This window comes from Melanaphis sacchari, unplaced genomic scaffold (assembly GCF_002803265.2).
Source record: "Melanaphis sacchari strain LSU unplaced genomic scaffold, SCAv2.0 Contig31_pilon_pilon, whole genome shotgun sequence".
Lineage (NCBI taxonomy): Eukaryota > Metazoa > Arthropoda > Insecta > Hemiptera > Aphididae > Melanaphis > Melanaphis sacchari.
This window is the reverse complement of record NW_020271193.1, coordinates 321,312-808,546: the sequence shown is the minus strand read 5'-3', so window position 1 is coordinate 808,546 and position 487,235 is coordinate 321,312. Positions and strand designations below refer to the sequence as shown.

At 25.3% G+C, this 487,235-nt stretch overlaps 14 protein-coding genes and 1 long non-coding RNA gene across 47 annotated transcripts; 9 read left to right on the top strand and 6 right to left on the bottom strand.

Annotated features, from left to right (window-relative positions):
- Positions 1–8,699: 8,699 nt before the first annotated feature.
- Positions 8,700–17,451, top strand: LOC112596355 (syndecan). Its single transcript, XM_025341995.1, has 4 exons — positions 8,700–9,219; positions 13,094–13,537; positions 16,786–16,990; positions 17,076–17,451. The coding sequence occupies exons 1-4, from the start codon at positions 9,166–9,168 to the stop codon at positions 17,243–17,245; spliced, it is 873 nt and encodes a 290-aa protein (XP_025197780.1). The 5' UTR covers positions 8,700–9,165; the 3' UTR covers positions 17,246–17,451.
- A 9,122-nt stretch (positions 17,452–26,573) lies between these two features.
- LOC112596270 (histone-lysine N-methyltransferase set-26) lies at positions 26,574–41,101 on the bottom strand. Of its 3 annotated transcripts, XM_025341799.1 has the most exons (20): positions 40,863–41,101; positions 40,677–40,803; positions 35,811–36,163; positions 35,558–35,745; positions 35,398–35,491; positions 35,116–35,311; positions 34,776–35,010; positions 33,173–33,220; positions 32,902–33,101; positions 30,964–31,268; positions 30,619–30,894; positions 30,310–30,546; positions 29,696–30,235; positions 29,475–29,638; positions 28,820–29,252; positions 28,644–28,764; positions 28,330–28,538; positions 27,861–28,265; positions 27,416–27,788; positions 26,644–26,831 (listed from the first exon to the last, which is right to left on the bottom strand). In XM_025341799.1, the coding sequence occupies exons 3-20, from the start codon at positions 36,138–36,140 to the stop codon at positions 26,644–26,646; spliced, it is 4,542 nt and encodes a 1,513-aa protein (XP_025197584.1). In that variant the 5' UTR covers positions 36,141–36,163; positions 40,677–40,803; positions 40,863–41,101. The 3 variants fall into 3 exon arrangements, with proteins under 3 accessions (XP_025197585.1, XP_025197584.1, XP_025197583.1); XM_025341798.1 differs by lacking the exon at positions 40,677–40,803; XM_025341800.1 differs by lacking the exons at positions 40,677–40,803; positions 40,863–41,101 and having other exon boundaries at positions 26,574–26,831; positions 35,811–36,140.
- An 802-nt stretch (positions 41,102–41,903) lies between these two features.
- Positions 41,904–54,289, top strand: LOC112596343 (probable serine hydrolase). 6 transcript variants are annotated; one of them, XM_025341976.1, is made up of 6 exons: positions 41,904–41,922; positions 47,717–47,793; positions 48,396–48,556; positions 48,887–49,119; positions 49,216–49,402; positions 51,835–52,169. In XM_025341976.1, the coding sequence occupies exons 2-6, from the start codon at positions 47,724–47,726 to the stop codon at positions 52,093–52,095; spliced, it is 912 nt and encodes a 303-aa protein (XP_025197761.1). In that variant the 5' UTR covers positions 41,904–41,922; positions 47,717–47,723; the 3' UTR covers positions 52,096–52,169. The 6 variants fall into 6 exon arrangements, with proteins under 6 accessions (XP_025197761.1, XP_025197758.1, XP_025197757.1 ...); XM_025341973.1 differs by lacking the exons at positions 41,904–41,922; positions 51,835–52,169 and adding exons at positions 45,540–45,720; positions 53,954–54,289; XM_025341972.1 differs by lacking the exon at positions 41,904–41,922 and adding an exon at positions 45,547–45,720.
- Positions 43,483–45,068, bottom strand: LOC112596345 (protein anon-73B1). Of its 4 annotated transcripts, none has more exons than XM_025341978.1 (3): positions 45,044–45,068; positions 44,254–44,393; positions 43,483–43,666 (listed from the first exon to the last, which is right to left on the bottom strand). In XM_025341978.1, the coding sequence occupies exons 1-3, from the start codon at positions 45,051–45,053 to the stop codon at positions 43,556–43,558; spliced, it is 261 nt and encodes an 86-aa protein (XP_025197763.1). In that variant the 5' UTR covers positions 45,054–45,068; the 3' UTR covers positions 43,483–43,555. The 4 variants fall into 4 exon arrangements, with proteins under 4 accessions (XP_025197763.1, XP_025197766.1, XP_025197767.1 ...); XM_025341981.1 differs by lacking the exon at positions 45,044–45,068 and adding an exon at positions 44,800–44,984; XM_025341982.1 differs by lacking the exon at positions 45,044–45,068 and adding an exon at positions 44,929–44,958.
- A 6,422-nt stretch (positions 54,290–60,711) lies between the features above and the next one.
- Positions 60,712–70,428, top strand: LOC112596474 (arylsulfatase B-like). 3 transcript variants are annotated; one of them, XM_025342172.1, is made up of 10 exons: positions 60,855–61,062; positions 61,126–61,274; positions 62,074–62,233; positions 63,030–63,100; positions 63,184–63,336; positions 63,409–63,676; positions 65,159–65,325; positions 66,743–66,878; positions 68,683–68,838; positions 69,844–70,428. In XM_025342172.1, exons 2-10 carry the CDS (start codon positions 61,143–61,145, stop codon positions 70,398–70,400), a joined length of 1,800 nt encoding a protein of 599 aa, XP_025197957.1. In that variant the 5' UTR covers positions 60,855–61,062; positions 61,126–61,142; the 3' UTR covers positions 70,401–70,428. The 3 variants fall into 3 exon arrangements, with proteins under 3 accessions (XP_025197959.1, XP_025197957.1, XP_025197958.1); XM_025342174.1 differs by lacking the exons at positions 60,855–61,062; positions 61,126–61,274 and adding an exon at positions 60,712–60,793; XM_025342173.1 differs by lacking the exons at positions 60,855–61,062; positions 61,126–61,274 and adding an exon at positions 61,720–61,824.
- Positions 70,429–71,522: 1,094 nt separating this feature from the next.
- LOC112596473 (kinesin-like protein KIF3A) lies at positions 71,523–76,026 on the top strand. The gene is made up of 9 exons (XM_025342171.1): positions 71,523–71,746; positions 71,944–72,150; positions 72,215–72,420; positions 72,620–72,810; positions 72,865–73,004; positions 73,072–73,269; positions 73,386–74,105; positions 74,958–75,080; positions 75,894–76,026. The coding sequence occupies exons 1-9, from the start codon at positions 71,744–71,746 to the stop codon at positions 75,981–75,983; spliced, it is 1,878 nt and encodes a 625-aa protein (XP_025197956.1). The 5' UTR covers positions 71,523–71,743; the 3' UTR covers positions 75,984–76,026.
- A 1,556-nt stretch (positions 76,027–77,582) lies between these two features.
- Positions 77,583–83,100, bottom strand: LOC112596369 (dual specificity protein kinase CLK2-like). 2 transcript variants are annotated; one of them, XM_025342013.1, is made up of 10 exons: positions 82,066–83,100; positions 80,178–80,259; positions 79,611–79,677; positions 79,072–79,188; positions 78,911–79,001; positions 78,685–78,855; positions 78,486–78,612; positions 78,281–78,425; positions 78,115–78,220; positions 77,583–78,045 (listed from the first exon to the last, which is right to left on the bottom strand). In XM_025342013.1, exons 1-10 carry the CDS (start codon positions 82,750–82,752, stop codon positions 77,860–77,862), a joined length of 1,779 nt encoding a protein of 592 aa, XP_025197798.1. In that variant the 5' UTR covers positions 82,753–83,100; the 3' UTR covers positions 77,583–77,859. The 2 variants fall into 2 exon arrangements, with proteins under 2 accessions (XP_025197798.1, XP_025197797.1); XM_025342012.1 differs by having other exon boundaries at positions 77,860–78,045; positions 78,486–78,615; positions 82,066–82,752.
- A 7,502-nt stretch (positions 83,101–90,602) lies between these two features.
- On the top strand, positions 90,603–95,638 carry LOC112596370 (protein AATF). The gene is made up of 5 exons (XM_025342014.1): positions 90,603–91,012; positions 92,519–92,583; positions 92,658–92,865; positions 94,940–95,341; positions 95,406–95,638. Exons 1-5 carry the CDS (start codon positions 90,840–90,842, stop codon positions 95,602–95,604), a joined length of 1,047 nt encoding a protein of 348 aa, XP_025197799.1. The 5' UTR covers positions 90,603–90,839; the 3' UTR covers positions 95,605–95,638.
- A 1,084-nt stretch (positions 95,639–96,722) lies between these two features.
- LOC112596371 (cyclin-dependent kinase 1-like) lies at positions 96,723–100,705 on the bottom strand. 2 transcript variants are annotated; one of them, XM_025342015.1, is made up of 7 exons: positions 100,547–100,705; positions 98,976–99,179; positions 98,767–98,902; positions 98,535–98,693; positions 97,827–97,990; positions 96,928–97,069; positions 96,749–96,865 (listed from the first exon to the last, which is right to left on the bottom strand). In XM_025342015.1, the coding sequence occupies exons 2-7, from the start codon at positions 99,167–99,169 to the stop codon at positions 96,749–96,751; spliced, it is 912 nt and encodes a 303-aa protein (XP_025197800.1). In that variant the 5' UTR covers positions 99,170–99,179; positions 100,547–100,705. The 2 variants fall into 2 exon arrangements, with proteins under 2 accessions (XP_025197801.1, XP_025197800.1); XM_025342016.1 differs by lacking the exon at positions 100,547–100,705 and having other exon boundaries at positions 96,723–96,865; positions 98,976–99,169.
- A 21,043-nt stretch (positions 100,706–121,748) lies between these two features.
- On the top strand, positions 121,749–407,122 carry LOC112596436. 14 transcript variants are annotated; one of them, XM_025342111.1, is made up of 23 exons: positions 121,749–122,272; positions 149,067–149,249; positions 159,161–159,319; positions 271,925–272,033; positions 272,412–272,634; positions 273,400–273,567; positions 273,675–273,755; positions 273,875–274,072; positions 274,145–274,311; positions 285,883–285,994; positions 336,335–336,501; positions 340,565–340,609; positions 353,211–353,329; positions 362,784–362,963; positions 376,152–376,598; positions 377,885–378,037; positions 379,395–379,457; positions 384,266–384,469; positions 389,770–389,897; positions 390,067–390,149; positions 390,949–391,141; positions 405,329–405,494; positions 406,442–407,122. In XM_025342111.1, exons 2-22 carry the CDS (start codon positions 149,126–149,128, stop codon positions 405,428–405,430), a joined length of 3,225 nt encoding a protein of 1,074 aa, XP_025197896.1. In that variant the 5' UTR covers positions 121,749–122,272; positions 149,067–149,125; the 3' UTR covers positions 405,431–405,494; positions 406,442–407,122. The 14 variants fall into 14 exon arrangements, with proteins under 14 accessions (XP_025197896.1, XP_025197895.1, XP_025197897.1 ...); XM_025342110.1 differs by having other exon boundaries at positions 389,770–389,912; XM_025342112.1 differs by lacking the exon at positions 340,565–340,609 and having other exon boundaries at positions 389,770–389,912.
- An 11,534-nt stretch (positions 407,123–418,656) lies between these two features.
- LOC112596356 (U6 snRNA phosphodiesterase) lies at positions 418,657–420,230 on the top strand. Of its 4 annotated transcripts, none has more exons than XM_025341996.1 (5): positions 418,657–418,877; positions 419,075–419,238; positions 419,320–419,485; positions 419,547–419,703; positions 420,045–420,230. In XM_025341996.1, the coding sequence occupies exons 1-5, from the start codon at positions 418,828–418,830 to the stop codon at positions 420,216–420,218; spliced, it is 711 nt and encodes a 236-aa protein (XP_025197781.1). In that variant the 5' UTR covers positions 418,657–418,827; the 3' UTR covers positions 420,219–420,230. The 4 variants fall into 4 exon arrangements, with proteins under 4 accessions (XP_025197781.1, XP_025197783.1, XP_025197782.1 ...); XM_025341998.1 differs by having other exon boundaries at positions 418,657–418,882; XM_025341997.1 differs by having other exon boundaries at positions 418,830–418,918.
- A 1,767-nt stretch (positions 420,231–421,997) lies between these two features.
- On the top strand, positions 421,998–422,471 carry LOC112596443. Its single transcript, XM_025342132.1, has 2 exons — positions 421,998–422,139; positions 422,221–422,471. Exons 1-2 carry the CDS (start codon positions 421,998–422,000, stop codon positions 422,469–422,471), a joined length of 393 nt encoding a protein of 130 aa, XP_025197917.1.
- A 1,959-nt stretch (positions 422,472–424,430) lies between these two features.
- On the bottom strand, positions 424,431–425,949 carry LOC112596404 (nuclear envelope phosphatase-regulatory subunit 1 homolog). 2 transcript variants are annotated; one of them, XM_025342065.1, is made up of 4 exons: positions 425,562–425,932; positions 424,854–424,925; positions 424,656–424,790; positions 424,431–424,586 (listed from the first exon to the last, which is right to left on the bottom strand). In XM_025342065.1, the coding sequence occupies exons 1-4, from the start codon at positions 425,587–425,589 to the stop codon at positions 424,438–424,440; spliced, it is 384 nt and encodes a 127-aa protein (XP_025197850.1). In that variant the 5' UTR covers positions 425,590–425,932; the 3' UTR covers positions 424,431–424,437. The 2 variants fall into 2 exon arrangements, with proteins under 2 accessions (XP_025197850.1, XP_025197851.1); XM_025342066.1 differs by lacking the exon at positions 424,854–424,925 and having other exon boundaries at positions 425,562–425,949.
- Positions 425,950–426,080: 131 nt separating this feature from the next.
- LOC112596403 (ruvB-like 2) lies at positions 426,081–430,111 on the top strand. Its single transcript, XM_025342064.1, has 11 exons — positions 426,081–426,278; positions 426,363–426,476; positions 426,539–426,659; positions 427,076–427,226; positions 427,287–427,449; positions 427,510–427,619; positions 427,675–427,793; positions 428,270–428,382; positions 428,449–428,669; positions 428,744–428,997; positions 429,894–430,111. Exons 1-11 carry the CDS (start codon positions 426,273–426,275, stop codon positions 429,962–429,964), a joined length of 1,443 nt encoding a protein of 480 aa, XP_025197849.1. The 5' UTR covers positions 426,081–426,272; the 3' UTR covers positions 429,965–430,111.
- Positions 430,112–480,506: 50,395 nt separating this feature from the next.
- Positions 480,507–482,985, bottom strand: LOC112596411. 2 transcript variants are annotated; one of them, XR_003114775.1, is made up of 3 exons: positions 482,883–482,985; positions 481,787–481,924; positions 480,507–480,715 (listed from the first exon to the last, which is right to left on the bottom strand). It is a non-coding gene; the product is annotated as an uncharacterized LOC112596411 (long non-coding RNA). The 2 variants fall into 2 exon arrangements; XR_003114774.1 differs by lacking the exon at positions 482,883–482,985 and adding an exon at positions 482,067–482,226.
- Between the last annotated feature and the right edge of the window lie 4,250 nt (positions 482,986–487,235).

Genomic DNA, 487,235 nt, shown 5'->3' with positions numbered 1-487,235 from the left:
TCAGAGAATAATAGGTTATAAGCCAATTATAGAATATATGTTTCTAACTGGTTTAGAATTAAAAGCTTTGTGTAAGCAGATGTTAAAATAAAAGTAATACTACAAACAGTATAAATGTTTATAATATAATATAATTATATAATAAAAATAAAAAAACTAAATGGAAAATATTATATTGCATATTTGTGTATACAGTATACTGTGTATTATAATATAGTATAGGTGTTGTCTGTGTATTATTATAGAAAATAGCATACCACATATGAACTAAATAGCAATAATCAAATGGAAAGTTTTAAAAATTATAGAGATAAATATACAGTTACATACTCTATTAGTATTAAAGCTTTAAATAAACTTAACAGTAAATGTTACAACTCATGAACATTCATATTATGTAATAATAAGGATGAAGTAACTAAAAATTAAATTCCTTATGTATTTACTATATGCAAACAATAAGTAGCACTTGTAAAGAAAACATTTATCTACCCTTTTTTTCCTTACTTTTTATTGAATAGGTACTTGAGTCAGGAAGCATTTCGTTTTGTCACGAGTTAATACTATGAAAATTATACTCTACCTATATCTAGTACCTAAAGTACCTTCACAACTAAACATGTCTTTGACACAACAATGAGTCAATAGTTCATTTAAGAATATAGATTCTAGATTAGGACTTTTCCCCTGGAGTATGCCAAATGATAAATTAATAATAAATTAAAATTTTGATTTTTTTCAATCACATTATTTCATTGATAGAAAATAGTTGTTACCTTGTAGGTATGTTTAGTTTCTTAATTTCTGTACAGCAAAAATTAGTACCTAGTTACCTAGATAGTATTTTATTTTAATTTTAGAACTTAATGTTGGTTGCTTATAAATAGGACTCGGAAGTTGATGACCTTAAAAACAATAAAAAATTACCTAAAAAAATTACAAATATTAGTTTTATATTAATAAAAATACATTTTTTTTAAATATTTTACTCTATTTTACTATAAAATTCAAAATATGACATAAAAAAGACAAAAATGTCCTTAACGTAGGAAAATAGAAAAATAAAAAATATTTGTTTTATAAATTTATCAAAGTTTACAAATTATTTAAAAATCAAAATCATTGCATTGATAAATGTAATCGTCGAGATAAAATTGAATAAGTACTAATCTTAGTCTGTGCTAATTTCCAAGTTTTAAGTTATCGGCATAAGGGTCAATAAGAAACGATAAGAAATAAACTGGTGTGAAATCAGTAAAAATGACTAAAAATGTGGGAAAATGACCTAAAAATGTTAAAAAATGACTTAAAAAGTAATAAACACTAAAAAATGCAAAATAAAAATTAGTTATTCAGATTCACATGCTTATGAAACAGATTTGTGGCCAGGAAAGCATCGTCTAAAAATTTCCAAAAAAAAATGCAAAATGCATCAAGTTCCGAGTCCTACTTATAAATATTTGTATATAACACAATAGGTAATAGATACCTAATCAATTTGTAATTCGTAGACTCTTCTTACAAGTTACAGGCTTTCGTACTTGAAGAATACTAGTTGTGACACTGCAACAAATAATTCAAAAATCTTTAGAACAATCATCTACAATTTTATTTAAAAAAATCTATAAAAATATTTATTTTTTTATCTTATTGACATCAATTATCCTATAACTTACTTTAATACCAGTGTTTCTCAACCAGTGAATCGTGATAAACTGTTGGTGTGTTGCTGAATAAGTCTAAATTTGTCACGAAGTATATTAAATGACATAAAATATAGGTACAACTATTTTTAACACGATTTACAATAACTTATAGGTATTTGATATAATTTGTATGATCACCAAAAATAAGTTATCTGTTATCAACATATTTTACATATTTTATGTAACCAATTAAAATAAACATTACCTACCAATTTTATTATTCTTATTATTTTTTTTTTTATTGTGTCGCAAAGTATGAATAATGTTTTAAGTGTGTTCTTGTAATATTTAGGTTTAAAAACACTTCTTTAAACTTTAGTTCCTATTTCTAACATCTTAATTAGAAAACGAAAGGCCCAAAGCCAGACAAAAATGATAAATATAGCCAATATACTCAATAAAGGTACAATTGTATTATGAGGTTTTGACAAAAATAAACCTTATTTGGATACACCAAACTATTGTTATTTGTTATGTATTATGTACTATAATAATAAGACTGTAAACTTCTGGAAGCTGCAGTTGAAATATTAAACAAAACATACACATACATTTGTCATCTACAACAGATAATAGATGAAACACAAAGGAAAAGAATCCATATCCTAGGAACACATCGATTAATTTCAGTCGTCAATAGGTACATATGACTATATAGTCTATATATATATATATATATATATATATATATATATATATATATATATATATAATATACATATAAGATATAGGCAATAATATTATACAAACTACAAAAGGTAGTTTGCAAAATTTAGTATAATATTTTTGACCGAGTGATTTTAAAATATTGGGATATTTTAAGTAACATTTTTTAATATTCCGTGATTTTTCGTATGACGTATTGTACCTATTGAGTAGGTATAAAGAATAGATATGTTGTATACTTATATGCTTGCATAATCGCTTACCCTGCTGGCTGGCAGCAAACACATTTTTAGGTGGCATATAACAAAAGTCCCGAAACAGCACTTTTTAGCAAAAAGAAATTAACAAATATAAATACAATCGATATTTATGGCATAATTATATAAAACACGAAATTTTATATCTTTTTTATTTATCACATCTTAGTAAAAATATGTTTGTTTTACTTTTAAGTAGAAAAAATATGTTGAAACCATGGGCGTCCTCAGACATTTTTCTGGGAGGGGGAGGAAAAATTAATTTAAAAAATAAATTAAGATTTTTTTATACATTTTATTTATAGTATGTTATCATGTTTTGTTATTATTATAATTAGGTATTATTATTGTACATTTTATTTATAGAACATTATTATGAATATTATGTTTCGTTAGTAAAACATTAAATTATTACAACTAGGAAACAGGTTTATAATTCTAGGGGGACAAGTGCCCCGTCTTGTCCTCCCTTATTAGGGACGCCCATGGTTGAAACTCTAATAATAAAATAACTTAATATCCTAAGAACAATAACAATAATAAAAATCATAAATATTTTAAAGACAATTAAAGTTTGCTTATGATTTAGACAAAATTAAATAATTTGTTTACCTTATATAAGGTAATCGGTCAAAACGTTAGAAGACATAAAGTATGATTTAAAGAAAATTTGGATATATTTTTTTACAATACAAAAACAGTCTGAACACATTTTAAATCAGACAAAAAATCCAAAAATCTAAATTATATTTAATTCACAAAATTTAAATTAAATTAAAAAAAAAAAAAATATTGACATTTATAAAACTTTTATATTCACAATAACTAGATTTTATAGTTTATTATAGTTTTATTTTTTATACCTTTAATTTGCATCTACTAATTTTTTCATTTAAAAAATATAGTTAATATATGCAAAAGTATATGTCAAATTCAAAAATACAAGAATAAATATAAATCTAAACAGAACAATTTAAAATATAAGCTAAATAGATACTTTCAAATATTTTAATTAAATGCAACTTTTACTTTATAAGCTCCTCCTAACTAATCGTAATATTTAACTTTTATAACTCCCAAATTATTAGGTTTTTATATCTGATTAAACGTGCAAACCTATTACCTTGCGTTCTAGCGTTCACGAACTTTATTTGTAGGGTACTTTAGTCTTTAGTGTTAGAATACCTATATTGGCTATATACCTACTAGATATAAGTTATATTATGATTTTCTGTTTTTGCTTTTGTGTTTATAATTTGTATTTATACATGTTTTAGCTATCCGATCTGATTTATATAATTATAAATAAAGGGAACACAAAATTAAACTTATAATAATCTGTTTCCTTCCCACTTCTATGCGGGTGAAAGAATAAGCTCATACAGAATCCTATAAGACCAAAGTTTAAAAATTAAAGGAATCTATTATTAAAAAACTATTGTCTATTATTGAAATTGGTTCAATAGTTAATGATATGAGCGTGTTCGAGAGTACAAACCCTTCATTTGTATAGTATAAGTATAAATTAATAAACAATTCAAACTAAATATATTTTTATTAAAAAAATGTATATTCATTAATTTTGATGTCATAGATTATATCGAATCATTAACCGACTATTTTTAGATCCTATATGTATTTTATTTGCAGGCTTGAACGTTAAAAACTAGAAAAACTTAAGTTAAAATCCTTTCATGACTTTATTAAAAGTGACTCTCGGCCCAATCGTTTATCTACAATTGCGGTACTGATTACCTATATGGCTATATTATGTAATTGGTATATTAGGTCGTGTACATTCGATGTTCGTTCGGCATAGATTGTGTTGTATAACTGAGCCAGTATGACAAAATAGATCAAAACATCTATTTTGTCATGTGGTGCAGCAAGCAACGAATAGTAATGTACTAATGTATTCTAATGTAGTCGTTTGTTGCGGACGACAGTCGACGTGGCATGTATAATATGATTATGGTCGACACTCAACACACGTGTACAAGAAATCGGAAACCCGTTTTCCGGGTAGGTACCTATTTTAAGAATACAGGGTCACTGCAGCGTAGTCAATAGTCATATTCATATTCGTGTCAATAATACGAATTCAATGAGACACAAGGTCGCGAGGGCGTAAGTATATTGAATGTGTATAATCATATCCAATTGGCAATTACCAGCACCGTTCGGGTGTAACTTACACCACTGCACACACTTCACAAGTTCACAAGTTCACAACATAATATTATTCTGTGAAAACCTATATTTCGTGGTTTTATTTCATCAATAATTAACTTAACCCGGTCAGTAAAACTTAATAAATATTAAAAAAAAAAATAATAATTTTATAGTTAAATGTACCGTTTTTAAACTATTAATTTTGTAAACTATATAAACCCGAAGAGATTATGATTATTGATAAATGGTAGATTATAGGTGCATTAGTTTGTGAACCCTAATCGTAGGTTACCAAGATATTATTTTAAACGTACAATAAATTCAGCAATTTATTGTCTGTTTTATACACGAGAATTGTGTTTACTCTGTTTAATTATTAAAATTTAATTACAATTTGTTATTATAATAATTAATAGTGAATCGAGTGATCGAAAGTCACGTTCAGCATATTATGGTATGATTTGTGTTCACGTCTTAACATTAAATAATAATAGCTAATATGGAATCTAGGTCAGAATATTCAATGAAAAAATATCCAATGGTTAAAATATACAAATTTAAAAATGTAGAAACACTTTTTAAAGAAAAGAAAGATATTTTCTAATAAAATTAACTGAAATATTAAATCATAAAATTACGCAAGCATAGAAAAAATTGTTTTTTCTAAATAAAAGACATGCACACATTTTGTAAGTTGATTTTTTCATGTATTTGTATATTATGTTTGGTACTTTTGTATTCTTTCGGACTAAAATCTCTAACCAATCCGCCCCTAAATTGAGTTTTTAATTTTTGTTGAAAAGTATAGCAAAAAAATAATAAAATATGCGATATGCGAGATTGCAGTATAGATGAAACTCAAGCTGTATAGCCTAAATTATCGATTAGGTACCATTGGAGTCATTGGACCACTACAGATAAAAAATAAAATAAAAGATAAATTTAAATAAATCTGTGAAAAATACGATAATGGCGATAGGAATATTCCAATTTTTTTAATGCTATTGTTAATTTTATTAGAAAATAATATACACGTCATTAAATTATTTTATAAAAATTAAATTAAATTTTCTATTAAAAAAAAAAACCTTTTTTTTTTTAATTTTTAGAAAATAGTGAACGTAGTCTGCTAATTTACGTCATTGAATTATTTTACATTTTGACTTATATCTTATTTTATATTATTTAACTATAACGACTAATGTTTGTAAAGTATATTTTGTGATATTTTTGGTATTAATAAAATGTATTTTACTATTAATGATAATATAGTTTATCTAGGTTGAATTAATTTTACAAGTTAGGTATCTTTGAAGTTTTATATTTAAACAAATTTTATTAGAAAATAAAATGTTTACAATCTTGGATATTTTGTATACTTTACAGAAGTGAGTGCATGACTCGTCAGTCGTCTTACGACAATTATTAATAACCCCGATTAGAACAAGTAAGAATTGTACGTGTCTAGCTCTGAACAATAAAAACGAATTCAATATAATATAATATTATGTATAGAAGGACTCACAGAGTCACAGACTATATAGGATAGGTATGTGTCTATATTAAATAAGAAGATCGGCAAGTCACATGAAGTTGTGCCTTAATACCTATAACTGAAGCTCCTATTTAATATTTAATACAATCGCTTATGCTTATTAGTTATTATTACTTAGATATTAGTTATTTATATTACATTATTGATATATTTTGGACTTTGGTCGTTGATTATACGTTGTTCAAACTTACAAGTTACAGTTAGACTTTAAATCAAAATCTAGGACATTTTATTCCCGGCGTAAATTGATTATAATATTTTTGGTTTTTCGGGTTTTAAGTTATTATTTTTTTCAGTTACATTTGAATAGAAGAAAAATAATATTAATCATGAAATTAATTCAATATTAATTCATTACCCTTAATAGATCATCCATCAAGTGTCCAATTCCAAGCCAATAGACAAGTAATTGCAAAATAGTTGTGTGGTTATTCCTGCAATACTTAGTCAAATTAGTTTTAGAACCCTTTATTTCTATTCCAGATCTTATCCTCTCTACATTGAGCACTGCACTATAAACCATTCTTGTAGTTGTAATTTATCAATCTAAGAAATGATGCACATTATAGTCAACAAAGACTTGTAATTTCTATATTCTATTTAATTATAATATACTGAATTTTGTATTTTTGTGTAGGTACATCTATTTAAACTTGTGTTTATAAATATTTATATTTAATTTGTAAGTTATCTATTTTGAGATGTAAATAAATACATAATTTCTTAATTATTCTAATTTTTTTATTTTATAATACTTACAAACACATAGAATTACATAATTACAAACAATTATGTAACGAACTATTTGTATACCTCTAAAACAAATAGTTTAGATGGATAAAACTTGACATAGGCTTAAGGGATCTGAGAAATTAAGTACGTCAAGGACGTTTGCATACATGATGTCATGAGACATGTCAGGGGCTTACAGATTACGCTACACGTCGTATGTACTTATTGTATAATATAAATATCTAATAATACGTTTATAAAATTTTGAGAAATCTCATGTTTTAAATAAGCTATATTAAATCATTTGTATTTCGTTTAATAGTTTGAAACGACCTTCTTTAGTTCTTTGATCTTTCTCAACCTTGGGTTTTGTGTCATTCAAATATTCAGTTTATAATAAAATAAATCATTTAATTTATAGTGTATTCTAATCTGGATTAATGAGCTAGGAAATAAAGTGTCAATACGGTCATAATGCTACATATTATCTACAAATCAACAAATCGAAATCTATAATAGTATAGTTTGCAATACAGTTTTTACTATTAAGCTAAATTAAAAACATTGTATTATCGAACCAATAAAAACAATTTCAAAACACAAAGTAACAGAATTAACAAAATATTTGGACATAGGCGTATAGTAAAGTTAGAAAACTGCAGAATAAAATTTTATATTTAGTTTAGATATTATTAAGAATACCTATACTATTTTTTATGTGTTTCTGTATGGCAGTACTGCTGTACAAAATTTATACTACACCTGAAAGTTTGGAATACTATCGTAGTGCAGTTGCATACCTACCTTTACGATTTATGCAGTATTGTGTATTTTTTTGATTCGTGTGGTGTACTTAAACACATACATTTAGACGGAATTATTTCGCCTAAAAAATAAAATATCAATTGATAATATTACAATATTATCGTGAGTCTGAGTAGCATTGTGCAACAAAAATGAATTGTCAACGATGCGGTTTGTGTGTATAGGCATGAAGGGTGGGGGATGAGAAAAAGGTCGCACGTGTTTATGCACACAATGTGTATGACGTTATAAACTTATAATATATTCTAATATTATTGTTATTAATATATTTATATGCGCTGTGTCGTCGTGTTTGATATTCCACTGTTCCATCGAACACCTGCAGGGGTTCGCAATAACAGAAGTGACTCCTTGTACCAAGGGCGTGGTGGTGGTGGCAGCGGCGAGTGACAACGCGCGTTTGCCGACCACTGGAAACGATGGTATGGGCAGTATTCTTTTATCTGCGACCACTGCAGCTGCCGCTCTCCGGTCCTCGGAACGACTTGAACGTGAGTGTTTACAACTGCTTACTAAGCGGTAAGCGGCGGACGGTGCGCTGGAAAAAAATCGTCATTACGGCGTTCCGGTGGTGCCGACTGTCGACCGCGGGCCGCAGCTGCTCCTGGTACCGCCGTAGAGTCCTGGCGTCGGATAGAGTGAGCGACCGTGCCCCCGAGTGGGTGCGTGTGGGTGTGCGACGGAGAGAGAGCGACGTGTGCGCGCGCGTGCAGGCCGTGCAGCGTATGCATTATACGTCGCGTCGCTAGCGGTGGGTGGGGAGTGGGCGGGGAATAGAGGATAAAAAAAAAAGAGAGAGAAAAGAAGAAAAAAACACACTCAACCCACCTCTCCCCGTTCATTGATTAAGATTGACATTCCGATTCCGTTGAACGTCAAAATACTTGTGCGAACCATCACCGCCGCCGTCGAATTCGTCTGTTCGTTTGTGCGTTTGTCGTGTCCGGAAAACCCGCGGTCCTTTGTTTTTTTCGTTCGTCGTTGCATGCACCAGCGTATCTGCACCCCGTACGCGCTTACAGTGCAGTGCACACACGGTGCGGCCAGACATCAGTCGCGTCCATGACAATAACAACGCGATACGCGCGCTTCGACATTGCCGCTGCCTCGTCTCCATCTACGTCGCCGTACCCGTCGTTTCCCGTCGTACCGTAGGGAAACCGTTCTCGGCCACATACGTGTCCGCTGCCGACCAGAACAGAGCCATCGCCACTAAAGTGCGCCGCTGATTACCGTCCACACAGCCGCCGTCATGGGACCGAAAATCGTTTGCCTGGTGGTCGTCTGCGTTTTTCTCGTGCACAACGTAAGTACAAGTACCTCCGGTCTGTCCGTGGATAATGCCAGTAACAGCAGTCATGGACAGGCGGGGTAGATTTGACTTTTGCCATCGGCCGTTATCCTTGTTGTCACTCCTTGAAGAGTGCAGTCATGAATCTTGAAATGTTTTCAATGTACAGTTCACAATTATGTCTACTTAACAGGGGTTTGTTGTTGGATTGTGTTGTCCACTGGTATACGACAATCCTTTCCTGATAAATGTTGTTATTATTTTTTTGTTCTTACTACACATCTGACATCGTTGTTTAATTAAAAAATAAATACTTGAGTTACAGTATGGGTAGGCATAATTTAAAATTATTTTTGGAAATTTTCTTAATGTTGTCGAAGGTCAATGATTGAGTGTTAATCAAATAAGTAATAATTGATGTCTGGTTCATTATAAGTGCCCACGTATAATATATCTACAGCAGACCTTCCCAATATTATTTCATAAATATTTTCAATTAATATTGATATGCTTACTATGCTACTCATTATTTTCATTAGGTATCCAATAACCATCTACATGACCTTTTATTATTATAAAACGTTACATAATTCCTACTTGTAGAATATATTTTTGATGTACCTACTTAATTATCATATTATTTTAATTATATACCTACCTACCTACCTATAATTTTTTATTAGCAAAAATATATTAATTAATCATAGGTAGGTACCACTATCATATAAAAATAACTAAGTTCTATCTTAAATTTATCAATTTAGATACATATTTAAACATACTACTTTTATTAATTTCCTAAACAACATTTGTTATTGATAGTGGAAACTTATTGCATAAGTCTTAAGCATAGAACATGTCCTTTGCATTTAATAGTTAAATCTCTTGTTTTCAAATTTTTGCGCTCATGTATAGAATCTAAATTTATCTAAAATAGGTAATCTGGTAATATTTCTTACACATTTTTCTGAAACTTGATAAAGTAATTAAACATGCTTATATCTGGTGTTGTAAATTGTTATAGTTAAGTAGGTAGGCAGTCACAAAGAGAATAATTGTGTGTCTTAGTTACTTAACTGGTTAAATTATCTAATGTAATGCGTATTCATGATATAAAAGTGGTTTTGAATTCTTGATAAGTATACCAACTTAGTAGCTTTTAGTACATTATTTGTTATCAATGTTATTATTAATTTAAAACAAGAAATTGTTGGCCATTTATTACATAACTGATTGTATCTTAAATTCCTTCCCTTTTTTCCCCAATAATAGTTATTTAGTATTTACGTATCTATTATAATTGTTGAAAAAACTTTAATTAATTTATGTATAATTACACAATTTGTTTAATAACAATTTTAAAATAAATTATACTTGTTAAAAATATTAAACTGAAAATTTCTAGTTTTTACTTTATTATTAACGAAATACTTACCTATTATGTTTATATATATATATTATATCATATAGGTACTATATCAAAATTAATTTATATTTTCATTTATTGGATCTAATATTTTTGATTCTATATAACATAAATGTGTTCACGTGGTGTATAAGTCAAACCGTGAGTACAGTATTTTGTATTCAAAAATCAAATGGCATGTTTGGGTGTGTACAATTTTTAATACTCGTAGCGTTTGTGGAAATGTACAAAAAAAAACTCATGACAATCAATAGGTTAATGGGCAAACTTATTTAATAATATATTTAATGATTTTCAAGTAATTCTTTATTACTTCTATAAAAAAAAAAACAGTTTTTATTAAGTTGAAAATTTTATTATTGAGTAGGTACAATATTCTATTCTATTTTACATTTCAAACTTTCAGAAAAATTATTTTGAAAACATCATCCTTATTTCACGTGTATTAAGTCTTTTAGTTTCTTGTGATATTTAAATGTGTTAATAATTTATAGGTAGATACATCATGTTTTATGGTTTTTTTGAATTGCTATGAATTTAATATAATGGTGAGGATTTAATTCTAGAAGGGGTAATATCTTTTTGGTCCAAATGATAAATACCTTTCAAGATGAATTTTTTTTTATTATTAACCCGCTCATGCCCGTAAAGTATATAACAATGTGTTACGACTAGAGACCCAAGCGTTAAGGAGGGCATGGTCACATTTATTTAGGTAATTAATCCTGTAAAGATTTTAGAATCAATATACATGTTTAAGGGTTTCTTTTAAGCCAATAAATGTGATTAATATTCTGGATGTATTAATATTTTGGTAACTATTATATTTTTTGATTAGCTTATTTTAAAATATATCTTGAATGTTAGGTATATATTTATATTTGAGGTACAAGTAAAATATAAAAATTATCTTTTTACCTTGTGACTTCTATTTATATAGTTTGATATTACTGCATATTACTATGATTATATTTATTGCTTATTGTTAAATTATTAAAAATAAAAATAAAAAAATATATCAATAAAATTTACATAATTCTATGTACCTATTGGCTATTGGTAACTCAAATAAATTTTAAAATGTATATTTTATAATTAAAAAAACATGCAAAATAATTTATGCTGTTGTGACTAATATATGATATATTCAGGGGTGGATTTAACAATTTTCCGTCTCTATGCCAAAACATTTTGCCGCCTTAATTTAAAAAAAATCACCTCTGTACAACAAAATTTCCTTACACGATAACATTTTATATGTATTATGCAATTATTTTTTCATTTAACTATATTCAATAAAAAATGTTTTGATTCAAATATATTATTTTTTCTTTGTTTTTATTATACAAGAAAAAAAAATAATAAATGTGTTAAATAATTATTTGGTTATATAAGTAGTTTTAGTGTTAATTATTTATTTTGAAATTGAAAAATTCAAGAAGAAAATTAAATTTTTTCTAACCAAGAACAAAATAAATATTAAATATAATTTTGCTAAAAATAAAAAGCTGCCCTCCAAAAATTTTCTGGCCTATGCGACTGTATAGTTTGCAGTGCCTTAAATCCATCTCTAGATATATTTGTTTCGGATGCATCAATTCTCCTTTACATCTATTTACGTTTTATAATTAACTCAAATAGTTATTAGCTTTTAAAAACTGAATAGCCCTTATGTTATTGTGAATAGTTTAAAATAAATATAATAAAATTCATGATATATTAAATCAGGTTCTCAGCTTTTTTATATTCGCATATCACTTATTTAGTTATAAAATTTTCACGTACTATTACTGTAACCTAATAACCATTTTATTTTCTTATCCTAACCTATCCAAATAATATTTAATATTAATAATTCATTCCAATATTTTTATGAAGAGAGATTTTCTTTATGTACCACCTATAAATTTTCTGCATACCACAGGTTGAGAAATATTTTATTAAATAATAAGTTATTTACCCATACGCCAAATCATACGCCACCGTGATTACGATAACGTTCATATAATCGCTCGTTAATTTCCGATAACCAGTCACCACCGGTCTACGAACATACACACGCATACACATTACATAAAACTCTCACGACATAATAGTAACATTTTCGAGGTCACACAAATTATCAGAATGACTCCCAGCTAAAAGACATATACATGTCAAAAAATAGTTAGTGACAAAAAACACAACAGACTCATCTGTAAATTTTTTTCATCAAATTATTTAAAATGCCTTAAGGTAACATTCCTAATAAATTTTGATTTTACTTTAATTTCATTAATTTATATTTACCTCTGGTGATAATAAATAATATCAAACAATAAAAGTTCCTCAGTAGGGAGATAAATTGTGAGTTATTGATTTCCTCTGGCGGTAGAATCTTAATGCTTAAACTTGTACCATATTTATTTTTAAAACGTATGGTGTATAATTAAGTAATAACAAAAACATATATTTTTTTTGTAGGTGCTTGCCGAATCTGATAAAAATATTTCATCTACTAAACCGTTAAAACCATCAAAGGAAGAATTATTTATTGATGATGAATCTGAAAATTCAGATGATAGTGATACCGATAAATTAGATGCTGATGATATGATGCTAGGTGAAGAAGGTAGTGGTATGAGTCCATCATCAAAAGGAACAGGAGCTGAAGACATGGAATCTAGTGGATCTGGCTATGGACCTGATGATGAAGATGCACAAGTTAGTGGTAAGAACAAAGGTAAATCAGGAGTTGATTCTGAAGAAGATGAAGAAGATATGGATGATGGTGATGATGAAGATGATGATGATAACGAAGATTTTGATACTGAAAATCCACATAAGATGTTTAGTCCTGTAACTACTGCATCAACTACAACTACAACAGTTAAAAGTCATGGTGAAGAATCTATTTTCCCTGAACAGGTAAATTTGTATAAATTTATATTTTATTTATCTTTAGCCTCCATAAACAATACTCTCATTGTTTCTATACAACTCTCCATAAAAATCCTGAGATTACTATCTATTGCATTTGTATCATTCAAATAACATACAAGAAGTGTATGTAGTGTATATTTTTTTAAAAGTTGGTTTTAGCTCTCAAAATTTGTAGAAATTGTATTTTTTTGTTGGTAGAAAAAATTTCTATTTTTTTGTACCTATGTTATTTTTTTCATTTGTCACTAAATCACGCCATACTAATTTTATATTATTGTTTATGCATTTATTAAAACAGTATATTAGTGTATATACAAATGATTTAAGTTGATGTTTATCTTTATACATTTATTATTTCATGGTAGATTGAAATTTATATCAATTAAATTGAATCATTATTAACATCAATGTAAATTATAGATGTTAGTTTCAATTGTATTTTAATTATTTATAAATTAAAAAATATTTAAGTATCTAAAATAACTGATAAATGATAAACTAAATTACTACCTATATGTAGTATTTAATATGTATTTGATTTGAATCTATTTTTAAATGATACCTTTGCTGTCTAATATCTTTCCGTTTTAAATTATTTATGAACCATTTTAAGAACCTTTTTATACTTGTGATAAGTCAATTTTCTTGTTTGTTTACTTAAATGAGTCGTGATATAATAACATCTCTTTCCTATTGATTTCTATAGTTTTCCGAAGTTGTTTCTAAAGTTATAGTAAAAACATAAAAGTAATTGTATTAATGTATATTTAAATTATAATATGCACTAACTAGTAATTAATAAATAAAGACAGATTATTCTTCAGTTTATTCCAGTAATTTAATTTATATATACATAAACGTATCATAGTTTATTACAGCTACTATGCGTGTACATAATTTATCAATCTAAAAAATATACTATTAAAATGATAACATTATCTATTATATTTATGTATAACACAAGGTGCTGCATTAAAATAATGTAACACTTAAAATTCATAAACTCACATTTATAAGTTTAGTAATATGTTTATTTAGTTAGGATATAATGTGCAAACTTGTCATTTAGAATATTTGAATAACATTTCTTTGATGGGTACTTGAAATGTATAAATTATTAAACAATTTTCCATTAACACATTATAATGTAGTAGATAAAAAAATGTACTAAACATCTATGTTCATTCGTATTATAGTCAATTTTTAAATAATTTCATAATCTTTGAAACAGGTATGAGTTACACAATTTTAAATAGTTTGGAAGCAGTTGCATTTTGTTTAAAAATGGTTTGTAAAATATTTTGAAAGGCATTAATGATATAGTTGTTTAATTTAATAGTGAATATTATGTTCTATCAATGTGAATCGTTTGTATTTGTTATTATTATAACTTATTGTTGTATGTAGCATTTTTGTTGATATGAATTTCCTGGAAGTTTTATTACCACATTAGGTATATTTTTTTTACCTTCACAATTCTGCCTCTATAAAACCATTGGGAACTTTTAGTATTAATATGTTGCATGTTAAATTCACCTGATGAATTGCATATTTCTTCTAATTTTGCATCGCTAATCTGAAATTTTTGTTTTTGAGGGCAGCAAAATACTATTACTATGTTAGCAAGTTTTCTTTATTTTAACTGACACTGCAATTTGTTGTTCTTTATATCTTGGTGACTGTACTCCTTATAAATGGTATATTATAACAATATTACAAATTCGTATTTATAATACCTTTGAAACTTCCTTATACCTTTGAAACCTAATAAGAATCTATTCAATGTCGTAGCCAGAATTTATTTTCAAGTGTGGGAGCCTTAATTTTTGATGACCAATAAGGACAACAAACTAAGTTTGCGCTATATTGCTGACAATATAATTCATATAATTATATATTTATACATATTATCAAATCAAGATCATGTAATTAATAAAATTGTATTTTCAATTAAATTAATAAAATTATTGTTGTCTGACATTTCAGGGCGGGGGGGGGGGGGTTGAGTCCAGAGACCCCCTTTACTATGGTACTGAATCTATTTATGTATTAATTATTATTTATTACTAGGGCCCAGATTTATATGCTTTAAAAATCTCAAAAATATGCGCTATAAAATATGTATTTATGCTCTTATTTTATAGAAATATACCATATAAAATAAAAAATATGCAAAAAAATTGATTGAAAATAAGTTTTTTATTTTCATTAAATATATATAAATAAAGTCAAATGAAAGTTACGTGCACTCAGATCACGACAAACGTGACTAATGTATGACTCATTAAAACCTACTCAATAACAGATTACTACTTGTCCTGATAATTCTTAGATAAGATGGGAAAACAACTTTGTTAAATTACATAGACTATAAATATAACTATAAATACGTTATTTTAATTAAAATAAGCAAAATATTACATTTTATGCATTTGAAAACTATATATGCAATCAAAAAACTAAAATACAGAAATATGTAATACATGTCAAAAAAATGACAAAATACGGAAAAATATGCAAAATAAAACTTTATATTTCTGATCTTTTGACTTCAAGTCAAAATTGAAGCTTACCTAGTTATTTTTTGGACTGTTCAGAAAAAACATGCAAATGTTTGTAAATCCGACCCTATTTATTACGTATATGTGTACATGGTAAAAATCATTAATAATACAGGCAACATTTTTTGATTGAGTCAATTTTTCTTTCTTGATAAAAAAAATGGAAGTAGTTATACATTTTGATGAATTATTTTAAACTTTTTATATTAATATGTTTTGTATTTGTACAGTCAGTCATTACAAATAACTGTATTCACTGTGCATAAACATAATTTATTTTCATATATTTTTTTTAATAGACATTGAAGGTTGATGACTCATTTAATTTTAAATGTAATTTACAAATAATTTTTGCTTTTGATAATGATAGACATTTTATTAATGCTATTTAATATAGCATATCAAAATGGTCTACTAGTACTTTTAATTAGGTAAAGAAGTGTGTTTATTACCATACAAATTATTTAATCTAAATATTATGTTTGTATGATTCACTATTCCTTTATTCCTTTATTGCATTATCTATTTCAATTTTTTTTTAAATTTAAATTACACATACAATTTACAATATATTTTTCATTTTTATTTAAAATATGTATTGAGGAAGGCTTACTGAAATATAAAAATTAAGAAAACTTTAATATGTGATTTATATTTATATATTTATTTTAGCCTAAACAGAACATTAATGATGTCAATCTGGCACCAAGTGTACCTAGTGTGCCTGAAGTACCTCAAACTACATCTACGTCTACTCTTCCACCACCTCCTTCCAATGCTATCGATGAACATTCTAGCAGTAATGGAGTCTATATAAGTCCAAACAGCCACCCTGAGCGAACATCTTCATTTTTTGCACAACCTGGCATACTTGCAGGTAATAAAAACAAATAACACTTGTGATAAATAATCATAAAATACCTCTTAATTGTAATCATCTCACAATATAATGTATGTTTCAGCTGTTATTGGAGGTGCCGTTGTGGGATTGTTGTGTGCAATTCTAGTGGTTATGTTCATTGTATACAGGATGCGTAAAAAGGATGAAGGTTCTTATCCTTTAGAAGAAACCAAACGTTCTCCAGCCACAAACCCATACCTAAAATCTTCACATCGCGAATTTTATGCATGAGTACACTTTTAAATTGGTTTTTATTTGAGCCTATGAACATAGTATACGTTATAATAATAATAATATTGTTTTATCACCTTTTTCCCCATAAGACAATTCGACTATTCCAAAGGCAGTTATGACTTCTAGTCAAACATACATTTATATATGTATATATATATATATATATATATATAAATGATAAATAGAGTTTCATCATAAATTAATTGATCTTTTAAAACACAAAAATGTTATTTTAATCTACCATTACTTTCCTTAAAAAATTGTACAAATTTTTTTTTATTTTCTTATATTTTGAATTAGTCAGATTATTATTGTCACCTATAGTGCAACTAAATTAAAATGGCCAACTTGGCATAAAAGAGGAGCTTATTTTACAATCGCCGACCCAACAGTCAAAATAATATGGTCAACATGTCAGATAACTCAAGTCGATGAGTAACCAAAATTAACACAATTAGACCGGGGTCACCTGGTCATTTTAACTTAGTTGCACTATACCTATTTGTCTTCCGTAATCCCCTTTTAATGTTAAATATATATAAAATGTTAATATTAATTGGCTGGATCTATGCCAAACTGGTAACTTTGAAGTTCTTTTGAATCATATCATGTTCATATTGGTTTTATGAACAACCTTATAGGGTGGCTTTCGTTATTAATTTTTATAGATTCTCGAGTATACTGAGTATAGAGAATGAAATTAAGATCATAAAATGCCAATTGATTTAAAAAAATAATAACCAGTTTGGTCTGGCCTGCTTTATATTATTAATTAAAATGTACTGATAATTGAAAATCAATTTAAATTAAATTAAACTATTATTTGTTGAAATTAATTTTTGTTAAGTATAAATATTAGGCAGTATTAAGTGGAATTATATGGTTCATTAAACTAAAAGACCAATATAAAAAAGAAGAAATTGAAGATAATAAAGATTGTATAGTTTTTAATTTAAAGACTAAAACAATATAGAACCTTAACCAACTTAATTATGTGCCATTTTTTTGTTGGGCCTCCCCCTTCTATTCATATATTTTAAAGTGTTTTCCAATTTGAACACTTTGTATATAATATTTAGGCATAACAAATTATTATTATTTTTATTATTATTAGTTATTATTTATAGTTTTCCAATATTTTTATTTCTAATAATTATATTTAGTGTAGCATGGAACTAATTGATAATGAATATACTTTTCCCTATTATGTTTTTGTACATATATAATTGTACTAGTAAAACAATATAAATTTAATGCTGTCCAGAGATAATACAAAAAAAAAGATAGCAGAACATCTTCTTTTAACTCGGTAAATTAATATTTATAACTATCATTTATCATTGAAAGAAACTAAGTATGATATTACTGTGAATTTTTTATTTATTTAACCTACTCGTAACAATTTTATTATTTATGTATTTGATTAAGTTTTATAACATCATTTGTTTTAAGTATTGAGCGTTTTGCAATAATGTTCATCATCGTCAAGCTCTGTACAAGAGTATTATTTTTACTTGTTTATACCATTTTATGTAAACATAATATACACAATATATTATTATACTCAATGATTATTTGTAAGAAGTTTTTATTTGATTTGTTTTATGTTTATATTTTTACTCACAAAACTTGGTCTTTGTAAACCAATTTTTTTTTAATGTTCGTACCTCGTTCCTTCCAACAAGAAAAAACTTGTTTTTCCTTATTCACATCTATTAATAATGTAATATTATTTTTTTATCTTGGCTCTTTTGAAAATAATTCCAATAGTATAATGTATGTAGTATGTACCTTTAATTATGTCAAATACTCAAAATTAGGATGATCTGCTCTCAGTAACTAAAATCTAAATAAATTAAAATATCTATTGTCATAAAAAAAAAATTATATTATTTTTAAGATTTTTACTATTTGACGTATTTAACTGTTTTTAATGCTTTTTATTATTTTGAGATCTTTCATAATTTAAACTTGAAGTTTTTAAGGGTCTATTGTACACATAAAATCTTTAAAATGGCAATAAACAAAACTATTTTATTTGTAAACTCAATAGAATTCATAAATGCACCAGTACTTTATTTTTTTTCAATTATAATAATAATAGATAAACCCTTACATTTTATCTTGTTAAATTGTATACATTTTTTTGTTTGCCATTTATTTTATTAAAGACATACCACTTATTGTCCACTTGAAATTTTCAGTATTAATTAGTTATAAATAATATTTTTTAATCATTTCTTTATTATATTATTTTTCTTGAACTTTCCTTTCATCATATGAAAGCTTAAACTTAAAACAAAATAAACAGTTAATTTTTGTATTTTATTGTTAAACATGTAAAATTATTTTAAATAGGTGTTGATCGTATATTCGTATGTTTTGCATCATATGTATGCCATATTGCTAAACCATGATCATAATATGATTTTTCAATATGCTAAAAAATCAGCCAAGTTATCACTACAAAAATTTATATATTTCGCTTCAAAATCTAACCATTTTCCCTTAAATTCTTATTGAAGTAAGTTTTAGAATTCCAGAATATTTATACCAATTTTCTATCTTTTTTGTGTTTTGAAATACTAACACATTGCTGACAAAAATTGCTGTTGTGACCTTTTACATTTTCAAGAGCCTTTTTTTAAATATTACAAACAATATTCAACTATTTTTAGTATGATGGCAGGTTCACTCTAATTCCAAAAATTATTTATCATTTAAAATTATATTCTCTATCACAATTATCAGTTTAAAAATATTTTTTTTATCCTGAAACTTGTATAATGTAGATTTTACTTTTTTTTGATTCTATTGTCGCGGTCACAAAAAATGATAGTTGCTCATTATGGTCCAAGCGGCAGTTCTTCTAAAGTGGTTATAAATCATTAAACAAAAGCCCGCTTTTTTTTTTTTATAGTACACAAACAAATAAATTATGTTTATAATGTAAAGAAAAAAAATGTATAAACATTATTAACAGTTAAAAATAAATAAAATACTAGTATAATAATTTTTAATTAAGTCTTTATGTCATTTTCACTGTCTTCGTCAATATTAAAATCACTGTCATCAGAAGAAAATTTAAAAATTGGTTCCATCAAACTATCTCAAAATTTCCTTCTCATTATCCTCATCTTGGATCTTCTCAGCATGTTCAACACATTTCTTCTAATCACTTTTCGATACCGAATCCAATGCTTCGTTTATTAGTCTTTCGACGTCGAGCGTTTTAAAAGTATTATTATTTTTTGTCATTTCACCTTGACTCGTACCCAAATGAGTTCGATAGGGTTATACTGCGGACAGTGGTACAGTGGAAGTCGAATTATTTCATGGCCCATCGAACTCGTGATTTCGTCTAATTCATTCCTTTTAAATGACGGTATTTTCGGTATATTAACAATTTAAGTCGTTCACACAGTTCGGCTAATGTTTCTAACGATGAAAAATTAACGTTTTGTTTTCCAGCCAATTCTGCACATCAGCTTTTCGAATATTATTTTAATAGTTTTTGGATAATTGTTTATATACATGGAATGATATGGTGTGTTATCCATAACAATAACGCATGGTTCGGGAAATAGTTTCAACATATCTACAAACCATGTTTTAAAAACATTTGAGTTCATTGATGAATGACAGTCAATAAAATTCCGTGCTTGACATTTGAAAATTAGTTTCGACCCTTCTACGAATCCGTATTGAAATGAGTGATGACCCAGCATGTGTGATAATCAGACGACCTTTTTTGTTGATTGGTACTTTTAACCTTTCTGTTTCTTCGACATTTACCGAGGTTTCATCTAGGTAAATCACTGGTCCAGGCGCGTCTCCAAGGGGGAGGGGCGAAGAAGGGGTGTTCCTCCTTAACAATTTTAAATGTATAAAATTACTATTATATGTCAGCAAAATTTTAATTTATTGTGATACCTAAGTAGATAAAACTAAATCTCCACAAAGATAATAAATTATTATATAGATAAAGATAATAACTAGGTACTACCTAATTATGTGGTATCGGCATAGTTTATTTGGGTATCGTATCACAGAAGAACGCAGCACATATCTTTATAATCGTGGCTTCAGTCTGTGATCGGTTATCGATGTATACCATAGTTATATCATTAATAGTCGGGCAATTTGTGCGTTACGTTCTTGCGTTTTCACTTTTCTTATAAATATATTTTTTTATTTTTGTTTAAAAATATGAGTGGCTCAATTGAAGAAATTCGAAATTCTAACAAACGTCAAAAATTACAGAATAGTGAACTAATAACTTCTGCTACAACTATTACAACTATTACTCATACTGCCGTAAATTCGATTTCAAATGATAGGAACCTGTGAAAACGTCTATTATTTCAATCTCAACTAGTGATTCAAGTCAGTTAGTTTCAAATTGTTATGATTTTAGTACAGATATTGAAAATTATATAATATATATAGATCAAATACATCTGATTATATTAAAGTTGGATTACTTGAAATGAATAATAATCCCTTCCAATGAATTTATATATTCATTTAGTGTCCATTTAAAAAAGGGAAAACATGAGAAACGTTACTTAAAAAAATCTTATTTTGAAAATTGTTCTTGGTTGCTATATTCTCCATCTAAAGGTGGATTATTTTGCAAATATTGTGTATTGTTCGCTGTTAGAGGCGGAAAAGATAAAAATGTTATACTAAATAAATTTTTCAACATTCCTCTGACTAAGTTTGCTAAAATTATGGATGTAGATGGAGATTTTAGTGTACACAGTAATAATTTGTATCATAAAAATGCTGTACAAGTTGCACTTGGTTTTTTGAATACATTTAAAAACCAAAAAAAATGGAATAGTTAATATTGTGACTGGTCTAGTATCCTTCATTTGGCGAAGTGTACATATGTTAGGTACGTAAAAATTTACAATGCAAAGCAACAATATCGTTCCGCTCCAAAAGTATTTTCGACCATAATCATATTTTTTAAAAATCTGCCAGACTAGTGGATCCTTCATAATTTGGCATTTTTTTTAATTCACGTGCAATTTAAATTATGGTTCTTCCCTAACATCAATTAGAGATTTTTTGTTATTACACATATACGCCTCAGTGTTGTACAAGAAACACCACAAGCTTCAGAAGCGATTTTTTGAATACTTTTAAAAAAGTTTGGTGTCAAATATTTTTTTCCGAAAGCATTTAAAAAAAAATTATACACATTAAGAATAATTTTTTTGCTTTGGCTGAGTGTCACGAACTTTAAAAAATCATTATATCAATGATATAACAAAAAGCTAATAGGTATATTAACAGACACATGGACGCACAAGATATGCTTAATATAGCGTACAAACGACAGAACAAACAAAAAAAAGAAAAGATGTAGAACGGCGTTACCGAGCTCTATTCCCTTCCAATATATATTTAAGAAATATAAAGAGCATAAAAGGCTGTAACATTAATGTAACGGGTGGTCTCCTATTCGGCCGAAATGTACCCTTCCCTTTTTGGCTACTGTTGCTTTTCAACTAGCACGGTTTTCTTTAAAAAATTATTACCTAATTTTTTGTGAAAAAAAAAATAATAAAATATGCATTCGGATTAAGTTTTATTTTTTATAATTATATGATATTTGTTTGACAAATTTGTAACGACATATCTTATTATTTTTATAGTCTTCAATGTAAGCTTCATTTTGTCGTTGCCGTTCCACATTTTTTGTATCATGAAGTGTTTTTAAAATGTTGATACTTTTAATTTTTATATATGCATCTGTTTGGACTTAATTTATAAGTATAGCTAACCAGTAACCAGCTCATTATGGGTGGAGTATGTTTATAAAAGCATTGATTAAAAAGTGGAACGACTCGCAAGCATTAGTAGTTCTAACTAAACTTGCCGACGCAGCAGCCCAAGAGGTGGAAATAAGTTTTTTTCATTTATGATATTGTCAGTTAAGTAATTACAGTATTTTTTTAATCTATCATCATCAGGAGAGTCTGACATAAAATCATTTACAAAACACTGATACTCCATGTGGGTCTAAAAATAATAATCCAAAAGTACGTCTAATCCATTGTCCTATTTCAGATGACATATTTTTATAATCTACGGATAATCCAAATTTTTGTACATTTCGCCACCAAGCTTTAGTCAAATGAAATCTACAACCCACTATTTTAACGTTAGGCCAAACAACTTCTACAGCTTTGTGAATTGCCATTTCAAAGTCTATTGTGACCAGTTTTGGAGAAAGTTGAATATTAAATTGATTTAACAGGCTATTAATTTTATTAAAAGTGTATACATAAGTTTCATAACTTTTGTTTAAGAATAAACAAAAAATTATAGGAATATAATGACCATTTTAAAGTAAATTAATGGTAAATAATTGTGTAAAAAGCCGAGGACAAAATTTAAATGTACCTACCATCGATATAAATTGTATCTATTTCAGCTAGTAACTTTAAATTTATGTTACATGAAAAAATTACATTTTTTTTTTTTTATATCATTTAATAATAAAAAAGACTTACTTTTTTTGTCACCGATTTTATATCGTCTAAAGCTTTATGTACTCCCGCAAGGTCATTAGGATTAACAGGAAAATTTTCTTACGTTTTTCATATTTCTTCCGTGATAATTTTTTTTGGTCTCTCTTCAGCTTTTCTTTTACAAGCTGTATTAAGTATTTGACGTTTGACGATCAATTAAATTCTTTGTATACGGATTATGGTTTACGTATATTATATTATCGCTTTCGGAACAAATTGTATTTGTTTAATTTGTATATAATATATCAGCACACTTACAATTAATGCATTTCTAACGAGTTGTAGTAGTTGTACCATCCACTTTTGTATTAGCTTTTGAAAACTTATAATTTTCAAAAATTAATAAACATTTTCCCCGGTTACTTTCAATGAATTCAACCATTGTAAATTATTTTTATGTTTTAAACAATGTCTATCATGACTCGGTAGGTACTAAAAAGAATAGGTACGTATGCTGGAAATATTTTATACTGAGTGTTTATAAATTTATAATTGTTTCTTACAATGTGTGTGTGACTGTGTGTCATGTCAAATTGATGACCACGATAACATATGATGGGTTTTCCATGATATAATATAATATTTTATATATTAGATAAGATGAAAACAAGGAACAAATTTTTAGCATTACTACTATAATCTATAGCCTTTAGACCATAGAGTATATTATAGGTATACTTTAGAGTTTTAGACACATCATTATAATTGATTGAATGGCGTTTTACACTGTATTATGTCAAACAAGAAATAACGCTGATTTATCTTCACTTCCAAAAAATTAACTACGAACGAAATAAAACTTACATTGAAGAATGAAGACTACAAAAATAGTAAAATTTGTCAAATAAAAATTAATTTTTAATTTAACAAATGTAATAATATGTTCAGTTATTAAAATTGTAAATTTAAAAAAAAACTATATTGGCCGAAAAGTAAACGATAAGTTTTGGCCGTAAACGGTGACGCCCAATGTAACATATTGAACCCTTTACGACTGTAGGTATCATCCGGGTGCCAAGGCCACTTGGCTAAAATCCGGCCAGTGCTCATTTGTGCCGATGAATACAATACGTAACGGTAACGCGACAGTCAATGTTTAGAACCAATGGCTACAATGGGTCGTGGAGGCCAACGCAATTTTTTCGTGATCGCGACTATAGACATAAAAATTCATAATGAAAATAATTTTTTAAAATAAATATTTATCAACTTTTAAATCAACAGTAGATTACTGTTCTCATTTTTTTTTCACCTCTACATGTTTTTAAATTTTTAAGCTCATATATCAAATTTTAATTATGTATATCACTTAATTTTCATATTGATACGTTTTAAAAATCTGATACTGTCGACCATTGACCCCCACACCTCGACCACCCCTAAATTGTTCTTGGTAGAAGTAAACAATAAAGTAGTCAGACATACTTTTTATCGTACAATATTTCGAACAAATAAGCATATTAGGTACATACTGTGCGCCTATGCAATATAGAGGTGTTGCAGTAAATAATTATTTAAGGTATGGATGTGTTGTCTCGTCTTAATGTTTAAATTTTTACTTTACGTTCACAATAATCCATTTGGTCCTGTAACCCAAACACACTTTTTGAACGGCCATAATACAGAGATTTTTTCAGAATTCAAAAGGATGGCAATATGGCATAGAATAAAAAAGGTTGGAAATTACTTCAACTACTATATTAGTGTATAATAGTAATAATTGTTTTATTTAAGTCCTAATAATATAGAATATATTGTCTGTAAATAGTGTAAATCGGCAATTAACACTTAAAATGCATATATTATATATTTTCAAATAAAAAATATTTAACTTATTACTTAGTAATATAGATGATATATATATTTAGTGATTGATATAAACATTTTTAATTTATAATAGCTTATGCATGATTATAAAATATTGAAGGAAATAAATTAGATAAAATCATATTTTTCATACCTGAAGGCAAGCATAATTTATATGTTGATGTAAAATGTAAATATTGTAACTGCACTGATGGTAAATTGATCCTAAAATATAAATGTTCTAAGTGCAACTAATTCATACAATATAATATTAAATAAACACAAAAAAAACCTAATCAATACATTACTTTGCTTAAAATCTGAAAGTAGATAAACCATGATTAAATTTTTCAAAACGCTTTTTTTATTAATATTAAAATTTGCACAAAAATATTAAACTTTACAATCTAAACAATTTATTTTACAGTAATAATATATATCTATCATCATATTTATAATTTTTACTTATATATTTTTATTCAAAAAATATCTGTATTTTTACATAATAATTATAATAAATTTTTTGAAATAACATTTGTCATTAAATAACTAAATATACAAACATAAAAAAGAAATAAATATATATATTATAAATTTCTTTAGACTTATCAATAATTTGAATTAATAGTATTCAAAATGTAAAAACAGCGTTCTAATAATTAAAATATATTACATTTTTTAAAGCATCTGATCATTTAAATATTAATATGTAACAAATTTTTTATAATTTTTATTTTTTTTTTTATAAAATTATAAATAATTATTATAAAAGTAATTAACTTAATTATACTGTATCATTTCATTCAATTGAAAGCAATGAAATTTCAACAAAAAGACAATGGAAGGAAAAATAAATCTATTTACACAAAAACACTACTTTGGTGTTTCTTTTTTTTACATTTATTTTAAAGAAAAAATATACTATATAAATTTTAGTTGTTGATTTAAAAAATAATCTATGAATTATTTTTTTAATCAATTAATATAATAATTATTTATTGGTGTGTAATATATATTGCATTTGTTATGAAACACAACAATAAATCATATAGGGGGCGGCGGTGGAGGTGGCGGGGGTGGTGGCTGTCTAAAAAACATAGTTGAAAAATACGCTTGTGATGGAGGACTAAAAAGCTTTGGAGGACCATTGTCATGGACAGCAGTCGATGGTAACAATAAATCTTCTTTCGCGCAAGAATAAAGTTGCTCATCAGAGCGATGGTAATATGAATCTGAAACAAGCAATTATATTAAATATAACATTTATCTGTGTATTTTTTTAGTCACAAAATTTGTATTACCTACAAGATAAAAATAAAATTTACATAAATAAAGTTGGATGAATAATTAATGGAGATTGTATTGAATAAATATAAATGGCCAGAAAATGCTTAAAATTTAAATAAAAAAATAATAAACTGGCTATTGGTTATTTACTATATTTTTTCTTTTGTTTTCAAAAAACAAAATTTTAAAACTTTGAATCTCTGTAATGTTATATTCAATTATTTCTTATAATATAGCAACATTATCATACATTTTTTAACTTAATATTGAAATACAGATTTATAAGAGTGTGACAATATTCTTAAATAAATAGCTCATAAATAAACTCATTCCGTTTAAAATTTCTATGATTGTTTTTATAATTTGATATTAAGTGAATAAATTAAAAATAAATGTATTATTTTATAAAAATCATTCTGTTAAGTTTAATTGAATTATCTTTGTTTTCATTCAAGTTTTAAGTACATTGCTCTATTTTTTACTTTAAAATTTTATAATTTAAGGGTATAGCTAATTTCAAAATTCTTACATCGTGAAGACTCAATAGGTGTGGGTATGAATTCAGGTGGAGGTGACAATCTCGGATGTCTTTTAGGTAAGTCTTCAGTGATATTGACTCCAAATTGTCTCCTTAACCTATCATTTAGGTTTTCCCATTGTTTTGGTTCTTCTTTGGATATAGTTGTTTCAAATAGAGATGGATTGGATTGCAATGCCAATTTTGACTCCAATTCAAGTGATTTGGCAATGACTTGTTGAGTAATCTCTTCATAAGCTGCAAGAGTTGTAGTAGGGGACACAGACGGTGATGGTCGAGTATCACTGGTTCCAGTTTCAACATCTTTTTCTTTGGTGACAGTTGCTTGTGATTCTTTACGCCTTCTATACTCAGATAATGAAAGCTGGAATACATAATTTTAAATGTTTAATTAAAAAGATTAATAATTAAAATAATAATTACAAGATAACCTTACCTTTCGCTTGACTGGAGGTGGCGGCGGTGGAGGAGGAGGTGGAGGAGAAGAAGGCGGTTGTATTACAACAGGCATCACACATTCTTCAACAGTTTCTTTTATAATATCATTAGGCTTATTAACTGGTGAACAGACATTAGTAGTATCTGGTTGATCAGTGACTTCATTTGAAACTTTGTTTTCATGTTTTATAGATGCTTTTTTATTGATTAAAGTTTCTTGGGTTGATTGAGGATCATCAACTGCTTCATTTTTTATGTCAACTGTTGTTTTAACATTAGATTTGTCTTGTGTAACAAGTTCTGATGCACCATCATCATCAGGTTTAAATTCACCCAAAAATGATTCAACTAAGGCTACGGTGTTAGATGATTTTTGCAAATCCATTAATGGTATACTCTTATTCTGAATATAAAAAACATTAAAATGATAAGTAAATGTTTAATTTTAAAATTAATGTTTTATTTACCTCAAATATGGCTAATTTGGAGTCAATAGAAGCAATATTTCGAGATGCTTGCTCTACTTCTTCGTCTTCAATAACATCATCATCAGCAAAATTCATATGTCCTGAACCAGGAACTGTTGGTGATGGACAATCAGACATAGATTCTCGTGCCATTCGTCGTTTTTTTAATGGACCTACCTGTTGATCTCCATTACTAATTCCGACCGAATCTAAATAGAATATTAATGATTAATATTGATAATATAATGTTTTTACTATTTAAAGAATATAATTTCTCTTTAACACAAATTAAAAGTTATTAATATTATCAATACCTTGTTCACTAATAGCTTGCTGTAGCCATCTTTTTTTTGCACAACCTGATTCGCCTAATTTTAAATCCTCACTTCCAGTTGGAGAGTTTCCTTCAGATTTTACCCATGAGTTAACGAAGTCCTAAACAAAATATTATCAATAAATAAATAAAGTATTTTTGTTAATGGAAAATTACTTTTTTTGTATTGGGAAATTTGAAGCCCGGTGCAAGAGGTCCAACTGCAGCAGCTACTAACATACATGTATTAGATAACGGGGCTGGAGGAGTTCCTTCACTACCACTAGCTTCTTCACTGTCTATCTTACTGGGAGTATTGAGTAGACTACTGTGTGGTGATCGCCTTAACATAGATCGAGGAATAGAGGAAAGAGCAGATGGCCTGTGTTGGAAGCGTACTGAAAATTTACATCGGTTCTGAACACGTTTTTTGGACAATAAACGACCTTTTCTATCCTCTTCCTCATCATCATCATCATCATTATTATTGTCATCTTCATCTGATGAACTGTTATAGGTACGAGATGAAATTGTAGCTGCTCTACGTTGTGGTCTATTTGTTCTTGTTGACTTAGAACGATTGTTTTTGTTAGATGGCCGTTGTTTCCTTCTATAAAAAATAAATAAAAACAAGATTCATTTATAAAAATTGATTTCATTGATTCAATAATGGTGTTTAAACTTGAAAGTTTTATGATAATATCATTAGCTATAAACACTATAATGTTAACAGCTCACAATATGATAAAAATAAAATTAATGTAATTTACCAACAATTTTACTTAATATTATGGTAATATACATTCATCCAGTCAGTCTTAAATAAACTTACTTCACAACACTTTTTCGAACTCTGTTTCTATTTAAATTATGAGGTGAAGAATTATTGAAGGAATCTGTATCTTTATGTGACCTTGATTCTTGTTTTCGTGCCTCTTTTTTTTCCATTCTTTCAAAAGCCTTCATAATAGCCACCATTTTTCTCTCTTCTCTTGACTATAAAATTAAATTAAGGTTAAAAAATATTTGTTTAGGTATTACAAAAGTTCTTACCATCTCATTTGTTCTTTTCACCAGTTTATTATCATTGTTATTGGATTTAAGGTCAGGCTCAGGGCTTGTTTCTACCTTTTTGACAGGACTTTTTGGCCTACCAGGCCCATTGGGTTCTTTATTTTTAACTGGTGTAAGAGGATGTGGTAGTAGTGATGGTAGTGGTTGTGGTAGAGGTGGAGGGGGTGTTTCAATCTTAGGTAATGTTCTTTTAACTATTTTCTTATTAGGTTTTTTCATATTTCTTTGTTGTCTAGTTCTTTTATTTCTTTGAGGTTTATTTTCATCATCTGAAGAATTACTAACAGTTGGATCAATTAATGGCGATGAAGAAGAACTTTTAGGTACAACAGGAATAGGTGGTGTTGTTATATGAGGTATAGGGCTTATAGAAGCTGTACATGTTGATGGATCACCACAGTTACATCGTTTAATTGGAACTGCAGCCTGATGATTTATGGTAATTTCTGTATTTTTTTCAATATATCGATTTGCGACTATGTACAAATGAATAGAACCTTTTTCAATATAATGTTTTAGCTAAAAAAAAAAACAAAACAAACATTTTTTTTTTGAAAATATTTTAAAAAGTAAACTAATAAGCAAATTTTTACCTCTGCATTTGGTTTACATGAGCGTCGGACAAAACGTGCATCATTACCATATGTACGACAATCAACACAAACTTCTATATCACAATCTGTAGAAAATCGAACCACATAAAAAAATACATATGGGTCTGTTCGATTAGGTATGGGATCCTTGTATGCCAATGATCCAGTCCAAGTAAATTTTCCTCGAACTTCAACAATAGGTTGATTACAAGTCAATACTGAACTACTGACTAACATCTAAAAAAATAATTTATAAATTAACATAAATATACAAAACATTAAAAAATAGAATTAATATAATATACACACTTTTATCCCACTAGGAAGTAAGGAAATTTTTGTTCTACTAATGGGAATTTTGACTGGAGTACGAAGTTCTCCGGTTGATACACTACCATTTGGTTTAATTGCAGATAAACGAGCACGTAATTCTTGTGAATAATGATTTGTAACAGCTTCTTCATACTTATCAATCCAATTTCGTAATTGATCAACAGATTGCTCAGTATTAGATTTAGTGTGCTGTTTATTCGGTTTGTCAGCTTTAAATATTTTTGGTTCATCATCAGAAGAGTAATCAATTGTCTATAATCAATTTAAATTTACAAATTATTTTAGTATATTCATTTTTTAAAAATGGTTCAAATAATTTACCTTCTTTTTTTGTATTATTTTCTTTTCTTGATTCACTTTCTTTTTTTTATCCATCGCTGCTAATCTTTTTTTTTCCAACAACATTTCTTTACGTTTAATTAACATTTTTTTACGTTCTTCAGCTAATGCCTTTTTTTCAGGAGTCATTGAACCTTTTTTTCTTGGGCCAGGTGATGGACCACTTTTTCGACGTTGTTTGATTTGAGATGATGGCAAACCATTTGGCTTTCGTTTAGGAGTATTTTTTTGTCTGCTCTTATACTTTTTTCTTTTATTTTGAATATTGCTACGCTCTATGGGAATATCTGTGAAATAATCATGATAATAAATATAAGTAGAAAAATAACAAAATTAAAGAAAAAACATAATAAAACATAAAGAATCATAAGTACTGAAAATGATGCTTTTTGAAATTTTTCTTATTGTTGTAGTTAATTGTTTTTATATTTTTTTGTATAACATTAATTAATTTCATATTCTGAAGCAAAATAGTTTTTTGAAAATTTCTGTACATAAAAAAATTGGATGAGTAGTTTGAGTTAAAGTATTTTAAGTGAAGGTGAGCAGAATAGTAGATCAATGTTTTATGAACTATCCCTGTACTATCATATCGCTCATCTAAATTTCAATTTTTTAAGTAGTTAAATAATAATAATAAAAAAATTCATTATATTACAAAAATATAGATTACCATTTGAATTTCAAAAGTTAACACTCAATTGTCACTTATAATATATAAAATTACTAATAATTTAAGATATTTTCTAAATAAAAAACTTTTGTACTAAACATTTTTTACTGATTTTTTATTTTTATGAATATTTATAAAATAAAAAGGCTTTAACATACATTTTGAATCATTCAATATATTATTTTCAAGTCACACTTTTGTTGCCTCTGAAAATGTCACTATACATAATATGGTAAGTGGTGACCAATAATGAACTTTTCTTACCATTCTCAGTATATGATATATTAGAAAAAATATAATGATATGTTGATACATAAATCAGATTTGGACGGTCGTAGCCCATTTGGCTCCCGTCCAAAAAGGTTTAACGATCAGGTAAATCCCTAAGCGGCTCTGGATTTTTACAACACAATTTTTTTCCCACTTTATACAGACATAGAACTGTCTCTTAAAAGAGGTGTGATTAACAATGTTTTGGTGTACACTAACTAAATTATTAAAATTATAGTATAATATGAAATTTTAAATTGTTAACGTTAAAAAATATAAATAATGAAAAAATGTTTATATAAATAAATATACTAAAAAAAAAAAATCATATATCGAGTAAATTTGTTGGGCACAATTTTTTTATATAGTCTATGCGTATAATTTTATTTGATGAAAACTCGTAAATGATTTTTTCGACGAGTGCTTGTTATTATTGTAGAGTTTACAATCATACAATTGAACCTGTTTGTAGATTTTTTTTCAACGGGAGCTGTTTAGGAATTTACCTGGTTTTAAAACCATTTTTGATGGGAGTCATAAGAAAAGAATAGACAGGAGCCGTTTGGGATCTGACGATTTGGACAAGTTTTAACAAATGTATAGCAAGGCATTTTTACTTTCTACCTACTACAGCCAGCTATACTTACTACATTTAGCTATCAGCTAAATAGTAAAAGGTTAGTTTTTAATGTTTAAACTGGTACTAAAAATTAAATTTTTAGTCCAAGCATGGCTAAAATATATTTTTTTATAGAGTTTATTTTTATAATAATTACTACAAATTCAAATTAAGGAAACAAGAGTAAGATTTCTCAACCTAACTAATGTTTTTAGTCAAGACTAAAGAGACATTTGTTCAGACATAAATGGCTGAATAAACACTTATTATAATATGTTTATAATGTATTTATAAAAATAATGGTATATTAACTTTTATGTAAAATGACATAAATTTAAAATAATTAAAACTAATTTACCTAGTTCTGAAGAGAGATCCGAGTCACTAGAATGTCGTAAGTGTGATGCTGAAGCCATCGCTATTCTTTTAGCTAGTTTCATATGTTGTAGAGCTGCTGCTGCTTCTTTATTAAAAGGTCTCGGTGAACAACGTTCACATAAATATTCTTCAGGCAGATTATTTCTACTCTCCAATACACAATCAACATGTTGCCAAACTCTAAATGATCACATATATTTTAATTTTAATGAGTTAAAATAACAAATATTCACGCAATCTAAAATACTTACAAGCATTTGTCACAGCTTATCATAAATCCATCATCATGTTCCATTTCACTGAAAAATAAATTAAATAAAAATAAGACAAAGTATTGAAAAAATTAAACAGCAATATAAATAAGATTATTTCTACTTTTTATGTATTGCCACCATCTTATTAATCAGTATAAAATTATCTTCAAGTTTATTTCGTTTTATTAGTTTTAATAGGTTATTATTAAACTTTAAGTAGGTAACATTTTCAGTGGTTTATTGAAAGTGCTCTTTTGATATTTTGATGATAAATTTAATTATAAGCATGTTAAATATCAAAATTTAATTAAGTAGGCAAGTGGGTAACACTGCTGTACAGAAGATATTGATTGATTGAGTCGCTGTAATAGATGTGTTAAATTTTAATTCAATAATATACCATTTGATAAAAAAAAAAATCCTGAGCATAGATGGCAGTTATTTAGTTTATTGTCACAAAATATATTTCATGATAAGTTTTCTTTTATATTACTAAAGTTATTTATTTTACTAATAGTGTTAGAGAAAGTTAAATTTTGCTCTTAGTTTTTAAATACGACATTGAAATTTATATGCTTATAAAATTTAATAATTAACATTGTTCATCATTTAAGAATAAAGTTCCATTTAAAGGATAGTATTAAAATGTCAATAAAAAATGTTATGCAATATATTTTTTTTATTTTTATAGTTTAAGTAATATTAATGAAGAACTTTCTATTAATTTTTCTAGTCTTAACAATAAATTTTAAACATTTTATAAATTTCCAAATTTTCAAATTAAACGGGATCTTTTACTATATTTTCCAGGTATTTAACACGGAAAAAATGTTATTAATATTAATCGAAATTAACTAAAAAAAATTTATAAATTTCAAATGTCTGTATTGCCAGAAAAACAAAATCAATTTTTTTTTAAATATTGATTTTGCAATAAAATGATTTTCTGTTTTATTTTTTATTTTTAAAAGTTCTGGTGGTAAGTACCTAATAAAACATACGACACAAAACCTACAGATACTGGTGATATATTTAATGGCTAGTGTACATTGCTAAGTACATAAGGATGTTATCTGCAGATATATTATATATAATGATACAACACAGAGCCTACAATGATAAATTAATAATTAACATATATTTATAATTAGAATAGAAACCTATTTTCATTTTTACTAAGAAATCCAAACCTAATAATAAATATTATTTTTAATAAAATAATAATAATAATATACATGGTATAACTTGTTATTTTAGATAATAAATTAACAGTAATTACGTCATATCATTAAAACAAATGTGAAATACATTAATAATAAATAACGTGCTTCAATTTTTTTACCGTTTTTTTATACAAAACAATTAATATCAAAACTAATATAACTATTAGTAAATAGTAGTGGTTAATTTTGAAAAATTAATGTGAAGATACAAATAAGGTTAAAAAAAAAAATTGTATTTTTCAGTAATTATTGAAGAAACAACTAAGTTAGTCATAGTATTTATAAAATATGGTTTAATTCACTTGATAAAATTTAGAATTATTCTAAGATTATGAAATCCTATTCATTAAAAAATATTCTAGACGTTTAAAACTTACCAGATACATCTTGTTACAGCAGGTTCTTCTGACTTAACATTATCTTTGCCTTCGGCAACAGCCTCTGGTGCAGTATCAGTTTCTTCACCTTGGCCATCGAGATCATGATCACTAGCGCTTAATTCACTTTCTACTTGAACTTGTGGTTCATGTTTTACCAAAGATTGTAATGATTGTAAGGATTCAGATGTTGATATTGGCACATTATTTGGAATACTTACTGACTTTTGGATAACTAAATTAAAATAATAACACAAAATTAAAAATATTAAGTTATAAAATAAGAATTGACTAAATAATTTTTATTATTAATGAAGTTTGTTTAAACATCTGTATTTACCTTTGTTATTATTATTATTATTATTATTATTTACAACATTATATTGAGTTTGAGGTGGTATCTGTGAAACTGTAGGTGATACTATACAAGATTGACCAGAAGAAACATTTATTGTTGATGTTAAACCATTTATTTGGTTTGTTCGTTGAGGTGACACTCTTGGAACAAAACAATAGTTGTGTTCCACTTTAATTAACTGAAAATTATTTTCATATTTTTAGATATTGAATTTAGTATTATATATATATCAATTAAAAGATAAATCAGTAATAAATTACAAACCTCTGCAGGTTTTTTTGCATCATATACAGGTCTATGTTCAGTCACTTCCAATAATTCATCATCACTAGGGCAATGATCTCGTCTTAACATAGGGCTAAAAGAAAAATTAATTTGATAATTATTTATAAAAATGTAAAAAAATTTGTTTATGAAAGCATACTTAGGCCGATTTACTGGAACAACACGGGGTCGTTGGTTATTTGATTGACGATTACGAGGTGGCATATATGTCATTAACATATGAGGTGTTAACCCTACTCGGTTGTAAGGTAGTTGTGGTGAGGCAACTTGAGTTGAAACAAAAACATTTTTTCGAACTGATTCCATTTGAATGGAACTGGCATTTCTCTGTTAATAATAAATAAATAAAAATAATAAAATTGTGTAAAATAGATTTAAGTTTTGATTATTACTTGATAAACTGGTATTTGTTTGAAGTGTTGGTTTGGTGATAGTATATGATTGGCGCTGGCATGATTGAGCTGCAAAGGGAAACGATGCATGGTGACTGGTTGATTTGTGGTGCGCACCACAGTGGCACGTGCATGGTGATCTTGTGTTTGACTGCGGGATGGTGTCATCTGAACGATGAGACTGGGTCCTGATACATCCTGATTGGACATCGGACGTCCAACAGGAATGGTCAACTGGCCAGAGACAGCCTGACCACATGGTACGCGACTCGAACCTACAAGAAAGTAAGCGGCGCTTCCCGGTGTCCTGACGTTACCATCCGATTCCATCACCAACTCACTTTAGCTCTATCCTAAAAATTAAAATTTATATTAAAACATATCTCTTAAAAAATATACAAAATAGCATATGACTTTTAATTTTAAGGTAAATAAATTGTCTTTTGGGAGTTATTATATTAACATAAATTAGAAATTAATTATTAAATATTATCTATAATCATTAATCTCAAAATTATAGTATAACGATAGGTAAAAACATCAATAATAATTTATGATTTATATTTTAATTATATAGTTACAATAGATTATAATAATGAGTGCCTACGAAATAAAAATAATATAATTTTAGAAAAGTAATTTTTACTAAAGTACATTTATTTAAACTTATTATTTTGTCTAAAAAAAATATTATTTTATAAGCTAAAAAAAAGTCATCAAATTCAAATAAACCGTAGTTTATCAATATAATGAAAATCACATTAAATATTTAAATTTATAAAATATGATTGTAAGTGAAAACAGTTATAAATTAAAGATGGCATTAATTGTTGTTTAACATATAGTATAATCTAATTAATTAAAAGTAAAAATAAATAGTTTGAAATTCTTGAATATTTTGAATGTCATAAAAAATAATTTGTATGTAATATATATTAAACAATTATTTAATCAATGGCCTTAGTTTATAGAGTAGACTAAATAATATTTAATATAGACTGTACATTACTTATGTTTCATAAATAATACATATTTTAATAGAGGTTGAATTGTTAACGAAAAATTAAATTTCATAACAAAATAATTTTGGCGGGAAATTAAAAACTGTTAGGAAAAACGTCAATATGTCAATGTTGGATCCAGGGGTACTAGGCCCCTCAGAGTAAAGAAAAAACAAATACATTTTCTATCAGCATAGTCAAGTAATAAGCATAGAAATTTTATTCTAACGACAGGTTTACAACTTGCGGCTAAATATGAAGTGCGATAAAACCAATAGGTATTGGGTATCTTTGTGATAAAGACTTAATCGCACAGAAAAACTGTTATAAACTATCATAATTTATAATAATAAATAATTTATGTGCATACTGTAGACCTCCCCACAAAATATTTTTAAAATACGCCACTGAGTATAATAATAATAGTCACGTTTCGAATAGCAATAATAAATCACAGAAAAGTAGAAACGGATATATTATATTTTTTGTGGTGCATCAATAATTATTTCTATAAAAATATGTTGTTGTGAGGGGAGAGGCATCGGGAAGCGCTCAAAATAATAATATTATTGACTATCATATTGACTTGATGGAAAGGAGTGAGGTGGTATGTGAGAGAGTTAGAACGCTTCTCTGCAGTCTAGAGTTGTACTACTATACTGTGGCAAGGCCACGGCGGCGGTTAACTGGGATGGGGCCCTTGATGGGGTGCTCGAGGGGAATGGAGGCCGGCCGGCTGTGGCACGCGTGCGCATCCGACAACAAAGCAGCGGTACGACAGTAATATTATAATACAATAATATACGATTTATACGGCAATAAGAAAACATAACCAGACCATTCCGTATCTAACCATTGATGGACTAAAATTACTACGATTAAAGATGATAATATTTCATTGAATTAAGCAACACATAAATGAGTCAATGAGTAATATAATAATAATTAAAAAAAAATTTGAAGTTTAAATCTTGGAGTCCTATTGGTTTAATCGACTGTAGCTTTTTTTAATCTAATATTCGAATACAATTGTATTTAAATTTTAAAAGTACCTAATAATAATCATTTAAATACTTTAAGTATAAACAAATTCAATACATAATTATTGTAATTTCATTAATTTTGAATTATAGACGTGATAATTAACTACATCAACTTTGATAATCGGTTAATTATATAAAAGTTTTTACACTGAATTCGTAACGCTTACAACGGATAATTTTGATTTTAGAAACACACATCCGTACTGTAATGCCTACGCCTAACATCATCGTGCGACCATGTTCGTTACTACCCGGGGAACTGCAGACGTTTATCACACTAGTCATTCACATTATTATTATCAGTCATTTGTGTGTGTAAAAAAGCGTGCGCACCCGCACGCACCATGCAGTATTTTTACGCACGCCAGTGGGCAGGACGGCGTTACCGCCTAGCGAGGCCAACCCCCCACCCATAAACGCAACGGAATCCGCCGACTTAAATGCATACCGTGGATTATCGTCCAACTGGGAAACGACAGTGGGACGCGCCGACGAACGACACCACACGCGCCTGTGGTGTGCGCGCACTCCCGATTTCCGCGGGACTCGCGTGATACGGTGGCACCGTCCTACCGCCACCACCACCGCATCCACGATCATGAAACTTATTGCAAGTTATCATGGCCGAATGTTTTTTATTATTTTTGTTTACGGATAAGTTTGCGACGATCAAAAATTCAAAATTCGTTCCTCCGATGCACGAGACATCATAGTTTCTATAACATTATTCATTAGTTACGTGCAATGTTTTTTACACCAACAAAAATTCCGTGTCGACAGAACGGTTGAAAAAAACTCTTCGACCCCAACAGCCGAATTGGTTTACATTGAATCTCTTTGCGCGCCTACACTTCGTCTGTACTTTCCCTCTGTTATAAGATGGCTTGTAACTATTCCCATTACAATTTTTCTACACTAATTTATAAGTTGATCGGCTGCTAGGCGAGAAACATTTGGCAGACATGGTGCACCTAATACTGACTTCCGATATAAATAAATTAAACGTATATTATTGTGAAAGATAAGTTATATGAAAAATATACAGAGACGATTAGGTGTAAAAGGGGTTTAAAAAGAATTATCAAATAACAATTTATTTTTGGCGGGAAAACGAAATGATTAATTAAAATTCGTCATATGATGACGTTTGTATACCTGCGTGATATTTATTATCGAATGTTATCCAGAAATCAATAAAAAATAATAAAAGTAACATTGAAAATATTAATAATTTCTTGAAACAAAATGTATATAATAATTTAGTAACACATGATTTAACACTACATACTTGTCTAGTATTAGACTACTGACTTGACGACTTAACTAATAACTAAACTATATTAAAAAAATATAATATTAATGTGACCCGTGGATAAGGTTTCTTGAACCTAATTAATAATTTATAAATTGCCTTGAACGTTATTAAATTATTTTGAATATAAATATCTTAACATAATTTTATAAATATATATTTAAAATTGTATTAAATTTATTTAATCAGTTAAATACTGGACAAAAATGTGAAAATAATTTAATAAAAAATAAAGTAAGTAATCCTTATGTTATCAATAACAATGACAAACATAGTAATTTGTTTTATCACTTGTCAATTATACTGTTATCTAAATAATACTATTTATACTATAGATTCAATAAATATTACAAAAGTGTAAATTTTATATTAAATATGTTATATTAATAAGTAAGATTAAAAAAAGTCAGTTTTTATACCAAAAAAATCAATAACAGATGTTGTATGTTAACTTACTATTCAATTTAGAGTAGGAGTAAATATACAAATTTTTAAAAAAAGACAGTGCCTACCTACATGCATTTGAATATTAACAATCAATACAGTAAAAATTTATAAAATTACTTTGTAGTTAATAGTTTAAAATTAAGTGAATGAATTATTAATAAAACGTACATGCTAAACTAAGTTTTATGACACTCAAGAACAAAACTTTGATCTTTTCACTAACTTGTATTATAAAGTAATTTTAATAGATAGAAATTTTGTTTTAATATATTGGTTTTTGGTTCTAATATTAGCAATAGTTGACAGTATTTTTTATTTAAAATATTTAAAATAACAAAAATAACTATTGATTACCAAGTTATTTTTAGGTATAGGTACAATAACAAAGCTTATTTAGGTAAGAAAAAATATGGATCACTTATGTTAAACCATTAATTGTTACAAAAATAACTCAATGCAATACACTATTGTAGTTTTAAAATGTAAATAAATATTTATGAAATAAATAAAACAAATCTATACAATGTAATAGCCAAAATCTGCATGTGATAAATAAAAATGTAATAATTTTATCAGAAAACACAATAAAAATAAGTTTTAATTCAGTGATCCAGAAAAAAATTAAAAGTTGTGATATAACCAATATAGTATTTATTTAAGTTATTTATATAAAATCGTAATGAATAGGTAAAAAGTTTTATAGTGTCGAGTTGCAATTTTTTTTTCTTAATGTGATAAATAAAATACAAAATAAAATTTACTTGCAAAAAATACAAGCTGAAACACTATTAAAAAATGAGTTCTAAAATAATTATCATCACACAAAAACCCTATAGTATCGTGTTCACAACAATTACTAAATGATGGTGGTAGGACCAAAACAATGATGCTTGATACTCTATAGGTTGATTATTATTTATAGTCACTGGCCTATTATAATCTGGACGGATTATTAAATGTGAGTGGACAACTTTAAATGGGCAGATAAACAATGTTTGGAAAACGGCGTAAACCGGCAAACAAGTGATAAGCAAATGTGAACTTAGTGTTAAAATGAAAATACCGCCATTTCAGTGTTCGTCAGATGAAAAATTGCATCGTAAACACCGGTGCCGGGGAACCACCGAGTTCCAAGCAAATACTGACGGACGTGTCTTGACGTTGGATAGTTTTTTCAAACCAACTACATACTGGAAACCCACGAACATTCGAGTAAATGTCAAGTAAATAATTCAATTTGTACATGTACCTGGAACGTAAACATTACGAACGTGTCGGTTTATTGAGCACAGGAAAACTGATTGCGGCAGCCTCGGCCTTTGACGAACGTAACACTTGATCGCTGGCGATATACACTCGAATATTTTGTATAACATTTAATTTAAAACGCGCACAGCAACGAATTATCAACATGAAAACATTAAAAATCACTCGTTTAACCTAATCGGCCATCTTGTCCGTGTTCTCGAAGAATAACAAAACATCATCGATTCCGGGGGAATAAGCGTTTGAGTGGGGATGCGCCAGTCCACCGGCGCGGAGCATGGAATGTACGAATGGCGCAGCATTAAATTACTTCTTCCATGATTTTACTGATTAAACTATCCAAGCACGCATTGTTTATCGTCTTTGATATGTGCAATAAACGTGGCAATTTCAAAAACTATTAACTAAACCTAATATAATATTCTTATTTTTCTTTAATAAAATATTTTAAATATTGTAATCACATTAATTAATTAATTAGGTAATTATTTTAACTTCGAAATCAATCTTAAAACGTAATACTCCATAAAAACCAAGTAATAAGTATGAGTTCAGCTATATTCATAGTTCCAATTTTATTTTAGCTATAAATCAAATCAATATTCTTTTTACAATTATATTTTACTTATTTCATGGTTATAATACTTTATTTTCATCTTAGTCAAATGTTTAGTTAAGCATTTAAAAGTTTGAATAACTATGGATATTAAATAATTAGCTTTTGGTTCATTTTTGATTTTGAGCAAAGCAATGAATGTCGGAAGAGGTGGAGGGCAGATTATCCCCCCTGCAACCATTCTGCAAGGAGCTGAAGGACACAGTGGATCATACACTGTTCCATTGTCCATTCTGAACGGAGAGTATGCTAAGATGGAGCAGTGCATCAATCAGCAACTAAGGCCCAAGGTTTTTTCTGATTACTTTGAGGCTAGAGCAGGAGCTCCTCCCAGATGACATGTCAAAGAGAAGGCAGATGAGGCATCGGTAATAAACAGAAGATAGTAATTGGCAGGATGGTGGAGATGATACTTAGACTTAAGGAGGTAAGGCAGCGAGCGCATCCAATAGGTAAGAAGTGGATGGGTAAGGTAAATCCGTTTCTTTTTTTTTTTTTTTGTGGACTGAAGGCCAGTTTTTCAGGATGATTAGAGGCCCCCATGTATATATAACTAATATTGATAATATTGTAATTAATTGTTAATGAATAAACGCTACAGAACCAGGTGGCAATATTGATTGTGCAAAACAGTTCCCACTCGTTTCAGGTTTTTTTTTGTGAACGGAAAAAAAAATAGCAATGAATGTATTGGTTTTGCAATTATTTTTATTTCTGTGATTTAATTTTCAACTTAGAAAGATAATTTTTAGCAGTAACTTGGATGTAATTGGCAATGAGGGAAAGTCTAAAGTAAAAATTTTTAGTATTTTTCAAAATAACCAGGAAAAACAAAACAAAAAAAAAAAGACTAAGGAAAACTTTGAATTTTCATGTCAAATCAGTATTTGACAAAATTGTTTTTTTCCTAACAAATATACCAATTTAAACAATATTATTTATAATATAATTCATTTTTTTTATGTTTAGTATAAAGGTTGTAAAAAGTGAATTTTTAAAATTAGTCTCCAGATCTCATATTAGTCAACTCAGTTATGGTTATAATCAAATCTTGAACTTTATTCAGAATTAATTTTAAACTAAACTAAAAAATTTACTAAACTTGTGCTGTTAGTGAAGTGAGACTTTAGTAGTGTCCACAATAATAAGACTGTGTCTTACTCTGACTTCTGTTATAGCTTATATTTAAACATGTATCTTATATCACAATAATTAAAATAATTAAATATGTAAATAAATATTTACTAAGCAAACCTTATATCAAATTAATAAAAATAAATATTATTATTTATACCATAAAGAGTAAAGATTACCTGTATCTAATCTTCTATAAACATACTATTACCACACAAGTTAATATTTATATTTTTTACCTCTAGTATCATCCTATAACATATGAATTAAAAATATTTCATAATAATCGGTAATAAAAAGGCAAGGTAACAATAACTAATAGTAAGTATACTATGTTCTAGTCGACAATTTGGCAAAATAGTTTATGTAAACTGATAATTCATAATAAAATAATATATTTTTCCTTGAAGTTAAGTCATACCAGTTTAAAAATATCTAATATTTAGAGCTAATTTCTAAAGTAAAACTAAAAGATGACAAATATTACATAAAACTACTAGAATAACCAAAAATAATTTATTATTTGATATTTCTAATCATATTTTTTTTGGTCATATGAGTATGTGACTGATAACCCACCTACATAATGTAGAGAAGATATCATCTGTATATTGTACCTACCAATATAATATATATATATATAATACTTAATATATTATAATATGTACAAGTACAACAGAAAATTTTGATAAAATTATAAAATTAATTTCAAAATTGTATAAAAATTATAATTTTTAAACTAAAGGTAAAAGTTGTATAAATAAATAATATAATAGTTATTATATAATATTAATAAAATATATAAATGAGATTTAGAAGTTTAAAGTTGCTTATATTAAAAAATAAACCTACAAATAGTATATTATTATAATGAATAATTAAACTTTAAAAAAAGGAACAATATTACAGGTGTAATTTATTTTAATTCACCGTCTTTTCTTCTTGTCCTGTTTTCTTGATCTATGATGAGAATATGGGCGTCTAGGTGATGCAAATGTACTACCATCAGAGTCATATTCACTGCCATCACCATTATCCTAAAAATTCAATAAATCGATTTAAGATTTAATACTTTAATTATATGTTTAAGATTAATAAAATAGTATATATATTATTCCAATAGTCATTATAATCTACAATATACTTTGAAATATTATGTGACTCAAGTGTTTATGGTAAATTAAGAATTATAATTAAAATAATAAACTATTGTAAATATAGAAGTTATTGTATAAATAAATAAATAAAGGATAGTAGTAAAACTATAAATAACATTTTTAAAATTCAGATAGTTTATAAAAAATGAATAATACATTTTTTTTTTCAATAAAACAATAAAAAAGTAATTTAATTAAGTTTTGTATATAGGAGCAGTTTATTGGTAAATATCTTTTTATTTATATGCAACTATTTCATTACTTTATTGTTATATTAAGATAAGATTTTTTTTTTTTTAGTATTTATAACTTCATGTACTTTATTTTAAAATGAAACGATTGAAACGGTAGTGGTTTTATTGGCATTTATTTTACACATCACTTATTATTAAATATACATTCGATTTATATATTTTGTCAATTTTAAAATTATTTCAATAAATTATATTTGTCTTTTTAATAATTACTTTTGAGTCATTAGATTGATCAGTTAATAAAAACACAGTTGTTATGCATACTAATTGAAAAATAGCAACTAAGTATAAACCATAACGAATTACAGCATCAAATACTTCATCTGATTCTTCAATCGGAAACATCTTGAAAACTATGAAAAAGAAACAAAACAAAGATTATTATTTTATAACTAATTAGGTAGATGAATTTACACAAATATCATTTATTACACTCTAATTAGATAAAATTGTAAAAAATGTATTTACATTTATGAAATTAAACATACCAAATACTAATATTTAAATTAAATGTCCTTTTGAATATATGGCTGTACAATAAAGTTTTTAAAATAATTTTTTACCAAATACAAAACAATCGTAACTATTCTAAGTTAACAATATAATATTATTTATTCTTTAATCTGATGTTAATGATACATAAAATTTGTTTTTGTACACACGGATATCAAGACTTAAATCTTTATAAATTTCATTTATAACAAATTTGCAATGATATTGACTAGGTAACTATACAAATCATTGGGAAATAAATGTTACCTAAGTATACACAAAATGTAGAATACTATAAAAAATACTTGTTTAAAATATTAAATCTATTCGCCAGTTATAGTTATAGTATAATTGGGTATCAACAATTACACTCCGGAATAATAGTTGTCTACTTACACAATTACAACGAACAAAAAATATAATATTTATTATTTAGTATTTACTATTATAATATTAAAGTAATATTGTTATTTGTTATTGATTTTCGTGAATATGTTATCACTTGTATTACTTGTAATCATGGCTGCACCGACAGATAATGGATAGACAATCTATGCAGATAATAGATATCGTCAAATACATGTTATTGATAAAAAAAAACTTAAAAAACCATTGAAAAACTGTTGCTGTCAATTAAATTGAAACTATATTAGCCATAGAATACATTAATAGAATAATTCTGTATTTCTGTCTCGTATGCTGTATTTATCAATTTGATATTTTAACAACTTTGAACTTTTCATAATTTTGATAAATCTTTTTTAGTTTTACTTTTAACTTTTATTTTGTTTTAATAACATACCTACCTAAGTTATTATTGCCTTAAAATTAATATAAAGTAAAAATTTAATTAATATTTGTTTAAAACTAAACTAGCCATAATAATATAATTTATAACATTATTTTCTGTTTTTCTCTAATATATGATTTTGTTCTAAGTATAAATTATTATTTTTAAAGATTTTGTTAGATGTGTGTTCATTATTTTTCAGATTCTTAATAATTATTTCATGTGCTTGTTAATTTACAATATTTATTTATACTGATGAGTTATCCTTAATTAATACTCATTTATAATAGTTGGCTAAATTATTTTTAATATTATTGTTCATATTAATAGTATAATATAATATTAGTCACATTAAGTAATTGACAGGTATGTATTTCAAAAGTATTTATGATTAAAAAGTAAGTATTTTAATACTTTTAAATTTTTTATAAAAATTGTAATGATTGTGATTTGTATATTTTTATTTCTAAAATATGTTTATATAATATATTTATATACATGTTTCAGTAAAATCATTAATTATGATTTAATCATATAATTGATTACTAATTTATTTATTTATGTAGGTACATAATTTGATTGTTATTTATTGTTGATGATTTGATATTTTAAGAGTTGGGTCATAGAATTTTAAAAATGTATTTACTTTTGATATAAAAGTTTTGACATTTGAATTCAAAGCAATATTATTCAAATTTTTTTTTAATTAAATACGATGACGTATTTATTTACATTTCTTATTATCATAAATTAAATTTATTGACCTTCCTATTTTTTAACACCTGCCTATGCATAATTATTTTGATAAATCTACTATCTAGAATTTTTAAGAAGGCAAAATTTTACATTTTTTTTTTTTCAGAAATATAAGAAAAATTATTTAATTTCCTAAATATTTTTAATTTTTTTGCAATTAATTTTACAGTCTTGAGTTTTATTATTTGTTTTAATAATCTAAATTATTTTATGAAATTATATAAGTATTATGCATAAAATATGAGTTTTAATGTTAAATAAATGAGTGCTCTATTCAAACCTTTTGATTTTAATTAAGCAGCAAATTTAACATTCATTATTGGTTATTAAAAAAAATTATTCTTATAAATCTTAATATATAAACCTAAAATCAAAAATTTTAGCATGAATATTATATTTTTGTTTAATTATTTTTACGTATAAAATAGGTAGGTAAATGTTAACTACTTAATGACTTTATAATTAATTCTTTCATGAATATATTATGTTTTAATAAATTATTTACATTTATTCATCACCAGTGTCTAAATTTTATTTGTTACTACAAATCTATAAGGAACAATAGTTATAAAAATACTTTTAAAATTATACTTGTATTGAATTACTAAATAGTGAATACTATTAGCGAATGTACATTTCTTTAATTTACTATATAAATTATAATTGAAGTATTAAGAAAGAATTATTTTGCAAGTGAATTATTTCATAAAACAATTATGATTGTCAAGTAAAATAACAATAATTTTTTTACCATATAGCATTTTGATACATATTTTATTGATTTACTAATAATTCTGAGTATGTATTTATTGAAAATTCTTTGTTATTACTACGGTATGTAGAATTAGTTTTCATAATGTATATTCATAAATTTATTTTGAACATGAATATCAATAAAAAATATTTAAAATATTATCAAGGAATAATCTATTTAAATTAAAATTAAAATTTTGAAATAATTATTGTTATTAATTAGATGTCTAAGATTCTTTAGATGCTTAATATTTTATTTGATAAAATTATATGATCTGTTTAAACATGTATAAAATTTTATGCCAATCAACAAATTATTTATGTACATACAAATTGAAATAATATCTTTATTATTTTCAGATACTTAAGTTTCTTTTTAAATTTATCAATGCTTATTATTGATTGATATTTGTATCTATGAAATTTGATATTTTTAATAGTTAAAAATATAATATATTGTATGATAATTTGTATAAGAAATCTACTACTATTTTGAACTTATATTAAGAAACTAATTTAACATTTTTTCCTAAGCATAACCTAATTTTCCAAAGAATAGATTATATAAATATTTAATAAATGTTAATTATAATTATGTAAATTTCAGTTGGCATAATAAACTACTTGTATTTATTATTAATTATATAAAAAAAAATATTATATAAAGTACTATTTATTAGATAAGAGTATGAAAAAATATGATTAATCTTTGACATGACAATTTATATATAATTATCTAACTTTAAAGTTAATTTAATATTATAAGTTGGTTTTTTATTTGATTATTATTAAATTGCCATTTACCATTTGTTGTTTTATTGAAACAGCAATTAAGGTTGTTATTATAGTTACCTAGTAAAGTGTTTATATTCAATTTTGTTTTAGATTAACAATGGAGTTATCTGTTAGTGGACCATCATTTGAAGAAATTCAAATTCCTGTACCATTTGGATTTGTTAGTGGTTAGTATTGTAGTTTTATTAATAATTATTATTATGAGACATGAATATTTATATTTATGAATTAGTATCACTGGATACTATTTTTAAGTTATACCAACATATCATATTTTTGTATAGCACATTTTTTTATTTTAAAGATAATATTTAAAACATTGTTAATTTTATATTTTAATAAGTAAAATGTCTACATATTATTAATATTGTAAAGTGTTAGTTAATTTTTTTTTTATTATTTAATGTTATTTACAATCTGTTAAACTAAAATAATGAGCAAATTTGATTGCTAGGAGAAATAAAAAAAAAACACATGCAAAATTTGAGGAGGGAACCGTTCTCTTAACAACCTAAGAATTTTACATTAAATTTTAACTTAAATAGATCTTTTTATCAGTTATGTTTTAGTCATTGTTAAAAACTAATAACCAGGAATGGAAAAGGAAGACATATTATTGATGAGGGGGTTAAGATTGTTCAATAATTTAGCATAAAGATGAATTTTAAATAAATATATATTTATTTTCCATACAATATGTTCAGAATTGGTACTGACTACTGGTATCTTATCAATGAGATAAATAGATGTATATTTTTAATTTGTTTAGGTAAATGGTGGGGATCAAAAGATAAGCAACCTATAATAGCAATTCATGGATGGCAAGATAATGCTGGAACTTTTGATCCTTTAATCGAATTACTACCAAAAGATTTATCTATTTTATGTATAGATCTACCAGGACATGGGCGATCTTCTCATATCCCTTCGGTAAAAATATCTATTTTTTTAATAATATTTAAAATAATTATCTGATTTTTAATTTCTTAAGGATTTATAATAACCTCTTTAATATAATTTTACTTATTCGCAATCCAGTGATAATCAATTTTATTTCTTTATAATTCAGAAAATATATTATTCATAAATTTGACATAAAATATTTGTTATATAAAAAAACTGGTTTATACATTTTCTAGCCAAGGATTTGAATTCTAATCTATATGATATTTATAATTTTTCATGAAACGACTATTATAATTTTGATACATTATTATGTTAAGATTAAATTAAGATAATCAATAATCATATGTTTCATAGGGTTTACCTTATTATATATTTTGGGATGGCCTAGCTATTTTAAGAAGAATAATCAAACATTATAATTGGAGAAAAGTTTCGATTATTGGCCATTCTTTGGGTGCAGCTATTGGATTTTTATATGCAGCATCATTCCCTGATGATACAGAAATGTTGATATCTATTGACACAGTAGCACCAGTCATTTTTGATCCTAGTGAAATCGTTAAAAATACTGGACCAAATATTGATAAGTTAGTTTTCTTTTATACATACTTTGTTTATATCAATTATTAAGTATGACAAATTTTGACTTATAATTAATAAATAAATATCTAAATATTTTATAGACTCATACATTACGATTCATTAGGAGTTGATAAAATGCCTTCTTATAAATATTCAGAAATGATTGATTTAGTTGTTGATGGACATCATGGAACATTGACTCGCAAATCTTGTGAAATACTTATGAGACGTGGCATGTATCGTGTTAAAGATAACAAATATTTGTTTTCAAGAGATATACGTCTTAAGGTAAATACGTGTAATATTTTATAATGGCACAGTGGTTGGCCTTAGTCACTAACGTGTTTTGAGGTTAAACATCTGCGGGTCTCACTAACTCCCGGATGGGTAACCATCTGAGTTTTTAGTGGCAAATCCTCTCCACTTTTACAAGTTTTTCAAAATTAGTACCCTTCCCCATAATAAAAAAAACTGACTACAGGCTAGTAACTACTGCTATTGAAGCCTAAAAAGTCTAAATAATATATTAATAACTAATTTGGACAAATAAACTTCCTATGTTCAGTACTTTAGTACAATTTTAAACAAAAACTATCAATCTAATACAAAAATATTACATTTATCAGGAAATAGTATTAGACATATTATCAACAATACATCATTTTGTACTTCAATTTTAATTGGTAAATGGTCTATTTAAGTTTTTATTCAAATTTAACTTAATGTAGTAATAATAAATAATAATCTAATTATTATTAAAATATACAAATATTTTTAAAAATTTATCTATAAAATATGTATTTTACTGGACCTCATAAATGTTACTTTAAGATGTTATTACTAGCATTATAGTTCATAACTATAATAATTTTAATTTGTAGGTAAATAGATCTATTTAAAAATTGAACAGCATGAATCTATGACATCTCATAGGTTTTGTTTATATTTAATTTAAATTTTAAAGTAAGATTGAAAATTTTTTAATATTATTAACCTTATAAATAGTTATTATTAGAGACTAAATTCATATACATTTAATATTTTAAATTATGCACTTAAAATCATAAAATATTCAAAATAATTTTTGATTATTAAATTTATTTATTTATTGTTAAGTTATAAAATTAAAACATTTATGATAAAAAATAACTTGTAATATTATATTATATAATGATTATAAAAATGAATTAACATTAAAAAATATACAGTTTATTGGTTATTGGAAAAACAATAAATAAAAATAATATGTTCCATATTGATCTCAGTTAAATTATGATTTGTGAAAATATGTTTGTATGCAAAAAAACTTTGTTCCACATCAATACTTGTTATGGGTGCATATTTAAAACTCGACAATATTGTTAAGGTAAAATATTTGATAAAAGAACTATTCAAGTTAATTCTCACCTTGGTGTATTTTAGAAATTTTTTTAAAATTAATTAGCTTTTATTTTTTTTATTATAATTTTAGAATATTTTTTTTAAAATTAATACACTATTTTCATTTTTGGAAATATTAATAATAGAATTTGTAACTTGTACAAATATTTTTAAAGCATCTATAAGTAGCAAACCTGAAGTTTCAAGCTTTTTAATACTTTCAACAATAACCAAAAAATGTATTTTAATATAAGTTAAATCATTAATTATATTTGATTTAGTTAGAATTTGTTTACTGTTTTTAATGCTTTTGATATCATTTTATTGTAAGTTTGCTATAAAATTTTTAAAATATTTAAAATTATCTACATTAAACATTACTGATTCTAACCAAGCACTCCACCGTGTTATTATATGTTGAGGAAGTAGTAGTTTATTAGGTAACATTTTATGATATAATTGAATTCTATAAGGAGCTTTCAAAAATATATTTTTTTCCTTTTTTCCATTGTTAATTAAATTTTTATTCGATTAACGAAAACATAATATTATATTTTTAAAAATATTTTCAATTTTTGTATTGTGGAACATATTTATGTTACATAAATGTTATGGCATTATGCCTTATGGTTATAAGTAGGTAACAGATTTATATGCAATTAAATAACTATTTTTTTAAGAATTTCAAAGTTTGTATTTAAAAAAAAAAAATATGTTCTATAAAATAACAAATATATATGTATTAAATATGCAAAATACAATTATTATAATTTTAATTATAATCTAAATCATGGACTATTTTTATTAGATTTTTCAAATAAGCTTATATCAATAAATATTTGTATTTCCATTTAAATTCATTCTCTAGTTACAAGTTATAACTCATTTTGAAATTAAAATATTTATAAAAGCCCACAAGGTTTCCTGAATAAATTTGATAATAAGACAATTTACTATAGTAGGTTATAATACGAAATGGATATTTCTGGATGAAAATTTGGTATGTTGTACGCCTGAAAGCACGCATAAGAAGGCATTAATACATGTGGATGTAATATTCTTTTAAAAAAATTGAAATTATTTTAAACAGTAAATTTAGCTTAATAAATTTAATTTTACCTATCATTTATAATGTTATAAAATATTTAAAAAAAATATCTTAATATTAGGTTATATTTATTATAATTAAAGTTTAAGTTTTAAGTTTTTTATTTTTATTATTTTTAAAGTTTGTGGATTATTAAATTGTGTAGTTAGATAGGTCATATTAAAAAAAAAAATGTTTAAAATACTAATGGAATTACTATCTAATGCAGTAATATTACATTTTGCATGAACAGGTTGCATGGATGGGTTTACCATCTCTAGATGTAGTTATAGCATTTGCTGGTCAAATAACATGTCGCTATATGAATATCAAAGCTAAACCATACAGATCATTAGATAACTGGCCAGTTTATTCACAAGTCTTGGAAATAATAAAAATGAATGCAAAAGACTTTGTTTTTAAGGAATATGATGGTACTCACCATTTACATCTCAATAATCCAGAGTGTTTAGCTTCAGATGTTGCAACTTTCATTCAAAAGTCTATAAGCTAATCACTATGATTTTATATCATATATCTTACTTGTAATTATGAAATAGTACCTATTAGTTTACCTATATTATACATTGTATGTATATCATATTTAGTAATAATATTATTTATAAATACAAGTACTATATATTATTTTTTATTTTATTTATTATAATATAATTGATATATAACTTATCTATTAATAGATCTATATTATTATATATTATATTTATAATATACCTACCTATAGTTGACATTGCTACCAAATTACATGTTAAAGTTGGTGCTCAATCCTTAGACCCCCCTCATGACCTCATGTACTATCTGAAACTGTGATGATTCTTATATTACTTGTTATTTAATTGTTCAGTATTTTCTTTCAATAGGATCTATTAATAAAAAAATGTATTTTATGCTATTAAATCATGGCACCATTCCTTTTTAAAAAACCCTTTGGAATAAGTGTAGATATTAATTGTTAAGATTTTAGAGACTTCTATGAGTTTTAACTACATCATAAATTATTGTGATCCAAAAAAATTGTTATGAAAAGTATTATTTACACACATAAGAGATACATTTTGTTAAATAAAGAGAATTTTATATAGAAAAAGTTGGATTCAGTTTTTGTGGCAAATTTTTCTGGTTCATGCCTTTAGCAGCTACGACCATGGTGAGTCATAACTCGAAAATAAGTGAAAATTACTATTTAGCTAGAGATTCTTAACCGGGATGCCATGAAATTATTTCAAGTATAAAAAAATCATTCATATTTTTCAAAATATAAAGAAAATAATTTTATGAAAAATGCCACGTAGGCATGTGTGTAATATATTAATCAGTATTTTTATCAAATTTTTATGTGTTTGGTTAGGTTACCTAGATAAAGAAAATTAATGGAGGTGGTTAACATAAATTGATTAATTGATACATAACGTTATTATACAACTAATTATATTCCAAATCAGTATTGAGTATCATTACATTTATTTTTATAATTAAGGGATCCACTGAACACCACTCAGCACTCGCCCCTTTATTTAAAAAAAAAATGTCAGAGGCAATATACTCTGAAATTATCGTTTGCTATGCTACTAATAATTACTAATTTCTAATTGATATGTAATAATAGGGGTGTAGCTCAGGAAAGCATAAATATACACTTTGAGAACGATGCGATTTTTACTAGTTGTTATTAGTTATGTTAATCAGATAATGTCGAGACTCAATACTTGCATTATTGCAAAATCAGTTTCATGGTCTAACTTGCTAGAAAAAAATTGAAATTACATGAAGTAACAAACATGTCGTACATACAAGGTAATATTAATTTAAAAAACTTTATTTAAGTATTTGTAAACTAAATTTACCTTTTTTTTAGACATTTTTTGAAAGATTTAAATAACATATGAAAATTATTGCCTAAAAAAATCAAAAATATAATTAAATTTACTTTGGGTGTGCTGCTTAAAACGCATAATTTTTGTAGCTTTTTTCAAACAATGTTTCAGGAAATAATACAACTGTAACTGATTCTGAGTTATCATTATAAATTATTAATATTTGATCAAAATAATATTATACTTTACGTTATGACTAACATATTACATACATTATAAAATATTTAATCGTCAAAGGCCCTAAGGGACAAGGGCTAGACCTTATCTAAATTTAACCCTTAACCTTCACTATACAGCTGTTTAGTATTCTAAAAAATTGCTTTATCATATTTTATCTTTTCCATTCAGAATTAAACTATTATTTGTTATTTAATCATATTATTTATTGTTTATAAAAATAATGAAAATTACATTGTATGAATTTATACGTATATATTTAAATAATTATTTGCACAAGTTACTAAATTATTTTTATTACAGGTTAACAGGTTTGCTTTACCATCATTTGACGTAACTAATGAATTCGCAAAACAGATTCGCTGTCGTTACTTAATGATCAAAGCAGTTCCGGGTAGGGTGCGTGATAATTGGTCACTTTTTCAAAGTATTTTAGAAACGATAAAACATTCTACAAGTGATTTTAATTATGTAGAAGTTGAAGGGTCTCATCATGTACATTTAAATGACGCTTCGAAAGTTGTTCCACATATCTTAAATTTTATTTTAAAAGTGGCTTGATTGTTCTTTATAATTTTGATTATATATTAAAGGTAAAAGCAGATAAATGCATACTTACCAAAATATATTTACATTATAATTTATAGTATATACATTAAATTTAATAAAGAAATTAATAAAAGTGAAATGATTATTATTTATTCTGTTGTAAATAACCATAGCAATTATTATTCGTTGTTTTCTATGACTCTGCAGTTTTTATTTAATATTAGCTTTAGGTACACATATTACCAATTTGATTTATTTTTTTGTATCGAACCACAAGTATCGACTATATACCTATTTATGGTTAAAAATAACTTAAGTGTCTAATTTATTATTTAAAATTTATATGAAAACTTTTTTTGGTAATATTAAACATATTTTATTAACTCTTAAAGTATCTAAAAACGAAAAAACTAAAAAAAAAATATTATCATATTAAGTTAAAGTGTAAAATATTAGTTTTTCTTAGTGGAAATTATTCTATAGGGTCACATGCATACATACTTCAATATCGTGATTTACAATAATATATCGATAAGAGATTGCAAGACACATCGTACATTTGAAGTAAGTGCATCTACTTTTGAATTTTAATTAGGAAAAATAGTTTATCTCTTATACATTTTTAATGCCAGCATCGCATCAATATCTAATAAATAAAAATGGATGCTAAATTTGGTCTACTAGTAGTAACTTTATTGAATAGGTACCTATAGGTTTCAATTTGGGTCAATATCATCTGAATAATAGATATTTTTTTCTAATGTGCTTGGTGTTTGTACTAAAAATAAAATTTAGAACAAAAGAGCTGTAAGTGTTTAATAACGTTACTCTCTATAGGACAGGTTAAAATGAAAATTGATTGATGATTGTACTTCTATAATATATTATTATCAACATATTAAATAGGTAGCTGACATTCTTTATAGTCATTTTACCACTTTCACCAGCAAAAATATTAAAATTAATTAAATTAATTTTGAATATTAATACGATACTTACTAAAATATTTTTATAATATTTGTATTAAATATTAAATTCAATTTTATATTTTTTTGTTGCTTGAATATTTTAAAATTCATTATTTATGTTAATGGCATTATTATACATATAGTACTTTTGCCTATTGTTATATAGAACCACGATTTTAGATTTATTTATCCGTGTCTAAAGACTAAAACTACTATCTACTGGTATTAAGCATAAAATATTTTTAAAGTTTATATCTATTAGCTATTGGCTACATACTTATTATTTATTAATACATAAATATATACTCTATTTCTGATTAATATAGAATCGCCAAATGTAACTTTTTGAGTATTCTCGCCTAAAAACACACACACATTAAAAAAAAAAAAATAGAATGTAATTTTTTTAAATAGGTACTTATATAACACTGCTCCAACTAGTGCTAAAATCTTATTGCATAATAATTAATATGCGTAGCGGTTTTTACAATAGAAAATAGTTTGTTTACGAATATTGGAAAAGTGTTCCTGTTATTTGAATGATTTCAAAAATATCGCTTGTTTTTTAATCCTTACATATCTATTTAAAATACACAGTATACTAATAATTAATATACTTGTTTCGAGTATAACCATTGGCCGTAAATCGTAATATATTATGCAAGTAAACGTTAGCCATTAGGTTGGCAATGCACCAATTAATTTAACATGGTAATAATATGGTATAATAATGTCATGTTAACATCTTTTAAGGTTTAATTTTCATACTTTTAATGAAAACTTTGTTGTGTAAGAATTTAGAAAAATGATTATTTAAACATATTTGATTTGATTTTCGAGTTCAACTGATTAAATATTGCTTAACTTATAATTTTGTTATTTAATATATATGTTACGGTGAATGATGTAAACGTGGTAAAAGACGTCATTCCCCGGTAAATGACATCATTTACCTAAAAATTGGTAAACGTTGTAAATGCAGACATTCCCCGGTTATTGTCGTCAATCACCAGTTTAATCGGAGAATGATGTTTAATACTTTTATTTCGGTGTGAACGATCAGTGATAAACGTGTAGGTACCGAATATTAAGCTTCGTTAGTTAAAAATATCACGACGGAAGTAGATAGATAAACGAAAATCCCAACTAACAATAACGTCAATTCTTTTAGTTTATTAGTTAGTATCGTCGGGCATATTATAACAAGTTGTATTTGCTACAAATATGTGTTAATATTATTTGTAAAAATGTGTGTACTAGTTGTGGTACTAAAAATGTGTTTGAAATGCAGCGGAAATGTTGTGTAGTTTAAAATATGGTAATTAAATTTTACAAATAAATAATTTGTAATATGCATGTATTTTAAAATTTTTAATTAACCTATTATCTCTTTCAAATAAATGCCTAAAATAAAAAATGAAACATCCACCAACACTAAGTCATTATTATAAATAGTACCTATAGTAAAAAAATCAGTGTATTATTTGAGATTTATCATCATTTACCACTAGTTTTGGTAAATGACAACAATGACCGGTGAAAGATGTACATTTGAATTTAAAATCTGGTTTTTTACATCATTTACCTACAAAATCAAATCATTTTGGTAAAAAACGTCATTCACCGGAGAATGACGACATTCACCAATATTCATCTTTCACCGTAACATATATATACCTATATTGGCTATATTATGTTAGGTGTGTGATGACAAAATAAAATTACCTATTAACTAAGTAAGTAGATATTGTTATAGACATTATATTAATCATAATTATTATTGTATCGTTGATATTATTACAAATTACATTAAATTGTAGCGGCGTTGCGGAAATCATAATAGTTAAACAATTTCCGTGACATCATCGGTTCCACACACAAAAAAAAGGTTAATAAAGGTAGATATGTTTGATATTTTAGATTGCGGTTAAATTTATATATTGGCACCACATCAATACATCATCCCTTGAAAAAAGACAAAACCTAAAATTTAAAAATACGTATATATTCACTAAATGTGCTAATCCTTGTTTTTATACCTATACAAAGTATTTCACGGTGAACTGACAATTGCAATAACCTTTGTTTTATTGAACATTTTCAACTTTTTTTTTAAATTATCAAATGTCATCTGCGCAGCATTTAAATTAGTTTTTCAATTTTTTTTTTTTCAAAATTTTGTATGTAAAATTAAGAAATTAAAAATGTTCTATTTAGCCATTGTGTGTGCCAATAGTTGGCGCCTACAAAACCAAAATAACAAAAGAAAATTATGACGTAGTAGATATACAATCTAACGTGCCTATGATCGCTATGCACCGCCGTCTGACTCTCTTCGACACAACAAGGACAACAAGAAAAAATAATGGAAAAGGACATAAGTTATAAATCACAGGACATAAGAAGTAGAAGTTAATTAATGGGGGGACGCCTTGTGATCGGTTTGGTCTGCTGATGCAATGAGTTCACAGCGCTCACATGAATCGGACAATTATTTTAATTTGAAACATTTAAGACATTTACAACTAACTTAAAACTATATATATATATTATGTAGCTGGATGATCAGTAGTGATTGATTAGGCGGTCTCTCACACAACACAATAATATGTTGACATGTTGTTGGTGGTCTTACGCAGATGCGAGTGTTGCGATGAGGCCTCGAACGAAAACCCTTACCTTGTATTATATGGGGATACTATGTAGACTACTGACGTGGTTATAATAGCGCACGACAATCGGAATAACTTAAGACCAATTTAGTGCCATAATGGCGAAAAGTTTATATATACCTATAGTTATTAACACCGCAATAATGGCAACAGAAAAAACCAAAATGGATTGCATATATAATAAATAATAATATTAATGACGACAATGCGCAATGCAAGCGATGAAGAACAAAAAAACAGTAGTAAAACGAAAACTACAGAATAAAAAAAATGACGAGACAAATAATTCATAATAAGGGCGTTGGCCGAATACAGGTATCCTCAAATAATGGTAATAAAATAATAATAACGATTTGCACGACCAAAGAAAATAACTTATAATAATAATATGCAAAAGGCAAAACACTGTGCAAAAACAATATCAATTAATAGTGATGATAGCCCTAATAATAATCAAAGGTGGGCATTAACTAGTTAGTTTATTTTCCAATCAACTTATAAACTTAAGGAGTTTAATTGACAGTTGACATAACTTAGCTTTTTGCAGTTGATTTTTTAAATAAAATTATGAATTATAAATTGTTTTGTTTTAATGTTTTATGACCTTCAATTTCTATATTCTATAAAAAAATAGTATTTGTTAAATTATTAATTTGAGATATGTATAGTTTAAATTAATAAATAATATATCATGTAACGTAAAAGTAAAAAGGGTATTTAAACTGTACAGTGTGTATTATGATAAAAATTAAATAAAATTGTTTTTTATAGGTAATTTAGTAAATTAGAAAGACATAGGTAATCGTTTTTTATGTGACTTACATACTAATTAAAAATAAATAAATAAACTTTTTTTAAACTGAGTTAAATTAGTATTTTTTTCTATATTAAATGTTAACTTATCGAGTTAAATTTATAATTTGTTAACAGTTATCTTCTAACTTATCGATCTTGTGCTCTTTTAACTTAGTCAAGCTTAAGTTAAATATTTTCATTAACTTTCCCACCTTTGATTATAATAATAATAATAGTAGACAACATCGGATAAGAAACGGAGAACGAAGGGAAAGGTCGAGTCGTTCCGCGATCAGAAAACCGCGATAATATATTATTATCGCGGTGCTAACAGCCATTTTATTGATATGATTTTTAAAACATATTCGCAAAAAAAAAAAAATAAAAAATGAAAAATGTTCAGTCGTTTATTTTCTACGATTTTTTGAAGTTTGCAGAATTTTATATTATTTGAAATAGATTTAATGGAAAATGGATATTCGATAGTCGCTGTTACACTAATAAACAAAAAATAAATTTAAATTTAAGCAAACTTTAAAAATTGTTTAAAAATTATTGACTCAACAGTCAATCTTAGTACGTAAAAGTTTTTGACATCAAATTTTTTCTAAAAATCGGTTTTATAAAATGGCTATCTTGTTTTTTTTTTAATATCAAGTAGAATTTTTTTAATTTTGCATACAAAATGTTACAAAAATAAAATTGAAAATGTTCAATAGAAATAAAGTTATTGCAATTGTCATTTCATCGTGAAATACTCTGTATAGGTAATATAAATAGGCATATTCAAAATGTATTCAAATTATTTTGATTTTTAGAATTTTTTAGTATAAGTACTTAAGGTATTTTGGACAATATTTTCAAATACTCGAATTTTTCATGTAATTTAATAAATTTCCTGACGGTTGTAATACAAATATGTTTTTTCTAAATTTTAACCTCTTTTTTATTATAAATTATTAAGGAGAAGATTCTTTTAGAAAATATTGATGTTGATGTTAATCGAATTTTAAACAATTTTTCCTAAATTGTAAAGTTAACTTGAAATACTGTAGAAAGTATATTAAAGACTTAAAGTTATAACACTTATAACCAGGGCTTCTAAACGGTTAAAACCGTTTTTGTTATTTTAACCGGTTTTATTGAAAAATTGATACAAACGAAAATAAAAGTGGGACTACTATTAATTATTTTATAGAATAAAAACCAAATAGTTAATCAGAAATATTTTTAGTTATCGAATGAAAATAAATAAATTTTTAATTATAAATTAATACTTAATTTTAAACATTTTGTTTGTAAGGTATGAAAAAAATGATAGTTGTATGCAATCGCGGTCAAAGGCCATGGTCACAATCATGATAACGATCGTTGATTTTTTTAATTAATTATTTTATAATTATGACAACACATTGTCAGAGTTATAAAGTTGATATTAAATATTAATTTATATATTTTTAAAGGAAAAAAATTAACCGGTTTTATTAATATTTGAAAACCAATTTTAAAAAACTATAAAATATGAGATCAATATTAACCAGTTTTTAAAACCAAAAAAAAATAGTAGAATCTTGGTAATCCGGCTGTATTATAACCTATGTCCTATATGTATCAATATGTATTTATAAATTTACTATCGTAAACGATAAACCTTTAGATAAAACTAAGTAATAACAGATTAAATCCTAATAAACAAAAAACAAAACTGCTCTCAACCTAAAAGATTTTTAAATCATTTTTTAATACGAGTAAAAATGTAAAATTCAATAAGTAAAAATGCGTTTTTTTGTGAACTCCCCACTAATCTGGCGTTTTTGTTAATCCGGCAGTAGCGTGGTCTGATATATGTCGAATTACCGAGATTCTACTGTATAAGTACCTACATATTTAATAACATCATGTTTACGAGTATATATTGTTAGAAGTAATATATTTGTACTTCGCGGATTCAGAAATTGATAAAAACAATTTTCCCCTTCTCCGTATAAATTTATAAATTATAATATTTAAAGCGCATACACGTATACCTGTATTAAATAATTAGCACCTTCAGACTTCATTTATTACTGTATTTAGTATATTGTGTTCAAAATGTAAAGTATAGTATATTATTTTAAATCGTATTATTTGTTACCACAACTTCTTTGGTTTTACGCATGGTATGCCAGATCACTTGATGTTGATATAAACAATTAAATCTTATGGTTTATTTTGATTCTTAAAGATAATATTGTCAGTACAATATATTAGATATATAGGCGTCATTGTTATAATAAATTATATTGTGACATTGATAGTTCAATATCTGACCTCATTCAATTTATAAATTATACCTAGTTAACATTTACCGCAACACGTAGTGTATTTTCAAGTTATATCTATAGTGCCTACCTACAAAATCTATTGTATAAATTACAAAGAGTACAAAGTAATTTCGTTTTTATTTTTTATAACATATTGCCACATCATTTATACATAATATACACTTCAGATCACTTCGCAGTTACCATGAGTGTGTTCATTAGTTATTCTACTTATATCTTAATCATACTTGTATTTTCATTATTATCTGACTGCAGTATTTTACAAGAACCTAATAAAAAACAACCACATATCATTATTATCGTTGCTGACGATTTGGTGAGTTCTCCTTTCAATACTGGAATAATATTATTATTTATAATGTATAATATTATCGCAGATATTACTTATAAAGACTAATGTTAGTAGTACATCCAAATAACAAAAAGTTCATTTTTTTGAATAATACAAAATCAATTCGAAGTACCTATTTTTTTTTCCGTATCTTTAAATTTAATATTTTGTTAGATTGTACGCCTCATTATAATTTTTAAACATTTTCACATAACTAATTTTAAAATATTTAAAAAAAAAAAAAAAACGAAAAATTGTATGTTACATTCTATACTTCATATCTATTAGATAAGTTGACGGTTAAGTTTTTATTTGTGACACAAATTTTCATTTTTAATAACATGTAATAAATATTTTTGAAACGAACCAAATAAATAAATTCAACATTTCCCGCCATTAGTTAATTTTTTTCACGTATACCCCTTGAGATTATCTCGCGTACCCCTGCCGGTTGAGAATCACTGCTATAGACTATAGCTGCTGCCTGCCAGCTGGTAGTAATTAGGTAATGGAGTATTCAGGATTACATTTGAGGGTAAGGGGTATAAAATCAGATTATTTAATGAAAATATAAAATCTAATAATAATTTTTTTTATAATGACTTTATTGTAAATACTAATATATTGCATAGTTTACTGTACACAATGTAAACATAAAATGTAGGTACAAAACTTGAGAAATAATAGTACTTACTTAGGTGATTATATGGCTACATTAGTACAGTAGTGAACCGTAAATGTGTATATCTGTATATGTAAATATTATGTTTTTATATATTAATAGGGATGGAACGATGTTGGTTTTCATGGATCAATTCAAATACCCACACCAAATATTGATGCTTTGGCGTATAATGGTGTAATATTAAATCGCCATTATGTTCAACCTACTTGTACTCCATCGAGAGCTGCTTTGCTTACCGGAAAATATCCGATTCGATATGGTAATATGAAATTATTGCATACTCATCCATATTATTTCGTACTCCATTACTATATATAAATAGTTTATTTTATTATTTAGGTAATTTATTAATACAATGTCATTTTAATATGACGTGAAATGTATTTCTTAATTCTTAATTTATTGTAATTTTTTAACCTATTTTAAATTATGTTACACTTATAATTTTTACTTTCGTGAATTAGTGAAATGTAAATTGACTATTTCAACTAAAGATGGGTGAAAATTAAGTTTTTATGAATTCGAGTTCAATACTGCATGATTTTTATCTCAAAATGAAAATAGAATCTTTTTAAATTTTTTTTTTCAAATTCATGTATTTTAAAAGAAGATATAATAGTAGTAGAAATATTTTTACACTTAATAAAAAATAAATAATAAATCAATCAGTTGTCGTAGGTAATCAAACATTTTGTACTCAATTATGCTCAAATTATTCGAAATGTTCAAATTTATACCTTAGACCAGCGGCTCCCAAACTTTTTTTCCGCGGTGCCATTTTAGGGGCATCAAGTTAGCCACGGTGCCCTGCTGTATATAACATGAAAGAAAGAACAAAAAAAGTACTCATTGAGAACTAATGAAACGTAGACCGCGATGCCCCCAGAAAATGCTCACGGTGCCCCTAGGGCACCGCGGTGCACAGTTTGGGAACCGCTGCCTTAGACTATTCTCAAATTTTTGTGAGTTTGAGATTTTGAAAAGATTGGAACCTCATCACTATTTAGTAGTTTTAACACAAAGTGTATTGTCTTATTTTGTGTTTTACATTTAAGGCCTTCAAGGATTACCTATTATTGCTGGTGTACCCTTAGCACTCCCGTTAACAGAAAAAATTTTACCAGAAGTAAATATAATATGATGGAAAATATTATGACTACATTAGTAGTTTTTTATGTAATTACAGCTGACTAATTGTAGAAAATTTAGTATTTAAAAGATTTAGGTTATTCAACTCATTTGGTTGGTAAATGGCATTTGGGTGCTAACAAAATAAATCAGACCCCTTTGAAAAGGGGATTCGACAGTCATTTCGGCTATTGGAACGGATTCATTAGTTATAGGAACAGTACGCATTCTACGGTGAATAAAAGTTTAAAAATTATAATTATTCATAAATAGTAATTTGTTTTTTGAACAAATATTATTAAACAGGGATTAATGAGTGGCAAAGATGCTAGACGCGGATTCAAAAGAGCAGGAGATGAGATGGTTGATCAATATGCAACAGACATTTTCACCAACGAAGCTAATAAAGTTATAAAGTTGTGTAAAAATCAGGGAAAACCAATGTTTTTAATGGTTAGTCATTTAGCAGTTCATACTGGAGTACCTGGACCAAATATCTTGGAAGTTCTAAATAAAACACATAACGATATAAAATTTAATTATATTGAAAATAAAAAAAGAAGACTTTTTGCAGGTAAAAAGTAATAGTTAAAATTTTTGAAAATTTAATGTAACAAAATCATATAATAGTCATGGATACTAATAAAAATTTACAATTTCTACTATATATAATTGTTAGGTTAGGTTAGGTTAGGTTAGTGTTATATAAATTTGACTTTCTAAAACGTTTAAGAGAACGCTACATAGTAATGTGTTGTATCCGTCTTATAAACGAACAACACAGCAAATTTGCATTAGTATAGAACCAATTTTGTGTGTTTAGCTTAAAATATATTAGAGTAAAATTACGTGCTATCAAACTTAAAGGTAAGAATATTATCTATGTTTGTACGTAGGGTTTTTACGATATTTTAAATTTTAACTAAGTTAAGAACATTTTAAAATTGTTATATTTTACGTACTCATAACTCGCTTAAAATTTAAAATAGATGTCGTAAAAACTACGTAAAATTGTATAAACATAGATTATGTTCTTACCTTTAAGTTTGAAAACAGGTCATTTCACTCCAATATTTAAGCTAAATACAAAACTTGTTCTATTGACTGAAATTTTACTATGTTGTACGTTTATAAGATGTAGACAACATGCACATATGAATGTGGTGTTCTTTTGGCTTTTAATAAAGACGAAATTCAAATCGTAATACAAAAGTACACAATCAATGAACAAAACTGGTTAAGTGACGTTTAAAATATTTAAAAATAGGTGTAAAATTACAAGATACATATTTTATATTTTGATAGTTTTCAAAGTTAATGTTTGAAATTAAAAATATGTTTTATATACAAATTTCTAACATTCAAAAATTATTATTTATTTTATTAAATATGGACCTATATCCGTGTACAGATAGACACTAACTGCAAACTACTTATATGCTATTCTATACAATAGTTCTGGAGTGTTAGTAATTTGTTTGATTTAGATTTTTTATTTGACCTAAGAATTATAATAAATTTCAAATAATGATTATTTAGATTATAAGTATGACGTATGTTTATTGACGTTTTCAATTACATAAATGAAATATACTTAAAATTTTATGAAAAAGTTCCAAAAAGCTGAAAATGTTTACTAATTAGATTACTTGATCAAACAGCACTTAAAATAATTATTTTTACCGTTAAATTGTATCGTTTGATACTTTATGCGTATCAAAGTCAAGAACTATATTTCTACAAAAATTGTTCTACTAACACTATTTATTAGTGGTTTATTTTGGAAGAATATCCTTTATGTTTGGACATGGACTTAAAAAAGTAACTTCGTGTATAAGTATTTTACTTATGTCTATTAAAATATTTATATTCAAACTGCAAAAATGAAATCAATTTTATTAGATTCAACATGTTTCGAGTTAAATTTTGGACACCCCTCGAAAAATCACCCAAAATACACCACTAATAACTAGATTTGACACATTACGCTTATCTATATTTTATTAATTATATTTTATACAGAAATAAATATTTATTTAATAATAAATAATTCTAGGAATGTTGACTTCATTAGACGAATCTGTTGGTAGTATCATTGAGTCATTGGATAATAATAGAATGTTAGAAGATTCAATCGTGTTGTTTATATCTGATAACGGTGCACCGGCTGATGATCCAATATGGGGTTATGAAAATTCAGGATCTAATTGGCCATTACGAGGAGTATATTTAATTATGTTCTATTATAAACTTAAGTCATTTTTTTATTTGAGTGGCAATAATATCATAATTTAAAACAAAATTTAGTATTTTACCATACAAACTTGGTTAAAATCTTTTTTGGGTATTCACAATACATCTGGTTTATAGAATAAAAATAGTATATTGTATTTAGCTATATAATTGATAAAGTATGTTTTTTTTGCAATCGTCATTTCTAAAATCGAAATCATAAATGTGTAGTCTTTGTTTTTTGATGTAACCAAAAAATTGATAAGGCTAAAAAATTAATGATCACAAAATTAATGTGCACACATTATTTTATTATCGAGTACCTACTATCCATATCAAAAAATTACAATTACGTAGTCTAAATGCACGAAAATTTACGATTTATCTATAAAATAAACTATGTGGCTTATCTGTACTATTTAAAAATAAATTATTTTATAATTCCATAACTATAGGTAGTATTGGTACTTCAAGTACCTACTTAAAAATTTACATAAGTTACTTAATAAAATACAAATAAAAAAAATAAATATTTAGTTTTGAAAAATAAAATATACTTAATCTGTTTGTAATAATTACATTTTTATTATCATTTTTTTTTTATAAAAACCAAATGATTCAAAAAATATATAAATAATTTTGACACAGTTTCTTCATTTGACATGTATACAAAATACACGTATAATAAGTATAATTTTAATAAATTGAAGCCTAGACCTAACATAATTCAAATTGTTATAATGAATTGACTTATATTTCATCTTTTCATTGAATTATTTTTGATTACTGCATTTAATCCTGTTAAATGTATAAAATATATGAGAATAATTTATACTGTTGATAATAGTATAATATCTAGGAACAGTGGCGTATCCAGGATTTTTTTTAGGGAACACTGTCTAAAATTTTACCATATGTACTACCTACTACCAAAAACAAAAAAATAAAATAAACCAAATATTTAATGTTTATAGTGCAAATAATTTGTTTATATTTTCAGTCAGTCATTAAGTTATAATGATAAATAGTAATAGTTATTTAATAATAAAAACGGGTTAATCCCAACAAAATTATAAGTGTATGTAATGCTGGTATAAGAGTATTATTGTAGTATGCGTTCATGCATACAAATAAATTTAAATCTTTAAAACAAAATCTAGTAAATAAGGTCAACGAGGGGGGCATGGCCCCCGTGCCCCCCCTGGATACGCCACTGTCTAGGAATAATATAGGGTATAAACTTATACTTACCTATTATTAATATCTTCTTCCATACCATCGTGGCTTATTTTTTGGTGGTGGTATGTTACTACTTTATTTTATAGTGATCATTGATCATAATCTAAAACTAGTATTTGGTGTGAAAAAAATCTTTTATAATAATATAAATAAAATTTAATGTATTTAGGAAAAAGGAGCAGTACTTGACGGCGGAGTACGTGGAGTAGCTGCTATATGGAGTCCGTGGTTGAAAAAGAAACATAGAATTTCTGAAAATTTGTTTCATATAACCGATTGGTTGCCTACCTTATATACAGCTGCAGGTAAATATAATATTATAGTATGCTGCTTTAATATTATGAAACATTTGAATCGAGAAATCAGTAAATTATTCGATATTTTCGATCCTTATAAATTATAATATAATTATACATCTATACGACTATACGTCAACATAATATAACATTATTTTTTTTCATTATAATAATCTACAATCTTTACAATTTTTGTACACAAGTAGGTTTGATAAGTGACCAATAATTATAGTTAACAGTGGTTCTTAAGAATAGGGAAGATATCAATTGGCCATTGATGACATCCTTCGAAGTGAAAAATAACAAAAAAAAAAAAAAAATAAATAATAATAATAAAAGTGAAAGAAGAAAAAATAACAACAATGAATCTTATAGTTAAGGCGATGTTACTCAATATAGTAACCTAGAACTTATGTTGCTTGGATACGAATTAAAGAAGGAGATCCCTACACCATTTTCTTTTAAATCTATGGAACGGGTTATCTGGAAGTGAGTTCGTTGATTATTTAAAGATTAATGGATTGGTGTTGTTATTGTGAAATCAGGTGAAATATAATTTGAACATTTGGTTAAGATTTTGGATTTTAAGATGTTTCTGGAGATTGTTATTGGTTATGTACCAGGGTACAGAATAAACTAGGCGAAGGTATATTAACTGAAAAGTTTTAATTTTTCGGGTGTTAGGAGATTTAGCTGCACCCCATAATTGAACGCCATAGGTCAACAGTAGCCTGAGTAAGGACTTCCAAATTAGTAGTTTGGTATTATTATTCATTTAACATTTCAGTAGAGGTATAAGGAGGTGAAGACGGGTTTTAAGAGCTTTTCGTTTAGCTTTTAGATGAGGATTCCAGGTTAGTTTACTATCGAGGTTAAGACCAATATATTTAACTTTTAAATAAATGGATATTGACATGTTGTTCATTGTGACTTTAGGAAAAGTTTCTTTTTTCAGGGATAATGTGATAAAAGAGGACTTAGATTCGTTAATTTTGATTTTCTATCTTTTTTTACCAAAATTCAATTATATTAAGATGTCTTTGTAAAATACTAGATATTATAAGATTGGATTTTTATTGGAAGCCAAAATTACCGTGTCATCCGTGTAGGAAGTAGGAACCAAGTTCAGTAAAGGAAGTCTTAGGAATGTAGTGTATAAATTAACTTAAAAAATTTCTAAGTTAAAGGGTAATAAGATAAACGTAACATTGCGTTGTAGATATAGGAAAGTAATATACAGTAGAATCTCGGTAATCCGGCGTTTTCGTTAATCCGACAGTAGCGTGGTCTGATATGTGTCGGATTACCGAGATTCTACTGTAATCACTTTTTTGAGTAGATTTTGGCAGTACGATTTGTGATGCGATCGAACCCGGAAGTTTTTCTGCTATGGAGTTTTTTAATAATAAATTCAATTTCTCCGGTACTAGTGTGTTTAGCTGGAATATAACATTAATCATAAAAGTATATAATATTATTATTAATAATAATTACAATTTAGCACTCTACATAAGTTTATCATTTTCTTATAATATAATTGTGCGTTAAAGTGGAAAAAGCATATTCAGTCATTATTAATAAGGTACTAATAAGTTAATTTTTAGTTTTGACCTCTTTAAAGTACAAAATAGATCCAATGTTGCTATCTATAAATCACCCTTAAAGTTGAAAATCATTTTATCAACTATATATATCGTGTATTCGTGTATATAGGCAAAAGAAGCACATATATTATTGTAAATTTAATTTAATACATTTATCACTTCGCTCAAAAAGTTACAAAATATATTATTTAAATTTTTTAATATTTAAGGTGGTAATTTTGATAATTTGGGTCAAATTGATGGTGTTGATCAGTGGGAGAGTTTGACCGAAACTTCAAAACGTATAAGATCAATGGCTTTAATTAATATAGATGAAACAAGTGGAGAAGAAGCATTGATTTTCAACAATTGGAAAGTCGTAAAAAGTAAGCGTTTTTAATTTTATAAGTACCTAAAACTAATCTAAATGGGTTAAATATGCTGATTATAAATAGGGCCTCACAAAGGGAGGGGATGATTGGACCTGAAGTTCAGAAATCATCTATATTTTAAAGGCACGTTGAAATTAATTCGTAATTTTTGAATGTTTTTATATACATATTATTTTATAATTCATGTTTATATATTTTTAATATTTTGTCATTTTAATATTTTAATTTATGGGTTAACTATTAATTTCTAAAAAATTATATAGGGGTAAATATATCGCTTGTAATGGGATGTAAGTTGTAACTATTTTCAATTAAAAAGATTAGATTTGTTTATCTGTTATCTCAATCCAAGCTAGATTTGATTATTATTGTTCTATACGCTGGATCAATCAAATACCGAATCTAAATCATTTAAAAAGTATTGTAAATAAAAGAAGACATTATTCTCAAAATTCTTACAATTCTTGAATTACTTATAAATAATTCATGGAAAATTGTATTATTAAATATTTTGTTAAGGGACCCGCAAAAATATTTAATATTAAGATCTAAAATGTGGTAGCTGGTTATAGGTAATAGGTATATTTCCTTAACGCTCTATGTATGTTTTAAGTTATAAAGGTAACAGTGAGTTAACATAATGGGAACATTGGCTATTTTTATGACATAAAGGCAGAAAGAAAATATGATAAAAAACTCCAACTAGTATACGAAAGATATTGTAATAATTATTAAACTAACTACTATCTATGAGTATTTTTGTCAATTTGTTTCTTTTAATGCTTTTAGAAACATTATAAATTTATTTAAAAAATATAATACTTTATTATACCTATTACCAATCATTACTATCAAAATTAAAATTTACAATGATTTACTATATTTATGAATTTATTATTATTAAATGGTAATGCGGGGAAGGGACAAATACCCAAAACCCTCCTAACTACTCCACTAGATTCACTACACGTAATTTCATAATTCAATTAAATTTTTAAGGTAATCGCACAAGTGACATTGTCTATTTCCTGAAATACAGCGGTGAACCCGGAAACATAGGACCGGACTATAATATGAATGCCGTCGCAGATAGTCTGACTGGTTCGCTTTTATCGAAAATTAACTGTTTAGCGTCTAAAGCAGACTGCATGGACACGTTGACTACATACGATTTGTTTTATAACATTCGTTCCCAGGCCAAAATTGATGGCAAATGTACCCAACGAATCTCTGACTCAGATCCTAACGGGCGTTATGAATGTTTTGATAGCCCTTGCTTGTTCGATATACAGAAAGACCCTTGCGAATATCAAAACATAGCCAGTGGACATCCGGAAGTTCTTAACATGACGGTAGATATGTTGGTACAATTCAGAAAAGAACTTACGATGCAAAACAATCAGAAAATCGATCTCGAGGCAGACCCTAAATTTTTTGACGGTTATTGGGATACGTGGATGGAAAAATCTGACGGTTCGATTTTATTCGGTGGAAGATTACAGTCGCGCGTTATTTTAATTTCAATGATGTGTTTTTATTATTATTTTATAATTTGATGACATTTTGTCATATATATACATATATTTATACATATTGCTTCAAAGTTCAAAACAAAATGCATAAGCATAAAATAATATATACTTCGTATATAGCGGTATACTATAAATTCAATCATTAAAATATATATGTTTATACTTGAATATTTATAATATGGTGATATTAATATTATTTTTATTATGTAGATACACCGATATAGCTTTACATATTTCAATGAATTTTTTTTCTTCGAGAAGGTCATCTTTTTTAAAATATATTTACCTATTATAGACTGTGTATATTTTATTAAATTTCATCTTGTGTATCCTTGGCATTGGTTTAGAAATTAGCACGAAAATAAAATTAGAATGGCTACTCGAACATACCATGATAAATCTTACGCTATAAATTATAAATATGAATAATATGATTTTAATTGCATATAATGATCTAAATTTGAACTATACGCTAATAATCTATAATTTATAATCTATATTTATATTAATTCATATATGAATACAAGTATATAGACTTTATAACTTTATAAGAATAAATGAACATAAATAGGTAATTATGTTTTGTCTTTATGATCTACCAACTTAACTAACACATTTATTTTGATAACTTTCATACAATTTTTTTCTCAACTAGGTGTCTAGGTTTTTAAATTATAAATATTTTATTAGATAGGAACCTACTTAAATAATTAAAATGACATTTAAGATAAATGTCTTAAATAATATTATTTGAATGATCAATAATTTTTTACGTGACAAAAACATTTATCTATTGCCTCAGGGAATTGAAAAAAAATGATTCTTAAAAATAAAAAGAATATGGATCCAAATACCCAATTCATAATATGTGTATAGATTTAATCTTGATTCGTGATCTGTAGTCTGTACTCTGTACTCGAGTCTCGAAGGTACTAACTTGATTATTATTAAATTGTGCTAGGTCAGTAACAATTACATCTTATCATCCGATAGTTATTACTTATTATTGTGATACCAAGGGTTATGACATGATTCATACACAGATGTCTATAATTTATGTGATACCTATATCAACATTATCAACTAAAAAATCTTAGAATTAATAGAATTTGGAATGTTTAAATTATAAAAGAATATAATAATTAATGATTTACTAATCTTAAATTTTTATACGATTTATAATATTTATATAATAGCGAGTATAATAGTGAATACTGAATTTATTCAACAATATTAATAGGTTGAGTTTATTTTACCTACTCATTGTAAATTATAATAATGTAGTGTTTAATTTATAGTCAGTTACAGACTACAGTAAAAATGTTTTAATGTTCTAAATATAATCACATTTACAAAAGCTGAACACTATGGTAAGTTAAATAGCATTATTTATTAATGGAAATACTGTAAGGTTTAAGTACAGTATAATAATTAAGTTAGATATAGGTTCAATTTAAAGTAACAATTTAAGGTATACAGAATTAAGAGTACTAAATAACACCTGTTAATATTATTAGCCTTATTAATCTTAATTTTAATATACTCATTGTATTTTGTTATTTAACAGGTGTACAGTGCAGGGGAAATAGAAAATGTCCGGGTCGCGGTACGTTTGCGACCTTTAAGCAAAAAAGAGAAATCTGCAGATGCACAACCTGTGGTTGTGGCCGATTCTGAGAATGCAGCTGTTTTTGTTAAAAATCCAAACCCATCACATGTTGGTCCTCCAAAGACTTTCATGTTCGATTTAGTATTTGATTCTGATTCTAAACAAGTGAGTTTGAGATGTTTGGTTAGACATTTTATATGAATATCATTTAACAAGTGAAATTCAATAGTTGGATGTGTATAATGAAGTGGCGCGACCAATTGTTGACAAAGTTTTTGATGGCTTCAATGGAACAATATTTGCTTATGGACAGACTGGTACTGGCAAGACATTTACAATGGAAGGATCTCTTTTATCTCCAGAGCTTAACGGAATAATTCCTAACTCATTTGCTCATATTTTTGGCCATATTGCTAAAGCAAAGGAAGATATAAAGTAAGTAGGTTTTATTCATTATATACACTTTTCACAAGTAGATGGAGTACTTACTATAAATCTAAAAAAATAAAATAAAAATACAATAATTAAAATAACTGTTAAATGATTTATTTATAGTTAATTTAGAAATTTACCTGCAAATTATATTTTTAATTAAACTTTATATCTATGTGTTATTTATTTTTGTTTTTGATAGGTTTTTGGTTAGCGTTTCTTACTTTGAAATCTACAATGAAGGTGTTTATGATTTGTTGAGTAAACATGTATCTACTGAATTGGAAGTAAAAGAAAGACCAGATGTTGGTGTGTACGTGAAAGATTTATCAACATATGTAGTAAATAATGCAGATGACATGCACCAATTGTTGATGACTGGAAACAAAAATCGTAAGTACTTAAAACAATGAATAAAAGACAACTTATTTGGTGTTTATTTTTTAGGTGCCACTGCCGCGACAGCTATGAATTCTGAAAGTTCTCGATCACATGCGATATTTTCAATTACCATTGAAACTAGCCGACCTGATGTTACTGGCGAGTACCATGTCAAAGTTGGCCGACTTCGATTAGTTGACTTGGCAGTAAGTATCAATTTTAATTGCTGCTGTCATTAAAATATTATTAAATTACATACATTTATTTAACAAGGGTTCAGAGCGACAATCAAAAACAGGTGCTCTTGGTATAAGATTTAAAGAGGCAACTAAAATTAATTTATCTTTATCAACTCTTGGAAATGTAATTTCTGCGTTGGTTGATGGAAAGTCTACTCACATTCCCTATCGAAATTCAAAACTCACACGAATATTACAAGATTCTTTGGGAGGAAACTCAAAAACAGTTATGGTAAATTAAAAATTAATTTTATAGTTATAATTAAATATATTTAAATTATTATTTCTATATATGCACGTTTTATTCATTTATGAATTTATATTATATTATTTATTAAATTTATTCAGTGTGCCACTGTGGGACCAGCCAGTTTCAACTATGATGAAACTATTAGCACTTTACGATATGCTAACCGAGCCAAGAATATTCAAAATACATCCAAGGCTAACGAAGATCCAAAGGAAGCATTGCTCAGACAATTTCAAATGGAAATTGAAGCTTTGAAAAAGCAAATAGATGATAGCAGTAAGGGTCTTAGTGAAGCAGATGATGATGGCGAGGAGGAAGGAGAAGAAGGACTGGTTGTTGGAGCTTCTGAAGAAGTAGCTAATGCAGTCCAGAGTAAACGTGAAGAATTGGATGCAGCGCGCCAAGAAATGATTAGGTTAAAGGAGAAATTGGAAAACATGGAGAAAAAAATAATTGTTGGTGGTGAGAATCTATTAGAAAAGTCTGTGGCACAAGAGAAGTTGTTAGAAGATTCAGCAAAAGAACTATTAGATAGAAAATCTAGACAGATGAACTTAAATATGCGTTTACAAGAAGTGCAAGCTGAAAAAATGGACACTGAAGATAAATACAGTGGCTTGCAAGAGAGATCAGGAGCATTAACTAAGAAATTAAAGAAATTATCTGCAGCTATTTTAGCTGTTAAAGAAGATCTTAAAGATACTGAAGATGAAGGCAAAAGAGAAATAGTGGAATTAAAACAGATTTTAAAGCAGACTTCTAAGGAATTAAAAATGCAAGAAGTCATTATTGAGCATTTTGTCCCTGATGATTATTTAGTAAGCTATTTAGATCTTATTAAATATATTAATTTTTGTTAAACACATTGAGCTGATACTGTTGTTTTTTGTTGTAATTAACAATGGTGATTGATTAATTAAATTACTTCAAGAACTTCTGTTTACCTAAAACTAAATTTTGTTTTTGAGAGGATGTCATACGTACAAGTCTGGTTCCCATCTTATTTATAACACAGTAATATTTACTTTAAGCAGATCTAATTTTGTGTAGTTAACTTAAATATTAAAGTGAATATCATACTCAAAGGTAAAGTATTAGCAGTGTTCTATTGAAGGATTTATTATATTTTAATTTGTAAGCACATGTCATAAGAAAATTACTAATATTTAAAAATACTCAAAATTCACTTAATAATAATTAAAATTTTGTAAATAACCAACTAGAGAATTTAGATATTTGTTAATAGATTAATTCATTCTTAATATTAAAGCTAATAAAGATTAGAACTATACATTTTGGTATGTTATGTGTAAGTAAATAAAAAATAAAATAAAATACAATACAGATGGTATAACATCTTTTTAAATTAGAGTATTCAATTGAATTTTTTTCTATAATTAACCAGACATTTCATCGAATATTAAGAACTTCAGACTTCGTTTCTTTTATATAGTTATAAATTATAATTATATATAAACTGGGCTGCCATAAATATTCTGAATATCTAAAAGTATTTAATAAAAAATATTAATTTAAAAGTTGAAATTATACTTGATGACATTTCCTTTAAATCTTATTTGCAATTAATAGGTTTTTTCATCTAATCTAGATAAGATTTTTGATGCCATTAAAAAGTATCACATGTATTTATAACATTGTTTTTATTAAAGGAACTTATTAAAAAGAATTCATTTTGGAATGAAGAAATTGGAGAATGGGAATTAAGATGTGTAGCATATACTGGCAACAATATGGCAAAAGAGTTGCCTAATGACGAAGAAATTACTTTTGAGGTATGCTGTGATTATAATTATTTATTATTTTATTTAGTTTATACTATTATTATTAGGGCCCAGATTTAATTATCTTAAAATAATAAAAATGCCTTTTCAATGCAATTATGTTTAAAAATGAAGACATTTCTTTTCATGTAATCTAACGAATTACAATAAAAATCAAGTAAAAAAATTTAGGATCTAATTAATATACTAAAAACACTTAAAATGTATTTATTATTGGGAAATAAAAATGAATTCAATTTCCTGAAAATGCAAAGTAGTTTTACCTTTGAAGACGTATTTATTATATGAAACAAATTATGTACCTACTACATAAAAACACATTATCCTAGAGTATCCATAACATAATGCAATGCACATTGCATTGAAATCTGGGCTCTAATTAATATTATTTGAATCATATGTAAAATATTAAATTCAATTTCCAACAACAGTCTGACAGGTAATTTTTACTGGATACTTTTATTGAATGACACTCATTTTAAAATATCTTTCATCATTCATTTTTATTTGAAGCAGAATATTTCAATACATTAAAACACAAGTTCAGATAAATAAATGGTTTGAGTTATTATTATTTAAAGTTTAGATGATTGGAGTTGTGATCCACATATTGTGGGGCTTTTGTTCACTCTCCAAATTTTAATTTTCATACATTAAAGTACTCAAATAAATATTCTGTTTCTGAATATGAAATTGATGTTTCATTTGACTAAATAATTTTCATAAATGTTAATAGATTTTGAAATACAAGTATGTGATAAAAAATTAAAAATTATTCTTATAAGAAATAATAATTGTTTTTAGACTCGCAGACCAGATTTTTCACATGTTTATCTGACTTATAAAGACAAAGTACAGACAAGATCAAAATCAAGAACTGGAAAACGAACTTAATTTTTTTTTCTTGAAAATATATTAATTTTTTATGTTAAGGAAACCCTAGTCATATTTTTTCTTTTTATGAGAATACATCACCACATGTGTATTTATCCATTTTTGTTAATTTTGTTTTTTAAGTTAATAATTTATAAAGCACTCTTTAGTATGTATTCTTATAACACAAGTATCTAAAGCAGAACTTAGATTATTTAAGGTTCTGCACCTAGTCTGGATAGGTCAAAATTTAGATACAAGATTTTTTTTTAAATTTTTATATTTTATATGTAATATTATTGATTATAAATACAAGTGTATATAATTAATAGTAATAAATATGAATTTATTATCACATGTTACATTACATTATAAAGATGTGTATAGTAATACGCTTTCATAAAATAGAATGACATATTATGTTTGGCTATAATACATCTTATGTATTGATATGAAGGTTGCACGTGGATATCATTTAGGACCTCAAATTTATAAGTACAGCATAAAAATTATCACATTATATGCATTTATCAATAATGGATGGTGATACAAATGAAAAACTTAGTGTATCAGCCATTATGTTCAGATAAATTAATTGGCATTTGGAAAATAGAATACATGGTATATATTTAATGAATAGTAAATTATTTTAATAAAATAGTATAGATAAAAGGTTAACTTAATTTTTTATAGATTCTAAGTGGGCGCATTAGTTTTTGAATTTATTTTTAGTGGATATATGTAAAAAATGGTTCTTGTCTTAAGTAGTTCATACTGAAACCAAAAAATATACTTGTATATATTTTTTTTAAAAACATTTAAATTTCAAAAATAGCTTAAATTTTATATTCAAATAAAACATAACAATTTTAGTTATGTTGTAATTTAAAAATATATTTATTTATTGCAGGGATTTGAAACGTTAGATATAAATATTTTATTGAAGATATAAAATATAATTATAAAAATTAAGATTAATTCTCTAGCACACAAATTATTTATAATGATGTTAATTACTAATTCATACCAAAATAGTCGTATAATTATAGGTTGACAGATCATCTCCACTCAGAATTCTTTACTGTTTTGTATGTAATGATTTATTATTGAATTTCAGAATTTAACATGTCCGTTATAGTAACCTCCTCCATAAGAAGGGGGATATGCTCTATTTCTATTGCACAGCAAAGTGGATGGTTAAGTACTCCATGTTTCAATAAATATTTCAAAAAGTTTATTGGGCATAATATTTACAGATTAGTAAAAATACAAATTATTATTTTAGCTAACCTTTATTGTTTAGAGGTCAGATCTTCTATAAATAGAAATAAAAAGTAAATAAGTTAACTAAACAAATTAATTGTGATAATAAATAAAAAAAAACTCACTGTTTATTTTATTTTATTATTTCTTAGTCGGGATAAAATTTGTGAAATTCTCATGAATAAAAATTTATTAGAAACGACTAACAATATTTTCAATTATTAGGATACAATAAGCTTATTCAAATTATTGACAGTATTCATAAAATTATAATGTTTTATACTTTTTTATACATAAAACTTTTATAATTATTCTAGATTACCTGTATACACATATACATAATAATTATGAATATAGAATTTTGAATACAATGAGAACACATAAAAAATATTTATATTCGTGGGAGAGAAAAAATATCTTAAGTTAAACTTCATAAATCTACTAACACTTAATGCGAATGATTACAAAAGTAATTATATACAAATTATGTATATATCGTTTTCATTATCTTATCCTAGTTAAGGCAATCTTTAACTAGGGCAGTTAAAAATAAAAAACAACAATTGGCATCTCAATAAAAAGAGACACTTAAGCCAGAGGCGCATGATTAGCGACCATGGCTATTACGAATTTTTCATCTGGACAGTGAATGTGATCTTTCTTCTTTGTCATGAAGTCTTTGGTGAGCTGGTAGTTTATAAAAAAATTGGTGGTCTAAAGCTTCTTCCATGGTCATGCGTTGAGTTGGCTCATATTTGAGCAATTGGGAGATCAAGTCGAACAATAGCTTGTGGTCTTCCTCTTCAGAGCTCATGTATCTCTAAAAACAAATTTAAAACATTTTAATTATTAATCTATCTATATGTAATCACTCATCAATTATACTAACCTTTAAGGGTTTGCAATTTTCTCTAACATACCGTCCAGCAGAGCTGGATTGGTCCCAATCTAATTTGCTGTGATAGAAATATTTTGTTTTACTTCTTCTGGCCATCCTGTTCAAAATTTATAAATCATAATAAATATTTTTAAATAATCAATGAATAAATGTTTACTTGTAAGGAATTGAGCCAAGAATTCGTTCCATCATTGCAAGGTGTTCACGATTGTCATGTGTTTGGAATAATGTAATACCCAAATAAAGTTCAAAAATAATGCATCCAATAGACCATACATCACATGGTTGAGCCCACCCAAGTTCTAAAAAAAATTGTAACATGAAAATATATTTTAAAGTGAGGTGAGAGAGAAATATTTTACCTAAAATAACTTCAGGTGCCCTGTAATGTCTTGTCGATACAACTGTACTATGGTGTTCATCATCAAAAGTTGCACTACCAAAATCAATTAATCGTACTTCGGTATCTTTAATCATTTTATACGCACGCTTCTGTGCAACACCAATTTAAATTAATATATTTATAACTAATGAGAAAAAGCTGACGATATTACAGATTACCTTTTTTTGATTATATTGTGTATCATATTCGGACTTGACAAAAAGTATATTTTCTGGTTTCAGATCAGTATGTGTTAATTTATTGCGATGTAAAAATCTAACAGCGTAACATAGCTGGTAAGATATATGCCGCACTTGATCAATTGTGTATGGCTGATAATTATTTTCTTTCTATAAAAAATATTTAAATTTATAATTTAGTTTATCAACAATTTAAAAAGCTTACCAAAAAGTCAAATACACTTAGTCCCAACAATTCAAATCCAATACATACATGTCCTCCAAATTCAAAGTTATCAATCATTCGAACACAAAGGCTAAAATCAAAATATTAAACAATATTTAAACAACGAGGTTTTAATAATAAAATTGTAGTCTAAATCATACTTTTTACTTTCTGGATCTTTAGTGTTCAGTTTTTCTAAAGCATTAATTTCTAAACGAGCTGCTTCTCGATATTTTTCAACATTTTTTATTATTTTAACTGCAGCAATATTATCACGGCTGTAAAATTTTTAATTTAAATATATTGATATTATCAAATGTTTTAATTTTTTTTTATTTGGCCTATATTAAGATCAACATTTAAAGGTAATTAAACATTTGACAAAATGCCAAATGGGCTACTACACAGCAGTCCTCATTCTCACTAATACATAGTTATATAATTGTAAAGCTGTAATATTAGAATAATATTATAGCTGAAGATAATAACAAAAAATCAGGTTAATGTTCCATCTATTAAAAATCATTTATAGAAAATTTAATATTTGAAATATAGGTTGATAGCATTTTAACATATTGATTTACATGATAACATTGATTATAGTCATCAATTATCAATGATGAAGATTAATTAAAATTTTTACTTTTATTAGTATTGTACAAAATATTTATATGCAAACAAAAAATGATTTATTACTTACTTTTTCAAACATTTGGCACTCACTACTTTTCCAAAAGTACCTTCACCAAGGGTTTGGATGATTTGATCTGAAATTTGTCAAAGTATAATAGATTAATACAAATATAAAGAAAGATTGCATCCTCTGCTGGGACAGACCATGGATCTTGAAAATATTATAACAATTAAATAATAATTCAAAAGATAGTCAAATTTCTTATTTGCAAATACCAGGTGAAAATTTTAATGAAAATTAAACATGGGAATTCGGAGAAAAATGTTCTCTTATTAATAAAAGAAATCCAAAAAAGAAAATCAAACGAAATTATAGAATATTTTTTCATTAATTAAAACAGTAATAGTATTGATAACGCGGTATATATATATATATAAAAAAAAAAAATGACAACCAAATATTAAGTTGATGAGAAAAAGGTATTTAGTTGTCCCCATTCAGCCAAAAACAACAAATGCACGCGCTTATGTTTCATCCACATATCATTTTTGTACATTACTGTTTTTTTGTATTTTTTTTTTTTTTTTTAGAAAGAGTAAGTAATCATTTGTAAAATGTAACTGGTTCACGAACATCTATCGGCCAGATTGTCTCCATTTTTGTATATCAGATGTCCCTCTTCGTCATCCACAATGACTGGACTTCTTGCTCGCTGCTGTTGAGGGTGATCAAACAGTTGTTGTAATTGTTGTCCCAATATTCATCATGTATGTAGGAATTGATTAATAGACGCCCGGCACACACACACACGCGAATTGTTGACGGCCGATTGGTATTCGTACGGGATTTGTACATTCAGGTGGCACACCCATTTTCAGCAGTTGCGTGTTTTATCGCCGCAATCATAAAGACAGAAGGACACAAGGCAAAGGAAAGCCTCGTTAACAACTTTTTTCATATACATATACATATTCTTACAAATATAAGTGTTATTTTATACATATTTTTGTTTAAATATATATAAATTAACTATAATATAGTGTGTGAATGTGTATGTTTGGGTTTAAAAAGAAAAAAAATCAATAATAATAAAAAAAATCTACCTTTTATATATTATTATATATAATACAACCAAACAAACGTCACATTAATATAAATCATGAAATTATATGGTTATCAATTGTCATCATAATTCAATTAGTAACAAATAAAGTGATTTATTTAAGAATAAGTTTATAAATATTACCTTTTTTATTTTAGAAAACTGCCAAAGTCCCATTATGCTTTTAATTGTAAATTAACAGAGAAATTATATTATTTTAAGAACTAAATGTAGTCAATAGTAAAATGTAAGTCATTATAAAATGTATAGTCTTGTCTTATCATGTTATATATTATAAATAATAGTTACTATTTACTACTTATTATTTATGAATTATAACTTATAACATGAAGCAATAATTATTATTTGTCAACATGAAATATTGTTAAATTAAATTTAAATTGTTTTTAACCTTTATACATATGAATATTTTACAATCTGCATAGTGCATACACAGAATAATATAAGAAAACAGATTGTATCATCTAGTAGTACTAGATGTGGCAACGTAATGGATGGAAGGGAGCATTTATCGACATTACTTCCAATTTAGAATTTAAGGGAATAAGTTACTAAAATAATACACCAAGATATTATATACATAGTATTAATTAATAGATCATATAAAAATATTATTTATTATTGATACAATTATTTTTTTTTTGATTGAGTATTTATAGACTTCTTATTATAAAAGTGGCCACTAAAAATGTTCAAATACAAAAAATAGGTATAATATAGTTAAATCAACAACAAAGAAATTCCCGCATTTTCCAATTTATCTATTAGTTTTTAATTAATTAAATATTTTTAAAAGTATAAAAATACATACGGTATATAAGTGTAAATAGTATTATAATATTATAATTGGGGGAGAAGAGAAATAACAACTTAATGTTGAACAAACACGAAAATAGATATTTCAACGCGGCCTATATAATTTGAGAACTCTTCGAACCATGGTTAAAGATAACCTTTACTAAAACGATATCTATATAATGCAATGAAGTACACAATTTTAAAGATTTTGATAATCAAAATTCAAAATAAATTTGATGATTACACGATATAAAAACGGTAATATTGTAGATTTTAAATTTTATTCACGAGGTTTACATTAAAAATTACAATAAGTTGAAAATAATTTTAAAAAAAGTTTCTTCTAGAAAGCAAAACCAGACTTTAATTTTTTTTTTTTTTATTAAAGGGATAGAAAACAATTGATTTAAATTTTGTTTACACTGGGGAGATAACTACTTTTTTTTTTAAATAATTCGAAATGAATGAAGATAATAATTATATCAACTGCATAACTTCGCTACTCGATGTTACACCATTGATAAATTAAAACTGTTGTCTTTAATTAAACTAGATCAATGTATGCAAATCATACACATACAACACACGTGATTAACTTACGCCACTGCTCACAGAAGAGGTAAGAATGGAAGAATACTTTTGTTGGCACTTAGTCAAAACACTAGGAGTATCATCATTTTCGTCGTCATTATCCAAGGCTGAATATTTCATAATCAATGTCTGTATCTCCTTACGCCTGGCTTCACGCTCCGTTATCACAGGATCTACAGTTTGTACTACAGGTTCGGGTGTATGTATTGTAGCGGTAATGGTTGTAGGAGACCGTTTTAATGGTCGTATGGATAAAAGTACGTTGGGTTTATGGCGACGATACGGGGTCTTTTCGCGCGGTGTTTGGTGAACAAAAGGATAAGCTTTTTCTGATAATAAAACTGTGGTAGCACTTTTAGTGAGAGGTCTTTGTTGTCTTCGATAACGATGGGCATCTAAGGCGGTTAAATAACGATCTTCATTACGTACAGAGTATCCAGATGAATGAAATGGACTTGGAAGATAGGAAGACGAAGACGATGATGAAGGAATATTATGATTTCGCGACGTTTCGACAGGTTTGAGTTCAGGTTTACGGATACATTCGGATGGACCACGAGATCGTCCGGTTATGCGGTTAATAAGACTAGAACAAGAATCTGATAACATTTGAGTGACACTGACTGTTGACGATCGAGTGTACCTAGTGCGGCGCTTTTCGGACGGAGCGTGGCCATTCATATCCGGAGGATACATTAACTAAACTTATGAATTTATACAAAAACGTAATAAAATAAACTGAAAAAATATAAATTAAAGTATCTACTGAATGATCTAATGTATCTACATGGCCCTGGTTCGGAAAACTGTTGGTCAACTGTATTGTGGACCTGGCAAACATGAAGCGGCCCTCGCACATTGAGGCAATCTTCCAAAAAATCTATTTCGGTGTCAACCGGACAGTGTAGAAAAAAATCCCGACCTCTTCTGTACAAGTAAAACGTGGGCCACACGTCACAGGCTTTGTTGACAAAATTTTATTTTTTCTTCCCCCACAAATGAAAATATTAAAGTATTAATGACTAGTGGCCTTGAAAAACACTTATTATATACTTTTTTTTGTTATTGAATAAATAACATCTTAGTTTAAGTATACTGTAAATATTTATCAAAAACTCCAATAGGTAAGTTTATATTTTATACAACTTAATAAAATAATAATTGTAATTCAATTGATAATTTATTGTTGAAAATTGTAATTTATGGATTAATATTTTATTATTTACAATAATTATTTTTAGTAGTTAATAAATTATTTTTTACTATACTATACAGATTACAGGGTTGTATTTTTCAATCAAAAAAATGTTTATTTAACATGAAATTAAGTTGACGTTTAAATAATAAGTTCCATACTCTATTTATTAAAAGTAAATTATTATTATATTTATATTAGAAGGATTAATTTAAACATAATTTAATAAGAACATTTTTAAGACATAATTTTATAAATAAAAAACACATTAAAACTATTGACATTCTTAGTACTAATTAGTAACTAATAATAACTAATAATTTTTTTTAAATAATACTGACTGGGTTTACAGGCCACCAATGAGCATCTACCAACACAGAAGCAGGCGGTTGGGGTGGTCTGACCCTTTGTGTAGTTCTGGATGAACGATTACGACTGTGTTGTCTAACCACAGCACCATCGGTATGATGCCATGGTGGTACAGGTCGTCGCCTGAGGGTATGCTCCTCGACAAACATAAGTGCAAATGCGACATCCAACAGCTTACTGGAAGCGTGATGTTATTCTCGAAACTGAGCCAGAAGCTTAGAGAGCGCGTTTCGATAATATAAATTATGGAGAGACGGATACAGTTTATATTTAGATGGCATGTGATTGCAAATGAGGAAAATAAAAGAGAATTCAGCATTAAAATCCCTCTCTCAGTGATTCTACTAGTTTAGATAAATATATATTACTAATTATAGAATCAGTTTTAAACATTGTATACACCAATTTAATTGGACTCTTAACGTCTGGTACACACATGTTTTAGTAGGTATCTCATAGAAGAAAAGTTTCTGTTTAAACTATCTAATTTTTATTTACTATAAATTATATTAATAGAAAGCAAGTTATGGCACAATACCAAATATTTAAAATTTGCAAAAATTGTATTTATGTTTTTAAATTTATAAATTAATGTGACATTTGTTATTGATTTCCAAATACCAGACAAGATATTATATATAAAAACATTTTTAAAGAACTACTGACCTTTGAGTGTGACCGTTCTTTATGTCGATGGTGTCTATGATGCATTTTTTCATCTCCACTTCCTGGTGAAGGATGACGCCTAAGTCTTCGACGTTGATGATTGGTTGAACCCGGAGATCTACGATGACTGCGTTTGTATCTACGTTCTGCACTTGTTCCTTGATCATGTAATCGTGAACGATTAGAACGTTCATTACTGAAACGAAAGATATTTTTTCTATTTTAGTGCATTGATGGATAGCAATTGACAATATAATAAAATAAACAAAATACAAATAATGGTATTTTATGATTACACAGATCTATCAACTAGGATTAAAATTAAATGTCTCTGATATGAACATAGAAACAATGACATAATAAATTGAAAATTCTAACACTGAAAGTATTAAATTTTTAAAGGTAAATTTTATGATTAATAATAATTAATATTTATAAAATGTTGGTTTATTTTATAAACAGTTTTAAAAATAAAATATTAAATTCAGTAGTTATATTTTAGACAATAAAATATCAACTGTTATTTAATACATTATATTCTATTAACTGAGATAAGTTTCAGAATATTGTGTTGTCAGTTTTGATAAAATATGCCCTCTGATCACAATATGAAATTAATGATTAACACATATTATGATGCATAGGTTATCACTTATCAGGAATTTTGTAGTTTTATAAAATATGAAAAAAAAACAATTTAAAATTTATTATTAAAAAAATTGAACTAGGTAATTAAAAATTATTATCTAAGATTAGGTAAATAAAATATTAAAAACTGCCCAATTTAAATCAATTTAATATAAAGTAGATACTTGGAATTAATTAATAATAATTAAAAGTTTAACTTAAAATACCTGTATAATAAAATAAGTTCAGCTACAGTAGGCATAGTTTAAAAGTTTTACCAATTCACAAATATTTATAAAAATTAAACATTTTAATTAAATTTTACTTAAATTTTTATATATGTTAGAGCACAACCAAACAGCCTTGTTGATTGAAATATAGTGATAGAATAATACAAGGTTGTGTGTAGAAGATAACCCATTATACGTTTACAAACTGCAAACTATACATTATTATAATCATTCATACCAAATATGGAAACTTACTTGTCACAGAAAAAAATATCTTACATAATATTTACAAAACACTAGAACATTGATTCATTTATTGAAAATACTATAAATTTATTAACAAAATGTTATTTTATGCTCTAATTTACACACACACAATAATAGTTATCACTTATCAATAAAGAGTTGACAAAAATATAAAGCTACACAAACAAAAATATCTAAGGTTAATTAAAATGTTATTTTGAATTATTGTTTATGATAGGTATGGTAGGTAGTGACATACACATTTTTTTTTTTTATTAAGATTACCTATATTACAGCTATTTAGGCCTTATTAACAGAATGAGTATAAATCGTAATAATATTAAAGATGTTAATTTCTTTTATGTATTAAATAACTTGAAATTAATTCTGTTTAAATAATTTATGTTTTTTTACTGTTGATTATCGTATTGGTAATTAAATTAATTATTTGTCTACTACTTTTAATATTCTGTATTTACTATATTTGTATAAGGAGCATTAAATAATTCTGCAGAAATTAGGTTATGAGTGCAGCATAAACTGCAAATTCTTAATTGGATATAAGATATAACTATAAAATATAAAATTCTTTTAAGATATAATAATTGATTGAAGTAAAAAAGTAAGGAACCTAATAAGTTTATAATACCTAACAAAACATTAAGAAAACATATTTCGAATATTCTTAAGATTCTGTTAAAATAATTTAAGATTCATGGATATTTTTATTAGTAAATCAAACAACAATTCAAACAATGTATAAACAAATATTTGTGAATTCAAATAGCTTTATATTTCTTATATAAACACTAATTATTTGTTAACTGTGTAAGTAAAATAACTATAATTTTTAAAACATTGTTTTATCTGTGACACGTTCTTTATAACAAATACATTTTATTAAAAGAGAATATCAATTATTTATATTATTTAAGACTTAAAATAATACCAACTATATTTTTTCCTACTTCTATATTTTTAGTAAATAATTTAATTATAGATATATAAAAGTGGGATATATCATTTAAATTACAAAAATGATGTGCAATTGGAGATACAATCAATATAAGGTATACAATAATAGATTATTACCATCCTTTTAAATTTGATAATACTATTAAATAATATAAACTAATTCACTTTTACTATAATATTCAACACTCAGTAAGATTTAATCCTTAATTTATTGTCTACCAAATGCAAATAATAATTAAGCAGTCATTCTATTAATGCCTTTTATTAAAATCAAGGAAATGATAACCTAAATTTTGTTTAAGTTTTATTTTTTAAATTAATTTAGGAATATTTTTAATACAACTATTATGTTTATTATATTTTGATTGGTTTATATTTAAGATAATTTCATTATCATAATACTTATTCATGCAGTTACTGAAAAAAATCTAGGCAATATATATTTTAAAATAATTAATGAAATAATAAATGGCAAACACCCTTTTAAAAATTTGGAATTATTGTCTTTAGATGTTATGCGCTTCAAATATGCTCCAATTACTCAGTTAATGTGGAACGATCATTTAGCAGTTTTAAAAATATTTTGAAACCAAATAGGTGACATTTAACATTCAATAATTTAAAAGAAATTGTATTTATTTTTATTTTTATTTTTTAAGCTTCAACTGCTATGATTATTAGCTTTTAACAAAAATCATTACTTAAATAAAATTGTACATATCAATATGTTTTAAAAATTTAATTATTTTGTTGGTGTTGTTGTAAGTTGGGCTGAGGGCTTCAAAGAGGTTGTTGGGCAATCCTAGACTTTAAATTGTAATTATTCAATGCAACACGTCATTTTTATATTTTTATAATTATATTTAATGTATTTTTTTTTTATAAATTCATTGTAGGTACTTAAACAAAAATAAAATTTTAACACATATTTAATAAATTATATTTCCATATTTTTGTATTTATATTACATATAAATATTCAATAGTAATAATCATGTTGAAAGATTTTTAGTTATTCACATTTTTTGCCAGTGTTAATTCATTTCATTTTAAAATTATAAATTAGGGACATAATATACATAAATTATTAAAAGTTAATGCAAAATAAATTGATACGTGAAGACATTATTTTACAAATTTAGATTTATTTTACTTGTAATTTTTTTAATCAATTACTATTAATTATAAACATTACATAAATTTGGTAAAATTCACAGACCAAGAATAGAATGGAAACAAACAGAGGAGCTGGGTCACATGTTTTGGGAGTCTTATATGTGTGATGATATTATAGTTAGTGCTTAAGATAAGCTTGCATTACTTCCTCTCCATACAAGATTTTCCCAAACAATTAATGGCCTAATCATAAGATCATTCTATCTTAGTCAGCGTTGAAAATAAATAAAATATGAACAAATTAATATAATTTAACATTTTAAATCTGAACTATAAGAAGTCAAACAAAAATATAATTTTGATGATATTTGATCAGATTGTTGCATCCAAAGCCACAAAATTTAATCAATGAATAAATTATCATATAAGTAATCTAGATGCATACAATAATTAATAAACTGTCAAAAATAGATTTTTGAATCAATTAAGCTGTTATAACTTTTTTAAAAATCAACTGTATAGAAATTAAAATATATTTCTTAATTAGTGCCCTCAGATCTCATAATCAAGGCACATTAAAATTCCTGTTACTTAATTGAATTTAAAAAAAAGATTAGTATTGAAAAATGAAAAAAAAAGATTAGTATTGAAAATTAAAATTCAATTAAGTAAAGAATAATCTTTAGCATAATAAATTGTCTTCATTGGGCTTGACTTTTATTAGACTATTATAATACTTAATATTAATTACTAGGATAAAAACTCAAGTAGGTAGGTATCTATAGTGTTTTAAAGGTAAACAATATATACATTTTTTAATCATCTCTACAAATATAGTATAAAAAAACCAATATTTTATAACATAAATATACCTGTAAGATGAGTTATAATCGTCCCCTTCATCATGACGACGTTTACGTCTAGTTGATCGACTACGGGATCTAGAAATTGATTTTGGTGGTTCATATGAACTCGAATTAGCTCTTCTAGATATTCTAGGCATCTGAAATATTAAATTGTACAATTAAAACGTTTTATTTGACAAAGGTTTGTTGATTTTATTTAGAAAAAAGTTAATTAACTATTCACAATTTATATTTTTTTTAAGTAAGATAAAGTATGTAAACAAAAACAACCCTCAGATCTCATAATCAACGCACATTAGAAACTACCATAATTTTGTTGAATTTTATATAAATGTAGGTACTTATAAAAATGAATGACTTATTTAATAAAAAAAAAATTTAAAAAAAAAAAAAAAAAAATTATGAAATTCAATAAAATTATGGTTGAGTATCATTAGCTTATATATTTGTCTTCATAGGGTAATATTTTCTAGATAATATATAGATTAATTTGCACATTCAATAAATTTTGTCTGCTAGAATAGCCATTCTTAAATTGAACAGAATATCATTTAAGTTTTTCACTGTCAAATAAATGATGCATATAATAATTATTAATGGTTTAAGATTTAAGGATAAAAAAAATCTAAAAATAAAGAAAATTGGAACGCATATTATTTATTATTTTGATAAAAAATACAGTTAATACCTAACTAAATTATCAAAGACACTACACTCACGTTTATTATTTTTATAAATTAGAATGATTATCTCTTATATTAATTATATTATTCCTTATGGTACCTTAAAGATTTATATTGATAATAATAATAATCATCTTATCTTTAAATTTTATAATTCATTATTTCACATTAAAAAAAAGAAAAGATTATCATGAACATAAAAATTACTGTATATGTTTTAATATTGATACAAAAGATGTGAGCCTAGTGTCTTTTTGATAGATCTTAGTAATGGGAATTTTTATATTAACTTTAAGAACTGTGAACAAATCTAGAAACCACATTATTTAAAAACCTACCTTATTACTTCACATAAATATTATTTATATGTTAATAAATCCAAGAAAATTAGTTGATAACTTGTTATAAATAAAACAGTAAGTTATTAGCAATAAAAATAACCAATAGGTATCTAATAATTTATTGAAAACATTTTTTTAATACATTACTAGCCATTTGCAATACATTAAGTAAAATAACTGTGAACACTACATAGTTTCTACACTTCAAAATGCTGTATTTTGTAATTATCATAAATAAAATACTAAACCTAAAGAAGAATATAATTTTATACCATAACATTAAAACAGTAGCAGAATAAAGTTGTTGATACTAGTGTTAATATTACGAAATGTAATATTGATATACTTTTAGGGATGTTCATGATTTGAAACGAAGGAGCTATTGAAAACCACTGTTCCCTTATCAAAAAAATTTGAGGAAGTATAAATTTGTCGGTTTATAACCCATAACAAAAAAAGGAGGGCAATAGATTATGTTGGATCAATCATGTAGTGAAGACGTGAAGAATGAAAAATGTTATGAATGTTTAAGATACTAATTTAAATGCGCGTTGAAGACAATCGCCATGTTGGAATAATGAAGCAGTGGACAAGTAAGGGGGTAGGGCGAGGGGATTAAAATAAACTGCCAGCATTAATATTAAATTTACGTGCAAATGTACGTCTGCGCAGTGAGTGTTTACTTACGATAAATTGCCACAAGTAACCGGACGTAAATTTGATTAAGTCGAAAATGTCAAAAGTTTGGGATTCGATGGCTGCAGAAAGTAACGGTAGTTTGTCAACGAGCACTGGCGGGAATTACTGATTTCAGATGAAACACTAATGACATCAAACGGAACTTGACTGTGAATTTAATGCAAAAAACACCAACACGTTTTTTGGGCGTATAAAAGACAAAATAGACAAATAGTCAATAGACGACGAGATAACTGGTAACAAGTAACGAATAACGACTATAAGTCTGTAACGAATAACTTAGAATACCATGGACAGCATGAACCGTGGTAAACACGTACAGTTTTTACGAAACTTCGGACAAAACACGGAAACAACGTGAATAATAAAATGGACACCAAACGACCAATGAAAAGAGCGATCAGTAGTCTAGGTCAGCAGTGTGACCAATGTACGAGCGTATAGTAGAAGGCATAACCTCAATATATTAATAATATTATGATTTTAATATCAATGGTTTTAACAATAATAAACTGTTATCTTAAAGTTATTTCATTAGTTTTTATACTTTTATAGTTTTACACTTTTACAGCATTTAACATGAGCCTTAAGATTAGCCCTAACGCCCCTAATTAGTAATTTAAAACTCCTACTAAGACTAACATAGAAAAGAATAATTAAGTATTGAATAATATAATAGGTACTTACTACCTTCTAATTAATAATATAACGTCATTACTCATTTGGTTCACCTGATCTTTTCACAACAAGTTAAATCTTTACTTTTTTGAAATGTCATCTTCCAATGAAGAAATAAGTTCTAACGATGAAATGGGTTCTGATGAAGAAATGGTTTCCAACGATGAAATAGATAGTGAAGAATTTGGTTCAGACATTGAAATTAAAACCAATGAAGAATTTATTGGTTCCGATGATGAAGAAAACTATTCTGAGAATGAATCAAGGTATGAGATTAGCATTGTTTAATCACCATACACTTAACATTTATTTCATTATTTGACTTTATTATCCATAATATTAAAATAATTAAAATTCTAGTTTAATATCTTGACTGGTGTTAATCGAATAATTGTACACATTTGGTTCAAATTGTTTAGAAAATAGAAATGTATCAATGTATGTTTAATAATATTAAAAATAATGTAGTTGATAATTGCTGTGTATTAATTGTAAAGGTTCGTAACGTCTTAAGTCAATTCGTATGAAAAATGAGTATGATGAAAAATATAGGAAATATGAAAGAAAAATATCTAATTAATGATTTCTTGAATTTTACTAATGTTGTTAAAATCGAGTCAAAAATGAAGTTGAAATTTAATAAACTGTCATCCAAAAATAATACATATTTAATATATTGGCCACTATGCAATTAAACTTAGTTCAATAAAACTTTTACATTATTTTTTTTATTAGCTCACGAAAAATAAATGTACTTTTCACAACTAATGCGACTTAATAAGTTTGTTTCTTGTGGTGGTTTTTTTGTCATAATAAATAGTTAACATTTTTATAGAAATAACACTTATAAATATACGGAAAATTTAAATTTTATTTAACAAAAATACGAATAATTTAATTTTCAGGGTATTATAATTAATATTAAAATTAACTACTTTTTAAATAATTAAACAATAAACAAAAATTTCAATTTAATGTAAGAATACATTGAAATAAATTAAAAGTTTAAATCATGTAAATTATCATTTAAACCCTGTTCTTATGTTGTTATTACAATAGTTAAAATTACAAATTATTAACAAAATATATACTTAATGTATAAATAAATTACATACATTTTGTTCTTAGTAATCTTCACTTTCATTGCTATTATTGTGATTAGTTGTCATAATTATTAATTTCAATATTTTATCCCTTAAGCCCTTTTAAATGTAATCTTAATCTTGCAGTATATTATAGAGTGCCACAATTTTTCCATTCGTCAATATTCTTTGAATCCATTGTCTCATAAACTGAATTTTTAGCATCTTCAACTTTTACAATTAATTTATGTTTTACTTGTGTCCATAAAAGCTTGATGTGTTAGATTAGTGCTGTTGGTGGTAACTAAATTGTATTATCATAGAATTTAATAATATATTAAACTGGTCATACACTTAATTTGAAAAATGCATACATTTTATTTTTTAGCTTAAATGAGGTAGTAATTTAAAAAAAAAAGTGTAAGAGTATCTTTTAATGAAAAAATAACCAATGGTTTTAAATAATTGGTATTGACTATGATATAATCTAAAGATAGAATTTCTATATTATAATCTGTGATTATAATAAAATTAAAGTAGTGACTGATAATTCTACCATTGATATTTTATACCGAATAACTGATTATTATATTTAAATTAATAATTTAATATGTATTTATAAGTACCAACACAATTAGTTAAGTATTCTGGTTTTTATTCTATTTTAATGTATATACATTTATGTTTTAGTTCACAGGATATTGCTAAACCTTCAACTGACATAGAAAAGGCAAAGATTGTTATTGCTCATAAGGGTAATGACTCATGGTTATTTATTATTTAACTAATAAAAGGATAGGTTGATTAATGAATATTATTTTTTTTTTAGAATTTTATGACAATTTATTACTCCTTCGCATAAAGCTTCAAAAATGTCTTGCACTCGCTAATACTCTTCCACAAGACTTTGATAAAATTACTGAGAAAGACATGGAAGTGTGTGCCTATGACACTATAAAAGATTTAGAACAGTATTTGACAATGATAGTAAAATATCAAACAGAATTACTTGCAAAGAATCAAAATGTTAAAATGATGTAAGATTTTAATTTTAAAGTACTAACTTAATTAATTGGAATAAATCTAGTTTAGCTTACTCAAATTTTTTCTAACATATATATTGTTCATGATAAAAAAAAACCTCAATTGATATTGTTAAATACATATACCTATTATTATTTATGGTCTTACTAGCATATTACAAATATAGTATTCAGCCATTCTTAAAATTAATAGTCAATTAAAATAACAATGTGTACACATTGTGTACAAAGTATATTTATTTTCCTAGTTAGAAAAGTTAAATATAAAAAAAAAAAAAGTAAATGGGTACTTATTGCTTTGCTGTATATTAGATATCATGTGGCTAATTTTTATTGGTATGTTAAATTTGAATTCAACGATATATTATAGTATGTGAAGAATGATTCTGAGCAAAAATAGCCTATCAGCCTATATCACTAAGTGAGTGATATGTTTTGTTGCACATCTATTAAAAAGTAAATTATTTTACTTTTAATATTGTAGTAGATTGATATAATATTTTTTGAAAATATTTCTTTTATTATATTATATAAGTATTTAATTATTTTAATAATATATTTGTTTATCATATTACATTAACTTATATTATTCAAAATGTAATTATATCTTTCTGTAAAGACCATAAAACAATAAAAATAAATTAATAATATAAATAGATATCTTAAAACAAATTAAAAAATTCATAATGATATAAAGTACATACCAATTTAAGTTTTGACCAATAATGTTAATTAATTATAAAAAAATAATTAACACATTTTTTTATTCTTTAATTAAGTCATTTTGTGTCCAAATAGGAACAACATTTTTATAAAAAAGAATTGTCTTTTTACATTTTTTAGATTACTGTTTACAGTGTAAACTACTTGTAAAGAATCTTGTATAATATTTGAAACATTTTTACAAAAAGAAAAGTTTTTTTTTTTAATTTTTAACCTTAAAATAGTATACATTTTTTGTGATTTTGACAAAATTTTTCAAAATTCTGACTTAATGAATAAAAGATTGTACCTATATATTTTTATATTTTTACTAAGATTTAAGATACAATAATAATTGTTGTGATATCTTGTATTAAATTTTCAATAATTTATACTAAGCAAAATAATTAAAAAAAAAAAATTAAATAAATTTGAAAATTTCTTGTGTCTATAAATATCTTAAAAATAGTTGAAATATTTTGGTAATCTAATAATTAGATTCTTATCATTAATAGAAAATAATGATCATAAACATTTGATGAAAATTCAAGTGTCTACAATTATTTATTTTTGAGCTACATTAAAAAAACAAAATTGATTTTGTCAAAAATTAAATTTGTTGTAAAAATCTATGTTTTCTTTAATTTTTTGTTGGTTTTCTTGATTATAAATATAAGTACTGGGAGTTTTTAAGCTTTTCCTCTGTAAAGCATAAACTAGATCTAATTTAATATTCAATACCATTTCCATCTTCAAAAGTCAAAATTTTATTAATAGCTTATTGTATGCTCAATGTCCCATCCACAAAAACAAAAAAAAAAATAATATGATAAAATCAATATATTTATTGCTTTGCTCAGAATCTAAAATTAAAATTGATTTATAATGTATATGAATTTTCAAAAATTTTCTGATACCATCAAAATAATCATCATATTATTCAAAATTGTGTTAATTAAAATCAGGTTTACTTCTTATTCTCTGGCAAAAATTTTAAATAATTTATAAAGATTTATCACAAAGTAAACTTACAGTAACCCTTATCAGTTAAAATCAATACATTGACATTTAAAAAGTCTGTGAAATTTTCCCTATAAATTATTTACCATAGTTACTTATAGAACGTATTTTACAAGATGGCTATAATTGAAAAATGTTTAAGTTTCATAGTATGTTTTACATTCTTTTTAATCTCATTTTTTTAAAAATGTAAATCTATACAATTGTGATATTACATTTATTTTGTATTGTATTATTTATTGACAATTTAGTTCAGATGAGCTGGGTTGTGTTAAAAATTTTTATTATGTAAATTAGATTTGTACTAAAATATTATTATACAGTATTATGTGATTCATTTTAATAGTGATAAAGACAAAACTAGTATATTGACAAATAAGCTGAAACATAAAGACTTTGAAAATGTCTTGCAAGCACACCATGAAATATTCAAACCTTACAGAGATGAGACCATACAATTTTGGAATGAAAGAACAAAGCTCGCTTCAGGAAAAGCTACAAAATCAGATTTCTCAGCTTTTGACCAACCTACATTATTACAAATAGATCAAATAATGGCTGATAAAACTAGGTTAATTGAACGTACTCAAATCAAACGGTCTAAATATTGCATTGTTGGTAATCCAGAATCAATAAACAATGAGGTTGATCAGGAAATATTCGATGATGATGATTTTTATCATAAATTACTTAGGGACTATATTGAAAATAAAACTGCTGATGTCACAGATTCAACTCAACTTGGAAAGTAAGTCATTAATATATGTTAATTGTGAGTTTCATTTTGTGTAAATATTCAAAATAATTTTTAGACAATGGTTACAATTACAAAAACTGAGGAGTAAAATGAAGCGTAAAGTTGATACCAGATCAACTAAAGGAAGGAAGCTCAGATATACTGTTCATACAAAATTAATGAATTTCATGGCACCCAATGACCAATCTCCGTGGTCAGATGAAGCTAAACAAGATTTATATAATTCTTTATTTGGTAAAAAAAGTACTGGTTGACACTTGATGTTATAAATTAAATATATTATCATTATTTATTTGTTTTTAGTTATTACATATTCATACAATTCTAAAAGACAGGTGTATTGTTGTAAACTTTAAATTTTTACTGTGTTTGGTGTTTGTTCAGTTAGGTTTTAGGTTAGTTTATTTAAGTGAGTTATTAACATTTTAAAAATGTAATATTTTACATAGCTATATTTAGTTTATTTTATCACTATAAAAAATTACAATAGTTCTGATCTCTTTCTCTTTATTAAGGCAACTCAATGGGCAATATTTCCTGGTGGGCCACTTTACTTATGGATTGCATATTTTCTATTAAATGTAAAAAAATGGTTTCAATAAATTTTGCAGATATTTTGAATAAGTATTTTCCATTACATATTTCATTTGTCCAGGTTAGTGGTTCTCAACCTTTAATATTCATGTACCATCTAAACATTTTGAAAATGTTCACTTGTCGTTAAATTTTGCTTATAAAAAATATTGCATTATCAATGTATAAAATGTTTTATTTGGTCTGAAAAGGAACTACATCCAGTTTTTTCATGTATTTTGAGTTTTCTGCATACGACTAGTTCGTGGTATACATACTATATATTAAGAAATGCGGGCCTAAGCCATTTTTGATATGAGTCGTTGAGTACTATGTAATAATATAGAAATATACCTAAGTGACATAAATTAATGTGTTACTGGGATACGATTCGCATTATATTTTAAGACAGGAGATAAGAGTAATGATCTATTACATAATTTGCAATTCAATAAATAATTGAACCAAATTTTGATAATTGTAATTTTAATGTATTAATTTAAATGATTATAGACCTAAAATAATGATAACAAATCCATGTGCTTCAACAGTCCTGTTGATATTAATATTAGTTTACAATGATTTATGTTTTACATGTTTATGGGTTTCTTAGAACATTTTTTAATCAGAGCATTCACTAATAGCCAATTACAAGCATAAGTTGTTTTTATTATAGATGGGAGTATAGTTATCAGTTTTACATGAAGTTTATATAAAAGTGTAACAAATCCTTAGATGTAAAATAATATTTTATATTTAAATTAATATTACAAATTATAATAATTAAATTAAAATTATTATTAATACATGAATATTTATTAATATTTAAAACTTAAGTTCAGGAAGAGCTGGTAAAATACTTTTATTTAAATCTTTGAAGTAACAATGTTGAAGTGAATCTCTTGCATTGATTCGTTTGCTTGGATCATACACCAACATTTGCTGATAAAATAGATATATATGTACTAAGTATGAAATATAATAAGTTAGTTATTTGAAATTACCCGCATTAAGTCCACTCCACTAGAACTGAGGTTTTTAACCGAATCTGCTAACATATTATCACTCCATTTTGGAAATGTCGGCTTATAATCTTTAAGATCTGAAACACCTGGCCAAGTATCTTCAGTTGGAGTAGTTAAGATCCTATAAAATTTACATTAATACAATTTGTAACTTCATAAATTATACAAGTTTTAATGCACTTTAGTGAAAGAGAACCATATATATATATAGTCTGTCTTACAAAAGAATGATATAGCATCTCATTAAAAACTGGATATTCTTGTGCATCTCCACCAATATTTGGCATTGGTTCGAAGCTTAATCTATATGTATAGAATGGTACCTTTCTTTTGTAAGGCAGACTATAGTTGAAAATATCATTGATTGGATTTAAACCAAGGTATCTAATAAAATATTATGTTATAAGTCATTTAAGGAGTAGATCGGTTAAATAATGCTATAACCAATGACTGATGTTTTATTTTTTAAGTGTAAAAAAAGTTGTTAAAATTTAATTTTGAATGCATTATTAAACAGCATGTTGGTATTTTGTATATTTATCTATAAAATAGTAAATATACATTAATTAATTTATATTACTTAATATTATATAATTTTAATAATAAAATTGAATAATATAGAATAAAATAATTATATATATATGTAATATAAATATACATAGGTATCACGCAATATTAAAGAAAACACAACAAAATAAAACTAAAAAGAAACTATGGTTTAACAATAAAAAAAACTGATGGAAAAATTGGAAAGGGGCGGATATGTAAATAGTGCCAATGTTCCAACATTCTTACAGGAACAAAAAATGGTACATTCACTGCATTTATTGATTTGATATTCATTTTTTTCAATAACTTCATAAAAAGATATAAATTACCTGAAAATACGAAATAATTGATCAATTTCTGAATCTCCTTGAAATAATGGTTTTCCTTGTGCCATTTCTGCAAATATACATCCTATGGACCAAACATCAATAGGACAGCCATAACGTTGGGTGTTTAATAATACTTCAGGAGCTCTGTACCACAGTGTTACTACCTAAAATTATTGTTTCTTAATGTTGCTTAAAATATTTAATTATTGATTATCTGGACTTGTAAGTTCAGTTACTAAAAAACAATCGAATATTAATGCTCAAACATAAAAATCAGGGTGGTTTGGCATCCATGAATAAGCAAAAGGTTTTCCGCAAAATTCAATAATTACATAATTGTATTATTAAAAAAATTAAATCATGTAATTTTAAATAGTATTTAAGGAAAATTAAATTTCTTAGTAAAAAATAAAATCTATATATATATCCCTCAATATATCCTACATTAGCAATCAAATGCAATTAACGTACAATCCATGTTATTGAGAAATTGGCTGCCGCAACACAATTAAATCGATAATGATATACACTGTAAAGTTATATTTTTTTTTTGTATTGATTCTGCGGAAGACTACGGATAATTGAGAGTTTACTATAAATATTATAGTGGTTATTTTTGGTAAATAAAATTGACAGATTAAACAAATAAGATAATTAGGATAGTTTCTTAATAAAAAAAATTACCAATATAAGAACATTTATAAATACCTCATGAGTATACACACGAATCGGCAAACCAAAAGTACGGCCTAAACCAAAATCAGCAACTTTCAGTATGTTATGCTTAGTATCGATTAAAATATTTTGTGGTTTCAGATCTCTATGTAAAATCCGTCTTACATGGCAAAAGTATATAGCAACTAATAACTGAACAAAATAAAAATTTAAAAGTATTAATTTTATTAATTATTATCTTAGGATATAAATAATTAATGATTACTTGATAAGTGAATGATTTTGTAGTGATTTCATCTAAATGTTTTTTAGGCCTCGAATCAATGAATTTTTTTAGATCCATAGGAACAAACTCAAATACAAGATATAATCTTGAATCATCCATAAGAATTTCTCGTAAACTAATCATAAAAAAATTTCGATATTATATACATATAATACCTATGACCGAATTTGAAATCTAAAACTAATTACTTCACAATATTTGGATGATTGAGTTCTTTCAAAATACTAATTTCTCGAATGGCTGTAGCAGGTATACCTTCATCTTCCATTTCCATACGAATTTTCTTCACAGCCACAATTTCTTTTGATGACAGTTCCATACATTTGTAAACAACACCATATGTTCCTTCTCCAATTTTTTCCAATTTATCATAATTATCCATTTTATTGATTCTTAAAGATAAAAAAACAAACAAACAATTTTATAAATATGATTCCACATAATTATTCTAGAATAATATATGTCAGAATTAAATTTCTTACAAAATTGTTCTTAAGAATCAGGGTTAGGTTAGGTTTAATAACAAGCCATGTTATTAAACTATCTAAAATAAATATCCTGATATTTAAATTATACATTTTTATTATAATAAACACGAGTAATTAATTTTATCTAGTATTGAATATTAATCAAAAAATAATGATAGTTGTAAGCAAATATTTAAATTATAATTAATAAAATAATGTTTTCATTACACAAAATAGTTTTAATAATATTGAAAAATCAAAAATATAATTAAAGTACATGAAGAATATCTTCAAATTATGTTTGATTGAAAACATATTAGTATAATATATATTTTTATCTTAAAAATATATAATGTATTTAATTTATTATAATTTATAAGTTATAATATCGATATTCAAATTTTGTCCAACCTAAAATCAATAGTTAAACTACTTATTGTATACATAGTGTCCAATAGCATTTGAAAAGAGTGTAGTTAAAAGTGTATTATATAGTTTGAGATACATGTTATATCTTTTTCATACTTGATTGTCGAGGGCATAAAATTTACATAGGTAGATTACCTAGAAACGACTATGGAAAAAATGAATATGTCAATGCCCTAAATGTCACCATCTATCAAAATCTTTTAACTGAGAGAAATCACAATCATTATAAATTAAAGTTGAAAAATTTTAAAATCACTAAAACAAGACATGGAGACATGATATTGAATAATTTTTTTTTTTTAGTCTCAAGTTTAAAATTTCTGAAGCTTTTAAAAAAAAAGAAAGATAAATAAACCTGAAAACATGTCAATAAAATTTATAAACGTAATAAGATAATGTTATAATAACACTATATACAATATTATTTTATATTTTATTAATAAATAATACAATATTATTAGGTATAATCTTCTCTTGGCTTCCATTAACTGGAACAAAATTTATGACTGGCTAGAATACCAGACACGCTGTTAAAACCGAGATGAATGGCAAGCTTAATTTATTATAATGATGTATTCAGTAGCAATAATCAGTGTACAAAACTACAAAATGTAGGCATTTTAAAATTATCGATCAGATGTATCAAGAGAATTTCTAGTAGAACATAAAATTGTGCATTCTACCATGGTTAACGGCAAAAACTGATTAGTATAAAAAAGGAGTTCAACAAAATTAATAATAACTCGACGAGCGACTCGAGTTTTGGATTAAATAAAACTATTTTTGAATAGATGCTGGAAGTTTGTATTACATATTAGTAATTACTAGTTATTGCGGTACGTGTAATAATTAGTTGGACTCACCTAATTGATTGTTTGCCTGTAAATAAAAAATAAAAATGAATTAATAACGGATAAAAAGCTCTACACTAAACACTTCTACAACAATACACTAAAGTCTGAATTCTAATACATCGTATTTATTATTGTCTGATTTTTCAAACATTACTCCCCAACCACCTGTCCTGCCAACCGATAAAAACGGCGGTTAATAAACTACTTTGCCTATAGTTGCCAGCCCACAAGGCCCAGTGGTTACCAAATACCATTGAATATTAATAGTATATAAAATATTTTGATGGGCTATTTTCCATTTATATAAATTCACAGGTCTCATAATTTCGCTAACAGTATTTGCCATTTAGTATAGTTTATTATTTAAATTAATTAATTTGTGTATTTTAAGTTTCCCGAGATCATAAAATTTAACGAAATTAGGATTTTACAATATAAAATTATTGTACTGTAAAACATGGCTACGGTGTTACCAACCTTTTTGAATAATGTTATCGGCGGATGCTATCAGTAATACAAATTTGAAATTTTAAGTGATTTAAGACTTTCACATTTTTGTTATTTTAAACTGTTTAAAGTAATTAATTGGCTTATTGATATTATCTTTAAAACTCAATGCTGTTTAAAATGAAATATATTAAACTACTGTACCACAGTAGGCAGTAGTATAACTTTAATATATGACTTGGGACTTAGATTTTAATGGATAGATAATTAATAAATGATTAGGTTTCTAATAAACATGGACAAGCTGAAGATAATCTGTATGATTAATTTTTATTTTTGACTTATAGTATCTTACAACATCTGCTGAATTATCTTTTTGATCAAACTAAAACGAGACTGGACTGAGAAATCATAATTTTTTTTTTCAAATTACCTATAATAATAATTTTTCAATTGTATCGTTCAAACAAATAAAGCAATAATACTTATGGAAATAGATCTGAATTTCTCACAAAGTTAGGTTAAAAACGACTTCAACTTCATGAATTTTAATTTTAATCTTTTGTTTTAAGATCTTCCATTTTCAGAAATTAAATTTCAAATAATAAGCGATTGTGACTAGAGCTTAGGGTGAAATTAATAATTATTAATGTCAATCCTAGATTGATGGTTTAATTTAAAAAGACCTTATTTGGTATTGTAGTAAATTGTTTCATGAACGGTGGTCGGTGATTGAATGGAATCGTATTTTATATAAAAAAAGAAAAGAAAATTATGTGTCAGTTGACCCAGATTTCGGAAATTATAAAACAGTTATATAACAAGAAATGTATAAAGTATTTCTATCTAGTATCTAGTGATGAAAGCAAGCAATAGTGGATGGTTCTTTGCGCGCACGACAAATAGTTTTTTAAACAATGTTATAGAAGACGCTGCTAATATCGTTCGGATTATAAATTTTAGTTCTACCATAGTTTTATTTTAATTTTAACGGACGTTATAGTGGTTAATAGTTATGATAATTCTGAATATAATATGATTCGGATGTGTTGACGGCAATATTATGATGAACTTACGTAATAATTAATTATATTAACGACAGCTGTCGAGAGCTGATGGCAGTTTCAACTGTTGTCTGTTTCATTTCAAAGGAGTATTGTCACCCCCACACTAAAATTAGACTCGAGATGGTGAAACTGTTTATTGTGTTTATTTCAAGACAGTTTAATACCTATAATTTTTAAGTAGTCTGTGATAATACTGATAATATATCATTATATAAGTATATAACTAAATAAATAAATATGTTTGTTTGGATTAATTTAAATTTGAGTTTATAGATATTATTTAAACTTTATTTTATCAATATTCTTCTTAATCTTAGAAATTTGTGCCAAATAATGTGATTTGTGCTTGAGTCTTGCGAATATAATTTGAAGCGATTGCTATTTATGTATATGAACATAAATATAAACATCGAATAACATATTTGGTGTAAATTTTAAGATTTTTAATTCTTATTTGTATTAAAAATAAAAAAGGTGAAGTTCATTAATAATTCGAAATTACTTTATATGAGTTTAATTTAATATGATTATCGGTAATATTGAATGAAACGTTTTTAGTGAAAATTTGTCTTATTTGTCTTTTGAATTTGAATCAGTCGAATCTCGATATTATATTATTAGCATTTACTCTACTACTATGTAATCCTGATAAACATTTTTTACGAAAGCTAGCCGCTAGGTAAGCGGCGCATGCCCAGGCAAACAAGAAGAAATAAAAAGTTTAACATTTATTGTGTTAAATAATAATGCGACTTTTACATTTAAATTAAAACTATTTATTAATTCTTATTTGAGTACCTATTCAATTTATCAGGTTTCTTCGAAAGAAATTAAATGTATTTTTTTTTCGTATAAACAATGTTTACACGGAAGCGCTTATTTTTAAATTATTATAGAAATGACTTTTTTTTTAAAGTTTTAATTTGAAATTTAATTTGTGTATTTACCCAATATAAAATATCACCGCATGCCACTGGTGCATTATACATATTTGATATAGTACTTAACTTATCTAATCATATTAATCATAATATTTTTGTACACCGACTATCGAGTACCTATAAAAATGTATGCCTTCTGGTATAGTAATATACTAAACTAATCCAGGTTTCTTATTAAAATTGCAGATAAACAAAATTTTAATTTATAATATCTAATTAACTATCAAGTCAGAATCATGTACCAAAATAGAATGTTATTGATGTCAATTTTGTCAACCATTTTAACATAAAAATATTATATTAATAATAACGGAGAACTTGGAACCACGAATATTTGGAAAAACCTAAAAATTCATGAAGTTAAAGGGAAAAATTCAATCACTCATTTTTATTAGAACACCATTAGTCATTAGGTATTTATTACTTGATCAGTACTATCGATGTTTCAATATTTAAAATTAGCGCTAAATTTCCCTTCCAAGATATTATATATTCATGAAACAATAAAGCCTAGGATATTGGTAACTAAAATATATTATTTAGGAGCTTATGATTTGTCTACCTTTAGAAGTTGGTAAGATCTATTTTATTTTTTTCTTCAGTAGTAAGTAGTAACTTGTAATTATAAATTTAGTGCTTCCGTTCTTATACGTGCGAATATTGTGAATGTACGACTTGTGCCGGTTTTTCTGACTTTCTGTAAAAAGTTACGTACCTATGTATTATTATAAACGTTATTGTTGTTTTACCAATGTGTGGTATCGTATGTTTTTGAGTACCTAGTTAATACGGTCTTATGGACACATGTGCACTATTAATTTGTAGTGACTAATGTCTATGAAAAAACACGCCTGTGAAATATTTAAATTTTAATCCAGAAATTGGAACGTTGTATTAAAATGTCTAAAATAAAAGATTAATGAGCAAACGTGAACGTGTGTGTACGTGGACGAATAGCCAAAATAAAATGAATAAGAAAATGGCAAATAATACGACATTCCGGATTGGTAACTTATAATAATATTTACTATTATTTACTTAAATTTGCGCGGTAATTGACGTGACCGTCAAACTAATTGTTATTAGTTATAGTAATAGTTAATAGAATTTAAGCCTAGATTAAAAAAATTTTGGAGACCCTTTAATACCTATAATCAAAGTATTTATGACCCATAATTAACTATATTTTAAAGATAAAAAAATATTATATTTATTTGATAATTTTTTAAATAGAGAGATAAAAATGTTATTTGTAGATATAAATAATTTGGGATGCAAACTTTTTAATTATATTATCTGTATTTAATATTTATTATTCCAAAACATCACTCTGAACACAAAACTAAAATTATTTAAATTTTCTGGAGAACTGCTTGTTGCTTGTTCTACACTTGTTTTTATATGAAGTATGGACTAGGCTGGAGAAAGCTCTTTCAGCCAAACAATTAACAATAGGTATGGTTATATAATATATATTAATTGCAGTATACAAATTAGGAAAAGAGAGTATAAAATAAATATATTTCTTCATTGGTATGCTCCAAATATCTAGCATAATATAATCTTTGAGGTCTTGTTAGATTTTTCTAAAATGTTGTTCCATAAAAATGCCATGTATTCAGTTTTTTTTTTTTAATAATGGTTAAGTATTTTTCTTAGTATTTTTGTTTTTTTACTATTAGGACTTATATTTTCTAATACTTCCATAACCATAGTGAGATTACTTATTAATGCTTTACAAGACTTTGTACAACATGACTATCTAATATAACCTAAAGATTTGAATACTAGAAAATAGTTATTGAATATTGTCAGTTTTTTTTCTATAGATGTACTTAGTTAATATATTCCATCAGGGAATAGCATTGCTGAAAAAAATTAAATAATGACTAAAGAAACCCAAAAAATGTACTGCTTCTAAGCAACAATAAATTCATACTGTGAACTTCTATTAGGTTAAGTGAATAAGTAGAGCAAGGTACATAAATAACTAAATCATACTTTTTTTTTACATGTGCTTTAAGTCCTTCATAAGTTCCATTCATATTAAGAACATTATTATGTGACTAACTGTGATAATTTAAAGCATTAAGTTTACAATATTTTAGAAAATTTCCTAACAGTTTTAAAGATTTACTCAATTCTGTGATTATCAATAAGTTTAAATCTTAAATCTCTCTTACACATTATGTGATGTTGATATACAGTATCTTAATACTATTGTCATTTGATTTATTGATATCTATTAATATCTGCATGAATTTCATGATGTATTGTGCTAATATTTGTAGTATTCTTAATAGCTTAAAAAATAATAAAAATTGAAAATAAAACATGGAACACTGGATATACTGAATAAAAATTAATTTTTATACTTACATGTAAAATTAGTATTTTTAAAACCTAAATTATTTTATTTTTATTTGGTTGGTAATAAACCTAAAATTAAATATATAATTCTAAATTTAAATTATAAGTACCTATAATTAATTTATATTTAATAGGTAGGTACATGCAATAAGTATTGAGTCTTTACAGTTTCTTTTAAGTCAACATGCAAATTAATTTGATCTTTTAAATTACTGGAAATATTTTTGATATATCATTTAAAAAAATGTATTATATTATGGTAATTGTTTAATTATTTATTATTTTATAAACTTATATAACTTACAAGCAATATTAATAGTAATGTCTTCTTTTGGTATAAAAGGATTATTTTAAACAATTGTGTCATTAAGAGATAGGTACCATCCACAATGTCTAACATAATTATTGAAAATGTTTATTATATAGGTATAATTTAAATACATTCTTACTAAATGTAAGTGTTTAAATAATAGACATATACATAATAAGTTTCAAATATTATTGTATAAATGTGTTCATTATTTTAGGTTAGGTAATATTTAAAAGTATTTATAATAGTTACAATTGATATTAGTTTTATTGCTTATATTTTCATTTTAGTTACTATGATTTGTAATTATAACATTTGTAATTGATTAATTGTTACTTTCATCAAGAGAAAAATCCATTCTTTTATTGCACTTAGAAGCAAATGTCATTAAAAGATCATCCTTTTTCTTTTCTGAGCACCGTTTAAATACTTTTTATAACTATTCATAAATCATAATCGGTTTTAAAATTACAAATTTACAAAATTAATAATATTAATATACTTCAAATTTCAATACATATAAGTTATAATCTTTGTAAAACAAAACACTAACACTGTAATATTATAACAACTGTTATTTTGTTTTTATTGAAAAACAATGTTACTAAAATTTGTTTGGTTAACGATTATACCTACATAGTTTCTACTGGTAGGCACGTATCCAGAGAAGGGGGTCCATGGGGTCTAGACCTCCCCCAAATTTTTGTGTACCGGTATATAGGTACAATCATAATTCTTATGATCTAAATCAAAATAAAATACCTTGTTATTAAATAAGTACGTGTTATTCAAAAATATTTTCTTGTATTATGGTTTAAAATTAAACCACTGCAGAATAGTTGAATTTCGAATATTATTTTATCGCGGATAGCCGTCTATCTCTATAGAGTATAAACGAAGTATTGTATAAAATGGCTTAAAAAACAGAACATTTATATTTTAAACATTAGTTAAAAATATTAAATAATTATAGATTGTATTATATTATAAAATATTTGTCAGTTTATAAAATAAAGTAAAAGGTTTATTGTATCAATTATGTATGAAAATTGCATTAAAATTTATTTCGACCCCCCTCCTCCCTCGCAAAAAAAATAATTTTCTGGCTGTGTCTGCCTAGTGGCTTATAATAATGTTTCAACCGTTATAAATTGGTAATCGATAGTATTCTCCATATTCGCTATTTAGGTGTTCCCATTTCTTTACCTAATTATACTACTAAAAATAGACGATATTTTCGATATTACAATAGCTTAATAATAATATTATTGTCTATTATCGATATTATATTATAGCTGAATGTTAATTTATTTTATCCAAATATTTCTGATTTATTAAAAAAAAAACGTATCATCCGCCAAAGGTTCACTATTGTTTGATATCCGTTGTGGGTCCAGGGGCAATGGTTCTCTTTATTCGAGCTTGATATAAGTTATTATAATAGTTATATTTTTTCAAGTTGTATATTACAATTTATATCTCAATTAATAATTATAGGTTCGTTATAAATATATGATTCTATTTTATATTAGAAAATCGGACAAACAAAATAAAATAAAAACAGCGTCTTTGTCGTTTATTATTGTAATATTTCGGGTAATATGGAAAATTTAGCGGATAAGAACTATATTGGACGAGTATCTATCGCGGTTTATTAGAAATCATAACAAAGGGAAGAATTTTATTAAAGTAAAAAATGTATTTATTATTTTAAAATTGTAAATACATAAAACGTATCAATTAACAACTAAAAATTGTAAAATAAATTATTTACAAATTACAGTTTATCTGGTATTTTCAACAAAATAGTTTATTATTATTTCCTAAAGGCGTGTCCACATAGCATATAAGCATGAAATAGAATAGCTATACATCAACAAAATGACATCTGACGTAGGATAAGTATTAAGTATCACCATCGAGCAAACAGTAAATATATGAAAAACCCTGTCCAATAGTCGTTTTAAATACTTTTGATGTACTACTTTTATCGCAATCATGGAATACGCGTGTGTGTACTATTTGTAAACACATCCACATTATCTCTGTTTTTCATACATGTGATGAATTTGCGTGTGCTGTATTTCATATTTGCATACCATGTAAACAGTAGACGCGCCTTTAATTTCCTTACCATACAGACAGCAGAATAGATATTAAATACCTAAATAAATTGTTTTTGTTGAATTTATTACATAATAATCAATTTATCAAATAGTCAATTTATGGGTAGTATTTTCTTATTTCTAAGCAGTATAAGTAGCGTATCCGTAAAACGTTAGTTCACAGTTCACACCTTATAGGTATGTTAAATTTGAATTCAATGATATATGATAATAACTACATAAGAAAAACGATTCTGAGTGGAGACGGTTTGTAGGTGTATATCACAAACTATATATTACACGATATATTTTTTTATAGCTATTTAAGTCATTTATTTAGTTTTAATATTATGGTAGGTTGGTATAATTTTATCTGAAAATATTGTATTTATTAATATGTATTTATAGCATATTATATCAATTTATATAACTCTAAAAATCAATATTATTTTTTTACAAATACTGTAAAACAGTGGTAGATATGTTCATACTCCATAGTATTGTTGATTATAAATTATAATCAATGATAGTATAAATAGATATATTAAAATAAATCAAAAATTCATTGCTTTTAGTAACATTAATGATAATATTATATACTTACGAGAAAATCGTTTTCACGAATGTTTTAAAATTATGAACATTGCTATATATCGTATAACTAAATAATTTCAACTAAATTTTAACTTAAAATGTCTAAAAAATAATTTTATAGATGTTTTGTATATTTTACGGTTTTAGTATTAAATAGTTTTGATGAACTTTGCATTAAATTTTTATAACTTGGTATAAAATGAAAATTTTTTTTATAAATTTCTTACTACTATATAGTTCGAAAATTTTCGCAGTTTTGTTACTCTACACCCTGATGTACAGCGAGGTGGTACCCACTTACATACCTTTTTTTTTTAATTTTGATCTTTTTTAAAATTTTAATATTGGAAGAAAATGATCAAGATTTATTTATTTTTTATTTTTTTATAAAAAATATAATTTAGAAAAAAATTTAGTAAAAATAGTTAATGATGATAATAATTATTTTAGAAAATGTAGGTTTTGATATTGTATTAACTATGAATTATTGTGTATACTCGTATATTGCATATATATTATATAGTTATTTAAGGATATATCATAAAAAGAATCATAAGCTTTGAATTAAATTAACTTTTTTTAAATTATATTTTATTTTATAGTAACGTATAATTAGTATTTTTTAGAAATTTAAGACTAACATTTTTAATTTAACTAAAATAATTTTTGAATTTATGTAATTTACAAATAAAGAATAAAAAATAAAAGCCTTGTATATAAAATTTAGGTAATCTGGTAGTGAGCATTATTATCTTACTTCAGTCATTTCATCATAAGATTTGGTGTATAATATAATTACATAATTTAAAGCAATGATATAAATAGTTGCATTCGAAATAATTCTGCTTCTACTTAAATTTTTAATATGCTTAAGAATTAGTTCTGAAAAAAATAGAACAAATAATTTTTATAAGTACCTATTATATAAAGTCAATGTTTAATGCAAATTGGAAGCTTTCAACTTTTTAAGAACAAATAAGATAAATCATTATTGACTTTTTAGAGTGAAAATAAAACGATATGTTTTAGAGTTAAAATTAAAGAATCGCTAGATAAGGTTAGGTCATAGTTTTTGAAGCTTGTATAGCGGTTTGGGAAATATATGGTAATATTTTTTTTATACATATACATACATTTTTATAAAACTATTGCAATGTCTTATATTTTATTTTATAATGTTCAAATAATGCACTTTATAATAATTTCATTGTTTCTAATAAATTATAATAAATATATTATACATTTTAAAGAAGTTTTTAATTTTTATCACGTATATTTTTTTTCTCATGTACAGCGGTAATAAGATTTGTTATCGAGTGTATCGCTATACAGGGAGTGTCACTTGCAGGCTCTTTTACCACGCTTCTTTTGTGTATAATATAATACATAGGTATACCTATGCATTTTTATTTAGTATTTATTCTTTAGTTTTTTTTGTAAAATGTAATTATATTGTTAGTCATTGATTGTACTATATGTAATATATTATACCTATAAAAATGTAGTATATTATATTAACGTACGCTTTTGGAGTTGTTGTATTGTATATTCTATTATTTTTTTAAGACAAGAGAAATATTCATGAGAGCTGATTCGCTCGTATACAACACAATTTTTAACGTTTTGATTTTTTTGCTCGTCAGATTTATATCATTTTTTTGTCTTTTATGAAATATAAAAAAAGGTCAAATAGGTATTATGTTAGGAATATTTTTTACAATTAATTCAATTTTCACTTTTATACATAATCTTTGTTTATACTTTATATTATATTTGGTAAAACTTATAAATATATAATATTTTTTGTTTATCTATATTATTTATAATTGTTTATTATATTAGTATACATATTGTTCCATAAAAATTATAGATATTTACACTCATTGATTAACAAATTATATTATTTATATTTTTCTCGAAAAAGCTGTAACAAATAATATTATTAAATGTTTGAAATTTGATTAATGAAGATTATTAGCGTTAATGCCTTTTGACTTACTGTACACGGATTAATGTTTGAATAAAATGTTATAGCATTTTTTTTTAAACCATAAATTTTCCAAAATGGTCTTACTTAGAGTTACAAAAAATAGAAATTTATTGACGACAAATAGCACTCACAGTTGTATCTAAAAAAACAGCATGCCACTAGTTTTTTTTTATTGCGCTTCTTAATGTATTTTCTATATTTGACTGATGAATTCGATTGACCAGCACTTATTTTCTTATTTTTAAAGCAAGAAAATTCATAGATGATTAATTGAGCGAGATTTTAAAAATCTAAAATTGTTTCTGCTGTAACTTTATCGTAATGTTTGACTATTTTTTTTTTTTTTATAGCTATAAGGATTTTTGTATATAAATACCAATTATCATCTTCATTTTTCCAATAGATTATATTTTTATTTTTATGATCAGAAATCAAATATTAAAATAAATTTTAGTATTAGCAAGAAGTGAAGATAGTTAAATATATTATAATAAAAAAAAAGTAATATATTTTATAATATTATGCGTTTTATTTATTTCTTTTATAGTTTTATAATGTTCATAATTTTTAAACTTATTTTATTTATTTATTAAAATTAATACCATAAAGGGGTAATAAGTATAGACAAAATTATATAAATAATACAAACTTAAGACTACTACTACAGGGGTGGCCAACTTTCATAGACTTGTGATCGATCTCTAGTTTTACTAGGCAGTCACGATCGTCCAAAAAAAAAGGGTTGTCAATAAACAAAAAAATATATTATATAATATTTATAAATATAAATAAGTATTATTAACGTATAGTTTCATAGTTTCACAAAACACGTATTTTAATATATTTGATTACAAATTATTACTTTTAACTTATTACTACTATAGCTATACTACTACTTTTAATTAGGTGAAGTATATTCATCAGATTACGTGGTAATAGTACTATTTACCTATATTATAGGGATAACTTCGAGTTGGGTCCTAAATTTGAAAGATGGCACGATTTGGGTTTTAACGAATTTTATCCAGTACATGGTTGGGTCCTAGCTTATTTTATCGATTACACGGTTTTAATGCAAACTTAAGTTGAGTTACTGTTAGCCTATTAGTGTTATTCAGGAGACACCTTGTGGAGGTTGGATAGAAAGTATCCCAAAAATTCTGTTTTTTCGTTACTTTATTCTATTGTAAAAAATTATTTTTTTTTATAGTTAATTATTTATTTCTAACCAAGGAAGAAATTTAATATACACATCTTTCACAAAATTTAACCGAGTAAACTTTCCACTTGTATAACAATTTTATCTATGCGGTTTACATGAACGTCGATATCTTTAACAGCTACAAAGCTATATTATGATGGCGGACGGTTATGTTGTCCGGTTATTTTTGCCGTGGACTTAACTCGAGTGTTATCGTTGTTATAAACAACATTAAGATAAAATATTACTGTGGACCCAATTTGAGTAGTATCTTATAACACTGCGTACTCAACTCGTGTTTAATTGAAGCGATTAAATATCCAGGGACCCAACTCACGTTTTCCCTATGATTGTTACTTGATATCAGTGTATAATCTCGTTTTTTATAGTTATTTATTGCTTTTTTTTATAATCAAATTTTTATATTCGTGGGATATACAAAGGTACATTAATTTACTAAAAAAAAATTCAAAAATTCAAGAAAATCTGAAAAGGTGTCGCGATCGATTCGAATTAATCTCGAGATTGACCTATTGGCCACTCCTATAGTACTACATACATATCTAAGACAGAGTGGTTCAAAATTTTGTAGTTTGCGGGCCAATTACACTTTCATAATAACATCGAGGGCCGCAAAAAAAAAAAAAAACGATATTATTTATATTTCATTTTATTACAAATATATTATAATATAATACACAAATTATTACATCACAGATTAATATTAAAATATAATTATAATGATTAGGTTACTTATATTTAGAATTTAGAATTAATATTAAAAAAATTAATGTGATGATTGGTATTGTTTCTCAGAAGCCAATTTTTTAATACAATGAACAGTTTGTGGTGGTTAATTTTATGCACGATTCTTAAGACGAATTTTTAATACGGTTCATGATTAAGATTTTATTAAATTCATTGTAGGAAATGTCGATTTATAATATATTAATATAGACCATTAATTACCTTATAAATATAAATGCTACATAATTAAATAAGCGTTAATAATTTCAATTCAATTTCTCTGGCTATAACTTTCAAATATATAATATATAATAGTCTTACCTAGCTTAAAAGCTATTTCTCTCAAGAAGCGATGCTGAATATTTTCAAGTTTGTCCATTAAATTATAAAATATTATAATATAATAATAATAATAATATAATAATATAATAATATAATATTATAATGTTATTGAATATTCTAAAATCTATTTAACAAGAGAGAAATACATTTTTTTTAACACTTGATATTTATAAAATCAGAAAAATTAATCTTATTGATAAACTTCATAACACGTAAAACCTTACTATATATTAACTAAAATGAGTATTTAATGTTTAGTCAGAAGACAATAACATATATCTAAATCACGAATAGTATAGTTAAATATTATAAAAAAAACCATTAATCTTATAAGGAAAAATATTATTTTCTTTTAATGACTAAATGAAATACATTTACATTTATCATAGTTGATGGTAAGACCATTTTTGTCACATCATTCCGAAAATTTGTTAAGATCACTTTGTAATAGGTTTGAATCCTAGGTATAGATTATGGGCGAACAATAGATATTTAAACGATTTAAATTTAAAATCAACATCATTAATAAATAGAAGAAATAAAAGGGAGGATTGATGACTACCCCGAGGTACATTAGATAAAGCAAATTTACTATTCCATAAAAAAAAAACCACCAATTTTAACATTAAAAGTCCTATTTAATAAATAAGAAGAGAACCAATAATAGATTATTAATATTAATTTTTTTTATTTTACATTAAATACCAGGGTCAATAGAATCAAAGGCCTTCTTAAGGTTCATATAAAAATTATAAGTACCAACCCAATACCCGATTTTACAACATTGATTAAATAGGAATAAAATACTATTAAATTAGTTTTAATTGATTTTGATTTTCGAATGTCATGTTGTTCATCTACTAAAATATTTTTAAACGGTTTAGACATCTTTCTCCTAGCTAGTTTATCAAATAATTTCGGTGAAGCATTTTGTTTAGAAATAGGACGATAATTAATAACGTCAAAAATTTTAAGGACAAAGAAAATAAGTTATGAATTGGAATAGATAATGGATAATAACATTTGAATAAAAGTAAGGCGGGAATTGTATCTGGTACTGGCGAAGGATCAAATCTAATGTTTGAAAGGCCTTTAAGTACTTCAGCAACTAAAGCACAGTAAGATAACTCAACAATATCGCTTAAATCCATGAAAGAAAAACAAGTACTTAAAATTTTGACTTAAGCTCAGCGTTTTTTTTTTTTTTTATTGGAGTGTCTGTTTTGGAATTATGTTCACTTATAATGAAAATTTTACAATAAACGTTTTTACTCCTACAATGTCATATGATTCACTGAATTATGAAACGTAGATAAATATAATCAATAGTTTTTGTTTAATTTTATATCATATAAAGTATATTAAAATAAGCACATTTACTTCGTTTAATAGTCATAAACAAAATGATTAATATCTAATATACATCTGAACAATATTATCAATTGGATTTCCTTTAGTGGGAACGTGATAACCAGAACCACTATCCAGCAACAGAGAACGATAAAAGTTGAAAAGAGAGTAATCAAAGAAAACACTGTACTTTACTTTGTAGTCTGTTCTTAATGTATTATTTGACTATTATTCACAAAAATAATTTTTTCAATGAAATATTTGTTTACTTGGAAATTAGGCTGAAACTTTAAATTGATTAGACATTTACGTTTTGTTTACTGTGTAGTAGGGACGAGTATTATCACAATATATTATTTTTGTGCGAATAATACTATTAGTTTATTTCTTGTGTAGATCATTATGTGGTAATACTTTTATTCAACAATGTCAGAAGGGTATCTGAACCACTAATAGTGTTCTTATTTTGAAAGGGAAAAACGTATTATTTTCTCTCTTTCTTGTATTGATCATAAATCATAGAGTGACTAGAACCCAAACGATATACTTTAATAATTTTTTTTCATATTTTGGTTCTAAGATTTAAGATGACTACTATGTATTAAATTTATTAGGTTAAGTTAGATTAAATGAATATAACCAGCATAATCATACACTTTACCCTCTTCTACCAATAAATGCCATTAATATTTGAACTATGTAGTTTCATTTAATTGTTATTTGAAAATAATTCACATAATTTATGAATCAAGTTTTTTTTTAACTATATCATTTTTATTATTTAAGATTTTGGTACTGATTTGAAATCATAACGTTGTATTAAATAACAAGATGTTTTTATTAAGTAATGTTTATAATATCTTATCAAAGTTTTAAGTTTAATGTTCATTATATTTTATTAATTATACCACGTTTTGAAAAAAAAGGAATTTAACAATTAAAACCTTTAAAAATTTATTTTCGTATTATTTAAAAAATAATTTGTGATTAATAAGTATAAAATATTAATATAATGCTTACATGATGTTAAAAAAAAAAAAAAAATTAAAACTTATAAATAGACAATGGTCAATAAAGTCTTTAATTTTTTCGCAATTATAATAATATGTTAAGGCACGTTGATATTTTAAATAATATTTATCTAGTATAAACATATTTAACGTAAATATTAATTAAAGGTATCTGTATAAATAAATATTGTTAATTAGTTTGGTTTTATAAATTTTATTTATAATTTATATTATTGTAGTGGCCTGGTGTGGCTCGGTGGTTGGCTTTAGTCACTAATGTGTTCTGAGGTCAAGCATTTCGGCCGGCGTCGCTAGCTCTCGGATAGGTGACTACTCGAGTTTTTAGTGACGAATCCATGACACACGCATGTATACATACGTGTTTCAATTCTACTAACCAAACCTTACTCTAAAAACCTACTGTTCCTATGCACAGCTAATGGCCATAGTTGCCGACCTTAAATAAAATCAAGAAAAAAAAAAGATAATATTGTATTTATTATTGTTTGTATCAATTTAAATGGATACTCATAATTAAATACTTTATGACTAGTAATGGATTTATAGGGGTTCATGTCACATAAGGATATTAGTAGTGGTAAAAAAAAAAACTTAATAAGATCTTACATTTCCGCTTTCGTCCTTTTAGCACACTTTTTTTTTTTTAATACAATGCCTTTGAAAAACATTATTTTTCAGGACCTCTCCCTTCCCAAAAATGTTGAAAATCCTTCACTATTTATGACTATAAATATTTTATCGAACGAATACTGGTTCAAATTATATATAATAACTGTATTTAAATATATCATTATATTCTTGGAGACTATACTCGTATTATAACCATTAAAACACGTCTTATATTAAATAAACTTAATAAATGCTAATTCCAAATATTTTGACAGTTTTACTAACATAATATTATCATCTAAACGATTTAAAAACAATTTTATCTGTTTATTGACATATTTTTAGAAAATTTCCTCTAGGTCTTTTTTATTTAATTTTCTTCCTTTAGCACGAGAATAAAAACATAATAGATATAATTTATTAATTCAACATTATTAGTTATTGAAAAATATTTTCAATGCATAGGCAACTTATAAATATACCAATTAGGAATAAATAAAACGAAATAGGTCGTATTATAATTTATGATAAAAAAATTATTAATTAACGAATTAAGTGTGTTAAATAATTGATAATTTTTAATTTTTAGTATAAAATAATTTATATGTAGCTATTTATTAGTTCTGTTTCAATTTCACATTCCTAAAGAATTACCGTTGACATAATTAGTATTGTATATTAAATTACAATGTTTATATTAAAAATAAACTATTACTTACCTATAAAATATTTAAATTTTTCATTTTCGGTAGATATCAGCTAAACATTCTATTTTAAATGTAAATATTATTTTTTTTCTTCACGAGATGAAAAAAGTAGGCCAATAAAAAAAAATGTTCATAACAAGTTATATTATTAATATTTATTACTATAATTATTCTATTTCTATGTTCATAATACTCGAATAAATTTTAAAAGTTGTCTTTGTAGTATGTTTTGATATAATATTATGTGATGGGGTAATGCGTAAATTGTAACCATAAGACATAAACTAAATATTGAATAAAGCCTTTATGATAGAATAGTGCATACAATTACAGTAGGTATTAATGGTATTATATTTTGTTTTGAATATAATAGTATATTAAAATGTATGTTATATAAATGTAGAAACGATAAAAATATTAAAAGGATAATTGGTATGTATAGTAATACGAGTATATAGTTGAGTATCTTAGCATATCGCAATAACGTGTTAATCTAACCTTACGTTTATAGTATTTTCTTAAATTTATAATTTGTGTTGTTTATAAATTCATTACAAAAATCAATACTAATACCTTTATTACTATATTCTATTATCTGTTGTTTTTATTATGGTAATCATTTAATTTCGTAGTAATTACTAATTTCTAATTATAGAGACTTATTATTTATGTACAGATATTTATGTTGTGGGTGGAGGGGGGGGGTAAAATAAAAATGTATATTTATTGATATTTATATATAAACAACTTCAAGGAGTGATGTGAAATTAGTTCTCAAGATGGCTAAAACCCTGTTATACAATCATTGTTTTTATTTTACGCACGTATAATATAGCACGGATTTACCGAATTAGCATAGTACATTTTTGTTGTAATTAATGTTGCGACCCCTAGTAGAAAATATAAGCTTACATAATATTATATGTTAATTGAGTTACTACTTTTCAATACTAAGAGGGTTGGGATATTTCTTAAAAATGACCGATATAGGTTGATGACTCCATCTTACCCTACCTTATAATTTAAAGACTTATAGTAATATTAGTATTAGTTGCAATGCATAGAGTGTATGAGTGAAATAGTCAGTAAATTTCTTGAAATATTAACAGCAGCGAGACCATATAGATTTAGGTTTAAATTTTCTACCTATTGTCTATTAATAATGTAGTACGTACATTTTCCGTAAATGTTTTTCTAAGTGAGTCAATTACATACGATAGATGCACTATTTTTCGACGTATCGTGACAAACAGCAACCCCTCCGGGTACCAAATGCTGTGCTTGGCGTTTAGAAAAACGTATATTTTTTACGTGTCTGTAATCGGACGGATATTTATCGATTGCGGACGGAGGTTATATATTATATATATATATATATATTATTATATATATTATATATTATTTATTTTATATTAGAGAAGGGGTATCAACAACAACAATAATAATAATAAAAAAAAAAAAACCGCGCTTTACAAATATTAATTATTTTGTTTTTTTTCTATCTGTTGTCAATTGTATTAATTATTCATTCAATAAAATTTCTGAAAATATATTTGAGTACGGTCACAGTGATTAGATAAAAGCGAGTTTTTTACAGTTTGAAATTAATTTTAGATTCTGAGCGAGTACACGATAAGTAAGATAAGTTGTTGATAAAACCATTTTAATTTTGAAAATGGGTGCATATTAAATTGGATCTAATTTATATTTTAAAAAGATAAAACTTAAAAACTTCCAGTACTTATTTTTATAATTAGGAAAAATTAATAAAATATTTTTGAAAATATGATAATTTTACGCAAGTTCAATTTTTACAAAATTGATCATGTGTTTTTGATGTAACTTGAAGACAAATTATTGAAGACATTTCAATTTTCTCAAAATGTTTATATCATCATTTTCTATTTACCATTAAATTATCAAAATATTTCAACTATTTTTAAGGTATTTAAAGACAAAATTTTTTTTTTTTTTTAATCGATTGAAAATTATTTGCTGTATAAAAATGTTTGAAAATTTAATACTAAGTTCTTCATAAGTTGTTAATTTAGTTGATTCCTGGGTCATCAAGAGATATGTGTACGAGTTGATTTCCTGGTCATCATATATTTTTTTCAATATTTATTCAAATATTAAATCTATCAGCGTAACCCAAAAAACACCACGAGGAGGTTGGCTGACAAATTTCTCAAAAATGTTGTTCTTTTTAGTTTTTCATATTTTTATTTATTAATTATTTATTGTATTGTATTATATTTATTATTTATTAAAAAAAAATTAGTTATGAGGTAAAAATTATTATTAAAAAAGTTTAGTCATTTGGTAAAAATTTATAATACATTGTTTTTAAAAATTGGTATCTGATGAGATTGTCAGTATACTGCGACATCACTTCTCTTAAAAAAGTACTTTTTCTTGCGTTTTCTTAGATTTTCTAGTCCCATAATTGCTCTTACATTTTATATTGATATACGAAAATAGGGAATCGACTCGTACATACCTCTTCGTGACCCGGGAATCAACTCGTATATAAAATTGGTCTCAGGAATTAACTCACCTACACCGGGAATTTGATAAAGTAATACAATAATTAGTAAAAAAAATCGTTACTTTTTTGTGACACTTTACTACAATAGTCTAGATGACTAGATGGTATCGCATTATATTTATAAACCTTATAGGTAGGTAATTAGTCTAATGGTGATTTGTACTCGCGCCGTAGTTTGTTTTGTTTCACTTTACTGAATTGTATAATGAACGATTTGTTATTGATGCCTAGGGTATAATTCTTTGAAAATGTAGTCTTATATACACAATCTGAAAAAAAAACCAATTTGTTAAAAGCGTTATTTATAATAATTTACTGGCGCTGTATAGCTAGTGTAAATGTTATCTTATTGTAAAATATACAATTTGGTCATTTTCTATAATGTCCGTGCATCTTATACAATGCCCTGGCGTTATATAAAATGGCCTTCGTATATTGGGCAATATAGATAATATAATATTTAATGGTAAATTATTGTCAAAATATCAGAGCCAGATCAAGCACTGGTTATTATTTGTAAATTTGGATTAGCTAGTATATTTTTTTGTTTGTTCTTACCGATTTTCTTACAATTGGAAAGTTCACATATTAAATGTGACATATATTATGATTGAGAAGTTTATTGTATAATACCATAATCGATAAGACTTTTTACCAATACCGATTATTAGTGGCGCAACTAGGTGGGTGCAAAAGGGTTTTAGCACTCCTTATTTTTTTATACTTAACTGTTATTATTTTAGTAAAATACCATGGCTCTGTGAGGCATTACTAGTTTTAACTCGTTTTATAGAGATCTAGTTGCGCCTATTGGGTTAATTTTTGTAAAATTAACTTTTTAGTAACCACGAATCATTTGTATAGTGTAATTCAATTGCGTATTAACTAATAACTAAAATATGGAAAAGTTTAATGCTGATTTAAGTTTGTTAAAAAAAAACTTAAATAATTCATTTTTTACCAGGTAAAAAAAATTTCTCGGAAACAATAGGTACATGCAAAAATAAGTGATATAAAAATAAAAATAAATTATTTTATTTTCTTATAATATAAATATTATAGTATAAGTATATTTTATTCATTATATTTTTATAATACTTTACTGTCAAATATTATATTATCTATATTGCTCATTATAAGAAGGCAATTTTATATAATGCCCGGGCATTGTATAAGATACCCCGGCATTGTAGAAAATGCTCAAATTGTATATTTTGCTCGTAACATATACATATATAATATATACGTATTAATTAAATGCACCAGATACAATATCCAATGAAAATATGATTAGAATTTAGAATACTAGCATATTTAACGTATAATATATAAAATGCAGATTGAAAACTGTTTTAAAAATTAAAATTATATTATAATACTATTTTGATTTTTGAAATATCGAGACAATATATTTGGCAAAGAAATCGTGGGAGAGGTATCAATACAATCTCATCTAGAAATATAAAAAAAAATGATTAAGTAACCTTAATATCCGTTTAGTGAATATGATAGAAATTTCAAGCTATTATAGTATTACAGTATTGCAACTTGCAAGTTTAAAAGAAATAATACAAGCATCTATACATACTTTTACCAAAACTCTGTTGTTCTAAAAATATTTATGTTCGATATAAGAGTTAGTAGAGAAAATTAGATTTTAGAAAACGTTGAATAATATAAAAGCCAACGTTACCAACGCTTCGTAACTTTTTAGTGTATGCAATTATGTGGTTGCTAACGGAGTATACACTCTGTCGTCTAGCTAACTGACGGATAGTCAGAAATTCACTGTTATCAGACATTGATAGTTTGTCACTGGTGAATTTACTTGCTTATTGCAGAGTAATCTTTTTTTTCAATTTACCTAATAACAATGTTGTCATAATAATAGCGCTGCATAATCAGAACGTAAATGGAAAACTCCTCTCAGATATTCCTCGCCTCACAAAGAATTTTTTCGGTGAAATAATACATTTTTTAAATGGGGAATTGTTTTATACTTAACCAGTATCAAGGGGTTGAACATAAGTCTGCAGAAATAAGGTGGTGTATGTAGAGTTTACGAATACGTACATGTTTCTTATAATTTTGGTGGTAAATAACATAAACAAGCGGTTTTAAAACTGTGGCCTGTGACACTATGGTGCAGTTTTCAGTTATGCAGGGCACATAACATACTTGTTCAATAATGTAATTTTTAGGTATACTTAAAAAAGCATATAATTATTTTAGATAGTTGAGTTATTGTATCTTTTTTATTTGAAGTGACTTTTCTAATTTTTATTAACATGACATGTATTGTAAACAAATTTGTATAACAAAAAAAAAGTTATTTGATAAAATATTGATAAACCGATTCATGATTTAAAAAAAATCTTTCATCAGAGATGCTTACGTATTTAAAAAGTTTATGTACCCGCGTTAAAGATCATGCTTGAAACATTGCAGTGTTTAGTGTTCGTTCATCGGTTTGGACCCAAGTCCGATAACTCGATCTACGGGTGGATGCGGTATAATAGGATTTTTCTTGTCTCGTGAGGTGAGTCGAAACTCATAGGTGTCATGGATCATTGCTTTTATATATTTAGTCACGTATAAATCATAACGATAAACGTACCTAGCTCCTATACATTTACGACACGCGCATATTGCATTAACGACAGTCGGACCAGCAGGTGCGTATTACATTCGCGGCAGGCGGCAATGTATACGCACGCCGCCGCCGCGAGACATCAACAAGTCTGGCGGCACAAGCGCACACGCGGTGATGAAAACCTGAGTCTCCATGGTGACCATAGGCACACTAGGCGGACGGTAGCGGGCGGGCGACATCATTCGCGTACGGGCGGCACGTCGCGTCAGTCGTCGTGTACGTGTACGCGCGCGTGTTTGCCGCTCTACAAACTGTACCAGACCGGTGGTGCGCGCGTGTTGTGTGCGCGTCAATTGTATACATAAACACACGCACTATATTCAGAGGTACACCCAACATCCACCACCCTAATCGTCACTACCATCGGCACACTCCTAATTCACACTGCACACTCACACACCGTTATCACTGCCACCGCGTCCAACTCGGCCGACGCCACCACTACCCACGACGATCGTGGTTTTCGCTACCGAATCGCCGTCGCACCACCTGATGGATCCGCGCCGGACCGTGTGACTGCCGCGGTGTGACACACGACGACCGCGACGACACCGACGCTGCATCGCTCGCGCAACGTTTTTTTCACCGACACGAAAGGCACCGACATTATTGTTGTCGTTGTCGTCGTGCAACCGTTGACTCGCTGTTTGCCACATTTTATCTCGGGATCGAATACCGCGTCCGGTTCGAATATCTTTTGGTTTGCGGTTGTCCCACTGCAGGGTGAGTGTTAAAATGTTCACTGTTGTAGTAGATAGTGTTGATTATTGTTTTCGTAGTAGAAGAGACTTTTTTTTTTTTTCAAAAAATTGTTTTCGCGGCCAGATCGAATTAAATACACGCGGTACAGCAAATAAGAAATGTAAAAACCACAGTTTAGTTGTAGATCGATTGCGCGGATATATATTGTTGTCTGCGGCCGCAGCAGAGCAGCGTCGGCGTCGGCGGAACATATTAATGCGATGTATAGTACGACGCAGACGTTGTGGCCGTTGTGCAACTTATAATCATTATTACACTGGTTTTCTTCGCATTAATAATTATAAAAATAATGTTTCGCGGTGGATTTTCTTCATAGTGTGTAATTTTTTGTTTTTTTTTTCCAGAAACTCCGTCCAAAAACTACGTGCGCTTTTGTGTGTGTGTGTGTGTGTGCGTGCGCGCGGGTGTGTGTGTGTGTGGACGCTATTTTCACCGCTACACGCGACGCCGCCGGGCAGCAGGGCCAATGTGCATCACTTCGCGGCATATTATTATAAAAATAAAATCGCGGGACGTCACGCGCGTCATCACCGCCAAAACTCCGTCGTGATAGACGATGAGGCAGATGCTGGGTACACACACACACACACACACACACACACACACACACACACACACACATACACACGCACACACGTACACATACGATATTATATAGGTAGTGATCATTGTCAGTTTTGCGTGAGACCCTCCAAGTTCATGCTAAACACGCCTGATCTACAGAATGATTCGCCATGTACGAGTATACTCACCTACATTTTTTTCTTTGATGAACTTAATACAGTTCTGATTTTAGAGCATTGAAATATAATCAAGGACCAAAGTTTCAAATACTTAAATTTGTTATACCATTTAAGAAGTATCTTTTGGTAGTACCAACTTTTTTTTTTAAAATGAGAATCACTATTTTTTTGTTCTAGAAATTGTTTATTGAATGACTTTTTTTGATGATTTTGATGTGTTGGAGATTTGGGGGCTTTAATGATTTGAACATTTTAGTAATTAAATTAATTATCTGTAAATATTTTTAGATTATAATAAATGCTATTTATAATATTATACTCATTTTATATTTTTAAAACCTTAGTTTTTTAAATTTAATATCTTATGGTATCATTTCGTTCAAATTGTATTGATAATACATTAATATTTTTAAAAATAATTATCGGTTTTAAATTTTACTGAAAAAAGGATAATTCTTGTTTGAAAAAAGAAGTACGTATTATCACAGAACACTTCTTGACTGGTATAATAAAGATAAGTATTTAAAAATAAAAACCTTACCTAATCACACTAAAAAGTTTCAAAAATCAGAATTTAAATAAATTCATTAGTTATTAAAGAACAATACGTAGGTGAGCATGCTTGATAATTCAGTCTGTAAACGAGTTTGTTGAATAATGTATTGTCATCGTTAATATTTTCAAACGTCTTCTCAGCGATTTTCAACCAGTGTGCTGCAAGCACATTGGATTACTTGGAATTATTTTATCTTTTTGCAAGTAGCTGCAAATGTTAATTTATGCGTGTTGATAACTAACTTTGAAGGATATTTTAGCGCGTTATGATTCCAACAATACTTATTTTCTTTTATGACAAGATATTAACGAAATACACAATTGGATTGTCTATTGAATATTCTATTTAAAGTTTTAAAAGTACAATAAAATTATATTGTATTCGTATTCCGCGGAATCCATATGGTTAGGTCATATTATTACAGCGCATACGAATAGTTAAAAATATATTTATTTACTTCTCTGAGTGGTTAGAGGGTTATTATTAATAACTAGTGAAATCATTTTACATAAACAGTATTATTCAATTCAATGTGAATAACAAGAAAATTCTAAACGCTGGTCACATGGTCATACTATTAAAGGTTACTTTATAGTTTTAAAATATTATGTGTAGTATTTACTCGTATTTTAAAACGCGTATCAGCTATTGAAAAACTATAATTTTTAATATAGTATTAATATTAATAGTATTAAGATATATTTATAGTATTGAATATTATATGTCGATGAGACTTAAATATTTAGAAAAAATTTGGTGAAAGGTAAAATGTGTTACTTTTTTTGAAAAGTTTAGTATCACAATTGGCTTAACTTCACGTTGTCATATTTTCATTAGGACAGAAAACACCTAACCTATCACAGTCATTAATAAAAGTTCTCAGCAATATCATGCATTAGTATTTTCGTAGGTGAGTTTTGAGATTTTGGGTATCAAATTAATAAGGTTCTGAAATATTCAATAGGTAGTGCTTTTAGTTTCGTCTGATAATAAAATAATTACATTTTAACCGTACGAGTTAATTATGCGATAGCTTTTGACATACTGAAATAATAAATAAATTGTTAATTTTAAATCGAATTATATATATTAATAATATACATATATACTTGTATATATATAAGTATGTTTAGTTTATTAAATAGTTTGCATTTTTGAGCGAATTAATTGTTAAAAAATAATTCCGAAAAATAATTTTTATTCTATCATAATAGGTATTTGAACTGTTTTATCGCTTTATTAATCTGTAAAATTCACATATGTTTTTTGACCGTTTCATAATTACATGAAGGTGTGTTTATGCATTTTTATTTTTGATGTGCTCTCATAACTCATTACAAATTTATTTTATAATCTATAATATAGAGTATTAAATAAACGAGTTAAGACAAATAATGAACATTTGAAACACTAAATAGCAAAAAAAAAAATTAATGTTTATTATAATATGTTCTTAGATTTTTTTAGATTTAATAATGTTTAAACTAACTCATGATTTAAAATCGTTGCTAATAAGTATTATATTATTATTATGCAATAAATATTATTTTTATTTGTTCAATTTTTTTTTAAAATTATAATTTAGCATTTTTATGGGTTTCTTATTAAAACATGTTTTCGCCGTACTTATGGACTTTAGAGTTTCAGCATTTATTTAAGATAGTAAATTGGATCAAAAGCTTTAACTTTATTAAATTTTTTCATTAAGTAACAGAAAATATAATAGAGTTAACAAGTTCCTTTTAAAATCATGTAAAAATTAATACAATTACTTGAACTATTGATGAATTAAATTAATATTCCAAAGCCTCCGAAATAAATTAATTTAAAATACAGTTTGTCAAAAAAGTAAAAGATAATGTGTATTTTGTATATTTTAAAATTTATTAATATGACTTTATTAGGATTTGCATATATGTAGGTAGTTTTATTAATTTATAAAGTATTGTATAATTTTATAATACGTTCTATTCATTTTAATGAGATTTCGTAATTTTTAAATTGAAAAGAAGTATAGAAAGTTAAAATTTTTATAAATAAAGAGAAATGGCTAATTGGTATTAAATTTTTCTACAAAGGAAAGATTTTTAAGTATCTTTATACTGTACATTACAATTTGTATTTTTTGTATAAAAATAAATGAAAATAAAATTACTATCAAACTACTTATTTTATTAAAGAATTTAATTTTGTTTTTTTAATATTAGTTGACGATTAAATAGTTGTAGTTAAGGGCACATTATGCATAGTGAATACAAAATGTTTTAGAATCCTAGCGTTTTTCTATTTTATTTAGAAATTTTACTTAGAATGTCTGTCTTAGCTCGAGTCAATACTTCAACATTTGTTTGAGTTATTTTTTTGTTACTTTTCCTAGTTTTGTTGTTTTTTAGAATCACAATGCACTTGATTTTCACACTTTTTATCTTTTTCGTTTTCTTTTATTTTTTTCTTTATTTATTGGTTTTAATTGTATCACGCGTTAAGCATGTCCGTCAGTCTGTTACTTAGGTTACTCTGATAAGGGTTATTTTCACCAATTACGTCAAATGTCTACAACGTTCGGCCGTCGTATTGTTGCTGTTTGGTTTCGTATATGTTGTAGGCATTTAGAAATATATTTGTGACAGTATCGCTAGTGATATAAAAAAAGAAAAGAAAAAAATACTCATATGGGGGGGGGGGGGGGGGGGGGGTGTCACAAGAAGGTACACAATCTATCTTTACCATTGTACTGATAATATTAAAATTATTCTTGTTCAGTCAATCGATTATTATTATTAAGAAATTAATAGAAAAAAAGAACTATACCATTTACTAGGTTAATATATTTAATCATCGCGTTAAAAAACAGCCATCATGTTTAATCAAATCTAATAATCCACAACTACAGTTTTTATTGTTATTATTTTATTATTATAATCATATACTTTTTACATACCATATAGGTATTATATGCAAAAATATGTATTTTCAAATCTCAAACGCCAATCTATCATTTAAACAGGTATAAATCATAAGCAATATGTCTGGGTGATCTAACTTAACCTAACCGACGATAATTATTTTCAACTTTACGGTTATTTATATATTTTATGTATTTAATTACCTAAATATGGATATTTTAATATTATTTTGCAACTTATCAGTTACGAGTAGTACACAGTTGTTTAACGCCGGGTAAATATTTCATTACTTTTCCAATGTCAAAATTATTCTTAATATTTGTAATTTATATTTTTTTTTATATGTTACTTGTCTGTAATGATAAATAAATATGTCCGTATATGTATAATTACTATTTTTAATTATTTCGATGATAATTTATAGGTGGTGCAAAATATGCTTTTACATTTTATAGTGCATTCAATTTATTTTTTTACGATAGAAGCAGTAATCGATCTGTTAATTAGTTAATAAAATATAAAAATAATTTTATGATATGATTCAATGCATTAATCTATGTATTCTCTTTTTATACAAAATATAAGTTTGTATTGCGTTTTGTTTTATAATTACTATGTAGTTTTTAATGAATTAAATAATAAAAATTTATTTAAATTTTTGGTACATGGTAAGAGTTTGCATACTACGATTAGTATTCGATTAATATAATGTTTAATTATTAAACAGCTTATTATGTTTTTTCCATTTATAAGACGAATAGTTAACTAAAAATGTATGTGTTATTGTTATAAAGTAGGTATCTAGTCTGTAAAAGATTTCCTATTTTTAAAGTTTAATTTTCTTGTTGAAGGATATATTTTTAAAACTTTTACTTGAGTTCTAAAATAAAGGTTACCAATTTTTAAGTACTTACCAAGTTTAAAAATTGTAGCACAAGTGTATTTTGGAGAGAATAATTTTGGTTATAGATTTAAGATAAAACAATGAAGTTGAATTTATATTTTTGTTGTGTATTTAATGATCTATTTGAGAAGGATTAATACAGTACATTGTTGTTTACCAGAAAACGTTACTTATGAAATTTTTACGTCGAAAGAATAAATAAGATACAAAATATGTATTGTGATTTGTTAAAGGCTGATCTGGGCTTAGTAAACTATAATGTTCTACATTGTTATACGAATGCTGAATTAAAATCGGCAACATTGGTAAAATAAAAATAAAATTATATATTAGTATCTCTGTTCATATAAGTAAACACAAACCTGTAAATTTAAAATTTAAATATAGCTATTTTAGTAAATTAATAGTTTCACGTAAAATATATTTTTAATGGAAATTAGAAGCTTTTAATTATATTAAGTTAAATTTATTTTTCTTTAGCATTAGGTTATTTTTTAAACAAGTTTCTAAACATCTTTGATTATGTTTTTTCTTGTAGAGAACTAGGATTTTGAAATATTATTGATTTATAAACATATATTGCTATATGGCATGATCATTTTTAGGATAATATTGATTTAAATGGTAAATTTAAACTTGAAATGGGTGTTATCAAATTGTATGAACAATTTTATATAAATTAAAATACATTGAAAAAAATTAATAAACCTAAGATTAACTTTATTTTCAAAAAATTAATTGCGTAACTCTAACTGTCATATTTTTTATTTTAAATGTTCTTAAAAGACTACAAGATTTTTTACAATTTATTTATTTAAAAATGTAAAAAGTAATCTGCACAGTTTATTCATTCGAAAGACATAATATATAATGTTTAATTTAAAATTTTTGTTGCAATTTCACAAATATATATATATTTGTTTTGTTTATGTAATCAAATGTGAATTATTTACTTGGATATCAATCTTTTTATAATTTATTTATTTACAAATTACTTAAAATTAAACAAAATATTTGAACTTATAAATAATTTAATACGTTTTAAGTGTAGTCATCGCAATAAGCAATCTTAGATCAAATTTATGTAATTTGATTATTAAGTTGAATGTTAAATCATTTTTATAAATCTACATACATAAGTTAATTAAATAAACATAAATAATATTGTAAGATGTAAAGTTTTAATAAGGTAAATTTTATCGTTTATTTTTTTAATATTTTTAGGTACCGTAAATTTAAAGGTGATTCTTATTTGTAATTAAAAATGAATAAAATTGAACTCTTATGCATTATTATTCTATATAATATACTGGTATCATACAAGAAGAGGGTTATTTAATTTTATGGATTCATAGTATATAAAACTTGGATCATATCCAATATTTGATGAATTTGCCTACGTGTCATTGAGCATCTAATAACAATATACCATATGTAATAATAAAAACATTTTATTTGTGCATATATGAACATGATTAATGGTAAATTTATTAGATTGTTTTTTGATAAGAATTTATTGAAATAAAATTATATACATATTTTTTTACAACTATCACTTTTTTATTCATTTATTTTCCGTAATAAACACATCATCGAGATTTACCTTAAATACTATTCAAACTACAAAGGAAATTCAAATTAATTACTTTAATGTTCTAAATTTGTGGGAAACAATTCATTTAAGTCAATTTATTTTTACAAGCTAGTTTCTTTTGTAAAAATTAACATTACATCAAATGTAGTTGTTATTACATCAAAGAGTTGTTTAAGTTTGTTTTAAACATACCAATCTAGTAAAAGATATTCCTAAAGTTTTAAAGAGTGTTATAATGCATAAGATACCTTTTATATAACTAAGTATATATATATATAGTTAAGTGAAATACATTTATTATATTTTCAGTTTTATTAATTTTACTGTAATATTATCTTTTTAAAAATATTTGTTTATTTCTTCCTCGATGGTTCGTATACATCTTAATTACAAAATTAATAATTTTCACTCTAGAGTGTTATTTATTTCATAATTCTAGTAGTATGGATGTAGCAGTTTGGATATTTTCGTTAATATCCAAACTTTTGCACACAACAAAGCTGCGAGTATATTAAATATTTCGTATTTAGGACGGTAGTCCAAATCGTTGCGGCAGAAAAGGTCGTCAATCTGGCCGACAATCAAATAATGATTGTCTACTACAAGTAGCCTGGCCATTACGCGTAGGCCCGTTATACACTTTACTTTCGCATCTCATGTCGCACACCTCAAACCTCGGCAACGTTATGGACTAGCGCCCAAAAATTTCAAGCAAATTATCATATTTGCACAATTGAATACAATCGTTATACGTTTTGTAATATGGTTTATATATTCTCGTTTTTATTTTTAGAAGAATTCTGCCGCATGCATGATAATAATATGATGTATGCTGATACATTTAAGTACCTACTGTCGGTTAATAAAACAATTATGTTGTTTTAGCCTCCTCGTAATTACAGTTACATAATTTCCGGAGACCTAACCGAGACGTCCGATATAGTGTTGTTAATGTTTTATGAGTGTTATATGGTGACTGACGTGTAAACTGCAGTATATAGATATGTAGTGAAAAATTATTAAGCTTGTGTTTGAATTGCCCGAACGAATGACGAATTAAACGAGGACAATTTAAAAATAAATTTCTATTAATATTCTATTTCAGCTTGCCCCATTAAATTGGAGGTATTCCTATACAAGCTGTTGTATCTAAAACTTATAAAATTTATAAAATATAACGAATCACGCTTTTGAGACTGTATTTGCTTTAGAGAATATGATATAACTTCGAAAATCTCATGATATTATCTGGAACAATATTTAATAATAATAAGTAAACATTTTATTTAAATTTAAATGAATTCGTTTTTTAATTAAAAGGTTATTATAAAACTTTTTTATAACTCAGCTATAGAATTTAATATCAACGGATAAATGAAACCAATGAGAGTAAAAGATACGAAAACTAATAATAAAGTAATTTATTATTTAGATGATTGCGTTTACCAAGTATGATGTAAGCTGCTGCTAGATAACATTTTTTAACAATTAAACTAATTTTTTAGTAGTTTAATGATTGTTTAGAACTGACTTAATAGTTATATTACATTTTTTTTTTCAAAAGAATTTTAGTAAATCAAATAGAAATTAAAAAAAATAAATTTAAATACAAGTAACATAAGATATTTATGATATGTCTGTGTAGTGTTTTCTTACTTTTTTGAGATTACAAACTACTTGGAGAACTTTTATCGACTGTGAACTACCTAGATATTAACTTATTTTAAATGTTTTAATCATAAGTCGTTATGCATTGTTATACACATATGCATAATTTATTGTAGCTATTGATAAGCTAGTATAATTTTTAAATTTAATGTTTTCTGTACAGATTTTGGGTTTCTGAGATAGATTATTCTCAAGTTATAAAACGAATGTTTTTATTCAAATACTAGTATATTTCTATTTTCGAATTTTTTTTAGCAAAAAAAAAAGGATAAAAATGGAGAAGATCCCTCTCACCGTTGATCATATTTTACTGTAGTTAATTAAAAGGATTAAGCACCATACTTTTTATTTGAACATAATTTAGGAAAAAAAGTAACTAATACACGATTTATTTATATATAATATCTTCAAATTTTTAATAATATAAATAATAAGTTTAAATAATATAAGTTATTTTACATGATACAGTATTCTTATTAGTCTCGTGATTACGTAAAAAGTCATTAAAAAAAAAAAAAAATTAATCAAGTTATTCTGGATTCTATATCTGTGTTTAAAGTTTAGATGAGTGAACGAAGTAGCACAGGGGTACCCACAATATTTTGGCCCATTACTCTGGTTATTTAAGCTCTAAATATTTGTAAAATATAATTAATTAACTTTAAATTCGAAATAAAATTTGTATAGGTACACTGAAATACTTTAAAAAATATTTTGCTTAAAAAAACGAAATTTGAATTTATGTTTAAATTTAAAAAAAGTAAAAATCTAAAAAAATTATATTGATGAAAATAGGAAATATATCATTTTTTATTTTATTATAGCTTCTAGCTATGTATTATTTTTTTTTTCAAAAACATTAATAGTTTTTAGTTTCTTACGTTAATAAATCGTCCTTTAGTGAATATAATTCATAAGATTATTTTCAAATACAGTTATATAAGATATAAAATTAAGAATTAAATTAAATAATACATGAGCATATACTTAATGGAGTTAAATAAAAAATGAAGAACAAAAACTAGTGAGTGTAATATAAATTAACTGCGTAAAATATTGTAATATAGAAATTTAAAATCATAATATCCGCAGAGTAATCAATAATTTGTTTTATCTGATATTTGATAGTGAAATCTAACGTTTCCAAAACACCTTTAAAGTAATGAATATATTCGAAGTTTTTAATTTCCTGTTTTGGAAGTATGAATTGCGGATTTTTCATCACTTGTAATCCTCCTTTTATGAACGCCGTCGACTTATTATTTACTTGTATTGATTTATCATTTGCTGTATTTAGAGTTGTTTATTGTTGATTGTTGAGCTTTTTTCAGTTTTGTTAGTTATTAAATTGAAAATTTTTAAATTCAAATTAAACATTTAAATTTAATGAAATAAGATGTTATGATAATATTAAAAAGCTCAAAATGTAAATATTATATTGTTCAAGCGTGCATAATAATTATCAGCGTTCCTATTGTAGTTTATACACGATAATTAGATAAAACAGATAGTTGTATAATATGTACTGATAATTAAAGTATTGTTGAGAAATTGCATTATGCAAAGTTAGTTCGAAAGAAGTAGAATTGATGTTAGGTTATATTCTAAAATGTCAAAAATTGTATAATGCAATAAATTATTTGGAACTACTTTTAACTAAGATGAGTTAACAATCTTTTAAAACAAAAAAAAAAAATATATATTATTTTTGTGAAAAACTCGCATTTTAAATTTTATATATTAATCAAATCCTATTGTCTGATTAACCTTTAAGTTATCAAAATAACAAGTTGATAATTGATATTTAACCTTGTCAAACATTTTATAAATACCTATATAAATAATATGCCTATATAGATTTAAGTATTAAATTACCTAAATGAATATGAATCAAATCTAGTCTTTAATCTTGGTCACTTATACAAACTATTGATCCCTGAAAATGATTTAATGATATTTTCTATATTTTATTTAGACTTTAAATTCCAAGAAAAAATTCACGATTCGGTAATATTACCTTTAAAAATGTATTACTAATATAATTTAATTCTAAAAAAATTATTCTTTTTATTTCAACTCGTTGCTCAGTGTTGAATAAATTTATATCAGACTGACATGCATAATAAGACATTCTCTACATTTACTAAATCAGCAATCTTTTTTCAATTCCTAAGATGAAAAAGGCTTAAGTACTTTTAAGTAAAGTGTAATTATAAGTTATATACATTTTATCTTTGAGTTTCTTTGTATAGAAGTAAACGTTTGATTTTTGAAGTGCATATATGCACTTTAAAAATCAAAGATAGTATACTATATTCCTAGATTAAATAGTCTTATATTTTAAAATGATATTTTCTACTATTTATTCTACTTTTTTATTTATTCTTAACAGAATAAAATATTAATTTTAATTTTTACATTTTTACATATATCACACATGATATTTTTTAACTTTTAATAAGTCAAACAAAAGTGAAAAGTTTGATATCTATTAATCAATTAATTAAAACAATTTTATTACAAGTTTCACGCGTATTGTATATTTAATAATAATATTAATTAAAATTAACACTGTAAAAAAAATATAAAATATATAGTATTTTTTTTTCAATATTTTCTAATTAATAAAAGGTAGCATTTCATGTTTTTTTTTTAGACCTAGGTAAATCTAAAATTATATAAATGCTTGTAGTTTAGTTTAAATACAAATTTAAACGTTAATTAATTATGATAAATAATTGTAGTATGTTTTTACACCATACGACCGATTGTATAAATTGATGAAAGTAATTAATTGAAAATCTAATTATGCTTAATATTCACAATTATTTGTTACCTATTTTATTATTTCCGTTATATGCTTCCATTATAGTTGTAATAATCAATTAATATAATTTAAAGTCATTTACTAATTATTTTACACAAATACTATTACATACAGCACATATACCTATTATATTATACTGACTACAACTTTAACTTTCCTTTTTTTTTTGTTATGCTTAATACATTCATTGGAGTTTTTTACGTGTAGTAAAAATGGTTAACAGTTATTTGTTTGTATTCAAAATTATAATAAATTATCGAATTTAAAGAAAAGTTATAAATACTTAGTCAAATTAATTAAAAATGCATTTTTTTTTGTTTATATACAATTTATAATATTTATTTAATATATTATACATAGAGCAAACTGAATAAGATTCTTAATTTATACAATTCATACAATTTATATGAATAAATAACTGTTATTAATAGGTACATCATATTTTTATGAAAAATAACCTATACTTAGTAAATTTATCAATAATTAAATGAAACAAAAAATAAAATTTGTAAACTAAACTGTTTTATTAGTACTCACTATAAAACTATAATAATACTTTTTAGGAAAGAATATTTTATTTAAAAAAAAAATTGTTTTCACAAGTATTACGTTTGGGAGGGTACCTGGAATATTTGTCATAATTGAACAGTTGAAACTTTTGAAGTACTATACTCGGTATTTGATTCAATAATAGCTGTATTCGTCTTTAATTATTATTAAAATACTTTTTAATGGGAATTAATAATTTTATGTATACAACGATTGATTTTAGAGTCTAAATAATTCTTTCTTAATATGTATTAAATAACAATACTTAATCAATATTTCCATTAGTTTATGGTAATTTAGATATGTTTATTATATTTATGATTTTTTTTAAGCTTTTTTTTAATATTATAAATATGTATGTATTTAAACAATGTAATACATAAATAATATATTTTAAATAATTATCGGCAAAAAAACCCAAATTACTATCTTGAAAAACTATCCATAGACAAACATTTATTATTTTGAGTTAAAACATAACAATAATTAATATAAAATTATTTTTAATATTATTTCCAAACACATTTTTATAATAAACTAATAACTATAGAAAAAATTTATATTTATATCATTAAAGATATTAAGTAATGTGTGTTTAAATTAAGCTACACCCATATTGTATATAAATAAATAAATAGTTATTCGTTTTTCAAATGCTTTTTTAAGAGAAAAATGTCTTACTCTGATCCTTATAAATAATATCGAAGATAAAAATTTACTATGTGTTTATGTTATATAAAATACATATTGCGATTATGACCAAAAAATTACTCTAAAAATCGATTGAAAAGTTTTAATTTATATAAATTTATTAAAAATTATATCGTTATAGTTCTCATACGTCATTTTATTATTTTCCTACATCTTTGTTTTTTTATATTATACAGCACACAAACCGATATAATAATATTTTCCTGAATACAATTTAACATTTTATTTTAACAAAGTTAAAACACAATATTAAGTAATCTACATAAGTAAATTACATTGTTTAATTAAATATGTTGCTTTACACACCATTTAAATAAACTCTGTACTATATAAGTATTATCTAATCCGTATTAGTTTTACAAATTGTAACTAACTATTTTATACAAATACAGTATATTATTTTTAGTGGAGTAAACTGAGCTTAGTTTGATGAAATAATAAAACCATCATAGAATAAGAGATTCTTTTTCTCGTTAAAATAGGCAACTAATAATAAAATAAATTAATAATTCTCATTGTATTTTATGATTTCTTGACTTATTAATAAAATTATAAAAGTACTTACTTATAGAAATAATTCTCTATTCAAATATGATTATTTTTGTATTTTGTACACTTTTTATTCGCACCTAACAGTAGAACAATCAAAATTTCATTAAATGAAAATATATATAGAATTGTTAATTGAAATACGCGTATCTAAAGTGTTAATGTTAATGGTTTGTTCAAAATCTGTTAAAGTGTCATTTGAACTATTTAAAATTAATATTAATAATAATATGTTCAGTATATTTAAACTTTTGTTTGGTTTTTGAATAATCACTAAAGAAAATAGTTTATACAATATGTTAATATACGAAAGAAATATTTTTAATTTTAAAATATGCTAGGTATAGATTAGATATTTATTATTTTTGCTTAAATTATTTGTTTGTATTTAAGTAAATAACTTTTGAACGTTCGACAAATCTAAATTAAACATATTTATATTCTAACTTCAAAAGCTTATAACGAGGCATAAAATATTTCATTTGTTCAATGATACGTTTTTTTCATGATTCTTTATGCAATAGAAGCACTATGATGGTCTTTGAATTATGTTTTTTCTCTAATAACTTTGTATAAGTTAGTAGTGAAGTGAGTAATTGAAAAATCTTAATTATTTATTTTGTCAGTTTTACATGAATTTTTTTGTTTTGAATAGTTAAATATTATTCAACTTTTTGAAATGTGATATTCTTAAGATACAATCATACTTACTTGAAGTTGATATGATGAATTATCTGTCCCCAAAATTTTGGCCCGTAAAACAGTATTAAAAATATCAATACAATTTTATTTGAATGAAATATGTACGTAGTTGGTACAATTTAATTTATTGAAATGAATCAAAAATCGTTTTTATTTGTATGAAAACATAAATTCTTTATATAATATACAACAAATAACAATGTTGTGATCTGAATACGTTTCTAATTTCAAAGTTTTTCATTAATAATATTTGATTTACGTATTTTTGCCTTGACTAATACTAAATAATTACATTAATTTATGTTTGTTTCAAAGAATTGTTGGTAAAATGACAATAGTTTAAAATAAATTGTAAAATAGCAGTCGGTATATAATAAATAATAATATTAGATTACTCTCTTTTATTGTATAATTTAATTTTGAAGGAGGACTACAATGCGTATCTAATCCCGTGTTGTTTTGACAGTTGTTACTTACAAGAGTAAGACCTAGTCCAGTCTGAACAGGTGGACTGTCAAATTAAATTTGTCAGATATTGTTGTATAATATTTCATGTGAACTTTAATTTGATAAAAATGAAATTGGACGAATTTATTAGATTCTCGATTTTAATATCTTTTTTTTAACCAAATCAAATTTTCAATCAATTTTAAAACTACCGTTAATGCATATATTTTCAAAGTACTTTTTACATTATTTTTTTATGTATGAATAATTTAAATATTTTGTTTTTTTCAGAAATTTAAAAAAAAAATGTGTTCTTCGATTCTCAAAGCTATCACTTGATTCATTAGTAGTCTAGTATAATGTTGTTTGCTTTGATCAGCCATTCAATAATGCAAAACAATGTCATTAAATTGAAGTACGTAATACATGAATTCCTGCGAATTTTTAAATTCTGAATGAACTGTAATTTGTTTCGATGAGTTCATTCATTTTTTGATAGTAGTCTCTGTTGGTTCTTATATAACTGCGCGCGACTGGTCTGGTTTTGCACTTCAAACTCGTGTTAATAATAATTGTGGTCTCGTCTTTCATACCGGTAACGCGGTGGCGCTTGGTGGCGCCCGGTAGAGTTCTGGAAAATTCAGCTTTGCATGGTAAGATTCCGGTGATGTAGAGAAAAAGTTTGTGTCACACAGAAAAACCCTGGTGGAGCCAGTTGCTGTTGTTATTGTCATCAATCGTTGTTATGTTTGGAGAATTATAACTTTGCGAGTAGGTGTCTGGCGTTGATCGTTGTCTTTGGCGGTGGTTGTTGTTCCTTACAGTTAATTGTGCTGTTTTAGTTTATGAAATTTGACATTGTTACGCGCACAACAAACATTACGATAAAATAATGATTCTTCATTAATACTGAATGCGTATATGGCCACTAAAGAATAGATCCAATCGGCCAAGTTTACAAATATTTGTTTTATTGCAACTGGTACATGCCATCAGTCAGACCTGTGAATATATAGTTCCAACCGCTCAGTCGCGGGAACTGCGTGCCCATAGGTATGAGCCAAGATATTTAGCAGGTAATGTGAAATCATCAAAGGGGTACTAGTTCACTCTTTAAGGATATTTTTCTTATTATTATTATTATTATGGTTGTTCCCTGTGGGGGAGGGGGGAGTTGTAATTTAAGAAGTTGGCAATTATTCAACAATGAAGACCTTTTTTTTTGTTTGTTTTGAAAGTTTGTAGTAGTAATAACTTTTGTTGACTGTATCAATAGTCAACAAAATTACTACTTTTTCTGTCGGAAAATTACTGAAATATTAAACTTTTATTTTTGCTAATTGATTTTTTATTGAATACACCTCCTTCCAAAATAATATTTCTTTGGAACGGCTCTGATTAATTATTATGTATAGTTCAATATGGGGACACTGTTATTTAAAATAAATTATTATTAAATTAATAAATTCAAGTAGAAGTAATTTTAAAATACTTATTTTATTAATAAAAAGCAAATTAATATCCAAAATGAGTCATAAAAGCAATACTATAAAATAAAAACTATATCTCTAAACGACGCTTTCCTGCAGGATGTTTAAATTCGTCTATTGTACTCGTACTATTTATAATCAATGCTACTAGCCAATTCCTGTTAAATAAATATTAATAAAAGTGAATCAATCCGATCATGATTCATTATACTTCGTATTTTTTTTTTCATTAAATTGACTTTTGAAAATGATAGTTCACAGGAACAAGTTGTAACTGGGATTGTTACAAATAATGGTGATGTTTTAAAAACATTACAATACATTTGTCATTACAATTTTCATTATAAATTACATTTAAAAAATAATTTAATAGGAAAATAAAACATAAATTAGTTATTATAAGGAATTTTTTAAACTCTAATTTTCTGAATACACTGGATAAACCTGGAGTTTGTCTTTCTACATGCATAGAGGCTTCATTAACACTAATTTATGTCAAATCATGGGACATATCTATTAAAATTAAAATATATACTTTCATTATATATTTATTAATGGTTAATTAAATACAACATTTTAACTTACTGGATGATCCTAAAATCAGTTTATCTATATTCATAGAAACTATATCGACATATTTTTTAAAATATTTTATTTTTTGTTTAGAATCTTGAGAAACATTTAAGAACTTTTTTCGTTGTTTTTGTTTTCGTTTTTGGCTATCACTTGACTGATCCAGTATTTTTTTAGACTTATTCGTAGATATAACAATGACACAGTGTTACTCACGTTATTTATAGAAAAAGTACGAATTAAGTTTAATAAATAATCGATTATCATTAACAAATAACAGATAACGGAAAAAGCTGAAAGCTGAAAGCTTATACATAAAAATGATAATTGATAAATAAGAATTGCGCTAAAATCCAATTTATCTACAATAATATAGTTATGATTTTTCTTTTTGAAAATTATGTACACTTTTAAGGAGTAAACACTAAAATTATTATTATTTAATAGAGGCACAACATTAATATTTAAGTCCGCAGGTCGTGCTTATGCACAGGCCTTGCGCATTCCTATGGTAGCGCCACTGTACGCTTTTTGACGTCAAATGTACCAGTATGTAGCGTTTATTCGTGGCAATCAGTATGCTAAGATGCCGACTGACTGTGTCCGACATTAATCTTTAGGACCCACACTGATTTTATATCAAGTGAAGTCTTGCAAATACTCGGTTTTATGAGGTGGGATTTTGTGTCAGTTATGTCTGTTAAATGTCATCTAGTCTTACTACTCATTACTTAAATCTTTAATAAAATATAAATCTGTAGTCTGGTCTCCAATACCACTTTAGGATGAATTAATTACGAATCGAACGTATTCAAAACCTCTTTCTTTAAATTATTGCTCGATACATGCGTATAAAATATGAACCACTACTAATCCATTTTAAACGTAGGTACTTAGAATATAAACAATAACAATTTGTAAAGAGGTTATTCTGGTGTTAAGTTTTTAAGTAATTAGTTTTTGGATCAATAAGGACACTAATATTACTATCTAGAGTTAGATTTTGAAAACCGATATTGAGTGCTAAAGCTCGGGAGTAATATTACTTACTTATGATAAGTTATAAGAATAAATTTCCTAGTTGCTGATTTTCTAAAGAAAGTTATATCTCAGTTTAATCATAATAATAATTTTTTGTAAAACCGTTTTTTTATGTTCTTGATATATGTCATGTATAAATGTTCATGTGCTTTCTACAAACAAATTTATATGGCACCTATAACTTAAATAAATAAATAAATTATCGGATATTTTAAAATACACCCAAATTAATGAACATAGATTTCGTTAAAATAAATAAACTAATAATACAATTTTTTTCAACTTTTTTACTGTTTTGTTAAATACGGTTTGTTCTGATGGTCGAGTAGATGTTGTTTACTTTAGTATAAAAAAAAAATATTTGATCACTCAATTCTTATTAACAAAGTAATTTATTTTGGTTTGGTGTACCTATTTTATTATGGTTATCATATTATTTAACTAATCGCTCACAAATGGTGAAAATAAATGATAAAATATTTGAAAATTTAATGCATCATCGGCTGTACTTCAAGGTGGCTATTTAACACCTATATCGTTTTTAATTTTTATAAACTATATTTTTTCAATATTTACATAGACGACCTAATATTATATGTTACTATTGATTCATTAGACAAAATAATTCATATTTAAAGATATTAATTTTATTCTGTTGACAAAAAAATATGCTTTCTTTATTTTTAAATAGGTGATTATATCCTTAAAAAAATACTCTTGTCTGTGATTTATGTGTTATTATTATACAATTTAATAGCTCCTTTAAAAATATTAATTTAATTTGTAGTAAAGTTATTCATTGTTTTTAAAATAAACTTTTCTGAGTTTAACAACCCTAATTATCTAATTATTTTAAATGTATCCCTAATAAGATCTTAATTTAAATTTGGTTCAATTATTTCAAATTCAATATGATATATTTATCTATATAAGATGAAGGTAAATTTGTTTTATGGGATGGTCTTATGGGCTGGACCCCCCCCCCCCCCCCCCCCCCCCAAAAAAAAAAAAAAACATTAATCTTTATTCTACTAATTTATAACTAACTTTTTAATTTCTATCTCATTCTGTTTATTATTAAATTGAAGACGCATGTAAGCTACTTTTTTAACAATTTTATCTTATATCTGTAGGTATTCAACCAATCTATAACTATATATTAATTACCAGTAGGGCTCGGAAGTTGATGACCTTAAAAACAATAAAAAATGACCATAAAAATGGCAAAAAATGTCCTAAAAAAATTACAAATATTAGTTTTATATTAATAAAAATACATTTTTTAAAAATATTTTACTCTATTTTGCTATAAAATCAAAAATATGACATAAAAATGACAAAAATGTCCTTAAAATAGGAAAATTAAAAAATTAAAAATATTTGTTTTATAAATGTCTGTGGTTTAAGTTATCGGCATAATTGTCAACAAGAAACGATAAGAAATGAACTAGTGTGAAATCAGTAAAAATAACTAAAAATGTGGGAAAATGGCCTAAAAATCTCAAAAAATGACTTGAAAAGTAATAAACACCAAAAAAATGCAAAATAAAAATTAGTTATTTAGATTCACATGTTTATGAATCAGATTTGTGGCTAGGAGAGGATCGTCTAAAAAGTTCCAAAAAAAAATGCAAAATGCATCAACTTCCGAGCCCTAATTATCAACAATGTTTGATAATACTTATTTTTATATATGTTTGCAGTATTATTCATTTTATTCTGTATGAAAGTTGGTATATTGTTCTCTATTATAGTTTATTGTACTATATTTTCTTTTGAGGGTGTTATTTTATAAGAAAAAAAATATTATTAAATAAATAATACGACTATTAAAATAAAAAAAATCTTGGTATACTGAAAAATTTCTGAAATCAGAATTTTTTTTTCATATTAGTTCATTGAAACGACCTTATCGGTTTTTATCAATGTTTTTTTCACTTAGAAAGAGAGAGTACATCTAGCACACTGATATCCCCTTTTCTAAGAAAATAATTTTCACTTATGCGGATGTCACTTCCAGTAGAGTCAATTTGAAGAGCAGGGTGGAGCAATCGAAACGATGGAAGGAGTGAGACTTTGAAGTAGTATTTTTTTCACTTTGTCAGGTTTGATCCATTGACTGTGCGTGTCATGCCACCTGTGTGACCACTGCACCACACTGCCTGAATTTGAATAAATATTTTGCGTAAAAGACTGGAAAATGCTTAAAAATTGTGCTATTTATGTAACGTTAAGCCCTGAACATGATTTCTATGCATATTGACACGCGTGTATTGGCCCGATCGCGACCGTTCTAATCAGCTTAAACGTTCGTTCAAAATATTACGATCAGCCGTATTTCCAACGTATATAATGATGCTATTTATGTAATTAATTATATTGTATTGTGTAATTGTGCAGTGTCCTTAAGACAGTCAGCAGCCGTATGACAGGAATAAATCGGGACACACTTTTCTCGAAATCCTTTTGATTTGCGATAGTTATTGTCGATTGTTCCGGAAGTTGTATGCACACGTTTGAATTGGAGGTAACCGCTGAATAACTAGTTTCCGTTGTGTCTAATTAATACAGTGTAATACCTACATTATATAAATATTATATATATATACTGCAACACTGTTTGTACGATATTATATTATGTTACTGTACGTATTATGATTTAACAGAAATATCGCGTATTATAATATTTCAACTATTATTAATGTCATTATTATCATCGTTATCGTAATATTAACCCAGTAAACAATGAACCTAGAATTGTCGGTGGCTTATATGAGTACAAAAGATTTAGGAATGCGAAGAGGAAAATGATTAATGCAAATTGTCCCATTATAACATTTGTTATAAAATAATACATAGCAATAATAATGAAAATAATTATAAATATATTATCTTTATATATATATATAAATAGATATGTATTCGCAAATGTTTGTATGAAAAGGGGGGGGCAATGAGTTAACTGCAGCAAAAGAGGGTAGGATGATACCATTATTTGTACGTGCGTGTTATTCTGCACACAAAGGCTTCTCTAACGTCATCGCCTCAAGGACATGAAAAGTCCCTTAGTGTGGTGGTTGTCGTATACATTACCGACAGACATTGGACACCGTTTTTTGCATTCCCTTAAATTGTTTTTCGTACCGCATATTATACTTTACGTATATTATGTATATGCATCATACGCATCATGTTTACCATGACCTGAAAAATTGCCCATTGTATGTGTAGTGTAGTAAGCGTTATGTTTTTATTGCTATTTTTCCTTTCTTGTACGTCCCTTGTGGATACAGTTGAAAAAAGATAACGTCAATCTTAAATGAACTACCACATATTGTACGGAAGTTATTTCTTCCTTTTTCTACATCTTCTTCATCTTTTCCTGGTAGTACCTACACTTATTACTTTTCTTCCCATCACCTGTTTTTATATGGCTAAAATACAATTTGGCTATCGTTATGTGTTAGATAATAGCTGCACTACCGAATATTTAAACGCCTTATAGCAGCATAGGTATGGAAAATATTTAAATCGCTTAAATCGCAAAGAATACAACTATGTTATATGACGGGGGGGGGGGATTAAAATATCTTAAAAACGAAGTTTTTTGTTAAAAATAATATTGGAATCTTATAAAAAACACTTTTTACAGATGATTTAATGTGATATAGTACACGGCTACTTTATTGTGTATTAGAATAACGTCCAAGCCGATTATGATATTGTTCAACGATAAGGAAAATAAAGATAATTAATTGTAAATCAATATTTATAAATATATATTAAATATATTTATTTATGCGGATAGTCAAAAAAATTAAGTATCTCGCATCAATGAAAACATGAAAATATTAACAGTATATAGGACAATTTTTTTATCAAATAACATTAATTATTTAAAAATCTATTTATAATTTTAAAATATTTTTAATCGAAATAAAATATTTTTTATATTTGTTAATGTTTTGAAGTTATTTACTTTTTTTGAATGGCAATACGCACTTTTAATTTTATATTTTGAAGCAAAATATTTTTTGGATTATTTCGATAAAAGTCAAAATTTGAACTAGTAATTTATGAGTTATAAATATTTGAAGTATAGGTAAGTGGAGTAGTAAACAGACATTTTATGGGCCTCACCGTACCTCTCCACTTCGCTTACTTACACTTTAAATATTTATAATTTATAAACTACTCTTTTGAATTACGATTTTTATGTATTGAAATACTTCAGAAAATATTTTATTTCAGAATATGAAACTAAAAATGTTTATTTTTATTTAAAAAAGTAAAAACTTAAAATAATATAACGATAGAGAATATAAGTTTTATTTTGATTAGAAATTATGTAAACATTTTTTTTTTTTTGGAAACGTTAATAGATATTGAAATAATATTGAGTATTGTTTGATAAAAGAATCTCTCAGTATATTATTATATTCTTTTATAAAAGCTGTTTTGGGTGCGTTAAGCCAATCGGAATGGTAATTTTGTATAACTTAACTTAATCCCTTTGGTTTTGTGCCGACAGTTGTTGTAATACTTCAACATGCCCCATATAGCTTTCCTCTCTAATTAAGTCCAACTACCGTACTTTTGTACGCATGCATGTGTAAATATGTGCAAATATGAAAACATGTTACCTACACGTGGTTGTATTTATAGCCTTGGATAATAAGAGGATATATTAATTTGCATGAATCATGTTTACGGTGGCTTGTAAATTTCCCGCAGTTTACTCTTTTATAGTCGCAAGTTATGAAAAATAAAAATTTTTAACGACATTTTTTATCGTGAGTAATTTATTCTTAAAAATTATTCTGTGGAAACCATATAATACACTATAATAAAACAATATTATCCTACCAGTTTTGTATCGATGAAATGTATCATTTTATGCTCACGTTTTGCCGTCATTATAAATGCATAAAACGTCGATGAAGTCATATAACCACTATTCTGTTAATATTAATATTTTGTTTAAGTCAGAGTATTATTTATGTTCATTTTACGGTATAAAAAAAAAAAATAAATATATATTCTTACTCGGGCACATGTAAACTCCGCCACAAGTACCTTTTTTACTGTAAACTCTGCTAGAAAAAAAAAAAAAAACAGGTAAAATTGGATTCATGTAAACTCCATCAGTGAAGAAAATCAAGTAATAGTATAAAATTAAAATAATATGTTCTTAAAAAAAAAATTATAGTATAATATTATCATATCATTTCGTTCACATTACATATTTAAATCATAGTAAAAAAAAAATCATAATAAATAATCGTTATACCTAATAATATAAAATATATAGTTATGTCATGTATGTAAACTAAAATGATGTGATACAATTTGTAAATTTTCTAAGTCTTGTATTACTTCATTAGTATATATCATCGCAATAGATGTCAACGTATTTTATGTGAGAAGGCACGAGGCAATATGAGCACTGAGCAACTAAACAAAAAAAAAAAACTGGTGGAGTTTACATTAGACTTCTTATTACCTTTTTATCTTAACCTGTATTCTGGCAGAGTTTACAATCGCCAGATTACCGAAATGTTTAAAAAGTTGATAAATACGGCATTACTGATAACGTAATGGCTGCACATATTCATATCATTTTAGTTATTTGGTTATATATCTTTAATACGAGTAATTAATAAATAAAATTATTATAAAATGTGAAGGTTGCATTGATATTTTTGTTACCAAACAAAATACGATTATATATTTGTTGGTTTGTTGTTAAAATAATTTTTTGGGAGTACTGAAATCAAATGATAAAAGAAATAGGTTTGATGAATTATTAGGTATAGTTATCAGGATAAAACAACTATATAAACATATACAATTAAAAATACACTTCTTTTATAAAGGTATGCACTTTAAAAATAAAAATAATAAATAGATACTGCTTTGTTGTATAGTATGTATCGAGTGAATTACTATAACGGAAGTGTTAAATTTAAATTCAATGATGTATTATAATATATAAAAAACAATTCTGAATGTAGATGGTTTGTCACTTTATAATTAAGCATATATTTTTATGTTATGTTTTTTTAATATAGCTATTAAAGTTATTAATTTTACTATTAGTATCGTGGTTTCTACCTTACGCAACGATGATGGAAGCTGGGCTACATCCGAGTTTGACCAAGCAAACATCTTTGCAAAACATTTAACTAATATGTTCCAGTATATCTTGATATTCTATCTCCAAATAGTATTAAAGACGTTGAAAGTTTTTTAGACTCTCTTCTGCAATTAACGTCCCTTTCTCCTTGAGTATTTTCTCCTGGCAAATTTGAATTTATCATAAAAAAAAATTCTTCTAAAAAATCTCTTGGCTTTGACTTGCTAACTGCTAAAATAATAAGACATTTACCAAAAAAACTATCATATTCCTTCCTCAAATATATAATTCAATGATTAGACAATCGTATTTCCCAATCTTATGGAAATATTCTACTATCATTTTAATCCTAAAACCTAATAAACTGCCAAACTGCAGTCCTTTCTCCTACAGACCAATAAATATTCCAATCCTATAAAAAATTTTCGAAAAACTATTACTAAAACGTATTCTACCTATAGTCACTAATGCGAATATATAATCCAACTCTCAATCCGGTTTTTGCAATAGTCATTCTACTATACATCAAGTACATAGATTAGTCGACAAAATCTCTTTTGCATTAGGGGATAAACTCTACTATACCGGAACTTTCCTTGATGTTTTCCAAGCTTTTGATAGAGTCTGGCACTCGGGCCTATTTTAAAAACTAAAACGTCTACTATCCAGTCATTATTATTTAATCCTAATATCTTACTTTGAAGACCGTTTCTTTTCAGTACGTGTAAGCTCTGCTATCTCCTATCCAGCAAAAATTAATGCCAATTTACCATAAGGCGCAGTAACTGTCCCATTACTTTTTAACTTATTCATATCCGATCAGCCCAACTCAAACCAAACTTTGGTAGGTGATTTTGCAGATGACAAAACTTTAATAGCTAGCAGTGCCGACCCTAACTTAGCTTCTGTTTATATAAAAAACTATCTCCACCTTCTTAAAACATGGTATAAAGAATGGGGAGTAAAAATAAATGATAGCAAGTCCATTCATTGTAATTTCATTCTTCGATATGTTACATGCCCGACACTTTTCCTTAACAATTAAATATTACCTAATACCCAATGTGTGTGATATATTGGAATTCGTATTGACCGTCTTCTTACTTGGGTACCACACATCAAAAGCAAAATTGTCATGCTAAACAATCGTTTTCGTCTCTTACGACCCTTATTAATATCCAAAAAAATAAACTATCCAAAAAACTACTAATCTACAAACTTCTTATAAGACCTATCTGGACATATGGTATCCAGCTCTGGGGTGCAGCAAAAATATTAAATACTAACCGTATTCAAAAATTCCAAACAAAAATTCTTCGTAACGTTTCCAAAGCTCCATTTTATATTTCTAACAAATCTCTTCATTCTGACTTTAAAATACCAATTGTCACTGAACTAGCCAAACTTTATTATAAACGTTTCAATAGCCGATTAATCCAACACCTAAACGCTTTCATAAATCAACTCTCATCCATAACTATTCCAGGTAATCCTCAAAAGAGGTTAAAAAGACAGTGGTGTTGTGACTTGTTAAAATAAATAGGAAAAAAAATGTGTGTATATATATATAAATAAAAAAATGTTACAAAGTCTAACTTATAACTCCCCCCACCTACGACATATCGCCAATGGGTGATCTCTTTAGTCCCTCATTTCAATGAATATTTAATATATATATGTGTTATCAATTTAGCTTATTGTTTATTTGTTTGTAACAGATTGCTGAATAAAGAATTAAATTTAAAAAAAGTATCGTATTAGGTTGATTTAATTTTTTCCAAAAACATTAAATTTATTAATTATTATAAATATAATTAAACTTTATTATTTTGTTGTTATTTATTCTGAGTTAATACACATTATCGTAAAACAGTGTGAATAGGTTCATAGCATAAGAGTATAATATCCAAAACTTATCTATATATTTTGAAAATAGTCATTGCGTATAAATTCATAATGTATTATGTTAAAGTTTTAGTTCCCACGAATAATGTTTTAGAATTATATCAAAATACTTAACGTTAATATTCATCGTTTAAATATTTAATTTTGTCTAAATCTTTGATATACCTTTAAGAATAAATTAGGTGGAATTTTGTATTAAATTATCAATAATTTTTACTTATCAAATTTTTGTTTATTGGCATAAATAGAAATAAAATTAAAAAAAAAAAACTGAATTTGAATTGTCTGTAAACTGCTCAAAAAGAGTCAAAATATTTTAAAATTTTTACCATGTATAGAAAATAAAAATATAAGTACTTGATGAAAATTTCAATTTTTACAGTTATTCAATTTTAAATTATTTATAACTATTTAAAAAAATATATCATAAATATTATTTTTAAAAATTATACCCAAATATTACTATTTTTTTTTATTTTCAATTTTTCCAATTATTAAAAAAATTAAAGGAACATTTTTACTCTTGGCTCCTTTTTCTTAGTATCAACAAGATACAATTATTTGATATTTGTAGCATTTTTACTGCTTTAAAAGGTGATAACAGATAAAAAAAAAAACGCCTATCATTGTAAAATAAATACATTCATCGTTTTATTCAAATTTAAAATAAATAAACAATAGATTTTAAAAGTAATAAAAAAACCTGTTATCCAAAATTAATTTTTGGATTAAAAAAAAAAAAAAAAAATATCATTATAATTTACCTTTTGAGTATCTTGTGTTAAATTAAAATTCAATTTTTCTAAGTGATATAGATGAAAATAAAATAAAACTTTAAAGTTATTAGTTCTGTGATTTTACAAGTTTTGAACAGTTATTTTTTAGTATGATTAATTTCAATAAAATATAAAATAATTAATTAGTCATAAGTAGAGAAAAATTATAGTAGCCTGCTATTAATTATTAATATTTGTTTTAAAGTATTTTTAGTTACAATATTTTAAGTTAATATTATACCCATAAAAATAATTGAATTAAGGTTTTCATTTGAATATATATTATCAGTAAATTTTAAATATTTTGTGCATTTATAAAATCTTGAGTGAAAAACACACTTGAACATGGAATGTTATATTAGTTTTTATTTAAATATTTGTAGTATAATATGGTCTGTATTTTACGGCGATTGGTAACCTTAAAAGATATTAGATTTATGTCATTTCAGTATTGACAGTATTTTAATATGATGTTATATCCTTTAGACTCAGCGTATACATATCTTATCGATTACTTTAAACTTAAGGTCTAATATTTCGTATACATCTTTTTTTACTATGGAGACAGCTAATATTGTAAAGGCACTCATATTATGTACCTATATTATTATTTACTCGTAAAACTACTTAATATATCTTATTTAATAATATTATTGTTTTATTCTTGTATATATATAGATATATCGCTTTAAAACAGTACAGGACTGCGAGTCCATCGCCATGTTGCGTTTCGAAGCATGTATGTCATCTTCCCGGCGGACGAAGTCGTACAGCTGTCATTCGGTCGACCCACAACCCGTCAACGTCAACAGCAACGGTCTGGTCAACGTTGCTATTGTAACCAACACCGTACTATCCCAGGTAAAAACATACTAAATATGTAATTTAATACCTATCCATTAACCTTTTTTTTTTGTTTTTACACATATTGATGATAAAAAAAATATCAAGGTGTCACCTACGAATTACGATTTACAGTTGCTATTTCATCTAATTTAATTATCAATAAAGTTACTTATTATGTATTAAATTTGTTCATAAAAAGTGGGTTGAATAATCGTATAGATCAGCGGTTCTCAAACTTTTTTTTTCGCGTACCACTTAAGTATATTATCAATCAGTTGCGTACCACTGATGATTAAAAATAGAACAATACAAACTTTACATAGTTAAATTTATTAGTGTTTAAGAAAAATTAAGATATGAATTAAATAACACACGACACTGTAAAATCATCGCTACGCTAAGAATTTAATAATTGTTTTTAATTTTCCGTCCTACCACCATGCGGCCTTCCGCGTACCACCATACAGTCTTTCGCGTACCACTAGTGGTACGCGTACCACAGTTTGAGAACCGCTGGTATAGATGACACTAAATACTAATCAAAGTTTATAAATTTATGATTATTATTATAACATATATATATTTTTAATTTTAATTAATATGTGAATACTAGCGAGTATAAGTGTATACAACACTTGACACAATTCTATGCAATCAAATGTATAGTATTGAAACTACTACTAAAAATATACATAAATATATATTATATATATTAATAATTAAAAATAATAAACCTTTAAGAGAATAAATAATACATAGTTGACTACATTTAAATACATTTCGATTACATTTGTAGTTTATTGAATATTTTTTTAAATTTTTTATATTTATATATATATATATTTTATTTTTTATCTTATTACAAAAACATTACTTCTTAATATTTTAATTTCTTTGAAACTTTAACACTAAATTGATTGAAATAACAAATGACAAAATATATGTCATTTTAATGCACTCTTGAAGGGGATTTAAATATATATCAAACTATTTATTTATTAGAAAACCCTAAAGGACACTGTATACCCCTTACATATAAGCCAGATGTTTAGATTCTCATGGTTTTAAGAGAACTGGACGTTTTTATAAACAGAAGTACGATTCTACGAAATACATAAGTTGCATTGTTTTTGTATTTTATATACTTTTTTGGAGCTCATTTATTTATGTATACGTGACATTCAACTGAAATATTTGAGTGTTTGATAATAACGATCCCTTGGGGTCCGATACTTGAACATTTTTTCTACGTTCAGATCTCTTCTTATACCACTCCAATTAGCGTGGAAAAGCAAGTGTTTCTTATAAGTATAAGCTTGAAAAAAAATTAAATTCGCTTTGGTTGACGAGATCAGGTTGAAAACTACTCGTAACCTCGATAAAAAAAGTGGTTTCACTCGTTATTGAATTCGAAGTATTAACTTTTTTGTTTGTGCCAGTCGATTGATTTAGTTATTATATTTCTTTCACAGGCAACGCAAAAAAAAAAAAAAAAAACTATACCTATTAATTTGTATAACAATATCAAAAATAATCTTATTATGAAATATTATACTTACAATCAAGTAAATGTAAATATAATAATATAATAATTGTATAACTGTACAAGTACAATGGTATATCTAAAAAAAAATTATTTTTTCTAATACATATAAAATATTTATCTGTAAAACTTACTTATTTTTTTATTAATTGTTTACTTAATTGAATTTAAATATTCTATTATTTAATTGTACTGCATTTAATGTTAATGCATAATACTTAACGAGAAATATAATAATATTTAGGTACAAGTTTAATTAGTGATAAATATTGATAAGTCAGTTTTTTTATCATGTATTTATCATACAGTATATTTTAAATAAATGATACATCGTTAATATACGAGTACACAATTTTTAATAAAATTTTAATTTAAAAGTTTGCATTATTTGTGGTTTGCATTGAATCAAAATTTATATTCATGGCTTTTATAATAATCACAAATATTTTCCTGGTTATATTTTATTTTTCATAGTTATATAATTCCATTAGAGGTCAAATGACAATATTTAAATGCGTATATAAGTATATTTAATGTAGTTTCATAATACTATTTGTGCTAAATACATATAGGTACGCACAGGGTGAGCTTGTATGGTTTAAAGCTATACAAAAGATAAATATAGTATAAAGTTTATTAATTGTATTTCTAAGGTAAAATTAATATTACTCAGCGAAAGAAAATGTTAAAGTACAAAGTTTAATGAATTATTTACATGTAAAAAATAAATTATTTAAAAATATTTAAATAGTATAATTAATTAATAAAGTCTAAGCACATTAATTAATGTAGAAAGTTTTAGATTATAATACAATTATTCAAAGTTATCAATTCTAGATTATTATATAATTTTAGTCTTATAGTTAGAAATTATTTAAATCATGCACTTCTGTGCAAATTTATTTGACGTCATAGACGATGGGCTTTTTAAATTACTTTGATATTGAATAGATTTTTTTTTTATCATAGTCATTCAAAATAAATTGCCTAAAATACGCAAATCAAGACATAGATATTGCATGACAATTTTATTAAAACAAATAAAAAATTTAATATTTTGAAAAGTCAAGTAATATTCAATTTAAAATGTTTTCTTTTGAACGCAATTATGTATCTATTTTGCCTATATACTTCGCCGTGTTCCACATAGATACTTAATACTATAATAGTAGTAATAAACAATAGACGGACGTGGATCTGCAGTGAATATATCGTATTACTGTTATTACTTTTCTAATCTTAGTTGCAAGATAATAAAGCAGGTACTACACATTGGGGGACAAGGATATTTTATGTTCGCAGTAACTGAATTCAAGGACCTATTAACAAAAAGGCCCTAAAAATTTACTGCTTATTTTATTCGTATATCATTTACAAAGTTTTGCATATTTTTATTGTTATATTAATGAATAAATGAATAAATAATATTATTTATCATTTAATAGGTCGATATATCCATAAAACTATTCTAAGAATTTTAAATATAATAATTTTATTTTTAGTTCTTTAGATAGTAATAATTGTTACTATTATGTATATGGCAAAGTTACTGTCTGCAAATACATAATATTTTTATAAATTTAAAACTTTTTCAGCGAAGTACGCTATATAATATATTTCAAAATATTTAAACAAGTATCTACGCATGTATCAAATTATTTAGTTATTTTGTTATAAATATATCAGAATTCATAATGCCTATCATGTCTAAATTTGGTTAAATTAAACGAAAATTTAATATAATATATAAAATTCTTTAATATTAAATTGTGTGGAGATGAAATAGAATTTTTTTTTAATTTTCTTATTTGGCTATTTGTAAAATAATTTATATTTTTTTCAAAGAACAAATCTTAAATTTTTTTTTGCATACTTAGTAATAGTTGATAATTATAACAAATAACAAAAAAATTAAGACTCAAATAAAATTAATATTATACACAATTTTTAGCATAAGTCATAACACTCATAACCAATAATGGTAGTTAATACATTGTACGTTTTCATACCACTAGTTTATAAAAAACTTAAAATAATTTCCAAAAAAGTAAAATAATAAACAAATTGTGCTCATAAAATTTTTTTTTAATAATGTGCAGTATAGCTAGAGCGCTTTAAACACACTATGAGCAGTAACAATCAAAATGTCTTGTTGTATGTAATAATTTACAGTAAAATTATATTTATTTCAATTTAATAATATGATGGTATTAAGGTCTGAGCATTATAAAACAAACATTAAACTTGGACAAGAGTCTGTCGGGAAAATGCCGAATTTTTGATAGATCTAACCACCACTATAATATCCGTATATACGTATATAATTTCAAGTAATTATACAACTTTGTTAATAAAATATCATTATCTATCTAAATTATAGAAATTATTATTAAAAAATTTAAATTAAATAAACCTGATTTTCAATAGTGATCTAAGCAATAGACTGGATATTAAAACTTTTTCACTAAAATTTATGTCTATAAAATGTTTAAGTATTTATTTTTTTAATAATTTGTTTGCATTTAAATTTAAATACAATTCTATGACAAACAAAAATTAATATCTCACAATTTCCTGACACCAAAAATTTAAAATGTCTTATATGGTGATTCTATATGATTTATTAGATTTGTTATGTAGATTTTAAAAATAGTAAAAAGAGATTATGTTGGAAAAATAAATATAGTCTAGTTCTTCTTTATTCCATAAATTTTTTCCATATGTCTTCTCAATTTACATATTTTCATTGACCATTTCTAAATCCTTTTCTACCATTTGTTTCCATCGTGTTCTGGGCCTTCCTAGAGGTCTTTACGTGAAATTATTTCTTCAATTACTCGTTTTATTATTTTTCCATTTACTTTGTATACACGCCTAAATCATTCTAATATTTTACTTGTACTAAAAGATAACATTTTAGGTATTTATATATTTTTCATATTTGCATTATGTCATTTATCGTGAAATTTTATTTCTGTATATACGCTGAGCTTTATATTATTTTAAGCATTTTTCTTTTTATTGTACTAATTTTAGAATATTCACTTTTCATGGATGCTTAAGTTTAACATCCGTTTATTATAATAGGTCTAAGATAGCTAGTGTATAACATTTTAGTAAATATTAATAGAATTTATTTGCGCTGATAATTTTTTCTTGTGTTTTCTTCTGAATGGTATTTTTATTGTTTATATTTATTTCTAGATATTTGTGTGATGTCACTTTTTAAAAAGAGTATGAGTTTACTTTTTAATTTTAGTTATTCTCATAATTTTTTGATTTACTCATATATTTTATATTCTTGATTAACTTCTAATCCTATGTAGAATCATGTAATTCAGTTATTCTATTAAAACTATTTAGTTTTTAAGTTTATTGGAATTTAAACAGTTATGGTTTGTTACGCTATGAACCAAAAATTTCTGATTTTATATTGTTGTAGAAATATAAACACTCCTGAGGCGCGTTTAAAACATTGAGATTTTAATATAGATCAGTACACACCCGAATTTCCTGAAGTATTTAAAACAATTTGAACTTGACAAATACTTAATAAATAAAAATTTATTGTATCAAAGTGTCCTCATTTTTGTTTCTTCGTTTTCTGTAATAACTCATAATCATTATCCACGTAACCGGAGATTGCAAGATAAAAATATATATCAAAACTCACTCTAATGTTTTAACTCTTAAAGTAATGTTTTAAACATTATTTAATATACATTTTATATACATCTCATGTGTATGTATATAATAAGTATAAAAGCATTATATATCTACAGGTTTAAATGTATACGTACATGAAACATTGTTATACAAAACAGTGTTGTTCGTTCTTTTTTTAAAACTAAAAGTTGATATCGGGAACATTTTATAAATAAAACAGTAAACTACGTATAAGACACATTTGAACTTGGTAGCAATGTACACAATCAGTGGCGAACAAAAAAAAAACTATTATGTATAACAATTCCCGATACTGGAAACAAACTGCCACATAAAAATATCTCTTAGTCCTTAGGGATAAAGTCTACCCATAATAATTTGTCGTAGGGTATACAAAACTATAGATTATTCGTAGCATGAAGCTAATAGAAGTTTTGATCAACATTTTAACGTGAAGAATTAAGTTGTATAAATGAAAATTTTGAATATCAAATGCAGCAGTGTGATAAAAATTATAGAGTTATCGGCTAGTCATATAAATATACATTATATAGCCACTCCAACTTAACGTTTTTGAGTCTCGAGGTAGTCACTGAGGAACAATATTGTATTATATATTTATGGTATATAAAAATCAATCTGGTGCATGTAACGAGATTAAGTTTTGTAAAAGTTAAACATTTTTTTTATTTTAACAAATTTATTCTTGTGGAAAAATAATGATTACACCACTGTAACTCCCTCTTTCTCTTTCAAAAAAAAAAAAAAATCACTAAAATACTTTTTATTATAATAAATAATTCTTTAATAATTGGTTAGATTCAAGTAATCAAATTATGGAAATTTCGATTTGTTAAGTACTATACTATATAATAATAAAAAATGTAGATTATGTAAAATCAGTTTTGCTGTAATTAATGACATAACAAATGAAGTAGTAGCGTATTATGACGATCATTGTCCATAACTAGATAATAGCTGCCTTTAAATCTGTTTATTCAGAGTTTGTTCTCGATAATTAGAATGGTTAGTGTAATATCGCGGTCATATAATTTAAAAAAAAATGCTCGATGTTCATGCATCATAGAAAAATTGTGTGTATTAAACATTTAGTTGGTATATATTATTGTATGTTTGTATTTTTAAATTACATCTTCTTTACACAGATTTAGGTTAATATTCATTTATGTTTAATCATAGTTAAAATATACCACCAGAATATTTTACTAGAATTTTATTTTTAATACTAAGTTAGTGTTAATCCGATTTTTATGTATTCTTAGTGACTTGCCGTTTTCTTTTTCTAAAAAAAAAAAAAAAATCTAGCAACAGAATGGGATAAAATAATTTAATTATATTATTTTTATAGGGGTTCACTCTCAAGAATTTCGATTATTGTCAACTATGTATGGATAACCCTGAATTCCAATACATAAATAATATAAGCTATTTTGTTTGTCACAGGGTTTTTTTCGGATTTTGTTTTACTTCAAAAATATACCATTGTAAAATATAACAAGAAACATAAACATGACGATAAATGGTAAAAATGTGGTTTTATTAATTTCGTTACGATTTAAAAATTATCTTTCAGAGTTTAATTTTTTGTAATTGAATTCCGTTCTAGATGCTTTACCACCGCTATTTGAAGTACATATAAATATTTCATAATTATTCATGAATTATCAATTTTTAATTTTTAACAACAATGCTGCGCGGTGACCTACAATAAACCTTCAAAATAACGCTAAGATATAATACGTTAGGTATACTAATATTGTTAATGGAAAAAATATAAAATTTATGACAATTAAATGTACATTTTTGCAAATGTATGAATAAATAACATATGACATTCATATCAATTAAATTTTATTGTAAAAAATTTATATTTCTACAATCATATACATCTACTTATTTATGATAATATTTATTTTATTTGTACACGTATTATATATTATGCGTTTTAAATATTTAAAACTAAATTCAAATTATGTCTTATTATAAAATGATTGTATATATTATAATATTATTCTTATATTTGAGGTTAGAAACTAATGAAATACGAAATTTTAACCATTAATAATGTTCTCAGACTATTAAAAGCAAAAATAAATACATCAATACAAAACCAATAGCACTGTTATTCAGAATCGAAGGACTTGTACATAAGAAAATGGAATACGGAAATTTATTGTATCTCTCGTTTCTTTCATAAAGTATCATATTTTCATCTTTCCCGATTAGTTGCAATATGAAAAATGTTTTCAAACATCAGCTTTAGAATAACATTTTAAGAAATCGAAATGAATAATAGTAATGCGCCGGTCATTAATCAATTAAATCCGAAAACTTAAAATATATTAAAATAATTTGTTAAATAAACTTTTTCCGTAGTAAAAATTGTTTTTTTTCTATTTAAGCAGTTCTGAGTTAATGTTAATATGAATATTTTTTTTATTTATATTAGTGAACAATTTCACTGAAGTATTATCCTAATCATGAATTATCACATAGCATTTAAAATATATTGAATGAAAAAAATTGGAGCGCTTAAATTAGTGTATAAGAAAAAAATAAATATTTTTGTACCTATGTATTTTTAAGTTGGTGATAAAAGATGATTTGAGACTATCGTTCAAAATAACTAAGAGGGTATACCATTCCGTTTTTGATTAATATTTTTTTTTTTAGATTAAATCATTATTTGCTTATTTAAATTTATTAACTATAGGTTGTTTTGTGTTAAATTTAATGTTTTTGATATATTTTTGGATAAAATAATAAGTTTTTTTAGATTTATACTTAAATAATTATTTTTTAGTTAAGTTTATAATTCTGTAGAACACGGCAATAACATTTTAATAGTTAATATTTTCTTCTTTGATGTGATTGCATTAATAGATTTCAAAATTAATGTTTATTTATAATGAAAATAATTAAAAATAACGATTATTCAGTTCACTGAACGAGAATATTACCTCAGAGAATTAAATAAATTTTAAATTACATAATCAGCAAATGTATATTACAAGTGTGTTTAACGATTTATTTTTATTTTTAATCATTTTACTTGTAGGCTTAATTTAAATTTCAAAAGTTATGACAGCCAAATGACCTACTCTAATGAAAATGAAAAAAATTGCAATACTTCCACTGAGTTTTGTTCTAAGTGCTAAAATATGCAATATAGTTATTAGAAAAATACTCAGAGTGTGTATAATATTGTATACAATAGCACTTAGATAATGTAAAAGTAGAAAGAAAACAAAATTGTAGTTGTATGTTTGATGTTAAAGTTGTGTTTAAAATATTAAACAATTGTTTTAAAGTTTCCCTTTCGTTATTCTCCAATATCTGCATCTATTTCATACGAAAAATGTAACTACCACATAACAAACTTAATATTTTTGAATCACATTTATAGTTTATTTGAATTTTACTGTTGTAGTTCTTAAACAATGCGTACGACAAAACCATTAAGTCGTCATTTCATTTTGACAATATTTTTATGATATTGTCATCGGCTCGACAAATTTCATGGAAGTGACGGTTTTCTTTAGCATTTCTCAAAAATGACTAAAAATGTATGCCGATTTTTATTTAGTTGAATTGAGTCTCAAGTCTAGCCTTATGTATTTATTAATAATAATTATTGTTAATACTTATATTTGTAATAAATCGAAAACTTGAAATTATTTTATTTTATCTTCGCGGATATGGAAAAATAGTTTTAAATATTTAGATTCCTATCTAAACGCATACAAATTTCGTCAGATAAGATACATTAGATGGTGTATGTGTGTAACTTGTAAATATATGTACTAACAAGGTGATTCACCTAGCATACGCTTAACTCTGTTTATCCTTTAATGCCCTAATTGTTAAAATATTATTGTATACCTTAGTATTAAATACATAGATTCCTTGAAAAAATTATTAAGAAATGACTTGTGGTAATATAAATTTTTTTTTACTGTTAATTGTTATATGCAGATAAGTTTTTCGAAAAGTTTATGTATCTAAATCAAAATTCTAATAAGTACCTTTAATGTCTCTCCCGTGTTATTAACTTTATTTAGACTGAATATTTGAGATTATAGTTTGTTATAATATAATTTTATATAAATGCATTATTTAAAAATTATTTGGTGGTGAAAATGCTCGATGAATCATTTCATTTTGTAGCCACTTCTTTTACAATAGTGCTTCGTTTCATAGTTTTGGACGAAAGTTTCACATTATCCGGTTTTTATTATTAAACGCATGACATAAATAATAATATCTGGTGAAAGCCGATTTGTCATTTATTTTTGAGCATATTCATATATATTTTATACTATTCTGGACGTAATTTGTTTTATTCATTTTACCAAATTGTTAAAGGTATATGCGGGAAGGTCTTAGTCATACGCGATTCTGTATACATGTATTGAAAATATATTAAATTATAGTATTGTGTCGTTTTTGTTATCGACTATTGATTAAATTTTTAAAAATTGTAAATGTTATTAGATACCAAGCATATAACTATTTTTACAAATACTTGATTGATCAGCTTTTTTCAAAAATTATTTATTTTGTTTTTGTTTTTTGTTACACTATTGAGTATATTTTGTATTATTGACATTGATGACTTAATTTCATTACTTGAATGAATATCGTACAGAAATTATTGACTTGAGATTAACGATAAAACCTACCTTTATTCTTACAGTCGTGGATGGCGGTCACAGACTCTTAAGAGGAGATCAATCGATGAACTCAATGGCCTCAACGATGGGCGATGACCTATCGCTCAGGGATCTTACGCATCCAGCACTAAACGACTCTTTAAAAACGCACAATGCTGCTACCTTCAAACTCGTCAAAACAGGTACTGAAAAATATATTTTAATTTGATATTTTAACTTTCAAGTAGACGACTAGTATTTTCTATATAAATTATTACTTGAGTGAAAATATTATTTAGTACTTATACCTTATACTTATATTAGTGTTTTTTTTTATTTATCATCATGATATAATATTTAAAACAGTTCAGTGTTTATATAAACAATTTTTTGTTTTGTTTTACAACTTAGGATTCTTCAGACATAGCCTAAAAATAAATCGCTATCGTGACCGTCAACTTTTTTAATAATTAAAAACAACAAAATGAACTTATTTTATATAAAAATAAATAATTTGATTGCAAATATATTGATATTAAAAAGTAAAATAAACCATATAGATAAATCATAGGCATGAGTTGTATAAAAAACATCATTTAATAAAATACATTTATTTCTTAATAACAGCTAATAATATAAAATTAAGCTCTGATTAATTGTCACATAAAAAAACGAAAAAGTTTTAAAATATAATTTTAGTTGTATGATATAAGAATAATCCAATACAACTATAGAAAAAAAAAATATCATATAAATGATTACTTTCTACTTAATTGATACTTTTTAATACATTACAATAAGTCAATCTTCAAAATTTTATTAGTTTATGTTTTATTCTAGTTATTTGTTAGAAAAAAAAAAAAAAATTAAATTATTTGAATTATTCATAAATTATTATAACTAACAGTATTTTAAATATTTAATGACTGAAATAATTGTATTTTATGATCATTTATGCTTGCTTTTAGTTTATAATGCTAAAACAAGGTTACCGTATTTTGTATCATAATACGTATACTATTATAATATGTGTAATGAATATCATGGAAAAGTTGATAGTATCAAACGTTTTCTATTTAGCTCGTCTTCGTATTGTATGTACACTGTGGTTATACATTGCTTAAATTTATTTTGATTTACATTATAATAAACCCCATTGGTTTCTCTGTCATGGTTTTTGTTAAAAAGATATTTTACCTTAAAAAATTATAATAAATGGACGTCCTTCTATTTTAAAATTAAAGTGCTAGTCACTCGAAGTACTTAATATTATATTAGATTTGGTATTAACTTATAATATTACTTGTAAAATATACGTTTTACTAACATAAAGTATTATAATTTTAATTGATATTTTAAGAAAAAAATATATAAATACTATATTATATATTATACATATTATCGCAATAAAATGAATTATTATTATAATTATGTTATTTTATATGATTCACCTCTAAAATAGCGAATAAAAAATAATGGAAAATATAAAAAAAAAATTAAAATTATGACCACAATTCTTATTTTTGTTGTATCTATACATTGTTTATTTTTATTAATATTTTATAGGTAACTATGAAAGAAATAATAAAATATTAATAAACTAATATGTAAAATTATAGGCAATTCCTTTAAAAAATTTAAATTATCATTTTCATCGTACATATTTAGTAATTTTTGAATCCGTTTAGCTGAATCTTTATACTTTTTTTTCCTTTTATTATTCATTCGATTATTTTTAGTTCGCAGTTTTTTTTTTGTGATTTTATTTTCACTATTTTGATGGGATACCATTTAATATTGTACAACTCATATGCCAAAGTATTTTTACAAATTGTATAGTTCTGTTTTTTTAATTATCACCTATTACGTTCATTTACAATTAATATGAATTAAAGAATAATTTTATCTACGTGATAGATTTATGTTAATATTTGTTATTATGTACAGATGTGATAAATATTTTAATGGTGTACCGTATTTTTAAAGTTAAAAAATATTTTATTTAAATTATTTGATGTATTCAAATATTAGCAAAAGACTATTAAATAGATGCTAGAGCGAAAGGACATCGCTATAAATATTGTACTAATTCGCGCTACTTTTAAGTCAAACAATGACAATCATATTTCGTATGAATTTATTTGAGATTCGATTGGTAACATATTGCAATTTTTTTTTATTTTGATATCATATTTATGGCATACTGCAGGGTATTGTGTAGTTATAAATAAATGATAATAAGATAATCATGAAGTATATTTCACAAACAATTTAAAACTTTGGCTTTTAGATTAATTTATTATAAACTTAACTGTAGTTATCATGTAAAATATCTCTTATTATAAAATTACATTACAATATGTGTGTTGTTTAATTTCATTGATATAAAATTATGTATAAAATATTATGTATTGAAAACAATTCTCAGTCCAAAATTATTGATGTATATTTTAATAATCATAATATATTCATCTATTTTATTTATAATATATTAATTCATTGTAAACATGAGTAAAAAATATGTTACTGATATATGTGTCAGTTAGAAGCAATTACTGGTAGGTAGACAATAATGATCCGACCGTGGGTAAAGAGACAAATTGGAAAGTCGATATCATGACGGGTTCGTTGAATGATTAATCACTAGGCTGACATTAATGAATTTATCATTATACCTGTATGCATGAGTGTTTTTCGTATCCTAATATAATAAAATTGTATAGCTTTAATAAAACTGCTTGCATTTTTTTTTTCATTAAAATTAAAAAATAATCGTAATGGGTTTTTTGCTTAATACTTTAAAGTCGAAAGTGTAAAAAAAACATATATTATAGCGTACACACAGGTGTAAAGTCACACTGTTAATACTTTTCATTATGTGTATTTGTTAGTTTTATTAAATATTTACAGTTATTCTAGGTTTTATTAAATTTGAGACAATTTTTAGAATTTTTTAAATCATTTCAATGTAAACATACAATATAAATTAACTAAATATAATGGTCGTAAAAGTGTATTTACAAAATATATGATTTTACTTTTTACATAATATTAATTTATTTAAAATTGTTTTTCTTAATTTTTTTAGTATTTAATCAACCAATTATTAGTAATGCAGTTTTTAGTCTTGAAAACATTTCTATGCTCTTCGTTGATTTTAATAAATGTTTATTATCTTTAAATGATGTATTCGAAGATTTTAGACATATAGGTATTAAAATATGTTATAGTTAAGAATGTTAAGATGCAATAACAAGTATATTTTTAAGTGAATGTAAATTTGTCCTAGCCATTCCCCTGCTGTATTTATTAATATCTCTTTTATCAAATATTTTTTTTTGATAAATGAGAAGTATCCTAGATTTCACCAATCCCTAAATGAGAAGACAATACTTTAGTAACCAATTATCTTCCTATTTCAATAATCTCAATAATTTAAAAACTTTTCGAAAGTATTGTACCAAAAGAACTCAATCTTATGTTTGAGAACATAATTATTGACGATTAACGTAGTTTCATGAACGGTAGGTTAACTATTACAATTTTTTTAGTATTTTAAGGATATTTATTAGATACATTTAAGGCAATGCATCAAGTAAATGTTATCCATACCGACTTTTTGAAAGCTATCGACAAAATTGATCACAATATTCTTGCCATCAAATTATATAACTTAGGCTTACGCAATCCTATTCACTTGTGCTTAGTTTTTTCTTTTAACTGGTAGGAAATAATATGTTAAAATTAAAAGTATTTGCTCAAAATAATGTGATGTGAGTTCTAGAGTCCTCAAAAGTCTCATATTGCACCATTATTAGTTAACGTATTCATCAATGATATTAAATTTACCAATTCTCGTACTTTATTTTTTGCCAATGACTTAAAATTATTTCGTACTATAAAGACCTAAAATTATGCTGAGTTTCTTTAAAATAATATAAACTTCTTTAATTATCGGTGTAACTATAACATCTTACATTAAAATATTTCTAAGCAAAAAGTATTAACCTTTTTGAAAAAGCGGACTCCATATTTTTATGATTACTTTAAGAAATTCTGAATTCATTCGTAACTATAAAAATAACCTAACCTTGGTATAATATTTAAATGCGTCTCTATCATTTAATGAGTATTATTTATATATTTCAAATAAAGCTTTTTCCGTGCTAGGTTGGAAGTTTTTAAAGTTTTAATTATCCACGTGTATCAAAAGCGTTTTATTGCTCATATGTACGATAAATATTGGATTATAGTTGTATAATTTTGCCATCTAGTATCTTTGGTTTGATTTAAATAATTAATTTGATACAAAACGGTTTTTTGATATTTTTATATTTTAACTACAACATTCAACGTCAAACTTACTCTTCTTACCAACTAATACTATTTCTTTTAAATATAGAATATTTTAGGAATACGTAGAAAAAAGTTAGATTTTCGTTTAATTTTCAAATTAATTAATGGAAAATTTTATTGTCTCGAATTTCTTTCTAGTCTAAACTTTTTGGTTTCTAGTCGTAGTACCAGACAACTAAATACTTTTTATGTACCATACTAGTCTACTTATTACGGTCGTAATTCTTCTATGAATATAAGTATAGAATTATTTAATTTATTTCATATTGATTTGTTTTCATGTTTATCTTTTAATATGTTTAGTGTTTATTTAAATAGTATATAAAAAAACCTAGTACTTGTGATTAGTTGTATTGTATATTTGTATATATTTATACTGTAAAATTAATTACCGATCGTATCGTAATAATTTTTTATGTCCATTTTTGCTCGTCTTAATAATAATATATAAATAAATATGACTAATGAGTTACAGTTTTTATTTTTTTTGTATTTCATGTTTAATTTCTAACTTCAAATCAATGAATTAATTTAAGTTTAATGATTATTCATGGTTTATACATTGTGTGTTTCCCTCATTTAAACGCACTTATAATAATTATCATTATCTCGTATCACAATAATACTTAATTATTAAATTTATAAATAAAATAAATACTGTATGAATTATGTACATTGAAATTAAATTTTTTGATCATTGGTCATACATTTTTGATGATAAATAGAAACTGTGAACCACTGTAGTACATGTGTATTATGTGTACTACGTATTTATACTCTCCTGATGTGAACATTATTTTGAATGGTGGGAAAATCATTTTGTACATGAAATGTAAGCATTTACAACACACGCGAACAATTATGATTAGTCGATTAATATAATTTTAGCTAGTAAATTTGGTCGAAGCGTAGTACTTAAAATACTGATAGTTTGATATTTTTAATGGATAAAATTATTACGATTTTTTATTTGTCACACAAAATTTTTTTCCTCACAATAAATTTCTGTTTTTGCTACATTACCGTTCCATCACGATAAATCATAAATGAACCTCGAGCAATATCTGGAGTAAGTTTAGGAAAAAAGTAATTGAAAATAAATCAAACGAAAAAAATGTAAATGAAAAAAAAAAGAAAATTGGTTAAAAAGTAAAGGACAAATGAAGCTAATGGAAAAAGATCGAAAAATGTTTCAGGTTAAAATATGTATAAAATGACAAATAACCAAAATATTATTTGATTTTTTTTGTGGTGGACTAGTAGTTAAAAAATACTTAGTAATTTTTTTTTAGTATATCAAAAACATAATAAAAATGAATTTTCCTGAATTTTTTTGAATTTTTTTTTTTTAGTTGCATTCATTACATAAATAATATTCTGCTAATTTTATTACGTCAGAATCTACTTAAAGTCAAATTTTTTTTTTTAAGATTCCAAATTGATAGGTGATTATAACTCACAAGTTTGGAAAATCGATGGTTTTATCCTTCCATTTGTTTGTTGGTTCGATCTAAATTTTGAATTGTAGTTTCGTGTACGTACTATGTAGCAGGAAGTTAAATTGGATGTATTTTTTGAAAAGTAGTTTATTAACCAGGCAGTTTGATCAAAATAATTAATTAATTCTATCACTTCATCTGACATAATAATTATGATATATTTTATTTAAGTAAGAATATTATTAATGAGTAAAAAAGCTAAAGAATCCAATTTTTCTTTAAAATAAATTAAAGCATTCATTATCTCTAAACAAATTTACTAGACTAAGAGATTGTATTTTTCTATACGTGCTCTGTGTAAGATAAAATTATAGTCTGCCATATTTATATGCCCTTTTAGTATAAAAATGACTGGCTGCCTTTTTAAAATCAATATACAAATTTATAAGGTCTGGATGTAAGATTTTATTATGATATTCATCAATTAATGTTTGTAATATATATCTATTAGTGGTTTGGGTTTTTTCTAGTAAAAACACCTATAAATTATTTATCTTAACTTTAAATATTTACAATTGTTGAAAAATGGAAGCCGGAAATGCAAAGTTACTGTTAAACATCCATATTTCAGCTTCTATAAGATATCTTAATCTATTTTTAGTTGCAAAAATTATAATTGTTTGTTCAAATTGGTCATTTTTGTTATCCTTTAGTAATAGTCATTGTCGATCACTCATAAGTGCCCAATAACCGTTAATGCGATTAAATTAGTAAGTGTAATGGCAAAGTTAATTAATCATAAAAATAATTATGGAAAGAAATGTATTAAAATAATATTATTAATTAAGTATAAGATTTTTTTAAGCTCACTTTAAAGTGTACATTCTTTTAAATTTAGTGATTATTTTTATTATTGTTTTGTTATTAGAACGTTAATTGCGTAAAGTTTTGGTAATAATTGATTTTGATGAAATTTAAGCTTGAAGTTGTTGAGTTAAATTTCCAAAGTTTTTCACAATAGATTAGGTTTAAACTGAATTTTTCAATATAATTGCAATCTTATACATCATATGTGTTAAATATTAATTGACTTCAATTCCATACATGTTAGGTGGATGTGTATGTACTTTACCATTAATAGGCGTTTGAGTAGAACTATTTTTAAATATTTATAATTTTCCTGGACACTTATACTAAGTGGTTGTAAGATCTCTAAACAACGAATTTAAATGTACCATAATGTTTTGTATTTATGTATCTATTATAACAAAATTTATCAATATTTTTATATGATTTAATTAACTCTAAAAGTATATCTTTGGGTATTTTAATTAATAAAAATGTTTTGTAATCGTATATAAAACTATATTGCTTGAAACATTAACACAAACATAGGCATTATGTAACCTGTAGACGTTATTGATGGTTTGTTTTATCTATTCGGATATCGAACTGATTATGATATTTTATTTTGTGTATAGATATTATTATATTTTATATATATAACTTCGTAATATGAACAGTTCAACGTTACACTATTAAACTTGTTAAGTAATTTAAAAAAAAAAATTTTAATTGCCTTTTTGTATTATGCTTTTTTATTTTTTTGCTCTCTATTCTTTTGTTTTTTTTTAATTGTGTTTTTTTCCGAACCCCACATGAAAATATATAGACAAAAACAATATACCATCGGTAAATCGGCTCGAGTTTTTCTCCGTGCGTTGTTGTTAATTACTGACACCTCGTTCGTATCATCGAAATTCAATTGTTTTTCTTTCTTCATTATTATTTCATCATCAATGAAACTCTTTTCTCGACTCTCAAAGCATTGATTTTTTTTTTATTAAATAGCAAATACAAGTGAACTTAGTAGTGCGTTTGTGATATAAAACTCTAGAAAACTGTATATACGTCATCATTATAATATTTCATATTTATTAAAAAATATCTTTTATGTATATGATATGCATCTAGGGTAATATTGATTTAAAGACCTGGATTAAAATAATAAGTGGAATGTAATATCTGCCGAGTATATCGGTGAGCAATAGCTGAAACTGTAACATTCGAATAATATGATAATGTTAAATAGAAATCATGGTTTCATGACTCTTAGTATGCGTGAAAGAAACAATAAAATATAGAAATACTAAATTATTATTTAATCACAAACCATTCATTATTTCAAAAAACGATTAGTTTTCTTATGAAAAAGTCTTTGAAAATATTTATTTTTTTATAATTATAAGTAATAAAACATTTAAAAAAAAAATTATAATTTATAAGTTTCTTTTTTGTACAATAATATGTATTTTTAATTTCATATTTTGAATCCAAATATTATTTATACTATTTTGATATGTAAAAATAAAATTTTGGATGAGTAGTTTAGAAAATTGATGTTTAATGTGTAGATAAGTTGAGTAGTGAACAAACATTTTGTAAGATACTATTGTGACATTTCACTATGTTCATCTTAAATCTGTAGTATTGTTGAGCTATAACACATAAATTAATTTTTAAATATCTAATTTTTACATATTATCAAAATAAATTTTTTTTTGAAATATGAAATTAAAAATTTATCTTATCATACAAAAGAAAGAAAAAGAAACTGAAGTATTAGAATGATAAAAATGGTAAAAAGAATTATTATTTTAGAATTTTTTTTTTTTTTTTATTACTAACAATTATGAAAAAAAAAAAAAAAATAGTTTTTGAAAAATGAGTTATTCATAATAATAAAATTACTTTGTATAATGTATAGTATAAAAATATATAATATGTGAAATAGTCATGAACATTGACGTACATTACACTCGTATCACTATGTACGAATTTATGCGTGTTATTGCTTTCTGAAACATAGTTTTGTAAAATTAAATTTGTTTCTAGTTTTGTAAACTTGCGAGAAAATTGCAAAAATATACATTATGAAATAAAATAAAATTGAACACAAAAATCCGTATAATAACATTATTTGAAAAAGACATCTACGCAGGGAGGTGTGGGTTAGGTTAGGTTTCACACGTGTGACCTGTAGCTGTTTTACCTATTAAAAATCGCCAAGCAATCGGCACAAACGTATTACGGGTGTTTCGTTTCGTTATCGACACAATTTTAATTCTATGTACAAAAAAAAAAAAAAAGAAAAACGATTATGGAAAATCTAGGACACAACGAAAGTATGAAAAAAAAGTGGGAAGGGGTAATTTTGTTAGGAGTTGAACAGTTTGTTTAATTTTACGTGATTTTGGCCAGATTACTCACCCGTCGGTTGTTAGATTCATTTAAATACTATTAAACTTAATTACTGAAAAAACGTTTTTATTATCATCATTTGAATATGTGATAGGAACTTCAACTCTGAGAAAAAATTTAAAGTTTTATTTTTATCGCATGCTTTTTAGCCAAATGATTTATAAAAAAAAAAAACTTAATACGTAATTAAAATATTTAATTGGTAATTGGTAATTTGTTATTTTCTGTTCATTGTCGAACGATTTAGATATTTTTATAAAATATTATTTGATAAATGTATATATAAATAATTTATGTGAAACCTCATAATATTATTTAAGTATATATATATTTTGCTTCACTTTAAACTTATTGAAAAAAAAAAAAAAAGATTGCTGAATTTGATGAGTGTTTTATAAAATATAATTAGTACCTATAGCAAGTATAGTCAGTATAATTATTATATAGCGTTTGTTTCATTTGTGTTTGTTGGTATGATCTTAAAGAACTATCTAAATAACCTTAAAAATTTAAAATATTACTCTATCTCCACAGTTATTTTTTAAACTTATGTATCTATCTATATGTATCGTGAAAATATTTAATATAATATTAATATTAATTATGTCTTAGTTATAAACGATGTAAAACATTTTAAAATAAATTTAATTTTGATAAAAATGTGGTTCCAAAATTGAAATTTGTCTTAAAAAGTGTTTATATAATAATACAACTTAAAATTGTCCTTTTTATAAAAACAATAGATATTGTATAATATTTTTATCTAAGATTGTAAATTAGATATTTGGGTATATTTTTATATTTTTTTGTAATTTTAAATTACTCAAGAGCTTCTGAGAATTTGAAGTATATATACTGTGAAATTGTTGGTGAATTATTATGAATCCTTTTTTTTATAATTCTAATTGAAACGTTGACTTTTATTTACAATAGTTTCTTCCTTATAATAAATTACTGTGATATTTTTACAGCTACTAAAATTAAAATACTGCAAAAAACAAGTTCATTAATTTATTTTTAGTTTGTAATAAAAAAAATGTATCTTATGTAACCATTAAGTATGATAAAATAAAAATTAATAATCCAAACAAATTATTAAATTTTATCTGGTCAATTTATTGCGCAAAGAATATCAATTTTTATATTACGAAGTTGACGTCTAAAGATGATAGACATATTATATTGGTTAAGTTTGTGTAAGTAACTCATGTGATATGCAGTATTTAAAGTTAAGAAAATAGTTATAACTATATAAATTAAATATTCGTCATATAAAAATATGGTGGAATGTAAAAAATAAATAACAACTAATAGTTTTTTAAATATATAAAAATATTTTTAGGAACTTTAGGAACTACATTTTTAGTAACATTAATAGTAATATAGAAAAATTAGACTTTTTATGAACTCTTTTGCTAGAAATTGTGAATTATTTATTCTATAAAATAGTCCTTATTATGTTGCTTATGTTGAAAAGAATATTTTAGCATTGAATTGCATTGCTAGAAATAGCTTATTCAAGCCACAGAAAGAACCAATTCCAGCTATAATTTATGTAAATTAAGACTACATTTTAATGAAGATTTTAAGATTGGCGATTTTAAATTATTTGTTCTGTGATTGATGTGTATAAGATATACAACTGCATTTGAATTAAAAAATCTGGATAAGTGGATATATTTCACTGTACATTAAGTGATATGGAAATCACTATAACAGATGAGATAAATTTGAAGTCAATGGTACGCTATTGTTTCCGAAAAAAACTGTATTTATTATATCATAAGTATTTAATTATTAAAATAATATTTATGTGTACCATAATATATTATTTTTATTCTGTTTTAAGTAAATGACTTTTTACTGTAAAATAGTGTGAATAAGTTCATAGTATAATAAATGAAAAAGTTTTAAATCCCAACAGATTATGTTTTTGAATTATAAAAAATAATTAATATCATTATTAATCATTGAAGTATATTTCATCTAAATTTTAATTTAAAATATCTATAAAAAAGTTTTTGATTGTTAATTTAAACTATTTTACATAATCATTATATTGTTTAAAAATTCGAAGATTTTGTAAATTTTATATTACAAATTACTAATTACTTGTAGCTTGTAAACTCTTGTGCTATTGACGAGTTTTGATAAATTTGAACTTAAAATGCATATAAAAATAGTAAAAAAGTTTGGAAATTTAGTATCACTCTGTTGTACAATAAGAGTTATGCGGATTCTATTATAGCTAGATGTGTTTAATTTGAATTCAGTAATATATCATTATGAACGAAAAACGATTTTGAGCGGAAACGGTCTGTTAATCTATATTACTAAGTATATTTTATGATAGGTTTTTTGATATCATTTTATATATATTTTATTAGTCATTTATTTTACTTTTAATATTACGGAAGGTTAATACAATTTTTTTTAAATATTGCATTTATTATATTATTAGTAAATTATTATAATAATATATATTTATATCATATTATACCAACTTTTATGACTTAAAATTTAATAACAATTCTCTGTAAATAATCAAAAACAATAAAAAATAGTTCAAAAATATCATTGTGTTAGAAAAATTACAGAAATAATATAATTACGTAAAACATTTCAGTTCCCAAAAATAATGTTTGTAAATTATTAAAGGATAATTAACATCTTCGTTTATCTATAGATAAGAATTTTTGTCTAAATTTGAACTTAAAATATCTATAAAAACTAAATGCTTTAGTTTATGTATTGGGTTTTATGGTTCTGTATGAAATTTTTATGAGGAATCTTGCATTCAATATTCAATCATTTTTACTCATTGATAATTTTTTTATCGACATTTATAAAAAGTAAACTAAAATAATTGAGTATTTATCGTTATGTAAAATATTTTGAAACTTAAACCATATATAGCAGGGGTGACCAAACTGCGGCTCTTGTCATAGATTCATATGGCTCGCATCTTATCGTAAGATACAAACATCATTACAAAAAATTTATTTTCAATATGAATTTATGAGTTTATATATTTAAAAAAGTATAATATTTTATTAAATTTTAATTTATAGAAAAAATGTACAAAAAAAAATAGTGTTTCTGATATAATATTTAAATATGTATTTATTTTTATTTTTAATTATTAATTAATATCATATTATATTGTTTCGTATTTTATACATTTTATTACAATTAATATCTAAGTATCTTTTTTACGATATTCATAAACATACATCAATATGAACTTTTATTTTTATTTGGGCTCTTCCATATTTATTAATATGTTCAGCGGCTCGCCAATCTTGCTGGTTGCCCCTGATATATGGAAAACGTTAATATAATAATATTGTATAAGAATTTCGAGTATATAAGGTTATTCGTTTTTAAGTTATATCTAAAAAATCAGATTGATTTAGTAAAATTTAAATTGGATACAATTTTCAATTAGAAATCACCCTTTTAGTTGATAACTGATACATTTTTAGACTCCTTATCGTGTGCACATAATATAAAAATAAATTCACACATCATATCTTTATTTTTGCATACATTTCAAAATATTTTTTGTTTTTTTTTTCATTTCGTTATTTAATTATGATTCTATTGTTTTTACTTATATTGTTTTTGTTAATTTTGTATAATTGTTTATATTTATACGTACAATTTGTATCTTTATTGTATGCTTGACGGGTGTTTATTACTGGTAAATAAAATAAAATTATTGTAAAATCAATACATTCGTTGCTCTGTTCAGAAGTTGAAGTTATTTAACTTTATTTAAATAAAATAATTAAATTTTTATAGAATTAAGTTAAAGTATTTTTATAACAATTAAGAATTTCGTAGTTAGGTATGTTAGTTTCCAGACTGTTAATAGTTTATTTGTTTTTATTTTTAGTTATATTAGAATCTTACGTGATAAAATTCATAGAAAACTATAAAAAATAACAAAGTTTTTTGTTAATTAATCTGTTGTACGACTTTGACTTGTGTATTTTGATGACATATTTCATCCTCCCACCATCGCAGACCGTTAAATTAAACTTTTGAAACAATCGCACCGTATTTGTCTGAGGTTTCAAGTTGTTTTATTTATAGTTTCTATTTATCTCTGTAAATCATCGCCTTTAAAGACGTAGATTTAAAACTAGTATTAAGTCTCTAATGCTTGCAGAGGGAGCTTATTTATAGATAGGGTCCACTTTATAAACCAGGTTTTTAGTCAGTCAGTAGGTTTACTGGAAATTGGTATTTACAATATTATATTATTGAATGAAGTAACTATAGTAAAAAAATCAATTACGTCTAAATGAAATACAAAAATATCATATTGCTATTTTAAATTAGAAGTTTCAAAGTTTTATAAATTTAATCGTACACTTTAAAATTTATTATTGTTGAATGTATGTTGTCATTATAAGAGCATTGTCAGAAAAAAGTTTAGTTTTTCACTTTAAAAGTTTTTTGTTAAAATGTTTTTTTTATCAATTTTTAACTTTTTAATTTTAGAAAATGTATGTAACGTCTGTGATGATGAAGTTAGTTTTCTTCAAAAATAGTCCAAATCGCCACTTAGATTGTTTTTATACCATTCATTAATATGCAACATTAGGTATACCTAATAAGTAAGGTGTATTTTTGATTCACAATCAATATTTATTAAAGTAAAATATATACATATGTTGTAATACGATTTATCTTATAAATATATTTATTACTAATAATATTATATATAATCTTACTAGGCTTGAGTATTAGATAAAAAATTTACTTTGAAAACAATCTACAACAATATTGTCTTATTTCGACTAAACCAATGCCATGACAATAAAATTTAAAGTGCAGTGATGTGTAAAGGCTTAAGGCTATAGTTCCTAATCTACTGTTGTCCACTACACTTCTTTATACCCGTGACCTGAGGACACTGATAGATTGTTTTACACAACTTGTCTTATTCGTGAACTTTCAGTGATTTAGGTCTGGTAAGTATTATTTAAGGTATAATATAAAAAGGTTATTTTTTTTTTTCAAATGAATTTTGGTGAAAATATATTTGAAGGTTACTTTAATATAATCCATACGTATTAGACTTAAAATAACTACAAGTATCAGACACCAATTTTTGTAAAAGCCTTTAACTTATATTCGAAAATTGTGATTTCTTAGTATCCGGTATTTTTTTAATAGAATAATTGTTGGATAAATTAACATAATATTATTATAACAGTATAGAAGTTTAGTGGACATTGTAGAATGGAATTTTAATTGTTTCTTATAAATATTTTGTCATTTATTATTATTTTTATTTTACAGTAATTTATTACATAAAAACTGTTTCAATTAAATTATATTGTATTATTACTTATTATAAATATGAAACTATTTTTTTTTCTTAAAAAATATTGCCGTTTATTATTAGGAATAATAGTTATAAATAATAATATTCTTATTAATAAGTTGCTATAGAGATACTCCTAAATAATTTATTTTTATTAGTTACTTTACTGTTAAAATATAAATTGTAATATTTATAATATAAATATTCTTTATGCTCCGAGATAATAATTTTGTTATTGTGTCATAAACGATTACTGATTATAAGTTACTTAAATGTTTTTCATAAAGCTTTTTGAAATTTTATAATATTTTTTGTATTCAGTTATTTTTATTATTGTGTTATTTAAAAACCTAAAAATCATAGAACTTTGTCTGCTGATTGAAGTGTACCTTGTATACAAATGCGATGGATGTGTTAAATTTTAATTCAATGATTAATCATTGCATTTGTAAAACAATTTTAAGCAAAGATAGTGTGTTAGCTTCTATTTTTGAGTGCATTTTATAATTTATTTATTCTATTATAAGTAATTTATTTTTCTAAGAATACAGTTAATTGAATTAAATTTCACCAAAAATATCGCATAAATTACATAACAATAATAATATTTTAATATTGATAATATATTTCATTATTATTAGTTCAAAAGTAAATACAATATAATGTAGTATGGTGGAAATAAGTTTTTGGTATAAATAGCTTAAAATCAGTCCAAATATTTTTTAAGTTTTATTGCGTGTAGAAAATAATACTATAAGTTATGCTAAAAAGTTTCAACAAAATAACTGAAGAAAAAATCAGTATTATGAAGAATCTTGTATTTAATTTTTTTAATTTTATAATGTTATATAATCGAACGGAATTCATAATAAAAAAATCATTTATTGGAGTAAATTAGAATAAAATATTAATAGCCCATTTAAATAGCTTATGTTATGTAACGAAATATGTAAAATAAGTAGATTTATAATTTCAAAATCATGCATAGTTTATATGCTCGTTATAATTTTATTAAGTTAAGGGTTCAAATAGTGTAAAATATGTTTGTATTAAAACCAAAAAATTTTATAATAGTAATTTTACCATAAAAAAAAGTGAACGTAAAGTGCTACTTGATATTTTTTCTACTACGCAGAAAAACATTGACTAATATATGTTTTTAAAACTATAATTAAAAAAATGTATCAATAAGATTGTTATGGTAACGAATTAATTATATTATTTATTGGTTGCTAAGGGTATTCTAAGTACTTTAATGCTAAATCAGTTGGGTAAAGTAATTATATTTTGCATAGGTTGTTAAGAACAACTTAAGAAATATGACTTGAAATTCTAAAATTATTTTGATCGTGTTATTTACTGGTTGTCATGAAAAATGTAATAAAAAAAAATGTCGAATCCCAGCCTAGGTTAAAATTTTAAAAGTACATATTTTTTCAAAAAACAAAATTGATGGTTATAATTTTATATTTTTATGCGAATTATTGGTTTATTAATCATGCGTTTATAGTTTTTATTAAAGAAAAGAAAATGAAATTATTATATAACACGTTTAATAATTTTACAATGGGATGAAGTATGCTCAATGCACATTGTAATAGTAAATTATGGAATTCAATTTGTATTTTGACGTGTCTTCGTTTTTTTTTTTATATTTTCTTTAATTATATTTAATCGATATTAAAAATAATTATACTTTACAATTTTATCAAAAACGTCTATTTGAATATATTATTAGTTGCATTATAAAATTATCATGTTTAAATAATAATAATAATAAATGTAAATTTTCACTGTATTGTATAATTGTATGGACACAGTTCGTTATGTTTAATATAGTTTATTATTATTTTTTTTTATACTATAAAAAGTAGTGGGCATAAAACATGTATAATATGGTCCCTCTGCAAAATATACATCTCTTAGCCTTACGTTATCATGAGTCATTATAATGTTATAAATATACGCCGTTGACCGTTACATTAGGTATCTGATATTATATATATCAGCGTAAAAAGATTTTCTAAGGGTTTGAGTTATGAACGTAATTTGGAAAAGGAAACAATTCGCTTTAGGCTCGGGGTGTGGTGCGTGCATTTTGTCCAACATCCGTTGATGTTTAATAATTTTCTTCGATATCCATTGCGGATTTACGGCGATTTGATCGAGAAAAAAAGACTGACAACGAAAAACAACCCATGCGCTTTTGTTCAGCGTAAAAATAAAAGAGGAAGAGAAATATGAGATCGATTTCGCCAATAAAAAAAGAAATAAAAAAAAAAACAAGCACACTCTTGCTCGCGCATATAAGTATATGTGATAAAATAAAATACGTTATTTGTTTTCGATTTCACGAAAATGGCCGGTGTATGTTTTGCGATTTTCCAAACGATTTATTCGATGAAAAATTCGATTGATTCTCGACCGGATTCGCGTATCTATGCGTGTTAGCGTCACTGGGTGGATTGTTATGGGTGGGTGGATGGGCGCGTACATATACAATTACTGTGGTAGCAGGAGTGGTGGAGGTTTATGTGATGTGACAGCGGGAGAAAAGATTCGAAATTGCGCACTAGCAAACTGCAAGACTAGACGGCCACTGCCGCTTATATATCGGATGTCTTGAATAGTTAACATGTAATTATTATTATTTTTTTCGGAAAATAGAATAACATAAATCGAGAGCGTCATCGTCAGTCATCATCTGGATCGAGTAAAAATTGAAACTTAGTCGACTCAGTTGTATCACCGGAATTACCAGAATTATCTAATTACAATTTAAACCACGTTAATAATGATATGCACGTTTAGAATGTTCAGTAGTGGACGTAGGTCGTAAATTGAAGTTGATCTGAAGATTACAATTTATCATATCAATCAATTATAGTGTATAGATATTCAGTTACAGTTTTTTTTTTAATTTCATACCATTGTATCTTAACAGTTTTATATTGTAAAAGTGAATTATATTAGAGTCGATATTCTACTATTTTAAAACTCATTCACGTCATTGCCAAACTGATAATTTCTGATAAAAAAAAACACCGATGAAACCCAAATAATATTATTTTTTTTTGGACTAAATTTTTGGTTAAAAAAGAAAAATGATCACCAACTTTCATAGTTTTATGCCTTGGCATAGATACTTGAATATTTATATACATTTTCTATAATATACGGTTTAGTTATAGAAACGGACAATTTTTTTTCAAGATAATGGTATTATTATGTGGGTTTTTATTTTAAAGACTTAAAAATGTATAGCAACTATAATAACCTATAAAACATCTAGAAAATTGTTTGAAAATGGTTTTAAAATTGTACAGTTGATTCCATTAGATCGATTGATATTAATTTAAAATGTATACATTTAATATAATATTAAATTTTACAAGTATAGTCACGTAAAATCTATTTGACAATTTAGAATTTATTTTTGCACTTGAGATCTTCTTCATTGAGGTTTATAGTTCTATGCAGTAAACAATAAATTATAATGTATTGTTGATAACACATGAAATATATTATTATGATGCAGTTTAATTGGTTAGTTCGAGTATTAAATATTATAAAGGTATACATGAACAACGTTTTTATGTTTGATACCGATTTTAAATTTAAATTACGAATCATGCGTGTATTCTTAAAATAATAACGAATCTTTTTGGAATACTTATATTTATAGTTATTTTATTATTCTATTTATAATTCAAATTAGTGTTTTTATATTTGTCTTTGACAAAATTAATATCTATTCAAGATATTCAAGCAGATGTAATAATAAAGGTTAAATAAATTTGGGTATTTATAATAAAACAGAGAATTTATAAAATTATATTTAAAATAAAAATTATTTATCACTCGATCGTAAATGAAAAGTCTGTTTTTGTGTCAAAATTTCGTCTCGACTTTAAGTTGTGGGCTATTGATAAATCTTGATATGATAATAGTCTTTAGAAACTAAGGCTTAGATGACATGATAATTCGTTTATTTTTCATAGTACGTCTGAAATAAAAGATTTGTAACTTAACGTTTTATCGAAAGCCATCTGACTTTTTGTAATAACAAGTAACGAAGAACTGCAGTATTTCATCTCGTGAAAAAATTATGAAATATTAGAATCACCTCACAAATTAGATATGCCACATAACACTTTTTATTATTTTCTACTCAGAGAACACGAATAATTTATTAATATTATGATTTGGATGTAATAAAGTTATTTTTATGTATGTAACTTTTAATGCTTAATTTTTATTATTTAGTTAGGTTTTATATTTATGGCAAAAGTTTTAATCATAAAATTATAAACTATAGTGAATATTCAGTTGAAAAAAACATATGATTTGTTTAAATAAATGTGTCAAAAAGTAAAATCTAAGTTACTTATCCTAAAATATACTATTGTTTAGATAAGTTAGAAATAAAATATTATTTTAGCAAATCGATTACATTATCATAAAATAATATCGTTAAAAATGACTAAACCTGTTAGGGGGAAATTAAATATAATTTTTAATTTTTAAAAACGTGTGTTATATTTTTATTAAATATTAACTGTGTATTGCTTATTAAAATCTTAATACGTTACTTACTAAAGCTATAGAAATAATCATTTAAATATAATAATATAAAATTATTAAAGTTATAATTTCAAATAAAAAATTTAACCAACTAAGCTTACTCTAATAGTTATTTTTTCTTTTTTTTTTTTAAATCGTTTAACGATAATAATTTTTATGAATTAATAAAGTTTTTATAAAATAAACACATGTTATTTTTAAGATAATTTATAAACGTTATATATAACCACAAAATTTTCTTTTAAAATAATACTTTCTTTGAATTGAACTGTCTAGTTTTATTTTATACAAAAAATTGAATTTACAATCTTATAAATTGTACTATACAATATATATGAATGAAAACCATGTCATATCAAAATCAGTTAAGCTATTTAAAAAAGTGGAAAAATCCGATAAATCTTCTTTTTTTTTTTTCATTACCAGCCAAAACAATTATATATTAAATAAAAATATTATTTAAAAATAAAAACGTCTTTAATTTTCATGATATTAAACATATTACTTAACTTTATTAGATATAAATTGTTTAATTTATTTTTAAAATAAATCAAGTTTAAATATAAATATATTGTTTAACTGAATGACTTCACTAGTTTTTTCTTTTAAGAGTGATAATTATCAATTAAAAATAATAACAAAATAAGTATTGACATTTTAATTTGTATAAACAATAGTTCGAGTTGTTTTTTAAATGAAAAGTTGGTAAGTTTTTTTTATTTATTATTAAATCTGTAGTTCATTTTTTCACACATTGATTATAAATATTAAATATTGAAATCGGGAAAGAATGTATTTTATATAAAAAATAATTTCAACCAAATTTTCCAAACTATTTAATTTTTTGAAGAAAATTGTTTTGGTTTTCTTGTAGAAGTTCTTAAGTTTTGAATTATTTAGAAGTATTTATAAAATATACGATTACTTTAAATTCTAAACGGATCGTTGAATTTAGGTATATTTTACAATATGTTCATTTTGTGTCTGTTATCATAATTTTTAGATATTATATATATATTATTAATCAATTCACATTGTTTTATTGTATATACATTAAGATGTTATATTTTAATACATGTCATAAAACAAATACGATGTGATTAAAACCTTTCTTTTATAATAATTTAGAAGTTATCACGGTTTGTCAACTTCCATCCTTAATATAATATTAAGTAAAGCAAAAGTAAGAGTCGATAAAGATTTTCATAGGTTTATTATTATATTGATATAGCTTAATCGCCTAGTTAGTGATTAGTTTATTTATGCTATTGTCAAATAATTGTAATATATTTATTTAATGTAGATAAGATAAACAGATAATTTTGTAGGAAGTTAAATTAATTTATACAACCATATATGCTGCATAAATATATACATGTATATTGTATATATAGAGATAGAGGATAATAAAAGTGATATAAAGGTTAACTAATTAATTGTATCTAACAAATATAATTGGAGAAACATACCCGCGAATTCAGTTGAATGATTTTTAAATGTATAACGGAGAATGAATTGCTTTTGAAACAGTAAAAGTTGTTTTTTAAACAGCTATGAATATAAATGTAATTTATTCCATTTTGGCTAACAAGAAAGTTTTTGCAAATTATAAGTTTTCGTTAAAGAAGTGGTATGTACAACGTACGTTCGACGAAAAATATATATATCAAAATTATCCTACCCATCCGTCGATCGTGTACAGTTTGTAGCAGGGGAAGTCCCATTCATCACAAATACGTTTTAAAGTTGGGTCACGTATGCATTTTTCGTTACGTAACGACGACGGGTTTGCTTAAAAAATGATACTCTACATTATTTTTATTTCCTATTTTTGTCATTAATTTTCTATCGACAAAATTTTTTTTATTAGTTTCTAATTTTTATTAAAATTTTAGTCTGTTGAAAATATAGCAGCTTATGTATATAAAAAGATAAAATAAGTTTGTATTTGAAATGGATACATGGTATTTTTTAAATTAATTATTTATAGTTTAATTGTATAAATGATGAAATAAATTATGCATGAAACTGATAAATTATAATTTGTTAAAAAAATAAAATAAAAATAAATAGGAAGACAATTAAAATAAATATGATATTAACTTTATTAATACATTTGAAAGTTTTCATTTTCAAAAATAAAATACTTTTGAATTTTTTCCTATTTGTACCTAATAAAAATCATTGTGTATACCTACATATGTCCGTTGAGATTTTACGTGACCAGTATCTACTTTATCCTTCATGTTTAAATCGACATTACGTCATTTTCAACTACTATTAAGAATTAATTTACAAAACCTTTTGCGAGTGAAGAAGAAAATAAAACTATTTCTAAAAGATATTGGCGTGTATAGAGGAAGGTGGATATAAAATATACAAATTAATAATGGAATTCATTTAGTAGTGCATAAAATAAATTTATATTATTTGTTCTTTAAGTTTTCGTACATAACTAGTGCTTTTAAACAAATATTAAATTTATGTATTATATAAATATATAAATAGATGTTTTAAGAATATTAGTATGTATAGGTTTGTTTAATATATCATACATTTTGTATTTTTGCAACATATCGTCTACATTTGAATATGACATAAATAATACATGTTGATTTAATTTAAATGATTTCAAATGTTAATTACCGTTTTTAATTATTTTTATATAATAAATAATATACGATATTGTAAATTAATGTTTCAAATTTCAATTTCACAGCAGTTAATTGTAATTATGTTATTTTTAATATTACTCTTGTTTTCCATTGTCATTTCATATGTTATATTAATTTATTATAATGTTAAAGAACTAATATTATTTAATAAAACTAAGAAATAATTCAGCAATATATAATATATATCTTAATATTTTAGTAGCATATTTTAATCTAGTCTTACAATTCTATATTTATTTAAAGTTTAACGTTTTAACATTTAAATTAGTTATCAGTTTAGGACATCAAATATTAAAACAAAAATTAAAATAGTAAAAATATTATCTTTCTAACTTAGAAGCTTAAGCTCTAACGATTATTTACGCTTTGTGTGTTTTAAGATTATTTTATGAAGCTCAACATACAGTCTAACACTGTCGCATTAAGTTAATTTTATTATTATTAGATTTAAAATGATATGTATTATAAATTATATCAATATATTATTTATATTTAACATGTGCTTGAAATTTTACTATAATTTGTTTTTGGTGATATTAATTTTAAATAAATATTTGTATCAAAATTTACTTAATATTTTTAAAGTTCAAAAACCATAATGTTTTAATAACAATAAAACCAACTATTTATATCAAAATAATAAATTATATTAAATTTTTTTATGATTTTTATAAAATTTATATTTATATATATAAAATAATAAGTATTTATTATATAAAAATGGTAATGTACAGAGTATATTACGTTATCAATTTTTGATGCAGAAAACTAAAAATCTTTTATACATTTTAAATGGTTATTGAATAAAATATTTACATAAAAATAAATGGATATTCATCTTATAATTAATAACCTAACCTAACCTTCAAGTATTATGTTTATTTTCTAAATAATTATTTTAAGTATTAATTAATAGTCTATAAATACATATAATATATGTTTATAAACAAATTTAATTTTTACTTTTTTTTACATACATAACACAAGTAACACTTAATTTTAAATCGAATTACATTTAAAATGCGAAAATATTTGATGTAATTATCTACAAAGATATTTATTATATCAGTAAATTGCTACTATTTTATAACTTTTTGAATATAATTTATATTTAATTTGTTAAATCAATATAGTTATAAGTAATATTTAATAAACATTGAACTGGCTTTTAAAATAAATTAGAAATACCATATAGCAATCTCTCGTTATCATTGAAGGTTACGTTTCAGCAAAGTTGTGCGGATATATAAACCGCGGATAACGAGATCATAAATCAATGTAAAAAGGGAAGTTAGGTTTTATTTACATAATTAATTTTAAAAATCACGATAAGGTCAATATTTTTTGCAGTTATTTGATTAATTATTTTTTTTTTCAATCTGAGCAACAAAATATACTTCTATACAAACTATTACTAGCACCCATATGGTCATATAGTATACAACTTTGGGGTTCGGCCAAACCGTCAAATATAAAGAAAATTCAAACATTTCAATCTAAATGCTTTCGACAAATTACTAAAGCCCACTTCTATATCTCAAACGATACACTCCATAATGACCTCTTAACTCCAACAGTACAACATGTAGCCAAAACTCTATATAAACGATTTTACTCAAATCTTTCTAACCATCACAATCCTCTAATCTCAAACTTATCTGCTATCACCATCTCAGATGACCCCAGAAGACGTTTAAAACGCAAATGGTGTCAGGAACTCCTGACTGAATAAAACTTATTCACAACTTCAAAAAGTTCTATCGCTGGATAGATTCTTTGTTAAATTCATCAGTCCCCTGTATTTTATTTTAATTTTTTTTACTATTTCTACTTGTACAGCACTTATACTTATTTTAAAAATATTATATTTACAGATTGTATAAAAAAAGAATAAAATTAAAAAAAAAAAAAATGTTTTTTTTATTATACGTAATTTATTAATTATCTATACGTACATATATTAGGAAGAATGAAAATCTTGGTAATTGATGTTTGTTTTTTACGTATTTACGAACTTCTTCGACTTCTTCGTATGGCGTCAGCAATTTTTTTATTTCTCTTTTGAACTTAATTGCTCTTTTAGTGAGTTGATCTGTCTCAAGCTTGGTTAACTCATTCAGTCAGTTGTTTTACCAAAAAAAAAATTTCATTGATTGATTTAGAGGAAAAATCTGGCTTCACAAGTTCTTCTTCATCTTCATGCTGTTTAGTTCATTCGGGGTTGCGGTATTTTTTTTTCTAGATTCTCCAATATAAGTTCTTAATCATAGTTAAAACTAATTTCTTCTATATCATTTCTATTTATCTCATAAAAATTTTTTATGTTCCATGCAATTGTTACGATTTTATTCACTGTTCGTATTATAATAATAAAAATAAATGTTATCGCATTAGTACAATTTTATCGCCTACTCAACCACGCATAAACAATCCAGAAATAACGAGGGATTATTATTGTATATGGATAATTAAACATCACTCTACGATAAATGTACGAGTACTGTTGTCTTGATATTTTGAATGTTCATTAAATTTAGTAATATTAATCTTTTTATCAATTTAACAACAGACATGTAGCTTTGCTGTTTTTTTTTTTTACTAACCTTCATGATAAAATTAACAATAAAAAAATCATTCATTAAAATGTTGAATGCTTTATTGTAGCTAAAATTAGGTGCAAATTTAATCTGTGAGCCTATTATTTGCTATTAATTTATTTTAATCTTAACATTTTAGAATAAAGTAATGCATACCAGTAAATCATCTTAAAATTTATTGATTGTATTATAAATATTACAAATTAATACATACAAGTTCATAATGACTAATGATAGTAAGGGAATTAAAATATAAATTAATATATTTAATATTAATAACGTAATGGTACTGACTTAATTATTTTATTGAAAACATTTTTTTCTGGCTTTATTATTAGAACAATTATTAAATTATTTTCATTTTTTATTTTCGTGTTCATTCTGACTCTTGATAAATACAAATAAAACAATACTATCCCCATTAAATTTAGAGTCTTCAGATAAATCTGTAATATTACATATAATATTATACTACATAATTAATTTAAACATAAACAAATAAAATATACATATGCTATATCTATTTGAAAGCATAAGACATGATTAATGTTATACATAAAATATAATTGAATAATAAATTAATGTAATTTTACCTATTTTATATTTTGAATTTTGAATTACATTTTTACCTACAGTTACACTAATGCTTATTTTGACTCTTAAACAATGAAAGTGAAATAAAATTTTGCTTATCCAATTCAAAATCTTCAGATACATTTGTTAAATGAGTAATAATATAATTTTAATAACTTGATATATTATGTTATATTATCTAGTTCAGGGGCGGTCAAACGGTTGATCACATACGATTTCAAAGTCGATCGTGTTAGAATATATTTTTAGGTTACGCACACGAAAATTAATCATGGTGGTATAGTAACTTAATAACAAAAAAAAAACTTTTTTATCATAGTCGATCCTCAAAAGTGAAGTATATTTTTAGTATATCGCGGTCAAAAAAAGTTTTTAATTGTAAGTAATTGAAAGTAAATAGTATTTGAAAAAAATTGGTAATAAAATAAAATTATTGACAAATATTTATTTATTTTATATTTTGAATTTCCAATATAAATACATATTTATCAATACTTTTCAGTTAGTTTCAAATAGGCACATTTATTTAATTTAGGAATAGCCTGTTAGTGATAGTAATTCATTTGAATTAACAATATAATGAATATATAAATAATAATAATAAATTATAATAAATGTGGTATTAATAATCATTATATATCAAAACAACCATTATATTAATAATCGCGTCGGGATGTTTCTAATACGTTTATTAAAAAAAAAAAAAAAAAAACTTTGACGAGGCCGTTTCTTTATCCGAGTTATAATTAAATACTAATTTCAATTTTCAATAGTCTAGACCTCAAATTAATGAAAGAAAGCTTATAGAGTCTACTAAAGATTCAAAGTATAGCACCATTTTTTTTTTGTCCCACCTAATTGGATGGCACTAAAATTTAAGTTGAAATTATATTTTGCATGAACTTACCAAAAAGTTAAAATGTATTAAAAATCATATTAATATTATTTTAAATATATTTTTTTTCATTGATATTTTTAAGCACGGCAACTAAGGCTATTAGCTGTAGAAAGATATAGGTTTTCTTTGTGTAAGGTTTGTTTGTTAGGTTAGAGCACGTGTTGTGTATGTGTGTACACCATAGATTCGTCACTAAGAAATCGGGTGGTCATCCATCCGAGAGCTCGCGACGTCGGCCCATGTTTGACTTTAGAACACATTAGTAACTGAGCCAACTACCGCATCAAATCAGATTACTTTAAATAATTTACTTTAGATCGTAATTTAACCTATTCTCAATCCTAATTCAGTAATTATGATTTTGAACTTGTGGTCATGCATTGGATGTGTTTTAATATGTTTCTGTTTTTTTAAACATATATATATAATATATAAGCACCTATATTGCTTCTAACCGATGAATAATATACGTAATCGCATCGCTATATGTATATAAAAAAAAAAAAATCAAAAACAGGATTATAAAATCTAGATACAATTTTTTTTATAGGATTTTTCATAATGTTTCCCTAGCAACTGGTATTAATATAAGTACCTAATTCACCATGGTGAACTATTTGATACATTTTTTTATCATAATTTTAAAATAAAGTACCTATATAATATAATTCGATGGCATTCGAGAAAATATTAAGAAGTTTACTATATTTGTATACATTTTTATTTCATAAAGTGGATTTCCTATGTATGCACCAAACCTATTACTTTTATATATGTATTTAATTACAGTCAAAAACTACAATTTGATTATATATATATATATATATATATATATATATATATATATATAATATAATATATAATATTATAACTACATAGTTTTCGGTCAGAGATTGACATGCCGATATTTTAGATCATGATAGGTTTTTATACCACTAGAAGTGACTCCTAAAATGGTCAGGGGGTCTAAATAAAAATATTTATAATAATATTATATTTTAGTATATTTTTTATAATTATATAGATTATATATTATACGTCATAGTATAGATAATAGGTGCATACCCCTAACTACATGCATGTATTTATAGTAATCAATGGTATATGTTTTTGTTCATAAATTTTTTTATAAAAATATTCATTTTTTTTTAAATACTGCAGTCTTTAAGGGGGCGGTTCTAAGGACTTACTCTAAAGCTGTCTTTTAATACCATCAATATAAGATTTAGATCATGATAAAAATATTATGTGTGTATACAAATTGACAAGGAATGATTTAAGTATATATCTTTATCGAGTAACTGTGAAGGTGTTTAAACGAAAATATATTGTAGAATTTAGCACAATTTTATTTCATGACGTGTGCTCCAGCAACGAAATCATATGTCGTGCAAGGTTTGACCAATGACCGTTTCACGGCGTATACATTTTCAACTGGTCGCTTTCATCACGCACTCCAAAAATATATCACTATTGCTGAGATTTCTGTTTTTCACTTAATCGTCTTATACCACTCTTCTGTTTCGGTTCGTTTACATTATTCAACGAATAAACTAAATGCACGTGTGTGTGGACGGAAACATGTAATAAAATTGGAATGGAAAGATAAAAAAAAAAAAAAAAAAAAAAAAAAAAAATACAATAGACGACGTCTGTGAAAATGAGATGGAAAAATACCTTATAAACATTACTAGAAAATGCTCAGTTTATACGCAGATTACGATTTGCATTTCATAATCTGTTCTGTCCATTTTCTGAATATACGTGTAACCACTATTGTACGATAAACTACATACAATGTATATATAATACATTTTTCTATTGCTGTTTACAACGGTGCATTATACAATGCGTAGGCGTATCTCTATGGCGTGAGCCTTAAACTCTATTAATTTGTTTAAGACTATATATTATTATTAAAATCAAAAACGTCATCCATGGTTTTTTATTTTTTTGAAGCAAACAGCTTGAATCTTAATATTTTTAAACCAGATTTCGGTATCCCATGATGCACGTTTGTAATGTAATTATACAAAAGTGAATATCTACGCCAGCGATGACAATATTACAAGATAATCGAATACGCAAATTGTTATTAAAATAAATTGCATTCACGTAATGTTCTATAGTTTAACAATAGATAATTATGTTAATGAACTTAGTTTATTACTTAATTTGTTAATTTAATCGTCTTAATAAAATTTATGTTTAAAATTCTCGAAAATTCTTGATTATATCAGCTGTACCTAGCTTTTACGAAAATAAATTTGAATTGTCTATTCAAGTAAACCTTTCAAATGATTATGTAACTTCATCAAACTATCGATGTATTTTGAGACAAATATCAACTTTGTGCATTTAAATTTGATTTATAATATTAAGTAATATATATTTTATTTATTGAAACTTAAACATCAACAACTTTTTGTATTATTTAATTCATTTTACTTCGTTTATAACTTATTACGCAGTTGATTTAAATTTACGAATTAATGTATTTAAAAATTAAATTCTTTTTCAATTTAAAGAAGAAGTACAAGCTTGTAATATAATAAAAACCTATGTTTTTAAAATGTAATTATAAACTTTATTATTAATTAACACATTCGATGTAATGGAGTGGAATATATTGATTATTAGTTATTACAAATCATTACACTCAATTTAAATTTGTTTAAGTTTTTAAAATAATTATGTTTTTCATTAATTTGTCAAATTTTCAAAATTATTATATATTTTTTTTTATTATTATTATTATTATAACTATTACGATCGATGTACCTAATAAACAAACTTTCTAAAAAAAAAAAATATATAATTTCAAATTTTGATCAGAATATAAAGCATTTACCTATTTCATTTCATTTTAATATCATTTATAATTTCATTTATAATTTTTATATATTATACCAATTTAAATAATTATATGGGTCTATTGTTGTACAAGTATTGTAATAATTATGTGTAATTTAAAATTTAAAAGTTATTTAATTTTTATAAATATAATATATTAAGCAAGTCATATTAACTATTTAAATTAATACTTATAACTACGAAATAATAATAAATTCTGTTCATCTTTTTTTCTAGATGTTTAAATGAATGTAAAATATACTATACTAATTAATTTATCGTTAAATATATATGTATCAATAATTAATTAGTTAAAAATGACGTATAAGAAAATAAGAATTTTATTTCATAATGTTTTAAAATATAAAAATTAAATTTTAAAACGTTTACATGTAGTGATTTTATTAATTAACCGATGTCGTTTTTCATTTTTTAAATTTCGTATTGTATAATAGCAAATCAAGATTTAAGTGCATTAAAAAATATTTTTTATATTTAACACGTAAAAATTTTATTTTTTAATTAATTTAAATAATTTTTTTTTGAAAAGTAGACTTATCAGTTTTATAATAGTATTACTCACGTTGTCATGATAATTTTACACATTTTTAACACATAATAATTTTCAAATTGTGTTGAATTTCGTAATATTTTAAAATTTAAACTTATTTTACTAACGCTGAGCAATTATTTTTAAACAAAAAAAGTATTATGAACAGGGCTCGTAAGTTAATGTATTCGCATTCTTTTTCTGTTACATTGAAAAACATGCTAAGTGAGTTATAAATTCGTTTCATAACAATAGTAATACAATTATATAGTTTAATAGTGCATGTTTTTGCATATTTGGGTGTTGGGGCATATTGTTGAATTTTTTAGGTTATTAGCGCATAATGTTGAATGTAAATTCATGAAAATTGTTTTTCATGAAAGGTATTAGGTAATAAATATGAAATCGCTAATAATACAACATAATTTATAACGTTTTAAGGTAAAAATAATTCTCATAAATAAAATGAAATAATGAGGTTAAATTTCATAACACATGTTAATTTATTTTAATTTTAATACCATGTATTAAATTGAAAAAATTTTTTTGGTACCTGTAACTTTTAAATATATGAATGTATATTAACCTTACCGATTTTTATTGACGATGTATTATTTTATTTTAATTTTTTTGTGCATATTTTAAAATTTTAAATGCATATTTTTAGATTTTTAGTGCATATAAATGTATATTACAGAACTCTAGTGCATACTTTAATGCATATTTTCCACATTTTAGTGCATTATTGCATGTTTATCTATACATTTTTTAGTGCATGGACTTACGAGCCTTGAATTTATCATATTTTAAAGGTGACTTTTGACGTACCTACAATTATAATTATATTTAATAAGTATAATTTTTTATTTGTTTCAATTTTTAGATAAATTCAAAAATCATTTTAACATAAATTAACAAAAATTAAATTTGAATTTTAACAAATTTAGTACAAGTTTAGGGCTATATATATATAGTTAGGATTGTGATTTAGCTGAAAATCTAATCTTAAAATTAAGTAAAACAATTTTTTTATAAACTTATCTTTATCTTTTTTTATGATGTTATCAAAATATATAAATATTAAGCATATCATTAAAGCACTATAGAAAAAACTAAATAACTATTTATTTTTTTTTTTGATTTCGAAAAGTAAATAGAAAACAAACAAAGTATGTAGGTACATATAAACACATCAAAGTTTGTGAAAAAAGGGGTTAAAACGAGTATTTAATTGTTTTTAAAAATTTGAATAATGAAAAAGTTCCTTGTAATTATATTATTTCAAATGAAATAATAGAAATAATAATAATTATAAAGGGAAAAAGTGTTTCTGGGCAGGTAAAGTTCAATATACTATAATTGCTATGTGCAATTACTGCCTTAAATTTAACGGGGCCTGAATATTGTATTACGAAATCATTTGTATAAGGTAAATCTACATACAAATATGTACATGTATACGTTCGCTTTTTGTATACACTGTGATGTTGCTAATCTGAAAATAACTTTGTTGAAAGCTCAAGAGTTGTCTATTCAGTGCGCTTGTTCGCGTATACTGGCGTAATACAATCGTATATTGGAACAAATGAATACAATTCAAGAAGTGTATTGATACGTAATAATGCGATTTTCAAAATAAGAATGATTCAACTACAGAAACAATTTCACATTATCACACGACCAGAATATTGATCGTTGTTACATCCGTTCACGTCATCTGTTAATGGTAAATTAATGTTTGCAATAAAATATGTCAAATTTGTGCCTTGATTCAAAAAAAAAATATTTTCACACACACACAAGAAAGGATACTCATCAGTAAACTAGGTATATTATGGTACAATCAATTTTGTTTTAACATTAAACTAGATTATAATATATAATTTGTAAATGAAGTAAGTATTAAAATCTACTTTAGATAATATGTTCTTTAGTTTTACAGTAATAAAATACGAAAATGTATGCAATGTGAAACATTAGAAAGAAAACATATTAATTTTTATACATACGTCTTTTGTCATAGATAATATATTAGTAAATTATATAACGAAGTAATTTTTTTACAATGTTCTTCGTCTTATTTTTTTTTTTTTTTGTTTAGCAAAATTATGATTAATTGTGTTGTTACACATGCTTTATACTGGCCTCCTAAGTGTGGCGAGAAACATTTTGGCAAGCTAGATAAAGTAGCAGACTATGACGTTAGCGTTAGCCAATTTATTATCGGTTAAATTAAACTTGATATTAAATAATAATCATCTAATGAAAGTTATATGCTAATAATTAATTTGATAGCTTAAAAAACTTCAATAACAAGATTCTAAAAACAGTATATCAATAATATTTTGTGATTAATTACTTCTTAGAACATATAAATAGCTGATTTTCTGTATTTAGATTGGTAAATTATTTGAAATAATATAAAATGGTTTTATTAATTTGAATCATTATATGCCAATATCATACAAAGTTATAAATAAAAAAAAAAAATTAACAATTAACAGTATAATATTATATTAATGGGTTCAGTTTTTTAGCTTTGTATTTTTAAAACATTATGATGAATAAAATTGGACTAGATATCGTTTATTTGATCTAAGGCATTGCATAAATAAACGATTTAAATATAAAAGTACCTAAGGTTGTTTGTAGAAATTAAACTTAACATAATACTTATATAATATATAATACGTATTTAAAAACCTTGAGACGTTACACTAAGCTTACCATTAACATAAAATATTTGCATTTTCAAAACAAAATAATGAAAAACACTTAATTAAGTTTTTAAACTAGGTAATGAAGGAATTATTGTACATAGGATTTTAAATAATTCTCAGTAAATACCAACAGAAATATCAATAGAAACCGTTATATATTTTTGTATAAACTATGATAATAAAGAGACAAATCATAAGTCTATTGTCTTACATCCAAAATTTTGAGAAAGTAGTATTGAAAACAATTTTTATATCAATTAATAAAAATAGTTTTCATACATTTTTATGGAATAATTAATATAAAATATTTTTAAGTTAAAAATTTAAAAATAGGCTTCAGATTAAAACCTAAATTTGTTAAATTTGTTGTAGAAATTATGATCACATCAAGTAATTCAAAATGTTGTGTATACTTTTAATTTTTTTTTGTATACTAAAAATTAATAAAAATACATAAAAACGTTTATATTGACATAATTAATTAAAAAAATTCTCATTGGATGTAATATTAAATTCGTATTTTTTTATTAATCTAAATTTTTTTTTATATTTATTAAATACAAAATGCACATTTTTCATTTTTATAATAATAATAATTATTATTATTAGGCTGTAATATCAGTTGTGATCACACTTAGATTTTTTAATTAAAAATAAAACATGGACAATTATTTTCATATGCTAATTAAAATCATCTAGAATACATTTTGTCAATATAGTTAAAATAAAAAAAAGACGTTGAATATTAATAAAATATATACACTTAATTAATAGTATTGACATTTTATAATTGTACTTTATTATCGTGAGAAAGCATTTTATATATTTTTAAGTTCTTGTGGCAAAACGAAAAAAAATGTTATGAATAAACTATTTGATGAAAATGTATTCCAAATTGTACATTACCATTATATTTATTTTCTTTACATTTTTATTTGAAATTCAACTCTAGATGCTAACTTTTTGTTTTACATTCTACGTATGTTATTAAAATATTTAATTCAACCAATAGTAATTAATATAAATATGAAAATTGGTTTTATGTTTATAAACATTAATAGTTAATAAGATAAAGGTTATTCCTAAATTATAGATGGTTAATTTTTGTATTTGACTATCAAAACTAATTTTGGATGATGTTTAGGTTCTTTGAGTGCACGTCATAAAATACTTTGGAGAAGGTTCATATATTGTATACTTGAAGTAATATTGTAAGAATATTTAGAATAATATTTGTAATTTACATATTTTAAGTACAGTGTAAAAGCCACGTTATGTTGGTTCAATATTTTAAAGAAAAATAAATTGTAACCATGACACTCAACGATTTTTACATTATGTCAAATATGTCTTTATATTTTATTTATAAATATTATTAAAATAATGATTTATTTATATCTGCTAAATTTATAAGTTTATTAATAAATGTGATATAAGAAAAATCAATATATGCCGTTACTATACTATCACGTTTTTTGCATATTTATCCTTATGTAGTACATAATGCGGCTAAAGTACTTACCTATTTCATTACTAAAAAGGATATTACATATTCACGTGATTTTATTTTCTTATAAACGCATAATATAAAAAATTCAGATTCAGTATTCAAATTTCGTATAATGTTTTTTTGTTGACGAGTATCTTTTGAGAATATTTTAAAGCAAATACTAATTTTTATTGCTTAAAAAATCTATTCTTAATGGTTTTTGAAAGAGTAACTGTTCATTTTGTTTGATTATAAAAAATTTACTTATTAGTAGGTAAGCAACACTTTGTATTACTGTGTTATTGTGAAATATATGTCATAAAATATTTTGTTGTGACTGTGAGAAAAATAATTCAAAAACTTTTAACATATCTACAATAAATAACGATATATTTTTAAATTATGAAAATTAAAACTATTAGTTTATGTAGTTATAATTTAATGGCTTTTTTTTATAGTATTAAAATACACATTGAGATTACTCCATTAATTGAATTTAATGACAGATTGTTTTGAGGACTTCAATTAATTTGTTGTAACACATTTATACTCATTATATTATATCAATTTTGTATTTATTTATAAATTTATAACTATGTATACTACGGTGGAAGACATAAGAGTCAAAATGAGATGAGAAAAAAAAAGTCGTATCGTACAAAAGCGCCCAAGTCTTAGGTACCTGTATGCCACAGTTAATAAATGTTAAATAACAGATAAATAATAGGTATTAAATTTAGAACTATATTGTTAAAAAAATCTGAACGTTTAATCTTAATCAACAAATTCATTAAAATTATATTTATTTTTATGTATATTATATTTTAACGGTTATTGAAAATTAATTTTGGCGCAAATAATATGTCATTTTTTTTATCATTGGTGCTTATGTCATATAGCCATATACTAATATCAGTAACATGAATATTACCAGGTACTTTCAACTGTATAATTTACAAAGTATAAAAAAAAAGTATACTAGTACATATTCCTACCATTTAAGATGTTTATTAAATTTTGCTATAGCTATCTATAGAAAATGTTTATATACATAAATTAAAAAAAAAACTGTTAACTGTAATTTTAGAGAAGTTTTAGAGTTCGTTAACCTCGTAGATATTGTTTTATTAGTAAAAAATAACGAGTGGATACCACTTTTTTAATTATTTTATTTTCCATTCAACTTAACAATGTTTTTAGAATGAACGTAATATATGAGTATTCTTCAATGACTTTCTAAAACTTTTTGATATGAAAACTAAAAGTGACTTTTACTTTTAAAACTTTTCACCGTAGTCTATTCTAAAATAACAGAGTTCTCAAATTCTTACTTTAAAGAATTAATGTCTATCAATATTTATATTATTGCTGACACTTACACTCGTTTGATATGTTAAATATATAATATATTATTTAAGAAAATTCAAAAAGATTTCCCTTTCAACTCGGTTTTATTTTACCTATGTAGAAAAATGAACGAAATTGCCATGGGACAAAAATGGTATATTTTAATACCAGTTATGTTTAAAAGACGTTTACTAAATCATTTTGGTTACCTAAAGGCATATAAAAGTAATTTTTTTATTGAGGCTATAACATTTTTAGTTATATATTTTCATGTCAAAATATTTTATGTTTTCTATTTATTTATTTATTTATTTATTTATTTATTTTTTTTTTTTGAAGGGTAGCGGAACATATCTACATTTAAATATAAATTATAACCTAGCTTATTAATTTGTTAGGAAGTTGTTATTCACAATAATATCATACATTTTTAAATATATTATCGCTTATTCAATCATTGTTTTATTATTTATTTCGTTTAACTAACATAACTATAGAGTGAAAATAAATATCATATATGAAATAGTAATTAATTCACTGTATCATATTATTGTAGATAATAAAGAATACATTAAATTATTAAAATATGTAAAAATCTTAGGTATATAATTATCAAATCGCTTAGATCAATAGTCATATTTATTCAAGGGAATATAAAAAATATATTTTTAGGAAAAAAAATAAATGATATGTAATAGATATCACGCTATGTTTTTAAAATAATAATAACTGTACAATGTATAATCAATCAATTATTTATTATTAGAGTCGTACACGACACGATTGTTCAATTTATTGTAATAATAAATAAATAACCATGCTATTTTATTACTATGTATTGTTTAATTATATATTATCATATATTTCATATAGTATGGTATACATAATAAAATATATTTATTTTTTTTAAATTTAGGATTCATGCCATATTTTTATTAAATTTGATGAATCAAAAGTCAATTATAAGTTTTATTTAGTTGGTATGGTTTATTATGAAAATATGTAACAATTTTTTTCATGAATTATTATAATTTCAGGTTTTCTTTTGGCATACCGTTGTAATAACTGTGTTGAAAAGTAACGCGTTTATTATGCTTCATGTCAGTTGTGGCTTTATATTTTAAATTTATTATTTAACTTCTACAAATAGTTAAAAATTTGAAAAATAAAGGATTTTTAAAAATTTTGTATTTGACTGTATTCAAATTATCTAATTATAAATAATTGAAATTCATTAATTAAAAAAATTTTTAAGTAAGTATCTATTAGTATATCGTACTCAATTACATGACAGGTATTTTTGTGCTGTTAATTGTATTTGTTAATACGAATTTGTTCTAAATAATTTTTTTTTGAACTTAAGCCCGGTGACTAGAGCCATTAACTGTTGTAGGGATTATGAACTGTGGTAGGAGTAAGGTTGGTACGGTAGGTTGTTTTTTTATGATTGTTACGGTTGATAGCACACACGTGTATGTGTGGCAAGGTTTTTTAACCACTATGATCCCGGGTGGTCACCCATCCGGGAGCTTTTAACTGTGGTCGTTTTCTCAGTCGCATTCCGCAACTGATAGCAGCCAACGCGCCACGCCAAGCCACCTAAATAATTTATAATATTGTAAAATAACACTATTATATTATAAATTATTAATAATATGAAACGAAATATTGTGCATTCATATTTTCGTTCACAAACTGAGTATGCAGATAAATTAACGTCGTTGTCGTCGTTGCCATTTTGCGTGATTGTGGTCTATTGTAAAAATTACGAAAACATAATATTATTTTGTGATAGAGGAACAGGAAAAAATAATTTACAATTGTATTATTGATTTAAAAATAAAATAATTTTATAACTTTTTTTTTTTTCGAAATGGTATAAAAAAATATAAAAAATACGTTCATTTATTTATAGGAGTATTTTATACTACCTACTCCAGAGATTTAGGTTGTATCAATCACCACCATACAGCTTTGCGTGCGAAAGTATTTGTTACAATTATATTTATTCAATATTATTCATGCTTTGGACATAAACATTGTAAATGCGATATTGCAGTGTATACGATATAAACACCTAACTTGCAGTGTAATAATATGTTTAAGCTATGCATGAGGTTTTAAAAATAATAAATAATATAATTATGAGTATATACTTGTGTACATAATATATGAAGCTGCCAGAGTAATGCTGCTGCTGCTTTTTGTTCTAAAAATCAGATACGTCACGATTTGGTGATCTGGGTTGACCGTCCGCGCAGATTAGGAGTAGTATATAAACGTTTAGACCTTTTATATAATTTATAATATAACTGTTCAGTTTTCAAGCTGCTCCTTTACATAAGCTTTCTTTCGCGGTCGGTGATTTAATGGCGTACTCCAAGACGGTGGATTTGTTTCAATATAATCGAATCGTAAATTACCACCGTCGTCGTAGCCCATAGATATTATTAATGTGTAAACAAAAACTTGTTTATATATACATATTACATATATATCGTAAGCCGAACACAAACTTTGTAATGGGAATATATCGTCACCGAGTGTACAGAAATATATACAATATACATAGTGTCTTTTAACATTCTTCGTTCTGGATATATTTTTTTAGATTACATAATCGTGGATGGATTATTCCATAAATCAATATTATAATAAAAAAGACGGAAACGAGTTTCGCTATCATAATATTAATTCTGGACATCGAGTCAATTCAAACCATGTAGTGAGTTGTGGACACTAATAATTTAAATTTAATGTTTTTTTTAAAAAAATATTTATTCTCGTCAAGGATTGAGAATATTTTAATTTTTTTATAAGTATTGTAGATTATATAGCAAAATGTTTTTTGAAACAGCTTAAATTAATGATAATCTATTGATTTCATTACTTAAATATTGCAATATTTGGTTCATGATAAAAGTCTCCTATTTTACAGTTTATTTTTGCTTATTTTATATTTCGTACAGCAGTACATTTCATTTTTGTATAGCTTTTAGTCTGTATTTTTTTCAGCTTCGATCAATTGATATATATACTATGATGACAAAACATACCATTAAGCTTAGTATGAAAATCTTTACAAACATTTGTGGTTCGTGAAATCAAAGAAGAAAATTTTTCCCGTATTTTTGGAAAGAATATTGTAGAAGCTGTATTTATATAGTTCATAAACACATAATCTGTAAAATTATGTATAGCTGTAAAGTTAGGCAGCTGCATAGACATATTGCCATCTGTTAAGTAGTCATCCATTCGTTAGATGATGAAAATGGGTAGCCCAAAATGTTTTTAGAAAGTTTCTCTTTTCAACCCCAGTACTATATACTTAAGTTAAGCCGAATGACTACATTTTTTTGTACCAATCTTGTATGAGATGGAACCGTTATTCTTTTATTTTGCTTATTGGTCATACTAAACGAACAACTGAGTGGATACATTTTTAAAGTTAATATCAATAGTTGTTGTTAGTATTGGTAGACGTCGTTTCAAGACTCAAATACTGTATAGTAATTAGTCACTGATTTGTCCACCAACAAACAAAAAAAAAAAAAAAAAAATGTACGTAAATACTATTTTTTACGCTATGAATTACAAATAATTGAGTCAATTGAGATAGACAGCTTGAAAAAGTATCATCCATCAAAACAGCATAACACTTTTGAAAAAAATAAATAATTTTTTTAATGAAAAGAAACACACAATACTTTTATTAGTGTTAATGTCAATAATCCATTTTTCAAAACCCTTGATGTGTAATTTATTTACTTCTTCGGTTACTATCGTATACAATTTTATACAATTTTAAAAGTATTTTAGGTTACCTTGAATACTTTATCATACGAGCAGTGTGAATATTCTTTCGGATTAAATTTATATCCTTTTTGTCTAATTTATTCAAATCTCAGAATTTATAATTTTGCTGAGACATTTATATGACTGTTCTACCGCTTTGCGTTTGATACTACTAATTACCTTTTGCCGTACAAGTGATTGTTTTTCAATGGCTAAGTGATTATGTTAAGGTTATTTTCTATTTGAACATCATGTATATTAAATTTTGAAAATATATCATACGTTTTTTTTTTACATGTGTCCACCGTTGAATTTCACTGCGTATATGCAGTTGAAACGGAACTTAAAACCGCTAATCACGCGTTACTTATTTAATTTTTCACTGTATGTGTTGTTATTTTTAATAAAGGTTATCGTTGTAAGGTTTTCGTTTAATTAATTTAAAACACTTTTTGATGGTTGTCTTATAAGCACCGGTACAATTTTAATGCTGATAAATCATCTGCAAGTCCAATAATACCAATCGTCAATATCGACTAATAATTGTCCAACGTCCGTAATCATTATATAAAAAATAATTATTAAAATGTTGTCTGTGATTAGCATAATATATTTGTATCCAAAATAAGAAAACGCCATTTTTTTTATCATAATAAACAATATTTTGAAACATAGTAATGAGAGAATTATTCCCGTGTTATAAATATAACGTATTATTATTTTGTTTATTTATTTTTTTTATTGAAAAATTAAATAGCTTAAATGTGTGAGATAATATAAATATATATACTTCAAAAATATGGCATTGATATATAAATTACCAGCGGGTTACTCATCGTGGCTTTATCCGCGAAATTTTAATAAGTATATAATAAAAAATAATAACTTATGATAACAATTTTACTATTAAACTTCTCTATAAACTACATTTGATTTATTTTCATTTGGTGCTAACATTACTAACTTTGTAAGCGTACTCTGGAGCATGCCACATAAAATTGTCTATGTGAAAAAGAGCCTAAAAATATGAGCTAAGACTCAAGCGCTTACTCATCAAAGTATTTAGAAAAATCCTTTCTAGTTGCACGGTGAAATTATTATATTAATCTACTCTCAAAATTATTTCAAATCGATAGCTTTTATAGGTTCGGCTCTGCGTTGATTATGAATCAGTCACTTAGGCAATTTCATTTATGTATACCTACAGATTAAGTCTATGAAAGTTAGGCTTGTTGTGGAGACAAGTATCTTCATAATATCTTCTTACTCTAAATAATATATATTTAATCGATTGCATTTAATTCAGTGATTATAAATGTATCATAAATTTAAACATTTTTTAGATATTTTAGAATTAAAGAATGAAAGTTCAATACTATTAGAGAGATTAATTACTGCTATTAGAGCTTTATCGGTGCCTTTATAATTTCTAAAACCAAATTGGTTCTTTGAAAATATTGAGCATTATTCTAAAAATTTATATAATCTGCCTTTTACATAAGTGATATAATTTTATTATAGTGCTTTATAAGTAGTAAGTACACTTATTGAAGTATTCAAAATTATTATTTTAGAGTAACTTAATTAGAATGTCTCTATCCGTTCTTATATTCAACTGACTTGATGCCCGCTAGATGATTATTATGAGCCTCAGCATAATATTATTATAGTATTTTATAGTTACGATTAGAGATATGCGTCTAATGTAATGACTGCTATAAATAATATTAAAATAATAAATTATTTAAATTGGATATTTTTAATATGCAAATGTATTTCAAAAAGTTAGAAAATACATAGTATTATACGAGTAATATTATATTTAAATGTTGTCATTATTGATAATGTAGTGACAATGGTGAATGGATGCAAATTTAAAACGACGACCGGGCGTTGGCATTAATAAAACTAAAATAATGCGAGTGGTTTATAATAATAATAATAGTAATAATAATAATATATGAACTTAAGTATGAACCGACTTATTTGTATATTTTATTTGACGATATATTTTTGGTGACTCAAACGAAAAACACTACACGATACGTGTGCGGAATATATAAATTGTTCGTGTCGTTATTTTTGTAGTATATATTATATTAAATGATGATTTTGTTTGTGCGGACGAAAATATTATTATTACTATCATATTGACGGTATTTTAAAATGTCCATTAATTATTATTCAAGTCTATATTATTATAATATTAAAATTTAATATTGTAGTGCTGACGACCGTAGGAAGATCCTAGCGTATATGAGTTAAACATTTTATGCAGCGGTCGGCGCGTGTCTTGTGCGGGATTAAACAATTGCCGGAACGTATTTATATGTATGTATGAGTGTATATGCAGTGTGTACTTACGTATAGAGTCTATACTATAGATGTATAGTGTCGAAACATATTAATTTAATTAACTTTATCTCATATTATACTCTCCGAGGGTTACGCTGTGTATTTGTATATGTTTTTCTCGGTATTTTTTACACCATGTAATATTATACTATCGTGTAGTTACTGTCATTAAATTAATCGAAAACCATGATATGATATAGATACTCGAAATTATTTTCGTCGTTTATGTGGACCTAACCTAATCTTGTAAACTATTTAAAAAATGATAAAAATTGTATTTTTTGAGTAGAAAATATTGTCTTTAATTGATGACGTATAATTATAATTATTATATTATGATAAATCACAGAAGTATGGAAACGCAATCACTTCTTAAGCTATCATCGTTTAAGTGGAGTATATACGTGACTAGGCGTATTAAATTTTGTATTATTTATCTTAATTTAGTTTTTTTAAGCCAGCAATGTTATCGATCGCATAATAATGTGTGCAGTATACAATATATAAAACATCGCAGTAGTTTTATCATAATGCGCTATAATGCAGTTCAACTTTCTACACATTCAATATAAAAATAATCGCTTGTTTAAATAAACATAACGGTAAATATTTTTTTTAGAAAATACGAATTATTGCGATTGAATTTTTGTCACGAAAATAGTGTTATGTTGATTATGATTTATATACATATATATGTTCATATTTATCCCATATCTGTAACGGAATTATCAAAACTTTTACAACAAGAAATTTACATGATGTCTCGAAGTAAGTTTGTATAGTGTATGTATTATGTATTATAATATACTCATTAAATATTATTATTCAGTAATATTTTACGTGCTCTCGGTGTTTTTGATCAAGAGTGCACGCTCGATGTAAACCCGTCGTGGTATTATATTATTATTATTATGTATTATTTGCGACATGAGAACAGAGTGCTCATGTGGATGTTGTGTACAGGAAGTCTGTAGTATGATCTACCATTTCAATATCCTTTCACAACTTCCGGCTTAAAGGTAATGTATTATCGGCACTTTGTCTGCGAAATTAATTTTAATAATTGTTACTTGGTATTTCAACAATCCACAAACGTCGAACTTATTCCGATTTTGATTATTTTTTTTATAGCTCATTACTGTAAGAAAATTATAGCATGCGGTGTTGATAAGTACCTAATTTGTTTAAAATATTATTAAAAGTTTATAAACCGTTTTAAATATAATAATATTAATTTAAAAGTTGAATATGACTATTTAAGTTCAGCTCACATGATAGGTAGATGTGAATAGAAGATAAACATGTTATTGTATATATGTAAATTGTATAAAAATATAAAAAAGTTGTGTTCTGACAACTATTATATTATACATGCAACAAAAACATATACATGGTAATATATATTACACATATATCATTTTCTTTGGTGTGTATTCAAATATATCATCGTAAAATGATATGTTCGTGCATGACAATATTGAGATAATATTAAATTGATTATATATATATATATATATCGTGTGTTCACCAATTTAGGGAACATAGCATTTCTCGGCCGGATTAAATTGGAATAAATCGAATTTTTTTTTTACTAGCTAGTGGTATATAAAAAATACACATTTGTAGATAAATTTTAAAATTTTTATCATTTCGATATTCGCATGCGCAACACAAATATTTATTTTGATTAACAACACCTATTTTGAACTCCATATTCAGACAGGCCTAATTTTTAAAGTAATTTTGATGTATCATCTATGGTTCTAAATTAAAAATTGTTTGAATAAAAACCATTTCCTTTTAAATAAATAAATAATTTTTATGATACATTTAAGCGCATAAAATCATTTATAATTATTTATAATTGGTTAATTGTTTAATGTTTTTACGTGTCACAAATAAAATCCACTCAATGACCAACAAGATCTTCAAATATTACTACATTTTATTTTTTTTTATGGAGAATTTAAAAACGATAGTTTACAAAGATCCACCAGTCAATCTTGAAGATTTAAAAAACAAAATCGTGGTTGCGTGTATTGTATACCTATAATAATATAACTGAAAGTCAAATAATGTCAGTAACTAATAATATTTGAGCAATTTATTTAATAAATTGTATAATTATAAAATAATTGCTATAAATAATATTTAATGAAAAAATGTACGGTACCTATATATGTAAATCTCATTTATAATACGTTTAGAAAAAAAAAAATACGTAAAAAATTAAAAAAAATTAACCAATAATAAATAATAATAAATGATTTATGCACTTAACTGCGTCGTAAAAATGTATTTATTTATTAAAAATGAAATCGATTTTATTCATTCAATTTTTAATTTAGAACCATAGTTGATACATCAAAATTAATTAAAAAAATAGGTCTATCCAAATATGGAGTTTAAAATAGTTGTTGCTATTCAAAATAAATATTTGTGTTTTTGCATATGCATATCGAAACGATAAAAATGTTGAAATTTCTCTACAAATGTATATTTATATACCACTAGCTTGTAAAAAAAATTCGATTTATTCCAATTTAATCTGGCCGAGAAATTTTATGTTCCCTAAATTGGTGAACATGGTATATACCAGCGCATCCTGATAAAATCTTCTATATGCTGTGTATTAAACCGTATATCAATGTGCATTGCGTCGAATCAGGATGAAACGAAATGGATTTCTACTGGGATGAACTAAAGTTGTAGCTGAATAAGGGAACGGTTCTAATGGAAAATTGATCTCACACGCTTGCATATACGCGGCATAAAGATACCAAAGAACAATAATAGCGGATAAGGATGCTGAAAATATATCTATATTTATATAAACAGCATTATTGTCCAATTTTCATTGGCTACCTATTATAAAGACCTATATTGTTGTACAAACACCTTTTATTACACTGTGGTCACGTAATCTGCTATTCTTTGATGGTTTTATTTGTTTTACGTTTAAAAATTAATTTCAATTTTTCTTTTATTAAACACTTGTACGTGGTGTTTATATAATGTACATAGTATGATTGATTAAAAACTGTCGAATGATTTAAAATATATTTTTTTTTACAAAAAACTATGGATGATAAAATCATGGAACTGAAATGTTATAGGTTCATATAATAATATATTTAATAACCATAATTCATAATTCAAATCAATGGGTTTTTAATTATGTTTTTTTACAAATTGAACAACTGAAGTCTGCGGCTATCAATTAGGTTAATAGAAATTTCGTGTTTTAGATTCGATGAATAATTAATTTATTTAAGAATTAAAAAAAAAAAAATCAGTCAGTCTGTCATTGATGATAGGTTTATTCATTAATTTGTATCGAAAAATATTTTTATTTTATTTGGTAGGTATTATTTTAATCATCGATCTTTTTAATTCTAAAAGGAAAATGGATTAGTTTTACACAGATGTATTCCTATGTATTTTTTTTTTATCTGTCATCATCTTTTGAAGCAATACAAAAATAATACCTCAATATTCAATATTGAAATTAGTTTCTGGGTAAAAATTAGTTCAATTGGTACTTTGGAGGGGTAAAAAGTACAAGCAAATGGATACCGCTTTGCTGTAGAGTAAAAGTCGAGTAAGTTATAAAATGGTTGTGTTCAATTTAAACTCAGTAATTTATTATCGTATATAAAAAGTAATTTTGAGCAAAGACGGCCCCACAACCCTAAGATATTTATATTATATTAGTGTTGCTATTACAGCAGATAATACTAGATAAGTTAAATTTTTTTTTTTTTTAAGAACATTGCATTTGCAGTCCTAAAATTATTAATGATTTTGTACAATTAATAATTATATAAATATGTTATACCATAGTTGTAACATAGTTACTTATCTGCAGGCATGTTTTTGTTGATTAATGCATACATTAAAGATCTGTCATTACTAGAAATCAGTAAGTTTTATTCAACTATAAAATCATATACATATTGTTCAAAAAGTTTGAAAACAGTAGTTTATATTCCTCTATTCAAAATTCCTGAATTTTATTTTTGTATACTAACAAAGATTATAAAGTGTATATTTGCAAATATTTTTAAAAATCTACTTTTTTTTTATTTTATGTGTAATTCATATCAATTTTTAATTTTTAAGCTGCAAACACTATTTTTTTAAATATTTTAATAGACCTATAAAAATAATAATATTCTTTATAATTTTTTTAAAAATCCAACTAGAAAATTAAAAAATATAAAACTATAGAAACTGCTTTTGGTTGGGATACTTAGTTGTTTTTTGTTGTTTTTAACATACTGTTATCAGGTATTATTGTATTATATCGTTAACCTTACCATTTGGTAATTTAAATTAGTGAATGCTAGGTATGAATTTTTAATTTTGATCTCTTTACATTCATATAAGATCTAATATTTTTAAACAACCCTCAAAGTTGAAAATTAAAACATTTTATTGACTACTTACCATATGAATATACAAACAAAAACCATAAACGCACAAATAATATATTTCATCTATAAATATAGGAATCGGAAGTAAATATTTTTATCTATTCTTTGGGTTTGATAAAAAAATATAGTTAATGAAATGTATTCCTATTTCAATAAATTATAGGCTACTTTCAAATCTTTTGCATTGAGAAATAATTTCAAAAAATGTAATGCATTTACTTCTAATATTATACCATAAATTAAATTAAATACATATATAAAATTATGCGTATTGATCAATAATATATAAAATAATAAACCATTTTAGTCCATACTGATAATGTAAGTAATTTAATTATTGATAAGATACAAATGAAAATGCTATGAGCACATTATTCTAGTAAAATTAATAAATTATAATGTAGTTAAAAAAAAAAAAAATCATTAAATATTTATATTGATGATACTAATATTAGCTACTTCTAATTATAATTATAAATTTAAAGAATTTTGCATTAAAAGAATATAAGTTAGAATGTATAAGATTATAAAATAAATAATAAACATAAAATATTTTTATTTACCTCTCCCCTATCACAAAGAACCAATTGAAAAAATTAATGAGTGTTATAAAAACAGAAATAATAGCCAATTAAAAAAAAGTTGTATATTTTTCAATTAGCCAGTAAAATATTCTTTTACCATTTTTGATATCTCAGAAAAATTATTCACAATTTTACTAAATAGTATCAAGTATTTAATAATTTTCTCTCTGTAACTCTATTAATAAAAATAATTAATAGAAGTTATTCAAAATTGCTTTTTACTTAAGTAAATATTAAGTTTAATATTTTAAGTCTACCTCACTTATCGTATAAATTAAAATTATTATGTATTCAGCTTGACACACTAAAACTTACTGCTATAATTTAATGGGACATATTATGATATTTTTTTGGTCTATAAATTATTGATTCATTATTTTTTTAGATCTATTATTAAATATTTAACAACTACAATATTAAATGAATTTCTTCATTTTTAAATTTCTGTATATTTATACATAATATGAGTACATAATTATTTAAATGGAGTGCAATTTAACATGTAGTCAAGCAAAGAAATAATGTTTTTAAATTTTTTTTTAGAAATTCATAAAAAAAAATTTATAAACCTTGTTAATCTATAGAATTATTATAAATTTAATTTTATTTGATGATTGGTAGAATGTAAAATTGTTTAAAAAAATTTAAATATTTTTACATAATATAAAAAGTTGTAGATGCATCAAAATTTAACATGTCAAAATATATTATGTGTTTTAATTGATTTAAAATTTAAATAAATTCATGAAAACTGAACTCAAATATAGCCATCTTATATAAGTTTTTATATTGTCAAGTTTTTTAGAAAAAATAACAATACTTTTACAAAAATTTAAATATTAGTAATAATATATTTAGATAGTTGTAAACAATTTTTCAGTTGTATTCGCTGCATGTTCATTAAATATAAATACACAATATAATATAAATATATATAATAATATATTTCAACAATAAACAAATATATCATTGTGTTTATTTCAGAATAAAATTATCACTCAAATCAAATATTAAAAGTATTTTTATTTATAAAAACCATAAAACAACAGATATTCTTTTTTTGAACTTAGGTCAAATTTTGATCTTCTTACAACATCAGTCGTATACATGAGTATTATAAATGTATAGCTTCTTGTTAACGTTTTGTTTTCTATTACTAAAATTATGTATCATTTTATACAAGAATGTTTTATAAAATAATCACTACAATTAATTTAATCAACAAACAATCGTATCAATTTGTGGCATTTTTTATTGTATAAAGTTGTTAATGATATCATTATGATCATTGAATTATTATGATTATCTAATTTATTCAAATTAATATTGAATCAATTAGAAACTAATAGAACCGCAATATCCCAATATAAGTTTAGCAAAACATAAAATTAAAATTATGAAATAAAAATGAAATTTGATCATTTCAAAACATGTTTGCTGCATTCACATTAAAAAAAAATTATGCCATTAAGAACTTTTTATACGCTTCATTGTAATGAATTATATATTATTATGTTTGTTATAATGCATAATTTAATCATGTAAATAATACTATGTATTTGAATAAATTGATATTTTTATGATATTTTGTGTTTATTAAAAGGAATGCATTGTATAAACAAACTCATAAAACCGTGAAAATGTTTTGGACGTACAGCATTACTGTTTTTATTATGTATGAAAAACTATTATTTAACGTGATATGGTGTTTGTTTAACTTACCTATTAGTATTTTAATTTCCAAAATTACTTTATTACAATTAACAGTATAACGGCTATATCACGAAATAAAGTATAAATTATACTGTATATGCGCATTGAAGTATTTTAATGGATCATTAACAACATCTCTTCTATAATAACTATTATTTGATATTCATGTAAAGTTTATCTTAATTGGACAATACACATAAACTATCACTGTGTAGTGTACTGTTAAAGTCTGTTAAGTGTTGACTATTGTTATTATCATAACTAAAATAATTATCGACCTGACATCAAATATATAATCTGTAATGAACACAGAATTGAATATTATATTACTATATAGCCATTTATATCTTAAAAACAATTATGCACAAATTAATTCACCCAATTTACTATGAATTTTTTCTAAGAATTATTATGTTTTGATATGTTATATATTATATAAACATACATATAATTTGAACTTTAAAGATCATATTTGTTAGATAAATGTTGCTAATTTTGAGATCTTGTAATATATATGAACTCTAAAAACATGAGGTGTTGTTAAAATGATCTATGTCTATTTTATCATGTGTTTAAAGTTTTTTTTTTTATACCACAATTACATTTTTTCTTAGGATTGTTATTTTAATGTATTAACTGTTTTCAAAAGAAAATATTTATTCGTATCAAAATGAAAACATTCACTCCGGTTGCCTGCAGATGAACAATACAAATATTCCTACTATACAGGCCTGTATACGCATCATGGCAATTTTTTTGTTCCCATTCTCTTTTCTTTTTTTATATTTGTATCATAAATCGTGCAAAGTTTTTTCCTCTTAAGTGTTGTGCGCTTTCAGGTGCTCTGAGGATCATCGTCCTAATGAATCTGCCGAACTTTTACCACACACACACACACACACACACACACACACACACACACACACACACATACACACAAGAAGTTTATTACGTAAATACAGTTAAAACAACCACCTCTTTCTTTTACTCTATCCAAACGAACAGGTATGACGACACCTACACTATGGGTTAATCGATAGCAGGCGGACCAACACAACAGACATGAATGGTCTCGCGGGAAATTTATTTCTCCTCCCCTTTACCTATATATCGTTAGTCTGTACCACACCAAAAGTCGACTACGAAGTCTTTGAGTTAAAAATCTCCGTTCCTTGAATAATTAAACTAAACCAGCTGAATGAAAAAAATAGAAAAAATGAAGCTAAAGCAATTTCAGACGTGAAAGTCTTGTAAGTTTAGTATGAATTTTAATTTATTAAATTAGGAATATATTAATAAATTGTAACAAATTAATACTTAATTTTATTATTATAATTTAATCAATTTAATTTTTCCATAATTTTTACTAAATTTATTCTCTTATTTTTTCCTCATCGTTGTTCAAGTGAATTATTATTACATCGTTTTGACGACTGTATCTACAGCAGCGTGCATTATTTATTCTTCTAGTTGTAGAATGGCTCGTTAGCCACGAAAAAAAATCCATCCGATTCGCATACATTTCTGCTGCAGACGTGCGTCGTCAAGTGAGTCGACGACAATATACGAATTTTAACTATTAAATTAAACCATTTCATCATATTATGTAATATTGTTGTTCCGAATGATGCCTAAGTTAAATGTTTAGGTCTCGGATTCTACAGTGATGGTGATTTTTGACATAGCGTATTGCGGTTTAACAATGATTCAAGACGATAAATCTCATTTGAGTGGTCAAATCTAAATCGACAAAAAAGAGCAGCAAAGGATTTTTACTGAGTCTACAAATAAATAAAATAACTTGCTTAACTTCATTTTAATAGAGTTCAAGTTTGCTTTTAATAATGCATATTAAATTAGGTGGTTGCAAGTATGAATAACCGCATGCCTTGGCTAATCTTATTTTAATTAATACGTATGAAATTTAGCTTGTTCATTTTTTAGATAATGAATTAAATTTCTGTGAAAATTGGTATTTTTTTTGAATTTTAAGATGTTTAACAAACTATTTACAAAAAATTTGTCAAAACTAATCATTTATATTAGTTTAGTACTAACACTAATAAGTCCTTCATGTCTTTAAAGAAATTCGGAACGGATAGTTTATGAGATAAATGAGTTAAATTGGAAATTGGCTTCATTACTTCTGCGATAATATCATCAATAGAATAGTTGAAACTAGTAAATTAAAATCTGTTTTTTTATGTGAGCAATTATTTTGATGTTGAAGTTTTTGGAGGTGATGGTTTAGGTACACACAAGCTTGAGTGTATACATTTAATAATAGTTTTTGAGGTATTGGGTGATATAGTTTTTGTCATTGATGTATTTACTTTTAAATTTGCAATACGCCTAGTATTTTTATTTTTTTTTTTTGATTTTTTATATTTAATTGTGCTGTTATTAATCGGTTGATCAATTACACGAGTCAAGTTAATTGGAGTGTTGTATTTTAATCATGTGATAATAGATCACTGTCACGGCAATGCTTTGTAGTGAAATAATAAATAAATAAAAATGCACTGTGATACATGTTTCAAACAAATTGTCTTTCTTAAAAACAGGTTAAAATAGACAGTTGGTAGATTAGTGGCCTAACACTTTAAAAAAAAAAACTACGTTGATTGTTAAATAACATAATATTTCGATAGATTTAAGTGACACTAGTTTAAATTTTAAACATAACACGCAGATGACAAAAACGTGTGCGTATAGTTTAGCTGCCTGTGCGTAAATATAAAAAAAATTCTTGAGAACCACATTTAAATTTAAGATTATTCGGCTAAAATATTTATTGATACCTTTCAGCGTCAATAATGCTGTTTATTTATGAGATACGCACTATGCATAGGTAGATATATTATACTGCACGTGTTCCGTTTGATATTCCAAAATTACAACTTTATTTATTAAATAAGTTACACTATGGTAGAGTAAGATACAATATTCGAGTAGGTAGAGTTATAAATAATATACGAATGTATAAATAATATTTGATATAAAAAGAATAATATAGCACAAGATAATTGATTAAATGCTAAGCTATATTTAGAGTTGATATGGCACAGTTGGCACACTAAATATGTGTGTCGATCGTGAATGAAGTCTGTACACTAGTTATTTATGTTGTAAATATTTGATGCTTTATTTCAATATATATATACACATATATTTACATAGAGAATATGGTTAAATGAGTGCGTATCACTTACGGACCTCATACAGCAATAGGAGTGTCGTTATGTAGTATCGATCCAATATTAAATGGGTGGGATTGAGTCTTATCACGTCGTTCCCGCTCATAAGATTTGACCGGAAAAGTGTAGCTTAGGCCGGTGCGCTGGGTAGTCGTATCGGACATGGTCTCCCTGAAAAGGGCAATTTTGGCGACAACGTTCGGTTGCTGTTCAATACCCAGATCGTAGGTCTATTTTTGTCCGTGAGGGTTTTCTTGGTCCGCGAATTAACGTTCCTCGGTTGATTGCTTAATTTGTTTCTGAATGTTCCTCACAATCAGCACTAGTGTTGATTCAAGTACTTTTAATCGGTCGGTTGATGTTCGGTGATTCCGAGGTTATCGTGGACCAATGAGATCGTACTATCGTATGATTGGTCGTCTGCTACGTTGAGTGTTGATTGCTGGTCAACACGATTCTCGCACAACGTAACGTCCGTCGGTCGATACGAGTCAGGTCCACCGTGAAGCGGCTATTTCGGTGACCAGCAGTGAATAATTACGGGTCGAGTTGCTGTAATATGGCCATTTCGATGGTTGTTGTGAGTCAGCCCATTGTTAAAGCCCCTCATTGTTCACGATGTACTACTTAGTCGTTGTAGAACGGCGATATCTTAGACAAACTGCTTGTTGACACGAATCAAACTGTCGTGGTGTGGCAGCCTCATGGATTGATCATAGTGTAGGACGGTATTGGTCGCCGTGGAGCGGCGATGACGTATTCGAACTGTTTGTCGATGTATCGTCTAGATCACTGTATAATGGTGAGGTCGTAACACGGTCTGAGAATTGTATTATCTGATTCTGGGTTAGTTTTTGACAGATTGAAGAGATGAAGTGGACTTACTATTCTGTAAAAGTACACCAGTATATATACCTTCCAGGCTACCTTATACCGGTTCTAATTGGTTGAAGTTTGTTAGTATAATCGATAAAAATCACATTGTTGCTTAGTTGTTTCTCCTTAGCCAGTGTGTTTTTCATCTGTAATAAAGTTGAGATATCATACTTCTATAGGTGTGTTTCTTCTGTTATGCGTGTTTTACTTGCTTATTATACAGGTCGAATAATGGTATGTTGGTATTTGTTCCGCAACAGAGTACATTGTATTAATTATAAGCATGTGCACGGATATACCTATACGGCCTGCACCGTACCTGTAATCTATCCAATAAAATATAAAATTATTTACTGTAACTAGATATAGTATTGCCACTAAATAACTATTACCTAAACTGAGTACCTATAAAAATAAATTATGCTATATCTATACACAAATTCTACGTATACCTATAGTTTTAATTTTGATATATAATTGGTTAAAAAATAAATATTTTTCAAATCATTACAAGAGTTTATATATACGATAGAAATGGAGATGTTTAGAATAAATTTGTTTATTTGTGGTATTGAAATATATTCCCTTAACCAAGTGTCTGTTTATATTTATATCTAGTTATGTTTAGTTAAGGAGTAGTTGGTTAGCTATTCTCACTACACGAACCGGTCTTTGAAACCAGATTGTTGGATAAATACAATAATAAAATTTTTTAAATATTATCTTACAAGTCCTAGAAAATTATGAATAACTGCTGGCTAATGCTAATAAATAATAATATAATATTACTCCCCTACGCCATGTACTCAACATTACTATGATTTGTTAATCTAAGCAAATTCGCTAAGTGTGATTAATTGTTGAAATGAAAAGTGATATTAATGATGAATTAGTAATCTATAAATCGCTACAGTATAGTAAAGATATTATTGTATCGAATGTCTGAACTAAAAAAAAATAAACAATTTTGTTTCTTAAACGCCCTTAAATCAAAACATTAAAGTTAAAACGTTGTTCAACAATTATCGAATTATAAAATATCTAAGTTTTTGCAGTATAAATTATTATTTTTTAGCTTGTCCTATTAAATAATAGTTTGCACGTATTTCCAACAAAACTTAGTGCATTAAAATTGTATAATATGTCACTATACAACAATGTTTTACATGATTATGTCGTCCTTATGTAGGTTTTACGAATCATCACGACTTTTATCCATTCCATAATGTAACGAAAATTCATAGATTATAATATATATGTTCTAGCCCATTCATGTCATCGTAATAATTTAAAGTATTTTTTTGAAATTATCTAATGTACTTAAGTATAATTTACTTTTATATAATGTACTGGGTTTATATGTTATTTATATTACTGCAAAAACCTTGACTACACTATGATATTGTAGCATCCATTTTTAGATTATGTTATCATACAAATGGAAAATTATTATATTATACGTAATATTAATACTATTGCTTCAATATAATGCGTGGTTTATTATGGCTTAGTATAATTATAGTGTTTTATTTTGTGTTTTTTTTTTTAAGTTTATTATTATTCAAAGGGAAAATATTATATTATTTTATCGTGTAAACAATAATATTATTGTTAATGGAGGTATAAAATATAATTGTATTTCGGTTTTTATTTTTCAGTGGACGGCGTGTCAACAATTAGTAATTGACGAAATATACTATATAAAATCGTGTGAAGTTACATTTCTAAAAACATACTCGTATGTGAATGGGTGTATAACTACGGTCCTTAATAAGGAGGATATAGGGAATGCATGGTCCTGCACTAAATAGAGAATATAAAATCTAATAGTTATGGCAATTCCTGGAGCAAAGCTATCATTATTATTCTTATTATTTTTTTTTTGTATTGTTCGTTCTTTTTTATTTTATCCATTTTCGAATATTAGAACATGAACATTTTTTTTATCACCAAGACTGCTATAATTACTTATTATTTCTCAAAATTTTTTTTTTTTGTTAATTACATTTATGACATACTGTAACATGTGTATATGTTATTGTTCTAAAAATACCTTTTTAATTAAAAATAAATGTTTAACTACATTATGTTTATACTTATATGTATTTGCTATTGTCAAATTTAAAGCTACAAAGCCTATATAGTTTTAGTTATATATAAAAAATTCCATCTGCAACGTGTTGAGTACATTATATTAAGCAAATAGCTATGTGCGTGTGATACACAAGATGATAGACGTGTAAGAAATCGTTTTGAAAATTTGCTTATTATACTTTCACACGTATAACCAGAATACATTCCTATATTTCTTTTATCATCTACACTCACGCATATTATTACGGATATGTGCGAACTTGATTCCAGTTATTGTTATTTTCTTGCATTTTGTTACCTTACGTGATGAATTTTGATGGGTATCCTCTTCAACGCGTCCCTTGTTCAATGATATTGGATTTTTTTTATACTCAATACACATACTTGTGTTAGCATGTTTTTTAACAATGTCTTGGGGGGTGGTGGAATTTATCGAACAGCAAATACTTATCTATGGTATGTACGTTTATACTGTACATTCATAAGTTACATTACAAGAATATTCCAATCTATCGTGGAATATGATACTGTTCGGTTGATTTTTACACCAAAGTTTGTGAATGAAACAACTTTAAAAGATGCTTGTAATGTAAAAATATACTTAAGTCTTGTATAATTTACATACAATGCCATAATTTTAAATTAAATATTAAACCTGATTGATTGTGACTAGAAAACAATTCTATCTAGACATGTACCCTATAGGTATAAACGACGACAAAAAAATCCAAATGCATTTAAGCGATAATTATTATATCCGAAATCTACTGAACTAAACTAATATATTAGCGTTGAGTTTATGATTATTTAATCAGGTTACGATTATAAAACGTGGGTTACATATTGGATAAAAATCCGATCAATTGGTGAAAACTGTATCCATGCGATTCATACAGTCTCTCAGTTGCAAGGACTTACTTTTGCGTGCATGCTTATGATGTGATTGCTGCTGATGCAAGCGATAAATAATATTTTAATGTATTATTCATGTTCGGAAGCTTTGATGAAGTAAATATCTTGTGAATATACTATATATTATATATGATGTGTGATAGTGTTAAACAAATATTCTGTGTGACGGGCAGACGAGCTGTCGAAATTATGCGGGTAAAACTTCCAGAGATAGACGATGCGGCAGTGGTCTTCCGAGAGCTGTCATCAAGGTGAAGTTTGTTCATCGCCGACGAGTGACGTGTAGAAAATAGATAGTTTGCGTTTTTTATTTTTCTCTAGCCCCAATCTATCCCTTACTACATTCGATAACCTGGTAAAAAGTTACGATATATAGTGAAATTCCATGTTACAAGCGCCTAATCTATTCATTACGTGTTGTGCGTATATATATATATTTATAAATATACTACGTAGTATATGTGAGAATATCTAATATTGTGTAGTAGTGGAAAAAGTGGTTGTACATAGTTTCACAGCAAACTGTCAACCAGCTGATTGAAATTTCTATGGAGAATTAGATATAGCTGATGATAACCCTTGTCTTTCTTTTGTTTGACAAATTTCTCTGGCAAAATACCACGACTTATTCCATAATATTAGCTTACCATACTTGCAATTTCCTTTATACGCATTTAATTAAAATATATTTACTATGATACTTTACATAAATCGTACTGTTGTATAAAAATATATTATTATATTATTATCAATATATTCATATATCCTTCGTTTGATATTCACGTGTTTGCGTATCACGATCGATTCAAACAATTGTGAAATGTAAATCAAATAATTCTAAGAATAAAAGTAAAAGTTGTTTTGTTATTAAAAATTTAAATTAATGATAATATTTTACATACAATGAAAACAATATTTATTAACAGTACTGCAACTACATTAGTGGAATATTACCATAGATTTACCTAAAATAGATTTTTTACGTTATAATAAATATGAGTGGCTTGGATCATAGTGGTTAAAAACCTTGCCACACATACACGTGTTTACTATCAACCGTAACAATCATAAAAAAAACAACCTACCGTACCAACCTTACCCCTACCACAGTTCATAATCCCTACAACAGCTAATGACTCTAGTCGCCGAAGCTTAAGTTCAAAAAAAAAAAAAAAATATGATATAAACAAAATAGAAATAAATTTTGATAGCGGTTTGGTTAGGTTAGGTCTATTGAATTATTTTTCAACAGTTATTATCAATTCTTAAAACTAACATTTTATGATTTATATAAATATTTGATCTTCAAATTATTGTGACCAAAAAATCCGATTTGACAAATATTTCCAAATTCGATTTTCAAACAATATTATACGCTTGATGGTTCGGTTTGAATTTTTTATATACTAAGTTCAAATTTTAAACCAAATTAAACATCAAGGATTTGGTTCTGTACGAGATTAGAATAGTTCGACACATCATTAACATACACAACAAGTATAAAATGTGTTCCTTGATGTATCGATTATGCAATATTGACACAATTCGCACGTAGAACGACATTAGTAATGTTTTCCAGATTGATAAAATATACTGATTTTTAGTGACTATAGTGTTAAATCCTGTAGGTTATTTTTCAATATTTTTATATAATGTATTTATATTGCTTATTTATTTATTGTAAACCTTGTCTGATGGTCGAATAAACTTTAGTTCTATACTTGTTCTTATTTTACTCTTTATAGTTACCTTGTTTTCTTTTAATTTAGCTTATATAGGTATATATTTCTACTATTGTATTATATTCCTTTATTACTATAGTTGTATATATATATATATTCACAAAATCTTTACCTATCAAAAACTGCTTCTTTTGTTAGTTGTAACTATAGTTAAACCTACAGAATCGCAATTTTTCTGAAACTTTTTTTTTTGAAAAGAAAGATCAAAAAACATAAAGTACTTTTGTACCATATCGAATTACTGACAAGTGGTATTTTTATAAATTGGATGTTTCAAAATAACTATAATTTATATTGTGAAGAATAACAGTCAAACAAAAATTCTTCATATATAGTTCATATATCTTTTATAATGGCTGGTATTTTGTGAACTTAGTAGGTACCTATGTTCTAGGACAATATAAAATTGGTTTTCAGTAATGCGTAGATATATAATTTTTTTTTATTTTTTAAGAAAAATATATATTTGTATAATAATAACACAATATATGTACTTGTGAATTGAGTAAGAAAAAAAAATACACACGGTTATTTATTTAATAAGTAACTTAGTAATAATACTTAGCTTAGAGGTGAAAAAAAGGGGAAAATCATAAAAAAAAAAAAAAAAAATAGAAAAGAAAAATACATGACTTAAAGAAAATGGCCTTTACGCCATCTTTTTTTCAGTCAATGATAAAGATTTTTAGAAAGCGTTAAAGAATTCGATATTCCGATGATTGGGTTTTTATGGTTATTTAAATGTGAGATGAATTGTTTATGAATTATTCAAGATTTTTCATCAATTGTTTTGATATGTAAGGTTTTATTTAAAACTATTCAGGAGCATTAATTATTATACTTACTTTGATATTTTTTTTTTTTATTTGCAGCCTATAAATACATGTTATTATTGCTCTATTTATCATTAAATATACGTTAATATTTAATTTTTAAAATAATTATAAGTAAATTAACTAAACATTAAATTTTATTAATTTATCTTTATTTTATCATTATATTATTTTAAGTACCTAGATATACAATTTGGTCACTACATTATATTATGTAAGTGTTGATCTAAAATAAAAAACATATTTTTAATGTTAGCTGAATAATAACATTATAGGTTAGTTTTATAGTTTAGGTATGTTTAATTCTTTCTAGTTCATAGGAATATACTGTTTGAAACACGTGGTGTACTTAATTAATGTAACTGATTTAAGCTAAATAATGTTATCGTTAAAACAGTGCTTATATGTCCCTTTTCCCCACTGATTATAATAAGTATATTACAGTATATTATACCATTATTATATTATATTATTCCACTTTCTTTTTAGATACATATAATAAACTGTGTAATATTATGTATGTATCACAATATATTTTCTTAGCTATTGGACCAGCGTGTTTCGTCATAATGAAGGAACTTTATATCATATTACAGTAGGACCTATATTCAATTGTTAATGCGATGATGTTTAATGTATATATTCCATATGGCTATAGTACTTTGTCTCTAGATGACTTTATTTTCACAATTTTATTTTTCGTTCACCCATATGTTATTGTTTATTCGATACATTGTTATTAGTGATATTTCCAAAATCCAATTGAAAGACAATTCATTTTTCTTTTTTTGCATACACCAATAATAATAATAATAATAATAATAATAATAATAATAATATAATAATGTAGTTTAAACAGATTTATATCTAAGACCATTGCCTTACCGTTAATGGTAAGGTCATCATGACTACTATCAGTCTAACAGCCTGAGACAATAGTGCTGCAACAGAGAACAAGCGCCTACAAATAATTAATTTTTTTCATTTTTGTTGCTTTTTTACTTATAGAAGAGTTTTTTTATATTTTTTTCATAGTGTCTAGTAATTCTAAAAACGTGTATTCATTTACTGCACAAAATTATCATATATTTTCACTATACATATACGCATATTATTGAATATTATATATATATATATATATATATATACAGAAATAAACGGTTTTCCTTGTCGATGTGTAGTTGATTATAATATAGTATTTATATTATTATCACTTATTTACTATTGAACTTTATAATAATATAGTGACATACCAATTATTCACACATGAAACTAGATTTAAAATGAACTTACTGATTACATCAATAGTGTATTCATATGATTTGTTTGCTTTTTGTATTTTTTTACGATAAATATTTGTCATTTTTTTTTTTACGTCTTGTCTTATACTTGTAAAACTGTCTAATCAAGATTGACTGAATATAGTGCAAAAGTTATTTTAAAAGTTTTCTTTTCAGATTTTCTCGTTATCAAATATGATGAAATTTGACAGCGGTATACATTGGAAACGTTAGGTTAGGTTAAGTCGGTATATCCGTTTGCTAAATTGTGAAGTCAACGTTTGTAAACGTAGCAAAGCCATAATTCAGCGTTTAATTTGTTTGGTTTCAATAACCAAAACCGTGGCCGAGTTTGTTTATACTTTTACCGTTATCAATGTCACTATTATAGAGGTCTAATAACATCACTATTTTTTACATCATACCTATCAGCTAATAACCTGCACATACAGCTTACGAATTTTAATATTAGAAACATTTCAAACATTGGCATTTGTATTCTTAAATGCTTACCATTATCAAATTTTCTTAATATTATTTATTTATGGTTATAATATGGTTATTAATAACCATCATAGATAGATCCATAGGTTGTTATTTTGTTTTTTTTAATGAGAGACTTTAAAACAAGGATCAGTATAATATAGGTATAAGTAATATTATGATAGCATCATTATTTTTCTTAAAATTGTTTGATAATAATTATTTTTACTCAATAGAAAGTATAATATAATGATATTCACTAAAAATAATTGTATAATTATGTGTGTTGGTACTATTCATCAATATTAACGGGTATATTCACTCCTATACAATCATATATATATAAAATATCGCGAATTTAGATAAGTGGCTTTTGCTAAAATGTCATTCGTATGGTCCTGTGTACGTGTATTAATTAAACCATCGAAAATCCAGTTACATTGATAGCTGGGTAATGCTGTTAAATCAGAATATCAGCAAGGGTACTCATCTATATAATCTATATACATAACATATATATAATATTATACTACTAAGTATATATATTTATGTACTGACGGCAATAGACCAATTACATATTATACACACATATACGTGCGTAATATATAAACGATATTTATAGAAGTTCATGTATATGTTATTTGTATGTCGACTATTTGGGCCGAGTACCAATCGTATTTTGAAATATATTATTATTATTTGACCTTAATTGCGTAGCCTGTAATGTAATACGATAGTACTCTACGTCACAGCATTACGTTTAAACTTGATATTTATTTTAATAATGATATAATGTCGGATTCAAAAACAACGTGTGCAGTACCATAATATAAGCCTAGTCATTATTAATATTATATTGTCATGAATAGAATGTATTATTTGTATTATTTAGTACCAACACAGCACAATGTATACTATATAATAACAATGGACTATTCAATATTGGTAATTTACTTCACCAATCATAATTACCCCAACTTGTACTTTTTTGTATATCAATTTATTTATTCTAAATTTTTGAGATATGTAAGTATACTTAAAGACTATATTTTAAATTACTTAAATTTATTATATTATTTAAGGAGTATTCTGTAAAAAAAAAACTTTCTTTTTTTTCAAATTAAAAGCATAAAATTTATGTGATTTGGATAGTTTTAATATTATTTTTTTATAAAATACATAATATCATATATATAATACTTATTACTTAGTCTAGTAATTATTATACTTGGATAATTTATAAATTTCTTTATTTTATAAAATTCTTATAAATTGACAACAATTTTTTACTATGATCATATTGTCATAGACTTTATATTTCAAAACCTATTTAATGATTAATAACTCAAAAACTGATTTGTTTGATTTAAAATATTTAGATCCATCAACATCACAGCAATAGTCACTTAATGCCAGTACAGTTATTGTAAAATTTTAAATTGAGTTATTCGAAAATATACGTAAATGTGTGTAAAAGTTCGATAATGGTAGAGTAAATCGAAACTTGATTTGAAATTAATAATATTGTTATGTTCTACAATAATATTATTAAAGTTATGTGTACCTATATTGCCTATACAACGTGCCGTGTTACTATGTAATAATTATTATGTCGTAAAAAAAGTTTGGGTGAAACAATGACTAATTGGTTTATTGCATGGAACCTGTCTTGCTATACTCAACACTATTCAAGATATAAATTATCATCGTAATTTGAAGCTATTTAACAAATGCATATCTAAAATAATAAACAGTCTGTCTTACTTAAACATTTATTCACCTCAGCATTTCTGTATGCATCTATTCTATTAGCATGCAATATATTAAAATTATCATAATGTTTTCTGTGTAGTTTCAAAGACTTCTTCGATAATAATTGTTGTACTATTAATATAAAAATATATATGTCATAATATAACTGGTAATTACTATACGTCATATATATAAGAACAATAATAAATAATTGATGATTTCACATGCCAAATTTTATATCTTATGGGTTTAAAATTTGTGTCATTTTCGTTGATTGCGTTTTCATATAACCACCAAAAGAATCATATACGTGTCTGTCCGTTACTTTAATTTCAAGAATTGTTCATACTATGTTTTGTTTTATACTTCTACATTTGTATGTGTTACATTTTTGTACATAACAATATCTAAGTGTATATTATGTGTAGTTATGACCAATACGCACACACACACATATATATATATATATATATATATATGTATATAATTTTACTCGGATTGGCTTGGCTGTTAATTAGAACACGTCTTGAAATAGAGCTGATTTGTTCTAGAAACAATGGGAACATTTTTATTTTTATTTATTATTAATATAGCGAATATTATTTTTATTTTTCGACTTTACTGAAATTATAACATGACAAAATGTTTGTGCTGAAATACACACGTACGTGTGCACACGCATACTCACAACGTTGTAAAACTTTTTGAAATATTGAGACATATATAATTGTAAAAACAATAGTTTGACTCTCTAACTCTTATTTGACTTCAGACTTCAAATATTTCTTTACTTCTATTAATATTTTAAAGTTCTTTTTGATTTAGCCAATGGATGCGTTGCTGGTATTAATTTTAACTATAAACTCATGATAAGTTCTTATAAATCCCTGACGTCGTTTCATTCTCAGAATTATCATACATAATAAATTTTAAGAAGCTACACCTTGACTTTTGCCCTACTTAATCATTTAAATTTAGTTATATATTTTGTGTGTGATGCATTTAGATTTATTTTTTACAAAATATTTTCAATTTATTATGCGAAGCCCATTAATAATACTTGCCTTTTTTTTCTTGTTCGTATAATAAATCGTATGATTAACTTATTATAATTATTCATTGAAATAAGAACTATAAAATATTTTAAATAGTATGTTTTTTATTTTATCAAGATCCAACTAATATTTAATTTGTTATTTTTTCATAACTTTTATAAAGGGATATTTACAATTTTATTTATAATTCAATTACGTTTATTCTTGAAAGTTAAAAAAAAATGAGATTGTATAAACTTTAGATGAGACTTTTCGTGGTTCATGAAAATATATTACTCTATAATTTACACTAAACTTATAATCATTTTATCTTAGTTATATTTTGAAATTTTTTGCATTTCTTTTGAAACGTTTTCGATTTTATAATGATGGTTTTTTTTCTATACACATTTATTAATCAAAGAGTATCTATAAAGAGCTTACACTTTTTTTTTACTTTATATTACTATTTTTTTCCCAGTCAAATGTACTTAATTAAAAAAAAAAAAAAAAAAAAAAATATAATCTTTATAAATAGATATTCAGCAACAATTCTAAACGTGGGTTCGACAATATTAATACATGTATTATACTAAAGAAAGTTAGCTATAAGAACTTATATAATTATGATTAAATTATTTAAATTTAAGCATTGTCACTAGAATCTAACACAAATATATAAAATGGTTATCAAACTATTTAACTTATATGGAATATAAATTATATACATGATATATTATTTGTATATCAGTAAATAGTTCTTACAGGAAATACAATTTTCATCATTAAAGCAAAATATCTATATATATTTAATAAAAAACGGCCATAATTTCGAGCCTAAATGGAATATGTTCATAAAATGTGAATATTTCTATCAATGATGCGAAGAAATGTATTTAAATTAAAACTATACTAAGTATAATGACATTTATTACATTTTTCCTAAATTAGGTATTGATGCTGTTTCTGTCATTTTAATAAAATTAATTAAAAATGTTTGTTATTTATTGTTAAATTTAAAACAATTACTTCTTATTAAACTTAATATATTCATTGTATATGGAATATTTGGCGTTAAAACTAAGACTAATTTCATTAAAACTAAAAAATTAATATTTAAAAGAACGCTAAGGTATCTAATACATAAACAAATAATTTATTAAGTAATTTAATTTGAAAAAATGGAATTAAAATATGTATGTTTTCAATTTATACATTTAAACAAAATACATTTTAGAAATTTTATACTTAATCAAGATTAGCAATTTATATCAAATGAATAACGTGTACAAGAATATCAATCTAATGTAAAAAACACATTATTTCAGAAAAAAAACTAAAGATTTTGAAAATATATCTTTCATAAAATTTTAAGTCATGACTGAATACCGTTCTTGAATAAAATAAAATTTATAATTATTTTTTTTTCTGTAGTTTTTATTACTATTTTAATCAAAACATACATTTTTACATTCATATTCTGAAGCAAATATTATCTCGATTATTTCGATTTATATAAATTACTAAATTAGTATTAGTATTTGAAGTTTAGATAAGCGGAGATAGTGCACCAATACTTTGTGAAGTATACTTACACCACTTAATTTTCCTCATCTAAACTTGAAATATTCATAAACTACGTGCCCAAAATTCGATTTGTATACACCAATGTACTCCAAATTTAAAAAAAATAGTATGTTTAATGACTTAAAATTATGTAAAATCCTTTTTTTTAAATTGTTATTGATTTTGAAATAATGAGTGTTTTCATGTTAAATATATCATCCAGAATAATATTTATATATTTATTTGTATGACTAAATACAACTTATACTATTGTTTATTTTGTAAAAAAAAAGAAAGAAAAGAAAAATAAGAAATTATTAAATTTCAGAATGTAACTTGGAAAATCGTATGAGTTATCTGTAGATTATTTATTCATTAAACAATTTTAAAACAAATAATATATTTTTTTTTACATTACTTATTTCATTATATGTTAAACATAAATCATAATTAATTGTAGGTATTAACTATTAAGTCTTTTCAATAAATAATCTGATAATACATTTTTACGCTTTATAAAAATATTATTCTTATTATATATACCTTATAGTACTAAAAAACATTGGTTTATCATAATAGTATAAAGAATAATGCACAAGAAATTAGTTTTTATTATAGTATAAATAATGTATCTGTTAAACATATTTATATGAATAAATTAAAAAATACTCCTCTAATGTGTTAATATAATAATACTAAATTATTACCTATGCATTAATTTAAAGTTAACTCTAAGTTCAAAAAATGCATATAGTATTTATTTTTTAATGATCGAAACACTTAAATTTTATGCGTATTCAAAAATATCGAAAATAAGTAAAAATAACATGTTGTGTGTAATTAGTAGTACATTTTATATTGTTTTTATAATGGATGGTAAATTTTTAAATGTTTTAAGAATTGTGTATACTGAGTTAATTTTATTTATTTATATAAATAGTAAATACGGATGGGTAAATTTAATAAATTTTAATTTAAAAATAAAATATAATTTCATACTAAATTAAAAATATTTTCATATTCAAAATTTAATGCATAAGTGAATATTATGAAATTTATTTATTTTTTTTACTCTGAGTTGTTTGTTTTTGTGAATACTTTGTTATTTTTCAAATCAATAAATAAGTCAATGTTTATTTTTCTAACATTCATTCATTTAATTATCTGTTTTATGTTTACTATACATTAACGTTGGAGTCAAACAGTGGTAAAGTTGAAATTATTTGATATAGCAGTAGTTAATGTTTGAATACTGCAAATATATCTGATAAGTAAAGCGCGGATTTTTATGCACTTAAAAGTATCGAAATATGCCATATAATATGCAGTAAAAATCATGAAAATATGCAGTCAAAATTATGAAAATATGCAAGAATTTTTTATTTATTTAAAATTTACAATAAAACTTATAATAATTAATTACTTAAATACTTAATAATAAAAAATTTAGGGAATTTTCTAAACTTAATTTATTTTTAAAATTGTATTTATTATTAAAATGAATAATCATATGCATTTCAAGTTTTTCTTCTGTGAAGCTGTATCGTTTATCGGTTTACATATTTTTAAAGACTTAGAACGAACGTTCGACGTCAACCGAAGTTATTGGGGCATATTTGAAGCAACTTAGTATTATCGGATCTTGATAAAGTTCTTTGAGCTGAACGTTTTCGCCTAATAACACTGAATTAATTTTTCGTAGAATTTTCAGACCTTCATTTTTATTGGAAAGCTCGTTTAATTTTGTTGTAAGTGTTACACCTTTCGATCCAGAAATAGAAAACATTTTTTCTTTCGTTTCGTCAATTATTGAAAAGCTTAGATGTAAAGTTATATTTCGAGTTTTCAGTTTTTTTTATGACTATCACTAAAAATGCCAAATGAGTAGATATAAATGTTAAATCATTCTACTTGTCAAAATATTATCTTATACACTTTTTTAAATTTTTTTAAATTTTCGCTTCAATATGCAATAAATTTTGAATTTTGCCAAAATATGCAAAAATATGCAATAACCTTTAAATATGCAGAAATATGCAAAAAAAGATTTCACCATTAGCTTCAAATTATGATGATTCGTGGAGATAACTGACAAAAATCCAAAAATATTAAAAGGAAAAAAATATGCAATTGCATAGAAATCCGCGCTCTACTGATAAGTGTAAATATTATTTAGTTCAATTTGCTTAGAAAAAAAATAGTATTGTGTTTCAAATATACACTTAGCTCTAAATAATTTTAGTGATGTTTTAAACGTAAGAAATTAATTATATCAAAAACTCTTAGCATTTTTGAAAATATGTGATCTTACATAATTTTATGTTATTAAAAACTATTTTTCTAAAAAAATAAACAAAGAGTATCTCACAAAATATTGGCCCATTACTTATACTAATAAGATTGATACTTATTTAAACTTTAAGTACTTATAACTGTAATTATTTACTTATTCAAAATTTGATTTGTTTAGACCAAAATACTTCGAATAATATTTTTATATAAAAATTTAAATGTATGTCATTATAAAAAGAAAAATACTTAAAAAATTAGAATGATAAGAATATGATTTTTTACAAAAATTTTGTTTTGTGCCTACATACAAATACAATATAATAATTGAAATATTTTTTAAAATGTTAGTTTGAAATAATAAGTGATTTTTGTTAAACGAATCATCTCATAATACTATTGTAAATATCGTCATTATATATTTTTTTTTTAAATAAAAATAAATTTTTTCATTTTTAACTTATCAAATATTAATCTTAATAGTTAAATATATTTAATTGTTTTATTGATTAAATGGTGAAGATGAATAAGTTTCCTCGGTGTTGTAAAAATTAAATAAATTATTTTATGTATAAACTAATTGGTATTTAAATGTTATTTCATTATATTGTTATAGTATATTATACGTATGCAATTTTAATTAGGAGAAAAAAATTGTTCAATCGTTACAATACTTAATCTATTTTAAGTTATTATTTCATTTAAATATTATTTGTTACAATTAATTATTACTTTGTTTAAAACTTTTGATTGTATTATTTTATATACTTATAAAGTTTAAACAAGAAGATCATGTAATAAATAAAAATTACAGTTGGTTATAAGAGGGAATTGTATACTTACCGTACGAGAATACAATAGATGGGAAAGTCCAAAAGAGTTATTGTTATACGATATAACGCTTTTGCTGATTAACAGTAGCGGTAATGGTATTGTTGACCATCATAAAGAAGTATCGAAAGTCGTAGAAAGAACATCATATAACTTAATAAATAAAAGTAAATAATTATTATTCCTACATTAAATGTTAAATTTTTTTGATGAATGTTTCTATGTTAATGTATAAAATATCCTGCTTATATATAGTATATTATAATTTACAAACTATTGGAACTCCTTTACATTGAACATTGTTTTTGTGATGGTAATTATTGTAACATGATTATTGACCATAATTTTTATAATACATATAACTATTTCATTTTTTTTTTTTTTGTTTCTTAAAAAATGTATTATTTTATAGACTTAAATATGTTTTTTCTCTACATAATATAAATTTTATACATGTATAAAAAATATTAATATTTCATATTATAATTGTTTATAATAAGTGAATATCTATATATATATAATTTAAAATGCTGTTTACACATGTAAGTAATTAAATAAATAATGTATAACATAATTACTACTCACTTACTCACACAATGATTATTTATAGGCTTAATCGTATAAGTACGTAAAGCATTTAGTGTATGTAAATGGTAAATGCATGTATTTGGATAAACATTACTAACACCTGTTGCCTGAAATTGCGATCACTAAATTAAATACGTTTTATATATTATATATTATATATACTAGGGACACGAGAGTAAGTCATAGGTGTATTATTAAACATTATCTCCTATTAAATATCTCGAGTTTACAAATTAGACTATTTGAAAATTATAAATAGAGTTTTCATAATTTAAAAATTAAAAAAAAAAAATTATTTTTTAAATTAATTATTTAATTAAATACTTAGGTTATTTTCCATTAATATTTAATCGTCTATCCGCGTAATATAATGAACATTAGTTTTTCTCCTTAACAGTTTTACTAAATACATGATTTCGGTATTTTTTCAGTGAATAATAAAGTAATAAATTATAATAATCTTAATGCTTAATTTTACGAATTAATTTTTTTATAATAATGCATACTGTAAGGTAATGTACTAAACACCCTCAATTTCAATTGTTCACCCCTATCCTATATTTTCTAGAATTTATTCGAAATTCTATTTTTAGAAATTTTAAGTATACATAAACAGTAAATACTAAAATTGTTTCATATAATAATTATTATATATATAAATTATTTAAGGAATGTTCTGTGGTATTATCAATAATGTTTTTTTTTTAAATGAGAAATTATATTTTTAAGCAAATGATTAATTAAAAGTATTAGTAGTTTTCTAAACTAAAATTTGAACTTTTAATTTTTGATTTATTAGAATCTATATGGAAACTACTGTATTAGTAATATTTAAAACTATTTTACTAAATTATAAAATTGATGTAAAAATGTGTCTAGTATACTTAGCTTATTTTTATAATTTATATAATGTTGATAGCTACCTAGTGTATTAATTACTATATAATTTTAAAATTATCATAGCCCCCATATTTTCTAAACTAATTGTCTTGTACGTATTACAATAAATTAAGATAACATTTTTAATGGCTTAAGGTAAAAGAATGATTCTCATTTAATAATACAGAAAAAAAATTGTTTCACCATAGGATACTCTTTAAGTCTTATGAATAATCTAAGTGTTTGAAAAATATGATAACGTGATATTGCTTGCGGAAAAAGAGGTGGCACTTACAAAATGGAACAATGGAGATCAAAATATAATTTATTCTAAAAAGGTGAAAAATTTCACTTACTTTTCACTTTCATTTAAAGAATAAAACACTGTGGTAGTGTAACAAATACAACTGTTTTGTTATAAATTTAGAAATAATATAATGGTGGGTGTAGTACTTTGATTGCGTTAAAATTAAAGTGTCCTTAAATATGATTTTTTGGTGACTATGCTTTGGAGTCTACGAAAATGTGACTAACACCGTTGTTTGAAGCGACAATATTAGTACGGAAACCAGACGGTCGGTCTGTCTGTATCGGTAGCGTCTTAGCGAGAGACCAACAAATTGGAATTCGACTAAAATTTCATTAGTAATGGGTGTATGAAATGAAAAAAAAATCAAATTAAATAAATTCGTATAAAGGTTTTTAAAGTACACTTAAGCATTTACAAATTTCAAAGATCAGAATTTGAATAATTTCATTATTAAAGTAAACAAATTAGGTTGCTTGATAAATTACCTTCTGTAAATTATTTATCTGTATTAATTTGTTTCTTTAAATAAAATGTCCATCGTTATTTCATTAAATATTAATATTTTTGATGACTGATAATTTTCCAAATTATTTGATACTAATTATAATGATATTAGATGCAATTTTGAGTTTATAATGCCTTAAAGTCTGTAGTACGATTTTTTACAGTGATTGGTTAACCAGAATATTTATATTTTTATCAATATAAATTTTATTGTGACGAAATATATTAATATATAATAATATAATCCATTATCAGTAAATTATATAATCACCAATCAAAACTAACTGATTAAGATTAAAAATCTTATTTTCCATCGAACTTCCCACTTAAAAAGATTTTATACTATTGTGTAAGTATTCGAATCACTGAAACAGTAGAACTTTTTATTTAATATAAATCGATCTTTTCTGTTTTGATAAATTAAAATCCATCTCATCAACAGTTCAAATTATATGAAAACCCTTAACTTATATTCCGTACAATATATACTATTTTGTGAGTAAACATTAGATTTCTGTTAATACGAATACATTAGTATATTAAATGAATTGCTGATTTTCACTAAAAAACTATTTTATATTAATGATATAGGTAGTACACTATAGATATTAAATAAAAAAATCTAAAAAAAATTATAATTCCGATGATGGGATTTAATTTTCAATGTTCCATATGTATTACATACATTTGGTTATTTGTTATATTATGTAACTAACTACATTAAACTAAACGTGTTATTAATAGTAAGATAATGGTAGTATTTAATTGTCAATGAAATTTGTTTAGTAAGCATGACTTTTTTTTTTATTATGTTCGATATTTTGTATGAATTTATAATGTATTTCGAGTAATTGAGTAATTGGGTTTATCATTGAATTTCATGGCCCGCTTGCCATGTATTGTTCTGTATACATAATATTATACAGTTAGTAGCAAATAAAATACATTAATAATATTATCTTTTAATTAAAGTATTGAATTGTACTGCTTTAACAGTATTTCAATTAAATTATATACATTTGTTGGCGTTGTTTAACCTATTTGACATTTAATTATAATAAAAAATAATTTTATGACATGATTTTTTTTCTCTTATCTAATAAGAGTAATAATATGTATAATGTACTCGTATATTTATTTCATCATTATTGAGATTCCGCCATATTTATATATAAGATAATTGTTTTCATATAGATACCGCTTGTAACTTACATTTGTTTTAATAATAGACAATAATTATATTTATTCATATTTATCATATAATATACCTGTTATTAAACTTGTCAGAGCAATATAACAACTCCTACCTTCAGTATATTGGTGTAGATTATATTGATAAATTTATTGAACTTTAGTACTAGTATATTCTGATATTATGGGTTGGACAAGAGCAAAATGTAAGTTAGGTAAGACAATTAAATACAAATAATTATTTAATTTTTATACGTTAGTAATATATTACTATTATTTTGTGTTAAATGTGTACATATTATATAATTTATAATATTCCACTCTATAAAAGTATTTAAAGTTAGTTATGTCATTGGTTGTTTTTTTTTTTTTTTTGGCTTAAAAACACAAACTGTATTGTTTAATAAATACAAAAATCATTGAGTATATACATTTTAGTTGTTTGATTGATTCACCATAATGCGTAAAACAGAAGGTTGGGTAAATTTAATTTCCATTTTCTATCTTTCGTCATATAATACCCACGTCCTACATAATCAATTCCTCAGGTAAATGCGCGCTTCTTATTAATTATTGTATTAACATAGTGATATCATAAAAAATATATCATTTTTGAAAAATTAAAAAAAAAAACATGATCCTGAACTTAAGTTTTTGTTTTTTGCGTATCTAGTGCATTTTTGGTTAGAAGTGATTTACCCTATTGATCTCTTTAACGTATTGACCTTGACGTATTTTTTAATACTTTAGAGGTATCGTGTATTATCTTGTAAATATGAGAGGTGATTTGTTATTGATAACCTTTATAATAACTGTATTATTATCTAATAACGTAATAATATAGTATCATAATGCCGTGATGAGATTCTTAGCCATATCAGACTTTATTATACCTTTTTGTGTTATATGCAATTTAATATTCAGGATCAGAGAATTATGTAATGTATAAATATACCGTATGAATAGACAGATTATACTTATATATTTTATAAGTATTTTACGTTTAGAGAAGAGATGACATCGGTATAGATAAATTTACCTTAGGTAAATATTTTTTGGGGGCTCTATCTCTTGCTTAAAAGTTATTAACATTTTTAAAGAATACATTTTAGTTAAACGTAAAATAAACCTTGCTTCAGAATAAAAAAATAATGAGATATTATATTATTTTTGTAACAGGTAACTAAAAAAAAAAAAAAAAAAATCAATATCGTAATATCTAGTGTTTTTTATTCATTCGCGAGAATAAAAAGTGTAGTTATATAGATAGATTCTCATACATACGTAGGTATTTAAAATTATGTGTAAAAATACTAAAAAAAACTATTTGGAAATTTTTAAATAACGTCTTATTGTGAAAAAAATTCACCACATATATGTTGAGTTTGAAAATGTGGAATTTAAAAATGGTTATTTATATATATTTTAGAGGTTCACACTATTGTTATGTGAGTATATCACGGTTAATGTAATATAATAGAAAATATATTCCAATAATAATATTATAGTATACATACAATCGTGGTTTTCGTAATATTTTATCGCTCGCGTATTTTATACGTGTATTATATAATATAATTATATTTTATTATCCTATATTTATCGAATCAATCGATTATCTCGAATAACTGTTATTACCTAACGTCAGACGATTTCGATGAGACTTTTGTTGTCAGCCATGCGCACATACATATTTAGACTTTCCAGAACGTACAATGATAGTGAATATAACATATAATTTGGATATAGACACTTCATAATATATAATATTACTAATATTCAAAATACGACTGTGGCGAGATAAGAACTTGAAAATACCGCAGGTATTATTAATCACTATAGATATTATATTATAAAAATCTTGTTTTATTATTATCATAATTGTTATCATTGTTTTAATCATCTGTCATCTAATTCGACAGTTGATAAATGATTTTCGTGATAATTATAACGTTATCACCACAATGCATTTAGTAATAATATACATTGTTTGCTGCAGCCTATTCGCAAATACCGAGTGAACCGATCACCGTGCTGGAAAATCACATAATTATTTATTTCACACAATGTAATATCTGTATCATTATAATATAATATTTATATAATATTAAACTTGACGTAGACATAAACTGCCTGACGCGCGTACGCGTACCTAAATTATACATACTATATTATACCAGTATACCTGCATTTATCATTTCATATATTAAAATAAATTTATTGATGTATGCATAGTTAATATCATACAATTATATTTCTTATAGATAGTATTTACTATTTACTAATAGTTTGTTATAGCAAATGTTATCTATAGTCTAGGTATGATTTTACTTTACAAGGTTATGTAGTACCGATTACTGTTCTATAATATTCAACAGGAAAAGAAAATTACATTTTTAAATTTTCGAATAGGTATCTAAAACGAATATATATATATATATATATATATAGATTATAGGTATTATACGTTTTAATAAAAAAAAGACATTATTATAGTCATGTAGTTAGAAGACGATCTAAATAAACTTATAACTTCATATTTTCCGTAAAGTTTTGCATTTTTGCGAAACTATGTGACGTTGCCAAAACAAATAAAACTAAACACTTATTACAAACGTGAAATAGTTTTTCTATAGTAAAATTCAATATATTATGTATTTATGTACATTCCTGCAATCGTAGTACTGACGAGAACTTATACATTATTATTTCGAAAATGTAATACTATATTATATGATATAGATCCCAAGCAGAGGGTAAGCTTATGATTGTGTAATTAGTGTACTTAAATATTTTTAAAGATTCTCTAAAAATCTCTGGAAATATTTAAAAAACTTTGAAAATATTTGGAAATTTAAAATCTGATAAACGAAATAAATATTATTGATTTACTGTCTAGAACCATATATATAGATATATAATAACCCGCAGACTATTCATAATCCAGTGATATATGATGAATAACCTGCAATTCGACTATACTACTACCAGTGTTGTATCGTATCTACAGAGACCACGACCCACGGGTCCGATATAAAATGTGGCACACGATTAATGATCGACGAGAAACCGTTGAACGGATCGGTCATTATATCCCCCGTATAATACTGCTATTATTATAATATTGTACTGGTTAATATAGCAATATATGGTCATAGTAATGAATATTTAAACATTGTAGGAAGGTCCGAGTCGATATTTATATGTATATATATATACATATACATACATTACGATATTGCATTAGCCATTGGCCGTTGAATATTTAATGAATCGATAGGTTTTTTTAACCCTCCGAGTAGTGCCCCTCTCCATAACCTGCTACAGAAATAGGTTGTTTTATTAACAATTATACTATAAAAGAATAACTCTACACAGATATTATATATTAGTATATATTATCATGTATGTAATATGTATATATTATAATAATATGTATATTAGACGTATGTAAATATATGATATCAATATATCGATTGTTTACCTTCTCCGTTTAATACCTCTATACGTATATTATATTCTATATACTCATAGTCCAAACACATAATTATATGAATTGTAGATACTAGATATTATACATATACAGTAAAAAAAACATATTATAGTTATTATATTTTCAACAGTTTACCTGTATTCACATATATTATTTAACCAAAGCATTCGTTGATGTCAATGATCGGGCGCAGCCTTAAAAACGAAAAAACAAGTATAGGTTTAAAAATAATCTGTACTTATTAGTCCAATAACTATTAAATTATTTACATTTAAAAGGTGATAGAGTTTGAATTGTATAACTGGTTATTGAATTTTTTTTTCTCCTTTCAGTATAAATACAAGTATTAAGATTATTTAAGAACTTTTAAGTCAGTTCCATGGCTGATCGTATAATATTAGATAACTTATAAAAAATTATAATTTACTTATTTTGCTACTTGTATAACATTTATTTTTTTTTCATAAAGTCTAACTTAATTATGCATTGAATATTTATTTTTTTTATTTTTTACTATACATATAATTTTTATTCTATATCTATATTTAATTTTAATTTCTAAAAATAAAATTACAAATATTATTCAAATCGTATAATTCAAAATTATGACTAGATATATAAACATAAACTTTAATAGTCAAAGTTACAAAAATTTAAAATAATAAACGTTCAATAATGGATTTTTAATCTAAACTCTAGTAATAATCACAACTCGCTAGCTCATCAAATTTTTAAGTAACTGTTAGAAACTTAAGTATCCCAATATTTCATAGATAAAAGAACAATGAGAAAAAAAAAAATCTTAGAAATAGTGCCTAATTTAAACCATTTGATCGCCTTAATAGAGGATTTGTGTGCTAATTTTTATTATTCTGATGGTTTTTTCAAATAACAAATATATGTTACTTTTAACCACAAATCATATGTATTTATATAAATTAATTATCATTATTAATCTAATTACTACAGCTGACCGATTATTTCATAATTTGAATAATAATATATATAAGAAAATAGAAAAAAAAATCAGTATCAGTTAATGTGTATAATATAAGTAACACGGACCTGGGTAAACACTATTTGATTTTAAAAGAGTCTTTGTCACAATTATAATATACATATGATTATGCCACCGTAAAAATGTAATAAGTATATAAATCGTTTAGTTTAAGTGATTTTACGAGTTTACCAAACTTGATCAGTTGATATATTATACATCAGTCTTATTTGATTCACGGCTAACAATCGATCATTATTTTAATAACATATTTGCTTAAAAAAAAGCTTGTAAATATATGTACAGATATACTGTATATATTACAATTTCCCGTTTACAACATTAAATTATAATATACTAATGCTACGATAATGTATAATTTGTTTTCTGAACCCTTTTCTCGGAAATATGTTTTAATTAGTATTATTCATATAATTTGCTCCATGAATTATTCTTATTGTTTGTATGTACATTTCAGGTACAAACATTAGTGGTTAAACGACAAAAAAAAAGTTGTAGTTAAGAATTTAAACTAGTACCCTTGTGGTTACCAACCTTTTGTTAGTACTAAGTATGGGATATTATGCGTAACTAACGTATTCATAATTGTGATTCATGATTATAATGTGTATAGAGAGTAAAAGAAATTAGTAAAACTATTAACTACTTATTTTTGAAGATTTAAAATAGTAATAATAATATATTTTTAAAATACTAATATATAGATATGTGTAGATATAGATATTAAAAATTTATAAATAAAAAATTATTGAACTGTTTGTAATAACTAATAACCTTTTTTTTTTTAATGTATTTTGTTCTACGAGTATAATGTTTCAGCATTACGTATGTATATGTAATATAATTAAATACATATGAATATTTATTATTTTTTACTATTATAAAATATGTAGTTAATTTTCTCATTTGGTTTATATAGTCTAGAGAAATTATTTTTCTGTTGTAAATCTTTTAAAAGGAGATACTATTCGCTCAAGCATAATTTTTCTTATTTACTTTTTTACATCGATTGTTGTTTTTATGTCCCTATGGTCTAATCAGAATTTAGTAGAAAATTTAATGACTGCCAATCAGTAGAGGAAAAAAATCTTGGTTAAGTGGTTTCTCGAGTCGAATGTATAAAAAATTTAGTTTCCAACACCATTGGGTTACGCACTCATGCACGCATAATACATACACATACTGTATATTTAATTAAATCTAAATATTATAATATTGGACTACAGTGTCGATAATCTATATATTTTTATTGGTGTAACTTTTATATTTTATAATTTGTATTTACTTTCAAAAATACCTTACATATTTTAAGCGCATATATGTTAATATGTATATGTTAGTTTTTTTTTTTTTTTTAATTATAAACAATTTTGATTTATCAATTTATATTATATAATAATATACCTAGCAAAATAAATAATCTTATTTCAATCAAATGAAAAAATTATTACAATAATTTGATGATTGTAAAGTGATAATTAGTGTCATTCAATATATTTTATACACAATTTGTTTTGTAAAAAATTACATAACAATTCAATGCAGTTAGAACTTAACAGCTATAATCAGAGTTGCTTCTGATAAACTTTTATGAGTTTGTTTTTATATTTAAAGATTTATTTTCTTCTTAATTTAATGCATATAGTTCACATTTATATATGTGCAATATATTCATGGGGTAATAGTTATAAAATTAATGAGCAAATAGAATTGTTGATACAATATATTATGGTAAAACATTAAAATAAATGAAACATGAATAGCGTATACGATTTTTTTAATGTTTTGAATGTTTCATTGAATTTGATTTGCTGGTTAGAATGATAATAAATATTTAATTAAATATTCATAATATTTTATTGCTGATACTTGAATACAGTAAAGTAAGTTATTATCTATTTATGGAATATAAAAATAAGTAAAATTGAATGTTGCTACTTGGACTGAAAAAACTGTCATTAATTATAGTATATCTTTACTCATTAGTGTTACAATAAGGAATAGTCTATTGAATGATGAGAAATACGCGTCTCTAATGCATTGTTTTAGTAATAAATTAAAAATATTTACTCCGATAATTTAAGAAAACCATATTATTAAAGTATAATGTATTTTGTGAACAAACAATTCGATTCATATAGTACCTCATATTTCTTTGAAAATATAGTACGTCTGTTTAAAATAAAATTTATCATATAACACGTTTATTAAAAAAATAAAAATAATCTATTGGTTTCTCTAGAAGTTAATTTAATCATAAATTTATTACTATGCTATGTATAATGAATATTTTAACCGAATTTCCTACTTAGTGTAGGAGTATTTTGTAACTATAGATATCGTATGTTCAGCGAATAAGTTCTACGGGCACGTGAGTTTACTTTTATTGCATATTATAAACTGTATTAAAAGTAAACTTGGCGTGCATGTTTTGTAATTATTATTTCAGTTATAGAGCTTAAATTTATGTACCCGTGTATATTTTTACTTTATTAATCTATATGGATTTAGATTCTGTCAGTTGTTAACTACACTTATTTTATTTTCTCGTAATATGTATATAAATATTCATAAATATATTATATCTTCGCCACAATTAAATATACTTAACCGCGGTTTATTATTGTTTAAGATCGTTTACTTTGTAATTTGTAAACGTATATTATTTAAAACTACGTGCTCACGTGATACCAAAATACGCGTAGTTGATAAAGATAGGTATAGTGTACGAATAATATTGTACATTGAACATAGTAAACGACGTTCGCTCGAAACTTGTTGCTTCACACGTGAGCTGATTATGTTTATATAATACGCAATATAACTTCTCGTATGCATAGATTACAATTATGTACCTATATAGCTACAAATGATATACTATATATTATACCCACTGAGTATATCGCAACGATATATGCATTGATTTGAAATAAAATACGTTCAGCTAATCGCAAGGGTGGTTTAATTAAATAATAATTTAAACATATACGCAATAGATTGCTTACGAGCTCGCACCGCTTTACGGATACAGTTGTCGCCAATGCGGCCATGCAGTGTATCTATACTACTTCATATTGTAAATGTATCGAAATCAAATTAGTTTATTGATCGCCGTTGTAGGTAACTAGCTAATTTAAAGCAATGCGAACCTATAAATATACCAATATTATGTTCGATAGTAATCAGTTTTATCGAACAACATGCGTATAATAGAGATTATTAATACTATATCAAGCTTTCTATAGAAACATAAAATATAATAATATTTCGCTGTATACTTGGTTTTCGCGAGACAATAAAGATGAACACAATGTACTTGCAGTTGTCATCCCTTGCTCATCGAACAATTGCTACTATCTGTTCTATCAACTGTTAAAGCGATATACCCTCTTTCAACATCTTTAGACTGTATTGTATACATATACGTACTTTCTCTTTCAACCAAAAACTTAAGAGAATATTATTTAGCATTATTATATTGCTTAAGCAATATTCTTATTTGGTGTTCCGTCAGTGTGATTTTATAATACCAGGAATTTTTCAAATCATTTAATTATCTGAAAAAAAATGTTGTCTCATAAACATGAGATTAATACAATGTATTTGTCAAAATTGTATTTAAAATAATTAAATAATCGCATGGACCAACGATCACCGAAATATAGTATATATTATGCAAGCATACCTCAGTATCCGATGACGTATCTGAAGTTTAATTTAAAGGAATAATAAGTGATTATAATATGTTTAATGTAACATTTATACATAGAGCTGCCTCACCATGTCATAAAATTCAATTAACTTGTTGAATACATTTTATTGTTTAACAGTAATATTAATTTTTATTAAAACATTATTTAATGCTAATTTAACAATTTTTTTAATAATTTATAAATACATAAAAAAAACCAACAGCTAACTTTCGAGTTGGTGGAAGACTATCCATCTATTTCTCAATCACAAATATGCTACTACGAGTGACGCTCGATAACAGTGGTACTACCTGTAAGCACGAATGATTATGTTTTTGTAACTCGTTTCTTAGTTTTAAAATTTAATTCCAACCAAAATGGTAATATTTTTGTGTAAAATTATTTCAACTATTTATTATATAAGATAATTTTAATTTTAATTTTTAATTCAAGTTTATGAGTTTTGAAAAGTAAGAAAAAAAATATTCTTCGAAACCATTTGCATGAAAATTCTACATACATGCATAAGAGATTATGAAATCGATACATACAATTTATTTAGTTGTGAAAATATACAAACTATATTAGCATTAGTTCCCTTCATATAATAATTACCTACTTAACTTTAAAATTTGTACGCATTTTAGACTTGTAAAATATAACATAGTGTACTCAAAAATGTATTTGCAAAATTATATAATTTTTTTTTTATAATTATATATTAACATATAATTTATAATCAAGGTATGTGTTTTTCGTAAAAAACCTTATTATACAAGTGATATAACTTAACATTTTTGAAATTTTATAAAATTATTCATCCAATCCACATGTAACTTAATAATATGAATGGTACATTTTTGAATTTATAGAAACTCAACTTATGTAGGTATATATGTTATGGGCAAAAGCCGAAATCGGGCAAACCTCAGAAATGCCCGGGCAAAACGCGAATTGTCCACAATCCTTGGGCAAAATGTCATATTTCGGCTTTTGACCGGGCAAACCTAGTTATGACCAACATCATTTGGGCAAAACCGTATACTGACTTTCATCGTAAGGACAAAACCGTAGAGTTTTAAATACGTTCGATAATATTATAAACAAATTTAATAATTATAAAATAAGTATTATTGTACTAATATAATTAAATAAACTTAATTAATATATTTAAACCTCACTTGAGTCAAACTGTAGCGTTTTAAATAACCACTAATATTAAATAAAAAAAAAAAAAAATAATTATAAAATATTGTACAAATATAATTAAATACATTTAAATAAATAATAAAAATATAATGATATTAAGTATTCGTATAAAAATAAACATATAATAATATTAGGTTCTCTATAATGTTAAAATAAATAATTAATAAAAAATATTTTACAGATATAATTGAATATAATAATAAAAAATAATATTTTTGTTTATTTGTTGCTACACATATTAGAACTACACAACATTTAAAACGCTACAGTTTGACTCAAGTGAGGTTTAATTATATTTGTACAATAATACTTATTTTATAATTATTAAATTTGTTTATAATATTATCGAACGTATTTAAAACTCTACGGTTTTGTCCTTACGATGAAAATCAGTATACGGTTTTGGCGGTTTTGCCCAAATGATGTTGGTCATAACTAGGTTTGCTCGGTCAAAAGCCGAAGTATGACATTTTGCCCAAGGATTGTGGACAATTCGCGTTTTGCCCGGGCATTTCTGAGGTTTGCCCGACTTCGGCTTTTGCCCGTATCATATACATATTACATTATTTTAAGAATATAAAAGCTATAAAATATAAGTGTTATAGATATATTTCGCTTGATCAATTTTTGCTTATTTTATTTCTAAAGTCCACTATGTAAATATTTGTAATTAACTATACAAGATAATTTATTGGAAATACTTATATTCTCATCAAATTTTCAAATAGTTATAAATAGTGAAAACATATCTAATATAATTAATTAACATTGGTAATAACAATTAATTATATATATATATTATATATATATATATATATATATATATATATATATAATATATATACATTATATCATAACTTAATTTTCCTCACATTTTGTCAATTAAATTTATAAATATTGACACTTTAAAAATAATAAGAAACAATCTGCATATGTGCTAGCTATCATTTATTTATCTACAATGGAATTTCAGCTATAAGTTTATTGTGTGTGCTTCTATTATTATAAACGGATTAACTGCATTCCAAATGTTTGTTTAGGTACATTCTCTTGTCAATTTTGACGAGAATTGAGAAGTTTATAATAGACAGAGATTTAATTGTGGGTTCATTGAAGTGGTACACGTTAGGTATCTCCTGATAGTGGTTTTGAAAAGACTGACTAACTGTTTGTGCATTACACTTATCTTTCATGGGGGCTAGGGCTACTTAATTTTTTCATTGAAAAAATAATGTATTTTATACATTTGTATAAATTGTATTTTATTTATTATATCGCATTATATTACATCATATAAGTATTATAATATTATGTTTCTATGCGGTTGAGTATTTTATTAAAAGACATTCTAATTTTAATTTCACTTTAACTTATATTGGTGTCAATTGTAAATAAAATAGGAATTTACTGGTCAAGAATTTGTTCAATTCTAAACGCCGTTAAAATTTTTATATCGTTAAAATAATTTTAGAATAAAATAACACTATACTACTATACTAATCATTCTTCGTTTTAATATTGAAATACATCGTATGTTGTTGAATGTGATCAATATTAAATCATTAATTATTTAAAAGTCATTATTTTTGAAATAGTGATAAGCTTAACTGTATATAAATCCCAAATGAAAAAAATATCAAATACATTTTGATTAAAAGTTTAATTGATTTTAGGGTTGACCTGCTTTTTGAGATAAATGCATTTGTTATTACAATTTATAACTGTATATTTTGAGAAACAGAATATAATATATGTGAATACATGCAATATAAAATACGTATTATTTGTCCGGTATTCAAGTCATTACCTAGTGAAGATGTGCTCCGATGTAGACATCGTTAGTTGTAGATATAAATGTCATTTTTTCGTTTTTTTTTTTTTTTATGATCTATATACATATCAAGAGGTACAGTATTGCAGTACTATAAAAGCTAAATTTGAATATGTTGCCATACTCTTATATACTTATATATTATACATATTATTGTGCGTTATATGTTTCTATTATACTTGGTGAATACTTTTTACATTACATCAATAACTTTGTTAAACATACAAAAGCTGTTTTTTTTTTTTTTTGGGAACATTGCCCATAATTTATATGGCATTACATTTACATATTGTATGGTTTAAATTTATAATATATAACTCTTCAGTGTAGTGTATTAATCAAAGTATTAATGTATAAATGTATATTTGATGTATCAAATGCATAAAATACATACATATTATATGTATGTATACAACTATAAATTGATCAAAACGTACAAACTTCGATTAAGTAATTGTGACAATGAAATTAATATAGGTAATATTTGAATTATTCAAGCTTGAAAAAAAATTTCAATTTATTAGTTAAAAAAATAAGAAGATACCTTACATAAATGATTGTTCATATTGATACATTTCTTATTTTTATGATGTATAGCATTATCTATTAAAAATATGCCTAAAATGACGTATAGGTTTTTATATTTCAAATACAAATTTATAATAATGCATCTTTAACAAAAATGTGAACATAATAATACATTTTTTTAAAAGGAAATTAATTTTCAAATCGTTTCAGTAATTTCTTTACGTTGAATATTGATATAGATTCAAAAAATACTTGTTTATAATATTTAATACATTTTAAGTTATGTTTAATAATTTTAATATGTTATAACAACACAATTTTTTTAATAAGATATTTAAACTACCTAATCTACTTATAATTTGTGTGCGCTTGTGTTTAGATTTTACACTTCTGTATAATTTTATTTTAATTTGGAATACTGTCTTTTAGATTTTAGTCAAAATGTTTGTTTGACAAGTTTATGGAAAACTTTAATAATCTTACGTAATAATAATAAACAAAAAAAAAAAAAAAAAAAATAGTCAATCAATTTTTATTTTTAATGAAAACAATAATTTTTGTGATTATTCATTGAGTTTGAAAAGGGGCAATTATTAAACACATATCAACATATTTATGTTAGTAATTATAAAGTAAAAATATATAGTTTGAGATTTTAAAGCGCTTGTAAAAAAATAACATATTTATAATAGTGTATTGCATTGATATGAATAATTAGGAATTTTCAAGTACGTTATGATAAACATATGTTTGAACATACTTTTCGGGTACATGTGTATGTGAATCATCTGCTGTTATTTTGTCAATATCTATGTCTCAAAGTAAATATCATAAAAATTAACACATAATGGCACTATGTAATAATATGCCTGCAGAATTTTTACAAAATTAAATATTTTACCACTAAAAAAACGTACGTCACACTCGAATTTTCTCGTTTTAAAGTTTTAGTGCGCGTATGTAGCTTTACAGTAGATGCATACTCATCTGCGCATACACAATGTTATAACACTTGTACTCGTTTATAATAAAATACATATTATTTTATACGTATACAACAATATAGATACTCTTGTGGTGTACCAGAGAAGTTTATCGCTTTTCATTTATAAGTTGCGATGATAATATTGCTATTATTATTATTGTGTAGGTTCAACGACAGTCGCTTTATATAAGATACTTCAAAGACCCCACCGCTTTCCACCACATACCGCATAGAATTGTATATACAATTCCACCTTTACATATAATATATATGTTTGAGTGTGTGTGTGTATATTCGCAGACAATAATGCATGCCATGTACTGAGGTAGATCTATAAATGTAAAAAACCGATGGTTAAACGCAAAATATGTATTTATATATAAATATAAAAATTAAATAAGAAATTTTAATCTTAAAATAGTGATTAATAGTTTTTAGATATCGTTAAATAAGCTTTCAGTTATTTTTCTATTCTTTCTTTTCCTGTTAAATTAAACTATTTTAAATAAATAACTATAAATTAGTACAAACTTGATGGTTCATAATTTTTAACAGGCTAATAGTCTTATTATGTTAGATAGCATTAATTAAATTATATAATAATATAACATTAACTATACCAAATAATAGATTTTAAAATTATTTTACTGTTTTTTTCAGTGTTTTCACTTATATATTAAGTGCTGTTTTCAAAGTTTTATAAAACTACAACATCTGAGATCTAGTGATAAACATATTTTAAAATATTATATAGATACTGTTATTAAGACTAAAGTATTATACCTTTTTTTATAATTTGACAAAACCCAATCCTTATATTAACTTTTACTTTTGTAATGTTGTTCCATAATGTTAAAAATAAAGAATATGTTATAACATTTTATATTGAAATTTTTACTACATTTAATTAGGCAATAGTTAAATCTTACACATACACTTGTAGAATAGAAGTTGTTTTCTCGATCATCCCTTATAAATTTAGGGTGGTAATGCAGTAGTATACGGAGTATAGAGATGGTATATAAATAGTGTGGTATAGTTGAGAAGTACACGACGAAGTAAACTCTGACCTTTTGCGTGAGCCGCTCGTACTTCACCGGGACCTGAAATTGGGTCAACACTGATGGCGTCATACGATTAATACAAGCGGATGGTGTGTAAAAATGAAAGAGCATATGTATGCTCACTACTTGTCAATCTCCAGAGAACAAGAATACGCGCTTTGAAAAATGATATTGTTTTGTTTATAAATAATACTTAAGTGTATATGTCTCGTGGGAATAGAAAAAAAAATCAACGTTCCAGTAGGTACAACACATAATAATATTACCTATACGATACTATTATATTTTCATTGTGTGTGTGTATTTATTGTTTAGCGTATCACGTGTATATGCGTATTGATTCTAGACCATGCTAAATGATTAGGTTAATAATAATTGTTATCAGCGATAAAATTCTATCAGCTCCGACGTGAATTCGAATTGTGGCTATTGGTTGTAGCAGGTGGAGAAAAAATATTTTTCTATTCGTCTGTGAATAAAAAAAAAAAATCCATAAATTGTTTCGTCCTAATTGTCTTATCGTCGTGATGGTATTGTATTACATGCGTTTTCACCCTTTATGGAATCTAACGACCGAACGACTTAATACCGCATACACTTGCATATTATAACATGTGTAAATGTTTATTATATTATATAATATATGCGATTTGGGATAAATTGACATTCAGTGAACGACACCAAAAAATTTTAAAAATAAAAGGCTATGACATAATATTACATAAAAATAGATTATATTTTTGTATTATAAATATTTTTGTAATAATATATATTAATAAGTATATACTCGTGTACTAATGACATCTCAACGAAAATAAATTTAAATCAAGTATTTCAATATTATTCGTTATGTTAATTATATTTAGTATACGCATACTGTAAAGATGTTTAAACAATAATGTCAAATGGATTGTTAGCATTTTATTTTTCTCAAAACAAACCAAAAATGTTTGGGTTAGATTTGACCCAATAAAAATCCTTGAATAAGGATTGCGATCCTTATAACTTTTACTATACAGTATTGAATACGTAAATGATATAGAAAACTTTTTATTATTTGCTATTTATACTAAAAATTTTAAATTTAAGTTAACATGTAAACTATCACCCTACGACAAATAATATTTTATTTTTAATATATCTGATTAATACATTTAACGATGAATAATTTCAACTTTTAATTTATCATTTAAAACTTGGATATTAAAAATAACTAGATAGAGAATATTTTTTGAGAAAATCGATACTATAATCTGGTACCTGTATAAAAATTGTAATGGAATAAATATTTTTTACATAGAATTTTAGTAATTTAGGTACATTTTTTACGTGTTCGAATACATTTAAAACTTATTATATTACAAAAAATTATTTAATATACCCAATAATATAAATTCCTAATATTTAGTAAATATTATTTTACCAACAATTTTTATTTTCATTCATTTCATAGTATAATAATAATAAATTTCTACAATCAGCGACAGTTATGCGCCTGCATCCCTAGAGACTGATATTATATCCAGAAACCAATAATAAAATTTTCATTTGAATTTATATTTTATCAAAAGAGCAATGTGTTCAGTTATAAACTATTACAATAATTTTAACATATATATATATATAAAAAAAAAAACATTGTGAGTTTTTTTATCCTTTATATTTATAACTAAAATTGAATATAAATACTAGTATTTCGAGTGTAATATGATTTTTATTTTATTGGTGTATTAAATATAGATTATATTTTATTAGTGGTAGTAATAATTAATTGTACCTATCTCGATAGAGAAAAATTAAAGTCTTATATTTTTTTCATTGACCGTGTAGTTTCTAGTTATTACATTATGAAAAATACCAATATTTCTTAAGCATATACTAGTCTAATCAATCGGTTAATAATTTAAAATAATTAAGTTAAAACCTGTCATATAATTTAAAATAGATCAATTAAAAAAAAAAAAAATAAGCTATTAAGTATAGTCTTATAAATAAGAAATATCAACATCAGTTAATAAAGCGCAAATCATGTTAATTTTGTTTTGTACTTATTAATGTTTATTTTCATTCTATTCTACTATATTTTTATCATTCACAATATAGAATAATTTGTTGATTTTGAATAAGTATTCAATATTAAAATATATTATATACGGAGTAGATGTATCTAAAACTGTCAGCAACATTTTTTCTGAATGTATGTATCTATTATTGCTAGAAAAATAATTAATCTATATATATATATATATAATTATATACATCAGGTGCGCATCTAGAAATTTTTTTAGGTGGAGGCTTACAATTTTTTTTTTAACATTAAAAATATTTACATAAAATTACATCTTAATGTATTTTATATTTGTTATTACATTACATGTAACCTCTGCTCAATATATATATATATTTATATTTTTAGAAGATTTGTTAATCTATTTTAATATGATTGTCTCATTATGTTTCCGAGGTTAATTATAGTTAAAAGTTATAATGAATTATAGTATAAAAAAATGATTTTTCAGCTATAGTTACTTTACTTACTGGTAATGTTGCAAATATTTTCAAAAGTATAAATATTGAATAATATATTTTTAAATCAAATGAATTGAAGATATCAATTTCGTTTAAGAACAGTTTTTATATTTTTTAATATACCACAGTTCAAATTTAGCTTTTGCTACAGAAAAATTTTTTTTTTTAATACAATTTGAGAATAACTAGAAGTTATTGTTGTTATTGTCGTTATCGATCAAAGGAAACAAGACGATAAACCGACCTAATTGCTACAGTAACCTAACCATATAGATATATCTAAAAATAATTTTCAATAAAATTACCAATTAAAAGTTACCAGCTTTTAGTCAGTATTTAATATAAATCATAATTAAAATTTAAAAAAAAAATGAATGTTATGTATTTCCAGTAAATCAATACTCTAAATTAATGTATAAACTAAACGAAGTAAAAAATAATATAGATGCTTTAGATGAAGTATCACTGATATGTAGTGTAAAATATATAAGTTAAAATTATTTCATAGGTTAAAGCACTTCTACGTTTCAAAAATTAATATATGTATACATTTATACATTTAAAAAAATAACATTTGGACAATTTTAATTTATGAATTATGCTTAATTGTTTATCATTTATAAATGTATTATTTAAGAGTAGAATATAAGAGGAATGTTAACTTTATTAGCCTACAAAATTTGATTTGAAATTTATTATTGAATTCATACCTTATATAGTTATATTATTTACTCGTTAATATTGTTAAAAAGAATAATATATGATATATATATATATATATATTAAATACAAATATTGAATTAAGGACTTATGATTAATTTTAAATAGTTATTAATTATATTGAATAAAGCCGGTCGTCGTAATCAGGGTAGCTTAAAAATGAAAATACATTGATTACAAGTTTATAACATAGTACACATATAATTAATTGGTACAGTGACCCTTTTAATATAGAGAATTTATTATAAAAGATAAAAGCAAAAAATTGAAATCAAACTTAACATATTAACATTAATTAAATAAAATATTGATTTTTAATTATTGTACAAACTAAAATTTGTTTACTCACAATATAAACATGAATAAAGTATCTTTGATTGAATGAGAGATAATATTTTTTGTTATACAAATTGTTTTAATAGGTAATATTATTTTAATTGTTTTTAATACATATATTTTACATTAAAAATAAAATTATTTTACGTATAAATAAAGAGAAAATTAAGAAAGAGTGAATGTTTTATTTTTATCAAGTATACGCATTTTCTGATATTGATAGTTTTAATCAATATTGGAGCCTAATGTACAATATTTTTTTAACTAATTTATGAAGGCTATTTTCACATTTACTTCTTAAAAATGATTTTACATTATTTCTATCATACTTAATCACTACATATACTATGAATTTATATAGGTAAATAAACTTATAAAACTAAAATAAGTATCAAAATCGTGGGTTTAGAAAATAAGTTTCGACCTACTAAGAAATAAGATACGCCAAGACATATTTACTCGTTTATTTATCACTTACGAAATCCTCAAGGGAACAAACTGTACCGAGGCAGAGATTGCGACTGAAAACCTGCCGCAACTAACAAACGTTAGAAAACGTGAGTTTTCATTTCTGCAAATTTTAGTTTTAATTCGTATCTTGACACGCAAATCCTAAACACCTGTCGAGCAGTGGTATTTTGAAAGTTCTTTGTTTTGTTTTTGGATTCTCCACTTAGCACTCCAAAATGCTGTGTAATAATTAAACGTTAATAGATCTTTGATGATGAAACGTCGTATTGTTATTTGGTATAAGTATTTATAAGGTTTATCTCCATTTTTTTGTTCCTAGCTCATTACGTTAACACTATGCGTAATACATTTTACTTTATACACTTTTTATACTTGCGTAAAGTTATACCACGACAAAGTGTTTGCCGCGCTAATAACCAACTGAGTTTAAAATACGTTTCCAGAGAGTATAGATGCTATCAACTGCAGATAACCGGTTTTACTAGCAATGGTTTAACCGAAATATATATATTCTAATGCTCAGACATTATATTTGTGATAATAGTTTGTTTAGTTTATATTAGCACACAGAAAATATTAGAATTTAAATAAATTAATGGTCCGATTACTTTTTTTAACATAATAATATAGTTTTTAGACCACTTTTTATTTCAATTCGGAACGGTTGCTGAGTACTAAATTAAACTGGACACCCCCTTTATACAATATTAAAATTATACTTAATTGATAATTTCTTAAATAGTGAAATCATAATATGTGAATTATACCTTTATATTTTTCAATACAATTATTATTTCATAAAAATAAAAACAAAATATTAGTTTATACATTTTGTTTAGGCGCTTATCATTTAAAATTCTATTTACATCAATATTTAAATATTTTAAAATTTTGGTTTTTTTTTTATATAACACAGTGTCAACAATGGTTTATGTCCTTCGACAGCATATCATGCTTATAATCGTTGTTTGGTTTTATTGTAAGTGGACAGGCAAACGTTAGCACAGTTGATTTTTGTAAATATTATTAAAATTTGACATTGTATTATGTCGATTTAAATATATATAATTATATTATATTTGCCTATTTAGACTGTACTTTATATCTGAAAACTATTATTTTAAAATGCTATTTTTTTCTCTTTTTATTACCATTTTGTTATCAATATACTCGTATATGGGACGAGTACTTTTTGCGACTCTTTTTAATGGATGATATTATAGCTTCAATTCCTTTCAATGGACAAAAACTTTTAGCGTATACGATTTCAAATAGTGGTATATAATATGTATACATATTTATGTTTATTTATATATTTTATATTATATAGAATGTTTCCAAGATTCCTGAATAAGCTTGAATGATCTCATGTTGTCGAATGAAATTGAAAACCTATTTTGCATTTTGTGAATGAGGGATTTTTAAGGATTCTGCTTTTTTGTTATATACATATATATATATTAAATAAAAATATATTTACAGTACATTCTTATAATATCATGATAGGTAAATTTGATAAATAATTATAAAAAAATATAAATGTATAAAAGAGAGAGAGAATCAATATTAGTAGCATCTAAGGTTCTGCGTATGGTAGCTTTTATTATTTTATTATTAAATCATTAAATTGTTATTTTAGTTCAAAATGTATTTCCCTAAGAAACTTATCAATATAAATTATTATAATTTTTATTTCATACTATTTTTAAGAATTTCTAATGGCGGTCATGATCCATTTTATATTATAGACACATCTTAAAAAAGAGCATACAATGCACGTTGAACGAATAAGGTAGGTTACATTTAGGTTTTTTTTTAGATAAGGTACCTTTTCTGAATATCGCGTTGTATTTTTGAAATTTCAGTGTTGTATGCATAATTTTTTATTCTGTTGAAATTAAATATTCAAGTTATAAATATTAAGTTAGTAATTGTCATATATTGACTTTATTGCATATTATCAATTATAATGCTTTTAGTCTACCTAAATTTGAGAATTTTTGTCGATAGAATAAATTAATTTTCACTGTTTTCTTAATTTAAACTACAAAAACCTTAAAAGGTCTTAATGTTATCTTAGGAACTGTTCTTATCCTAAAATATAAGGTAAATGGCCTCATTGAGTATCAAATTTCTTATACGTTAAATCAAACACAAGTTTATATAATATGTATCACAATAAAGATAACCTGTAACCCGATCCTCATTAAACTATCGCTTTTCTCTTGTCCGCTCACTGTCAAATGTTAGTTACGTTTAATTAGAAACTAATAAGATTTAATGATCTTACAATTTTCTTTAAACGATTTTAGAACGTATTACAGTTAAATCCCATCATAAACAGAATCCGAGAGGCAATTGTACAACATATATTTTACGTATGTTGTAATAGTCTTTTTACCCATTAGATTTATAATTTCAACACATTTTTCTATCCTAATTTAAGAATTTATCCCTAATTGCTTTTATGTGGTCTGTAAATATCCAAGTGTGCATCTAATTCACCTTAAGAAATAATCTAATTATGTCCAAAAAATAATACATAATTAAATACGAAACAAAAAAAATTTTAAAAAAATAATGTTTTTTTTCTTATAGTAATTAAGTCTGTTAGTATAAACATAATATATCTACTAATAATTTGTTAAAGTATCAAAGTTAAAACTAGATATATAATTATGTTAATAACTAATTAAATACACTTGTATTTTATTTATTTTTTATTATTATCAAATGTCGCATATCGCTACTTAGTATTTACTAACGATCTTCAGTACCTCTAACTTATATTTGTACAAAAATAGTAATTTCCTCTACAATAATATACTTATATAACTAAATAAACAACGTATACGGAAAAATCCTATAAAAACCAATTGTTTAATTGGAATTAATTAGGTGTATTATTGAACAGATTTTAGCCATAAATATAATTCCAAATCTGAGACAATTTGTAACTTTGAAATACGTATTCAGTTAAGCTAGTCCAGTTATAATAGTTACTGTAAAAATTTAAAACATCAATCGTATTTAATGTTTTAAATTTTTTCAAAACCTTTCAAACATGAAGCCATTTTTTGTGTATTAAATCACTTATTTCACAATTATTGTCTTGCCATCTCTTTAGATCACAATGTGCACATTAACATAATTTTACAAACGATTCAATTTACATTTAAAAACTGTGGTAATTATCTGATTATTAAACTTTTATTAAAAAGTATACTTGCAAGTTATCCTCAAAAATATTAAAAAGACGGTAATATCGTAAAATAATAGTAACCCTAGTTATAAACAATTGGATAATTGTATAAATAGCAATTCTAATAACTTATTTCAAAATATATGCGCACTAGTTTTTATAATTAACAAACTATTGCTGAACTAATATCAAAGTTCTTTCAATGGGAGTATTCTTTAATCCACAAAACATATTATTTATTAATTTTTCAAAGAAATATCTTTGTGTAAAGAATCAAAATATTCTTGTATATTTTTAAATATTTAGTCGTTCATAATAGATAATATCAAAGATTAAATTTGTAAATTATTTATTTTTCTAGTTTTAAAAATGCCATTTAGATATTCACTACTTTCATTATTTTTTACAATTTATTCATTAAACTAAAAATTATCAACATTAAATATTATATTATAGAATGATAGTTTTGTATAATTGTAATAATTGCTATGTGTATATGGATAAGTTTTATAGGTTTAATATAATCATATTGTTTAGAAATTAAATTAGTTTTTTTGGACTTATTTATTTTACTCCTTTCACTATTGAACTTCCGTTATAATATAATATTACCTTGATGTTACAATAACAAAAAAAAAAAAAAAAACAAACGTTGTGGTCTGTCAATATAATAATATGAGGTTTCCACTGTAAACACATTTTGAATTTTTTTTCTTCAGAAGTTGTCAGAAAAATTACTTTCTTTTTGAGGGGTCTCGACTTGTTGCTTTTCAAAAGAAATAAAATATGCGAGCGTGTACTAATGTAATAATAATATGTATATTGTAAGTATAATTCTCCTAGCGTATAATGAAAATATACTGATCACGCGGAAACGGCTGTAGTTGCACGTGTATTGCAAACCGATTGCGTACATATATGAATTAATTTCCAACCAAAAAGAAACGAAAAGGATCGGTTATATTAGTAATAATAATAAAAAAGAGAGTGCATACGGCTATTGTACGATATCAACGACCCATGCCCGTCTATCGTTCAAAAAGGTGCGCGTATAGTGCTGTGGTGGGTGCGGTGATGTAATTTTGAATGGACATTGTATGTACGACCGCCAGAAAATTGATGCGGAACATCGAAAAGGTCAATAAAGTACAATAATAATAATAATAATAATAAAATAATAATAATATAGGTATGTTCCTTATATTCATAGTGATGTTGGTGGTGGCGGGGAAATAAAAAGACTTCCACGTTCATTTCAAAGACGTTATATCATATGTCATCTTCACTATATCTGTTCTGTATAGGCGATGTTCGATGTGAATGGCTTTTCGTTGTATGTGTATTGTTCAATATTTTTTTTTAGATCAATAAATTCCACTTATTTTGCGCTTTAAAAATACGAATTCCGTTACTATAATGCATCGTGCGAATTTCGACATTGGGTTATTAACGATATTTTTTCGTCCAAAGTTAGTTTTAACTTGTAATCTGTTAGTTTGTTATACTATATTTTAGATGCATTTTTCTTCGTCTATGGTTTTAATGATCAGTTGAAAACCATCGCCGCTTCCAACACATTTCACTTATTTTTATCTAACGCTGATTCTATATTTAGAAACGGGTTGATTTTATTCAAATCTCTCTTACTGTATTGTGCCGTCTCTGCTGAAGCCTGCTTTTTAGTCTTTTTCCCGATGGCTTTCGGTTATTTTCTTTTTAAACAAGCTCTCTGATCGTCATACGTATTTTTCACCTAGTTCAGCCTCTTTTTAACCAATAAATTACTTAAATTTGGCTTATTGTACAGTTTCCGTGGATTTGTATTTGTTTTTCTTTGAAAACTACTTAGGTCATTATTATATTCTGATCCAAATATTTTCCTCAGTATATTTTCTCAAAAAACTGTAGTCAGTTTTCGTTGTTTTAAGTACTAGATCACATCTCGCGTGCATACGTCACTGTGGGCTTAATGCATATACAATTGAAGTTCAAATTTGTGGGTCCTGACAGTAACTCAAAAATTAACATTTTTCTCGTAAAATAACATTTATTGATTATATTTAATCTGATCTTAATTTCATTAGGTATGTATATATTTTTTTTTAATTTATATTAGTTCACAAAAATTAAAGATCCTGCCTGTTAAAAAGTAAGCTCTTAAATGCTAAAATTTCCCTTGATCATTGCATTCATAATTATCAGCATATACTGAGTCTTCTTTTAATTCACTATTACTCATATTATAGATAAATTTTGTTAGTTTTTTTTATATTTTTTTTTTTAAATAATGTTTGAATTATCCTAGTAGAAGGATTTCTCATCTGTATAATTAAATAAATTATTTGTATACATTTATTTCATAAAAAAAAAAAAAAAAAATGTGAAGTTATTAAAGTCATAAATTCACGTCTAATAATTTTTATTTATACAACTAGTATTATTTTATGTTAGAGTAAACAACAAGGAAATGATAAAAAATGTAACTTGTGAGCACTTTGCGAGCTTAAGAGAAAACATCGTATGGAATTTAATTTAAAAATTAAAAATAACGGTGGATGTCGTTAATTAAAATAATTTTTAATTAACTAAGGCATACTACTTAACAACGGTATTCTTGCAAAAATGTTTAGACGTTTTGATTATAAATGGGATACTTTAAAAGTAAATAAGTACCTATATCTTTACAACTAGCGATGTGTAATCTACAACTATGTTGTGTTCAAAAAAACAAACCTACATCTTTCCTAAATATTCACAGATTCACCACAATAGTAAATTTTCATCAGTTATTCAATTGAAATCACATATATATAGATAAATTGTACGATCTTAGCAATAGGTTTTTTATTTAACATAGTTTTTTTACTTAATATACCTCTATGGTTATATATAATAGTTTATTGTTTTTTTTTTTTGTAATATATCACATATGGCTCTCTCAAATTCAACATCTTGTTGGGTTTTAAAATTTAATACTAGAAATAACTTTTTCAATTTAACAGCTATAAATAGAGCGATTCATTAAAACTTTATAAATGTTGACTACAATTCAAACATTATAAAATTATTTTGTTTAAGTACAAAAAAAAAAAAATATATAAATAATTTCTAAAAATAAAACGTCCTTAGAATAATTAATTTAAATTATCATCATAATTATTATTATATTTATGATATCATTATCTTAATGAAATGCAATAGTATACCTAGTAAAATGCAATAGATATACCTAGTTACAAATAACCGTAAAGTTTAAAAAAATTAACTACACACATTGATTACGGTTATTATTATTATTATTATGGTAAAAACTTTGAAAACCCATTAAATCGGATACATATTACCGTTAGTATCGCTGGTGCACTGTAATTTTAGATTCCCAAATGAATAATTAAACTTGTGCATTTTGCCGTTTAAATATCAGTCACTTAATTCTTCCATTTTCTAGTTATAGCTTATAAACAGGTGTTTTACAATATTTAATTTGTTTTTATTATTATCAAATATGTAAATTTAATATTAAGAATTTTAAAACTGTGCTATTCTTGATTTACATTTTACATACTTAAAAGTTAAAAAAAAATAAAAAAAAAACATCTGTATAGTATTAATACTATAAATTAATTAAATTGAATAAAATTTAATTCAATATTTTCATTTTATATTATTTTAAAGTTTTATTTTCATAATATATCTTTTGAGTTCATCCAACAATATTCAAAATACATGATTTGATATTCCTTATCATAATAAACTTATTTTACAATTTGTATTTCTACAGCTCAATTTAAATCATATTTATTTTATATATTTTTAAGTTGTTGATTTTTATACCAAAGAAAATTGTATTTTGTTTATTTTGTAATAACCTAAATATTGTTCTATAATATGTGAACGATTAAAATAATAACAATTAACAAAAATAAAACATTTAGAAAATGTTTTTGTGAAAAAATTGACTATACTTAGTTTTCATCTTAGAATATATACATCATCTTTCTTGAACTAAGTAGTGAATAATAATTGTACCATATTGATAATTAGTCGAAATACATGAAATATATTACTGATTAATGTGAACAGTAAACCTGAAAATACTAGGGCTATACTAATTTCTAAATAAAAATGTACTGGGATTTTCTATTCGAATTATTTTAAACCGGAAAAGTAACATGATATCCAAGTAACTTTACTTTACTTACATTTAATTTTAATTAAATTATTTTGTAAATATTCTGAGATACTGAATTATAAAAATTTAATTTAATTTACAGTAAAAATATTAAGGTTATTTTCATCGTGTGTTAAAATAATTGTCATTTTTTATTTATCATTTACAATTGACTCTACAATAAAAAAAGGATTATGTTCAAACTCTCAGATTTATATCGAAATTTAAACTGAAAGTATTTATGTTGAATAGAAATTAAAGTTTCAATAACTATCTATATTTTCCAATATGATTTGTAAATATACAATACAAATAATCGACACTATCAAAACAAAATGCTGGTACAAATACTATTTATATTCTATTTTAATACCTACATAAATAGTTTAATATTATATATATATATATATATTTAAATTAAAGACGTTAATAGCTTTAAATTAGCACTATAATTGCTATGATTAATTTACGAATTCATTTTTTTTTTTAATCTAAATTTTACACGGGCCAGGCCCAATTACATTAGAAATATAAAAATCGTTCGTTAATTATTAGTTTGCAAATAAAAGGAAAATTAATGAAAAAAAAGTATGTAACAATTATAATACTAAAAGCTTAGTGTTACAAAGTATCGAATTACAATATATTTTAAACAAGTTAAAGTTTGATAATATAAACAGATCTATTTTTAATTAATTTATGGCTTTATAATTCTGTTATGGGAATGTTGCTTGAATAACCATTTACTTCTGTGTTTAAATAAAATGTGTTTTAAGACCGGGTGTTAGGAGTAGGAGTGTGGAAAGAGATACGACTTAAGAAAACAGGAGAATCAAAATTAACTGCGAAGATCTTATACGCAAAATATATACCTAACCTAACGACGTTGCTCAAGAGTTTCGAGGGATAAAAACGTTAAAAGTGGGATATATGCGGAATGAGGTTCTTTGTATATGGAATATTTAAAAGAGAAGAAACGTAAGAATTTTTGTTGGATTTTCTCAATTTTTGAATTTATGAACAGACGTGTAAGAAGATCAAATACTGAGCCGTATTTACAAATAGAACAAACTAGACAGTAATATATGGACTTAAAAGCTAATGTATTATTAAAATCAGTATAATTTCAACAGGTAAAACCTAAGATTTGATTTGTCAACATTTATGTTAATATGTTAGTCAAATTTTAGTGTAGGATCAAGAAATATTAAGGTCTTTTATAGGCTCCATAGAGCGATGGAGTGATTCACCATTTATAATATATTCAAATTCCGAAGATTTTTTAGCTCTAGAGAAAGTCATTATTGATATTTACTATAATATTAAGAGTAAACTTATTCTTTTTGCACCATTTATAGAGAATATTTATATCAAATTGTATTAAATTGGCTTCAACTTGATTATTATAACTATACGTAACATTTTCAGGTCATAGTCAAACATTAATTAAGCACAATTTTGGAGCTGAATGTCATTAATGAAAATAAGAAATAATATTGGTACTAAATGAGAACCTCGAGGAAATCTGATGTGACACCATGATTCATTTTTAATTTATATTATGAATCAGAATGTACATTAACCATATTTCTTAAATAAATATTTTATACGATTTCTAAACAAGCTTTGTCCCACAACAAAAATTAGCCAGTTACTCTATGTATTAAGTATTAATAAATACTCTTGATTGAAACCTTGGAAAATGTTCAAATGTAACTCGTCAAAACAAAAATGTCTAATAAATGATGCATACGATACGATTTATTTAGCTAAACAATTCTAACATTTTTTATAAAACTTTCTTTGAATGTCTCATAATGTAATTATTGTTTAAGATTTTAAATTTTATAATAACTTTTTAACTGATGTTATTATAAATGTATACAAATATTTATTGATTACAGAATTTTTCTTAAGTTGTATTTCCTATACTATATACAGTTATTTTATAATTAGTTATTGCTTATGTAAATGTCTGTTTACGTTATTTTGTATATATTTTTTTAACTTATAGCTTATAAAATAATTTTAGTTCATAAGTCATTCTATAAGATAGTCAAGATGATAATTACATGAATCAATTTTTAAATAATCAAAACTAACATATTGTTACCATGACTGTATAGCAATAACCAGTAACGCCTCTGACTAAGAACCAACCAAATTTGTGCTCTAATCTTCCATTTTTTTACTTTTTACCACCATAAAAAGCTCGTTTTTTTTTTTAAAAAAAAAGAAGTTTTTTTACTGTAATATCTTTATTAAGGTATATCTTTATTTTATTATTAAGTATACAAAAATTAAAATTCTTTTATTATGTCTTATAATTAAATGATAACGACAATTTATAAAAAATAAATGCTCTGAAAATAAAGTTTATCTTTCTATTTTATTAAATATAAAAATGGTCACATCATAATGATCTGTTATTAATTATTAATTAATGATACATTTTTATAAAAGACGAATGCAAATGATAAAACTTTCATTTTGCTAATTCATTACACATATTTTTTTAATAATTTTAATTAGCTTTGTTCATGTATTATCAACATAATGTAATATGTCAATATTATTATGATTAAGTTGAGTACGTCACAAATTGAAATTGCGCTTTTGGTCTAACTTCATCCCTGAAAAATGTCCACTGGCCCTGATTGTTTATAACAAAAAAAAAAAAAAAAATCTAAGTAATAATTCTAGTATTAGTGATTAAGATATACTTTATTTTATAGTACCTATTATATTAAAAACTATTAAACGTTTGAAAGATTTTAATTTTTTAATTTTTTCTTTTAAACAAAAAAATATTATTATTTTATATCATTATAATTAACAACCAAGTATCAATTTTACATACATAAAGAAAAAAATAACTATAATTCTCAATAAATTGCAATCTGAAAACAATAAACAATCACTACCTATGTCTCCAAAATTCTTATCTCTACTGCCACCACTTCCAAAAAATAATATATTTTATCTCCAAATCGATACTCCTGACTCACCTATCTTATCTAAGTACTAACTTTCTACACTAATGCAAATAATGGTAACTAAGCTGATTTAGATACGCAATTTCAGAAGTCTTCTACACTTATACAAAGAAAAAAGATTTACCACCGCCAATGTTCATTAAAGGTATAAATATGTAATTCATTTCACAATTTAATTTTTCGACAGCTTTTTTTTTTAAATACATTTATTTAGACTTCAACTTAATAATTTAGAAAACTACAGAAAAATAATTCATTTTATAAATAAAAACAATGCTGAAGAATTCATACACATCAACTACAATCTGACAAAACATTTCGAGTAGTAAGAAATCTTCATCCGTTGACTTTTGTTTCTGAAATTAGTTTAATAGGTAGTAGAAGAAATTGACCACTTCGCTAAGAAAGTAATTAATATCCTGCACTACACAACTAAGAACTCACTACCTTTATTTTTTGTCGACCTCGAACCCGTTAAAATAATAATGATATTTTTTTATATAACTTCAATACAAAGGTGAGCCACACAATCAATAACAAATTCTCCAGTGCATAAAGTAATAGTCTGATGGCTACATTAAAAGCTATTGCTCTCATTCTTTTCAATGAGTTAAATGCGAGGAAATTTATCTTATAGCTTCATGTACCAAACCACGTGAGTCTTTTGAAATTCAATCGTAATGCAATAGCAATCATCCTGTTAATTATAAGGAATTTATTATTAATGAATAATTACAATAACAATATAGACCTCCTTCCAATTAAAAAAAAAAAAACCTTACAAAAACATCATTAGCAGTCTCAAATTATTTAACTCTGTCTAGTTACCAACATATTTTCATACAAAAACAAATGTAAAAATCTTATTCAGATGTGACATTATTCAAAACAATACCAACTCTCCTTCTTTCAACCTAAAAAGTGTTATTTTTAAGAATAACTAAGTTGAATTTAATTATATGATAAATCCTTTACTCACTTTTTTGACCACAGTCATTTTTAAAATGTCAATAACCAAAAATCATTATTAACTCATATACCTTTAAATCTCTTCTCATAATATTTTGAAACGTAAAAATTTTTACCCAACTCTCATTTGCAACTATTTCAAACAATTTTTAAAAATAATAATAGTGTCGTGACCTTCTTAGTTAAATTGAAAAAAAGTGTGTAAATTAAGTGTAACTCCTATCTCTTAACAAAGTATGTAGACTGGCAGGTCTTCTTAGTTCGTTATTTTTATAATTCTCCATTATTTATTTTAACTGTGGTTCATGTAATGTTACATACATGTTTATCTGGTATATTTACGCGCGCTTGCACTACGCTAATAAAGAGTACACGAATTTAAAAAAAGTATATTTATAAAATACTTATAAAATCATTATAAACAACAAATTTATTTGAAAAATTACTCAGAAAAAGTCTTATGTTAAATGAATACAATAGAATTCTTTTAAAGCATGCAACAGTATTTTATTACTTTTTTTTTTTCTTTATTGGACATAATTTTATCAGTTACCAGGCCATTAGTTATTAGTTGACATTCTATTATTTACATTTAAATTAATCTTAGAATAAATTTACGCTTATTATTTAATTTCTTTTAAGAAGTTGATCATTGTTACAGTTTTTATTTTTGATTATCAAGTCAAAAGTTGTTAAAATAATAAGTCACCTTAACCCAAATTTTGGAAAATACTGGTCTTAATAATTGTCTCATTTGATATAAAATCATACTGGTAGGTTAGTGCTTGGTTTATTATCAAGTATTTTCTGGAATAAAAAATAAATAGTAAATTTATCTTTACTGTTTTATAGTCAAATAAAATGTATTACAAACAACCATAGAAGATGGAAATAATAAGTTGATAAACCAATATTGAGAATTAGTATTTAAATCTTAAGTCATGGTGGTATATAAATATCAAAAATAATCATAACTTTTATTTGTATTTTATGATTATGTATACAAGTTTCAAATTTTTTTTTTAACAAATCGTATTTCATAAGGCAATCATCAATGTATTAAGAACATATAAATAACTCTACATAAGTAATAAATATAATCAAGACGTATTTCATATATATTATGATTCATTTTTATTTCTAAAGTAAAATTCTTGATGTATTTTTATTTTTGTTATTTAACGTTTAATCGTGTTGTGTATTATCTTATATTATTTTTTCGTTTTTTCTATAACACAACAATAATAATTTATTTTGTTTTTTTCCTGTTTGAATATAACCATAATATCGTTGACATTTTTTAACAAGACTTTTTAACAATAATAATTATTAATTATTTTGAAATTAACAGAACGATTATAATAAATTGTTTATTATGAGCTGCGAACATTGTTTAAACACGTACAAGTTCATTGTATATAATTTTATTTACGTTGAATGTCTAAGATGTAACACTACAACAATTTATTAAATTGTTGGCATGTTTATTATTTTTTAGGAAATTATTATCAATTGTTGTAATTTGAATAACTAATCCGTAAAGCTTATCAGAATATGTGGGATTAGCGAGATAATTTTTATATTAATTTAAAAAAAAATACAACTTTTAAAAGAAAAATAGGTTTTTGTAAAATAAAATAAACTTTTATGTCAACCATCGTATACACAATGTATACATATTTATTTTTTGTTTCCATATATGTTTACAGAAAAGTGAACTTAGATATAATCATCTTACGTTTAAAAAAAAAAAACTGACACGTAAAGCTCTCATTGCAAAATGTGTATATGTGTATACCTGTTTTTTTTCTGAAAAGTTTCTAACCAAAAGTTTACCTCAAGGTAAACGAAAACGAATAACCAACTCGGATTTCGTATTCCTTCATCCACTAATAAGAAGTTTGGGCGTTGACACTAAAACAAATATTATGCACAGATTTATATAAATATATATTAACCAAAGTTATCGTTCAACGATAAATAGTTGGGATTGTATAAGATTTTTTTTTTTAAATAAATCAATACACTTACAACCGTTACTGTGAACTTTTTATTTTTTATTTGATAAAACATTATTCACAATGTATACTTTCAAATAACAGCATAATAAGTAAATACAATACAATATAATAATATACAGATGGCTTGATGGGTTTGTATGTGTGTGGGGTAAACCGTGTTCATCAATACATATTTTATTTACTTATATGTCATGTTATTTTTTTAATAAATTGATCTTTCAGCTTATCAGTTTGATATTATAATGTAACTTAGTTTTTTACATTATTTGATAAGAGAGAGTATGGTTCAATAGTTGATATTTTTTACTATTATTTTATAGTTTATTAGAGTTTTAAATTCGTTTAAGAAGAAAGTCTTTTTAAATGCAATGTTTTTATCTTATTTATTAAGAAATTCACTATGATTTGTGTGAATTTAGTCTAGGTATATTGATTTTAAAGCGTAAATGAGTTTGGTTATTATTTAAATTATTTTAATTTGAGGCGTATGGTGAAATAGTGGGTTTGACAATATGTTGGCATTAAAATTTCAATTACCTTTAATTTCGTTTTCATTTGTTATAATTTTTGTTGATGATTTTTTTTTTTCGAAGTTCTTATATGTACGCAGTAGTTTACGGGATGATTCCTATTATATATTTCAAATTTTGCGGTGAGATCGTGAATTTTAGTACGGATATTAGTTCAGTTCACAGTGTTCACATTTTGGGTGGTGTTACAGTATTTTTTTGTGAGGTCATAATTAATTTTATCAAAATGCTTCTATTTTTATTTTAATGTAGTATACAAATTTGAGATCTCATATATTTTCATTCTTTAGCTCAGATTCTAAATTGACAAAACATAGAAGTAGGGTGTTTAGGATGTTTTGCAATGAGCATTCATAATGTTTCTTATTAACAAATATTTTTGTATTAAAAAGTCAAATTTCATAATGAAGAGTACATTTTAAATAATAATCTAATTTGATTTTTTTTTTTTATGAATTACAAATTCTTAGAGAAAAAATAAATATATTATGCATTATAATTTATAGTTAAATCTGAAATTATAAGTTAAAACAGTTAGATTCTATTCACATACTTAAGTACTTAAAAGTTACTGAAATATATCGAAAATTACGAACAAAATGTATGTTTAATATATTTGTATGTTTAGTTAGTCTAAGAGAAAAGCATTCAATTTTGGTACAAATTTATATTATAAATTTAATACTAGTAATTCATAAAATGTTTAAGTTCAAATGCCGTAATTATTGCATTTTATTAAAAACTATATACATAATATTATTAAATTTAATTATTATTATAAGATACTGCATGTTAAATAAAAAACAGCAAAATTATAATGTATAGATATACTATTTGAAATAAATTGAATGTTTTTTTATATTTAATTAAACATTTTGCTGAAAAAATATTTCTTAACTATAATATACAATTTAAATACTATAATTTACTAGAACAATGTAAATATAAATAAAAAATATATGATTAAATGCGTAATAAATTAAAAATGTAATGCACTGTACTGTATTTAGTAGACTTGATAATAATTATTAATCAGTTAAGTATAAAAAAAAAAAAACTACTCACAATTCATTTTTTTATAATTTTGTTTATTATGAGACCTTTTAAAAAGGCCAGGAACAACTTCAAGCATTTTCAATTGGTGTATAAAAACTCATTTAGAAAAGGCTAGAACTTTGGTATGAATTTTAAAAAGCAAAAAGGTCCTTTTACCTAAATTTTATTTTTATATCATTATAATTTAATAAAAAAATTATATACATTAAATAAACATTTATATGAATACAATATTTATGGAAAAAAAAAATACCAAACTATTTTTAATGTACTTAAAAGTATCTTTTTTAAATTATTTATTGTTATTTAAATGTTTATACTCGAAGTTAAAATGTTATAATCATTTATAAATTATAACACATCAATTTATTATAAACAATTTAAGTTTCAAATATAAATTCAAAATTTATGACATTTTTACGATTTAAAAAAATGGTTTAGCTAACATAAATTAAAACGATTATTATTATTATAAATTAAAATAATATAAATGCAAATATTAAAGTAACTGTTTGAGTTATATGGGTTAAATTATGTTAAAAGAAGAACATTTTAATATAAACTATACATACCTAACACATATTATATATATATTTTTTAATTTACCAACCGAGAATTTTATTTAAATTGATACCTATGTTAAGTAAATCATAATCATTTTTGCTTCTTACTAAATATTAGTAGTGTTTCTAGTACTTTTTAATTTTGTATTTTTAAAACATTGTACTTGTAATAAATAATATTATTATATGAAAAATGACTTAATTGCAACTTAAAAAGTATTAACCTTACTATAATATACATTATATTCTTATCATAGTACGTGTATTACTCTTAGTTTTAATATTATTTGATATATTTATTAAAAACCGTACTAATAACGGAACAAATAGAAATATTTGTTAGACTAACAATGAATTTAATCAATATAAAATTAAATTTAAATTATATCATATGTATTTTTTTTAGAATATTTTACTGTAGTATTTTTGATTTATACTTCAGTAATAGACTGTCAATAATGTAAATTAATATTACTAAAATAAAATGTTAACAAAGATAAACCAACAGAAAAATGTTGTTTATTTAAAAATTGTGAAAAAAAAGTTCTAAATCTGAATATACTATATAATTTATACACGCACTTATAACCCAGATTTCATGTTAACTTATAATTTATTCAAATATAAAAGCCTTTAATGATTTAAATAATAGATTTATCTTTTGATTCAGTCCTAGTCCATACATTATTTTGACACAAACGTTATATATTTATTGTACTGTTTAACTCGTTGTAAACAGATGTATTCATATTTGGTCAAATTTTACGAATTTGCTGTATACATATATATATTATTATTTTGATTCAGCCTCTGTGTCTTTAAAAAGAAAATTACTAAAAAAATCATTGTGCTATCATCGTATCACATATATAATCGTAAATTACTTTGCATTTTGTTACATGTATGACGTATAGAGTAATTTTTTTGCTAACATTCAGAAAACTGTCACACAACATGACATGATAATAATATTACAGTCGTCGACGATATACAATTTTGTGTTTTTTTTTTTTAAATTTGTAAATTTTGATCGTTAGACTTAGAATTCATCATTATATTAGATAATATTATTAATTTATATATTTATATTTATATATTATTTTTTTTTTTTAAGTTATAAATCTATCGCATCAAATCGTTTGAAATTTAATGTTCTATGCCTGCAGACACCATTTCATACCGTTCAAAAATCCTGAAACGACATTATTATTATGATTATTACTATTATGTATATGAATAATTCATCAGGTAACGAATTTACCAATGACGCACGTTACTGTGCAGTATGTCACACATAAAAAATACTGTTGGTTCAGTGAAATACGGCGTCAAGTGGAATTATTTCAACTTGATTCGCATAAAAAACAAATGCGAAATATTGCATATTATTATAAATACTTGAATATAATAATAATATGTTTTATTATCCAAAATAAAATAAAACAAACGTTAAATCTTTTTTATGCACGGGTCTATATTTTGCGCTTAAATTATCATACTCAGATTTAGTTTAATATTATAATTTATGGCGATACTGTGTAAACACGCGGCGCTTAAGTTTATGATATTTTATTCCGTTTTCGTTCTCTGTAGTTTCAAATAAAACGAAACCATTCAGATGTTAAATATATATTTTTTTTTTTTTTTACTAAGAAAATACATGTATGTATAATATTGCTATGAAAATATTTTTGACAGATAGTTTTGCAAAACATAAATAATTGTGTGTAAGTCACGTAAGAGATATATTGTGTTTAAAAAGTATACTTAGCGCCTTCTGATTGAAAATCTAAGGTACTATTCGTCTTTGTGTTTTTAGAGTTTTTAGACTTGGCTACTATTTCAATGTTTCCTGGCAATGTTATTTGTATGGATAAAACAATTCACTTGTCAGAATATTTCGCACTAGCATAACGCTTACGAAAAGTTTTCTAAAAGGTTTTTAAATTAAAAAAGGTGGGCAAGTGGATATCGCTCTGGTACATTAGGTGTCAAGTGGGCCACTATGATGGATGTGTTGAATTTGAATCCAATGATATATCATTGTACATGAAAAACAATTCTGAGCAAAGACGGGTTTTTCAGCCTATATCATTAAGTGTATTTCATGATATGGTTTTTTGATATAGCTATTAAAGAAATTTATTTTACTATTACTATTGTGGTAGGTGGATTTAATTTTTTCCGAGAACATTGCATTTATTATAATCATCATAATATTTTTATATTATAAATACAACTAGAACCATATTATATTATTATTTTTAATTGTTGAGTAAATATCATATAGTTGTAAAACAATGTGAATAGGTTCATAGTATAAAAAAAATAATATCTCAGGATCAATCTACATATTATTATAAAATTTCTTCGCGTATAGTAAAATTTATTATGCATTAAAATTTTTTAGTCCCCACAAATAATACTAGTAAATTATAACATTTATAACAAATAATTCTATTCAAATTTGAACATAAAATATACTCGTATATCTACAAACCGTAATAATATTGTAACTCTGTATTTTTTCATATGTTTTAATTCCATTATAAACTACTTATAGAGAATATTTTTTTATATATACATTCGTGTGACCCAATCGACATCTGCTATATAATAGAATAATACCCACTTTCCTACCTTTGTTGTTGTTGTGTTTTTTTGATTTTAATGAAAAATAATTGAAAATGTTTAGCTTTAACTCACTAAGTACTTACTATATCAAATTTGCAACCAGAAACCATCTTTAAGATTAAAAATCAAAATAATTTCATCACTCCAAAAGAAGACGGTTGACAAAAAAAAAAAAAAAAAAACATATCATTGTAAAATCATTTTATTCATTATTTCGACTGATTAACCAGAATAATAATTACTATAACAAAATTTAAATAATTATATAATCGTTGTGAAGCCTTTAGCTATGTAAATCAAACGTATTTATGGCGAAGTCAAGGTTGATTTCACGTGTTTACTCGCGTTTTTGAAAAGCTGATCAATCGGCTGAAGCTTTTGATTGTCGGTTGGGTGGCGGGGTTTACTCGCGTACATAATTTTCTTCGGAATGCCAGTCGCGTAATACATTATTGTCTGTAGTAAAAGTTTACACATGTGTGACCGGACAAATCGACCGAATCTTTGGATTGTATCGCTTGGTTTATTTTTATTATCATCTCCCAACCCTTAATCGCATTGTTTTGGGTGGAAAAATTGACAACGTCGCAGTATATAATATAACTGTAGCACGCAGCTCGTACAACAATTTAGAAATGTTTCATCGTTTATATATAGCGTACAATTTGTTTATGTATTTATATATCTATTTAAAGTTTGTTTTAACGTAAAAAAATATGTATATAGGTGCAATAAAAGTCCACATAAAAAAGATTAAAAAAAAAAAACACCTATAACACTGTTTTTATAACATATTACGCTAGTGACAATAATATTATTATAGATATCGTAAGCAATTTTTAAAAAAAGCATTTATCATAACTTCATAACTTCAATGCAAACTCAATTCGGTGATCTGGGTCATAGCAATTGGTTTGTCTATTAAAATTTAATCTGTATTTAAATTATTTAATCCCCTCCTCTAAAAATTAACTATTTCTCGATCGATGATGTTGATTTTATGAAATTATGTATCTTGAAAGCAAGAACGATATGTTTTGTAATATTACTTTATTACGTATTCATCATAATATTACAATATTACATATATATGCTTTGAAATTTATTTTATTTTACGAACAAAAAACTATACTTGAAAGTCGTAATAATTTTGAGTCGATCAAACATGCACTAATGCGGTGGTATAGAACACAGTTGTTAGATAATTAGCGTTTGTTTACGAAAAACGATGAAAATTTTTTTAAGTGTTAAAATTTTAGCTGACAGTATTCAAATGAAATACCTATGCGTATATATGCTTTAGATTATTTAAAAGTCTCACTGAAATTTAGCAAACAAAATAGTTTTTAATAACATACACATATATTAGGGGTCTCTAACTTACGGCCCGTTCAGCTTTTAAAACCGGCCCGCAAAAGTTAACTGATGTTTTGTAAATATAATTTATTTATTAATAATATTTTCTAGTAAAATAAAAATAATAAAACCTTAAAATATAAAAAAATAAATAGTTTTTCGTTAATCGTTGTAGATTACCTTGTCGATTACGTTATTAGCGTTTTCATGTTTAAGGCGGTGATTGTTAATCGAAAAAATATTCGTTTTTCTAAAATCAAAAAATATTTTTTTATTCTCAATTTTATTACCGTTCTATAACTTGAAAAAAAATTGGCCCGCGATACCGAAGTGTATTTCAGATTAGGCCCTCTATAAAAAAAAAAAAAAAAAAATGAGATCTCTGACATAAATATTAAAGATAAATAAGCAACTATAATGATGTCTATTTTATTTTCAGTTATGGATCGTAAAATTTAACTGCTGTGTTTATATCTAGCAAAACATTTTATGTAGTTTTAATATAATAATACATAATATTTTTTGTTTATAATAGCGATGAAACTTTATTCGTTATGTTAATATTGTTAATATTGTGTGTTTCTAGAGTATTTTCATAAAAATAAAATAGAGATAATTATTTAAAATAAAATATACCATGCAATGTCGTTATTGGATAATTATAATTTCGCTAATCTTGAATAATATACTTTTCTCCAACGTAAATAATGTTCCTCGACAATACTCTCGCTTGATCTATCAAAATAATTGTTATTAAAATACGATTATAATATCATATTGAACGTCTTTGTTTTTATGCTTGAGTTGCTCAGATTTTCGAAAAATTGGTTAAAAAAACAAAAATCACGAGAGCTGATCACCAAAAAATATAGCGTCTGGTTTTTACTTTCGTCGTTATGGCATTTTCCAAAATCTCAGAACTGTGTAAATTATGTCTTACGGTCATGAATCAATTTAATGAATTCATGATTTCCTCTCGATTTGCTTTCATTATCATCTCCTTCCTATATATCACGATAACACAGCTGATGATCTACTTCTTTTACCGTGTTATTTATACACGAACTAACTGATCTCTATGGCAAACTACAATGCATACGAGTAGAATATTTTGGTAGTTAACACACCTTTTCTTCAGGTAAATGTTTCCTCAGACCACAAATATTCGAATATTTATGCACATTTTATAATATTTAAAAGGATAAGTTCTACTTTTCCAATGTATCATCTGTCCACTTTCGTTTGTCCTCTTTACTATTCTTCACTCTTCAATTTACCATACATCAATTGCTTCAGGAATAATATAATTTCTAAAGACAAACTATACATACGGATTTATATAAATTCAGAAAAAAAAGCCGACTATAGGATGAACAAAAAGCATCGATTTCAACACTAACGTCTAATTAACGAAATTGTATTAAAGAGAGATTATATTTCTTTTAACGGAAGAATGAAAATGTGAGTTAAATTTATTATAGTGTACAGTTGTATAACTATTATTATTAATTAATAATGTTTACATCTATGTGATGATGTATAAATGTCTTATTTTCGGGGATAAACGTAGGTTATACAAAATAATACCAATTTCACTATTTGTATTAATTTATTATTAGTTTTAACTGTATTGAAAACTACAGCTTTGTTATTAGTATGCCATCACTTAGTTATTACAAATGATGTATGTCATTATTTTTTATTGTATGATATAAATAATATAATATCATCTTTGTATAAATTCATACTAATATTCTTTATAAACAATCACCACTTTATTGAATATGCTTTTCGGGCAGTTTTTTATATACGTGACAAAAACCACATTTTTTGATTAATTTCGATATTTAAAAGCTATTTATTAAAATAGTCTTGTCAACTTATTGTTGTTGTTTATATGATGTTTTTTTTTTTTTTTTTTTAACTATATATCGCTTAACGATTTTAGCAACATCAGTATTATTTGAACGAGATTTAGGATCCAAAAGCACGTCATATTATTATTATTATGCTTAGCCAAGCACTCTTCTCGTATACACATACGTATCTATACTTATTACTTGTGTGTCTCCGTCACGTGCATGCAAAATTTAAATTGCGATTTAATAACCAACTCATGCACAATAGTTGTTACTGATACTTGTAATTTAATCTCAACCACTCATAACTGAAGTATTCGTGATAATTAATGTAAAGGATTTTATCGGGAATTTTTTTTTACAATGAAACCTCGTTGCTCTAGTTCGATCATAAAGTATTGTTTTACACGATACAATAATACGTTTATATGTGTACTCTACACCCAAAAACAAGGATATAGTATTAGACGATACATTTCATCTTTAATCGTAATAGATATTATGTTATATGATTGACCATCCCATGGAAACTTTAAGATAACGATCGGAGTTACTTTGATATTTTCAGTAATTTGCAGTTATCTTATTGAAACACTATGTTGTCTACGACCCGTAGACATGTATTATAATACCTATTATATTATACTAATCGTCTTTTTTATAATAAGTTTGATTTAAAATTCTTTTTGAATTTTTTTTTATAAATATTATAAGGTAACTATGAAATTTTAAACTTGTCTAAAAAAGTTATGCAAAAAAATAATAATAACTACTTAATTTGTATATATTGCAATGATATATTACCTAGATTCACAGAATGTAATTTAGTACGCTTCTAATTGCTATTATATGCCAATTACACCACTATTGTTTTTCTTCTATATCACGCCACGGGGGTAATCTTTCTTGATAGTATAACATCAACGTTGGAACATAATCTTCAACGGAGTCTTCGTATTTCAAAGTGACGCCATTTTGTGACAAATTCAAATTTTTGTTCAACTCATTGCCTAAATACTTCATTATATAGTCATATATTTTTGGATTATACACTTTATAACGTTCCATTATTCGTTGAACGGTATCCTCTAAACATATCTAAAACGTGTTGATGCAACGGATATTATAGTCAAATGTTATATTATTTTATATGTTATTTAGAAATTGCGACCAGTGCAACACTAATTTATTATAAAATAAATACACGACAGATGTAGCTGTACCGTCGCTGTTTTAATATTGATAGTAAAGTTTAAAAAAATAAATATTAATTGATTAAATTAGCTTAATTGGATCTTTTCAATGAATTGACTGATTTATTTAAATCGTACCTTTATCGTTACACTCCGTTTTATGAGCGGATTAGTAATTTGAATGTTAATAGGTCTGACCGTCTCCATACCAACGTTATATTTGTCGTCCGCCCACCACGGTGTCGTGTTTATGTCCGGTTCCCAGTTCACGTCCGGTTCGAATTTTGGTTCGTAGGGTATCCTAAATGGTAGTAAAGATACGAGGGCGCCGGTTGCGGGGAGAAGTTGCGTTTTTAGCTATATTATGAATAGATACAGAAAGTGAATATCAAGTCGTTAGTTTACGTGTATAAGCGACTGCATAGTTTAAGAATCACAATAATATTAGGATAGTCCTTTATTTTATTGCACTAAAATAAATCAGAATTCGTAAAATTAAGTAAAAATTTAACAATTGTATATTAATGTATAATGTATACGAATATTAATTAATTAAAACAAACATAATAACCTATTAGTTTAAGTGAGTTAATTGCTAATTAACGTCAAAAACATAATATTTGTGGATGAATAGATTTGAAGAATAAACATATATTTTGTATATTTATTAAAATGAAAAAAAAGATAATAGCTTAACTGCACTCGGGTAAAAAATAGATAATTTTTGAATTTCACTCAATAAGAAAAGGTTTAAATAGAAGTATTTGAAAAATAAATTTATTAACGTTAAAAATGTTACATATCTTGATTACAAACATTATTGCATATTTAATAGCATTAAATTGGTTCGTTAATATAATTTAGAATTGTAAATAATGTGGATAATTATTGTTCGATGTGAATTAATACATAACTACGAAAAACCATTTCATTTACCTCGAAAAATAATTTTAATTTCAGCAAAAAGAAAAGTAGCTGATTAAAGTATTTATGGAATATTAAAAATTATTAAGGAAGAATTTATCAGCGCTCCTCTAGAATTAATATAATTAATAAATAATAATAAGATAAATCGAGTAGGAAAACATATTTTCCATAAATATTGAAAAAACTTCAGTTTTACCGAAATCTCTATCTCATATAACACTATTATTCAAATATATTTATATTTATTGATGTTTTAACACAATTAAAAATAAATACTTATACTTAACAATAAATATTAACACAAGACACTAAACTACATGGTGCTAGACAAAAATAAATAAAATTGTTTATTAGGAATACATTAACTTATATGTTCAACAATTAATTACTAGGTAGGTTATAGATATTGAACTATATTTGTTATAATTATTACAGAGAATATAATTGACAAGTTTAAAAAAATGTTTAAAAAAAATAAACATTTCACATTTATAACATTTAAATACAAATATTAACTCAATTATTTGTTTTTAACCACACCGATGAATACAACTATTGTCAGTCCTAAGCCTGTAAATTGGATGGGAAATAAGTATTTTATAAACATCTAACCCCTTCAAATGCATTATATTTCTGTCAAAATTTATTTTTTTATGTTTAAGTACAATTAAACCAATACTTGTTATTTGCCCGAGCGCAGTTTAACCATTACTTGTTTTTTACCTGAGTGCTGTTCCACTTAAATAATTGCAATTCTACCCATACCCCTAAAACAAATTGAATCTTAAATCTAAGCGATAATGTTTATAAAAATATAAACATTTTTAAGATGATTTGTTTTAAAACATTATTGTTTACAATAAATATAATCATGAGCATGTTACTGTGCTCACGATAATTTCGCCGAGGCCATTAAGTTCGAACCAGTAAGATACGTCTTGTCCGGCTTCTCGGAGTATTGGGTTTACAAGATCTGCATCGTGACAAAACTCCTCAATTAATCCGGAGATGTTTTTTATCACCCCATATATTATTATCCAACAGTCACCACGCGTCATGTGGCTTGACACTTCTTCCGGTAGGAAATACGTACTTCTCCACGTCATGATTATAATAGTATAAATATGTACGTAGATGTATAAATTATTGTCATTAACTTTTAATATAAATTATTTATAGTACGATTATTATTTATTTTTTGAGTATTTTCTAGACTACGACGTTCTTAATAAAACGGTATTATTTGATTGCTATAGTTTTTTGTCCTGGCTATAGAAAACGGTTATTTTTCCACAGCTGTTGGACAATTTATCAAATTGTTATATTAAAATAATAATAATAATAATATTATTATTATTATTATTATTATTATATTATTTATATTGTTATTATCATCTTAACAATAATAATTATTATAAAATTTAAGTTAAATATTACCCAACTATATAATAGTTACAGTAATTATTTTATATATTTATTTATTTATATATATATATATTTTTTGTTACAGTGTCAGATTTCACTCAAGAGTTGTCCCAAATGTACGAACAACACGCAGCCGAGCTGCAGTTGCTGGTAACGAATTTCCGAAAGAAAAACACCGATCTCAGGAAGGACAGGTATATCTTCTATATAAACATATACTTACACCAATTATAAAGATCGTAGAATGGAATGGAAAGCATATAGACTTTGAAAGTGAATCGGACGGAAAGGAGACTTTTTTTTGTCTAGAGACAGAAGTACAATAGTCGGGTTACCGTCAGGAAAAAAAAACCATAGTTAAAACGTAGAAAACATGTTTACGGTTTCTTGTTTCACTCTTGAAAAATGCGTAATTTAATATTTTTACACACCCAAAAAAAAACTGCAGATCTCTAGAGAAATACGAAACGCCCTATTTTTATTTTACACTCGGAAAAAAAGAAGAACAAGATCTAATAATTTAATGAAAATTAGTATTAGCTTAAATATCATCGGTTTTTATTTTTTTTCAGGCCTTCATTCCCTAGCCAATTATTTTACACATGGGAGACGTTCCTGCAAGAAGTAGAAACGGACTCAAAGTCAATCAGTAACGTAGCTAGTGTACTTGGTCGGCAAATTTCTAGACCACTTTTAGATAGGTCATTCCATCGAAAAGTACAGTCACGTAAGGTATTCAGTCAAAGAGATTCATTGGAAATGATTTTACAAAAGTCAGAAGATAAACTATCAAAAGTAAATATTCAAACTATAATATTATAAAAAATATCTTTTTAAAATTAATTATATTTTAATCATGTTTTGTAGGAAATATTAAGTTAAATTAAAATTTATTTAGTTAAAAGATCCTCAAAGTACCTCTTCAATTCGTTTTTCCTGTTTTTTTTTTTTGCATTTGATTCACATAAAAATCCAATTATTGGTTAATTTTAAGTTGTGAAATACTTACCAATGATGTTGACTATATAGTTTATTACAAACTTAAATAAATATTTTAAAAACTTAAAAAATACGTATAACATATTAAGTATAGGTACTAACTCGTATTAGTCAAAATATCCCCCCCCCCTCGAAAAGTATCACAATTGTTTATAATAAAATTGTGTATTATGTGCAATATACAATTAGATTCTGAAATTTAAAAATAGAAAAATTAATACCTTTATAATAGAATAAAAAGAAAATGTACGCGAAGTAAAAATGTTTTAGCTCATACTTATTAGGATTTTATTTCATTTATTAAGTTTGGTTCCCAAATTACAAGATTGGGTGCAGCCGGTGCAAGTACTCCAGCTGCATCTCCACTTAAAAAAAGAAATCATTAAAAATTTGGACTTGCTATGCAAATTTTTAAAGTGGTATACAAACCAGAATAACTTTAGCATGAAAAATTAAGACTTTAGTTTAATTAAAAGCCTAAGCATGAGGGGGGGGGGGTTCTATAATATTATTATTATGACATGTACAACACTATATCGTATTGTAATTGTTAACCTGCAGTGTAGAGAAGATTACAAACGTTCTTTTCTCGCTCAGCTGTCTTCTCCAAACAGCTCAGCGTCTTTATCTTCATATCTCGATGCCCACAACGCCTACGTCACTCAACTGCATGCCACTAATGGTATGGTTGACCAGTACAACCAATACGTACTACCGCAACTTTTACAGGTAATGGCCAGTTTCGACCATACTACATTTATGTATAATAAATTGCTACGGCAATAATAATTTAATATTGTCTCACGATTTCTTATTCCGTTTTTACCCATATGTAGGAATTAGAAGACGTTTACTCGGACTTGTGTATGTCCCTGTCGGACGCGGTTCTTCAAGGATCCGACGTCATATACAACAAGGTACTAAATAATATAAGAAATAGATTACTACATGTTTATAGTAATAATCAAACATACACTTAAATCAACATAGCTATTCAGTGAAGATTTGTTAATTCATTTAAATATGTTGTGCGCAGTCCAGTGATCAGTCAAAGAGATATAACGCTCTAGGATCTCAATGCCGACAATTGACACCTGGTTCAGATTTGATCGCGTTCGCCCGGTCTCTAACGCCTCTACCTACTACGCCGCACCCATCACAGCGAACTCGAAGCTATTGTCCACCACAAGCTCCGGCAGACACCGAAGGATTGATCTTAGAACCTGGAGTAACGGTAAGTCGATCGTCAGATATAAATGTCACGTCAAGAACGTGTCAAGGTTTTACTCTTTTAATTTTTTTTCAGGAGGCTATAGCTCAATTGGCGCTAAAAAATGAACTAGTTGTAGACAGACTTGCTAGTTTGGATGTGAGAGCTGGATACGATACTATAAGAGCGGAATTGATGGACCTCGAGTCTCAGATGAAACAAATACAAGATTCGGTGGAAACGTTTAAGCGCTTACAACAAAGGTTTATTTAGTGACATAGAAATATATTATATATATTTTATTTAAATCAAAAATTGGTGAACTAATTAACAGTCACGAGTACTGAACTACTGAGTAAAAATATATTTTATGTTTAAAAAATTGAATCCGTCCATGAATATGCTCAATTATATTATATTTATATGTATGTTTATATACATATATGTTTAATATCAATTCATAAATGCTCCCAGTCAACACAGACTCATAAATTTATTTATGAAATGGTATAAAAATAAAACAATATTTTTATATTTATACATATTATATTATAGATACTTTAAAGTATCCTATTTAATGTAAGATAATACTCAAATCTTGCGTAACTTTAATAGGCAGAACTTTAAGTGACATAATATTATTTTAACTCACTAAATAGTTATGCAATACGAAACTCCAGATGTCACATAATCAATACATTTATGGTGAAAATGTCGTCATCAGTGTTTTAGACACAAGCGTCATCCCTAACTTAGACTAAACCTATTTTAATTAGTAACCTGCTGGTTTTGGAAGTTAAAACTAGAAATCTAATGTTATTCGTATACTTATCGAGTCTTATGTACTATATTTTATTATAATATAAGGCTGTGTTTCAGGATAGATATTAAAATAGTACGGTCTTAAGAACGGACAACTTTTAATCATATTACAATTGTATGATTTCTATAGGTATATAGATCCTATAAACTCATAATCTAGCATTAGTAATATTTATCAACTGTATAAATCTTTGAGCAATTGATTTCAATATTTTAAATTAATATAATCATAGCTATTAATATCAATTAACCACTTTTAGTTTCAATTTTTTTTTCTCGCTGACTGAATTGTCAAATAGATAAAAACAAAAAACTTTTATTTTATCATCTATTGTATGAAAGGTGCTATATGTGACCTATATAAAAAAAAATCATTTAACTCAATAATTTCCTATTTATTTTTATCAAAATTTAAAATGTTTAATTTTTAGAATAGATATATTGTTATATTTACTTAAACCAATAACTTTTCCATCTATACCTTGATTAAAATGTTTTTATCTTATTGAATTCACACTCAATCTGTTAAATATATTCAGTATACGATGGTGATGAATAATGAGAAAATATGACTGTTAAACAAGTTATTATTTTTAAGCTGAACAATTTTTTTTAAAACTTAATTTTTTAATATTTATTTAAAAATTAATTACACTGATACAATTTTACTGAGTTTTAGACATTTCATTTTTTTCCTTTGGCTTTCGTTTTTAAAAGTAATTAAAAAGGTAGATACAAATAGCCATATACAAACGTATATGCTATGCAGTCTCCTAATTTTTGGCGAGGATTCCTTAATTTTTCTAAATTTTATGAGGTATATCGCTATATACTAATTCAATTTGTATTAGAATTTAAACTCAAGGTTTTGACTTTTGAATAAAATTTACTTAAATTCGTATTTAATAATTAATTGAAAAAAAATTAAAGTTTAAGGTGTTTATTAAAATATATACAAGTTATATAAATTTTAATTCGTAATGTTTAAAATTTACATTATTTAATATTATGTGTTTTAGTTTTAATTTTAGATATGCAATTGTGTTTTTATTTATTGTTCGATGAATTTAGTTTTGTTATTCATCTTTTCACGTTTGATAAATTCTTCACATTACGTGGTATAAAATTAAATGTAATTATTTGTAAATTGACTTTGTCTGTGTATAAATTATATTTAAAACATGTACAGCGTTATATAGGTACATTTTACAGTTTTAAATTCCTATTATAGTGTATATTAATGTTCATTCTTCTGTTTTATAATTTTACGAGTATTTACTGAGACAATGATAGATCCTATTAATTTGCACAATCAAATTAGTAAAATAGCTAAAATAAATCGTGTTTTGATAAAAATGTATATTTTGTTATCATACTGATGTTCTCTATTATAGGTGTTTACAGGACTCTGTTATATGGAAAATCACACATATATATATATATATTTATATATCCATAAATTTCAAAGTTTCGAAATGATAAGAGTTTAATGTTCTATAATAACATAAATAGATAAATCACACACCTTAAGTATAAAATCTTATAAAATCTTTTTTAGTTTGATTACTTAGTTAGTTTTAATGCTTAAAACAGACTTATTTAAATGCAGGTGTTAGCTGTTATCAAATCGAATAGCAATAGTATTTAAAATTTAAGCTATTATTTTATTTATTTATCTCGTGATATGACTGAATAAAAAATCTTTTCACTGATATACTAATGACTATTGGTTTTAGATTTAAAAGTAATTTAATTAATAAAATGTCAAAAAAGGCAAAAAAAGCATTTAATTTATAAAAAATAAATTAAAAAAATTGAATAGTTTGTATATTATATATTTTAACTAGTTTGTTTTAAAAATAAAATTGTGAACCGATTATCAATTTTGAATCTAATATCAATACGCATTATGAACATATTTTAATCTATAGATACGTAGCATGGGTCCTTTTATAAACGTTAAATTAACTGGTAATACTAAATATACTCGATAAAGTATATTTTATTGATATTGATAAATATTGCAGAAAATAAAACCTATTAAAAATAATTGACAAACGACAATACACCGTCTTCAGAAGATCTTTTCGATTTGTACCGTGAAGACGCTGCATGTTGTGTTTAAAACTGTCATATCTATTAAAAATTAAATACAAAAAAGGCATTTATTAATCAAAATTGCATTTATAAGTAAAAAAGGCAAAATACACACTTTTATTTAAAAATTATTTTTCTATTATTATTAAAAAAAAAAAAGAAAAAAAAAGTTTTTTTTCCTTAAAAGCCGAACCCTGCTGTTTACATAACATAAGCGTTGTAAAATGTATCGATTGTGTAATTGCATTAATTTTTGTTAAAAGTCATACATATAATAATAATTTAATATGGTCAAAGGTTGTGATGGTATAGTAGTAAAACAAATTAAGTGATGTAAAAAATGTCTGAAATTTGCTTCAATATTGAATGACATTTATTTATAATATTGTCGTGAAAATTGTTGTCGAGATTTTAATTCTGATAATAGTTATTGTTCTACATATTGTTTATTATTATTAATTATTAATTATTATTATTTTCTTTTTCTTTTTATATTAATGTTATATTTGATAACCGGACTGGAGTTCTATCAAAACATACTATTATTATTATTATCGTTATTAGTTTGCATTTGGTTGATGTCAGATTATACAGTGAGAAACGACATATTATCACACTACTACGATCTACCAGATACATCACACCAGTTTAATCATACAGAAACAGCAGCAAACGGATACGAAAAAGCATCGTTTCCCACACCCAGCTCACAACTAACACCGACCCGAATATTAAAAATTTATCTTCGTCGTCTCTGCGCGTGATTTACCGAAAAAAGTCGACTATATAGTATATACTATTTAATTTAAAATTTTTTTCTATTTAGTTATTAAATTGTATTATAGTGTTATGGTTATTTATATTCCATAGTAAAGTCGTTATCTTTTTGTAATATTTTTTTTTCTAACAACGCAGTACGAACGAAAATCAAGCTGTAAACTATTGTTTCATTTTTTTTCCTTCCTCCTTTACTCTCACTCGGTTTTTCTCTCTTTCCCTCTCAGAAACGGATATGTATATTCATTTATTATTCACATAAAATACGATGTTATATATATTAAATAAAAATACATGTGAGGTTAGTATTATATATCTATATATATAAATACTACATACCACGAAAGTGATTGAGTCCTCTTATGTTATCCGGTTTAATCGTTTGTAATTTTTATATTCGAACGATACTCGTTTTGTGGATGATGATTAATCGAATTCAAATACGTTCAACCGCATCACGGTATACATTACATTATCCCGGTCAATCAGTCCTGTAGTCCCGTACAACGTTTACTAATCGATCCTTGTATATTTGAAATTGTGTATAGACAGTGGTAGTATAGTTGAAGTATAGTGTATAGATAGTTGAGGTGGAGGTCCGTAAATCAAACGAACTGAATTCATACAAGCCTATAAATCATTTATTTTATTGTTTTGCTTCGTTGTTTCTATCAAACCAGTCACTAGTCGTTTGATATAGTCACGCGGATGTTGGTGCAAAGTCTGTGGCGATACAAAAACTAATTATTATTAAGTATGAGGCTTTAGTAATATAGTGAAACCTCAATAACTCAAACCTCTATAAGTCGAATTTTCGATAACTCAAAGAAATGCCTTAGCCCCTGCCTTACGATATGTGATAATAATTGTGATAAATTTCCTCGATAATTTGAATTTCTAAATAACTACAAGTAATTTTAGTTGAATTTTGGTTTATAACTCGAATTTTTGTTCGGCTTACAGATATTGATAACGCCAAGGATTTGCCTTTACCTAAAATTACTCTTTTCAAGGCATTAGATATGGTTTACAGGTTGTGATTAAATATATTCAAGAACAATGAAAAATTTTAGACGAGATTTTTTCCGTGCTAAATATAATTTAAAACTTTACTGATATAGGTCATCATATCAAACAATAAAAAATAATCTAAAATATTTTATTTATCACATAAAAATTACATACATATTTATAACTTTATACTTTTTTTTAAAATTTTAATACAATGTATACATACATACGTTATACATTTATTAGTTAATATATATGTGAGTTATCGAGGTTTTACTGTATAAATATGTTGACTCGGTAAAATTATTATTTAACAACAAAATTGTTTAGTATTCGAATGATTACTAGATTAACGTTTTACAATTTGTTTGTCTATAACAGCGATTCTTCACTTGTGGTTCGCGCCCCCCTGGAGGTTCGTGATACATATGTTAGGGATCCGCAACAACCTTAACATATAACATACGTCAATACGTGGCATGAGCGCATTATTACAATATTGTTGAATTCTTATTTGTTTTTTTTTCATGTATAATATACCTTATAAAATAAAAATATAGACTTATTTAATCTTATTTATATTACTATTTTTTATGAAAAATTAAGTGTAATATAAATTATCATAAATTTGGTTTTAGTAACATGAGATGTTTTGTAAAAAAAAAGTATTAAAAAAAAAAAAAAAAAAAAAAAAAATAGTAAGGGGATCGTGGTCTATAAAAGGTTAAGAGTTGGTCTATACAATTTATTGTGAATTCGATGCTCAGTACGATATTATTAAACTTTGCGAAAAATATTTTCAATGAAATAATAAAACTATAAATGTTTTTATTTAAATAGATAAAGCACAAGTAATATATGTTTTAATAAATAATAGTGGTTAACAGATACTTTTCATTTGCTGACATTTTGTAATGTTTGTTTAAAACTGAAAAAAAAATTTATATCAATCAAAATAACTCTATTAACCTAATTCTATTTAAACTTTTGCTAATTAATGAGTAATATTTTTACCTAAACTATCATATTATTAACTATTTTTAAATTTATATTCGATTTTAATAAATGGTGTTAAAAAAAAAATAAAATACAGGTTTGTTTCTATTTTATAAAATTAAACTTCGAAATACTTTCATAAAAATAAGGTTTATATAATATGCTTTTATGTTTTTGAATTTATTTATATATTGTTATTTTTTTAAACTAAAATAATAGATTATACAAGCAGATTATGGTTAGGAGGTGTAATTGATTTGTTTTAACATTAAATGTGTTTACAAAAATATATTAACAAACAGAATACATTAAAATTGTGTTTTTTTTTTTTTATATATAAACGTTCTAAATGATTCAATTAAAAACTAATATGTAGAAAGATAGTGTTATTAATGTGGAAAAAATTCTTGTTCACTAAAATATTGTAATTACTGTAATTATTATTTTAAAATGTGTAGAACAATGTATATATTTTTATTATAAAACCTTGTTTTTAATTAAATTGTATTGATTGTAAAAATAATATGACAACACATAAATTAACTAAAAATATTATTTGAACAATTTAAACTACGTTTATTTATATTTGATAATATTAAACCATAATACTTTTATTTTGATTTGAAGAGATTATATTTTTAACAATAATAATATTGTGTTATTTTGGGTTCGATTTTCGTTACGATTTGTATTTTACGAAAGCAATAATATGTATATTGTATATGTTTATGATATTGAAAAAAAATGGTTTATTATTGTTCTGGTCGTTATAGTTTATTATCATGTTGGGCACTCGTATTTTTATAAAACTAGTGCTATTTATTACTAACTATTATGATAGTTTGTGTGAATAAAAAATGTATACAGTTATCACTATTAAGAAGACGTCAACCTGCATGTGCTATCTTCGTCTTACTTATGTATACCGTAGCAAATTTGAATTCAGCAAATTCCATTTTTTTTTCGCTTTAATAGTAAAGTAAATTTATTTATCATTAATTTTAAATTTAAATATAAGAATATTATTTAGGGCATCATGTAAACTTGTATTGTTATTTTAATTTTAAACTGAGTTATAGCTATGTAAAATATTATAATATTACCCTTAAGTTTGATAATAGGTCAATAGCAGCATAAAATTAATTTTGCTGAACGTTATTTTAATATTCTACGTTAGTAAATACTAAGACACAGACAACACATGTGGATACGACATCCTCTTAAATAAGTACAGCAACAGTGGTCATTTGCTTTATATATTATATTGTACATAATTTAACTAACAAATTAGTTAATATCATGAGTAAATGGAAACTCATAAAGTACTAAAATATTGTATTTGTTTATTAAATGTATTTCTCTTCAGTGTTCTTAAAGAATGATATACGTTTTCTGGTCAATAGTCAGGTCCGATTATTTTATATGTTGTGCTCTTTTTTTTCTTATTCATTGTATCTAAATTCTATCGTTAGGTGTTTACCATCAAGGCTACTCTATACGAAATACGTTTTATTGGTGTTTGACTTTGTATAAGGTGTCCATGTGTATGGTGGATGTAGCCGATTGTTAGCTGTTTTATTTTTATTTCTGTTTTAGTTGTTGTTTTAAATTGTAATCAGAGATTTATATTTTGTTTTATTTCTCTTAAATTTGCTTTTTGATTTTACTAGTCGTTTTTCCAGAGATAGTTTAAAGTTAAATTTTTGAATATCTTTATATCTTAAGTTGTAGCATATTTTAATTTGAGAGTTTTGAATAATATTATTATTATTATTATTATTATTTTTTGAGTATTGGCTGGCTAAGTCGTTTCCTTGAATTTGCAATGTCCTGGTGTATGAATGATCTGGACATTGTTATTTTCGGCTTTTATATGAACAATTGTTTTAATAATATACGTACGATCAAGTAACATTGTATTAATATGTATTACATTTTAATTAATTTTAGTATATTATCTTACCGTATACTGTTCTCTTTATTTGTAAATAATATACAAATACAAGGTTAGGCTAAGATATCTATTTTATTACGTTATCTTCAAATTGAGTGTGCTTATTGGTCATAATGCTGTAAATATTTTGCTAGAATTATTATAATCGTATATACGTATTTTACTTTCATTAACTATATACACTATAATATGTGTCCGTTTAAGCCTAATATGCTTAAATTAGATGACTTCATTTAAATTTAGCATCAAAACAAAACTGAGCACTGAGACTGTGTAAAGAGTACAGTATTCAAACGATGAATATTTAATTAATGTATCAGCATAGTTAATAATTATTATAACTTTTTCTGTATTTTTATATTTAATATTTCAATAGATATATTTGAGTGAATAACTGAATAGTTGTATACAATAAACATTGTACATTGTACAGTAGATAAAAATCTGATTATTTTAAAGATCACTATAATTTTTTTTTTTTTTATATTAATTACTTAAATAACAAGAGTTATATTGCCTGGATTTTAATACATGTTATATTAAAATTAAAACAATACTACCTTGTATATTATATTAACTATGAAATAAAAATAAATTAGGGGTTTTTCAATATATCTTGGTAATAATATATCTAATTCCATTGTGCTTGCACTTTTTTATCCTCATTCTTTTATTAATTAATGTGTTATCAAATTAATTTTTTTATAAAAATTATAATTTAAAATTCATTATTTGCAATGTATTATATTTTTATATTTAATTTTGATATTCAAAACAGAATTTTTATATTTCTTAGTTACATTTTCTAATACATGTACCTATTTTATTATTATAAAAATATTCTAAGACAGTTATATATTAAATTTATTAAAAAAAAAAATAAAACAAAATATATTTACATTTATAAACCTAAATAAATAGCAATTTTTAAGAAACTGTAACGTAGTTAAAGGAAGTTTATTACGTTATTTTTTATTCTGGGAAATTTTCTATTCTTTATTAATGAGTTTTCTGTAGATGGGAAATGTACCTACTACTTTTTCAAGGTATTTTTATCAATAAAAAAATCATGTTTGGTTTTTATATCTAATTAATTATTAATATATTTTGTAGAGTATAATAAATGCTACAAAACTCATACAATTTGATTATGTTAATCTAATATCAGACAAAGTTGTATAAAATAATATTCATGTATTAAACAATATAAATTAATAATCAACCAATTGTCGTTAGGTTAACCAATAATAATACACGAGTGAAATACAAATATAGACATGCAGTAAATCAAATTAATTTTAATTGTGTTAAACATTTTCGTTTATTTATAATAGTATGAGGAATATATTTTAATTTATGACGGCCTATTTAAAATGAAACGCTATATTATTACACTTTGTGATAATAATTATAATGTATAATAAATATTATGGAGTGGACCATTGTAATTATATCTCAAAATGTCGTCACTCGTCTAATATCAAAAATTACTTATAGTCTTATAATGATTATATTTATTTTTGAAAATAATTAATTATTTACATCTATCAATTATAATGTATAATGTGTTATATTAACTACTATTTTCAGAATTATATAACAAATTCATTTTTTAATTGTGTAAACAAACTAAATTATCTTTTTCTTATATAGGTTTTGTACGAAAAAATCGTAAAATATTTTCTGTTTTTGATAAATCAAACAAACTTCATTATGTATGGTAGTAAAAAAAGGAATTTGACCGTTTGACCTTTAGCAACTCCTACAGAAAATTGAAACTTTTATTTTATCATATTCGATAGGTATACTATATATTATTTATTTACTATATTTACTTAAAGTTTTAATTTCCCAAGTACGGATACTCGATTATTATGGCTGAACTCATCACGCTATGAAAATAAATACAATTACAATAATTTTTTAAGTACCAATTAATAAATAACCACTAAAAATGTGTCAACAGTTTTAATAAATAACTAAAACTGGAAGGGTAAGAATTTTTATCTGTTGGACATAATATATTAATATAGCTACCTCCTGTGTACTAATATGTTATTGGGTAATTCATTTTTAATAACTTTATTTTCTATAATTGTTATGTGGATTTAAATTTTATTTTTAATTATACCTATATGATATAACCTGCAAAAATATTTAAAAAAATAATATATATTCTTCCGTTAATTTCAATTGTTTAACCAACAGTGCTTAAGCTATAGATACTTTAAATTTATATTTTATCAAATTATAATAAAAATAATATTATACAATTAAACTATAATAACTATGCATAAACATAACACATTAGTATTACTCTTTTATGTTCATGGTAACGAGTAATTTTTCAGATACTTATTTAATATTTCAAACAATATAATAATTATTTGAGTATAAATAGGTTTTCTATAAATAATCAATGTACAGCAAATTTAATTTCAATTTTATATAGTACACGAACAATGTTTTATCGAGTTCAAAGTTATTAAGGTTAATAATAATAATAATAGCATGTGCCTATAGGTTATATTGTTTTAGTACGAGTTAAATTAAAGTTTAACAGTATATATAATATATTATAACAATAACCAAAAATTAATGTAGCGTAAAATTATGCAACGTCTGCTCTACAACACCTACCACCCCTAAGCCAGGATCCATCCTATACAAACGTACATTGTAAACGAGTCTAATTCTATTGAAACACTATGTTATATGTACAAACAGGATTATTTATTTTTATAACAGTAAATAGTTTTTAAATTTTTAAAATATTTTTTTTTCACAATTTATATTGATTTAAAAAATTATATTTTATTGTTAACCAATTTTTTTTTTTAATTTTCTGAAAAAGTATTTCATATTTAAAATAATATTTTTCTCTTTTAATATGTGAATATTAAATTTATAATAAGTAGTTAATTAAAACTTTAATTCTCATACAGTTATTTATCTATGGATTGAGTGCAACTGAAAGTAGAATTAACTTATTTTTATTTTCAAAAATGTTATTTTGCTACGAATTAAAATGATCTGAAAAAAATATATTTCTAAAAACGTTAATACACTCTTCTATATAAATTTCACTTAATTTATAGTATAAAGTGATTATTTAATCGCTACCTAATTAGTAATTTTATTGGCCAATTAAAATTTTTATTAAAAATGTAGTTGTTTATATAGTTATAGTTTTAAATCACTAAAAGACAATATTTTTGAAGAGAAAAAATTGCTTTTAATTTTATATTTTCTTTTCTTTTCTTTTTTTTTTTATATGACAAAAAAATACTTTAACACTACAGTTTATTTTTCTGAGAATTTGGTTGTTTAAAAATCGTATATCAACTAATACCCTGTTAATTAATGATAATAAGGATCTCAATTACATAGATAAGGAAAACAATGGGCAAAATTATTTAAAAAAAATCATAAGTTTACAAAAACAAGGACCGTATACTGTGCAGTTAAAAAATTATTACAGTATCTACATATAGCTACAGTTACATGACTCCAGTGGTTGGGATGCAATATTTTCTGTTGTCGATAATAATCTCATTTACGGTGGGGCTCATCGACACGATGGAGTTAATCGACTGTTTAATATTAAGTTCCGTTTCCTCTGATTTTCGTTAATTCCCGATCGGTAAGATAAAATATAAGTTTGTAAATTCTTGTAGATAGTACTTATTTATAATTTCAATAGTGGGTGTAATGAGAAAATTAATAATAATTGTTATCGCATATGAAAATAAATTAGTGTGGTGCTTGGGTAATTTTAAATATGCAGATTTAACTATTTTTTATTTTTTAAGTTTTTTTGCAGAAAAAGTTTTTCTAAATAACTTGAATCAAAATTTTTTTTTAATTTTAAATAGTCTATAAAAAATGTATTATATTTACATCCATGTGCATAACTATCAAATTTGTTTGTGAACCAATACATAAAATTAAAATTAAATTAAATAAGTTTCATGATTGTATTTGTGGACGGACGAATCACAATTTAAATTTTTCTGATCCTATATCTGTTTTCAAGGAATATTTATGCTACTATATTATGTTTATGAATCGTATAAAATCGTTTCGCTTAATCATACTTGCATGCATAATATTTTTGTATATGAACCAATATATTATGATTTAATCTTTTTTTTATTTGTTTTTGTTTTTTTGACAGGAGCCTAGAACAGTCGATGTTCAGCAAGGCAAACGAACTACAAGAGGATATTAGTATCAAGAAATTTGAATTTCGTACCGCACAAATGCACCTAGCAGCAATCAAGTCACAGGTAAGAATTTAAAAAGATATTTTATTCTATGGCAATTTTTTTTTTTCGTCAATATTCTTGACGGTTTTACCGCATAAATCTTTCGTCATGTTGATATATATGCATATATTTATATATTTATATTTCTTAGTTGTTGACATTTTTTAGAGATAATGTTTTTAAAAACGCTGAAATTTATTAAAATTTGAACGAATGGTTTCTACATTTTTAAACTTAAAATATTAATAATAATAGTTTTAGAAGATACTTTGACTATAATAATTTAAACATTAAAAGTTTATCACAGTTTTATAATTTCTAAAAAATATTCTAGTTTAGTTAGTACTAGATTAAGTATTATATCCGTTTTAAATTGTATCAGTCATATAAATTAAGATTTAAGTTTAATAACTTAAAAACTAATCATTCGTATTTCAATTTAGATTCTCTAACTTAAAAATAAATAAATATGATTAATAATTTACTACAAAACAGAGTGGTTTGCATTTGAAAATAAAGTTTGTATCGCTACAAATACTACTACATTTTCTAAATACTATTAAACATCTTAAGTATTTAAAAATATTGTCTTCAAGTTCCGCATATTTTTTATCATTAGTGATTCTTTCTGAAATTGTATTGATCTTGATTAAACAAAATGCATAAAATATGTATGTGAATATAAAATATTAAATTATATGTAATTACTTATAATATCAATAAAAAATAAATATAATAATTAGTTACTTATAATATTATCTTTTCTCTTTTCTCACACAATATTTTTATTTTATTTTTTATCGTGACTTATATATAAATGCAAATGTCTATTTGTATAATAAGAAGAAAAAATGAACAAATGTCAGTGCATAAATCATCCAATTATATTTATAGGGAACTCTAATATGCAAAAATAATAGCAATAATATATAATAGTATTATAATGTTTTTGCACAAAAGTTCAGCAGTTTTCGAATTATATAAATTAATATTATAATAAAAATACTGGTTGCTAAGAATTGATAATATAACTCCTATATTTGAATTAGTGGTTAAAATTTTAAATTGTTAGGAATTAAAAATTGAACAGGCTGTAATATACCTATTTTTATTATATTATAACTATTTAGGCATAATATTATAACACAATCATAAATTACGTATGCCATAGTACGCAAATATTGAAATATACTATTTTCGCCCACATATAGTATTTATTTTTAATAAAATATTCAAAAATGTTTTACGCTTCAACACCTTCGAACACAGGTGACGAGCACAACATTATTATAACACTTATGTTTAATATTATTTAAACTTGAATATGCGTAATTATATATTCATGTATATAATCATGTATTTGGATTATTTACCTAAGGCGTCCGCATTAAGGTGAGTAAATAGTTGAGAAAGGAAGTGTTACACGTTATGTATTATATGAAAAAAAAAATTAAAATTAAAAAAGGGGTTTATTTTTTTGCGTAATATACTCTTATGTCATATAGTGCATTATACGTATATACCTTTATATTATTTAATTGACATGCTTGTCCTCATTATAATCGCATGTTCTGATGTACATAGTATTTAAGTATTATAAGTATGATAGAGATATTATATGTATATTGAGTCCCGAATGGGTGAACGGGTAAGTAGTAGATATTTATTACCTATATTTTACCATCAAACATAATATATAATGAATATTATCATTTGTCGTGGAAGTATATATTATATAATTTTTATAATATTATAAGCACTCGTTATTATAATAGTAAATATAAATACATATAATAAATTAATAAGACGTACGTATATGTATAAATACAGGGTGATTCATTTGACGTAAAATACTTGTTAAATTTTCAAAAAAAAATATTAACGTTTAAAAATATTTTTTTTTTACATAGTTAATTTAAGTCGTTACAAAAGAATATTTTTTGGAAAAAATTGTATTTTATTATTTTATATACTTTCTACTAATTGAATAACAAACATTTTAAATTTAATACTTCGAAGTAGAATATCATCAAGAGTATTTTGATTTATAACTTAATCATATTCATATAAGTATAAAACTAGTTTATTAGTTATAACTTTTTTTATACATACATTCTTATTTTTTTAAACGTACAATCTATATTGGAATTTATAATTAATTAATTTTATAACGAAAGTTATTATGAGCCAACTTATATATAAGTGTTTAAAATTTCGATTAGCGAAATAGTAAATAAAAATTTTATATTTTTGCAAGGTTTCTCTCTATTACTTCATTCCATCCGTAAAAATTTTATATATTTATAACTTAATAACACTTATTTCAAATCAAATTTGTATGTATCAAAATATTTCAAAATATATTCTTTGGAATTAGGAATTAAAAATATATTTTGATATTAAGTTAAGTTAAAACCAATTAAAAAATTATGACAAACAATTTGTATGATTTAAAATTATGTAATAAATATTTTCAGTGTCTTGCGTTAGGTATATAAAATAAAAATAGGTTATATATTATTATACTATGAGATATACGATAATTGGTACGCGTGGTCTGAAATTATGACATAAAGTCAAAAGTCACCTCACTCGAACTCTTTGAGAAATCAGATAATTATTTTTATTGCATTCGTATGATAAAATATATTATAATATTATTATTTATACCATTAACCCAGTTTCTCGTAGGTACACGTGCGACGGGTGCAATTTTTTGCACACCGGAAATTTGTATCTATACCTACTGTAATAGTTAGACACATTAAGATTATACCAACATAAACCAAATTAATTCATTTCTGAAAATTAAATCTTAAGAGCTAAGATTAAGCAATTAAAGAATAAAATATAGACTTTTGAAACTACAATTCCTCCGAGAACTAAAGCTAAATTAGTCTTTTTTGAACTTATAGATCTCCTTATAGAACTCATCATAATATTATCTACTTTAATACATCGGAATTTACTTCTTTAACCGGTCAGTTAAGTGATACTTCTACTGTTGATGAAATATTCAACAGCATTGGTCTACAATGTAATTCAATATTTGTCCGTCGGTTGGGTTTACAATCAAATAAACCATGTCCAATGCTTGTTACGTTATCCACTTTTTCCGATGTATTTGAAGTATTAAAAATAAAACGAAAATTACTTGGTACTACTATCTTCAAGGATATTCGTAAGGATATTCTTATTGCATCTAATTGGAGTATTCATAGCAATAGTAAATTTTTATAAAATTGTCTCAACTTAATCTCTGCAATGATGATAATGAAGATGATTTATTTATTAGATTAATCGACAATAAATTGACTATTTCAAAAAAGTATCAAGCATATTAGCTGCTCTATAAGCAATATATCTGTAAATTGTTAGAACTTCTATGGTCTAAACACCAAATTAGATACATTTATAAGTAACACAACACTTTTTAACAATGATGCAATAATTGTATTAACTGAGTCCTGCCTATCTCATTCTGTTAATGACTTTGAGCTTGGATTTTGTTGTTATAATACTGTTTTTTGGCTTGATAGACATGAAATTTATGTTTCTAAAATTTGAAGAGGAGGCATTTTAATTCCAGTCAAAGTTCAATTTGCATAACCTAACTTGTGACAATATATTTAAATTCAAATTGTTTGTCTGTTCTGTGTATTCCACATCGCGCTTTGATTTTAATTTATATAACAGCATTGTTAATGTTATTGATAATCTTATGAATATCGTTGCTAATAATAAATCCATGATTTAATGTGATTAAAATTTTACTTATGTTAATTAGAAATTTAATTTAAATAAAAATATGGATTTCTAATGAATTAAAATTGTGCTTATAACTTTAGTATTTTTTGGGATATTTATAGTGTTTGTAAGCACAATTATTAATTTTTTCTTCGAAATTTTTCTATATGTTACGATATTATTAACACAGTATCTCATTTTAAAAATTAGGTATATGTCTGGAGTAGAGATTGCAAATAGCCGATTATCAAAAATAAGTAGGTAAATCTTAGGAAAAAAAAAATTGATTGCACACGTCATTATCGTTGAAACTTAGAATTAAATGTGTATTATATTGAATTGTTATTATGCGAACAACATTTTAACAATAATAATTTATAACCCTAAATTATAATATAATTTTGTGGATATAAATTAACTGGTATTTATTAGGTATTATCTGTTTTTATTCTTAAATATATTTGTATAATTTACATTTTAGACATCAAAACTACCATGGACATTTAATATACATAATTAATGATTTTACAGCACGTCTTGTACTTAGCTGTACGTAATAGAAAATAAAAATAAACAATAAATTATTACGTGCAACGAAAACCATATTAGTCGTTTATAATGAACCTGTCATAAGCTATCTTTATTTTAAATAATTAATAGATGTGTAATTGTTTACAATTCGTTAATGTAGATTAATAGTCCGTTTCTAATGTATTTTTCCACCATAGGTTCAATATTATTATTATTATTAGTCGGTGTACAATTTAACCATAACTACAAGTGAACGGTGTGGAGTAATGGTTGGGATATATTATCGATTTGTATATTTATGTTAAGAGATGCAAGTTGTTATCAATCAGTGAGTAGTTAAATTATTTTCAGAGACTATTAAAAAAAAAAAGGTAAACTAATTGCGTATTAAAAAGCGAATAAATGTCAACGGCCACTGTGAATTAGTCATGCTGTACATATTATTATTTTTATTATTATATACCAACGCGCAAATAAGTTCAAATAATAAAAGTAGGAAATAAATTAAATTATTAGATATATTATATGTTAGATGTAGAAGTAGAAGTGTACAACTAAGTCAACGGACAGTAATACTTTTTTCTTTATATTTGTTGATTATAATGCACATTTAATAAAATCTCTGTAAAACGATTAAAAATTTTAATATTTTTGTTAATTTATAAATAATAATGTACCTATTGTACCTAGTAATACAAGTTATCATGATCCATAATAAATTATACACGTTATAAACTAAACTATACTAAATTTATTTTGGTTTAAAAACTGCGCTGAATATTTTTTTCTCTTCGCCTCAAATTCTGTTTGAACAAATATTGAGCTTTCCTAAATTTTCAAAATATTTATAAAAATCAATATTTTCAGAAATTCTGTACTAAAATGATTCCTTTCTCTTTCTCCCTATTTTTCTGAATTGGTTACGATTGCAAAAATTCCGCATTGTTTGTGCGAAAAAAGTCTTAAAAAAAGAATACCTATATAGATCAATGTTTCGAGTTATTTGCCTAGTGCAAGCGTTTGAACATTGTAAAAGTGACAAATTTATGGTTGTGCTCATACTCCATTATTGTGGTAAGGATATTGTGACGTCACGAAGTCTTAATGTTTCATTTATCGATAATGTGTATTTGTGGTAAATAACTATAAAAAAGAGCATTGTTGATAGATAAAATATTCCTTTGTCTTATCGAATGATAAAAAATAGTTTTTATATTTTATAGCTAATGAATGAGTTTTAAGAATAATATTAATTTACCTAATGACTTAATCGTACAAATTTGTTTGTCTTGTCAAACGAACAATGTAAAATAATATATGCTTTTTATTTTTTAATATTCTTTCATAATTTGTTGTACATATTGTGTTTTTTAATATTAATTTACGTTTTAGCTCAGTTGTAAATAAGTAGATCAATGAAGTATATAAATTGAGACATCAAAAATGTAATTAATATTTAAGGATTATTTTAGGATAAAAATTGGAAGAATACACAATTTGGTTGTTTTGGTAAACGGTTTGTTATTAAATGGTGAATACAATTATTTTTAATATTATAAATAGGTACGCGTAATATTGGTTAACAATAGTTATTATTTATTATATTATAACTGCATTGTTTATGTTCGTGCACATTTGATTTATCATTTATGTATGCAACTAAATGTCACCAATTTATATTATGATCATGTTATTATTTGAAGATTTCAAACGAAATACGTTTTTAATACTCTTACTGAATGCACTGAGTATTATGTAAAGATATTAAAGTCATCTTTATATATATATATATATATATATATATATATATATATAAATGTTTTCTTGGAATACTTTAATTTAAAACGAAATACGCTAGAGTAGAGTTCTCACACTGAAAATACATTTCCGTTTATTGTTTACATCCTTCCAACTTATACACAGTAATTTATAATATTCATAATAACAACACAAAAATGCACATATAACGGAAAAAATAATTTTCATGTAATTGTTTCTAAATCATTTATATACTATAGATTAACTAGAACATACATTAACATTTAAATATGATGTATATCATATTTTATTTATATTAGAATCCTAGTTTAGATTCCAAGACATTTTTATATAATGGTCGTAATGTTATGCGTTATGTACGTGGGATAAAAATGAAAAAATTTATCTAAACAATAATAATATTTAAGGCGACGAGTAAACGTTAATCTTGAGAAATGAAATGTTTGGATACGCATACACAATATGATAAGTACCCATCTTTGTTTCACAAAATTTTCGTTTTCTCTACATAATTTACTTTATGACTTTTGAAATATATATATATAAATCTAGTTGTATGGTAATAAGGGAATACAATTATTTCCGTACAGTAACTATGTTAGATTAAACACATTTTAAAATAACTATATTTTATTTGTAATTAATAATAATATTAAATATATTATACCATAGTATGTTAATAGGTATTGATTCAAATATGCATGCATACTTCAGTGGGTAATGTTTATAACGTATGAATATCATTTAAATTTTAAAACGGGTCCTCGGAGAACTGCTACTAAGTGTAGTTAGTACTTTGTTTAAAAGTTTTATTTTCAAATTTTTATAAATATTCGGTTGCGATTTATGGGCTCTTGCGCATTTTAAATAGTATTATGTGTGCAAACACGGAACCCCACATACACACAGAAGACATTAAGTTTATTTACGCTATGTATCAAAAAGTACCATACAGTATAATCACTGCACAATGATTTGTTTATATGAACGCACCCTTTTTCCTGTTTACAAAACATTTCATACGCTATATTTTAAGTGGTTTTTAACGCGTTACTTAATTAATAACTTATAATATTTTATTTAGCCATGGCCGATATTGCACTTTTTTGAATTATAATTAAAGACAATTGATATTACATTTTATAATACAATGGCAGTTTATTTTAAATTATATGTGATTAATATATTAAAATATAAATTTTTGCTTAGTCTACAAAATAAAATATGCAATAAATTGAATAAAATAGAGAAAAATAATGCGATGAAAAACAGTATTTGACTAATATAAAAATCAGAAATGTATTCATAATAATTTGACATAATGAATCATCATACTTTGATATATACATACATACATATATATATATATATATATATATATATACACATTATTAAGCATTATTTTATCGGTTTTGTGTGCTCGATAGGGCCGGCCAATCAATGTGTCGTTAACTTTCCATAAGTCTGTTGGTTTGCTATACATTGCGTTTACCACATAATATTATTATTTTTTATTTACAATGGTTACGACGACGTATATATACATTGCGTATGATATAACGGTCAGTCATTCGGCGTCGGTCGCAGTGGTCGGTACTCAAACAGTCTGTCGAGCACCGTATACCCTTTAATCGTCTTAAGTATCGGTGAAGAAATCGCATACACATCGTTATTAAGGTAAAAACAATATACTATAGACTGTTGTTATTTTTATATTTTTACAACTTACCTATTTTTATTATACATTTTTATGATTTTGCGTTGTTTAATAATATTACATTTGAAAGTCTACTGCGATGCGTAGTAGAATAAATATTATCCTGAACTATTTCCTACACTGCAGGGTCATCAGCTCACTGATGTGGCGTTTGTATAATACATTATTTCGTGTTTTTTTAGTTTAAGTTTTAATTTAAATTGTTGTTTATTGTTTATTATTTTATTAATCGATTTATCACTTTAAAAAAATCATTGAAATAGCCCTATATTTACTATTAGAGTGAAAAAATGCAATGGTAGCTTTGAGAAATATGGCAACACTTCAAATAACAATTGCTTAAGTTTTTTTAATTATTTTCAAATCCATTATTAATTTTTTTTTAATAACCAATACATAAAATAATATATTTTAAGTAAAATTATGATAAGTACATTAATGAAGCGATAGAGAAATCAGACAAATGAGTTATGTCTGATATCAACTTTATATGTAGTACCTTATATGTTTTAGTATTAATGTATATTATAATATAGGTATAGTACATCCATTGACCGGCTCTCTGAATCGGCAATTTCAATACATAGACGCGTGTAGGTGACATTATAACGGTAACCTAGATTGTTACATTTTTCAGTAAATTAATTAAACTTTTGAATATTTTGTTACGGCTTTTATAATAAAATGCTTGTCAATCATATGCGAGATTACTTTTTTAACTAGGCCCCTACTATCATAATTACCAAAAAACGATTGCATATCTGTGAATTTCAAACTCTTTGATAAAAAAATACCAACTGTTTATGTTATATGACATTTAAACGTTTTAATAATGAATTTATTATACAATTACAATATTTGAATTATAGAAGTGAATTGTAAACTAACAAATAAATTAATAGGAAAGTAATTTGAATTCTACTTTATTTATTTTGTATTTACTGACAAAAAATAAAATAAAAATATTACAAAATTATTTTTATTACTTTGATTTTGTACTGTGAGATTTTTTTTAGGGAAGAAGGTGTAAACATGTTATATAAAAAAAATATTATATCAAACTTTCAATACACATAATATATACAATTATTATCGCAATATTTACAACTAATAATAAATACACATATTATAATACATTTACTAAGTTCATGACAGTATGTTTGACTCAAGTGGACAGATGTTCGTAAATATTTATCTATAACAAGTGTTTATTATAATTTCACCAAAAATAGCCTTTAATAAAAAATTGAGATAGTCCCTTGTAATATAAAGATAAATAATTTGTATGTCGTTCTAAAAAAATAATTTTAGCTATTAGATAGATTTTCAATCATATACTCAAGACTTCATAATTTTATGTTATTCTTATTGTCATAATATATGCAGTTTCTATTTTGGTTTAGATGTCAGCATACAAAAATATATTGTTATTTTTAATTATCATGGAGCATATTGTAAAAAGTAAAAATATACATAATATTGAAATACACGTTTTTAATAATATGATATAAGTTCTATGCTTTGGTCCTTTATTTCAGCCACTTATTATTCATCTATTCTAGCCTATCAATGCAATGTGATCACCTATTATCCCTTTCAAACACCTCCAATATCCCTTTTGATACTATAAACATTTTCTCAGATCAACAAAAAAATATCATATTAAATATACTTTCTTTCTTCAACCATACTGGTTTTTTTAATTTAATTGTATATTGTAACTATTTTTTTATTTTATTTTAAACAGCTATTATATTATATTAAATAATTGTTGAAACTAATTCTATTGACAAAGTATTGATAAAAAAAAAGTGCCATACTTATGTTTAGTATTTTTTTTTAACGTTAATTTGTTGATTTACCCTAACACATAGACAATCTGACATTACCAGCTGCACTATAATACGGCATGGATGGTTTTTTTTTTTTTTTTACTTTTATTATAATATGTTCATAAGTCAAACTCGAAATCAAGATTAAACCAATCGAAATTTTACAGTGTCACGTGGTGTAAAATATTATTATGTAACGTAGAAAATAATTCTTCAATACATTCAAATGATGATGAGGAGGTAGATTATTTCTGACAACCCCTATATTCCTCTCTTAAAACTGCATCAGTGGTCTATATAACATAAAATATAATACATAAACATATATATATATATATTATATATATATATTTAGTATTGCTGTGGTTTACGTAGCTATAAAAGATTTAGCGTTAATCGAGTAGTTCACTTGCCTAGGTTAGATACCCCCGAGAAATAAAATTTTAACCACTTCGATTCAAATTTCTGTTATTTGTGAGTTTTGGCTGAATATTATTATTGTTAAATTCTAATTTATAGAAAACTGTTATCATTACACCGCTAACTCGGAACGGATATACAAATTTATAATAATTAATCATATTGCTATGTATAATTACAACATATTTATATAATATTATATTGTCACCTTTGCTGCATCAAACTGATGGGAAAAATAGTACAAGTTTAATATTATATTTATATTTAGTCAGCAGTTTTTTTTTTTTTTTTCCAGGAGATATTAGTAATTAAAATACTTGGGTTTTATTTTATCCTAGTTCATGGCAATAATAAATACGATATGTTGTGATTGGTTAGGTTAGGTCGTGTATACTGTGATAGTTCTCTAATGTCATAAAATATGACATGTCTTAAATGATTGGGTCCATGACGCCGACGATGATGGTAGTTTAGGTGAGTCGAGTGAATCTATATTATACTATAATAGCATTGCAGCGATAATCAAAGTGACGTTTCCAAGTTCTTAACGCCTAAAAGAAAAATCAATATAATAATAACGATTTTCACACACCTATCACAATACTATATCTGTTTTAATCTGAAGGTTTTTTCAAAAAGACTGAGCGATAAACACAATTTCTCCATTATTATTCATCAAGATATCATAGTATTTACAAATAAAATAAAATAAGTAACATAATATAATAGTATTTTTTTGTCAATATGCATAATTTAATCTAAAACGTAGACACTATTTTATTTGTTTCAAGTCTCAAATTAAATCTTGGTATTCGCGTAATTACTCATTTATGCAAGTATAAAATATTGGATAGTGATATTACCGCTGAATGTCAAAAATATTCCCAATGACCGGAAAAAGATTCGAATTACCCGTGAAACAGTAATTTACTTAATATGACTCCCCACAAATTGACTATTGATTATTGCGTTTTACACTTAAGGCTCATAAATAAGATATATACGTGTGTTTTAAAAGTATAATATTATACTGTTCTATATTATCTGCAATGCGAATCACTTCTAAAAATTTTGTAAAATTAGTATTTGTGTTAGTGTTTGTCCAGTGTGAGTTTTTTCTTCCGTTCCGTTTGATGAATTATGATACGTTTTGTATATAATATATTGTATTGATGTTAAAAGTTTTGAAGAAATTGTATTGTATAAAATTGTAAGCCAATAATAAAAACTTAAAATGAAAGTTGTTTTAATCAAGAACATTAAATTCTAATATACGTCTGTCAGAAAAAATTAGCCTGGGGGATAGTAAAAAAGAGAAAAATAAAGAAAATTGCTGGAATAAAAATACAACATAAATAAAGACTTTTTATAAATGATTTTATGCAAAATAATGGTAGTCCTATCACAAAAATGACAGTATACGTATTCTTTCAGTCTATATATATATATGTATTGCGTTGTATTTATAAATTAAATTAAATGGTCTATTATTTCTTATTTCTACGTTTATTACTTTTGACACTTACTTTATATTTTTATAATATACATTTACAATATACTATACTCTACTTTAAAAAAACAATCTAACATTTTTTTTTTTTATTATTATTATTATTATTATAATGATTTTATGTTTTTTAATAATAATCTAAATTTTCTATTTTATTGCTCAAAAACAGAATTATTTAAAAAAATGCTTTTACATAAAATGATTTTGATTCTTGTAATGAAATTAAAATATTGAATATTATTATTATTGAAAAATTAAAAACATAAAATACCATTATGATAAAAAATAATTAAATAATACATTTTTCATTTTTTTTTCGAAAACATTAAAATTGGCTGAAAGTTAATGTAACCATAAATGAATCATCGTGTATAATTATTTATCATAATACCAATTTAAATAGTTAATTTATTATTTTGATGTATTTAAATGCTATAACATGTTTCAAAATACGCTATGTATGCTCATATATTACGATTTTAGACATCACCCGCCCACATAGAATATACTATTGTTAACATGTCTTTATAGTCATTAAATTTAATGTTGAACTTAGAATATTATATTTCAATGCAGAAATATATTTTTAGATGTTCATATTACTGACTTCACGAAAAACAGCAATACTGTTTTGTTTTATTAAAAATAATCCCCAAGGAATATATTTTTGGTAATTTTATTTATACGATAGAAAACATCGATATTCCTTATTAAAATGTGTTTAACCAATTAATATTTCATGAATATTTTTATAATATGATTTCTATACATTTTAAATAAATATTCTAATATTAGCATAATAAATACAATATAGATAAGTATTATTTTGTGAAAAAATACATTCAAATGTTCATGATTATTTATTAATTGGTTTGTTTTTACAAATATAGTATAGGTGTAAAAATTAGTTTTCACGTTTCATTTGGTCGTTCTATATGTGGTTCGATGTTTTTTAAATGTTCTCGAAATATTTATTATAAAATCAAAATTATTAAAACTGTTGAATATTTTTACATTAGCTCCTACGAAGACATTCATTAAAATCTAAGAGTGCCGAAGTATTTATTATAACGTATGTGTATGTAAACATATCAGAGTCAAATTTAAAGTTACTATTATAGAATGTTACTGTGATAGAATTTTTGATTAATTTTGCTTGTGTATGTTAAAAACGACGTACCTATATATTATATACAATATAAAAACAAATACGCTGCGATATAAAATCGAGCCTTTTTTATAAGAATCGATGTATGGATATATTTTCTATACGATAAGCGATTCTGTATGTATAATAATATCATTATTATTTTGTAATGTGAAAAAAAATATACCTCTATGACTTCTCTAATTATAATAGTATATATTATGCTTGGCATGATAAATATTTGCTAGCATGCAACGTTGTAATACACACAATTGCTATTTTATACGTCGTCAATCAATATCAATGAACTATATATTATTTACATAAACCTACTACCTAGCTATATATAAAATGTGAATTGAGCGTGCGCCGCATACCTAAATATAATGCTACCTGTGTGTCTGTATGTGTGGGTGTGTATGTGGTGTATTCAACGTTCGATCCTTTAACCAATGTTGGGTTAGAAAAAAAATATGGTATATGCTTTAATCGTTCGGTTTCAACTGTGAATCGAGTAAGGCGTTTTTAAATAATTCGGTGAATATTGCTTAATATCCGAACCATTAAATTATGAACGTAATTATCTGAGGGGTCCGTATAAATGTGGTGAACTCGCGTTGATTATAATATTATATAAATGCATAATCTCTGAAGAGTTTTACCATCGGTTTATTTATTAAGATTATCACGCATACTATAATATTTACAAAATATGTTCGGAAAGTGAAAGCAAATACATATAAATTGAGATACCTATGAAGATTATGAAGTCTAAACCTTTTGATAGCCCAAAAATAATGGAAAAGGTGTTTTGAGTCACATTATAATAAAATACCAAGGTATTCAAGAATTGGAAACGAAAAAATTGTGCTTCAAGGGGCGTATTAAAGCTTATATGAGATAGATAGTCACATGACATGAAACATAATAATTGTTCGACATCCGATGTCATATACATTTTACCATTTTACGATACACGTATATAATATTAGAAATTGAATTTTTCAATACTCTTCTTTTTATGATTATTTTCTCAACTTGAGTATTTTTTTTATGCTAAGATAATGGTAAAATCTTAATTCAACGTTTTAAGTCTTAAGCAATTTTCAGTTTTACTCTGTATTTTATAAATTATATTGTTATAGCTTAATATATTTTCTATTTTTTTTTTTTTTTTAATTTAAATTATTATAAGTGTAAATAAGTTTTTCATTTTCTAAACACTTCAGTTTTTATTTGAAATTTATAATATTCTATAATATACTTTCTGAGGTTTAAGGAATGAATAAACTTTTTTTTCAATTTTCTTCCGTTATATTTCAGGTATTTTGATAATATTTTTAATAATTGTATTACAATTAATACAAGCTATATTTACGTCTGTTTCAGTAGCCACTAGATCTGACCTAGATATAAATAGCTAGACGTCGTTATTATTGTGAATGATGAGAAATTTACTTTAATTAAAACATATACTTATATACTTATATATATATACAAGCGTTTGAAGTTGGGGATGGAAGCATCTGTTCGAAAAATGTCAACCTACATTAGAAAAGAACAAAGAGATGAGCACAAACTCTCTTGAAGGGTATCAATTAATCAAGACTATTATTATAGTTATCCTATTATATTGCGCATATATCTTTATATACCTTTATTTATATTGTATATATGTGCGTTTGAAGTATTTTGTGACAGCACATGATCACTTGACGAGGATTAAAAACCATTTTCTATGTTAATATTATATAATAAATGTGGCATGCATATTATTATTATACCTGACCTATCCGTCTATCCACTGAGGTGTAGACAAATAAAATATTATAAACTCTAAAACAATAGGATTTGATGTGATGCGTTGAAGAAGAAAGAAACAATAACAATATTATGCTTTTGATTGTAGACAAAATTGAAACAAGGGTGGGTTCCAATACTATATTATTATTGTTATTGCAATATTCACGTTGTGCACAGCATGCAGCTTCAACTAAATAATTTATAGAACGCCAAATGCTTTGAAATCGTTGGGTTTATTCTAAGCGGGTTTCTGTGCTACTTTCGATAAATAAAAATTATAAAATAATTACTGAAAATTGTACTTTATTTTTTTTAATTGTGCTTTTTTTTATTACTTATTTTAATTAAAAACATATTGAACACGGTGTTCGTAAGTAGGTAGAATGGAGATGTAACCATTTTAGACTAAAAATCACTGTTGAGTTTTATCTTATTAGAAAAATATAAATGGTAAATGGTCATTATCGTATATTTTATAAAACATAGGTGTTGAGCAAAATTGATAATTAGTAAAGTAATGATTTTTACGAATATTTTAAAACAATTCTTAAATAGATGAAATAACCTTATTAATATTTATTATTATTGAATAATATATCATGTTTATTCATTTCAGCCTAATTTTAGGTTAATATTACTGAAGAAGTGTTTAATATTAGGCTAAATTCTAATTATAACAAAACATAGAACACAATAAAATATGGACCGATAGCAAAATATTAAAATATTTAGACAAAAAATGAATGATCTTAGATTGAAAAAACTAAATATAATTTTCTTGGAATGTTTTTATAATACTATAAAAAGGAATTTTTATTACCCAATCGTACAATGTACACATGTACATACTATATTTTTATTTCAACCATATTTTGACAACTATGACAACTACAGCCTGCAGTTAAATTTGCCGTTGATTTTTATTTTTTTGTTCCATTTTCTAATTTATATAATTGAAACAAATAACACATAGATTTAACGAATTAAAAATAAATTAGTTACTTTTATCTATACTACATTTCAGCGTATTAATATAAACTATGCCAAAAACAAAGTCGAAAAATAATGAAAAAAACATGCTGCTTCAATTTAAACGAAGTAATTTGCATAATGAACTATTTCTAACCCTTATGATATATTATATTACTGCCATCGGTTCGCGATAGAAACGATAACGCACACATCAATACGATTTTAATAACGATATGGATCACTCATTTTCATCAACGAAGCGTTCAAAGCGATATTATTAGAAATTCGTATAAATCAATTTTAATCCGTTTAGTTAAATAATAATTTATTCCGAAATAATAAATAATAATTATCGAAGATGCTTTCGATTCGCGTTATATATTATAATATGATATTAAGTCTTGAAAATTGATAATTAATAATATTACTACTGGTATATTACTTGTTATATTGTTCGGTTCGAGTAATAATGCAAAAATTGTTAATTAAAAAATCCAAGAAGGTACAGATAATAAATATATTAAAATATAAAATTAAAAAATTTGGTGAAGTATTAGGTAATGAAATACACAAACATACACACATACACACTGATACAAAATAATGAATGTTAGAGTTTCTATAGTTAAATTAAAAACTGGTGAAATATACACGAGTCTTGTGTTATACACCGTAATATAACGAAAGTGAATATGACTTTATGGCCCTGAAAGCTTTTGACTTAATTATATTGTATATTTAAATGTTTTTTATACGATGCGTTTGTATTTACAGAAATCTTTCTTATTTTTTGTGTAAAAGATTCTAAATAGCGTTTTATTTTGCATTTATTGATGTTTTTGATATTTGTTTTTAAAGTATTTTTTCAACACATTTTTGTGTGCTATATAAAAATCACAACTTTATTTTTTGATTAATAAACTTTAATCAAACATTTTAAAATGTATAAGTACAACATAATTACTGATTAATCTATGTTTATATAAACGTATAAAAACAACAGGTAACTTGCTGTTTAAACACAAAATCTCGAAAACTATTACTTAAGAAGCTAAAATTTGGCAGGTAGGTAGTTTAAAGGAAAGAAAAATTAGCCAAGAATTCATTTTGCGACAAACTCAAATTAAGGAGATCTTAAGACTATCAAAAGTTTATACCGCGATATTCCTACGTTTTTGCTGCTAGAAACATGAAGATAAGTGATTCTGATTTAATTCTATAGTTTCAGTTCCACACAAGGTAGTGTGATTGTGCGCACGCATTTTACGCTACTTTCAGACTATAATCTATTATTGCATCTATATTCTAAACTAAAAATATTTGCAACTTGTCTCATTAGACAATTCATCTAGATTTTTATATCAGAAATTAACCTGCTCAATTTTTATAGTCACTAAAATAAAATCATTCTATTTTATTTTATTTTAAATATCATAAAATGTAAATCATTACATAAACAGTGATACATGTTATAATTATAATTTATAACAGACCATAAGCACATAATATGATAATCTTTGGGTTGTAAATATCATCACCACACGCGATTACGACCGTATCCCTAGTTAAAATCCAGTTATAATTAGTTTGAAAAAATTAGTAAAAAAATAAAAATATTATAAATAATAATCTAACAAATAAGCTTAAAAAACTCTTAGCCTTAATCTGATCAAAAAACTTCATTAGTTATCTCGTATTCTTATTAACCACTAGTGACAATTTAATTTGGCATACTTCAAGGTAAATTTTTTATTCTCAACCTTCTGTATCCTACTTAAAAAACTTATGGAACATAGGATGTCAATGATTTGCAAAAACTCATCTTATTTTTTCTCTATTTTTATTTTACCTACCAACTACATAATAATATTCTATGCCCAAATCAAATTGTAGTAATAAATCATTTCTTATTCTGCTCGCACTACCCATGACTCTTCTACCCAAACACATGAGACCGAGCAAAGTCGAACGTTCAATATAACTTTTACCTCGACATCAAATCCCAGACTATGAACTATTATTTTATTATTTTATATTGCACTCAATACGTAGGTTCGATTAATAAAAATGCCACTACTTTTTTTTTTTAGTATTTCATGTTTAACAAAGAATCAAATAATTAAAATATTTTACTCGTTATTGCGGGCAAATTATACTAAAAGAGGCTTTGTTTTCATATAGTTCGGTATCGATTGTGTTTGCCTATTTTGGTACGATTATTGATAAATTTTTATAATATTCTAGACCGAACCCCCTTTTGCCTTATCATACGTTAACGAGTCCGGTCGTGCTGTCCATTGCGCTTATCGGTGTTTTACATTATTTAATATTTACAGTAATTTACTCTATTCGAGATACAACTGCAGACAAGTCGTGTATGTGATTATTCATCCATTATTTAATTTTTAGGCTTGGACGTTTCGATATTTTTTATTTACGTACAATACATGCTTCAAAACTATCGTAACTAATTGTATCGGTAAGAATTTTCGGACAAATTGTATACGCCGAATGTAGTTTTATTATTTTTTTATTTATTGTAAAGCACACGGCTGAGAATTTCTATGCATAGGCACCAGGTTATAATTATTCAGTTATTCATCAATTTTTAAAATATTCAACGTCGAGTATATACATATATTGTGAGTTAAACTCAGTGTTCTGCGTTCCATGATCACGGTAGCACGATATCAGCTGATACGTAATTTAATGTATAATTTTTCTGTTATTTGTTTTCAATATGATAAATAATATTATTATTTATGTTATTGTTAATATATAGTGAATTTTTAATTTTGTATAGCAGGCGATCACCTTAATTATTCTTTTTTTATAGAATTTTTAACATTTTGTCGTCCAAGTCCTGGAATTTTACAGGAATTGATTTTTAATCTATTGTATACATTTTACATGTTTACTTAGTGTAGTTAGTGGGTGAATGCTATTCAGCTATTGATGGATATTATTACAATGAACTTTTGATGTAAGATATTTGAAAAAGATAATTATTTTGATTCTTCCAAATTATTACAATCCTACTGTTTTTTTAATTTTTTTGGACCACACATACTTTTTGAAAACTAATTCATGGCTTGTATCTACTCAATATAATTACTCTCGAACTTATATACATATAAATTGATGGAAATTTATATATTTGTTCTAATGCTGTGCAATTATTAAGAATATTATAATAACGTAAAAATGTAAAATTATGTTAAGTACGTAAAATATTTACATAAACATAAAAACACTAACTTTGTTAGTAACAATAATGATATTTTTACACTTGAAAAAAGTTGGTTAATTGACAACAGTGCCTCGAAATATTGAAAATTTTACAACTACACTAAAGATTACTATTTTTGTATTCAAATTTGCTTCGAGTCCATAACATAATAACAATTATTATCATCTACCTTTTTTCTCTGTATAATTATAATAATAAAGTTTAAAAAATGTATCTATTTCAATCAGTTTACAATAGGTACCGTTTGGAGGGCCTTATATATGTTATAACCCCATCGATCTGCGATAATCATGAACACATTTAACATGTATAGATAAATTCGAATGTAGTAAGATATTCTGTAGTTGATGTAGGTTAAAAAAAGTTAAGTTATTAAATTGGTGGTTGATAGTAAGCATTACTCGCTTAGAACAAGTAAATCCTCCATAAGTTTTTTGTTGTATAATATATATATATATATATATGTTATTTAACAACATGTATTTACGTAAATCTTTTAATTTAAACACGCAATATCAAAGTTAACGTGGAATTTGAGGCACTCTAAATAAGAAAAATTTTATTTCCTGGCTTTCTGCACATTAGAAAAAATTACTTAACATAGTATAATATCGTATATCAATATGTGCATTGCAAGATAAAAATACTGGAAATAAAATTTTGAAAGATACGATTTTCCATAAACATGAAATCGCCCAAAGATTAATTTCATAACTTATTAAAAATACGTTTTAGTAGCCCATAGTCATAAAAATGTATGCTGTTTACTAATTAATGATTTTAATAGTAAATGACTACGAGTTCACACCATTTTATTGAAAATTGTCAACTTTTATGGTAAATTTATGTATTTACTCATATTTATATCTTTTTGAAATTATTAAGTATAGTTACTTATACTTATTTATTTTTAGAATTTAAGTGCTTTATTAATTTTACAATGATATGTTATATTCATATTAAATGAAACTTTTTCTACACAAAAAAAAAATAAATAAATAAAAATAGATAAGCAAAACTGATAACAATAATGACAAAGTAACAGAAATTAACAAAATCACGTGTAAAGCTCAAACGGTCAATTTTTAAGTCAATCGGAAGGACAAAATAAAGGATAGATTTTATTATGATGATATTTTTTAAAGAAAAGAGCATCAATGTTGAAACATTTGTGATTCAAAATAGAAAATTAGGTAATGTATAAAAGAATGTATTTTAAGAATTTTAAGTTTTCTATGTAAAATTGTATAGAGCAAGTTGCCGATATTAGACAACGTTGGTATATTAAATTTATGCCGTAGACAACAAATAATTATTTTATTTAAATAAATTCTAATAAAAGCAATGAAATATTTTAATGAGTTATATATGAGTAAACCTTTAAGTGTATCCAATGTATTAGCGTAATACATGTAAGAATATTATTTTAATAATTTTTTTCAGTATATTCTCATCGTTTTAAAGTGATAGACGTCAAACTGACAATTTTTTATTTACATATAAAAATTTAACTTAATTTACATTTAATATATATTTTATAATGTTTATTTAAGTGCATGTATATATATTAAAGTATTTACTTTTTAAAACACTGTCCTAGGTTAGTTGCGTAGAGTAAAATTCATATATACATGTTAAGTCAAGTCAAGTTAAGTTAGTTAAATAGGCATTTTATTCAAACTCACTTGAAGTTATTAAATGAAAGTATAATCTAGTATAGTTTTTTTTTTTTTTTAAATTTTAATCAACTTACTTGGTTAAAATACCAATATAAGAACTATAGCCTTTTCATACGCTATTTTATTTTTTTTCATATAATATAATATAAGTTATAACTACAAAAAAAGTGTTCAGAAAAAGTCGAATTTTGAAAAAAAAAACAAACAAATACTAATTTTATAATATTCCGTTTAACAGTGTGAATACGCTGACTATTCTATATAATATGTATGTACATTGTACATATATATGTACTATTTTAATCCGGTTATAACAGAGTAACGATATTGAATATAGTAAAGTTGTTTCTATTTCACTAACTGTATAATATACAGGTACTGTACTATCACGGACTCTGCACACAGTATCGTAAAATAATAGGTATAATAATAATACAATATTTCACCTAGCGTACGCAACTGTACTGGTGTTATTCGACTTGCGACTTGCATAGTTCCACGAAAACTGTGTTGTACAAGAGAATTAATAATGGGGTTTATCGTCGTCGGCGCGTATAACAGACGTAACGAAAACAGTTAAACAATGGTCTGAAAGATGACCCTCATTCGCATACCCGTCTTGTATATATATTTATAAAGGCTTTTATATTATATATATGTATTATATATAGTGACTGCCGTTTTGTATTAAAATGGTGATAATATAATTACGTTTTGGCTGAAATTTTAAAATAACTATAAGATTTAACTGTTTGTTCATCGTCAAAAATGTGAGTCATTAAAAGTATAGTATGTATATTCAATCAATTATATCAAAAATATATTTCTTTTATCAACAATTAAATTTTAAAATTATATGTTTCAATGTTTTGTTAATTTCTTTATATCTTTCTTCAGGCCCTTATCAAGTCCAAGCTATTAAAATATATGTATGTGAACCCGCATCTCTCTGTACACTAAAATATTAATACTGATCTTATATCAGTATTTCGCAAATTATGGTCTTTTTTTCTCATTTTTGAGATACTTGAACAATTTATATTTAAAAATATTTAATTATATGTATTGTAACTACAATATATTTTATAAATTGTTTGGTTTTAAAAATAGTTAGAATATCAGCAGCTTATATAATTTGTATTTAAACATATGTTTAGTATGGATAACGCAGTAAGCTAAAACAATAATGTGTTATTTTTTCATTTTTAAATTATAACGAAAACTGCTATAACATGAGTAGGTCAACTAATTATGCTTAGTTGAGTATACGTTTAAGATGTAAGGTTTCAAATGTGTTAACTGAAAAGTTCGTCTTGTATCTGCAATTAAAATATAATCACGTTTAAACCGTTTATTTCGTTTATCTTTTATCATGTGCGTATTTTCAAAGCTTATATATCAAACTCTTTTTGCTAGACCTTAGCTTCAAAATAATCTATAAAATTATTTAATGTGAAAAAAAAGTAATATATTTTTTGATATAAATTATTATTTTAATTATTTTGAGGGTATAAAGTAAGATTTTAAAATATTTTGGATTCTGAATAAAGCAATGTATTGGATTATAATATTTTTATTTATTTATTTTTGCTTTAGTTATTACGTTAAGGTACAGTAAAAATGCTTCAACTTTTTATTTTGAAGACCATATCTGGTGATTTACACTTCAAATCTACTATACAATACAGAGCGATTTTTTCAGGTTTTTTTTAAATTATGCTTGTCTTATGCATAAAACTAAATGTTTATCCTTTTTTTTTTATGCTATATTGTGAGGTACTTTTTAAAAATTACAATAATTCTAATTGTTAAAATATTTATGTTAATTATTTGTTGATTTATTTCGAAATTTATATAAAGAGTCATTGTACGGTCGAGTTCATACTTTAAATTTGATAAACAACTGCGGTGATGACCCCCTTGTTATAAAAACCACACACATTTGACATCTATTACAAGAACATAATAATATTAAATAATGTGTATGTAGGACAATAGGAAATTATTTATATATGTACCGTGAAAACGACGCATATTATGCGTAAATATAATATTCGGTACATATACATTGTTTTCAATCGATTGGAAACAAAAATGTTTTTTTCGGTTATTATCATCGAAACAATAAGCATCATAACACAATAATATCGTACATTTGTAATATAATTTGTTTCTTTTCTAAACATAATACCGATGAGTGTAAATTTAAAAAAGTAATTTCATCGGATTCGTTTGTGCATCAAAATAAGTCCTAAAAAAAGCCATAGTGATAGTAGCATACGAAATAATTTAATACTGATGAATTAGATAAGGTGTAATTACAATATGATTATTTGCCAACGCCTATACCTTAAATATTTTATTTATATTTATTAGTTTTTGATAATGTCTGTGACTTCATCGCGGTTTTTTTCGTCGTCTGTGCGTCCATAGTTTGACGGGTATAGTAGGGAGGAGGAATATTTGACCGATATTTTCCCTCGACTCGTATCCGTACATTGAAATGCTACGAATAACTTAAACAGTCACGTGGGCGAGGGCGTTTTGAATAAATTATTCAAAGGTCTTAATGCGTGTATACCTATAATATAATATATCCACGTCATCGCAACGCCAAGTTTTAGTTCGATATATTCTCCACTAAAACGAATAATTGAAAAATGTACAATGAAATAAGCATTTATTTATTATTTAAAATGCGCAAACCAAGTAAAGTAACTCATAGTAGTATATATAAATATATAGGTTAGGTAAAATATATTTGGTGTGAAGGTGATGATAGTGACAGATGGCTTAAATCTATTCGGATAAATGGTTCGTACATCTAAGTAGTGTGCATATATATACAATATATTGATGTTTTAGTAGGTACTCTTCATGTTACTGAGTAACGAAAACATTTGTGTACACAAAATTTACTAGTTGAAAATATATAAAGAAAAAAATATTACATATGCCCAAATATTGGTAAAGTATAGGCTTAGGATGAGTGTAAATTACTCGCACACAAGTACATCTTATAGTGTAAGTATACATGTTTTATTTATTGTAGACTAATAACACGCCGTCGTGCATATTATCTGTGACGTATGTGTTTTCCAATCAAACCTAAAAGCGTAACTTGTAGTTACGTCTTAGCTGCGCGTATTTCAACGTAAATACATTTCTAGGCATTTTATCATTAATAACATAACTAAGATCTAAGTCAAACGGTTTGACTGATTTGGTCGAGGAATTAGGTTATATCAATTTTTTTCTTTGTATCAGTTTTTAGTTTTAAGGAAAACATATTAAATTTTTTTTATATTTTATAATTCAATTTGGCTTTAACATGATATCTATTATATAACTTTTGGTGCACTCAACCACCGATAAAGTTCTACACAGACAAGTGAACTAATAACGTTTATAATTAAAAGTTAGACTAATTGATTATGTGTTAAAAAGTATGAGTTATCTTAATTCGTTTCGATATACTAAAACTTTGGTACATCTATTATGTTATTATAAAATGATTCAATACTTTAATACATATTTTATTAAAACAATGAAACTAATAGAATAGGTTTGTTAAGTTAATGGTTTTAATTATTTTTTCATTACACGATTTTTATCAATAATTCTATATTTATTTATAGACACAAAGTTGTATTGAATATAAATTATGTTATTTTTTGTTTCCTTGGGAATTAATCATAGTTTTGTAATTCAATACACTCTAACATCTTAAAAATTATTATTATTCTAATACATTCCCTATATGTATTTTAAGCCAGTAAGGTCTGGAAAGTCGACCATAGATCAGATATTTATTCTAAGAAAAATATATCAAAAAACCTGAGAATCAAATAGATTAATATTCGTACTTTTCATAGATTTTTAAGAAGGCGAATATTGCGTTCATAAAGATTCTAATTAATATCATGATGGAATTCCGTTTCAGGATAAGATCATAAAAGTAGTTGAGATAAGCATTTTAGAAACATGTATAAATTTAAAAAAAATTTAAATTAAATTATTATTATTATTTAAATTTAATTTTTTAATTTATTAATTTTTAAGTTTAAACAGGAAATATAACTACGGATCCAATATTAGTTGAATTAAGATTAAGACAGGGGACGCTATATCACCAATATTATTCAAAATATCGGTAGAAAAAATAATAAGGGATACACCGCTAGAAGTTAAATTCCAGGAATCGTCCATATGACTACTGTGGCTTATACTGATAATTTGATGATCATGGAGAATCACAAGACGAATTAAAATATTTGTTATGTTGTCTGAATTAGGCACTACATTAAGTTGGACTCCATATTAATGTTTGGCGTGGCTAAAATCCTTTCATACGTCTAGACTAGAGACCGTATAGTAATAGAAGAAAATTTTACTGGGAAAAAACCCATGAGGAGATGGGAGAGCATACTAATGAATGATTTTAAAGCATTAGTAGGAGACTTAGAGTAGAAGATAAAAAAAAAATAAAAATGAAGTCAATGATATATATATATATATCGATCGTCGGGGTGGTCCTAGTGGCCAAGTTTACCGAAAAAAATATATGTATCAAAATTGTAATTTTCAAATATTATATTTTAGACTAAGGGGAGCTTGTTAAGCATATTTTCATTAATTTTAACTTATTTTCGTTGAATTTATCATGATTTTGATCAATTTCTAGTCATCAAATTAAATAGTTAAATTAGTATGTGATGTCAACATTTTGGTAGGCATAGTTATGTTAATCTATGTCAAATGCATATGATATGTGAACTGCCGAAATAATGTATATTTTAATAATAAAAACGCTATTGGTGTAAACGCGTTGTACTGTACTATATATTATTATTAAGATAAGTATAATGTCACCTTGACGCACTGTATAATATTTATGCTTTAATTAAGCGAGCCTCTTGCCAAATATTCGTAACAATAAGAGCATTGAGTGATAAAATGTGTAAAAGTACAAACGTATTGGTATTATAATAATGTATAATGTGAAATAGAAACGGATTTCGCGTATACTCATAAATTTAAGCTTTTTGTGCAAGATACGATCAAAGGTCCTAATCGAGCCTTGGATAATATATTATTTAAAAATTTAAATAGCTTTTGTATTATTTATAGACGAATCTGCAGTTATTTTATTTTACTACTCAATACTCATATTTAACAATTATCTTATTTGAATAAATTTTAATATTCTATTGTTTATACAGACCGAGTTCCTATAACTTATCAATACTTCGAAACTCGTTTCAAATTTTTCAATTTTTAAAATAATTTTAGATATTTTAAATTTATATTATATTTTATTTTAACACGGATTTGATACATTACAAACGATTTGATTTCAGTGTTTTACCAAATTGATATTTACTAAGTGCTTTAATTAAGTATTTATATTGTTACCTAATAGGTCATTATTATATTGTATATTATACAATTATTTCTGCAAAAATCAACTTAAAAAAATTATGTATGAGTTTACCAACTGAGCCAATAATAATATTTTTATATACCAATTTCTCTCAAAACATTTAAGTTTGATAGACCTTAAGGCATATAACACTTAAAGTATTTTATGTCGATGGATCAATTGTGATTTTTTAAATCAGATTTATCGGCAAAATAGCAACTATTAGTATTTTAAATAACCACGGTAATATAATAAGAAAAACGTATTAGTTAGTTAGAAATATAATAAATATATTATATTTTTTTACATTTAATTAATTTTTGTTTTTCGTCAACTATTTTAGTTTGTACACATAATTGAGAAGTAACAATGTTTTATCTTTTTTTACTAAGAGTTTGTTTAAAATGGTTATTAAAACTTAAACAACTCAAATTAATATAACAAAACTAATAAATTAAAAGTATCGGCTATTATCAATGTGTTAGGTATCTAAAAAACAGTATTATCAACAACGAAACAATAGGCCAAGTTCTAATTTGAAAAACAGAAGTTTGTAACTCCACAGAATACTTATTAAGTAATAAAGCTATACCAAACATTAAAAAAACATGATTTTTCTGAGTATTTTAAAATTCCAAATTTTAGATTTTTAATAACTGCAACAATGGAGAAAAAAGGGATACTCATCCTTCGTGAGTCATTATTTATAATAATTTTTATTTCAATTACTTGTATAAAAAGTAATCATTTAAAAAATATAACATTTCCTAGATATTATTTTTTCAAACTATAAAAATTCAATAAATCGTTTTCATGTGTGTAGTACCTACACAGTTTTTATTTTTTTTTTTTTATATTTCAACATAATTCCCAAACCCATTTATTAATAACAAATTTTGATTGCCATTAAACTCATTCATATTTAAAGTTAAGATTACATTTACTTTTGAATTATTTTGTAAAAATATTATTTTTTTTTTATACCTTTTAATAATACATTACTTTGATTTAAATTCAAGCTCGTATTTAAGGGAGGGCTTGGAAGGAAAATTGCCCCTGGTAGCAATATAAAAATTTGTTTTAAGGGCAGAAAAATAATGAAATGGTTAAAAATGTAAAATTTATTTTTAGCTAATTTTATTTAGTAAGTACAATAATACAAAAATATAGTATAAAATATAATAATATGATATAATTATTATAATAAAAAATAACTATAATAATATAATTACATCAAAATAGATTTTGAATATACCTCATAAAGTTTTTATTCGTTATCAACTCGAATGTAACTATTTATTACTACAAACTTTTTTAATATCAATTAATTAAAATATTTTTTATTTTATTTTCCGTGGGAGGGCGAATTGTATGCTTCCCCTGGCGAAAATTTTTTATAAATATGGACCTATATTTAATATAATATAAGTCTTATTAATAATATTTTTTAAAATATATTAGGATGATAGACAAGAGTATCGTTATAACTTAATGTGTAGATTAGGGTTGTTCTTATTTATATAGGTGGAATATTTTTCTTTGAAAAGTTAACACAGTACCTTCTTAATTTGTTATTTTATATGAGGTAATTTTGGAAAAATTTGGAAGGTCTCACTCAACCTCTTCTGGTGTCGCATTGGGGTTGAATATGACAAAAAGAGGTAGTAATTTATGTTGAAAAAATAAGGACCACATAATATATATAAGTATTATATAATTAATTATATTTAATAATAATTATAAGATGATGTACATGTTCATTAAAGCTTTCATATCGTTAATACTATAACGTAATTATTACAATTTCATTGCTGAAATTATAATTCATTGACCTACTGACGTTAAATTTGTCAGATTATATTGTAAGTAGTAAAACTAAAGTTTTCTTGGAGATCGATACCGCACGCAATTATTCTGGTGTACACACCCCGATTCATTCATCGCTTACAACAATGAAATTATATCGACTAAATTGCATATATAATAAATAATAATATCATCGATAAAACCTAAGAATAAAATAAGCCCACTAGATGGATCCTTTTTTTGCTCCGATATAATAAGGTTGACGATAGTATAACGATTTAATATATGGTATGTACTTATTACATATTGCGTGACTACGTAGAATGATGGGGTTAACAAAATCTTGACGTCCATAACTCACAGTTTGAGTTAAAGGAATGTTCTTTATATAGACAGAAAACCGTTCGTATTGATAACGGTATTACGACCCTTAAAACGTCTACTGTCTGCGACGATAACCCGTCTTCAAACGCATTTCTGACGTTATTTCGACTTCCATTTTGTTTTTCAGCCAAGTACATATTAACACGTGTAATTAAAATAGATAATATATTAGTATATTAGTACAAAGACGATATTTGCTTTTGTGTTCTTATTTTCTTATTAACCAGATGTTAGTAATTATAATAATTTCCCATTTAAAATGTTCTGAGAGAAAGAGAAAAAGAAAAGAAATAGAGAAAAGATAAAAAGATAGGTGGTGCATATATGGTCATTGTACCCTGCACCAGCGTAAAGCGTTATTATTTATAAATAATATTTTTATAATATTTAATTTCCATAGTTTTTGAACTAATAGTTTTTTTTTTTCAATGCTGCAATCGCATTTATTACTTTTTGCGTTTATTTTTGCCATATTATATTATACTTAAATCTCAATTTATGCAAAATATATTTAATAACTTTTTCAAAGGCAGGTCTTACAATTGAATTCACTTGGAAATGTTTTATATAAAATTATAATATTATAATAATTGTTGAATTCTATCGTCACAATTTTCAATTTTTCAATGTATCTTATTCTTATAAATTTAAGTGTTTGTTGTTCCTAAAATATATTTTAAAACGAGTAGTTATCATTTGATCGAAAGTACAGTTTTCTAAATTGTTAAATTGTTTAAATGGTTTAAAGTATCGTACTTGACTTATCTCAAGAAATATAACATAATGGTCATAATGTTATTATACATCGATTCCATATTTCTATATAATATGTTTAGTTTATTAACAAAAAGTAGATTAAACATATTTCATTTAGCATTATTATTACGTTTGTACGAACACTAAATTGTAAAAAACTATTAACAATATTTAACTACATAGTATTGTTTACTGTTTAGGTATTATACCTATACTCAAGGATATAATTTCAATGAAAAAATGGGGGCGCTTATGCTCCTCTATCTATTTTTATGTTATTTTAACGTTATGGATACATGTTATTATTAAAATCTAAATGAACATGAAACTACTTGGGGGTGCTAAGCACACCCAAGTTCCCCCCAAATTGTGCTATACCTACTCATAGTATAATATTAACCATTTCCTACGTCTGAATGATAGTAATAACAATGCATCAAAGCAACGGGTTTAGTGTTCTGCTTAAATAAAAATTATACTTCGTCGGAATTTCACGTGAATTTATATTTTAGTTAGTATAAACGATTATACGAGCATGTATAATCATATTATATACCTAGTTGATATAGTAGTACAATACAGGAGTAGTTTGTGATGTAATCTAATTCCGATATACGCTGAGAATGATTGTTTTAGTTTTTAAATTATTGTTGAAAAGATTAGATTTATTTCATAGAAATTCATCCAGAGAGTTAGAAAATATTTAATGCAATACAGTTCTTACATACAAGTTTGGAATTGATTCCAAAGTTTTTATATGTAATACTATATCATACAGTAAACATGTTTTCGATAAAAATATAAAACTTATAAAATATAATAAAAAATAAACTTATTGTTCTATTTTTCGGATTTAAGCAAATTTACAAAAATCGTTTAGCTCGATTCAGCCCAGTTTATATCGGTTGGCTGCACTGACGTGGGATACAAATGCGCGAGCTTTGACAAACGAATTAAAAATGGTGGATTTTCGTTTTTCGTTCTATTTCAGTATGACGTTGGGCACGGCACATATGTTTACTGATCTGCATGTGATTATTTATGGTACGCGTATTACATAATATATAATTATGTTATGACGACACGTATTATTTTGAAACGGTTTTTAGTTTTTAAACTAACATTTTTTATAATTATCAATTTTTGCTGTAATATTTCGATAAATGAAAAGTAATAAATGTATATCATTTTCTATTGAATGGTGCCTATGTGTTTTATACATTGATTTAAAGTCGCGAATAAAAAATGCTGCAAGGACATCCGACAAAATCTCTGCTCAGTAAGTACTGCCGTAATTATTATAGAATCAAACTTAAAGTATATTCTGTGCCACAAAAGAAGACATATAACGTAGGTATGTAATTTTGCTACCATACGGCGACAGTTTTATAAGAGGATGGGTAACGAAAGACGAGTTTCGGTCGGCCGCCCGTATCCATTCTCTCGCGGCACAGAGTATAGTAATATAAATATACTATACAATAATAAATTTATAAAATAGTAAAACTATCTTAAAAAAAATTCCTGACTAAGAGATTCATTATTATTACTGGTTTATGACTTATATTTAACACACAAAAAGTAAAATATAAGTTAATAATATTTCAAAACTAAACGTTTGTGTTATTATCTTCAGTATGTACACTTATGTATGGCTAATTGGAATATGTCATATTTTGTTGAGTATATACGAAATAAATCGTACTTGGTTAGAATAATCTTGGGTTGAGTTGTAAGGGGTATAGTCATTACTCATTAGTCGTCCTAAGTATACTCCAATTCAGATCAATGGGGCTTGCCTACGTATGGTCTTATTGTTCGTGTTGATATATACATATAAATGTTACTTTCTAGGTACACTTTGTATTCATTCGTGTATATGTTAAAGTAAAGATGATTGGTACTGTGCTATTTTTTTATCGAACAATATTCATTATTTTTAAATTCGATAAATGTTTTTGAAAATATTTTTTTTTACATAATTTCCAATCAAAATAAAATAAAATTGTTTAATACTTGTTGTCATTATAATTTTTAAGTATTAAATTTTTTTGATGGCAACTTACATATTTTTTAAATTCATATCACGATATAGAGTATTTTTATGTAAAAAATCGAAATTTAAATTAGTAGTTTATGAGTTATAATTAATGTTTTAAGTTTAAACGAGCGGAGTAATAGACCAGCATTTTGCGTCATATTCATGTGCCATTCCACTTTGCTCACCTTACTTTAAATATTTATAAACCAAAAGTTAATCGTTTGAGTTTCGATTTTTATGTATCTAAATATACTCCAAAAAATATCCTGCTTTAGGATAAAAAATAAAAAATGTATGACGTTCTTAAAAAAAATAATAAAAATTTAAAAACTATAACGTTAAAAAAATATATTTTTTAAATTTTTTTATTTTATTCTGATTAGAAATTATATTAAAAAAATATTTTCAAAAACGTTAATAGATTTTGAAATAATTATTGTATCAAATTTTGTTTCAAAACTGATTATTTTTATTATCCATAAATTGTAAACAATTAAATGCAATTTAATTCCAAACATCATGCTATAGTAATATATTTACGAGATATGGAATAATCAATTTTCGCATAATTTATAATATCCACCTAACAAATTTTGCAAACAAAATAGTATGGTTTGATAAGTTAAATATTGTATGTATAGCTTTTTAATTACAACATATTTAAACAACAACAATAGGAAATTCAAAGATAATAATAATACATTAACTTTTTTGTATTTATTTATTATTAAACAGGCAAGGTTCACTTACATAATAATAATAATAGTATTAAAACAGTTTTTCGTGACACATTATAATGAAAAAATAATAAAATATTTTAGTTTTACAATTATTTTTAAATAAGACTTTTTCTCATTTGAATTCTATCGCTTTTTAAATACGAAAACTATGTACAATATACTGTAAAGTGAAGAATACAATATAAAATGAAGTATTTCCGATAGCCCCAAGTTCATATATGCAACGAGTAGGTGTTTTCAGATACTGCTGCTGATACTGTAGGGAATAAAACGTCGTTTGGTCCAACTACTGCTGCCACATGATAATAAACTGTATACAAAGTGATTTGTCACCGGACACGCACGGGTATTACCATTGCCGTTTTGTCACGATAATATATTATGAACGACGTACCGCCCTGAGAATTTTCGTAGGCGGTTTAGCATGTATATGTGTATAAGTATGTGATTTGTTATAATTTAGTTAGTGTTAGCTATTTGCGTCATAACATTATGAAATGACGTTTACGAAAAAGTGAGGACCTTTTCGTTTTCCTTTGCAAAATTTGCCAAATTTTTACTCTACCCGATTATGCGACTAGCGACGGTAAAATTTAGGCATAAGTATCCAATCGCTTGATATATCTTCCTTATAATTTCTTAAGGCGTTCTAAATATTTCTAAGTACATTCTAAGTCAAGTAGAAGATCATACTTTGATACTCATGAGTCCTGAATAACCATTTATAAATTAAATGCTATTAACCAAATACGATGTATCATCAGTCTTTCTATATATTAAGTTTTATAAATAACCATTACCACAGTAATAGTATAGCGTTATACGATCGTCGTCATACCTCTGCAATATAAACCGACAAACGGAAATTCGTAGTCCAGTCATTAGAATAAATACACTTCGCAGCACGCACTAAAATTATTTGCGCGTCATTACGATATTCCTGTTCATTCCAATGTGAATTTGAGGGGCGTCGACAGAAATATTTGTCCATGGATGTCCGTTAATAAATATAAATTTGTTCAAACTAAAAAACACTTTTATACGCCCATTATAGTTTTTCACTCATATATTCTTATTCTTTACACATAATTATAAGTTTCCATAATGGTTATAATGCTTAGTACTAATGGTTGTTGTAGTAAAACGTATATGAAAATAAATTATTATACATTTTTTTTTTTTAGCTTAAATGATATAAATAAATAACTAGTCTATGACATCGTAAAAATTATTTCTCGAATGGTTTTATATATTTTTCATGTAATGGCATTAACAATAAGTAACTAAAAAATTTCCAGTTAAAAAAAAATTATGTTACAATTATGCGTGTCGTGTCTATTAGTGTAAATATATGCAATATGCATTATTATTCTTGTAAAATAAGAATTTAACTGATGTTATGTATACTTATTAGTTACTATGCGTCTTTACACCAATTAAAGTATTATTATTTATTGACGGCTTCTAAAAATACGAAAATATAATCGAATGTTTGGGTACAAGATTTTTTTATAGTAGATAATGTATATTCAAATTCAATATATTATACTTGTTAATTATAAAATTATTTGATCATGCGTTTCTGTATTTAGTCTGTATTAGTCTATTGTATTGATTTAGAAAAATCAACTAAAATTAAGGTTGTCTACCTAGGTTTTATTATGATTTATTATCCATAATTTATTCATATATATTGGCTAATAAGATGTCATTTTTTAACAGTTATAACTGATAACAGTGATGTACACTTAAATTCCCAAATAATGTGAAATAATTTGTATTAAAATACAAAAATATAATAATAAATTATGCTTAAATATTATATACTATATTAAATTATAAAATATGTAATTGTAAATACCTACATAAAATATTACTCAATTATATTCATGTCCATAGATCCCTGTGAAGTTTCACATATAAACGCAATTACTAGCAGTTTTAAGTTTTTTAGTTTTAAATGTTTTTACGGTAATATACATTTTTTTACAATAATAATACCATACACTTAAAAATAAGTCTCGTATCCACATATTGCCGTATATTATTCACGCAAACATAATATTAATATTAAAAATCACTGTAATAACTTGTGAGCGTTTAAAATTATAATTGTAACTATATATTATTATATTATAAACAACATTGACTTTCAACGCACTACGTAATTGTAGGGTACTGTGTGTTATACATTGAAAATAGAATTAGTCTTCAGCGACAATGTTGTCGCCTGCTGTATAACGGCACGCGTTAGATGAACTAAATGTGAAATTATAATAAAAATGTATGTGTAACTATACAAAAAAAATGAAAAAAACTCAAGAAATTAATTTTATTAATATGATATTTATTTTTCTAAGTATTATATAAGTATTTTCTACTGCGTCGTTGACGTAATTGCGACGCCGTTGCTTTCGTCAGTCGAATTTTCTTTTTACGATACTTTTTTTTTTTTTTTTTTTTACAGCGCAAAATAGCAAAAATAATTTTTCGTTGAAGGTACAATAATCAAGTATTGTATTGCAATAGACATAATAAATAAATACTACTCTACTATATAAATAATCACTGGCTACGAAATACGTGTGATATGTAGTTAGATACGTATTCTATATAATATTATACTACATACTATATTTTAGTATCATTTCGTTGAACGAAAGTGGTGTTTTATCACTTATAATATTTGATTTGGAAGCTATAATAACTAATAATATACATAATATAATGGATATTATAACAACAAATATAATAGGTCGCATTACGTTGCATTAATAATTTTTTTTTAATAAAAACATTAAGTACAGATGCTTCTTTAATATTTCCGTATTTCTATAGGCTTAGTTCCTTGCGTTGGAAAGTGGGAACTAATTATAAGATTATGTATACTAATATCATTAAATACATATGTATCATTGATAAATTTCTTTCGATCAGCTATCTATTTATACATCACATATGTAGCTTTTGTTCAATTTTAGTACTTGTAAAAGTTTTCCAGAAGTTTAATTAGTTTAATAAATTAAAATAAAAAAAAAAAGTAATAATAAAGGAGAATTATATATTTACAATATGTATAAATTATATAATACCACATACAAAAATAAATACCTTATACATTAAATTTTATAAAAAAAAATAAACATAATGAAGAACTCAAGACTCTCGCAGGAATTTTCAGTATTAGTAAATACGTGTAAAATAAAACGAAAAGTGTTCCTTGAACTCAATTTAATCGAATCTAAACCCATTATAGCTTTCATTTTGGTATATAATATAATCGTTCAAAATTCTTAGGAAACTCTAAAAGCGACCTCTCTGATAATAATTGATAATACTCCGCATTATGTACCATTTTATAGCATATGTTTATCATCTGTTTCGAATTACTTACATAAGTATTAAATAATTAATACAGTGTGATTTTATCACTTGATATGCCTTTGATCCGTATCACTAAACTAGTGTTACGTATTTAATTTTTACATAATTTATTTGCAAAAAAAATTATATTAATATGAGATGTTTTAAATTTATTGAAAAATGATGCACGATAATCAAAAGGATCTTCTGTCCGATTATCGTTTTCTGTCAATATCGTAACTCGAATAAATATTTCAACAATACAAATTAAATATTAAAATATGTAATCTGAAATAACTGTTAAATATAACAATTTATAAATAAGTTTATACCTCCTTTGTTCTTGTAGTCTACAACAAGTTGTATACAAATATTCCGAAATAGAACTTAACTGTCTACATTTCTTTGATAATTTAGTTCCAAGTTGGATTCCATATTAATATTTGTCAACTTGAAATTTATACTATTTAATAAATATACTTTTAAATTAAACATAAGATATTTTACCGTAAAAAAATGTTTTCTTTAATTCTATTGACAAGATATATTTTATTGAAAAAAAATATACTCTGATAAGTTCGTATTACATAAAAATGGATATTGAAATTTAATAATTAGATATTTAATTCTAGGTTCCCATATTTTTATTCAAATATAAAGTTGGATAAGAAAATTCAATAATCATGAAAAATTCAACTCACTTTTTCAATTTATCGAACATATCAAAAATCTTACTTAAACTAAAAATAAATATCAACATTATTTTCCAACGCCAAAACATAATTGTGGAGATGGCAAAAAATAAAAAATATTCCAATTCTTCTTTTTCTTTTTGTTGATAAAAGTCAATTGGTTTTTGAGGTCGGTAGCAGGCCGCGGTGGGCGATCGTCATCCTCGGCGGCGGCACGCCGCGAGGTGATCCACTGCTGCCGCGCGCACCGGGCATGCGGGTCACGTGACTGCTGGCGACGGAAAAGCTCGGCGGCGGGCGTCCCGGCGAACTGGTGATTGGGGGAACGCTGCTGCCGCCACAGCCCCGGCAGTCGATAAGGGGAACCCGGTGCTGTCGGACGTATCACCTCTGTTCTCTCACGCGCACTGCACGGGTGTGTGTGTGTGTGTGTGTGTGTGTGTGTGTGCGTGTGCGTATGGATGTGTGTGTGTGTGTATGTGTTTGTATAAGTCGGTGTGCGAGCGAACGTGCGCGCGCGCGCCCGCGTGTGTGTCTGTGTGCGTTGCTCCGCGTCTCGTGCGCCTTCTCATAGAGCAGTCCGTCGCGTCCGTCGTCTCTGTCCGCGCGTGGTCCGTCTTTCACTACAAGTTTCCCCCAAACTTATGTATTACATATTTTTATTATTATTATTTTTATCATAACTACCGTAAATGTAAATTTTGCAAGGACTTCATTTATTTTTTTCTGTTTTTCAACGTATACATTTTATGCTTAATTCAATATTTCTGCGTCTACAAAACCAATCCGTCCTCATCATTTTTCTCTTCACTCACAAAAGACCCTTCGACCAATAAAAACTTATACTTTTATTCATTACACCTAATGATATTATTGCAATCTTACACATCATAGTTATCACATAAGAGATACGATTATAACTATTATATGCACTGCGCAACAAAGTATCTGATATCATTTTGTGTGTTCGTCTTCGATTTCAATCGAGTAAAAAACGCACGACGTCACCGCACGATAATAGTTATATTATTATTGTTATTATCATCATCGTAATATCGGCTCAGCCACGCATTCACCGGCAGTCCACTTTCATGAATGGCATGGGCTGGAACACTGCACGTTGGCGACGGGTACGTGTAATGACGTCCGCAACGCACGTCCGTTAAACTCAAAAATATACATATTTTATACTTAAAATAATTTTATCGTATAAATCAAACCTACAATAATTTAGTGCCATCATTTATTTTTGTGAGCGAATTTATCTACATTCACTAGAGTCTGTGCTACTGTGGTATGCTGCAGCGACCTTATTGCGTCCAAGTGACAGCAAATTTCACAAGTTTTTTATTTAAAATGTCCTTTCCCTAGTGTAACTCACTATATGCTAAAATATTATAGTGCTTAATCAAGTTGGTAAATCTTTAATAGATTTTCCTTAAAATTTTTAACTGTACGCAAACATTGCAAGATAATGACATCATTGAAATTATTTCGTATGATTTAATTTCTTTAAAAACATTTTTCCATGCTTTTACACAAAATTGGATATTAACAGTAAGGTAGAATAGCTTGGAGAAGTATTGCAATAAATTTTAGTTTAAAATATTTTCGTTACATTTTTTGATAAGAACTTGGGTTTTACTGTTCGTTAGAATTTACAACATGCAATATAATATATCGTTTTCGGCTAAAACATCTTTGCGGATTTATTATACAACATCTTGGCTCGAAGCCTTCTGAATTACGATCACCTACGTATATTACAATGTTTTTGTGTATTATAATGTTTTTGTGTTTGTCCTCTTATATATGCATATATATATATATATATATATATATATATATATATATATAATATACAAATACAAGTACGTATTCTATTTCTAGTCATCTTCCATCGTGTTGTTCCACACACCACAATTATTGCAATATGTTGCCATTGTGTTATTATAACCACCATCAAGCGCTCATTAGATATTACAATACCATAGGCGTAAGTCTACATATTTACCCTATTCTATTAAAATAAATAAATAGCGATTGTCCCTAACTACTTCTGTTTACAATGTACATATTACACATATATTCATATCATACCATATCAAATGTTGAGATTTCTAACGTTACATATACTCGATCAGATACAGCTAAAGTATAAGCGTGGAATATTATATTATATAAGTATATGAACTTTATAGCGACGTAAGCATATTACGTCAAAAAATAGTACCTATACTTGTCTTATAAAAAGTATGAATAACAATAATAATAATAATTTGACCAAACTCAATACCTTGCAGCACACGCAGCACGCGACCACCACCCCAAATGCGAATGGTATGCCGTGACCTTGACTTCACTTAACGATGAAAAAATTATTTCGTTTCGACGTACATTTCAAAAACGCTCATGGTTATTTTAATACCCATATTACATTCATTTTAATAGTTTTTTATTATAGTATACATATACATAATGATTGACCAAGCATGCTTACTCGCATTTGTGTTTAATTTATAGAATTTTCATGCTAAAACACTATATTCTTAAACTTTTGTGATTTTTGTACTATTTAAGAAGAATTATATAGTGATACAATCTTCTGTTTATTAAACTAGAACCCTCCTTTTACTATAAATTATAAAAGGGATATTTTTTTTGAAAATATTGATGTAGCTAATTTAAAATATTAACGAGTAGCATTTCAATTATTAAAATATTTATACTAAGGATAATAATTCTTAAAAATTGGTTTTACAAAAATAAACAGCAGTTTTACTATTAAATCTAATAATTAATATAGTTTGTTCTTTTTTTACAAATTGTATATGTTGCTGAATTAATATTAGTTACTAAAATTTTTATTTTAACAAAGCTCCCATATCTGCCAAATGCATCATTAACCTATTATCCTTAGTACACTAAGTTAAATAAAATTTAAAAAAATTCGCATTTTTATTTTGATGTATTAACGTTTTCACAAAAATTATCCATTGAAATGATTGACAGTAGAAAAGGGAAGTTCTTTTTTGAAACACAGAAATTTTAACTTTGCAGAATACCGATTTAGTAATACAAAAAATCTTGAGAATTTTTAAAATGTGATCTCTAAGTATATTTAAAATTTCTAAAAATTATATTTTTAATAACTGTAATATTGAAGCAAAAGAAGTGAGCATGCTTGGCAAATTACTCTGTATATTTATTAAAATTTTATTTGAATGACATTTTATGATGTTTAATTATGGAAATATGCGTTAAGATACTATAGGTACCGTTCTTTGAGTAGTTAATTTCAATAATATAATATAATGATTTGACAAATAACTGTCGTCTTATTGCAGGCATTTATCCTGTTTTTTTTTATTATTATTATTATTGTTATTGATATTATATTTTATTTGTTTTTGTGTTATCGTAGTTGAATGGCGTGCCCTTGGCCACCATACGCTATTATCTATAATATTATTTCGGGGTCTCAATAACTAAGTATGTATATTATACCAGTATAGACATGGTCTAGTCTAAATTAGTTATCGATTGCGGTTTAGCGTGCAACAAGAAAAATAAATAAATAACCAGACGTAATTTGAGAGACAAACAGAATTCGTACGAGTTGTGACCAGGAACATTATTTAATGAAATATTTTTAAAATGCCAGTACAGATGAGCAGAACCGAATACCTTTTCCTCTTCAATTCACGGGATACCTTTAAATCGCGAATGACTGAACGTTTTCTTTTTAAACTCCTCGGTGGAAAAAACAAACAACTGTTAAAAAATCACGTGTAGTGGTAAGTGAGGTAGCACTTAAACGTAAATATTTATATGATTTCCATGTATCATGATGTTAAAAGTATCGATTTATTATTTTTTTTTAATAATGTATTGTATGATTAACTATTGTTCTTTACTACCGTACCGTAATACTGTTACACTTTTTTAGGTATTTCCCTATTTATTTTAAATATCTACGATAACGAAAAAACTAAAATATATACATATAAACTTTATATTATGTAGGTATTTATTTATTAGATAAAATATATTTTTATCAATAACTGTGCTTAAAAATTTTTGTGAAGATAAACACTATAGATATAAGATATATACTATTATCAAATAGAATTATTATTGTCAGATGCTTATTTGGAAAAATGACAACGCTTATTAAAGACAATTAATAGTGTTTGAACTTAAAAAATACTAATTTAATTTAATTAAAATAGGCAGAAATAACAAAAATGTATAAAAGCATTTATAAACAAATATAACGTGATGAAACAATAATAATTTAAAAATATTTCGCTTACATAGTTTTTTTAAATGTATTTTTCTTCTTTAATAACAATTAAAAGTACTAATAATATTTATATACTGATAGAATCAATTTAATATTTATCTAATTAATTCAATTTGGCCCTATAAAATAAATAATATTTGGACTATTTGAGAAAGACATTTTTGAATTTATAATATTTGGTCAGAATATGTGCTTTATTATTAGACCTAATAAAGAAGTACTAGGATACAAGGACTTAGAAAATTAGAGAACATTTTAAGATAGGTATTTAAAATCTATGAGTTAATCTAATCTTCTAATATAAAGCATAAATAAGTTATTCCGTACACATTTGTTACATAAAACCAATTTTTTTGATCCATATTGATTTATAGATTGTATGATTTCTTCACAACATCATCTTCTCTTTGTTTCCTTTGTCTTCCGTGTAATTCATATACATGCTAAGGTCACAGACGTTGATTTATAATTTGATAAAGACATCAGCTTAAATTTAATTAATGGACCCTGTAGAGCCAAGATACTCGATAATTTATGGATGGAGAGACGTTTCTCAGAAAGTTCTATACACAACTGAGTTTATATATACAGTGAATAAGTGAAATACTAAAATCTATAGAAATACTCGAGTGTAATTTCCGATAAAGTTGATTATAATATGTATAATAAGTTTTCTGAAGTTTCGACAGTAGTCTACGCAGATATGAAATTGTCAATACACTATAATATATAATGTACATGAAATAATGTTTAATCAATATATGGAATTGTCAGAACAGAGCGACCACGTGTTTAAATTTATTTTGGTATGAAGATAAGGAAAAGGAAAATATAAAAAAAAATTGTAAAATAAATTTTCAAATAAAACAATCAAGCTTTTCTATTAAGCCTGAAAATATAATCAAAGCAAATATACTACATCGTTTTGCTATGTATACAAACATTTTTGCTTTTTTTAATTATTTATCAACTGCTCATAAACATTATTATTATTATTATCATTATTTATTTTATTTTATTTTTTAATAAGTTTTTTACAAATTTTTAATTAAAAAAAAAGAGAGAGATTTTTTAACCCACTTGTTATGTGGAAAATGCTTTATTTTATCGAATAATAGAGCCTTGAATGGCATACTGAGTTCATAAACGATTATAAGTCGGTTGTAAGATTTCATATGTCGTATTACTAGACTTTTACATTCAAAAACATTTTAATATTTAAAAAAATAAAATTTAAAAATACTATAAAAAATCTTTTACAGAATTATACAAATTATAATGGTTTAAAAGATTTGCGAGAAAGAAACGGATGGTGCTATAAAATGTTCAGCTTGAGTGATACGTTGTATGTCGTTCCAATCAATTTATTTAAATTCTGTTTGTGTACAAAGTAATTCTTTAATAGAACAATACTTATTATTTTAAAATCTATTATCATTTTTAAAAATATTTTCATTACATAATTTACAGTTAACATAAAACAATGTTTATTTGTAAAAAAAATTTTTCATTGTTTTTTTCGCTATATTTTTTTAGTTTTTTACTTTTATGACAACATCTATTTTTAAATTAATTTAATAAAACAAAATATTTTTTAAAGTATTTTGATTTACAAAAATTGAAATTTGAACTAGTAGTTTATGAGTTATAAGAATTTCTTGTGCTGAATTATTACGGTAATTTAACTTCCACGTACCTTAATATCAATCATGTTTTTGTTCCGCGTTTAAAATTACATCTAATCATTCTTCTTATAGCTACAATAATCCTCTTAATCGAATTTCCAGAAAATGTAATACTTTGACTAACTTTGATCTGTTTAATATTAGAAATTTATACCAATCTAATACATGTTTTTCTGACATGTAATTTAATTTTTTTTTTTATCTTATATAAATTGGTTGTTAAGTTCATATATGGTTTCTTTATTATATTTAATTTAATTTATTTAACTCAATATACTTATTAATGTTTTGTTTAAGCCTTGTATGTATTATTTTAATATCATGGTATTATGTAATGTTAGTTAAATTGCATTTCCTAACTGTACTTTAGCTTTCATGAGTGTTTATTGAAATAAATAAATAAATAAATTTAAATATAAAATGAGCAGAATAATAGATCAACATTTTGCGAGTCATTCACGTACCACTCCACTCTGCTCACCTAAAATTTAAATACTTGGAAATCAAAAACCACTCTTCTAAATTTCAATTTTATGCATCTAAATATTTCAAAAAATATTCTGCTTCAGAATATGAAATTAAAAATGTATATTGTCATTCATAAAAATAAAAAACTTAAGATTTATAACTTTAAAAAATATAATATTTTAATCAAATGTAATTTTATATTTTGTTTGAAAATGATGTAAAAAAAAAAATTTTCAAAAACATTTATCAATTTTAAAATAATTAGTTTTCAGCGATATAAAAAAAAATCACTTTGTTTATATGTATAGAAGCTCACGGGTAGACCGTATTTTAACGAAACAGCTATAATAACGAAATTAGTTTGGAATTTATCGTTCACCCACTATCTCAAAATGGGGATGAAAATCCGTGAGATTAGAAATAAAGAATAGATTGTTAAAAAAATTATGTACAAGATTGATTTTTCAATTTAAAAATAAAATAAAACAATTGATTGTTCGTGTAGGTTGCTTGAAAATTATATGTTAACCAGTCAGGTTAAACTAAACTTATACAATTATTATAACTCGTCCTGTAGTACATCTTTCTAGATTTTTAGATTCGTAATTTATTTGATGTGGAAATGAAAAAGTGTTGAAAAATATCTACATAACATTGTTTCTTAATATACAATTGCCAGTTAACGATTATATTAAAGAACATTATATTTTTATTATAATTTATTATATTTGTTGTCCACTTCATTATAGTAACGGTACGGATACTCTGTTCAGATATCTATTACAAAATAGCCGATTTAAACATAAAATATATATGTTTATACTGTATATAGTGTAGCATCTATATCAGAAAAAAATGAAATTATTGATATATACATATAACTGTTGTTGTGGTAGTATAAACTAACATATCAACCATATGGATTTGACACAAATAATTTTGGTTAAAATTAATAAATCGTGTAATATTATACAATATACTTAGAAATATAAGCAAAACAGTAAAAATGTGACTATTACCAGGCGTTAAAAAGACACAAGTTAGTCCATATATGTGTAAATTTATCCAACTGGAGCAACTTTTTTGTTGATTTTAAGACCAGTATGTTGCACTCAATCACCTTTACAACAATGGTTTTATATTATTTTCTTTCCCCTTCATATTTTTTGATCGCTAATTTATCTTTACATCTCAGTTCTTTTGAGAATAATAATATATAAATGTGTTGAATAAACGAAAAATACCTCACAATATTATCTATTAGTTTTGGCTGCTGCAGCCGTATTATATATATAAACACATCACGGCATATTATCTTTTTTGTGAAAAATGCATATTCTTCAATAGTCATATGTTGCTGTTCTAGCTATTTATCTTAACTACAAAAGAATGTTATGAAATGTATTTTTTACAAATTTAAGATTATCTAAAAATATTTCGTATAGCAAACTTGATGAGTTTGAGATCGTTAATTTTATACGTATATATAATATATAATATTTAAGTACTATGTAGTCTATAAGCTATTATTTTCTTAAACTTAATTTAGCCAAGAGTCACTAATAGGTGGCTACTTATTCACAACTTGCATGTCTTTAAATTACTCTCAGCATATAAACTTATTGTGCAAAATATGTATAGATTGTTTATGTCAAATTAAATATAAAAAAAAAAAATTTTATTTAAAAAGTCTGTTTTTGTAAGATTACTGATAAATTTACCAGGTTTGATTAAATAAGAATGAGTCGTAGGTAATAGAATACGCGCTAAACTAAAATTTACGAATACCAAAAATGTAAAGGAATAAAAAGGCTGAAATCTAATGATGGTCCTTTTTTTTTTTTTTTTAATTAAATTTTTCTAGTCTTGATATATTTTTTTTTTGGCATCCAGTGGGATGTCTTATATATATATTATTACAAGTACATAAAGGTCGTTTATAGTTGGATGGTAGACAGAACAGTCTCATTCTCTCGTTGTCATTTATCTGTTTCCGTATATCTCTCGCTTTCTCTCTCTCTAGCTATCTATGCCTGCTCGTACTTATAGTCTTTCGAAGCCCTCATAAAGTATTTTTTCGTAATCTTCTAAATCCCCCCAATTCTCAATTCATTTTATGAAAAATGAAATTATACACCTGTGAAATATACTTGTGGTCGGTAATTGTTTTCTATGGTTGTAAAAGATATCTTATACGTGAGTTATACAATCTTAATCAAACAAACGCTACAATACCGAAGAGTTATACTTGTGCATCGTTTAACTAATCTGAAGATTATAATACGTTCTTATTTTTATATACTTATTTGTCGTACTTGTAGATAACCTGCCACGTTTGTCATTGTCGACTCATGAGATAGGGTAAGTGACAAAGTGTATTTCGATAACTCGGTGGTGTATGATACTATATTATACTGGATATATTTACTTGAGTTAACACGCAGGAAATTGAACTAGACAAACTATATAGTAGCACATGTTAGCATAAAGTAAATCTACTTCTATGAGACATGCGATGCTGATGTTACATTGTCACTTATAGTCTTGTGTTTGAAAATTTCTCAACGAGTATTTATATAGGTGTAGTATATAAATGTCAACACCGAAAACGTTCCATTACCTATTTATTTATCAACAAATATGATTTCTTTGTATATTTAGCACAGTAGTTTAAATACTCTATTTAGGTACATATTTGTATAATACAGAAATATATTTTATATATTTAAAATTATTTTAGCCCGAGGCTAATCATTTTTGTCTCTCACATCTTAATCAATCTATATGGCAGCATTAATATTGAAATATAGGTATAACAATTTATAAAAAAAATACAGAAATATTTAATTAAAATAATATTTGTTATTAAAACAATAAAATAAAACAGGTACTCATAATAAAAATATCCGAAATATTAATGATTTATAACGTGGGTTATGACAAAATTAAAATTTACAAAAATGGAACAAGTATATAAGAAAATTTAAATAAAATAAAATAAATATTTTATTTTAAATCATTAAATTATACTCATTGGTTTTCTATCCAGGACTATAGGTCTGGTTTGTCCTAGGGTAAATACATTTCTGATATTATTTACTGTCCACTGTCCGGTCTTTTTTCAACAACTGTCTTTAAAATTGATATGTTATAGTTTTAACATCATCAGCTAAATTACAAGTATAATGTATACAATATTTAATAAACATTCATTAGAATTTTTCCAAATGTGCGTGCGTATTATATAAAAGAATAAAACACTGGTATTAAAATTTTTACCAAGTAATCCGTTTCAGCCACGATACCGTTGAAATGAAATAAAAACCTTATATTTGTTGTAGTTAATTTAAAATCATATCAACTTTCAATATTGACAATATAATTGAAAATATTGTAAAAATAAGTAAGTTCGTAGAACACATTTATTTTATTTTAAATAAATGAATATCTACCCATAAATCGTTAAATAACTATACAGTTACTTCATTAACATAAACAATATTATAAACATTAACATTTGATTAAAACGTTTCAAGATAATAATACAACTATTTGAAACATTCTGCGGTGAATATTAGTTATATGGTATCAACGTAATTTATAACATTCGTCTTTTCAATGAGTTTATAATGATTGGCTAAATTTTCAATTTTTATTTCACGATTGTTAAAACTTTAAAATAATTAATTATATGTACCAATATCCTTATAAGTCATTAAAATGCGTATAGTTTTTTCATTCTGGTGGAAATTTAAAATATTAAATAATATACTATACAATTATGTTTTCAATAATTTTAAATTATAAATAGATACTTATTGTTATGCTCAAAAATATTTTGCATATTTTAATACTTAGTACTTAATCAATAACAACGTATTTGAGTATTCTATACACTATTTTACATTGATTAAAGAATATTTTAATAATAAAAAATTATTTTAATATCATAATCGAAAAATATGTCGTCAATCTTAATTTAATTGTGTAGCAATTTATGTAGTAACAATATTCTCCATTTCCACAGAGCTTACTTTATAACCATTAATTAGTGGTTTAATATGAAACATATATATTAGACACTAGTTACATTTTCTGAAATGCATTTTGTATGCCTAGAAAATGTGTAAACTCTAGTTGGAATAATTGACTATGTAGTTTTAAATTCTAAATAATGAAGTACAATAAAATTGTGTACATAAAATTTTTAAATTAATGGTCATAGTTTCCAATATGTTACTTAAATCAATAAATGTTAATAATAAATGTATTGACTTATTATAATCAAGATATATTATACCTCTTACAAAAACTAACTAGAAATTAATAGCCTATTCAATTACAACAATTTATGTTTTTTATTTTTTTTATGTTTGATTGATTCATAATGAATAAATATTTTTATTATTTTTTTTTTTTTTGTTTTATAAATTATGTGCAATAATTTTTAAATAAATAATATTAAAGTAATTATGAAATACATAGGTTTAATGTTTACTATTTCTTATTATATACATAATATTATATTTATTTTGTACTATGAGTGTACTATAAGAATTTACTCAGTGAATCGATTTTAAACTAAGCATCACTTTTCAAAATTAATTTCTTAGTAAATTTAATATAAATTAATAACTGCTCAAAAACTAAAAATTAAAAACATATTATTATAATTATTATTATTATGATTTTTTTTTCCTGTAAAAAAGATAAAAACATATTGTTTTGTATTGTATAGAATAAATATAAATATGTTATTTTTTTTAAATCTAAAATAAAATATATATTCATTTTAATATAAAAATATTAACTATACACAATAAATTAACGGTTAAATTAAACTACATTATTTCACTATACAGCTTCTAGGCAAGTTTGAAAATTCAAATAGAGTATAAACTAATTTATAAAACTTTACTTTTAGCTCATAAGAATATTATCTTATCTACAGTGAATATTTTAATATAATATAATACAGAACATTAAACTTCATATTCATACAATAAGATTTCGGTAATTTACATTTTATTATAATAATTTTATAGTAAATCATCAACTTAAAACTAGCACAGATAGATTTTTATACGTAATAATGCAAAAAAATAATTTTCTCTTTTACGCTGTTTGCACTAAAAGCTAAAAATCATTATTTTTATTTATTTTAAATAAAATAATGATTGTTTTTAATGTCATAACTGTAATAATTTTCTTACTATTAATGGATGTTTTAGGGTCATTATGTATAATATGTATACACTAGCGATAGAACTAACGTAAGAGGTATATATATTATAAGAAAAGTGTGGTTATTGCTAAGTTTATCTGCTGACTCAAAAGTTAATAACAATAATATCATATGGTATGATTTTACTAATAGTTAAAAAATTATTTAATAGTTCTTTAAAACATAATTTTATAAAATGTACTTAGTGATGTAAGGTGACAGATCGTTTAAAATTGTTTTTCGTTTACAATGATATATTTTTGAATTCATTATTCAACTATTCTATACCTAATGTATAACAGAGCGTCATCTGCATACCCACCTTATTTTTTCATAAGAATTCTGGTTGAAAAATAATATATTTCGACTTGAATTAATATAATCATATTTTGTGTAAACTGTTTGTAGTAGTTTAATGAAAACAAAATGTATGTACTAATATAACGTTATTAATTTTTGAATAAAAATGTTAATGTATTGATTAAATTATGAATACATATATAGCTCTAACAACAAAATTATTTGAATTAAACCACGCATTATATACTTATGTGATGTAAATATAAAAATATCCATTAATTTATTAATAAAAAAAAATCTATCGTAACATTTGGTAATCAATTTCATGTACATATTGTAACTTATAAAAATTATTGTTACGTATTCTCATAATGCATATTATCAACTATAAGGTACGCTATATATTAATCATAAATTGATAAAATTAACTATAACGTATGATATAATATGTAAATATAATTAATTGATCATCAGTTATAGGTAACATATTTAAAATATTGCAATTATATAAATTTAAAAATAAATATAAAATAATTTTGTTCATTACTTTATAATCATCAGTTCAATACTACTTTGATGTTGTTTATGTATAGTTTATTAAAATTTTTGGATACTTTTAAATAACATTTTAACTTATAACTATTTTGTCATTTTCCATATGAAGTACTAATGCATCTAAACTTTGTTTTTATAATTTTTTCTTATGTTATTTCTCAGTTTGGTGAGGAAAGTAAAAGATTGACTGTGGTAGAATTGAAATAACCTATAACTGTGCGAACCACACAAAAGAAACTAATGTCGATAAGTTACAGTTTCTCTAGATCAAGAGATACGTACACCTGTATACTCATAAATATATATATTATGAATAACATTTTAAATAGAGCTTATCTGATCGTATGACTTAAATTTTAAAGCGTTCACGTACTAAAGAAATTATATGCACACACACATATTACTCTCTAGAGAAAAAAAACCGTATTAGAAATTGTTTTATGAAAAGAATAACTTACGAAAATATAATATACAGTACACTAAATAACATATTTTTTTGACACAGCTCAATTACCGTATTTTATTTTCACTCATTCTTGTATGTAATAATGAGGATTTATACGGAAAGTAAATACACTAATCATTGACACCTACACGCTTTTCTATTTTACGCTGTTAGTACAGATCTACTATTTACTCTCTTGTCGTTCATTATGTATAATGCTTATCATATAATTTAATATATACAGACGTGATATAAATCATCCCGGTTTCAAATAAAACAGTTTTACAATCGATAAGTAATTATAAAAATAACAAAGATAGTTAATTCTGTCCATAATCGTTTATATAGCCACTCTTGTTATCCTATATTTCAGGGTTCGCCAACCTTTTTAATAAGGGGCGTATATCGATAGCACCGAAATGACCTTTTTACCTATAAGAAATCTATCGATTGCGCCGACTATGGACTTCGCCGAATTTTATTACATATTGATTCGACTGGCTATCAATCCATTGAATATTTGTAAATTATTTACTTTAATAATAGCCAAATGTCAAATGCTTATATTTACATTTATGTTAATATTTTATTATATGTAGGTACTATTTAAAATTTTAAAATACAAGCAATTATAAAATATATTTTCATGGGTGCCCATAGGTAATATTTTAGGGGGGGGGTGGGTCAAAATAAAAAATTTTTCGAATGTAAGATAATAAAGATTTAATGTTATTTTTCACATATAAATGTATACACTAACATGCATGTTATATTTTTATTTGTATATATATATAAATTATATAGTGTATTAATATAATAATTGCCATACGAATAAATAAATAAATATATAATAATTGTCATATGAATAAATAAATAAATAAATAATAATTTTAATAAGTATATAAAAAAATAGAAATTAAATAATATAATTAAGTATATTATTCGGTATCAGTAAATAAGAACTGTAAATTTCTTCGTTTTATTCCAAACATATTAATGACATCCTGAATGAAAGTATCCTTGTTTGCGTTAGGTTAAAATATTTGTAGTACCTATATTGTGATCTTTATAGATTTACCACAAATTATCTGCGATAAATTATTTTACGTATAGGTTATACAGACTACAGAATACGACCTATCTCTATGATGTTAATATACGATAACAATGAGTATCTTTTTATATTTATTTCATATCTTAAAAGTGATTTCAACAAATAATTTGCCTCGGTAATAAGGTAATATTGTGGTAATATTTTTTTCAGGGGGGGGAAGTGCCCTGTCTTGCCCCCCCCCAATGGGCGCCATGTATATTTTATATAACTGACAAAAACAAACATTCGGCGAAATCAATATAGACAAATACCGGGCAGAATCTATAGTTGGTGAAATCGATAAAACGTTAAAACCCCTCAATTAGTTAGCTACATTCAAAATTCTAAATTTCTGGTAATCGACATCTAGGTCTAGGTGATTTATTAAATAAGCAAAAAAAAAAAAAGGAGAAAATTGACAGTCGAATTATAATTGGAAGTAATAAACAATAATAAACTATTCGATATTCCCACTATCGCAACTGACCAATAATAATAAATTCAATATATATATATATATATATATATACAAAATACAATATAGCAATTATCTAATTATTTATTACTGACCAGCCGATAATGGTAGAATTAGTTTTTATTCATAGAAAGATCGACCAGTCGATTGCAACCCTTGATCTATGTAATGTTTCTATTTAATATATTCTGATCGATTTTTACATTTAATTATTTGCAGAAAGATCTGTTCGCATCCAAGCTAGAAGCGACCGAATCAAACGCACGAGATAGGAAACTATCATCATCGTCCAGTGGCAGCATGAAATCTAAATGGTTAAAGGCTATCAAAAGCTTGAAGACGACTAGTGGGCCAACTAACAACAATACTACTCAAAAAGATGAAAAGTGAGTTGTTTTATATCAATTGTTTATAACATAAATATAATTGGTATCTATGTAATATAACATTTAACTAACATTTTTTTATTTGAATAATTAATAGTAGGCACGTCATAGATTTTTATAACATTATAATATGCCTATACATAAATCATTTATTATATCTATTGTTACATTTTTTTTTTCAATCGATTCATATTTTTCATATGAGATATTAATGTATATTAGTGTTGATTATTACATTTTTTTTTCATAATTTACAATAATATATGTTATATCCTCGATGTAACGTAGCTAACAGGAAATTTGTAACATATTGTACAAAAGTAGGATAATAAAATATAATAAACAATCTCATCAGTCGATTAAAATCTTATATATTTATTTTATTATTGCTAAAACGATGGTAGAATTTTATGTTTAACATTCGTAGGTACTTTTTCAGACATGATTTATTATATTTAGCTTGGACACTAAGTCACAACGTTTGTAATACATATATAAATTACAATGTATGTGTATAATGTATATACATATGAGATAATCCATTTAATATATTACACTTGTTTTCCAAATTTTTCGTTATTATTTTTGAAAAATATATTTTTTTTTTTTTTACATAAAGTATTAAATTATAAAAATTAATATATTTTTTATCATTAATAAAAAATTAAAAATGTATAATTGCACTGTGATAAAAAAACCAAACAAGTTACATAAAAAGTATACATTATATAAATTATAAATACTTCAAATAAAAACATTATTTTTTATTCAAAAACAGAAAAATTGGCTTAAAATTAATATAATGATAGATCGCGTCATAAGTTTCAGATTGCAGTTTATTATTTTTATAAATTATGGTATATCATATATTACGTATGTAACATAACACTGTATAAAGTAAATCTTATGTATACACAGGACTGATGAGATTTAGCGTCTAGATAGATTAACGTTTAGTCAAATAAGTAGCTGGTTGTGTAGCCTATGGCTATTAATGAGCTTACAACTCGAATTCATATGCATAAAGGTGTATATATATATAAATATATATTATACTCGAAATTATTGTTAAGCTAGCACAATAATCAGATACCTACGTCACTGATACTTCAGTGAAAAAGACAACGAATATAATATAACCACAAAAAATATGGTGATGATAAAACATAAAAAAATTATGTGTCCCAAATATACTAGGATTGTTATATGTTTTCTTACGTGTGCAAAGGAAATCGTATTTTTTTACCGATGCAATTACGAAATTATTGTCGTGGATTGTTAATCATCGGCTCAAAAGCAAAAACAATGATTTATCACGACAAATAATTCTTGAACTATAATTTAGTACTGATTGTACGGTTAAGTCGATCAGTTGATCTCTGAAGTTGTAAATCGATCATTTAAACAATATTTTTTACCGGGGTTTATTAGTAAACCGGCAGAAACGCCATATTTTTCTAGTACTACATATTAAATATAATTATACGTTCCTTCCCAATCATTAAAAAAATAAAATAGTTTTTCTTCGTTTAAATATAACTAACATTATCTGAATTATATCATTTTAAACATTAAAATATATATAATGTTTTTCACACATACAATTATACTAAATGTTTTAAAAAATTCCATAAACTATAATTTATAAATATTCATTATCAAAGTATAAAAGAAGTAAGATAATGGTTTATGCATCATTCTTTATAGATTATAATAAATTTAATTATGATTTTTACTGTCATAAGAATTTAAGATACAATTTTCGTTTCAAAATCAATTTTAATAAAATACTATTTTTTTTTTAATTAATCATTTTAATTTTTAGAACCAAAATTGTAAAACTCCATCATAAAATATGACTTATTATTATTTTAGGTACTTAGAAAGTTATAATGGCTTGAACAAAAACTTTAATTTCTTAGTTAATTTTTTGGTAAATAAACGCTTGTTTAATTTTTAATCCATTGCTAAAAATTATCAATTACACTATTAATTACTCTGTTATAAATTTTCTTTAAACAATCGACTAACAAAAATGTTGGAATATAAAAAAATATTTTAGATTCTGAACGGAGTGATGAATGTATTGATTTCACAATAATGTGTGTGTGTGTTTTTTTTTTTTTGTGTCTGTGTACAGCATAAGTAGTCGAAATAATGCTTCAATTTCAAACTTCGGGATGGTTTCCGATGGCAAAGTGAATATCCTTGATGCATTATAAAGGTAAAAAGTAAACATTTTTCAAAAAAATCGAGAAAAACAAAAAAAAAAAATGACGGAAAAACGGGAATTTTTACAAAACTATTTTGCAAAACTAGTTTTTGACCAAATCGAATTTTTTTTATGGTAGTAATTCAAAAAACTAATCACTGTAAGTACTTGAAATTTTCACCAAATGTTAATGTTAGTGTTATCTATATACAGTTTAATTTTCAAAAAATTTTGACTATTTTTGAGTTATTTATAAACCACTGAAGTTATCGATTTTTATGAGAATATTTTTTTTGAAGTGTCGATAAAAAAATGTTGGATGACCAAAAAATGTTGAAAATTTAATACAAAGTTCCTTATGGGTTTTTCTTATTGTACCTAAAAAAAAATTAAAAATCATTAGTCACAACTTTTTTTTATAAACGTTTATAGTTCAAATATTTACGAAATCTATCAAAAACGCGAACATTTTTAAGTAATTTTAAAGTTGAAAAATCATAAAATTTTTTGTATTTATCACTAAGGTACTAAAAATATTACATTTTGTTTTCCCTAAGTTTTCTTTCAAGTCGCTATAGTAAAAACTCGAAGCATCATTATAGGAAAAATTTTAAATTTTTACGAAATAGCATAACAATTACGATTTATCCTCAAACGATTTTAAATATTTATTAATATTCAAAATGTATAAGTCGTAGATACTTGAAAATTTTACCAGTTATTTAGATTGGCATTTTTTTATTTTTTTTACATGATTTAATTTTCAAAATAATTTGATTTATTTTGAGCTATTTATAGACAACTGAAATTTTCAATTTTTCTGAAAATTTTTTTTTGAAGTATCGATAAAAATGTTTTGGCCTAATCAAAATACTTGAACATTTAATACAAAGTTCCTCATAAGTTATTCTTATAGTGATCAAAAAGTTTTAAGAATACATATGCACAATTTTTATTTTTATTAGTATTTGAAGTTCAAATATTGACAAAAATTCGTCAAAACTATGAATATTTGCAAACTATTTTGTAGGTATAATTCATAAAAATTAATAATTAATTGATTAACCATGACTTTTGCAAATGCGTTCTAATTGAAAAATAAAATATTTGTTTCAAAATAGAATGTATGTTAATATTTAAATATAATATATCCTAGACTGACAAATCATTTCCGTTCAGAATCGTTTTTCGTATACAATGATACCTATCATTGCGTTCAAATTTAACCTACCCTAGTCCGAGGTTCACCCCACCCCCTAATATACAGCAGAGCGGTACCTACTTGCCCGCTTTTTTTTTTTTTTTTTTTTTTATGAATGTAATCTGCTCCAATTTATATTTATTCCATGAAGAATTATAATTTAGAAGTATACTTTGGTTGATATAATAATAAATATGTAAATAAAACAAAATATCGTTATTAAATGATTTTTTATAAAAAAAAATATTGAAATTAAAAATATTTTCTTGAATACATATTTTATACCATATTTAAAAAAAAAAATCTTCCTATTTAATGTTAAAAATTTATTACAGTCACATAACTATAATTAAGTATTAAATATTATTTAATATTTTTATACTATGTACCTATATGAATATCGAATACACACTTGTTCCTCCAAAACACGTAGTTATTATTATGAGAATATGAATTCGAGTTGTAGTTTAATTAACCAACTTAGTATCATTATTTAATATATTGTTTATTAATTTAGTTGTTTTTTATTCAGCTTTACTAACATAATGTTTTGTGTGTTTTTTTCATTTTTTTGTTTGGCTGTTTGATGTGTGCTCTCGCCAAATAAAAAAAAAAAAATAATTATACTTATACCTCGGTAAAAAAAAAAGGAAACACCAAATGTACCACGCGGTATCGACCATAATTGCAATGAGGTAATTGTTTTATTATTATTGTTTGTATTTTATGCTATTATAGTTATCATTATGCTCACATGTACATTACAGGATATTATATCGAATGCATATAATATTTATAAGGTACTGTCGGATTGATCATAACATTATTTTAATAATAATTAATAGTAATAGGTATTTTTTATCGATATTTTTTGAACCTTTGTATTTTTTTTCTTATGTCTTCGACATACACTAAAAAACATACTCCAAAAATTGCATCATGAAAGTTTTTCAACAATTTTTTTCCATGGTATTTTATAAAATATGAAGATTCGAGTAAAAAGTTTATAGTTCCAAAACGAAACACTATATTTTGGATCGATCATACATGGTTTTCAGAGGGTTTCAGCCATTATTTATGTATACATTGACGTTCACATTTTTGTGTGGACGTTGTATAATATAACGATTTCCCTTCAGGACACTCCTGGTCATAGATATAATATAATAAGAACAAAAACATACCATAATGTTAAAAATGTATTAATAACTCATGCTAAATTTAATAAAAACTTTTTTTGAGCATGTATTTTTATTTTTCATATTTTATAACCATAAATAGTATATAGATCATGTCCGGCATTTTACATATTGATGTATAGACTATACGTGTACAATACCAATAACTTCGCTTCATTTAAAAGTTGTGTAAAACTATTATAAATATACAATTTTTTACTCATTGATCTTATAAAATAAAAAATGTACAGTTCCTTTGCGTTTTAGTGCCATTGGCTAAAGATACGTAGTTATTGTAGTGACATTTAGTATCGGAAATATCTGAATAATGTATGTCTACTTTAAAGTTTAACCGTTGTTGACAAAATGTCAACGGTAAATTTATGTACGCGTGTGTCCATATATTCAAAATTTAATATTTATTAGAAAATAATATCACTCACCAAGTTGGTCATAATAACAGTTTCAACGAAGAACAACATTCTTCAGGGTTGTCAAATAATGTGTATACTGTATAATATATTATACAATTTATAATAAATTATTATTTTAAACCACTGTAGTTCAGTAAATATTTTATCAGCATTTTTTTTCTGCACGCTATTTTTCTTTATTTTTTCTTTGCGAAGTAATTAATATTTCAATATTATTTGTACTTAGAGATTTGGTAATACTCAAAAATTAGTAATTAAAGGTAATAATATGTATCACATGAATATTATAGACAAATTAAAACCTATTAAAGATTTTTAAAAAAGTTGTTTATAAGAATTTTGATATAATTGCTTAAATTAGTAGTCTTTAAAAAAATATTTTTTCCTGTCGGTCTATTATGACTAAGTAAATTCTGAATTTTCAATAAAAATGTTATCAATCGATTCCTTATGATTCGGTAAGTGTTTATAAGCTTATCTTTTCAAACCCTATAGCCTATAGGTTTCTATTAAGTAGCTCTCTTGTGAATATAGTTTTGACTCATATAAATTTAGTATTTTATTTTATTTATTTAAATCGTTGTTATAAGTTACAAATATTAAAATATTTATCATGGTTAGATATAACTTTACGTATTAAATTATATCTTGTCATTTAGACTAACAGCTATTATATATAAGACTTAAAGTTTATGGTTGATGCATATGTATCAATAAGAAGACTCAATTCATTTTAGTAAAAAAATTGAGAATATTTCAACTGAGAAAAATAGAATTAATAGATAGATGACATATAAATAGATAGTTGAGTAATATAGATATTATTAATAGTATTTACTCTAAATTACATGTATACGAATCCACATTTTCTAACTTATTGGCACCAAATTTTAAATACACATTATTTGAAATTCCGGACTAGTTACTAGAGTATTAGAATATTAGCCATGGGTTACAGCTATTACCATAGATTATAAAAGCCTAATTAAATAACTGAAGTCAAGAGAATCAAAGAATAATGGCTGATTTTGACAATTTAAAAAAGGAAACAATAATAATATATTGAACCAGTTATTTTAAATTGGCTTCTCCGTTATTAATAATACAAAAATCATAACTGTACATTTGTTTATTTCTACTTGCAATTATTGATTATGTTAGGTTAAAGGTTATTTATTTCTATCGAATGAATTTTCCATCTCGGTTTCATTTATTCACTCACAGTGCTGATAATATTTCCTCTAAATTTTTAAAAGAAATTGCATTATTTTTGTCACCAATTATAATTTTTTTCTTTAATAAATCATTATCAAATACTAGCATTTATATTCCCAAACAAATGGAAATTTTCAAAAAAGGTGATAAATCCCAAGTCACTAATTACCGACATATTTCGAAGATTTTAATCCTTTATAAAATGTTTTTCAAACTTATTTACAAAAAAAATGTTTTCACTGTGTGAGCAAATTCTTACCAATAAACAACATATTTTTTGACCAAAGCGTTCAACCATAACCAATTTATGTATCTTAAAACAGTCAATACTATATTCATTTGACTTTAAAGCCCTTGTATATGTAATATATATAAATTTCGAAAAGGCATTTAATAGAGTTAACCGCTCATTATCAGTTTATAAATTAAAATTATAAGAGTTGTATGATTCTTATCGTTCATGACTTAACTCTTTTTCTGTAAAATATAAATATTTTTTATCTAATTCAATAAATATTTCATTTGGTGTACCACAAAGTGACTACTTATCCCCCAAACTTTTTTTTTTATTTATAAATAATATATAATATTAGTAAAATTCTCTTTCGTTACTCGAAATGTATATTATTTATTGATGACACTAAATTATTTATAAAAATCGATTGTATTGAAGATTCATTGGAACTAACTTAAATAATGTATATAAATGATTCAAAAAAAAAAAAAAAAATAAATAGAATTTCTTTAAATATTGATCAATGATAATTATGTCTTATTCTTAAAAAAAAAAAAAAAAACTTTTTATTTTAATTATTTAGTTAATAATATAAATTTAGCACGTACAAATATTACTAAACACCAGAAGTTTTATTTGACACAATACTATTTTTCAATAACCATTTTGTTATCATTTGTAGTAAGTCACTTATAAAACTGGGGTTATTAAAACATATATGATATATATTATATATATAGTGACTTCAATGATTATTCTGCATTAAAAATTTATATTTTTCATTAATTATTAGTACGTTCCGTTAATATGCCACTTTAGTTTGGCATTAAAATGGTATTTGTCAAAATCAAAACCAATATTACGTCCAAAATAATTTTCTTACATTTTTATCTTTTAAGTGTAATTTTAAAAACTTCTTTATTCAAAATGTACAAGTATTAATATAGGTATTTTTTTTTTAAATAGTTTCATAAAATAAAAGATTTTATATGCTGAATTCAAAGTTCTTCTTTTAATTACCATATAATTTAATAGATTTTCTTCCCGAGTTTTTAGAACAAAAAAATTAAGCGTAACTTTATTTAATTTTAAAAGTAAATGTCCGTTATATATCTAATATTAATACAAATTATATATTTAGTTATCTTGTTTCTGTATTAATGTCTAATGAAAACTCTATTAATAACTTGAACCTGTTTTATATAACCTTAGAAAAGTTAAATAATTATTTTTTTTGATTAGTACCTATAATGGTTATATTTATATAAATAATCACTTGTTCATATCTTATGTCTCTGTATATTATCTATTATTATATAACACATTTACACGTCTTGTACTTTTATTGTTATATGTTTGAAATTGGAATTTTATTTCGTAAAATAAATTATTATTATTATAATGCCAGGTAATGCAGCTATAATATTATTATAAAATATAAGTTCTATACAATTTATTTAGTATCTAATAAAATCTAAATTTCTAACCATATGTAAGTTAATACTTCTAAATTCTCAACAGTATCTGCTATATAAAATTTTTAATATTTAACTTCTTTGAAAATGGCAGTGTTTTTTCATCTTTGAAACATTTTAGCTTAGGTTAAGTAAAACTAGTAGTAAAATAAAATTTTTTAAATAATTTAAATATTTTTATTTAATTTCATACCATATTTACAAAATCGTTAAGCTAGATAATTTACTTTGAGAACATCAATAGTCAAATATTATTCTATGACACCTGTGACCACTTGCTGCTTCTGCAGAGTTTTTAAGTTTTAATAGATAGACTTGTTAAAATCTTTATAGAACTGAAAATAAATTTGTGTACGTATTTGATGTACAAGTTTCGTATATATTTAATACATACCCTTTAGTATTGTGATATATTAAATATTGTATATGTATAAGCATAATGTTAAATGAATATTTTTGTATATTTAAATGTCAGTAATAAAAAAAAAAAAAAAAAAACAGATTAATAATTCTTATGACATCATCATAAAGACGTAATATATCATTCTGTGGTAATATCACTTAGCCCAAACTGAGATAAATAAATAATTCGGTTGAAAAATATATTATATTAATTCATACTTAGGTATATGTATAAATGTGGGACGTAACGTATGAGTATCAAACTAAAATACTTTTTACCTTCTTTTTGGTTTGCTGTAGATTGATAGACGAGAAAATGCATTCTAATACGGCAAAAAGGAAATTACAACATAATATATGCATTAAATTATACACATAGATTACGAATTATAATAAATATCCAAGAGGATGCATTAAAGTTTACTATTTACAATGCCTTAACTTTAGTATAGTGAAATTATTTTATTCAATTTTAAAATAAATATAAAATTATTTGTAATAATCTCAATCATTCTAAATGAAAGTAGATTATATCGAATATATTTTCACTAAATAACCCATTGATTTTTGAAATCATAAGTTTAGCACAGATTGTCATTATCAATTGAACGCCACAGCAGTTATATATATAATAATAATAATTGATACGTCGCCGACTAACTAGCATTTTGCCGAGAAGACTAAAATTAAATGATGTCTAGGATTAATGTAGAAAACAACTTAAATGATAAATAATAAGAAAACGACAAATAATATATTGCACGTCATGCACAAAATAATATAATAATAACGACAAATATATAGAATACATAATAGTGTGCGCCCGATAAAATTTACAAATATAATGATAATAATAATAATAAATAATATAATCACGCGATGGAAATCACTTATCAGCGGCCGAAGACGATGTACAAGCCGATATGGTCCACGAAGATATACTTATATAATATGTGCATCCACTCGGCAAGACAGGTGCTCGGTAACCATGTGTATAAAAGGCGACAGTGACACCCGAACGTCCCGGACACAAACACCACCGACCAACCGAACAAAATCGACACAACAACACACCGTGGTATGGCAACGCGTAAAGGCCGAAATCAAACCACACACACTTAAATGGCGGACCGAACGATGTGTTGTACACTGCAACAGCACAAGCCTAGGTGTTTTCGGCACCGGTGAAGGCAAAGAACTGTCAGCAGCTGGATGACGACCTATATCTGACGATAACAAAAGCTATTACGCTTCGGTTATCTACCCGAGTGAACCGGTCCCCGGCAGTGATAAGTCACGACACATGTCAAGTTCGAACAATAATAATTATTATAAGTATATACGTCTCTCATTAAGATTTTTCTGAAAATTCCAACTTTTCATTTTCATAATGAGGTTTTATTAATCTATACATTAACGCTGAATAAATTTGCTAAAATGTGTACAAAATCAAAAGTAATTTATTTCATTCCGGTGGCAATAACCTATATTATATTATGTCCATCAAACTTTGACTTTGTATGAAATCGTCATTACACATGAATCGTAAGATATGTGTAAAAAGTGTATGCATGTTGATAATATATTTGTTAACTATGTGAAAGAGTACCACACACAGCACTATCCATACGTGTACGATATACTTACCGACCGTAAAATAAATAATCTCACGAGTACAAAATATGATCTTCGAATCTTTTGCTATACTTTATTACGAACCTATGATAAATTTGCTCACAAAATATTCCCTGTCTAAATTTATCTGCAAATAAACATAATATTCGAAACCGGAATCACCTTTCATTTAGCCGCAATTGTAGAATACAATATATTATCACTGTAAACACAGTATGCGTGTTTATCACAACTTCATCAAACAAATGTTTGATTTACTTTAGGGTGACCATATTAAGAAAATAAAAAAACGGGACATCTGAAACGTCTAACCCCCCCCCCCCCCAAAGAATGAGTTTACAGAAAGAAATTCATTGATCGAATATCAACAGCGAACAGTGTCAACTAACAACTATTAGCGATAAACGCGTAATGCCTATAAAAAAAGGAAGAAGATGGACAACGTAAAAACGATAAAGAACATAATAGAATTAGAATAGAATAATAATAATATTATTAATAATCGAATCAATATAATTATAATATTCATAAGACTACAGGCTTGTCGTCCAGTTGTCGATACCGTAATACGGGTATTCGTAATAATTGAAAAACAAAAATAGCAGACGACTGTCTATATACTTTTATATTTAAGGAATAATAATAATAATTGTGTAGCGTGTGTGTGGTTTGGTCGGTCGGTGCGATAAGACGACGACGATCGAAATAGTCGCACAGCTGAACATGGTGTCTGTTATTTATAAATTTGGTTTCTAATTTTAAACATATATATGACTAAAACTGTTTTATATTAATTGTTTCTTAAATCGATATTTTTTTCACAAACATAATATAATAATATTGAAATAACGGGATTAAAACAGGACCATCTTCTAAAAACGGGATAAAAAGCGTCCCGTTCGAAGTTTGTCGGGACAACGGGACATGATGACCAAAAACGGGACAATCCCGTTTTAAACGGGACGTCTGGTCACCCTAATTTACTTACTATTTATTAGGAGAATTTGCTCATTCTAAAGTGACATATATAATTTTTTTTAAAGTCAAAATAATATTTATTTAAGTATATCAGTAATATTAATATAATTCGAATTTAAAATTAAACATTAAATCCGTAGCATTAGAAATTTGTCACATTGTATAATTTGTGAGTACTCAAATTTAAAAAAATAAATTATGTATATTGTACCTATAATTTATCTAAGTAGATAATACAGGATTTTGGATTATTAAAATTTGAGTTACCGAGAGTCTGCTATAATTTATAAAATTAATTATATAACTAAAATTATATGTATTTTAGTTATTTATTTTGGTTTTACGTTACTAATTTAAAATATAATTTAATACTTTGTACATTTTTATATGCAAAAGATTATAAACATATTTATTCTATTTTTTAAGTTTTTATGAATAGTTTCTTTTTTATTTATTCGGAAGTTTGGTAACGTTATTAGTTTCTAGAGAGATCTGTGAAGTTTATACTAATAAAAATTTTATTATTATCTTAAAAAATAAATATATTATGTGTTTATACCCAATGCGATAAATTGTAATAATTTTTAAACACACATCATATACTTTTATAAATAAGAATAGCAAGGAACAAAATAATGACAGGTTTTTAATATTTATATTTATTTTCGATAAAAATTATTTATATATATTAAACATTTTTAATATAGGTTCTTATTTTATTGATAATTTATGTGTAATATTTAACATTTTCTTCGTGCAACATATCCACAGCCCTGGTGATAAATATAGTTTACGGCATATTTTAAATGTCATGTATAGTTGATTTATTCCTACATCAAGTATTAATTGACATAAAACCAAACATTTCGCTATTTAAAAAATTGCATATTGTTATAATATTAATCTCATAAAATTTTATGAAAAGATTTACAGTAAAATAAATAACCATAATATTATCTTAGACATCTCCATGTACCGTCGAAATCGTCTATCTACATGTATGGCGTAGTTAAGACAGTATTTTTACCCTGCAGTAACATAGTGGAGATTTTTCTTTACCATCACTTACGGTAGAAACCCATCACTCGCATCTTTCGTCCCTCGTGACCTTGATCAGAAAATTCGGAATAACGACTGTCACCATCTCTCGTGATAGACAGATGTTGTAGTAAACATAGAAGTATTTTTACTGTTTCTCTACCACTAGTTTCCCACTACATCAGTACCTACACTAAGCCCCTCGACAATAACTATACGTACATCGCCCCAACGTCTTTCTTCACTCTTAGTTTTGATGTATACAAGAGTATACATTTTTACGTAAGTTATGAATTTTATTCCTATTTTTTTTTTTTTTTTTAAACATAATATTTAAAAACAAAATAAATAACCATTATAGATACATTATTAGTAAACATAATTTATAATATTGTTAAGTGATTTATAATCTTATAAGTTCTATATTTGCTTAATAAACATTAACTGTTTTTATTTTTCATTCCATATTCAATTATTTTTTTAAATTTTTTTTTAAGAATATTTTGAAGTTCCTAGGATTTTAATCATTGTATAGTATTGTGAAGTATCTTATAGTATTAAAAATATCCACTAATATCTACAAATTTACAATGAGCGTATATGAAGTCATTAATGATTACAAAATTCAGTATTTGATATTTATTTGCGCAAATAATAATATATAATATAAATTTAAGAATAATTGATTTACTGTTTCTAAACATATAAAATTTATGAAAAAAAACTTAAAATGCAGTAATCGATTTGTGTTTATCAAACAATGTTATATTAAGTTTATTTTCTATAAAGTTACGTATCCATTATTCAGTTATTTTATTACAATTTTCCCTATCCAATCTTTTGATAGTTATAAAAAAATTGTATCATGATCCTTGTTTACACTATGATAATAATGGAGTTGGATAATATAGATTTTAGAAACCATTAAAATTGTACACCGTGGTAATTAAATTTAATAACACACAACTGTTTAACATAAAAATAACCAATACAACTTTTTATCATTCATTAAATAAAAGTAATCTTTAATTCTCACTTTTCATACGTGGTAATCGCAATGAACATTGAAGGGGTTCACTATTTCCTAATTTAAGTTTATATAATACTAGTATCTTAAATTTTTTAGAATAAATTATCAGTCACCACTAATATCACAATTGGAAATTATAACTAAAATTATAGTTGGTTTGAAATTTCGTCAAAGCTTTTAATTTTATTAATATTGATCTGATATGTTATAAAATACTCAATTATATGCGGATCATTATATTTCACATTAGGTAATACCATTTTTAATCATGGTTAATATGTTTTCAACACAACACAAAAAAAAAAAAAATCATAATTCATTTTCTTAATACTTTTTTTAATACTATTCGAAAAACACATTTCTTTTTATAATTAAAACTAAATACAGCTCATTTCAGGGATATAATATGTATTCATAGTAGGACGACATTATTAAACCTTTTAAAATATTATTGTTTATAAATCTTAATAATATCATTAACTATGAAAAACTATTAATTGTATTCAATTTGTCATTATACTTCGTAGTAAATGTTTATGTTTTGTTATTTAAATAGTTTAATTTACTTAATTCGTTCTGTTATAAAGTAATAATTTTCTTGACACTACTAAATGAATTAATTTATTATGGTAATAGTTAGATGATAGTGCTTCATTAAAATATTGGGACTTTAGATTAACATTTAATAAATTTTTAAGTATAATCATACTTTTACATGTGTATAAGCACTAAAATGACTTATTTTTATTATTCTTATTGTGTTCAAAGCAGGGCTTGCAAAGGTTATAATTAAATTATGATTATAGCATAACATTTAACAAAAAACGATTGAAATTTGTAAACGTAATTATAATAGAAAACGATAAACATAAATAATTATATAACTCAAAACAAAACATAACACAAAACGCTATATATAATATATCATGTTGAATCAATAGTGTCAAATAACGTTTAAGAAACTACTGAAAATGATACTAAAAAACAAGATGGTGATATACGTATTATACTGTAAAGCGCAGTTTGGAATCAACTTATAAAAAATAAGTGAACACAACATGTTAACCAACTTTTAAATTAAGTAATTCTTATTATGCTTAATACTCTTTATGTGAAATGTATTGCGTTTTTACAGAATTAGAATTAACATACTAACTCAGCATTCTATACTCCATTGTTAATTGTTTCCACTTTTATTTGTATGTATCACTATTACATTTCTATTTTGAAACTACAATATATATTATTTCTTTTATAATCTACAACCAAATATATTGACAATTAATTGAGTGAGTATAAATATAATATTGTGAAACACATTTATTAATTTAATATTTTAAATTTATGTACATATTGTACATTTTGTCATAGTTTTTATATATTTTCCAAATTTAAATAAAAATATACATAATTAAAAAATAAAAATACAGTACTGAATAATTGTTTCAGCAATATTAATATTAATTTGAATTACTAATAATAACAATTATAAAAAATAAAATAAAATTATATAAATATTAGTACGAACTGCATGTGATTTACATTTTTCTAAAAGAATAAATAGTACAAGTATTTAGTGTAAAATAATCACTCTATAATTTTTATATTCCATATTATATCTACAATATAATATAAATGTAATATATTTAATATTTATATTGAAAAATAATACATTAAAATAACAATAGTTTCCTTTTGATGACGAATAGCTTGACCACTACTTTTTATCAAAACTTTTGTCCGAATATTTTAATGGGCGTATTTATATTTGGTGACATAATTTTTCTTAACCATATTCTATATATAAATCATACTACAATAATTTTTAGCATACGCCTTATATTAATTTGCACGTTTAATATTTTATAATGACTATGATTAGGTGAGTATTTACTTTGAGTTAAACTATTTATGAAATTTAACTCTTCTTATCATATAAAATATAATAAAAATTATAACTAAGATTATTAATTTTAAAAATTATTAGCTTAAAACAATAAATAAAACTCGTCAGTTATGTGTTTATTATTTAAATTAAATGCGTCTCAATTGTATAAAAAATGTACCACATAATAATACAAATTTCAAAAACCCAAAAACTTTCTTGGAATACAAATGCTTTTGATACCATTACGCGTAGGAGAAACATTTTATTTTTCAATATTCTTGTGAATTCTTTTCTTTACCAAGGGTATTTTAAAAGAAAAATAGCACTTTTCAAGTTAGACCTGTACTGGTTTAATAGCAATAGTAATAAACAATGTATAATATTGTGAACCTAATCTTTTAATTTTGATTTACTAAGCAATACGTAATTATGATTATTACTATTCCTTATAAAATGATTGAAAATAACTGAAAATCTATGCCAATTAAACTAATTTACAAAGTAAAATATGTCATTTTTTTTATTTTTAAATCTATGAATTTCAACAAATGCATGCTTAAATAGTTTGTATTACTATACGTTTTTAATGAAACATAATATAAACAATTAATACTTTTGGTTAATTAACATTAAATTATTGAATTAATAAATTTTAATTAAAATCAAAAGTTTTCTATTACCCAGAAAATCACGTACTTACCTAATATAATTCAAATTCAATATATTATATTTATGGAAATTTCAAACTGAATAATTTTGAACCAAACTTATGTTGCGGAAATCCATGATAATATTTTCGCCTTTTACTGCAGGTTTTTTTTTGGTACACATAACCAGTAAAATATTTAACCTTTAAAAATGCACGCATTATGGATGGTCAGCGTTTGAGTTAATATATATTATTTTTTGTAGTAATTACATCCAAATTAATAAACTGCATACTATTTACCACTTAATCGTGTGAAAAATCAATAGTTTTCATTCTATTTTTCCTACATGAAATTAAAAAAGTTTAAACTTAATTTTGATGAACGCTAAGGCCTAGAAAGCTTAAATTATTCTACTTTTCATTGATAAACGACGTGGCTTATGATACGACTCTATTGCATCATGCAATGTAAACTTTTATCAAAATAAAGAAGGACTATTTAATTTAATTAATTGATAATATTTAAATTAAAAAAAAATATGAAATTCTTGACATGGTTTATTTTTATGTTGTGTATAAAAATAATGATGATGATAATAATGTTGTGGAATAGCAAAAGAAAAAAAATAATCACTAATATTATCGACTGTTATCAAATATATTGTCGTTTTTAATACCTTGGTTACGCGTGCTTGTTATTATAATAATATTATTATTCCAAAGGGTTAACAAGATCGCATCGTTCGTCTTTTGTGAAACGGTACAGATTTATAGCATAAACACACTTCTATATGGTATTGTTATTTCTACCCTTTTGATGATGGTGGTTTACCCATATTATTATATATTAATGCACTTTTGCAACGCCCCTAAGTGCATTAGTGAAATACTTGTGGTTGTAGTTAAAATAAAGAGATGAAACTCAAGCGGATTACACTATCAAATCACGTCCAATGACAAAACAAATAAATATACATAAAGCTATATAATATAATAAAAATAATATACATTTTAAGTTATATATCATATTTGTTAAATATCTTTTGTGTAATGTATAGCAATTACACTGTATGCCTTTTTGCATTTTTCGTACATAATTATTTATTGATATAATAATATGTGTATATGTGTGTATGTAGGAAAACCGGACGTGATGGAAATCCGCAGTTCTCGGCCAACACGGAAACGGCGCACCAGTTCCAGGAGTATACGTATAAGAAAATTACACCGTGCGATTTTTGTTCACAAGTGCTCAGAGGTAAATTTTAATAATCTATGTAACTTTTTTTTCTAAATGATTTTCTGTTAGTTTGTCGTTTTAGAAATAAAAATAGGAACTTTTAAGTCTTGCGGTAAGTTAAATAGACTTTTCTCGCATGTAGTTTACTTTTACACTACATCTTTCCATCCGAAATGTTGTGAAATTTATCATAAATTAATTTCTCTCATAATAATAATAACGATCATTTAGACAAGATATGATTTACCGTATATCCTATTATGCATACGACACTACAGATATGGTGTATCACAATTGCCTATTCGTAATGCCGTGTTACTACCGTTTCGTTAAGTATTTAAACGCATTACAAAATATAACGCGTCCATGTTATTTGAAAAAAAGACACTTTTTTTGATAATATCATCTCATTAGGATTGAAGAAGTTATTCGTTTTGTGTTTTGTTCACTTGACCGTCATCAATAATAATATTATGCTATAATACCGTAAACGCAAGCAACTATTATAACAGTAACATGTAATTTGATATATCGTTGTTTACTTATCAAATATGCTTTGTAGTTATAGTAACACCAAAAAATATTCCTTCAAAATACTTTAAGATTTAGTTATATGTTTAGTTGTAATTAATCATTATTTAGCATGCCTTATATATTTAATACTTTATAATATATAATAATAAACAAAACCCACAGAGTTAAGTGACTACTTTTACACAATTAGAGTATATTCCAAATATTTGTCTGCGGTATTATATTATAATATTATTCAAAGCGTTGTAACAAAGTATATTATAATTTAATACACATAATATTATAATATTGATTACGTGTATAACGTTGTGGTTATATTATCGAATTGATTACAAAGCGGGTTAACCAAACATTGTAAATTTCATAAATTAGTTTTTCATAATATTATATACCACATCATAAAAGTTATTTTTGGTGTTTAACAAACGATTAAATTATGTATACAGAGTGATTAATATCTTATCGTAACTGGTTGGAATCAACTCAAGAGTTGAATATGTGTTTTCGAAAGGTCTTTCACCGCAAACTCGAAATTACACACTCAAGACAAGTTCTATAACTAAAATTCGATAAGTCATTATTAAATTGTAATTAATAGGGCTTAATAAACAGTGTCATTAGTGTAATTTATAATATTAAAACGAAAGTAAAATTATTATAAAGGTGGTATTTCGAACAAATGCGTTGAATTTTTTTATGTACAATAATAAAATAATCATATAGAATTAAAATTTATTAATGCTTAAAAATTACGATAATTTCGTTAAAACAACGTTTGTATAATATGTTGTGCATATATCGTAGATATGTATGTTCGTCTATCAAAAATTTTTTATCTATAATGCCAGTAGCATTTTATTTTTTCAAATAATAGTATCTCTAAAAATATAAACCATATTTTCTATCTTACCACTACAGTAGTTCTGTACCTTATCGGACTTAAATCATATGCAACTTTTTCATCTACCAGTGCTGAATTGGTCAACACGCTTTAAAAAATATTATTCGAATAAAAACCTCTAAATATTACCTGTATTCGTTTAAATCTGGTCATTTTGCATTATTTCATTATTTATAGAGTTATAAATAGCTTAACTCAACCTATCGATTACATTGGTACCATGAATCTACATCGAAAACAATATATATTTTATATTATAATACATTGGATCTATGTGGAAAAAAAATAATTTTTCAAATTCAATGTCAAGTTTGTCATCAGCAAATGTCACGAGAAAAAAATTCTTTAAAAGTATAGAACCAAAATACTTGTACAATAATATATTATATAATACGTTCTACCTTTCCCATTTGTTTATTATACCCCCTTGTATTAATTGCATTTTTATACTCTGTTCGGCCATTACTAGTTTTAAGACTGATTTTAAGAAAAATACGTAATTATACTTCTTATACATTATGTAGCAAATTCATTGATTTCTCAAAAAAAAATAAATACTTCTTGGAATTTAGTGTTCTCGCATCGTATTGTATCAGGACTGATCAGGACTGTAAAATTATTCGTTTTATTTTTTTATCCCCACGTTTTAATAAATTAAGATATCTATCAAAACACTTGTTTAAGGGCTCTAAGCAATCTCAAGACTATCAATAAATACACCAAATATATACACAGCACATGTTATAATTTATAAATACTATATTGTTATGACTTATTTTTACACCTTATTGTAAATATATACAATAGTGGTTTTGGTGGAAATAATGTTATGGCACGATATTTACCTCCGACATATATATATACATATATATATGTATTATACATTCTGAATTATATAGCAGTATTTTCTATTCGATTCACGTATTCAACTTGGTGGCGGGTGGCAGCATTGGAAGCCCTAATCGAATCCAATTTGTATATCACCCTCCACAGTCGTCAAGATCTGTGCCAGAAGCCCCGAAAATCTAATTTTGTTTACACACTTGTCACTCTGTCCACCTTCACCGCACCATCAGGTGCCTAAACGAGAAAGTCTAGTGATGTGTGTATGTTTGAGACTAAGAGAGGAGGAGGAAAAATTCGCGTGGAGTATGTTTACTTCATGACCATGGCTGATTGTATTAAATAAAGTAAAAGCAACATGAGTGACGTTACATTTATTTATTTTTTTTTGAAAAACATAATCTAGTCATCAATGATTGCAGTCGTACGATGACATTATTTTTTTTTTATATAAAATAAAAAGTTGTATAATTGAATAATTACTTACATGTTAATTTGTACGCATAAATTGAGAAAAATATTTCCCCAACCACGATTTAAATAATATTTTGATATTTGTGCAATACTGTAATTTATTACCATTATAGCGTACCATTCTTTTAATAAATTTAAAACCACATAAAAATATTGAAATTCATGCAATGAACACAATTATTGAACACTAAATTCATAAAATTCGTATAGATACAACTAACGCACTCTTATCTTCTACAAATGATAATGATATTCTTTTATTTTTTCGCACTCTGTTGTCTCAACTTATTTTTATATAATTTATCAAATTAATACTACTAAAATAGTAAAATTTTTAAGAATATTAAAATATAAATTATTTTCTCTTTATTGTCTTAGCTTAATTGCTTCGTTGGTATCATCATTATTTAAATTAAAATTTTAATGTTTAAAACAAAATTCTTATAACTTATAAGTTATAATATTTATCATGCTTAATATAAAAACAATATATTTTCACTCGTTTTTGCTCATTTATCAATTGCTCTTCAGTAGCGCATTCTACTTTTACGTCACTTTATTCAATTTTTGATCTCTTTTACATTCAGTTCCCATTTCACTGCGGTGTTTTTACACTCATTGTATGTATGCCCTCAAACAGTATTATATATATATTTTATATATAATATTCATAAATGTTAGAATTCACGGTATCGTTGTTAGTAGTATTATGTAATCCGATACTCTCAATCCATATGATTTGCGCGAAATCCAATATATTTTTACTGGAATATTGTAAATCAATGTCCCACATGCATATTTATAGTGTTATGAAGAAACGCTGTTAACGACGATGAAATTTGAATGTATATAATAATATCGAGTTTGGGAAAAATATGACACTCTATACACATTTATGCTACTGTACGAGTAAATTGAATAATTTTGCTTTTCCACACGCTTTATTTATCGTCAACTCCCCGCTAAAATGTATGTAACCTTACCACAAGCAATTTTGCTTGAATCTAGATTTTGAGCTACGATGACCTGTTTAAAATGAAATCGTCCCTTTATAGAATTTCAAAAATATCCCAATAGGACGGCGACATTTGTCTAGTAATTGTGTTGTATATAAATTCGTTTTTTTTTGCTTTATATAGATATATAAACATCGCAGACTAAAAATATTTATATTTTAAGATAACAAAAATAATATTTAACTACGATATCAACAGACTAATAAAATTCTATAGTATTTAATCTAAAATTTGTCTGAATGGTCTTCATTGTGATAATGGGAGAATTAAAGAGAATCGAAATTAAATTAAAGGGTATTCGCATGAACATAATCTGCATTAATGTTCATAATTCAATTGTATATTCACAACAAATTTCAATATAAAAGCTTACAAAAAAGAGTACCTATATTTATAATCTTAAATAGACAATTTAGTATTTTCTAAGTATTAAATAATTACGGTATATATTTAAATATCTGATACCTAACAGTTGTTATTCGTATCACATGATTATATAAAGTTATGTATGAGCTGAATGAATATTATATATATCACTTATGAAAATTTTCAAATTAATAAAATATAACTATTATACCGTAGCCGCGTGCGACTCATCTGATGTTACGGTGTGACTTGATAATTTAAAATAATTATAAAAAAAATATATACAATTATAATCGCATATAGCACATAATAAATAATATACATGTAATTCTCAAATGCAGTTAATTATAAAAATTAATCTGATAAATAAAAATATAAAACATCTTTTATCTATAATAAAGTGGATTGGCAAAAATTAAATTTTACAGTATTAAAAATCAAAACTCGTATTATTTATTATTTTTCTTTTTTATTAGATGAACTCTATTACTAAGGGACTACCCTACTATTGATCTTTCCACAATGTTTTAAATGTTTTATTAAAATTTTATCGGTTCTCTTACTGATGTGTAATCTTTAATCAAGAGCTAAGCTTATAAATATATACAGTATATTTATAGTATACGTGATTTAAATAAAAATATGTTCAACTCTTCATTAACATATTATATTTTAATATACTATAATATCATGATATATTTTAATCGTAATGTCATTTAATTAAGTAAAACAGTTTTAATATTTATATATATATATATATATATATATGAATATATAGATTTTATTGATAATATAAAATAGTTAGATTATAACGTTTGATAAAAGTAGAAAATAATAAATTCAATAAATTAGAAGAATCATAATCTCTTCTTCGTAATATATCAACAAAAAAAAAAAAAATTCTGTCGAATAATGTTTAAGAATTTTAATATTGTTAATAGTTCAAACGTATAAAATAACAACAAAATAATGCAATTTACAATTTTTAATAATTTATTTCTTCAAGTAACATAAAGGTTTATAAAATATACCTACCTAATAATAAGGTCTACAAAATATACCTACCTAATAATCGTTTAAATTAACTTTTTTTCAATGTTACATAGGTATTAGAACAAGAACATGTTTATTATTTTAACAATTTTTAATTATTAAATACACACATTGCCTAAAATATGTATGGGACCATTTGAAATGAGTAAAATTCCATTTACTATAATTAACTATGATACAGAGAATATGTGTTTTAAATAATATTCAAACATTTGTTTTTGAATATTTTTTGAAAAAAAATTTAACAAAAAATACATTTTTTCGTTATTTATCAAATTAATAAAGTAATACTTCATAAATCTTATTTTTATTCAATTATTAATTATCTTGGTTCTTTTTATAAACTACACATTACAGAACTTTTAAAATAACTCTACAAAAAAAAATTAGTTAAAAATAACAAATTCATTGAGCTATACATAATATTCCTTGAAAATTCTATATTTATGTTGTTCATTTAAATACTTTCACAATACTAAAACATTAAACTTAAGTCCAAGGATTCTTGCAATGTATCCCCTGATCACATTTTCTCGTGCTTATATGACATTAGTAAAAATCAAAAATTTTCGTTTTGATTTTTAATAACAAATTTTTTTTTTATTTATTTTAGTTTTAAATAGACAGTTTGTAACTTTTTGTCATAAATAAATTATAAATTAAAAATTACGATACTTAGAAAAAAAGTAGTTCAACTTATTAACAATGTTTATTTGGTAATTTATGTTTTGTATTTTTTTTTTTTTTTTAAAGCTTACCGCGAACGATATTATGATAATATTTTGTATAAATACGTCTTAATTGTTACAATTATTGTTATTTGCAAAATTATTTTATTTTATCATAACGCAATGTAGTACCATAAATTCTGCGTTAGACGTATTGTACCTGTGTAGTATAGATCATACACAAAAAGGTAAACGTCGATTTTTTTTTTTTTTATAATGAACACGATTGCGCACATAATTGGCATGGTTAAGAGAACATAAAAGTAATGTAAATATACCACCTGTTGTATCGTATTTTAGTTCTGACGATTCCATGGCATAGCACCAGGTAATAATAATTATATCATAGGTAAACAATTTAATAGGCATTAAAACACTAATAAACCCATTGTCACTTCTGTAAATATACTTAACAGTAGATATACTAGTCGTGCATTAAGTAACATAGAATATCGTATGATGGTTATTACAATGTATTACTACACAAAACCATACACATTAAACGACTTCAGGATGTTGCATGGTTATACGTATGCACTAACAGCGGTTATAATAACACTTTAAAAAGCACGCAATTCGAAAATACTTAAAACACGCATACTTTGTAAAGAATGTCAAGGAGTCTGATATTAGTGGGTACATTAAGCCCATATAATAACAGTAATATATATATATATATATACTTATAAAAGCCGCAAGTATTGTACAAAAGTTTTATAAGAAAATGAGCAACATTTTTATCTCGTACACAAGATGTTATAAAAAATTTTAATCAAACTTTTAGTGTGTTAAGCCAAAAAAAAAAAAGGTGTTAGATAGATACAATGTAATCAATTTCTCTTCCCCCACCCATCAATAATTCAACATTGTAAAACCTGCTAATAGTAATAATTAAATCACGTCAATGGAAAAATAAATAATTTTTTAATCTAAAACTAAAATAATCTCTTTGAACTATTATCATTTAAAACACTACTTGTCGTACGAATATTTTCGTTTACACGTGTATCATTATACAAACTCTCGTTTAAATGAAAGATTAACGTTTAATGTTGAGACAACACGGTCACTATGGACCGGCATCCTGAATGAAAATACGCTGTTTTAAATATTACGTCTTTCCCTGTATTTTTAAGAATTTATAGTTATGTACACAGAGCAGGGAAGCTGGAGTCACGGGTGCGATGGCCGGTCTACAGAGACGGACCGTCGCGGTGATAACCCGGCGCGACCGGCAGTTGCTCGGTCTTAATTACAATAGTGGGAGAAGTGTTGCGGGTACGGGCGTTCGCATTCGTAGCAGGGACAGGGTCAGTAACTTACAGCGCGTGACTCGCAGGAAGCGGCTTCTGTGATACACTGGACCCGGCGTTTTGACACAACTTAATCAAGTAGCTTGAAGGGGAACAGAAAGACGGTGTAGGTATCCGGCCGATGGTGTTGCCCGTCGGAGTTTGATGACTGTTGGGATCCTGATACCTCGAGCGGACGATTATTCAATCGTCGTTCGATTGCGGGCGTCGTGGCGCGTTGATCACCGGGTCACCGTTGACTGTTGGTCGAGGTGACTCGTAAATCGTCGGTTCCGTGTAGACCGTTGGTGGTAATTTTCGTCGTAGCTCGTAGTCATCGTGTATTCACAGGCTATCGATTGCTGTCAGCGTCCCTCGTAGATCCGAGATCGTCGGGTCCGGGTAGACCGCCAGTAGCTGTAGTCGTTGTGGCTCGTTGCCGTTGGGTCTTTGCCGACTATCGGCGAACTTGGCTTGTAGTCGTCGAGATTGAAAAGTCGTCTTATATTCGATCCTTTGGTAGTTTATTGGCTTAATGATGGCTGAATGATTGATTGAAGACTGATTCTGATATTTAATTATGTTCAGTATGTAAGGTGATTTCCGTACCGACTAGTAAACCACGTGTTGCCGTCGTGTACGATTATGTTTATGTTCGGTACGGGAAGTGGTGTCGCTCACACAGTTCTAGGGCTGTATGTGTGGAGGTGGTGTCATTAGATACGTGACGGCCCCCCCTACATGTAGCCCTAGTTGTTATCGACGTGGGATAATTTGAGGCTCCGTAATGTGAGCGCGAAGTTGTCCTCGTGGTGTGTGCAGGCATATCGGGCTGTGATTGGTGGCTCTGAAAAGGACCGTTTTGTGTCGTGTGACGGCGTACCGTTACAATGTATAGCTAAAAAAGTTTAGATTTATGCCATCATAAAATAGTTTAAAAATATTTTTTACTTCTGATAAAATAAAATAAAAACATGATTAAATATAAATAAAATATATGTATTGTATAGTTATTTAAAACAATAGTCTTTGTCAATTCTACTCACAACATGTATAAATCCAAAATTCGTTTTGGTTTCATAAAAAATACTAAATGTATAAAAATCAAATCAAATTATGAAATCACAATTATGAACTTTGGTCAATATTTAAAACTGCTATTTTTCGTTATTAATTTTGTATGTATAATTTTTCAAAATAAATATTTTTCCCAATATCGTGAATTCCTTTCCGGCTACAATAAGCTACATTATGTTCAATTTTAAAATGAAATAAAATTAACAAACTACAATTTAATTTCAAGCAAAAAAGATAAATACTAAATAGATCAAGATAATAAATTGCACCTTTGACATTTGATGAAAATACAAACGTATAAGTGATCAATTTTTAAAGTAAAACAAAATGATTTAAGCAATTATGATAACGCAGTTATGTTATATTAAAACGAGTATATAAATATATAATTGGGGAATAAATCAAAAAAAAATCATATTTATGATAACATTTTGAGTATAAAGACATATTATACTTAATAGATAAAAATTATTGAAAAACAGGGCTGCTCGAATACGTTGTTTTAAAAATAAATTTCCTTTTAAAATATATACTGCCTATTATCACTGTGCATGCATGTACGGGCAAGTTTAAACATTGTAAATCTTTATATTAAATAGGTATCTATTTGTTATCTCTGTTATTATTTAATATGTAAATAGTCTTTATGTAAAGTTTAAATTTGTAAATTTATGTACTGTATTTGAGTTCTCATTTGCATTTATATTAATAAAAAAAATAATTATTTCATATACGTGTGGTTAGGTTGAGAAATTTATTTTCCCTTAAATTTATGAACAGAAGGTATTTCATATCATATTATTATTTAAAACAATTTTTTTCTTGATTTTTGAGATCGTTTTCCAGATTTTTAATACAATGATTAAAACAGTGGTTAACTTTTGACTTTTAAATTTTAAATTAACATATTTAACCTACTTTGCAGTATTTAACACGCGTTGCCCGCGTAAACAAAATTAACAATTAGGTCTCAATGTCGGGTTCTCGTGTTCATAATTTTATCTACCCTTAAATGAACACAAAACTTATATAAAATGATCGTATATTATTGTAATATTAAAAAAAAAAAAAAACAAAAAGCAGTACAAAGGTTTCTATTTAATAATAATATTAAGCCAGCGATTTAATATCTGATACCATATCATAACGTACCTATTTGTAATAATAATGCAACTCATGATTTCGTAGGGCACACCAGGCAAGGTCTTAAATGTCGGGTGTGTAAGATGAACGTGCACTTGGACTGCCAGGAGAAAGTTACCACCCGGTGTCAGGTTAAGTCACGGCTATTGCGTCGTCAAAAGTCAACGTCTGAAATCGAGACGAAGATGGCGGCAATGAACATGGTTGCCCGCGACGATGACGAAGGTAAGCCATAACATTTCTTTTGTACTTGTCCAAACAATAATAATAATATAATCAAATATTCACAATAATAATGGTATTTTTACATTATTATAATTATTATCATAACGTTATATTATTATATTGACCATGCCTCGTATCGAAATAATATTACAAGGACGCACGTATAATGATTATATGACACACGTATGTTATTGATTACTTATAGGTATAGGTGAAACAAGAAGATATAATAACCATGTTTAAATTAAATTAAAGTGTGAAATCGTCAACACTTTCAGATTCTTACTGTAATTAATTAATTTAACGTCATATTTTTTTTTTTATTTTTTTTAATATTATGTAAAAAATTTATAAGAATCATATATGCAGTACATTGTTAAGCGATCTCAGACTTTTTGGCTTTCACATTTTACTACATATGCGTGTGCATATAACCCTTATACTGTGTATACGTCTGTATAATATTATATACACTACGCGTATATATATATATATATGTGTGTGTGTGTTATACACGTTCAAAAATACCATCGATGTACATATTGTTATTATTATTATTATGACTATAATATATATATATTATATATACACCCCACTCACAAAACAATGAAGTGTTATTATTTTTATTTTCATTTTTTTTCATTATTATTATTATTTAATACTTATTATTACTAAAAAATTCAGCTTTCCAAAGTCGTTGTGTACATACAATTATATGTACATATACGTTTTTACGTAGTAGGGTTGTAAATAACGATGAAATATATATATATATATTATTCTTACGGACTTTTTATCATTATTTCCTGGTTTTATTTTAATTATTTTTTTTTTGTTTTTGTAAAAAACCCATGCACGCTGTTCGATTTGATTGATGTGTTTATAAATATATTTTTTTATATTTTAAACGTAATATTGTTTATTTTTTTTTTTTTTTTTTATATATACATCATATAAAAATACTTATTACCTATTAAGATAGGAAATTCCTAACATTCAACGTGTTTAACGAATGTAAGATGAAATGTTTACTGTTTACTTATTCTCTAAAATCTTTATCATTACCACGATCATATCATCGACCATCGTACAAAAATTAACAAATACCCAAAATATTATTATAAAAATAATATTAGTAAATCAAGTACCTTATCGTAGTTATACATGTATATAATGTTATGTTGCTTTGCGTACTAATAAAATACAAAATATTAATTTTATAATATTTTAATGATATAATATACTATATATAACCCATAAACGGTTCGCTGTGGGGCAGCTTCAACTGTATACGTTTTGCATTCAGTACACTTCTAATATATACTATCTGTTTGCTCAATCCATTATGTAAGATTACATTATCATTTTACCCTTTCCTAAATTGATGTCTATCGCCACTGATCGGGTCCATCGCGTTCGATGATGATGGTGTATAATATATGAGTATTATTTTCAAAAATTCAATTTCACAGTTCAAGTTATTTTAATATTTTATTTATATCTAACAATAATGTCTTAAGCGAATGTAGTTTTTATGAATTAAACAAATATTAAAACAGTCTAGTGATAAACAGAAATTTGCACCGCCACTTCGTGACATATCCTATTCGTGGATATTTTATAACAATAGTACCTAACACCTTAACTGAGTGTTTCTGATAAATTAATCAAAAGTATTGCAGTATTTTGTAAACCAAATAATATTCGTTAATTAAAATTGAATGGTTTAGATTATATGTTTAAATTTAAATTAAATATTTAAAAAATCCATCATCGCATCACGGAATAATTTGAAACAAACTGATAACAAAAAGTTTACGCAAGACACATTATATTATTATGTTTTTGTATATGCGTATTTATGTTTATTAATATTTAATATTTAGTTGTATATAATTATAATACTCGTTATATTCCTATCAACATCTTTGACGCATTCTACTCTAAATAAACAGATTAACCTATTAAGTGGCGGTTCAGGGCGGTATGGGGAGGTCTAATCTCTGTTTCACTATACGAGTATCTATTGGTTATTATATTATAACTATCTTAAATGATTATTTTACAATATTTAAGTTAAAACGTATAAATTACAGCTTCAATTCAACACTGGTAATTTGTTTTTTTTTATTTTAAAATATTCTCAATTAACACTAATTGCTTTAAGTATTATAGAATGCATAACAAATAATAAAGGGGTCAAACGCAAAAATATACAAATGTATCAAGAGAGTTTGTGACTTTTCTTTTCAAGTCCCATAAGATTTTTAATTTTGTTATTAAATATCTCTTCCATATTTGTTCGCACCTCGAAACAAATTATATTTTTGCTCATTATTAAAAACACACCACGTTTTTATACATTGTATTTGCTTAATTTATTACATAGATGTCAAATGTAAATTATAATTTAAAGTACATAAATATTTTGAAACATTTTTAACTTCTTATTCTTTTGTTTTTTTCATGTCGTTCAGACCCCAATCATCTAAAAAACTACGACTGCTGCCGATTTGACATTTACCAGGTGTAGATAATTTTTATCACAAGTTGTCCCTATTAGCAAGAATTTCAATAATTGTTCCATTGTCTATGTATCACCACATTGCAGTTAGTATTTCTTTCTTCTCTTAACTTTTTTCATTCTTAAGTATAGTTTTGTACTACCTAACTTCTGTTCTCAAGCGATGTATTGCTTTAAATTCTATCCATTCCCAATCCTTTTATGTAAGCATTTTTTTTTTTTTTTTTTATTCCTCTAGTGGTGTTTTATACCTACTCTTTTCTTCCATCTGTCAATTTTTTCTTTTGCTGGTAAATCTTTTATTGGTTGGATCATAATAAGGAAACTTTTCCTTAATTTAAGTTACTATATAGATGGGTTCTTTACATACAGTCTTTAAGTTACTAACAAATAATAGGGATGTTGCGTTTTTTTGTATTTGTTGTGTCAGCGAGCCTCTTATCAAGCCTATCGAAGTTGTTGTCGATCTCACGATCCTCCGGAATCTTAGAAGTGATGGAAGAGCTTAAGTTGTAATAAATTAAATAACAAATAATAACATTTATATGATATATGTATATATATATATATTATAACAATATAAACAGAGCACCACACATGAGCATGTGTATATAAATGTATATTATGGGGGGGAGGGACAGAGAACACCGCACTGAGAAGAACTGGATATCGACAATGATCTTCGTTCTTGTAAAGCTGATCTGCTTCCCTTTGTTGAGATTTTGATGATTTCTGTACTGGAACCAACTACGTGGGTGACGTGAAGCACCGGACCGTTGCACACGCAGATACAAAAAACGCACACATATATATACGTTACTGATGATGAGCTAAGCACGAAAGTACGAGTGTACAATAGAATCGGAACAGATTATTAATATTTAAACACTAATAGAGCAAATTGCCGAAACATATGCAAACTAATAGAGCAATATTTTAATGAGCACGAAAACACGTAATTCGTAACGAACAACGGAACAGAAGACAAAGACGGTAGCGGCAGCGTCCGCGTCATTGCCCGGAACAGGGCGGCGGGCGCGACAGAGTAGTCAACCTCGCGAGTGACAAAACGCGGTCGTAAGATCCGGGGAAACATAAATTAGGTACATTGGACACAAGAATCGAACATACTCCTCCCCTTTCAAATACCCGTTACCTATCAAAGCGAGTTCAATTTTCAGAGCTGAAGAGCTGGCTATTTAACCGATATACTGAGCAGTTGTGCAGATGAACGGAGCGATTGAGTGGATAGACTGAGCAGTTGAAAAATTAACAGAGTAGTTAAACAGATGAACTTAGCAATTACCAACAGAACGGTGAATGGGATATTACAAAGAGACAACATTGGTCGTTGACCAGTACATTATTATTACATTTTTTTTAATAGATCAACTAATAAAAAAATAGACAACATAAATATATATGTTTGAGCATGAGCAAGTCTTATAAATTAAAAAAATAAAAACAATCGTTAATAATCACAAATTTTAAGTTCTAGCATGAACTATAACAAAATTTTCTTTTTTTTTGTATATAAACAAATATAATATAAACATCGCTTATTTAACAACCTTAACATCTAAAGATAATATCTTCTACTAAGGTCCCGAAGGCCGAACAACCAATGAGATCCGTGGTAGCAGAGCTGATGACATCGCAGATAAACGATAGTACCACGAACATAATTATAGCACGGCAGATGTAAGGTGAAAGAATGAGCGGACTTTATTTCATCTACGGATTAGTAGGTAGAGGCACCAGCTTCACTACTGGTCTAGTGAGTACCTTTTGAATAGTAAGGACTTTAGCCACCCGAATTATATAGTCTGAACCCGGGTAAACTTTTACGACTCTAACTTAAGACCAGGAAAAGGGTAAAGCGTCGCCAGTCTTAATAACGACCATAGTACCTACGTCCAGATTCTTACCCGACTTGATCCACTTCCCACGCGCTTGGAGAGTGTTCAAGTATCCTTACAATAAGTGTCCCAAAAAGAAGCAAAAAGATTGTTGGATGAGCTTCCAATGATTCTGCAGGAATCTTTGAGAATCGAGAAGGTCCGATTCTGGTATTGAAAGCAAACAGTCTACCGATTAAGAAGTGACCAGAAGTCAGATACTCCAAATCATTTGGGTCGAAGAAGCGGGAACAAGCGAACGCAAATTCAGTGCCACTTTCATTCTACACAGCATCGTAAACAGTTCTTCTAGAGTCAAAATCTGCGAAGACGTGGTATATATGAGCATCGACTTAGCCCACTTTACAGCAACCTCCCAAATTCCATCGAGATGGGGAGCACTAGGAGGATTGAAATGCCATTCGCATGGCAGATGAACAGTGACCTTTTTTTCTGTGGTCTGGATGATAGATTAACTGACGCAACTGTCTTGTAGCACCCATAAAATTAGTACCACAATCGGAATAAATAGAGGAAGGCATACCTTGACGATCAATGAACCTAACCAACGCTAACAAAAATGCATAATATGTCAACATAGCAGTAACCGATTCCAAATGGACTGTTTTAGTTGTCATGCCAACAAAAACAGTGATATAGTGTAATTTACAGATACGAACCTTCCAGAGATTAAGTTCCGCGTAATCAACGCCTACAACAGAGAAAGGATAAGCTTCCTGAACTCGAAACCCTGATAGATCATCTAAGGTTTAGGGTTGATTGTAGTGATTCAGATGGTACACTTGCAAATCACCCGATGAGCAATTAAACAAATTTTCACGATCTAGAACATCCAATAATCAATATAAAGATGCCAATGTCGAGCGATGAGTATTGTGAGATGTGATTCTTTTGGGATAAGCATAGGATGAATTCTACGTTTTGGCAAACACGAGTTCTTGAACTGTCTTCTTACACGGATTCCCCCAAACAAATCCATAATCATAAAGAGACGAACGAGCGAGTTTTATCTCTTCACATTTGGTTAGGAACTTGACAACTTCGCGCAAGAAGCACACCTGAGCGCATTTAACCACAACGATCAGTGCAGCTTCCAATTCTGACTGTTACAAAAATCCAGATTTGACCACCTTTTTTTTGACATGAGATGCGCATGTTTCTCGACAGATCCGTTACTCGGAGGTACACAACTGCATCATAGTGTTTTTCCGAGATATTACAGAAACCGCATGGGTCATAACTGCATCTATAATCTATTCGGAATGAGATCGTACCTCGGCGGCCGATTTCTGCGCATGGGCGTGGCTTTGTTCCACAGCGCTAGCCTTACGAGCTTTCGTGGTGAGGAAATTTCGTGGTGGCATCTGACCGTCGCGAACAAAAACTGGTCGCCGCCGGGGTACGATCTCATTCCGAATAGACTATAGTAGAGCAACCGATGTAGCGAAGATCTTGATTCCCGTGAGCCATCTTAACAAATTATAAAAATCAATTCATTCTTCAGCTAGGTAGCGGATTATCCCATCCAATGCGTGCAAGCCACACGGATTGTATGATCGTCTTAGCGTAAAAGATTGATGGAGTTAGCAAATCTAATGGCTCAAAGATCTTAACAATCATTGAAAGCACACCACGTTCGGAAGAAATCTTAAAATTGTTGGTTCAGAAGGAGAAGTAATCTTTATTATGATTCCTTCTCATACCCAGCACCTGTGTCGTATCCTTCTGGTCGAAAGTCAAGAGGGATCTCTTGAACAATTTTCTGGTGGTAAATGACACAATAACTCTGGAGTTTTTCTCGCCCATTTCTTTAATTGTAAGCCAGTTCTGGCGAACATATTGATCAAATTTCACTGAAGTTACTTTGCAGCCTCCAGACAGTTTTGACTTCTGGAAGATCTTCACAGTCATTATCAGCAATAAATCGAAGGACACGCAGAGCTAAGTAGAAAGCACTGTTTACACCGTAAGTGACTGTGTTGAGAATAAACTTTTTCACTATTACTTTCAGCGAATCTCTTTACAAGATATGTTGGTTTCCTCGATATTAGGTATGGCAATACCTCGATCTGACGATACATCTTGTATATATCCGTTGTAAATATGACTTTAAGCATCCGGAATCCGACCAAGATATCAAGAACGTCTTGCTGTAACTTTAGACCAACCAACAAGCACTAGTTGATAGATATACCGGAATGACATTTTGCAGAGGCATCAAACATTACCCGCAGCTTTACTTCATTTCCCTCGATCTTTTGAACAACATGTTGAAGGATGAAGTATTGACCATCTCCTTCAGCATGGGACATATAGCTTAGTTCCTCATACTCTACCATGAACTTGCAGTAAGCATTATACAAAATCTTATCCGCAGATAACTTTTTCTCTAAATTCAGAAAATGGTTAAGCGCCACCTGTTCAGAACCTGAAAAACTTTCTACTGACCGACCTGAGCGAAAGAGGAGAGGAACAGAGATATGACCACGACAATTTCAACTTATTTCAGAGCGAAACAGCTCTTCACACAAACTATTTTCTGTAAACTGAGGTAAAGCAGCCTTAAGTTCTTCCACCAACCAGAATCGTTCCATGATGGACTCCATCGAAGACTCTAATGACGTCAACATGGATTGAGCACCAATGTCTGGATAGTTCTTGAACTGTACTAATCAGGAATCAACCAAAAATCAAGCTATAGACAGAAGGAAACCCTGGACCTAACGAATTACTTTGGTTATTCCAAATTTTCGGGAATATATCTGCACCGATGAGCAAGCCAACCTGAGCTAGTTTATCAAAATGCAGATCTGCTAATGACAAATGATTACACTTGGTCCTCATCTGAGCTGACAGTTGTCGCGCTGGCATATTAGAAGTTGCATTCTTAATTTCACAAACTTGGTCACATTTTGAATAGATGGATACTCTTCAGCGTTTTCCGTCTCAAATAGATGCCTTAAAGACACTAGTAATCACCTAGCAGCCAACGAAAAGAGCAAAAATGAAGATAGATCAGTAATTTGGAGCGATTCAAAAATGGTAATATTTTCATCGAAAGTTGATAAGAAAATTGCAAAGCAGCAAGTTGCGACGGAAACAGACACTAACTTATCGATAATCAACGACGCCAATTTGCGAGGTTTATCGTACTTCTCTACTAAAGAGTTAGTTAGGCATTTTTTTTTTTTTTTTTTTGTCTATGTTATTGCGACGTCAAACTGTTCTCGATAAAATAGATTTTATGGTACATCAACTTCATCAATTGATTTTTTAACAATTGTAGATTTTGTTTTCTAATTACCAAAGAATTTTCCACTTTTTTTTTAAGTTGGTAATTAATTTCATTTGGCGTAATAATTTTATGTATTTCTGTATTTTGGGATTAATTTCCCAGGTTTCTTATCATTCTTTATTATTTTAAGCTATTTTAAGTCATATGCATTTCGCTTATTACTTATTTCCATTTTTATCATCATGCTTCTGATAATTTTTCCACCAATGATTATTCTGTGGTAATTGTTTTATCAGCTAAAAGGTCATCGTTAAATTTTCTGAAGTAGTCTTCTTGTAGCTCCTGATTTTTAGTTCTCATTCCTAAGATTTAATGTGTTCTACGTCCTCTTAGTTTATTTTGCTATGATATAGATATATTTGAAATATAATTAGAATTGTGAGTTTACCATGGTTTTTAGATATTTTGAATGATTTCGTTTATTTTTATGTCCAGTTATGTCTTAAAATTTTAGCGTATTATAATCGTTGCGTTTTCTGAGCGTATGATGGCGTTTATCTGATATGTTATTGTCCTATATTAAGAATTTGGTATTGGTACTTGGACTTTGATTTCTCTGTTGTTTAATAGCTGTTTAATAAAATCACAAAAATTATGCCTGGTTACCCTTTTATCCATATGTCACTGTTCAATGACAATGGTAGTTTTATTCGTGTTCTAATGTAAGGTCATTCGCTTCTTTTCCGCCTTCATTCATTTCTTTATAGTCCTATAAAATTGTGACCTCTGATTACGAATTTACTTCATTGATTTTTGAAATTTTTTGGTTTTATAAATTTAAATATGACATTAAACGGTTTGTATATAATGTGACCATACAATTTTTAAATTATAATATGAGGATTTTTATGCCGTTAGTTTCTGTGTAATTTGTTGAATGATTAAATTATCTTTTATAAATATCGTACTCCCGTATTTTTAATGTGATATTTCTATTGCCAACTTCATTACCCTTATTTCCTGACAGATGTTGTTTTTGTCTCGGACATTTCGGTGAATCTCTTAGACGCATTTAATTTTATATGCGTTTTTTTCAATATATCTTGTAGAGTATTGCTTCTAAAATTTAAGTATCTTTTGATATTTATTGAAGTCGTTTAAAAGCTGGTCCTAATAAGGACCGTTTTGGATTTTTTAGGACAGTTGTCATAGTATGGCAACTATAGCTGGGACTTGAAATTTGTCGGGTAATGTTAACATTAATTAATAATAAAAATATTAATATGCAAGGGCCATACAGGCTTTTACCATGTCTCCTGTGTTTTATTTTGAGCGGCTATAATAATTAAATTCACTTAAATATATCGTTTGTAAAACAAATAATAATATAATTCATTATATTTTGTACCTAACTAAACATGTCTATTACCTACATTATTACTGTCATATAATATATTTTAATTATAGCTATAAGATAATACAATTATTTTAAAATGTTATTAACTATTTTTTGTGTACTATAATAATGAAAATGTAACTAAAAAAATCAAAAACCATTAAATAATAACGAGTTTACACGAATACGACGTGTTATAAATTTTAACATAAGAAATATATTTTAATGAGTTTTCAAAATTCAATGAATCACAATTATGGTATAGATTGTTTAACTTATCTTAACGACACATTTAAGCTTACTATATTATACAACTAATTTTGATTAACCAACATAATTCATGCGATTCGAAAACGATTTATTCATAATTCAATTATTTATTGAAGAAAATATACACCATGTTAGAAACCTGATAAATCAAGAATAAAGAAAATAATTAATGTACGCGTACACCTAATGACGACGTTTAATTATACATAATGAAGTTGTATATAATTTGTATTATTACATGCTTTTCACTATTCCATTAATTTTACTTTCTTCTGTTTGTAGCTGAATAAATACAAACATATTATAATTTGCAAACCTAAGATGTTTATTGAAATTTCTAACTTTCATGAATATTCAAATTCCTAGAAAATGAGATTTTTCCGTCAATCTTCGTGAAAATAAGAATAAAATATTATTATGGATGAATATGCGTTACATTGAAGATATAATACCCGTTTGTAAGCATATACGTTTTTGTGACAACGAATTAATTTTTATTTTCTCTAACCAAATTTTGAATATTGAAAAGGATTTAAAAACAGAAAAATAGATTTAAAACCAATTTCGGTAAAATATCACACTATTAAATAATATCGATAAATTATGTAAATAAATTTTCCATAAAATCTATAAAAATTAGTATAATTTCAATATACTTGATGTACAATGATAGATACATAAAACTATTCTATTTTAAATTTAAAAATAACGTATAAAATATGTTTTACAAAAACAGATAGCTATAAATTTTTTTAAAACAACTTACAAGTTACACTTTCCGATCACTAGACAGTGAATATTAATATTTTTTTAAATATAATCAAATTATAAATAGATCATATTCATCATCATAAATTTATATTACAGTTATTATGTTTTGTAATATTTTTCAATATACCAAAAATTCTCAAATCTCTTGATGATAAAAAACAATAATGTTTGTGGAAATCTTCAACAAAATATAATAAAGCGAACCAATAAGTAAAATACATATTAATATGTTTCGTAATAATTGTTTACAATTACAATGATTTAAAAAACTATATATTTTGACACCATTTTAATAATTTTTACAATTTAGATTACATATGAGTCGAGGAAGACTCTAATAACGCTCACAAGAATATTGATTTTGTATAAATTCCGTATTTGTATCTTATAATCTTAAAATATATATTTCGTGCTCTCTAAAATAATATAATTTTAAGTTAAAATGATTAAATATTCTAATCATAAAATTTAAAATAACACAACTATGATAATTAATCGCAAATAGTTTATAATTATTAAAAGCCGATTATAAATTTTATAACAGACACATCATAATAAACATTATTTTTAAATATTTATACAATTCCCTTAAGTAGGTAGCTTCATTGGGAGCCCTCCTATATCGCGCCTCATTCACGATATGTACCTATACCACTTACATCATTAATAATTGAACAAAATTGTGTGTAGTTGTATATTTCTTTTAACTAATAAAAAAATAAAAATATTTATACAAGTATATTTATTTTTATATTTTTCCGTATTAATTATTTTCTTTTTGTACAACGATGATTAAAACATAAAATTATAAATTTAACGTTTGATTCAGCATCATTAAAAATTTATTGATATGATAGGCATGTAGTTAAATTAAAAATTATTTTAATAATTTATTAGTTTTGAAAAAACAATATTTAATCAGATATATATTTTTTTTAACTAAACCCGCCTGTGTTAGTGATACCATAAAAATAAAAGTTGAATTCGCTCAATATTTTGTATTTAAATTTTTCAATTTAACATTTACAAAATATATATATATATATATATAGTAACAAACTTAAATTTGTATAAAACATTTAATTTACTTACCTATTTAGAAATAATTCTTACCAAACCATAGGTAAATTTAAATGTTATCATGTTATTATTAAATTGTATCTATAAATGTAAATATGATAAAATCATCGTAAAAATAATATATAGTTTTAATTTAAAATACATATAATTTATGTGTTAGTAGAGCCGTATAATTGTCTAGTAATTGTCCATCTAATAATACATTCAATATTTTTTTTCTAATTATAACTATCAATAAATAATTTTATTCCACAAACGTGCATATAATTCTATCAAAATATCCATGTATTTAATGGTTTCTACAAACAAAATATAGCCAATACTTTATTTTTATTTACAGATAAATACAAATAAATTATAAATTTAAAATATATTTATTAAGCGAGTAATTAGTTTTTTATGTCTTATACTATAATTTTATGAGATATTTTTTTAATAATATTACAAATAAGAATAATATGCTTTGGGTATTTAATGTTTTTTTTTTACTGAATATATTATATATAATAACTTTAAAATATTATTTATCTATTATTCATAAAGTTTTCACTTACCTCTTACCTGCATTAAACAACAGGATTTCTTTGTAGAAAACGATCATAATATTATTTTGGGCGCAATACCATTGCGCGCGGTCCTTATCGGCGGTACTTTTTTAGGCGTATAATTACGCGCGCTATATTATTTTTACTTTTAAGCAACGTTGCCAAATATATAGGTTAATAGTGCAATACTATAGTAGATTATTTATTACTTATTATTTTTGATACCAGACAAACTTCACATCACTAAGTTATATCATACTAAGTTTTAAATCATACTTTTATAATAGATTAGAATTATTGTCTTTATTATAAATTCCCATACACGTATAAATATCTATACTATGACCATGCTAATAAGAGTTTTAAAAAATAAATTTTGTTTACTATAATATGTTATTTATTTTTAGAACTACAGACCGGGTTGAAAGTTTCCATAGTACATGTAACGCACAATTTAATATCGCTCATCCACCTATATTTGTTTTTATAACTACACTATTATAAACTCAGGAAAAAACATTAATCAAATTATCAATCATTTCCAAAGAAAACCAAAATCGTAAAAAGAATTACAGAAAATGTAATTTATCTGTAAGCAACACAAAGATTATGTAAAATTAAATCACCAGAAAATGTACTTAAATATTTGGCCATAGTTTGAATAGGTATCGAGCTTTAAAATATTTGTATCTGTATTTAAATATTAGAAAAAAATTATGATAAAACTTAATTTTTGTTTAATAAAAAATTTGGCAATGTCGCACCCAATTTCACGCGCAATCGTACGCCTTTAAATAGTTAAAATTGTGTCCATTGTTATTCTGGCATTGCGCGCAATCGTATAGCCAAAAAGATAGGTATAACGTGTGCAATCGTAATCCACCGATCATTATAAGTACATAGATCATGAATTCAAAAAACTCGAAAATATCTTTGCGATATTATAATAACAACTGAATACAGTATTGATATTATATAAATATCTGTTCCTTGTAATAATAATATCACGTGTTTACTATCATGTAATGTGATTTTAACACAGAGTCAAACGACTTACTACACAACATAGATTTGTAATGAACGATATTTTATTTTAAATTTGAACTCATCGTATATATGTATATATATATATATATATATATATATATATAATAATAATAATGTAAAATATCATGTTCGACGTTTATAATTTATGAATTTGCTTTTGACGAGTGTTTCGATTGTATACCTATATAATATACACGGAGTGGTGTGAAAAATTGCACAAAAAAAATGTTTGCAAATTTTTATTATTTTTTTATTATTTCAGTTTTGTTTGAATTCATATATCATATATATGTATATGCGTGTATATTATGTTGTTTCGTGGACGTTTGTGGTGTGCCTATTGTTTTTTTTTTTTTTTTTTGTTTTTTTTTTTTGTTCTTTTTCTCTACCCGTATGCGCAGTAATTCCCGGTGCGGACGGCGGCGGTGGTAGTGGCGGTGCCGGCGTTGGTGGTGCTGGTGGTGGTGGAGGAGGTGGTGGTGTTGTTGGAGGTATCGGTGGTGGCGGCTGCGGCGTCAGTGGTAGCGGTAGTGGTGTCGGTAGTGGAAGTGGTGGTGCCGTCGGCGGCAGCCTTCAGCAGCTGGATGGCGCAGGACAACCAGTCGACCAAGTGTACCAAGTGTTGAAACAAGCCGGTGAGATCCGCACTTCACCTAGGCCAGGCGGCCCTTCCAGTGCGCGACAACAGCAACAAATCGTCGTCGGTGGACCGCCCACCGAACCACTGCCCAGATCGTCGCCATCTCAGCAACAGCAGCAACAGCAACATCACCCGCAGCACCCGAACAGTTTAGGTAGACCGGGGACCACGCTGAACGTCACGTCGCCGCCAATCGCGTCTAGCTCAGGTCTGCACGGCCGCGCGCGCGTACGCGCGTGTGTGTGTATGTGTGTGCGTGTGTGTGTGTGTGTGTGTGTGTGTGTGTGTGTGTGTGTGTGTGTGTGTGTATGTACGTGTACGCGTCCACACACGTAACGAATCGACTTAGACCAAGTCGTTATTATTACGAGTGGACTTGATCCCGTATTTTTGCATGCATTTATTAGTAATAGTTTTTTATCGTCTTAATCTATCACTATCTCTCTCTCTCTCTCTCTCTCTCTCTCTGCCTGTCTGTATGTTTGCATCGTTTTCTCTCTTTCTAGATCACTGCCGTAGATTACTGGCATTTGTATTTATATTATAATGTATTAATTCGCTTGGGTGGCGCGTACTGAAGATTCTGCGATTGCACGTTTAAATCGTCGAATTGTCCAAAACGCGTCACCTACACTTATAACACTCAATATAATATTATAATAATTAATAATATTATTATGTACCTATTATCATATTCGCAATTGCAAAATTAATAATTTCAACATCGATTGACGACTAAAAATTTAAAAATGTTCAATTCTTCCCGTTTGAACGCGTTACACGGAAGTATACAATAATATGTACAATGTACATGTCATTAACATGTAATAAATTGTTATGTTGTTTAACGCTTAACGTTATATGATATTTATATCAATATTGCCGACGTTTAAGATAATGATATTAGCCTATTTTTGCTGTAAATACTACATTCACTGTATACGGCGACGGCGACGACCTGTCGCGCTTATTATTATTATATTGATGTATTGTGAACCTTGCATGACAACGCTTCTCGACTTTGGGCAAGCTGAACTCTTTTTTTTTTTTATATTATATTAATATTATGATCTTTAATTATTTTAATACTTTTATAATTCGAATACATATATAGTACATTTATATGCGGTAAAATATATATATATATATAATATATATATAAATATATTATCTGCAGGAGTTTATAATATATAATTATGTATGTATGTATGTGTACATATATATATACATACATACATACATATAAATATGTATATACCTACGATAACATGTGTAGGTATATGCAACCCTTTTCTTCGAGGAGTACCTACCTATACATAGCCAATAGGTATTATTATTAAAATTGTTATTGTTTTATTTTATTTTGGCTTTTTAATGGTTCAGTACCTCAGATAGCACAATAATAGTGTACCTATATGTTTAAAAAATAAAAATAAAAACCATTCGGAAAAATTGCGAATTTCTCATGTCGCGATCGTGATTGTCCTATCCTAGCGGAATCACACGTCGTCGGCACGTCTTCGGCCTCCTGCAGACTCCCGGAATCGGCAGCACCCAGAAGGCGGAGACTGTTCGGCGGCGTCAAGAGCTTTACCATGTTCGGTGGCAGGTCCCAAACACAAGGCCGATCGATATCGTTACCCGAAAGTACGAATTTATATAATTTTGTTTCTTCTGAGCGCAATTTTTTTTATTATTTTATAATAATATTTTTGTACACACTTCAAATCATTTATAATTACTTTTCTTTTTTATCGATTATTTTATTTATTTTTACTTATTTATATTTTATTTTTTTATATTTTTTTTTTTTTTTTTTACTTATCGTTACCTGTCGCGTACACAGAACAGGTTAAGTACGCGGCGGGTACGAGACCGTTTGGACAACCCCTAGTGTTACCCAGTCAAACCCCAGACGAAGACCTGCAACAGCCAATAGACCTTCAGCTGCAACCCGGACACAGACGAAGCTTGATGGCTGGCGCTGTTATGGCAGCCAAGAAGAATTTAACTTTTAAAAAATAACTATTTTCGATCATCGACTCTTAACAAACCCTCCTCCAACATTTATCAATTTAAACCCAATACCCGTCAACTATGTCCTTTTAAATTACTCCATCGCATTATAAAATGTTTTATTTAATGACGATTTTTTAAATTTAAGACAAAACGAAAATATTTCTATAATATCTGATTCACAATACAATAATATAGATACCTATTTAATATTATATATTATACTACATTATATAGTTGGTAACCTCTGAGAAACACATCTCGACCCTACTATTCTTTATTACCACTCCCTCCTAATCATTTTGCCGTTATTGACATAATTTTATTGCAAACATAAATTTCACGTAGGTATATACTTATTATTTTTGAGCTCTAACACTTATAGGTGCGTATCAACTGTATCGTCAGTTTGAAAATAATCGATATTGATTAAAAACAAAACAAAAAAAATTATAATTGTGTATGTTTACAAACTTTGCACCCTCACTCATTAATTCCACAAACATGAGCTTTTTATTCTTCTATAAATTATTATATTTCACTATTTATACTTCTTCCAATACTTTTAGTCAACTTTTATGTATCTACATATATATTGCTCTTTTAATAACATTATTTATTAACACGTAGTATGTAATATACGATATAATGGCTGTGATCGTTAAAATTGTCACAAAATACATACTACGATAAATATATTCCAATATTTACTTTATAATTGTTATTTTATACATAAAAATTTCGTTGCACGGTAGTTTTTATCGATATTGTTTTCTGTATAATAATATTTTACATTATATTATAATAGTAAAATAGGAGCATGAAGTCCCGACTCCCGCTCACCTCCTCCTGAAGATAAAAAAATGTACTTTCGTCGAAATTATACTGCAACTTTCTGTTTACTACGCTTGTTATTATGTTAATTAAACTTTATTTTTTTATAAATCACCATTGTTATACCGTGTTTTTGTTTTTTTCTATATACAAGGCCAGACCACCTGCTATTCTCAGGGACAAGACAAGCATTTTTGGACTCGATCAGTCCCTACCGGTCTGTACTTAGCAACCACACAAAAACATTTAGTCTGATGATCAATTATGATAATATATAGTCGTAGTAGAATATATGCAGGTGTTTGCACCATTTAGAACGAACTATTCATGTGCACCGACACAAGTATTGTTGTAGGACATTTTCGTGAATAGAAAAATCATTGAAAAATATCATTATATTGTATTGCTTAAAAACGTCCTTTTCATTTTTGTAAACAATCATCCGAAGCCTATAAATAAAATTCAAATAACTAGCTCATCCGATTGATAATACATATTATGCGTATTTATACGTTCAGTCGAAGTTTGAATAATTAAAAAGCCCATCAAAATGTCACATGCACGTTTTCAAAACTACCAAAGGGATTTTAAAAATCCAACTCATACATAATTCATAAACACAAACATTTCTATAACTGAACGACCTAAGTTATTGCACTCTGTCATAATACATATATTATTAAGAGCTTCGTCGATCGAGACTTTCTAAAGTGAATGCGCATATTAAAACGTCGAACACATACACGAGCTTGTAAAAAATTAAAACTCATATATATTATATCATTTCTACTACATACCTATTTATTTACTTACCGTGTATGTGTATTTTACTTATATATTTAAAATATTGTCGCCGTCAAAATGCTCGTTTAATACAGCATATATCATAGTGATTGTTCTTGATCAGCTTTCACCCGATACGTAGGTATGTCATCAATGTACGGAATCTAAAAAGTCTACCTTCTGAGGCTATCATATGTATAATATATATAATATACATATTGTATAACACACTTAGTTTATCTTGACACTTATCAATCTTAACAATTTTACAAAAATAAAGGCCCGAAAACTATATTTTTTTTAGATTTTGAGTGGAGCGATCAATGTAATGATTTTACAATAATTTGTTTTTTTTTGTGTGTGTGTACGAGTATATAAGAAGTTGTCAATAAAATGCTTCGGTTTTCAATTATAAGGGTGATTTTAAACTAAAATTTTATCTTGTTTGACTTTGAAGTAAATTAAAAGCAAAAAATCAAACTTTTGATTTTTTTTTTTTTAGTAATATTAATAAAAAAAATAAATGAATGAATAAAAATGCTTGAAAATTTAATTTAAGATCCCTAATAAGGGATTCATTTCCCAATTAAAAAATATCAACAATCTATAGTCACAATATTTTTTTTATAATGATTCAAATTTCAAATTTAAACAAAATTTGTGAAATCATCAAAAAATACAAGTTATTTTGAAGTTGTATATTTATAAAACGTTTCTTTCTTATGCCTAGGATTTAAAAATTTAATACAAGGCTCTTGATAAGTTTTTTAACTTATTTGGAAAATTAAATTCTACAAGAAACCCAAATTAGTTTTTTTTTAAATTCGAATATTTATAACATTAGATATTCATCCGTATAGTACCTAACTATTTCTTACCAAACGAATTTTATTTTTTTGTTGTAATTCAATTCAAAAATAAATGACCGTAGATACTTGAAATTTTCACCAAATTATTAAATTATATGATAAAATTTAAAAAAAATTTAACTCATTTTGAGCAATTTATAAAAATGTCCAATTTTCATTTTTTTTTTTTTTTATAAATGTCGGAAAATTTAATACAAGATTACATTTATGTTGTTTTTTATCTGAATAAAAATATAAAAAATATATAGATACAATATTTTTTTATACCCATTAAAAAATTTAAATTTTAACAAAATTTGTTATTAAAACTGAGTTATACCTATAAGTTGGTATAATACAATAAAAAAATATAATATATTATTCTAATAATTAAAAAATAACAATAAAATAAAATAAATGCAATATTTTTGGAAAAAATTGTATCAACCTACTGCAATATAGTTTAATAATCCTATTAGCTAGGACCTTATTAGTCAAAAAAAAAACATGAAATATACTTAGTAATATTATTTGACAGACCATTTTCACTCATAATAATATTTTGTATACAATGATTTATCATTTATTTCAGATTTAACACATCCATAATAGTAACCCACTCGACACATAATTTACAGTATAGCGGTACCTATTTGTTTACATGCAATATAATTTTTGGACCACTTTTTTTTTTTAATCATAATGGTTGTCGATTGTCAATATAAACTTATAGATTAAACATATAATTATCTTTCTGATGTATTAAAAAAACTTATCTATGCATGTGTGTGTCGTAGAGTATAAACTTTATGAGATTCATAAATTTATGAACATTTTCAAAAAGTATATATAAATCTTTTGCAATGTAATAGATGGTTTTGATTATAACCAATTTAAAATAATAGTTATTTTTTCGTCCAATCAAATAGATAATTTATATGCTTGCAGCATATATACAATATAATATTCTAAAAAAAAAAATTATAATCATAAACTCAAGTATAAAATTATTCGACATATTATAAAGTTTTATAATTTTTATTAAAAAAAAAAAATCTACTTTTAGAGTTCAGCTACAATTCATTTTTATCATTATTTTATAGCTTTATTTTTACTTTCAAAAGCTATTCTTCTCTACTTTTAATTATTTGTTTTTATTCATAAAATAACTATTAACTGCATATAGGTTCTTCGTTAAGATGAAAGATACTAAAAAATTGCAGTTTATTTATGTATATATTATGTATATTATTTATATTATATGTATTATTTTATAATCAAAAATAAACAAAAAATATATTTTATATTTATGTTTCATTTTACTATAATTATTTGTAGTAGGTACTATGTCAAGATGGTCGTGTAATTTCATTCCGTGCAATGGGCATGGAAATCGTTTAGCTGATTTAATAAAATAAAAATTCTAGTAGGCTATTTTACCTATAGTCCTTCATCAAAATTTTGACTAGGAAAATATGTATATTTTTATTTATAATTATTTACATAATGAGCCCAAATTTATAATTTTTTCAAATATTTTTTTTTAACAGGAATATTAATTTTTTTTAGTTTATTAACTACTATGAATAAATTATTGTACTATAATAAATAAAATTATAAAAAGATTCCCTGTCAAAAAATTTTCTTCCCACCAATCCTTATCTACCATTGACCTACAAGATGTACATTTATATCGTCGAGTCACGTTTTAATAACCGGAAACGTATATCAGCTAATCATTTTACGATTGGCTAATCTTTATCAAGCGTGCTCGAATTCAACAATAAAAATGTTCAATAAAACGATTAAATATTTAATTATGTATATGTATATATCTACTAATGGTTAACAAAGAAAACTCGTCTCACACAGATACAGCTGATTAAAATATTGATGGCTAATTTTCATCGACAATTTACAATTTATAGTCTGTTACATGGGATTTAATTATCATTATTATTAATATTTAACTATATATTACGGTGTTAATATTATTACCATTTTTACATCTGAACCGCGATCTTAACTGGTATTTAAAAATACACTTACATGATGTTTCACAGTTTCCCGTACAAATTTTGATAATTTAAGTGTATTCGAAAACATGTTTTAAATTTTAAGACTATGGAATTTTCTAGGGATTTTTAAAAGCTATTTAATTTAGTTTTTAATATACTACAATAATAACTACGCTATGAAATTGTTATCTATCATAACTATTATTTCAGTAAATCACATACGGTTTTAAACATTTTTCCGTATCTAAATGTCCTAAATAGGTGTTTTAAAGATTGAATAGTCTCCTAGAAGGATGCATTTTTCTTAAAAAGTAAAAATATATTGACTAATAAGTAATAACTAATCACTACAATAATTATTGATGTAATCATAAGTATCTATGGATTGGCAAAACACTCGACACGTTTTAGATTACATTCACAAACATAATCACTAATATTAGTGCTATCATTCTCATAACTCATATGGAAAACCTGAAATCATTATGTACATATATATGATAATATAATATAATAACGTTTTCTTTTTCTTTTATTTGTTAATTAACAATAGGCTTAATGTTTTTTTTCTCCGTATTAATCATATCATGGTATTAAGGTATCATATACATAAATGACTGACTGTGTGTTGGTCAGATGACAACAATAATGTATGCATGTTACGTAGTCTTTGATCAATTTTTCATTTTTTCTAACTTAGAATTACATTTTTTCGCATGTTTTTATCTTAGTAGTCTAGACGCACTTTATTTTATTTTTTTTTATTGAATAGTTTGTGTGTGAGTGGACGGCAAGGTGAAAAAATCAATTGACTTATTGAGCACGAAAGTCAATATTGTGCCTTAAAAAATACGTTAGACTAACGTAATACTAGTTTTATCTTTTTAATGATACGCTTGTTTTGACAACCCTTATTTTTTATTCCTCATTCCGAAGCAGAACATTAACCTGTCGATTTCGATTATCGGACCAACTCTTCAGAGTCATACTTATCTGTTCAAGAGTGTAAACCTCTAACTTTAAGTATACAAGTGAAAGGAGAACTAATGTAACGACAAATATTTATACTAAATATTCTTTGGACATTATTAAAATATGTTCATTAGTCATGAGTTATTACTATAATAAAATATTATGTTTATTTTTGGTTCCATACTCGATGTACAGTATACACGCAATATACTTCAACGTTTTTAGAAAAAAAATCGTTCTGCTCCGGAAACAAAATCCTAAACGCGTGTGGTCGATCAAGTGGGAGGTGTGCAATATAAGTGTGATTCTCTCACCCCGCCGTTCACCTACTGAACCACTCGTCCCCGTCCCAAGACCCGCTTTCTCTGACCGTGGGTGCTCCACCCGTGTGTGGACATTTACAGCTCCACACAGCCCTCGTCGACCAAAACTCAATTCACGCATGAAGAGCTTTTCGCTGGACTCGTCAGATACCGCAGAGCAAGCACAAAGACGACGAATGGGCGGCAGTGGCGCTGGCAGTGGTGGTGGTGGTAGTGGCAGCAGCACTGGACTACAACAACAAATGGAAAGCTACTCAAATCCTTCGTCCTCATCTAGATTGCAATGTACGTATGCTGCGATCCTTCCAGCCGCGAACCCATTAGCAAACTAAAATTCTAAAACAAAAATACCATTCAAAATTACAATATTATAAAAATAAATAATATAATATAATATAATAGATTAAACTGCGTTACTCGCCACGATAACAATATCACAACTATGCAGGGAATACCACCTCATCGTACACAACTACGGAATTCATAATTTAAATAAGAAATTTCAGTTGACGAGGTTTTTTCAAACGTCGTAGTATTCGTACCTACTTATCATACCCATTATTAATATACCTACCGTCAAGCATTTTTATTTTATTTTGCCTGTAGATAGGATTATATAAATTTATTTTATATATGATTATGAAAATGATGATGACGGTTTGCTCAGTGCATATATGTATACATAATTTTACTTAAAGTGTGTTTGTATACTATATATCATTATACACTATATGTGCATTGATATTATAAATATATATGATATAGTTATAATTTATAAAATTATATATATTATTGCATGGTAACAATATTTTAATGATATATATATATTATATATATGTATATATCGATCATCGTTATTTTTTTCATATTTTTCCTGTCGTTGGCGAGTTTTATACGCACTTTGTGCGTGTTTACTGTACAATATTAGCCGATGTGAATGGAGACGAGTATAATTATTTTGTTTTGCATTCTAACGGTAGGTGTACCTAATTATTGTGCAATTATTTTCACGCACGCACACTCATGAAAATCGTTTTTCGATACTTGCCATGCGTATAGCTATATATATAATATATTACAGTAGAAAACCCGTGGTTGTGATAACATCGAATGACTGCTAAAAATATTGTGGAAGTTAGGTTAATGGATAAAAAAAAAATCCAATTACTATATGCATTCGTGATTAAATTCCCCGCATTACCGATTTTATTTTTTTAAATTTATTCCATACAAATTATACTGTGGTTTTTTGTCATACCAAACGTTTAGTGGTTATATCGTTGTTAATATTAAACCAAACAAAAAATCTGCGAATAAAAGTGAGGAATGAATCATATTCATTTATTTTTAAGAAGTGGAAAACATTTTTCATTTTTAAAAATAAGACATTTTAACTTTATAATTTACTGTAATGGCTAGATAATTAAAGTTGTAAAAAATTTCAAATATTTCGATTTTAATTCAACTTAACTAAGTTAAACATATTAACTTAACCTACAATATAGCATATTAATCGATATATGTCTGGTATTCTTTTTACCATTACCATGCATTATTCTTTAAAAATATACATAATATATATTTTAGTCTTGCCAGCGTTTAGTTTTTCTACTGTACTATAATATTATAGGTATACGTCGATAACATTAAATCAATTATTAATGATGATAATAATAATGTTGATCACACATGTCGTTTCTACCGTACAGGTGTGTATGGATAGAGCATAATATGCGTAGTAAACTCAAATAATGAAAAACGAAAGTATGAGAAGATAAAAATGCGATATTTAAAAAAAAACTATAGGAGGAAACAACGCGACAATTATACTATAGCGGTTTTACTCGCTGCATGCTTATACGGAATATGGCTTTTTGCTCTTTCGAGCTATAATATTATATTATATATATGTGGCGTATGGAGATCGTATTTTATTTTGTTTTTATTATTATTTTGGTATAGACATTGTATGTGTAATAATGTTTTTGGCAAAAAATCGCGGCTCTATAGGGTGTAATAAATCGCTAAATTGATAAGGCTCGAAAAAAAAAATAGATAAGCAAATTCAATATATTGTTGTATTAAATATGATATGCTTCGCTTTGATATTGTATTTGGATTTAATTTTTTTTTTTTAATACTGCAGAGAAAGAGAGATAGTTTTTACGTAAAATGATGTTGAATGGACGTAGTTTAGCTGAGTATCATTATATATATGCTATATAAATAAACGTAACATTATAATATTATATATATATATATGTATGTGTGTGTGTGATATTGCAGTGGTATAATGATGCCACTGTTGCAGAGTTATCTGAAAATATAAGTTGATATATCGAATATAGGTAGTTTCATTACCCTCTTTTCCACATCTCGTGCGAAACATGTGTGAGAACTTATATTTTCAGACCACATTGCAATGTTTTTTATTTTTTTGGTTTTCTTACACTTTATTCCAGCCGTCAGATGACTGAGAGAACTGTAAATGTATGCGACCCCACTAACATTGATTATATTATATGTAATGTATACATCTTTAATTGATTTTTTTTTCTATCATTTATAATATTTTTATTGATTTTTTTTTATTATTATTATTATTATTACTACTACTACTATTACTAACGAATCTAATAGTTATTTTTTCATATTTAACATTATATTAATATATTATTTTAGTCGTTTCCACGCGTCTGCTATAGTGTCATCTACTCGTACAACACACCTCGATTCCTGCATTATTATTGGACCATATATGTAATATTTATCATACTAGTTACCTCTCAACCTATATGAAAAAAGTGCATAAATAAATTGATGTAAATAATTTTTTATTGTTGCCCCTTAAAAATGAACGATATAATTTATAAAATATAGTTATTTCTGTAAAAAGTTAATTTTATAACAGGTCAATTCACTTTAATATTAAAATTTAACACATTTAAAATTGGTTTTGTTGAATACAAATTGTTATTTTTACGTTCGTAAAACAGAGAAAACACATACGAAGTCATAAATAAAACGGGTGGTCGTCCTGCAATTTGATCAGTTCGTAGAATATATAAGGAATGTATTACTACTTTCTTTTTTATACATATGATATCACATGCCATAATAATACGAGTATATCAACTGTCATAAATATTAATATAACTGCCCACCCATTTTTATATTACAAATATCAGACATCGATATTATCCATATAAGTTCCTATTTTAGATTTTTCAAAAATTACGAATCGTTTTGTTGGTGATTTCAGTAATATGATACTGTTGGGTTTTATCGATTCCACCGTTTTAATATCAAATTCAATAGTTATCGATTCCACTGAGGACATATTATTTTGTATAATATGTTGATTCTGCTGTACAAAGTTGTAAACTTTGATTTTATCGGCTTATGATACTATATTATACATATAAGAACAAAATAATACAACTAAAATAACTATTATTTTTTATTAATTAAATTATCGTCGAATAATACTGTCCTCATCAAAAAAATCCAAATATAAATTATATAATTATAAAAAAAAATACTAAAACATACAATGTAAAAGTTATTAAAAAATGTAATTAAATTGTAATTTAAATATTTATTTGATATCGGTTTAATATAATTAAATCTATTATTTTTTTTATTTAAATAAGTGTCAAAATCGTTTGTTATACATTTTTTTTTCAATTTACAATTTTTGTTTTTATTAACTTTGATTTGTGTATTTTCTCTCATTATTATGTACGAATCAGTTTATATTTTTAAAATCAATATATGTGAAAATAAAAATACATCATGATGTGTTTTGGTGAATTGCGTGTTTACACGAGAATATGTTGGAAAATTTAAAAATATGATTGATAAGACTTGTACTTTAATTTTCAATAATACCAATGTATAATATGTCTAATTAATATTTTTTTGATAAAGCATATTATATACCTACAGAGTTTACAAAAATTTTAAAAACAGTTATTAGACTGATAAATAATAATATTATATAATTAATATGGTTATTGAATGTTTTACATAAATGTACATTAGTGTTATCTGTTATCGCTTTATGTGGGTATTAAAATATAAATACAGTAATTAAGTGTTTTTGAACACCAAGTATATATTATAAATGCACAGATTATGATAAATCCAACACGATACGTGACCTTTGCTAAAATTATTATATATATTACAGTTTGAGTATTCAACAATATTAATTTATTATGAATTTACAAATATCAATTATTGTTTTTAAATGTTTAGTAATACATAATCCAACGGAATCAGTATATACATCAAAGTTCAGCGGAATCGATATACACTTACTACTGTTCACTACTTATGGAAGGTGGATAAACCTTTTTTGGTGATGACACAATTTAAAAAGAGTTGACCAGAACGGTTATAAACTTATCTATTTTTTTAAACTAGTAAACTTTTCTAGATCATTAAATTTACTTGAAAAAATATGTAAATTCTTCCAAATTGTTTTAAATGTTATTATTATACTGAGAATTAGCAATACTGAAACTAATTATTTTTAAAATTAAATTTAAAAATTGTTTTTGTTTATTTAGTTGAAAGCATTAAATTATAATGATACAATTAGAATGTATAATCGAAGTTATTAAAAAATTAGGAGAGTTTACTATCACCCATTTACCAATGGCTTTTAAAATTACCTTTTCATATACCTATTGCACTTAACATTTTTTAAGATCGTTGACCAGTTGCATTTAGTAGTTTTCAAATTTAAAAGATCAATTGTGCTAAATTTAAAATACATTAAGTATAATTGATTACTTATCGATTTTAGGTGTTCCAATATAATTTGAGTTAAGTACTTAACTTTTGAATAAAATAAAAACACGATTATGAAAACTTATTATCAATTGAATAAATTTAAATAAAAATGAATTAATACTTATTTTCGTCTATCGCTTGAATTCATCCTTCAATATTTTTATTTCATAAAAATTCCGATATTTTCGTAGAATATTGGCTGAAAATCAGAGTTAAAATTTTAAATATAATAATATTAAATTTACTCAAAACAAAAAAAAAAATTAACCAATTGCTCAATTGATTGGTACATACATTTTTAATTTTAATTTATTTTAAAATACATATATTATATACTATGATAATTCAATACGATGGAATCAAATTGCAAAAAAACATTTTTTACATAAAGATAGAACTAAAAGAAAAACGCAATTATTAGTAAGTATTAGTTGTAAAAAATAAGGAGCGCAAATTTTTGTCTATATATAATAAAGTATTCAGGACGATTCGTAAAAAAAATTTAAATAATATCGACCTATACTCGACCTCAGAAGGCAACTAGTATGATGCGTCTGTGTTGTAATGATGAATACAATATTATATTTTATTACATACCTACTTGTTTGTTTACCTACACCGTCGTTCCTGCACAACAATGACGTTGTTTTCGTATACCGCCAACGTTTCCCCTTATATGTATCGCGTGCATTCTTCTTCATATGACGATAATGTGGTTTTATTAAATATTTTATAATTTTTGATGTTACCTCCCGTCTTATATTGGTTTTTCGCCCATTTTTCAGCTCCGTCTAGCCCAGTGCATAACCGGCGTTTACTGTCAACCAGGACCATACGGATGAGCTCCGTCGAGTTACCCGACGATAACGATAAATCACTGTCGTCGGCAAGTACGTCTCCGTGCCCATCGCCGGTGAGATATTCACAAGTACAGTATTATAATAATTATACACATGCATATTATATTAAATTATAATAAAATATAATAAGTAGTGCCTTAAATTAGACGTAAGATCGCGAGTGAGCAGTATATTAAAACAATACACACTCTACCCTAAAATTTGTTTTTGTCCTTTTTTCAGAAACCACACAGGCTTTTACCGAATAATCTCTATGTGGTGCTGTATAATTTCAAAGCTCGTCGAGAAGACGAACTGGATTTGAAGTGAGTACATAAACATAATAGGTAGCTAATTTCAAACTGCAAATTTTGCAGCACGTGTTTAATTAGAATATTTCACTCAAATTATTTAAAATTTCTCGCTACTGAAAAAGGGTGCTTATAACATTTCTATAACATTGTTCATACAACAAAATGCATCTCATTCGTGCTTAATTCATAAAATCAATATTTCATCACGTTTTATCTTTAATAGGTACTTAGATGAAGATTTTACTAAATAAAACGAATTTTATAAATTATTTTACATAGATATTAATAGGTATCTATATGACATTTGTTATTATTAATACACATAATATATATGTATATAATGACGCAACTAATTTCGATCAAAGAACGATGATCAACGACTCAACAAATCATCATCCACGTTGATATAATACAGTGTTTCAGATCATACAGTTTTAAAAAAAATTGAATATATCAAAATAAAACCATTTCTTCATATTATTTTTCATTATTAAATTGAACCACTAAGTAACTTAATTGATTGTAATTAAAAAAAAATTGCTTCAACGTAGCTTGATAGGTTGTATTTTTATAAACTGTATCTTTTTTAAAAGATCGCTCATTAATATATAACTGATAGTCAAAATAAGTAGATACGTAATTGTTTTTTTAGTTTGGATTTTTCTTTTATAAACTTATTTATACATACATTTTATGTATATGTATTTAAGTGGATGAAACATGCGTATAATATTTACAAAATAAATTGTTTCTTAATAATTTGAAAAAATAATTATTATTTTAATTCGAACTCGTGTTATGCGTATATTAGGGCAGGATACAAGGTAACTGTTATAGATACATCAGACCCGGCCTGGTGGAAAGGTAAATGTTTCGGTCGCGTCGGTTACTTTCCATACAATTACGTCACTAAAGTGCAGCCCGGAGAGAGGCCGTGGCAAGTTACAATCAATTTACAGGTGTTGGATGTTGACAATAATCCACTAACATTACTGAGAGATCAGGTAAGTACCAAAACCATTGTTATATAATTATCATATTGTTATAAATATACCAATGATATCGATAATATACCAGGTGGTACATTTAACGTAAGATACTTATTATGTTAAAAAATACTAACTTTTTTGAAAATGTTATTTTTATATAAATTTAAGTTGTTGAGAAATAAAATCTAAGGGACGGGAAATCTGCAATTTATTACTAGTATTGTTGATTTCACATTTTATCTAACTGATGTGTTAGAGTATAGAGATTAAATTAACGTGATAATAACCGATTTAAAAAAGGTTTTAAATAGTAAATCATGGACTTCTAACTAAAAAGTTTAAGCTACACTATATTTGTGATGCTTTCCCCTCTCCTAGTCGAGTTTTTTATATGTCTTAACTCTATCTCAGCTCTAACAAATTACACATATAGTGTTTTACAGGGGATTTCATATTATTCCTTTATTTTTCTTACTAATCGTTAATTCATTTAATAAATTAATAACTAAAACTAAATTTTCTAACGATATAAAACATTCTTTAAGTAAATAACAGCTGTATTTTACTTCAATCCTAAGTTCATATATTAACTTCTTATGAAAAATGTCTTGGTCTCCAGCTTCGTTTAGACAAATTCTATGTCATAACCTCATTTGGTTAACAAAACCTCATATTCAATTATCTTCAACAATTATAATCTTAATGAAATGCTTAGTTTTAGACAAAAATCTTGAATCTTACTCCCTCATTGACCTTAATCATTACATAAATATTACCGTTAATAAAACATTCAAAGTTTTAAATTTTATTTAACGCAACATTAAAATTTTAACTTCCATTAATTGTCTTCGTATACTTTAATTTGCCTTAGTTCGGTCTATTTTTAAGTTTAATTCAGTTATTTGGAATCCTTATTTAGTCAAGGATCATTTAAGATTTTAGCGTACCTATACAAAATAGATTACTCTCTTATCTATCGCCAAGGACAATTTAATTTTTTTTATTCTTAACAGATTTTTAGATGTGCCTGATTGATTAGAACATAAGATGTCATTTAAACTCTATTTATTCCAGAAACAATATCCTTCTTCACATTCCTTAGTATTTGACTACCTATTATTATAATCATCCTGCAAAGTCTATACAAGATGTTTTATTTTATTAATTATAAGTTCTCATTTCTGTCTTAACCTTAAAAATTTAATTATATTTTATTATTATACCACAACCATTTTTGTATTTTTATAATTATTATCGAAATCTTATTTTTACAATGACGATATTTTAAAATTGATTAATTTGATTAATTATACTATATTTGGGTTCATGTTACGCAAAGATTAATTTTCCTTTTAATTAATCATAATAATTCATTATGACCATTTAATTTTTTTTTCCATTCAGCTTATCATCATTGTTTTGCTGCCATGCTATTGATTAATGTGCAAGTTGTATTCTTGTTAAATAATTAAGTTTGTCTTGTTCTCTCTCCTTATACCCCTTTACCACAACGAAAATGTTTTTATATAGTATACAAACAATATTGCGTACAATAGTTATAGAATTTATAATGTTTTCAATCGAAACGCACAACACATTAATATATGTAAACATAAATTATAAATACGTTTTTACTTCTTTATTTATCAAAAACTATTTTTTATTACCAATTTTGCTCATTAGCTCATAATTAATTAATTTATCTAAAATATTACAGGAAATAAATAAAGTTTTCAATATTAATCAGTTAACCAAACTTAATAAACTGGAACGTAGAAAAATTAATTATGGCAACTGTAGGCATTCTCGTTTAATATTTTTAAAGCTGTAATTCAATAATTATGTTTTTTAAATTGTATCTACATAGCACTAAAGAAATTCAACGTTAACTTACATGTTATGTGGTTTTGTGTAAATTCCAAATAAAAATTTATGAAAATAATGATTATTTATTCGACTCTAGGCGCTTATCGCTGTTTATCATTTGAGCCCAAACTATACTTCTATACCACAAACTAAATGATGCATAATATATTATTATCATCCTACGTATAATGTATTGTACGGATACCATAGCTACACATTACACAATAACTATCGAAATAATTATCTCGCAGGAGCTTAATATTATTATACGTTTAAACTGCTTTGGTTGTATTTCTGTTAGCCTACTCAAAACATTATTTCAAACACATTCCCTTTTGGCCCATTATTTTGCATCAAACTGAATAATATATTATTATATCATGATATATATTTACGTACATTTAAGTTATCAAAATTATAAAACATTTGCTTTACACTTACTCCATCTCCTGATATTCATATATTTGGAAATTAAAATTTCTTTTTATCTTATTTATACAGTTTATTTTTATACATAATTGATTATAGTATACCATCTAATACATAATTAACACCAATTACGCCTCATGAAAGTATAATCTTAAAACGTGTCATTTATCAATAGTATGAATTCTTAAACTATAAATCATACCGATTAAAACAAATAATTGTATTTCACTAAAGTTTATTTCCAAATTCTTAGAAATTTTTGAGAAAAATGAAAAATGTGATAATCAATTTCGAACATTTTTTTAACAAATACTTGACTAGTATTAAACAAACAAAACAAATAATACACAGAATAATTTTTAAATCCCTATCAACAAGTGTATGATGAACGTAATTCAAGTGTGGCAAACACTTATTTCGTAAACTAATCAACATTCAATTTTTAAATAAATCATAAATCTCACAATTTGTTTGCAAATATACTGAAAATCATTGAAAAAAAAAAACCAAAAATGTATTATTAATTTACAAAGTATGTTGTATAAAGTAGGTTAGGTTAAGTACTACTAAAACTGATAGCTATTCTTCTAATCGTGATGGTCACTTTAAAATTAAACCGTATAGTTACTGCAGTACCATTACAGTAAACATCGATAATATTGCTCCCGAATTTTTAATTTGTTCGAACGATTTATAAAAAGTTCGAATGTAGACTAATATCGTTGTTGAGTCAAAAATTTTCCCATAAGATTAGTTTAGTTATTTTCGTCTACAATACACCACTAGCATACAAAATGAGTAGCATCAAACTTTTATCGGTAACGGCTAACTTATCTCTGCCGTCCATTAATTACTGATCTAGAATCATTAGGCTCGTATACACTGTATGCTCAAAAATCTTATTATTACTTCAGCCACTTTTATATTTTGTATCAAGTGATTAAATGTTCAAGTTATAGTCATTTAATTAAATAATACTACAAGATATAACCATAAAACGAGTGCTAATATTTACCTAAAATTTTGAGCCAAATTAAAACTCGTTCAAATTTTTCTTCTTCATCTATTAATTCTACAAACTTACCAAATGCTTTTGCCTTTCAATTATCACAAGACTTCAAAACCTTTAAATAAGACTTTACCTCTCTAGAAATCACGAAATTAATCTCTAAACTCAAGATTTAATAAATTTAGGACAAACGTTGATTCATTGTTGTCCCAGATTGTGTAACTAAAAACTGAAAACGTCTCTTTTCGACATGATTTTACAACGCTAAAAAATTAAGTCCTTACCTTTGAGTCTATGAAGAAATAATGTCTACTCCTACCACGAATTTGTTATTATAGTTATTACAAAAACATTCTGAACGGGAAAAATGTTAATTTATTGCTTTTACTCTGGACTTTTTAAATCTATACTATCTCTTCACCTGTTGATAGGATGACAGATGACCTTAAACTCTTATCAGATGTTACTTATTTATTAGAAATATCCTTGCTTCCTAACCTTTAACTACTTGATAAAGCCAAACTAGTGACGGTAGTCCACGATCTTTAAAAGTCACTAATTTAGTCAAAAGGTCCATTTATCGTTGATGAATTGCAATATACCTCTATCAATACATCTCAACCCTGCCATTTATGTAAACTTTCTATTTTTAGCCTTAATTATTTCTTTGAATTTATTGATAATAATCACTCAACTATTTTTGTTGAACAAATAACCTTTCCCGTAAAACTTAATGTCAATCGTAACTTTCATAACGTAAATTTAAACATAAACAATCTTAAGACTAAGTTTATTAACCTTAGAATCTCTTTCCCTTTATTTCGCTCATACAACATTATCATTCTTACTGAAACGTGGCTATCCTCTGATATTCTTAGTCTTAAACTTGGTCTTGATAGTTATCACATATTCGAACTTGATAAAAACTCTCATAATAGTCCACATTAAAGGAACAGTGGGGTTCTCATTTCAATAAGACAAATTCAAATCTCCCTTATAGTCGATGTTGAACTTATATTAACAACTTTGACATATGATTATTTTTTGCTACTATTAAGTGCGATTTACCTATTTACTAATACAGCACTACCTGTAATAAAAACTCACACAATTTTTTGAAGCATTTCATTTCATTTTTTTTTTTTTTTTTCATTGATCTTATTTAAGCCCGGTAACTAAGACCATTAGCTGTGCATAGGAACAGTAGGTATTTTGTGTAAGGTTTGGTTAGTAGGGTTGGAACACGTGGGTGTATGTGTGTGTGCCATGAATTTGTCAGTATGAACTCGAGTGGTCACCCATCCAAGAGCTAACGACGTCGGCCGATGCTTGACCTCAGAACACATTAGTGACCGAAACCAACCACCGTGCACCAGGCCACGCATTTCATTTTGTCTACAAATCCTTCCTCTATTTCCTCTATGTACTAATTTTAATTTACTATATATTACCTGGTCAAACGAAAATCTTAGTTTATCTACACATAGTAACTTTTCTAATACCTCTACTTATATTACTGATGCCTTTTCTTTCTTTAACTTTTATTAACACAATACTTAACCAAATTTACATGATATTTTTTTAGATCTTAATATCTCTAACTCTAATGAAGTTACTGTTAGTAATACTATTTTATCCTCTTGTTAGCCTCAACTTCTGTCATCATCTTTTATCAATTGTTTTTCGAACTTAAAATTGCGCACCCCTACTTCAAATTTAAATCTGGTGAATATGCTGCGATGTTTCAATCTGTATGTTCATTTGACTGGGTATTCACTTTTTCCCTTTAAAATACTAATGATGAAGCTTAAGTATTCAATAATGGTCTTCTTCGTGGGTCTCCCAATAACTTAAATTATTGGTATTTAGAAAATATAAGTCCATATGATTTACAAACGTTTTTGATACTCTTCAGACTATTATACATTTTACCAACTTTGTGCGAAATGTAAAATACTTTCCATTGTTAACTATGCTAATTTTATCAATATGACTGTGAAATAACTGTCTTTTCTACCTGCTCATTTTTGAAGCTATGTCAGTAGTCTTAGCTTAAATCTAGCAATACTGTCTTCTGTCTATCTTGATAATGTACACTCAAATTCCACCATTTTTTCAGCCAACTTATTCAATACGTATTTTTCTTCGACTTTTAATTAACCTATTTTTTTATCATCTCATCCTCTCAGCCAGTAACCTTATTATTTGCCTTCCTGAAATAACTTTTTCATCTAATGATGTTCTATCTACTCTAAATTTATCGATACATAATTTTTCAAATGGATCAAATAGTATATCTACTCTTTACTTGTATAACTGACGTCACACAATTACATTTTCTAAATACTTAATTTTTAGACGCTTTTTGATAGAAAGCGCTTTTCTTCTTATTTTGAGAATGTTCTCAACCACACCTATCGATAAATCTGGTGACTCATTTAATATTAAAAAGTCTAAGTCCATTTTAATCATAACTCGTACCGCTAAACTTTTTGAATCTCTAGTTTGTTCAAACATTAACTCTCAATCTGTTGTTCTGATGCTGAATACAAATCCATTTTATCTGTGCTAAAGAGTTCCTTCAATGTTCCTGAAATTTTATCTGATATAAAACTACGTATCCCTTCTCATAGTATTAGGATCCTACTCTTTTCTGTACTCCACACTAAACTTCTTATGGTTTTAACCATTCTTTACACTGAATGCTACGTTTCCTTAATAATGCTCCCTAAGATTCTTGATCTTAATCGACTAATATTAAATTTAAGTTATTTATTTATTCATGGTATACTTTGTATTACATATACTTCATTTTAATTTACTACTAACTAGTACATGTTCATTTAATTTGTGTTTATATATACAACTGTCGTTCGGCGTTAAAATAATAAATAAATAATTAAACATTAAAAAAAAAAAACATTTTAACCCTAAACCAATAAATTTCTTACTTATTTGCTTAAAATTAAATATAGATTTAAATATTTTCTGTAGTTTATAATAACAATACATTAATAATTTCCACAAGTAAATAAAAAAAAATATTATTAAAAATTATTTTGGAAAGGATATCAAATCGTTAGGTTATATTATATTATTATATATTATTGAGTCAATTTTGTTTATCTAATTGCTTGATTTCGACCAAATAAAATGTTATGACCAGCCCATTTCAAATTATTATTAAGTAAAAATTTAAATCAAATCCAATATCTTTATTATCAAGTAAATACCAATTAATTATACATAATAACAACGTTTTTTCCTGCAGACATTTATTTTAACATATTATTTAAATTGTAAAAATAAAAATTATTTCATTTATTCAGTAACATGATTTAATTTTATTATATTATTTGGCCTGAGACTAAAATTCTAGTCTTGAATTTCAATACTTAAAACAAAAAAATAAAATCCAATTATTTAACAGCGTTTAGCTGTAGTAAAAAACACACCATTCTTAAAAAAAATTTTTAATTTAAGTAATTAATAACCGTGGTTTATAGTAATTTCCTGTTTGTAAATAAAGCAGTACCTATTTATTCAAATTAGACTGTAAAAAAAACTACAATCTAGCTATAATATTATGTAGATACATATTATTAAACAATATTTTTTTATGAGATAGGTAAATCCGTGTTTTTTTCCTAGTCACCTTTTCTTGTCAAAACCCGTATTTATTATTCTTATATTTATTGATAATTTATTCTTCAATACAATTTTTTTTTTAATAATAATAATAATCAAATTACAATGAATTCATCATAAATTATTTTACTGCATCTCTTCATTTTATTAGGTCATTCATATGCTATTGTATTTTTCCCTGTACATTGTTAAAAATATTAATAAACTATAACTTTTATTATGACGAAATTTTTATTATCACTGTTTTTAGTCTTTAAATTATCTATTTATACGCAATAAACATATATATATATATACGTATATACCTTACAGTATACTAACTCTAATTAGTGTACAATATTCTTTATTTGTTAGTTGTAGTTGGATCCGTCCATCCAAATGATGATTTGTTGCCATTGTTACAAAATTTTATTGTTTTCAATTTCCAAATTCCATATCGCATTTTTATTAAATTAAGTAGTGAAAACAGAAGAAGTTATTGAATTATAATATAGTCTTTAGTTTCTCTTTTTTGGAAAAAAAAAATGAGATCATTAATATGTCTTATGACAAGCTATAGAACATATTACTGATCTTGTGTTCCAATGTTTAGGTTTATTTATTTATATCAACAAGTAACTGTAAGTAATGGTTTATGATAGGAAAAGTACAAAATATATTTTTGACTTTTGTGTTTATAAATATTGAACATGAAATTTTTTTGTGTGTATTTAAAAAACATGTCATTATATTAGTTATCGCATCCCAAAATATTACGTAGCTAAAAAAATCATAAAATTTAACACATTTCTTTTTTTACCCCCAGACATAAGACATATTAGTATAAAAAAATGTAATGTGGATATTTTTAGTAAAGTTTAAACAGATTTCAACACAATTTCTCGGAAATAATTAATAATTAATTAACTTTCATGTATAAAATGTTTGTTGTTTTAAAATAATAAAATGTTTAATATTATAATACTTATCAATTTAACTATACAAATTAAATACGAATGCATATAACTGTACTTCGTCTTTGATAAGCAGTTTTGTAGTTTTAGTTCTATTTAATCATATACCCATTAACCATTTACTTAGTGATAAATTATAAATACGTAATGTATAATGTATATAATATTATACTCTTCTTTGCTCGTTGTTTTCATATTTACACTCGAGTAAAAAATTTACAATTTTTTCTTCTATAAATATATAAATAATAAACAATTTTCAGTTGAATCATAAATTTTACAAAATTTACATATTAACCTGTGAATAAAAACTAGGACCATATAAATCATTAGACAGAATATATGATTTAAATACATAACTTACAAATATTTCAATTAAAAAACGTGTTGCGCGTTTCATTTAAATTTAATAATCACCTGAAAACGAAACAATTCGTATATTAGAACCTTAAATATTTTATTCTTGAAATGTTTTTTCTCAGTTTAACGCAACCTTGAATTTTCCATTTATATTATAGGTAATAATATTGTTAGGCGTGGCACTTGTTTACGTATATACCAGGAAAATACGCTACTAACCAACTCCTGCGGCTGCATTGTCTCGCGGTTAGGTTTTATCGATCTCGTACCGTTCTGTGATTATAATATAACTCGTTTTTCCTCATATAAATGAGATTGGTGCGTAGCGGGAACGCATATTACGAAAACCATTTTTATGTATATAACTCGCTATGTATTACAAATATACGTTTTGTATGTACGTGGTAAATTTTGTGTTTTTATTCCTTTGAAAATGTATGTAATTATATCTTACAGATTTCCTTGATGTTATTTTAAAAATAATAATAAAAATAATTAACATAACGCAGATAAAACAACTGGTAGTTATAACGGTAACCAAATATGAAAATTTATGACAAACATATTTCCCAAATTCGATTAGATAATATATCATATGTTTTAATTTTTAATTTCATGAAAATTATTAAAAAAAAAGCATATAATATATATATATTATCCTATGATGATTGTAAATCACACGCACATCTTGGATTTTTGTACACGATATGACTAACATGCGTGTGATCATAAAATGCGAATGAAAATAATTAATGTTAAGAATTGCAAGGAATGAGTGCAAAGTGTCTATTTGAAAAGCCAACTATAAAAAAAATTTGAAATTCTTCACAAATATCAATAAAAAAAACATAAGATTATTTATTTTAAAATAAACTACAATTTTCCTCGTTTAATGAAAATTGGTTATATGCAAGATATATACTTGATATTCGATATTAATACAGTGAAAAAATATTTTAAAAATATTTCAAATTATGCCTATTATATTATTTAACAGTAATTAAAAATGAAAGATTAGCAGTTGTCCAAAAAATGATAAGAAAGAGAAAAATACTTGATAAATCTCCAAAAATGAAATGCCAGCCATAAAAAAAAAGATTTTATAACATAGGATTTTACGACTAGTTAATATTGATAAAAATGATATTATAGTTTAATAAAAATAAAACCATCAATCATTTAATACAATAAGTATCTAGAGGTATCTAGATACTTCTTAGAACTACACATTCATTTTCAGAAATTAAACATTATATCAATTATTTTTTGTTAGTGTGAAAACTGAATACATAACTACGGATAAGTTAAAACTAATGTTTTCTTTACAAGTATACTTATCATCTTTCAAAAATTGTATCAGAACATTTGGGAAAATGCTACTTAAGAAAAATTCATAAAATTACAAAATTTAAATCGTTTTACTTATTTTTATATGTTCAACAAGTCTAGTTCTTTACTCCAAACTCAGCTATATATTATAAGAGTAACAATTTTTTTTTTTTGTTTTTTTTGATTGAAGTTATATATTGAAATTTAAATATGTTTGGTCAATATTTTAAATCAGTTTATTCACCCTTAAGCAATATTACAAACGTTTTATTAAAAAGTATGTAGTATGGTGTTAGAAAATATTGATCTAAGTCAGTGTTTGCCAATCTGGGGGGACATGTAAATATTACTGGGGAGGTGTACTCATATAAAACAATTTTTTATTATTCATATTTTATAATTATTGTCGTAAATAAAAAGGGTGATATTTTTTTCAATTTATAGGGAGGGGTGAAGTTTTTGAAAATTTACAAATGGGGCATAAGATAAAAGAGTTTGAGAACTACTGATATAAATAAGTGTTTCTTTACTAAGTCTGAAGTCTTTGATAGTCTATTAAAACCACATTTAAATACGACGACTAATCCTAACCTAGTTTCTGACATTTTTTTTAGGAATTTTTATTACTCCCACACAAATCAAATTAATTTTCTATTTTCCTTATCCTTATCTTCAGGTACTTTTTTTACTACTTGAAAAACTAGTTATGTACTCTCAGTTTTTAAATAAAGATTGAAATTTAAAATACGTAATAAGAGACTGATATCAAGATTAAGCGTATTTCCTAAATTATTTCAAAAATTATTAAAATTAAAACTTTCATATTTACTAAGTCAAATACTTCTAAATAATCAACATGAATTCAGACTGTTTAAATCTATTGTTACAAATTTATTATTTTACTGTACAGGTTTAATGGACGTAATCTCTAAAGATGATCATGTTAATGCTCTATACATAAACTGAATTTAAAAAAACTTTTGTTAGTTTTGATCATTTTGTATAAATTAGTAAATTGAGTACTATAGGGACAGGGAAATCATATGAAAAACTGATTTTTTTTTTTCGTATCTTACGGATAAAAAACAAATAGTTAAAATAAAAAAATCAACATCTACTATTTATGTATCTTCTGGAATTCCATAAGATGGACATTTGTCATCTTTCTTATTCATATTATTTCTAAATTATCTTGGTAACGTATATAAGTACTGTAAATATTCATTATACGCCCAAATTCAATATCTTAATGATTATCACAAATTACAATCTAATTTAGATAAATTATATTTATGATTAATTAAAAATGGATTGCAGGTAAATGAGAGTAAATGCTTACAGATAAATTTTATAAGAACTAAATATTATATTCACACCAATATGTAATTAATAAATGTAACCTTACTACAACAAACCACGTAAAAGATTTAGATTTTTTTCTGTTTTTCCATTTATACCATATCACATATATATATGTAAAAAAGCATCAAGTACATTAGAATTTTTAAGAGAAAAATTTGTGACAATATCAAAGTAATAAATGCTTAAAACTTTATATATTGCTCTTGTATAGTTTATCTTATAAGTTATAATATGATTCTATTATTTAGTATTTATATATATCACGTGATATCAGAAAAATTGAATCCATACGATATCATTTTTTAAATTAAATTTCTTATAAAATTAATACTAATATAATTAAAACTGATGAATTTCTTAGTAACCTAAATATGCACAATCTTTTAAGTAGAAAAAAATGTTTTGAAGTAAAACTTGATTTATAAATTATTTAATTATAAAAATGATTGTTCAAAAATTTTAAATTTAATTCCCATTAATGTCATCAAATAGCTCTTCATTCATATTATATGTTTTATACATTTACTCATACACATAACTATAATGGAAATTTTTTATTAAATCGCATGCTGAATTTATGTAACAAAATTAATACAAATAATTTCGATTTCTTTCATAATTCTTTATTACAACATAACGGTCTATGTCTTTTATTACTTATTACATTATTATCTGTTTTTTTTTTTTAAATTTATTTATTTAAATAATTATGTTATTAATAAGTTGGTTTTTCTATGCTCTATTTCACTGTTTACTTGTTTATTATTATTTCGTTTATCTGTATTGTTATGTCCATGGGCGTAATCATCGTTTGTGATAAAATTTATTGTTTTTATCATATAATAAAAGGTATGTTCGTTTTGTATAATAATTTTTTTAGGTTAGTCTATTTTAAATCATATTCATTATCGTAGTTAATACAGTTTAATTTTTTTTTAATTTATTTATTCATCTTCTCCAATTATAAATTTATTATTATTATTTTTAATTTAAATATAGATCTTTAATTCACAAATAAAATGATATAATAATAAATAATTATCAATTAATTAAATAGTGTAATCGAGAACTGTACACATTTTATAATAAAAAATGAAAATGTTATGCTGGTAATAAATCATTACCGTTGTCTCTCAATAACTTATTATTTTTCAGACAACGTCCTATGATCAATAAATAATAAATAATATCAAATCTTATTTCGCACATTAAAACTTAAAATGAAACGTGCATTTATGTTATGATAACCGTTATCAGACGCCATGTGTATACTGTTATTACGTTTTCACATGTTAAACCATTCTAACGTTCCAATAGATATTAAAATTGTATTTATGTTTCATTTTTACTGATAAAAATTATTTTTCAAAAATTATAATAACACGACCGTACTTAATTTTTTTTTTTTTTTTGGTAAAAAATTAAATATTTGTTATTAATTAAAGCATAGAATAGCACATTAATAAAATTAAAACCTTTCGAATTTAAAAAAAAAAAATGAAATATAAGGTTTAATGAATAAATGTTTATATTACAATATATTATAAGCCAATAGATCAAGGGATGGTCATTATTTTATTTCAGTAAAAATTAAATTTTAAGCTAGCCATCATCCCATAACACTTAACATCAAATGACTTAGATTTAATTATATTTTTGATTGTGAAATCTTTATTCCGTCAATATTCGTACAATCAATCGTCATTATTTATTCTATTTTATTTTGCTTATAACATTGTTAATATATTTTATACTTAATAACATCGCAATCAAGTACGATATTAAACAGTAATTTACCTTTTATCCATTATACATAAATACTTTTATAACGCAAACGAATAAGTCGAAAATAGTAACCAAAAACATTTAAAATCAATTCCAACAAGACAGTTAACATTATTATGCATATATTACTATGCACGCATATCGCACAACTTAAATTACTAAAATTTAGGGATTGCCCAGACTCTGCAAGTGAAAATAGTAAAATAAGCGAAAATAAGTAAGTGAAATAATGAAACCTATTAATAATAATGGTCCAGCAGATTTTACATCTCTTGGTGTTAGTATTTTTTTTTTTTTTATTATTTTAGTCGTTTAAAGTGGTAATAAATTACTAAAGAAACAGCCATGTAAAAACAAAAATGTATAATATTAACGTAGTATTGTTACAGAAGCATTGTTATAGTGTAACTAAGTTAAAACAATGACCAGTTAACATCGGACAAAACTAGTTTATTACCCCAAACTGATCATTGTTTTAATTTAGTCGTACTGTATATAGGTAAAATTCATTGATAGTTGAATGTTTTAAATTTTATTATTATTTTTATATACTTAAATAATGAAAGTTGTTCTACGCAGAACGATAGGTGTATTGCCTATACACTGCGCCGTGTTAAACTGTTAGAAAACTGTCAGATTGATTCGATCTCATCAACATATTAACTAAAACAATTTATCGTATTTTATTTTAATTTATTATAGTGAATTTTAAATCAACAATTATTATATTCACTACCAATTGCATTTAACCGATTATTTAATGATCAGAGCTCAATTAGATTAGGTACCATATTGTTTATTTAAGACTCGTTAAAAATATAAAACAATAGAAAATAACTATTCTAGTAAAAATAAGGTAAATTTCTCTAAAACTATTTTATATACAATAAATTGGCGAGAGTAATATACTAAAATTCAAAGAATATAATTTTCTAGTTAACAGCTTAAATTATAAAATAACGAATAAATTATATCAACATCGATTTAGTTCCAAACAAGTTTACTGTACATATTTATCAAATCTTACAATATTTTTGTCAGTTTATCTTAACTGTACATTAACATTAATATATTATAAAAATTTAAACTTAAATAGGAGAAACATAAAAAAAATACTGAATATTCAATCAGAAAAGTAACAATAAAGAAACTTTTGGTGCACTACTCTTTTATTTTAAATTAATATTTTATTCATTCTAAAACAATTTAAAAACATCTAATACAGTCATATTATGCTCGTATTCTACATAATAGTGTGATGAAATATAAATAATATTTTTTTGTATAAAAACGTGAATTTTTTTTAATGTTTCTGATAATCGCGTGATCTTCCGTCATAATATTTATGTCGTATTATTATATACCAATACTTCGCATGCCTACTTAAAATATTCACCTCGCGTACCACAACTAGCTATGATTAAAGTACTTGACGAATTGCATGTGTTAATTTACGTATAGATCGTTATCCAAATTGGCGAAGGACCAGACGGCTCGGTAATGATCCGGAACGCAGAGAACAAACAGGGAATGTGCCCGGTGAAGTTTCTGCAAGAGGTGTGACAATTGGGTGAGCGATACGTGACGCATCGCTTTTCTATGTCTCGACGACCTTTCTTGAGCCCATGTAAGTACATATAATACATAATATTATATTTTACGTTAACGCGTTGTATGAAATGATTCATCAAGGATGCTCAGTTTATTTTATCCTTTAATACTATAAATTTATTTAAACGTAAATGTATAGAATTTTTATGTAAGTTTACTTGCTTAAAATATTATAGTTGAACAATAGCAAAATTAAAATAATAAAATGTTGGTGGCTTAGGTTAGGTTAGCTAGGTGAATCACCATTACTAGTTGTACACACAAATTATATAACTTCTGACGTATTTAGTCCATTACCTTCAGACACTATATGTGTGTATGTTTGTAAATAGTTTATATACTACACAATAGTATATTATAATGGTATTACACATATATGACATGTTTGTGCATCATCATTAATATTAGTCGTTTGGAAAATAATAATTTGTTGATACTATTGAGTATTATGACAGAACAGGATATGTATACAAGTCGTGTTTTAGACTCAATATAGAGAACCAGACATCATCGGCAACAAATACAAATATGTTATTTACTAATGAGGAAAAAGGAACAACAATCCTTTATAAAGAAACTAAAAATTGACTAATAGTTATATATTTATATTTATAGATAACCTCGGGTTAATATACATATTTTAAAATAGATAATCATGTTTACTTATTTAAATATTACGTCTCTAAGACTATTCAAAATGATTTGAGTTATTATAATATATTTATACGAGTATATAAACCTAACCTTCGGTTTAGCCACAAGGAAATCAATTAGTATCATCATGACCTAACACCTCGTCAAAGCCCAACTGTTATTCAATACTTGTATACTATAAAATAGGTAATATGATATGTGTGTATAACGTTACAATTCATCAACACCACAACTATACTGCAATAAATTATAATTCATAACATGCATATTATAATATTAATATAATCACGATCGTGTTTTTCCCTACAGCTTTGCCCTCGGACTACGAGAGATACGACGATGACCGACCTTGCGGTCGTCGACATTCCAACTCGCAGAACCGACCGCTATTGGTGATCGGTCAACGTTGAAACAATCCGCGACGCCGAATTATACACATTCACTTTTACAACTCAAATTTATACTCACACACACACACATACACACACACATATTATATAAAAACACATAAACAGAACCACAATTCTATATCCTCGACACCCTCCTGAAATAATTTCCTTGCGACCAAGGAAACTAGCTCACCCCCCCTCCCCTTTCTGTCAGCAAACTACCACCGTTTTTGCTAAATTATACACTATCCGTCTCTCTCGTTCTACTTTGTATAATACAGATATTAATACGTCCACGATACCATGAAAATATATTAATAATAATTCACTGTGTTGCCTGCTCGTTATGCTTGTTTGTGCGGCATATATGATGTGTGTGCGTGTATGTGTAGTTATTATTTATTCAATCGATGTATAGAAAACTATATACCCTCTTCATATTCGTGCCACAACTAAATTATGTTTTGTATACAACCATTCAACCATTCAACTACTCATCTTCATCCCTATACACTTCTATTCCATATGCGAACACAAATAATAACATTATTAATATATGTAAACAAAAATTATGACCAATTTTCTTAAAAAAAAAAAAAATCAAACGAAAAAAAATATGTATTATTCTAGCATATTATTATAAATATGATCTCTCTGTAATAACACTAATAATATATTATTATATTTTAATCTACAGAGAAACCTGCACTCGTACGCGTGTGTAAAATCATGAAACATAATCATTTTGTAAGCCTACAAGGCTAAAACAGTATTTTAACGTAATATGCATTCAACTATATTATATTATATTAATTATATATATATATATATATTGGTATAACGGCCTAGATTTGGATTGTGTTTTGCTGGCCGTCCACAAATTTTTATTTTTTATTTTTTTGTTTTATTATTAAAGAAATTTTATCAGAAAATATAATCACAACAAGACACTTAGGCATATAATATCATTGGTTATAATAATCGTTTAGCTATGTTATGTGTAAGTTACATTTTATTGTACGCAAAGCTATATATTATATATATACATAATGTTATTTTGTCGTTAAAATAATAATAATAATTTATAAACTGAAAGAAAAAATACTATATTATACATTACGCTGAGTAATACTTTTTGTTAGACACTCTTTGTCATTTCGGACATGGAGGTAATATATTATATAATAATAATATATTTAATTATAAAAAAACATTTAAAAATAAATATATTTATATTTAGGGTATCTCGCGCGTCCCCGCCATGGCCCAGATTAAATTTATAAAAAAAAAAACAATCTTCGACTGCTGTCTCTATAATATTATAAATATAAAATCATGTTATATAAGACTATATATGTGTATATTGGTACTTCCGGGATAATTTTTTTTTTATACAATAATATTAATAATACGCTTCTCCCGCCCGTTCATTTTTAAACTTCTAATACCCATCTACGCCAAATAAACACACTCACATACATACATTCTTTTAAACTTCCTACACAATTATATAATTATGAGTTATGAATGTAGACATCACATTTTTTCTGCTGCCAAACTGAAAAACGATTACAATTATACTGTATTTTATCATTCTGGCGATAAACAAAAACACATAGTTTTTTTTTCACAGTATTTAAATTATGTGTACAATTGTATAATGTATAAATATATATTATATATATATAATTTATTATAATACCTATAGTCCTACACATGCTATATGCGACTAATTAAAATATGAGTACAAGTATAATAACACATAAAAATAAATATGAAAGTTTTCCGTTTTCTACAAGCTTTGATTATTTAATATTATACATGAGACGTGACTGAGAAAGATAACCTAGCTAATTTTCGCTTTACACCTAACTTAATCAATCGACATACATACAGTAGATCAAGTTTATCCATCACAATTTTAGACTTGTTTCGCTAACTGGGTTATAACTTTACTGTTTTACGTTCTACGTGACCATTATTTTGTTCCCTCAACGGCCTGAATAAAGAAATTCAATAAAATATTCTGCTATAGCTCACCACCCAAAACGTAAGTATGGTGACTCATAAATTTTCCATTTCAAGATACACGTGGTCTCTCTTACAAGCGTCACCCGATTGCGACCTAAAGTAACCTTTTACCTTTTTATCTATCCCAATTGTGTCCTATAGGTTAGGTTGTATAAAGTGTAAATGATGGAAATTTACGAAAAGTTAAGCGAAAAAAATAAACAAATATTAATAATACTTAAATATAAATTTCGATTTCATAAGCTATTAGCAAATGAAATAAAAGATGGTGCTGTATATCATTAGTATTATAATAACGAATAATTGATTTAAATTTTTAAAGTATTTACATAAAATTATTTGAATTTCAAATACAAATACGTCCAATACAGTATTTAAAATATTTACTTTATTTTATAATTTTAAGCTATTTTGTGAACCAATGTGTGTTTGGACACAATCGGGATACTTATATTTGGGATAAAATACGACTACCTGAATTCGGGCCGTAATCGGGCAACTCCGTCCCTGACCTACTGTAAAACTAAACGTGCTCGACAATGCCCTATTTTTATAACTTTATACAATATGTAATACGATATTCACCAAATTGGAAAGATAGGTATGTAATTCTTTTGGTATTTTGAGTATTCAATATTATGATAATATTGTATAACTCGTTTATCTAGTAAACTAAACATACCACACTAGACGATATATTGTACAGTTTTTGAGATTTTAAATCGGTTTTTTCCCACGTTCGTGAAAATTCAAAATATTATTTTTTTTCAATTTATTTTGTATGTACGATATAATATGAATATCATTTATGTTTATTACTTACTCGTATAAGTTTTAAAATTGACATAAATCATTATTCTTACATGCATTAAACATATAGTTATATTTTAAACTCTTAATATGCTTTTACACAAAGACAAATATTTTCAAACGTTATTGTCTAACACTAATAACATTTTGATGAATTTACATAGTAAAGCAATAGTAAGTGTTTTTAGCTTTACCCTTTTTTGGTAATTTTTAAATAAAATGTATGAAGTATGTCACTGTTTTGCCCATTTCTTATAGAAATATTCTGGTACAATATAATTTCTATATAAAACATAGATTATACACTTGTGTCCTAATCGTATGGTCTGATTGAGCAAACGAAAAACTAAATATCTTTTTACTAAAAATTCTTAAAATTGTATTATCTTTTATAAAATCTGCACTTATTAGAATAACTTCACCTTGAAAAAAAATATACACTACAGAAATAATTGAATATTTGGCCTAATATTTATGCATTATATATAATTATATATAATTATATAACATACGGCACGTCCGAGTACACGCCTTATATCTAAGTATATATTTTTATACCAAGTTCGTCGATGAACATTACAACCTGCAGAACTGTGAACTTAACGTAATATTTATTTTATTTTTTTAATTTACGCATGAAACATTAAAAAAATACTAAAACAATTGTATAAAAATAATAGTTTCTTCCTCAGTCAATACTAACCTTAAAATCTATTATTATTTCTAAATATAGACAACAAAAATTGTTTAATCTTTTTTGTTTGTGCATTACCTAAAAAACTGAAATGTGTCTAACAAATAATAAATAAAATATATTTTAATAGTTAAGCTAGTCTTAAAATACGAGATAATATAATAAAAAAAGAGTTTGAAAGAAGTAATGTAAATATGAATTTTATAGCAACTCAGTTTTCTGAAACCGAACAACTATACGCGATCAGTGTACGCATTATCAGAATATAATATACATATAATATAACTTGCACATACGTCCAAACAATATTTTGTTGTATAAAAACGGCGCCAATAGTAGCGTATACGCTATACCTATACGTATATTATATATTGTAATAGTATGCCTGTATGCGTATATCGTGTTTGTGCGTTGTTAATTGTTATACTATTATGTATGTATTATACACATATACTTATTTAATATATATATATATATATATATATATTATATTATCCTGCACAGCAGTCACTCTCACCTAAACATTGTATACCACGTTACCTATATAAAAATATGCTTTCGTTTTATAAAATATATATTATTATTATATAAATTAATTGTATAATAAAATAAACGCTAATACTGAATAATACAAAATGTATGTATTGTTCTTTTGTACTTGTTTATTTTAATTATTTATATATTTTTTTTTTTAAATTTTGTTTTTACGTTGAAATATGTGTTAAATGTTTTTTTTCTATAATGTATATTTAAAAACCACGTACATTTCGGCCGCAAGAGATACGTGATATGGTTTCATTCTCTGGCGGCCGTCGTTGACTTATATATTAAATTATAATATATTTATATATAATACATTATTTATACGCCTATTAAATAATAATATATTATACTATATATTGTACATCTACTCGCCGCCCTTCCACTTATGAGCTTACGGAGTACGCGTAACGCCCATATATTACCTTTAATGTGGGTTCGTGTACACCACAATAAATTTCTTAGAAAATTGTAATCGGAAAATCTTTTTAAAAATATAATATATTATAGATTATTATAATTATAATAATGAGGTATTATCATTTATCACGTTATAATTTTAAAAAAACAATTGAAGGTACGTAAGGATACGTACGGACGTACATAATTAAACAAATCTATGGAAATCACTCGTTTTATTTTTCGCTTCGTATTTTTCACCCATCACCCGGAAATACCAATCGACACATCCGACGTGTGCCAACGCAAATTTCCGTACCTACACGATAATAAATCATCTGATTCAGAAACAAACAAAATGTATGTGCGTGAATATCAGGACCTTTGGAAGGAGGAGGGCGTAGGGTGAAATTGTGATCAAAAATCAATTTTTTTTTTTTTTTTACGCCCATAATGAAAATAATATAATACTAATATATAATTTGTTACTCTATCGTTATTGTTCATTTATGGAATATACATTATATACATTATGTACACATATATATTATTATTACTTCTATAAATTATATTATTATTTACATTAATTTAATTAGACATATGTATACATATATAATATATGTATTTACTTTACACACATACACACTCCACATACACATACACACTGACACACCCACGTGTTATTGATTATATAACCCATTTGTTAAATGTATAATAATAATTTATGTAATGATTATATTCTATATATATATATATATTGTGAGATACGGCAAACGTTGCACTCAGTAAATTTACACGTTGATAATTTATAACAATATTATGTTAAATAAAATATATATATGTTAAACACAATAATTGCACGGAAATCAAAAAAAAATAATAATAATAAATTGTAAAATGGAACAGAAATCACCGGAATATTAAAAAAAAAAACACGCAAGTATATAAAATATTTTATCATGTATTTACCATGTAAATTAATATATATATATTAATAAATTACATTCTTTAATATTCAATCCATGTATCAATGGAATGGAATAGTGGACCAATATTTTGTGTCACTATACCGCCACCATAACTATTTAGATAATAATAATACTGAATTGATTCGTATAAAATTTAATATTTATGTAATAAAAATTTCAAAGAAAATCTTGCTTTGAAATATGGAATTAAAAATGTACTCTTATAGCATCAAAGAAAAATATAAAAATAATAACCATAAAAAAAAACTAAAATTATATTTTATTTTACAAAGATCTTATATTGTCAATAATAACTTCAAATAACCTAAAAAAGTTTCCAAAAACTTAAAATTATTTTAAAAATGTATTATTTACCTTTAAAAGTTTGAATAAGCTACCTTTTAAATATCAATGTAAACAATCACACGGATGCTAATAATTATATTCGTAGCTTTACAATACTTAAGCTAAAGAAAAAATATCCAATACAGCAATTTATTTATAATAATGATGTTCAAATTATTTATCATGAGAATATATTATATCACTTAAGTTTAAATCGTAAGGAAAAGATAACACCATAGTGACTTACAATTGATCATAGGAAGCAATCAAACTATTTTCTGATGTACCTACGAATAAATTAATTAAACATTAAAACAAAATGTAATTATACAAATTTTAAATATTTTAATGTGTATATACATACAATGTTAATCTAATAATATAAGTTAATAAATAATAATCAATGTGATTGGGGCTCAAAAAATCACAACAATTTTTTTTTTAATGATACCATGACGAAAGGTTGAAATTTCTGTAATAATCATCAGCAGCATATTATAATTAAGGAGGTATTTTATTATATTTTTTTTAAATAATAGCAGTTTATAAGTACAATACTGTACAACTAGGTCATACGCCACTACAGATTATTTTGTTGAAAAACTGTAATACTATATGAAATGATGTCTGACGTTATTTTTCGATTAAATATCCAATTTTGTTAAAGTATAAACTTCAGAAATCTATAAAAAAAAAATGCGCATTAATTTTATTTAAAAGATTTTTTTAAGTTTCTATAAAAAAACGTATTGTAAACTTAATATACAATTTTCAATACTTAGCTATTAAAATTGAAAACTTAATACATTTCTAACTAAAAAGTTTAAGATGCAAATTTTTGTGATTCTGGCAAATTTGAACTTCAAAACTTTACAGAAGCAATGGAAATATAATCAGTCCACACTCCATAATAAAATATATTATTTGCTGTCTTGGCGACCAAGTCGACCAACTGACCAATGCCCATAGTTCATCATTTGTTTGGTTATTGAAGTACAGCCAAAATGGACGATGCTCGATGTCCTATCAATTCTTTATTATCCATAGTAACCAAAGGTGCTATAAAAAATAATTACCATACCGTAAACTAAGATGCAAACAAAATCTGTGTTTTAAATTGTGCTCCGCAAGGTTAGTACATTATATAGGTCACCTCACAGTCGTAAAAATAAAATTACCTCTTTGGTACCGTATCTCGTCTACTTACATCATTACCAAAACATTTGACCACCAATCATAATAAATAATAATATACTTATTCAATAGCATTGAGTATAATAATATACTACACTTTCTTTTTATTTATATTTTAAGTTTTATAACTTAATTAATAATATTTTTTTTCATATCATGATTAACCAACTACATTATTTTCAATAAATAATATTTATTTTTTATAAATAATTTATTTTTTGTGACCGCCGGCCAATGCATTTCTATTTTTATCCAAATATTCCATGACATTAATATTTGTAAATATCTGTGCCATGTTATAAATATAAGATAACTTCTAGCCATATAACATAGCCGAGATCTTAACCAATCAATATTAATACACTAACACTTTACACAATATATTTATTATATTATATAATATTATTTCTGTTTAATTTATTGTAAAACTATACTATATGAGTATATGTTTATGACATATATAATGTTACACTCCCCTCCTCCCACTCGGCAATATTTGATTTTCAGTCGGCAGAATGAAACTAAAAGTAATTTAGTACAGAGGTTCCCGAATTATGGGTCGCATATTTATATTTTTGATGGGTCACGTTATATTTTAGACATTATGGTCATTGAAATTGAAAAAGCATAAAAAAAAAGACATAAAATAAAAAACTAGATACATCCATCATGTTAATGTGAGTTGTCAAAATTTAAATAATTTCCATAAACGGTGGTATAAAAAGTTTATTCGGCAATTTTGAAGACTACGCCCCCCCCACAACATTTTCTGAAATCGTCCCTGTCACCGACACCGATCTCTACAAAAGCAAGTTTAAGTTGGTGTTTTTTTTTTTATTTATACAATATAATGAAAAGTGAAAAAATTAAAACATTAAAATTGATTGGTGGTTATTTACGCAGCAAACATTAAACAACAGCTTATATATTATTGTTTTATATTCATAATTGGTAGTGTTACGGCTCACTAGTTCTGAATCGGTCCACAAGGCTCAACTCATCAACAATTATCAAAAAAGTTACCTAATGTTATCAACATCATTCATTATCATTACCTTTCCGTGTTTATAAATATTCTTAACGATTATTTGTTCAAATTGTATACTGGCTAAACTTCATGACGTGAACTTTTTATTTTCATTAACTTATTCGTTTTAAAATGTTTTACGATTTCTTTTTCTTTTTTTGCCATTTCTTTAGCTATTTAATTGTCATCTCGACCAGTTATGGTACATTATGCAAACCGCGTTGATTTTTCTTTAATGCAATATTGTTTTGTAGCTAGACTATATTTTATAGTACCTTCATAAATAAAATCTCTATACTATTTCTATATTATTTGAATATTATTTTGTAAGTTTTATTTGGCAACATTTATTTTCTTTTCGTTAATATTCTTTCCCAAACTTTAAAGTGTTCAATATCAATCAATAATCATCATATCAGTTGTGGTTATGTGAATTATATGTCGTGCAGTGAGTTGTATACGCTACAGCATTATATTTCATTAATCCAATAGTTGAACGCTTCGAGATGATTATAATACATTAATTGGTATTCTCTTCATCCCTTGCTTATAAAAATGCATCTCTAAACTATAGCGTTGGTAAAAAGTTATTTAGATAATGCCATGAAATTATTATTACGAGGAAACGTGTCGTCATTACTCATTCCAATAAGTAGGTAGTTATAGTAATAAAATTGTGCCATATCATCAATATTACAATTTGTGGTATTCATTGAAAACCGTTTTAAACAAACATAATATTATATTATTTATACTTAACGGCTAGTTTAAGCCAAGTATATTTTTATTATTGAATTTTACAAGCCGACATAGGCCAACCACTTATCATTATTTATAAGTACAGAGTGCGGCATAATGGACTCCCACATTTCCGGAGTGAATTAAAAAAAAACAATGCAAGATGAAGAAAAACATTTTATTTTTAAAAACTATATTAAATAAGGTTTTTTTAAAATTATTTTTTAAAAATTATATCATCTAAATGATTGCCTTGACGAGCAACGCACATATGGAGCCGTTCTCGAAAGTTTTCCATCACTTTCGCCAACATATCGAGTGGAATCACGGAGATTTCTTGACGGATGGCCTCTTTTAGTTCTCCAATGGTTATTGGTCGACGTTTGAAAACTTCAGCTCTGAGGTATCCCCATAAGAAATAATCACATGGGCTCAAATCAGGGGAACGAGGAGGCCATGTAATGTTTTCCCTTAAGGAGATCAAGCGACCAGGAAACATTTTACTGTGACTTCCAACCGGTACTGCGAAATGTTGGAGAACTTTTTACGCCCGAAAATCGAAGAGTACGAAAATAATGATGTCTTCTGGTTTCAACAGGATGGGGCCACAACTCATACAGTCCGTTGTTCTCGTGCTGTATTGCAAAAAATGTTTCCTGGTCGCTTGATCTCCTTAAGGGAAAACATTACATAGCCTCCTCGTTCCCCTGATTTGAGCCCATGTGATTATTTCTTATGGGGATACCTCAGAGCTGAAGTTTTCAAACATCGACCAAGAACCATTGAAGAACTAAAAGAGGCCATCCGTCAAGAAATCTCCGCGATTCCACTCGATATGCTGGCGAAAGTGATGTAAAACTTTCGAGAACGGCTCCATATGTGCGTTGCTTGTCAAGGCAATCATTTAGACGATATAATTTTTAAAAAATAATTTAAAAAAACCTTATATAATATAGTTTTTAAAAATAAATTTTTTTTTACTTTATCTTGCATTGTTATTTTTAATTCACTTCGGAAATGTGGGAGTACACTCTGTATTAAAAGTACAGTAGAATCTCGGTTATCCGACACATATCAGACCACACTATTGCCGGATTAACAAAAACGCCGGATTAATTGGGAGTTCACAAAAAAACGCATTTTTACTTATTGAATTTTACATTTTTACTCGTATTAAAAAATGATTTAAAAATCTTTTAGGTTGAGAGCGGTTTTCTTTTTGTTAATTAGGATTTAACCTGTTATTACTTAGTTTTATCTAACGGCGGTTTATCGTTTACGATAGTAAATTTATATATAAATACATATTGGTACATATAGGTTAATACAGCCGGATTACTGGACGTATCGGATTATCGAACGGCCGGATTACCGAGATTCTACTGTATTATAATAATTTATCGTAGTATTCGTAGTCACTATTGCATATTATTCTTTTTAACCCGTCTTAGAAAATTATTTGATTTATTATTAAGCCGATTACGGGTTAAGGCAAAAATTATTATACTTATTTTTATTTTATTTTATAAATATGCGTCAAACGGCTTTTTACATAGAAGTAAACAAAAATAATAATATATACATAATTAGTTATAACAGCAAGGTTAGGTTAGGGTTAGGTAATTAGAGTGACAGAAAACTTATATTTAAAGCTTATATTTTATTTATATTATTGAATTTCAAATTCATTGTTAAAGAGCTAATTATTATGATAAAAAAATACAGCTAATATTTGGTAATAATTAAAGAAAAATATTAAATTTATTCATCAATGTAAGGGCATTATGAATCTCTATTAGGATCAACTTCATTACGCAAATAGTGGTCATTAATTTCGTTTTTATAAGTTTTTAAAAAGTGATTTTGAACGTTGATGTTATATCTTTAAAACGTAGTGACTAGTGTTTTAAAAAATTAAATAGTCTATTGACTATAAATAGCAATTGAAAGTTTTAATGAACATTATATCATGAACCATTATCAGAAAATATTATAACTTTAAACCAAAACTTAGTAATCATTTAAAACAAAAAGTAATTGATGACATAAACATAATCATCAAAAATATCCAATACGCAATTTACATTAAAAAAATTAGGACGCAACTTACAATATTATTCTTAAAAACAATTATCTAGTCTTGATATAATCGTATGATTGCCTAACCCATAAAGTTTTTCATCGTATTGGCCGTATGTGCTTCAACACCTCGTAGGTATATTTTATATATTGATATTTGATAACGATAAGTACAAACATAGCATCAAAAATAACAATTGACAAATATGTATTAATATGTTATACAAAAAAATCTCTACCTAAGGACTGCACAATGGTTTCAAACAACAGCAGACGCCAGTCTAATCGATATTAAAAAATCAAAATAGAAACATTAATTTCACTTGCTATAGAATAATAACATATCGGCAGAGGACCAATACAGGTACCTACGCCGAACGTTAATAAATTATTATTATTTTATTGTGCTCATCATCAGCATACCTGCATTTTATTATCTTAAACATATTCCAATTTCCAAGAATTGAATGTTTGCAGTTTATTTTTAATAGGAACCGCCAAAGCGCCTTATGATTGATTTCCGCACGCGGATGCACAATAATATGTCAAATATACGCCATACTGTTCAAATGAAAAAAATACCAAAAATATAGAAAAAATTGAGGGACTAGGATTTGGTAGATCTATTTTGAAAATTGATATTAATTAGGCATTGTGTTAGTCAGAGAATGACCGGAAGGATTTAATTTATTCAAATTTTTCGATAACATATCGATAACTAAAAGAATAAGAATTTTGGTATTTTATATATTTAAGTATACACGTGATTAATTTTTGTAATAATGATAAATTTCCATGGTCATACTTAAGTAGAGTTGTTTAAGATACTCAATTACCTAGTTTTCAAAATTGAAATTCGTCTAAAAGTTTAAAAAAAATAAAACCCAAGTTCCAGTTTTGTCTAGCTTTTGCCATTTGGCCTGTTTTACGTAATTATTTGTACCTTTTCCAGCCCCCTTTATGAGAAAAAAAAAAGTTGAATGCAAAGCACAGATTTATATTAAATGTTCTGTAAAGAGTTCTGTAAATAACGCCACAGCTGTTTTTCGTAAATTCAGTAATTTCAATAACTTAAAGACTCTGTTCAGAAGTGAAGCAACCTTTTACCTTTATTAATTATATAAATCTACTATAATATTTTATAGTTTACAGGACAGCTGGTAGTAGCCTTGCATGTATTCTTTTCTTGAAACCGTGTATAAAACCTTAGTTGTTATCATCACAGAATATTTTCGTGATACCATGATAACAATTATTCAGTTTGAAAATGTCTTGATTTTTTTTCAAAATTTCATAATTATACTAAATAATAAATATTTTAATATTTGATTATTTTTAAATTTTTAATGTTTACTGTTAATTATTTTTGTTCAAATTAATTAACGTCGTGAAAGTTGACAAGTATGATTTAGTATAGATTATGCATTTATTATAATATCTCTACATTATTGAAGTGAATATAATTTTTTATTCGTGGCTATATGATGGACTTAATACAGCATTACAGTGGAGACAGCGACGACGAGCATGAGTAACGTATTACACTATTGTCACAGATAAATGAAACATATTGTAAATTGTATTTATTTTATATTTTATTTAATCTGTAATATAATTAAACTCATTGTATTATTATATTGTGTATGTTACTGACGTAACAGATCATAAATTTTGTCAACAACTATAATTCCTAAGTATTGAGAATTTTTATTGTTATTTTAACTATAGTAAATCCGAACAAAAAATGTTACCAGTCCCTGAAGCTATTACTAAAATGTTTGACGGCAAACTGTATCATCCAAAGCCAAATGACAAACCTGATTCCCACCAAGGACGTACTCGATTATTTGAACATGAGCGTGGTAATTGGGCCACTTATGTTTATATACCTTGTAAGTCAGCAGTTTTATTTCTTGTCTCTATTTTCAAATAGTTCTTTACTAATAATAATAAATAATATGTTTTGTGTTAAGGTCCAGATATGGATTTAATAGAAATCATTCAAGAAAAATTGGTTGAATTTGGCCTGGAAATTATTGAACATCCCCATATCAGTCTTACAAAAACAGTTGTACTACAGTATCACTGGATACAACATTTTATCAATGATATAAAATCTAAATTATCAACAATTCTAAGGTTTTTATTTCTTTATTTTCCAATGTAAAATATTGAATTATGTTTGAAATTATTTTTCTAGATTTTCGGTAACTTTTGGAAACTTAGAGGTTTTCTGTAATGAAAATTGTAGTAGAACATTTATTGGTTTTCTTGCAAAACCTAAGGAAGTTTTATCTCAATGTGTTGATCAACTAGACAAAGTCTTGTCCGATTATAACTTAGAAAAATACTATGAAGTGAGTGTTTAAAAATAAATAGTACCTAACTTTTATTACAATACATTTGCCAAAACAAGACATATCCATTGATAATGCAGTGATTTTTGTTTTATTATAATCCATAAGTCCATTTTTTTAAATCAATATACTTGTTTTTATTTTCATTTATTAATTCATTCAGTTAATGACAAATTTTCTTTTTCTCACTAGGTACTTAATCGTTAATCATATTTTTAATTTTTATATATTTTGAAATTTTATGGTATTTTTAACTATCCATATACACTTAATAACAATAATATTCGTTTTCAACTAAACAATATTTGTAATGACTATAAAACTGTTAATTTTTGTTCTAGGATCCAAAATTCCATCTGAGTGTTGCTTGGTGTTTGGGCGATCAATCTAGTCAGCTAAGATCTAAATTAAAATCATTAGAATTAGAAATAGAAGTTGATACTTGTCGTAGCTTTAAAGTTGAAAAACTAATGTGTAAAACTGGTAATAAAACATATAATTTTGATCTGGTTTAATAATATTTTAAATGAGCTTAAAAAGAATATTCTACCTATTTTATATATTATTTATTGTTTAATCTATAAGATTACATGCTCATTTTTTTATTTACACTAATTTCTTTAACAATAATTAATAATTAATTATCAGTTTATTTGAATCATATCATCTTTTTAGAATTTGTAATGCATAAAAAAATAGTCTTAAAAAAGGAATTTTTAGTGATTATTGATAAGATATATTCATATATTTAATTATTGCTATAGTTTAACAGTAAAGATTTTAAATATTCTAATAATGTATATTACTCAAGTGAAATGTATGATTTATGATGAATTAATGTATAATGAGGAAAACTAAACACAATAGCATTAGACAATTAACTTAGAAGGTTAGGACCTTAGCCACTTGCAGAACATAAATAGGATTTTTCAAAATATGCCAGATTTGATGAAATCACTGTTGGTAGAACTTGATTAAAATATAAACTTGTGGGGGGCATCAAATCTATCTATGACTTATCTTCAGCAGTATCTGCACATAAAAGATAGGGAACATATAATGATGTGTTAGAATGACACGATGGATATAATAAAGAAATTACAATCAAAGGGTATACTAAGATTTAAATATAATATCTTATATTGATAATAATAATAGTTACTATAACTTTAAATTAATAGATTTTAGAAAAAAAAGAATATATATTTGGGGCATGTCGGAACAGTAAACAAAAATAGCAGAATATTAAACCTACTGGAAACATATGGGTTGATTAGTGACAAAAATCAGCTCATCTCACATCATCATGATCCAGTAGCCAATTTTATTTTAATAATATACATTTTTAATTACATTGTTTCCATTTTAAGACCAACTTAATTGTATAAATTATGTCAAAAGTATTGGAGAAAATAGACAATTTAAAGTTAAAATATATGGGACCATAAATATATGCAATTAGTTTCCTGAGTTAAATTTATTATATTGAAAAAAAAATAAGGAATGTTTATAGGTATATAAATATAATAAGTGTTATAAACTTTATTAATTAGATTAATTATATCATTTATAGAGTAAAAATTGTGTTATAAGATGATGGAGTTAATTTTATCAATTTATATTTTATGCACTAACACAAACTAACAATATTATTTATAATATTTTCACAAATAAGATAATTGTAAATGACATGACTGAATGACTGATAGAAAAAATATTTTCAAAGATTTCTGTTTTGTTGACATAGACCTTTTTTTTTGCAAAAAAGTTTAATAAACTTCCAAATTGCTACCAACTTTTAAGAATGATATAAAATGAAAATACATTTTTTTACCATAACAATAATTCCTTGAAATTATTGCAAACCCTAATGTATTAAATATATAAACACAAAGACAGTTGTTATGTATCAGTTTTTTACATAGAATGACAGGATTTTATGAATGTAATAGTTTTGTTATGTTCATCGCCATTAAAAATTATGTGTATTGTTGAAAATTAAACCTAAATTATGGAGTAATATTTCTCTATCGTCTAAGTTAGTGGTTGGCAACCGGGCGGGCCTGTGGATCAATTTTATATGGCCCGCTTGATGAAATTTAATTTCATATTATATAACTACATATTTAACAACATTTCAAACATATTCAATAAAAGTAACACTTAACTGCACATTTTATTTAATCAATCATGATAAAATATAACATGTGTTTGGTATAGTATAAGCTATTTTTCATTAATATATTAAAGTATATCGAATAAAACTACGAAGTAAAAATCAATTTATTCTTGATATGTGGTCTCATATTAAATCATTTGAAACCAAGTTAAAACTTTTACGGTCTCATACTGAAATAAATGAACTATCACATTTTTCAGCATATATAAGTTTGAATCGTCAAAAATTTTCATTTTTGACAGTTAAGTTTATTGAAGGTATTTCGACACCTCAATATGAATTTAATAAACACTTTCAAAATTTTAAACAATGTTCACAATATTTAACATTACTCTCAGATACATTTAATATGGATATTAATGAAGTTCCTGTTGATCTTCAAATAGAAATTATAGAATTACAACCACAAGATACTCTTAAAAATGCATTCAAACTTTCACCTTCACTGTGTTTTGCTGAACTCTCTTCAGAATTTGCAAAACTAAAAAAAATAGCTGCAAAATACTTAGACATGTTTGGATCAAAGTACATACGTGAACAGGCCTTTTCTCACATAAAAAAATTAAAAATCCACTCAGGTTATGATTAACTGATGACCACTTCCATCATTTAATAAAGTTGGCACAAGTAATTTTAATGTAGAAATTGAAAAAGTTGCGAGCAAAATCCAACAGCAAAAATCGCATTAAATATATTTTCATATAGTTACAATTTCCATACTATTATAAAACATCATTTTATTTTATTCAATATTAACATTTTATTCTTAAAAATTACAAATTAAATAAATATAGCATTATTTATTTTCTTTATAATAAATAATAATATAAATATGAAATTTTTATTTTTGTGTGGCCCACCAATCTTTTTACATTTGTGAATATAAATTAAATTTAGGCTATTCTTTGATGCTAAATATTTCTTTTTATTACCTTCATTACTTTATCAATGTATTAATTTATTAATTTAATAGTTACTACCTACAATGGAGAAAAAACAAAGAACAGAGAGAAAATTGTTCATTTAAAAAAACTAAAATTAATTTGCAGGCTATAATATGGCTAATATGGCTAGTAATCCAAAATAAAAAAATATGAGTTTGTTACAAGTGCCTTACTATTTTTTTTAAATTATCTTTTTTTATCTTCATGTTACATAATTATTAAATAGTTATTAGAAAACTTTTATCATAAATAATTCTTAAAAGCATTAGTAAAAAGAAAAATGTTTATCTTATAGTAATTTTATAATGCAATTATATTTCAAGGAAGTCAAATTTAAATAACACAATAAAAAAATACAAATCTTTTACTTAAATAATGAATTTGAAAACTAAAAAATTAGGAGGTAAAATTTTTTGTATGCTAAGTATTAGTAATTTTAAATATTAGAGGTAAATTTTTGTTCAAAAAAGTGGGCTGTTGGATCCCAGTCCACCTCTAAGTATAGTTTTATTATTTAAAATAGGTATACCACTTGTGATACTACCTTGTGTTTTCTATCTTACAAACATATATATAGCAAATTTGCTTTCAGTAAAATCAATTTTGTATTGTTAGTTTTAATATAAAAGTAAATTAATCTATAATAAAATTTATGGGTTAGAATATTACCTGTAGTTAAGTGTTGGCTTTTTTTGATATCTTAATTTTTAAACAAAATAAACATTATAAATATTACAGACTCATTTTTAGCTTAAAAATTTAAATGTCAAAACTTAAAATATATTAGGTATTTGGAATTATAATGAAAAATAAAAATTAGTAAAACAGGTTAGCAATTTAAATTAATAGTAAATAACATGGAATAAATTATGATTAAATACAAATAACCAGTTGTATTTAAAATTATTACTTGAAATGTATATTCAATTAATATTTTAATCGCAAAAGCTTAATATTTTAGTTAATATAAATAATGATCAAGATAGGTTTATAATTTTCAACATTAACTATTGCATATAATGCCCCAACTTAAGATTTGAACACTTAAACATCTATTTACAAACAGAGAAAATTAAATACATTGTAAATTGCATTATTTAGTTATTTAAACAATACAATCCAAATTAAGCTTTTAAATAAATTGGATATTATCTAATATCAAATTAAGAGCTAAAAAACCATGGCAGTGAACGCTTTAGAATTAATTATACAAATGATAAAGAGAACAATATACTCTAAATATATTTTCCAACAATACTCATAAAATAAATAGAAAAGTAGTTAAAGTATTGAAAGTATGTTATTCACAAAGAAACATACTACATACATGTTGGTAAGTTATACATATATTTTTAATTCTTTTTTTTATTTCAGATAAGTAAAACAAATTTATTTTATTCATATTATAAAGAATATTTATAATATAATAATAATAATTCATTAATAATCATTAATTATATTATATACATAAATATATTAGATACATTAAAATTCAAAATTATAGACCTTACTTATTACAATAGAGTGACATTTATGAACAATTGTTATGTAGCTCTTAGTGACCAAATAAAAACAAAATAAAAATAACGTTTTGCTATTATAAATTTAACATCATGTATTCTGTTGAGGCCTAGGTCTAAGTATTAGTTTTCCAGAATCATCACAAGACATATTAAAATCGGCTAGCACTTGCCTCGCACGTGACGTTATTATTGATGTTGCTATCACTTTTTTATGAACACCAGTTATGAGTAATATCACTAGTTAAAAAAAAATTAAAACAATTAAACACTAATGCTATTTGTTAAATATCTTTAAAGTATTCTTACTTAGCATCATAGATGAAATGGTGAACAATAAATGATTGTACAGGGATTGGACGAATGATACTTTAGCAGTTTGTGGATCTGTCAACCAATAATAGGCACCTATTGAAGCACTTAATGTTGAAATAGCTAAAATTGCTGAAAAAATAAATAATAAACTTATACATTATCATTGCACTTTAACAAATAAAATGCTCTTACTTCGCCATCGATTAGTTATTGGTTTGATGGAAGCAATCACCTCAGTTAGTCGCCGCTCAAAAGCTTTTAGATCTATAAAATTTAATTTGTTTAATAAATTTATCATATTTATAAAACAAATATTTAAGTTTTATAATGTTATTTTTTATGTAAAATCATTTTAATTTTGAATATCTATTTATTCAAATGGTTATGTGTTATATTCTAGTTATTTACTTTAATAAAATAATATTTATATACATTGTTACATGATCATATTAATAATTAAAAATATTATGGCAAAGCTCTTGTAAGTATAAAATAATAGTAAAGTATAAAACTGAGATATAATTAAATAGGAATTCTTGTTTAATTTGACTTTATTTTTTATAAATAGCTCTACCTAGTCAACATCAAAATTTGTATGCATATCATAAAAATAATATTGCTTTAGAAAACAATGTTTCTATGTTAAATAAGCTCTTAGTGTGAACCGAGTCATTATTGTTTAAAACAAAACAAAAAAGAACAAATGTAGTTACCTATAACAGGAATAAAAAATTAAATCTACCATACATACGAAACACTTTATAAATAAACAATGTTTTGTTGGGATTGTGCATCAAAGGGAAAAAGGTAATTTTGAGCAAAATATTGAAAGTATGAGAACCCTCTAGGATCGGCAGATTTTATTTAAAATAGGCATGATTATAAAATGACATAATTTACCATCGCAAGCAGTCTGTTCGTACGACATTTTATCGCGTGTTCAGTATCTCAGTCGGTATTGCCGGCACAATAGATCTTACATTGTTCTACTCATAGCGATCCGGAAAATATTTTTCGTTCTCATCGAGCCGCGCCAAAAACTATAAATATAATTACAGCAGTCATCGGTGTATTCCTAACCGATTGCGTGATAAGTTATTCGAGATTAAAAAAAAATATAGAAATTAATTATTTATTAATATTCAATTAATATTTAACTATGTCGGTCGACGTCTAAACGACGACGATCGTAAATTCACTAAATTCGTAAAGCACTGTCAGTTGTATTTCTATTTTCTTTTTATCAATAAACGCGAAGTAGCGAATCGAAGACTGTAAACATGACGTCTTCTGATACAGTGATACCGAAACCGATGCTCCGCTCAATTATTGTGGTCAACACACAAAATCTGAAAATCGTTCTTTACTTCTATCTAATGATAAAAATTCTCCCGCCGGATATTATTTGTAGGTTATGTTCTTATGTGACTAAATAAAAAACTAATATTGTGTTTTTTCTGCCAATATTTAATCAGTTTTCTGATTGATCAATGTTTGTGGTTTGTATAGTTACGACTTTCGAGTAATTAACGCTTTTTACATCTCGTGTATCGTGCGGTCTAAAAATAAAATTAATAATAATCTCAAATTTGTTTACTTTTGTAAACTACCATGTCCGTAAGTATTGTTTCTGTTTTTGATGTTTTGCAGTACCTATCAATAATAAATTACCATCTTTCCCACTAATAATACTGATTTTAGGCAGCGGCAGTAGCCAAGGTGCAAGAAGTCCGGGAGATTTCTCGAGTAGAACGTATTGGTGCCCACTCTCACATACGTGGACTTGGGTTAGATGACAACAGGGAACCTAGAAATGTTAGTATTTCAAAATTAGTATCTCCTGCTAATTGATGGCTGATAGTTTTGGTTGATTTTAGGTTTCACAGGGATTAGTTGGCCAGTTAAAAGCTCGCAAAGCCATGGGCGTTGTGTTAGACATGATAAAAGAAGAGAAAATTGCTGGAAGGTCTGTTCTACTCGCTGGTGAACCTGGCACAGGTAATTTTATACTCATTGGATATTGACTGCGTACTTGCACATAGCATATATCTACCTTCTAATTTAAAATGATTATTTAAGTCAATTATAATTGAAAATAGTTTATTTAATTAACGCTACCTAGTTTCATAAAGTGCACTAAAGTATGAAATGTGGAAATGTAATGATGTTACGACTTTGATACATCTAAACATGCCATGCTAAGGACTTTCTTATATGTCTACTCTAGTCTTCTATTCTTATTTCTGAATTCCATAAATCAACCATAGTCTCTCTGTTACATCTTTGAAAACTGTGGCAAGATTTCAAATGTCTACTTATATAATTCATCTTACTAACTCCAAGAATTGCTAGCTCATTATAGACTTATTCAACTAATGCTAACTGAATTTTTGTTTTTTTTTTTTTTTTTATAGGGAAAACTGCCATTGCTATGGCATTAGCACAGGCTTTGGGTTCTGATACACCATTTACATGCATGTCTGGTTCGGAGATATATAGTTTAGAAATGAGCAAAACTGAAGCATTGACTCAAGCCATTCGTAAATCAATCGGTGTTCGCATCAAGTGTGTTACGATTATTATTATATATTTAATGATATCATTTTTAACAATAATATTTTACAGAGAGGAGAGTGAGATTATTGAAGGCGAAGTAGTAGAGTTCCAAATAGAACGCCCAGTTACAGGAACAGGATCTAAAGTAGGAAAATTAACTATGAGAACTACAGACATGGAAACTGTTTATGATCTTGGAAACAAAATGATTGAAGCTTTGCTAAAAGAAAAAGTAATTAAAACATGCTTATTTGATGCCTTATTTAAGTTTTTACTAAATTTGTATGTAAAGGTTTTGGCTGGAGATGTCGTAACCATTGATGTTGCTAGTGGCAAGGTTAACAAAATTGGACGGTCATTTACCAGATCAAGAGATTATGATGCATCTGGCCCACAAACTAGGTAGGTTGATTTCTAAATTTATAACATTACACTTGAGTAATTATATTATGTTTAGATTTGTGCAATGTCCAGAAGGTGAACTTCAAAAACGCAAAGAAGTTGTTCATACAGTAACATTACATGAAATTGATGTAATTAATTCCAGGACCCACGGTTTCCTTGCTCTATTTTCAGGTAAAATATCAATTATGCCGTGATGTATATTAAATTGAAAAATAAAATCATTTATATTGATTTTTAGTTTCATACATATTTTCTTATTTTTTTGCTTTACTATTTACTATTAGTTTTTCAGTGATATGTACTACATAATTATATCTATACACAATTACAAATAATAACTATTCAATTTCTCATAGTTTTTGTTGTTCTTCTGATTTTTATGCTATAAAATAGATAAATAAATATAAAACTATAATATAAACTTAAATTAAAAATAACATTGTTTTCTTTACCAATCATTTTATAAGTAATTAGTTATAAATACCTCCAGCTATAAATTTGTGTATTAAATTTCTATTGATATACTATTGATATTGAATTTCAAAAACATTTTTTTAGAAATAATATAAAAGATTGTTGCTTTTTTATATATAAAAAAAAAGAATGTTTTTAAATTAAAATTATAAAAATTATTTTTTTATTTTTAGGCGATACGGGTGAAATCAAGTCAGAAGTTAGAGATCAAATTAATTGTAAAGTTAGCGAATGGCGTGAAGAAGGAAAAGCTGAATTATTAGCTGGCGTACTATTCATTGATGAAGTAATTATAATTATTACTTATTACTAGTGTATTAGTATTTTGTGTTAAATATCAAACCATTTTTAGGTACATATGTTGGATATAGAATGTTTTTCATTCTTAAACAGAGCTTTAGAAAATGAAATTGCTCCAATTGTAATAACAGCCACTAACCGTGGAGTGACAAACATCCGAGGTACAAACTATAAATCACCGCATGGTGTACCACTTGATTTGCTTGACCGTATGGTCATTATTATGACACAACCCTATTCAGAAAATGAATTAGAACAAATTTTAAAAATAAGGTATTTATTTCATCATTTATAGTTTTAATATTATTATTCTTGTTTTAATAGCAATATAATTTAAAATTTGTAAGGGCTGAAGAAGAAGACTGTGAAATATCAAAAGATGCCTTATCTATTTTAGCAAAGATCAGTAAATCAACTTCGTTACGATATGGCATTCAATTAATAACTACTGCTCATTTGGTATGCCGAAAACGTAAAGCCACTGAAGTGACAGTAGATGATGTAAAAAAGGTTTATAGACTGTTTTTGGATGAAGAACGTTCAACTCAACTTATGAAAGAATATCAAAAAGAATACATGTTTGATCATTATGCAATGATAGGTTAGTTTTTATTGTTTAAGTTTAATGAAAGGGTTGTAAATCTTTTATATTAAAGCCCAAAATATGTTTAAAAATTTTATCAAGCGCCATCAAGGAATATATTTTTCCTATGCAAATAGTTATTAATACTTTTTTTTTTTTTATAGTAATATAAAAATGAGTCAATTGCTTAGATATTCAAATTTTTAACAGTACTAAAACGAAATAATTAAATATAAAATTTATGGTTTAACTTAAATAAATACTACTGATTATAAATTGTACACTACTCAACATTGTGTATAAAAAATACTAGAATTTGTAAAACTTTAATTAACACTTGACAACAATCCAATCCCCAAAGATTCTTGATCACTTTTTTGATCATTAACTTGCATAAGCAACACGTATACATTATCTTAATACTTCAATCAAACACTCACTAAATATTTTAAAAATATCACACTCATCTTGGGGAGGTGATTCCAAAACAATAAATAGTATTAACAATAGGGAGTTAAAATTATCGACAGGTGCTTTCCATATTAGCCAAATTTTAAGTATGTATATTTTAGTCACTTTGATTTAGCTTATAATCTATCTCTCCGTACTCTTATTTTTTAATGTAGCTATACTTATGATTACATTCAAAATTATTGTAAATACCCTAACTGCAACTAATGAAGTACCAAAATTCAATCACATCAACAAAGATAAAAGGCATATATTGTTATTATTTTAATTATGCTTATTTTTATAAAAATAATACATTTATTAAACCGTCAAATAAAGATGCTACGACCAATGTTAAACATCTATTAGCTGAATGTATTACTTACAAATGATATGTTAATAATTTATAATCAATATTTGTATATACATATAAATTATATTAATTTTTTAATGTTGTTTGACAGATGCTGATAACGAAGAAGACAAACTTGATGATTCAATGGAAGTACAAAATGACAGCACATCGTCTACATAATTTAAATGTTGATTTATCTTAGCCTTGCAAAGTCACTATATTGTAATTAAAAAAATAATAATAATTTACACACACAATTCCACATTTTATGTTTCCTCAAATATTGTGTACTTTTGAAAATATAATGTTTTTTTTATTATTTTATTATTTTATCATTCTTTTCTATTTATTTAAGTTTTTTCATTAACAAATTGCATATAAAAAAGTTTTTTAAGTTATGTGAAAGAAATGAATTATTCATTTACTGGAAATTTAATACACGTAGTTAATTAATTTGCATTAATTTAAAAACAAATTAAATTTATTAAAAAGTAAATGGTTGACTGTAAATATGGACAATTTTATTTGAATGGTTTTGATAAAATGTATGAACTTGATTGATCATATTTTTCTAGTAATTAAGAAATGATGTGCAATAGAGTATTAAAAAGTTCTACAAATATAATAATAATAATAATAATAATATAATAATTACAATTATTCTTTTAAATTATAGCAAGGATTTAATTTGTTCAAATAATTAAAATTTTAAATAACTAACCTCAAATTACTTACAACCACTATACTTAATGATACTAACTTATACTTTGCAACGTCTTTAATATTTTTACTAAACAGGTTCTTAGGATTTTTAAATTTAAAAAGTTACATCCTTCTTAAACTGTTATCACTCAGATTAATCAATAAATAAAAATATAATTGTCTGGTTTCTTCAGAATTATCTGGAAAACAAAACATGATCACTAAGGCTGAGATTAATGTGCGATAAAAAATTGTAAAGTATGCATTTATTTATTAATATGTACACCAAGAAAAATGAAAACAATGAAAAGTGAAAAAAAAATACGTTTTAAAATTAAAAAAATATATTTAACTATTCATACTATTCAAATGTGTTACATGAAATAATTTCATGGCTATTTAAATTTCCAAAACTGAACGATCTTCATTAGACCTTAATTTGTTCATAGATATTTTTGTACAGTATCAATGCATGCTATCACACGACAAAAACATTTATTAACGAAATATACCATAAAATATGCATTATTCATGTTTTTATAGTCGAAATATAGAAAATAAAAACACCACAATTTATCTTATCATGAGATGATTCTTGGACATTACAGACAAAAACAATAATCAGAAATTGAAAAAAAAATATACTGTAGCATATAAATCCTAGCCCTAATGATCACTTATGTTTATTATGTATCTATTTAATTAAAATGCATATACCTATTAGACATGTGCTCTTTAGTCATTATAGGGTCTCATGAATTAAGTATTAGCTTTACTAGTATAATTTATATGTTTGCATAACAACACTTAAATTTGGTTTATGGGAGTATAAAGTAAGTATTTAAATTTAGATGCATTGAAAAAATGTTTAAAAAATATATTTTTTAACTATTACAGTATACTTGTAAGCATAGTGTTGTAATATGATGATTATTTAGAGAAAGCTATATATAGTTGGGAAACACTTATACAAGTTCCATTATTCAAATAAATGTCAACTTAAATACATCAAAAAAATAACGAGTTTAACAATTTAAATAGTTAAAAAAATTATGGTTGTTTGAAAGAAGATGTTTGGAAACAAATTTTAATCTGTATCTATAAACGAGACTGTTCTGAGTGACTGATACATAGTCAACATAGAGTTGAACATATTAGAGCTATCGATTTGAAATGTTGAAGGTATATTAATATTATAATTTCACACCATACACTAAGAAAGAATTTTTCAATTATAAGCCATAAGCCTCTAGTTCAACATTTCAAGGCTCTTTTCACATGGACAATTTTATGTGGCATGTTCTAAAGGCAGTACGTCCACAAGCTTAGTAATTTTCACACTAAAAGGAAATACGTCAAATGTAATTTTTAGGGAAATCTTATAAAAAAATTGTTGTTATAAATAATTATTTTTTATCGCATACCTATTAAAATTTTACGGGCAAATCTACGACGGGTAACTTTTTTTGTAGTATATAAAAATTGAAAATATTTTACTTTTAAAAAACATAAAATATTTCAAAAATATGTTAGGTGGATTATTATTAATTAAGTATGAAAAGTATTAATATTTTTTTTCTCCTTCTTTTTTATAACCTTGAATGCTAACTATATCCAATTTACTAGGTACCAAAATGAGTTATCTTCAAAATTAAAAGTAGAAGAATGTTTAATTCTACTAAAGGTGACGACATAATATGACATGAAAATTAGGCGAAATCAATATAACTTCTACACTAACAGTTTGTCATATATAGTTGCCTACCAAGCGCCTTTTTAATAACATAATTTTAAGTTATAAAAATATAAACTAAAAGACTATGTTAGTTTAAAGGTATTTATTTTTCTTATTATTATTATTATTAAAGAGCAATAAACATCGACCGTTAGTTTTTAATGAAACTATTCGAGGCAAGTATTTTATTACATTTTTTCAATTTTTATTCCAGCTTGATAATAATTTCACCGCATTATGTACATATAAGCAAGTGTGAAACGTGTTGGACAAAACTATGTGATTGATTGCGAGGCTTTCAACAAGTATAAATATTATAAATTATAATCTAAAAACATCATCTAAATGGAGAATCTGACTATTTTTTAAAAAGTGAAGCTGTAATAATTTATTTTAATTTGTAATGTATTCTTTTATTACTTAAAATAAAATGTCTTTCCTGAAACTCAACAGATAGTGTAATATAATATATTGTTTTGGTATTCTCGAGTAAATTATAAATAACGATTAAAAACTGGATCATAAAGTTTCATACATAACAAATTAATTATTATTAGGTCGGTATCTTAAACCTACCTTTAATATAATATTCGCGCTGCTATAGTTTTCAATACGATTTTAGACTCTTGGAACTGTCGCACACAATGTGTACCGTTGCACAATAATATACACACATATGACACATCATGTAGACCCCCTTCACTATATCTCACTGTCGTCTATATAGCTGTTTAATATTATTATGATTTTATATTTGAGTTGAATGAAAGTAAAAACCAAACCGACAATTCGGTCGTTTTTTTTTTAAACAAAGGGCATTGCGAAACCGACTAATCTGAAAAATAATAAGAAAAATCCTGTAATAATATAATAGATCATTTGTAATGAATGACCAAAACGGTTGTTTGAAAACCACATCAACAAAAACTTCATTTCAATTAGGGGTCAACTGTCTAATATATTTTGTACACGTTTTAAAAGCTAACATAATGTAGGCATTCTATACATTAATCTTTATTCTATAATCTATATTGCTGCGAGCAGTATTATAAGATAAGCATAAAACTATTTATTTATCGTAAACAATGTAACAAATAATATTGTTGTCAATCCTGCTGATATGAAACAACAAACTATTAAAAACATAAAAAATATGTTTTCATTATGATGCTCAAATCCATTTCTATGTTAAACTTTTTATTTCGTAAAATATATAAGATATTTATTGAAATAAAACTAAAAAAAAAAACTGAACGTTTTAAATGTCTTTAAATAACTCAATTAAAGTCAAGATATTTTGTAAATTGTGTATGGATATAAAATAATCATATACAAATATTAAAAAATGTCAAGTATTTTAGATATAAAATGAAAATTTTTCATGAATTTCCAACTACAATATAATTTAAAAATGTTCAAGATATTACAAATTCAAACTTAAAATTATATAAAAACTATTATTAATATTTGATATTTTTTAATTTTTTAATGAAGAATTTATGAGAAATTTTGCATACAATTTTCACCTAGAATTTTTACTCAATGAATAATTATTTTTTATTTATATTAAAAAAAAAAAGTTTCAAAATGTCTCTCAAAAAAGACAAAATATTTTGTGTAAAACTATGTATTATATAAACATTTTGTGAAAATTTCAAGTATTTACATTTTTTACAACAGTTTTTCCAAAAATTAATTTGACGTAAAAAATTCCTGTTTTTTCCTAATTTTTTGTTTTTATTTCTTAATTGTTTTTAAAAGTACAGGGAATTTTTTATTTTAACCTATCAAAAATATAAACCAGATCTAATTAGCTATCCAAAACCACTTTCTAAGTTAAAATTCGAAGCATTCTTTTAACTGTCTATCCGTGTATACATATATACAAAATAAAAACATATAGGTATCATTGCAAAATCAATATATTATCATTGTTCCGCTCGGAATCTAAAATTAAGTTAATTACATACATTTTATGTCATAAATAATATGTTTATTAATTATTTCAAATAATTTAAGACAAACTTATTTCCTAAAACGGTTACGTTTTTTGATATAATAAGTGCGATTACCTTTAATAAGAACCACCGCTTGCAGTATTGTTTAAAATACCTTTACGGATGTGTATTTTCACCTAACAGAACCACTCGCGAATGTCGAGTACATTATAATATGCATAATAATAATTATTATTATAATATTATTATTTAGGACACCCGCGGCAGCTGGTCAACGCGGATTGTTCGGCCCGGGTCATCATGCTCGCCGAAAGGGTGTAAATTCAAAACCGACGTACCTATATATAATGGACAGTGTGTGTAGGGAGAGACTGCTGATGTATCCTATAAGTAACTTGGGTAATACAATACACAATTATGCGGGTATTAATGTATTATACAATGTGTGCCTAAAAGAAACAAAACAAAAACCTATAACGCGATTAGCCACCGTTTATGGCCCGTCGAAGCCACACAAAGTACAAACAGTTGACCAGATGTTTGTCGGAATCCGCTTTTAATTATTATGCCAAGTAGATAACAACCCTCGAAATTCGTCCGCCGTTATTATACTGTGTACCTACTGTCAAAATAATATACATATCAACATATTGTAAATGCCCGCAAACGAACGGACAACGGGTTTGCATTTATTTAGAAAACATTATTATGACCACGTACAATGATGTTTAATAATAATAATACAATGAATAATATTAATTATCGCATCGAAAAATCTTAATTACCATATTATGTATATATAATATTGTACTACCGTATAGTATAATAAGTACTTATATTATAAGTAATATTTCACTTAAAACACAATAGGTACTGAATGACGAACTATATTGTTACAATAAAATAACGAATATAATAATATATAATATGTGAACACGAGAAAAACGTTATAATAAAATATTAAAATGTACTCCGGACGATCCATGATTTTTAATTTTTAAATATTTTTAATACGATCGTTTGATTATACATGTATTTTTCTACAACCAAACTATGATGCAGAGTATACGATAACATAATTCGAATAAAATCAAAAATAAGTAATCTTCTAAATAAAACTTTATTTAAATGAAAAATTATGCATACTTTATTTTTACAATTATTTGAATATTTTTTGGCTATTTTTTAGACTAAAATAGGGTGACCATATTTAAAAAAATAAAAAACAGGACAATAATAATAATCATAACATTTTTAAATTATTAAAAATTAAAATTTAGACACATAAAAACATTATTTTGAAAAACATAAGATATTATAGTTAAATTAAATGAATACTTTTAAAAATGTCCTTTAATCATGTATTTTACTTTAAAAAAATGTAAACTGTACAAACAGTACTAATATTTCAAAATACCTGTGTGTGAGTGCTGACAAGACGACGCTTGTTCTCAACATGAAGCTATTATTATTTAATTATATTGCCTTTACTTAGAGTAATAAAATATTTATTTATAAATAACAAAATAATAATCATAATAATAAGCATTTTATTAGAAATAGCTGGTTGCAGCCGGTTGCGTTGGTCGGTAAATATAATACATTATAGGTACGTACGGTTTACGTCGCCGACAACAAAGTGATTCAACAATAATTATTAATTTTGGTAAAAAACAAGAATCCAAAAATACTACTGAAAAGTATAGATTCTTATATTATTCTATTCAATAATGTAATACAAAAATACCGTAAAAAATCAATTTCAAAAGTTACAAATTATGACAGTAAGTAATGCAAAAAACGTGATTAATACGGGACAAAAAGCGTCCTGAAAGGACAACAGGACATACAGCTGAAATAGAGGACAATCCTGTATAAAACAAGATGTATAAAGATCACCCTACCCTAGAATAAAACATATTATATCATTTAAAATATTTCAAATAATTTATTCAAATAATTAAAAAAATAAAAATTTCCGAACTCTTAAAACTAATTTTGTTATGTTATATTATATGATGATTGATAACATTTTCACTCAGCACATCGAAATTCACATTACACTTCAAAGTTATGTCGTATAATATTGTTACAACGTCATAGATTCAATCCAGTGCAACTCGAAAAGTTTTGTTTTGATACTGAGTGCAAGTGGACCACTATGAACTGAAAAACCCTATTTCACGTACATTCAAATGGTTATGAAATCCATATAAATCATTCTAATATCGTTAACCTTGGGGATACAACACAGGTAATTTAAGCTAAAAAAACACGTATACCTACTTACTTAAAATAGTGTATAAACAATTGAAAACTATATGAATTGACTTCCATCATAGTATACACTACTGTCACTGTTTAGAGTATTTATTTAATACAGGCATGTCAAATACACAGCCATCAGCTCATTTTTTTTTGTGGCCCGCGGCTACCAATATTAATGGACAAAAAAAAAAATAATAATAATAAAATATTAATGCCGTGTTACAACTATCTTGTGTTCTTAGAGAATGGCTTATTTGGTATACATTATTATACTAAATGATATTATTTTACTGTCCAATTTATACTGCCTTATCTTCTGATAAGCTAACCTTTTTTAATTTAGTTGTTCTTGTTGTATTTGTAAACGTAAAGAATAAAATAATTGAAAAATTTGTATAAAATATTTATTATTTTTTATTAAATTTTTATGTGCGGCCCACATAGTGAACTATTGATTATTATATCAATCAAAAACATTATTCTTAAAACATACAGTATTTCATAGACAGATTAATGAATTAAATGTAATAATTTTGTCACTTATTGATTATTAGCTAAAGATTAGTTGGCTAAGTTATCACTTATATTCAGTATCACCAATTCAATATTTACAGTTAAATTTGTGCAACCGTTAAGTTAGATGCTTATGAATCATTCCACAGTAAATTTAACTTAAATTTTTCATCAATTCGACTTCATATTTATACAATTTTGAATGTATTAAAAACAACGCACTTAGATTCAGTAATATAAATTAGATCTTCTAAAATAAAAATCGAAAAAAATTGGTTGACTACATAAAATAAAATTAATTTTATTAATAACTTAATTAATTAATTAAATAATAATAAAATTTCAATATTTAAAAGTATTGGTTAATAAATTTAAACCTCCGAAACATTAAGATATAACATTTTATTAATAGGTATATAATTATTATTTAATAACTTAAATAATTGAAAAAGCATCACGAATAAAATCAATGACACTAGAGTCGGAAATAAAATACTTTTATACGATTTTATACTATTGCATACTATTTTACAATATTGTGACTATAGAAAAAAACATAAAAAGAAGTGAAAAACAACATGATAGAAATATGACGAAAGTATAGGTGAAAATATTTGCCTAAGAGTTGAAGTTAAAACGAAGTGCACGATAATGGCAAGAAAAATAGGAAATTTAACAATTGTATTGGTAAAAACAAAAAAGAACAGATATAAGAGATTTTATATGTCTAGGGGTGACATTAGATATACAAAATAACATGCATAGTGAAATAAACTGAGTGCTGCCCGAAGCAAACGTAGGTACTATTTTGCTTTAGTAAATCTATTTAGGTCAAAATTAATATAATAAAGAAATAAAATACCAATTTTATATATTAGCTATGTGAAACCAGTCATTTTACATACCTGTATAACTTTAGCTACTATGAAAGGTGGTGAAAAACTCCTAGAGTTCGAGAGAAAGATACTAAGGAAAATACATGGTCATTTCAAAAAATAAAAGTAGTTTACTACGCACTATACGACATAAATAATCTGAAGAAATTTTCAAGTAAGTACATGATCGTTGATGCACAAGTACGGAGTATTATATTTCAAGTACACATAAAATAAAATAAATTTTAACCTTACCTTCTACAAAGTATTCTTAAAAAAAAAATTACGTGCAAATAATTTATTTAACTTGCAGCCTCGCGTGTCATTACAAAATTATGTGTGCAGCGTATAGAAAATCATAGCTATAAAATTATATATAAATATTGTACAGTTTAACGTTTAACGACAACTAGACGATCACGAGCAGATTTGACAAACAGATTTAATGTGTATAATATACATGGCCATTGAACAATATAGGTACTACATGTGTACACGGAACACAAAATGGGAGAAATGGGAGACTTAAATACGTACTGATGTTGAAACTTACGTCATGTACTATACACATAAGGTTTTAGTATAAATAAATACGAACTATGGTTTTTTTTTTTTTTATAAATATTCATCGGCTGGTCCCGCGGGAAGTATTATATATAACGCCTCTTATATTATTTATATGCATTATCCGTCATCACCTCTTATGTGAGTCGGGATTTGGTCATCTGCTACGGCCGTAGATGACGCGTCGGTACACCCTTTGCCACAACTCCTGCCGTGTCAGTGGAATCCCGCAACGCCGTTAAAACAAAGCGATTATTGTTTCCGGACAAGTGAACCGGTTGCCCCGGCCAGGTGGACGACAACTAAGACGTGTGCATTATAATATTATATTGTAACCATTTACGTGGTACATAATACCTATATTGTTTTATAACCTATTCGCGCGTATATCTATATAATATTTAAACGCTGTGGAGACGTTATAATTTTTTTTTTTTTCATCAAAACATTTCCCTCCGCGTATTATTTTATAAACATGTGTATGTGTGAAGCACAAAAACAAAAGGAATAATAATGTTATAACAATGTGATAGATGGATGGATGGAAAGAGAGTGAAAAAAAATCATTTTCGTCGTGGACCCGCGCACAACAATGTAATAATATGAGACACACATAATATTCTGTGTAGGGGCCGCATGTAAATGTGTGCATATTATTCGTAAAATTATAAATAATACTCCGACAGTGTAGGCACACTAGAATGTATCCGATTAGAACCGGCGCGTAAAACAATAGGTGACCGGTTTGTGAAAAGAGTCTGCGACATCTTTTGTCTTAGGGTAGTAGCAGTACGACCTGCTGCAGCCAGCTAGTAACCCTTTTGGCGGCATTTAAACAGGGAACAGAATAAAAAAAAATTGTTCTTCCCGCGGAGGCCGTGAGAAATTGTATGTGCAGGCTACAACAATAAAAATAGTCATATCATAGGTACAGAATATACACTATAAGGGGATTGTCATGAAAACCGGTTCTTTTAGTTGGATCTATGAAACCAACTCGTAGTTATATCCATATAATATTATAAAAAAATATTATATTATTATTAGGCAAAATTAGATTGAGTAAAATTTACTTGCTATACTCACCGCTACCAAGCTCGTTCCACGTGAGTCGATTACATATTGTACTATAAAGTCTTTTTTGCATGAAATAATTGCTTACTACGACTTAAATAACAGAGAGTGAAGTCACTTCTTCTAACAACGTAAAAACAACCAAAATTGCAGTTATGAATAATCGTACTTAGTAGAATTAAACACATGTCATCGTAGAAGTGACATCGTATGACATCTATTGGCACTCGTTACTAGATAATTATTGTTATTTATTATTTACCAACATCAACTTTGTTATTAGTCGTAATTAATTTTATTAAGTATACTTTTATTTATTTTTCATCAACATATAATGTCATATTATCACAAACAAGAGGTTTTTAAATGGTCATAAAATTGTACGATCGGATGTTTACTTTTATATAGAAAATACTAAGCGTTATATAATTAAATACGAACTTATAATCCTATAAAAGTTAAATGCGAAAAAGTGTGCATCAGAATTAATTTGTGTACCTATGAAATTAATTGAAAAGTGTTTTCGTCGTTTTCAAATTTAAAATAATGAGCTCCAAAATAAAAATTAAGAAAATTAAGGATTCATACAAACTTAAAGCAAATAAAACTAAAAAGTCTATAAAAAGTAGCGTTGGAACTAAAGGTATCTAAAAGTATAAATCAAAGCTAAATTGGTTTGATAAAGTTGATTCTATTTTAGGCAGTGTTAAGACTGGTCAATATCTTATTATAAGAACTATGTATTTTTTAAATTAATAATAAAATATTTTAAAAATATATAATTATAATAATATATTCATTTGCTTTCAACCTAAATTTGCTCAATATAATATGTCTAGTAGCTTACTCATCTCGTGTTAAACACTCACTGCTTGGCTACGAATTAACTTGGATACCGGACTATTTTTATTACTATTTACTGACTATTTTACTCTCTGGCGAGTGAAAACATTTTGTATAATCAATATGACCACCTAGCGAAATTTCTCAATGTGTAGATGGCTAGAAATAGTCATGAATTGACATTTGAAGAAGTTAAATATCTAAAATGTAATCAAACTTATTTACTTATAGTAAATATTATAATATATTAACACATATATTAGATCATAACACTCATAATCATAATCTACAAAATAATTAAAAACTAAGAATGAGATACTAAAAACTATTACCAATTTATAATCATTGATTACAGTTTGTTTGGCAAATAATAATAAACAAAATTACGAATAAACAACAATATTTTATTTTTTTATTTTTATCAATTAGTTCAATCAAATAAATTTTAAATTAATCAGTTAAACATAATGTATTATTCATATTTTATAAGCAATATTAAAAATTGAATCTACGTTAATTTACTTACGCTTACACACCTCCTCCTCCCAAGTACATTACAAAACAAGTAACAATATCATTTATTTTTATATTTATATTGTTATGATGAGCACAATAAACAATACGATATTATAATTAAAATAATTTGTTGATATCATATTATATCACTACTATGTTACAATCAATTTTAATAGATTATTGTGGTTAATATTATTATTATAACTGTTATTTAAATTTTCATTATTATTATAATTATTAAGTGTACCTATTAATTAAGGTCAAAGTAATCTTATCACCAAAAATAATATAATATATTGTATTACTATAAGCCCTCCTACCCAGCGTTGCCCGTACTAATAGAAAAATTGTCATTATGCTAGATTGACCATTAAGGTAGTTTTTTTTATGGAAAAATAGTTTTAATGAGACAAAATCTATTGTTTTCGGATAAATAGAGTTATATAGCTAAAATTCCTTATATTCAAATTATTTTTACATAGCATTACCCGTGTTGGCCTATATTTTTTAAGTATAAACATGATAAACTTGTTCTTGGATTTTAAATGTATGCATACAATCACCATAGAGGTACTTCATAATATTCGTCGCTCCAAATGATATCATTTGAAAGTATGATTTGTATTTCCAAATATACTGTAGAAAGTTTTTGAACTCCCGATTAGCTCCAGCAACATCATTTAAAGTGTTTTTGGCTATTCAGCCAGTGGGAGAAAATTTGCTTTACATTGGAGTAACTATGAAACTTCACCACAATGAAAACCAAAATCAGTTATTGAATCAATGGCAACATTGTGATACATTGTATAATAGTAATCTTTATTGTAATTAAACATCACTTACTTGAGATCGATTTTCGTTCTTCATTAACTCTACCGAAGTGTTCAGCTTTAAGTTATGTATATCGCTCTTTATGCGTTGCAGCAGTTCTTGAAGTAGATTCTTTTATTCTCGTAGCTCGCTCTTCAGATGTTTCATTAGGTATATTTGCCGATAGTTGTCTTGCATATCAGGTTGATCTTTAAATTTTTGATTGTTCATGATATTTCAAACAATTCCCAGTATTTAATCTTTATTTGACTTCAATAGTTATAAATTTTCTCTAGAATATCTAAACCATTTAAAAAAAAATCCACTTAAAAATCAATCTATTTTCAGTCTATTCGGGTACAAGAAACATCAAATTTTATAAATATATATAAACATAATGTCATTTACATACATAACGGTTTTTCTGAAAAACCCGTTTTGGAGCCGTTAAAGTTACATTTTCATGACCGGATGAGAAGCGTGTAATTTTTAATTAATAAATAAAAACAGTTTTTGTAACTTAGGTACCTACCATCGAAGTACTCACAAACATACTTACGAAATTATGAGACGCATTCATTATAATATACATCTCAAGCAATTAATAATTAAAGAATTTTATTCTTAAATCTTTATGAATCTTTTGCAGCATATCTGATTAATATTCTCTTAGATTAACTAGAATATTTAATAAATTAATGTTTAATTATTAAAATATTTTCAGAACTTATATTAAAGTTTATAACGATAATTTTTAAAAGTTTGATAATATGTTAAATTATAGTATAGAATTTTGTAAAAAATCTTTAGAGGTTTCAAATCACTCTCCACTTCACAAGTATTATTTTAGTATGTACTTAGTATTTATTAATTACTTATGTGCTTTATTGAATGGTTTTTTAAATAAAAATATCTAATAGTATTGACAATAGGTGGATTCTTAATTCAAATTTTCTTGTTACAAAATATTTTATTTTTCTGGATAAGTTAAACCTAATATGATATAAAACGAAACAATAATATACATTATTTTATAATTAAATTATATTAAACATATTTACATTTTAAGTATTGTATTATTAAGTGTTAGTTAGTTTCCAACGATCGAAATATTATGTATTGTTAGGTAAGTGTCTCTAACTTGAGGTAAAAAATTTTTCCATCTTTACTACACTTATTTTTAGTTAAATTATTCTATAAAAAAACATTTTCGATGGCGCCTCTTTGTCAAACAAACATACATTTATCATGACAAGTATATATGTGTACGTAATATGTGATGCAATATATTTAGTTTTATATTATAAATGTTAAGTTACAAATGGAAAATTAAATTTTGGTATTAAATATAACATAATATTATAAATAATATTGATTAAATTGTATTTTGATATATTATGAATCATTATGTCTGAACTTTATAAAAATGTTTTTGGAAGTGACTAACCAAAATCCTAATTTTGTATTATTTTTTAAATTCCAAAACTGAAATACTACGTCTATATTTAATATTATATTTTTAATAGTACTAACTTAGTACTTATTACAAAAAATCGATATTTTTCATTTATGTCCAAAACGTGTAGGTACATGAAGATGATTTTCTCCATTGCGTTTTTTCACCATACTCTATTTTTCGGCTCTTGCAGGATATTACATATACCAATTATACCATACAATTGGGAGGGTGACGTGCGCGTGAGTTGGGTTGTTATATTATTATTGTATAGATATATATATAAATTATTCACGATAATATAATCGATAAATACGAATCATGCGAATATGATGGCGATGGCGGCCCGTGAGGATTGTTGCTGCCCCCGCCCATTTGTTGGCCGCAGTGGGGTTACATAATATAATAATAACAATATCTCTTCTCTTCTTTTTTCCCCCGAATGAACTACATATGCAGTATGTACATTATAACAAATGGATATATATATATATTTCTATTTTCCCTGAATAATCATCGACCGCCCTCGCCCTTAAACGCACCCATTTAACCCCACTCAATTTATATAATATTTATTCCACACATTTTCCTACTTTTTCCCTATACACAAACATAATATATATGCACGATGCTCGTACGCGAGTACACCCTTAAAGAAAAACGAGTATTGCTATATATATATATATATTATGCTTATCAACGTCAACTATGTCTTGACGTTCCTCCCAGAATTTCAATTAACACTCGGCGTTTGATTTTCCATGACTCTCCCATCAAGTAGATGTCTTTTCCTCTGCATGCATAATATACCATACTGATTATCGTTTTCCGTTGGGTTTTTTTCTTTGATATACAATTTATCCCTCTATTTGCTACATATAAAATAATGTATTTCTGCTGCAGATTTTCCATAAATAATAGTATTTGTAACCTTTGTGACTCACACGCCATCATGATTTTGAGATTCACCAAAATAAATGAATGGAAATTTGAGAGAGAAATAGCCACTTTGGTTCCACCAAAATTTTTTAGTATTTTGTTTTATTTTTCTACTGCAGGAAATTGAAATCTCAATAAGTCAATAATATACAAAATAAATAATAAATACAACACACATATTTTTTAATACTAAATAAATAATGAATATTAAATTTAATTTATAAATTATAATATTATATATTATATTTATTAACTAACAATTTTAAGTTTAAATGTATAGAAAATTGTTCGTATTTATTTTAGAATATTATAATTTATTAAAACTTATGACAACGTGCTCAGCTGTTATGTGGAATCTGATTATATATTTATATGTAAATATATAAAAAACTTGACTTTTAAAATATATTTAATATAAAAAAAAGTCTAAAGTATTTAATTTTAATTAATAATCATTTATTAATTATCAATTTTTTACCATAGTTTTCACATTGAAGTATTTAAATACGTGGTGTATTTTAACGTAATTCTATAGGAATAAGATGAAGTTAAATATAATTTTTTTATAGAATGTAAATTACAAATATTTGTTCTGTTGGCTGGTTATTTATTTGGGACATAATTTTCTTAATCTAGGTTAATTGCGTATTCCTTAATCAGACCAAAATAAAATAAATTAATAAATTATTTATTGTTAAAAACTTATATAAGTTTATGCGTAATATCCATTTATCATTTAATATTTATGTATTAAATAGATTTCAAAACGGTATATTTACATCTTTAAGCTATACAAGCGTATTTCGAAAATTGCAATTTGTGTACGCGACAAAACTATGAGGTCCTTTGAAGCCGAACCCTAAAACTCTTAACCATGAAATATAAAATTGAATTTATAATTAGACTTACATAAAAATATAGGATTACAGTTATGTTCTTATAAACTTACTTCTGAATAAATGACATACATAAAATTTGGATACTTAGCATAATAATTGTCATATTAAAAAATAATGAGTAACCAGGAAGTTATTGTTTTATTATGTTGCGGTACAATTTGTATTACTATATTTTGTAACCCCCCACCGAAATTGTATTTTGTATACGTGTCTGGGTACACACGAAATTAAAAATAAATTTCTATGGAACTTATAGAATCCATCCACGATTTTATCTTTTATGAGTATTATAATAGTATTAGGGTAATTCTCCTAATAAGCTCAACCTAATAGTTTCGTTTACTAATCAAATTATTCTTATTTTGATTTTTTTAATTTTTAAGTATATTTTAAACCATATTTAAAAAATTTGTCATGCAATTTAATAGGTGTTTTGTGGCAAAACAATTTTTTTTCAAATGATATCCAGTTTTTTTTTTATGATGTTTTTATTTCAAAAATCATGTCTATTGTGTATAAATTGAAAGTCTAACAAATAATTTCTGATTATTGAACTATATATAGTTTTATAAATAATATATTAAGTATATTATTTATAAGTAATTTATACTAATTACATAAAGTAAAGTAGAATTATTTAAGTACTAAGGATACTGTAGTTTATGATAACAGTTCTGAAGATTTGGAGTTATAACGATTTGAACATTTTAATAAATAATAATAGTAATAATAGTAATAATATTGTTTTATAATAATTGTATTATTTAAAAAAATTACCTGAGTGGCTGTCGGCTGAGTACAGTACAATAAAAACTAGACTAAGCATGACAATAATTATACATTTCACGTAAAATAATTTTTAAGAACTATCTTTCGTACATTAAATTTAATAACTCAGAAACTATTCGTTTGATTTTCGATTTAAATTCATCAACATTTTAAAATTAATCATCCAGTTAACAATTTTTAGTAAAAAAAAAAGTAGGTACTCTTATAATATGCTACCTACTATTATTTCGTTAGTGTAATATGTAATGTATAGAATCGAATACTTACGGTAAAATACTACATACCAAAAAACTTTACTATTGTAGTATGTTACAATACTATTTACTACCTACCAACTAATTATTACAATTTATCAAATTAAAATTTACCTAATGTATTATTACTGATGATAATCATTGTCAAGTATCTTATAATATTGTTATACATCATTATATGAGTATATTATCTTTGAACCATTCCAAAAAACTTCTAATAAGTCGTGGTGTTTATTGATGGATTGGCCATCATTCTTTTTTTAGTTGAAGGTCTAACAAATCTATTATTACTCGGTTTTTGATTAATTATTCATTATATTATTTTTAAACTTAAAAATAAAAAATTTGTATAGTATAATATACAAATAAAACTTACAATAAAAAACACATGTAAACACATGAAGACGAAAAGGCACAAAATAGACAAAAATAATATATCTAAAAGTAAGTTATCGTGAGTCTTGGACCTTGGTAGATATTTACCAGTTATTATGATGGCTATTCAGCTATAATATTGTACAACTGCAGTTCGTGATATTTATCTTAATGACTTAAGTCGGAAGTATTTTCCCATAATAAAATGAAATAAAAATACCAACGGTAAGTATCATACTATATTATATTAAACTTTTTATCTTTTTTCTCAAATAAAAACTATATATTAAACTTTCCCACTAACTTTCTTATGGCTGCAGTTAAAACTAATGTCTTTGATTATATTTGATTAATTTTTAATTATACTTAAAATGTATTCTATATTTACTCTAAGTTTTTTAATTATATACAATCTTAAATTAAGATAAATTATAATTTATTGTATTACGTGTGTTATCTTTCACTCACTATATTAATAATATTATGTTTTAGGACTCAAGTCCGTTCATATTAATAAATAAATAAATAAATACGCGTACAGTTTTTTGGTAGGTAGAATTTTATAGTAAGTATATACTATACAAATATCAAATGGATTAGTTCTTGTTGGAAAAAATAAAATTTGTATTGCCATAGAATATTTTTTAAATAGTAAAAAAAAATATCTAACTACTTAAAAACATAATATTTAAGTATACTTGAAAATTCTAAAAGTCAATATTTTAATAAATGTAAGGAATGCAAAATAAAATTAGGTGAGTTTGCTCGATAATTATAACTCTGTATAAAATAATACATATAATTATATTTTTATTTATATAATATGCAGAGACGAAAACCACGACGGCCAAAATTACAAATTTTATTACAGTCACTATACATGATATAAGAAACATCGCACAGATTTTATGATATAGTGATAATGTGACATCCATTTTAGTTTTTTCATCAATTATTGGAACAATTAAATTGTTATCATTAATTAGAAAATTAAATATTCATGTTAGTATTAGCAATAACTTATCATTTATTGATTTTAAATCACTAGATAATGTTAATATTGTAAATAATTTATACTTAATACCTATTAGTGATTGTGATAGTATAGGTATTTAAATGCGATGTATATTAAAAATCGCAATTATATTAATCTTTTTATAAAAGTGAGTATAAACGATTTATTGTAATAGAAATAGTATTTATTTTTTTTAATAAATAAATTTTATTGTTTATATCCATTATAATATAATAATAAAATTATCAAAAAATTATTATTCATGAAAATCGTCAAAATAATAAGATACTGATTAAAATTAAAAAAATATTGACATAGGTGCATATGGTCGTGAAGCTGATTTTAACATTTTTCATCAGAGTATGTTTGAAAAAATATTATACTTGCAATAACTACAAATTACAAAACCATTTTTATTGCCTTTAACCGAAAACAGTTTTTAACTTTATGCTTTTGTCGCTGATGGACTCCGTATCAATCTATTACGAACCTTTCCAGATCGTAGACTAAATTTTACCCATTGAGTATTTAAATACAAATTATTAAAGGTAAACCATGCCATCGTTAAGAGTTATGCAAAATAAATGGCGAGTTTTGTACACAAAATTTTAGTGAAACCAATTTTTTGTGATTATACATGTATTAATAAAGCATGTTATGCTCTCCACAATTTTATTTGGAAGAGAGATGGATACAATTACGATGAAGAAACTGATGTGTGTAATTTGGGTAATTTGGCTACACATAGAATAAATATTTATAGAAGTGGAATAGATATAAGAGACAACTTTTTTGTTTATTTTATGGCTGACGAAACAATACTGTTCTAATCATGTCTTTACCTAAATGTTTTAAAAAAACGTTCATATTAATTTCCATTTAATGTAATATAAAAACTTATTATTGTGTATTTTTGTTTTTGTTCTTATCAAATTGCTATATGTTTAATTTCATTGTGTAGTTTTTATGCAATATATAATAATTATTTTATATCATAAAATGTCATATAGATGTAGATACTATTATTTTTTCTTATTTCTTTTTTTTTCAGAAATTCCTAGGTTATTCTATTATGGATAATGAACTTATGTGACTTTTAACCAACATAATTTTTTTAAATCCTTATTCATATATTATTATGATCCATATCCCATACACATGGATAGTTTTGGACCTCGATTATTATTTTTTCGATTAAATACATGTTGGTGTATTTATTAAAAATAAAAGTGGTAGTTCAAAAACAAAAACTTTATTAACGATTAACTTAAATAGTTTCATCATAATTTTTTATTATCTATGTCATTATTATATTATTTTTATCATATTAAACGATATGAAAATATCACTGGATTCAGCGTGCGTACAATATATTTTGTAAATAGAAACTTAGAAGTTATAACGAATAATAGAACATTAAAAATCGAAGACTAGTCCATTTAGATATTTTATTTTTTAATTACAATAGTTTTATATCAAATTATTTAGTATGAAATCTTTATTACTACATTATTTGAGTTTTTATGTTAATTCAAACGTACATGAACCTTCGATTAAATTATAATTATAAAAACTAAATTTTATAATGTGTAACAACTAACAACCTAATATAATAAACTAAAAATAATAATAATAATTAAATTTAGCCGATATTCGACGTCTTATTTTAGTTCCTTATGTGCGTCATCAGAACATTAAGAATATTATGATATAATATATTGCATCGCATAATGAATTTATAAAAATATATTATACACTCATACTATGTGCGCCTATTTACAATAGTATATTTTTTGTGTCCAGTCGTGTTTTAGGGTGTTCCCCTTTGAAACAATACCTACTGTAAGTAAAAAAAAAAAATCGTGTGACAAACTTATCGCGTATGAGTCCCAATTTTTATATTATAATATTACGTATGGTTATACACAAGGTACCCTACCTATCTACGGCGGTCACGAACGATAGGGCGATGTAATACGAAAAAAAATATTATAATAATAATATAAATAGATTGTTATAATAACCGAAACTGCTATATGTAAAACGTGTTTTTTCTTCTTCTAAATGGAAACAATAACAGTAGTATTGTTTTTAAAAGAGAACAATTATTTGGGGAAAAAAAATTAATTTATCCTTTTGTTTCGAAATCTCGACCGGGGGGATTTTATAGTAAAAAGAGAATGCATCTATTTACGATTCGTTTATATTAATATAACTGTCATATAACTGTCGAAGTTTTACCGCGTAACTAGTGTTTTATTAGTGTTTATTATACATTTACGTGAGTAAGGCATTATATACATTATATAGTCAGTATAAACAATGTCTTTTTTCGTTAAATTTTTGAAAAACAACTATTAATACTATCAAATTAAATATAAAATAATTAATATTAGTATAATTGTATAGTTATTTTTTAATAAATATAATTATTTTGATGAATGAACAATTAATTTATATTTGTATACTTACTTTTTTATAAATTTTTGATTTAAGTAGTATACATCTACACCGTCTCACCTACCTACAGGTACAGTATGTAAAACTTATCTAATAAAGGCGATTTCATTAGTAATAGGTGGATGAAGAACGAATACAATATATCGACTCCACCGACATAATATGTTCATAATATATTAAAATCTATTTATATTCTATAGACTTCTTTGAGCTATAATAACATGGTAGAAAGCAGCCGAATGTTTGAAAGTAAATTTTTAGTTAAATAGTTTTTACAAAAGTCATTATTTATTTTTTTTTTTTAGTTCATACTACTACTAGGAGTACCTATTGATATTACTCAGTCTTTAATTTAATAAAATATATTTTGATTATGATTATACTAAATATATTATGTATTAATAAGTTTAAAATAACAAATACCATTTTTTTAAATTTAAAGCTCAGCAAAATCAGTAATGATGGGAAATATAATATGACAAAATTATATTATGTGATCCTTTGTTTAATACTTGAATATTGATAAAATCACACAAATTGTATTGCATTAACAATTAATTTCTATAAAATCTGTATGCAAATTAAAATGCTAATTATAATATTAATATAAATACATTTTGCGTATACTTAAGCCATATACTTATTAATTTCAATTATATGGAGCTGACGATATTAATATCAACATTATGAGATACAAATTTTTAGAAAATTGTCTTTAATACAAGTTAAAAAAAAATGCATTCTAATTCATATGTTATTATTAAATCCAAATAATAATTTAAAATAGTAAAAGAATGGTAAAACTTATTACCTAATACAATTAAAAGTATAAGTGATATTGGTTTATTTTCATATAGGTATCAAAAGATAGGCATAATTATTTTGTGATGTATAATAATACACCAACAATATGATAAAGCTTAACAACAATAATAATATAAAACAATTAATTAGTACCATATCTTCTGGAAAAGGAAAAAAGAATGTTATGGATGCCAAGTACCCTCAGTTTAGACCATTAAATTATACTAATCTGATTTGGTTAATTTTTAATAAAATATATTATTATAATTTTATTTACTGGCATGTATACTTCTGGCCAATTTACGATTTTGAAACTTACTAAACTCGTTATTTAAAAATTATGTTTTGACCGGACCAAATTATATTATATGTACTTGCCACCCTATCAATAAAGTGGAGACTTTGCATTTAACTAAGCATTCATATTTTATAATCATTGTCTTAATAGACTTGTTTAAGTTGTGATACGAGTAAAAAGTTAGAAAAACCATTTTTTATTATTTTAATATACCTACTAAACTATTGTAGTTTTTTCTTTGAAATTCAACTATTTCAATTGCAAAATTTAAAAAAGTATATTATTTATTTTAATATTTCTGACATAACTTTTATGTTACCGTAAAATGTATTCGTTATTAAATATTTGTTTAACACAAATAAATTTAAATTTAAAAATACCACGTATTTTAAAAGACTCATTTTAACTATGAATATATTTAATTTATTTTTAGAATACTTGAAATATATTTTGCCTTTGAGTACCCAAAGTGAACTCATTAAAATCAACGGTTTACGGTTTCTTTGACGATAATTAAAAACAAAAATTAAATTAAATATTTAGCTTGTTCAATAAAAAAGGGTCTCACGCGAGAGGGGATAAAAGAGAAAAAGAGTGAAAGAAATTCAATCAACATCTCTTTCGATAAATAATAATTATGTAGCATAAAATCACCCTACGAGGGTTTTATAAGATTATTAAAAAAAAGGGGGAAAAATGTAAACTTTTTGCCAGCTTTCAATAATAATGATAATGCAGACCTTGAAACTCACGGGGGGTTCTTTTTTATTTATTCTTTTTCCCCTTTTTGTGTGTTCATTAAACTTTTTTCTCTTACGCCCAGTTACATTCTATCGTCTAAAATTAAAAGAAAAGGGCGAAAAGGGAACAAATAATTTGAAAATACTTCAATCTCCCCAACGTAATATTCTGCCAATCGCAACACGTTTCGCGAATTGTGTAGTGTACGCATGTTACTTAGAGATTTATTTGGATGAAAAATGCACTTATATATTTTATATTGACATTTGTTTTAATCTAAAATAATAAGAAATACTGTTTTAAATATTTTTAATTTTTTTAGTTGCAAAGTGTTGCAAGTAATATTAGGTTTACAATTATAGATATAAATCAGAAAACTAATTTTTAATACATTTAAGTGCTTCAATAGTTTCTATTATAGTTAAATATTCCTTCATGGACTGCATGTGGTTTTTAAAGAAAATAATATTGTATTTTAAGCTATGTACACTATATTTATAAAATACTATAACCATTCTAAAATAACTAACTAATAAAATACTATAACCATTCTTAAATCTAAATATTTTCTTAGCATAATTATTAAAAATTTTCCAATAACTTGTTTTAAAATAATCTATATCTGTTATTTGGTAAAAAGGAGACTAATGTAAAAAAAATGTACAGATTCGAATTACAATTTTAATTTTGTACCATTGTAACCTTGCCTTTTCTTGTACTAATAGCTATAAGTTTATGTTGACAAATTATACAATACTTACTACAGTCTGCTTCTCTTCAAGGATGTAACTAATCTTTCAACAAATAAATAGTAAAAAGTTTTTTCAATTGTAAGTTTTATGTATTGTTTTTAGTAACACTATGCTTTTAAGTTCTAGCTTATATAGGGAACTGTTTATATTGGCTGTATTTAGTACCTTTAATTAAATATAATCTATTTAGTCCATATTTCACATATTCTATAGCTTACAACTTTTAGAAACACTAAAATGTTGACATTTTTATTAATTTTAGTTTTATTTTATGTCAATCATCTTAATTAAAACGATGTATGTAATGAAGTATTAAAATATGTAATAAAAAACTATCAAGTTATTGTTTATTACTCTACTAGCTACAATTAAGTAGTTCTATTCAAACTACTCAAAAATATTTAATTACTTGTATATAATTGAATAATAATTTCAGTTTAAGTAAGTAAAAAAAAATAAAAAAAATAATTGCTGATTTAATTATAAGAAGTTAGTAATGCTAGGAATAGAAAATGTCTGGGCCTTTGAAAAAATAAATGTTTCACATGACTAAACATAAATAATATTATTCATAAAAATTATTTCCAAATTTTCAATTTTAGTAAAAATTAGTGTTTAGATTACGAAACAATTTGTATTATTTGAATTGGAACTAAATTATCTTAAACATTCCGATTAGAACATGTTTTTAGTCTTTTATTACAAATTGAAACTTAAAAAATTTGAATAAAAAATGATTTTAAGTGTTTGGGTTTTTAAACTACAGTGCGTTTAAGTTATAAGATTCAAATTTTAAAATAGTTTATTATTTTGTATTTTTATTATTTATAATTTTATATTCTTATTACTTATATTTATGAAAAATGTTGTTTATTAAGGAGCAATAAGAAATTAGATTTTCAATCTGACATAGTTGAAAAATTAAATACACAATTAATACGTATATTTTCAATATTTCAAGTAGAATATACATACACTTTTTATTCACCTGATATTTTGTTCAATGTACATACATTTCTGATTACATGTGAAATGGTGAAATATTTTAATCAGCTTGTCAAACTTTCTGTATACGTTTACGTTTTTTTCAAGTAACACACGTGAGCGTAATATAAATAATATCTATAAATAAAATATTGAATAAAAAAGATTTATTTTAGAATTTATTTAAGAATGACTTAATCGGATTCTGATGTCCAACGAGCATGCAATATTGCACTTAATATTGAAAGTAAAATATAATGATCATAACAGAGTACGTGTATATCATATTAATAGATTTATATCGTATTCATATCCGTCCAACTTTCAGATCAAACCGGTTACATCCAGAAACACATTGTCGTAGTGATTTTTATTATTTGTTTGTTAATTAACACATTCGTTCTCTTGAGGAGATATCATTATGATTACAAACATAAAAAATATATACAGTAGAAACCGTTTATAATGACATTCATGGGATTAGTCAAAATTGATCATAATAACCGATTGTCATTATAGCCAAAATGACAAAAATTAAATTAAAAACTCTTTTATATACATGCAATGAACAAAATATTTTATTACAATAACATTTTTAATGTGTTATTATATTATATTTATGTATATAAATCGTAAATTTAATTCATATAGAAAAAAAATAATAATACAATTTTTTAACATTTAATTATTATGTATTTTAAAATGAAATTTACTGTGTATTAAAAAAATCCGTAATCTTAGTTTGAATTTTATTCGTATAAAAATCATTCTCTATTTATTTTCTAGTTTTTCAAAGTTAATTCTACGTATATATATATAGGTTTTCTTACTTTTTGCTATTAGTGTTTTCGCTGTTAAAATATTTCGCGATTTTTATTTTCGTGATTTTTTTTCGCGGTTTTTACATAGACTCTGTTATAAGACCTTCGATTAAATTAATTAAGTCATTATAGATAAGACCTTTTTCCAATAAAATCAAAAATAACCGTCATAACATCCGTATAGTCATTATACAGATGTCATTATAATCGATACAAATTAGTACATACAATATAGGAGTTTTGCCGGGACTTGCAATCTAAGGTCATTACACCCAGTATGTCATTACAACCGGTGTCATTATAAACGTTTTCTACTGTACATAAATATTAAATAATTCAAAGCACCTACTTACTGAAAAAAAATAAAAAGGTTTACCGATGTTTTTAGGTTTTATGATTTTAAACTTTTTACAGGACACCTATAATATTATCGATTTAGAAATAATTTTATTTTTGATAGTTGATTGAGACTAAAACACCTTACAATTATTCATGTATTTATCTAATTTAACCCATAATAGATACTTGTATAAGGTGTATCCGAATCACGAATATTATAATGACCAAATTTCGTACGAGATTTATTATTAGTGCGAGTTGCGTACGACATCAATATTAACTAATATTTCGTGGTATTTTACTTTATTTACTTTCCTATATCTTTTGATAAAATTGTATAGCATGCACATATTGTTACATATACTAAAAAAATGGCTAGAGCAATGGACAAATACAATTATATAAAACACATAGCAGGGACGGATCCAGGGGGGGCCTAGGGGTCTAGGCCCACCAGACATATATCTTTAAATTTTTTTTTAAATATATAATATAATGTATTATACAAGGTATATATATAACGGAAAAAGCGAAAATGTAAATAGACTTTTAGATTTTATTATTTAATTTATTTATTTCATTGATTACCTATACCTACTATTATTACAGAAATTTTAAATTATGAATAAAGTATCTATAAAAAATTGTTTGCCCCCTCCTCCCAGATTTTTGTACTGGACCCATACCTGACACATAATGATAAATATGAAAACAACCAAATAAAATTACTTGCATTTAACCAACATTTACATTTTCATTAAAAATTGTATTTATGAAAATTAACTTGAGTTATTATATCTTATATTTACTAGAAGATATTAAAATTAAAAAAATATATATCTTTTAAAAATAGTTATGTATATTATTATTACTATTATACATAACTACGTACTTAATACCTATGTTAACATTTCAATCAACATTTCTTTATTAGGATATATATATATATAGTAAGTAAATTATAATGATGTGTATAATTTTTAATCACATCAATTTAACTTTGTAAGATGATGTCTGAATAAGTGTGAAGAGAAATTTTACAACTGTAATATACAATAATACAAAATCAGGAATACAATTTAGTCTCAGTTAATAAGAAAAAAAAATGCACGCAATTTGAATTTTCCCACACAATTTATATGCAGTAAATACATCTAACTAGTACCTAGCTAACATATTATTATACGAAAACAGTTTTCATAAAACTCATTTAATATCTAAAAATGTCGTAATAATATTATAATAATTAAAAATGTGATTTTAAAGTGATGTGTACAGGATCAAATGAAAGAAATTGAGTAATAATTACGGCCGGGTGTCCCTCTTTTTGTACATACTACGCACAAGTACAGTATATACATCTATAGTATTTATATTTTTATGCGATATACATATTATAATTCAAAAAACAAAAGATTGAAAGGCATACAATAATTCTTATATCTATACTATATTATATTTATTAAACGTGAGTAAATATACCCATTAAACATATTACATACCTAGTGTAATAGAAAAAAACGAACAAACGTGATTTATTATAACTAAGTCTACATATTAATACATTCACAGGAATATTAATAATATTAGACTAAAAATGTTCAATATTAAATAGCGCACAAATTATTACACAGTTATAACTATATTTAGGTATATTTTTATTTTTGTCAGTGATAATTTATTTCCGTTAAACTCAGTATACTTGTAAATTGACTAACCTAATCATAAGGACATGTTATTTATAGTTTTCCACATATATAATTATTGAAACTAGTTTTAAAAAGGTATACAAGTAGGTTCCGCTCTACTAAAATGATAAATATTAGGTTCAAATGCGTCATTGTTACAGGTGAGTTAAATTTGAATTCAATGATATATCATCGTATACAAAAATTGATTCTGAGCAAAGACACTCTATCAGCTTATATCACTAACTATATTTCATAATATTAATTTTTTTTTTTATATAACTATTTAAGTAATTTATTTTAATTTTGGTATTACAGTAGATTAATATTATTTTACCAAAAATCTCGCATTTATTATATTATTAGTATTTAATTATTAAAATAATACGTGTTTTTATCATATTATATCAAATTACATAACTCACTTTTATAAACATTTAATAAACATTTCAAATATCTATAGGTATTTGTTTTTGAATTACAACAATATATCAAAAATCGGTTGAAGAGTAATATAGATATAAATATAATATTGATAAACAATTTTATAAAAAGTTAAACTTCAAACGCGCATGAAAAATTAATTTAACATTTTGGTTGAAATATTTTAAATTCTGAACGGACTTATGAACGTAATGGATTTTAAGATGTTATGTGTTTTTGTTATTTTTTTCCAGTATTCATAAAATAAAAAATGTCAATTTTCAATTTAGTTTGAATAAAATTTTCATTTTTACTTAGTTTTTATTAATTTTTTCTGATTATTTTAAAATATACTGATAATTTTTAATTTTGACCTCTTTAAATACAAACTAGACTCAATTTTCTATCTGAAACGACCATCAAAATTGAAAATTCAACCATATTTTTGACTAATTATCGTGTATCCGGACACACACACACAAAAAAAAAAAATACATAATTGTAAAATGAATACATTTATCGCTCCACTCAGAATCTAAATCTAAAATGTATAATAAAAATTAAAATGTATACGATATTACCAGTTATTTAATGTAAACAAATTGTATTATTATATTATACAATCGTATATGAAAAGTTTTCTGGTAAAAATGATATACAAACAATATACGTAATATATAAAATGCAAAAGGTGTTATTTTTTTTATTTTTTAAACAATTCATTTTTATTAATTTGAAGTAGGTATATTTATCATTATCTTCATTATTTTCGTTCCTTATTATCGTGTTATTGAAATGTTATGTATCATTAATTTCCTATTATGTCGATAAATTTTATTATCATATCTATAACTATAAATGATATATAATATATGTATAATTTCGAAACTTCTACAATTATCTATTGGTCTAACCATGTTATGTTTGTAGTATTTAATATTATTATTTTTTGTTTTCAATACATGCTATTTGTAGACTTAACGTCTTCATTCTTTAAGTCAGTTAATTAAAAATCACTTTGATAGAAAAATATTTTCTCATCGTAATTTATGTCACTTGATCTAACGCTTTATTTACCAAACAAACCGATTAAAAAAATATATTAAACAGTTAGACATTTTGGTTACGTGTTTCAAAAAAGCAATTCTTAGTAAAATAAATAGATACAATGGAAGAAGAAAATATAGATTTCATTTTGTAAAATCTGTAACACATAATTAAAAAAAAAAATAACTGTTTGTAGTTTTTATTGATAATTAACAATTATGTGATTATATTATATATATACCTATACTATTTATTAATAATAATAACGTAAGCAATTAGTTATGGCCTTTATAAATTATATATTTTTTTTGTGGCCCAATAACCAAATTAAATATATTATTATTTTTACACGAGATTTTCAAATAAAATGTGATCCAATTACAATAATTATTTAACGGTTATTGCCCGTTTCGTGTGATGGGATAAGACATGCATTATATTTTTTACATGTTTTATCGGCAATTAAACAGAAAATGTTAAAACCTCTAAATAAAATGTTTTCATCTTAATTTTATTCTCAATACATTAATCTAATTTCCAAGTTTTGGAATATTCATGTATATTTAAAAACCTGTATTTTTTTATTTAATTCCGAAAAACGAAATTCAAAAATAAATGCTTAACCGAATATTATAAAATAGTGGTGAGCATATTTAATGAGCCATTCTGTATAATATATTATGTGTATCATAATTATTGATATTCTTGAAATATCATAATTTTCCTTCGAATTGCATTAGAAATCTACAAAGTTAACGCAGAAATAGACGTAGCGTAAAATGTTTAATTACTATTTACTACATCATTTTGTAAAACATAAAACATATTGTTATAAGATTTTCGTAAAAAAAAATTACTCTAGGACTTTGCATATTTTGATAAAGCGTTTATAAAATAATACACAACATATTATATAGAGAGTCTGTTAATCATCGTTGCATAATCACAAGCATAAAACACAGCTCATTAATAAAAAGTATTCGCCACATCGTCCTTTTTTTTATATTATTATGTCCACAAGACTTGGGTGCGGACGTATAATACGACACACACCCATCAATACACTGTACTAGCTACGCCTGCACTCCATTCGTGGCCTGGGGCGGGAAAGTCGATTTAAATCTCAAATGATTTTCCGGCTCGTTTCGCCGGTATATATACGTGATTATTATTTCGTCATCGACTGCACGACCAACGCCGCGGGTTTTCGGATCGGCACCGTACTGTATAATATGTACAATATACATAATAATACAACGACGTGGTTTTAATTTAGGGTAAAAAAATTGTGAAAATAAAATATATACCAACAACTGCTTTGCACGATTACACAGCACGTGGTTTACTATTCATATTGTCTGTGTATGTGTAAGTAAGAGTTGAAAATATTATTTTTGTAATGAACTCCGCCGTTTTTTGGACCGCCATGTTTCGTCCAAGGGATAAACGTTGTGAGGAGGGTGGCGAGACTCCACCCTTCTTTAGACGTCGAGAGTAAGGCCGACAACGGTATACGGAGTTTTTGAAACTACGCGCACAGGAAGTGTATTATTATTATATGCCGATAAATACAATCGCATAAAACCTACGCAATGAAGATAGAGAAAAAGTACTGCTTTTCATTCATAAAAACATTTATCAACGACACAAGCACCGTTTAAAAAAATAATAACACTAATTTTAATATTATGTTAATTATTTTATGCCGAATATAAAATATTGGTGTTGATACACTGATGTATCATACATTTCACTAAGGTTATATTATTTATGAATAATTAAATTCATATAAATATATTTTGTGTATGAAGTGATATAATGTAAATAATTATTAAGGTATACTTAATGAATAAATAAAATATTATATTTTATTACTTATAAATTATAACCTTTAAAAATATAAAAATATAAAGCTGTATGTAATCTGTATTCAGTTATTTTACTTATACCTCCTAGCTATTAAGCCTTTTTAAATTTTAATTTTAGAGCAATAAATGTATTCATTTTATCAAGATGTGTATTTTTTTATTTTTTTGTATACGAGTAGATGAAAATTGATTAATAAAATTCTTCTATTTTCAAAAATGGAGGTAGTTTTTAATATCAAATTGAATCTAATTTTTACTTTAGAGAAGTTAATTTTCAATAAAATTTATTTTGTTTTTTGAAAACGAATAACTGTAACTTGTAAGTATTTCTACAAAATGTTTATATTATTATTTTTTATTTACGATATAATGATTAAATTTCAACTATTTTTGAGTTTTTTAAAGGCATGAGAAATATTCATTTTTTTAGTATTTTTTTATAAATGTCGATAAAAAATTTTTCACTGGGTCAAAATTTTTTAAAAAATTTAATACAAAATCACAAAAATATTATTTTTACACTAGTATAAAAATATTAAAAATACATAGGTACAATTTTTAAAAGTGCATTTGAAGTTGGAATTTTGATAAATTTTGCCAAAATCATAAAAAATTGAAAATTATTTTGTAGCTAAAAATTCATAAAAAGTTTTCTTTATGTATTTTAATTTTGAAATTTTTGTAAGTAGTTCGTCCTACAGAAATTATAAAATCTAAAATATGTATAAAAAAATATTTTTTAAACATTTTAAGTTCAAATTCGAACAAAATTATTTATTTAGACGATATGTTAATAATTATTTTGTTATAATTAATAAAAATTATTCGTGGAACTTAAACTTTTATATATTTTATTTTATCATAAATTATATTATTTGCAATGAATTTTTAATTAATTTTAAGATATTTATTTATACTCAATTTTATTATTTAACAGTACTTACAAAAAGATATAATTAGATTTTGTGTTTTGTAAGTTGTTATTATATATTATAAATATATATTTTATAATAATTAAGTACTATCAGTAATAATATAATAAATGCAAGATTTTAGGAAAAATTATATCAACCCGGTTATGTTAAATGTATTAACTATGTTAATTATTACTTTAATTCTATAAATAATTTATCAATTTTTTAGTTAACATAATTATTAATATTAAGGTGAATTATTATATGCTGTAAGTTTATATACTCGTACATATAAAACAACTTTTTGTTAACTAATTTCTCTATGTTTTATTTTATATGAATATATGATCGTACATAATGTTTGATTATACAAATATGAAATGAATTCAGTTAAAAACAAAGAAAAAGTTATGATGACTATATAGATCAGTGTTTCTCAAATAATGTGTCGTCAAATAAGACCAAATGTGGTACAAAGTATATTAAATGACACAAAATATTTAAACATTTTTAATACGATTTACAAAAACCTAGTTGGTAATATCAATGGTGATAAAAATAAGTTCTCTGTTATCAACATTTTTACATATTTTATATTACTAATTAAAATTAAATATTATCTTTTATTGTTATTTGTTTATTGTGTGTTACAAAGTATGAAATATTTTAATAGTGTGTTGCCATAACACAAAGGGTGAAAAACACTGTTATAGATAATGAATTATTTATTAGGTACTTAGTTCAAAGAACGATTAGATGGAAGAATAATAGAATGTTCTACAAAACGGTTTTCTAAAATAGGTACCTAAGTTTATAATTGTATTATTTTCGTATTGATATTTTGAATATTATATGAATTTATTTGATTAGGTTTAAATTATCTACAACTATAATGTTATAATATATTTTGTAAATATATCCTGTAATATATCTAATAATATCTTTTATATTTTAGGTAGTATCAACTTTTTTGTCACGTAGTGTTAGTCGGTAGTTCATAAAATATTAATTTTTACAATCTCTATAGTAGAACTTAAAAAAACATAAAGAACAATCTTATGTAAAAACAATAGTACCTATATTATATTATATTATATTTTTAATGATTTAAACTTTTTTAATGCTGTAACTTTATTAGGCAGCTAAAAATTTGCATAAGCAGATTTCAGTTGTTTAAAAAGGTATATTTCATGTTAATGAATAATTTTTATTAAAATATATAACACGATACAGTTAATTTCACGAAATAAAATATTACATACTGTAAAATATGTATTCAAAAACTAAATGAAAAATATTAAAATATGTTTTTTAACGATGGAATAGAACAGTAGGACAGAATAAATAAGTATACTTGAGGACTTTTAATCAAAAATTAAGTAGATTTCTAAACCATTAAGTGGTTAAAAAAAGAACAGCGAAACTCATACTGATTTATAAAAAGTTTTTATAGTGTATTTTATGATTGAGTAATTATATAACTTATTTATTTCGTATTAGTAATTTTTTTTTTATATACATTTTTGTACGATATTAAATTAACTTCTATCAAAAAAATTGCATTTATTATCATATAAATATACAATCAGGAATATAATATATTAATAACTCATTAATTATTAGCTGATGCTCTTGAATTTTATCATGGTGTAAATAGGATTACATTATAAATAGCGTAAAATAAGTCTAAATATATAAAATGTGATTTATAGAAATTAATAATATCTAAAGTTTTAAGATACTATGATTAATATTTTTTGCTTAAAAAAAAATAACTAAAATCGTAAGAGGAAAAAAAATATAATTTTTGTTTAGAAAGTTATCTATTTAATTTTGTCAATAAATTGTTTTAAATGTTTCGAAAAAAGTGCATAATATTACATACTTCAATTTTTTTCAACTGCTAGAAAAACATATGATTTACAAGGAATTATATGTTAAGCCTAGAGACACATATATAAATTATATATATAATATAATATTATACATATCAGATATTGTAATCTTTAAAAATTATATAATTTTTTAACTACTCACAATATGATTATATAATAATTTAAGAATTTTCACAATTATTATAAAACTGATTTCATCAAATTTTAAACTTAAAACACTTAAAAAAAAAACCATGTCATTATAATTTTGATGTCTCTGAACTATTTTGTAACCGATTCTCAAGCTTTTTGATCAATCCTGCATTTAAAATGGCTATAGGTAGCTTAAATTTATTCTTAATGTTTTCACAATTTCATTGAATTTTTACAGAAATTAATGTTATTTCATGGAAAATAAAATTTAAGTTATAATGGATGTTTCAAGATTTTATCATTAATAACTAAAAATAAGTAATAACTATCATTATATTATATCAAATTATTATTTTAAATAGGTATATTATTATTATTTTTGTATTTGTTAATTTTTTCATGAAAAATAATTTATAATTATTCTAATTACAACGAAGAAACTAAAGGTATAATCATAGAATCAGACTCAATCAGTTATATATAATATAATAATATGTTTAACGATATTAACAAATGACCAACTCATTTAGGTACAAATTAGGTACTACCAAGGACAAAATTGTGGCCATAGATGAAAAATATGCCAAAGAGTGTATATAATTGAATAATTCCCAAAGAGTTTTAATTTTTTCTAAATAAATTACATATATTCAAAAGATCTTATATATTTCTCAAAGAGTTTATATATATATCCCAAAAAGCTTATAGATTTCTCAAAGAGTTAATATATTTTTCAATGAGTTCATATATTTCCCAAAGAGCATATATATATATTTAAAAGAACTTAAATATTTTCTTAAGAGTTTATATATTTCTCAAAGAACATATATTATATATAATTTTATTTTATTTTAGTTAACATTACGGGAATTCATTAGTTTTGAATATGATAATAATAATTAATAATGTATAACGAAAATATTTAATAGTAATAATATAAAAAATGCTCAAAGAAACAAGGGTCAAACTTAGTGGGAGAAATAAGAATCAGTATTTGCAATGCGCATTAAACGGACGATCGAAGAATTTCGATAGTAGTCCGAAAAGAAGAATGCTATATGAAATGGAAAATATGATTGTGTACGGTGACAGGGAAAATTTAAAGTAATACAAGATAGTGATTCTGGACTATCAATTTTTGATAAAGGAAAATTAGATAGGTTAAGGGCAGATGGGAAAATACCTGAGTTAAGAGAACGCCTAAATAAATTCCATAAGAGTTTAAATCAAAATTTAAACATAAGATCACTCTGGATACTATCAGAAAAAACAGATCCTTATACTGTGAAATGAATCTAGACCATTGAAGATATCGCTAATTTGCATTTAAAGGAGGAGGAAAATGGGAAATAGGGGTAATTGTTTGTGATAGAGTCAAAAACTGAGAAGTGAAAAGCTGAAAAAAATTAGCAGTATCAGAATGATTTGTACTCTGTACACCATCGAAGGTAACACTAGAAGGTAAAGAATGAGTAGAGTAGTTTTCCTTATAAAGCTCCAAAACTATCTTGGTTGCGTAGTAAGGCAGATTCAGTACGAGAGATTAAGTTACGATAGCATTGTTTAGATATAAATTTAAATTTAGCACGAAAAAGAGAAAAATTTTTGTAATCAGACAGAAGCTGAGAAGATTTAAATTTGGCATGAGCGCGAGACTTTGCAAATACTAGTTCTTTGAGCTCATGAGTGTACTATGAAGAAAGAAAGTATTTGCGAAATGAGATTTTTGGAACGAAGGATAAAATAGAATAATGGAGAGCATCAAGGAATACAGACATAAAATTATCAGGAAAGTATGACAGAAAAGTGTGTTCCCAGTTGAAAGGGTGAAGATTAGATTTTGAATCGACGATGAACATGGTTGTCGTTTTTTGAACGGTGATAACACATGGTGAACCATTTTTGGAGGTGATAGTAAGATTATGTTATCTTGCTGTTACCCGATGATTAATTTCTTGGTGGCAGGTTCGAAATTGTTGGCGTTTGAGCAAAGTTTTGTCACGTACAAGATCAGTCAGAGATAGTAGGCACAATTTTTTAGATTTGGCTAGACGATAGGATGAAAAAGCAGCAGACGCAGCATCATAAGAACTAAAGATAATTTTTAGAGCTTCTTAGAAGGTAGAAGTAGATTTTTCAAGACTAATGGGTTTAAATTCATTATGGACATTGGTTGAGGTCTTTGTAAAAATTTCGTGTTCAGTGCTTTTGTCGTCATTTATTTTAGTATGGAGATCGCTTGCGGTAGATTCAGGTAGATCATACATAATGACATTGAGCTTACATCAATCACCTTCAGTAAATTCATGTTGTATATCTGAGATATGGAAGGAAAGAATAGTTGATAGGTTTGACTCAAGAGCAAGTACTTTAGATTCAAGTTAGTATAATTTAGTACAAAGGTCAATAATTTCGAGTGAGAGGGTCTCAAAACATGAAGTAAGAACGTTTATACTCGTTTTAAGATCATTGCTTAATGTTTTGTGGCCAGCTAATAATTTATCTTAGGACATTCATATACACTCAATAACTTTGATGATGTCATAATTTAAAGCGCTGTTTTTAGAAATGGAAGATAATGAGGAAGTGAAACGAGTTACGAAAAGTGAAGACTTCATTTGTAGAAGTAATAATGGATGAAAAGATTTAAAGATGAGAATAGTTTGCAAGTACTGCGACACAATGTATATAGTTGATTACCTCACACGCAGTGTATACGATATGTGTGGGATAGATCTTATCTCATGTAATTATCGGTCGGTACGAAAATAAAACCCTTGGCACAATGCGACCTTTCGTATCGATAATAATTTAAGATAAATAACTTCCGTTTTTACAGTGGCCGTGTGTTTGAATGCGGAAACTTCAAAAAGTCATTTTTTATGGATTTTGGATAAATAAATTCAAAAATGATACTGGCTCACGGACGCACTAATAATGAAAAAATTAAAATAAAGTACGTAAAAAACTGTCAACTATTACAGGAGAAAAGTTAGAATAACTCAGGAGGATAATTACTATTTTCAATATATAATATTATGTATATATATATATATATATCCCAAAGAGCTTATGTATTTTTCAAAGAATACGTATATATATAAATCCTAAAAAGCTTATATGTTTCTCAAAGAGTGTATATATATCCCAAAGTGTATAAATATTATCCATAGATGTAAACATATTATGTCAATGAGTGCAGTATGTATTTTCAAAATAGTGTATGAATTCGTTATAAATGCTAATTTATATCTCAAAGTTTTTATTTACTTCCCATGAGTATATATATGCTTATATATGCTTCTTTCATGGGTGCAAATATATATACCAATGAATTTATTAATTTCCCATAGAGTTTATATATAATATATACCAGATAGTGTATATATTAGCTATAGATGAAAGTATATGACATATGTCATAGGGTGTTTTATCATCATTATACATATTTTTACATCAAATATAGTCGATCATCTAATATACGTATAATAATACCTTTAGCTTCTTTGGTGAGCTTTTAGTTTGGTTTTTTGTCACCCTTCCCCCTTCTTCGAAAGGTAGTTAATGATCCTGGCAAAATTATTAGAAAAGAAATGTTTATGTTGCGCGTATAAATACGTACAAATAGATTGAAAAAGATTAGTAAAAAATAATTTTATATTCTTAAAAGCCTTCTTTTGCTTGTGTGACGTCACGCCAACCCCCTTAAGAGTTTTTGATATGTGCCCCTTTGGTCGCAAAAATTCAGTGCCACTGCGTACAATTCATACTAATGATGTACTAAATGATAGAATAATATAATTTCCATATTTTTAAAAAGGAGGCTGACGTGACGTATGTAATCATGATTCTCCACAAAGATAACTATACTACCGTCTACTGATGTGCTATCGTAGTCGGCAAAAACCATAATAAATATGAATTATTCAAATATTCTCTTTTCACTTACTAGGCATCAATTTCCAATAAAAATTGTTTTTACTATGACAATAAACAAAGCAAAGAGATAAAAGTTGGATAAAGTAGGGTTGTATTTGCCCCACCATGTATTTAGTTATGGTCAACTTTATGTAACCATGTTCAGAGTTAGATCTTTTGAAAAATTAAAAATACAAATAATACCGAAAAATAAAAAAGATACAATGAATATAGTTTTTAAAGAAATATAGAAAAAATAAATAAATTAAGCTTTCCAAGTAATAATCTTAAAACTTATTACCAAGTACTTCGTGATACATAAACATAACAAATGCAGCCCAATGATCTAAAAATCTAAATATTCAACGAATTTGCAAAATACCATTACAAAAGTTTTTATTCAAAATTAACACACTATACAAACCCGTTCGTTAAAAATATGGCCTCTCTCTCGCCAGTAGCTTAAATTTCACGTCGACTCAAAATAAACTGGTATAAAGATCTCATACAATATATTAATAAGAATAAAAATAAGTTGTAGAGGTTCTACAATAGGTTCAGACAAAACGGTTTTCTCCTCAAGTGTTCCTACTCTTTCTCTTATCGTTCATGTTACTAATCATTATTATGAAACTATTTCTAATATATATTTTGAATAAATAAAAAAAAGTATTATCCATCATTTACTGTTTTACTAAGAAAAAATAATTACTGGCTATATCTGAATTTAATAATATTGATTGAAATATTTTATAAATATAAGAACATGTTGTTATGTTATATACCAACTTTCAATTCCCATAAATTATATGCATAAGTATCTATAATACTTTATAAAGTAATAAATTAAATAAATATTAATTATTTTCAATTCCTATTAAAATATTTAAGTAACTATTTTATGTAAGTATATTTGAATTAATTACTAAAAAAAAAAAAAATTCTGCGATCCAGTTTCGTCTTTATTTCAAATAATATCAATCCAACTTGATCTTATAATAATAAAAAAAATTGGTCTAGATTCTGCCTCAATAATAGACAACAGTTTTACAGTTGCATGTCAGTAATATGGAGACAACACATAATTCGAAGGTAGCGTTCTTTTACAATTTATAAACACCTGAAAAAAAAACACCTTAATAGGACACATTTCCAAGATCTTTACTTTTCAAGAGTCGCGCCCGTTAAGTAAGGAATCAAATCACGATAGTATAGACTATAGAGTATTACCAATTTCAAACACGCTAAACTTGTTTATGAATAAAACTTGATCAAATGAATTAAATATTTTCCTACAATTCTGTAATTAGTAAATATAGCACATACAGCATACCTTGAATATTTTGCAAAATAAAATATGTGGTTTTTGGTACCAAACTTGATCTAATTAGTGCTTTTTTTTTTTTGGGGGGGGGGGGTAGTAAAAATGTCTATAACTTTCCGTGGTAATCAAGAAAAAAAAAATTGTTATGCTTAACTAGTTTTTAATAAAAATTATTTCTTTAATTTGTTGTAATTCAAATAAAAATTTTAAAACAGTTAACCGTAAATACTTGGAATTTTTACTAACTTAATAAAATTATTTTCCATATAAAGCATGATTTTCAAAATATTTTGAGACTTTTGATTTATTTATAAGCATCAGAAACTTATTTTTTTTCTATAAAAGTTGATAATTATCACCAAATCAAAATTCTTGAAAATGTAGTATAAAATTCCTCGTAAGTTAGTATTACACATTTACACCTATATAAACATTTTAAAAATATATAAAAACAATTTTATATGCATTTGAAGCTCAATTTTTTTTTTAATTTGTAAAAATCACAAAAGTTTACCAACTTTAAGTATTTTTTAATAAAAAATGTATGAAATCTTCAAATTTTATAAGCTTAAATATGAAAATGTAACATCGTGGTCTTCGTAAGCAGTTTATACTGGAACTAAAAAATATATAAACACAATAATTTGTATATATATATATATATATATATATATATATATATATTATGTAGTGGAGGCTCATGGATGCTGGTGATGGAGGTGCGACTTTAAGTATAATACCCTTAGTCAAAAAAATTTTCAAATAAAATATTATAATAAAAACAATAAAATAAAATAATATATATTACTCGTATATCATGGACGACACTACAGGTCATCCAAAACTCATATTTAAGACTACAGTTGAAAATTGAAATGTACACGCATGTACGCCATGTAGGTACTATGTACACCGCACACGATTATAATTTATGAGTCTTAGCTTATTATAATATAATATATTATTTTATTAATATGATTAAGAAAAATAATCAACATTAACAATAGCAATTAGCAACCAACAACAACGAGCGTACACACAGTTCATTTTAAAAATAAATTATCCATTACCTATAGTAATATACTAATATTTTACTGTTTGAACGACGCTGCCGGTAAGATTGCGGCTTAAGTTTAATTCAAATTTTCACGGCACGGGACGGTCCGTCACAGCATGTAACAGCACAACAAAGCGTCAAACTATTCACACTTAACAGGCATCGTCCGTCATCCACTGTCACAAAATGTAGTCACTTATCACAAACCACTAGCGTATCAGTGTAGGTACTTAAATATTTATTGTTAAATGCAGCTAGATAGTCGTTTTGTGCAGTTCAGTGTTCAAAAAATTGTACAATGTTTCGTAATTTCTCAGTGTCAGATTTGGCAATTGTAGCAGTTTTATTAAACGAAGAAGAAGAAAGCAGTTTGAAGGATGTTCGACAAAAGTCTGAACGAAAAAGAAAAATTTGGGTTCATGATATTTTGAAAAATAGAAAAACTGAAGGTGAATTGCAACTCTATGTCATCATCTTGAGGATCACGAAGCAAGTTTTTTTATCCAAATGTCCAGATTTCAGTTTAACACACTTTACCTAAAAATAAAAAATGAAATTTCCAAAAAAAAAATACACAGTGTAGAGAGTCAATACTGACTAAAGAAAAATAAGGTGTTTGTTTGAGGTAAGTAATTTTATTATATTGAATATAAATCTAAATTTAATTTTTATGTGAGTATATGAGTTATATTTATAGTAGTATTAATGAGGTTATATCAAATTTTATAAAGATGTAGTTTTATGTTCATCTTATAATACCTATTTAAAAAAATTATTTTTATTTTAAAGTATTTGATAACATTTTCAATAACTTCAGTTTTATAAATTATCTTATTTACAGTATTATTATTTTTTAAGTTTAGGGAACATAAACCATATATATAAAATATATAATTTAAATGGAAAACGGTTAGAATTTGAATTAATTTAAAAAAATATATAAATTATAATATTCTATATTATTTTTAGGTTCTTAGCAACTAGAGATTCATACCAGACGATAGCCTTCAGTTTTTCATTAGGCCATTTGACTGTGCAAGGAATTGTCATCGAAGTATGTGATGCAATTATTTTAAAACTAAAAGAAAAATACATCAAAACTCCTCAAAAAGAAGATTGGGTGCAAATATCGAACGAGTTTTGAAAGATTGGAATTTTCCCAATTGTATTGGCGCATTATATAGAAAACACGTTATTATTAAAGCTCCCCTGAATAGTGGTTCATTATTTTTTAATCGTAAGAAAACATTTTCTATTGTGCTATTAGCTATTAGCATTAGTTAACGTTCAATACAAATTCATCGCGGTCGATAATGGTGGGTATGGAAAAAATAGTGACGATGCTATTTTATCGGCATCAAATGTTGGTAAAACTTTACAAAAAAAAATTAATTAAATATCCCTTATAGACAATGATCAAATATTGCGTAGTACAGATATAGAATTTCCCTATGCTATCATAGGAGATGAAGCATTTCCTTATAAAAATTATTTGTTAATTCCATACCCTGAACGTCGAAGACGAGACAAAAAAAAAAATATATAATAAACGAATTTCAAGATCGACAAAAGTAGTCAAAGACACATTTTGTCAATAAATTTCGTATTTATCGTAGAAGATTAAAAGCATTAGATACCAAATAATGCAGATAACATAATTATGACCACGTGTATTCTACATAATTTTATTAAAAAAGAAATTGGTGAAATTCATAGCAGCAACAGAAATGAAAATATGTCAGAATTTGAATTATCAAATAACTTACATTAATTTCCAAAACATAATACATAATACACAAAAACAGTCATTTGAAAATCAAGAAAAATTCAGATTTTTTTAACTCTCCCACGGGAAAGTTACCATGGGCATAAAAATTCAACTTTATTCTTTTAAAACTGTGAGGTTATACTTTAAATAAAAATAATTGTACTTTTTTTTATATTTATATGTTTATTCCCTGCTTTTTAAAAATAAAAAAGGAATACAGTTAAAATAATTTTTATATGTTTAATCCCTGCTTGTTTTAAGAATAAAATATTACACAATATATAGATGAACAACAGTTTCGTATGTGGTTAGAATCGGGACCGATACCGACCGCCCGTTAGAATATTTTTTAGATAAGAACTGAATAACTGGGGTCGTTATAAACAATGAAATTGTATTAATTCTAAACACTGTTACAGCTTTAAATGAAAACAATGAAAATGCCACTACCTCTGTTAATCCAAGTTCCAATATTAATGAAAATATTTCAAATATACCAGCTAAATGTCAAGAATTGCTTAGAAAAATGATTAATTTAGCTTACATCATAGATGAAAAACAATATCCAGAATGGTCAAAAGAACTAGATATCTTAAATAATGTCCATAATAAAATAAGTGAAATGGTTGTAAAGAAAAATGGTTTAACATTGCTACCTACAAAACCTAGTTTAACAATATTATTAGATTTACCAAAAAACCATAAAAAACCTAAATGAAAAGACTAGCTCAACCTAATTTGTATTTATTATCATGATTTTTTATTTTATACCTATAATTTTACTTTATTGATTTATTCATTTATATTAAAAATTGACGGCTAAAAACATTATTATTATTATTATTATTATTATTATTATTATACTTTATTGAATTAATTAACAAAATAGAATTAAATATATTATATCATTATTATAATGTTTAATATAGGCGATATTATCATATTGTGTGAAAACATTAATAAAAAAAAAATGATAACATTTTGGTACCGTAATCGAATGCATTTTAAACGACCCAAATAACCGCGCCGAAACAAAAAATGACTAATATAAGTACGGTTTATAGTTTATAAATTCGGTAAAGTTCGATATAGAGTTATCAAATTTTTTATTCATTCGAATTTGAACCATATTATGAGTACCATCAGTAACAAATGTCAATTTCTAGTTTTAGTTATAATCTTGTTCATAAAGATATCTGCAATACCTACTGTGTAATATTGTATTCTTCAGTATGAATACAGAAATGTTAATTGAGTTAGTTCGCAATCGACCATCTCCATATGACATGAGTGATAAAAAGCACACTAACTATCTACACAAAGAACTAATGTGGAAAGAAATCGCCAGAACGTTGGATCAACCGAGTATGTACTGTTTTATTAAGATATATACATATATTTGGTACTTAATAAGTACCCGAATAATTTATTTAGGTTTCGGGTTTTGGGTGCTAGATGTATTCGGGTGTTCAAACACCGAAATAAAAAATTTAACAAATGCTTGGGTTTTAATAACCGTTATTATACAGGTTAATATTCCCAAATATTATTTGGGAATATCCTCTAATAAAGGCTAAACTCCCACAAAAAAATTAAAAACTGACTTGTTGTTTATAATAAAATATAAATTCCTACTCGAATGCGCAAAATTTGTTTTAGACCAAACACACTTATAAGTTATAATACTTATAACGTACAATATAACATATTTGTAAAAAACTACAAAAACCAAAACAATGGGAAATTATCAGGTACCTACCCATTTATTTTATTGGAGTCATTAGAGTCCTTGTCATTTATGTAAATGAACTTTTACATAACAGATATATATATATTATATAACATAGTAGCCAGTAGGTACATAAATATATGATTGTATACTTGGAGCATCAGTTAATTACAATAGATTTTACGCCAAGATACTTTATGAACATTATCTTACCTTTATCAATATTACTCATACATTCTTCCATTTAAACCATATTACATGCATTATCGGTGGTTATTGTCAATATTTGACAATTATATAATCTACAACAATCAAAAAGCGTTCTATTAATTACATAGTTAACCTGACATAACATAAATGTAATATATGCATATATTACAAGAAATAATTTAATATCGGGTGATTTGGCTTTATCAGCATTAATTATTAATGATTTTATTGGATTTTTATTTTTAAGAAAATGTTTATTAAATTTACTAATAATTGATTTTAAAATTGTTCTTCGGGTTATATGGGTTTCGGGTGTTTGATTTTTTTAAGGATTTTTAGGGGTGTTAGGGGTTCCGCTTAATTCGGGTGCAAAGCCCTACTTTTAGAAGTTTGCTTGTTTGTCAATAATCATTAACAACCAGTGTTCCGAACATCCACTAAAATAATGAATTTGTTACGTTTACGTTCAACCCTTGAAAAAAGAATTCTTTCACTTTCATAATTTAGACTTAAAAGCATATACATAATACTATTATTGCTATATGTTGAGCCACTGAAATTTACATATTTAATTTTTATAATTTTTCATCGAATAAAATAATCAATATATTTTATACATAATATATTTATTAGATGGTAAATAAATTTAACGTCTTAAATATCGTTTAAATTAATTAAAATTATAAATGTCGTTCACATTCACGTTTGAACTTGAAAATAAAATGACGTTAGCGTATCGTTCATTATATAAACGTGAACGTGTGAATGTGCATTCATGAACGGCGTTCTTTCCAAACAGTGTTAAAATAACACTAAGAAAATATAAATTTATTCTTTAGCAATACGAGTATATATTTAAAATGTATAGTGACATACTTTGAAAATTCGACAGTTATTTATATAAGGATATAAGTTTTATAATAATTTTATAAAGAAAAACTTAATTGTAAATAGATTTTCTGGACCTGAGATATTAGTATGATGATTTTATTTTTATAAAATAAATATTTACTGTGTTTTTCTCTCCGATTACTGGCATTGTTACTTATCGGTACACCGCAAGCGTGATTCAAAGAAAATAAATTGGCAAAGAAAAATAATAATAAACAATTTATAATTTTGGCAATTTCGCAAATATTACCTAGATATAAAAATAAAGAGATTTTTTTCAATACTATGATTTTTTTTTAATGCATATTTTAATAGTAGGGCATAAATGCATGCATATTTTAAGGTTTTAAAGGCATAAAGTCTCTAGCCTTATTAATAAGTTTAAAATGTCTGTGTATACCGACATATATAATACGTAAATGTATATAATTATTTTTTTAAATTTAAATTATAACGATCAAACGGTTCTTACATTATAGAACAAAATTTTTATCGATAGTAATTAAAAAAAAATCCAAAATTTTATATGCTTAATTTTTTTTTAATATTCCTATGTATACAGATTAGTCATTCTTTAGATGGTAGCAGTTTTAAGTATTAACGTTTAATTTTTTTTTTTTAATTTCACAAAAAAAAAAAACAGAATCAATTTTGTCAAAAACTGATTTTGCGTAAAAATTCCCGGTTTTTCTTCATTTTTTTTTTCGTTTTTCCCGATTATAAAGAAAAGTATAAAGACATTTAAATTTTGGCACTTAATATATCATCTAGATTCACTTTCTATCAGAAAATATATTGAAGTTATAAACTAAAGCATTATTTAGGCTACTTATAATAAAACATTAAATACCTAAGTAAAATTATTAATTTAAAGTAAAATTTAAACATTTTAGCACAAATTTGCAAAAAAACATAAATTAACTTGAGAGATGCCTTTAGAAAATCGTCCAAAAAATTAATAACTGTTTCTGGTCAAAACATAAAATTTGTTAAGAAATAGAAATTTTTCGATGAAATAAAGTTTTTAAAAAAGCATATGACAAATTAAGAATGTATCAGTAATGTGAACAGGGTTAGTGATGAAAATACTGAGTTATCAATTATTTCAAATAATGAATAAACTAGATCAGAATATATGAATGAGAATTCAGATGGTTCACTTGAAGTTGGTGAAGAAATTGTAGTGCTATTATCAAATGAGAGTGCAAAAACATCTGCCATTTCAACTTCACAACCATTTGCGAAAAAAATTGAAAAAAAATAAAACAAATATTGATCCTAGGTACGATAATACCTCAAAATACATCACTTACACTTATGAAATTTATTTTAGAAAACAAAGAAAAATACCCGAGTAAAACAGATCAAAAATTAGACGCTTTGGATCAAAATTCTTTTTATCTATTTGTTCAACGGTAAAACAGTTTTTTCCGTGTTTGCAACATGTTGCTAAAAATACAATTTTTTCAATAATATCGGAATACATAACCACAAACGGCATAAACATATTTGAATACTTTTACAAATCAACAACTGGTTCAGCCATATACTAATTTTCAAAACATTGAAACATCAGCAAAAAATGCATGTCAATTTTATAGCTCTGTTGCTACTACTTCTTCGACTGGTATTTATTTTCAGTCAAATACAGAAGAACACATTTAAGTTTTTTTATCAAAATAGTGCACCTTAATATTTTTAAATTTAATTTATATTTTTTATATTGTTTTAATTAAAGAAGAATTTTGTTTTTTTATGTTTCGTATTGTTATATTATATTATTTATATTTTAAATGTGGAATATGAATAATATGATTATGTTTTGTAAGGTTTTATTTTAATTGAATACTTTTTACTATATAATATATTTATATTATAGACACAGATGAAAAATTATTTATTTTGTTGTTTTATTATTATTATAACTAATATATTATCATTCATGTCTCAACATTTTATAATTTGTTTTGATTTATTTTTAGTTTTTATAATTTTTTTGTATAAATTGATATATAGTACCTCACATTATCTAATTTATTTTAAAAATATGTATAAAAAATAGCACAAAAAAAACAATATGAACTTAATATGAAGGATTCTTGTATAAATGCAAAGAGTAAAAATAATAATATTCTATTTTAGATAAATCAAAATGAGTATAATACAAATTGTACTTGGAAAGGAAAACTGAAAACTTAAACATTTTCGTTGTATAAATTTGAATATTTTTTTACCGGTGTTTGCTGGTTTTTGTGTTCACACTGCACCGACACAAACCAACACGAACCGGACCATCAAAACATTGTATGGAATGATGGTCGGTCGGTCCGGTCGGTGTCGGTCTGTTCCGTGCGGTAACGTACTTACCAATGTGAATTATCTCATATAAACTAATAATATAATATTTTGTCGTGCCGTTTCGGACTAGTGTGAAGTGAATCATGCTTTAAACTTACCTGCACGCACAAGAAAGCAGTGCCTTCGTTTATAATGTACGTATTCAGAATAATATTACTTGAACGACGCTGCCGATCGTCCTGACACTGCTCGTGCTTGCATGCGTATGCGTACCCATACTATGCTCCTGCCTCCTAGTATTTGAGGGAAACAAATTTAATATTCGCAGAAGACAAAATACTACATAGAAATTCAAAATTTGCAGTTTTTATAAAAATTATTTTTTTAAATATAGAATTAAGAATATTCGTCAATTTTCTTTTTTTAATTAATTTTAGTAGGATCGTCCTATCAAACGGGCCTCTGATTCTATGGATAAAATTTAAAAACATTATTCATAGAGACTTAAAACTTTTATCTATAGGTATTCATTTTACTATACGCAATACATTATTTTAAGTTTTTCAATGTAATAAATTGAATTCTTCTATTACTCTGTACAGTGTACAGTGTATACATTAAAATATTTCACTTAAAAGATGATGATTAGTGTTCAAGAATGAAATCGTATTTAGTTACAATAAATGTACACATTCATTTTTGTATTTATAGCATTATTCAATTATTTCAATTAAATTTTTTAAACATATTTTGCACTCATCGACATACTGATATTATGTATTATAATTTATAATATGTATAATTGCACGCTCGTACGCCGCATAAATGTGTTGTGTACAACTACTGCCATCTATGAGAAAAATGTACGGCAGACGTGTCAAATTTTACGTTAGAGTACTCGTACAGATGGCGTAGAATATATAAGAATATTTGCACAAACATAAAAATTAATTATTTTAAGATAATATTGTGCTGCTCTGTTCTCATGATAATATTTAAACTTTACCAACATATTGCAAATTAATATGCGCCATTGAATTTTTTATATTTCTTTGTAACTGTACCATACATTTATTTTATGCATAATTTGCCCTATTAAAAGTTCTGTATAGATTTTTATCCCATTAAGCACAAATAGGTACGTCGTAATTTTTTTGTTATTATTTAGAATAAAATTTCTTAATTCTCTTCATAAAAAAGTTGGCTACATACTTGAGTTAAAATAATGTGTATAATTTATTAATATTTGATAATAATCTAGTTACTCTACGGATCAAGCGCAATAAGTTATGCATTATGTATTGTTACCTGGTATCAATTAATTACCTACATACGTATTAACTATATATTGATTTACGAGACAGGCACTATAAAATATTTTATAAAAATAAAAATTTAGGGTACTCGAGATAACAATAGACTCAATTTGCTATGTACATAAATAACAAAAATACAAACTATATAATTTTAAGTGTTACAACTTACAGTACTATCATTGGGACTTAAGGTTAGGTACAGTAATATTCAATTGTTAAAGATTTTGATAAACTCTGTGTCTCTAATCTCTGATACAAGACTTAAAAAAACACGATTTTTCATAAATCTTAGGCAAAAAAATATGAACTATGAATAATAATACTTTTACTTCAACTATTATTTTTTATCGGAAAATATTAATTTTTTTTTTTTATTCTTTTATTGCAATTACGTTTTACAATACCTTATGTCCTTTTATTGTATAAATTAAAATGAATTATATGCAATTCAACTAGTTTGAAATGTAAATTATGCATAATTATTATTAAAAACATTCCATGTTTTTATCTTGAATTCGGTAATACGGTATGGTGTAGGTACAATTTAACTTAATACAATATTTATTTTTATTAACAACGTCATCATTAGTTATTATTCCAAAATCTGTGATTATATTAATTTTATACCTAAACCGTAACATTTGGATTTTTTTTCAATCGTACAAAATAACATTATAAATATAATAACAATATTGTCCAGAAATTTTATCAATTATCGTTTTATATCATTAATATTTTTCCTTGAAATAATTTACTTGCTGTTTTTCGATTTTCATTCTCGTTACCCAAACCTTTTAACGACTATGCAATTAAATAACATTCGTTATGAATAAAAAAAAAAAAAAAATCATTATTAATTAAATACGATTAAAACATTTTTTTGTTTTCATCATTCACATGCATTAATAATTATTATGATTTTATATTTTGTTAAAGGATTGCAAATTTACTATAATAATAATATTACCTATATTACATTACATTACAAAATGGTAATAAAATATGGAACAAACGTCATAATGTCGTACTACGGAGTCGCTATAATAGTAGTAATTATTATTATCTTCATTTTCTGTTTTCTTAATCATGACAATTGTCGAACAATAAATTATGTTTTCTGCGGTGCAGTATACTTACTGTAATACACAACACGATTATTATTATGTGTAGAAGCGCAATTTCCGTAGAATTTAGTTATCATATAAAATACATAACATAAGGCATACCTATAGCATACACAGTGTGATTCATCAATCATCAAGTATGCTTATCTTAATATTTTAATTTAATAATGAATGTATTCAAATTCTGATTTTTTGAAATAAAGAGTGTTCCATGTGACATGACTTCTGTTTTCATATTATGAGAACCCCCTTTTATAATATAAATTATTTAATGCATCATTTTTTTTTTTTTTAAATTTAGACTTACCTAATTTAAAATTCAATTAAGTAATTTCTCAGTTATTAAAACTTTAATAGTAAGAATAATAGATCTAATAAAAACATAAAAAATAAATATAATATTGAACATAGTATTTATTACGTTAAGTCTATTTTTATAAATTTTAAATAACTATTGATAAATATTAATTACTAAAATGTTCAAATCACCATAGTCCTTACATTTTCCAAACCCATAACTATTATGAATACATTATTCTAATACACAAAATTAAATAAATCGAAAATTCTTTACTCAAATATTAATTTTAATTTACTTAAATGTTCAAAAAAATTATCCACTATATAATTTACAGAAGAAAAGAGTAGTTCTCATTTAAAAACAGAAGTATGTATCTCTACAGTACACATTCAAAAATCAGATTCTGAATAACTATATTATTGAAGAAAAATTTAAGTGAGCATTCTTGATAAACCATTCTGTACGTATTCCATTTTATCGTAGCAATACGATAGCATAAAAGACGATCATTGTTTCAGGGGAAATATTACAATATAATATTATAATATTAAATAACTTGTTATATTTTATTGTTATTATATGGATAGATACGTGAATGAGTGTTAAAACAAAAACGAATTTTATTTAATATTGTTTTAATAACTACGTAGATATTATAATTATATGTATGTAGTAAACTTGTTTCGTTTTAAATAATTGTTTGGAAAATTGAGGCAAAAGAAAGGAAAAAACCGTCTGCTACTGCAGGTGTGTCGCCGCGGGTGCACTAAGTATTACCTACCATTACACCTCATATTATAGGTACTCATTAACGTTGCGCTCATGTATATGGCTGGATAACAAAATATGGTAAAAACGTATACTGTCTATCGCACACAAAATCTCCAAAGAATTGATGTGCTCTTATCGTTAATTAACGTTAAAAACAGGAAGGCATATTATATACAATCCCAATCCCATGCACTAAAGCCATTTTTTTCGTATAATAATAATTTACATAATAAAGGGGGAATTTATTTTTCTAACTGATTATTTTCTCAACCTTAGTTATAAGGGTTATCACAAAATGATAAACCTTTCGACTTGCGCGTATACTTTTCTAAGAAAATCAGAAAAATCGTTGTTATTTATGATAAAAAAAAAAAAAAAAACATTAATATTTTTATAATATACCAGTTGTTACGCTACATATTTAAGCTAACAACGGTCGTCATTAGTTTTTATTATTATCTATAGTGCATATAAAAACTCATTTTATAATAGAATAGTTAAAATAAATTTTGTTTGAAATTTAAAATAGCGAATTACACAAGTTTATATCTGTGTATAAAATAACAAATTATTAGATGTTTTCATATCTGTTAAATAAGAACTATTATAACTTATAAGACGTTTACTCAGACCTATATTTAAATCGATACCTATGCAATTAGATTATCATTAATCGAATTAATGTTTAAACTTTAAACTCGATTAGCACCTTTGAACAGTCCTAACTATAACAAAATAAATTTTAATATTCAATTAGATAGCAACTATTTACTTTTTAATACGTAAACTTACAAGTGTGTGTGTGTGTGGGTCTGAAAAGTTTCAAATTACTATAATATTAATGAACAGTCTGCTAAAAAGGTAAGGCTCCAAACAGTAAACTTTAATAGCATATTTACCGAATTTTACTGAATCCATAATTATATTAGGTAACGGAACAGAGACTTTAGAGTAATTTAGACAATTGCTTCTTAAATCGAGATACGGTTTTAGCAAAGTTCGGCTTATTACATGTATAAGTAATATATAAATATAATTAGTATTTAATGTAAGCTTACAGTTTTCAGAATATATTTGAAATTTTTAAAATACATAAGTAGTTAAAATATTATGGCATAGTATATTATTATAGTTGTATTAGATAAGCATACATTATAAACGTTGTATTAGGTACCTATCGAATTATATGAAATAAAATATACTTTTCAAAAATACAAAAAAAAGTAAAAATATATTATTAATATAGGTAAGTTGCGGTGAAAAATTGAAGGAGAATAGTATGTACACATAATTAAATATATCTAACGAGTACTGTAATTTTCTTCAAGGCTCCGAAATCAAGCTCTGTACCCACTACCCAACACGGTTTTATTAGAGTAATAGTCTTACAATGTTGATCGTGTCTCGAACAAAGTTTGTCATTTCCAAGACTAAATGTAGACGTTTTATCGTCCAAGCTATTATTTTTTCCACCTTAAAAATATAAATGATTATTTAAACAGAATAAACATTTCTAAGTATTAAGTAACAATTAACAAACATACATTTCACTTACATTTTTTTTTAATAGTAATATTCTATAATAATATATAAAATAATAATCTTATAATACTATATTTCTGAATATAAAGTATAAACGATACGCGATACTACTGTTATTAATATAAAATATAATTTTAGTACAAAACAGATAGTCTTGTAAATTACTAAATGTATTATAATATAATTACAATAATAGATAGGTTTTATGCACTTATAAAAAACTTTTACTTCTCTATCTCATTTTAATCAAGTCCTGACCTAAACGTTACATAGTATAAACTATTATATATTATACACATCGTTATTATATCATACATAAGTATCTATAATGTGAATACCTTTACAAACTTATACTGTCGTAATATCATATTAAGCCGAAATGACACATAGTTATCGATATAATCAACTCGGAATATAATAATATGGATATAATATTATACATAACTAAACAGATATTGATATGATCTAATTAATTAGGTGTAAAAATGTCACAACAAACTATAACTAAAACGACACTCTTCTCTACAAACCGCTCAGGAATTTTTATAGCAATTTGCGATTCGCCCTGTGTTAGTATATTATATTGTTATTGCAAATGTCTCGCGTGCATGTTTAGTAGCCTAATTTGAACGAGCTATAATATTATTTCTAGCGCTTTAAATAATATTATAATGATTAAAATAAAGTAAAAAAAAAATATAAGTTTCAAAATAAAATACCATAATGTTTGTTTACTTAAAGTGATTATGCCACGGGTCAGATTTTATAGATCAGTTAGTACCAATGCTATGCAGACACGGGTATGACAAAATTATTATAACCACGATTTTCGTATCAATAATATTTTTACACCATATATGACAACGAATAGTTACCAGGCCGTTTTAAATCTCTTTTTACTTTCAACGATATTTCGTATCGGTGTGAAATAATATATAAATAGATAAATAAATAAAAGTGTATATAGGTATATAATCGGTGTAATGTATAGCTAATACATACATCAACAATGATTTTATAACGGCGGCCAATTGTCGTAAAAAGCAACATGTGCTTAAGTCAGATGAGAAGATGAAAACCTTGGACTGCAATATTATACACAGTACGATTTGTTTTGGTTTATTGGAAATCAGACAATATCTGAAAAATATAATTAATTACTGTTCACATTTAAAGAATAAATAATATTGCTATGATAAGCGTAGAAACATAAAAAAAAACCATATTTGTTTTTTAATATATTATTTATGTAAACAAATGATTTAGAAATTCCTTTACGTACTTGCCATAAGATATCGTTCGGTTCGCAATAAAAGAATCACTCTGTATACCTATGCATTTTTAGAAGCACCCATACATATTATGTAATGCTCGCGCGTGTATAATGATAATAATAATAATGTGTGCCCCGTGCATTCTCTCGGAACGCCGTAAAATAAAAAAAATTAAACCAGCGACGTATTGTTGTTGCGCGTATTTATATTATATGCGCATGTTATATTATATTACCTAGCTATATACATATTATTAAATTATATATTTATATACGTTCTGTAATGGGACATAAATTTTAATCGCGCGAGAGTATATATTAAGGCGGGGCGAAGTTTTCGAAATGCTTCTAACTATATTTCTGCTGCAGCGAGACGTTTGTGCCGGTTAAAGTATCGAAATAAAAATATATATATAATATCCCGTTCACCCGTCGTATAATTGTATATAAATATATACACAAGAATGTATTAAAACTATACGACCGGTGCTTATTTTTGAAATGACCACAAAATATGTTTATATTAAGAAATTATAAATTTATATTTTGAAGTTTAAGAAAAATTCCAAATAGAAATTTACAATTTAATTTTAAACGATATTTAAATGAAATAAAAAAATGAAAGAACATTTTTTACATAGCGTTTTCAATCACTTTAATATTGTATCCAAATCATTAAATCCATACAGAACAATCATACAAGTTGGTTATAATATGTGTGTTCCATTCCTACAAAAATTATCCAAAAATACAAATAATATTACTTTGATATTTTAACAAATATAAAAATGTATATTTTTAATCTCAATTAGCATAAATAATTACTTTAATTAGATGTTATGAATCACTTCCAAGCCTTTTGTTACTTCGATTTAGCAATGAAAAATTGAATTCAACACGTATCACGCAATTTACTTATAGCAAGAAAGAGTAGATGCTTAACTTTTTTTCACTAGTTTTTGAATTAATGTTTCTGATGTTTTGATGAACTTAATGCGGATAAAAAAAAAGTAATAATTTAATATTTTTGATGAGTTTAATCAGTTTTATCAGCTTAATGTTTATTAACACAATTATCATTAATTATAAAATATACCACATACCTAATTTACTATGTATTTATTAATATTATTCTTACACTTATCACTTGTAAGTGTATATAAATGAATTCTCAAACATTTTTTTCGGATTGCTTAAATTACTAAATAATAATAACAAACAAAAATTAATTTGATAAACTTTGATCCTAGATACAATGTTATATACACATGCTTATATTATATTTATAATAATATTAAATGCTATTATCCATTCATCGGACTGTAAATAGTAAAATCTCTTTCTACTTAATATATAATATTAAATTATATTGTTAATTATTTTCTAGCGACACTCAGTTTATTATGCTCGCAAATATTTAGCTATAAATGTATCGACATTGCATATACACTTTATAATAATATATTGGATTGTATGTGTATTGCATGTAGAAAATATTCAATAATTGTTTATATTTTCTAATGAATATTTATGATATCGTTTTCCTTAACGCGTCCAAACAGGTTTTTGTTGATTAATTTTAAAACACATAACATACATATACATACGAAATCATGTATAATAATAATTATATAAGCCCCAAAAGTTTCTATAGATGGTGAAATAAACAACATAATATCCTTTTACAACCAGTACAAATGAACGACGGAGCATATTGTGTTATCATATATATGTTAATAAGGTTCTTTTGGCGAGAAAAAAAATTCGAAATTCCTAATTTATTTATAATACGATATTATTTAAATAGAACCAACTTAAAATATAAAAATTTACTTAATTATATGTTTATATTAAAGGTACTTTTAATAATATATTGTTGAGCTGCAAGTTCGTCGATTAGGCCGATTTCGTTGCAATATTTATTTTCTTTTATCTCATTTGATTTTTTTATGTATATTTTTAATGCAAGATTTTACTTAAAATTTATTTAATGAGATCTTGACGAGAAAAGATTTTTCAATTTATTCAAAAACACTATCTCAGAAGAATGAGATAATATAATTTGCATCATCAACATATTATTATTTTATATTAATTTTTCACATGAGAAACTGGTTTTATTTTAATAGTTAAAATTACCTTTTTTTTTATAAAAAAAAAATATAATATACACGTTATACCCAAACAATTTTTTTGACAAGATTAGTGATATAACGCCGTTCCAAAAGTAAAAACGAAATTTTTTCATTTATTACGATGGTCTACAAATATATTATATATATCTAAGCGTGTAAAATCTCGATATCCACCACGTCGACCGTTAAACAATTTGTCCAAATTTTTAAGTTCTATTAATACTTAAGACTATCGTTGGATCAATATTATAGTTTTAAATATAACCTACCACACGTATGCCTCCTTAAGATTCCATCTTAATGGGTCCCGAGCGATGGTTTCTAGTAAAAACTTACTCAGAAAGTGTAATATAATATCATATACAATATAAGATTACATTTTCATTATATCCTGTATTGTTATTATGACTGCTATTATAATTATAAATAGTAGTTAGTGACCACTGCAAGTTCACTGAAAAACTGAAGATATAGGTACTTTTACACGTGACATCTTGTATAGTTCAATAGTTATATACTTATATGTATAAAAAGTAAAAATCCTACCAGTTACTTTTTCTTTTATTTGTCCTAGTTTTTCGATAACTTCTAAGTTCATATAAATCTTGAGATTCATCTTTACTTATATTTTTTTCAGTCTTTGTGATGTTGTCTTGTCAATATAATATAACGATGACATCTCGTGTAGATTTCAAGTTTTACTTGTAATTTATAGTACAAAATAATATTATGTGCGAAAGACGATGTTCTAATAATTATAATAATAATAGTATATCCTAATGATGACGCGTGTTGCATACTTGCGTGTAGTATAAGTTCAAATAGTTCAAATAATACGCTCAATCTTCTTATCGAGTAGCGTAAAATAAAAAAAAATTAAATACATTATTCAATACGTTCGGTGATTTGCTGCCACTTAACATTTTCATATAATTATCGCCGAAACGATAAAATAACAATTAAACTGAAAAAATTGTACTTTTACGCCGAGAGAATATATTCATACTATATAAAGCCATATTTTTGTTCCCCAAGGCATATGATATACTGTACCACTCTTAAATGTCAATATTACTACAGTTAAACATTTCATCTACAGTCTGACTGTGCGTATATATATATATTTATAGATTCTTCAAAGTTTCCTAAACATTATTTTAAACTAAAAATGTTAGTGTATAGCAATAAATAATAATAATAAATTGAATTCTTTTTTTATAATCAGAAATATTTATTAATACAAATATATATAAAAGTAAACAATAATAAATGAATATTGATGACAAATTAAAACACGGTTTATTTAAAATAATTATTTTTCTCATTTGAAAATAGACAAAATTGTTGAAACATTCCCCCGATTAATCAACTTCAAACTCACTTATTATTTTTTTTTTTTATGTCTGTTTTTATTCATACATTTAATGAACAATAAAATAAATGTTAAAATAATTATTTTCTACAGAAATTAATTCCCTACCTATTTTATTATAATAATTGGACTTGAGTAATATTACATCAGATTTATACAGTTTATTATGACCAACACATGGACATGCGTCCTGCAAAGTGCAGACACCATACGCCATGCGATTTTACACAATACATACATACTTGTAATATGTTAAAGGTATGCAAAACATACCAAAAATGTTTTGTTGTACATTAAAGTAAATAAATTATAGATACAAAATTTAATATTCAAACATAAATAATCTTAACTTGTAGAAACTATGTATTAAATATTTAAAAGGGCTTAAAATAAAATAATTATGGTATTTTTAAAATATACTATTGCATATATTATTATTATTATTGTCATATACGATATGCCTCTGTAAGTATATTTCTCACTTGACTCTTCATTGGTATTCGAAAAATATTGTATCCTTCCACAATTATAGTTTGTCTTCAAAATAAATCAAACATTTCTACCAAAAATATGTTATTAAATTTATTAATTCCGACCAATAAGTGGATATCGTATAATAATAGTAATAAGGAGTATATAGAAGACAAGTTTCAGATCTTGTACAATATTATTGTAGTGGAAAATACGTACTATATTTTGTAGTAATATTAACATTTACTAAGAGCTTTTTGAACTGCAAATATTTTCTTTTGAACATCAATTTTCCCTACACTCTAATCTAAAGTTGAAATTTCCCGCGGTCAACACTAGCACTAATATAAGTAGTCACAGACAAAATATTACATGTATTGGGTGTTAATTGATATAAAATTCTAACGAAAAAAAATCTTGCCTACTTCAAACCACTATAAAACGAAAACTGCTAAAAATCACCTTACAATGTCATCGTGGTGTTTACGAGAATCGATATGCCAAACATTAATATATTATGCATTTAGATAATATAATATGTTTAATAATTTAGATGTACTAAGTATCCATAGATGTAGATAGCCTTACAGGCTAGGAATGTCTTATAAATATAATAAATAAAAAAAAAATTTAGATTTAGATCTTGATACGCTATACACACACACACTGCATAGGCGCAACTCATAGAGTGTATCTTCAAATAAAAATAATTTGTTGAAGCAATGTGAAGGGTAAAATAAAAAAGAATATAAAAAAAAAAAAAAAACAGTCGTTTGTGGTTAATGGGGTTGGTATAAGAGAGTAACGCAACCGCGTATAGTCGTCGTCGTTGTATACCTTGCGGCCACGCAGCATCCTCGTCGTTGTTTACACCTGACCGAAATCCCACGATCTCGGCAGCCCGTCAATGCTATGTTTATTTTAACCCTTTATGTCGTTTCTCTCTTCTCTACACACACTATTACCGTTATTATTATGCAGATGTCGGCTGTACTGAGGTCGTTTTTCTTACTCTCTCTCTTTTCTCTCTCTCCAACGTACGTACACATACACACATACACTTTGTGTACACTTATTTACTCTGTAGTATATAAAGTATATAAACACGACAAACGATAGCATTCTTTCGACTAATGGAGCAAACCCTTCGACGACAACGACGAAGATGACGAAAATAACAAAAAAAACACACACACACAA

What these genes read in the sequence shown, in the direction of transcription:
- LOC112596443 (XM_025342132.1), top strand. Translation starts at nt 421,998, where the DNA reads ATGTGGTCTCATATTAAATCATTTGAAACCAAGTTAAAACTTTTACGG. An exon ending in GACAGTTAAGTTTATTGAAG is followed by an intron (nt 422,140 to 422,220) that starts GTATTTCGACAC and finishes CATTACTCTCAG; the next exon opens with ATACATTTAATATGGATATT.
- LOC112596473 (XM_025342171.1), top strand. An exon ending in AAAGCAAAGGAAGATATAAA is followed by an intron (nt 72,421 to 72,619) that starts GTAAGTAGGTTT and finishes TGTTTTTGATAG; the next exon opens with GTTTTTGGTTAGCGTTTCTT. An exon ending in GATGACTGGAAACAAAAATC is followed by an intron (nt 72,811 to 72,864) that starts GTAAGTACTTAA and finishes TTTATTTTTTAG; the next exon opens with GTGCCACTGCCGCGACAGCT.
- LOC112596356 (XM_025341996.1), top strand. Translation starts at nt 418,828, where the DNA reads ATGATGGACTTAATACAGCATTACAGTGGAGACAGCGACGACGAGCAT. An exon ending in AAATTATCAACAATTCTAAG is followed by an intron (nt 419,486 to 419,546) that starts GTTTTTATTTCT and finishes TTATTTTTCTAG; the next exon opens with ATTTTCGGTAACTTTTGGAA. An exon ending in ACTTAGAAAAATACTATGAA is followed by an intron (nt 419,704 to 420,044) that starts GTGAGTGTTTAA and finishes TTTTTGTTCTAG; the next exon opens with GATCCAAAATTCCATCTGAG.
- LOC112596404 (XM_025342065.1), bottom strand. Translation starts at nt 425,589, where the DNA reads ATGTCGTACGAACAGACTGCTTGCGATG. An exon ending in CGAACAGACTGCTTGCGATG is followed by an intron (nt 424,926 to 425,561) that starts GTAAATTATGTC and finishes TAAATTTTATAG; the next exon opens with ATCTAAAAGCTTTTGAGCGG. An exon ending in AATAACTAATCGATGGCGAA is followed by an intron (nt 424,791 to 424,853) that starts GTAAGAGCATTT and finishes TTATTTTTTCAG; the next exon opens with CAATTTTAGCTATTTCAACA.
- LOC112596436 (XM_025342110.1), top strand. Translation starts at nt 149,126, where the DNA reads ATGTATGTCATCTTCCCGGCGGACGAAGTCGTACAGCTGTCATTCGGT. An exon ending in CCAACACCGTACTATCCCAG is followed by an intron (nt 149,250 to 159,160) that starts GTAAAAACATAC and finishes TTATTCTTACAG; the next exon opens with TCGTGGATGGCGGTCACAGA. An exon ending in CCGACGTCATATACAACAAG is followed by an intron (nt 273,756 to 273,874) that starts GTACTAAATAAT and finishes TGTTGTGCGCAG; the next exon opens with TCCAGTGATCAGTCAAAGAG.
- LOC112596369 (XM_025342012.1), bottom strand. Translation starts at nt 82,752, where the DNA reads ATGTATCCTCCGGATATGAATGGCCACGCTCCGTCCGAAAAGCGCCGC. An exon ending in CCTCTTCTGTGAGCAGTGGC is followed by an intron (nt 80,260 to 82,065) that starts GTAAGTTAATCA and finishes CACCCTCAACAG; the next exon opens with CAGCGAGCAAGAAGTCCAGT. An exon ending in AGACAATCTGGCCGATAGAT is followed by an intron (nt 79,678 to 80,177) that starts GTTCGTGAACCA and finishes GACAAATTTCAG; the next exon opens with ATCAAATCATCCAAACCCTT.
- LOC112596474 (XM_025342172.1), top strand. Translation starts at nt 61,143, where the DNA reads ATGAGTGTGTTCATTAGTTATTCTACTTATATCTTAATCATACTTGTA. An exon ending in AAAATATCCGATTCGATATG is followed by an intron (nt 62,234 to 63,029) that starts GTAATATGAAAT and finishes TTTACATTTAAG; the next exon opens with GCCTTCAAGGATTACCTATT. An exon ending in CAGAAAAAATTTTACCAGAA is followed by an intron (nt 63,101 to 63,183) that starts GTAAATATAATA and finishes TAGAAAATTTAG; the next exon opens with TATTTAAAAGATTTAGGTTA.
- LOC112596343 (XM_025341972.1), top strand. An exon ending in GATCTTCTCATATCCCTTCG is followed by an intron (nt 48,557 to 48,886) that starts GTAAAAATATCT and finishes TATGTTTCATAG; the next exon opens with GGTTTACCTTATTATATATT. An exon ending in CAAGAGATATACGTCTTAAG is followed by an intron (nt 49,403 to 51,834) that starts GTAAATACGTGT and finishes TTGCATGAACAG; the next exon opens with GTTGCATGGATGGGTTTACC.
- LOC112596403 (XM_025342064.1), top strand. An exon ending in CGCTGGTGAACCTGGCACAG is followed by an intron (nt 426,660 to 427,075) that starts GTAATTTTATAC and finishes TTTTTTTTATAG; the next exon opens with GGAAAACTGCCATTGCTATG. An exon ending in TGATCATTATGCAATGATAG is followed by an intron (nt 428,998 to 429,893) that starts GTTAGTTTTTAT and finishes GTTGTTTGACAG; the next exon opens with ATGCTGATAACGAAGAAGAC.
- LOC112596371 (XM_025342015.1), bottom strand. Translation starts at nt 99,169, where the DNA reads ATGGATAATTATGATAAATTGGAAAAAATTGGAGAAGGAACATATGGT. An exon ending in AATCATCCAAATATTGTGAA is followed by an intron (nt 98,903 to 98,975) that starts GTAATTAGTTTT and finishes TTTTATGATTAG; the next exon opens with TTTACGAGAAATTCTTATGG. An exon ending in CAATTATTTCGTATTTTCAG is followed by an intron (nt 97,070 to 97,826) that starts GTAATTTATATC and finishes TAAATTTTATAG; the next exon opens with GATCTTAACTACTCCAACTG.
- LOC112596345 (XM_025341978.1), bottom strand. An exon ending in ATCAATCTAATGACTCAAAA is followed by an intron (nt 43,667 to 44,253) that starts GTAATTATTAAA and finishes TTGAATTTTTAG; the next exon opens with GATAATGGTGATGGCAGTGA.
- LOC112596270 (XM_025341799.1), bottom strand. Translation starts at nt 36,140, where the DNA reads ATGGAATCGGATGGTAACGTCAGGACACCGGGAAGCGCCGCTTACTTT. An exon ending in GGATCTCTCTTCAGAACTAG is followed by an intron (nt 31,269 to 32,901) that starts GTAAATTAGTTT and finishes ATTATTTCACAG; the next exon opens with ATATTCCCATAGAGCGTAGC. An exon ending in CATGTAAACCAAATGCAGAG is followed by an intron (nt 30,236 to 30,309) that starts GTAAAAATTTGC and finishes TTTTTTTTTTAG; the next exon opens with CTAAAACATTATATTGAAAA.
- LOC112596370 (XM_025342014.1), top strand. Translation starts at nt 90,840, where the DNA reads ATGTCATCTTCCAATGAAGAAATAAGTTCTAACGATGAAATGGGTTCT. An exon ending in TATTCTGAGAATGAATCAAG is followed by an intron (nt 91,013 to 92,518) that starts GTATGAGATTAG and finishes TTTATGTTTTAG; the next exon opens with TTCACAGGATATTGCTAAAC. An exon ending in AATCAAAATGTTAAAATGAT is followed by an intron (nt 92,866 to 94,939) that starts GTAAGATTTTAA and finishes TCATTTTAATAG; the next exon opens with TGATAAAGACAAAACTAGTA.
- LOC112596355 (XM_025341995.1), top strand. Translation starts at nt 9,166, where the DNA reads ATGGGACCGAAAATCGTTTGCCTGGTGGTCGTCTGCGTTTTTCTCGTG. An exon ending in GCGTTTTTCTCGTGCACAAC is followed by an intron (nt 9,220 to 13,093) that starts GTAAGTACAAGT and finishes TTTTTTTTGTAG; the next exon opens with GTGCTTGCCGAATCTGATAA. An exon ending in ACAACCTGGCATACTTGCAG is followed by an intron (nt 16,991 to 17,075) that starts GTAATAAAAACA and finishes TGTATGTTTCAG; the next exon opens with CTGTTATTGGAGGTGCCGTT.